Source organism: Dermacentor variabilis, chromosome 7 (assembly GCF_050947875.1).
Source record: "Dermacentor variabilis isolate Ectoservices chromosome 7, ASM5094787v1, whole genome shotgun sequence".
NCBI lineage: Eukaryota > Metazoa > Arthropoda > Arachnida > Ixodida > Ixodidae > Dermacentor > Dermacentor variabilis.
In genome coordinates, this window is record NC_134574.1 from 171,155,126 (window position 1) to 171,731,841 (window position 576,716).

Below are 576,716 nucleotides of genomic sequence, written 5' to 3' on the forward strand. Positions count from 1 at the left end.
AGCCCTTCCGTTCGAAAGTTACACAATTCGTCTGTTCGCTTAGGCACCAAAAGTAGAACCTGTACTGTTGCAGACATTGATGCCCCCTTGTCGAAGCTTCCTGAAATGGAAGCCCTAAGCACGAAGATTAGACAACTATGTACCACCGCTTATTAAAGCGAAGCTTTCTTTGCATCTTCTCCCGACATTCCGGGCGCTGCTGCTGCGACTGTCCTGCCGCGCGTGCCATTGGATTTTTTGCAATACCACCAGATGGCACTCGCCTCCGCCTCCTCGTCTCCTGGTCTCGCCACCGAGTCAAGCCAGAAGTGCTGTCTGCTAGTGCTTCATGTAGGAGTTGCTGATGTGCTTAGAGGGACAAAACCTGAAGACGTGGTTGAAGCCATGCGTGAAAAGGCCAGCCTCGTATGCACCTCAACTCATCATCCGCTCAGTGCCGGAAGTCCCAGTGCGAGGAAATGCTGCGCTAAGAAAGCTGTGTGCATCCTAAAGGCAGCATTCCTCGACAATGGAAAGTTGCTTGAAGGAGATAGCCACGTCGTCGGATATGGAGCCCACTGCCGCAAAGGCTCGGCAGAAATAGTGGCGGCTCACCTTGCTGAGGCAATGGAGCCTTTTTATGGATCTTGGGAGAGCCCCGAAAATGCAAGGTAAGCAAGGGCCAGAGATGTATGCAGGGACAAAACCATTGTGCATCCGTCCACGAACGGCTGCCGATGAAAGCGAGACTCAACACCCCTGGCATCACGACGGCTGGGCGGGGTAAGAACAAAACTCCAGTCGAGGCAGATTTACGCCGATCCACGGCGCTCGGAAACAAAGCCCCCCACGCTCCCACGTCACAGTTGCAGTATGTGTCACAGGCGCAACATTCCAGGTATACGCCATTCTACCCGAACCACATACTAACGCAACAGCCGCTTCCTGTAGCCTATCCCACGCACATGATGGGGGTGGACCTAAGGCTTTGCACCATGCTCTCGCCTCAACAAGCACCTTGGCCATGCACCCAACAACTGCACAGCCAGTTCCCCACAGCGGGGACGCCTACGGCAGGACTCGACATGGTCCATCCAATGAATGGCATGGTGCAACACAGGATGGGCCACCCGTGGACACAAATACCACAGTAAAGTGGGCACGGATGGCTACCTTCGTTGCCGGAACCTCGGCCATGGACCCAGGACAGACGCACCGGCACGCTGTCGCCGACGGCACTGAGCGAAGCAAAGGACAAAACGTACGTTCCCGCGCAGCAAGCCACCGGAGTCGGCCAGAGGGGCGTAAAACAACGGTTGTTGGCTTCCTAAATCTTCAGGGCCGCAGGAGGCAGGCTAAATGGGAAAAGCTGTACCAGATGCTCGATGAGGAGGAGTGGAATGGAAAACTTTATTGACTTTTTTAAGGTTTTAGCGGGTCGAGGCCGAAGTCTTCATTCTTGAAGCTTGGGTCCTCTTCAGCCATGGATGGGCCCCTAGTCCAGGGCTCCACTGAGGCGGGCCGCCTCGCACGCGTGCGCTATTAGAGCTCTTTGAGCCTCTAGCTCGCGGCTGGTGAGCCAGCTCTCCCATTGCTCCGCACTTGGTGTTTTGTGTTTGTGGAATGCCTGGTTTCTTGTACACTCCCATGTAAAGTGGTATAATGTTGGTTTAGCTCCACACCACGGACAGGTTGCGCTATACTGCGTGGGGAACATCCTACTTAGTATGTGTAAATTTGGGAAGGAGTCCGTTTGCAGTCTCCGCCATCCTGCGGCCTCCTCCTTTGTTAATGCTTTATGTGGTGGGGGATATTGATATCTTAGCCCCTTATATAGGTTTAATAGCTCTGAATAGCTGTTCCCGCAGTTGATCTGTGGCCCCTCTGGGGCGGTTGACGTTTCTGCTCGGCTGGTCATCCCTCGAGCTAGGCTGTCTGCCCCTTCGTTGCCCCTGATCCCTGTGTGGCTTGGTATCCAGATAATGTTATGTGTGGGTTGTCCCTCAGCGATTGGAACTCTGCTGAGGATCTTGAGCGCCGTGTTACTAATTCTGCCTCTTATATAGCTCCGACACGCCTCTTGTGAATCTGTTAGAATATTGAGGGATATTCCTGTTCAATAACCTTCTTCCGCTGCCAGTGCGACAGCAATTTCCTCTGCCTCGGTTATGTTAGCCACCTCGGCCGTGAGTCCTGTGATTAATTCTCCTTGATTATTTACTACTACCGCTGCCGCGTTGTTTTTGTGTGCTTGTGAGTATAGGGACGCATCGGTATAGACTTTATTGTCCCGATGTCCCATCGTCTTTTCGTAATACTCTGCCCTAGCTTGTCTCCTACTCGCATGGAGGTTTGGGTCCATGTTGCGAGGGATAAGTTGTATGCGTAGTTTCTTTCTTAGTGGGTCTGGTATTGTGGCCCTGCTACTTTGTGGTTTTTCTCCTTCCCGACCTAGCTTTGTCAGGAGCGCCCTTCCCGTTGTTGTATTGCTGAGTCTTCGTACTTGTGCCTTGAGCTGGCATTCCCTTAGTCCTCCAAAAGTGCTGCTGATTCCAAGGTGCATGAGTTTGTCGTTAGATGTGTTCCTTGGGAGGTGGAGAGCTGTTTTATACGCTTTCCGGAGGATGGTCTCCACTTGCTCTTTTTCGGTTTTGGTGATTACATGGTACGGCAGTGAGTATGTGACCCGGCTGACTATCAGGCTGTTGCCCAACCTGAGTGTGTCCTCCTCTTTCATGCCATATCTCTTGTGTGCCACTCTGCTAATCATTCGGCCCACCTGTCCTGCTGCTTTGTTTAGGAGGCAGATTGTGTGGCTGCATTACCGGCTTCCTTGGAGCCACATGCCGAGGACTCTAATCATCTTTTGTTCCGGGATGTTCTGTCCTTCTAGCCTTACTTCGAGCGGGGCATCAGTGGGGTGTCTGCCCACCCTCAGGAGTTCAGATTTCTCCGTGAAGCATCTGAGGCCTCTTTGCTTTGTGTATTCTTCGATGCAGGTGGCAGCTTCTTGTAGTGCCTCTTGTTTATCCCCTAGTGAGCCTTGAGTAGTCCAGATCGTTATGTCGTCCGCGTACATTGCGCGACTGATTCCTTGAATCTTGCTAAGTTTCTTGGTAAGGTTGACCATTGCTATGTTGAAGAGTACTGGCGAGATTACTGAGGAGGAAATAACTCTGTATGGTGTCGCGGAGACGGCGCTGCGCGAATTGGAACAACCTACGATACACCCCAAATGGAATTGGGGGGAGGGCTGCAACCGTGACAGGGATGGTCGAAAAGGCGGAGGCGTTGGCTTTTTCCGGTGCAGTGATAGTCAGTGGGCGCAGTTAAGCTCTTCGTGCGCGAACCACACTTGGGTAGCCGGTTGTATACATAATCTCCATGTGATTGCATGCGCAGTGTATTTGGGTGCCTCCTGGGGCCAGCGGGCCGAAAACTCGGAAGTGGTGCAGCGTATTAAGCACGATATAGAACCGTGGGGTCGTGGAAAACAAGTGATGTTCCTCGGCGACTTTAACGCGCATATCCATGAGCTAGATTGATACACTGACCCCAACAAAACGCGAGTGCATTCCCTCTCGAATCAATTGTACCTGTGCAAAGTGAACTTGCGAGGAGATTGCGTCGGCGCCATTATGTGGTGTGCTCGCGGCAAGCGCACATGCATTGACTATGCTCTAGTGTCCCAGGGTCTTAATTCTTTGCTGCGGAGCGTCCACATAGACGAAGAGGGACGTTAAAGCATCGGCAGCGATCACAATTGTATAAAGCTGGTTTTTACCGTCTCTACGTGGCTCAAGACGAAGCGAGAAATGCAAGACCCGGCAAAAAGGTTCCATCCCGCTATGGCATACGAAGCAGTGACTGGTAAGTTCGAGAGCAGCTGCCATCACAAGGGAGCCATAAAATACGCTCAGTACGTGGCAGAACTCGAGCTCATTATCCGTAAGCATGAAAGGCGCGTGAATTCGCGCTGCGGACGGCCCAGAAAAAGCTGGTGGGACAGAGAAGTGCAAGCTGCCCTGGAAGCCAGACGGATAGCCAACAGTCAGCATCGCCGCACTGCTAAACTGTCAGACGACGCAGCGTCTCAGTAAGCATGGGAAAATTACCTCCGAGCAAAGCACGATATGCAGACCGTCACACAGCAGAAGATCGGAGAGGGTGAGCGTAGGACACTGCTGCCCCTTCGGAAGGAGGGTAAAAGTACATGGGCTAAGTTTGAGACACACGTGTCATCCCTCGACAGCAGACTGACGGAGGCCACGCTAAGAGACCCAGTAACCGGTGGGAAAGCTGACGACCAGCACAGCCTGCTATCTGGCCATCTGTAACAGCTGTACGGAATGCCACTTACGACACACGCGACCAATTGCGTTAGCTTTGAGTTAGCGGTAAGACGGAAAATAGAGGAATTCCGGATCAAGCTACAGAACAGGTATTCGACTTTAACTGAGGAAGAGGACTTTAGTGTTAAAATAATGAACGACAATCTTACGGGCATCATTAAGGAGTGTGCAATAGAAGTCGGTGGTAACTCCGTCAGACAGGATCCTAGTAAGCTATCGCAGGAGACGAAAGATCTGATTAAGAGACGCCAATTTATGAAAGCCTCTAACCCTACAGTTAGAATAGAACTGGCAGAACTTTCGAAGTTAATCAACAAGCGTAAGACAGTTGACATAAGGAAGTATAATATGGATAGAATTGAACATGCTTACAGGAACGGAGGAAGCCTAAAAGCAGTGAAGAAGAAACTAGGAATTGGCAAGAATCAGATGTATGCGTTAAGAGACAAAGCCGGCAATATCATTACTAATATGGATGAGATAGTTCAAGTGGCTGAGGAGTTCTATAGAGATTTATACAGTACCAGTGGCACCCACGACGATAATGGAAGAGAAAAATAGTCTAGAGGAACTTGAAATCCCACAAGTAACGCCGAAAGAAGTAAAGAAAGCCTTGGGAGCTATGCAAAGGGGGAGGCAGCTGGGGAGGATCAGGTAACAGCAGATTCGTTGAAGGATGGTGGGCAGATTGTTCTAGAACAACTGGCCACCCTCTATACGCAATACCTCATGACTTCGAGCGTGCCGGAATCTTGGAAGAACACTAACATAATCCTAATCCATAAGAAAGGGGACGCCAAAGACTTGAAAAATTATAGACCGATCAGCTTACTGTCCGTTGCCTACAAAATATTTACAAGCGAGCGGCGCTGCAAGATGCGGCCAAGTGCGTCGAAGACTACGTGAAGGAGAGGGGCCTCAGGTGCTCCACCGAAAAGTCCGAACTGCTAAGGGTCGGCAGACATCCCACCAAGGCGAAACTGGAGGTCAGCCTCGAAGGACAACTCATCCCCGAACGCAACATGATACGCGTCCTCGGTATGTGGCTGCAAGGCGGTAGAAAGTGCAACCACACCATCGGCCTCCTCAAGAAGTCGACCGAGAACGTGAGCAGAATGATAAGCAGGGTCTCCCAGAAGAGGCACGGCATGAGAGAAGAAGACACTCTCAAGCTCGTCAACAGCCTGATCGTCAGCAGAGTCATGTACTCGCTACCCTACCAAGTGAGGACTAAAACGACCAACGAAGAGATTGAAGTCGTCCTGAGGAAAGCCTACAAGACGACGCTACACCTGCCGAGAAACACCTCCAACGAAAAGCTGATGCAACTAGGGGTGAGCAACACCTTCGTCGAAATGGCGGAAGCACAGCGGAAAGCGCAAATGAAAAGACTAACGGGGACCTACACTGGGCGAAACCTGATCGGTAGGCTGGGTTTCGAAATAGGAGACGTCGACCGGTACGAGGACGTACCGGCGGGAATTAGGAAAACCTTTAACGTAAAGCCTATACCGAAGAACATGGATCCCAGGCTCCACGAAGGCAGAAGGAAAGCTAGGGCCGAATACATAGAAAAGACAGTGGCTAGAGAAGACAACACTCTCTTCACGGACGCGAGCATAAGTGTAATAGGCAGCGAGGCAAAGGCCATCGCGGTAGTAATGAACAAAGAGGAAAAGCTTGTCTCGCGCGTCTCGGCCAAGATATGGAGCGTAGCTGAAGCCGAGGAAATCGCCGTGGCGCTGGCGGCGATGCAAGGATATAGGGAGAATAAATCGCTAAATATTCTCACAGACTCGAAAGAGACCTGTCGCAACTACATGAGGGGCAGAATATGCAAAACTGCCCTTAAGATCCTCAGAGGGGGTAACCCCTCGGAGGAGGCGAAAATCAAACACAATCTGATCTGGATACCTGGACACGAGGGCATAAGGGGTAACGAGGCGGCGGACGGTCTAGCTCGAGCTAGACCGTCCGCCGGGTAGCAGCAGGAGTACCGCGCTAGTTACGCCAGGATCCTTAATGACAGTTATTCGGAATTACTGCAACACTACAGGGGGACTAGATTCAAGTACCCACCGCCCCATAAAGCGCCGACGCAGGAGGAAGCAACGGGCTGGCGTAGGCTCCAGACAAACACCTTCCCCAACCTTTTCATATTCAACAAGATGTTCCCAGCGCAGTATAGGGACACCTTCCCCTGGTGCGGGGCTACACCCACACTCTATCATATAACTTGGGAGTGCGAACGAAACGACGCATTCCGCGATCATAAACCCCCGAGTGCGGAGCATTGGGAGATCCGGCTCGTCAGCTGCGAGCTCGCCGTCCAAAGAAGGATGGTGAAGCACGCTAGGGACGCGGCCAAACTCAGTGGAGCCCTGGACTGAGGGACCACCCGTGCTGAAGAGGCTTCCCTTCGAAGAGAAGACAGCGTGAAGAAGAGAAGACCTCGATCCGCGAGAATTCCATTTTATGATTCAATAAATGTTTCTCTCTCTCTCTCTCTCTCTCTCTCTCTCTCTCTCTCTAAGGTAATCGCAAATAGAATCAGGAACACTTTAGACTTCTGTCAACCAAAGGACCAGGCAAAATTCTGTAAAGGCTACTCAACGATAGACCATATTCACACTATCAATCAGGTCATAGAGAAATGTGCAGAATATAACCAACCGTTATATATAGCTTTCATTGATTACGAGAAAGCGTTTGATTCAGTCGAAACCTCAGCAGTCATGGAGGCATTACGGAATCAGGGTGTAGACGAACCGTATGTAAAAATACTGAAAGATATCCATAAAGAAAGCAACAAAATTCCAATAAAGTAAGGAGTCATGCAGGGAGATACAGTCTCTCCAATGCTATTCACAGCGTGTTTACAGACGGTATTCAGAGACCTGGATTGAGAAGAATTGGGGATAAGAGTTAATGGAGAATACCTTAGTAACTTGCGATTCGCTAATGATATTGCCTTGCTTAGTAACTCAGGGAACCAATTGCAATGCATGCTCACTGATCTGGAGAGGCAAAGCAGAAGGGTGGGTCTAAAAATTTATCTGCAGAAAACTAACGTAATGTTTAACAGTCTCGGTAGAGAACAGCAGTTTACGATAGGTAGCGAGGCACTGGAAGTGGTAAGGGAATACATCTACTGAGGGCAGGTAGTGACCGCGGATCCGGATCATGAGGCTGAAATTATCAGAAGAATAAGAATGGGCTGGGGGTGCGTTTGGCAGACATTTTCAGGTCATGAACAGCAGGTTGTCATTATCCCCCAAGAGAAAAGTGTATAACAGCTGTGTCTTAACAGTACTCACGTACGGGGCACAAACCTAGAGGCTTATGAAAAGGGTTCTACTTAAATTGAGGACGACGCAATGAGCTATAGAAAGAAGAATGATGGGTGTAACGTTAAGGGATAAGAAAATAGCGGATTAGGTGAGAGATAATGACATCTTAGTAGAAATCAAGCAAAAGAAATGGGCATGGGCAGGACATGTAATGAGAAGGAAAGATAACCGATGGTGATTAAGGGTTATGTACTGAATTCCAAGGGAAGGGAAGCGCAGCAAGGGGCGGCAGCAAGTTAGGTGGGCGGATGAGATTAAGGAGTTTGAAGGGACGACATGGCCACAATTTGTACATGACCCGGGTAGTTCGAGAAGTACGGGAGAGGCCTTTGCCCTGCAGTGGGTGTAACCAGGCTCATGATGATGATGATGATGATGATGGTGATGGTGATGGTGATGGTTATGGTGATGATCCATCAGTGGCACGGAAACTCCACGAGGCCATCTGGACTGGAAGATGTCACGGCTGGCTGTGGACAAGGCGATAGGTCACATCAGCGCGCACACTGCCCGCGATCTCGATAACATCGCTGCTGACATGTGAAAACCCTAGGCGCGCGATCAAGGGAGCAGCTAGCGGAGATTTTCACTGGCATCCTCAAAGGTGATTCAGTCCCAGAAGATTGGCTTATTTATTATTTTTATTTACAGCATACTGCAGACCCTAACTGGGTGCTAGCAGGAGGGGCAACACAAGAAGTACGGAAATAACTGCAAAAAGCACAGAAAATTACATTGCAGTAATGAGAATATATAAACAATGGCATATAGCAGGAACAGAAAACAATAACTCTGCAACTGTCAATAAGTAATTTTGTCTAAGGCATCAATACTGGTTAGTAGATCAGTCGGCAGTGAATTCTATTGAGTGATTGTGCGCGGAAAGAAAGAGTATTTAAAAACATTGACTCGAGCGTTGTACGGTGTTAGGGATTCCGCTTGATTATTTTTTGTTAGGCGTGTTGTGGTGGACTTAATAAATGGAGCAGGACTCATGGAGAGTTTGTTATTTTCGATTAAGAAAAGTAACTTCAATCTTTGAATTTTTCTTCGTATTTCCAGTGTCTGTATGTTATGTTGTGCCATGAGAGTGGTGGGGGAGTCAGTAGAGCGGTATTTGCTAAAGATAAATCGAACGGATTTACGCTGGCTCATTTCCAACGCCTCAATGTTATGTTTTGTGTAAGGATCCCAGACGGTGCATGCATATTCGAGTTTAGGTCTGATGATTGAGGTGTAGGCTAAGAGCTTTGCGCTAGTAGGGGCAGCTTTTAATTTGTGCCTGAGGAGGCAAAGTTTCTTAAAAGCTGACGTGCATATGTTTGAGATATGTTTATTCCAACTAAGATTATTGGTTATAGTAAGACCTAGGCAAGTGTATTCATTAACTTCTTCGAGCGGGTGAGATGGAAGGTTATATGAAAATGATAGGCTACTCTTTTTGCTGGAAACTTTCATGAAGACTGTTTTATCATTGTTAAGCTTCATGTCCCATTGATTGCAACAAGAATGAATCTTCCGAAGGTTAGAATTAAGAATTACTTGATCTTCAGAAGACCTAATATCATTAAACAATACACAGTCGTCGGCAAAAAGCCTAATCTGCACTGGTTCACTAATCATATCAACAATGTCATTTATGTAGATAAAGAAGAGTAATGGTCCCAGAACACTTCCCTGCGGTACGCCAGAGGTAACTGGGAGGTATCTGGTACAATGAGAATCAATACTGACGAACTGTGTTCGGTTAGAAAGGTAAGCAGACACCCAGTTAATTATGAAAGAAGGAAGCACAGTAGATTCAAGCTTCCATATTAGTTTGTCATGTGGAACCAGGTCAAACGCTTTCATAAAATCTAGAAAAATAACGTCAATCTGCCCGGACCCGTTCAGTGTATCAGCAAAGCAACGAACTACAGATGTTAGTTGGGTGACTGTTGAAAGTCCCTTTCTAAATCCGTGTTGAAATGGAGATAGAATGTCTCTGTCACTTAGAAAGGTAGTTATATAGGTGGCTACAATGTGCTCAAGAAGTTTACAGGAAGAAGATGTAAGGGATATTGGATGAAAGTTTGTAACAGATGATGTGATACCTTTCTTAAGTATTTGCACAATCCGCGCAACTCTCCAATCTCAAGGAACGCTGCTAGTTGATAGGCTTGCACGAAAAATTATTACAAGAAATTTGGATATCATTTCACTATAACGCTGCAAGAACATATTTGGAATCCCGTCAGGACCAGGAGACACTTTTGTTTTCAAATTTAACATGGATAAGACGCCTGCAGAAGATACAATGCTTGGTTCGGGAGGACATGATGCAGCCGTTTGCCGTATTTGGGAGTTGGATTTCGAAAAAACACTGTAAAAATATGTATTAAAATGTTCAGCAATGCTCGCTTTATCAGTGACAAGAACGTCATTGTGCATAATTTGGTCGATAGGCTTGTTTTTCTTGAACAAGTGTCTCCAAAACATCGGCGGAGCGTTTTGAATAAAGCCCGCGGCAGCGTGTGTTTAAAGTGATGACGTTTTGATTGGCTCACAGCTTGACGCAGTGCAAGTCGTGCAGGTGCTATAGCGTTTCGGGAGACAAGTGTACGTTTTAATCGCTTTAGTTTTCGTTTTAAATGCAAGACCTTACGCGTGATCCAGGGATTTCTTTTGTGCGTTTTCTTTATTTTATTGGAAGTAAAATGTTTTATGCAGTACGTGCAGATTTCTTTAAACTTATGCCATAGTATATGTACATCATTTCCTTTAAGATCGCTAAGGCATAGGTCAAGGTAATCAAGCACGCTTTCGTCCCTGGCACGCGAAAAGTCTGTTCCACAGACAGGCTTTGTAGGTGGCGAGTTGTTGGTGGCAGGGTGGCACTGATAACAAAGAGAGGAGGTGACGCAGGCCTACTCAGCGGCTACCGACCTGCCACGGTCACGTTTGTGATATACAGAGTCTTCGCCCAGGTTTTGAAAACGTGGATGAGTGCCTGGGCGGAGGTCAACAGCCATCTCACAGAACTCCAGAACGGATTCTGCAAGGACTGACGGCTTGAAGATAGTCTGTTTGCTTTGACCCAATGTGTGGAAATTTCCCGCAAGGAAGTGCGTACTCTTGTCTACTGCTTTTTGAATGTTTCCAAGGCATAGATAGCCTCCCACATGCCAAGCTGCTCCAGTGCCTGAGCGATATGTAGATGGCGCTAGCGTGGATCAATGTTCTCCAGCGCCTGTGCAAAAACAGCAGAGTAATCAGGACCATGTGCGGCGTCCGGTCGGGCGAGGTCTCTGTGACCCAGGGGATAAAACAGGGATGTTCTTTGTCCCCTTTCCTGTACATGCTATATGTGTCCCATGTGGAACGCCAGATCCTGAAATTGGGTCTCGGGTTCACCCTTCCGTACGTTCACGAGGGGATGAGAGGTTGCTGGGTATTACCTGGCCTTGTTTTCGCAGATGACATCGGGCTCATGGCGGGCAGTGCTGCAGATGTTCAGGCACAGATGAACAGCTGCACGGACGAAATGGCGACATTAGGCCTTTCATTTAACGCCAAGAAGTCTGCAGTGTTGCACTTTTCCGGCCCGGCCGATGTTGATCGACCCTTCACGCTTCCCGGAGGCCTAATTGTTGAATGGGCGACCGAGTACAGGTATCTGGGCGTGAACCTCTGCACACAGCCTGACTACACTGTTACCCACGAATATAACCTGGGTACAGCGTCAAGGCGGGCCGGCAGTGTTCTACGTCGGCAGGGTGGGGCTTCAACCACTACACCATGGTTCGCGAGCTTTGAAGCAGGTACACATCCCTGCCCTCACCTTTGCCAACGCCGTTGTTTGCATGTCGTCGCCGACTCGGGAGAGGCTGGAGGGAGGCCAGCGAGCCGTCGGCGCCTGGGAACTGGCTCCCATGGGAACGTCTCCAACGAGGCCTTCCAGGGAGACCTTGGCTGGTCAAGCTTTGAGGCACGCGAGGCGAGCAGCAAGATTTCGTGTGATGTGCGACTGCGGACGACGGAGAAGCACCGGTGGGCACGCAAGGTGTTTGACTACGTCAGGGTCAGTGGCTTGCGAACAAGGTGGATGAAGGGCCTGCAACAACTGCGCCGGAAGTTCGGTTTTTTGGTTGCCCTGAACAAGCGGAAAGCACTCCTATGACTGCTAAGGCGGTAAACACTCGGGTGCGCCAAAGCGAAACGGAAATTTGGCGAAAGGCCATGGACACCAAGTCTACTTTGCAGCTGTACAGAGTGTGCAAGAGAGACATCCACCGCGAGGACTTTTACAACAGCATAGGTAGCGGTCTGTTGTTTGAGGCGCGGGCCGGCGCGCTAAGAACGCTAGCATATCGCCACCGCTACGACCCAACCATAACCAGCACCATCTGTAGGTCATGCGGTGAGGAGGACGAGAGCATTGAGCACGTAGTGCTACGGTGCAAGAACCTCTCCACATTTCCGCCAGAGGACGCCACGACATCCAACGCGCTTTTGGAAATGCGGTTGTTTGCTTTAAATCGGGGGTACAATCAGGACTCGATGGGAACTAAAGGTCAGTGGGTCGCCTCGCATTGGGCGCTCACGGGAAGATTACAAATGAAACTGTGCGGGGTGATATGGGCTGGACAAGTTTTGAAATGAGGGAAGCTCGCAGTAAAATTGATTACGAAGAACGACTGAGGAATATGGAAGGAGGTAAATGGGCTGGGAGAGTGTTGAGGTATTTGTACAGAAAAAACATTGATTCACAGTGGAGGAAACAAACTAGGAAGCTTACCAGCAAGTATGCAGCCTGTGGGGTGAGCAACACAGCAACAAAGAACGTCACGCGGAAAGTCAGAGAGGCTGAAATAATCTCGTGGGTGGCGGCAATGGAAAAGAAAACTGCCATGAGTAACTACTTATGAGGAAACACGAAATCAGGAAAGAAATAATTTATGGTAACTCAAAGGGAAGCTCATCACTTTTCGAAGCGAGATCGGAATGCCTTAGAACACGCACCTATAAAGCGAGATATAAGAAGGGAGAAGAAGCATCTGCTTGCTGCGGTAAAGCTAGAGAAAGTATGTTCAAATTGTTAACTCCCTTATTATTATTTTTTGCTCCCGATTTAACCACCCGATTCATGGCCAATCCCCCACTGTGGTATGTGCCACGGCCACACAGGACAACAACGACAACAACAACAACAAGAAACTATGGAGCATGTTTTATTAGAATGTGAAGATGTTTACCCAGCGGTCGGCGGCGTAGCCAGAAATTTCGTTCGGGGGGGGGGGGGGGGGAGGGGCTCACGATGCAGCTCGGCCTCCTCCTGAGAGGAAACATTAGGTCGGATGCTCCTATCTAAATACATGTAGAAGGAGAATTCGTTTTTCTCGGAAACCACTTCACCAAATTTGATGAGGTTTGTTGCATTTAAAAGAAAAACTTCAATTATAGTGATTGTTTGTTTCGAATTTTCGATTAGGTCGTCAATATTTTATTGAAAAGTGGCAAAATTCGAAAACTTTCAGAAGACAACACAATGAAGTTTACAACTCTATAAATCAGCAATGAAACTTGATATCACAATTCTGTGAATTGCACATAATAGTACATGTACAGTGGACAAAATTGATGTTACACATGAGTCTCAAGAAATTAAGTATTATGCAAATACGGCTTTTGCAGAACCCTTGTACATAACATAACCAATTCACATAAGATACAGATAGACATATACAATTTGTCCGCTTTGAATGGTGTAATGGATGCCGTTTACAGAACCGCGATATATATTCTTGATGCAGAGCTATTAATTTGTAAACTTCATGCTTCAATATTTTTCGAAGTTTCGAATTTTTCATAATATTTTAAACAACGGGCCCCAAATCGAATTTCGCTTCCAACAGACACTAGAATTTAACTTATTCTCTCAAATGCAACAAATTTTATTAAAAGTGATTCAGGAGTTATCGCAGAAAAGCGTTTCTGCGTTTTGTGTATCTGAATAGGCCGCGTCGGATTTGGGCCCGAGCTAAAGCTTCCTCTTAAACAATTTGCCTAGGGATCAAATACATGAATAATAACTGCATTGCCATTGCCAAAGATGCTGCAAACGAATTCTTGAACGCTACGCACTGTCAATACAAGTAAAATATCTCTTTTTTTTATAAAATATTATACTCACATGTGCCAAAAATTGTGCCCAAAATAACATGTCAATGCTTCCATGTTGTTTGTCTATTTAGTAAGTAAAGAAAATATCACACGAACTATTAGAACTACATCAGTACGAAACCAGCAAAGCAGTGCATGCCGCTGATATGAAAAATGTAAAAGCCATGAAATGAACAAGTTGAAGACAAATATGTTAATGAAACTTTGTCATTCAAGATCCATGTTTACATTCTTGTACGTATGCAACGGCCAGTGAAAAATCTCAATGACGCTGTCATTTGCTTCAATGTATTACGTAGGAGCAGCTTTCACCGCTCCTAGCTGTATCGTGAATAATTGCACCGAAATTGTAGTCGCAACAGAGAGCACGTATAAAAAGCAGGAGTTCTGCAAAATATACGAGGGCAAGTCAAATGAATGTGAGCCGATGTGAATATATGACAAATGGGGTACGTTATTTAAAAGTAGCCTCCATGAGCATTTAAGCGCTTTTCCCATTGACTAACGAGTCGTGTAATTCCCGTCTGATAAAGCTCCTGAGGTTGTTGCTTCAAAACGTTTGCAACTGACTTTAACGTCATCGTCCGAGACGAATCTGGTTCCCTTGAGCTGTTTTTTCGGTTGCCCAAAAATGTGGAAGTCGCAAGGCGACAGGTCTGGGCTGTATGGCGGATGTTGCAGCGTTTCCCGCTTGAACTTTGCCAGTTTTGTATTAACCACATCAGCGACGTGGGGACGGGTATTGTCGTGGAACAAGATGACCCCATTCGTCAATTTTTCACGTAGTTTGTTCTTGATTGCGTCACGCAGCCGATCCGGTGTTTCACAATATCGGAAACAATTGATAGACTCGCAAGATTTAGCAAATTCTATCAGTAATGGCCCCTGACGATCAAAAAATAAAAGTCAACAACACCTTTCCGGTGGAAATGACGGCCTTTGCTTTCTTTGGGGCTGGTGAATTCAAATGTTACCATTGTAAGCTTTGCCATCGTGTTTCAGGCTCGTAGTAGTGGCATGATGGTTTGTCTCCGATCACAATTGCAGACACGAAATCGTCACTCTTATTGTGATACCGGATCAGATGAGTAAAGGCAGCGCTGAACGTCTCTGTATTCTGGCGGTGGTTCAATATCTTGAGCATCCATTGCGCACACAAGAGCCGATAACCGAGATGTTCATGAATTATGGCGTGAATGGTGACGGTGAACCGAACCGTGACTGATGTTTACACGCTCTGCCAGTTCATCGATACTTATCCTCCGTTCTTGTGTCATCAGCTCATCAACTTTTGCACTTTTGTTAGGGGTGATTGCACGACGGCTTTGGTCCGGTCTAGAATCGTCTTTGCAACTTTCACGTCCTTCTTTGAACTGTTTGTTCCAACGCTTCACAGTGGCCAATGAAATGCAATGTTCAACGTACACGGGAGCCATACGGTGACTAATTTCTTTTCGGGAAACACCTTCAGCTGTCAAAAACCTCACGGCACCACGCTGCTGAACTTCTGGATTGTCCATTACGTCACATAACCATGTTCAACCCAGCGTATGAGCGCATTAAAGAACATTTATCCTCACACCTGCGTGTCACTTTTGTAAATGAGAGATGTCTGTGTGCAGCGCGCAGGCCTTGGCGATAATGAACAGAACCATAACTGCGCAGGGTGGGTAGGTTCACTTTCATTTGACTCGCGCTGATACATTAGAAATGCGAAGATACAATGTAATATACAAATGCGAAGATACAGCTTTATAAAGGGCAAAAAAAGTGCCACTGGAAACAAAGTTCACTGCACGTGTGCACGAAACCTCGCCACAAGATATCTAAACATACGTATAAGTCTCCAATAAATCTACATATCTAAGGAAAAGTCAGGGTATATCGTGGGTCAAACAAGGCAAATAAACATGTTGCGCAATCACAGGTTCACACAATCCTAGATCCCTCCCCCATTCCATCCCCTCCCCCCGATGTATCGCGCGGGACGGAAAGCGGCGCGCTTGCTCCTCACTTTTCTCCCTTGCGCACATAAGACTGAGCCACCATCGTCGGCTTACCCGTTCCAGCCACCCCTTCCCGCACGCTTTCACTCGCACATACAGCATGCGGCGCGCGGTCACGATGTTATCGCCCTTGGCGACGGCGACGGCAGGAATGCGCCTAGAGTGTCCATATAATTGCTATCGCAACAATATAATAAGGGTATCCGTCAGCTGAAGCGTCCCATGGCCCATTACTTTCCGTAGAAGAAGTAACAAAATAGAACTTTCACCATGCGACAATTCGCTGCGCCGCAACAACGCCTTTTTTTTCCTTTTGTGGGGCGGGGGCACCGTAATGAAAAAAATAATGCAAAGGAAGGTATGCTGGTCACAATCGAATGCCTACTTTGGGCAACTAATGTGGCTATTAAAGTAATATCGAAGAAAACACGAGACGCTTGGTCCACCAAGAACCATGCGCATACTGCTCGGTATCCTACTCCGGCGAGACAAGACTTTCTGGAGAGGCTGCGCTCAAGCGAACGCGGTGCACTCCGTCGAGTCCCCACAGTGATGGCGGCGAGCGACCACTGTTCGTTTTTCTCGTCTGCTAGCTAGAAAGCGTCCAAAAATCTGCCAGGCGAAAATGTACTCGGCCAGAGAAAACCGAACGCGCACCGAAGTGCTCCGCGCGGTGGTCGGGGCAACACGAGAAAAACGCATGCGCTCTGGCTGGCTCTGGCAGCCCGCCGGTAGGGGAGCGAGAACAAAAAAATTGAAGAGGCTCAATGTGTCCCCGCGATTAAAAGTCAAAGTAGAAAAAATAAATAAGAACGTATTTAGCTTGGCTGGCTTTAGTGTCTTCACTGGATGCTTTGGTGCAGGTGAAAAAAAATGTTGATATTTTTTTTTATGTGACATGACGGCACGAATGAACCACCACAACGCTTCGTCTCATCGGGCCTCGCTGCAGGCTTTGTCAACTTGTCTGATATTGTGTTGATTTGGCTTGTCTCGTTGTATGGCCCGACGTACGACTTTGGAAGAGTTAATGAACCTTTGGCGTCAAATATTTATGGGAACATCAAACTTACAAAGTTCCGCAATTGAAAATCTAAAGCACACGTTTGGAAATGTCAATGCACCGTTCACATCAAAAGTTTATGAGTAGCTTATACCAATAAAGTTTCGGAATTGGCATCCACGCGCTTCGTAGATTCAATGATAGAATGTAGATTCCGCGGCCTCCTCGAGATGCCGCGGCCGAGCCCGTTCGCCATCAAAACGTCCTTGAAACTTTGTGCTCGGATGGGGCTGCTTGCGTTATGTGACTCCCGGTGCATGGGCGTTGCCGCGAAATCCAGCCCGAGTTCGCAATTTTTGCGGTGAAATGGCTTTTCGAGCGTGAAAAAGACGTTCTAGACAAAATTCAGAATGATTTCCGGCGCCGGGGGTTGCTGTGGTCGGCGGTGCATGGACAACACGAAAAAATTTTGGGGGGGGGGGGGTGCGCTGAAGCCCCATAAGCCCCCCCCCTAAATTGACGCCCCTGCCAGTGGTCAATTTAGGCGCCACTGGTCTCATTGAAGCCCTTGGGTTCAGCGGGAGCACTGGAAAATAAACATGTTCGCAATAGGCATTAGTGAGAGGCGATTGAAGGATTGGTGGAAGAAAAGTAGGGGAACGCCAAAAAACGGAGACGTACAAAAGCGCAGTTCGCAATAGGCGATCAGAAAATTTGGGTGTGGTAGTTCATAGTGTTTTCATTCCTTTTTTTATTGTTTTACCTAGGTAGGAAATTAGGCAGTATAATAGCAATAGCTTGGTGGCGCTACCTACTCCGGCGAGACAAGACTTCGAAAGGGGACGCTCATAACACACACACACACACACACACACACACACACACACACACACACACACACACACACACACACACACACACACACACACACACACACACACACACACACACACACACGCACGCACGCACGCACGCACGCACGCACGCACGCACGCACGCACGCACACACACACACACACGCACACACGCACACACACACACACACACACACACGCACACACACACACACACACGCACGCACGCACACGCACACACTGGGATTTCGACCAGCCGACGATGCCACATCAGGCAATGGAAACGAAGTGCTGCGTGCTGCTGGCTGCGGCGAGCGTAACGAAAAGACGGCTCTCCGAGTGGTGGACCCTAGTGCGGCGCTAATGAAGCAACTCTCTCTCTCTGCCTTTTTTTTACAACGTTTCCTTTTTTCTTCTTTCTTTTTTTATTATTTCTTTCTTTCCTTTTTTTCTTTGGTTGAAAGCAGGTTGGAATACTAATCACCCGTTACAAAGGGTACGGCCACAAGTTCAGGTCAGTTCAGTGCTCAGCGGTCGATTTAGGCACCACTGGACTCCTTGAAGCCCCTGGGTTCAGCGAAAGCAGGAGTAAAGTAAGCTCGTCCGCAACAGAGAGTTGTAAGACGCAATTGAAAGGTTGGTGGAAGAGAAGTAGGGAAACGACAAAATACGGAAACGAAAAAAAGCAAAGTTCACGATTGGGGCTCAGAAAATTAGGTTATGGGAATTCATTGTGAGTTTTTTTTAACTTAGCTAAGACATTAGGCAGTATAGTAGCACGAGTTTGGTGGCGCAACCCACTGCTCCGTTCTAGAGGGGACGTTCATAACATCCATCCATGCTAAAGCCTCTCTATTCTAGGGGCTTCAGGTCTTGCTTCTTCATGGTTCTCTTTCTTTTTTTTTTTTTTGAACATAGGTAGGACATTAAACAGTATAATACAAGACTTGTGGGGCAACCCACCATCCCGTTCCAAAGGGGACGCTCACAGCATCCATCCATCCTTGCTCGCGTTCGCTACTGGGTTTCTTACAACGCTGCCAGATGGCACTCGCCTCCGCGCATCCCTAGTGTTCCTGTATATGCTCCCGCAGGGAGCAGAGTTGCGCATACCTTTTCCGGCGCCGCTCGCACCGCTATTGGCCGAGCGCGAAAAATGACGTCAAATGATCCGCGCCGCTGCGAAGCCAACTTTACGAGCGCATCGCCAACTCATGCGAATTTGTCGTTTCCGTCAGTGCCATCGCCATTGCAATCAGCGGACCGTCGATCGTGCGTTGAGAGGAGCAGCTGCGAGTTTCAGGTACGGTATTCGACGATGTGAAGTCAAGGACCTTGGTGAAGTGATACGAAACACATCGTACTGGCACTTGTATTCCAGTATGTCGGGGTGCGGCGCACCACACTGCACAAACCGCACGGAAGTCAGCCATAGGAGTAAATGCTTCAGCCAAGCAAACTAGCTGGAGACACACTGATACTATAGTGAGAGTGTTGTTGCTAACAAGTCTGGGCTTCTTGAGTTTGAATGCACCCTTCAGAGTTTAAAATTGAAATGAATAATATGTACCTCTCTCGTCAACCGCAATTTCTGAAGAGCTAGGACATCGTTGCAGAAAGCACACAAGGGAACAAGGATAAAACGGGTGCTAAGTTGGCATATGCATATTTAGCTCTCGAGCTGTGATAATTGTAATATATTCCCTCTCCGTGTGAAGTTTTGAGAACAGTAAAATTGATTCTAGTCAATTTATTGTCTTGAAGTGCACAGGCTTATTTATTTTGTTAACTAATTGCTGCCATAGAAGCTAAGCCGCAACTGTATGTGTGCTAGCTTGTGAGCATCATGTATCGGCCAGTGGAACAAAAACTTGTCGTTCATTTAAACACGCTAGAAATCTACGTTGTGCTTTGGTGAATGCTGTTTCCTGTGGGCGGGAGTGGAGTGAATGCACTGTTCAATGACGTAAAATTTCCTTGCCTCTGATGCGATAGGTCACAAAGCTTTGCAACCTGGCTTTTTGGCCAAAAGCTGCTTCAGTGATTTCATTGATTTGATACGGTGTCTTCAACTACTGGCTTTTTTCCGAGTGGTAAGAGATCAAGAAAAATGTGTTGTCAGATTACAGTCTCCACTGTGTGAATAATTACTCTGCAAGTTTGCCATCTTGATGTGATTAGTGCAATAAAAATAACCTACTCTTAATAGCTTGTTGCCTTTCCAGTTTCTTTTAATTCTGCCCCCCAAGGTTCTAAGAACCAGCACACTTGGCCTGCTGCCAGCAGCCGTTCATGCATTCCCTTGTATGAAATAAATTTGATCTAGAAGCTCTTGCATCTTGAATCTTTTTCTACTTGCAGATTTGCTGCTACTATATAGCTGATTAGTCTGCGGTATGAATGAATCGTAAAAGCAAGCTTTGCTTAAAATGTGCGCATGTGAACATTTGAAATGCGCTTAAATCTGTGTCTGCACCGCATGTATCGAAAACGTGCAGCTGTTGTGAACGATGGTTAGTGATAAATGACGCTCTGTTAACGGTCACTGACATAACTGCAGGCACGATAGCTCTCTTGGCGACGGTCATTAATCGGCTGGTTTCGGCAGCCAATATGCGCTAAATGTCCAGCTTACGTGTGTGAAGTTTTAAACACTCTTTAAAACATTTCTTGCTTTCTGACAGTGATAAGACAACTTCATATGCATGCTAAAAATCATTGCACCGCGTTTTGTGGCAACGTACTGCGCGTTTGCGAGCGAACTTTGGAGCTGTTCGAGCCACGGGAGTATATTATTTTGGGGAACGGAAGGCGGTCCTACCCCCTATTTGTACGTTCATGTGTGTGTTTGTATATGCGTGTTTACATAGGTACATATAAAGTTTCGGTTGGTTGGAAGCCCACCCCCTACGACTGCACGAATGACTCGTTCGAGCGTAGCCTGTATTAAGAAGTGCCCTTTGCTAAGCGCCTGCGAACAATTGGCGCTTGTAGCTCGCGACCACTAGAGAAAAAATTACCGACGATTACGTTACTTCCTAATGCGAAATTTGAGCGCAGCAAATAAGCTGTTTCACCTTTTGGATAGATTGAGGCAAAGAAATCGAGCAACACATGTATGCGCTATCACAGAATTTTTTTTTTATTTTTCACACGTATTCCTTTAACAAAGACTCCACTAACAGTTCTTGACAGTCATGAAGGAAGCTTTGTGGTCGGAGAAATAGACTGATATATGTTCGACTTGGTACACCAATGCCTGATTCTCAAAGACGAGATCTATACAAGTGCCTCGCGAGGTTGTCACAGCCGTGGGGGAAGCAGAGGCTAAGCGCCGCCGCCGAGAAGACCCTGCCGTTCGCGCCGCCGAAGCGGAGGCTCATTGCCGCCGTCGAGAGCAACCAGCAGTAAGCGAGGCTGAAGCAGAAGCTCATCGCCGCCGCCGAGAAGACCCTGCAGTTCGCGCCGCCGAAGCGGAGGCTCATCGCCGCCGTCGAGAGCAACCAGCAGTAAGCGGAAGCGGAGGGGGGCGGCGTGTACACCCAGCGGCAAACGATGGGGGCAGAAGCGCGCGCAGCAAGCGGACAACACTATAAAGGGAGGAGGGAAGAGATAGCAGCGACTGACTGATGCCTTTGACTGATACTCTTTCTGCATGGCGGCGACGGTGTTCTATGCAGTCACGTTATCTTGACTCTCTAGCGGCGTCAGCGGCATCCAGCGGTATCAGTCGGTCGCTGCTAGCGCTGGGGGGATGAAAGGGGGGCGGAGCTGGTTACGAGGCCGACGACAACGCCGACGACAACGCCGACGACGACGCGAAACCCAGGAACGGACGCCAAAGAGCTGCGCTCTAAAAGGCGGAACACCGCACGGCATTTGGCTCCTGCGCGCACGAGGAGTGGCTTCGCTGCAGAGCTGGATCACGACGGCGGACCTATGCGCAACTCTGCTCCCTGCGGGAGCATATACAGGAACACTACGCATCCCGGCCGCCACCGACGCGGCAGCGTTACACAGTTTGTGCATGTGGCACGCGCTGTTCTTGCTTTCCTACCTGACAAAAATGCAGGTGCTGGGCTGTGGAGGTCGCGTGTTGTGCTGTGTGATAGTGTAAACATTACAATCATCCATAGCCTGAAGAGAGCGCTTGGAGCTGGAGCTTCAACAGCATGCTGGCTACGTATGCAGAAGGAGCACGTGAAGACGCGCCCGCAATATGGCTCCAAAGCATGCGCTCAGCGTCGAGGACGTGGTGCAGATCGCGAATGTATGTATACAATGTGTACATATGATTATACTATTTCAGTTACGTGCAATCTAATAATTCCGTTAAAGTTTAACACTTCTGCCACGATGTGATGTACCATGTGAGGCAATGTGAGGCTCAACCCTCTCAGACATTATGGACAATGACGCACCACAGCACCTTAAGCAAGCATGTCTTCCTGTGTGTTCTGTGGACTACGCAGACAAATAGCAGTGGTGCGCGCAAGGTAACGGGTAACATCAACTCATCACTCTCGTATTAACGCGATAGCGTTAAGGAGCTCGTGTCGCAGAAAAGCCGGTGTCGTCGGCGTCGGTGTCGGCGTCGGCGTCCGCGGCGTTGGCCGTGAGCGATAAATCACTGCAGGCACTTCATAAATAAAAAGCAACTTCCAAGATGGGCTGGGTGGGAATCGAACCAGGGTCTCCGGAGTGTGAGACGGAGACGTTACCACTGAGCCACGAGTTCGATGCTTCAAAGCGGTACAAAAGCGCCTCTAGTGAACGCGGTGTTGCCTTAGAAACGAACTGTTTCTGAGGCTCAGGCGTGCGTCGCTTGCTCAGGCGCACATTTCGTTGTCGCGCCGAACGCTGCGTTGTTCGACGCTCACCGCGTCCGATGCGGGGCGCGTAGTCGCTGCGCCGTAGCCCATTGTCTTACACCCCTTGGCGGGTCGACGGGAACGCTGTCGCGTTCCACTCTTGAAGGCGAAGCTTAAGCGTCCTCCAATTTTTTGACTAAACATTGAAGAAAATACATATTCGTCGACAATATCACCACTAATTATCGTCAATCAAAGCAAACACCATACAAAGCTTCGCTTACACCGATTCCCACAGTGCGTGGGATCCACCGATTTCTTTCTCCGAATCGGCGTCCTATTGTCACACTGTCTTCCCGTCACCATGCAAACCCACATAGCTGCCCCACTTACACTCCTCGCCAACGGCGACTGCGCGGCCGGAAATGGACGTTACCAGCTAACAGGTGCACACTTCAAACTTGCCGCACAACTGCACATCTGCGAGTAGAACTTGTTGCTGGGCGAGTTGGTTGGGATCTAAAGAATACATTGTTGCGCCAAAAAAGGAAAATAAAGACTTGGGCAGGAAGAGTACGAAAAGACAGATTGAGCGCTGAACTTCAACTGATTTTATTCTTACAGCAGGGCAGGGAGAATGAACAAATGCGCATGCGTACATCAGTGTTGCCTAGAGCGATTCCAGTGACGTTTTTAACAGTTGCAACTCGTTTTCAAACAGAAAAACAGACGTGTCACTAATACAACTCGTGCCTCTCTTTTTAATGTGATATGCCTCCAAAAGTTCTCTTGCTAACGTATCACCCCTCCTGCCAAGTATCTTTATCTCACGCAGCAGTGGCTGGCGTCTGCCTTCCATGCAAACCGTGCAATGCGCAGGTAAATGCGCATTACCTTTATTGATTACAGACAATTCATGCTCCCGGGCCCGGTCATTAACACATCTCCCCGTTTGTCCAACGTACGCTTTCCCACATTTTAGTGGTATTTCGTATATAACGCCCGTCACACATTTGACGTACTGTCTAGTGTGCTTTTTCTGCCATCCTGACTTTTTGTCAACGCGGCTTATGCGCGGACACAGTCCAGCCAACCTGCGTGGTGCCGAGAAAACAACTGGCACACCAAACCTAGTAGCGACTTTCTTCAAGTTGTGGGAAAGCTTGTGGACGTATGGCACCACTGCGGGTTTGCCTCGTTCTTGGTCGGGCCTAGGCGCATGCCTTTTCCCCTTTACCTTCTGGAGCAATGTTTTAGACAGCGCCCCAACGACCGAGCTCGGGTAGCCGGCTGTGTGTAGCCTCGCCAATTGCTTATAAAAGCTAGTCTGCATCGCGTGGGGGCACGACTTCATGAGAGCTGATTCAAGGCAAAGAGTGGCTATTCCTCTTTTAACTAACTTTGAGTGTGCCGAATCATACGGTAGCAATTCCTTCTGGGCACGTGGGCTATACTGCCAACATACGTGGTCTTTGTCAAAAAATAAAGACAGATCTAAAAACTGAAGAGTGCCATGGGAAGGGATTTCATGTGTAAATAGCATGCCCTTCCCATGTACTCTAAAAACATCTAAGACCTGGCTAATGCACTGGTCAACGGTAAAATCATGGTTACTTTTTTCATCGACATATCTAAAAGCCTTAAGGTAGAACCTATCGTCAAAGGAACTGTGCAGGTCGCGGTCAATTGAAGCCTGTGTGACATTTTCTTGGCTTCAATTGACCGCGACCTGCACAGTTCCTTTGACGATAGGTTCTACCTTAAGGCTTTTAGATATGTCGATGATTTTTTAATGCTTAAAAAGTAACCATGATTTTACCGTTGACCAGTGCATTAGCCAGGTCTTAGATGTTTTTAGACTACATGGGAAGGGCATGCTATTTACACATGAAATCCCTTCCCATGGCACTCTTCAGTTTTTAGATCTGTCTTTATTTTTTGACAAAGACCACGTATGTTGGCAGTATAGCCCACGTGCCCAGAAGGAATTGCTACCGTATGATTCGGCACACTCAAAGTTAGTTAAAAGAGGAATAGCCACTCTTTGCCTTGAATCAGCTCTCATGAAGTCGTGCCCCCACGCGATGCAGACTAGCTTTTATAAGCAATTGGCGAGGCTACACACAGCCGGCTACCCGAGCTCGGTCGTTGGGGCGCTGTCTAAAACATTGCTCCAGAAGGTAAAGGGGAAAAGGCATGCGCCTAGGCCCGACCAAGAACGAGGCAAACCCGCAGTGGTGCCATACGTCCACAAGCTTTCCCACAACTTGAAGAAAGTCGCTACTAGGTTTGGTGTGCCAGTTGTTTTCTCGGCACCATGCAAGTTGGCTGGACTGTGTCCGCGCATAAGCCGCGTTGACAAAAAGTCAGGATGGCAGAAAAAGCACACTAGACAGTACGTCAAATGTGTGACGGGCGTTATATACGAAATACCGCTAAAATGTGGGAAAGCGTACGTTGGACAAACGGGGAGATGTGTTAATGACCGGGCCCGGGAGCATGAATTGTCTGTAATCAATAAAGGTAATGCGCATTTACCTGCGCATTGCACGGTTTGCATGGAAGGCAGATGCCAGCCACTGCTGCGTGAGATAAAGATACTTGGCAGGAGTGGTGATACGTTAGCAAGAGAACTTTTGGAGGCATATCACATTAAAAAGAGAGGCACGAGTTGTATTAGTGACACGTCTGTTTTTCTGTTTGAAAACGAGTTGCAACTGTTAAAAACGACCCTGGAATCGCTCTAGGCAACACTGATGTACGCATGCGCATTTGTTCATTCTCCCTGCCCTGCTGTAAGAATATAATCAGTTGAAGTTCAGCGCTCAATCTGTCTTTTCGTACTCTTGCTTCCCAAGTCTTTATTTTCCTTTTTTGGCGCAACAATGTATTCTGCACATCTGCGAGACTACCGGCTTTTCGAGAAGTGTTTATTATTTTTTTTCAAGCGATGCTTGTATTGGCTCACAAGTGGGGTTGTCGTGGTCACGCAAAAAAAGAAACTTTTGCTCCCAGAGCAGAGCAGCGCGGGATAGGGCGGTTTGATGAATTCACAGCTGCGCCGGCGCCGGAGCGCGAGTCATTATCAAAGATTCCAGCTGCATAGGCGCTCGTTCACGCCACCCGCGCAACCAATCAGAGCCGTTTCGCTTCCGCCGGGAAGGGAAATAGCAGGATAGGGTATAGCGCGCGGCGTCGGCTTCGTTTCCCTTCAGATCAGTCTCGGAAAATGGATGGGACGGCAACGCGTTTGAGTTCCCTCGAGGAAGGGGCAGCCTTCGACGAGCGGCGGCGAGAACTCTCCCGTGAAAGGGCTCGCCGTCAGCGCGCCGATCCAGCCGTTAGAGCAGGCCGGGCCCAGGTAATCCGACAGCAACGAGAAGATCCTGAGCTGAAGTAGTGGGAGGCCGAAGCAATCCAGCACCGTCAGCTGTTGGTTACTTAACCGTGACGAAGGTCACGTGCAGGCAGGACAAGCTTCCTTTATCCTCCTTTTCCGGTAAGGGAAGAGTTGGTCATTTTTTTATAGATACATGATTAACTCCTTGGTTAGCGAAGCAGTGCAAACGGACGTGTTCACAAGTGTGCGTTTATGGTTATGAGCCCGGCAAACAGCGGATGCAGACCAACGGGACAAAAAATGAAACATTTGGGCAGGTGCAGATTTTTGATAAGAGTGTTGTGGGATTCTTTATGTGCGATGATGTGGAGACTACGCCAAATGGCTAGACCGTCCTTCTTATGCTGGTGCCTACATGGTGACACTACTTGAATGTTTGCTAACTCTGTTAGTGTGTGAAGTATTTATTATTATAATCATCTTGGTCTTTTTTCAGACTAGTATATCAGAGATTTTGAGATAGCCAGACCTAGAGAGGCCCATGTTTCTAATTTGTTTCATTGGAGAATGATAATAAAAGAAGTCGTAGATTCTCTAGGAAAGAAACGTCGATTGCGATATCAAATTAGTAGACAGCTATACGAAGTAAGGATAGTAGTTTTACCGGCTGTATAAATTCATAAACATTCGCCTACTAATTAAATTAAGAAGCATGGTGTCACGCGAGCACAAGCAAACAGAAATACATCTCACTCGATGTACTCGGACACACGCTGTCAAAACTCTGCCGTGAGAAAGAGCGGCAGCAGCAGCGAGCGGATTGACCTTCGTGCTGCCTCTCGCGTCAACGCAAACTAAGCGACGAAAACAGAGCACACGATCAGCCCTCGGCGCATCTAGAATCCATCGCAGATCGCTCTCGAGATAGTGCTCGCGCAGCCGCGCTCAGACACCTCAGTGGACGCCCCCCCCCCCTCCCTCCTCGCCGATGCCTTGCACGCGGTGGAAGACGGCGTGCTTCCTCCCGCCTTCCTCCCTTACGCGCACGATATCAAGCCACTATCCTCGGCTCACCTTCGCACGCTTTCACTCGCACCTAGAGCATACGGCGCGTGGCCATGGTGTTATCGCATTTGCACTTTGTACGGAACGTCACGGCCACCGATAAACTGGAAATGCGCCTGGAGTGCCCACATAATTGCTGTTGCAGCAAAATGTGTGTCATTGAAGATCAAGTGATATTTATTCACAGCCGTGTGATATATACCGCGTTATTGTGGTTGTTCTTTGTTATTGACATTTCATCAGCAATTCAACGCTCTTTATTCCTGCTATACGCTGACGACTTAAAGCAATTTAATATTGTCGACAGTGTTCGCGACTGCGCTAACCTCCAAAAAGACATTTATTTTCTCTCAAACTAGTACCCATGCCTATAAGCTATTCTTATTCGCTTCCACTACTACATATGGTATTAAAGTATACGCAGAAAACATACCGTGCGTAATTCTCGTACACTCATCGTGATGCTCCATTACCCAGGGCCGATGAAATGAAAGATCTTGGTATGTTCTCCGACAAAATAATGTGCTCGTCACACTTTAGATATGTGAAGCAATGTGCCCTTCGCGCTCTTGGCTTTGTTCTTGTACACACACGAGAGGTCCTGTACACCGTACAACTTCCTGTGCGTCCCACCTGAACGGGATTGAAAATGCGACACCACCGAAGTGGATGTCAACGGCCTTTCCTCGATGTCCTCGTCAAACGGGTTTGTCCAGCGCCGGCGTTTGCAGTGTACAGGTAAGCCCACGCTCACTGGTAGCGACCTGCATCTAATTCTGAGCATCCAACTATGCACTAAGGGCCCACTGTATCTGCGCTGATACCGCGCGCGGAAACCATGTTATTCGAAAGAAGACCGTGTCTTGGACACAGAGAAGGTGCAACGCAGCCTGGTAGTCTGCGGTTACCCCGCCTCCTTCTTCGTGCCCGTTCAGCTACAACTGCCCCATCTGTACAACGAAAAGACTGAACCGGGTGGCTCTTGCTTGCGTTCCAGACATCATGGGGACTTGCACGTGTCATGCGTCAGTCAGATGGCGTGCAGGTAACCCACGTTCCCTCAAGTAAGCTCTGGAATGCCCTCGTGAACGTCAAGGACCACCTGCCACGTGAGAAGTTGCTTGGCGTCGTGTATGTTATCCACTGCGCGAAATGCGACTGCAAGTGCATCGGAAAAAGTGGCAACGTTGAAGGAAGACTCAAGGAGCATCTGAACCACTTGAACAAGCACCGCGTGGCCACTAGCGCCCTCGCAGAACAAGCTTCCACCCACGGGTCGTGAGATAAGCTGCAACAGCGCGCGTGTCCTAGCACGTGAAAGAAGTCAGCGCATTTACCTTGAGACGCCACTTATTCAGACAGCTGCGCGAACTTTGAATCGAAACGACGGAAATCTTTACCCGATCTACCTACGTCATGTACTCAATTGCATATATGTTATAACCTCGCGGCATTCCTGCTTACTTCTTCATTCTGAACAAGACTCGCGCCTAGGGGACAAAAGGTCAACAATATAAATAATTTGTCACCTTGGCCCGCGTTGGTTTCGTTTTTCGCCAGCACTATGTGCCACAGGCGATTTTCGATTAAATATTTTGAACTGGAAAAAGAAAAACCTGGTATAACACGTACACGAGTGACAAGCTTGTGTACATCGCGTGTGTCTTGTCGTTTGCACTGGTGGCAATTTCGGACCAAAACCATGTCGCCCAGCTTCTAACTCGAAGTGAATTGTGCCTTCATTTTAGATGCGTACAAGCGCTCAGGTAATACAAGGTTTTAAAAAATTCTGGGGTATTTCGTGCCAACACCACTATGTATATATATGACATTATATGATTATAAGGCACGTCGTAGTGGGGGACTCGGTATTGATTTTGACCACCGGCGGTAAACCTAAGTGGAGGAGTGTTTCTTGCATTTCACCCTCATCGAAATGTGGCCGCCGTGTCTACGATCGAACCCACGAACTCGACCTCAGCCGGACGAAGCCATAGCCGCTAAGCTACCACGCGAACGGCAGCTTAGTAGGCATGGCTTAGGGGCTGTATACCTTAGTGCCTCTTCCCTCAATATCAAGAGAAGGCGGCCTAGCTTGTGGTAACAAACTGTCACCTGGGTATAGCATGGCTTCAGGGAGCCCGCGCTCGACGTCCGTGGCAGCACCCGACGGTGATGCGTTCATTGACTTACACAAACGCATTAACGCGTCAAAGCACTTAATTTTACAGACGCTATTAATCGGGCAACATAAACTATTAAGACACACATCCCTTGCCTTGCGCGCAATGGGTGGTGTCCAAAACCCGACATCTATGACGTGTTTCTGCCTCCCTTAATCGTTTCTGCCGAATGAAACCAGCAACAACTTCGATATCTGCAGCTGTTTATACAGAGGGCGCCACCACTAGCGTTTGGATTTCGACACCGCCTCTAAATACGTAATAACTGAAGCCGCAGCTTCAGTAATATCGCAAAACAATCTTAACTCTTTCGGCTCTAATTCACTCGCGGAAACTGGCGTGACTGAAAGGCTCATTCACGTTCACAAAAACCCGAAGGTGTTAGGATTATTCCACATGTATTTCTCGACTCCTAAACGCATCCCTGGCGATCTGCCGCGATCACGTAGGAACTAGAGAAACCTTATACAGTTTCAGCACCAGTTTCTGGTTTCTATGCCAAAAATAGGCACCTGTTAGTGATGTTTCATGGCAACCCGCCTCGGATCTTTCGTTAGAAAGCGGTGCATCGACAGCAAAGAGTTCAACGGACTGTGTTACGTAGCGCCGCCAGAGGAAGTGCATGACGTCTTGAGCGAGTGAGAAACGCCCTGACCGCGCTATAGCCGCGCAGACTGGGACTACTTCGCCAAACACGTGCTACTTGCGCATCTTGCGATTACTTTCATGGTTACGGCAGCGCTCATCAGGCTTAGATTTCTGTGGTCGCCTAGTTTAGTTATTCGGATGTTTAGTGGCATTAGGTAAAGAACACTAAATCGCAATTATACTGGCAGACAACTTTTTAGGACCTCTCAATCTGGGTTTATTTTGGGGATAAAAAGGCTGATTCTGATCAGTAAAGATGAACGCCAAACTCCTCCTGGGTGTCGCTTCCTGTAACCTCGGTGCCGGTGACGTCTTTCTGACGTCCCGTAATTCGCTGCTTTTGTGTCTATATGTCCCATTGTGCAGGAAATGGTCCTGTCAGACTGTTAGACTGTTCACTTTCAAGCTTTACAAAAGTAGCGACCACATGAACCCTGGAGCGGTGAACGTACGCTGCCAGAACGCGTAACATCGCGGAGGACAGCCGGTGTGTGTGTGTGAAAACATTTATTGTAATGAGGTCCGGAGGCGCGGCTTCTTAAGCCAAGGCGGGCCGCTCCCACATTGGCACTGTCAGGCCAAGCCTTTCAGCGACATCATGGGCCCTCTGAACAGCCTTTAGTTGGTCCTGAAACAATGGGCTTTGAATCCTTTTCTCCCACTGTGTCCATTCTTAAACGAGGTTGGGGAGAGTCGCGAGACACCCCGCCAGCATATGATTGATTCCAATGATGCCATTACAATCGTTGCAGTCCATCTTAATCTCCCTCTCTGGATATATTTTATTGATGGTGTACGGTGTGGGATATGTACCTGTTTGCAATGAGCGCAGTGAGACTGCTTGAGCCCTGTTCAGTTTTGAATGTGGCAATGGGAATTGCCTGCGTCCTAAATAGTAGTGTTTGGTAATGTCATTGTATGTTATTAAATGATCTCTAGATTCCCTGACTTGATGGTGAACGGCTCGGTTGTGACTGTCACGGTTAGCAAGTCCTCGTGCCAAGTCATGAGCAACCTCATTGAGGTTTATCCGAGTCTCGTCCACTTTCCTCATACGCGCAGGATACCATCGGATTTCAGTTCTCATAATCCCAATGTTTTCAAAAAGTTTAGCTGCAACACCAGCTACGTAGCCTTTATTAAAACACTTTATAGCGGATTTCGAATCACTGTAAACGCAGGCCCACTTACTACACCTGATGGCTAGAGCAATTGCCACTTGTTCCGCCACCATGGGGTCCTTGGTAAAAATAGTGATAGCATCTTGCACCTTCCCTTGATAATTTGAGACAATGGCCGTATATGCTTCTTTACCTTTCACCCAGGCTGCATCAACTATAGCTGCCAATTGGTTCTGCTGTTCTATTTCCTGCAAGAGTGCTTTAGCTCTTGCCTTTCTCTTTTCGACATTATATTCTGGATGCATGTTTCTGGGGAGAGGGTTGGTTCTGATCTTGTTCCTAACGTCAGTCCTTAATTCTACTTCAGCCTCTATTGGGCTCCTTGATGTATTCAGTTCTGCACCTATTGCCTGTAATATGTTCCTGCCAGCTCGTGCTTTTGTCAATCTTTCGTGTTGAGCTAGCTGTTGGGCCTCTGCGATTTCTTCCATTGTGTTGTGCGCCCCTAGACTTATGATTTTGTCAGTTGCAGCGTTACTGGGTATCCCTAGGGCTACTTTAACGAGCTTCCTGAGCATCATTAGGTTTGTTAAGTTCTGCCTGCTTCCATTTGAATAATCCAGCCACATAAGTGAAGTGACAGAGAGCAAAGCTGTGTATTAGCCTCATAGCGCTGTCTTCTCCTAAGCCTCTGTGCCTATTGGTAATTCTCCTTAGTAACCTAATGAATTCATATGTTTTATTCGAGATATGTTGTATTGTTCTGTAGTTAGCATTGTTTCCGTCTATGTGATACCCAAGAACCTTGATTGTTTCAACTAGCTTGACTGCGCATCCTTCATGAGTGTATAAGCACACTCTTGGCTCATCTTCCGGAATGTAACCTCTTGGTTTGCGACCTTCTCTGCGATGTTTAATGACCAAGAGTTCTGATTTGATTGCCGAGCATTTCAACCCCACGTCTTTCAGTGTGTTCTCTACAACATATAAACTTTCCTGTAATCTGGTCTCTGTCTGTCCTACATTACCCTTGGCACTCCATATGGTTATGTCGTCGGAATATACCACATAATGTATACCCTCAATTTTCTCCAGATTTCTTGCAACCTTGGACATTGCTAAATTAAATAGCATGGGTGAGAGCACAGCCCCTTGTGGAGTGCCCCTATTTCCCAAATTCTTAGCTTCTGATTTAAGCTCACCCAGCATGAGTTGCGCAGTTCGATTTCTAAGAAAGTCCTTAATCATGTTAAAAAGTCTCTTACCTAACCCCATCTCCGAGAGCACGCCAAGTATTGCGTTATGCTTTATACGATCAAAAGCTTTTTCCACATCCAATCCCAAAAGAGCTTTCGTATGCGCTGGGCTGGCCTGTATAAGTTGGTGTTTGATCAGCAGCATATCATCGAGCTGACAGCCCGGGATGAAAGCCGATCAAGTTGTATGGGAGGATGTCATTGTGCTCAACGTATTTCGTGACCCGATTTAGGATGACATGTTCCATAGCTTTGCCTAGACATGACGTTAAGGAAATAGGACGGAGGTTGTCCAGCAGTAGTTGTTTGCCTGGCTTTGGTATGAGAATAGTATTGGCCACCCTCCATACCTCTGAGTATACCCCTTTTCTCCAATATTCATTGAAATATTCAGTTAGATAAGAAACTGATTGATCATCTAGATTTCTTAATGTCTTGTTAGTTATTCCGTCAGGTCCAGCCACCGATCTATCATTAAGACTGTGAAGAGCCGCCCTCACTTCACTCTCAGTGAAGTCCCGGTCAAGTTCTTCACATATGCCTCCCGTATATTCGGGGCTCTCGTCTTCTTCGTTTGGTTGTTTAAGTGGGAGATATTTGGCTGCGAGACTATCCATGATATCCTTCTGTGTTTTATCTTGGCTTTCCTGATGAGCCAACGTAGATATAGCTGTTCTCTTGCTTGTCCTTGTTTCTTTCTCGTTGAGAAAGTGCTTGAGGAGGTTCCAGCTACCTCCATGTTTGAGTCTACCATCAGCCGAATTACAGATCTCATCCCACTGTTGCTTCACGAGGGTCTTCGAGGGATCATCAATTTCTCTGTTTAATTGCGCTATTTTTTTCCTTAGCCTTCTGTTAAGTCTCTGCATTTTCCATCTCTGTAATATAGACTGTTTGGCCTCAATCAGATGCGCCAGCCTGCTGTCTATAGCCTCAATATTTTCCTCTGTCCGGATTTGTTTAGTGGCTTCTTTGACGTCCTTTCTGAGCTGGATGACCCACGTCTGAAGGGGATCCTGCTCGGCATCTAGAGGCCCCACTTTCCTTCTGTTCGCCCTGATTTTTCTGAACTGATCCCAATCAGTAAATTTGAAGATTCTAGTTTCCTGTCTCGGTATGCGTGTGGTTGCGTGTATGATATAATGATCACTCCCGAGATCCATGTTTGAATTTTCCCAATTCGCTCCTCTTGAGTTGTTTACAAAAGTAAGATCTGGCGTGGAGTCCCTGCTTGTGGACGTGCCACAACGGGTGGGATACGCCGGATCAGTAATCAAGCATAACCCCAGATCCATGGCAAGACTCCATAGCTCCTCTCCCTTCTTTGTGTTCCAAGTGTATCCCCATGTGTGATAGGGAGCATTAAAGTCCCCTCCAATAATGAGCGGGGAGTTTTTGGCAACCGAAATCACCTTATTGAAGAGTGCTCTAAACCTCTGTCTCATGTCGTTAGGACTGCCGTAAATATTCAAACAGAAAATGTTTTGCGTCTTACCTCTGTTCCTTTTAAGTATTATCTCAACTAGAATAAATTCAAACCTGGAATGTCTAAGCTGAATATCATGCTCAATGTATGGCAACATTTTGTCAATGAGGGTCGCCAACCCCCTCCCCGTTTTTTTGTCTCTACATATAACTTTGTACCCAGTAAGCATAATTTCGTCCGCTAAGGTTTCCTGCAGCATAATTACTTTTGGCCTGGCCTCAGATGACCTGATCACCTGTCGCAGTGCTGCTTTTTGTGTTGGAACCCGCGACAATTCCATTGCCACACGTTAAATCCATGATTACTGTCCATTGTTATTAGGTGATGCTGCCTTTCTATTACCCGCTACTTTCCTCTTTGTGATGGCCCCCGACAATCCAGGAATGGACTTTACACTATCCGCCTCCGCTGGCAGATACTCATCGTCGTCATCCCCTCGCGTCTCAATTTTCCTAAGTCTTTTCTCCACCGTTAGTCTCCATTTCCACAATTTGTCCACATTAAAGTTGGTCGTTTTCACTGTCTCTCTTATCGCTTTAATTGCATCTTTTATTTCACTGAGGGCTGAGAAGACTGACTCATCCTCGGAACTCACCGCCCTCTTTTTAGGAGCAGGAGAGCTGGATTCTCCTGGATCGCTGGTTTTGTTTACAGGTCTATCGATCTCTACTCTAGCAGGGCTCGATTGCTCTTTTTTACGAAGCTCTGCTACCTGCCTGGTCAATTCTTCATTAGCTTTTCTTAAAGAAGTTACCTCTTTAATTAATTACTCTATTCTGGCATCATTGTCATCACCCACAGCAGCCGAGGCGCCCCCAGCAACTCTCGCCATATCTTTTACTTTGTCAGCCCAAGTGGTTCCTGTCGTCTTCTTCTCGCCAGGTATTGAGTCCCTTTGCACGAAGCGCACCTGCGCTTCCCTTGACTTGGAGCGCCTTCTCTCCCTGGATAGTGAACGATGTCTGGATCTAGTGCGACTCCTGGAGCGTGAGTGCTCCCTGTCCTCGGGGCGATGGTTGGGCGCCAGCTGTTGCGCTTCCGACTGCACTCTTGTTGACGACCGAGTCCTGTTGCGCTCTCTTCGACGAAGTCGTACGACGTAAGGGATTTGAAATCTTTGCTTGCAAAACTTGTCGCCGGTAGGGCGATCGCCTTCACAAAATTTACACTTAGGTACACACACACATGTTCATCTCCTGGGTTGCGAGTTCCACATCTCCTGCACTGAACAAAGCCAGGTGTTGGACACACATCAGAGCGGTGCCCGATCCTTGCGCAGGTGAAGCAGACGTCGAATTGCTTCCTGTAGAGGTAGCATCTCACTAGTGTGGATCCGTACCTGACAAAATTGGGCACTTTGAGTCCATCGAAAAGTACAATGACCGAGCCCGACGTCTTGATGCGCTTCGCAGCCAGCGCAAGCGGGTTCAAGTCATGCACGATGTTTCTTGTTATCATAGCTTGCGAGTCTCTGATGTCCGCTCTTCGGATGACGCCTTTGCATGTGGTATGTGGTGCCGCGTCGTATGCATTTGCCTCGTGCATTTGCCTCGTATTCCGCTTCCATAATCTTGAATGACTTGATTCTAACGTACTTCGCAGCATGTTCGGGCTTAGGTGTGCTGACTACGATGATATTTTGAGTGAAGTTCGGGCCGACAACATCTTCACGGGCCTCCTCTTCCGTTAGGCGGGACGCCTCGATGACTGCAGAACCAATCGTAGTGGTGCTTACCTTGGGTGCGATCGGAGATGGTTGTTCGGCGCGTTCGTTCGGTTACCGGCGCGCGCGATTGGCCTACTCCGCGCCGACGTCGCCAGCCGCGGGGCGCCGCCCCGTTTTTGGTGACGTCAAAATGACGACACGCTCCTGTCAATCATCCGCCCACCGAGCATTTCGTCCGAACGCGACGGGAGTTGAGAAGTTTGGAGCGATCATACGGCTTCGCATGGCGCGTCTGGTGGATTGGATTGGCTGCGGAATGGCACGTTTGAATCCAATCCATAGTTTAATTCTTGAAAATGCGCGGCGCTTCCGTTGGAAACTTAGGTTGTTGCGCTGGCGTTTCTAGAGGAAAGAGGAGAGCGGGTGGCGGTGCGAAACGCGTTTGAAGAAATGGCAGAAAGTGAATTCCGGCGTCGTTTTTGTTTCTCGAAACAAATAATTCATTGGTTGTACAGAGAAATCGACAACATCATCGGTGCCAGCGAGCCACTGGGATGTTGTCGCTGCCTCTTGAAAAGTGCGCCACTCTTCCCGTCGTTTTTTTGTTTCTTTTTCCTTCTCGCTGTGCGCGACACCACCTAGGGACGACGCAAAGAACCTAATAGTTATAAATTGCAGTAGTCACACGTACTACTATTTGAAGACGTGTTTGGGCTTGAGAAGAAAAAATACATTTTTTTAGATAAAGATTTCATTCATTTGGAAGACGAGAAACATTTGGCTTTGTAGTATACTGTTTGCAAGCAGACGACAAACGACGGAGGTAAACTTCCGGGGAGGTCACCGCTTCCTGATTGGCTGCTCTCTCCGCCCCGCTGTCACAAATTTTGCATACTGCAACTTTGTGACGTTGCAGCAACTGAACAGAACGCGTATCGAACAAAATATCTCCGATCGCGCCTTGTTCAAATTGAGCCCTCCTCGAGGTCGTATAATAATCTTTCTGTGCTCCACGGGCAGTTGAGGCATCCTCGAAGCTTTTATAATCCGATTCTTGACCATTCCACCGACGGCGGTTCCCTTGACTCCATGCTCTCGCTGATTATGTGGCAATGTGCTCGCCTCATCCACAGCCTTTGTGCTAGCTCGTGATCTTCGGCCAGCCACTACTTGCCAGCCGTAATCGTCCTGATCATTGTTTCCTTCATTTCCAGCAAAAATCTTCATCTTCCATGTTTGTATCCGCCATGGCTGCGGTCAGGTGGGCTTACTAGGCCCAACAAAGGCCCTACTCCTCACTAAGGAGCAGAAAACGTTCCGTAAAATTGTGAAGAAACAAGCCCCACCTCGAATCTTGGTGTCAGTAGATTCGCCGTCGCTTCGCGGATCCAGTGGTATGCTTCTTTTCGTTGTACTCTCAAAATTGGCGAGCGGAGCATGGAAAAAGAAACGGAGCCGATGCTTCCACGTCTACACTGCTCGGCGCTTCTTCTTCCAGGACAGCCGGCGCGGCACACGGGCGGCGGTGTCGCCACTTTCTCTTCGCGGGGTGGCATGCGTGCCGCTTTGGCGCGTTAGTATTGCATAAATGGCAGCAAAAAAGATGCGCAAACTGAACGCGGACAGAACAGAGGCACGTGCACACGCGCGAAATGCACTACGTCAAACAGTTGTCGCCCGCTTCCGGCAAGCCGATGACGCCGAAGACACCGGGGTGGCTATCATATACGTCGATGCCAGTACACACTTCCTCGCCCAGATCCACCAGAGATGGTACCAAATATGCTCATATGCGGCCGGCCCCGCGCCACCTTGCTGAAATCGCTGCCGTACACGATGGCCCGACCTCATTGCTGCGTTTTGCTGAAACCGCCTCATATATATATATCCATATCGTCATTCGCAAGGACTCGACGCAGACGATCCACGAAATTCGCAGAGTAACTAGTTCACCGCTCGCTGATTCCAGTCACCATTTTGCCACAACAACATCCGCCCTGATATGCTTCCCGTGCGTCTGTACCCTCCAACATCCTGGCGTATTCGGCTAGCCGCCCTCGCACCGTGCTTCGCCCACTCACGCATTTTCCCCGAAGACTCAACGACACGCCTGCTCCAGCAGAAGGAAACCACTGGCGCACCACACGAGCACTTACGCCCCCGTGTACACTTTCTCAATGCATGTGAAAGCAGCGCATGGGGGCAAGCCGCGGTCTGATGAGATGATGTTAGCTTTTAGGAACATAAACAAAATGAAGAAAGCAGTCTCCAAACCGATAACATTGAAGAGGTTGCATTGACAATCAGCTAGATGCGAAAAATGTTCGCGTGACACGTGGCAGCGGAACAGGCGGACTGTATTGCTGGGTATGTGCGCGGTTCGCTTTGCCATTGCGGGCCGCTTCTGCGCGCGCACTTGTGTAGCTGCTATGAAATTTCCTTTACGAGCCTTTCAATAGCCACCACCACAGTGATTCGTTCTGTTGAAGATCTTGTAATACGAGGATGCTGGCGCTACAAAGAATCAACGTCGCATAAAAATAATAATAATAAAGAAGGCGATGAATGTGATTGATGCGACGACAGTAATGCGTTAGTATTATTTATTTATTTATTTACAGTACTGCAAGTCCCATATCGAGAACATAGCAGATGGGCATATGAGTTCACATACAACGCATGTTTTATATTACGAACGGTAAAAACATCTAAACATGTGCAACAGTTTCTCGATATGGATAAACATCAAACAATGCGCATATTTACAACAGTAATACTATTAATAAAAATAAAAATAAACAATAATCAAGTCACATAAATAGTGCACTTCAGGATGCATGTCAATAAAGAATATTACAATGTTACAAAAACAAAGAAAGAAACAAAGGAAGTAAAAGATTGGCTATCGTTCAGAAAAATTGAAGCTTTGACGATTATAAGTACATAAAAGCTATTTGTTTGCTAAGTGCTTAATAGATATTCCAATAACTTAACAAAATCAGACTGCAATATTGTGTTAGTTATAGATACTTCTAGGTAATTCCACTCGCGAACAACACGGGGAAAAGGAGAACTGAAAAGCATCGTTGTTACAAAGGAACTCATTTAGTGCATACGGATGAGCCGCAGGTACGCCCCCTCGCCTCCTCCCCCGCGCGGGTCTCTCCCGCTGGGACCCCTCTCGTTTCTCCTTCGGCTGCGCATCGGCTGCTGCAACAAGGCCGCCGGGATGCACAGACTGCTGCACGGAAGAGGCAGCGCCGCGTGCTTGGATTGCGGCGAGGAGGAGACGCTTGAGCACCTGCTCCGCTGCCCGGCCTTCGATGTTGAGCGCACTGCGCTCTTGGCATCATACCGTCGTGTGGGACTGCCCTGTGACTCGGAGGGAGCACTTCTCTTTCCGGCAGCCCACCCTTCCATTGTCAAGAAAGTGCTTCCTGTCCTACTTGACTTTTGTTGCGAAACACAGCTGAGAGCGCGGCTGTAAGCCCCGCATTGCTTCTTCAACCTTCTTGGTATTTTTTTTCCGCCTTCTTTTCCTTCTCTCCCTGATCTTTTTCTCCCCACTCCCCTTTCCCTGTGCAGTGCTGTTGAGGTGTCCTCCTCTGAGAGACAGTTACGGCGCTGCACTTCTCTCTTCCTCTCCTTCAAAAGTCACTACACATACGGATGAATATGGCGAACTATGCGGCATTTTAGAAAAGATAACGTATGCAGAAGCATCGATTTTTAGTCCATTGCGTAGTATTTGACGCAGAAATTTTAGACGAGCTCGTTTTGCTCGAAGAGCCAAAGTTGCAGGCCCTGACTGTGTTAGAAGAGTAGGTGAATCACTGCGCCGGTATTTTCTGTGGACAAACCTAACTGCCTTTCTCTGGATGCTTTCCAGTTTAGACATATTAGTTTTAGTGCACGGGAACCATACGACATTAGCACACTCAAGGAAAAGTTGCAAAAATGTAGTGTAAGTTAAAAGTTTGAAGTTAGTTGGGGCCAGCCGCAAACACTTTTTGAGAAGAGAAAAGAGTTTTCGTAATGCACAAGAAGTAAAGTTATTATGGATGCCCACTTAAGATCGGACGTTATTGTTTAACCAAGATGCTTGTGCTGTTGAACTCTAGTACAAGGCTGCCGTTAAGTGTGCAGGGAAAAGGCTATGGGTGCTTTTTTTTCTGGTTACTGCCATGCAAACCGTTTGTTTTTATTAATTGACAGTTATCGCCCCATTCGGTTATTTTTGATAGTGCGTGTTACTGACCAGAGCGTGAACATCGTGATTACGCATTTCTCCATATATTATGCAGTCGTCTACAAAGCGCCTGTCCTGTCTTCTTACATGTGATTGTCTAGAAAGCGCAACCAATGTTTCCTATTAGTCTACAAAGAGTTTAATATTACAGTCAACGTTATTTGTAATGCCCCCATTGATAAAAATAAAAAATAACAGCGGACCCATTACTGAGCCCTGTGGGACCCCTAATGTAACAAGCACAGGAGCAGATGGGAAGTTTTCGATGACGACAAAGAGTGATCTGTGAGATAAGTTTTTTTTATCCATGCAGTAATGCGTCCATTGCCAATGACAGATGTAATTTTGGCGATTAGTTTGGTATGGTACACGCAATCAAACCCTTTCCTGAAATCTAGTAAAAGTAGGTCAGTTTGATTACAATTATTATGACATAAAGAAAGATCGTGTACCACCTCTGTTAGCTGAGCGACTGTCGAAAAACCGCTCCTAAAACCACGTTGGACATCTACTAGAAAATTTTCTTCGAAATATGTGCTTGAGAATAATGCGTCCCAAAATTTTACATAGGGAAAAATTGGATGCGCTTTGTAGGCGATCACGAGGAAGAAGACGGGACAGGCACAATTGCGCGTGTCCCGTCTTTTTCCTTGTGGTCGTCTGCAAAGCGCATCCAATTTTTCCAAATACAATGAACCAACTTGCCCAACAACGCATCCTGATAAAATTTTACATGATGTGCTGGTAAGTGAAATTGGCCTTGCAGTTAGATGGTACGTTAGTATCACCTAACTTGTGAATCCATACAATTATGGCAATTTTCCAATCTTCAGGCACGTCTGACGTCGAAAGTGACTTGCGGTAAATAATGCCAAGATATTTGCTATTACTTTCTGCATATTGTGAAGGGGATAAGATTAGTTTTTCAATATTTTTTCCTTGTAGAAGGCACGGCGTACATCGTTACCTTTAACTATGCATCACATCAGGGACGTAGCCGGAGGGGGGGGGGGAAGTCCTATGGGGTTTCAGCCCTCCCCCCGAAATTTATTCGTGCTGTCCATGCTCCGCCGATCAAAACAATCCCCGGCGCCAGAAATCACTCTAGATTTCGTCTAGAATGTATTTCTCACGCTCAAAAAGACGTTTCATCTCGCACATTGCGAACTCGGGCTGGATTTCCAGGCCACACCTATGCACCGGGAGTCACATAACTCTAGGAGCCCCATCGGAGCACAAAGTTTCGAGGGCATTTTGATGGCGAGCGGGCTCGTCGCGGCATCTCGTTGAGGCCGCAGAATCTAGGAGCGCATAGATTTAAATTCCCAGACTTTATGGGTATAAAGTTCTTATAAATTTTTGATGCGAAAGATGCACTGACATAATTTCAATCTTTGCGCATAATTGCCAAGGTTGATGAGCTGATTAAACAAAGTCGTGCTTTAGATTTTCAATTACGGGACTCTGTGCGTTTAATGTTGTTATAAACCTTTGACGCCAAAGGTGCATTGGCTTTTCTAAAGCACACAGGAACATACAGTGAGGCATGCCAAATCAACACACTATCAGAGAAGTTGACAAAGCACGCAGCAAGCTCCAATGAGGTGAAGCGTTGTGGCGGTTCAGTTGTGCCGTCATGTCACAGAAAAGAATATCAACATTTTCGTCCACCTCCGACAAAGCATCGATGTCACGACACTAAAGCCAGCAAAGGTAACGAAGTTCTTATCTATTTTTTTTTTAACTTTTACTTTTATTTGCGACGACCATATTGAGCCTCTTCAATTTTCTTGTTCTTGCTACCCGCGGGCTGCCGGCGCCAGCAAAAGTGCATGCGTTTTTCTCGTGTTGCCAGACGACGAAGTGATCCTATTGCTGAGTGTTGTTCTCCGTCACCAGTATTTTGTGGTAATTCTCGCTTTCTTCCGGGCAACGCTGTTCCCTGCTCGACGGGAATGGAAGTGGAGCCACCCGCACTCCCACCTGATGTTGCGGCGCCTGCGTCGGCAGCCTCAAGGAAGCGGAACAGCCTCTCGAGCGACAGCGAGGCTACCCTGATAGACTCGACCGAGAGCGACGACAGCTCCGACGACGACTACGTGACTGTCCTGAGTCGGAAAGCAAAGCGGAGGATGCTTAGGGCCTCTGTGGACACATCTACTCTGAGGACTCCGCAGAGTTCGCCGAAGTACACCATCCTTTTCTTACCTGTGCTACTCTCCGACAACATGAGGTTCCTCAACAGGCAAGTTGCATCGTTTGAACTCGAGAGACTGTTGCCAAATGGTATTGAGGACGTACGAGTCAACCCTCGGAACAATGTTGTCACGGTAGGCGTCGTCCATGCGTCAGCGTTAGATTATCTGCGAGCTGTCACTGTTCTCGGTGGCATGAACGTCCGTACCATCATCCCGATGGGAAAAGAGGCTACTACAGGCGTCATATATGACATTGATGCGGCCATCTCGGGCGAGGATTTACCGCTTTTGATAAAGCCTGCCAATCATGGGACCCACATACTGCAGGTGGCCCGTCTCGGAACTTCCAGATGCGTAAAAATTGTCTTTAAAGGTGACTGCCTATCCATCGCATGTGAAGGTAGGTCATTTCCGACATGCTGTACGGCCCTTTGTTCCCAAGCCGCTTCAGTGCAGAAACTGCCAGAAATTCGGTCACGTGAGCGCCGTCTGTGGAAAGTCTGCTATATGTTCCCGCTGTGCAGCACAACACTCTGCAGGCAACTGCCAGGCAAAAACTTATAAGTGTCCGAACTGTCAAGGGCCCCACGATGCCTCATCAAAGGAATGTCCTAGAGTTAAGGGAGAACTCTCCATCTTGAAGAAAATGGTGAGGGACCGGTCGACTCATCGTGAAGCAGCTGCTGACGTCAGGCGACGCCGTTCTCGTCGCAGACGCTCATCAAGGAATACTGCTCTCCGCACAAAGAATACGCGTGCCGCAAAGCCTCCTGCTGTTGAATCTGCTCCAACCCCAGTGCAGAATGTGTCCAAACCGCGTATAGATAACGGAGCAGCTGAAAAGAATGCCGTGGATGAAGAATGGCCACCACTGCCAAGGATAAGCCCTGTGGAAAAACCCCGACATGGAGAGGCACCACAATGCTCCACCCCTCAACCAGAGGAGCTGACAGAGCATGACCGCCGAATTGTAACAATGCTGAAGTCTTTGATAAATGCGATTCGCACGCTTGTGGGCAACTCGAATACGCCAACAGCTCGAAGCGCAGTGCAAGTGTTGGATGCCCTGAGCCCAGTGCTTGCAAATCTTGCGTAAGCACAATGGCTCTTCCACTGCCTTCACTCCGTGATGAAGCGCGTAGCGCGACGATTTTCCAGTGGAATACCAGAGGACTTAAATCACGGATTTCATGTTTCCGCCAAAATGTTTTTACGAACCGATTTCCTGTAGTGGTAATATGTGAACCAAACGTGTGATAAGCGCTAAGACTCTTTGGATACGAAGCTTTTATGGCGTCGACTTGCGGGCAATCCAGCAAAGTAATTGTTTACATCCGTACAGAACTGACTTACATTCACTATTCGGTGGAGCCTCATGTTGGAAACCAATACGTGTGCCTCCGCATTACAAAGAATAAAGTGGCCTTCACCCTTATCGGCGCCTACATCTCCCCATATAGTCGGTTCGACGGTGACCGACTGCGAGACATCCTGACGGTGACTTCTGGACCCTGGATTATCACGGGAGACTTTAATGCTCATCACTTGGCTTGGGGAAGCTCCAGAATAGATTCCAGGGGCCGGAAACTTGTGGAATTTGCTTCCGACCATGAACTCAGCATTATGAACGATGGCAGTCCGACGTACTTGCGTGGTTCGAACTATAGAAGTTGCTTAGATTTAACTTTGGTTTCACGGCAACTTGGTCATAATGTTCGATGGTTCTCTGACATCGAGACTCATGGCAGTGACCATATTCCCACCTGCTTAAGTATCACTGGATTTGGATGCATCTCCTTTTCTACTTCCCGACAAGTATATATAAGGTGGTCAACATATAAGACAAAGGTGGAAGAGGCATGCAAAGGAGGATTTACCGGCACCATTGAGAACCTTATTACAAGTGTACTGGAATCGTCTAAGTACACATTTATATCCGCAAAAAGAACGTGCGGATTTCGACATGGAACTTGAGCTACTTCGAACGATTCGCAGAAGGGCCGAGAGGCGATACAGGCGCACGAAGTCAATTCATGACCTTAGAGTCGCTCGACGTATACAGAAGAAAATCCCACGTCGTATGGACAGGCTGGAGGAACAACGGTGGAAGACGTTCTGCGAATCACTTGACCCCCGCAAGCCACTGTCTATCATATGGAGGACGGTGCGCGGCCTTGGCTCGTCTCCACAGCAACGACACCCGTTCTCAGCCCTAGCCCTCCATCAAGGCAGCTCACAGGTCGATATAGCCGAATATTTCTGTGCGAAGATTGCGGGCAGTGTGGTCACCATCAATAGCGAAATTCTGGGTGAGGTTCCTGCGACACGCTTCCCAGAATTGAATGTGTCCTTCTCCCTTGAGAAATTGGACGCTGCTCTGGCCACATGCAGGCGCTCATCGTCGCCAGGACCAGACGGCATCACCTACGCTGCTTTATGCCACCTAGGTGAAGATGGCCGAAGCAGACTTCTGGAATGTTATAACCAGTCATGGAATGATGGCGTCGTTCCTGAGCTGTGGAAGTCCAGCCGCTTGATACCACTCCTGAAGCCGGGAAGGTCGCCACTTGACCTAGCGTCCTACCGACCCATTGCGCTGTCCAGCTGTGTTGGGAAGGTCATGGAAAGAATGATTCTCACCCGCCTAGAATGGTATCTTGAGCGCCACAACGTATACCCCGAGGCCATGGCTGGTTTTAGAAGAGGCCGTTCCTCTATTGACAACGTCATCGACCTCGTCACGTCTGTACAACAAGAAAAACACCACAAGCGTATATCGGTTGCACTATTCCTCGACATGAAAAGCGCCTATGATAATGTAACGCATGAAGCCATCATAGATGCCCTGGAAAATAATGGAATTGGTGGACGCATGTTTCGGTGGATTCGGAGCTATTACAAAGATCCTTCTTTGTGCACAGTGCAGATGGCCGAACCGCTGACCATTACACTTGCCGTGGAGTCCCTCAGGGTGTGGTTCCTTAGCCTCACTTTGTTCAACCTTGCAATCCTTGGACTTTCCGACGTTCTACCACAGACAGTAAACTGTTCCATATATGCTGACGACATATGCATATGGGCCTCGGAAGTTACGCGTCTCCAGGTGCGTGCACGGCTCCAAAAAGCAGTGACCCTAACATCATCGTACCTGCGTGCTCAAGGCCTCAGCATTTCGACCGAGAAGTGCGCCTTAGTCGCTTTTACCCACAAGCCCATGGCCTGGTACCCCATTTCTATTGACCACCAACCAATTTCCTACGCAAAAGCTCACCGATTCCTAGGCGTTATTATAGACAGGGTCCTTTCATGGAGCCCCCACATCTCATACTTGAAGAAGAGGCTTACTTCTATCTCCCATATACTAAGGTCTCTTGCCGGTAAAACGTGGGGCACATCCGTGGCATCTATGCTTCAACTACACAGGACGCTCTTCCTAGGATACTTGCGATACAGCACACCAGTGCTGTCCAATGCTAACAAAACTAACATCCATGTCCTACAGAGCATTCAAGGCCAAGCCCTTCGAACATTTATGGGGCTACCTCGAAATGCTTCAACTGTGGCAACAATTGCCACCGCGGGAGACCACCCAATATTGACCTATATAGCTATCGACGCACTCCGGGCGCATGTTCGCCATATATCCAGAGTGCCTAACCACCATCTCGCTCGCTTGCCTGAGAAAAGACCCAAGGCAGCGTTCTCCAGATCAATTGCGGCTAACCGGCACTCTTTGTCTTTGAGGTACTCACCCGCAACAAGAACGCCATCCCCTATGTGGTGCTTGAAAAAGCCTCCTGTGTACCTTGCTGTTCCAGGAATAGTGAAGAAAGCTAGCCTGACCACCGCGGCTCTCAAGCAGTTCACATTGGAACTTTTGCATCGTTCATACGCTAACCGAATCCATGTTTACACGGATGGTTCCGTCGCGGAAAATTCTACGGGCGCCGTTGTTCTACCATCTCAATCGGTCGTCATCAAGTTTAAGACTTCACACGTAACGACATCTACAGGTTCCGAACTGGCCGCTCTTCGCGCTGCTGTCGAATATATTGAAAAAGAACCGCCCAACAAATGGGCAATATTTTGTGACTCGAAAGCAGCCCTACAGAGCTTGCGAAGTTTACGACGTGGCAATTATGAACAGCTGGTGTCACAAATCAACGAAACCTGCCAGTGCGCTTCTGAACGATGTCATGATATCATATTTCAGTGGCTGCCGGGACATTGTGGCATCGTGGGTAATCACCTCGCCGATGACGCTGCCCGACGTGCCCAGGCTGGCTCACCGACACTCCTTATACCTTTATCGAGAGTCGACGCTGCAAGAGAGCTTCGTAGTCTCGCTCGTACCATCACGTTAAGTTACTGGCATACACCACAGAACTCTAAGTGTCGTTTATACAGTCTCGACCCATCATTGAAACTTAAATTACCAGCGAATCTTCCACGACGTGACGCAACACTGCTGTGTCGGCTGTGTGTAGGAGTAGCATTCACCAACTCCTACAGCTATCGTATTAAAATGGCGGATTCACCAATGTGCGCTAAGTGCAAGTGTGAAGAGACCATCAGCCACCTTCTATGCCACTGTTCTGGCTTCGATAATCAACGTGAGACTCTCCAGTGTGCCTTGGATAGACTGGATGACAGGCCATTTACGGAAGCGAAGATCTTGGGACCCTGGCCTCACAGTTCATTAGCGCAGAAAGCAGTTCGAGCGCTTTTTCACTACCTGAAGGCAACAGACTTGAGTGCCCGACTATAGACATCCCACACCTAAGTTATCTCTCTCTCCCTCTCTCTCTCTTTCACTCCCCATTCCCCTCCCCACGAGTAGGGTAGCAAACTGGACTCAGTCTGGTTAACCTCGCTGCCTTTCCTTCTTCCCCCACTCTCTCTCTCTCTCTCTCTCTCTCTCTCTCTCTCTCTCTCTCTCTCGTGTTGCCCCGACCACCGCGCGGCACGTTCGATGCGCGTTCGTTTTTCTCTAGCCAAGTGTATTTTAGCCTGGCAGAGTTTTGGACGCTTTCTGGCTAGCACACGAGAAAAAGAAATGATAGTCGCTCACTGCCATCACTGTGGGGACTCGACGGATTGCAACGCGTTCGCTTGAGCACAACCTCTCCGGAAAGTCCTGTCTCGCCAGTGTAGGATACCGAGCAGCATGCGTGTGATTCTCCGTGGACCAAGTGTCACGTTTTCTTCGATATTCCTTGGGTAGCCGCATTAGGTGCCCAAAGTAGGCATTCGATTGTGGCCAACATGTTCTCCCTAGCGTTTCTTCATTTCGGTTCCCCCGCCGCACAAAAGAAAAAGAAAAGACGTTGCAGCGCAGCGCATTGTCGCATGGTAAAAGTTCGAGTTTGTTGGTTCTTCATTTGCGGAAAGCAATGGGCTCGGGGATGCTTCATTTGCCGGATACTCGTGTATTATATTATTGCGATAGCAATCATATGGCCATTGCTGGCGCATTCTTGCCGTCGACCTCATGTTCCGTATAAAATTCAAGGGCCATAACCTTGTGACCGCGCGCCGCATGCTGTATGTGCGAATGAAAACATGGTGGAGGGGAAGGCATGGGTGAGCCGATGGTGGTGGTTCAGTATTGTGTGCGCAAGGTAGGAAAGCGTTGGAGGAAGCGCGCCGCCTTCCATCGCGCGTGATACGTCAGGGGGAGTGGAGGGAGGGGTGGCGGGCATTAGGATTTTGTGATCTCTGAATCTATGATTGCGCAACATGTTTATTTGCCTTGTTTGGCGCATTATATACAGTGACTTTTTCTTAGATACGTAGATTTATTGGAGACATACACTTATGTTTAAATATCTTCTTGCGAGGTTTTGTGTATACATGCAGCGAACTTTGTTTCCAGTGGCACTTTTTTGCTCTTTATCAAGCTTTATCTTCGCATTTGTATATCCCATTGTATCTTCGCATTTCTAATGTGCGAGGGCGAGTCAAATGAAAGTGAGCCAACCAACGCCGCTCAGTAATGGTTATCCGTGAGGCATGCGGGTAGCACACAGGCATCTATCATTTACGAAAGTGACACGCAGGTGTGAGAATAAATGTTCGTTAATGCTATCATACACTGGGTCGAATATGGTTGCGTGACGTAATGGACGCTCCATAAGTAGAACAGCGCGGTGTTGTGACAATTTGACAGCTGAAGGCGTTTCCAAAAATGAAATTAGTCGCCGTATAGATGCCGTGTACGTTGAACATTGCATTCCATTGGTCACAGTGAAGCGTTGGAGGAAACGGCTCAAAGAAGGAAGTGAAAGTTGCAAAGACGATCCAAGACCCGGTTAAAGCCACCGTGCTATCACCCCCAACATAATTGCAATGTTTGATGAGCTGATTAAACATGAACAGAGGATATTGATGATGAACAAGCAGGGCGTGTGAACATCAGTCACGATTCGGTTCACGACATAATTCGTGAACATCTCGGTTATCGGCTCATGTGTGGGCAATGGTTGCCAAAGATTTTGAACTGCTGCCAGAAGACGGAGAGGTTCGGCGCTGCCTTGACTCATCTGATCCGGTATCACAATGAGGGTGACGACTTCTTGTCCGCAGTTGTGACCAGGGACGAATCGTGGTACCACTACTACGAGCCTGAAACATGAGGGCGAAGCTTACAGTGGAAACTATCGAATTGACCCCCCACAAAGAATGCAAAGGCCATTATTTCCGCCGGAAAGGTGTTGACTTTTTTTTGTAGATCGTCAGGGGCCATTACTGATCCAATTTGCTAAACCTAGAGAGGCTATCAATCATTTTTGATATTGTGAAATGCCGGATCGGCTGCGTATCGCAATCAATAACAAATGACGGAGAAAATTGACAAGTGGGGTCATCTTGCTCCACGACAATGCCCGTCTCAACGTCATTGATGTGGTTAACATAAAATTGGCAAAGTTCAAGCGGGAAACGCTGCAACATCCGCCATACTGACCAAACTTGTCGCCTTGCGACTTCCACATTTTGGGGCAATTGAAAAAACAGCTCAAGGGAACTAGACTCGTGTCCGACGATGACGTGAAAGAGTCAGTTGCGGACTTTTCCAAGAAGCAACCCAAGGAGCTTTACGAGACGTGAATCACGCGACTCGTTAGTCAGCGGGACAAATCTCTAAATGATCATGGAGACTATTTTTAAATAAAGTACCCCGTTTATCATATATTCGCACTGGCTCACTTATTTGAATCGCCCTTGTATATTACGCAAAACTCCTGCTTTTTATATGTGCTCTCTGTTGCGACTATAATTTCGGTGCCATTACAATACACGACCGGTGACAACTGCTCCTTCACAATACATTAGAATAAATGCCAGTGTCATTAAGATTCTACCCTGGCCTTTGCATAAGTACAAAAGCGTGAACAAGGTTCTTGACTGACAAAGTTTCATTAATATATTTGTCCTCAACTTGTTCATTTCATGGCCTTTACATTGTTTTTTTTTCATATCAGCGGCGGGCACTGCTTTGCTGGTTTCGAACTGATATATTTCTAAAGTTGGTGTGATATTTTATTTATTATTAAATAGACAAAAACATCGAAGCATTGATATCAGTTATTTCGGGCACAATTTTTGGGACCTAGGAGTATATTCTTTTATGAAAAAATACATACTTTTCTTGTCTTGACAGTGCGTAGCGTTCAAGAATTCGTTTGCAGCAGCTTTGGCAGTGACAATGCAGTGATTATTCATGTATTTGATCCCTCGACAAATTCTACAAGGAGGAGGCCGCGCTGAGCACCCCCCCCCCCCCCCCGAACAAAATTTCTGGCTACGCCACTGCATCACATAGACCGCAAACGCACTCATTAACGCGAATATCTGAACGTGCGACGCATTCCTGCTTGACCGGAAGCGAAGTGCACCTGCTGACGGCTCATGCGCGCCGCTTTCGTCAGGTGCTCCTTCCACCTGCGACGGCCTGCTCTCTACTCCTCTCCCCCCCCCCCCCGCTTTATTTTATTTTTATTTTTTGCCGCACACAAGCCGACAGACAGGTTTTCGTTCGCATCACCGTTCTAATGCGGCCGCACTAAAGGAAAAGAAAAAAGATAGGAACAAAGTGACAGTTCACTCGAAGGTCGAAGCATTGGCAGCGGTAGGAAAACACCATTTAATTAAGGCTCGTAGATATGTGGGTAGTATATCAATCAACCAAATAATCAATCAAGTTTTATCGACAAATCGCAAGAAATATGTACCACCTATCCCTACCGATTACCTACAGGACTAGTGGCCGGCCCAGTAAATAAATACATTGAACAGGTCAGCAGAGCAAGAAAATAACAATAAAAATCTCAATAAAGAGCTATAAAAACGACGACAAAAGGATAAATTGCAGTACAAATTCGCCTGCTCATTCAACACGTGTGGTGTCACAGGGTCAAAGTCAGACGAGAGAAGTTGACTCGATCGTTGACCGCGAGCACTGGCGCTCACATTTCTGGCGCTGGGGGCCAAGGCTCAACTACTCGCCCCTGGTTGCTTAGTGACACGATGTCAAGGAACAAACGGCCGCCGCATTTCGACTGGAGGCGAAACGCGAAAACGCCCGTCTACCGTGCATCGATTGCACGTTAAAGAACCCCGGGTGGTCAAGCTTAATCCGGAGTCCCTCAGTATACGGCGTTCCTCATAATCGGATTGTGGTTTTGGCGCGTGCAAAGAAAGGGCTTCTGCCATTCGTCTCTTCCCATTCCAAACTAGTAAAATGAGGAATTGCTTTACTGTCTTGAATCCGCGCTCAGGAAATTTTGTATTCACAAGATGCATTTCAGTTTCGAAAACCAATTGGCCAGGCTGGCTTCAGCTGGGTTCCCTGGTTCGCATGTAAGAGGGTTGCGGAAAGCCTCTTGCAAAAAATGAAAAGGGCTGTGAGAGCTCGGGCTGAGGTCCCTCAAGAAGAGATGAGACCGGTGGCCGGGCCATATGTGCACAAGTTGTCCCACAGTTCGAAGAAGGTAGCGAGCAGGCATGGTGTTCCGCTCGTTTTTATAGCTCCTAGGAAGCTCGGAGGCCTTTGCTCTTGGATAGAAAAAGAAAAGGAGAAAGAAAGAGGCTGCGGAACCAAGCATGGGCGACAGTTCATAAAATGTGCCAAAAGGTCAGTGTATGAAATTTCCCTCTCCTGTGGTTGTTCCTATATAGGACAGACTGGGCGCTGTGTAAATGAGCGGATCAGAGAACATGAACGAAACGATGAGCAATATAAAGAGGGCCCTAATACACCAAAGCATATTAGAAACTGCCCCTCACGTTCTTGTGAGGCATACTTTTCTGACACGTGGATTCTGGCCAGAAGCAAAAATACAAAAGCTAGGGAATTAATGGAAGGACTTTATATCAATAGGAAAGGTAGCTTGTGTGTTAGTGAAACGTCGTTATCATTGTATAAGTCAGAGAAAAAGTTTGTTGAAAGAGCCTTTTCTTACCGCGCTTGATGCTTGAGTGTGCTTGTTGCGCAGGCGCTGACTGAGGGTGTATATGTAGAGTACGTGTCTTCTGTGAAAATAAAGTAGTTGTGAGTGGCGCTCTGTACCGTTGTCCTCTCTTGTGGGCTGTGTGTGGTTTCTTTTTTTTTCGCCTTAAAGATAGGTATGGAGCTAGGCAGGACATGTAATGCGCAGAGCAGCTGACCGTAGGACCATTAGAGTTACAGAATATAGGTGCCTGCAGGACAGGGAAGCTCAGTCGAGGAAGGCAGAAAACTAGGTGGGGTGATGAGGAAACTTGCAGGCGCAAGTTGTAATCAGCTAGCGCAGGACAGGGGAGCGCAACACAGGGATCGCTGGAAGTCGCCTTCGTCCTGCCGATGGACATACAGATAGTCTGATGATGATAGCGCGTTAATGGTGTCAACACTAACATAATTTGTATTGTGTTTAGACTATTTGCATTAAACGCTATGTTATGGTGTCATTAGCCATGCTTATTGCAAATTATATTGTTTGTTCGTTTGGGCATATTTGGCTTATGATTGCATTTGCGTAATACGTACAACCTGCTAAAATTCTTAAAGAGGGGATTGCAGTACTAATAAATAAATAATAAATAAATATTTCTATGGTGGTGGGGCGATTGCAGAGCCACTTTTCCCCAGGTTAGTAAGCTTGTATGAAACTATGGCCTGCGCAGAAGCCCTCAGCCACTTTCCTATGGGCCTGCTGGTCATGGCGCATACAAAACGCTGATTTCCAGTTCCCAGATAACAATGTCAGAAGGTGCCCTGGATTTGCAACGACAGCCGTAAACTGTCTGGGCAGTAGGTCTCGGCCGCCTGCCTGTATGCGGAGCCAGGCACTGCAGGCGCCTTTGAGCTCATCTTGTTGTAGACGTGCATGACGTAGCTCGCGGAGGACATGAGCCAGGCTTCACGACTAGCATTGGCGACGAAGAACGATTGCCACCGGTCGTAAGGCACTGGAAGGAACATCCAGTGGGGTATCACCTGCGCCAAAAAAGTTTGCTCATTCGGTGTCTCACGAACACTTTTCGAGTCTGGGCTTTGAGTTGAACAGAGATTAAAGCGAATGCACACGGTCAGCACGAGTCTCGAAGAAAAATAATATTCTTGCAATATCAGTACCCGAGACAGGCACTAGCCTACAATGTACCTGTGACTCTAAACAAATACGCAGATGTTAGAAGTTATAGTCCAAAGCAGCTTCGGTGATATTTTGTTCAGGTGTGAAGGTTTCTTTTTATTATTTTTTTATTTTATTTAAGCTGTTGAGCAAAACGAGAACAAGGTGAAAGCCGGAGCCAACGTTTCGACAAGCGTACTTGTCTTTTTCAAGGCAACATATGCTTTCCCCGTCACTGAATATATAGGTACGGTCCTTCTAAAAGGGAGAGGGGTAAGTAGGGTGGGCGAGGCAACTACCGAGGTTGTGTTAGCGGCGAGGGTGTAGTATTGAAAAGAAATGTGTGCTTTTCAACGCCGGTGGAGGAATGCAAGGTAGCGCTATGGTGTCAGCCGGTTGACGTGTCACTGTAGGTTCATTTCTTTGTGAGTGTGGAAGGGGCCTGGCCGAGGGAGGGGGGGGGGTGTATCTGATCCGCTGGAGGTCAGTGAACTGTCGTCTCTTTGCAAGAGAGGATGAAAGAAGCGGCAGAAAATGGTGCTCGCGGAAGAACAATTGGAATAAATATATGAGTAAAAGAATAAAAGAAAGGAAGAAAAGAAAAGTGACGTTGCCTATACCTTGAAATTTAGCACAGCGAGTAGATTCTAAAGCTCCGTTTGAAACATTTGTGCCTATTGATTGCAATATCATGAACTTATGGATGAGGTGTGATTCTCTGTACTTTCTGACTCGTGCATAAGTGAAATTTGACTGTAAGATGTAGAGTTTAAGTTTATCAAAGTTAAGACCTGGTTGGTTGAAATGCCCGGCGACGGCTTTGGGAAGCTTTTTAGTTGTGTACATGCGATGTCTGTTTAACGTTACATTCATCGATTGTTCAGTTTCATCGATATAATGTTTCTTAGTGAAGGAACGTTCAAGTGATAAATTACATCGAAACTAGTGCAAATGAAGCTAGTTTTCACTTCGTGTGTATAGGTATTTACGATTATTTTAATTTTAATGTAACTGTAAAGGTGCCTGCAGGTCTCGCAACTGGGTCGAGCACATGCTTTCATTACGGGGAATGATGTTGCCGGACTTTTGCGTGCACTAACATGCCTTTAATGTTTCTGTTACAGTGACAGGTCACCCTTGGTACCACCGGGAACGCTTTTCTCAGACGTTCGTTACTTGATAATATTAAGTGGTATTTTCTTAGGATGTTTTTAAGTTTGGGAGGGCATTAGAATATCTTGTTATAAAGGCTGGTGGTATCTCAGATTCTGGTGTAGGCTGTTTATTAGCTGATTCTGACTGCCTCTCTACTCTTGACGCGACGTCATAAGCCCTGTATAGGCTCCTGACAGTGGAGTTTCCCGGTGACGGCCGCGCCACCTGTAGCGTCGAAAGCGCAACTCTGGTACTGATACAACTTCAGTCGACGGCGTAGAATCTAGCTGGCGCACGTATTGTTATTACTGCGTGTGATTCGAAACTTCTGAACCACGTGCGCCACCGTCCTGCGGGCAAACGTTCTCACACCACTGTTTTACGATGGCAAATGTGCAAGACATCGAAAACAGCCCAGGAAGAAATAGCGTGGGGACGGCGGTACTGCTGCGTCAAAGACTGTAATGGCCGTGCAGGGCTGCCTGCTCTCCGACTGTACAGATTTCCTGACCGGCCGTGGTTTTGTGCTTGCGCTTCCTTCCTGGGGGATCGCACTAGAAATTATTGTAGTCAGTAGACTAATAATATTTGGGGTTTTACGTGCCAAAACCACTTTCTGATTATGAGGCACGCCGTAGTGGAGGACTCCGGAAATTTTGACCACCTGGGGTTCTTTAACGTGCACCTAAATCTAAGCACACGGGTGTTTTCGCATTTCGCCCCCATCGAAATGCGGCCGCCGTGGCCGGGATTCGATCCCGCGACCTTGTGCTCAGCAGCCCAACACCATAGCCACTGAGCAACCACGGCGGGTAGTCAGTAGACTGAAGTTTTTGGTCGAGAAAGAGTCTTGCCGGGCAGCCGACTTACATATTTTTGCAAATTGTCCATATCTTTTAGAGTTATTTATTTTGCTGTACTAAGCGTACTGCGTGGTGGTTGCAGATGTTCTGGCTTGCGTGAGTCGCTGAGCACTTCACGCTGTGTCACTCTGCTTGGGTCCAGGTTGCCGAATACAGTCACCCGAGTCTTGGCGGCCGGAGAGACTCAAGGTCGTGCCAGTGCCTCGGCAGTTGTGTACTCTTAGACAAAGGTACCCCCCCCCCCCCTTTGCTGTGTATATCTGCCACACAACGATAATCGTCATCTGCCTTGTTTGTGTTTCCTTTCTTAAAAGCGCCGCGCCCGCTACTTTCCCATCGGGAATGATATGTCATGCTGGTAACGCGCATGCCGTTCGTTACTGTGAAGTACCGGGCTCGCAGCGTTAAAGAAAGGGAATGCGGACAAGACAGATGACGTTTATTATTGTGTGGCAAGATACAACCCAAAGGGTGTAATTTTGTTTTAGAGTATAAACAGAGTACTGCAGTTGCTTGGCAGAACACAGCAGTCTAATAACATTTACGTGCAAGTTGTTTAAAAGAGCCATTTAATAATTCTAAAGCTTATGGCGCCCATCCTCCCTGGCAAATGAGGCTTTGCAAGCGTGTCACAACAGCAGCATGGAAGGACACATTTTGTCCGCGGTAACTCAAATGGTTGGATAAGAACACCTACGCCTAATGCTTAATACGCTCAGCCATGCCTGCACACTCAATTGAGCTGCTTGATCAGAGCATAATATTATAGTTGAGTGTACTCAGGCCAGAGGTGCGCTGCAGTTGTGTTTGCCTTGCTGGGAGTGACACTTCGCCAGCACAGTCTCACCGGCGACTTCTTTCACGCCGTGAACGTGCCCGGCAGCGTAGAGCTTTTCCCCTTTACGACGAATGGCAGGGCGTATCCGACCGTGTAATCTTGAGATTGGTCTGAAACCACATAGCAAAACTTGCGCCATTTGTTCGTTTCAAAACAAGCATGAACATGCGATCACGTTGGCAGATCCGCGTGGGCAGCGTGAGTAGCGTGGACCGTCAGTGTCAGTTTTGACGGAAGGTGCCGCAACAGGCGCTGACGATCGCTGCTCGGACGCGCCCCCTGGGCAGTGTCAGGAGCGTATAGAGGAAATTGTGGATAGTTTATTTCTTATTTAGTTCATCGGAAGCCTACGGATAGCCAGCAATATTTAGACCACACCAGTGAACACCCGCGACACTGCAAGCGAGGAATTTTTGTCGGACAAGTGAGACCAATAACAAGCACCGGTAGCGAGGACAGCGATTATACCCACCGCATAAACGACCTTAAAGCAAGGCTAGCAGAAAGAAATTATCCACAATTTCCTCTAGACAGAGCTTATGACATCGCGTCAAGATTAGAGAGGCAGTCGGAATTAGCTAATAAACAGGCTACACCAAAATCTGAGAGACCACCAGCCTTTATAACCAAATATTTTAATGCCCTCCCAAACGTAAAAACACCCTATGAAAATACCAACCAATATTATTAAGCAACGAGCGAACGAGAGAACTGTCCCGGTGGTACCAAGATTGACCTTCCGCCATAACAGAAACTTCAAGGACATGTTACTGCACGCAAAACTCAGCCAACATCAATCCCTTGTAATAAAACCGTGTTGTCGCCCGTGGTGCAAAACCTGCAACGACCTTCAAAGTCATTAAAATTAAATATAACCGCAAATAGCTATATGCACGAAGTGTACACTAGCTTCGCTTGCACTAGTTCCAATCTAATTTATATGCTAGAACGTTCCTTCTGTGAGAAACAATATATCGATGAAACGGAACAATCGATCAATGGAAGCTTAAACGGACATCACATGGACACAGCTAAAAAGCTTCCCAAAGACGTTACTGAGCATTTCAAACAACCAGGTCATAACTTTGATTAACTTCAACTCTAAATCTTGCAGTCAAATTTCAGTTCTGCGCGAGACAGAAAATACAGAGAATCATAACTCATCCATACGTTCAAGATATTGCAACCAATAGGCACAAACGTTTCAAATGGGAGCTTTATAATCTATTCGCCATGCTAAATTTCAAGCTATAGGTAACAGCACCTAGTTATCTTTCATTGGACTGCTTAGTGTTTCTTTTCTCCATTTCTTTCGTTCCACTTTATCAAGTTTTTTTCTTCTGTTGTTTTACTTATATACTTATTCCATTTCATTTTATTTTCCACGAGCACTATTTTTTGCCTCTTCTTTTTTGATAGTTTACTGACCTCCACAGCAGCAGATATTCTCCTTCCCCCCCCCCCCCCTCCATCCAGGCCCCTTCCACGAAAAAGGGAACCTACAGTAACACGTCAATCGGCTGACATACGGCGCTACCTCACATTCCTCCACCGACTTTGAATAGTCCCAGTGGCGTAGCAACAAGGGGGGGGGGGGGGGGGGGGTGCGTGGGCCCCGGGTGCAAGCGGCCAGTGGGGGGTGTCATATACGTCTGAAGACACCCGGAAATTGTTGATATCCTCGCCTTCCTCGACTACACCCGGGGGGGTGACAGAAGACCTATGGGCCCCGGGTGCCAGACGACCCAGCTACGCCACTGAATAGCACACCTTTCTTTTCAATTCGACAGCCTCGCCGCTAACACACCCTTTGTCGTTGCCTCACCCACCCGCCTTACCCTCTTCTCACCTTTAGGAAACCCCTACCTATAGACCGTTTTAATGAGGGCGCCGCCATTTTGCGATCGCAGCGCCGTTCCGGCGCCATGCTGGTATGTGGGATCGCGCTAGAGGGTGCACGGCGAACGTGCTGTTGACGACGAGTGGCAAGTTGTCAACAATTTGTTTGGATAGAGAAACTTCTTAGCGTGTCGCCACTAAGCTTTTAGCTTCGATATAGCGGCCATACAGAACGGCGACGGGCCCAGAGACGCTCTCGCAGCTCTATCCACGATCGAAAGAGGTGGCGAGTCAAGTCTGAACATTGTCGATACGTAGCATATACATGTAACGTGTTATTATTGTATGTCTAGCATTGAACTCTATTAAGACATCACTCAGGCGACAACACTCAGACGTGTCTCCCTGCGCCATGCGGTGGGCCGCACCAGCGCACATCGCAATCCAGGTAACTGCGAAGCTCCGAGGAAACAAGTTTTGCTAGCTTACGTGCTCCTGAAAATTTCGCGCTACGATTTTCTAAACATTGTTTGTCTTGCACCCGGGCATCAAGCTTTACAAAAAAAGAGAACTGTGAAATAACTCGATCGAAAGGGCTGTTAACACGGATAAAACGAGCTAATGACAGTGGCTGCGAATATGACAAGATGAACCAGACGCACGCGACGCGGTACCTGTGCGTGCAAGGACACTTCGCCCACTCAAGAGAGCTGAAAAATGAACTACTCGTTGCAACAGCAACTTTATTTTCTGCAGTAAAACAGCACGCGATGAACGGAACCGAGAGCTTGCTGGCGGGATTCGGAAGCACGAGAGAGGTCCATGTGAACTTGCGCCGGCCGGCACAAGGTAGGAATGGCTTTGGTTACAGAATGGAAAAGAACACGCCTTCTTAGTCGGCACGTACTGTTTTCATAATACGTCCTCGGTCAACTTCTGCCAGAACGCTGGCTGCCAGGCATGCTAATCCTAAGAACAGGTTTGAACAGAATAAGTTTAACGTGCGTGCACGAAGAAATAGTTATCTTCGTCCACCGACTCGTAATATACGCACCTTTCTTTCATATCCCACTTTGATCATGGGTGCCGAGTTCCGAGTTTGTCGCCGTGAGTTCCGAGTTCGTCGCCTCACTGGGAACAAAACCTTCCCAACATACAGCGATGACATCGAGTCCTTTCTGTTTATGCTGACAATGCAAAGCGGAAGCTTATCTGCTATCGCAGTGACGTAGTCCGCAAAGTCGCCGCGGCTGAGGATGCACTTCACGCTTGTTTCCGAAAGTTATTTTTGCAGCAGAATACAGCACAGTCGTAGCCCGTCGACCTTGATTCATCTGAAATAGCAGAAATACCAGACAGAATACGTTAGAATCGCACTAATTCGTAATTAAACCGCTACTATAGCAAGCTGCCGCTGGGAGAAGACGGAATCGGAACGTACCAGTGTGGAAGGAGAGCGGCGCACTGGTTCGAGCCGACGTTCCTCCTCGCCGATAAAACGGTCTTCCGGCGCTGCTTGAAAGTATTGCCCGTATTGCTGTCGCGTGCTGCGGAACGAGTTCCAAGATGCTTTAAGCTCGTATTTTGTGAAATTTATGCAATGGCGTTCGTACAAGGTCGTCGGGGAACCAGTGTGTTCGGTGCGTCGGTAACTACAATATGCGGAAATGCATCTTGGGGGCGCAAACATGTGACGCGTAGCCGCGGTGTGTGTACAGGGTTGGTCCTCTATGAAAGGGAACACGCGAGCGCGTGGCCCGTGCTCTGCGGAGGTAAAACCCCTAAATTTTCCAAAAGTAGCGCCATTCTTAGACCTTTCCGCCACCCCGCTCTCCCCGAGGTTTCCTTCTCCACGCCTCCTGTCGCCCCAGCCTCCTCCACTCCCCCATTGGTTAATCTGTGTCACGTGGAACCAGGCGCCGCGCTTTTGTATATTTTTACTTCCAGCGCGCTCCGACCGCCATTGTTGGCCCTGCGAGACGAAAGTACGGGCAAACGGACTGATCGAGTGCGTTAGCGGAACAAATCGAGTGTGTTAGGGACGAGAACTTAATTGTGACGCCGTGCTGCTGCGCCTTCGGTTGCCGCGACCGACACAGCGACGGCAAAAGGCTTGTTTCTTTAGCATCCCACGAGCGTAACGCCCAAAGAAGAAAAGTGTGGATACAAAATAAGATCGGGCGCGCTGACTTAGAGAAAGTGGCGAAAAACGCACGGCTTTGTGAAGTGCCACGGTTCCTCCCAACCTCTTCTTTTGAGCCTAGTTCACGCCTGCCGCTTCGGAAAAGTCAATGTGCTCATGCTGTGCGTGCTTTTAGTGCGTTTAAGTTGACTTTTTTTCGAATGTGCTCTCTTTGTTTCATGTAGTTTCGTCTTGAGGCGAAAGTTTACGCATATGCAGCTGTCCTGTGACATAGAAGCGACTGTATTCATGCTATGTTTTGAGCTCCACGAGAAGTTAGCACATTCTTGACGCTTTTGCAAGGCTCACTATGACTTGGATGCAGTCGTTTAGCTTCGAATGTACGGCCGCATGTATTGATTTGGTTTGTCGTGATTAACGTTTTTAACGTCCCGAAGCTACTAAAGCTATGAGGGATGTCGTGGTGGATGGCTCCGGATAACTTTATTTAGGTCGCCTGGGGATGTTTAACGTGCACTTTGATCGTAGCTTTACGTGGGCCGGTAAATTCCTCGTTGGCGTTTCGTAATTCTCGCCCGGGCGCGGTAGCGCTGCTCAGAAGTTGTCGCCTCGGCGTGATTGTATTTATTTACGAGATTTTATTTACTAGTTGTAACAACGTGTCATTATTTCGTTATAATGAAGGCGCCTCCAGGGCATAAAAGCGGCAACGGGAACACTTACAATGTCACGTGCTCTCCAGAGGCCTCTGTTTGCCGTTACATGGGCCCTCCTGAAGCAGTACTTGTAAAAAAAAAAGAAAAACGATCTATCGTCGCGATTACAAAAGCATCCGCCAACGATAAAAGCGCCCCGCGACTGCTGCAACATACCGCGCCCGTGCGAGGAGAATTACGGAACGCCAACGAGGAATCTCTGCACGGGCCTCTTGTATTTCGCCTCTATCCCAGCTGCTGCCGGACGCGTCCTCAATATTGGAGGCATGAGCAACGGCTACTGGCACGTTCTGTGTGCAGGATTATAATGGCCGAGAAAAGCCGCAAAGGACCGCAGGCCCGCTGATAAGGTTTAACATTTTTACTGCTTAAGGTTAACATTTTTGTGCGTCCGATTAAGTAAATGGGTATCGCATGTGCGATATTCACTGCATGGGAACCTACGAAACCACGTACACATACTTTCACACGTTGTCAAAACCTGAAACTCTGGTAATTACGCGCGTGTTTGAGCACACCGCGTGCATGCGTCGTGTTTCAGCAACACGAACTCTCAACGTGCGCGTGCTTACGCCTTAAATAATGGTCATTTTCTCTATTTCTTCCACAATTTCTACACGACATGTTTAAGGACAGTTACCGACTGACGAAGCAAGATCTCGATTGAAGAAACTGCTTCGCAGGGCTCTAAAGAACGTTTCCGCGGATTTCCTCCGGTAGCATGTTAGCCGTCGTCTGCTACGGCAGGGCCAGCATGGGCGGCTCCACCGTCGAGGCCGCGCCGAGCGGAGGAGAAGGGAAGTGGTTGGCGCTGCTTTTGGAGATTGAGGGGTTTTATGCGGATGGATGGGTGGATGGATGTTATGAGCGTCCCCTTTGGAACGGGGCGGTGGGTTGCGCCACCAAGCTCTTGCTATTATACTGCCTAATGTCCTACCTAGGTTAAACAATAAAAAAAGAAAAGAAAAACACTGTGAACTACCACACCCAAATTTTCTGATCCCCTAGTGCGAAGTGTGCTTTTGTACGTCTCCGTCTTTTGTCGTTTCCCTACTTTTCTTCCACCAATCCTCCAATCGCCTCTTACTAATGCCTATTGCGGACATGTTTACTTTACCACTGCTACCGCTGAACCAAAGGGCTTCAAGGAGGCCAGTGGTGCCTAAATCGACCGTTGGGCAGACGTCTTCACATTCTAATAAAACATGCTTCATCGTTTCCTTAGCTTTACCGCAACAAGCACATGCTTCTTCTTCCTTCTTATATCTCGCTTTGTAAGTGAGTGTTCTAAGGCATCCTGATCTCGCTTCGAAAAGTAACTAGTTTCCCTCTGAGTTATCATAAATTGTTTCTTTCCTGATTTCGTTTTTCCTCTTAAGTAGTTACTCACGGCAGGTTTCTTTTCCACTACCGTCACAACCAGATTATTTCAGCCTCTATGACTTTCCGCCTGAGGTTCTTTGTTGCTGTGTTGCTCACCCTACAGGCCGCATACTTGTTGGTAAGCTTCCTAGTTCTTTTCCTCCACTGTGAATCAATTTTTTTTTCTGTACAAATACCTCAGCCCTCTCCCAGTCCATTTACCTTCTTCCATATTCCTCAGTCGTCCTTCGTAATAAATTTTACTGCGAGCTTCCCTCATTTCAAAACCTGTCCAACCCATATCACCCTGCACAGCTAAGGGTGCCTCGATGTCAGCGCCGCCTCCCGGAGAAGCGCGTAACGAGGGACCCTAATCGCGATAGCGGCATGCGTAAGCGCGTCCGGCTCCAAACGGCGCATTACTTGTAGGACCTTGAATTCGATGCCAGGTGGCTACGCCGCCATATGGCGAGGATGAGTTTGGGATGAAAAGGAGGTCCCACGATGACGACGTAACGGAAAGCACGAACGCACACTGCATATCCACTTAGAAGCTTTGAACTGCCGCCGCGGTAAAATGCATTAGCGTCTTCCAAACTCGATTTGATGACCTGAAGGAAATTAAGAAGCGCGGTTCTCATGCGGAAAGCTAGCATTATTTTCATAAACCACCAAAACGACGCGAATTCTCCCTACCAGCTACAGTGATGTACGAGTGGGGCAATTAAATGCCGGAAATTTTTATAGCGAAGCTTGATCTGCCTCCACCCTTCGCAATTGGCCGGTCACGACCATTTTCGGAAAGCAATGAAGCGTTCTGGGCGAGCAAGACTCAACTTCGGAAGTAGTGGTGCAAGGTTTTAAAACGAGTGCGGTTTCGCGTTGAAAATTAAGCGGAAAAACCGCCGGGGGGCCCGGACTGAGGCCGCCATCACCGACCAACAATAAAATTTTATCAATCTGTATCTGAAAACTATCGGATCAATTGGACAATGAGTCTGACAGATGGTTACTCAGACTGTAGGAGTGCAGTCCGAAACCCGTTGGAGGTCAGTTGGAAACCATTTGCAAACCAAATTCAAAACAATTGCAAACCAGTTCGACACAATTTCGAACACGCAAAAGGAGACATATAAGAGCGTACCGTGAACCCCGTGTCGCCGCCACATCGCCGTCCGAGCAGCGCTTGCACCTGTCGGGCCCCGCATCGAGCCAGTGTTACCCGACGCAGCAGCTTGGGTCCAATGGAACTCCACTCTTTCGGCCTGTACACCTCGCATACGCGTTGCATCAGGTACAGCAGAAAGGTATCACCTCGGCGAAAGGCCAAGAAGCCGTTGCTCACCATGTCGCCATTATCCTGCGTTTAACAAAAATAAAGTTCTTCCTTTTTCCTTTTATTTTATGCGTTGTTGGTGCCGACGCAAGATATAGCGCGCCGATCCAGCTGATGCTAGAGCTGTACCGCAGCCGCTGGATAAAGGTGCGGCCTGCCGTGTCAGACGGGCTGCAATGGAAGCGAACGTGACAGCCGTAGTTGCATTCTCGGCCGCTTGGCTGGGCTTAACGGCGCTAACTGCGGGAGATGAGACGCGTCGGGCGACGGCGTTCCAAGCGCGTTTCTGACGCATTTTCTATGCAGATCCCAGTCAAAGAGCCCCGACTGGTGGCGCCGCGGCGGATGATACCGTTTTCGATGCACGCGACAGGCCACACCTTTTTCTTTCTTTAATCCAGCGGCCGCAGCTGTACCAACGTGTTGTACATATTTGTCCTTGCAAGGGTCTTGATGTGATTTGTAATACGGGCCAATCTCGAATCTATGCGAGTACCTGCGATTATTCGGAATGGAAACACATGTGTAAATTGCGGATGGGCCTGACCGGTGAGTACAGATTTCGGGAACGGGTTCTCTGCTATTGCTGCCGCTAAAGTGTCGCTTTCCTGTTTGGGCACACGTCTGCCAAATTCGCCCAATAAAGAGTTGGATTCTTTAGCCACATTTGTGGTAGTTTTTCTGACCTTTCACATTCACTACCCTGTGACAGTATGTAGCAGACGACAGACAACATTACATTAAATAAAAGGATGACTTAGTTATGAAGTACTTCAGGTAGACTCGCTGACATATCAATAGGTCAACGTATATTATTTATATGGCCTGTCTGTACAATAAATCTATTATTGCGATAGCAATTAAACGGACACTCCAGGCGCACTTCCGCCGTTGCCGTGATGTTCCGTATAAAGTCCAAGCAAGATAACATCGCATGCGAAAGCGTGCGAAGGTAAGCCGAGGATGGTGGCTCGATCTCGCGCGCGCAAAGCAAGAAGGCGAGGAGGAAGCGCGCAGTCGTCCATCACTCGCAAGGCGCCGGGGTTGGGGTCTGAGGAAGGCGTTCTCGCATACGTCGGCGGCTGCGTATGGCGCGGCTGAGCGCGACCGCGCGGGCCCTACCTTGACACCGAAGAGGACAGGCGTCATTCGAGCCGAGAGCTGACAGCTTTGTGCGCGATCTGTTCTTGCCGCTTAGTACGCGTTGAAGCTAGAGGTCGCACGAAGGTCAATTCGTTCGCTGCTGCTGCCGCGCTTCCTCAAATCAGTGTTTTGACATCGAAAGTCCGCAGTCATGGAGTGAAATGCGTTTATGTTTGCGTGTGCGCGCGTGACACCATGCTTGCTAATTTATTTAGCAAGCGAATGCTTACAAGTTTATACGGCCGATAAATCTATATTCTTACTTTGTATAGCTGCGTGATAATTCGCTCTCGTAATCGATGCCTCACCTTTCAGGCGAAACTGAGACTTTTTTTTTTTATCAGCCAATCTGTATTTGTCGAAGGCGTCCTTGTCATTATTCGCGTGTTGCCTATAATGCGGTTAGAAAGGCGTCGTCGTGTCCGCGCAAGCACGCAAATCGAATTCTTCGATCGAAGAGAATTGTTGTATCCGCACTCAGTTTCGAATACTCGTATCTCAAATATGTAAATAAAACAAAAAACGAAAATAAAGACGTTTTAGTCAATCAGTCAGCAGAGTATTTTAGCACAGAGCCGCACCGACGACTTCCCCTCAGATCCGCATGCGCAGTAAATCCCGAGCAAGCAAAGTGGGTAGGGGGCTGCCTTGTTAATGGTAACTGTACAACGGCAACACTTTGCTGAAATACTCTGCAGTCACTCCTTGCAGTGGTCGCGTTAACAGCTCACCACAGGCGACTGGCAGACGCAAGGTGGCAGCGAGTCCAGGGATCGCATCACGATGACGTCGATGTCGAGGTACACGCCACCTTGCTTGTACAACACCGCCAGCCTGAGAGCATCGGCCAGGTGCTCGACGGGGTAGGCGCTCTTGCTCAGGATCCCCGACTCGTACCACGACTCAAGGGGCGTCCCCTCGAAGACCTCGTTTGGCTGCTCATGGCAGTGCCGGAGCACAGAAGGAGAAAAGTATTAAACGGCCAGTTATCCAATTATTAACGGGCACAGCAAAGAGGGAACGCCAAATCAATCGAGAAACATGGATATCTTGGGAGAATATTATTTTATTTGGCTAGAAAGTGTAGGCCGTTTTCTTTCTTGATCTCCTGTCCTAAGAGCAGCGCGGGTGTATAGGTTATGTGTTATATGTCACTAATATCGAAGTATTTTCTCCTTTTTGCGCGGACAGTTACCGAAATGCGCTAAGGCAAGCAGCGTGTGAATTCTATGATGGCCCGTGTTTCCTGCGCCTTTTCTCGCTTGCCAGCTCTTAGCGCGCAACGAACGCTCTCGCTAGCAACCACTGAGCCGACGTGAATAATATTTTCTGATGTATGAAAGAAAGAAGATCTGTGCTTCTCTGACCTCTCCGCACGCCGCCGCTCTCAAATTTATTCAGTAAAAGCCTAAATCACTCCCTCAGTCAGTCAAGTTAAACGACTGAATGGCCGCTATGAATATTTTTTCGAGCTGTATCGACATGTATTTATAATCTGTTCATACATAACGTCTTGTATGTTTTTTCAGACCTATAGGTGTACCTACACCTGTACTCATTGCATGTGCAATGCGTCGTGTCACTGCATACTTAAGCATGCTGCGTTCGTGGTTTTGGTACGTAAAACCCCATAATTTAATTTAAACTATGCTGCGTTCATTGGCACTCAAGCTCTACCGCGATTGTCACGTATGCTGTGCAGTTTCCATCAAGCCGCATAATAGCTTTTTGACAGTGCTCCATAGCATCGGGTGGTGTTGAAAATACACGATGATGCACTGGACCAGCCCACGAAGACAAAATCATGAGTTGGACAGACGGCAGCACTCACCCTGACGACGTCCACGACGACGTTCGGAATGGACCTGAGCACTTGAGCGAAAGGACCTGCGAAGGTGACGTTTCTTCGTGACGCATATCCACTGGCCGCGGCCAGAAGGTAGACTGTCCAGCGAGGGTGCACCCTCGCCGCCGATTCAACCGCGCAGGAGATGCGTGCTGTGAGGGAACCGGAGCCTCCGGTTTCGAGGAAGAAGATTCGGGAGAACCCTGCCGTCTCTGGGGGCACGCTGTCTGTCCAGGTTTCTACGGCAGAAAGAGTGAGCAGGCGACCTCAAATAAGGCAAATGCGTGGAAATTTTCAGCATTAAAAAAAAAAGGCAGCAATGGGGAAACTCAAGTTAAATTGTTTTAGTAAATTACGCTTATGACATAGCGAAACCGCTACTCTTACCGTGAGGAGGACTTTGGTAGCCAGAAAAGGCGCAAATACGAAAGCCACTGGTGGTCATGTCGCATTCAAGTTCCTGCAGTAGCCAAGTTGAATGTGAAGTTGAAGTGAAGCTTTCTTTGCCTACTCTTCCGACGTTTGGTGCAGGTGAGTAATGTCATGTATGTTAGGCGTCAGCCGCGCTTTCATCGCCTTCAACTTTCATGAAGTTACTGTATAAACTCCCACACCGCCGCCCGCGACCGCGCGCACACTGCTCACACACACAGCCCGCGTCTTCCGCCACCACGCCCAGGGGGCGCCACATACTCCTCCCCTACTGATGGATGTCCTCAAAGCCTGCCCCTCCCTCCCCCCTCCCCTGAAACGTCAAGCCCCCGCTGACCACTGAGGATACTATTCAAAGGGTCCCTCACCAGGCCAAATAGCAAATTTCTGTTATACACTGGAACACACAGAACAGAATAGAATTTATTGATAGGAAAGACAGAGAAGTCGACCTGAGCTAGTGCGCTCTAGTCTGCTACTCTGCACTGGGGAAGAGGGAAGGGGAGTGAAGGTATTGGGATGGAGGATGATGATAAGAGAAGTGGTGAGTACTTATGTACATGAGACAGTTGCCTCGCTAGAGCCGCTCGTCGAGCTTGGTGTCCTGCAGGAACTTCAACAATACTTTTGTTGCACGCATTGAAATTGCAGTGTCAGGCCATGGGCCGAGGATAGCTTCCTCCGACAGTAGTTGTCTGCCAACGCTGGCTAGGAAACTGTCTAACGCCCTTCGCTCCAGCATATATGCTGGGCAGTCGCACAGTACGTGTTGCAGTGTTTCGGGCATCTGGCAGCTTACACAATCAGGGCTGTTCGATTGGCCGATGAGGTGTGCGTAGCGACCGGTGAAAGCAACGCCGAGCCGAATCCTGTGTAGCAATGATGTTTTGCTCCGTGTAAGCTTCGGGGGCAAACAGAATTTACCGTCTGGGTCAATCGTATGTAGACGTCTGTGAATGTTATCAGAGTGGGCTCTGTAAGCCTTTGTAAGGTCCTACATGAGTGCCTTGATCATGGAGTTGGTGTCAGGTCGCGAGTAGGCAATCCGTACTTCATCAGAGGAAGAGGAGGCCGATCTTGCCTCACTGTCAGCGAGTTAATTACCAAAAACACCACAATGGCTAGGCACCCATTGAAAGGTGATACACTGGAAGTTCTTACGTGCCTTCTAGGGAGCATTCTGCGTTACGAATTTTTCAAATTGGTTTATTTATAGTCGAGGTAGAAATATTTCAGTGCCACGAACCCATGATTTCAGGAGGCGAGGGCCACTGCCAAGAGAGACACTCTCTCCACTTGCGCTGTCTAGCTCGAGGATCGCGTGACGCATATGTCACGGGCATCGCCTTTTTTTTTCGCTATTTTTGCTACGCGGCGCACTTCCGCTGATGGTGTCACGCACGAGCTGTTTCATTTGTCACCCGCCGTGGTTGCTCAGTGGCTATGGTGTTGGGCTGCTGAGCACGAGGTCGCGGGATCGAATCCCGGCCACGGCGGCCGCATTTCGATGGGGGCGAAATGCGAAAACACCCGTGTGCTTAGATTTAGGTGCACGTTAAAGAACCCCAGGTGGTCAAAATTTCCGGAGTCCTCCACTACGGCGTGCCTCATAATCAGAAAGTGGTTTTGGCACGTAAAACCCCAAATATTATTATTGTTTCATTTGTCTTGTTTCGCTCAGCACACGATTTTACGCGCCGTGCAGAACAACACCTGACTAACTGTATAAGTCAGTGCTACGCTTAGCGGTTAAAAGTGCATGTTGGCGTGCTGGAACTCGGTAGAAAATTACATACTTTCGTTGTCTGCGGATAAAGAAGAAGAAGTCGACCCTTGCGGATGTGGAATTTCGGCTCCCGCTTCTGTACACGTTTTCGGGCTGATTTATGTGATTCCTAGCAACGAAATGTGCACTATTCGACGCACTTTCTTCTAAGGAACACGCCAATGTCCAATTTTTCTTCCGGTCAGTGAACTCGTTTCAATTTCCGAGACTTTTTAGTTCAGACCACGCTGCGGCTCAGCTAGCCCTACCCGACTAGGCCTATCGCCGGGGCCGAGCACCGAGCAGGCCCAGGCCTCGCTCGTACGTGTGCGCGGCAGGATGCCCGCTATGGAGACCGTCGTGGAGGGAGAGGACATCTCCCAAAAAGAAGCGAATCGCCCAGGCTGGACGACGGCTATGGGCAGAAACAAGAAGGCCAAACCGGGATCGACCGTTCCGGACCGAGGCAACGAGGGACGAGCAGAGACGAAGGGCGGCCGCCGCACGGCTGGCCCGCAGAGCGCGATCAAGCGCCTCGTCGCCGCATCGAGGCTCCCCCGGCTACCGAGGGACCACATTCGCATCATAGTGAGGCCGAGAGACGGCCTCGACGTGAAAAAAAGTGAGTCAGATTCGCCTGGCGCAAGCGCTAGCAATGGCGGCCTCACTCCCGCCGAACGAGACCGAGGAAGACATCGTTTTTCCGAACGCAACCCAGAACATTCTCGTCAGTGGCGTTCTCCTCAGTCGGCGACTGAGGAGAACGCCAACGCATACGCCGGAATTCACAAGCTTCACCTAAGAGAAGGCGCATACATTGTGGCGCCGGACAACACGTGCAAGGGGGTCATCAGAGGAGTGGACCCCGAAATCAACGAGGCCCAGCTTCAGGCCATGATCGTGAACCAAAGAAATCCCAAGGCCTTGGAAGCCAAGCGGATCAAAAACACCTCGACGGTGGTAGTGCTCTTCGACGGCATGAAAGTGCCGAACACTATCATGTGTGGCTTAAGCCTAATACGCTGCACGCTATACAAGCGGCAAAACGACGTGTGCTACGGGTGCGGTGACTTGGGCCACAGAGTCGACGTGTGTCCAAATCCTCACAAGAAGAGGTGCCGCGGCTGCAGAGGCAACGACCCGGCTGAAGACCACCAGTGCTCGCCCAAGTGCGCCCTCTGCGGGGGCCAACACCCGACGGCGGACAACAAGTGCAAGCAACGATACCAAATCCCTTACGTCGTGCGGTGCAGGAGGCGCCGACGCAGAAATGCCAAGAAATCGCGGCTGCAAAGCCAGCCGCAACAGGTGGAAGGTAGATCACGCGATTCCAGCGTGGCAAGCGCCCCCAGACGGGGACGTTCAACAACGCCGACACTACAACAGCGCAGCCGATCGAACGAGAGGCCGTTCCCTCTCCAGGGGGCGCTCCCGCTCCCAAGTGCGCATTCAAGAGGGGCCGACCTGGGCGGACCGGGCCAGGCCAAAGGCGCAACCGAAATCACAATCAAAGGTAACGCAGGTAGCATTGCCAAAGCATAACAAGGAAGACCCTAGAATAGCTCAGCTAGCGGAAGAAAACGCGCGCCTCAAGGAGGAGATTAAGAAAATGAGGGCGGATTTCGAATCGTTTCGGAAACAAGGTTCCACTTCTCAGCTAGCCGAACAACAGCAGCAGCAGGTGGCGCAAAGTACATCTACCCCGCAAGGGGAGCAGTCGGTTGGTTCGCTCGGTCAAACGCAGGGCCCCTCCCCTGACGGAGGAGGGAAACCTGGCGGAACACGAGTCCAGCAGCATCCTATTGGGAATTAAGCAGTCGATTAGCTCTTTGCAGCTAATGGTCTAGCAACTAACGGAAAGCATAGTAGTGCTCGCGGCAAGAGTGACGCGCATCGAAGCACACATGGCGCCTGCAGGTGCTCAACAAATCCAAGGTATCAATCATGGCGAACAACCCAACTAGAGAGCTGGTCGTGTGGCAGTGGAATTGCGCTAGCATCAAAAAGCGCAAGGCTCCGCTGCTACAGTTCGTTGCCTCACAGGCGGACAAACCGCACGTCATAATCTTACAAGAAACTTTGGGTAGCGAGGCGACCTTGCCCGGCTACCGGGTCGCCTCGTCGAAATTCGAACAGGGTAAGCGCGGAGTGGCAACGCTCGTCGCGAACAAATGCTCTTTCCAGGTACGAGATTTCAAGTTAGGCAACGCGAAAGCGGAGGTAACCGCGATCGAAATCATACCGAACAGTTGGCTGAGAAACAGCGTATTCGTAGTCAACGTGTACAGCCCGTCGTCTGACCGCAGACAATCGTTCACGTCGATAATAACGAAGGCGGCCTCATTGGCCAGGGGGCCCCGCTAATAGTGGCAGGAGATTTTAACGCGCCCCATGGAGCCTAGGGTTATGCAAGGCCAATGCCTAAGGGAGAACGGCTATTGGAGGCAGTCACTATGTGCTCGCTAGAGCTGGTGACCGACCCCCGCTATCCGACTCGACTACGTCGGTGGCGCGGGACACGACGCCCGACCTGACCTTCGTGAAGAACGTGCGAGGGGCCGAGTGGCGCAACCTGCACGAGAACCTCGGCAGCGACCACTGCATACTGGCGGTGACGATCCCCGTCAAGGCGACACCACCGAGAGAATTTAAGGTCACCGACTGGGACGCCTTCCGCAAAGTAAGGAAGGAAGACAAAAGCGAATATGCGGACCTAGACAGCCTTTTTAGAAGGCTCAAAGAGGACGTTAGCACCGCGACGAGGGTTGTCCAAACTGAACTGAACGTGGAAAGGATGGACGCGAGATTGTCACACCTATTAGAGGCAAAGAATTCCATCACGGCCAGGTGGAAAACGCAAAGACTAAATCGCAGACTGCGAAAGAAAGTAGCGGCACTAAACCGGGAAATCGAAGCGCACTCGATCGAGCTTTCCAAGCAACAGTGGAACGAGGTGTGCGCGTCGGTAGACGGACAAATGAGAACCGGGCGCAAGTGGAACCTCCTCAAGAAACTGTTAGACGACAAGCAATCCAAAGGCAATCAGAGATTGGCAATTGATAGGATTTTACACAAACAAAAGGAGCAGGGCAAAACGGAGAGCGAGTTACCTATATTTATATGTGTCTACCGCTTTGTGGAATAAAACCATTGTTGGAAGTTAGCGCTGTGTCCTCGTTTCGCCACTGTCTTTCGTCCCTTTTCGTGCGCTAAAAACCTCAGTTATGGAATACCAACACGCCCTAACCTACGCTCTTCCTAAAGGAGCTGGCGGAGACGTATCTGCCACTGGGCCCGTCAGGCGATGGCTACTATCCACAATACGCCGGCACAGAGGTCGAAGAACTCGACGCGCCCTTCACGGAATCGGAAATTTGGGATACCTTACAAGGCCTCAACGGACGCTCCGCGACGGGCCCTGACGGGGTCTCGAATAAACTGTTAAGAAACCTAGACGGAAAGTCGGTCGAGAAGCTCACCGAAGAAATCAACAGAGCGTGGGAAACGGGACAAGTACCAGAGGTCTGGAAAGAGGCCTCGGTCATACTAATACCGAAACCCGGTAAACCCCTTGCGGCGGAGAACATGCGGCCAATATCGCTGACCTCGTGCGTAGGCAAGACGGTGGAACATGCCATACATAACCGAGTATCGCGCTACATAGAGAGAGAGGGCCTCTTCCCAGATAACATGGTGGGCTTCAGACCGGGCCTCTCCACACAGGACGTAATGTTACAACTCAAAAAGCACATAATCGACGGCATAACCAGAGACACCAGGGGCATACTGGCCCTGGACCTAACGAAAGCGTTCGACACGATGAAACACAGATTTCTAATGGAAACGATCTCGGTGATGGGGCTCGGCCGGAAATTCCACTCTTACATAGGCTCCTTCCTCAGAGACAGGAAAGCCACGATCAAAATAGGACAGGCCACGTCCGATTGGTACACGCTGGGCGCGAGGGGCACCCCACAAGGGGCGGTGCTCTCCCCGCTATTATTCAATCTAGCATTGAAAGGGCTCTCGGACAGGCTGACGAGAGTGACCAACGTCAATCACGTCCTGTACGCAGACGATATTACGGTGTGGTGCCCGGGAGGGTCCGACGCAGAAGTCGAGCGGGCTCTTCAAGAGGCGCTGGACACAACGGAAGAGTACCTGAAGGAAACGGGACTCCGTCTGTCACCCAGCAAATCAGAACTGTTGCTCTACAGGCCCTCGAAACAAGGCATGAGGAATTTGACGCCGATCGATCAAATACCAATCAAATTACACACGAGTGACGGCCAGCCGATCCCCAGAGTGGACACTATAAGAATCCTGGGGCTGCTAATTGAGGCTAAAGGCGGTAACACGCAAACGGTCATGAGACTCACGTCCGAAACGGAGAACATGCTCCGGCTGATCCTCAGGGTGACCAACCGCAGGGGAGGGCTCAGCGAGAGCAATCTCATCAGACTTTACCACGCCTTCCTCATGAGTCACGTAAATTACGTAGCCTCGGCGCTAAAATGGACCAAGAGAGACGCGGCCAAGGTAGACACACTGATGCGCAAGAGCATCAAGAGGGTGCTAGGTCTTCCGATCAGTACAAGCACGGAGCGGCTCGATCGGCTCGGGGTCTACAATTCGCTAGCAGAAATAATTGAAGCACAGACCAAGGCACAGGTCGTGCGACTGTCGACCACCAGGGCCGGCAGACGCATCCTAGAAGAAGCAGGGATAAATGCAGAGGCAGAGTGCAACGCACGCAGCGTCGCGCTCAGCGCGGCGGTCAGGGGCACTTTCAAGGTAGAACCGCTTCCGAAAAACGTCCACCCGCAATTCAACGAGGGGCGCCGAAAGGCGAGGGCCCGAGCACTGCTGAAATCGACCGCCAGCTGTCCAGGACTGGCGGCATTTGTAGACGCGGCCCAGTACGGGCGCAGCGACCGGTACGCGGCCGTCTCGATACGCTGGGATGGTACGATCATTAACGCAGCATCGGTCAAGGGGGCAACGTCCGAGGTGACCGAACAGGTGGCAATAGCCATAGCAATGAGGGACCCCGAACGTCCTTACGTATACACAGATTTGCGATCGGCGGCCAGAGCATCCGCCTCGGGCTCGATATCGCGGAAAGCGGCGGCCGTCCTCGGCAGTGAGGGAGCCGCGGGTCATCACATCCTCAAATGGTTTCCAGCCCACATGGGGGCCGACGTGCACCCCGACTTTCCCAACGCCAACGAGATGGCACACGGACGCGCGCGAGGACTCACGCACCGCGGCGATCGTGACGAGCGAAGTGGCGGGGAGGGAGGGGAGCACCGAGACCCGCTGCTCACCTTCAACGAAATAACAACGCATTATCAGCTGTCGAGGAGGACCTTCCCGCTCCCCCACGCTAAACTTACTAGACCACAGTCATCTATATTCAGAATGCTGCAAACAAGGTCGTTCCCCTCGAGAGGCAGAATGAGCCTTTATTCACCGGACGTAGACCCGCAATGTCCGGATTGCGGCGAATCGTACTGCTCGCTATCGCACATGCTTTGGCAATGCTCCGCGTTAAGCGGCACCATGTTCAGCAAAGAAGAAGACTGGATGGAAGCCCTGCGAAGCGACGACCACCAGACCTAGCTCCGGGCCATCCAGAGGGCTCACGAAAGGGCGGATGCTCACGGGCTTCCCGTCCCAACGTGCGTGCGGCCCGCGACCCCGGCCGACCACTAAACCAAGAGTGGATGGGAAGGGGTTCCTCAGGACCCAATAAAGTTCTTTCCTCCTCGTTCGTTGTCTGCGCGCGCGATTGCACAGCGTGGAAACAAGCAGACAAAACGGGCTTAACGGAAACACATTTCAATTGCTGCGGTGCGAAGTAAAACAAGAACACGCATACATTCGACTTGTGTGTTTTGTTATTTATCTCAACTTTAATTCGTGTATTGAAGCAACAGGTAACACAAATAACAGATGTTGCCTTGAGTAATTCTCGAAGTCACATGTCGCTACGAGCGACGTCACAGCAGTGCGATGTACGTAGGCGCATTTCACCTGGGTGCGCGGCGCCCGCGAGGAGAAGGGCAAACGGGTTCGGTTAGAAATTTCAGTTCTTTCCGTGGCGCGTAGCGACGTAATACTTAGCAAACACTATCGTTAGCGCGCAGTGTACGCATGGCGCTTGTCAGCTCAAACTGACCAGACCTGGTAAGGGGCTCTTTAACGACTTGGTCGGCATGGCCTCACCACCAGCTTTCCCAGTCCGTGGGTGGGCGAGCTTGAAAGCGCTTGCACCAACACGCTTGCAGATGCGGAATGGGCCATTGCACCTTGGCGCCAGCTTTGATATGTCCCTTGCAGCATCGCTGAGTAGGTGGGTATCGTGCAGGACAAGGTCACCTTCCTCCAATGTCGTGGCTCGGCGCCATCGGTCGTAGTGTTGCATCTGGGCGCGCCAACCATGTTGCTGATGCTGCAGCGCGACATCCATGGTCTCTGCCAAACAGAACAGAGAGAGAGAGAGAGAGAGAGAGAGAGAGAGAGAAGTGATAAGGGAAAGGTATGGAGGTTAACCAGGCTGAGCCCGGTAGGTTACCCTGCACTGGGGAGGGAAAAGGGTACTGAAAGAGGAGAAGGAAGAAAGTAGTTCATATTTTGCACTGTTACGCACACAAGCGTTCATCACTGATTCTGTCACAGGTGGTCATACAGGCTGGTGCATTTCAAGAAACGCACCAGCGCCCTTGTGGCCTTGCACATAGACGCATGAGGTCATGGACCCAAGATCTTCTCTGTTAAAGGACGTCGTCTAAGTGCTCCAAAGCTGTAGGAAGGGCACTCCCCTCGTTTTCCTATGTAGGGCACTCAATTATACAGATGTTTGGGGGTTTCCTTGACAGCACATCTGCTGCAATTGGGATTGTCCGTCATTATAATTAAGGATGAGTAGGCGTTTGTGAAAGAAACTCCTACTCGCAAACACGGGAATTATGAATGGGAAGCTGATGCAGCAGGCAGGGCATCTTGCTTGTCTTCAGCGGGTTTCCACACGGTACGGACTTCTCGGCTAGCAGAGGAGCGCTGCGATGTATCCGGTGGCAGCATTTAATGCAATTCGCATTGCAAAAGCAATCTCGGAAATGCGTTGGTGCCAGTTTTTGTGATCATTACAGTATGCACGAAGGCACTGCTTAACGGTGTCATTGTGCCGCTCAACCATCTGCGCGGTTGGCCTGTAGGGCACCGTGTGGCGCTCTGAGATGCCCCATCGCCTAATCAGGTTCTTCCATAACCTACTGAAAAAGGACCTCGTATATCACTAGAAATGGCAGTAGGTACCCCACGTTTGCAGATGAACTCTTCCACACGGCTGGCGATTTGCTGTGTGGTTGCTGCCCGAAGAGGGAAGAGCTCAATGAATTTGGGGAACTTGTCGACAATGACTAGCAAGTGCTTGTGCCCGCGAGGGCTGGTAGGTAACTGCACCATCAGGTCAACATTTAGTTCTTCCATTTGTGCTGCAGGCTAGTGGCTGGCAATAAGTCCCTGGGGTTTGCCACGCTGCGCTCTTATCCTTTGACAGACTGAACAACCACGGACGTACTTGGATATGCCGCTGCTCATGCCCAGCCACACAAAGTTCCCTCTGATGCGCCGCAGCGTCTTAAAGAATCCTGCGTGGGAACTTGGGTGGTCGTGGGCCATTTGCAGGAACAAGGGGCGAAGGTGAGCGGGCAACTAGGCTACCGTAAGGTCACCACGACATTGCACCAGAACTCCTGATGACTCGAGATGAGATGTAGATGTCAAAACCTCCAGCCGACTTGTATCAGCAGTGTCTTTCTGCAGGCATTCACCCTGGATAGTGCTGGTCGCGCAAAAGGGCATCATGTTGTTGTTCCTGTGACATTTTCTCCTCAGTGATGATACTGATGTCCTCAATGGTGGTCAGCAGGCAGTTGTCAAACGCGACGTAGCCTTCGTCGGTGTCCAAGCAACGTGGTAAGTCTCTTAGTGGTAAGACTATTAAGACTCTCGTAAGGTCTGGTTCAACAGGTGCCCGGCTTAGACCTCACCAGGGATGCTGGCCTTCCCACGAGTGTGCTTAATTTTGCACTAAATCCCTTGAAGGAGTAGCAACCAGCGCCGCACACGAGGAGGTGCCTGCTCAGTGGGGACCATCCACGCCAACTACGTGTAATCGCAGTGCACTTCAAATTCTGTAATTCTTAATAAGGTCGGAATTTCTCAACAGCCACATACAACGGCCAAGCGCTCCCACTCCTGTACTGTGTAACGACAAACTTCTGCTGATGAATTAAACTGGCCTGAAAATGTCCTGACATTGTAACAGCACCCCTGCTAGGCCGGCACTGCTGGCATCTGTTTCAATTACAAATCGTGCGTTGTGGTCTGGGAAGCTCAGAACTTCACCTGCTGCCAGCATTGCTCTGAGAGTCGCAAATGGCCGTTCTTAAATACTCGTCCACCGCCATTTCTGTTGCCGCTTCAGCAAGTTGGTTAATGACTGAGCAGCGAGGGAAAATTGTGGAAGAAAGTTCCTATAATATCCGACCAAGTCAAGAAATGCCTGCAGTTGCTTGATGTTGGATGGTCGTGGGCAATCTGCCACTGCGCGCACCTTCTCTGGGTCTGGTCTGCACTCTCTTCGAGAAACGACGTTGTTGCACCCTCTTCGAGTAGTCAATTCCACGCGGTAGCCTCCGGATTTCTTTCCCACCAGGACCGGCTCACTTGTCCAGCTACTTATGCTGCGCCTGATCAGACCTGCATCCGGCATCTCATCCAAGCAGGCGTCCATGATGCGCTTCCTTTATTGACTGGCGCAGCTTTGTGCGCACTGGGTTGCTGTCGCCGGTGTCGACTCCTTCCTGAAGGCGTCGGCAAACGTGTCCCATTAGTCGAATGGCCCGGCGAAGCGGTACCACAGTTTGGCACTCCCATCTAGGGCGGTTCCGATGATGTGTTTGACACGGTGTTTATCAGAAATGTCCCCGCCACACAAGATTTTTCCATCTTATCAAGGAACTCCTGCGGCGACTACACGTCGCGGAATCTTTCGAATCGCGGCACCGCTGCTAGCGTCGTCACTGTCGTTGAACGTGTTCCGGCGGTACCGGCGTGAACAACGGAAGCGGCCATATTCGGTTCGACGCTCGGAGTGGATGAGGTCGAGGATGTTGAGAAGGTTGAGATCGGCGATACCATTATCACTTGTCGCACTTGCGCTGCCAAGCGCTCCCGTTCCATCGGTGACCCGTCGGTTTGTTGCACAAGCACATGCCTTAGATTGTCTGGAATTCCTGCCTTGTCCATCCCAGACGAGCCCCTCCACTTTTCAGGTTTATTAGGCCTCAGTCATGCTTCTACCACTTCCACACCGCCACCCGCCACTGCTCACACACTGTGGAGGGATGTCACCACAGCCCGCGTCTGCCGCCGCCACGCCCTGGGGGTGCCACATATTCTCTACACAGCGGTCTGCTGAGTCCGACGTTGCCTGGTTGCAGCTGCGCGCGTAGTTCTACGATTCGCTTCTTCGGCATTGGTTTGTGCCTTGCGTGGAAGCGCCATAACGTGTATCGTAGAGTAAACGCTGCGCACTTTGACGCGTGGCACGATACGATGCTGTGGATGATGACGGTGACTTACTGGCATCCCCTTTGATACCGGGCGGTGACAAATTAACTTGGTTTAGCTACATGCAACACGCAACTGCTACATGCGACTGCTACATGTCAACCAAGTGCAGGGTAATTGAAAATGTAGATAGTCAACCATGAGTCATTAAAAAGTAAATGAGAGAAGCAGAGACAGTGAATTGAATGCGAAGAATGGAACAAAAAAGACAATGGAGGTTTACAAGAATTAGAGGGAAGAAATTACAAGGAGAAATCTGTACGATAGCAAGAAGGTAAGGGCCTCGCTATTTGACGCACGAGCTGGTTGCCTAAGGACAAAAATATACCGCAGCAAATATTCGCAACAAGACGAGGCATGTGTATGCCGCAGCAAAAATCTCAAGATCACTCAGCACATCCTTATAGAATGCGATGAGATTCACCCAGTGAGACCCGTAGGTAACGCACACCATCCAGAAGCGCTTAGGTTTAAAGTGTACGGAAGCATCAATCAGTCAACAGTTGAGATAGGCAAAATCTTTTGAAGTATTGGTGGAAAAGACGCAGGGAAGAGATTAATACGACCTGATCTGTTACAGGCACAGGAAGCGGGGCAAGGTCGATAGACAAGTTTAGAGGGAAGAAAGATGGTTAAGGAGATGTATACAAAATGCTAAAATGAAAAACATGTATAGCATACCTGATTAAATCAACAAGGCTAGGTGACTATTTGTCACCGCCCCGTTTCAAAATTGATGCCAATAACTCATCCTCATCGTGTCAAGTGGCACGATACAATGCTGCGCCTGCCGGTGCTGACGATGATTATTAATTGGCATGCTCTTTAAAACGTAGCGGTGTCAAATAGTCACCTAGCCTGCTTTATTTAATCGGGTATGCTGTACATGCATCTCATTCTAGCCTTTTACAGCGAAGCTGTATGCCTCTAGCCCCCCTATGCATTTGTCGTGTTCGTGGGCAAATATAACCTCTTGCAGTGCAATCTAGGTTAAAACTGAAGCAAAACTTTTTTATATCCTCTAGAATCACACATACAGTGCATAGCACATAGGTCGTTTCGATAAAGAAAAGCATAAAACCCGTCGCCTGTATAAAGCGGTCGTTAACAATAGGAAGCACAGAATGATTGATAACGACATCCGATTATAACAGGTGGCATGACGTCAATGCCCATGTAAGATACAAACTCGAGTGCAGGTATGTGACAGCACAGTTTGTGACACTGGACTTGACGTCCCTACTTTACAAAGATACAGAGAGGACCCGCCTAGCAAGGCATTGCATTTATGCTGTGACAGTGCTACAGGAAGGCCACGTATAGTGAGCACTCCTGCACAGCAGCGTGCACACGAGGAGCGGCGAGCAGAGACGACAATGTGAACGACGGCGTCGTGCTCGTGCCACGGATGAACATCGTGTCCAGGACGCTCAGCGCAGGCGACAAGCGCGGCAGTATGACGATGACTGTCGCGAAGCCGAAACGCGGTCAATTGCGACGAAGGTACAAAGCAATCAATCGTCCTAAAGGTGTAAACACTAAATATAAGAAGAAATCTCTCGACGCGAAATTTTGATTTAGTTGTTCCGTGTGTGATCGAATGAGGTTCCAGGCTAAGTGCATTTTGCTTGTATCTAGTCCACTCTTCGTATGTGCACGAATTAGCCGCGCAAGCCAAGACGCAGACCGTTGAAACATCTTTGGCTAATAATTAGGTAAAGCGCATGTCAATGTCGCCATGTGAATAATTTCAATCTCCGTCACAACGGGTAATCGTTCTAAGTGCCATTTACAGCTTCACTGTCCAACCACCTTCACAGCGTGGATTGGAGCCCAATTTTTTTTCGCACACATCTCCTTGACCTTCTTTTTCTTACTCTATAAACTTCTTTGTCTGCCTTGTACCGCTATCTATCCAACTACTGCATGGCATGTCACCTGGTGCAATAATATGCAACTGCAGTGCAAAGTGTGCACGTATCGACACTACGCATCTTGCATAGCGCGTAGAGGTACTGTAGAAGGCTTCCTCTATACAGCAACTAATCGCGTGACTCGCGCGCGATAGGATGCATGCAGAGGGCATGTTTTCGCAGCAGCTTGCAAGCGCTGGCGTGGCGCAGTGGTAAAGCAGCTGACTCCCACGCAGAGGGCCCGGGCTCGACCTTGGCGGGAACTGGGTATATTTCCTTCTCATTCCAGGCGATAGCTGCGACGGACACCGGCGGCGGGGGACAACATCGCCGAGTGTGGCGATACGGGCTTGTTGGTCTGTCATTATTTAAAAGTATCCGTATAGCGCAATAAAACGAGGACACAAGAAGAACCGAAGACAAGCGCTAATTATCAACAACGAAAATTTACTTCCGGGATCGGTCATACTTATACCCCCAAACAACCACTTGCACAGCTATTATCACCCATAAGGATACTCTTACGTACGTGACGGTATGAAAACAATCTGGTACATCCGGAAAACAGAAGAAAATCTAAATGACATATTGCAAATGTGGGTCAGCCTTCATGTCATGCGCAAATAATTTAACTCTTGCACGGACAATGACAGTGACGGTTGGCTGATACATTGGTCAGCGGCCGAGAGGATGTGCTCCGTTTCTATTATTAGTCATACATTCGCGCTTATCCCTATCTATAATAGCGGTACCTTCTAGAAGTTGGCGACATGGCCGACATGGACACGTTTTGCAATGGAAAGCAAGAAAACAGTCGCTCGATACACTGTGACATTTATTTCTGTGCTCTCTTAAGCGCTCATTGATGCATCTTCCGGTTTTACCTATGTAGCATTTACCACAGGATAGCGGAATGCGATAGATCACCCCTACCGCGCATCCTACGAATGGATCTTTGTGATTCTTATCACACACCAGCATTTTCGTCCTCATTGGGTTAGTGGCTTTGCACAAGGTACTAAGCTGATTTGGAGCTGAAAGAACAACCAGTACGTTAGCTCGACTTCCTATTTTTTTCAGGCTATTTGATACCTGGTGTACGTACGGAATCACAGCAGTCTTCACCTGCTCACGGTTGCTAGCTCTGGCATTCTTACGGGGGCAATTTCTCGAGCGTTCCTGTTTTAGCAACCTCTCCGCCACCGACATCAACACATAATTAGGATAAGCAGTCTCCTGCTGCTGAAGACTGGTTTTCATTAGGTGTGGGCATGATTTTCTATGGGCGTTATTGAAACACATGTTATTTATGCCCCCCTTCACCAACTTCGAATGGGTTGAATGAAATTGGAGAAGAGGTTTGTTAGCTCGTGGGCTATAAGCCCAGTAGGTTTTATTATCAGTAAAAATGAACTGGACGTCAACAAACCGAAGCTTATTGTCGACAGGCACTTCAGGAGTCACGTAAAGACATTGGCACGATTTTCTTGGAAACACTTAATAGGGCAAGCTAGGAGCACTGAAATATCGTCGACAAATCTAAAAACTTCCTGAAAAACCGGTAGCCCTGTGAGGCGTACATACATGTGCCTATCTAAATGTGCTAAGTAGAGGTTGTTAAAGGCGGGAGGTAGACACGACCCTATACAGATGCCTTCCTTCTGCTGATGTGGCCTATTGTTCCACTGCAAAAGAAGTTGACGACAGGTAAAAACGCAAAAATTCTAAAAACCCGTCTACTAAAACACCTGCTTCCTGTGAAAACTTTGTGGCGCCATATTTGGGGGTATAATTATGACCGATCCCGGAAGTAAACTTTCGTTGTTGATAGTTTGAACTTGTCTTCGTCTTCGTTTCGTGTCCCTGTTTTGATGAGCTACACAGATAACTATCGAAATGAGCCCACAACAGCTTACGCTGTAGAAAGAGAGGACTAACCTGTGGTTTGTTTCGAATACGACGTGCCTGACCTCCAACCCCATTCGCTCACGATCAAGTAGCACATGAGCAAGCTCAGTAGCAGCGCTAGGACCAGCAATGGCCTTGACAGCCTGGGAAGAAGGAAAAAGAAACAAACTGATGAGTGTGACAGACATGACAAGGAGTGAAGCAAGGGAATCGCAACTCTCGGCGTAGCCGCAACGGCGGTGAAATCGTGTTTATTTATTCACTTTCCTAATATTAAGTTATACTGCTGGTACAAATATAATGATACCTGTATATACATATCGTATATGTAGAACTAAATAGAACACGTATTTAATTTCAACACTTTCGACCGCCTTCATCAGGGCCTAAAAAAGAAAGGTGGTATTTCGTCCCTGATTGTGAAGACTGCTGACGGCGTGCTTGGCCGCTCTTCGGGAGGAAAAGAGAAAAGCATACAAGAGATATGTGAAACCGAAAAGGAACAGTAGTTACAGTGATTGACTCTGTCTAGGCGCTTCAACAAATCTACAGCAGCCTTCAAGATCGGCAACGATACAGGGCAAGAGAAAGGCGGAGTCCCATGTTTGTAGGGCAGGCAGGACAGTAGGAGAGGAAAACGTCGGTCGGAGAAGAGGGAGAGGGACGGAGAGTAGTGGTAGCTATGATAGGTTCCTGTTGTAACAAGGCAGGGAGGGAGCAAGCAGTCGCTGCGCAGCACTAGTGCGCGTGTCGCTGCTACAGCGGGAAAGATGTCAAGCTGTACAGGGCGGTGGAGAGGCACAATAGGGAAGGAGCCCGGAAAAGAGACAGAAATGCGGATTATATACATATAATATTTTCTACCCTGCACAGTGGTGGTGGATTGCAGCATATGACGGGTTTAGCCTGGTGATAGAGGCCTGCGATTGTTCCTCCTGAGCCCCTCTTAGAATGTTACTGCAGTATGTCACCACATGTCCAGCAAACCAGTCGCGTTAGAGAATGAAAGACGCAGCTTTCTTGCATGCTATAAGTGACCCTTCTGGGAACACAAGCTTTTGCAGGCACGCTTGCCAAAGGCGCTTCTTTTGCATCTTCTCAAGAAAAGCGCGCCTTTCATCTCGGTATTCTGGGCACGACCACACAAAGTGTCGAACGTGTCCAGTCTCTGCGCATGCGGTACAGTTCGGACAATCGGTACGCCCCGTTTTTATTCGATATGGAAGTCATGCTTGCTCTCGACGAAATCGTTGTGCTTCGCAGGGTGCACGTGGTGGAACCCAAGCCCACCGAAAGTGAATGCGGACGCCTAAGGACGATGCCTTTTAAAGATCTTATATATATATATAAACGAGAAGAACGGGGGTTAACCGAGGGGCCCGATTTTTATTAGTCATATAAGAAGCCAACAAACACTCACACCAAGGAACACAGTAGCAATACTGTTAAACACAAAACTAACTTTTATTGGGCGAACCTGTGCCCACAAAAACAGGCTACACTTATAGCACAACGATAGCGGCGAACACGGTCGGCGATCGTCGAAAATCTGATCAGCGGGTCAAGCGCGTCGGCTTTTATACATCGGTCGTCGAACGTTTCAGAGTAATCGCTGGGACCCGCGTGCCTTCCACAAAGTTCTACACCATTCACGTCAGGCGATGAAATCGGATAACACAAGGTTCGGCGACAACAGACAGCGGATAGAAGCGTCGATAACTTTCCAGAAACTTCGGGTACATGCAGGCGCGTCCCGCGCTGTGCGATTACATTTGTCAGGCGGCGAAACGTGTTCGCCCGATAAAGATAAGTACACGCGTCAATATATATGTCATAAGAAGCCAACAAACACTGACACCAATGATAAAATAGGGGAAATTACGTGTGCTTAATAAATGACATAAAGAAACGATAAATTAATGGAACCAGGGCTCTACTAGGAAACAAATACCCAAGAAAGTGGATGGGGAAACGGCGCCGCGGTAGCTTAATTGGTAGAGCATCGCACGCGTAATGCGAAGGTTGTGGGATCGTTCCCCACCTGCGGCAAGTTTTTTCATCCACTTTCATTTCCTTTAAGCTATCGTTTCTATATTTCATTTCTTAAGCACAAGTAATTTCGCGTATGTTGTCCTTGGTGTCAGTGTTTGTTGGCTTATGATATGACTAATAAAAACCAGGCCCCTCGGGAACCCTCTCTCGTTTATATATATATCATAAGAAGCCATCAAACGAGGACACCAAGGACAACATAGGGGAAATTACTTGTACTTAATGAGTGAATTAAATAATAATAAATTAATGATTATAAAAGTGGATAAGAAACTACTTGCAGCAGGTGGGGACGATCTCAAGTCTTCGCATTACGTGTGGGATATTCTAACCTATTGAGCTACCGCGGCGCCGTTTTCCCATCCACAATGAAATAAATAATAAATTATTACAATTAAAGTTATAATTAAAGGTTAGTTCTGGTAGTAAAACATAAATGCCGAAGAAACTGGATGGGATGGCCGAGATAGCGTTGCCCTATGTGGTCCAAACCAGTGTAGCTCTTTGTAACCGATGTACCATTGAAACCACGCAATCTTGTGACCAAGCTTTGTAAAGAACTTGCAAATACAAGTTTCATTCGTCCATACATCGGCGTCTGCGTCCTTTGAACCGAAGTCCCCCGTTGAGCCACCGGTGCAGACCGTCTCTGATGGTGCGTCCCGGACGACGAGAGCAGAGGTGAGAACATTGAATCATCACCATCATAGCAGCGGCGGCGAAGGCAAATATTTACATTCATTAAAACTTCTTTCTGGGCGAGTTGGTGCATACTTGACATGAAAACTGTTTACAGCGCAAACACATGCAACCACAAAGTGTCCTGTCCCTTATACTTTGTGGTTGCATGTGTTTGCGCTGTAAACAGTTTTCATGTCAAGCAAATATTTACTTACCTCTTTTTTCTTTTTTTTCCGGAAGTGAAAGTTTCGGGTGCAGTTAGCCGAGCGTTTGACGGCAAGAGCGTTCGACAGCGAGACCCGGTGACAGCGAATCTCTTTTGCACGGTCTGGCAACAGTTTCGATTGACTTTTCGAACTATGTGAGATCTACAAACCATGTGTGTTTGTGTTTGGCTGTTGCATAATCGGCGCCTGAAACTTTTCGTTCGTTCACCTGTGCACCGCATTCGACCACCACTGTCACTCAGCCTCGGCACCGCTTGAGCTTTCTGACCTAAATTCTTCTGGGCGCTTGTGCACGCTTCACTGGAGGTACATCCTGCTTACAACTGTCGCTAACGTTTGTTCGCGTTTCTGCTATTGACGTCGTGCTTCTGACTGCACGCTCTACTCTTTTTTCTTTATTTTGTTCTTCCTTGATGCTCTTCTTGTTAATGTTCTCCTTGTCGTCGGTTGTCGTGTACACATTGTTTCATCGACATGGCTGATATTAACGAGCAGAGATTGACCAAAACCAGCAATTAACGATGAAATATAATCAAAAAAGGAAAAGTGAACATAACAGCACAATGTGATTTGGTCTATACTGCGCAAACAAAAAGAAAAGTGCATCGTGATTGCGCACCCCTAAGAGCGCGCCTTTCTGGCCGCACGACTGAAGTTGTGGGGAGCTGCTGTGATGGAGCCGCGGTTCGGCATCTAGTGTACCCGATGCGCTGTCCCCATCTGAGGCCATGGGCCATCGTTTCGAATGAAGGCTTGGCTAAGTGGAACTCCAACAGACGTGCACCGAGTGACAGCAGAGGCTTGAGCTCCACAAAGTGAAACCTGGATTACTTGCAAGAAATTCGACATATAATCGCGCGGAGGGAGAAGCGGCGGTACAAGGAGAAATTGGTGATTTGCATCGGGCTCGTTACAAAGCAAGCAAAGGTTAGGTAAATCAGATGTCAGATCTATGGAAGCAAAAACTTAGACGCAAAATATTGCAAAGGGAACATTATTGGTTATTAACTGGAACATAGAAATGCAGGCCCCTTTAGAGTCGGCCATACGTAAATCTGAAATACAGGAGTCTCAAGAAGACCAATGAGATGATAACAAAGCTGAAAATAACAACAAACACTGAACACATTAACGGGATCCACAACCGTAAAAGTAATGGGTGGAAAAGAATAAGAGGCGCCGAAGGTCTCTATATTTTATTTAGAACAATATGAACAAAACTAAAAATTCAAAGAAAGCATATGAGAAATTGACTGTCACGTCTAACTGAAGTGTATAAGTAATGAGAAAAATGGAAATAAAAGTGGCCGAAAAGACAACTTGTCACCGACAGGCTGGTGCCACACCCACATCTTCCGCATTACGCGTGCCTAGTATGTCGTACTTTTGAAGTACACCGTCAGAGGCAGTGCTCCCGTCCGCTTTTCTTACACTCCTTTCTTCGCCCTTTCCCTCTCCTCGGCGCTGCTGAGCTCTCCATCATAAATGAGACCGTTACTATACTATTTTTCTTTATGAGAATGAACCTGCTGATTAGCAGAGAAGCGCGGTAATCACGGTGAAAAATTGCAAGAGGGGAAAACGAGAGAAAAGGTACTTTGGCACTAATCGAGAACGCACAGTAATAGCTGCCGAACAATAAAACAGAGAAAGGGAGGAAAGAAAATAGATGGGCAAGAAGATTCAACCAGAACTGAAAAGCCGGTTTGCTACCTTACGAGTGTGTAGGTGTACGCTACACCTGGACCTGGCAGTGCTAGCCAGCCCCGCTCACGGCTATGACGACTTATGTGCAGGGTCTCTTCAACTGCAGGTACAATTCAAATTAAATTTGGTGTTTAAGAAACTGAACACTTCAACAAAAAATTAGCCAGATCCGACGCACATATGGAGTCCGTTTAAAGCGAAGCTGTTAATTTTTATGCAACCAAATGCAATGTGTACGATTGTGCTTACTTCCATTCAATGAAACGTGTAATCTAATGCAATAGTTACCTCTATGCACGTCAACGTCAAATAATAAAAAACAAAGGTCACAGCTTATATCACATCGGAACATACAGGGTGTTTCCCTTTACCAGAGCCAAACCTTAAATATATGCAAATGCTATGTAGCTGGACTGAACCAAGGTAATGTTGCTTGCCGTCTCTCAGACACTCAGATTATTTTTCACACTCCACCTAATTAGATTAGCCTTAATAATCATTGAACTTCTCAATTACTATACTTAGATGTAAAGTATCAATGAGAAAACCGCAGAGCAACATGAAAAGCTCCCGACGCAGCGTTCCGTTGCCCAATACGTGCTACATAACAGTGTTGTTCCGAGCGGGAAAGAAGTCTGCAAATGCACGCAAAGTGACTGGAGCGGACAGTCAGCTGCAATTCTTGAGGCGCTTTCCGAGAAAACATCATGGGCTTCCTTGTAGCTTCGCGACAGTCGGTTGGATGAAAAATTTCCTTTCTACGAGCCCCCCTCTAACTTGCTGACTTCCGCGGAACTGACGTGCTATGTATGGTATATGCGCAGTCGCGTTAGCGCACTCGCCAACAACACTGGACTCGTGTGCGCAGTACATTGAATTATTTACAGAACTGAACGGCTCTGTGTGCTGTTCTATCTTCTGCGCCTTCCTGAACTTCCATTAGCAAAACCTCGCATGTACTTGTGCTGCTTGGTGGCTTTTTTCCGGAGCAGAGTTGTAGCTGCTTCCACCTATATAAAGGCGCCAACGGGTCATTGAAATGCATATTATCGAATATAAATAAAAATTAAAATAAGGAGAGGCTCGGTAAGTCAGAAAAAAAAAACCGCGCAAGCATACCGTGCAGATGGGCCGGTATAACGTAAAATTATTCAGATCTTTTTTTATTCCAAATCTGCCATTACCCCTCGCTCATTGGCCCAAATTTTTCAGGCCGCGCCCATTTTGCCTGCCTGCCAAGCGGCGACAGGAATGCTCAAAAACGGACACGTCAAAGTGACGTTTATGTCCTAATTATGCTTAATTATGCCCAACAAACCCGTAATATCTTACATTGACTGGCGACTGCCCCGTTCCGTTTGGAACAGGAAATGGCTGCCTTTTTGATAGCGTTGAGGTCGGCGGCTTATCTCGGGCGCGAGAGGAGGGAGCCCGCGGATGTGCTTGACGTGCCAGACGACCTGTTTCCGCGGCATTTTCGCCGGAAGAAAGAAACTGCGCGGTGGCTGTGCGACGAAGTGGCGGAGGAACTTGGAGGCGTGAGAGCAACAGCGCTGTCGGTGGAGCGACAAGTGTTGTGCGCGTTGCGGTTCTTCGCCAAGCGAAGTCTCCAACGTTCGGCAGGGAGCGAGCAGACGATTGGCGTGGCTCAGCCTGCGTTCAGCAAGTGCGTGCGACGAGTGGCGGAGGCAATCGTCCACGCCCGGGACCGCAACAAGCGGGTCCACTTCCCGAGAACGTCGGAGGAGGCGGCCGTGAAAGAAGGGTTCCTTCGACGCGGCGCCATGCTCGCGGCGTCATCGGATGCGTGGACGGTAGCTTTATCGCCATCATCGCACCGAAGGGGGAACAGAAGGCGGCGTTCATGTGCCGCAAGGGCTACTATGCCCTCGACACTATGTTCGTTATTATGTTCATTTTTGTCTGATTTGCCCGTCATAGCAACGCGTCGCTTATGCAGTGCGCGCTCTCGTCAGATCTGTGACGCAGGCATGTGGATTCTCGCCGTCGACGCTCTGCCACCGAGGTCAGACCACGACGCCTACGTCTGAAGAACTACGTGGTTGCGTCCTCGATTCCAGGAGGGACATGTTGCCAAGGCCGGCGAGCACTGCTTAGGTGAGCAGCGGGAAAATTTTGTACAGTTGCAATTCTGGCAGCATGCAGTAAAGTGTGCTCGCGCCGTAAGAAAATATTGAAGCCCGAACCGCTTATATTATAGTAGCTTGCTAAGTATAGGCGAGATAGGCGGGATGTTGAAATTTTTGAATGGTATCTGCGCTAAACAAAGTGACAACACACCTGCGCCTTACCTCAAACAAATTTTTAATATGTATGTACAGTTAGAAGTACAGTGTACGTGTTCTGTCACGTTCTTTTTTACACTGATACTGCTTTAAGAATGCAGGCCACACAACTCGCAAAAGAGCTGAGAGTTGTGTCAAGCTGACCACGTCACGCTGCCGCGTGACGTGGTCAGCTTGACAAACCAAGATACCTTCTTATCTGCTGTCGCGTCTCTGTTATAGACGCAGAGTATTTGTTCATGCGCTTATTTTTTACATTTAGATTTTTTTAGAAACGCAAAATATTTGTTCTTGCTCCTGTGATCGCTTTTTTATTGTGCGCTCGCTCGCTTTGTTGCATCGCGTTGTACAACCATGTATGCTTGTTCCGCTCCTGCCTTGGCTACCAAATGGCAGCTGGCAGTATTGAATAAGAAAAAATAAAAAGAATAGGGATGTTGCTATGTACCAGCTATTGTCATCTGTGATCATAGCTGCGTCAGGTGCTCAGCCTGCACATTCCTTTATTACAGCATTTCTGTATAGGTGTATGCTACATGACCCGCGCTTCACTCACTCAACTTTGTGCAGATAACTTAATACGATTTTTATGATCATGCAGGTGACAGCAGCTACCCCTGGAACCATGGCTCCTGAATCCGGTCCCAGGCCATCCTCCCACGCTCATTGCAGAAGGCAGGTACAACAATGCACACGCTGCCATGCGGTCCGTGTTGGAGCGGTGCATTGGGCGTCTGAAGAGCCGCTTCCGCTGCCTTCAGCGGTACCGCGCCCTCCACTATGAACCGGACCGCACAGTCAACATCGGTGTAGCGTGTGCAGTGTTGCACAATTTGTGCCTTGATGAAGGTGACGACGTGTCTGATGATGTCACTGAAGACAGCAGCAACAGCGACGATTACAATGGCGACGCCCCCCCCCTTCCCCCCACAAGGAGTTCCCCTCCCCGAGTGAGGGCAGCGCGCATAATGTATTTGAAAGGCTGTTCTGCCCGGCACAATGGTATTAGATCATCTGGCACGACTAGGCAGCAGCACTGCCTTCGAAGGGTGAGAAGGTGGCTGCGCCGACAGCAGCACCGACAGCAGCAATAAACATGTGTCTGACGCTGCAGGCAGATGTTTGCCGACACGCCCAATAGAGAGAAGGAACCAGTTTGAAGAAGTCTCTGCAATTAGTGGATAGCCTGCTGGTGTTTTTGTATCGAATCTGCTCACTTATAGCCAGTGTTTTCAGACAACCTCTGCCAATGAGCTGTCACTACTGGAGATGAGTGCACCATTCCACTGTGACCCTACATGAGAGCCTTTCATTTAGTAGCTGGCGATAGAACACCTTGCGCTCATCGGCAGAATGGCGTAGCCACTTCTCTGGGCAGCTGGAGTTTGCCGATTGATTTGCTGCTGCTGCTGTTGCTTCTGTCATCTTAATGCATTGCGCGGCTGGCATCACCGACGCTGTCACCGCCATCTGCATTGTGCATGGGAGGATATCGGTCTTCGTCTGCTCGCTTCCTATTTGGGTGCAGTTAAGCACAACAATTTTCGCTTCACCATGTGTACTGTTCTCACGCACCTTGTAGGTCCTACGCAGTTTTGCCACATAGCCACCAAACAGTTCCTTGTCAAAAGGCCAACTCATGCTGAAAACGATCGCCTGGCATGTCAATCACATTATTCTCCCTTGGAAAAGTGTACATTCGTAAATAGCTGCTAAGTTAAAGGAACGCGAATTGTAAGTATTAATTTCCAGTGCCGGCAACAGTGTTGAAAATAATTTATATCCCCAGTGTAAATAAAACAATGTAATACGTCTTCGATATCACCTTTCATCAAAGTAAGTGGCAGTCATCGCGATGCATAGCTGCAAGTATACAGGACACGATTTCATGGCGACGAAATAACAGCATCATATTCACTACATGGGACCCAATACACTGTCAATGGGGCGTTGGCACATATTAAATTGCAGAAATACCTTACACGCGCATAATGATGTCTTCTAAGCTCATGCACAACCAGTCGTCTTCACCCAGCAACTTCACAGCAAAAAAAAAAAAAAATAAAGTGTCTTGTCTGTTATGCGCAAAGCTCCACATGTTTGTAGCGCAAAATTAAATTTCTTTTCAATGACTAGAGCCATAGTAAGATCACCAATAAGATCACGCAATTGAGAAAATGCTTGGTACTTCCATGGTCTTTCATAAAACAATGACTGCAAGAACAGCCTGGCAGTGGATGTCATAAAACAGTGGTCCCATCGACGGCTACGTTAGGTATAACTGTGCTCAACTACAATGGGGACTGGATTGTATTACTATCATCGGTAAGGACACCTGAAATATCGCAATAACTATCATAAGTAACAGGCGCTTGGTGTTAAAAAAATTCCAATACGGCCACTTGTGCCTTCCATAGGCACGAAAGATTTGAAATTGCAAACATTACATACATATAGCATGAAAATTCTAACAAGACATTTCAATACCAGTCATCACAACATTCTAGGTAAATTCATCTACAGCATATGTGTGAGAAAATGTTGTAGTTGAAATGAAAATGATCCCACGGTTTACATCTTCCTTGAAAAACAGTACACATTGAAACATCACAGAAAAAGCAAAACGAAAGCACACACCTATTCAAATTTGTGAAAATTTTGGACATAGTTTATACTCTCCCGCTGGGACAAACCTGCACTGCAAGTACAACTACACATGAAAAAAAAAATGAACTTGTAAAGAATTACGAAGTAGCAACAGACAGTTTTCAACCTTTTGTGTGTTGCTGTCGGCCCAGTAATCGGATTGTGTAGGCACTGTTTCCCCAGTGTGCTGCAGTCATATCATCCTTCCATGCGACATAAAAATGTGCCGTGCAATCGTTTCAAGCGACGTCATGGCACTATCAGTTTTTGTTACCACTGCCATGCGTGACCTGCATATCATTTCACGAGGCTGGCTAGCACAGGCATCAATAGCTTGCGAGCACCACCACCAAATGCCGCAGAGTCCATTTGAATGGAAAGATAAGCTCCACTTGTAGTCGCAGGTTGCATTAAAGGATGATATGTAAACAAAAAAAAGCAAGAAACGCTGAAGTCCATCACGGCTGAGGCAGCCTGCGAAGGCCATGTGCAATGGCAGCCAAGAGCTGGTGTATGATGCCTGGGATAAGTACGGTCGCCGCCCGGAAGTCCCGCATCTCCTCTGCCAGCTGCTGCGCCACGCGCGACGCCCTCATCTCCTCCCCCAGTTGCTGACAATTCTGCAGAGCAAATTCACTTATTGCAGCTACAGGATATGCAATGTAAAGGTTTGTTTCACGATATTTGCAAGGGCTATAGTTTCAGAAAGGTTACTTTTGAGGGCGGCGAGAATATATGTATGTGACATGACAAAGGAAATTACAAACTGTATACGATCTATCATTCTACAAATGCTACCAAGCCACCTCTGACAGCAAGAACTGCACGAGCGCTATTTACTGATACAGTCAAACTAGGCAATAGCATTTTTCCATTTAAGGTACGTGCAGTGTTCTTATGCTACAGGGCAATGTCAAAAAACAAGAGCACACAGTCTGACGATTTCATGCTAAAATACGCAGTATATATTGCTTTTATTATATAGATGCATCAACTTTAAGCATGGCAGTTCTACATCACATCCTTGCTGCTGCCTAGTGAACGTCGGTGATTTGTTGAATTGACGCACAAAAGAGCATCGCACTGGGGTGGTACAAGTAACCATGCAAATGTATTGGGAATTACGATGTGACTGCCTAAGAAAACAGTGTGAAGAACACAACAAAGGGGATACATAAACGTGCACGAACCAGTGAGCAGTTGAGCCCAATGACTACAGATGTCTATCATAAATAACCAAGCTGTAACTTACATTAACAAGCACACTAAACACCGCTTAAGAAATAAAAACTTGGGCGAGTTGTGTGTGCCTGTATATTTTTCTCAAGCAGCATCTGGTGCAATGTGACGGCCTCCGCGTGTCCTGCAAGCGGAGGCCGTCGCGGAGACTCTTCCGTGCAGATTCGTCCGCCGCCATGCAATCCGCATCCTCCAGTGGCTGCTGCCCAGGTGATGGTCCTTAAAAATAAGATCAGTAAAGAGTAAAACATTTTTTGTGCCCTCCTCTGTAAAAAATTCACCGGTTCATTATCATAGCTTGAAGCCAAGAAAAATAATCTCAACCGCTGACAAGTAAACACTACATTAGGATTTAAAAAAGAGACATCACAACATTTTACCGTGCAAGTTAAACCCGGCAGAAATATTTGTGCAACGCGCTGGGGTAATTTATTACTGCGAAATTTCCCGACATTTGGAGATAGTATTGTTCACAAAAAACGTGTGCTTACCAGCTATCTGTTGAGATGTACTGCCTTCCAATCTTCATCGTTTCTTGCGTATCCTATGTGAATAAAAATAAAAGTAAACATCACGCGATCACCGCAGTCTGCAGATGTTCAGATGTCACTGTTCAGGCACTAAGCATGAGAGGGTGATGTTATGTACTCACCGTGCACTATAGGCATTCACGGTTTCCATGATGTTTACAGCTTCCGAAGTTCTTCTTGGGCGCAAGTACCTCTCGAACGCCGAGATTTCATCTAATCGGGCAGTGTTACGGGCAAACGTGCAATAAATGCGAGCCACGGAATCGATCAGCTGTTTTCACGTAGCCTCCATCTTAAGTGCGCACAGCGAAATCGATTGTATGCAGAATCGACACGTATGGCTACGGCTCGAAAAACTGAAATACTTGGGTTTACTTTGAAGTGTGCTTGAACTATTTTTGCATCAGAAGATTATCAAACAATTTTGTTATCACTAACATACAATTGTTCTTTTATTAGGCGTTTATATCTCAAATAAAGTTGCTATACGGCCCCTTCAGGAGTAAAAAATAAGCAAAACATGCTTCCGGCAACGATGGAATCTGCTAATCGGGCTGATTGAGAAACGTCGCGGGTTCCCGCGCCCATACGCATAAACAGTCATGTCAATTTGACGACCGGAATTTGTAATAATTTCAGTGTGGAATAGTCTTACGTTATTGCGCCCATGGTTACCCAGCGAAGGTGAAACGTGCGACTCCGGTGTTTATCACTGGGTTAATCCCGACGGTTCATTAAACGACGGCTTGGTACGCAGCCGGGCCCTCGGTACGCAGTTGCCGCTTGCGCTCGGCTGCATGAGCCTTTTATTGTGCCCGGGCTGCAGCATCGGCACGGCGTAGACGAGCTCGTTCCCCGTTCTGCTCGCAGCGTTGCTGATCGAAAGCTGCCTGCTCCTAAGGAGTACATATGATGCGTGGCCTACCCATTTCGGAGCCGGAGAGAAACCATGAGAAAGTGCAACGCGCAAGCTCGGCTGCGACGGAGAGCAACGACGTCACTACTGGCGAAGCCAATCGCGCGCTTCTCTCTCTTTTCGTGCATGCGCATTGGGTTGCACCGGAGGAGTTTTCGGCGTGCAGGTAACAGACGTACGGACGGACGAATCGGCTAGCCAGATACAGCTTCGCTGTAAAAACAATAACGAAACCATTATGCAAAAAAGAGGCGAGGCATGCAGACAGGACACAAAAGTAGAGAAGTGGACAACACGAACGCCGACTATCAACTGAAGGAAGCACTGGGGCGAAAAAAGAAAGAAGACACAAAACTCATCTGCGCAAGCTCAGGAATGCCACGTGTTAGTCGGGTACATGTGCCGGTCTACGTGAGAGATAACTGTTAAGGCACGTAATCTCTTCCTTATGTCAAGTAATCTAAGGCTGTCTCACGCACGCACTGCTACCATTATAGAAATGCCATGCCTCTACCATAAGACGCGTATCTTCATTCTTATTTCTCTACAATATCGCGCATTCATCTAACTCTGGCGTGCAGTTACAATCTTGGCAATGTAGGGAAAGATTAGAAGGCGATCCACCGGTTAACGACCTTTTATGCTCCATTAGCTTCTGATTGATACACCGTCCCGTTTGCCCTGCGTAGAACTGGCCACAGCTAAGGGGAATTTTATAAACCACACCCATACGACAGTCAGTAAAACTGTTGTTCTTATCGTGCTTCACTGGACAAATATCTGTTCTTATTGTGAATTTTACCAAGACGGACGAGCAGTCCTACGCAAGATAGGGTGGCAGATCGAGCAAGTACCCATCAAGACGGCCCTTCCGGAAGACTAAAAAACGACCATTCAGACCAAACCCCTTCCCCGGAACATAACGCCGGGCAAGGACGACGAGAGGCGCACCGCGCGAGCCAAAGCTATAGCCCGGAAGCTGGAAGAGAACCCCAGGGTGTGGACGCGTCGCTCCGAAAACACTGACCGTGCAGCGGTGGTGGTTACGTCAAAAGGACAGACTGATCGTCAGCGCGTCCCTGAAGACAACAGACCACGCAGTTGCCGAAGAAACGGCCGTGGCCCTCGCACTCGCACAGCCGAGCGTGTTCACCGTAGTCACCGACTCAAAGACAGCCTACAGAAGCTTCCGCAGGGGGGTAATCTCCGCGGCTCGAGCCATTTTATTCAAGCGCAAGCCTCCGGGAAGATCCATAGAGCTCGTGTGGGTCCCGGCTCACTCGCAGGTAGCAGGCAACGCCATCACCGACTACCATGCCCGGGAAATGTCAATCCGGACCGAGCACGAGCCGGAAGAGCTACCGCACCCGGTTACCAGCTTTCGGGACATTACACGGATGTACTGTGAGGACAGGTGCAGATTGCCAGAACCGCACCCCAAACTAACCAGGCAACAGACGATCCTACGTCGAGCGCAGGCGGGATCGCTTGCGCATCCCGTACTGATGAACCGCATGTACCCTGCGGAATACGATATGCTCTGTCCTCTTTGCAGAAGAGAAAAAAGCACCCTGCCGCACGTCTTGGGAGAGTGCACAGAACTCAAGACCCCCCTCCTCCCCTTCCCACCAACACCCCCAATCCCCAACCCCTTGAGTGATGGGCGACCTTGTTATCCAGACCCGCCCTACCGATTCAGCTCGCACTGACGGACAGGGGCCAGGAGCTGCTGGAAACATGTGGGTCCCTAACTAGGAAATCACCCCGCCTGGTGCCTGCGTGCACCACCGATTTATTTCAGGCCCAGTACATGTTGCTTCATCATCATACCTGCTCCCTTTTCCTCTGTACGGCAGCGCATATCTTACCTAGCTTATTGGGAGCAGTTTCGCCTCAGTGCTCCCTTCAGTTGATATAGTCGGCGTTCGTGTTGTCCACGTCCTTACCCTTGTGTCCTGTCTGCACGCCTCACCTCTTTTTTGCATAATGAATCCTTACCAACGAGCTCAGCTTTCTGTCGTTCCAATAACGAAAGACGCGCAGCACCGCTATGTTTCATTTCCCGCGCATCAGCTCTCCGTGACGTCATACCTGTCGGTAGCGTCGGCTCGGGTCTAGTTAACGGGTTATCGATATGCGAAGTATGACAAGTGCATTCTAAAATAACTAAAGACAATGTAGCAAGTTTTCGCAGCTTTTCCCGCGTTAGAGCGCCCCAAATACAAAAAAAAAGAACTGAAATACTTAGCAACTAAAAGTGGCGCTGAGATCTAGGCACGAAATTTAAAGAAATGAAGTTTTGGCCTTTCTCCAGTAATTAACACCTCTCCCTTTCAATGAGTAATATCATTACAGGATTCCGAAAGAACGTTTTATCTGTTAACTACTTTCGAGTGCACATCTAGCGCCCCTTTAATTAGCTTGTATGACCGAATAAACAGGGCCCATAGACACTGACCATAGCACAGAATTTCTGCAACTCATATGCGATTTATTGATTTATTCATGGGGTTTTACGTCCAAAGGCTACATTGGGCCTATGATAGACGTTCTAGTAGGTGCTCTAGATTAATTTAGATCCCCTGGGGTTATTTAACGTGTACGTAAAAAAATCTAAGCAATAAAGAGTTTTCTTGCATTCCGCGACCATCGTAATGCGGCCGAAGCGATCGGGAATCGAGCTCACGACCTCGTTCTTTGCAGCAGAACTGAGCCACAGCCGCGGCGGCCACACATGTGCGGGCCGACGCCTTCTCGCGTTGAACAAAACCGCACGCAGAGCTCAGACTTCTCACCTTCGACTGCGGTCCTGCATGAGGGTCGCCTTTCTCCAGGAATGCGCTGTAGGGCGAGGGTTGTCCGGACGCGACGTCACAGCCCCGCCGCACGAACTTGACGACGCCGCTGGGCCGACAAGCTTCGGCCTGATCGAGAATGCTTCCTGTCGGGTGCGCTCGTTACCGGCACGTTGAAGCAGGCGAGAGTGAAGCGCGTTCCGTTTCACTGGGCGTTCATGACATGTGTTGTTAACAAGTACGCTGTCAATACTGCGGAAGCCAGACCGGACAGAAGGGCATAAAAAGAGAAAGCCTTCACTAAAGTTTATCTCGAAGAAAAAACTTGTAGCGGCTATACCGTGAGTCCCAGCTAACGTTACCCAAGTTCTTCGCATAAAAAACACATTATAAAATCACCGAGCAAGATAAGATTATACGACCTACGGCGTTCCGCCGTCACAGGTCTTACAACCGATCACCGCGTAGATCTTAAAATCGTATCTTGCACCATATTCTTTGAATATTTTTTTCTTTTAACAGTTTGGATAACGTTAGCTGGGACACTATACCTGCGCAATAGATAAGAAGTCGTCAACGTTTTATAGTGAAGCTGTTAGCCTATCGATGTGCGGCATTTTTCGTGTCGCCGTCCGTTAGCAAAAATGTGGGCCGATCCCGGCGTCAGTGCAGGGCAGGAACAGTGACTCGCACCCCCGTGAGGCAGAGGCTTCAAGCACTCAGCAAAGTGAAGCGAAAAGTGAATAGATTATTTGGAATCACGCATACAACATACAGAACAGCATTCGTTTCAATAAAGAACAAGCACAAAACAAGCATCCGAACTACATAATTGATGATAAGGCGCTCCTGATAACAATGCGAATCACGTAGCGCTCCCGGCATAAGTTTACCGGTAAGGATTACTTTTGCTCAAGCTACCACGGCGACGGTAACTTGTGGCGTGGGGAGTGACGTCACTAGCCTTTCGCATATAAAAGAACCAACCTAGCAGCCGATTTCATTGTTGTTGCAGCACCGCTATGGGTCAGCAAGGCATAGTTAGGACTCACGAGAAACAGCGTAAATAGGAGGAGCGGCAAAGGGACAAAGAAACGGCAATATGACCAGCGGCGGTGTTCTGTCCAAATTACCCCTACTCTAAAGCAAAAAAGCATTGCATACTCCCCTCAGCAGTTGGAATGGTGGTTTTCAACAGCTTCGCTGGACATCTGCTTTCGCAGGGTCGGGATGGCGATGTGAACCCACGCGTCGATTAAGAACAGCTAAAGACTCGGGTAATGCAGCATTTACATTACAATTTGATGCTTTTTGCTCTTCGTCACCGGATCGCATGTCTCCACTGTCGTCTGGATTTGCTATGCGCCCGCCGAACGGAAATAAAGTGAGTGTGTGCGTGCGCGCGTGCGTGCGCGCGTGCGTGCGCGTGTGCGTGCGTGCGTGCGTGCGTGCGTGTGTGTGTCAGTCATAGATATAGTTCAACGGCCTTCATTATGATATACCATCATATTTTTAAATAGGTATCGTTCTATAACCTCCGTGACCCGCACTTCGATTGGTGGTAGCGACTTTGATAATTGCTTGCAACTGCCCCTATCGCCCGACGTCATAGCAACTTCTCCAGTATGTTCTGCAACAAAATACTTATTCTGCTTCAAAGTATCATTCCAATCTGACTACCCGCCGTGGTTGCTCAGTGGCTATGGTGTTGGGGTGCTGAGCACGAGGTCGCGGGATCTAATCCCGGCCAAGGCGACCGCATTTAGATGGGGGCGAAATGCGAAAACACCCGTGTGCTTAGATTTAGGCGCACGTTAAAGAACCCCAGGTAGTCGAAATTTCCGGAGTCCTCCACTACGGCTTGCCTCATAATCAGAAAGTGGTTTTGGCACGTAAAACCCCATAATTTAATATTTAATTCCAATCTGACTGTTAAGTTCTCGGACAGCAACGGCTTGAAGCGTCTCGGTTGGGTGTCATTCTCAATCGGCGAAATCAACACCCACGACACCGTTGGTCGGACTCGTATGGCCCACCAGATTGCCTATGACCGACTTATTGCGGCTCAGGCGTCACAAAAAAAAAAAAAATAATCGCTACGACAGTCTCCACCGACACCTTCAATTCTCTCCAGGAAATCTCGTTATTATGTGGACTCCAAGTTCCCACGTCAGCCTGTCCAAAACACTGCTGTCACGCTATACCGGGACCTACTGGGTATTGCGACAATTAAGCGACTTAAATTACGATATCGCCCCTCTTGAATACACGCCGCCCTCACCCCTGCTATGAAGTGACGTCGTCCACGTGACCCGTTTAAAACCGTACGTTCATCCGTGCGCGCAAGAGACTCGGTAGACGGTCCATTGGAGCTGTGGCCTTTGTATAAAAGCCTACATGATTAGCACTAACTTTTCTCCACGTAAATAGTTGTACGTACGTTTCTGCATCGGGCTTCCTCTTCGAAACGATATTGCTACGGGGATACAGGGGCTATATTTACAGTTTAACTTAACGTTACAGCGCAAACAGCTAAGACGAACCACAAAAGGAAGACACGACACACACTGGCAAGAATTATGTACCAACTAGGCCCAAATAAAGTTTTACTGATATTTACAGATTCAGATAAAGTCAAGATGGCTGAGCAATGCACTCGCACACCCGGCTGTGCTCAAGGTCGCCGTCTTGCAGCGAGTGCTAACACAGCACTCCGTAATAGGAACGCTGAATCATCGTCTCGGCGCAAGTCCGGTGATTTGGGAAGAAGTATGGCTTCAGCCAGAAAACATGGACATAGTCAGCTGGGCTAGAGGACGAATCACACTGCAACGGCGCGATCTCGTAATTCGCGTCTTTAATTTGTTTGGCGTAAGACTTGGTAAAGCCCCAACTGTGTAGCGCGACAGAAGTTTCTGCGAAAGGCCGGTATGACAACATATTTAAATCTACTAAATTTATTGTTCGCGTTTCACGTGCCCGAACAATAATCTTATTATGAGACACACTGTAGTGGCCGACTCAGGATCAATTTTGACCACCTGGGATTCTCTAACATGCACTCAATTTGAATTAGGAAGGAACAGTGCCAACTAAGACGATCACGAGAGGGAGAACGACACAGGACAAGCGCCAACTTCACATATCTTTTATTCACCGAAAAATCAGCAAATATAACGAAAATCACAGACATGCGCACAATGACCATAATGCATCATCTGCCAAACCGTTCTAGATAGGACATTTTGCTTTTAATAATAATAATATTTGGGGTTTTACGTGCCGAAACCACTTTCTGATTATGAGGCACGCCGTAGTGGAGGACTCCGGAAATTTTGACCACCTGGGGTTCTTTAACGTGCGCCTAAATCTAAGCACACGGGTGTTTTCGCATTTCGCCCCCATCGAAATGCGGCCGCCGTGGCCGGGATTCGATCCCGCGACCTCGTGCTCAGCAGCCCAACACCATAGCCACTGAGCAACCACGGCGGGTACATTTTGCTTTTGAACAGGGTCGCGGAAGTATCACTAACACAGTGTTTTCCTCTCTTCTTTATATGGAATGCTTCCAAAACCTCATGTGCCTTTGTATACCTGCTACTGCCAAGAATCTTTATCTCTCGGAACCGTGGTTCACACTTCTTGCAGTATAGGCATTGTTTCCGTGGCGAATGTTCTGCCGCTCGGTCAAACGCAGTGCAAGTTGCGAAATGTCGCGAAAGATGCGCACCTTCTTTCAGCGACCGCACATGTTCAGCTGCACGGTCATTCACGCATCTACCCGTTTGGCCCAGATAGGTTTTCCCGCAGGTCAAAGGTATTTCATATACCACACCGGTGCAGCACTTTACAAACTTCTTTTCATGCTTTTCAATTTGCAGATTTTTCGGTGAATAAAAAATAGATGAAGTTGGCGCTTGTCCTGTGTCGTTCTCCCTCTCGTGATCGTCCTAGTTGGCGCTGTTCCTTCCTAATTCAAGTACGCACTATTTAGCCCAAATGAATGTTGTCCTGAACCATGCACCCAATGAACGGTAAACGGGCATTTCTGCGTTTCACCCCCATCGAAAAGCGGCCGCCACGGCCGGGATTTCATACAGCGTCCTCGTGTTTAGCAGTGCAACACCATAATCACCACTGCGGGTACTTTTTCCGAATCCTGCGACGGGAAGCAGCGGTATCGAACAATCTGGGGAGCCGGTTGAGCCCGAGCGATGGCGTCACTAGCGTGTTCAGTGGGCACCACACGGCACCCAAGGCACGGTGGTGCGGAATGGAGTCGCGATCATATAAAAGGGTGAATATCCCGCGGTGTCGTGTCGGGACGGATTGTATGCGAACGTCGCAATATATTGCGACCCCCTATAATTAACCTTGCTCTGTATAATATTCATTGCCTAGGAAATGCGATGTTCCCCGTATCCTCACAATGTCACTGCTTACGTCACGCGAGCCTTGGTAATGGAAAGTTCGGGCCAGGTAGCATGACGTTGCGGATAGGAGTGAACAGGCCTTGCGTGCTATCTATAGGTGGTGTTGGGTCAGCCCGGTTGGCTACCCTGCACAAGGGAAGGGGGAGAGGAGACTTAAAGAAAGAAAATATCTTCTCGGTGCAGGAAATGAGCAACGACACTTCCAGAAAGTGTCAATAAAGAATCGAGATTCTGCTGGGGGAACTTGCACTCCCAGTTAACTGACACATGTGGCGAGCAAGATCGGCAGTCGTGACGGGTCAAGCCAGTTCACAATACGTACTGTCGTGAGCAATATGAGCGGGAACACGAGAACGCGTGGCAAAGAGCCTCGAAACTGAATATGGGGGCGAGGAGTTACGGAGTCGCCATCTGTCGGAAGCGCCTCCTTTGCGTAGTATGAGAGATCACGCGGCTCGCTCCTCATAGGTTTCGTATTACAGCGCTCAATAAAACCAACACGCGACAGCCCCCCTGGACATTTATGTAGGTACTCTCAAAACGAGGGAAGTTTTTGACTGTCGATATAATAATCTTGGGCAAACTGAAAGCACAGAATCGTTTGCAGACGCTATCTCTTTACCGGATACGTACAGTGAACGCATCGCCGCGATGGCCTCTCCCGAACCGGCTTCTTGCGTGAAAGGCAGGCAACCGCTAAGAGTAAACTATGTGAAACATGTTCTTATAGTGGGCTGTCTGTATAATCAAATGGGGCATAACAGAATGAAGCCTGAATGCAGCGATCGCACGGGTTCGCGGCCACCGACTGCGCGTCTGCATGCATGTCCGCGCAGAATGTTTTGCTTTCGTTGTGAGCGCATTTTTTCACCGTGCCGTGAGCTTTAGGCCACAGCATATGAGCATTTGACAGTACACTAGCAACCATTGTTGCATGGACGCTATGAGAACTATTCAAAAATAATTTCGTTATAGAGACTTCGACGCCTACAGCGACTGTGATGTGCCGTCGCGACGATTCAATCTTTTTCTGTCTTCTAAATTCTTAGACATTTCAATATTATTTCTCAAGTTGCACTATATGTTTATCGGTCTTCTCAGCGTGCGATTTCCCTCTGCTTCTTTTTCGTAATTCAGTGCAATGATTCGTAACACAAACATGGCCATATGTCATGCCTTTTTCTAATGTGTGTCTTACCACTCCCTTTCCGTTCCCATGAACTTGCCAGTTCATAGACGAAACCATCATGACATTAGCGGAGCAGCGGGCTCGGGCGAGCGTCTCAGTGCGCGTTTTCTGCTACTCGCCGAACATCGCGCAGTCCCGGCGCCGTAGCAGAAATCTTCCTCGCGTCTGTGTTTGCTGCATGCCCGAGTTGTAGCCGATGGCTGTCTGCCCGTTCTAAGTTTCGCCAGCCAAGCTTGACGCAGCTCCTTGTCTTGCGGCTACGTGCGAATAAGGCTGACACCGGGCTCCGTTGCGTAGGCTTTTGTCCCTAGGCGGGCCGGCATTGTGGAATGGGGTCGAGTTTGCATACGCTCGGACGCTGGCTGCCGGTGCGGTAAAGTAGGTGAAGCAGCGGGTTATGGCGGATCGTACCTTTGTCGCGCCTTACGGCGATCTACCTCGTAAATAACATCACATATGTTTCCGTGGGGGCAGTAGCGACCGTAGTAGAGCCTGGGCCGCATATATTAAAAATCTAGAAGGCAGAACGCCTTAGCAACCGCCTTTGAACGCAAGTGGCTGAGAGGCCACCGGTGACGATGACTGACCCAGCACCAGCGCCGCAGGCGCGAGAAAGTCTTTCCGACATACCTTCACAGGCAAAGTTCTGACTGGTGTTGCAGAAGTTGCGGGCCGCGGTAGTGCTTAATTTAATTAGCGCTACAAGTTGGTGGGTGGATGTAACTGTATTCATTCAATCGTGTTTTTTACTAATTGTAACAAAGTGCCATTATTTAGCATTATTGGCGGCGCCTCCAGGGCACCAAAGCGGCAACGGGGACACCAAAGCTAGAACCCGGACTGGTCCATGGGTTGGGGCCGCCCTGCTTCCATCTTTAATGTCCCCACTACCCCTTGGGAGCCCTGGGGATCCTGCGCCGCCTGTTTCATTATAACTTCAGGTGCTCTCCTGACGCCTCCGTTTGCCGGGCAGTGCAAAGTATAATTGGGACAACTTGCAGGAATCCTTGAGCAGCGACCACTGCATTCTTCGTACACAAATTGCGGAGAGAGCGCTGCGTCGCTCCATTGGACAAGCCTGCATCACAAACTGGGACGCCTTCCGCCGCAAGAGCGAGCATTCAATTGGCAACCTCACAAGCCTCACGGACTGGTGCGACCAATTTAAAGAGATTCGGGACTATTGTACCACCACTGTTAAGATAACATCTTAACTCCCGGAAGTGTACGTCCATCTCCTGCACGTGTGCGAAGCCAGAAGAAGCCTGATCCGCAGATGGAAGACCCAAAAAACACAACCGACGTCTCAAGCTCAAGATCGCAGCTCTCACCCCCAAGACTGAGCAGTGTGCTGCGCAACTGGCGCGGATAAATTGGAGCCAGTTCAGCCACTCTCTTCGAGGCTCACTGGGTACGGCCCGCACGTGGCATGCTCTACGAGCTTTGATTGACCCTACTCAAACAAAAAAATGAAACATACAAATCAATCACATGCCTCATACACGCCTCTGAGGGCACGGACGACGAGGTGCCTGCTCAAGTCCAGCGCAAATGCTTTGGTGATTATCACCCGCCTCCCTCTCGGGTGATGTATCAAGGTGGCCTAAACGGCACCCTCGAGCGACCGATAACGGTGGACGAAGTCTATGCTGCCATTCGCAGCAGCACCCGCAACACAGCAGCCGGGGCGGACAGAATCACGTACTCTCTTATCAGAAATCTCAATGACACCGCCGTACGAGAACTCACGGAGTTCCTAAACGACCATTGGCAATGCGAGACGCATCACCCCGAGTGGAAACACGCAGAGGTGCTGATACCCAAGCCGGGCAAAAAGCTCCAGATTGAGAACCTCCGACCCATATCACTTACTTCCTGCCTCGATAAACTCAACGAACGCTTCATCAACAGCCACCTGCAAAACTATCTCGAGGACAATGACCTTCTCCGGCATTCTATGTACGGGCTCCGGGCACATCGTTCAACCCAGGATGTGCTGCTGCAACTAAAAGAAGTCATTGACACTGCCCTAAAGCAAGGAAGAAACATCATTCTGGCCTTGGACATCAAGGCCGCCTTTGATAATGCGAGCCATCAGGCCATTCTCGAGGGCCTCTCTGCCCTTCACTGCGAACAACGCACCTACAGTTATGTTCAGGCATTCCTGTCGGATCGCACCGCCACAGTCGGTCCCGGCGCGATCCGATCAATCATCATCAAGGTTCCGAACAAGGGCATCCCACAGGGCTCCGCGATCTCCCCGCTGCTGTTCAACGTAGCCACGGTTGGTCTTTTGCATGAACTCTAGCGCATCGATAGCGTCCATCGCACAATGTACGCGAAATACATCAACATCTGGGCCACACGGGGGTCCCTTGGATAAAAAAATGACATAACCTGCAGCAAGCAGCCACCTGCGTGGAGCAAAACGTATACAGGTACGTGCCCTGGCCTGTGCAACCGCGAATTCTGAGCGCCTACGCATCTGGCCCCAGTAATATGGACCCTCGACTACATCAGGAGCGGCGAGAAGCTAAAATGTAGCCCTCGAACGAAAGTACGGGCACAAGAACAACACATAATATGTCGACGTCGCCAACTACGAACCCCACGGCAGTAACCACAGTTCTGGACAACACACTCCAAGAACTTACCAGCGCCTCCATACGCAATCACAACATCACCGAGGCCGAAGAAACAGCCATTGCGCTCGCTCTTGCCCACCGCTACGGACATATACTATCGCCCACAGTTCTGGCGGACTCCGAGGCAGCTTGCCGCAACTATCTATAAGGGCGCATCAGCCAACCTGCCCAAAATGTCATCCTGTGCACGACGGACACTGGCGAGCATCCAAAAACACCTCCCCCTCGATTCAGCGTCGGATCATATGGACCCCGGTACACATGGGGCTGGAGGGAAACCAGGCAGCGGATAGGGTAGCTCCAAAGTAAACGAGCCCAGCAGCTCCAACTCCACCCCTGAGAAACACATTCCCGTACCGTGCCACTACTCGGCTATTCTAGAGCACTATAGAGGACTTAGGCGAACCTATGCCCCCCACCGAACACTAAATAAAGAGGAATCAGTCAGTTGGGGGCAAATCCAAAGTGACACGTATCCCAATTTGCTTATCCTCAATAAAATAAACATCCTACTACATACCCTCCTCGCTGTCCATGGTGCTCAGCTAAAGCCACTCCATACCTTATCATATGGGCATGTCAGGCCATCACTGCCGTCGTCAGGAGACATCAACAGCTTCGCTTCTTTGGCGCTGGCGCCACGCGTACTGCGTGTTTAGCAAGCGTTCTGCGTGTTTACGTTATGGTAGTGTAGGATCTGGTGTCATCGACTCATCGTGCCGTCACACGAATCAGCTACCCGCTTCGTTTCGGTATCTCGCTTATTGGTTATTTAAAATTGCTGATGAATTTCCAAGCAAATTGAACCATCCTACCGGTGACAGGACTGTCAATGCCATTTGAAAATGACAATGTCCTAATATAAGAAGCCAACAAACATTGCCCCCAAGTGCAATATAGGGGAAATTACTTGTACTTACCAAATGAATTAAAGAAATGATAAAGTATTGGAAATTAAAGTGGATAAAAAAACATGCGAAGACGTGAGATCGTTCTCCACCTGTGGCAAGTTGTTTTCCCATCCACTTTATTTTCCATTAGTTTATCATTTCTTTAATTCATTCGGTAAGTGCAAGTAATTTCTCCTAATGGCGGCGAGGAGTTACGGAGTCGCCATCTATCGGAAGCGCCTCGCTGGCGTAGTATGAGGGATCATGCGGCGCGCTCCTCATAGGTTTTGCTGTCAGCGCTCACTGAAAACACCACGCGCGAGCTCTCCCGGACATTTCTATAAGTACTCTCAAAACGAGGGAAGTTTTTGACTGTCGATATAATAGTCTTGGGCAAACTGAAAGCACAGAATCGTTTGCAGACGCTATCTGTTTACCGAATACGTACAGTGAACGCATCGCCGCGATGGACTCTCCCGAACCGGCTTCTTCCGTGAAAGGCAGGTAAACGCTGAGATCAAACTATGTGAAATATGTTCTTATAGTGTTTGTATAACTAAATGGAGCGTAATAGAACGAAGCCTCAATGCAGCGATCGCGCAGATTCGCAGCGACCGACTGCGCGTCTGCATGCTTGTCCGCGCACTGTTTCGCTTTCTCCACGCGCGCGTTTTCGCACCGTGCCATGAGCTTTAGGCCGCAGAATATGAGCATTTGACAGTATACAAGCAACCATTGTTGCGTGGGCGCTATCAGAGCTGTTCAAAAATAATTTCATTGTAGAGACTTCGACGCCTACGGGGACTGTGATGTCCCGTCGCGACGATTCAATCTTTTTTTTTTCTTCTAAATTCTTTGACCTTTCAATATTATTTCTCGAGTTGCGTCGCACTGTATGTTTATCGGTGTTCTCAGCGTGCAATTTCCCGCTGCTCCTGTTTAGTAATCCAGTGCATTAATTCATAACAGAAACATGACTTACAATGACCATATGACCAGAAACATGACCATATGCCATGCTTTTTTTAAATGTGCTTCTTACCGCTGCCTTTCCATTCCACTGAACTTGCGAGTATCTATAGCATCGACAAGTTCATAGACCAAACCGTCATGACATTAGTCGGGCAGCGGACTCGCGCGAGCGTCTCAGTGCGCGTTTTCAGAACATCGCAGACCGGGCGCCGCAGCAGAAATCTTCCTCGCGTCTGTGCTTGCTGCATACCCGAGTTATAGCCGATGACTGTTTGCGGGTTTTATGTTTCGCGAGCCAAGCTTCACGCAGCTTCTTGTCCAGCGGCTAATAAGGCTGACACCGGCCCCCGTTACGTGCGTCCGGCCCTGCGGCACCGAGCAGTAGCCTACCATGTTGCGCGCCTTCAAAGGCAGCCACTACCTATTGTAGTGCTTTGAAGCGCTGTAAAGGAGACACTCAAAGCGGGAAAATTTCGCCACTAAATGAGGACCGCAGCGCACGAGGGAATTTAAACTCGTTTTCAGCTCGCTTCGGCGCGCCCGAAGCAGCCGACGCGGCCGCTATGTCCACGTGATCCCTCCTAGCACGTCACGCCGACGGTGGCGCCAGCTTTTCCAGTGGTGGAGCTCGAGGCCAATATTGCACTTGGGGGTAATGTTTGTTGACGTCTTATGATACGATTAATAAAATCGGGCCCCTCGGTTAACACCCTTTCTTGTCGTTGCTATATGGCATGCGGTGTAAGCGGGTTATGTTGCCACACCATTCTATCACTAAAGTTGCTCGTATCTTGTCTTACATTCTTGACAAAGTTATTCCTCGGAATTTTCACAATGACAGCCCCACAAACAAATGTCATCAAGGGAAACACCGACAGTACACTCCCTTTATGCTAAATCTTCTCAGACATAAATATTAAAAGTGCGAAACAATAACATAAACCTGAAAATGATGTACATTTTTGGCGCGGCTGTGTGCTACCTCCGGGATTGGCCCACGAAGGAGGCCGCGTTTTTACCAGAAAGCTCGCCTCCGTGCATAGCGTTCGCCGCCATCGCTTCCGGGTTAAAAATATGCTTACATAAGCTGCAGTTGCTGGGAAACGCGAGGAGCAGTCGGACATTGAATGCTATCGCTTTCCACTCTTAAATTAATAATAATAATATTTGGGGTTTTACGTGCCAAAACCAGTTTCTGATTATGAGGCACGCCGTAGTGGAGGACTCCGGAAATTTTGACCACCTGGGGTTCTTTAACGTGCACCTAAATCTAAGCACACGGGTGTTTTCGCATTTCGCCCCCATCGAAATGCGGCCGCCGTGGCCGGGATTCGATCCCGCGACCTCGTGCTCAGCAGCCCAACACCATAGCCACTGAGCAACCACGGCGGGTACTCTTAAATTCGAAACTTAATGTAAATATTTTACGGAGTGGACTTCCCTCTGCAAATGTTATTTATGCTCTCAGGAATAAACATTGTTAGAGCTGACACTGCTGGTTGCCTTATTCGCCTGAACCCAACGTAGCTGCGATTACACGCTCTACGGGTTGGGGAGTACTACGGAATGACTCTGTGTGGCTAGATGCGGAGCTTGCCTTCATACCTAGCCTCATGCAGAACGTACCCCCACAATGTGTATATATATATATATATATATATATATATATATATATATATATATATATATATATATATATATATATATGTGTGTGTGTGTATATATACTTGTATACTTACTAATTGAAGTAAATAAATGATGATAAATTTATGGAAATGAAAGTGGAGGAAAAAAGAACTTGTCACAGGAGGAGAAAGACCCTACGTGGGATAGTTCCTCACCTGCGACAAGCTATTTTGAGGAAACCCTACCCTCGCGAAAACAGAGAGCGGCGCATTTACTACTTCTACCGAATTCTGCTCTTTTAGGTGTATTGCCTTCGGGAACTTTGTGGCGGGGCGAACCGCAGTAAGTAACGATTTCCAGTTTTTGTCACCGGAAGCGTCCCTGCCACATCTATCACATGACGGCGAAAGGGCTCAGAGATGAGAGGCACAAGTTTCAAAGAGGCCTTGCTTTTGTCGTGGGGCTTACCAGCTCGTTGGCTTGATGATTGGCTTACCAGCTCGATGATTTTCAAGATTGCGGAAACACCCTGGCCAGTAAAACTCTGTTAGCGACCTGTCCTTAGTCTTCTCAATTCTCAAATGTCCTGGCCAGCCTTCCCCGGGTCAAAGCTTCAGGATATTAGGTCGATATTTATTGGGCACAACGACCTGATCAAACATGCGAACCTTAGCACTGCGGTAGCGCCGACACAAGACGCCATTCCTTAAGAGAAAGCTGACATTCTTGAGCGCGAGCCCTGCCTCGACTGTGTTCCATATCTCTTTTGGACTGGAATCTTCTGCTTGCTCCCTAATGAGAACCTCGTCACTTTTCCTAGCATGCTATCAAGCGAGCTAGACCACGGCAGAACAAAGAACTCGTCGACACATTCGGCGTCGCTCATCAATGCGCTCTCGAATTCGGTTTCCTTTGTTGCTCTGCCTGCCTAGCAGCCTTCAACTCTGTATTTCCTACAATCTCTATTTCATGTTTCACAGCATCTCCCTCACTACTCACAGATATTGAAGCGTTTTCTGGTTCAATTGCGAACTCATCGCCGAGTGGATTACACACTTCCAAGTTGTTATCCCGTTCTTTCTTTTCCAGTTTAGCAGCTAAGGCCCGTGCTTTAGATATTGTTAGAGCCTGAACGGTACCCAACGCCCAATCTTTATGCTGGTCCCTCAGTAGGTGATCAGTACGTTTAGAGATCAAGTAAGGGTACTCCGACGGCAGCTTGTTGGAAACGGCCGCCTCAGTACACGCTAATAGCTCGCTGATCGCCACATCCGCGACCGGAAGGCCGGCGCTCGTGTACTCTAACACAGGATTCACCCAAGCGCGTTTGCCATTGTATTGCTCGGCTTCACATAATGCGGGTGTACCAGGTCTATGGCTGCTCCGCTGTCTCGCAACAATTTGCAGTTTTAACGCGACAGCGTTAAGGAGCTCGTGTCGCAGAAAAGTTGGTGTTGTCGGCGGCGTTGACCGTGAGCGAAAAATGGCGGAAGGCGATTCATAATAAAAACAACTTGAAGATGGGCTGGGTGGGAATCGAGCCAGGGTATCCGTAGTGTGAGACGGAGACGCTACCACTCAGCCATGAGTTCGATGGTTCAAAGTGGAACAAAAGCGCCTCTAGTGAATGCGGTGTTGCCTTAGAAACGTGCCGTAGAAAGTTATACTGCGGTGTATATCGGTAATTATGAGCATGTAAATTACAGAAGTCGCAGTTAAACACGTAGCAAAGTACGTTTCCGCTACATTTCTTCTGCGTTTGCCGCACACGCAAAGCCATCTTGCGGCAAACACAGAAGACCCCCTTCTCGCAATGTACGGCGCTGCCCCGACAGATGGCGCGCCACTCGCCCGCTTCTCCCCTTCGTCTCGTTTGAGCGCATTGGGGCCGTGCGGGGACGGGTGCGAGGATGCCCCAATACCCTTGCGTTTAATGAGTTTTCACGCTCTCTCCCCTTCCAACCTCCAGCGTGCGTCACTCGAACCCTCGTGTTTAGGCGACGCGGCTCCTCTTTCCGCTCACAGCGCGATTTCTAGTTGCAGCGTCCGATGCAGGACGCCTCTGACGTGATCGCTGCGCCGTAGCCCGTCTGGTGGGAAAGCATCCCCTGCGATGTGTGCCGTGCTGCTGGCGAGGAGTCGTGCGTCTGCGTGGCGCTCCCAAGCGAGATAGAGAACGATCCCATCGAGGCGTCAGCCCCATGATCGCGTCCGCCTGCATGGCGCGTCGCGGCCTGGCTGTCCGTGCCGATCACGACGTTTGGCTCGCGTAGATCGTTTCTCCCTCCGAGACACCGAGTTCTTTGGTTCGTTCCGCTTGCTCAGGCGCACGTTTCGTCTTTGTGTGACTCAAGAGCATGCCGAGCGAATGAGTGGGCGGTGCGAACGGGGCGCGATAACGCTATCGCGTTCCACTCTTGAAGGCGAAGCTTAAGCGTCCGTCAATTTTTTTTTCCTATTCGCATGCAGTTTAGACGTGTACGGTTTGAGCAACTCATAATTAGTCTGCGAGTCAGAAGCGTACGCGAACACAACTTTTGGTTTGCGGCAGCCGACAGCTATCTGACCGGTTTAGTTGCAGTTAAAGCACGTAACCGGCCTCCGTTCTTCGAACAAGCTCTTGTTTGAGCGTTTCTCATTAATCTCTCTTGAACTTTCGGCTCCACTTCTTCCGGTGCGCTTTCATATTACTGGGGCTTAGCTGTTGTCCCCTTCCAGCTTCTCTTTTCCACCGCACTGTCTGCCTGCTCTCTCTCTGATTCCGGAACCACACTTCTCTTTCTCAATTCGGCTTCAAGTCGAAATTTCTCTACCTGAAGCTCGGCTAACTTGTGCTCGACCACCTTGCGCCTTAAGATCTCCTTCAACATTTCTGCGATTTCCTCTTTCGCAAGATCCATGCTCGCAATCGCTTCAATGGTGCTTGCTTTCGTAATTTGAAGCTGAACTTAAACGCTCCTCGCAAACGGATATGAACTCAGTTCTAAACAACCATTTCACATCCATCGGCGAACACTGGTGTTACAATGCCTCGACCTCTACCCAGAAGTTCCAAAACGCACGCTTCTGCGGCAAGCCCCCAACAGCAACTAGGATTACACCTCTATCCAGTCATCCTGGTCCCTCAAGAGAGCAAATCCAACATGCACCAGCCCTAAGCTGTCCGTCCCCGTGATTTCGGTGTGCTATCGTCCGCCATACTTCAGGCTATATCCCATTGATCACCATCCAGTTGTTGCGTGTGCCGAGGTATGCGTGGCCGGCAGAAGGCGTGGGACAAACTTCACGCAGTCAGAGACGAGGAGAGCTGTGTCGGCGAGGAATTCTTTATGCAATGCTTACAAGTTGTGGTGTTGGAACGAGAGATCAACAGAACAGTTGCAAGGTGCCTAAATAACACTCCTCAGTCCCCAGATTCACCAGGCAGTCCATAATGACGAAACAAAGTCGAGGTAGAGAGTGTCCTGCCAGCCTCCGTGGTCCTAGCGTCATCCTCGGTGGCCGGCGCTTCCTAGAACCGCGCTGCGGCGTCAGGCCGATCTCGCGGCCGTCAGAGTGGTGCGTCGAGCAAGTTTTATAGCCCGGCATATGCCAAAGAAAACTAAGTGCAAGGCACGGGGCCGAAACACAGCCATCCTTTAGAAATCGTCCCAAACACAGCGGGAGTCATCCTTGGTGCGGGCGCCACAGGCGGCGGTGCATTGCTGCCGGCACGGTGAGGGGCCTTCGTGAGCCTGTGGCTGCTTCCGTCGAGCCATGCACGCAGTCGTCGTGGACCCGAAGCAGGCTCCATGCGGGGATGAATGCGGCCTCCATGGTCGCGACACCATAGCTCTGGCCTCCCGTCAAACAAACCCCAGCGAACAAACATAACACTAGGCACGACTCTCTCCGGATGTTTCTCCTCAAGGATAGGACATTACACAGCCGTAATTTTGATCCCCACGGCTCTGACCTTCTGCTCGTCATCCCATCACACCTGCGTTCGACTGTCCTCCGCCAACTTCACTACGCTCCCTTCGCTGGGCACTTGGGCGTCTCGCGCACATACGACAGTGTACGCCGTCGCTTCTTTTGGCCGGGTCTCACCCGCTCCGTGTGGCGTTACGTTGCCGCTTGTGAGCCCTGTCAGCACTAGAAGAAGCCCTGCGCACTTCCAACTGGATGTCATTACGTTGCCGCTTGTGAGCCCTGTCAGCACCAGAAGAAGCCCTGCGCACTTCCAACTGGATGTCACCAGCCAATTGACGTCCCGCCCGAACCCTTTTTCCGAGTTGGTCTAGACCTTCTTGGGCCGTTTCTTCTCTCTGGCTCCGGAAATAAATGGGTCGCCGTTGCTACAGATTACGCTACGCGGTACGTCACCATAAGATCTCTCCCGACAAGTTGCGCTACTGACGTCGCTGACTTTCTTCTCCACGACATCGTTTTAGCGCATGATGCTCCACGCCAATTACTAACTGACCGTGGCCGTTGTTTCGTGCCCTTCGGGCAAAGAATACGAACGAGCCAAGTGTCAGACAACACAGAACCCCGCTGCTTTATTTGCTCAACTATTTATGCGTTGTGGGTAGGAGAGGGAGCACGTTTAAGATAGCTTTCGAGGGCATGTTCGTTGATTCCATCGTTAGTGGGCATGCGCAGTAATGCCGAGTTGACCATGATGCGCATGTCTTTATAAAACACGATACATCCTCTTTTCTGTACAAACACGAAAGTGAACATATTATCGAATGGCATTGCGAGGGGTTACAAAGATTGCTTAAAATTGCTGCCGTATCGGAGGCGCTGGGGCGGTCTTCTTTGCCGTGTTGATCTCCTCAAAAGCGGACTTCTCTCATTTGATATCGCCGGTGCACCTCCGTTTGACGACGCATGTTGGTTTACAAAGCCGTCGTTGTCGCTTTCGTCGTCCGTTGAATCTCCGGTGGATGACTCCATGCTGAATGGTTTGGCTGTCGCAAGAAGGTGCTGCCGGTTCCGACGCAGCATTTTGCCGTCTTCTGTCTCTACTCGGTAGGACCTTGGTTGCTCCGCTCGCATCACTCTGGCTTTGGTATCCCATCGGTCTCCGCACACTCGCACGACTTGTCCTTTCCGCAAAGGAGCGTCTCGGCTGTTTCGTCTGTCGATGCTTCCGCACAGACGTGCTGGGTACTTCAGCAAAATCCGGCAATGGCGTTCGAAGCCGTCGACCAAATAGCAGTTCACCTGGCGATTTGCCGTCTTCCAGACAACATGACCTGTAACTGAGCAATCCAAGCCAGAAGTCCTCTCTTCCTTCGGTTGTTTTTTAAGAAGTCTTTTAACCACCTGAACCCCTTTCTCGGCCAAGCCATTTGAGCGTGGAAACCGCGGGCTTGAAGTGACATGCTGGAAATCGTATCTTTTTGAGAAGAGCAGAAACTCGCGGCCGGAGAATTGCGGTTCGTTGTCAGTACACACTTCTTTTGGTATGCCGTGTCTAGCAAATATTGCGCTTAGTTTATCAATCACACCGGCTGCTGACGTGTCCTGCAACTGCTCAACCTCGGGAAAATTAGACAACGCATCATACGCACAAAGATACGATTTCCCAGCGTACTGGAAGATGTCAACACCAATCCTACACCAGGCATGCGCAGGCACTGGGCGGATAAGAAGGGGTTCGCTGTGTTGCTTGTAAGCGTGCTTCTGGCATACTGAGCATTTTTTAATCAGATTTTCGACATCAGTGCTCATACCGGGCCAGAAAACCAAACGACGTGCACGTGCACTTATTTAGTCCCATGTGGCCTTCATGGATTCTTCTTAACATTTCTTGGCGCATGCTGGTTGGCACCCCACGACCTTGCACCCTTTTAGTAGCACCCCGCTTACGGCTGACAGTTCACTTTCGAAATGCTTAAGCCGTCCCTGCACAGGTTGGTTCTTCTGAAGGCACGTGACGACACTATGCAAGTAGCTGTCATTTCGCGTTTCTTTTGACAGGCGCTCTAACGTGGCATCGCTTACAAGTGACGATACAACACCTACGGCGTGAATCTCGATGTCTTCTTCTGCTTCATCCTTTTGCGGTTTTCCTACAGAGGCACGCGACAGCAGGTCTGGCAACACGAACTGCTTTCCTGGAACAAAGTGCAGAGTGAAATTGTATTTTAGTAAACGTAGAAAGAAGCGCTGCAGTCTCGGTGGCATGCCAGCAATTGCCTTTTGCGAAATATTGATCAGGGGGTGGTGGTCTGTTTCGAGGATGACCGTGCGTCCATACACAAAATGGTGAAATTTCTCGCACCCGTATACCACAGCCAACGCGTCCTTCTCAATCTGTGAATATCGTTTTTGGGTGTCGGTGAGTACTCGCGAAGCATACGCAACAGGTTTCCAAGCGTCCCCGTAACGCTGTAGCAATGCTGAGCCGATGCTATTTTGCGATGCATCCGAAGCTATTTTAGTGTCACGCATCGGGTCGAAGATAGCCAGAACTGGCTGGCTGCTTAAAATTGCGCAGATATGGTTCCATTCTGTGGCATGGTTATCCGTCCAATCGAAAACACTGTCTTTTCTTATCAGCTCTCGGAGTAACTTAGTTTTTTTTCTGCGAGTGCCGGTACAAATTTAGCGAAATAGTTGACGACCCTAGCATTCTATGAACTCCTTTCTTGTCCATCGGGGGCGGTAGATGTAGAACTGATTCGACGGAATCAGGGCTTGGCCGTATGCAGTTTTCGGAAATGACATCGCCAAGAAAAGAAATTTCTGGCACGCTAATTTCACATTTTGAAGCATTGAATGCTAATCCCACCTTGCGATCGGACAGAAGGATTGCTCGTAGCCTTTCGTCGTGCTCTTTTCTTGAAGAGTCCCACACTAGGAATTAAGTCGTCGACGTACACGCATAAACCAGGAATTCCGTCAAAGATCTCGTTCATGTACCCTTGAAATACTTCGGATGCTGACGCTATGCCGAAAGGAAGCCTGAGGAAACGATAACGCCCAAACGGGGTCGAAAACGTGCAGATCCTGGATGTTTCTTCATGTAACGGTATTTGATGAAATCCAGATTTGGCGTCTAGTGAAAAATATCGCGCTCCCGCAAGCTCAGCTTCTATGTCATAGCGACGAGGCATCTGTAAGTGCTCGCGCTTGAGACCTTCATTAATTTTCCTAGGATCCATGCATATACGTAGCTGACCTTCCTTCTTGACGATAACTAACGGACTTACTCAGACTGTTGGCTCTTCAACCTTGGCAATGATGCCTGCCTTGAGCATCCGGTCGAGTTCAGCCCGCAGTGGTTTCAGCAGCGCCAGGGGTACTCGTCTAGACACCTGGACCGTCGGTACGGCGTCTTGTCGCAACACCATTTCGTGCAGCCGCTGAAGGCATCCGGTGCCGTTGAAGACGTCGTTGTATTCCTACACGAACTCTGTAGTTCCCTTAGTCGTCATTGCATCAACCGACCTGACGAAGAGCCCCAGGCGCTCACTTGCTTCGAGACCAATAATCGCGCGCCCCTCCTTTACAAGGAGGAAGTCGACTTCAGTCGCCGTCTGCCGACTGTGACCTTCAATCTGGCTACCCCGAAGTGCTTGATGATTCCTCCCCCGTAGGAGTGTAGCACTGAATTACTTTCTCTTATTTGTGCCGCGGGTTGTAGTGCGCGGTACATACCATACGGCAGAAGGTTGGCTTGTGCACCGGTGTCCACTTACAAGTTGATGTGCTTGCTGCCGACTAGTGCTTCTGCTACCCAGTCACGATGGCTTTCGACAGTATCTACCCATACGTCGAGAATCGTGAAGTCTTCGTCAGCATTTACTTCTGCCACTTACCTGTTACTCTTGCATTGCACAGCAATATGGTTCTTGCCTCCGCATCGTCTACAGGTGCGTCCAAACGCCGTACAATTCCTCGAGCCGTGCTCCCGACCACACCTACTGCATTTAAATACTGCGGATGCAACAATTTCCTTTGGGCTTGCTTGGATACGGTCAACTTGGCGCTGTTCGCGTGCCCAAAGTTGATTTTGTGCATCTGACAACTCGGCGGATTTGCACACCTGCTCAGCTTTCGCCAGTGTCAATTCCTTGTCCCTTAGCAGCTTCTGGCGCACTTTGTCGTCACTCATTCCAAATACAATTTGGTCACGGATCATTGAAATTTCCATTACACCGAAGTTGCATGATTTCGTCAGGTGCTTCAGGTCCCTTGCAAATGGTTCAAAGGGCTCACTTTCTGCTTGGACTCGTCGTCGAAATAGGTACCGCTCATGTACTTCATTCACCTGCGCTTCGCAGTACTCATCGAATTTCTTGATAACGGTCGCATAGTCCATTTTGGCGTCTTCAGTGAAAGTGAAGTTGTAGATTTTCAACACATCTTCGCCTCCCGAACTGAGCAGTAGGGCAGTCTTCGTGCCATCATCCCGAGGCTTGTCTCTTGGCACCGAGGCTGCTAGGAAAAGCTCAAATTTTTGCTTTAAAAGCTTCCATTGTTTGGCAGTGTCGTCACTCAGGCGTAACGGTTCAGGAGGCTTTAAGAATTCCATCACGGGTGGCCACGCACTTCTGACACCATGTTTCGTGCCGTTCGCGCAAAGAATACGATCGAGCCAACGCGCATGCGCACGAGGCAAAGTCGTGTTTTGTACCCACACCATCCATACAAAATGAAATACTTGAAAAAAATCTCAGTGCCCTTCCACTCTGTGAAGAAGGATCACCAGTGACGCTGTGTATGTGGGCCCCTTAATGGTGAACGGCACCTCCTCCGCGGTTCGGCCTGGCATTGCCCTATCTTCGGGATCGGTCCACGTATGGGGAGTGCTTAACGCCTGCTTCACCTCCGCCGCGGGTCAGCCCGCATTGCACTATCTTCGGGATCGGCCCACGTATGGGAGCGCTTAAAGCCTGCTTCACCTCCGCCGCGGGTCGGCCCGGCATTGCACTATTTCCGTGATCGGTCCAAGTATGGGGAGTTTTTTGCTTATTACAACGACACGAAAATTTCCTTGGACAGTAGAGGTATACAGCTTTGCTGTAATGCAGTCTCATATGGTGCAACGAGATGTCGTCGATGAAATCAACAGATCCCCATTCTACGAAATTATTGCCGATTCAACTACTGACATCGCAGGCATGGAACCGTTCACTCTTTGTGTACGCTGCGTGCATACACAATTGTCTGTCAACGAACACTTTATTGGCTTATACAACCCGCCAGACTCCACAGCAGCAACGCTGGCGGCTTCTATTAAAAACGTGCTCGTGAGGCTTACTCTTGACATGCAGTACTTTCGCGGGCACTGTTTTGATCGCGCCGCTAACATGTTTGGCCGCCTACATGGGGTTCAAAAAATCTTTTGTGATGAACAACCTAAAACCACCTACATTCACTGTTGCAACCATGCTTTGGATTTAGCACTCCAGGATGGATGGATGGATGGATGGATGGATGGATGGATGGATGGATGGATGGATGGATGGATGGATGGATGCATGGATGGATGGATGGATGGATGGATGGATGGATGGATGGATGGATGGATGGATGGATGGATGGATGGACGGATGGATGGATGGAATAACTTTACTGAAAGGTCCTGCGAGCTACTCAAAGGCCCCATAGAGCGGGCTACCCTTACGTTGGGACTGGGAGCTTTAACTACCTGGCCGCATCGTTGGCTCGCTGGACGGCCCAGAGCTTCTTCGCCAGGTCCGTGCTGCGTAATGCTTCTTGTAGCCTGGAGGAGTCTTGGTTCTTGTAGGCGTCGGTCCGACCCCACGGCCAGAGTAAGTGATGTACGTCTAGTGTGCTAAGACAATTTTCGGAATATGATGTTTATAGCTCAGGCATGTAGTGGTGTAGCCTGTTCTGCGTGGGGTATATGTTGGTTTGAAGCATTCTGAACGTGAGGGCTTGAGGCTTGGTGAGCTTATTGTGAGGTGTGCTGTATATTCTGCTGTCTAGATAAAAGTGCTTTGTGATCTCGTTGTATGTGGAGGGGGGGTCCTGATTCTCGCTGGCATGGTCACGATCAGAATAGGTGACGTCGCGGAGGGTTAGGTCTCGCGCGCTCCTGTCAGCCATCTCATTGACATTGGGAGGGGCGTACTCGATCTCTCCGAGGTGTGCCGTGTCGCACTCCAGGAGGTATCACGAAAATGTGCCGAAATGTGCGAGGTGCTGACAACAGTAAAGAAGGTCGCGAGTGTCATCTTAGAATAGGCCAACAGAACCTGCATGTACATCGATCGTGCTCGAGTCATGTGATAACGTCGCATCCCACACGCTAGGCGGTGAAGGTGAAGTCGTTGTCACGCTTCTGCGAAAACTACGAGCGAGCGCACCGCACCTTAGAAGAAATTCTAGCAATACCAGGTGCTGTCGCGGACGGCAGAAAAGCAGCTTTGATTGGGTTCTCGAAGCGCATGAAAAGGTTCCAAACAGCGTTCTTTATAACTGCTGCGATCGAAGTGTTCGCATCATGTGAACAGCTAGCAAGGGCGTTACAAAGCCCGCATTGCAACGCAGCCGGTGCCAAGAAGGCTACGGAAACGTAGGAGAAGACCCTCTCAGATCTCCGAGCGTAGATTGGATATAATTTTAAAGGAGGCAGAATGCTGCAAGGAGGGCATGCTCATTGAAATGTTGGGCACACCGCAGGGAATGAGGAAACCGCCTCGCACGCTAGGGGAAACAGATATTCCGACAGCTCCGGCGCAGCTTAGCGCTGACGAGAAACTTAGACAAGGTTTTCACGCATTTGTAGACCGGCTGATGAAAGAAGTGCGACGGAGGTTTAAACAAGGTGGTTTTGACAGGCTTGCCAGGCTGGAAGGGATAATTAATAGCTCAGTGTCGGGAAGTCCACCATCTTTCGAGAATTTGAAGCAGCTACTAGGAGTGAATGCTTCAAATTTTAACCACGAGCAGATTGATGCGCAGCTTCTGATGCTGCCAACTATTGCAGCAGACCTACGGGCGCGCAGCACACAGTCCATAGACAGAAAAATTGGTGAGGAATCCTCAGTTGTACGGGACCTAATGGATCAGATTGTAAGAGTAACCGTCCTAGTCCTGACGGTACCAACATCTGCAGCCAGCTCTGAGAGGTCTCTCAGCGGTCTTTGGCGTCTAAAGACATACCTGCGATGATGATGATGATGATGATGATGATGATGATGACGACGACGACGACGACGACGACGACGACGACGACGACCTTCATGTGTTTGGCGCCTACCCACTCGACTCGCGGGGATTGGCCAAGAGTCGGGCGGACTTACATATGTGTTCAGGTAGTAAACTAATAAATCTATAGTATTGTTGGAACCTCAGCGCTGACGCCCGTTGTTGCACCTGGGTCGCAAGCCCCAAGGATAGCGTTGGCCTGGCGGCCTGGGGCACAACTGGAAGCATTCGAAGGTCCCGGCAAAGCATGAGTCGACTGGTAACAGAACAACTTGTTTATTCTAGCATCGCAAAAGAGCGGGCGGTCAGGTCGACCGAAGTGGAGAGACGGGAGAGCACGTTACTCAACAGAAGAAATCGGAGCCTCTCCTTGGCGTCCGGGGGCAGCTGCTTTTATACCTCGCAGTTGAGGGCAAGAAGGAACGCCTCTATAGACGTGCACGTGACTTCGCCGCTCGGGCACGTTGGGACGAGTAGGTGACGCATCCGCCGGGCCGGCGCCGCTCGGGAACGTTGGGATGAGTAGGTGACGCATCCGCCGGGCCGGTGCCGCTCGGACCTCCTCGCTTCACAGTTGGGGGAGCTCCTCTCCCCGGCTGCCGCGCTTCGACAAGCGTGGGCACCAACATGCACACACACACACACACGCACACGAAGACACGTGGCATTGGAACATGCCTGGACGCGCTTGGCGGGGAGGCGTAGCGGCGGCGCCGAACGGGCCAAAATGTCTGCCGCTTTGAACGAAGCCCCGGCGTCCGTTGCATCCGCGCCGGCTATACCGCGCGTCGTAGGCGAAACGTAACAGACCACCCCGCCGGGGGAAGGAGATCCCGATGGTCAGGGGACTGCATCCGCTGTCCGGAGAGATGTCGCTCCATGATGCTCATAACCGAAGTCGGGCGTCCTTCGGCGTTTCTTGAGCGCAGCGCACAGAGAAGGCCTCGTTCTCTCGTTCAGGTTCACACAGGACACTGCAAAGTGACTTCGGGAGAGTTGACATTTTTGTTCTCGTTCCCGGCAAGCGGTAGAACTAAGCCGAAACTCAACCGCTCAGTCAGCAAGCACGAAACAACATTCACTAAGCCCTGCCAGGCTCTTTCCCCTTTTATACCACTGCCTAGTTCCTTACAGTAGTCTAGCAGCACTCAGAACGCGTCCACAAATTGGAAAATTGCACTAGAAAGCACATCATCACTATGAAACACTACACAAAAGCAATATGTTAAAAATCCTGCCTCAGGAAGAAAAACATCAGTAACAAACAATTTTGAGGCTGATTCCTACGTTAGGGGCTTCGACTTAAGCCATCGGCGTTACCGTTGAGACTCCCCTTTTTGTAACGCACCTCAAAGGAATATTGTTGCAAAGCGAGGCTCCAGCGCAGGAGGCGGCCATTTTTGGGAGAGATGGTCTGCAGCCATTGGAGAGGGCAGTGATCCGTCTCAATGATAAACCTCGAGCCGGCTAGATAGCATGACAATTTCTGAACGGCCCACACGAGACACGCACACTCTTTCTCGGTGGCGCTATACGCCTGCTCACGACTGGTCAGCTTACGACTAGCATACAGGACGGGGTGTTCTACTTCTCCATTTTCCCGTTGGCACAGTACAACGCCCATGCCTCGCTCACTAGCATCGCACTGAACAACGAACCCTTTTGTGTAGTCGGGCGATCGTACCACAGGCTGGCTTGTTAGGGCGCTCTTTAGGGCGCTAAAAGCTCTTTCCTTTGTCTCGTCCCAGACGACTGTTTGCGGCTCTGTCTTTCTTAGAGCATCCGTCAGGGGAGCCGCGATATCAGAGTACCTGGGGATGTACCTCTGATAGTAGCCGGCGACACCTAAGAACGACCGAATATCGGCCTTCGTGCGCGGTTGCGGGAAGTCTCGCACAGCGGCCACCTTTATTTCAGAGGGGCGGCGACGACCCTGACCAATCACGTGACCGAGGTAGACAACCTCGGCCTGTGCTAACTGGCACTTAGGAGCCTTGACTGTCAAGCCCGCTTCGCGCAGGCGGGTTAGCACTGCCCGCAAGTGGGCCATATGCTCAGACCAGGATGCGGAGAATATCGCTACGTCGTCTAGATACGGTAAAGCGAATTCTTGCTGTCCCCGCAACACTTTATCCATGAGGCTTGAAAAGCAGTATGGCGCGTTCTTCAAACCAAAACTAAAAACTTTAGGACGGAATGTTCCCATTGGTGAAATGAACGCCGCATACCTACTAGCCTCTTCTGTAAGTGGAACCTGCCAATAACCCCTGACAAGATCTAGGGTGGAAATAAACTGAGCGCTACTAACTTTCTCAAGGCGCTCCTCGATGTTAGGGATCGGATAAATGTGATCCTTAGTGATGGAATTAAGCCTGCGGTAGTCGACGCAAGGACGAGGTTCCTTCCCGGTACCTCAACTAAAATCAAAGGGGAGGTATAATCACTCTCACCTGCCTCAATAACTCCGAGCTGTAGCATTTTCTTTACCTCAGCCTCCATAATATCGTGCTGGCGGGGTGACACCCGGTACGCCTTGGATCGTACTGGCTCTGGGGAGGTAAGTTCTATATCATGAGTAAGGACAGAAGTCCTACCAGGCCTCTCAGAGAACAGACCTTGAAACTCTTGTAAGAGCTGGTGTAGTTCGACTTTCTGCTCAGGCGACAGCGATGCTCTACTGATTAAGTCACTAATGACTTGATCGGTGTCTTTCCTGTTCGTCACTGAGCCTAGTCCCGGAAGCTCGACCGGAAGCTCTTCAGGAACGTTTACCATCATGCACACCACTGCTTCCCGTTGTTTATAGGGTTTGAGCAGATTACAGTGGTAAACTTGCTGTGCTTTCCGCTTTCCTGGCAGACTCACCACGTAGTTGACGTCCGACAGTTTTTGAACAATTCGTGCTGGGCCCTCCCACTGCACGTCTAGTTTGTTTTTTAGCGATGTGCACAATATCATGACCTCATCGCCCACCTCAAAACGACGGGCCCTGGCTGTCCGATCATAATAAACCTTGGCCCTCTGCTGGGCCTTTGCCATTGCTTCACCTGACAACTCCTGTGCCCTTCTTAAGCGTTCGAGGAGCTTAAGCACGTACTCCACCACGACTGGGTCGTCGCCCCTGCCTTCCCACGATTCTCGAAGCATGCGAAGCGGAGATCGCAGCGAGCGACCGTACACCAGCTCAGCTGGCGAAAACCCCGTAGCCGCATGCGGCGCGGTCCTTAATGCAAACATCACCCCAGGCAGACACAGCTCCCAGTCCGTTTGTTGTTCAAAACACAATGCTCTCAACACGCGCTTCATGACGGAGTGGAGCTTCTCAACGGAATTCGACTAGGGGTGGTGCACTGAGCTGTGTAACAGCCTTACCCCGCACCTTTCGAGAAAAGTTGTCGTCAAAGCGCTAGTAAACACTGTGCCCTGATCTGATTGGATTTCCGCAGGAAAACCAACTCGCGCAAATATGGACAGTAGTGCATTGACTATCTCAACTGAGCTGAGTTCTTTAAGCGGCACTGCTTCAGGGAACTTTGTCGCTGGGCAGATCACAGTCAAAATGTGTCTGTACCCCGTGGCTGTTACCGGCAGAGGTCCCACTTTATCAATAACGAGCCGTCTAAAAGGCTCCGTAATGATAGGTACCAATTTCAACGGCGCCCTCGATTTGTCCCCTGGTTTGCCCACCCGCTGACAGGTGTCACATGTCTTCACAAAGTGGTCTGCGTCCCGAAAACACCCTGGCCAATAGTACTCTTGCAAGAGACGGTCCTTAGTTTTCTTAACTCCTAGGTGTCCGGACCACGAACCCCCATGCGCCAAGCGCAACAGATCCTGACGATAGCATTGAGGCACGATCAGCTGATCGAACTCCACTCCCCTGCGGTCTAGATACTTCCGGTACAGGACTCCACCTCTTTCCACAAAGCGAGCATTTTTCTTCGCGATACCTTCCTTGACAATGCAGCGTATGTTTTCTAGGCTGCCATCCTTTTTTTGCTCGGCTATCAAAGCCGACCGGCTGACTTTTAGCAACCTATTAAGTCCGTCTGACGTCGGCGCGATGAGCAAATCTGCAGATAGCTCTTCTAACTTTCCCGCATCGGGAATTTCCTCTCCAGTATCTGGTGCCTTTAACGCTACAGACTCAATTTTATTCAGTTCGGGCGTGCTCTGAATATCAGCTTGCTGCGCCTCTGACCCTTTTTCATTGTTTGACAACGTCGGCCCCGCAACTACCGCCTTTGCAGCGAGCTCCCGAACCCTCGATCTGGTTAAGGCCTGAACGCTAGCCTCACCAAACAAAAGCCCCTTCTCGCGCAGGAGGTGATCGGACCTGTTCGAAAATAGGTACGGGTACTGGGGGGGCAGCATAGATGACACTGCGGCCTCCGTCTCAAGTGCTCCGAAAGGTCCTTCAATAAGCACTTTTGCTACGGGCAGACACACGCTATGAGCTTCCACGGCTTGCTTGATCCATGCGCACTCGCCCGTGAACATATTGGGTTCTACGTAAGAGGGGTGAACCACATCCATCGTAGCTGCGGAATCGCGAAGCACTCGGCACTCTTTCCCGTTCACGAGGAGGTCTCGCATGTAAGGCTCGAGAAGCTTCATGTTCTCGTCAGTGCTGCATAATGACAAAAACACGACTTTTGTTTTTGTTTCCGGACACTGCACCGAAAAGTGACCCGGCTTCTGGCACGTATAACACACGCGCGCTTGCCTCATCTCGAACCGCTTTCTGCGTTCGGCTTCGGCTGCCGCCGTCTCTTTACGTTCTGTCGGACTGCTTTCACTCGCATCCGCACTACGTGTGTCCCCCTTTAATCTCATGGGCGTGAACTTCGGCCTCTCAAACTTCGAGCCAAATTCACCCTTTTGACCGTCCTTAGCTCCGCGAGCCCGACGGTCACAAACTCCTCGGCTAGCTCAGCGGCTTTAGCCACTGTACTAACGTCTGGCCTATCCAAGACCCAGTACCGCACGTTCTCAGGTAACCGACTATAAAACTGTTCTAGCCCGAAACACTGCAGAACTTTCTCGTGGTCACCAAACGCTTTCTCTTCTTTGAGCCACTCCTGCATGTTTGACATAAGCCTGTACGCAAACTCTGTGTATGACTCACTTTTGCCTTTCTCATATTCCCGAAACTTCCGACGGAACGCCTCCGCTGACAGCCTGTATTTTTTTAGCAGACTCGATTTCACTTTGTCGAAATCCTCTGCCTCCTCTCTATTCAAGCGAGCGACTACGTCGGCCGCCTCGCCGGGTAACAAAGTGAGCAAGCGCTGTGGCCACGTTTCCCGAGAGAACCCCTGCTTCTCGCACGTTCGCTCGAAGTTAACCAGGAACAAACCAATGTCCTCTCCAAGCTTAAACGGCCGCATCAGGTCAGTCATTTTGAACAATACTCGTTCTCCTGCACCGTGTGCCTGACTTCCATTACGAGCGCGTTCCATCTCTACCTCGAGACGCTTCATTTCCAAAGCGTGGTCGCACTCTTCTTTTTCTTTCTCTTTTTGTTCTTTAAGTTCGCGCTCCTGTCTTTTTGCAGTCTCCCTCTCCTCAATGGTCTCAAGGCATTCCGACAGCTCGTCATCCTCAGCTTCTAACTCAAGAATAGCCCTTAGCAGTTCTGGTTTTCTGAGTTTGTCCGAGACATCCAGACCCAACTCTCTTGCAAGCTCCAGCAATTTCGGTTTGCGCAACGACTTCAAATCCATGGCTGCTCTGAATGCTGCTTTCTCTACTGTCTATTATTGTCTTGCCGCAAACTAACCCGGCAGCAACGACAACGACAATTACCAGCTCTGTTTCTGACACTAACAAAAGCCTGGCAAAACTCAGAAGAAGAAAGTCCCGCACTCACCAAACCTCGCAGCCAAGAATTCAGCGCAGTCGTTCCGCTGCAGGCAACCAGTCATCACACAGGGCTCGTTGCACTGCTCCCGGATGGTCGTTGTGCTGCTCAGCATACAGTCAACTGCATATCTTCGCTGCTGGCCTCCGTTGTCGCGATCTCACCGCTGGCAGACAGTTGTTGGAACCTCAGCGCTGACGCCCGTTGTTGCACCTGGGTCGCCAGCCCCAAGGGTAGCGTTGGCCTGGCGGCCTGGGGCACAACTGCAAGCATTCGAAGGTCCCGGCAAAGCATGAGTCGACTGGTAACAGAACAACTTGTTTATTCTAGCATCGCAAAAGAGCGGGCGGTCAGGTCGACCGAAGTGGAGAGACGGGAGAGCACGTTACTCAACAGAAGAAATCGGAGCCTCTCCTTGGCGTCCGGGGGCAGCTGCTTTTATACCTCGCAGTTGAGGGCAAGAAGGAACGCCTCTATAGACGCGCACGTGACTTCGCCGCTCGGGCACGTTGGGACGAGTAGGTGACGCATCCGCCGGGCCGGCGCCGCTCGGGAACGTTGGGATGAGTAGGTGACGCATCCGCCGGGCCGGTGCCGCTCGGACCTCCTCGCTTCACAGTTGGGGGAGCTCCTCTCCCCGGCTGCCGCGCTTCGACAAGCGTGGGCACCAACATGCACACACACACACACACGCACACGAAGACACGTGGCATTGGAACATGCCTGGACGCGCTTGGCGGGGAGGCGTAGCGGCGGCGCCGAACGGGCCAAAATGTCTGCCGCTTTGAACGAAGCCCCGGCGTCCGTTGCATCCGCGCCGGCTATACCGCGCGTCGTAGGCGAAACGTAACAGTATTGATGAATGAATTAAAGCGATGAAAGTTCAAAACGATTCGGTAAACACTCATTCAACCAACAAGAAAAAAAATGTATGTATAATATAAATGACGCAATACAGGAGCAATGAAATGAATAATACGTCCGGTCAACAATAAAATCGTTTCGATTCAATAATGAAATCCACAAGAGCAAAGTGGTTTCGGAAGACATATCAACGGCGGCGCCTTTGTTTTGTTTTTTTCTGGTCTATTGTCAGCGACGAATAAACAAATTTAAAACCTTAACTGTTTTGTCGTGGTTGCTGACTGACCAGGAAATAATGTGCTGTCTTCTGGTTGCAGTGGCATAGTCAGGGGGTGTCACACCGTGCACTAGCGCCCACCCCTTTCCACGAAATTACTCTGTTAGTATGGAGCCTGTCCACATATCACCACTCAACCCACCCTATCCTTATCCCCGAGCAATTTTTGCGTCCAGTGACTCGCCTAATGATGAATTGCTTAATGGTTGCCCATGTCTGATTGATAATTCGGCCCGGCAATAAGAAATAACTCACCGGCAGATTATTCGACCGCGTTTAATGCACTTGTAATTTATGTTCAGAGCCACTATATATATATATATATATATATATATATATATATATATATATATATATATATATATATATATATATATATATATATATGTGTGTGTGTGTGTGTGTGTGTGCGTGTGTGTGTGAAGTGATGGCGCAATGGAAGCGTTGTGGTAAACGGAAATTTGGTTTATTTATACTGTTATGTGAGGACAGTTTCAAAATGAAACTCCCTTGACGAAGAAAGTTCCACTCTCGAAACTGTTGGCTAAAACAAAGTTTCCTTTTACCACAACGCTTCCATTCCGCCATCATTTCTTCAACAACTCGCCCACTGGTCTCCTACCCTCTCTCTCTCTCTCTCTCTCTCTATATATATATATATATATATATATATATATATATATATATATCATCAGCCTATTTTATGTCCACTGCAGGACGAAGGCCTCTCCCTGCGATCTCCAATTACCCCTGTATTGCGCCAACCGATTCAAACTAGCGCCCTCGAATTTCCTAATTTCATCGCCCCACCTAGTCCTCTGCCGTCATCGACTGCGCTTCCCTTCTCTTGGTACCCATTCTGTAATCCTAATGGTCCAACAGTTATCCAACCTGCACATTACATGACCTGCCAAGCTCCATTTTTTTCTCTTAATGTCAATTAGAATATCGGCTATATCCATTTGCTCCCTGATCCAAACCACTTTTTCTCTGTCTATTAACTTTATGCCTAGCATTTTTCGTTTCAACGCTCTTTGCACTGTCCTTAATTTGTTCTCAAGCTTCTTGATCAGTCTCCAAGTTTCTGCCCCATATGTCAGCACCGGTAAAATGCACTGATTGTATATACTTTCCTTTTTCAATGATAGTGGTAAGCTTCCAGTCAAGAGCTGACATTGCCGTATGCGATCCAACCCATTTTTATTTTTCTATGAATTTTCTTCTCTTGATCCGGGTTCCTTGTGATTAGTTGACATAGGTAAACGTAGTCCTTCACAGTCTCTAGGGGCTGACTGGCGATCCTGATCTCTTGTTCCCTTGCCGGGCTATTCATCATTATCTTTGTCTTCTGCATATTAATCATCAACCCCACTCCTACACTCTCTCTGTTAAGGTCCTCAATCATTTGCCGTAACTCGTCTGCAGTGTTGCTGAACAGAACAATGTCATCGGCAAACCGAAGGCTGCAGAGATATTCGCAGTCGATCCTTACTCCTAAGCCTTCCCAGTTTAATAGCTTGAATACTTCTTCCAAGCACGCAGTGAATAGCATTGGAGAGATTGTGTCTCCTTGTCTGACCCCTTTCTTTATAGGTATCTTGCTGCTTTTCTTGTGCAGAATTAAGGTAGTTTTGGAATCTCTGTAGATATTTTCCAAGATATTTAATTAAGCGGTCTGTCCTCCTTGATTAAATAATGCATCTATGACTACTGGTATTTCCACTGAATCAAATGCCTTTTCGTAATCTATGAAAGCCATATAGACAGGCTGATTGTACTCTGCGGATTTATAGATTACCTGATTAATGACATGGATGTAGTTCATTGCAGAGTATCCCTTCCTGAAGCCAGCCTGTTCCCTTGGTTGGCTAAAGTTCAGTGTTGACTTTATTCTATTAGAAATTACCTTGGGGAATATTATATATAATACTGGGAGTAAGCTAATAGGCCTATAATTTTTCAATTCTTTAACGTGCATGTCCATTTTTGTGAATTAGTATAATGTTTGCATTCAACCAGTTTTCTGGGACCCTTGCAGTCGATAGGCGCTTCGTATGGAGAGCCGCCAGTTTTCAAGCGTTTTGTCTCCTCCATCTTTGATTAAATCTATTATATATATATATATATATATATATATATATATATATATATATATATATATAGTAGCGATAGGGTCAGAGGGTCATATATATATATATATATATATATATATATATATATATATATATATATATATATATATATATATATAGTAGCGATAGGGTCAGAGGGCTGTCGGCTTGCCCCCCCCCCTCCAGAAATAGTTGGTACGCCACTGCGGGTGCCGAATTTCTATTAACACACGTCTGGGCGAGTTCTCTTCCCCCTGTGCTGATTCTGTCGCGAGGCAGAGTCAACAGATCATTTATTTTTCTCTTGCAGACATTTCTCTGTAAAAAAAGTGTTATTATAAACTCCGCTACATAGTATAGCTATAGATTTGTCTGTGGCTGTAATTGTGTCTTTCGGAGTTTCTATTTTTGGGTTCAGCAACAGAAATGCTTGCTTGGCAGTCCTAAATTGTCCTACTGAATCCAGTCGATCATCTTGCTTGACTGACTCTTCTTAGTTTTGTTCAAATCTTGCGTTTCTTGTCGACATTTTTTCCTCCTTCTACTTCTTCCCCCAGACTAGAATTTTCATCTGTAAGTGGCAATTTCCAATATGTTAATTCTTCTCTTCTTGGCCATTTTTATTAACTGATCCTCCACTGTTGGTACGCGCCACAGAAATTCAGGACGACGACGACGACAACAACAACAACAACAACAACAACAACAACAGGGGCTTTATCAAAACTTGAAGTTCGTCTACAGAAGCGGATTTCTCCAAAATCTAATTCGTTCAAGGTAAAACTGATCTTTGATTACCTTTTTCCCCAAAACACTCAAAACTTCTTCACGCGCACATAATTCAAGTTCTCTTTCAAAATCATCTTACTCAACTTCCGTCTCACTTGATAACTTCCACGGACGCAACACAAAATTTAGAGAAGGTCGGTGTTGGCATCTTTTCAAATCAGCTTAACTCGTCTTTTGCTCTCCGTCTCGCTGATTACACTCCAATATTCCTTGCTAAATTCCTGGCAATTATTCTGAAGTAATGGTGGTTACAGACGGGCTTTCAGTCTGTACAACGATTAAAAGACTTAGATAGGCTAGTTGGTTGATGGCTTGAGGGAACATGTATGGTTATAACGGCGCATTTTGAGGACAGGACACAGAAAGAATGCCCACAGGACAGATGCCGAACTTAAACTGAGCTTTACTGCGGAAAAAATTACACGAGCAGCAGTTGCTGCGCAACAACATTATAAGCAATATCGCCAAAGCGCACTTTGTCAGCACTAAGCAGATCATCATGTCTCAGTTCACTACTCAAAGTGCTGACCTGCACAAGATTAAAGACACATTTTTAGCCACGCTATAACGCCTTCTACGCTCTTCATATCTGCGGGCTTCGATACGTTTTGTGCAAATATATCTCTTCTACCTTCTGTTTCTTTATATATATATATATATATATATATATATATATATATATATACAACATGCCTCAAACAATTCCCTTTCTTTTTGAGCCTTGAAACTTCGGAGTATATACAAGTGTCTCTCAACACTGGAGTACAAGGTCACCTTTTGCCAATGGTCAGCCAAGTGACCCCCCGCTACGAGAGCCTGCACATTTGCTCGATGCTCCCTCAAGCTTGCATTCTTTCTGTGTCCTGTCCTCAAAACGCGCCGTTATAACCATGTTCCATCAGTCTGTACACATTTAACTTCTAATAATTGGTCACACCTGTTGAGTCTTGTCCCAGACAAAGCGGACAACTTTTTAATCAGCTGACTCGCTCGCGTCGTCATCCTTAGTGCGGTCTTGAATGTTCCTCCTGATTTCTCTTTTATAACAGGGGCTAGATTTAAACGACTTTTATTGTTGAATTGTAATGAATCATCCATACTTCCCGCAGATGATTCTGGACATCTTAAATTTTGGTGGAACACGAGCAAATACCTTTCACGCTAATACCAGGTGACGTTATCAAGCTTCAGCTGTAGAGTTCCCCGCCTAAATTTTTACCTTCATAGATCTGGTTTATCCATAACTACCCTCTTCTCTTTTTGTAATGAAGCAGAAACTATTGACCATTTCTTGTTTCTTGCCACCGCTTCTCCTCCCTCCGTAGAATGTTCCTCATATTTCCAACTGGTAAACTCTGTTTAGCACTTCCCACACCAAACAGTTCGTATTTTGGTGCCTGTCAATTAAACACAAGCCATGATTCGATTATCACTGCTCTGCACGAGTTCAGCATCCGGAAGGTTACGCTGCTAGAGTACCGACCGTGGGACATATTATTATTATTATTATTATTATTATTATTATTATTATTATTATTATTATTATTATTATTATTATTATTATTATTATTATTATTATTATTATTATTATTAAGCCTTTCTTTATTTCTTAATTTATTTAATTTATGGTGCTCTCAAGATCTGTGTTACCAGTTAATAGCCAAATGCTTCGTTCTGAACGTTGGCCTTCACCCGTTTCGGTGTGTTGCTGGGTGTAGGTTTCAATCCATCCAATAATGTGGCCAGTCCCACTCGTGGGTACGAGCCATGTGAGTGAGTGAGTGAGTGAGTGAGTGAATAAACTTTATTGTAGGTCCGGCGAGGACGCGAACTCGTCGCGCACCCGGCTAGTCCCACGTCGGGACCGGCAGGTCTAGCCCACCGGCCCGGTCGCGGGCACGCTGGACGGCCAGGATTTGCTTTTCTAGAGCGGGGCTACGCAAAAGCGAGTCCCACTCCTCCTTGATGAACTTGGGGTATGTCGACCCACACTCCCACAGCATGTGCGCTAGAGTGGAGGTCTGGCCGCAGGAGGGGCAGGCGTCGTCGCGATACACGTCCGGGTAAGCCTCGTGGAGAACGGACAGACACGGATACGTACTGGTCTGCAGAAGCCTAAGCGAAACGGCTTGCGCCCTATTCAACTTGGGGTGAGGGGGTGGAAAGACCCTTCTAGACATGTAGAAGAATTTAATAAGCTCGTTGTGAGTAGCGGGAGCGTCCCTGTGGCCGTAGGGAGGAGGGGAGTCGGTGCTTCTTGTAGAGGAAGCGCGGTCGGTGAGGTCACGCGCAGCCTCGTCAGCAGACTCATTGAGGTTCGGGGGAGCACCCTCGACCGACCCTACGTGAGCTGGAAACCAGTGGATTGAATGATGCGTGAGAGCATCTCGACTCGAGCTGCTAAGAAGACGAGCAGCTTGCTTGGCGATGCAACCCTTCTGAAAAGCCCTAACTGCTGTTTTGGAATCGCTATATATCTCGGATCCACGACCGTCTAGCAGGGCGAGGGCGATGGCGGCTTGCTCGGCGACACCGGGGTCTGAAGTGCGAATGGAGGCGCAGTTGGAAATCTTGCCGCTGGAGTCGACCACAACGATGGCAAAGGTCTTCCCATCGCTGTACTCCGCGGCGTCGACGAAACCTGCTCTAATGTCTCGTTGCTCGATCTGTTTGAGGATGGCTGCTGCTCTGGCCTTGCGTCTGCCCTCGTTATGGAGGGGATGGACGTTTCGGGGCACAGGGGCCACTTCGAACTTGTCTCGAATGCACCTGGGGATCGGGGTACTGACCATCGGGAATCCCGCAGGTTGGTAACCCAGCTCTTCGAGGATGTGTCTACCTGCCGCTGTGGTGCTCAAGCGAGTGAGTTGCGCGCGTTCTTGGGCTTCGGCAATCTCCTCGGCAGTGTTATGCACCCCCAGCCTAAGGAGATCCTCGGTATGGGTCCTGATGGGTAGCCCGAGAGCCCTCTTGACCACTTTGCGGATGAGAGCGTTGAGTTCGTCTCGCTCCGCTCTGAGCCAGTTATGCATAGAAATTGTGTACGTAAAGTGACATAGTACGAATGCATTGATAAGCCTGAGGAGATTGTTTTCCTTCATTCCTCGGTGCCGGTTTGCTATTCTGCGAACGAGGCGGAAAGCGTTGTCCGTCTTTGCGATGATCTTGCGGAGAGCCGTTCCGTTCCCGTCGTTGAATTCGACAAACATGCCCAGGACCCGAATAACGTCAACCCTGGGTATCACCCCCCCGTCACAAGTGCGAAGACTGATGCTGCTTTCGGAGACTAGCTTCCAATCTTTGGGTCTGCCTCCCTTCTCTTTTCTGTAAAGCAGAAGCTCCGACTTGGCGGGGGAGCATCGAAGTCCGGTGGGGCGGAGATACTCCTCGATCACGTCTATCGCCTCCTGCATGGATTCTTCGACTCTGCCCTCGCAGCCGCTGGAGCACCATAAGGTGATGTCGTCGGCGTATATGGTGTGCTTGACGCCCTCTACGCGTGCCAACCTCTCGGAAAGACCAATCATACAGATGTTGAACAGGGTGGGTGAGATGACGGCGCCCTGAGGAGTGCCCCGCCCTCCGAGGGGCACATCGTTGGAGCGGAAGTCCCCAATGCCAAGCTTGGCCTTCCTATCCGTTAGGAAAGAGCTGACGTAGCTATGGAATCTGGAGCCGAGACCCAGATCTGAAATGGTCTTTACGATGAAGCTGTGGAGCACGTTGTCGAAAGCTTTCTCGAGGTCCAGACCGAGCAAAGCCTTGACGTCTCTGGAACGGCCATCCACAATCTGATGCTTTATTAGGCGCATTGCATCCTGCGTCGAGAGTCCGGCGCGGAAGCCGATCATGTTGTACGTGTAAACCTCGTTGTCTTCGAGGTACCCGTTGACCCTGTTGAGGACGACGCGGTCCATGACCTTGCCGACGCAGGAGGTTAGAGAAATCGGCCTGAGGTTCTCGATGTTCGGGGCCTTGCCGGGCTTGGGAATGAGCACCGTGCAGGCCATCTTCCATTCTGCAGGAACAACGCCGCTATTCCAGGACTCGTTGATTTTGTCGGTCAGGAAGACGATCGACGTGTCCTCGAGGTTTCTCAACATTCTGTTGGTGACTCCGTCTGGACCCGGCGCAGACTTGCGGTTGAGCGCGAAGATGGCCTGTCTAACCTCGGCAATGGAGAAGTCTTCGTCGAGCTCGGGGCGTGGAGGGCCTCGGTAGTCTGGGAGTTGGGTCACTGGATCTCCGTCGCGACGGACGGGCAAGTACTTCTGTACCAGTTTTGCGACGAGCTCATCGACCGTGTGAGACCTAGTGGCCTCGTGAAGGGCCCTGGCCAACGTGTGCCTCTGATTTGACTTTGAGCCGCTTTCGTCGAGAAGGTGCTTTAGCATACCCCAGGATTTGCCGTTGCGCATCTGTCCGTCGATGGATTCGCAGAGCTCGTCCCACTGCTGCTGGCATAGCGCCTTGCAGTGGTCATCGATGACCTTGTTGAGCTCCGAGATCTTTTTTCGGAGTCTGCGATTGAGCCTTTGACCCTTCCATCGGCGGAGCAGGGCGTTTTTGGCCTCGATCAGGTGGGCAAGTCTGCTGTCCATCCGCTCGACGTCGAGATCGGTTTCCACTTTCTTGGTAGCCGCGGAAGCGTCGTTCAGGACGCCTTCGCACCATTCTTCGAGGGTGGCGGGTGCCCTGGCTCTGCTGGGTTCTTCGCGAATCTTGCGAAAGTGGTCCCAATCGATGAACGTGAATTCCTTGATCCTACTCCGAGACACCTTGAAGTTGGTCTCGAAAATGTAGTGGTCGCTGCCGAACTCCATGGCGGTGTTCTCCCAGCCTACGTCCTCAACGTTCCTGACGAACGCTAGGTCAGGTGTCGAGTCCCGGGTGACGGAGTTGCCGATGCGAGTAGGAAAATTCTTGTCAGTGACCAGAGTGAGGTCCATCTCGTTGGCGTCTTGCCACAGGTTGCACCCCTTGGTAATGTCGTAGACGTAACCCCAGATGTCGTACAGTGCGTTGAAGTCACCGACAACGACCAAGGGTCGAGGGCCGGCCAAGTCGGTCGCTTTCTTGAGGATGGTCTTGAACTGCTGGCGCGAGTCCCTGGGGTTGCTATAGATATTGAGGACGAACACGCTGTTTCTGCGCTGATTCTGGTGTGGTACGTCGAGCAGGATCTCAACCATGACATATTCAATTCTACCACACCCCAGCTTGAGGTCGTGGGTGAGATGAGTCAGCCTTTTATCAATCAATGTGCAAATCCCTCGCCCCCCGGGCAGGCCCGACACGGCCCTGTAGCCCTGGAGCGAGGCGGCGGAGACTAATGTTTCCTGGAGAGCAATGTCTTGAGGTTTGACAGCGAAGGACCTGAAGAACTGCTGCAGAAGGGCTTTTTTGTTAGAATATCCCCTGCAGTTCCATTGCCAAATGCGAAAACTCTCTTTGGACCTATCCATTATGGCGGACCGGATGGACTACCACCTAACGGGGCAGTTAGGGCTGTGCAAAGACTGGGACGTCCTGACGCCGCCCTGGTTGGATATTGAAGTCTAGCTTCCTTTAGTATGGCGGGAACGGTGAGCGGTTGTACGACGGAGGCGGGTGTAGCCATTCGCGCCTCAATGGCGTCTATGCGATCAGCGAGAGCTCCGAGGCCCCTGTTGGGGTCTCCGAGTGCAACCTGAATTTGACGAACGTTATCGGTGAGACAATTGACGCTAGCAGTGACCTGTTTGAGGCCATCTGCCAGCCCAAAGAGAGATTGCTTAATCTCGCTGACTTCTGAGGACATCGCTCCCGATTCACCTGTTTGTTTTACTACTGCTCTGCGTTTGGAGGACGTCGCAGTACCGTCTACTGGGGCTGGGATTGGAGTCTCTGTGGCCCTGCCTGGCGCACCGTTATCAGACGCATTCGTAACGAGTTTCCGAATCTCTGCCATTTCGTTAACTAGCCTCTTGATCATGCTCTTGAGGTCGTCGTTTTCTTTTCGTAAGCGAATGACTTCCGCGTCCCTAGCTCACTCTGGGTTTTGAGCCAACAACAACGATGACCTCTAAAGGCTCACTCACACTAGGCCGACCCGACACCGATTTCGTTCTGCCAACTGTCGGCGACAGGGTTTTTTACCTTCGTGTCGGCGACTGTGTCACACTGTACCGAGGCCGAGCTCTCCGCCGACCGTCGGCAGAATGTCGGCGTGGGTACAGTGTGACAGAGGCGCCGACACGAAGGAAGAGACACTGTCGCCGACAGTCGGCAGACCGAAATCGGTGTCGGGTCGGCCTAGTGAGCAGTGCCCTCGTCTTGATATCGGCCTGTTCGCCGCGGGACGAAGGCCTCTCCAAGCGATATCACGCTCGCTCCCGTCTGCCAGCCGATCACAGATCCGACTCCGTCCTTTGTGTCAGCCGCCGCGGTTGATGCGCCGTTCGGCTGCCGACCACGAGGTGACGGGGGTTCGATTCCCGGCTGCATTCAGCAGGGCTGAATTCGAAACCACCCGTGTTGTGTGCAGGTCAGAGAACATCACATGGTCGAAATTAATACTGAGCCCTCCACAACGCCGTCATTCGTAGCCCCGGCGTGTTACTTAGGGACGGTAAACCCCACGTTTTGATTTTCGATGATGCGTGCCTGTAAATTTTCTATTTTCGTCACACCAGCTAATTTTCTGCTGTCATCTACTTCGTTTCCCTAGGATGGAAGCATGGGCTAAGTTGGTTCGACATTACAGGAATAGCATACAGGACACGGACGGAAGGGATAGGCCATTCCATTTCGTCAGTGTCTTTCGCGCTGCTTCACTATTCCTAGTCCGTTTGCACCTATTTCGTTAGTATTATATGCGCTTCACAAAAATCTCTTTTAAGCTCACCAACAATCACTTTTCAAAAATTATTAATGCGTTGATTAATGCAAATTGGGGAACAGCGAATAGCAGTAATAGCTGAAATTTCGGCATATAAATGCTTTTTTAAACTCATGGCAAACAGTTACGCTGTTACAGGCATATAACAGATATGCAGCGTGTTCCTGTGCCGCATACGCTCGGCATATTATACAGTACATACCGTGTATTTCTGCGACGACATTCTCGGCTTATTAAAAAAGGTAGAGTGGATCAGAAATAAAATAATTTTTTGCTGACCAACCTGAATAGCACTGACGGCCATCGTAACTTGCTGTGATAATTGCTAATGCCATTATAATTTAGCAATCATTCGCTATTAAAATCAAATAAAGAACTCTGAAGCGGCAGAAGCTTGATGTGGACGAGGTGGTGTAACATACTTGAAGAAAAAACAGCGCTACAATGAGGAATAACGTGTACGACGGACAGGCGCTAACGGCGGACATCGACGTCGTACATGTTAATCTTTTAGTCCGCGTCTTTGTAGCGCTGTTCTTTCTTCAAATAAAGACTTAAGGCTACATGGCGCATGCAGCCAGCTAGTACTCAAAACAACGTTTTGCTTGAAATATGTGTTGTACACCGGTTTTGAGGAATAGATACTCAAAATCCGCAGCGAAATGTTTCGCTGTTTCAGTTGGGGCTGAGCTTGCGAAGTGATAGCTACCACCAGCTTCTCCGCTGTCTTCATTTGTAGCCCAGAAAGAGTTTTCAAGTAAATTAAGGCGCATTCCTAAATTAAGTTGCAGTTGAACTGCGGTCATTTGTACAGTATGGCTTCACTTTTCCCGCCATCACTGCTTTGACGTTTTAACAAGAAAGGTGTTATTTCGACGTCATATGTGTACTTACTCAAGAACTTAAACAAGCGTTAAACAGCATAACTGTAATACATCAGTGTTTACCTTTAACTGCAGTTAATTTTCACATACTGTAATATCAATTTTTGAAAAAGTACACTGTGACTGCGCTATAACAACGAAGATGGCGGCGGCGCGTTGATCAGCTGTGCAAGTGTAGCTGCGTGTATGCCCGTTTTACTTTCGTGATCCGTGTGTTGTCAAAGTCGCCGTGCCTGCCAGCGCTGCATTTCGAAACGATGACTGTTCACGCCGAGTAATACAGAAGCGATGGTGGACGAAACTGCAGCGGATACGTCTCGGCTGGCTAAATGTGGCGACGATCTCGGCTACAACGAAGAGACTCTCGGCTCCGCCGCCAATTTGTTGACAGAGTTCACGAGTCACGTGTATCTCGGTCAGTGGGAATGTGCTCGTGCCTGTGCGCTGACCGTTCTGCGGGCACCGTTCACGTCTCACGAGCAAAAATGGTTTGTGAAGGAGTACATTCGCGGAGTATCGGCGCTACCTGCAACCTTCAGGTATATTCCGGTGGTCGTTGAGTACGCCCCCTTCTTCGATGCTACACGTTATGATATGTTGTATGACGGGGCTGTGATTGGTGTTGTCTGTGAGTCCGCTGTAGTGTCTATAATCTGCGTGGCTGTCGTCGACGTCTGCCTAGTTCGGAGTGACTGTCGTTAGCGCGATCGTGTCGTAGACTTCGTGGCTAATCGGCAAGCACGTGTAGTGTCGCTTATCCGTTACCTTGTGTCAGCGATTGCCTCTGTGTTATTTTTATCTTGGCACCATTTTATAGAGGTACCGTTAGACACATTTAGCAGGTGTAGCTGTGTCGCTCTGTGGCAGAATCTTGCCGGGCGAAGTTTATACCGTCAACACAGAAGTACAAACGTTGTTAAAGAAAGGTACTGCCCCACAATTTGTTTTTTCTTGTCCGAGTCATTCGCCATTTGCGCAAATTATACTTGCGTCATGTATCCCTGGCTATATTTGTTACACTGTATATGATTTCTGTGCAACCTTCGTTTAATCACACAAGTGAGGGAACGCAGCTGAGGACCTGCTCGAATATTGCTTATATTTGGACAGCACTGTCAAAGTATTTTAATACTGCCAGGTTACCATGAAAGAGTGACTGCATGAAGTGCGGAAAAGGCAGGGATAACACGAAACACCAGCTGTCGGCACATGCTATCGGTTTACTTGTGCTCATTTGAATGACTGCATACTGCTTGTTCTGCATGTTTTGCGTTGTCTCAATCATTTACACTGTGAAAGTTGTAATTATGAAGTTAGAATTGGCTGAAATACGTTATTGCTGTAAAAATTAATTCCTCATAGCGTTCAGTATTGCTTGCAAATTTGGTGAGACAGAAAAATCTGGAAAGGTTTGGTTAACACATCCTGTGACTATATTTTACTGCAGCAAACTTTGTTTTGTTTAATAGTTAAATTCTACATGCATTTAATGTTTTGCTTGCTTTCTCCCACGAGTGCAACCAGTGGATGCTAGAGCTAAATGCTATGTGTACAAGTCATTGTGATGTTTAGTGAAGGCTATGTAAACAATCCCACTGTCATCTCTCTCAGCTACCTGCTGCCTTGGCTGTGGAGGTCTGCTGAGCCGAATGTGACAGATTTGATACCTGGCTTCACCAGTCCACATTTCGATGGGAGCAAAATGCAAAAATGTTCATGTACTTAGATTTAGGTACACATTGAAAAGCCCCAGGTGGTCAAAACTAAACCTGAGCCACCTTTTACAGTCTCATAGCGAGAGTATTCCTTTGAGTTAACTCCAGTTAATGAATCAGTCAATAGCTTTGCTCTGCTCTCCCATTCACAAAATTCAGGCACACCTTAGCCTCATCCGTTCTTCCTTCTAATGCATGTTTAGCTCACACAGTGTACTTTCCTGCTCACTGGTTATCTGGTTATTTCATTATTTGAAACAATGTTCTGAACATTAGATAACTTGAGCTGGAGGAAATTGCGCACAGGTAGTTTATGTATGAAGACTGTCAGTAGAGGTGCTAGTGGATACAATTTCTGTTTCGGTTGCCAATCTTGCACTGGCAATGCTGCAAGAACAAAAGCTTTCGCTTGTGCCTTGACAGGTAAAGAAAAATGATGCAGATCCCACACACTGTGGCAATCGATGTAAGCGACGCTTTCTGTGCTGTTTGCTTTGATTGACGATAATTAGCAGTAATGTTGGTGGCTAATGTTTAATTTCTTCAACGTTTTGTCCAACGCGAGAGTGGTGAGAGGTGTTTGCTTGAGACATTGTTCTGCATCATATTTCATAACCTCTGAGAGGGTTGAGCATTGTCATTGCTTCATATGGCACATCGCATCATGGCAGAAGTATTAAACTTGAACTGGATTGTAGGACTGTACGCGCCAAAACCACAATTGGATTATGAGGCACGCAGAGTGGCAGACTCCGGATTAATTTTGACACCGTGGTGTTCTTTAGCGTGCCCCTAAATCTAGCTGCATGAGCATTTTTTATTTCGCTCCTGTCAAAATGCGGCTGCCGCTGTCAGGATCAAATCCACCACCTCAAGCAATGCCATAGCCATAAAGCTATTGTGGTGATCACAGAAATGTTGATTTGACTTGCAACCACTTCTGTAGTGTTGCCTAGACCCTGCGGTTTTAATTAAGGCGGTTCTGCTTCTAAACACCTTGCGTAAGTTGTCTGCTAGACATATTTGCATGGTTTTATTTTTCAGAAATAGCTAAAACGCATTGTACCATACCTCTGCATTGGTTCTATCCATTCTCTACGTCCTCTATCCCATCCTCTCTTATGTTCTATCTAGCTTCCCTCTGGACTTGCGCGTTAGTAGAAAAGCAAGAGCTTGTGGAGGATCATGGATAATTACCCGCCATGGTTGTTCAGTGGCTATGGTGTTCGGCTGCTGAGCACGAGGTCGCGGGATCGAATCCTAGCCACAGCGGCCGCATTTCGATGGGAGCGAAATGCGAAAACACCCGTGCACTTAGATTTAGGTGCACATTAAAGAACCCCAGGTGGTCGAAATTTCCGGAGTCCTCCACTACGGCATGCCTCATAATCAGAAAGTGGTTTTGGCACATAAAACCCCATAATTTAATTTTTAATCACGGATAATTACAGCTGTCAAGAGGCTAATGTGGTGGCACCCAAGGAGCTCCAGAGTGCATTGTGCACATTTGATGCAGCGCAGTCCAAATGAGTTTCTCATGTCTCTTTTCTTCTCTGTCACGCTCCTTCTATGTATATACACCCTCTGAACCATCTCCCGATGCGGTGTGCCAGACAGCAGCAGCAGAAGTGGGAAAGTCGAAGGAAGAGGCAAAGAAAGCTTTGCTTTAATAGAGTGACAGTAGTAGAGTGTAGGGGAGTTTGGAAGGACAATGCCAGGGAGGGGGTGGGTTAGGGAGTGCAATTAGCTCTTAGGCATTTACAGTACAGTGCACTCTTAAAGGGAACACCTAGCTGGTAATAAAGTCGATATAACAGAACTTTATTGATATTGCTACTCTACTTTAGAGATAAAAAAAAAATGGCTGATGGGACACATTAGGCCGATATGTATGCATCAATGAATAGTCTGGCTGTAATTGGTAGCCAAATACTAAATATGTGTTCCCTATAACAATAGGATATACTGTACGTCAAGAGAGAAATGAAGCTACTGGTGGAACCTATACCTCTGGCAGTGGACATCTGGCTTTGTAACCAGGCTCCTTTTGCAAGCCTAGAAACCAGCCTTTTTAGCCACCAGCAGTACCCGTGCACTTGCTTCTGTCATGCTGACCTGGACTCGGAGGCAGAGCCCAAATTAGCCTTAGGTCTGGCAGAACAGCTCTGTTTTTGCAAATATACTGCTGATAATGATCTACAGTGTGTGCTTGCACTTTGTGATAGTCTCTGTAATGCCAATTTCTGAGCACAAGTACAGGCCATGATTACTAGGTATTTCAATAAAAGTTCATTTCACCGTAGATATTGAATTTTTCATTCAACTCAACTGTTGGGTGTATTAAACATGTATTTCATGCCCAAGTGGCATCAAGTTCCTGGGAATCAGCTGTACTGCCAGTGATAGGAACATAAGAGTCTTAAAGAGATAAAAATTTCCTCACAGCTGAGGCATGCATCTCAGAATAGCGAAGTGTGCTCTCACCGTGTGTGTTGGCAACTATGGCTACAGACTTAAACCTCGCACTATTGCGGAATGCAAAAACGCCTGTGCCCCACCACTCAAACCCAGGTGAATGCCAAGGAATACCAGGTGGTTGAAATTAATCTGGAGTTGTCCACTGCAGCGTCTCGTTGTCAAGGGGCTGTATTCTTGATCGATCAGTCACTTCCAGGGATACTTTCGCATATGCATTATGTGTTGTCTGATGTGATGCCTCGCAGGAGTGATAGGCGTTCTGCTTGCTGGCTTAGCCAGTCAGCTCCCCCGAAAATAATAAATCCATAATTCGATGCCAGATTTTGCTTTAAGGCGCTAACATTATATGAAACTGCATGTGCAGTTGTACACGCCAGGATAGCACCTGATAATGGAAAAGCTAGCAAGTATAACAATGTCTAATTTCCATTGATGCAAAAGTGTCAAATGGCCCATTGAGTGAAAAAGCCAGCGTCTGTCGTCTGTAGCAGCAAAAGGGCACCTAAAATCGCATTGCCATTGGCTGTGATGCCACGTCACGAGCAAGCTTCGATGGAGCAGAGCGGGCGCAAGGGATGCCTTCTGCTGCAATAGCGGGCCAAGTGTTGCATGAGAGGAGAGGGCATCACCGCAATGCCAAGTCACCCTTGCTCTCTCTCTTGGAAGTCAGCACGCAGTCCCCATATCTCTCTGTCTCACCCCTACTAGGCTTAGTTGCTGCACATGCCTGCTGGCCTTGGTGGCCGCTGCTGCTGCCTTGGTTTCTCTTCGCACAGGACGTCGGTGGCATGTGGTGTTGGCACTGCAGGATGCTGCTGCTTGCTGGCTTGGGCAGCACATACTACTGTGGTACATTACTTGCAATGCAAAACGTGAAGGGCCGCTCAGTAGCGTTCAATTGGACATTAATGCTTTAGCATTCACAACTCGTAAGAAGTGCTTAGGTTTCCTTGGACAGCGGCGTAGCCAGGAATTTATTCCAGGAGGGGGGTTCTCCACCAACAAATACCACTGCTCCTTGTCTTTCAAATCTCTCTCTCTCTCTCTCTCTCTCTCTACACATATATATATATATATATATATATACGCAGGAAAGAGACTACAAACTTTTTGGAAGACTTCTTTTAACGTTCTCGGCTGGTGGACCAGCCTTCGTCAGAGTACACTGTACTCTGACGAAGGCTGGTCCACCAGCCGAAAACGTTAAGTAAAAGAAGTCTTCCAAAAAGTTTTTCGTCTCTTTCCTGCGTATGTTACGTCGGGTCCTGTGTGCTGAACTTTGAAGAAAACACCTATATATATATATATATATATATATATATATATATATATATATATATATATATATATATATATATATATATATACATACATACATACACGCATTTCGATGGGGGCGAAATGCGAAAACACCCGTGTGCTTAGATTTAGGTGCACGTTAAAGAACCCCAGGTGGTCAAAATTTCCGGAGTCCTCCACTACGGCGTGCCTCATAATCAGAAAGTGGTTTTGGCACGTAAAACCCCAAATATTATTATTATATATATATATACATACACATATACCTTTTCATCGGCGAGGAGGAAAGGGTGTGCGGCAAGCCTTTCCTCCTCTCTGGCTTGTGCGATCCGGTGCGGCGGTGCTTCAAAGTATTGCTGTCACGTGCTGCGAGATGTTCTAGCTCGTACTTTGTGAAATTTACGCAATGTCTGTTCATATAAGTTCGTCAGGGAAGCCTTTCAGTGCATCGGTAACTACAGTACGCGGAAATTTCTCTTGGAGGCGCGAACATGTGGCGCGCATTGTCAGCTGCGGTGTGTATGTGTTGTGAACTATTTTGCATATGTTGGTTTTAATTCAACAAAGAGAACTGGTGTCTCTGTATTGCCAGCATAAAATAGTAAATCTGCTCACTATCTGATCGCTTGGTGTAGGAACTAAAACATAAAACATAAGTACTTAGACAGTACTTAAAAAAAGTACTGACAGTACTTAGAAAAAAAATTGTATACACTTGTTTGTTCCCAAATATTTCACGATTTGCTTGTCTATGATGTGCCATGGTTGTTGTTCATTTTATTCTGCGTTGTTTAGTGTTCTATTTGTATACCTTATCTACCTTATCTTTTGTATTTTGTTGAATATCGTTGCTTTTTCATTCTTTGTGTAGCTCGCATGTGTAATTATGTACGCAAAAGAAAGTGTTCATGCCCATCTGCTAGGCTTTCGGCTGAGAGCGGCAGTATTGTAAAATAAATAAATAAATAAAATAAGAGCGCATGCTCACGTACGGTCAAGCTAAGGCAACTAAGAAACATCTAAGCGACAGGTGCTATGAAATGTTTGTGATACACCAGCCTCGTTTTCACTCATATCAAGTCTAGTAGGCTTGAAATCAGTATATGTCTATGCTATAGCTTCTTGCATGAGGCCGATAGCGCTGCTCAACACAGCGATCACTGCGGTTGGTGAACCAGCATGATACACATATAAGCTATGTTCTTCGGCATTGCCTTTTTGCCCTGTAAAGCCATAATATCCGAGAGGGATTGCATAAAAAGAATGCGATCGCTATTTTTGAGGAAAAATTTTCGTAATATATGTGTGTATGTCATAGAAAACGGAACGAACACAACCGAAAAAAAAAAATTGGTTATCATCCTCTTTCTCGAAAAAGAAAGAGAAAACGTGCTAACGCTGCAGTATGACTTAGCACAGTCGCGCGCACAACTTTTACACATCTATAAAGGTTGTTGCCGCACGCTTGGACCAAGCGCTATACAGAACAAAGATACCTTTAATCCAGCACCTACCACTGCTTAGGACGCTCGCGCAGTTCGTAAATGGTCACTTTGCTGGACAAGTATAGTTCACACTGTAAGGTGCTAACCAAAACTATTTTATGCATAGGTGGAAACTTCATACACCAAACCAAGTAGTCATGCAATGTAATCTGCAGCTAACAGTTTGAACGCTTCTCAAAGTGTTACAGCACAGCTCCTATCGTAGCAGAACGGTACCCACGCTGTTACGATCGTCGCATAAGTTTCATTGCTCCTAAGCCGCAGCTTAGTACTAGAAGATAATACTGCAATAATGTCACATTAGTGAATGGAACTTTCAGAAATACACAATTGATCTCCGAGGCTGATTGAAGGCTCAAACATGCATGCACACATCGTGCTGCATACTCCGTCCACCTCAACGCCAGCAGAAAGTCTGGCCATACCGACTTAAACCACATCAGTACATCTCACAGAACCATTTTCCACATAGAAGACACCATGTCACACTAAGTAGACCACGCCAGTGCGAGAACAAATACCAGAAACCAGCGCCGAGCGTACACCTGCCATGCAAAACGGAGTGCTCGCCCAAGCCAGCATGCCGACTGCTCATAGAGGGCGCCACTGCGTAGCAATATGGTGGCACCCACGAAAAAAATGGTGTATATATGCAGCCTGTGCACTACGTGAAGACAAGCTCCTAGCACTCCCCGGACAAGAATGCTTTAACAATAAGGACGCATGTTTTTGCATTGCCGGAACAACACTTTGCTTGACTTCTGACAAAATGTTTTTATTGCTAAGGTGTGCAGCCACTTCGCATCAAGTTAGGCTATCATCCTTATGCTATATTTAAAAGTGATGATATTAAAAAAAGTTAAATTTGGTTTATGAATTGATGCATATATATAATGTATGTCGATGACCGAGTTGGTACATGACTTGGAAAAATGAAGAGCCCTAAAAATAGGGCCAAACAAGGACACGACAGCGCACTATCTTGTGTCTTCTTGTGTGTAGGCCAGACTTGTTTGTAAGTCGCCTATCATTCAATCGCGCTTTCGGCATTGTGGGCATGCTATATTTAGATTTAAAAATACAGAAATGAAGCTTTGTGCTAGAACTTTGATAGTATCATATGATGCAAGTTTCACTCACTTTCAGTGACCTGCTGTATGACTTGTTTGTTGAGGTGTTTGGAAGTAACTTGTGATCATGGTATTGTATTCATCGCGTGATGCATATTATTAATTGATCACACTCGGTAATGGATGAGGCAGACTGTCCGAAGCAGGGCTGCTTCTTGTTTAAAAGCCTTTGTGAAAATTGCAGCATCTGTAGTTTGCAGTAAAATTAGGGCCAGCTGGTAGCTCTGAGAGATCTGAAAGCATTGTGTCTCCTGAAACCATTCTATTCTCAGAATTGCCGAGACATTTAGTTAGGTTGGGCTCTCCGCAAGCAGCACATGTTATGACTGGTTAGGTGAGCCTCAGTTAGACAACTGGCCACAGCCTTCTAGTGTTGAGCTATCGGGCAATGACGTGACACTCTATGTCCATAATTATCCGCCAACTTCGTTCTTGACAACTTTTATGCATGTCCCTACCCCCTCTTCATTTCCATCACCCCCCTCCCCTTCTTAAAATTATTTTCCATTGGTCATTGTCACACTCTTCAACATTCATCGGGTTGTTGAATGGCCCGGCGGCCGAACATTCCTGAGTAGACCATAAATGTGATCGCTTGGCACAAACAAGGAAGGATGGAAGGGAACAAGGGGACACCTTCCTTCCTTGTTTGCACCAAATGATCATATTTATGGTCTACTCAGCAATATGAACTGTCTAGGCCAGCAATATGTACTTCTGGCCATTTACCTACCTGCCCTCCCTCCTGTTTGTTGTGGCAGTTTCTCAGCTTCCCTGGCCCAGCACCCCCATCCTTGATATATTTTGCTGTGCGCAAATCAGCATTCTGTACGTCTTTCTTCCTTAACCTGTTTCCTGCCCTGTTTTAAAGCAAAGTTTTCTTTGCCTCTTCCTTCGACTTTCCCACTGCTGTTGCTGATGTGGCTGCATTGCACGCCGCGTTGAGGTGTGGTTCAGAGCCTGTGTGTACATGACAGGAGCGGGGCAGAGAGGAAAGGAGATGCAAGATACTCATTTGACCTTTGCACTGTGTCGAAGGTGCACAATGCCCTTTGGAGCTCCCTGGGCATCGCCAAATTAGTCTCTTGACAGCTGTAATTATCCATGACTCCCTGCAAAAGCGATGCAGAAATTGCAGTGCATACCTTTCTACTAACATCCAAGTCTAGAGGGAACCTAGATAGAATAGTAGAGTGTAGGGGAGAGAGAAGGCAGATAAGGGTAGTACCGGCACAGTCTCGAAACGAGTGAATAACAGCCTTGCCACACTTTGCTCGCAGTTCCCATAAAAGGGGGGGAGTGACCGACAGCGGTTGCGGGCAAACGGGATAAGTTTAAGGTCAGTGTACACTAAAGTATGTTTGTACTATTTCTGAAAAATTATGCGTAGCCTAGCCAAGCAAGTCACAATATTTCCGGATTGCCTTTCTTCCGCACAGCGTGGTTGACGATTCGGTCAAGTACCAGAAATGACAAGCTCTTCGATGACACGAAGACCTGGTGGGGAGCGACAATGTTCCCAAGTTTTATGCATGCGTTTGTCCCATCTTAATCTGTGTGTGGAATTTTTAGCGCTGATCTTCCCTCAGCAGTTATGCTTAGCACGACCCAGAATAAGGGAAAGGTTCACTTTGAGTGGGGCTGCATTGTTCTGTGTGTGGTAGAGGGGATCGCCCCCATGACAACCCCCCCCTTCATTTCGGACCGCCACTAGCCCTTGCCTTGCTTTCACATTTAAGCTTTCCTTTTCACCCATGTCACTCTTTCGTAGCTCACCTCCTGAAACTTTCCATTCAGTGGGAAATGGGGGAAAGGGGGAGGGTTTTCGTCAGAAAATCCACAATAAGATAGAGGTGTGGCTTCGGTGGGTCCGCAGTGTTCTGTGCATGGGAGAGGGGATCACCCTCACGACTACCCTCGCTCCCCCTTCATTTTGGACCGGCCTTGCTTTCACATTCAAGCTTTCCCTTTCATCGATGTCGCTCTTTGAGAGCCCACGTCCTGAAACTTTCCGCTCCGTGGGAAAGGGAGGAAAGGGGAGGGGGCTGCTGGCAGAAAGTTTCAGGGTTGGGGGTGGGGTTCGACCCCCCTCCCCGGCTACGCCAGTGTCCTTGGATGTTATTTTTCTACATCCTCAGATGTATTATTCATTAGTAACTACAACATGACAGAAAGACAGTGGACAAGAATGAACACCTTATTAAGTCAGTTCTTCGAAATTTGTTTTTGAATATGAAATGAATACGAAAAAGCAGAAGGAAAAGCATTGAAAGGTAGATGTATCAGTGCTTTTTGTCAGCATCAATATGCAACTAGGTGGCAGGTTGTCATTTTGTTGTTTTTGGCAATAACTTTTTATATTGGAAGAAATTCTGAGCTGCCTGGGGTGTTCCCAAGTATACCATACATAAAACAGTCAGTTTTGGTCTTTTGGAGCTGAAATAATGTTACATTTCACTCTTGTAGTACATACTTTTGGAGATGCTAAATCTCACAGAAAGATTAACAAGTTTTGGCCTGTTTTGGTGCTGCCTGTTATTAATGGTGCTAAAGATGCAAGTAATAAAAATTTAGACAACTAAATTTGCTGCTCACAGAAATATTTTTGTCTGAGGGTTAAACTCAGTATATCAATCAATTGATTCATGCACTGCAAGTCTGGGCCATGAGGAAATCACTTTCTTATGTATAACCTGTTTCATATTCTTCATACAGGTGCACACATTAAAACACAGTTGAATCTAGATATATAACATATATAGATATAACGAATTATTGGATATACAGAAGTAAATACAAAAATTTTTCTCATCTATATCAGCACGTAACAAATATATGTTCATAACGAATGTCAAATATAATGAAGGTATTTTTGTGTCAGGTGCGTCTTCGTTATAACAGGGTTTGACTGTAGTCGGGTAACTGTTCTGTTATCAGGTAACTGTTGGCAACGTTGAATCTGCTTTATTTTTCCAGCACATGTGCCAATCCCCTCCTGCTATCCCCAAACCACCTCAGCTGGCTTGCTGCCAAATTCCTAGAGGATCATTGCGATGAGGTTTGTTCTTTTATGATGTTTTCCTGGCATTGACTTTGCTTTTCTTATGTTTAATACAGCAGGTGACACTCCTTCTTTTCTTCATAGCAAAGAACATCAACTTTGGCTCATGATGCGGAGTTAAGGGTCCTTCTCTGCACAATTGGTGGAGAACTTCCTGATGCCTGTAGACAGGTTTGTACAGTACCTTCACACTTGCATTGACAATGTATATTATATTTGTTTCAACAAAGCATCATGTACTCTATCTCTTTAGACCTTATACATTTAAGGGCTTTTGATTTATCATGTTAGTGCTTTATGTGGAAAGAACTTGGCAGTAAATAGATGTGATCTATAAACAAAATGGATAGGTGACACCTTGCATACTACAATATTCAGAACACTTGCCCGAGACAGAAGGTGTTCAAATTATGTCAAGAAGAATGCTTGTGGTGTTTTGTGTATGTTCTGTGCTAATCTAGCTTAGGTGTTATTTTTATGTTGTAGACATAAGTTCTATTCATATCTTTGTGGTGTTAATAATGATAAAAGAAACAAAGCACATGCATAGTCAAAGCAAATAGTAATTGCCTTTGAAAAATTTGGTATACCCATTGCAGTCGCCATCATGTACACATAGGTTTTCTGTTATATGTCTACCACATTTCTTTTCTGCCCAAGGCAAGGGATGTCAATCAATTCATTGAATAATGATGATATCAGTTGCAAAACACTTTGCCTGGTGCATAAGGTGTGCTCTAGGTTCCCGCAGTGTTTATCAGACTGGAAGAAACTTGTTTTCTAACTTTGAGATTGTTCATTATTAGAGCGAGATTGACTGAAAATAAAGCCGAAAGCCTGCTGACCATACTGTTACAGTTTAGCCCAATGCATTCAGCAAGATGTCCTTGCCCTAATTTGCATTCTGGCAAATGTATTGTGCCGGTTGGTTCTAAATTACTCAAAATGTAGCAGACATGACAAGGCAGTGCTTGTTTTTATGTACTCTTCAGTTATTGTCCTTGTCCTATGTTGTGCTGTTACATCTTTAGCATAATACTACGGTCACATAGGGTACCTTCAATTGCAATTGAGCACGATTGAGATTGATTGCAATCAAAAGTGTCCCATGTGACCAGGGTATTATGTTCCAGCCTGCTGAATTGTGCCTTGCCTCTCACATTTGTTAAAGGAGTTGTACGAGGCCTACTGTTCGACAACCCCAACGTCAGACCATGAAACAAGCAGTGTCCTCTCTTCGAACTGCCTTTTGTCACTCAAAGACCTGTTCCTCGAGGACCCCTCGAGGGCCAGTCTCTTGGCTGAACACATTTCCCAGCACCTGGGAAAAGCAAGTGTCATCACCCAGCAGCTGTGGAAGGTGCACCTGGACGCCCTACGTAGCTCTCTGGAACGGGCGCAGGAGGCTCTCTCGGCATACGAGGAAGTCCACGACAGGCAGAGGTGTCTACTTCTGAAGCTCTTAGTGACACTTCCAGATCCATTGGCAGCACACTGTGTGGGTAACCCTGAGGCAAGTGTCTTGCAGTATATAAAATTGGCCTAGTTGGTCGCACATTGCAAAAGCAATGCGCAACCAACTAAATGGACGCCAAAGAGAAATCAAAGTGGAGCTGTAGTAATAAACTGCACTTACACAACACCAAGAAAGCCACTGTTACCGTGACAAGTGGCTTTATTGTTGAGAATAGAGGCTAAAGCAAAAGATTGGCGACAACACTGCCTTTACATTTCCTTACCAGCTCGTCATGACATCATGACGTTTGCTTGGGCTTACTGAAATCTTTTATCAGTAAAGATGGACTACATTATACTATTCTAGAGGACCCTGTAATGAATTAGTTTGTGTATTATTTTAACACTCGAGGTGCTATTCTAGAGGACCTTGTAACAAATTAGTTTGTGTATTATTTTAACACCCGAGGTGCTGCCTCAGTGCCAGAAATGAACAAAGCCAGCTGCAAATTCACAAACACAAAAACCACACTATATATTAACAAACATCAAACAGTGCTAAAACAAAACCTCAATGTCAGTTCACTAAAGGGGTAACAGAATTTAAGCAGAAAGACGGAGCATGCAACGAACTTTGCATGCTTAAATCATTTGGGCTCGGTGCCGTCGCCATTAATTGGAAGGGCCAATTACAAGGCCAGAATCGTTCTCAACAAGGAAAAAAAAGTTGGAAGGAAAAAAAAAGTTCAATGGGTGCAAGTTTCTTCTGTATCTTTGATAAAATATCTGGACTACGAAGGGAGACCAGTGACGTTTAAAGATGCTCAAGGTTGGCAGAGTCCTGCAGCTGTCTGGTTGTCGAAAGGCCGCCCGCTTTTTCTCACAGTGGAAGAAATTCTACAGCTCATTGGGGAGACATGTGGCTCTGGGTGGAGCCCTCTGCAAGCCCGGGTCCAGGCACCTGTCAAGCGTGCACCTCCATACCCCAGCAATCTTCCTCACACTGATCGTGTCACGTCATTTTTGGGCGATGACAACCCATTTCAAAGAGCAGAGCCAGCTAGGTAGAGGCCTCATGAGCCCTGGTTCAGGCAGCCGACAAGCTCCCACCTCTGCGCCCTATCTGTCATCCCTACTTCGAACCACCGACGTGTCCTAGGCGCTCTCCTCTTATCTTCTTCCTTTTTGTAGTGAAGCGTCCACTTCTTCGATTCGAGATTTTCTTTATATTTTGTTTTTCTTGCGATGCTTGGGGCACACGTGCCAAATCCATATGGCACGTCATCGCCATCGTCTTCATTGCACACAAAGCTGGCAAGGCGCTATAGACTGGCAAGTGTCCTCAATGCATAGACCATGGCAAGTATGTGCACATCATCACAGAGTCAAAAAGTGAACTTGCCGAGCTTTGAGCACTTTTACTGTGTCAAACAACTTACTTTTGAGAAAGTGTGTTAAATCGTGACATCACACTGATGCAACAGCATTAGGGTTTTCACACGAAACTTAAAAAATTGCAATTTGGCCTTTATTTCTTTTTATTTAGTAATCGACATCTTTCTACCAAATATAATGAAATGAGTTTTGAAAGGATTCTTTATTAGTCTAACTGATTTTCTGTTTCTCTTAGTGTCTTTAATGGCATTAAAAGGTGGTGACGAAGCAAGATGAGCTCCCATCTTGTATTTGTTTTCTCCCCTACTCTTAGTGCCATCATATGCTCTACCAAGTGTCTTGTATGTTTGTTCGCAGGCAGAAACATGCAAGTCCATCACAGTGGCTGAGTAGCTGTGGTATTTTGCTGCTAAGCATAAGGTCACGGGTTTGATTCCCAGCGCTGAAATGTGCATTTTGATGGGTGGAAGGTGTGAAAGCACTGCTGCCGAGAGAGAGTATGGTTAACATCAGATATCTTGTCATGAGGAAGTTAATGAAAGCCAAAAATGTCTGTTTCTGAGGCTCTTAGTGACGCCTCCAGATCCATTGGTAGCACACTGGGCAACTATGAAGCAAGTCTTTCACATATCTATTTGCAGGCTAAAACATGTTAATTTGCCATGGTGAATTGATAGCTACGTTGTTTTGCTGCTGAGCAGAAGTCATGTGTTCGATTTCCAGCTATGGCAGCAACTGCATTTCAATGGATTTGAAATGCAGTAACACTATGTGGAGAGAGTTCAGACAAGACAAGATAGGGCTAACTCAAACACAATATTTTGTTTCTGCTTTTGCCAACACGTGTAATGTCTGCATCATTTTGGCAAGATCGTACTCTCAGGCTGATTACATGCGAAAAGGGTTCTACTTTGTAATTTCTTGTTCATGTTTTATTTGTACATGACTACCTGACATGAAAACTGTTTACAGCGCAAACACATGCAACCACAAAGTATAAGGGACAGGACACAAGCGCTTGTGTCCTGTCCCTTATACTTTGTGGTTGCATGTGTTTGCGCTGTAAACAGTTTTCATGTCAAGTATGCACCAACTCGCCCAGAAAGAAGTTTTAATAATGACTACCTGGCTAGGCAACACCTTTTGATAGAGCTTTCTCCTCAAACCTTACTGAGTCAACAGAACAGCAAAGATGATGCAAGTTCCATTACAAATTTGAGCATAAAGTTTGTGGAAGCTATGTGTTTCAGCATTAAAGAAAAAAGGCAGCGTTAAAAAACAGCAGCACCCTTAATAACTTATGCACAGAACTGACACCGACTCACAACGCATATTGCAGGTCATTGTACGTAATACACCGTAAGTTGGTGACATTGTCTCGTGCATTTTAACTGATATTTTATGTTGTTTCCTACTTTAGTTCAGATCAGATCAAATCAGGTTTATTCATTACGAAAAAGGAAACGGTTACATTTTTGTTTTACAGAACATATTTGTTGACAACATATTTATGAAACAATAAATGTTTAATAGTTGCATCTTGCTAAGAGTGTGGTAAGATCATTAAAAAATGAGTAAAAAAGCAGGTTTGACAAGACATTTACTTGAAAAAATAAGAAGAGGGTGAAGCGAGTGGTGTTCATTATAGCAACGAGTTTGTAAAGCTTTTATCAATGCGAAAGCATGAAATGGCTCATGAGGCAGAAAATCCGGCGTTGGCATCGTAACCACATGATGGTACAGAAAGGCTGTGAGCCCTCGACCTTTAATGGGAGTCAGACCCACAACCTTTGGTGTTAAGGCAAAGTTAATTAAGGCACAATTAGGATACAGTTAATTAAGGCACTTGTACCCACAAAATTTGGTGTTAAGACAGTTAATTAAAATGGAGTTCGTTAAGGCATTCAAATCCCTGGCCTTTGGTGGGAATCATACCGATGACCTTTGGTGTTAATTAGGGCGAAGTTAAGACATAGTGAATTAAGGTAGTGTTAATTAAGGCACTCGAACCCATGACCTTTGGTGGGAGTTAAACCCACGACCTTGCGTTGTGACATAATGTCAAATATCACGCTGTGGTCGCAATGCTTTCGCATTCATCCATGTAGGAATGACTACGTGCCCTTTGACTTTTCTAGAGTTTCTTGCATAGTTCCTACTTTACTTCATATTACCTTTGTAATGAAAAGTTCGCTGTCTATAATATCTCAATAGAATGGGCAAGAATGTTAAAAAGCAACGACAGAGTGGTGGTGCAGGAGAAAAAAAGGAATGAAAAAGCTAGTGTAATGTATTATAACAGCAAGTGCCCAACATTTTTCTGTTTGTTACTGTCTTGTTTCTGCACAGTGGGCCAATGGCTTATTGGATACTATCATTGGTGATTTGCTCAATCTAACCGATGGAGGTCTTCTTGGCAAACTCTCAGTGTTTGAGTCAGTCGTCTGCCGAAAGTCACCACTCTTGTCCAAACTTATTGCTCAACGGGAGAATGAGAGGCACGGACGCCTTGCTGCTCCCAGAAGCCCCATGTCTTTAGCTGTGTCCGAAGACTCGGGCCAGCTGGATCTGCAGGAGGCATTTCTCAAGTCATTCATTAGGGAGGAGCATTTCCTGGAAGCCATACTTGTAAGTAGTTGGACCTAAAGACTATGTGCAGCTGTACTTTGCATGGGCTGATTAATGCTCGTGCCAACGGACCCAAAAAATCATGTTGACTGCTTAATTCTTTAAAGGTATAATGCCATTCACACAATGCCACATAGATGTACAGTAAACCTCTGTTAACTCGAAGCTGTAAAAACCGGGGAAACTTTCGTGATAAGCGTAGTCACGAAAATAGAAGCCCACTGGCCACGCATAGAACGCATGGAGCCTCTTCAATATGTTGGCAGTAATATTCTCTATCACCTTCATGTGTACCGGCACCGGACACATTGGCATCTGCGGGCAACAGTGTTATAAGCACTATTCCAGGACAGTATGCTTGGCACAGAGTCAACACATTTGATCCTAATGCAATATTTGAAGGCAGTCATCTGAGCATAACTGGTTCCAGACATCCAAAGAGCTGACACTGCTACTTTTGCATTGTAATGAATTCTAGACAATTTCACTTCGATAACAGAAACAGAGCTGTGGAAGCATGCACTTGTTGTGCCTTTAGCAGACGTCCACGAGTGACGCAGCATGCACATCACAAGCAAACGTCCTTATCAAGCCGTGGTCTCGCTGAAGCTCTGTGGGCTCGCATGCTGGCTTCACTTGAGCACAGTGCATGAGCTGATTGCACCTTCTCAAAAATGCCAATCATCTTGCTCAAAGTCGCGATTAATACACTATGGCCAGATTGATGTGTCACTGGCTGCACCTTAAATGAAGTGGCATTGAGCAACCGAGCAAGTGCACGCAAGAGGCGATGAGGCAGAAAAAAGAGGGCAAAAATAAACAGAGAGCAGGGAGCGTGGTCCAGTGAGGCGTCTAGCTCAGCTAGTGAGCTGCTGCCAGGTGAAAAGGAAGTGCAAGTGATGCCGCCGGCGCTGTCCTATTGCTTTTTCCTTAGCATTTTCGAAGTCTAGATTTTGAGATATCTGGACTCCAGCACAAATCTTTTCGAGACAAGAGGTGAAAAACACATGGGCTGACAGCACGGCCAGAAAGAAATTTGATCTTTAACAATATTTAGAGATATCAGCGTTCGAGTTAATGATGGTTTGCTGTACATATACAGGATGTCCCACGTAACTTGAACCAAACATTAAAAATATTGAAATGCCACGTAGCTGGACAGAACCAAGTTAATGTTGTTTGCTGTCACTTGGAGATACTCAGATTATTCTTTTCATTCTGCCCAAATAAATAATTATTGTTAATTAATTAATCAACTTCTAAAATATTATAATTAGATGAAATGTGTCATAGAGAAAGTTGTAGAGCAACATGAGAAACTCCCGATACAGCTTTCTGTTGCTCAATCGCTCAATATGTGCTGCATAAGAGTGTTTTTCCGAGCTTCAAAGAAGCCTGCAAATACAGTGCCTCGAGCAGCTAGCCGCGTGGCAATTTTGCTTGTACTTGCGTTCTTCTTTTATGCTCAGAAAAACACTTTCTTGTAGCACGTATCGAGCAACAGAAAGCTGTGTCTGTATCTGTAAGCTGTAGAGTTTTTCATGTTGCTCTACAATTTTCTCAGTGACACTTTTCATCTAACTATATTTGAGAAGTTGATTAATTAAGACTAAATATCTAATTAGATGGACTAAAAAATAATCAGAGTATCTTCAAGCGACAGCAAACAGCATTAATTTAGTTCTGTCCAGCTACGCGACATTTGCACATTTTTAACATTTGGCTCAAGTTACGTGGGACATACTGTATATAATGTAAATATGATGTAAGTGGCATTAACATTTAACACCACTTGCAGTGCATTGTGTACTGACAACTCACAGGCCCATTAAAACTGTACTCTCACTCCCAATGTGAGCACTTATGGTTGCACGTGATAAATACATTTCTGAAGCAAACTGAAATTGTTCAACATAAAATATGCCTAATAATGTTTTAGTGGTATTTCTTGCATGTTTGCCTGCTGAATAACTTTTTCTTTTACGATTTCAAATTTACTGCATAACTGACCTGCCACCATCACTATGTTTTATGCTATTAAGCATTTATTGACGAATGTTGCCTACAGGCAACATACCATAATTATTTTTTTCTTTGTGAGTCTCGGTATTGAGTACAAAGTTTCTGGCTAAATGTCTTTGGGCAACACTGAATGAAAGGCAGCAAGCATCACTTGTTGGCTTAGTGCAGGAATACAGGACGAGGAAAAAGTTTGGTGCACAGCTCGCTTCCTTTTGAAAAGATGGTCAAAGGGGGCAATCCGACGCAACATCTCTGGCTGCAGTGGTATTACACATGGGATGTAAAGCAAATAACATGTACAACTATGGTTCACATATTACAAGAGCTGTCTGTGCAAATTCCAAGCAAAGCCATAAGTGGCTTGGGGTAAAGCCAACTATCACTTTTCTGCTTGGCGTTACCCCCTGTTGCTGAAAAAGCTTCCTCTAAATATGGATATTTTTTTCATTGGTTATCCTTATTCTCTGTGTATTGCACATTTAGATAGAAAATAAACATTTTTGAGGGTGTATTTATTTGTGCTGTCACTAAAATGTTAAAATTGTGAGTGTGGCGGCAACTTCAGATAAAATGGCATGAAAAAAAGTAAGGTCCTAGACACTTAATTTTCATCAACCTTTCCCATGTGGTGTAATACCCTTTACACACAGCTGAGCTTAATTCTCGTCATGTGTCAAAATAAACTCTTTGCCTCTCTCCTCCTCTCATCCCTGCCAGTGTAACAGCTTCCACACCTTAACTTTAAACCTTTTTTCTTTCTTTTTATTTTATTATTATTATTTTTTTTTTAGAATGCTGCTGTCAAAAAGTTGCACAATGGAGAATCAGAAGCCGCACTTCGTCTCTTTGCACACCCCGCCCTGCAAGACTTCTACATCATTGCCTTATTTCGTGCCTGGAATGAAGTTGTGTCGGACAATGATGCAAGTTGTGTATTGCAAGCATTGGACGATACGAAGGTTTGTATTTTCATTGAAAAAGATAGGTCTAGTTTTCAAGTTCATCTGGCATAGAATGGTTGAATTATGTTTGTGTTTCTGGCCCATCACTCTAAGTAAAAAAAAAGAAAGGCTAAATGTCATTCATCAGGCAATGTGAACATGGAACTGCTAAACATTGGGCCTAATTCACAAGACTTACTTTCTTGAATGTCTTTACTGTAGTTACTAAAGTGCCTTGTGAAATTCTTTATTTGCTCATAATCTCTTTAAGAATGAATTGCACAGAATGTCAAATTTGTTTCTGTCATTCTCATTTATTAATGTGTTAGCGTAAGGAGGGTCAAAGTAGAAAAAAGCGAATGTATGTGAAGTGTTAGAAAGTGGTCATGTGGTAGAGGTGTGTGTTTGTGTCTATATATATATATATATATATATATATATATATATATATATATATATATATATATATATATATATATATATATATATATATATATATACACATACATACAATTGCAAGCTGCATTCATGATATTCAAAATAAAATTTAAATATGCACTAAGCTTCTTTGGCATTTGATATCTGGTTGAAGATATATGTGTGTAGGGTTAATCAAACAGCACAGGCATCTTCAATTTGGAATTGTTTGCTTTGGTACTGCTAAGAAATACAAAAAGTATTTCTTTTGACGGTTCAGTTAAAATGGAAGGAAAGGTGTGTCATAGCACTCTTTTCATAGCTATTGCTAATTTTTGTTAAATCTTGAATATTTCCTCCGAGAAACAAAATGAAAGGACAGAAAAAGTGTAAAGCGCACTCATACCATGATTTTTCTGTTTGCTTTTGCAAACAAATTTCCTGAACGCAGGCCACAACATGGAGCAGCCAGGAGACACGCGACTTCCTCGTGGAGATGCGGTATCGCCTGTTTGTGACAGAATGGATCGTTTCTCTACAGAGGTGTGGCTGTCTTGCACTTCAAAAGATGCATTTATTTTTTTAGTGTGCTGTGCCTATGCTGTAGTTAAGCTGAAGTTGTCCTTTATGTCTTAGATATTATTTAAGTGCATGACCTGTTTACATGCTCATGCTACTTTTTGGTACATTGATCTCACTTATTTTTATTTGAAAATGTTCTGTATTCACAGTTTGTACAGGATGTTGTGTCATAAAAAAACTATGTGTAAATGGCTCTTTTGGTTAAACCGCTTACTTGTTCATCCTAAAAATTTGCAAAGGTGGTCATTCATGGTGCTTCTTGGTTAATATATTTTGTTGCAGTGCTTGCCGGTTTAGTCCCTAAGAAGTCATTTGTTGTAAGTAGACTCCAATTAAGAAAAAAGAAAATGATATACCCTTTACAACAACATCATACCAGAAAAGTAACTTCCTACATTAAAAAAAACATGGAGGTCACATCTGTCCCCAGGTTGATGTGCAATGCCTTACATGCAAAGCTGTATTGCACTCCTGGCGACGGGTTGCACTTGTGTTATTTTCACTGGGAAAATTTGCATTTTTTGTTTGGCATTGCTGGACACGTGTATTCTCGACTTGTTCGGAGCAAAAGGGCCTCAAGAAGTTTCGCATTAAAACATGGCATTCACCAAAATGGTGCAACCTTAGTGTGAAGTTGGATCACAAACGAGCCAGAAGTTTAGGTAGAAGAGCTTTCTATATGCCACTCCTTTATTGACATAAGTCTATTGTATTTGTTGCTTATGATATTTAACCGCACCAAATTCAGTTGAAGCAAGATTGGTACATGTATGCATCACAGTTCAAGTCTTGCAGAGTTCATTCAGATTTTTGCGTGCGGTGTTATTGCAGATTGCTGCTTCAAACTGTCATCATCATCATCATCAGCCTGGTTATGCCCACTGCAGGGCAAAGGCCTCTCCCATACTTCTCCAACTTAATGCTGTAATGCTGTCTAATGCTGTCTAATGTAACAAAACTGTAATGCTGTCTAATTTTTGTATAATGAACTATGATATACATAGAATTACCAGAAACAAAGTAAATCAAATTACATTGGCCATGCTTTACTTTAATGAGTATTATACTGCTATAATTGAAACAGAAAATTCATGGTTCAAGGCAATATCAGTTGGTAGCTCAACCAGGAAACATAGCCAGAAAACCGGAAGACATACTTTGAGCTGCCGAGTTTTCTTAGCAGCTCATAGTATGCTTTCGTGTCACAAAAATGTCAAATGTTCAGCAAGAGCAATTTGGAATGGCACATTCTGGACATGTGTGCACATTCTGGCCAACAACTTAGCTTGGCTGGCTTACAGCCAACAAGCCAATGTGCTGATCCCATGTTATCGCATTGATTGCATGGTTGCATATTAACAACGGTGAAAAGTGTGCTTGTAATTTGGCATTGTGCAGGTGTCATGTATCAGCATGGCAAGCCTCTGACAGGCCATAAAAATTAACAGGAGGCCCTTTGCTGGCCCATTGTAAGCATGACTTACAGTTGCATTTCTTTTGCATAGATGTGACTGCAAACTCAATTTTTTTCAACAATATTGGCGTTTACGCTTATTACAAATATTGAACATAACAAAGTGATTCTTGTGTTGAATGCAACTTCATTGTAAGGAGCTTTGTATGTAATACTAGGGCAGCAGGAACACACAAGGAACCATTCTCTGTACTTTGAATGTGCAGGAAAAGAAAGACTTCGCTGGCATCTATGGCTGACGTCAAAGCCAGGCGTCGCACCATCTTTGGAATGCTTCAGCATCAGTCTGTGCTGCGAGTGCTTCACAAGACTCTGGGTCTTGGAGAATTGGATCGAAGTTGCACATTTCGTCTCTTGAGTGGGCAGTGCCTTGTTGCCAACGAGCGCACAGAAATCACTCACAACTCCAGCCCAGCTCGTAGCAGAGACTGCGCCCTCTACCGAGGATATCTGGCCATGCAGCATGCCATGAATGCTATGCATTCAGCCATCGTGCTGCACCACTTGGGTTGCAGTGTCTCCAAGCTTCGGGAAGAAGAGCAACTGCAAGAGGAGCTTCCAGATGACCTAGTCTTGAGACAAGGCGATTCTCTTGCAGATGCTGTTGCTATGTATGGATTCGGACCAGTAAGTGACACCTTTTCAAGTTTTTCCAGCAGACATGCTCCATTTTGCTTGGACTTGCTGTTTTCTACGAGTCTTTTTCTCATTCGGCCACTCCTTCTCTTGCCATCCTCAACAAATCACACTTGTGCACTCTGGGGTACCCTGGGGCAACAATGATTGGATGTGTGGGATTTGCGTAAAACTTTAAGCCAGCCAGCCATGGTGCCAATAGATCTCGGGAACAGCAGATAGACGTGGGCGCTCGGGCTGAGCGTGCTAGTGTGTTCTTCGCTTGCACTACATGCACGTAAGCCATCTTTTTCTTAAACGGCTCTGGAGGTGATAGTCGTGCCGTTACAGGGCTGCCTTCCTAGTGCGTAGCACAATTGAAGCATGTACAATAGGCACGGGTAGAGAAAGAAGAGAGATTGCAAGCCTATATATATATGACCGGCAATTCATAGCATCTGTTAAAGAGTCAAAGTAAAGTCTGTGTAGGGGTGAAGGGGACAAATAGATGTCTAGTGAGCAATAACTTTTTCTTGGGTGAGTTGGTGTTTACTGAAGACATGATATTGTAGCACAAAAAAAGAAAAAAATGGGAAAGAAAGCTTCTAAGTGAAAGACAAACGAGAAAGATGGCGTTACACTCACAACTGTTTATTAGGCACAAGGTTTGCCACTAGGGTTGGTAATATTGATGAATGATTAATTATTAATCAATTAAAAATATTCTGCAATACAGTTAATCTTCATCGTCCACCTTTTATTTAGTTGACCCAATCAATTAGACATGTTTGATTAATCGTTTTCGAGAGTTCGACAGGAGTTGCGTGAAAATTTTGAAATCGTACTAAAGTGATGGAGCATGGGCAGTGACTCTGCAGCTGTGGTAGACCAACTGTCGACTGTTGTTCCAAGTCCTGACTGATGCCAGGCCGAGCGCTTCCCCTCTCTTCCACCACACTGCACACGCCACCACACCGCCTGAAGGCGGAGGCTTGAAATGCCCTCGCAATTCAAGGCATACTATAGCAACCCAGTCGTTAATCATCTTGTCACTGCCAGTCCACTAAAGACGTGGCACAGCATTCGCACCAGTTTGAAGCATGTATTTGACATAGTGGTGGAGTTCATGTCGATTCCAGCAAGTCTATAGCTTCCGATCGTCTATTTTCGTGCGCTGATCATGTCGCCATTCAAAGAAGGTGTTGGTTTCATCCAAACATCCCAGCCAATTGACATTTCTTTCTTCAATAGAAAATAGCATGTGGCTTAAAATCCTAAAGCAGTAGTTTTCTTTGCCTCTGTGAATACTGCAATTTCTTGTATATGTATAAAAATGGCAAAATTGACTCCACCTGTCAATTTTGCCATTTTTATTTTCTTGTTTAACTGTACTGCACAAGAATTCACTAGTGCCACTTATCTTGTTTAATGCCGCTCTAAATTCCATTTTATAACATATGTTGTTTATATCTTCAAAAGCCACTAGTGCCAACTCTGTTTTGTCTTTAATAAAGTACAGGTTATTCTTTATCAGACTTTGTACACTTGTATTTCTAACTTGGTTTCACCTCTCAAACATTAAAATGGGGTCCTACAAAAGTAGATAACTGTGTTTCAACCTTATTAAAGTGCCCTGCAAAAAATTCGATTAATTGTTAATCGAATACAAAAATTAATTGACCATCCCTACTTGCTACATATATACTGCACACACTCTCGACACCAGAAGGCGGCAAAGAACAAGCGACAAGTGATCTTGTTTGCAACAAGCTTAGCAATTTCATTTTCGATGAGTTAGTTGAACCAGTGAGGCCAGCAGGATTCCTGAAGTAAGGCTCGGGTGGTACCTTATTTCCACATGGTGAGCCACAACTTTGAAAAGGTGGCAAACAGGTATGGGGTGCCTGTTGTGTTTTCTGCCTCGAGGCTTGCCTGTGCCCCCAAATCACAGGATGTGCTGTAGGCAAAGTCAAGCATGCAAAACGCTATGTGCAAAAGTGTTCCACTGCTGTGGTTTACCAGATACTACTAAGTTGTGGAAAAACCTACGTCAGGCAGACTGGCTGTTGTGTAAACGACTGAGTGAAAGAACGTGCAAACAATTTAAAAAAGGATATGTGCGACCATCTCTCTGTGAATTGCAGATTGCGCTGCTGTAAGCCATGTTTTTCTGAAGTGAGAATCCTAGATAGGAGTAGAGCTAAAACCATGCAGGAACTGCTGGAGGCATATCACATTCATATATAGCATGTGGTAGTCAAACACCTGTTTCATTATATGATGCGTAAATGAAATTGCTAGCTTTGTTGCAAACAAGATGATTCGTCGCTTGCTCTTTGCCACCCCCTGGTGCCAAGAGTGTGCGCAGTATTCAGGGTGTCCCAGCTAACTTTAGCCAGAGTTTAAAAATATGCTGATGCGCTCTAAGACAACATGACCAAATGCATGTTTCTGGCTATTGTATGGAGTAAGTCGCACAGTTCTTCGTATTCTGCTTAATTGCATAATTAGTCACAATTAATTAACCAACTTCTGAAGCAACAAAGCGAAAACTTCCAATTAGAAAGTTGTAGAACACGGGCGGTGTGTTCAGATAGCAGCGACATCAGCTGTCAGTCGCGCTATTGGCTGTGTAAGCTCGTCGTTAGGTTTGAGGAGACACGCATAGCTGTTGCCAGTGGTTGCTCCGTAGGACGGAGATGAACTGTGGCCACAGAGGGAAAATCGACGTCCATAATCTTGTTGGCCAACTGAGCAAAAGATCCAGCATCGAGGGTGAAGATGCGGTTAGGATCATGCGCGTCTGCGGTGGAAGGCGCTGTAGGACGGAGAAGTGCGCTGTCGGTTGAAGGAGCCAGGTCTCCAGCCAAGGCGGAATCAGGCTTCTGCCTGATTCCGCTGATTCCACTGCTCGCGCACCATCAGCATGCCTCGTCATCTTCTGTGACCGGAGCATTGTGGCACGTAGTAGTGCATTACAAATACATAAAAGACATAGGGACACAGAGACATACTACCATTCTATAAACCAGGGTTAATTTCAGAAGCGTGCTAATTAAAGCATTGACTTACTGACAGACTGACTGGCTCACTAACTTACTCGTTGACTGACCGATCTTCAGCATTATAAAAGCAATATTATTGTGTTTTTTTGCAGTGTAGCTCATGTTATGTCCTTACTACACAGCCAGACAACTTTGTATTCTTCCTTCTTTACCTTTCCTCCTATTCCCACATTCTGGACCACTCTTCAAATCTCGTCACCCAGAAAGAACTTTTTCTTGTTTGGCTCACTACCCTTGTTTCAGCTACACCATCTTAGAAGTACCTTGGCTCAATACAGCATTACTGTAGTGGCTTTGGTGTTACACTTCTAAGCCCGAAAGCGCAGGATTGAATCCTGGCCATGGTGGCCGCATTCAGATGGGGCGAAAAGCAAGAAGCCCATGTACTGTGCATTGGGTGCACAATAAAAAACCCCAGATACATGTAGTCAAAATTAATCGGTAGTCCTCTGGGAAGTTGAATGCAAAAGGCGTGCCTCATAACCATGTCGTGGTTTTGGCATGTAAAACCTGAAAATATAATCTTTTTCTTCTATTTTAATGTTGGCAGGAAAAGCTGGTGAATCGCATGAAGCCTGACCGAGTTCCATCGACAAGCAGTCTAACATTTTGTTGTATGCAGTTCTTGTTAGATGTAGCATAAAGGTATATACTGCATTCACAGTGACATTTGGTGTTCTTAGATATTTTATGAATAAAGATGACAAACATTTGAAGAAAGTTTGTATGAACGAAACAGATAGTGACACAGTTTACAAAGGCAGCAATTCAGCCAAAAATTATATTTATCTATTATTTATTCATTCATGTATTCATTTATACTGTTAGCCCTTCTCGGGACGATGCATGGTGGATATGACCTTTAAGGCCACTTAGGCCTTTAAGACCATTTAGCTCACTGTTGTTGCCATTTGCTGCATTCTTTTGTTTGCATATGCTTTACTGTGCGCATTATTAGTCCATGTACCACACTATATCTCGCCTGCCTTCTTTACAGGTACATAAGCACGTAGTGCTGGACGAACTGGGGCACTTTGAGGAAGAGGTTGGACAGCTCCATCCGTTGACGTTTCGTTTGGAAGTCCTTGAGAATGCATTCTCACTTCTCTTTGTAAGCCACGTCAACTTGCGAAGAGATGCGAGTGATGACGAAGATGCCACCGACGCGGAAGATGATGCCAGAAGCGATGAGCATCCTTCAGGTCATTCACCCGTGGAAGTGTCACTGACCCCAGATGCACACGACACAGAATCGGATGGCGACATCTCTAAAAAGAACACTGAGAATCAAGCTGCTAGCGCCTATGGTTTGTTTGTTTACTCGTTTTTATAGAAGGATCACTTTTCTACTAAGGTGCGTCATGATCAGGAAGTTTCGTTACAAGAAAAGGTTGTTAGGTTATATATATTGCATTCTTCTTGCAGTATTTTGTCATTTTTGTTTGTTAAACACTCTGAACTGTTTTCTTCTGAAACACTTGGAGCACTGGAAGTTACAAGCAGAGATAAGGTGGCTCAAAAAGGCTGGCCAACGTTTTGATAGAGAGACCTATCATGACGAAGATAGGCCCCCCTATCTAAATGTTGGCCAGCCTTTCATAGGCACTTTATTCCTGTTTGTGACTTTTATGCCATAGTGTGCTACTCAATCCGTCGGCCCCCTTCCTGATTTTGAAGCATGGTAGGCTTTGCAAATCTTGTTTTAGCTGCCTACATTGTAACATTACGACATGACCACATTTTCACTGAACTTTGCCGCAGGCTGTAGTTAGCATGTTTTCATAAAATCACAAAATTACTCAGATTTAGTTATGTGTCTGCTTGTGCTGTGTTGCTCTAAAGCTAACAAAGATCGATCATTTTTCAGTGTGTATAAGGTATTACAAGGAATGCGTGAACATGATAGAAAAATTTGCTCCAATAGCTCACTTGATATGGAATTATTATTATTTATTACATACTGCAGACCCTTGGGTCCAAGCAGGTTGGTAGTTTTAAAAAAGTCATAATACAAAAAACGACAGTACAAACTGTTTGAAGAAATAACTTAGATAATAACACACAAAATGTTAGCAATGGAATCTGTTTAAAGATTAGTGTAATAAGATATAATACAACTGAGTAAAAAACAATGATGGAGTCTGTTTCTAGATTGGTGCAATAATAGTGCTACAATAACAGATGTGAAATGGTGCAACAGTGATACTTCGGTGTGGTAGGAGAGTCTAAGAAGATGCCTGGATTAATTCATTTAAATCTAAGACCGTGCGCGAAAAATAGTGTCAGGTGCAGATTTGCAAGCTCAATTCACTGCCACAGAGGCCATGTTCTATGGGAAGTTGAATGCAAAAGTGTGTGTGTTCCCTTTGGAGATCTGGGAGAGATCGAAATCAATTTGTAGTCCTTTGCCATGGCTACCTTTTTATGCAGGGCATATATTTAAGATACAAAGATCATTGAGCCAGTGGTGGTCACTGGTCTGGTTATTGTTATCACTACTTTGTGCCGTCCTTGTCTCTTGCCCCATCAGTGTCAGCAACCAGCAGTGTAGTTAAGGAGACAAGTGACTCACTCTCGGGCAAGGGCAGCACAGCAAGCAGCAATGCAGCCACTTGGATGGCTACAGGCTTCGTGGGATTCTTGTGCCCTCCTTTCCTGGTGCCCAGCATGCTGGCCTCTCTGTCCACTGCTGTCCTGGCCACACAGGCAGAGCTGTTCAACCGGTCGGCTCAGAGGACGGCCACAGTAAGGAAGCACAGCTGCTTCCTTTAGGCAGCAGTGTGTTTTAGCCTCACATGGTTATGTCTCATTCCATTTTGAGTCGGGTATTATATATGGCTTGGTGCTGGCATAGGTGCTGGCTTGGGTAGGTTATACAGTCAACAACCGATAATTCAGGCATGCTTGATTATTTGGACAGCCTCACAGCATTGCCACTAGCCCCGTAGGCCTAATGCATAAGGATGACCTAAATTTCGGACACCTTACAGTGCATGGTAGGATAATTCGAACTTTAACTGCATGAGTGTGTGCCAGTTTGGCCACCAAGTCAAACAGGAACAGCAATATTTTCGTTTTGAGATGTCGCCAGCAAAGTTGTCAGCTGTCTCGCCGGCACTTCACGAAACCAAAACTAACGAGGCCTAGTGCCACACATTGACTGTACATTCATCTATCTGTAGCAAGAGCATGAAAATGGTTGAGATATGGACTGAGATTTTGCTCGACGCCTTCCACTCTATTTTATGCCTCTTTTATCATTCACTGTTCATGGCCGGCTGATTCCGCTGATAACGTATGTGGAGCGTCACTCTGACTACTGACCAAGTACAAAAAGAGTGATAAGGAATAGCATAAAAGGCACTGCTAGAAAATCATGGCCATAGAATGTCTAGGCCAAGGGCAAGCATATACACGTACAGCAACACATGTTGACAAACTTAGGCCATATTCATGAACGATCACTTTCGAAATATGCTTTCGTTTTCGCGATACTCCACATGACTGGCACGAGACGTGTCGACGGACGGCAGCGTTTCTGCGTAGTGATAAGATATTGTGCTTGGCACATAGTCACGAATGCCGTCGGTGCTAGACACCGATGTGTCTTGTGCTATAGTCACGCAAAATTGAAGGTATCTCCAAAAGTAACGATCCAAGAATACAGCACACCTTTTGGGGCTATAAATCCACCTACTTTTGGGTGAATCCAGTATTTCAGACTTCTGATTATTCTGTCATTTCGGTGGTCCCCCTTGAGACCGAATTATAGGTCAGTGACTGCATATTATGAGAACGCCATCGAATGTCATTTCCAGTTCCTGCTATTTCACAGTTTGTATTGTACACTCATAAAAAATTTTTTGCTGCACCCTTTGGGGCTTATCTTGTCCCACAACAGTAATCGTTACCTGCCTTGCTCGTGCTTCCTTTCTTGGAAACTCTGCGCTTTGTGCTACTTTTTTGTCAAGAATGATATGTCGCGCTAAAAATGTGCATGCCATTTGTGACCTGGAAGTACCAAGCACACAGCATTAAAAAAAAAAATAAGACACCGAGATAGATGACGATTATTGTTGTGGCAGAAGATAAGGTCCACAGGGGGAAAACCTTTTAAAGAGTGTAACATGCATAGTGGAGAACACTGAAACTACCCTCTTTGGCATGAAGAATAAAGGGAACTGAAGGGCTAAATTTTTTGCTAGTTACAACCACATGAAGCCAATAGACAATGAAACCAAATCAACTGTTGTTTTTAATCTGTGGTGTACTTGCTGTGTAGAATAAATTAGTAAGGCAGCTGCACTATGCAGCGTAAAATCATAAGTGAACTTTCTTGCACGCTTTCAGTGCGAATAGGTCCAATGTGGTGCTGCAGCGACAGCAGGGTCAGGCTTGAAAGCACTTAATGACATTTGTTATACTGATCACATATTGTGGCACTGCTGCACACAATGATTTCTAGCATATTGATGATTTTTTAAATTTTTCTATGCTTCTGAACAGTAGGCATCAGGTGACATAAATTATTTAGTTAGTTATCTTGTTGGTTAGTAAATGATACTCCCAATCTCACTGGAGACCATAGCAGGGATGGCACACACATGGGTATCATTGTTGTCACACTTATGTCCCTTTCAATTTTCAGACCTTGAAGAAGAACATTCCTACATCACATTTGAGAATTGTTATGAATATGGAATTTTCGTATTTTACATTACATAGCCGATTTGTAAATTTGTTGAGGCTGGTCAAAGTGCTGTTAGGTCTGCCTCTTACCCCTTTTTACAGATAGCAAATTGTGTGAGAACTGAAATGAAATTTGAGCTTAGTTTAGTTCAATTTTGTTGTGCCAGGCTTCAGGTGGTGGAGACTCGCTGCCTCAAGAGCCACCTGTGTCAGCCTCAGTCAGCTGGGAAGAGCTTCCTTTTCGGTTGGACCAGCTGCGCAAGCATGTAGCTGAAGCCCAGTGGCGGTATGAGCTGGTCATTTCTTCAGAACCAGCGCCAGAGGCGGACCCACCTGTGTCACATCTCAGCCCACTTGACATCCTCCAAGAAGGCCCCAAAGGTGTGCTGTCAATTGCTAGTGCTCATATTGATCACTGTTACACATTTAATTACCACAACATTCCTTGAGAGCCAGACTGGGAGCCTCTTGCTTTGATGTGACAGTGACTTAGACCACTGGATCACGCGAACGAAAGGTGTGTCTTTTTCAAGCAAAGCCTTTTTTGCCTACCTCCCTGTAATTTGGCGCGTTGTCAGGGTTGTGATGATGAGCATGTGTTGGTGGGCTAGTTGGTGGTGATTGTCGTCAGTTGTCTTGCCAAGTAAAAACTGTGGGGGGAGACAATCTCTTTTGCAATGTTTCCCGTGACTTGGCACCGGACTTGTTGGTGTATATGGCTGACATTGCTTCTAGCACTGTGCCAAACTTGCCATGTTCACACACTGCCAGGAACACTTTCGGCAGCCTACTCTGGCACGTCCAGTGCTGAGTCACACGAAATCTCACAAGTGATAGTATCATCGAAAGGGATCACTCGAGAATGTCACCCCTGAATAAATTTGATCTTTGCTTTGAAACATACACCACCTTGGTGATGACCATTGCACGGCACATTCATTTCCAACATCTGCTCCATGTTTCTTATTGTGATGCGCCGTTTTGTCTTGCCAACTCGTCAAAGCTTCACTTACATCAATCCCTACAGTGCGTGGGATCTGCACGATTTCTCCCCCCTCACCTCCTTGCTTTCCAAGCACAAATTTAATAAAGGTAGTGAAAGTTCAAACTTTCTTCATTAGTACAGCATCACATGGGTTGCTAGCTTCAAATTTACAAGCACACATGCATAAGCAAGACTATGAGCTTTTATCAAGTCCTTGTGGAATATTCCAAGTTTCAGCTTATCAAGCCACTGATTTGAGTACTACAGTGAAAGCTCGTTACTGTGAACACCACTATAACGAACTTTTCAGATTAACTAACTTTTCAGAAATCCCCTGCTGACTTATTGTTTCAATGTAACAATATTTCAGTACTACGAACTTCAGAATACCGAAGTTTTCAAAATGATGATCGTTATTCAGTTTCTCTGTGATGTTAACAATGCCTCAGCACTACAAACTAATATTTCGAAATCTGGAGATTTTTAGATTTCCGTGTATCCTTCACGGCAGCTGAAGCAATAGGCTAGCAGACGACAAGGCGCAGACAGTGGACGTCGCGGTGCATTGGTTTGGAAAACCTGAGGCGGCATTTGAGAAAAAAAGAAAATGGGCGAGCAGAGGCGACAGCACATCAGGTATTGTGAGTCCATGCTCCGCCCAGAAAAGTGTCGCCTAGCAATTAGAGTGTATTAGACAATGGTCAAGTGGGCTGAGCAGTACTACCCCGCTGAGGCGTCGCTTGTGGAAAAATTATGCTAGGGCGCTGCGAGTGAACTGAATTGGGGCGGAGATGCACTTCGCGGCATATTCAGCGTGATTTCGCTGCCGGCGCTGCGACTGATTGCACGCGTATGCTCTTATAATGGTGCTTTATTTCAACTGCAAATTTAAATTGACACCTTTTTGCTACGTATACATATTTGAGTCATGGGTTATACAACATGACGTCTTCAATTTTACTGTCGTAGTCACTGCTAGCAAGCGTGGGTTCATTGCACATACGCTGGCAGACCCCTAGTTTTTCTTGCCGAAAGTCAGTGGAGTAAATATTTATACTTTTACTTGCTTTGGTGTGCCTGTGACTCTTGTCGGCTGGTACCAATTGTAGTTTTAGCCAGGTGAACTACTATTTTTAACACTGTTTTCTAAAAGTAGCACATAATTTTTGCCACTGAAGCCACCTATCTGCAACGTGAAGCTACATAAGAAAATTTGATTGGTATCATGTCATTTTATGCACGTTTCTTGTTGGGGGAATGTTGATCAGGGACAATGATAAAAGGAAACAATATTATAGTGAAATAAACCAGGTTTATTAACTGCGTGGCGCGAAGAGATGCAGATGACCAATGTACCTATAGGTACATTGTCTAAGGGTACATAGACATATATATCTACGACATATATGTAAGGGCTAGTCTCTAAGGGCACATATATATTCACGACATACAGTGGCGTAGCTAGGTCGTCTGGCACCCGGGGCCCTTAGCTCTTCTGTCACCCCCCCCCGGGTGTAGTCGAGGAAGGCGAGGATATTGACAATTTTCGGGTGTCTTCAGACGTCTTCAGACACCCCTAGGAAAAAACCAATGGACGCAGCTACCTTTTTTTTTTAATTAAGCTAATTCTGGCATTTTACGTCTGGTGATATGATTAAGAGGCACCTTGTTCAGTTCTCACCACGTGGGGTTCTTTACCGGGAACCTGAACAGAAGTACAGCCAGACCCACTTATAACGATACTGGTTTTAACAATATATCTGTTATAACAATGAGAAGCTGCTGTGCCATCAACCTTTGTATGTTTTCCATGGTAGAATAACCCGCTTACTACAATGCACTGATGCCGCATTATTGGTCATAACGATGAAGAACTGCTGGGTGTCTGAGCCGAAAGGTAGTGAAATGAGATTAGAAGTTGAAATTTCTCAATCAAATAATAGTTCTGTGGAACAAGGTTCAGCAATGCAGTATTGAGAGTACTATTGTTCATCGCTCTTACTCTTTCTGTAGGTAGTCCAGTGCAGCATAAAGCCAGAAGGAAGCCCAAGAAGCACCGCCGCCGATCCTCACTCGTGTTGCAACGAGGTGACTGCACTGTTATTGAAAAAATGCTGGCCAGCTTCGAAGCTTTGCTGAAACACTGTCTCTGGCATGGAAATTATGAGAAGGCTGAGCAAGTGGTACAGGTAAGAAGAATCTGCAACTCTAGGAGGAGGCTTTACCTTGTGTTCTCCTGATTCATACAACTGCAATGTGTGCGATGTGTATAAACTGTCTTGTTAGGAAACTACTGAAACAATTTAGAATAGCTAAAGCCTGCATTTTATAAAACTTAGAATGAAAGGAATTGCAGTAGCGAGTGCAGGCCTCCCCTGTACCCTGTGCCGCTGACATGGAAGGTGCACTAGCAAGGCACGGATACTATGTACCTTGGTGTTTGCTGTGGCATGGTACCATTAAGGTGGCTATAGAAGTAGGTGTGCCAACTGACCCCGTCTGGAGTGTAGTTCACCACTGTTCTGCATCATGATGCAAAAATGGTGTCACGCTCAATAGAATGGGGCTGAGTAGCGCATGTTATCTGGTAATGTCATCAACAAATAAAGCATGCAGAGTGAAAAATTATCATCTGTAGCTGTTAGTTTGTGCAGTGAGGAGCTACGGGTCTCTGTTATTGCATGTTTAGAAATCGCTAAAAAATGTGGATGCTTCCTCAGCAAAAAAAGTAAGTGGTGAGGTTAGCGGAAGGTCATCTCCAAGGCTGTCACTGGAGGCTGCACCAACTAGTTGTGGTACTTGTATCTCGAAGGAGATAAACATGTTCACTTATTTTATCACTCTGAACTGCAGTTCAGGGAGCCTAAAGCAGCATTGTTCTCAGCACGAACAAGAGCAACAGTGGATACCAATGGTCTGCTAAGTAGGCTTTTAAGAACAGTTTCTCAAGAACTATTTCACCTACGTGGTTGACTAAGAGCAGCTTAAACCATGATACACTAATGTGGTGCTTCCACTCATCTCTCTATGATGCACGACAAAAAAAAAAAAAAAAGAGAGAGAGAGCAGAACATTCTTTGTAACTGTGATGGCACAACGTGATTAAGACTGCAAATTTATGCTCTGAGAGATCGCAACAAGCTGAGAACGAAGCCTGGGCAAATTGCTACAACTTGAAAATTTCTATGCCGGCACTTGCGAAGCTCATCAGGAAGTCTTACCTCGTGCTCATTGGATCTGGCAGTGGAAGGTTCCACGGCTACCGCGTTTTCTCTTTGTGAGAAATTAAACATCGCCCTAATAAAGTTCTATTGGAGGTATGTGTGTTTCTATGCATGGAACCGATGGCTGCACCATAACTCTGCAGGAAAGGTAAGCTCACTTGTTGGAGAAATAAACAAAGGTTGTCAGCTAGAGTGTCAAAAGTAATGAGGGTTTTTTAGGAAACTTTAGAAAAAGCAAAAGACATCAATACTTAATTATATGGGAGCAATAAGCTCAGCTCCAAATGCAACATCCTTGCTCCGAATGCTTCTTACCTGCCATGATGACTAAGTGGTTACCATTGTGCCGCTAAGGATGACATCATCGGTTCAATTACCTGCCATGGCAACTGCATTCCAATAGGGTCAGAATGCAAAACACTAGTGTACTTGGGTTTAGGTGGACGTTAAAGAACCCTAGATGGTTGAAAAGTAATCTGGAGTTTCCCACTGTGGTATCTGTCAGAGCCTGTGTGTTATCAGCTTCTGGGCATTGACTGTCATATATTTGTTTGATTCAGATAATACTTGGCTGCACCAAATTCACACACAAAAAAATAAAACTATATACCGCTCCGCTGCTTAAAACTCCAAAAGAACTCTACGCTTGTTCAATATCGCTATAACTACAGTGCCAGGTACTTGCATATAAGCAAGAAAAATAATTCCAGCATTTCGTCTTTTTGGAAAATAGCAGAATTTCTCATCCAGCTTTCCTTGCACTGCTCCAAATGGTATTTGAAACATACATTATAGCTGAAAATAGTGACATCAATGTCCTCACTATGTCTACACTGTTTACAGATGACGTGCACAGGAGCACTGCTCTACAGCACCATTTTTGCATCATGATGTGGAGGAGTGGCGAATTACGCTCGTGTGGCACATTTACTCCTCTAGCCACCATAGTATTCTGGTGGATTCTACCTAGCGTGCATTGGCCAATTGATTGCTTTGCCTCCGAGATTTCAGTGCACACCTTTGCTACCTCTCACTCTTTTATTTTTTGCTTTTTGTGTGATTAGACCTATCACACACAAGGAGGTTTGGACAGAATAACACAAACCAGCATGCTGTCACAAGTAAAAAGATATTTAAGTTGAAAGCTGTAGAAATTTTTTTAACATCTTGTGTATTTGACGTTTTTATTCATCTTTTGATGCGCACGTCATTTTGCCTATTACTGACACTCTGGATGTGGATGTTGAGTGAAAAACTAGATGAACAGAAATAAAAATTCGTCACCCTAACAACAGTGCCTTTTTAACTTCTTTTGGGCAGGTTCTTAAGCTCGAGGGAACTCACGATGCCCAGGAGCTCCAGTTCAGCCGTCACTTGGAAGAGGTCACTGGAAATCTCAACAATATCTCCGCTCCTGCCAACCGCTCAGCGTATTGCACTTTGCCCATTCCTACTTCCCTCATCAGCCAAGCTGCACAGGAAGGCCTGCACCTTACCATGGCCACTGCTCTGGTTGATCGACGCCTCTGCTCCGACGGGGTCCCCACCATACCTGAAGCTGAGCTGCTAATCCGCAACAGGTCCAGCTCATTCAGCACCAGCTCAGAGGGCTTGACAGTCGGAAACGGCCATCTAAACATTGCTGGTGGAAACATAGTTGCGCGTAACTTCGCACAGGAATATGGTAGTGGTGGCCCTCATGTTGCAGCTGTGGCAGACTTGGCCCTCACTGCCGATGTTCCTCGTGATGTGGCAGAGCGCCTACTGGCGCTTGCAGTCAGCAAGCGTGAAACTGAGACATCGGGAAACTTGCATGGTCGAGTTCCACGCCTGACAACTACTTTGGAAGCACTGCGACGGTTCCTTCAGGAGGCCAATGAAAACGACGGCATTGTTGGTGCTGTAGGGTGCTGCTCAAAAGATGAAGAGATATCGCTCAAGACGTTGCTTGTTGGATTTGTGGATGAATTTGATGCGGAGAAACTGCACAAGCAGCGAGCAGCATGGCGTCAGATAGAATCCCTGTATCATAAGGTACTTGCATCTTCCATATTCTTGTTCTCTTAAGACTTCTTGTAGTTTGGTTCTCTATAAGCTTGAACCATTACACTCCTCAGTGTAACATGCTTACAAAATGTTGTTGCACCACTTCTGTGTCACCTAGTTTCAGACAGCTGAAGCTTGATTTTCCACACTGCTTTTTTCTTTTCATGTGTAGTACCTGGAGTGGTACTGCAATAATATAAGGGTAGTTTACTGGTCCCAAGCAACGTTTTGGAAATCTTTTGACAAAGTGTAAATGTGTCATTACATTGCACTGAAGCCTAGGGCTTATATGTTCACCAGGCAATGTGTCTAAATTGTTTAGTAAAAAAAAATTGCTGTTCGCTGGCCATGTTTTCCAAAGTACTAAGCATACACTGGCTAACCTTGGAGACAGTATAACAAAAGACACAAGAGATTCATCTTGGTGCCATTGCATGGTGCTTATCCTTGCAGTGGTAGCAATGTGATACAGATACCATAAATGACAAAATAAGTGTTGCATTCAATCATATTGCAGTAAGGTAGAAAGATTGGCGAGTTGGAAAGTATGCATACTTATTAGTCTGTATGAAAACAACGAAAGACACAGAGGTAGGAGGATGAGTGCTTGTCCTGTGTCCTTCCAACTCTAACTAAATAACTGTGTCTTTTGTTGTTTTCGTGCTGATTATTAATTATGCATATAACTGTAGTTGTGCTGTTTCATTACCGATGAACTACTGTCAGTGGAGCGCAATAACTGCTGTGATAAAGACATACATAAATCAAAAAGCCAAGTGGAGTAAGTAGGCAGCATTGGTATATCAAGGTCGTAAAGAGTTAAAAACTAAATTTTGGGGTATTCTGTGTCAAAATTATGATCTGATTATGAGGCTTATGAGGCTGAATTATGATCTGATTATGAGGCTTATGAGTGAGAAGACTCCAGATAAATTTTAACCATCAGGGATTCTTTAAGGCACACTTAAATCTAATTACGTGATTGTTTTTTAAATGGCCCCCATCCCGCAGCGGCCAGGATTGAACCTGTGATCTCGAGTTCAGCAGTTGTAAAGAGTAGGTAGACAGTATCATAAGGGCATAATAAAGCACACAGATGACCATGCAAGGGAGAGTAAGTTTCTGTCTATGAATAATCATTGCATGATAGGACGTCACAATCCTACACCATTACAGTCACTCTGATGTAGCATGACCTGTGAGATTATCATTTATTTTTTTTACTGTTTTTGTACTTTGACATACTCTGTCAAGTATCCTAATCCTTATTTCCTAATCAGCATGGTTTCCGCTACCACCTATTGTGTTCTATGCACTTAGCAAAATTTGTCCACGATACTGCACTGGACCTCAACCAAATTGTGCATATTGGTACGATTTTCCTGGATTTAAGAAATGCATTTGACGTTGTGTCACACAATCTGCTGCTATACAAGTTGTGCTGCCTTTGCATTCCAAGCTCGCTTCTTGGCCGGATAAAAGATTACCTGCACTTGTGTGAGCAGCGGGGGGACTCCACAAGAGATCAAACATGCCTGTCCGCTTGATATTTTTGTTTTGTCTGTTTTTTTATGTCATGTAGAAATATTCAAACTGTATGGAACCGAAAATTTTATTCCCGAAAAGCGTTCGTAGCAAGCCAAAAAAACATTTGAAGGTGGCGACGCGAGCATCCTCCTATTGCTTACCACAATATTTTTCAATGTTATGGCCAAATTAAATGCAAACTAAAAATGTTGTCAAAAAACTTTTCTGCTCATTTTAAAAATTTGCGGACGCTTAAACTTTGCTTTTAAGAGAGGAACGCAATAGATTTCAGAGATCCCTGACTGCTTGTCATAGTGGTTCAGAATGAAGTTTTGCCAAGCGACGTCCGATGTCGACATCAGATTTTTTTCGACATGGGACCCTAAACACTATTGTGTTAATACGTTTCACAGTAAATTAGTTCCATGTGTTTTTTATGCTGTCCACAAACAAAGAAAAATTTAGAAAATTTCAAAGATGGCCCAAATCAGAAACATTATGCAACTTTGATTCGACTTGGCGCATTTTCTATTTCACATAGAAACTTTCAAAAGGTGTCAAGCATAGAATGTTCTCTTTGCAACATTTATGAATAATATTATTTTTCTACATAAACACAAGAGAAGAAAAAAATAGTTAAGCTTTAGAAAAAGAAAACTCATAAAAAAATAAAAGAACTCTCGTTCCAATTAAAAAAAAAAATTTTGGATGGAAGTTCGCTTTGTCGGGCAAAACGTGGGTGCGATAAAATGTTTCCTCATTTGCTTTATTCACAAAATGTAATGGGCCAAAGTGGCCCATGTTGAGCATGCTGGCTTCAGTACCTTTGCTATTTATCTATCAGTTTACATTGTACACAAATCTAGTTTTAATTTTTTTGCTGCTTCGTAACTTCGCCCTAGCAGCTTGTTTTCAACAATAATGTATTGTCAGATTTTATTTGTGCCTAGCGTATGCGGGGGTGGGGGGCTGTAGCCCTCAGAAGTGCTCACGCACACTGAGTTTGCAGCCTACAAGATCTGTGGACATTGCCCTTACGCCTCTATTATTCGCTTGTCAACAGCATGCGAGACACCGCAAGTGCACGTTGTGGCTGAGTTTGCCAAGACCACACAGTAAATCACCTGTAAACATCACCAAGGCAAGCTAATCCATAAGTGACAGAGTGCTTCGATAATCAGCAGGTGTGCTATTATGGAGGTGCTACTTCACTGCCTGTTCCCCATTCCTTACGTGCAATGGCTACTGGAACCTTCTTCGGCACCACCACGTGCAAGTCACACTGGGCCTTTCTAAAAACCTATCCAATTCATTTCCTGAGCAGTTTGTTTTGTTTCCCGTTATCACATGCTTTCCACGTCGCTCATGGATAACATCTTTCTGTCTTACCTCGACCTTCATCTCTGCGTTACAGCTGCTCGAAAAAGTGCAGTGTGGCATGACTCAGCCAAAGGCTACCATTTTCACAATGAAAAGTATTAGGCGGCCTTGTTCATAAAACATGAAACCGTGAGATGAATGCGTGCGTGCGCACCTACCCATGCACGCACGCACACACACACACAGTAGAAAAAAAAAGGAGCTGGATTAGCTCATACTTTCTTCAAGGGGAAAGCAGGGCAGATGGCATATAAAGGGAAGTATCTTGGTGTCACATTGACTGTTGCATTAGATTATGCTGCACATGTGAATGCAACTGCAACAGCAAGCAAGGCTTTCCATCTCCTGTACTTCTTCCAGTGAAACTACAAGCGTGCTCCACAAACGCTAAAGGAAACAATATATTTTACAAATATCAGACCAATAGTTGAATATGCCTGTGTGTCGTGAGACCCATTCACAAAAAATATTCGTCAATACATTAGGAGGCGTACAATAACGTGCTGCTGGATTTGTATCTGGTAGCTATAAGGTGAACATTAGATGCTCAGATATTTCCTGTAATCTTGGATGAAAGCCATGGTATTTGCAAATAAAGATTCTGCAATTGAAATTGCTATACCAGATATACAATGGCAAAACTAGTATCTGTGCCACAATATACCAATTTTAGGTTGTAACTAAGCCTACAATAATGCCTTATGTACGATGTATAATGCATAAATAAAAAAGAGGGACATCTTTTCTCTTCTTAGGTTCGCAGCCTTTTGGACCGTCACATGCCTAGTTTGCTGTCTTCCAATTCATCATCCTCTGGCGATGAAGAATCACGTGTGGAGCTTCACCTTTCCTTCCTTGAACTGGGCAAGGCCACGGTCTCTGAGCAGAGAGCAGACCTAATGTTCCTGCCTACTGTCAAGTTTGACTTCCTCCGCTCTGTGTATGCCCATGCCCGACAGCTCCACAAGGCCATCCGTGAAGCCTCGCAGCAGTCAAAGACAAAAAGTGCGTTACACAACAGCTTCTTGTGAGACTCATTGTTATAGTATGTAGCTTACCAGCATTGGTGTTCTGACAATTACTGGTTTCGTTTTATTATATTTGGCCATGGCATGAAAACCCATGTCTGTATTTAGACATCACTCCTTTGAAGTTTGTCATGGTAATCGATAATTAAATCCCACTAGTACAGTCTCTGTCATAGTAAACGGCCCAGCACAGTAATTTAGAATAAATATGTGTAACTAATAAAGAAAACACTAAAAAAGAATCTTTATTTCATTTCTTTATCTTTTACCTTTTCACTTTCTTTTTCTAACACTTTGAGTTTTGAACATCCACCATAATCCAAATAGCTTTAATATGTTAAATCAATCAATTAATTAATCAATCTAATAGATCAATCAGCCTCTGTGTCTGTACATCTACAATCAATCAATCAACCCTATCGATCAATCAATAATTTTTGTTAGGGTGGCTAACTGCTAGAATTAAATTGCAATCAAAGGCAGAATTATTTGTCATGCTGTGAATGTTTCCTGCAACTGATACTGTGTAAAACATTTCAAGTCATATCGCTAATAGTAATGATGCACTAGCTATCTGTTGCTGCCACTGCTATACACTTTGAGTGAGGCTGCTACTTTGTCATGATTTATATGTAGGATCTGCCATTCAATGGTTTCCAGTGACTGCAGCTTTTGTCATATGACTTGTATGTGGGACCAGGCACGCTGTTGTGGCATGAATGTCTGATGACAGCTTGATTGCAACTTTTGCCACATCACTTGTGTATGGGACCTGGCATTCTATCGTTTGCAGTGGCAACATACCTGACAATGGCTAAACTTCAACTTTCATCATATGACATGTGTAGCTGACTTGTAATCACTTATATAGTTTCCAGTGGCACAAGTCTCTGGTGACGGCTGAACTGCAATTTTTGTCATGACTTGTACATGTGACTTTGTGTTTTATGATTCCCAGTGGCACGGATGTCGGATGACAGCTACTTCTGGGTGCTCAGTCAGAGTCCGTCGAAATTGCTCGCACGGCTCATCCTGCATGAGGAAGTTGCTCCGTCACGGCTGGAAACTCTGGCACACCAGATGAAGCTGAACCTGGCCAATGTTCTTGCCCACGAGTGCTGTCCTCGAGTCCTGCTGCAGAGTGCACACAGACCGAACACGCTGTTTTCACCAGGTATCTATTTTACCGCAACAGCAGTTAAAGAACCGGGCTGGCTGTCCATCGTTCCTGTTACTGAAGTTGTCATTATCATGTCGTCATCGTGAGGCCACTTCCTCACCTTTAACCTAGTACAGAAAACTTCACCCACCACTGCATTGCTCATGCTGCAGATGCTCCAAACCTTGACTAAGTGGCTGATGTAGCATAGCATTTTGGACCACAAAGTGGTGCCTGTGAATGCACCTCTGTTCTATTTGAGGAGGCAATGAATGACAAACAAAACACTAAAATAAGGCAAAATAAAACAGTAAGCTTGGTGTCAACTGGGATTATGGCATATTTAAATAATAATTCAGTACATTCAGGACATCACATCAAATGCGTGCAGGTGAACACGAACAGGTTGAAGAAAACAATTTAAAAGAGTGTAAACAAAATCACACATATTATGTATTCCAATGTGACATAGAACTCATGCATAATAGCAGTATACTTGGAGCGAACGTATATTGCCAGCAAATTAATAGGTGTATTAAAAAAATAGAGAGAATGAAAAATGTCTTGCAATTCTTGCTTTTACTGTACTGTTGGCAGTTATATCAGTGTGCACATGTTTTCTTTTCCCTCACTGTAGTTAAAGGTTGTTTTCTCAAGGGTAAATTGACTACTTAAAAGTAGAGGTGTGCGAATGTGAAAGTTTTCGAATACGAATCGAATACGAATACTTAGCATCAAATATTGAATTGAATATCAAATAATGATATGCACATGGATTTATTAAAGCAAGTTGGTTTATTTAAACATGTTGGAATATTTCAGTTATGTTGTCATCAGTAAAAAAAATTAACTAGTAAGCCGTTATATTAACATGTGTATTTAGCTCATGTCAGCTTTGGAAAATTGAGTAATTTCTGCTGGTTGTCTCTTCTCGCCACCTTTGCCTTATTGCACTGCATCAATTTCCCATAAACTCAAAGCCATTTGACCTTGTACCAGCTGTCACTCATCGCAATTGCTGTCAAGCAGGATTGGGGGTGGAGCCTGAATAAGAGGGCTCCCTTGGTGTTTGGAAAGCCATGCCTCTTGATACTTATAGGTTGGCTTTTGTGCAAAGCTGAGGCGTCCAGTGGCTAAGCGTGTTTTAATGCGCTAGCATTAAGGGGTTCCGTGTCGCAAAAAATCCAATGTCGGCGTCGAACGTCGCTTGGCGAAAAAATCATTCCAAACCACAACTACGCAGGCTCTCCACGTGGCATAGAGGCGTTACTGAAGTAATCGAATTCCTCAACGTAAAATACATCAGAAAAATCAAAAAGTACGATCTAAACCCAACCTACTGACATGATAGCGTCGGAGTTTAATTTTAATGTACCAGAAAACATAATTATGTTACTCGGAAACTGAAACACAAGCCCCTTTCCCAAACAGCGCAGCCTCCTCAGTTCTTTGCAACAACACCATCGCGCTCGCTTCTGCGCATCTGCAAGAAAGCTGTGATTGCCGGGAAGCGTGACAACCAGTTGGGGATCATTGAAACCGACCACGTTCCACTCTTAAAGGCGAAGCTTAAGCGTCCTCCAAGTTCTTACAGGTGAAATTTTGTCAGCAGCATGAAATTATGGCAAAATTCAGCACAAAATTGAACAAAATTTTTATAGATTTGATATAAATGAATGCTAATAAGCTTGTTTGCTCACAGCCAGCAATATATTTGATTTGTTTTGAATATTCATCATCACCATCATCATCATCAGCCTGGTTACGCCCACTGCAGGGCAAAGGCCTCTCCCATACTTCTCCAACTACCCCGATCATGTACCAATTGTGGCCATGTTGTGCCTGCAAACTTCTTAATCTCGTCCATCGACCTAACTTTCTGCCGCCCCCTGCTATGCTTCCCTTCCCTTGGAATCCAGTCCGTAACCCTTGACGACCATCGGTTATCTTCCCTTCTCATTACATGTCCAGCCCATGCCATCTCTTTTTCTTGATTTCAACTAAGATGTCTTTAAGTCGCGTTTGTTCCCTCACCCAATCTGCTCTTTTCTTATCCCTTAATGCTACACCCATCATTCTTCTTTCCATAGCTTGTTGCGTCATCCTCAATTTAAGTAGAATCCTTTTCGTAAGCCTTCAGGTTTCTGCCCCGCACATGAGTACTGGTAAGACACAGCTGTTATACACTTTTCTTTGGAGAGATAATGGCAACCTGGGGCTGTTCATGTTCTGAGAATGCCTGCCAAACGCACCCCAACCCATTCTTATTCTTCTGATTATTTCAGTTTCACGATCCGGATCTGCGGTCACTACCTGTCCTAAGTAGATGTATTCCGTTACCACTTCCAGTGCCTCGCTACCTATCGTAAACTGCTGTTCTCTTCTGAGACTGTTAAACATTACTTTAGTTTTCTGCAGATTAATTTTTAGACCCACCCTTCTGCTTTGCCTCTCCAGGTCAGTGAGCATGCATTGCAATTGGTCCGCTGAGTTACTAAGCAAGGCAATATCATCAGCGAATCGCAAGTTACAAAGGTATTCTCCATTAAACTCTTATCCCCAATTCTTCCCAATTCAGGTCTCTGAATACCTCCTGTAGACACACTGTGAATACCATTGGAGAGATCGTATCTCCCTGCCTGACGCCTTTCTTTATAGGGATTGTGTTGCTTTCTTTATGGAGGGCTATGGTGGCTGTGGAGCCACTATAGATATCGTTCAGTATTTTTACATACGGCTCGTCTACACCCTGATTCCATAATGCTTCCATGACTGCTGAGGTTTCGACTGAATCAAACCCTTTCTCGTAATCAATGAAAGCTATATATAACGGTTGGTTATATTCTGCACATTTCCCCTATGACCTGATTGATAGTGTGAATATGGTCTATCGTTGAGTAGCCTTTATGGAATCCTGCCTGGTCCTTTAGTTCACAGAAGTCTAAGGTGTTCCTGATTCTATTTGCAATTACCTTAGTATATACTTTGTAGACAACGGACAGTAAGCTGATCAGTCTATAATTTTTCTAGTCTTTGGCGTCCCCTTTCTTATGGATTAGGATTATGTTAGCGCTCTTCCAAGATTCCGGTACGCTCAAGGTCATGAGGCATTGCGTATACAGGGTGGCCAGTTTCTCTAGAACAATCTGTCCACCATCCTTCAACAAATCTGCTGTTACCTGATCCTGCCCAGCTGCCTTCCCCCTTTGCATAGCTGCCAAGGCTTTCTTTACTTCTTCCGGCACTGCTTGTGGGATTTCAAGTTCCTCTAGACTATTCTCTCTTCCATCATTGTCGTGGGTGCCACTGGTACTGTATAAATCTCTATAGAACTCCTCAGCCACTTGAACTATCTCATCCATATTAGTAATGATATTGCCGGCTTTGTCTCTTACGCATACATCTGATTCTTGCCTATTCCTAGTTTCTTCTTCACAGCTTTTAGGCTTCCTCCGTTCCTGAGAGCATGTTCAATTCTATCCATATTATACTTCCTTATGTCAGCTGTCTTCGTTTGTTGATTAACTTGGAAAGTTCTGCCAGTTCTGTTCTAGCTGTAGGGTTAGAGGCTTTCGTACATTGGCGTTTCTTGATCAGATCTTTCGTCTCCTGTGATAGCTTACTGGCATCCTGTCTAACGGAGTTACCACCGACTTCTATTGCACACTCGTTAATGATGCCCATAAGATTGTCGTTCATATCTTCAACACTAAGGTCCTCTCCCGGAGTTAAAGCCGAATACCTGTTCACTAGCTGAACAGAACCTAATATACCTGAATATTCGTATCCAATCAAATATTCGACAATCTTGTGGGCATCTTTAAGGAGTGTGCAAGGGAAGTCGGTGGTAACTCCGTTAGGCAGGATACCGGTAAACTATCACAGGAGACGAAAGATCTGACCAAGAAATGCCAATGTATGATATCCTCTAACCCTACAGCTAGAATAGAACTGGCAGAACTTTCAAAGTTAATCAAGAAGCGTAAGACAGCTGACATAAGGAAGTATAATATGGATAGAATTGAACATGCTCTCAGGAGCGGAGGAAGCCTAAAAGCAGTGAAGAAGAAACTAGGAATTGGCAAGAATCAGATGTATGCGTTAAGAGACAAAGCCGGCAATATTATTACTAATATGAGTGAGGTAGTTCAAATGGCTGAGGAGTTCTATAGAGATTTATGCAGTACCAGTGGCGCCCACGACGATAATGGAATAGAAAATAGTCTAGAGGAATTCGAAATCCCACAGGTAACGTCGCAAGAAGTAAAGAAAGCCTTGGGAGATATGCAAAGGGGGAAGGCAGCTGGGGAGGATCAGGTAACAGCAGATTTGTTGAAGGATGGTGGGCAGATTGTTCTAGAGAAACTGGCCACCCTGTATACGCAATGCCTCATGACGTCGAGCGTACCGGAATCTTGGAAAAACGCTATCATAATCCTAATCCATAAGAAAGGGGACGCCAAAGACTAGAAAAATTATAGACCGATCAGCTTACTGTCCGTTGTCTACAAAGTATATACTAAGGTAATCGCAAATAGAATCAGGAACACCTTAGACTTCTGCCAAGCAAAGGACCAGGCAGGATTCTGTAAAGGCTGCTCAACAATAGATCATATTCACACTATCAATCAGGTGATAGAGAAATGTGCAGAATATAACCAACCCTTATATATAGCTTTCATTGATTACGAGAAAGCATTTGATTCTGTCGAAACATCAGCAGTCGTGGAGGCATTACGGAATCAGGGTGTAGACGAGACCTATGTAAAAATACTGAAAGATATCTATAGCGGCTCCACAGCCACCATAGTCCTCCATAAAGAAAGCAACAAAATCCCAATAAAGAAAGGCGTCAGGCAGGGAGATACGATCTCTCCAATGCTATTCACAGTGTGTCTACAGGAGGTATTCAGAGACCTGAATTGGGAAGAATTGGGGATAAGAGTTAATGGAGAATACCTTAGTAACTTGCGCTTCGCTGATGATATTGCCTTGTTTAGTAACTCAGCGGACCAATTGCAATGCATGCTCACTGACCTGGAGAGGCAAAGCAGAAGGGTGGGTCTAAAAATTAATCTGCAGGAAACTAAAGTAATGTTTAACAGTCTCGGAAGAGAACAGCAATTTACAATAGGCAGCGAGGCACTGGAAGTCGTAAGGGAATAGATCTACTTAGGGCAGGTAGTGACGGCGGATCTGGATCATGAGACGGAAATAATCAGAAGAATAAGAATGGGCTGGGCTGCGTTTGGCAGGCATTCTCAGATCATGAACAGCAGGTTGCCATTATCCCTCAAGAGAAAAGTATATAACAGCTGTGTCTTACCGGAACTCACCTACGGGGCAGAAACCTGGAGGCTTACGAAAAGGGTTCTACTCAAATTGAGGACGACGCAACGAGCTATGGAAAGAAGAATGATAGGTGTAACGTTAAGGGATAAGAAAAGAGCAGATTGGGTGAGGGAACAAACGCGAGTTAATGACATGTTAATTGAAATCAAGAAAAATAAATGGGCATGGGCAGGACATGTAATGAGGAGGGAAGATAACCGTTGGTCATTAAGGGTTACGGACTGGATTCCAAGGGAAGGGAAGCGTAGCAGGGGGCGGCAGAAAGTTAGGTGGGCGGATGAGATTAAGAAGTTTGCAGGGACGGCATGGCCACAATTAGTACATGACCGGGGCTGTTGGAGAAATATGGGAGAGGCCTTTGCCCTGCAGTGGGCGTAACCAGGCTGATGATGATGATGATGATTTCTTGACCCATACTTTCCGCTCAAGTCCCACAGGCATAAAAAAGCTTCTGTATACAGTGGGACTGCATATAATTCAGTCTTTTTTACTTGTGTTTATCTTCCCATAAAACTGAATATATGTACATACCACTTATAGTGCAGGTGCACGATATGAAATACCGATTATAATGCAGTTGCTGGAAAATACTTCAGACATGCAAGGCAGCGAGCACTACCAATTAGGTGTGCCGGTCGAAGAAAGAGTGGCGAGGATGCTCTTCCCTTGTAGAGGAGGAGGAGGCAGAGCGAGAAAGTAAACAAGGAATGGAAGGGAGGGGGGGAAACACAGTGGCAGGGTGCTGGCACTGTATGCGCGCGAGAGTTGCCTAAGCACCGGAGAAGCCTTTTGCTCTGGCTGCTTCTCCTGTGTGAAAAATATATACAGTTGCTGAGTGATGTTTTTGGGAGATGAGCAGAGTCACAAAAATATCTGGTTTATGGGGCAGGCTGAAAAAACGAATTTCAATGGTAAAATCAGTTTGTTGTTTTTTACAACTCCAGCACTGTGAAAAAATCAGTCTAGGCCTTGAGCATGCTTTGCATTCACGCATCGTGATGTGTGTCATTGCCAAGTGCAGTGTTCATCATTGCCAAGCTCAGTAGTTGCGAACTGATTGCCCGCAAAACCTGTTTCACATGCTATGCTGTCACTTAAGCCTGTGCGTGTGATCTTGCACCAGATATCCATGTACTATATGTGTATGGGTGTGCACATAATCAGGGACAAGCTTCCCGCGATGGCACACCACTCGACACCCCCACTAGCTAGGCCTAACCAGCACTATCTCATCGGGAGTAGGCAGCCAAAGTTGCAATTTGGTGCAGGGTCAACAAAATGCTTTGCAGTGGCTGTACAGCACTTAAAAAGCGGAGGAATGACCTCCGCTTTCTAAGTGCTTTCAAAGTGAGGGCACATATTTGTTATATGCTTTGATTCCTGGGCAAATGCAGCATGTGCGCAGCCTTTGAAAAACTTTGCTTTTGTTATATAGTGCGATACGACTTATAGTACGGAAATGCATGACTCTGGTGACTTACATTATAAGTGGTCTATGCTGTACAACTTATGTAAAGCCTATTTTCCAATGCTCCCGCATTGGAAAATAATTAGCAGAACATAATTAACTCCCTAGAAAGTATTCAAAATCGTTCTGCACGCAAGGTAAATGACTATCGTCATACCAGCCACATCACAGTCATGAAGACAAATTTATAGCCACCTTTGCTAAGCCACTGTATGCGGTGCCTTCACCTAAAGCTTTTTCACAATACAATAGACTTCCTTTAATTTGACCGTGGTTAATTTGATTTTTCAGTTAATTTGATGCTGTACAAAGGTCCTGGCCGGCACTTATACATTTCCATGGGTTCAAACTTTTGTCGTTTCGATCCTGAAATTAGCCATCTCTGAATAGCTTGAACTTGGCTGGTCACTACAAATGTGTCCAACCCCAATGGTGACCACAGCGGAGACTCCAATAGGTGCTGTCTAAAACATGGCAGCTATGACAAGGGTGTTGAACCAAACAGGAACTGAACCAAAAATTGGAGCTGTGCCATTATTTTCAGGCAAACTGGAACTGAACCAAACTGATATGTCTCACACCATCTTGGAACCAAACATGAACCCGAACTTCTTGGAGGAACTGTGCAAAACGTTTTCAACTGCAGGTTCAGCCCAGAATTGTTCTTGCTGAAGTTATACGATGACCATGCGGGCAGCTGTGCTCGCTAGAGTCAACGGCATCTCTTGTGTCAATTCATTGTTGCGGGCGGAGTGTTACTGCAAAAACAGTCATAATGTTCACCATGACCTCATTGACTGTTTCATCTGTAGGCACAGTCGGTGTGTACTGTCTAGACCTATTAGCATCCACTAATGCGTGCTACATATTGTCGCAAGAGGAAAAGGCAAGCAGTCAGTTCCAACCAAACGGCTGTTTACTGTTCGTTTTCTGCAGCAGCTACCATGCACACTTCTTCCTGCTCAGCTTCTAGCGTAACTAGCGTGTGCCATTACTCTTCCCTCCAAAAAAAGAACAAAAAGAAGAGAGACTACTTCTCCATGCGACTAAACGAAAGTTAGCCACCCCCCCCCCCCCAAAAGAAAAAGAAGAAGTTGGGGAGATGTTAAATGCCACAAGAAGAAAAGAAATGAGAAAGACAACAGACGTGACGACAGGGGCCGCACCACAAAGTTTGTGGATGGGAGTCGGCGTGAGTGGTAGGACTTCATCCTGGTAACGTGAACAATGTCAGAGGAATGGGTCTACGGGAGTGGTGCGAAGTTTCGGCTGGAATAACTTCGTAGTTGGCAGGACTTAGCCAATGCAAAACTATGTAGGGTCCAAAGTATCGGCGAAATAATTTTTCTGAGCGGCCTCGACGTATAGCGGTCCAAACCCATACAAGATCTCCCGGGTCGTATGTGACGTCTTGATGGCGTATGTTGTATCGACAAGCATCTTGACTTTGTCGGGATAAAATTCGTTGCCGTGCAAGGTGTCGCACTGTTTCGGCACGCTGAACAAAGGCGTCTGTACCTGGTGTGGTAGGTTGAGACGAAGTTGGTAGAAGCATCATGTCGAGCATAGTGGTGAAATCGCGTCCGTAGACCAGACGAAAAGGAGGAAATTCAGTGGTTTCTTGAAGCGGCAGTGTTATACGCGAATGCCACATACGGGAGCAGTTCGTCCCAATTTTTATGATTTGTGGCGACATACTTAGAAAGCATATCTGCAATCATTTTGTTGAGACGCTCAGTTATCCCGTTAGTCTGCGGGTGATACGCAGTTGCCGGACGGTGCGTTGTTCCACTCAGCTGCGGAATATCTCGGACCAACTGGGCGGTGAAGGCCGTTCCATGGTCTGAGATGATGACAGCGGGAGCACCATGTCGAAAGACAATATTTTTGACAAAGAAGATGGCTACATCTGAAGCAGTAGCTTGCTGAACTGCTTGTGTTTCGCAATATGGAGTGAGGTAATCGGTGGCAACAACAATCCAGCGGTTATCAGCCGAAGACTTGGGAAATGGGCCAAGTAAATCCATCCTGACTTGTTCACAAGGTGAGCAAGGAGGTCGTACAGGCTGAAGCAGATTGGCTGGTTTCAGTGGTGGAACTTTGCAACGCTGGCAATCTCGACAACTTCTGACCTACTGCTTCATGGTTTTTGTGAGTTTTAGTCAGTAGTACTGTTGCTTGACCCTTGCCAGAGTATGCATGAAACCAAGATGCCAAAACGTTGATTCGTTGTGGCATGCACATAAAACGTTGTCGCGGAGAGGAGCAGGAACAAAGAACACGAAAACGGTTGCCGTAGGGTGAAAGTTTCGCTTGTATAGGATGTCACCGCGTAGGCAGGAAGAGGACAAGTGACGTGCGAACTGCCGCGGGGGTTGTGGGCTGCTTCCTTCAAGGTATTCAATCAAGAGCTGAACCTCGGAATCTTGGCGTTGCTGTTGAGCTAGGTTAAAAGACGGAAGAGTACAAAGAAAACCAGAGTCGTCATCAGTATCTAGTGGTGTGGTTTCAACAGGGGCATGGGTGAGACAGTCAGCGTTTGTGTGTTTCTGGCCAGACTTATAGACGATTGTCATATCAAATTCCTGCAACTGAAGGCTCCATCTTGCAAGACGGCCTGAAGGATCCTTGAGATTCACCAGCCAGCAGAGAGAGTGGTGGTCGCTGACGACGCGGAAGGGGCGTCCGTACAAGTATGGCCGGAACTTCTGGATAGCTCATACAACTGCCAGGCATTCCTTTTCAGTTGCTGAGTAGTTTTTTTTCAGCAGCAGACAACATTCGGCTGGCATATGCAATAACACGCTCAACACCAGCTTAAAACTGTACGAGTGTCGCTTCGAGACCAACGTTACTAGCATCAGTATGGACTTCCGTGTCGGCCTCAGTGTCAAAGTGACCAAAGATTGGTGGTGTCTGTAGATGTCGCTGAAGGTCGTGGAAGGCGTCGGATTGTGCCAGGCCCCAAACAAATGCGACGTCGTTCTTGATGAGTCGTTGCAAAGGTTCAGCAATCTCACCAGAATTGGGCACAAAACGGCGGTAATACATGCAAAGCCCTAAAAATCGGCAAACATTGTGCGTTGTCTTTGGTATCGGGAACAGAGCAACTGCCATGGTTTTGTCAGGGTCAGGGCACACACCGGTGCTGCTGACAATATGACCTAAAAATTTAAGCTCCTCGTAGCCAACGTGAAATTTTTCGGGCTTCAGAGACAGGCCGGCACTGCGGATGGCTTGAAGAACGGCCTCAAGCCACTGGATGTGTTGCCCAAACGGGAGTGAAAAAACAACTACATCGTCTAAGTAGACTAAACACGAGTGCCACTTGAGGTCAGATAAAACTGTGTCCATCATGCGTTGAAATGTGGGCGGAGCGGAACACAATCTAAAAGGGAGGACCTTAAATTGATAGAGACCGTCTGGTGTTATAAACACCGTTTCTTCCTGGTCCCGTTCGTCAACTTCAATCTGCCAGTGCCCACTACGCAGTTTCATTGAAGAAAAGTAATGGCCATGTCGCAGGCGTTCCAAAGAATCGTCAATCCGAGGAAGGGGGTAAACGTCTTTTTTTGTGATCTTGTTCAGTTTGCAATCATCGACAAAGAATCGTAGTGAACCGTCTTTCTTCTTAACTAACACAACAGGTGAAGCCCAAGGATTTGTTCATGGTTGAATGACATCATCGTCTAGCATTTGTTTAATTTGGTGATGAATAGCATCCTGTTCTCTCTGCGACATGCGATAAACGTGTTAGCGAACAGGTTGGACGGTAGGTTCAATGATTATTCTGTGTTTGGTTAAAGGAGTCTGCTTGACCTTTGACGTGGTGGCGAAACAGTCGCTAAATGACGATAGCAGAGTGAAGAGCCTCTCCTTTTCGGTTTGATCTAGCTGTGGGTTGACGTTGATGTGACTGGTTAAGTCCACATCGCTTGGTTCCAAAATCGAAATTGTCATTACCGAAGCACAGGCATTAGACTCGGCCACTGTTCAAAGTAGGCCATGGTGATATGCCTCACAGAGTGTTTGTATTCGCCACTGAAGTTGGTAACTAGGATAGTGGTTTGCCTATTTTGGAGCTCTATGAGACCTCTTGTGACGCCGACTTCTTGATCCAGCAAAAAGGTGAGGTTACCTTCGGCGATGCCTATTCCTAGTTGGTATTGTGGGCATTCAACGAAGACGAGGATGCTACTTCGAGGCGGTAATGTCACGCAGTCATCTACCACACGTAAAGCAGCGCGGTGATGTTCATCCTTCACACTAGAATCCGCAGAAACATAGTTATAAAAAGTCACGAACAAGTCACGCAGGTTAATGATTGCCCCATACTCCTGAACAAAATCCATGCCCAGTATAACCAGCTGAGAACACTTGGGCAGCACAAGGAAAGACACTACAAAATTCGAAGCACAAATTGCAAGTCTGGCGGTGCATCGTCCAATGCGTGTCCTCCAGCCGTAATAAGATGTGGGCCGTCCCGCGCTGTCAGCACCTTGCGCAGCCGAGTGGCCAGTGAGGCACTCATAACCGAGTAATCAGCTTCGGTATTGACAAATGCAGTTACCGCATAACCGTCAATGGAAACAGTAATAGCAGCTGAAGTTCTTTTAGCAGTTTCAAATGAGGGCATCAGTGGTACGTCGCGAGGGGATGGCGTGGGCAGAGGATATTTGACAGTTCACATGACAGTGGCCTCACCCCCAGAGGTCGCCATTTTCAGTTTCCCCAGTGCGGGCTTCCACTGTTGACTCCAGCGAAATCAAAGGTGGGTCGAGCGCGGTTTGGTGACGCATACCGACGAGGTGATGCCGACCGTGACTGTCTTCGCTGCAGGGCAAGAGGAAGCCGGTTACTTTTTAAGTATACCTCGATTTCGTGCGGGCGTTTGCCATAGCGTGGGCAATGGGCGTCCGGTTGGTATCCCCGCAGACTAATCCGTCGGTACTAGCAGTCGCGATACAAGCGACCAGCCTCCCCACAGTGGTAGTACAACGGACTGTTGTCGGGAGCACGCCATACTGTAAACTTGTGCAGACCAGGATGAAAGGCTGCTTGCATATTCGTGCAGTGGAGTGGACTTGGGAAGCTTCCAGGAATCTCAGAAGGCGGCTGTGAGAAACGGCCCACCGATGGTGTGCAAACCCGAAGAGCATCCGCGTACGAGAACATAAGGGGTTCGGTACGTGTTGGTGGCGAGGGATAAACCACCCGAATGACGTGCGTAAGAGCCGCGGCACTCGGAGGTGCCGGAGCCGATGCATAAGGCTTCTGCAGTTCTTCTCGAACAATCTGCCGTGTTAGTTCAGTAAGGGACTCCCTGTCATCATTTGCAGGTACAAGAGAGCATGCAGCAGTCATGGTGGTCTGGCGTTCCTACTGCGAGAGCCGCTGCCAAAGCATACGTTTGTGACTGTTGCCTCACAAACTGAGACACTGTTGTAGAAAAATTGTGCATGAGGCCCGCGAAAAGCTGTTCTTTTGTGCCTCGCATTAACAGATGAACCTTCTTGTCTTCTGCTGTTAGCGGGTCAGCCCAATGGAACGATCGCGTCATGTCTTCGATGAACATGGCGACGGTTTCGTTCAGCATTTGGAAGCTCGAAGACAGTGCCTGTCAGGCTCTTTCTTTCCTTTCGGGGGTGCTGAAGGTTTCGCAAAGCAGTCGGTAAAACTCCTGCCAGCTGGTAAATGAGGCTTTGTGATTCTCGTACCATATTCTTGCAGCGTCTTAAAAGGAAATGTAGACATTCTTCAACTTATGCCGATCGTCCCAGTCATTAAAGGCGGCAACCTGGTCGAAATGGTCCAACCAGTCTTCAACATGTTCAAAGGCGTCACCATGGAATGGGTTAGGTGTGTGAGGCGCGTTGACAATGCATGGTACACCAGCATTTGGGAACCCCTCGATTTGGCTTGCGGTTGTTGTCGACATCTTCTTCGCGGAGCTTGCTGGGGGGCGGTATTGCGGCAGAAGACCTTGGAGGCGACAGCTGCTTCGTTGGATTTCTGCCGTCCCCGAGCTACTGCCGTCAGTAGCTTCTGGTTCAGGACCAGTAGGCATAGGGCGGATGCGTACCCGGTGCCTCCACCAGCTTGTCGTGAGAGGAAAAGGCAAGCAGTCAGTTTCAAGCGAATGGCCATTTACTGTTTGTTTTCTGCAGCAGCTACCATGTACATTTCTTCCTCCCTGGCTTCTAGCGTAACTAGCGCATGCCAATATCTATATTTCACGCCTTAAAATGAGTAGTAGCAGTGAACTGTACGACTGCCCCGGTTTCACATTTGTCACCTTCGCAGTTTATGTCCTGCTTCGTGCTTCACTGAACCACTGCTTGGCGAAATTCAGGTTTGCATTGTGCACTCATTTGCAATCATTGCTGGCGACTTCAATGCAAGTCACTTACCTTGTGGCCCAGTTGACAGAGATAAGTGCAGCGCACAGTTATCACAATTCGCTTCCTCCAAGGATCTCATAATATTCAGTAACCCTCGATACCAACCCAGATTTCAATTGCAAGGCGCGCAACGCTGAATCGGCACTTGCTTCATCTGCGCGTTTGTTGCGCCGACCCACAATTCTTGGAATGGAGAAGTGCCCATGCCGCTTTGCCAACAGTTGCAGACAGCCATTCAAAGTGGCGCGAGGGTTGGGGATCGTTCTGCGCATGTTTTGAAGAGAGCAGCGCTCAGGTACAGTGCATGTGTAGGAGTCTAGAGGGTACAGCATTTCGGCTGGCGCAGCACAAATGGTGTAGTGTGATTGGTCGCAAGCAGTGCATGCTGAAAACGTCGGACTATACACCTGCCATTTTGCAAGTGCAATTTAGAGTTGCGCTCTAAAATGGCACTCGCGAAATCCACCACAACCTGCGGCAACGTTGGTCTCCGCTGTACTTTCGTAGCTGCACCGACTGCAGGTTGCTGAGTTCCACTAAGTGTATAAGTGGCATCCAAACACATATCCCAGCAATGCTTTCCTTTGAGTAATTGCCACATATCTCAAAGGCTGTGTTTCTTGTTACTGCGAGCGTGCATAAACATGTTTTAGACGTTTTAGACATTAACTGCCATGTTTTAGACGTTAACTGGTGTCATTTCTGAGTAGAACACCTCATAGAGAAAGAGTAGAGCCTTCAAAATGTAAAATGAAAAAAATGAAATCATAAGAAAGAACACGCAGTGCCACATGTTTTATCTAGAAGGTCTAGAGAAAGGGAGAAAACTGACCTGCAACAGGCACTTTGGAGGCCCAAATGCATCTCTCTCCAGTCGGGCCTAACCAAAGGGCCGCAGATGAAAAGAGCAAAGCTGCGTTTTGCGCGCAGGAATGCCAGCGTCGCCAACATGCTCCCGCGTGCTATCACTCTCCCCGTCCACGATGGCGTGGAGTTCGAATTATCAGTGGCAGTGCGGATTTCAATGTGAATTAGTGGGATACATTACATTGTTGGACGGACCGCGGTGGCTACTTAGAATTATCAAAAATTTCTAATTAACAAGTTGTGCATTAACGAGCTTTTACTGTACTTTGTTCACAATGCTCCTACACTTCACAACAATGGCTGTTAGATTGTGTGAGGCAGGGGTCATCTTATGAGCAGACTGTCACTTCTTAAACACTGGAACAACTTCCTCTTGGACTTTGCCCCAGGTGAAGGCCTTGCCGTCAACAATCAGCTTGTTAAAACTTATTTTAACTTTACTGCTGGTGCCTATTATTTCTGTTTTAGCATATTTTCATAATCTTTTCTGGATATCTCTTGTTTCTGGAGCGTAATTCTGATCTACACTGTATTCAGGCCCCTTGAATTTTTTAACATTCTTAAGGATACCCATTTTTTCCTTGTTGAAGGGAAAGCTAACAACACTTGGTCATTTAAACCTCTTAAAAAGATTAAATTATGGTGTTTTTACGTGTCAAAACCACGATCTGATTATGAGACACGTCGTAGTGGGGGACTTCAGAAATTTCGACCATCTAGGGTTCTTGAACGTGCACCTAAATCTGAGTACACGGGTGCTTTCGTATTTCGATGGAGGCGAAATGCGTCCACAGCAGCTGGGATTTGATACCACTACGTCGTGCTTAGCAGCCCAACACCACAGCTGCTAAGCAACCGCGGCAGGTGTTTGAACTTCTTGTTGTATTTACCGACACAATGTGCTCTTTGTACTTACTTCATTTGTATTGCAAGATGGGCCTGACAGATACCTTTAATCACTTCTTCTGACTGGTCCCACATTTCTACCTCGTCATCTTTAACACCATAAAAACAAGATTAGCCCTTCGACTTCTATTTTAAAGGTCGACACTTTTGCACTTCCTTGACACCCTCTGTGAGCAGTTTGACTGCACTCACGTGCTCCTCTACTGCCTCTTTAAGAGTTACAGTCTGTCCTTCAGCTGGTCCTAATTTGCCATTTATTTTGGTGAGCATAGCTTCATGTTTTGCAAATTCTGCTGCGATGGCATCCAGCTTGTTCATGATGGTGCTCTGACTGGCCTGTAAACTTTTGAGCAATTCTAGTTCTGATTCACTGAAAGGGCGAGGATTGAACTCCACATCACCGTAAAGCAACAGTAGTAAGATCAAAAACAGTATCCGGTTAGCAAAAAAACAAAACCTTCTACAGAGAGGTTGGGCTCTCAGTTGTTACAATTACAGGCAACACATGCTGCTGTGAGAGGAGTCGGCAATGCACGCACAACATAGTGTACGTACTTGAAAGGGATAGTGTTCACTAACCTGCAGTACCAGCATAGGCATGAGCTTCATGTCGGCCAGTGTGCCACTCCAAATCCCACGAAGGCATGTGGTCCTGTGCTTAAGTAAAGCTGGCCATGGTCAGTGGCCTCTGATGCTCGGAAGGTCTCTGGTATATCAATCGCGATGCAGCTCATATCGTTGAGGTGCTTGTCGTGCCTGTCGCGGGTGAAGGCTAAATATTTTCAATGTATATATTTGACAGCTAAAGAAGTTCTTCTGTAAGTTAAAAAAAGGAAGCTGCTGTTTCCCGACTCAACCGAGCAGCAGCGCACTGCCAGTCTGTGTGGCCACACTTGCCGCAGCAGTGTGTCACGGCCAGTGGTGCGCCATGTGCATTTTTCCTCCAGTGTGGCTGGGGCTTAACACATTCGAGGGTTGTTAGAATGTTTTTTTTAAGCTAGTACATTGAAACCTAAAGCTATGAGTTTTAGCAATACCTGTGAAAGTCTGCTACTTCAGTTGTATTATCTGATTTCATGCAAAAGTGCGATTGCAGAGACTGTATGAAAATACATTACTCCTATGGGACATTGACAATGAAAAGAAAGAAAAAAAGCATATTATCCTGAAGAACGTATTATGCAGTATCGTATCAATGAGATTTCACTGTACAATCATCTTTTTATTACCCGAGGTTGAGTACTAGTGGTAGAATTATAATGAGGAATGCCTTCATCATCTGGCTAGAACTTCAATGTCCTGGGGAAGTCTATAATTGTGTCCTGCATTTACTTCAGTTTCTCAGTAACTGAGGCTCTGTTCGCTATAATATTGACACTTTAGACGTTCTTGAGCACTGATGTCTCACTTTAGCTTGACTTAATAGTATTTACCTTTAGTGTCCTTTTAAGCAGCGACAACAAGTCGTGTCACATGTTTTTTGCATTCTGGACAATGCATGCATCGCAGGACGAAGTAGGGAAGGGGTTAGGCATGGGCCACCATCCCGTTTCCAATTTTTGCTGAGTAATTTGATAGATGCTGAATATCAAATGCACTATGGACTGCATGAAGGATATGTCATGTTTCTTGATAAACAGCAGTACAATGTTCTTTAAGAGTGGTGACAATGGAAATAAAAAAATTTCCATTCTGTGAAGTTAGCTGGTTTTGCCTTTTTCTTATTGCCAGACTTGGAGGCATGCTATGTCTTTTTTGCTAAAGAGTCGAGTGCTTATTTGATATCTGCTTTGTTTAGGAGCTCTAATGTCATTTTTATGTTAACTTTCTACTTTGAACCCTTAAAAAGATGGGTGCATGTTCAATTCGGGGTTGTGTTGGAATCGAGACAAATACTTACAAATAAATCAGTGGCGTTTTTTTTTTAGTATTTTTTCTGCATCTTGTTTAATTCAACCCACTGGATAATTCTACCAATTTCTGCAGTCCCGTGAGGGTCGAATTAATGGAAATCAACTGTATTTACTTATTTACTAAGAGCACACTAGTATCATCAAGATGCCTTATTTACTTGTGCAAGGCCTACTTTGAAGTGCAAAAATTTTGAAAAAATGTTTCACCAAGCGCCACGTGCATACTGACGTCCAGGTTAATTCCTGCAAGCTGCTATAAGATAGCACTATGCAGTCATAATTTCATAATTTATTTATTAGTAATTTATTAGTAATTTCATAATTTATTTATTAGTAAAAATAAGATAATTACATGTGTGTAGTATACATAAGGAGGTCCCATAGTCAAAGACTGTATCGGGACCTCCTGAGTCCATGTCAGAAAGATCAGTCGGCAACAGTAAATGTGCTTAGTCGTCTGCCAGGGGTTGTATTTATTTACATGGCAATTTGAGTGCAGTTCAAGGCTTCAGGGAGTAGCCATAAGCCTACCTTGTGTAAGTCCTGCACCCGGTAAAAAGTCTGAAAATATGTATAGGCCTTACACAAGTAAATGCAGTATATGTTACCACCACACTACATCTCTCAACGACAAGATCATGGCTTGAAAGTTCAGGAAAAAAAATCTAGAACTAGTGTACTAAAATTCTCTTTCTTTCCACACACAATTTGTCACTGGAACTTACTTTCCAAAGAGGATGTGCGTATTCAATCTAATTCAGTGTTCTGTAATCAAATTTAATGTTTTTAAGGATGGAAATGCGTTGTAAACTTTTCTTACCCGCTTTTACTCTGTCTTTTTTTCTTTTTGTTTCAATGTAGGGGCTCTGTATCACCGTGCTTCAATATGCTTTGTTTTTGTAGGCCGTGTCGTTATTGTACTTTTCTTTCTTCTTTTTTTACAGTAGCTGTGTTTGCTTCAGCTATCACTGTGTACTGCATTGCAAAAAATAAAAAAAGCTAATTGAACCACATTCCCCCCTTCCAACACTACTATAATGTTCTTGGAGCAATTGTGAGATTTCGTAAATAAATAAAATAAATTTGATTGACTCTATGCAACCATTGCAAATAGGTAGTGACCTGCACCTAAACTAACCACTTCGACATTTCATTCTGCGATGCGGCCAAGTTTCTGGAACAAGTCTGACGACGCTACCTTGGCATTTAAAGTAGCTTGTTTTGAATTAGCTCTCATAGAGCCCGAAAGCGGCTCATTGTCATTGCCAACCTACACTAAAGCTGGTTCTGCCTCCATGTTGTGATTACGATGCTGCTGCCTCTTATGGCAAGATTCTAAGCCCGTGAATATGGTTTAGTATGCGTTTGTGACGCATGGGCACCTTAAGGACTACTTTTCTTGGAAAAAAGAACTGAGCGCATTAGAGTCAAGTAAAAACATTAATCATTCATTATGAGCTGCTGTTTTCACTTCAATATATGCTGAAGAAGGGCCAACAGATGCTGCAGCTATTGGTGTCAGGTGTATGTTTGCTGACCAGTCAAGATCATATGTGGGAAAGGCAAATTCCTGGATCGAAATACCTGAAGCTTTGGCCCATAGAAATGTATGGTCACCGGCCGGGACATTCAGTCAGAATCGAATTACAAAAAAAAATAATAATTTAATTGACGGAAGTCTGCTGTACTCTCATTGTGTGACAGGCATTGTGATCCCGGCAACACTAAAAGGAGAAAGCAGGCCTTCAACTGGCAGAGCTATAAGTTGTACTAATCATTATCTTTTTAATGTTCAATTTGTAGCCAGCTTGTGTATCACTGTAGCAGATCCAAGTAATAGCGATCTATTTTGTTTTTTGATGAAATGTTGTGAAGCTTCTGTTTCATGCGTTTCAGTATAGCGATGTTATGGCATTCTGTTCCTGTTTATAAGTGTCAATTAAATTTGCTGCTTTTATTGGTAATGGTTGTCTAAAAGGTGCAGCAGTTTTTAATCAAAAGGGGAAAGCTTTTCTCAGCATATTGGTTGGTCTGGCAACCTCATATGAAGCTTGCATTTAACAAAGCCCTCGTCATTTTGTGAAACTGTAAAAATTAAAAATTGCGACCAGAACTGCAATCTGACAGAGTATCATATAGTTCAGTTGGGACTAAACTGGGTACTGCAAGCAGATTGCAGGTTCACAGAAGCTTTCTGTAGTGCAGAAAAGAAGCAGATGAAGGTGACCACACGTGAATGCTTGTTTGTGTCTATTGCCTGCCTCCTTGCCTTCTACATTGCAAATCTTTATTATGACAATAATGGACCAACTCACACAAATTAAGTGACTTCTGTTCACATCGTAGGTGCTTGTTGTTTTGTTGTGTTTATTACTTGCCTTGTGGCACTCGAGGCCAGATTTGCACAAATTGTTTTGTCGATGCCCATTCTAGATTCTCCCAGAGTGCTCAATGACTGTGGTGAAAGTACAGCAACCGATTCCTCCAGGCACCCAAATTATATCGTCAAGTGCCTCTTGAAGGACCTCATCATGTTATTGAAAGGTCAGCCTTGGCAACTGTTTTCTCTCATTTTTGGCTTTGTCCAAAAAATGGCATGTATGCTGTGTAGTTTATCTCGGTAGTACATATTTAAAAGCTTATTATGTTATTTTTCGTCATGGCTTCCAATAGTGACATTCATTTCACTGGTTGCAGCATTTACTTGATTGTGTGCATGCCTGCTACAGATGACATTCATCTACTCAACATCGGTTGGCTCGACATATGTTTTAATTCAGGCCATGTTTGAAAGTCTCATACTGCCAGGCTCCTGTTAGTCCAGCCATTAGCCAATACAAATTTATATTGTACGTCCCTCCAATGTCAGACTAACATAAGTCAACTGTAGCGATTGCCTCAACAGCTTTTGAGGGCTCCACATTTTCTCTTGCTCTTCAACAACAGTGCACATCGAAAGCAATGATGCCGTGGTCACGTTGAATGGTGCCAGAGCCCTTGGACGGAGTGAAGCTTTCGTCTCATGGGCTGAAGGGTGTGCTTCACTTGCGCATGTTGACCTCTCTCAGCTCCACAAGGGCGTTGGTCAGCTTGCGTTCTTCATCAATCTCACCAACTTGTTCACGCTTCACACTGCCATTATCCAGGCTGCAAGTGTCTCTGAAGATGTGAGTACGAGACCTGAAGTTCTTGTCACAGAAGGCATTTGTCTAGATCATGTAGCAAAGATCTTTTTTTATTTATGGCTATATTTATTTATTATGACTACTTAATTCTTTTGTTTAGTGAAACCAAAACCTTTGCAATAACACACTTATGATTATATAATCTATTTATATTCTTTGTTCGCAAATACTACCATATGTACTTGCCCTTCCTGTTATAATTCCATGAGGGATTGACAGTATGTGAAAATAAATAAATAAATAAATAAATTTGTAGTTAAATTATGCTCTGTGAAATTACACTTAAAGGGCCCCTCACCAGGTCCCATTGCAAATTTTGGCTATATACACTGGAAGCTGTTAGCTGCCGTCTAGGGAGTGTTCTACCGAAATAAGTTTTCAAATTAGTTCATTATTGGAGGAGTTAAAAGAAATTGAGCTGTCCTGTTATCATGCCGCCAGCTGGCAAGTCACTGTCAACAGAGACACTCTCCCTCATTTGCCTCTACTAGCGTCCACAAGTGGCATACCTTCCTTGTCTTCTCTCATGCTAGAGCCAAGGAACCATGTCATGTTCATGTGACAAGCCCTGCCACATTTTAGAGGGCAGCTCTTAGGCACCCATTCCTGCATTGAGCGTCGGTAATGTTATGCTTTGTAACCGAGCGAATGCGGAGTGCAGTGCTAGAGGAAAAAAGAGCATGCAATGAGGAAAGCGGAAGATAGACTGCCTGCTTATGCACAGAATTGCTACCACAGCATCTGCAGCTGCGTAGGCGATCTCATCTGTGCTTCTGACAAGGGGGGGGGGGGGAGGTGGGGGTGCAGGGTGGCATGAGGTGGACGTCAGCCCACGGTACCAGCGCGTGCGACGGGGCTCATTGCACCTGCAAGGGGTGATGGAGAGCGTCTACGAGTAAGGCTCGATGTCCCTTGAGTGTTGTCACCTCTGATTCTGGTGGTCCGATTTCGCCATGATGAAGGGCCACTCTTGCCATGCGAAGAAAAGCGTAGTGCCATGCAAGACGGGCTGTGCGGCCACGATGGCTATGATATGGCATTGTCTGTGTGGAAACAAAGCTCTGCATGAGCTGCATGGCAGCTGCTGTGAATCGCACCCACTCGTCACCCATGCACTGCCTCTTGTGGTCTCCCGATTAGTGAGGCAGCCACGCCACACTTCACTCCATCTGCAGTGTGCTGCACGAGACAGATTTTCCATGCCAGCTATGCTACTTGCAGCGATCGCTTCCAAATACAAACCATGTGCCTATATAATCGTAATACAAAATACTGACGCGAAATGAAAACACACATCGAGTTGCACTCAAATTTCTCTTACACTGAAAGGGGCCGCAAAATTTTCCAAATTATTGGGCAATCGAATAAAGCAAATTTGAATGGGAAAACAATTAATTATGATAAATTTGGGAGTCGGCGATGAATGATACGGGTTCATGCCATATCAACAATATTTTAAATTATGGGGTTTTACGTGCCAATACCATTAACAACATTTTCACATAGGCAGTATGAATTAAGTGATGCCAGCCACACTTTCGCGTGCACTCCGACCCTGCGGTTGATAGCGTCGCCCACACTGAGATGGCACTGTCATAAGAAGCGCCGGCAGTGGAGAGGGAATGCTTCTTCTGCCTCTCGCTCCAACGGGTCACCGAATCGCGAGATTACGCAAGCTTCAATACTAAACGAGTAGGAAGACGGCTTGCATGATGCCACACCGTCTCGACACGCCCACTCTTTGCACATGCAGCAGATTACCTCTAAAACAGGGTGCACGGCTGCGTATGCGCTCAGCCGCGCAGCAGAAATCGCAACATGCACCAAGTTACCCCCCCCCCCCCCTGCCCCTCACGCGCTCTTGATCGTGTTACTGCCAACTTGCTCCCCTCCCCCTCTTTCCCTTTGTTCCTGTTGAGAGGCAGCACCTGTGCATGAAGCCACCATCTTCCATTCTTACCCTCGCACACTTTCACTTGCGCCTAAATCACAAAGTGCGTGGGGCGTGATAGGATCTTATCGCACATGGACTTTATACACCTTATATGGGACATGATGTGGCTTCATTTCGGCGGTCGCTCTTGTCACGCCGCATGCGATCTGAGAGGTGCATTTGCAAGCGGCCTCTTTTAAGTCAATCATTTGACCATCTGCATCTGCAAAAGTTTCCATTTTTGTCTCAGCATTCCTTTGCTGGAGAAGCAAAACTTTGTTATATTGAAGTCGCATACAAACACACTTCGTTATACATTTGAGGTTCTAAATACATTGTGTTCTATGGACAAAATGGTTATGAAAAGGTAAATACTTTGTTATATTGAAAATTTCATTATATCAAGGTGTAATTGTACTTGTTAATGTTGAAGCCTAGAGGAGTTGGTAGTCATTCTTGAGTGCTCAGTCTCCAGGGTGTTCTGTTTGTACCAATGGGAATCCACATGTATTCTGGTGTGACTCTCAGCATCATCCAGGCCAACAAACAGTTCTGTAGAAACCGAGTATACTCAAGCCAGTCAAGACCCAATAATTATATCCTTGGCTTCACGCTACTGCAATGTCGTCACACTACTACAAATGCTGTCATTTAATTGTATGCAAAATTGCTTCAAATTTCAGCTGTTTTGTTGAAATTGGTGCTGCAACAGGGTGTTTACTTGCTGCATATTGCCTTGTCTTGAAGGAATTGGCTGAAACCCGATTTGTGCCCATCACCTCGCCTCACTTGCATCAGAGGGCACTGCAGGAAAGACTAGTGGCCTACCGTGTTGGGCAGCTAGGCGTTGTCTCGTGAGTATATATAACAACAACATTGTAACCTTCTTTCCTTTCTTTGTTTTTCCTTTCTTTGTTTTTTCTTTCTTTCTTGTCTAATCTCCTCACGGAAGTGACTGGCATGGGACCAGAATGGGCACCATAGTACCATTAGTGGGGAAGCTCCATCTGCTGCTTTTAACCTGTTGGAATGACGCTCGTTGAGATTGAATTCAAGCTTAAGGTGCTAGAGGATGATACCTGTTTGTTAACGAACAACAATTTTCCAAAGTTATTGTTGCATTGCATGCTTTTATTATTATTTTATTTATTAAATTGTTTTTTTCTTCATATGCCTTGCAAAATTCTCTGAATAAAAGAAGAAAGAGCATTGTTAGAAACTTGCACTGCATTTTGATGCTCCATGTGATAGCAAGCTCCAGACACTTTAGCGAGCCATGGTAAATCTAGTACTTTTCCATATGCACCATGTCATAGATTTCATAACTGTAGACACAGGTTCTGTCAGAATAAATTAAGCTGTTATGTATTAAGGGCAAGAGGGTTACTGAGCCTTGGCTGTGTTGTCATTCTTGTGGAACTCCTGGCTCTAGAAAGCTCTGGATGACAAGAGAGAGAGTTTGCCTTCCTCTTCGAAGCTTTCAGGTAGTGATTATGCAACAGGAGGCTGAGTAGATGTCACAGAGGTGACTGCTATCATGTGTGTAGCTTACATGGTACTGTTTACGAATGCAGTACAGTCAAACCTGCTTATATCAAACCCAATTAAATCAAATTGTTTCTTATGTAAAGCAATTTTTGAACATTTCGAAGCTGCAGCAGCAAATCATATCCACACTCAATGGATCGAACTCCGCACAGCACCAAATGGCTTTGTAAGTTGGCTTCCCATGGGAACACACCACTACTGCAAAACAAAACATTAACTTTTCTTTCCACCATGGCATGTGCCATGCAGGGATTTCCAGCACCACAGCTGTGCATTCAATGTGTGCTGTTTTGACGTCCCCTCAGTAATAATAATAGTGAAAGAATTGTGTATCTATCTGTCAATGCAATGTGCACAAGTCCTTGTGTGCCGGTCAATGAACATGTGGTTTTGTAACATTGGACCATTCACCTAACAGCCAATCAGCACCTCCCCGGTACGCCTAGTTCCTTCTGGTTGGATGGCACGGAGGAGAGAAGAAGAAGAAAAAGAGAAAAACTCTAAAGTTACACCTGCTTTTCATAAATGTCATAAACTTTTATATCGAACTAGTACACATTAATGGAATTCATAGGCTCATTGTACAAGTTTAACATGAACAGGTCTGAGTTTATTGAGTTTACTTTATAAGATCTCTCAAACCTATTTCTTTCCTGTTTAAAGGAAACTTGAGTGGCAGCTCGAGGTTAGTGTAATGTTGAGTAACTTTTCATTTCCTAAAAATAAGCCTTCAGGTAGGACTATGTATTGCAGCAGCATGCAAGGACATAAGCATCTGTAGCAACAGTTAACCTGTACAAAAATGCTTTCATGAGGCTGAAATGCTGAAACTGCATGTGCATGGGGTACAGCAAAACAGCATATTTTTTTCTCATCACAGCACTATGCGCAGTAAGGCCCACTGTCAAAGGGAACACCTAATTATAATAAGCAGCAGCATCAATTACTGCTCAGGCTAGAGAAGAAAGATATTTTTTCTGATCACCGATCTTTTTCAATTGATGTCTGTTGAATGCATCATATCAGGCACTGACTTCCTTAAAAATGTGGACTTTGTTAAATCATTTATAACTGAATACAAATTGATGTTTCCTTTAAGAGTGGACCATACTGTAATCCTTCTGCTGTAGAGCCATATTCATATTTGTCGTTTTCAAGTTGCTGATGTTTGAAGTCATGGCACCGTAGCTTTTGTGTGCACAGTAGTGTTCTGTAAACATTACGCAAAAAGGTGAGGCGTGCCGACAGGACACAAGAGAAAAGATGCGGACAACGCGAATGCCGACTATCAACTGAAGGGAGCACTTAGGCGAAAAGAAGAAAGAAGACACAAAACTCACCTGTGCAAGCTCTGGAATGGTATCACCACATGTCAGTCGACTACATGATGCCTGATGGCGGTGTATCAATCAGAGGCTAAAGGAACATGAAAGGTCGTTAACCGGTGGATCGCCTTCTAATCTTTCCCTACATTGCCAAAACTGTAACTGCACGCCAGAGTTAGATGAATGCACGATATTGAACAGGCACAAGAATGAAGATATGCGTCTTATGGTAGAGGCATGGTATATCTATAATGGTGGAGGTGCGTGCGTGAGTCACCCTTCGATTACTTTACATAAGGAAGAGTGCCTTAACAGTTATCTCTCGCGTAGACCGGCACATGTACCCGACTGACACATGGTGATACCATTCCAGAGCTCTCGCAGATGAGTTTTGTGTCATCTTTCTTCTTTTCACCTCAGTACTCCCTTCAGTTGATAGTCAGCATTCGTGTTGTCCACTTCTCTTTTGTCCTGTATGCACGCCTCACCTTTTTTGCATAATGAATCCTTACCAACTAGCTCAGCTTTCTGTCATTCTAAACCTTGTGTAAACATACATATGTAACCATGCAGCCACAACAAGAAGAGAATAAAAAGTTTTTATCTAAGTCAGATGTTCATGCAAGTCTAGGGGCAAATTTATTTGAAAAATTGCAAACATTGCTGGCACAACCACTGTTATGTAGCTGCTTTTCAGTGCCAGAATTGCCAGCTCTGGATGTTGCCAGCACAGAGGTCTTTGGAACATGTTTTGCTGCAGCGTTACTTGATTCCATTCTACAGGTTATTTTACATTAAAAGGAGGCTTCTGTTCTGTGATCATCAAATGGATGTTATCTCTGAAAATGGGCACGATCCAGTTTTGGAAATGCTGAGTGAGTTTTCTAATTATGTATGTCTCTTCTTCAATGCTTCCTTTTTTTTAACTTTCTGACTGTGCTACACTCTGCCACTCACACTTAAACTTTTGGAGTCTTTTGTAACAACTAAAAAAAAAAAAAATCATATTTGAGATTTGGCATCTGGCATATTCACTAATGCAATGACCTGCTTTGGTTGCCTAGTGGTGTTCTCATGCTGAGCATAAGGTCAAGGGTTCAATCCTGATTTTAATTCTGATTTCAACTTCTGAATCTGATTAAACTTCTGATTAGTGCCTAATTTGCTCATTTTAAGAAACCTTTGCATGCATGCAAATTAGTACCCTTTCAAAAACAGGACATCTTAAAACAATTAAAGCTAATTTTAGTTAGCATTTAAGATCATGTTTAACTTGGGACTTTGCCACAGACAGGCATGTGCAGAAACTTAAGCTTGAACTAAACTTGAACATCTTGTTCCTTCAGTTTCTCAGGAGCCGCCTGTAAAGAAAGAGTTTGCACCCCGCTTCCACCCCAAGGTTGTTTTTGCTCTGGTGCAAGGCCACATTTCTGACCCCAAGATCGAGGTTAGTTGGTGATGTGCATTTTGATTGCATACAAAAATCAATCAACTGACTGCAAAGCCACTATAGCACTCACAAATTCCAAACTCTGTTTAGAATAGCAGGAATCTTCTGTAAATGACTGCTGGGCTGAAATAAAGTGAAAATGTAAAAATAAATGTAGTAAAATCTCAGATTTTTAAAAACTTCAGGAGCTGTACTTCTCAGTTCTAGGCCGCAGAAAAATTTGTGCAGAAGCCATCGATGATGATCGTCAATGTAAGTGAATAGCCAAACACTTCAAGGAAGCTATTCGTTTTTTAAAGGAATAGGGTGCTTGACAACGTGTGTTTATTGCAGTGAGGATATTTGGGTAGCATTTGTTGTTTCATTGTGTAAGCCCATAGAGAACAGAGTCATTAACCAGCACCTTTCTCATGGTAGTATAGGTGGACAGCACATGCGTCTCACAGAGCTCTGACAGTTGGTGTTCAGCAACAACATGCCCTGCAACGTGATTGCATGCATTCTTTGCATTGGAAATTTTGTTTCAACCTATGACCACCAATTTCCAACCACCAATTGCTCACCATGAAAATGGGCGAAACAGCTAAAGGAAGCTATTCTTTTTGAAAGTTTAAGGCTGCTGTATTCCGTATGCATTCATGATTGGTAGACATTTTGTTTCTGAGATTTGAAAAACTGCAGCAAGAAAGACTGCTAAAAAGTTGTTTGGGAAATGTTCTTATTTACTGGGAGGAAAAAGAAACTTACTTACCTTGCTGACCATTTTCATTTTCTGTTCCAGGTAGTCTATCCAGAGACCATAGAAAGCCAACTCCAAATAGCAGTGGACAGATGTATGGCACGCATCAAAGCCATGACTAGGCAGGGAGTCAGAATGGTAATTTTCATTAATATTTCTGTGTTTTACATAAATGATCAGTGTTTCAACTTGTTGAAGTGCTTATTTATTCGTTCTAAAGGTTACCCATTAGTTCTAAAGGTTAGGCATAGGAAACATGGACACAAGACAATTGAAAAGGACAACTCTCATGTTCCGTGTTTTTATTTATTGTAGCCATGCATGGCCATGTCCACATTTTGTTTTTGTGGACACCAAGGGCCAAGAATGAGCTCATTGATTGAGCATTGTAGTGACTGCAACTGGACAAGTGACATGTTTATATACAGATGGGCTTAGTATGCTTGTCAAAAGAGTAGACAATTATGCTAACACTTCTTTTCTCTTTGTTGTTCCTGGCTTTCATCAATAAACTTTTGAAAAACTTGACATCTTTTAATCTTGCATTTTGATAAAATTCACACGATTAAAGTTTGTGGTAATTTTTTTGGCTGCATGGGAATGGGACAGCAGTGTAGCTGCATCTTCATGAAGTCGAATTCTGAAGTCTGTAGGCAGTAGTTGGGGGTGTGTGACACTTGAAGGACTACTAACTCTTAGCAAACCTGTGCACATTCTGTCTTTACTGTATCAGGACACACAGACTGCAGTGACGCCTGAAGTATGTGTTTTGTTTATTTTGTCTCTCACTCTCTTTTAGATCATTTTCCCATGGCAAATGCGCTTTTTCTTAACTGCTGACATGCAGCTGGATGAAAGCTGTGAAGAACTGAGAAGCTCCTTAGAGCAAAGTAAGCATGCTCTCTTTTTAGGGGGTGAGTCACTGCACTATGTAAATCGCAGATTGTACGGGGCCTCAGCTCAATCGTGCAACATCGGTCAGTAGACTTGTTTTTGTTGGGTACTAGAAAGAAGAATGTTTGCTTCTCAAACACTGGGGCTGTGTTAAGGGGGGATGCAGTGCTGCAGAGTCAGCTTTTGAACTGCTGCACCAGTTTTGATAAAATTTCAGGGATGGTTTATTTTCTTGTCATTAGAATATATTCTAAATTTCAGCATCCTAGCACAAACAGAAAAAAAAGTTTATAGCTGTCATATTGGGCCATCAGGTATGTCAGCTTAAGAAAACTATCATTCCCAAAATAATTAAGATTGTTTATGATTATAATTAGATACCTTCTGGATGGTTTATAGTGCAGGATAAGGCCACACACATGTTTTTTTCATTGCTGTAAAAATGTCATGCTAAAAACGAAGCTCACTTTTTGTTGTCATTATATGTCAAACATCTGATAATTTTTTGTGTTGGAAAATATTTAGGCGTCTAAAATGTACCTCATCTTGATGTAGACAAGAAAGTCTAGAAACCGCCTTGTAAGCAACTTTTGGTGAAGCAGTTTGGAAATGAATTTGAAAATGAATGAAATTTTTCTAAAGGTTTTGTTTGGTCAATAAGTGTAGACTGAAAAAAATGAGCTCAAAAATTTCAGAACATGCTGTCTTACCTTAAGACCAAAAATTATTAAAAGTTATTAATAAAAGTGCCCAGGGCCGCTATTTTGTAGCGATGCCTTATGCCTTATTCTATGCTATTCTTATCATCCACCACACGCGGCCGCCTGATTGCGTTGATAATGTGGGCAGACCGTCGCTCTGACCAGTGGCCAAGTGCGAAAAGCCTGAAAAAGCATAGAATCGGAAAAGGCATCGCTACAAAATACCAACCCTGCTTCATAGGTTTGACCATACTCTTCAATATAAACCTGCTCTTCAGCAATTGCTTCAAGTTGTCTTTGCTTTTTTTTTTTTTAGCTTTAGAGCAGTGCAGTGCCCTTGTCTGCACTTGTAGACAAAGGTGCCGCAGCCAGAATTATGCTTTTCTTTTTTAGTTTTTACTTTGCGATCTGCTGTACTCTAGATGGAAGGTCTCCCATGATTAAAAAGCGCAAAAAAATCAAACGTTTTCAACGCAGGCATTTACTCCATGTTTCGTTTCTTGCCCCCTCTGGGGCCGCATCTTGAATACAGCGTTCATGGACGCTCTCAATGGCAAGCGCGCACCACTGTCATGAGAAGAGAATTCATTTTCTTCTTTTCTACAATACAGATTGCAACCAAACTTGGTAATGAGCTTCTTTATACGTCTATGAATCCAAAATAAACAAAATTGGTAAATGTGTCTTCAGGCAAAAATAGCAATTTTAGCCGTGCATCCCCCCTTAAAGCTGCACAACCTTTGAATTTATAAGAAGCTCTAGCCCTTGATGAACTTCTCAATTACCAGATTAATGGCTTGGATGTGGACCTGTGCTGAATATTATGGAGATATGCCCCAGTCTGGGATACGATGTCTTGCATGTTTATGCGTTGTATACCCTTTTCTAAAGCCAGCCTGTTCTCTGGGTTTATTGAAGTCAAGTGTAACAGGCAGGAGTAGCCACTGTTCTATTAATGTGATTGGCGTTCTTGGGATACTTCAGGCACTTTCCGTGGGATATGCATATCGTTGTCTCGAAACATGTTCCGGTGAACTTGGGTCACTAGGTCATTCATGGTCTAGTGGGTAACGCATTTGGCTGCTGTGCTGAGGGTTTAAAGCCAATTGTCGGACCAACTTGGGTCAATGGGTATATGCCGCTCTTCAATGGCATTGAAGATCCTTTGAAATTTTTGCAGTGCTGGATGCAATTGTTCCCTGCTTCATAAACAATCTTGCCTGAATGTGTATTTACAAGTGCACCACATACAAACTTTACGGCAGTGTTGCTAGATAGCACAGTGTGTCCACAGGGAAGCATGAGAGAGGAACCCGGCTGCAAACATGCCTCATGCATGATGCATTTCAACGTTGGCGATACAGTGTGTCACTTCATTGCTTCAATGCTAATCGCATTAATGTTGACATTCAATGCGGAATGGCTTCTGCCACAATTTTTTTGAGACTAGGAAGAAATGGAAGTTGTGCAGGTTGTGTAATATGTAGGGCAGATGACTGGTAGTCTGTGGGAGTTGTAGAATGAGTGCCAACTGAAGGGAAGCACAGTCGAGGATGACAGAGAGCTAGGTGGTGTGATGAAATTAGGAAAGCTGCAGGCATAGCATGGGGCCAGCTGACACAAGATAGAGATAATCAGAGATGACTGGAAGAGGCCTTTGTTCTGCAGTAGTTGTAAACTTGATGATGATTATGATGACTTTGGGAGTTGAATTTGGTTTCATTGCCATGCCCTTGTGCTTGTGCTGGAGCAGTACATGTGCTGAAATCGGTGTTAACCTCACTTTGATTCTTACAGTCATTCCAGAAGAGTTTGTCATTGAATACCAGAAGGAAGACGGCATGTTTGGTGTGGTTTTGGACGGTTCGCTGCCGCTAGTATCCTCACTAGAGTCCTCCAGTGATGAGTCAGCAAGCATTGGTGCCAAGATTCCACCTCATGTGCTGGGCTACCTGGAGACCCACTGTCCTCTGCTCGTCCGGCTGCTTAAATTTATGCTTCCAAAGGTCAACAGTTTTTGTTTTTGGAATTAACCATCTAATCCCCAGCCTCTCTTTACTCTGAGCCCACCCGCCACATTGATTAAGTGTCTATGATGTCCTACTACAGAGGGCAACGTCTCTTCTTACAGAGTATAAATGTTTAATTAATCGCAATGTATACATATCAGCAGGAACATTTTTTTAGATGAAAAGAATAAATTGCATACAGAATGTGAACAATATGCATGTAATAATACAGACAAATTGATCAGCTATGCATAAAAAATACGACAGCAAGCACTAGGATAAGTAATCAAGAGTTGTAAGTTTGGCTTACCTGTGTGCACCACATATAGCGTTCCTCTGTTGAACATGATGGGAATGTAGGATCGATGAAAAAGCACTCTGCAGCACGGCTAATGCTTCACAAGACACTGGCCACAGCATACCTGATGGTATGCAAACACAGTTGTAGGGAAAATGAGTACTACATCAATGTGTCGCTTGTCTCATCATATGGTCAGGCTGAAAATTACCTGCTAAGTGCACTCCGTCATGTCCATACGTCAAAGCACCCACACTTCTTGAAGCATGAATGCATAGAGCTAACCAATAAGTTTACCAGCAGCGTATCCCAGCAGATCTACTACCAGGAAGCTATCGGTCGACCTTGGCAATCATCTTTTGATGGCTTCTGCTTGATTTATCTTTGGTTTCATTATACCAGCAGAATATTCATTGGAATAAAGCATGGTCTACAAAATTTTAGTCTTACTTTGTTATAGTATCTACACTGACTATATTGAGTTTCAATTGTACATGCAGGCTCCGAGGAGTCCCCAGCTGGAAGACGGCGTCAAGTACAGAGGTCTTCCCCTGGACAATTTATTGGCACATGTCTATGGACTCTGGATGCAGCTGTCAACTCCTCAGAGTCATGCTGCGTGGACTGCCATGGCTGTTCGCGGTTCCTCCAGCCCCAACATTGTCTGGGAGGCTCTGAGTGGTGCAGCAGGCCAGCAAGACTGGATCAGCGTCTTGCTCATCATGGAATTTGTGGACGCCTTGGATGGTGCAGCGTGTGGCGACTTGGTCTTCTACAGGAGGTGCATTCTCAGCCTCCTGGCTGCTTCGCGGCTTGACACAGAGCAAGATGCTGTGGAAAGGTAAAAATATAAAAAGCGTGCGATTAATTTTTCAATAATTCAATTCTATTGATGAAAACATCCAAATATATCCACAGTATAATGCAGGAAGAAGTCCTAGAGAAAGAACTGTAAGCAGGGCCTTCTGCATATAAAGCAGAATAAACACAACAAAGCAAACTTGACAAGCGATATATGAATTACATAAATAAATTGCAGTGAAATCTTGATAATTCGAAATATCTTCATATGAATTGACAGATAATTTAAACTGCTTTGTTGGTCCCGGCAAAGTCCTGTGTACAGTTAAACCTCGATATAACAAAATTCTTGATAGAACGAAGTATTTAACTTTTCATAACTTCTTGTCCATAGAACAACATAGAACCTCAATATAACGAAGTGTGTTTATGCACAATTTGAATATAAAAAAATTCTGCCATCACAAAGAAATACTGAGACAATAACTGGAAACTTCTGTGGATGCAAATGGTCAAATGGTTGAATTACAAGCGGCAGCTCGTGAACACACCTCTCGAATCGCATGCCTCATGACCAAGAGTGACTGCCAAAGCAGAGCAACTTCAAACAAAGACTGAGGCAGCATCAGAAAGATGTCGAAAAGAAACGTACAGTTTCGAATGCCCTTGCCGAGCACACGGATACAACAGGCCACAAGATTGACTAGGATCACTCGAGAGTTATCGGCCAAGAAAGAAACCTGAAATCGCGGCTGTGTCTGGAATCACTGGAGATACAAAAAACACGTCACACACTCAATCGAAATGAGGTAACCCTCCCCCCGTCATACAAGCGCTGCTTACGTCACATCCTGAAGCACACATAAGCTTCCGTGAACATTCCTTCATCCCATTGTAAACAAGGCTTCGGTAGGGAAGCCGAAACGTCTTTTAGATTTATTCCTTCTTTAGTACTTCTTTTGGTCAGTGTCCGCCGTTTTATTGCTTCATATATGGCTAAAATCTATATTACAGCACTTGCATTTTTGATAACCTGCTGGTTCTCTCATGTTTTTTCATTTAGGGCTACAGGACCTTGGACATATGCCATGAGAATCAGGGACCTTCGTTTGCGGTTTGACTGCATGCTGGCAAACTATGTGCACTGGCCTTACACACATGCATTTGAAACTCTCGAGACACTGAAGTCAGAATGCCTGTATGCGGAAAATGTGGAGCTGCATGATGAAGTTTCCGAAGAGCTGGACAGGTTCAAGTTATATCAGGAAGTGAGTGCTCCCATGTTTGCATCTCACTTCTCTTTGCTGCATTTCCTTCAAATATAATAACACGTCTGGTAAAGTTAACTGAGCATCATAGTTTGCTGTATGTAATGAGCAGCTTTCATTTACAACCCTCGAAAAAGGGTCAAAAAAGTTTTTTTAAAAATCTGCATTTGTATCTGACAAGTGAAGACATGGGCGTTGAAAGGGCATGGTGGGTTGCAGCAAATCTGTGGTCTTTAGAATGTCAGCCTGCCCTCACCTCAACTCGACCCTTCTACCCTCCTTGCCCTGCTGCTCTTGCAGGTCTACACACCTATTGTGTAGTTGTCCCAAAATGCACTCACCAAGGCATCGTTGCCTGTTGTAAGTGGGGCTATGTCCAAGTCACCCAGCAGGCTGCCATCTGTGGCTCTGTGGTCAACACCGTAAATCTGTGCACTGAAGACTACAAGCTGTATGTGTATACATGATAGTCCACCCGTTTTGTTTTGCTGACTTGATAACTTCAAAAAAAAGAATAAAAGAGAATTATGCGCTATATAGGTTACCAAAAGTGGCATAAAAATTGGCTCGTACAGGTTTCATGTTGGCTAAATGCCTAGAACAGGTAAGCGCAATGCAATAGGCAAACAGGCCATATTGAAAGCAGTGCAGTCCTTTTGCTAGACACAGCATGAAATTGTTAGTATAAATATTTTCTCTCATTTTCTGTCAGATAAGAGAGTAGGGCTGTGAGTTTATTCATTGAAATTATTTCAGTAAAATAGCATAGGAAATGCTGTAGATGTGTGCTTCATTAAGGCATCATAAACATGTCCTATGGTCAAGCTTCTCTATTGTCATTATAATCAGGCTATATTTTATGTGCCCTGCAGGGGTGTCACAACATTGTCAATTTCTCTAATGGCAGCATTTTGAGACAATCAGAGACACCATAGCAGCCCTCTGGGTCAATCAGAGCGCACAAGATGGTGAATTCTACAATATGGTGGAATTCGAATGTCCAAAATAGCACCCCAGGACGAAGGCCTCTCCCAGAGATCTCCAATTGTGCCTGTCTTACATTGGCTGACTCCATCTGATGCCTGCAAATGTTCTAATTTCATCATGCCACCTAGTTCTCGGCCATCCTCAACTACGTCTCTCTTTCCTTGGCACCCGTCCCGTAACTCTAGTCGGCCCATTTCCAATAGTACCACTTACATTGAGGGACAAGTGGTGTTGTTGAAGATAGTGTTAGCAATTTTCCTAATTTGCAATTCTAATAGACCACCTATTATCTGCCCTACACATTACATGGCCTGCCCAACATTTCTCTCTTAATCTGAACTAGAATATTGGTTATTGCTGTTTGCTGTCTAGTTTACATAAAACTAGAAAGTACAATAAAAAAAATGATGTGAAACAAAATGAGAGTTCACTTCAATTAATTGAACTTTGCTGGCATACCACAGGATCAGTTTGACTCACCTGATGCTATGAATTAAAGATAGTACTTTTTAAAGGCACTGGTTCCTTTCGGCATATTTTAGCACAGTTGAATCAGAAGGCAGGTGAATTAATAGCCAGTGTTGAAATTACAGAGTGAGACAGTAGAGATCAGGGCGTTTTTCAAGCTCAGCTTTTTTTTCCTGACTTCTCCAACTTGTTGGAAATAAAATAAGCTTGGAACTTTAAACTGTATGTGCATCAAATTGTTTACACATTGCTGACGTTGAGACATCTGCACTGTGAGACCTTGTAGGTACATTCCATTTTGTTACAGTTACCGTGTTTACATGTTATCAGCAGAGAACATTGTTCAATTCATGTGATTCTGATCATGCATCTTTCCAGACAATATGTTATTCTATAATTCTTTTTTCAGAGCTTATCAACAACATTATCTTGTATACACTATTTGTACAATGTATGTTTGCTTCAGAGTTATCTAAATAATTAATTCTATTTTGTTCTTTATTCACAGATTGCAGAGAACTTGATGAGATGTGGTGATGAGGAACAACATTGCACCTGGAAGGACATGGCTTTGAAGTCAGCATCTGACCCACTTTTTGTTCTGCAGAAGCTGTCCAAGTTTTCTTTATATAACATAGCTAGCCGGTGGTCGTACCTACACACTGTTGGCCCCGAATGTTGCAAGGTAAGGTTCACAATTATTTTTATTCATTTTGTAATACATCACTTTTCAAACCATTCAGTACCACTGGCTGGTATAATTGTTACTTTAGTTAGTCGATTGGGGATATTTGTGGATAATATGGTGAATTACAGAATCATTGCTATTGAATGAAACAAAAACTAACAAATTCCACTTTATGCTTTTGTTTATTAAATGAAGAGATTCTGCTTTAAACTGTCAGTAGTCTTGAGCTTGGGGAACCAACTTTCTGGTGATAATCTCACTTCGGGGAGTTTTTTAGACACACCTCTTGGTCAAGCTTTCTTAACATCTTGTCATATGTTGGACAACACAAACTGTACATAGTTATCTTTTATTTTCAGCTGGTAGCAACAGTAAAACCTTGTTAACTCGGATTTCACAGGACTGAAAGAAATGTCCAAATTAACTGAATGTAGAATTATTGAGGGTATCAAAAAAAGATTCATACTATATACCTATTTACTGAATTTACTTCGCCACAACTGCAGCGGACAAAACTGTGGTCATTATCATTGTGATCATGGCTGGTGACTACACAATTCTGAATGCACGCAGCCAATGCACACCGAGTCAAAAAGAAACTACTGCTTGTCGCAACTGCTGCGGACAAGACCGTGGTCACTGTAGACGGGATGATAGATGGCAACTATGCAGGTCGACACAGTGCCATATATGGTGGTAAACACAAGAATAAAGTCTATAAAGGCACAAATAGGCACAAAGTAGTTCGGTGTTCCTGTCATTCCTGTACAGTTTTTGCTGATGACTGTAGTGATGTGGACTCGGCCAGACGCTCCGTTTTGCCTGGATGCTAGCATCACTTTTGCTCTTTTGCGTCGCATAATCCGGCACAAGAGTCCGTGAAGGAGTACGTTTATCTAGGTCAGTTGCTCGCACGGGACCTTGATCATGCGAAGCAAATTTACAGAAGAACAAAAATGGGTTGGAGTGCATATGGCAGGCATTGCCAGATCCTGACTGAGAGCTTACCACTATCATTGAAAGGAAAGGTGTACAATCAAAGCATCCTACCAGTGCTAACATATGGGGCAGAAACTTGGTAGTTGACAAAGAAGCTCGAGAACAAGTTGAGGCCCGCCAAAGGGGAATGGAACGAAAAATGCTAGGCGTAACGCTAAGAGAAAGGAAGAGAGCGGTGTGGATCAGAAAGCAAATGGGATAGCCGATGTTCTGATTGACATTAGGAGGAAAGAAATGGAGCTGGGCAGGCCATGTAATGCGTAGGATGGATAACCAGTGGACCATCAGAGTTACAGAATGGGTGCCAAGAGAAGGGAAGCACAGTTGAGGACGGCATAAAACTAGGTGGGGTGATGAAATTAGGAAATTCACAGGCACAAGCTAGAATCAGTTGGCGCAGGACAGGGATAATTGGAGATGGCAGGGAGAGGTCTTCGTCCTGCAGTGAACATAAAATAGGCTGGTGATGATGATGAATGCGGCATTTGGCACTCGCTGCACTCTGAGGGTTGTCGAATTAACCAGTGTGTCGCCAAATATGTCCAAACTAACGAGGTGTATTATTTTCTGCCTCGTTTGAAGGGTGTGAAAACCATTTGTCCGCAGTAATTCAGTGATTGACTCTTCTTGGCTGTATCTGGAAAAAATAAAACGTATGGCTCTTCTCTGTATACTTTCAAGGGCGTTAATGTTGATTTTGGTAAACGGGTCCCAAACAACGCACGAGTATTCCAATTTGGTTCGAATAAAAATGGTATAGGCTAATGATTTTACTTCATGGGATGCATGTTTAAGCTTATGGCGAAGTAGACATAGCTTTCTGAAAGCAGAAGAGGCGATAGCAGCAATGTGGCTATTTTAATTTAGGTTGTTAGTAATTGTAATTCCAAGATATTTGTACTCGCTCACTTCGGCCAAGACCCCTTGGCCGAAGGGAGCATTCTTCTACATTTGCACTTAAATTCGTTTTCGCGGGTTTCTATTGCTCCTGCAGATCACGAGCATGTATTTGCAACTGTGAAAGGTCGTAGGTACGCCTGTAAGGTTTGCCTAGCCGAGTACACGGCTGTCTGCGCTCATGCGATTCCGGAACTACGAGGCCAGAACCGGTCAGAAACCATTCTATATTGAGTTACCCATCGATTGCGATCAGGAAAGCACATCTGTCACGAATACATCAATAAGTTTTTAGGCACATAAGGTTTATGAAATGGGCTGCAGAAACCTCTGAGACGCGCTGCTGATATGTGCCTACTGAGATGCCCCCCTTTTTGTGATCGAAGCGAGCGCGTTGTGCACATCATTATTATTATAAATGCGAGTAGCGGTATGAGCTCAGTGTTGCAGAGAACCCGGTGGCGGAGTCTTCTGATTCATTCGGATCGAAAGTTTCCGCGTACATAAACGTATGTGTATATATATACATACATATATATACCGCATATATATGTACGTATATTCATTTTCGCGGGTTTTCGTTTGTGCTCCTGTAGATCACGAGCATGTATCCGCACCTGCTAAATTGCATGTATTGCAAGTTTGGTGGCAAATGGGACGTCAGTAGGTTTCGCATGCGAAGTGTACAAACAATGTCTAACTGGTCGCTTACGCTGTAGCTTACAGGAGGCGTCGTATAAGCGCCTTCCAACCATAGAGCAAGGCCGCTTCCAAGGTCGCCTATTTTATGCACGGCTCAGAACTATTGTTTGGCGGCCCATCTTGTCACTGAGGATTTGCGTTTGAACGAAAGTCTCTGTCAATGCACCCTCCTCACATCTGATGTCTCAGCCTTGCGAGGCACATCAGTACCAGTTCCGTCTCGTTTGGAAAGACTTCTCCGATGCATGAGACAGGCAGCCGAGACCATGAAATGTTTGCCGTATCTCCCTCCAGACACAACTAGTGAATTCGCGGTAAGCGCTGAAAGCTTCTTCATTTTCTTATTTTCTTTTTCTTGCCACACTACCTTTAAGTGCTGTTCAATGCCGCTGAAAATATATAGTGTACCTAGCCGTGTTCATGGGCGCTTGCATACTGGAGACTCCGAAACCACGATGTTAGAACCATTAAGAAACAATATGCCATGCCACATGCCGTGATCATCAAAACCTGTATACCTCAGATAATTCAAGCGTGTTTTCAGGCATTTGAGATATACTAAATGGACTTAAACTGACTCTACCAACATGCCTCGCACTGACATTCTAGTGAGAGCCCCCCCCCCCCCCCCCCTGCGAAAGAAGTTGTAGCTCTCGAGGAAGAGAAAAAGTGATGAGAGGGTTTGCAGTAGCATGCAAACAATAAGAAAAAAGAATAACTTAATGACAACAATTGCAAAGTTCACATACTTATTTTCATCAATAAAAAAAAAAGTCATAGTTTGCGTCCAGTTATTTCTTCTACATTTGCACTTATATTCATTTTCATGGTTTTCCGTTTGTACTCCCGTAGATCACAAGCACGTATTTGCAACTGTGAAAGCTCATCGGTGCGCCTGTAGGGCTTGCCTAGCCGAGTTCACAGCCGTCTGTGCATGTGCAATTCCGGAACGACGAGGCCAGAACCATTTAGAAATTCAATAACATGCTCATCAGGAAATTAAGATGTTAATGGAACGTTTATGCAGTCATATCATCATGTATGTATAGCAATTTGCATATGCATTAGGCAGCACATTTCTTTCTATAAGGTTGAACAGAATTCAATTCAATTCAATTCTTTATTTGCAGACATAGAACACACAGAAATACCAGAACTGGTTGAACTCGTAGCCACAGGCTAGTTGCGGGTCCAATGAAAAATCAATAACAATTGCAAGTACAAAGCAAATAAAATATATCACCTGCATACACATATTTGTCGCATACCATTAAGTTGCACGAGCGTACACAATGTAATGCGAAACAGTGAAAAGCATCTTATACCATTAAACATTTCTAAGTAAACACAATACACTAGTTAGGAGGATTGCAGGCAAGTTTCTGCATTATTATGAACGCACATTATTAATCTAGACAAAATCGAAACACTAAGATATGTTCAGCAGGTGTCAGCAAGTTACTAAAGAAAAGAAAGGACATCATGATTGTTACCATTGAAAAGCATTATTGAGGCTAAGCAAGTATTCCTTAAGTACCGATGAAAAATTATTTGCTTGTTTTATTTCTGCTGGTAGTTTATTCCAAATTTTTTACCCTGAAAACTGTAGCAAACATTGTCTGTAAATATTTTTAGTTGGGGGAAGATTAAAATTACCGCACGTTTGATTTCTGGTCGCACGAAAAGATGAGTAAAATGCAGAAACATGAAAAGGGAGGTTGTGTTTAACAATGTTGAAGACACACGTGGCAATTTTTAATTCGTGTAACTTGTCATACGGCAACACATTCATTCTATTAAATAAAATCAGACTTGGTTTATCGTAACTTGAATGGGTAATAATTCTCAGGGTGCGCTTTTGAAGTTTGCATGCAGGTTCAAGATAAGTTTTGTATGTCGTACTCCATGATTCATTACAATATGTGGTATGGCTATGGATGAGTGCAAAATATAAAATATGCAGTGTGTTAGTATCGAGACTATGCCGTGCTTGCGAGAGTGCATAGCATCCCGATGCGAGCTTTTTACAAACTGTGCTTATTTGTTCTTGCCAGTGCAGATTGCTGTCAAAAATCACGCCAAGGTATTGAAATGAGTTGACTTCGTCTAATGGAAAATCGTTTATTTCTAAATCTAATGATTTAGCAGGAAAGGTATTGTTGTGCGTTCGAAATAACACATACTTGGTTTTACTAACGTTAATCGTAAGTTTGTTCATTGAGAACCATTCACTTGCTTTTTTCAACTCTTCGTTTGCTTTAGTTTCCAGATCACAAGTGTTATCGGCTGTTACTACAATACAAGTGTCGTCGGCATACATAAGGGTTTCACTTGTACCAAAAATAAGTGGGAAGTCGTTAATGTATAATGAAAATAAAAGGGGTCCAAGGACGGATCCTTGAGGGACTCCAGTGCGCGTATGCTTAGGCGATGATGCAATATTGTTCATTCTTACTACTTGTACTCGTTCATGAAGGTAGTAAGTAAGAAGAGCTAATGAGCTACCGTGGAAGCCATAATGTTGTAGTTTATGTAAGAGTATATTGTGATCAACTGTATCGAATGCTTTTTTTAGGTCCAGGAATATGACACACACAAGCACATTAGTTTGCAAAGCTTCATTAATCATTTGAGTTAACGTTAACTCTGCTGACGAAGTTGAATGATTCGGACGAAAGCAATGTTGCTGTGGGCACATAACCTTGTACTTATCAATAAATTTGTGGAACCGATGCGTTAGAATTTTTTCAAATATAGTATTAATGGTACTGAGCACGGATATCGGCCTGTAAAATTGCAAGGGTCATTTCGGTCTCCATCTTTGAAGGTAGGGACAACCTTAGCTATCTTCAGCTGAGACGGATATCTAGAACAGTTCACGGAGTAGTTAAACAAGTGGCACAATACTGGCCCTAACATATCTATATTCTCTTTTATCATTCGAATAGAAATACCATCTAGTCTGGAGGCTTTAGAGGCTGACATCTTATTGACTGTTGTCATCACGTCTTCAAGCTCAGTGGTATACATAACGAAAGTGTTAGGTACGGGACTCTGCAAGATAGATATATTTTCTGATTCACTAAACTTTTCAGCCAGGGATGGACCGATACATGTGAAGTATGTGTTAAAATTCTCTACAACGTCATTATCAGTGGTTTCGGGAAGCACAGTTAGCTTGCGTTGTCTTCCTGTGATTTCGTTTATAATTTCCCACAGCTTTTTTGTGTTACCAGCGGTCTGTGTAATTAGGTGAGCATAATAGGCCCTTCTGCGTGATCGAATCATAGCAACAGATTTATTCCGCTGTACTTTGAATTGCTGTAAGTAGTATATATTATCTTTATTATGGTGCCATTTGTCATGCCAGTATTCTTTAGCCTTAAGTGTTTGAAGTATGTGCTCTGTCATCCAAGGGCACATGGGCATATCATGTCGACCCTTCGAGACCTTGCAATTACTCCTATCTACGGCGATATTAAGATATGCAATTAGGTTATTTATTTCAATGTCGATATCCTCGTTCAAAATTTCACTGAAGTTAATGTGAAGGATTTTTTCTCGTAATAGGTTGTAATCTATTTTCATTCCAATGCTGTTTCTTATTTCTTTGGTACTAGTTGGATTATCTAAAGCAGCAAAGATAGGTAGATGATCAGAGATTGGCTCTTGGTAAACGCCTCCGGTAACCCCCTTGTCTAGATTTGTTAATGCGTGGTCAATTAAAGACGAAGATGCTTTAGTTATACGCGTCGGCGACGTAATTAAATTACAATAGTTGTAAGATTGCAACAAATAGCTATAGTCGCGGTTATGCATGTCATACGTGTTTATGTTCATGTCACCTACTATAAACACTGGTTCATTTCGCTGCTTTGACACAGCGCAGAAAATTGTTTCCAGCTTGTCAAGAAATCCTGCGAGGTTACCGCTCGGTGGCCGATAAACTGCACCAATGATGACGTCACACTCTAGCCGAATGAAAAGGGATTCAATGTCATTGCAACTATATGTGGCCACTGCAACTTTACTATATGATATATTATCTTTTACAAACAATGCACCCGCCGTGGTTGCTCAGTGGCTATGGTGTTGGGCTGCTGAGCACGAGGTCGCGGGATCGAATCCCGGCCACGGCGGCCGCATTTCGATGGGGGCGAAATGCGAAAACACCCGTGTGCTTAGATTTAGTTGCACGTTAAAGAACCCCAGGTGGTCAAAATTTCCGGAGTCCTCCACTACGGCGTGCCTCATAATCAGAAAGTGGTTTTGGCACGTAAAACCCAAAATATTATTATTACAAACAATGCAACGCCACCCCCGCGTGAACGTGAGTCGCGCGCATTTGATTCTGTTCTGCAACCTGGAAGCCTGATTATTTCACTTTTCCGCAGCCACGTCTCAGTTGTTGCAATGACACTGAACGAATGTTCATGTAGCGACAGGAAAGCAGAAAGCAAGTCTACGTTTTTGTTAATACTACAGATATTGCAATGAAAAACTGATGTAGATTTTGCTCTACAAAGATTGTCAATCTCTTTGATTGAATAAGCCATTGTTAACAAATAGGGTGTGCATGTTATAAAAGTACTTAAACTATTTCTGCTACTTCTTCACGTGTTAGATGCACTACTTTGGAGTTCTTGGATTTCCGCATTAGTATTCTCCCCTCAGAAACCCATGCAAATTTCCATCCTTTCTCTCGTTTTTGTTGGATGGCTTTTCCCAGCAAGATCTTGTTTTCTGGGCACAAGTACACTGGATCGCTATTCTGAAAACCCAGCATGGCTGTATTCAGTCGCTTCTTTCTGGCTGCCTTCAACAGTTTGTCATGAACTGATCTGGATGGGAACTTCACAAATACGTTTGGAGGCGTATTGTTCTTCGATGGGACGCGGTGAGCTACATCAATGTCATCATCAGAAAGCTGGACGCACAAGGAAGATGCGACTTTTCCGATTGTTCCGAGGACGTCTTCATTGTCAGCCTTTGGTATACCTCTTAATTCCAGGTTATTGCGCCTGCTGTACTGCTTTAACTCAATAAGCTGCTTTTTCGTTTCCTGAAGCTCTTTGTTTAGTCTTAGGTTCTCTTTCTTGCATTCCAGGCCCTGGTTTTTCACTTCGGTAAGCTCAAGTCGAAGACTTTTCATTTCTTTGCGGTAATCTTCAAAGTTTTCGTTCATGTACCCGACTGATTGTCTGATGGAAGTGAGCTCAGCTTTCACTGAGTTATTCGTCGCATCAATCTTGTTCATCTCCTTTTTTAGGTCACCCATTGCGTCAACAAATTTAGAGGACATCTCAACGAGCACCTTTGATACTTCTTTAATGCTAGCTGGCGCCTTTTCAACCAAGGCTTTAGCAATATCCGACAGAGCGTCAGTCTTGCTAGAAGCCATTTCTACAGTTAACTAGGCACACTTGCAAACCTTAACACAACTGGGTAAACACTATAGAGACACACTGTGGTACACTGTGGCAGCAGTGACAGCAAAACTTCAGAAGAAGTTTAAAGAGGCAAAAGAAAAGAATGCTAACCTGCAATGTGAATCAGGACCCGTTTAGCAGATGCACAGTTGATGCTGTCACTGCTGCCAAATGATGTCTCTCCGGAGCATTCCCATCTTTATAAGCTGTAAGCTGGTCACGAGGTCCTGGTGTCGAGCGCCGTTTGAATAGGAACGATACAGCTTTGCGCAGTTGCCCAGCTCAGTCGTTCGTCACCTTTATCGTAGGCCGGTTCGCCAGCGATGCTGATACGGTTTTCAGGCTTTCGTAGGTGGCAAATCTGCAATGTGAATCAGGAACCATTTAGCAGATGCACAATCGATGCTGTCACTGCTGCCAAATGATGTCTCTCCGGAGCATTGCCGTCTTTATAAGCTGTAAGTTGGTCACAAGGTCCTGGTGTCCAGCGCTGTTTGAATAGGAACGATCCGGCTTTGCGCAGTTGCCCAGCTCAGTCGTTTGTCACCTTTATTGTAGGCCGGTTCGCCAGCGATGCTGATACGGTTTTCGGGCTTTCGTAGGCGGCAAATCTGCAATGTGAATCAGGAACCATTTAGCAGATGCACAGTCGATGCTGTCACTGCTGCCAAATGATGCATCCTAACTCTGATGCATGGAACTTGCAGCAAATACAGTTACATTTGTAATGCTGGTACTTCATATTAAGCATGCTAGAGTATAAACAAGAATGTGATGTTTGACATTTATTGTTACTTCACAGTCCCCTGCATTCAAAACTACACTACATCACTATATCACTGTCAACAGCGACAGAACAGTGACAGCATTAGTGCACTATATTGTGAAGTACGAGTCACACAGTCTTTCATGGTTTTGACATTGTTTTGTAATGAACAAACAATGTTTCACCTCGCTGCTCGTTTATTGTTTCACGCACCATAGTGCACACAGCAATCGCTGCCTTATGAAGCAATGCTGTTTTTTGTACAGTGGGTTGAAGCATGACTTACTTAAAAGTGAAGGAACAAAATTTTAAATATTCTTACATATTCATTTGGTCAATCTCATATCAACACATCATGCCATCATGTCAACACACTAACTATCCTAGCAAAGCATCTTGCTCATGCTAACATTCTATCATTTGTTTGATCTCCTGATGATGATCATTATTGGGGAGCTAGCATAACAGTCACCACCTAAGGCAATGCAACATATGCAGCTAGGAAATCCCCAAATGGTTATTGCTGCTAAAGGAAAGTAATCAAAGCGGTACCACTTGAATGACGACAAAGGGTGTTTGATGGTAAAAGTTTGAGAACTACTAATCTGGAATAAAGGACATTAAAGACATTTCTACAGTCCTTAAGGATTTACATGACGCAATAGTTTTTGTACAGAGAATTTGCGAGCCCGCAGTGCTTGATTACAATTCAAATAAAAAGAAATCAAATCAAGCTTTATTTCATTCACAAAAGCTTTGGGGAAGACGAGGGGTCGAAAAGAAATGACGATATCCACTTAAGAAGCTTCAAGCACCGATTCACGTGACAGTCAGCATAATCATTTTAAACTGCAATGCAAAAAAAAAAAACGGAGCACTAGAGAAGAGGAAGAAGAAGAGGCACATGCACGGTCACTTCTTTAGTTCTCTGTTTTGTGCTGCAGTTCAAAATGGTCAACAATGTGCTCCAACTCACCTCATCTTCTATTTTGTTTAAGTCAGTGTAACGTTGACATAGTGCATATGAGGTAGGTTCAAAAAGTATCGAACATTCATCTTTCCCACGTAAACCAATGAAATGCGGGAGGCTTCCTTCGGTGGAGATATAGAGGGGGCATTCATATGCATTCGTGCATTTTTTTCCACCCACAGAAAACGTAAGTTGCTGGCAGTCGGCCTATGAGTGAGGACATGTAGTAAGCACTTGTCGGATTCCAGTAAGTTGTAAAATGATGGAACTACATGATCAGTAATATTGCATCAAATTTGCCATAAGCTTGGCAATACCAAACTGGAAACCATTTGCAAGATTCAACAGGCTTTCGGGGACGATGCCATGAGCACCTCACAGATAAAGGAGTGTCACAGTATATTCAATTTTGACTGAGGACTTGGGCATTAAGAGAGTATCCGCGAAATTCGTGCAAAAAACTGACAACAATGGAGCAGAAGCAATATTGTTTGGAAATCTGCCGGACAATGCAAACAGTAACCGCAACTTTCTGAACACCGTCATCACAGGCGATGAGTTGTGGTTTTATGAGTACGACCCAGAAACCAAGATGTAGTCATCACTGTGGAAATATCCGACATCCCCGTGACCAAAAGAAGCACGGCAGCTCTGCAGCAATATTAAGATCATGGTGACCATTTTATTAGACTCCAGAGGAATGGGTATGAACCATAAGGCCAAACCACAGCAAAAGTATACAGTTAAACCTCAATATAACAAACTTCAATATTATGAAATTCTCTATATAAAAATATATTTAACTTTTCATAGCCTCTTGTCCATAGAACACCGTATAATCTGAACCTCAATATTACGAAATGTGTTTGTGTGTGATTTTAATATAACGAAATTTCGCTTCCACTGCAAAGGAATGATGAGACAATAAATGAAAACTTCCGTGGACGCCGTTGGTAAAATTATTGAATTACGAGCGTTTGCTTGCAAATGCATCTCTAAAATTGCGCACGGCATAAGAGCAACCGCCACAGTGGAGCCGCATCATGCTCCGTCTAAAGTACAAGTGCGATAAGATCCTATCGTTGCCCGTGCACTTTGTGCTTTAGGTGCGAGTGAAAGTGTGAGGGTGAGACAAGAAAGATGGTGACATCACGAATGACGCCTCCCTGCGCAAGCAAAGAGAAAGAGGGAGGGGAGCGAGCTCTCAGTAACGCTATCAAACATGCACGAGGGAGCGGGGGCTAAGTTGGCACGTGTCTCGATATGATGAAGCAAATTGCTGATTTTACCTACTTCATTATATCAAGGCCTAACTGTACTACCAGGAGGTCCTTCGCTGCCTTTGTGGTGCTATGCGGTAAATAAACGACTGGATCTGTCGGCAGCAATAACTTGGCAGCTCCGTCATGATAACACGCCTCCCCATTCTGCGCATCTGATTCAGACTTTCTTCGCCAAACACAATATTCCTGTGGTTCGTCAGGCCCCCTAACCCCCCCCCCCCCCCCCCGGCATGGCTCTGTGTGACTTTTGGCTATTTTCCGAGTAGAAAAAAGCCTCTGAAAGGAAGCCAATTTGAGTCAAGAGAAGACATAATGCTGAATGCCATGGCCTGGCTGATCACCTTTCCAAAAAACGCATTCCAGAAGCGTTTCCAACAATGGCGGGAGTGCTGGGAGAAGTGTGTGCATTACTAAGGAAAGTGTCACCTTGAAGGGGATTAGGGTTTTGTACCTCCTAGTCAATAAATGCATTCCTGCTGACCAAAGGTTTGATACCTTTCAAACTGACCTTGTACAGTGATACACAAAGAACTTTTATATGGTGCTATATTACATAACTTTGCAATCTTATATATGAAACAGTAATGTTATGTTCAGCGTACGACAGCAAAGCTGCACACCTAACATGTCTGCTTAGGTTTTTGTTGTGCTGACAGATTTGTTGTGCTGACAGAGACAGTGTCACAAAATTTCGAACTTTGCAGATCATCACTGAACTCAAGGCACTACACTTGCTTCTGCAGTCACCGCCGAAGTCATATGCAGCATTTGAGGTCAGCATTTCTCACGAATTCTCGGCACATGCCACATCAAAATACTAGAATTACATAATTTTAACTCTGTGTGTGCTTGCCTACTCATATGCCATGTTGTTGCATGCGCTGTCATTTTTCTTACTTTTACTATTCCATTAGTGTTCAGCATGTTTCCTTTTAATCTGTTATCGATGTTTAGGTTTAGTTCTTGTATGAGACATTCTTTGCAAAATCAGGTATTTATTATGTCTTGATTGCTGTAGCTTGTCTATGACAAAGCTGTCACTCAGATGCACGTGACGCATGTAGCACTCTATCGAATCATTGCAATGACTGCTAGCTGACCCAAACCACAAGGTGATGTGCTCTGGACAGAGGGCCGATCCTTAGCTGAGGCATTTAGTCTAACAGCCGATAACAGTGCTGTTAACATTGCTGCTATCGCTGCCAAGTTGTACACTTCCTTTTGCAGGCACAAGTGTCCCTAACAAACACTTTCGATCCCAAATATTCTTTGCTCACTGTCACTGTCTACGCGCATGCCTCACATTCATATGGCAAAGTTAGGATGAGTAAAACTTGATTCTTTTCGAAAGATTATGAATTAAAGATAGGTTGATTTTATATTGTCAGGGAGGACACGTGCACACAACACTGTTTGTTGTCCTCCTTCGGCTGCCTCGTGTTGATTATGATGATGAGGATGTCTCTCCAACTGGGAGCGCCATCTCTCGACCTTGCAGTTGCTGTCTCCACCACACAGTCCTTACAATGTGACCGTGCTTGCACTTGCAAATGCAACTTTCTCATTTGGTGTCATGAAAATAGGACTGACCTATGCTCATAACTACTTGCACTCCTTCAGACATGCTAGATAAACAACAGAAATAATTGCTTTGCATAGAAATTGCACCTACGTGCAAAGAAGTCAGTCTTTTTTAATTAGGTTTTAATTCCTGCATGTACTTTATTCACGCAGGGAGCTGTTAAGGTGCATGTGCAATTGCTTTAAAGTTGCAGATTGTTCTAATCTCGTTTCTGTAATTTTGTAAAGGTTATTCAGTTTAGGGCCTTTATAGTCGGATACAACTTAAAGAAACAGTAGTTGGCGACCAAGGCACACGGACCGCGCGGGGTTGTGTTACTCTGCTAGCCATTCACAGAAACAAACGAAGTCGTCGCCATGTGACATTTTCAAAATGGCATCGGATGCTGTCCTGCACAGCCCCAACCTCGAAGAACAGTTATGGGGTGTCCAACGGGCCCGCGACGCAGCGGAGAGGCTCAGCCTCTCTGTCCCGACGTGGGAGCGGCCCGCTGCGCGCTAGGGCGCGCCCTAATGGACCCTAATAAAGTTTTTCATCCATCCATTCATCCATCGTACTTGATACCTCCGGAGCGTCTGCTGTTCTTGAAGTCTCTTCATCGGCGGAAGCGATGAAGTGTGCAACAGACATGAAAAAAGTGTATGGAGTCTGAGCATTTCTCTCTTCAAAAGTTCACCGTCCTTAAATTCACCGCTGACTCCTTTTTACTCATGAAACTTCAATGCCAACACAAGTGAAACTTGACAGTAAATAGTTGCAGCAAAGCAAGCATTTTATTTCAGTAAATAAAGAATTAGGCTTTCACCGTCCCACAATAGTAGACGAGTGAAAACGTATAAAATTACGTGCTTATAATTTTATTTTTGTGGTGGCCGCCTTCTTAAGGTAACAAGGAAAGTTTTAAGTATGAACTATTTGCAGCCTTGTGCAGGAACAGTGGCTGGCAGTTATGAGGGTATGGGCGGGGCTTCACTGCAGACTTAAGTTGTATCCGACTGTAGCTACTATTTTGATTCAACAGTTCAAATGTTTTCATTAGTGTCACCTTTGTATGTCACCAACTCTCTGCCTGTTCATTTGTGTTACTTGAAATACAAATACAGAAGAAAAAAATAAAATGCATGATCTTTTCATATAAAAGATTGACACGGCACTATGTACTTGCTTAATGTGAGTTTGAGTGATAGCCAAGGATTTGCTTACAGGTTAATATTTCCATGGTAATTACTGTAAGGGACAGCAATCTTTAATAACAGTGGGGGAACAGCTTTAGCTTTGACGAGGAGCCAACATTTCTACAAAGGGAAATGAAAATCAAGGGAAACGAAGCTGTTGCCCAAAATTTCTACGAAGGGACTTGTCTTCATCAAGGCAACAAGCTGTTGGCTCTGTTGGCAAATGCAAACATTGGCATTGTTTACAAATGGTGGCTGCATATACACGCTTCCCTTGTTTACTCACTGTTTATCACTTCAAGTTCCTGGCTTCCTGTGGTCCCTTTCTCGTTGCAGGTTTTTAATTGTTCCTTTGCAGGCTGATGTTTCACAAATTTTACTAATTTGTCAGTCAATGGGATGAAATATGTACATATATAGGGTATTTCGTAAGACCTAACAGAAAATCATGTATGCCGGATGCAGATTTCTAATTCTTGAGCTGGTTTCTCAAAGAGGTGTGCATTACTTGCACAAGAAACTGACATGCATAATTAACCGATTAGCACAATTTTACATATTAGCTTTACAATGAAGAACTTTAGGGCAGAAATTTGAATTTACAGAATGTAGCTGTTGGTTTCCTAGGCATAGCCACATTCTGAGGAACAAATCAGTATCAAGATGTGTACTCATAAATTGTTTGTTAAAACATATGGCTGTCCTATTCAATATTGTCATGAAATGCATATAAAGGCATTTTATTTAAAAAGCAGAACAGCATATTTTTACCACAATTTTGATAGTGTTCATCTCAAAACTGGTGCTAGTTTTAAAATTAATTCCAAGTAGATTCACCTTGAAAATTTGTCAGCTTCCATTAGTGAAATGTTGTTTTATGCGTTTCAATTTCTTGTGCAAGTGATGTCCACTTCTTTCAAGCAATTCAGCTCAAAAATTAGAGTTGTGCTGTCTGCCACAGGCGATATTTCAAGATTTCATTAAAAAGAAAGAAAAACAGCTGGTGCTATTTAGTTTTTTTAATCTCTACATCTTTTTCAACCAGCTCACTGAAGGACTGAGCAAGGACGGCGAGGCGTTTCCCCTTTGGCAGAGGGTGCTTGACCGACTTCCGAATGGAGAGGGGAAAATTTTGCTGCTCGACCATTTGACAGCGAGCTACAGGGATTGCCTCATGGACGTCGAGCTGATCTCGTATCAGCGTACAGGAATGGGACTCAGGGTAATATGCTACACTCCACGCTTTCCAGTCGCATCATTTGGGACATATTCCCTGCAAATTCTACATTACAAAGGGTTCATACCAGTAGACCAAACATATTTTTCATAAATTGCTTGCTATGCACTGTGGTGGTGCAGTGGCCACCCACACGAGGCCACCAGTTTGATTCCTGCCACAGTGGCTGCATTCAGATTGCAGAGGAGTGCAAGAAATGCTTGTGCACTTAGTTTTAGGTTCACGGTGAAGATTCTGAAGTGGTTGAAATTATCCCAGAGCCCTTCACTGCAGCATCTCACATAGCCTCAGTGTTGCTTTTGAATGTTGAACCCCATGAATTGACAGTAGAAATCAGTCAGTCATAAAATGCTTGCTATGTTTAGGTAAACTAAGTAATGTAGCTGCATGAACGTGTTAGTAGCATGATTGCTTGTCATTTTCCTTTTTTTTTTTAAGTGATACATTCATCTGTACCATACTTCATTAAATTTATTACTCATGAAATGGCAGTGCTCATGCAGTTTTTCATGGCTTCTTTCCATGTTCATGTCAGTGACTCCAGTTGAGCGGCTCTCATTCAATTCTAGTAATTATGAAAAGGCAGCAGCGAAAAAAAAAAAAAAAGACACGGACAGAGGCAAGACGACATGGACAAGTAACAAGCGCAATTCGCTGCATTAATAATTATGACTTTACATAACGGTCAACTCTTTCCTTACTGCTAGAAATGTGCTTATTTTAGGTGCTTTTATGTTCTTATGTTTTATTTTAAGTTGTAGCAGTCGCAAAGTTTACCTTGACACATAAAATTATAGCCCAATCATTATTGGACAGGCAGCAGTTCAAAAGTGCCGACACAAAGACTGCAAAGCCATGTTCAATTGTGTGTGTTTGAACACAGTTCCATACACAGTAGCAGTTGCGGTGGTGCCTAGTGGTTTAGCTCAATGCACAGTTTTCAAGCATCAGAAAAAATCAATAAATAATCTTTAAAGAACTGCGTTATATTTGTGTCACGAAGCCAAATACAGCACACTCCCTTTAAGAGGAACTCGAAGGGACCATGATAATTTGTTTTGTCTTATCAGAAGTTCTTCTTATCAGAAGAATAATTTGCAACATAACCAGGTGCATTAAAATATTTTTAAAAATGAGCGTTTTGAATGGATGTGTGGCAGTAATAACTGCTCAGACAGTTTTTGAATATCGATATGTGAAATTTCAAGAAGCGTCTCAAGGAACATGAAAGGAAGTAACAAGTTGCTATTTTAGTATAACTAGTGAGAGTAAAAAAAAATGAAATATAGAATATATGCACCTGGCACCTAGTTCCCAACTTTTGTAAGCCATACCATGTAAAAAACATATGCAGATTTATTGGCACCAATAATAGCCACAGTGATGCCATTCTCTGCAGGAAAGCAGTAGCTTTGCAAGTGTGAAATTGGGTAAGCTACTTGTGCAAGAAGCATTTCTTTTTCACTCATTGCAGCGGGCACATGGTTCATTTTTTACCACAGTCTTTAGGTTTGTGAAGCTATGGTTGTCAGCTCGGGGACCATGCAGAAGCCTCCTCATACTTGATTATTGCATTCGATCAGCTTTTCTGTGCAAACAAGCTGGTCTAGGGCACGTACAACTGGCATTGGAGCCTCCACATGCTCTGTTCCTTTCCTGTACAGTACTGTACAGTAATGTGGAGTGTTGCACAATGTTGTACAGTAATGAATAAGGGCACTTACACAGCTGGTGTTCAAAGTGGAGGTACTAAGCCTGAGGGGGTGGGATCAAATCCCAACCAAGGCAGCCGCATTTTGATGGGGTTAAAATTGAAAAACTGAAGTCCGAAGTCCCTTACTATGTTATGCCTCATAATAATATTGTGGTTTGGTCAAGGGTCAGTCTGAAATCGACTGTGTGCTTTTGTGCGTGAAAACTACACATGATGGGAAGGATAGCTTGTAATAATTTGTACATATGCTGTCGAAACGCTGATGGATAAAAGTAACCCACAGGGGGAAGATAAACTTGCACTCAATATTAGTCAAACACAATTATTAGAATAGCACACACTCATGAGCTTCTGTCATTGTTTTAGGATCACAAAATTGACAACCTTGTAGAAGCTGTCTTCACTGCTGCTGTCAATTGAAAATTATGTTGCCGATTCTGCCAAAGCACAAATTTTCCATCCCATTATTGAGGAAGTGCTAGGAGCACTGGAGGTTAGTTTCGATGACACCTCTGGTCGAAGTTTTATTTTTCCAGACTCCCCCAATCTGCCAAAAGTTCTCAAATCTGGCAAAATGGTAAAGTTCAGTTATTTCAGGCAGTGCATGGCGTTGCTAGTAGAAAAATTCCAAGGGAAATGTTCTAAATGTGCATAAAAGCTGTTTCTCAATTTGATTGATTTTTATAGGCCTGCTGACAAAAGAGTTGAGAGCCGTGTAGGTTATAGTACCAACATTTTCTTGCTTCCTTCTCAAGAGTATGTCCTGGTGTTCCTTTTTAGATGTATATGTGCATAGACTTGGAGAAGCAGCAGAGTTACTCGTGCCTTGTCAATGATCCTGCATTGCTGCTTGAAATGCTGCTGATGAATGCAGAGGTAAGCCTCTTAATCTTGTGATTTTCGTTTTGCTTAATGTGAACAAAATTGATGATATTGTTAAAAGATTGATGGCCTTATATCTTCTTCGTTTGTTTGGGTAATCATTTTACTGCTGTTTACATTTAACAGCTGCACCATTGTTGTTGTTATTTTCCTTCTTCTTTTTTTGTGTATTAATAATTTAAGTTGTAAAGCCATTGATTGAAACAAAGCAGCCACAAGTTGGAAGCATGTTCACTTGGGCTGGTTGGTACATCTTGTCAAACAGCAGATTTTTTAACAGCATGACAGAGGATGAAAAAAAGAGGCACTGGACCTAACACTGGGTCCTGCCTCTTTTCTTCATCCTGTGTTGCGCTGTTAAAAAAATTTGCTGCTTGGCAGCTACAAGTGAATGTGACAGTCAAATTCTGATTGTTACCCAACAAACTCATAGTTCATTATCAAATGGTATACTTGTAGGCTTGCAAACTTAAAATATACTCATATTGGAGCTGATAAATTCACTTGGCAGCAACTTGGGAGACAGTTAGCACACCTATTGGTACAACTATGTGAAATAAAGTACTCAATCTGTGTTTAAGTTACGATTCGCTGCGGTTGCAAATGTTAAAACCTCGCTTTCTTTTGCCTGCAGTGTTGTTCTCATGATGTAGTATCTGCCTTCTGGCACTTTCTTGATCTTAGTTTGAGGGAGAGGAATTAAGTACAGATTTTATTTTGCCTTTCATATTCGCCCATTGTGCATAATGTGTAATTGCTTGGCCAAAAGTGCTATGCTTATGATTACTCTTGATGTTTAGTTAACTTTTGGCATCATTACTTATTAAGCTCATCCTCTTCACATCCTGTCAGGTGGATTCGGTAGGAAGGTCTCTTGAGGCAACGGCCAGTTTCCTGGACAACAGTCACTCTCCCTTCACCAGAGATGCTGCCAATGATCTGCTAAAGGCCTATGCTTCTAAAGCCTTGGAGCTGCTTCTGATGCCATCTCAACGCTGTGAGGAACAGGGCCACGCGTGTGTGCATGCATGTGTTTGTCTGTGTATCGGTGTGTGGGCACATGCGTGTGTGCATGCTAATTTGTAGTGTTAGCACAAGTATACCTAGCTCGCAATCCTGCTTGCGATTGTTTATCCAGCCCTTGTGAAAATCGCAGGCTAGGTTGTGAGCAGATAGAGCAGGTACAGTCGAACCGCATTATAATGACACGAAAATACCTTCGTTGTGTCCTATATTTGTTAAAAAAATTTGTTTGTTACCATAACTGCGCAAATATAAGTAAAGATGTTTTTTTTTTTTGTTCTTTTCTACATTTCTTTTTAAATATATATTTCCAGCCTTAGAGCACGCCTTGCAATATATAAATTGAACTCTGGTTAAGACAAACTCAGTTAATCTGAATTCTCGCATATAGAGAACAACATGGGGACATTTGTTTGGTTTCCCATAGACTCAATGCAAAAATAATCCGCTGAAGACGAACCACATCAAACATACTCTTTGGTTAAGACAAACATTTGGAGTGGTCGCCACCACTACCAGTCCTGAACGCTAGAGTGCCTATGGCACACATCGCCCATAGACACCGGCGAAAACAAAAGGAAGAAACAAAAAAAGTTAGTGACATTTCACTTCGTGACAGCGTGTGATGTACAATTGTATGGGTGCATAGTGCACGCGAAGGTATTGGCCCTTGGTGCACCTAGATGCCTATATCATACGCGTCGCAGATCATATTCAAGACAGGGCTCGCGCGGTGCGCCACAGGTAGCGACCGCCAGAGTAAAATGCCCCCTTGTAAACATTCGCTTATTAACTACATTTACAAGCATGGTGTCAATGTGCGCAGGCAGACATAAACACGCCATACTTAATGACCACGGACGCTTGCTGTCAAAACGCTGGCGAGTGGAATTGTGGAAGCAGCAGCGAGCGAAGTGCCCTTCGTCCTGTCTATCGCTTCAACGCAAACTGAGCATCGAGAACACAGTGTATGCAAAGCTACGAGCCATTGGCCCCACTTATACTGTACCCCAAAGCAGATCACTTTCAAGATAAAGCCCATGTGACCGCGTGCGGCCCAAGTACGATGCCTCCCTCCCCCAGTGCCATGCACATGACATAAGAATGTGTGCTTCCTCCTCCTTTCCTTCCTTGTGCACGTGAGATTGAGCCGCTATCGTCGGCTCAATGTCGCACGCTGTCACTCGCACACACAGCGTATGTCACAGGAGCACGATGTTATCACGAGACGAACCTGATATGTCCGTATCACAAACATAACCTGTAGTAACTACTAGAGGAGGCCAACCCAGCGCACCTCCACTTACATTCCTCCTCCACGGTGTTTCCCCTCATTTCTCCTTCCCCACCTCGCTCAGCATCACCTAGACTTTCTTCTAGGTGGCACTGCTTTGCCGGCTGCTCCTTCGTACTTTTGTTGGCTTGGAGCTTGCGCTGATGACCTGTCAGGCAGCAGATGCCTGCTTGAACTCCCTAGTGAACTTCTTCCAGCATCACGAAGGCACAGAAGGATTTTAAAGGTCACTGAGGAAGATGACATCGTTTGTGACTGCTTGCCGATTTGCACACAAGCAACAAACATCCATCACGGTCTGGATGAAACCCCCCGCAGGGGCGTTTGCGCAAGCAAGCGTTTGGTGAGTTGCGACACCACGTACCCGAGCACACGAGGGTTGGACCCTTCCGCGTGTAGCCGTGCGCGGCTTAGCCGTGTCTGGGAAAAAGGGGATCCTGGGGGTTGAGCCGAAGTTGGGTGTTTTGGACTTTTTGGGTGTTTTGGACTGCTTGAAGGATGGCAAGACCAGAACGTAGTCAAAGTTCAAAGAATAACATTGAGGCGAGATGACAAGCAAATGCCTACCAAACACATAATTATTACTTTCGGAACCTGCAGCCTACCTGAAACTATAGAAACCGGTTACTGTAAGCTTCGCGTCAGACCGTGTATCCCAAATCCGCGTCGATGCTTCAAGTGTCAGCGCTTTGGGCATGGGTCGCAGAACTGCAGAGGACGTGCTACTTGTGCCAAGTGCAGTTCTTCTGAACACGCTTCTGACATCTGTACATCAACAAACCACTGTGCTTAGAACGACAGAAAGCTGAGCTAGTTGGTAAGGATTCATTATGCAAAATAGAAGTGAGGCGTGTTGTCCACTTCTCTACTCTTGTGTCCTGTCTGCACGCCTCACTTATATTTTGCATAATGAAACCACTGTGCCAACTGTGAAGGAGACCACCCTGCCTACTCGCGATCGTGCCCTACTTGGAAAAAAGAGAAACAAATCATAGAACTGAAATGAAAATAAAACTCAACCTATCATATCCAGAGGCACGTTAGAGTTTCTCACTCCAAAATCAGTCCAGTCCTTCCTACACTGATGTGGGCCCGCAAGGGGGCACTGCTACATCTTCAGGTGGCTGCGCAAGTCACACGGAGTGTGACGGCGGTTACACCATCAGCCCCCTGGCGGGAGCAGCCACGGCTCTTCCGCCCCCTACCACGAAGGGCCAGCAGACCTCCGAGCCTGCCGGTCCCAGTGCCACTGCTCGTGCAGACAGGCCCAAAAAAAACCCCGCACATGCCCGCTGAGTGGGCATCATCCAGCGCCTCTGACGAGGCGATGGATGTAACAAAAACTTCTCCGGCGTCTCAGACGCCGAAGGAACGGCGTCGCTCCCTGGAGCGCGCCAACAAAAAAGAAATACCTCGCATCAAGGGGCCTGGAAAGGTCCCTTGAGCCAACCTAAGTGATATCTCTTGACACACAGCACATAAACAGAAACAATATGGATACACAAATATTACACTGGAATGTGAGAGGTCTGATCCACAACCTCGATGATATCAAAGAACTCTTACACAAATTCAATCCAAAGGTGCTGTGTGTTCAGGAGACACATCTTAAATCTATGCAAACAAACTTTCTTAGGCAATACGCTATTTTCTGGAAGGACCGAGATGATGCTGTTGCATCGTCCGGCGGGGTAGCAATAATAGTAGACAGAGGCGTTGCTTGTCGGCAACTGCAACTCCGAACTCCTCTTGAGGCAGTTGCTATCCAAGCAGTGCTATGTAATAAACTAGTTACTATCACGTCCGTATACATCTCCCCAAGTTATCAACTCTCTAGCACAACATTTCAAAGCTTTATTGATGAGCTGCATCACCCTTACATAGTCGTCGGTGATCTAAACGCGCATAGCCCACTGTGGAGCGACTCTCGCTGTGGTGCGAGAGGACGGCTTGTAGAAAACACCCTATTCTCTTCAAGTTCCTGCTTGCTAAACAAGAAAAAGCCAACATTTTACAGCTCTACACGCAAAACATTTTCTTTGATAGATCTAAGCATAGCATCTGGTACAATTGTGCCATATCTGGAGTGGGATGTCATTAATAACCCTTATGGAAGTGATCACTTCCCCATCGTTCTAAACCTTAAAAAACAAAGTGAGTGTCATGCACATCTCCCTCGATGGAAAGTTGACTCAGCCGACTGGACAAAATTTCACGAACTAACACAGCTGCCTTGGAGTGATATCTCTGAACTTAGCTTAGACGACGCAGTAGCATACATAACAGTGTTCATTATTGAGGCTGCATCAGTATGCATTCCCCAAACAAATGGCTCGCCCTCGAAATTACGTATTCTATGGTGGAATGAGGAGTGTAGGGAAGCCAGGAAAAAGCAAAACAAGGCTTGGAACCTCCTCCGTAACTCCCCAACCACAGAGAATCTGATTAATTTCGAGGTGATCAAGCCGCAAGGTAGAAGAACGCACCGCCGCGCTAAACGCGAAAGTTGGAAAAACTACATAAGCAGCATCAATTAGTATACAGACAAACAAAAAGCCTGGAAAAGGGTGAACAAAATAAAAGGCCGCGAAACTCATCCCTTACCTTTATTAAATACACAAGGAGACACTCTTGAGGATCAGGCAGATTGTCTAGGATCACATTTTGAGCACATTTCCAGTACATCTCATTACACAGATACATTTCTAAAATACCAGCAACTTGCAGAACAGATGAATTTGGGTCGGAACAGCTCATCCAATGAAGTATACAATGAATGACTGAGTTCCAGGCCTCACTGAACTGTTGCAACAAGTCCGCCCCAGGAAGTGACAGAATAATGTATGAGATGATCAGACACCTACACCCTGAAACCCAAGAAACACTACTGTCACTCTTCAATTCTATGTTCTCCGCAGGCTACATTCCATTTGTCTGGAAAGAAGCAATCGTAATCCCCATCCTCAAAGAGGGCAAGGACCCTTCCTCACCCAACAGTTATAGACCTATAGCTCTGACAAGTTGTCTATGCAAACTGTTTGAGAAAATGATTAACCGTCGCCTCATCCATTTTCTGGAAAGCAACAAGGTGCTCGGTCCCTTACAATGCGGTTTTAGGGAGGGTAGATCCACAACAGATCACCTTGTTCACATCGAGACAAATATCCATGATGCCTTTGTCCATAAACAGTTTTTCCTGTCAGTATTTTTAGATATGGAAAAGGCATACGACACAACCTGGCACTTTGGAATCCTCCGTGACCTGGCTGAAATGGGAGTTCGAGGCAACTTGTTGAACGTGATTCAGAGTTACCTCACCAATCGGACGTTCCGTGTTAGAGTTGGTAATGTTCTGTCTCGTCCATTTACGCAAGAGGCTGGTGTTCCACAAGGTGGTGTGCTGAGCTGCACTCTTTTTATTGTCAAAATGAACTCGATCCAGACTGCCATACCACATACTATGTTTTATTCTGTATATGTGGATGACATCGAGATAGGTTTCAAATCATGTAACCTAAGTATCTGCGAGCGACAAGTACAGCTTTGCATAAATAAATTATCTAAGTGGGCAGACCAAAACGGTTTCAAGCTAAACCCACAAAAAAGTACATGCGTCCTGTTTTCTAACAAGAGAGGCATACTGGCGGACCCTGCAATAGATCTAAATGGAGAATGGCTATTTGTGAGCCATGAACACAAATTTCTTGGAATCCTTTCAGACAGTAAGCTGACTTTTTTACCACATCTGAAGCATCTAAAATCAAAGTGCCTCAAGTCTATAAACCTGCTGAATCTCTTGTCACGTACATCTTGGGGAAGCAATGGGCGGTGCCTTCTAAAGCTGTACAAAAGTCTAATATTAACACGCCTTGACTACAGAGCAATAATATATAATTCTGCCGGACCTAGTGCTCAGAAAATGCTAGATCCTATTCACCACTTAGGTATCTGCCTTGCTACAGGCGCCTTTAGGACTAGCCCTGTGCAAAGCCTCTACGTCGAATCAAACGAATGGTCATTGCATTACCAAAGTACGTATTTAACTTTATTCTACGCCCTAAAAGTTAACTCAGATGCTAAACATCCTTGCCATTCTACTATATGCGACTTGTCCACTGCTAGGCTGTTTTGTAACCGCCCAGCCACTAGGCCTCCACTGTCCCTCCAGTTGGAAGCACTCTCAGAAAAAACAGGGGTCCCTCTTTTACACAATGTCCTAATGGCTCCTACATGGCTTCCACCACCTTGGGAGTGGCAGACTATCCATTGTGACATCTCTTTCTTAGAAATACTGAAACGTGTGGGGTCTCTCACACCCGTACTCTTGGGACAAAGGAACGACAACACAGTAGTGCAAACAATCACAAGGGCATTTATTACAACTTTCATAAATCAATGCCTGCTAGCCGAGTTGCTATCCACAAAACATGCCGATGGGAGCGCGACAAATCTAGAAGTCTGACTCACCGCGACCGGAAGCGAGCGAATATGTTCGCCCCATGCTGGATCCCAACGCCTGGTCGTTCGAGCGTACAGTCACGCGAATCGTGGCGCGTTCGAAGGCGGCCACGCGAGGCGATCTCGCAGAAGCATGGGTCGCCGCGCGCGCGCGCGGGACGTCCCCGCCGCGCGCCGACCCGCCGGGGAAGACGGTCGCCGCACGTGCGGCACGACCGTCCCGCTTGCTGTCTCCAACCCAACAGCCCGAGCGCCTTGTCTCCCGACGCCCGAGTAACCCCGCAGCGGCGCGACGCTCGCGCCATCTCTCGCACCGCGCTTGTACCACCCGACCGCCGCGGGCGCCAGGCCACGCGGCGGGCGAAGCCGCCCTGCAGGAGACGAGCCATGCGGGAAAACTAGATCTCAGGGGAGGCGTGATAGTCACGCATCCCCACATCCCCCCAACCTTAAATCACTACATATTCCGGCGAGACATGTGACACGGTCTAACATCAAACTGTGCTTCGCAAACAAGGTAGAACATTAAACAGTGGTCGCGCCGAAGAAATGTCCGCACGCTGTCCATAACATGCGAGCCGACATTGTCCTTGGGTGCACCGCTGGCGTCCGCCGGTCACAGCGGCAGCTTTGCAGACTCGACGGCACGATGCCAGGCCAGGACTCCGGAGACGACGACGCAGTAGTCGGTACGAACAAGCGTCGCTCGCGCCGACGCGCCCTGCTGGGAAGAGCCGCCGTAGCTGTCGGTGACCGCCGGCTCTTTTGTCCGCCACAGAGGGTTGTGAGCTGGATGCAGGAGGCCGCCGAAGTCGCCGCGCCGAACTGGCCACAGCATCACCATCGCCCGGGGTGGCTCGATCGTAGTCCGGGGCAGCAGCAGACGATGTGCAGGTGACGGCAAACCAGGGGTGACTCCAATCACGCTGCGTAAACTCAACACACTCGGCAAACACTAAAGTAGTGCAAGGGAGAGGAATTATGCATGCGCATCGCCCACGTGGTACGATGTTCAACTCGGCAAGCAAAATATCGGGCAGCTACTCAGATGCTAAGTTCACGTGAACGAAGCTCGCTTTCTTGAGTCGAACGAGTAATTTCAATTCGTGCGAGGCTAAATAGAATGAGGGAAGCGAATTGCAACACCTCAACGCCACGGTCCACCAGGTTGTGTCCCTCCACGTGCGACAGGCAGCTTCGTAAAGCCTTAGGCCTAAAGCGTCGCTACACTGACAACAACCGGCATCCAAAAACAACACCCAAAATGAGCGCAAAACAGGCAGCCGGGAGGAGACGTCAGCTCTGTGAGGTGGTCCTACTCCGCTCGGTGCACAAAGCATCCGAGTTGACGGCGCCCACCGTCCCAGACGGTGTCGGAGCGCCCGGTGCCAGGCCGCAATACCAGTCAGCCCGTAGTGGCACCCGTGGCCCGCGGCCACCCGGCTCCCAGAGCCGCGACTTCATCCGAGTCAAAGAGATAGAAGAAGCTATTTACATAAGAAATTCGGACCACCCACGAGGCTTCCGTACTCACTCGCTTCAGGCTTGCCACTGCTCTGCGGGCGCTCAGCCTCGCTCTCCCAGGATGCAGACCACGTGGCTCTCGTACCGACGAATGCCATTAAAAAAAAACACTTGCGAAAAGGCTTAGCATGTTGACATGTCAAACACACTACCGCCACCATCACCTCGCTCAAGAAAGCACGCCGCCGACGCTAGCGATCAAAATTCACGCTAGGCCTACGCTTCGGTTCAAACAAAGGTCTTGAACGAAGCAAAACTGTTAAAACTATCGTCCGATGCCCCAAGAGCCCCACGTTGGGCGCCAGATGTGGGGTCTCTCACACCCGTACTCTTGGGACAAAGGAACGACAACACAGTAGTGCAAACAATCACAAGGGCATTTATTACACCTTTCATAAATCAATGCCTGCTAGCCGAGTTGCTATCCACAAAACATGCCGATGGGCGCGCGACAAATCTAGAAGTCTGACTCACCGCGACCGGAAGCGAGCGAATATGTTCGCCCCATGCTGGATCCCAACGCCTGGTCGTTCGCGCGTACAGTCACGCGAATCGTGGCGCGTTCGAAGGCGGCCACGCGAGGCGGTCTCGCAGAAGCATTGGTCGCCGCGCGCGCGCGCGGGACGTCCCCGCCGCGCGCCGACCCGCCGGGGAAGACGGTCGCTGCACGTGCGGCACGACCGTCCCGCTTGCTGTCTCCAACCCAACAGCCCGAGCGCCTTGTCTCCCGACGCCCGAGTAACCCCGCAGCGGCGCGACGCTCGCGCCATCTCTCGCACCGCGCTTGTACCACCCGACCGCCGCGGGCGCCAGGCCACGCGGCGGGCGAAGCCGCCCTGCAGGAGACGAGCCATGCGGGAAAACTAGATCTCAGGGGAGGCGTGATAGTCACGCATCCCCACAAACGAGCCCCAGAAGCACACATATGTTCGCATTTTCTGGAACTCAAGGAGAAGTACTCATGTGATGAATTTTACATAGATGCTTCGAAGTCTCCAGCTGGTGTTGCTTATGCAGCTCTACGCAGCGGTGGCGTAGAGGTAGAACACACGCCTCGCGTGCAAGAGGTCCGTGGTTCGAATCCCGGTGCCGGCAATTTTCCACCGGATTAAAAAAAAAAATCCGCGTATTGATAAAATTGCACAAACAGGCCTGGAGTGTGGCCTGATCCCGGTGACCAGAACCGGTAACGCACTCCCTCACCAGAGCAGGATTGGCCACCCTGGTGCAGTACTTGGCCACAACCTCCTATATGAACACAACAATCAAACCCCGGCCCTCAGTCCCCAGCAGCTGCGAAGCAACTGACCACGGCGGCGGTCAGACCTGCCACGCAGCAGAGGGTGCTAAGCATCACTGGCTCCGGACAGGCCGCCATTGGAATATGAACCTGGCAACGTTTAACGCTAGAACGTTATCTAGTGAGGCGAGTCTAGCAGTGCTATTGGAGGAATTAGAGGGCAGTAAATGGGATATAATAGGGCTCAGTGAAGTTAGGTGGCCGAAAGAAGCCTATACAGTGCTAAAAAGCGGGCACGTCCTGGGCTACCGGGGCTTAGCGGAGAGAAGAGAACTAGGAGTCGGATTCCTGATTAATAAGAATATAGCTGGTAACATACAGGAATTCTATAGCATTAACGAGAGGGTGGCAGGTCTTGTTTTGAAACTTAATAAGAGGTACAAAATGAAGATTGTACAGGTCTACGCCCCTACATCCAGTCATGATGACCAGGAAGTCGAAAGCTTCTATGAAGACGTGGAATCGGCGATGGGTAGAGTGAAAACTAAATACACTATACTAATGGGCGACTTTAATGCCAAGGTAGGCAAGAAGCAGGCTGGAGACAAGGCAGTGGGGGAATATGGCATAGGCACTAGGAATAGCAGGGGAGAGTTATTAGTAGAGTTTGCGGAACAGAATAATATGAGGATAATGAATACCTTCTTCCGCAAGCGGGACAACCGAAAGTGGACCTGGAAGAGCCCGAACGGCGAGACTAGAAATGAAATAGACTTCATACTCTGCGCTAACCCTGGCATCATACAAGATGTGGACGTGCTCGGCAAGGTGCGCTGCAGTGACCACAGGATGGTAAGAACTCGAATTAGCCTAGACCAGAGGAGGGAACGGAAGAAACTGGTACATAAGAAGCCGATTAATGAGTTAGCGGTGAGAGGGAAAATAGAGGAATTCCAGATCAAGCTACAGAACACGTATTCGGCTTTAACTCCGGAAGAGGACCTTAGTGTTGAAGCAATGAACGACAATCTTTCGGGCATCATTAAGGAGTGTGCAATGGAAGTCGGTGGTAACTTCGTTAGGCAGGATACCAGCAAACTATCGCAGGAGACGAAAGATCTGGAAATGCCAATGTATGAAAGCATTTAACCCTACAGCTAGAATAGAACTGGCAGAACTTTCTAAGTTAATCAAAAAGCGTAAGACTGCTGACATAAGGAAGTATAATATGGATAGAATTGAACATGCTCTCAGGAACGGAGGAAGCCTAAAAACAGTGAAGAAGAAACTAGGAATTGGCAAGAATCAGATGTATGCGTTAAGAGACAAAGCCGGCAATATTATTACTAATATGGATGAGATAGTTCAAGTGACTGAGGATTTCTATAGAGATTAATACAGTACCAGTGGCACCTTCGACGATAATGGAAGAGAAATTAGTCCAGAGGAATTCGAAATCCCAAAGGTAACGCCAGAAGAAGTAAAGAAAGCTTTGGGAGATATGCAAAGGGGGAAGGCAGCTGGGGAGGATCAGGTAACAACAGATTTGTTGAAGGATGGTGGACAGATTGTTCTAGAGAAACTGGCAACCCTGTATACGCAATGCCTCATGACCTCAAGCGTACCGGAATCTTGGAAGAACGCTAACATAATCCTAATCCATAAGAAAGGGTACGCCAAAGACTTGAAAAATTATAGACCGATCAGCTTACTGTCTGTTGCCTACAAACTATTTACTAAGGTAATCGCAAATAGAATCAGGAACACCTTAGACTTCTGTCAAGCAAAGGACCAGGCAGGATTCCGTAATGGCTACTCAACAATAGATCATATTAAAACTATCAATCAGGTGATAGAGAAATGTGCGGAATATAACCAACCCTTATATACAGCTTTCATTGATTACGAGAAAGCGTTTGATTCTGTCGAAACCTCAGCAGTCATAGAGGCATTACGGAATCAGGGTGTAGACGAGCCGTATGTAAAAATACTGAAAGATATCTATAGCGGCTCCACAGCCACCGTAATCCTCCATAAAGCAAGCAACAAAATCCCAATAAAGAAAGGCGTCAGGCAGGGAGATACGATATCTCCAATGCTATTCACAGCGTGTTTACAGGATGTATTCAGAGGCCTGGATTGGGAAGAATTGGGGATAAAAGTTAATGGAGAATACCTTAGTAACTTGCGATTCGCTGATGATATTGCCTTGCTTAGTAACTCAGGGGACCAATTGCAATGCATGCTCAGTGACCTGGAGAGGCAAAGCAGAAGAGTGGGTCTAAAGATTAATCTGCAGAAAACTAAAGTAATGCTTAACAGCCTTGGAAGAGAACAGCAATTCACAATGGGCAGCGAGGCACTGGAAGTCGTAAGGGAATACATCTACTTAGTGCAGGTAGTGACGGCGGATCCGGATCATGAGACGGAAATAATCAGAAGAATAAGAATGGGCTGGGGTGCGTTTGGCAGGCATTCTCAGATCATGAACAGCAGGTTGCCATTATCCCTCAAGAGAAAAGTATATAATAGCTGTGTCTTACCAGTACTCACCTACGGGGCAGAAACCTGGAGGCTTACGAAAAGGGTTCTACTCAAATTGAGGACGACGCAACGAGCTATGGAAAGAAGAATGATAGGTGTAACGTTAAGGGATAAGGAAAGAGCAGATTGGGTGAGGGAACAAACGCGAGTTAATGACATCTTAGTTGAAATCAAGAAAAAGAAATGTGCATGGGCAGGACATGTAATGAGGAGGGAAGATAACCGATGGTCATTAAGGGTTACGGACTGGATCCCAAGGGAAGGGAAGCGTAGCAGGGGGCGGCAGAAAGTTAGGTGGCAGATGAGATTAAGAAGTTTGCAGGCATGGCATAACCACAATTAGTACATGACTGGGGTTGTTGGAGAAGTATGGGAGAGGCCTTTGCCCTGCAGTGGGCGTAACCAGGCTGATGATGATGATGATGCAGCTCTGGGACCCTCGCTTTCAAGATTTGGACCACTAAACCCACACACCAGTATCTTTACAGCGGAAGCATACGCCATTGTTAAGGCCATTCAACACATATGGCTCAAAAATATCGTTAAGGCTATTGTTTTCACAGACTCATTAAGTGTAGTGAGAGCCCCAATTAGCTTACGAAAGCATAAGAATTTGGTTTTTAATGAGCTGTATAGCTTGTTATGCTCTGCATATATGTGCAACCAAGCGATTATCCTATGCTGGGTACCTGGCCATAAAGGTATAAAAGGCAACATAGCTGCTGACGAAAACGCTACGTCAGTGAGTTTTAGCGACACAGATGGAAATATCCCCATTCTTGCCACAGACCTAAAGCCCTTTCTGCGCCGTAAATTGAGGAATCATTGGCAAGCAGAGTAGGATACACAAACATTGAATAAGTTACATATTATAAAACCAAGATTGCGGAATTGGATAAGTGACAAAACAGCACGGTACAAGGAAGTACTTCTTTGCCGATTAAGAATAGGACACACTTACAGTACTCACTCATACCTCTTGACTGGCGGGGATCCTCCTACTTGTAGTAGGTGTGGCGATAGCCTGACAGTCCTCCATGTTCTTATCCAGTGCCCTGCAATAGAAACAGAGAGGAAAAAGTATTTCCCTTCTGCATATCCGGAAAATATACCTCTCCATCCTGCATTTTTTCTTAGTGACGAACCATTTTTTAAACTGCAAATAGTCTTAGATTTTTTAGCTGAAACCGACACCCTGAAAATCATTTGGCCAGGCAATTTTTAGCATGTGACTAACAGCCCTGCATTCAAGGGCTCTCTTGAAACTCTGGTGTCAGTGTTGTTTCATTGCATAATGTTTTAACGAAAGCCCATTGCCGTAGCCCACATCACTGCCTAGTCACCGTCATTATTTTAGCAACTATATACTCTACGCCACTTACAGCTACAGGTTTTAGGCCCTTTTACAGCCATGTGACATCTACCATGAGGAATTCATTGTGCACGCCATCCATAATACATCGTCAATGTTACCACTTGTCATGGCGCTCTTTGGCCAAAACTGGCCCTTGCGCCAAAAAACACCACACATTATCATCATCGGTCTGGATGAAACCAAGCAAGAGTACCACTTGAACAGTTTCCTATTAATTAAGTTCAGCTAAATAAATGCTTTTCATGTCATTTCTTTTGCCATTGTAAGACTAATTCATTTATTGTTTTGAAGTAGGATATTTGAATGCACCTGGTTATGTTGCCAATTATTCTTCTGATAAGACGAAACAAATTTTCGTGGTCCCTTCGAGTTCCTCTTAAAGGGAGTGTGCTGTATTTGGCTTCGTGTCACAAATATAACGCAGTTATTTAGAGATTATTTATAGATTTTTTCTAACGCTTGAAACTGGGCATTGAGCTAAACCACTAGGCTCCACTGCAACTGCTACTGTGTCTGGAGCTGTGTTCAAACACACACAATTAAACATGGCTTTGCAGTCATTGTGTCGTTGGCACTTTTGAACTGCTGCCTGTCCAATAAATTTATTAGCATGGAGGACAACACCGTTCTTGTCAACACTGACCATCGGGTCACGAGTGACATTGAGTAAATTGTGCATGCACTCGTGCTTTCTCTGTTTTTTGCGAGAGCAGTTCACAGTAACAATGAATAATGTGCTCTATCAGCATCTGCTTCCATGCACCATTACCTGTTTCTTTGTGGCATCACTTTGTGTTATGATTGTAATGCAGTTGAGCTCGCTTATAATGATAATTGTTTTAACAATATATCAGTTATAACAATGAGATGCTGCTGCACCATCAACTTTTATATTGTTTCCATGGTGAAATAACCCGCCTACTACAATGCCCCGATGCCGCATTATAGGTTATAAGGATGAAGTCTGGCTTCTGGGTGTCCGTGCCGATAGCTAGTGAAATGTGAAATCATTGAAAAGAAAACAAGAAATTCGAGCCACTGTACGATGGCCTGCTGCCCCAACAGATGCCCTTTTGGCCCCTCCAAACATGAATGGGCTGCGCCCATAGCTCTATGCCATGCCACCCTCCGAAACATGAATGAACCGTGCCAACTGCGCTGCTCCCAGATTCCTTGCTGGCTTCTCATTCAATGCAGTTCTGCAAACAGCCTAATCGCTCGCATTCATCTTTGTTGGTTGCATCGAAATCATTCCTGCCCACGTGGTTTCTCAGCCCTGTTTGACTCGCCACTAAAATGGAAGATGGCTGATCCACTCGCTGATCATCGGCAATGCATGACGTTGCCAGCGAAAAGAATGTGCACTGCTGTAGATTTGGAAACTAATTGCTTCTAACCGATGAGGCGATCATCACGAACGTGCTTGCATTGGATAACAACAGCAATGACAGCAGTGATAACATGGTAGGACAGGCTGCCTCAACGTTGTCCTCAAAGGAGGCCCGGCAGATTATTCAGTCCCTCTGGGGCTTCGTTTTCATGAGGAACCTTCTGCTGCATTATCTGGAGCACCTGGATGCCTTGGAGGAGGATGTCGGCAAGCTTTGCATTAAGCATGCAAGGCTGACGAACATAGGATTTTCTTGTGCAAACCAGTGATAAGTGCGCGGCGAGTTGCTTGTGGTGATCTCGACTCAGCGTTTCTTCTGGATTTGTCAAGTCAACAGGCTGCCACGGAAAGCTTCTCACATTTTTTAAAAGGCCCCTATTGGGTCCACCAAAGCAGTGCCTCGGCGGAGCTCGCATGTTGCTTGCCACCCATGACCCCCTTTTTTCAGTTGTCATTGCAGTGTCATTTTTTAATGCCGACAGCCACGACTTGTTACACACGATCGGAGCGCCCTGGAAGCCGTTAGATGAGTGAAAACAATCAGCAGCCGCATGGAGGAAAGTGGCAGGGAGGGGCTCTGGCCTCCTTGCCATTATATTTTTCTGACATCAGCTTTGCCATCCCCCTATATTGGTTTTTTCATGCAACCCAGTTACCACAATTATTGGTTATAGCTATGGAATTTTCGTGGCACTTGAATATTGTTATAAGTAGGTTCGACTGTATATGATATTTTTTTTTCTTCTGAGAGACCATAAGTCCCCCTTCACATTATATTTGTGCTCTTGTTATTTACATGAAAATACGGTACATGCAGAAATCAGCTCAAAACATTTTATATTTACTTCATTACACTATCCAATGATATCTTATATTGGGGTTTGACTCTACATGCAGTGTTAGATTTCAAGGAGATTTCAAGTCCACAGGGCAATACAGCAGGCTCCCTTTTAGATTAACTCTGTCTAGTTTAATGGGCTCTGATAAGCTAGACACTTTGGGGACTTATATTTACTTTCTTATTTATCTAGTGCTGAATTTCCGTCAAGCTTAAGTTCTGATATGATGAACAGATTTGTAAAGTCTCTTCACATTGATTGTAAAGGGAACCTGCTGCAGATGGTTTTAGTACAAGTTGTGAGAAAGGCCTGTGTACTGTTTACATAATTTCTTTAGCGTTCGAGTGTCTTTGTGAGTGCCTCTGCATTTCATATTAAAGCCTACTTTCCATGTTTACATAGCCGTCACATTTTCTTTTCCTTCAGCTGAAACTGATACGACTTCACAGTCTGCTGGAAGCATCTCGGCAAAGGACTCTGAAGGCACTGCATTCACGATGCCGTTGAAACCACCTCCACAGTCGGAATGGACTCCCGATGCTGCTGTGTCATGTTGCATGGCTTGCCATATTGAATACTTCAGTATGGTAAACACTCTGTATTGGCTGCTCTCTTTCCTAATCGCACCCTGCACCTCTCTTTGTGTACACCAGAAAAATTGGCTGGGGAGTCTTTTTTATGGCTCCTGTCTTTTTGGTGTCCTCAAAACATTTTCATGTGTGCACACAGATCTGCTGGCATACGAGTCCTCACCAAAGCGCCCCTCAAAGCCAAGATGTTCCTTTGGGAAATAAAGCCCAGTCATTTAATTTAGATGTACATTAGTAACATCAATGATTGGGTTAATTGGTTGGTTGGATGTACAATGTGGTCCACTTACATAATGGTATCACTTTTTGTAATGATAACTGGCTCTAGTGATGTGCTTTTCCTACAATGGTGGTCAAAATACTTAAGGATGTGCAAAATTATTTTGTGTAGAACAAAATACAGCAATAATGATAGAATTTTACAATTTAAGAAACATTGCCATAAGTAGACGGTACAGAATCACCTTTTTACTTTTCATAGCTAATACGCTTAGCATGTGCACCGGTTCTTGTAGCCCCTTGCTGAAGCCTCTTGTGTGTCATATGTGCCTTTGAGATTTGTAATCAGACAAAACTCTACTTGTGATAGCACATTATGCTCGGTGATTCCTCTGGGTTGTGTCATTTTGTCTGAGGTTTCTTGTGCATCATATGTCTAATCACATAAGAAATAGAATGGGGTTAGATACAAAGGGGTCCACCAAAATCTCTCGGACAGAGGTTGTCATTTGCTAAGTGCATGCTACTAGCAACACACTACTGTGCTGCAGCAATCACACAGGCTTCACCAAGGCACATAGTCTCTGTGCCTTGCTAGAGCACATTTGTTAATGTGCATCTGAAGAGACGACTAATGAATAAGAGCAGGTAGAGCAGCAGCAGCAGCACTACATGCAAAGAGGCATTACAGTGCTATTGCATATCCTTTCCGTGGTACTCTTATGTGAATACCCTTTAGTCCTTCTGTTTGTTTGTGATTGTCTTGAGATATGTTCATTTTCAAAGTTTTGTTTGGTCCTGCCTACAGTTCAGCCGAAGACACCACTGTCGACGCTGTGGTCGTGTTGTGTGCTACACATGTTCTCAGCAGAGCATGGTTGTAGAGGGCTTTGGCCAATACAAGGTCAGGGTCTGCGATGATTGCTTCAATCAGACTGCAAAGTAAGATCAGATTTCCAACAGTCCTCTTTTGTGAAGCATGTAAAGCTTCTTCGTACAAGGCTTATATGGCTACCTTGCCCCCCTATGCATTCCAGGCTCAAGAATGTGGAAGAAACTGCATCACTGTCCTCGGAGGAGCATGTTCTCCCTGTTGAAATATTTGGTGCGTAGTTTTTGATTTGTAACTGCAGCACTGGTGCTCACAGAATTTCTACTTCACAGTAGTATCATGAGAAGCCAACAAACAAAGACACCAAAGACAATAAAGGGGAAATTACTTGTACTTACTAATTGAGTTAAAGAAATGATAAATTAATGGCAATGAATGTGTATGAAAAAACAACTTGCAGCAGGTGGGGAACGATCCCTCGTCTTCGCATTACGTGTGCCATGCTCTAACCAATTGAGCTACCACGGCGCGTTTCCCCATCCACTTTCTTGGGTATTTGTGTGTTACTACTAGAACTAACCTTGGGAGTGTTAGCCAGCGCCACCACTCACAAACCTTGGCGGCAGATGTGGAACATCCTTTCTGCCGCAGGCGTCACGAGTACAGCGTCTTTGTTTTTTGGCTTCTCATGATATGAGTAACCAAAATCAGGCCCCTCGGTTAACCCCCTTTCTTCTCTTACTTCATAGTAGATAATTTGGAAGCATTACTTTCTTTACTATTTATTTCTGTGCTTCACCACCACACTGCTTTTAATGGTGCAGTGCATAGGAGTAACTAATTTGCGTGACACATTCTGTTCTGTGCAGATGATGCAGCAAGAAGTCGTTCTGACTCCGTCAAGACCCCGCGAAGTTCTTCCATGTCCAAGCGTCTTTTCTGGCAGCTAACCACTAGTGCTGAAGAGAATGCGGCTGTCAGAGAGCAGTTCTGCTACCATCAAGTATGCTACCTTCTGCTTGTTCATTAATTATAAGCGCATAGTGTAGTAAAAACCAGGCAGAAATTTGGAAAATTGGAGTCTTGAAGTAATCAACATTAGTTGAGGAAGGAATGTTTCAGGCCAGAGCCAAGGTTATAATGAGGACCCTGATGAAGGCAAGTGCCCTTGTTGTAATGTTGGCTGAAACCCAAGACATCCTTTGTTCCAGTGCTGCTGGTAGTGCAGAAAAACGCACTTACAGTAAACATACTAATTCTATGAAAAGCAGTCATGACATCAGTCTGAACCTCCAACAAAAAAAATAAAAATGGAAACATAAAGCTAGGACAATGCAGTTAGTCAAAATCAGCCACCTTTTTATGCAAGGAGAGGACTGAGGGCTGACTGCTTTTAGGCTGCCTCAGTGTATTCGTCTTGTAATAGGTTGGGTCAGTCAGTCTGCAGTTGGAATTGCAGCGCATTGCTGCCATGTTGGCATGACAGAAGGGCACAAATCACATTGTCAGGCTCAAAATGGGAGATAAACTGCTGCCAAGTGTCAAGACTAAATGGAGTAAAAGAAGCTAAAAGCAGAACTATCTGCCACAGTAGTTCAGCAGCTGAGGCATTCTGCTGCTGTACTCACACTCACAACTTCCACATAAAGTCTACAAACTGAGCTAGATTGGCCATGCCCCCATCCACTTCTTTTGGGTGTTTTTGCATTTGTGCTAAACCTAGCCCTGGGAGTGTCAGCCAGTGCCACTCTCAGCCATGGGTGAGGTTGCAGAGGTTATAGGTTTGGCTCCCATCTACAACAAGTTGTCTTTCACTTTCACGTACCTTCTCTTAATAATTCTACATTTCACTTAAAATGCACTGTTAATTTCCCTGATGCTTTTCTCTGTTTTAGTCTGTTGGCTTCGTATAGTTGCTCTTAAAGGACACTAAATAAAAGAATTATAGGAGCTCTGTTAGTAATTTACCCTTCTACGATACCAATAAAGCCACTGTTACCATAAGAAGAGACCAGGTAAACCAGAAAAATATTTAGCGGACACTGAAGCTTTGCCTTTAAGAGAGGAACCCGATGGATTTCGGAGATCCCTGACTGCTTGTCGCACTTCCCGGTAACCACAGCTTTCTCGCAGATGTGCTGAGGCATGCGCAATGGTGTTGTTGCAAGGAACCAAGCGGTGTTTGAGGTTCTGCGTAACGTAATTATGTTTTATGATATATTGAAATTAAACTCCGACACTGTCATGTCTGTAGCCTGTGTTTAGGTCGTACTTGACAATTTTTCTGATGTATTTTACTTTGAGGAATTGAATTAGTTCATTATTGCCTCTATGCCATGCGGAGGACCTGCATGGTTGTGGCTCAAAATGATTTTTTGCCAAGCGACATCCGGCGCCAACATCGGATTTTTTGCGATGCGGGACCCTGAATGCTATCGCATTAATACGCAAAGACAGAACACAGCTTGTGGCAGTGCCTTGAGGTTCCCGCGTGATCTGGCCATGTTGTCATGGAGTTTGACAGTATGTGCTTTGGTGCAGTTAATTTTTAATCAGTAAAGATCGGCCGCGTTGTGCATATTCTGAAAGAGTCACAGGCTGAACTTAGCAAGTTTCAATAACATTTATTGAACCACAACTGCTCAATACGAAAAAATACTTTCAATACTGTGACGTCACACTAACGCACCAGCGCTGGGGTTGTTCCATGAAATTTAAAAAATGAAACTTTGGCCATAATTTTTTTTTATGATAAACTTATTACCACAAAATTAAACTAAAACAGAGTTTTGAAACACCACCTTATCAGTCTAAACAGGTTTAATGTTTCTCTTTAGTGTCTTTTTAAGGCACAAGTTTCTAATGATGTGAATTCTTGGATATCATTTCTTGTATTTTTCTTTCAGGCTCCAAGCGTTTCGCTCTCGCTTGCCATTCTGGAGAAGCATTCCAGTCCGGCAGACTGTGCCATGTACATCTTGTCACTTTCTGATAGTCTCTTTCCTGTTTTGGCACCAAAGAGCACATCCGAGAGCTTTGTTGACTATGGACTCATAATCACGTGAGTGTCTGTACGCCCCCCCCCCTTTCTCTCTTCTGTTTCTGTGCCTTCTGAGTGGTTGGCTAGTGGGAATGTAGATCAGAGCTCAACAAAAACATATTGTATGACTAAAACGGCCACTTGCTAAAGTTAAAAATGTAAGAAAAAGAGACAAATACCGTATTTATTCAAATATAGGTTGACCTTTTTTTTTTCCAGAAATGTTACCCATAATCATCTATCAACCTATATTTGTGACCAAAGAATCTCGACCTATATGCGTGATCAAAGATAGCAAAAGTACTGAGCTATTGAAGTTCCAAAGTGGAACAGAGCTGCCACTGGAGCAGTGAGGGCCAAGGCTGCAAACCAAAACGCCCTGCCATGCATATCGATGCCATTCGTCGAAGCCGCGGTCGCGCAAGACACAAATACCGCATTTACTCAATTCTAATGCGCACCTGTACAGTACAGTATTGACTATATTAACAGGCATCGTGTCACAGGTGCCCAAGCAAACATGAACGCATCTCACTGGATGAACGCAGAAACTCATTGTCAAAATGCTGGAGTGAGGAGGCGTGGCAGCAACTGCCTCTCACTTCAACGTGAATTATAAGCGGCAAAAACAGTGTGCAGTGGACTCTGTCCCCGTCGCAGATCACTTTCAAGATAGGGCCGAGGCAATCGTATCGCTGAAGTGGATCGTCACAAATACGTCCTGCTTCGGTCTACTATGTTGCTTTGCTGGCAAAAACAATTTCCTTCTGTTTGTGACCGTCCTGCACGCAAGTTTCGGGTACTCTGAATGCCCGTGATGCAGCCCAATTTCTGTCTGTCTCCGCACACATGATCACTTTCCTTGTAAATGCGCCATCTTGTTGAACTCAGCACTCCATGCCGATAGAGCAAATGCAGAAAACGTTTAGGTGGTCTAATGGTTTAGGTGGACATGAGGTGGACTAATGCCCAAGCACACGTACTACAGCACAAGGAGGAAGCTACGGCAGCTAGGCTCACAGCGTGTAATACTTGATTCTAACGTACCGATTCCAATGGGTTGGCCTATGTTCGAATAATTCTTTTTTATTTTTTGCAGAGCACAATATATAGGGGTCGGCCTATATTCATGCTCAACCTATTTTTTATTAAATACGGTGCTTAAATGTCCTGGTTAAAGGCTAGTTGATTCATGTTTTTTTAAGAAACACGTAAATGCATTAAAAACACACAATGAACATATGAGAAATATGCCTGTTTCATATGTTTGCACATATTAGCCACATCCCAAATTCAAAAAATGTAGTCTGCACTGGGCTGTCTGCACCAGCTATCGTCAATATTGCCTTTTAATGCGAGAGCCAGACTTAAGATTCACGATTCAACCCAGAGCCAAGCGATGATATCCAACTTTATTTTACAGGCCGAGACTTGGGGTACCGCTTAAGATGTGTGTCACGAGAACAACCTCAGATGTCAGGCATATGAGACTTCAAGAATAATCTCGAAAATCCTCTGTAACTGTCTTGATTGTAGCGCAGAATGCGGGTACTCAATGCCAGATTGTGCTGTCTGAATGACAGACCTTTATTAGAACAGAAGATTCTGGGACCATGGAATGACACTCAAATTGCACTTCAACAAGAGCACTTTTCACATTTTAAATGGAGAGCAGCCTTGACTCCGGGCTCTAGCATTGCCTGACAGGCACTTGCGCATTGTGATGTGTTGTACACAGAATATGTATGTGCATCATATGTGTACATAGTTCATTATACGTTATCACTGTCACCCCCACTCTCTCCTTTTCCTTCTCTCTTTCCACTATGTATAGTAGCTGGTCAGAGACAAACTTTTTTCAACCAATCTCTCTGCTTTTCTAACATAAAAATTTTCTCTGTCTCTTGGGAAATACTAGCACAAATTTGTAATGTGGGTTATATGATGTGGAAATTGTGTGGCGCTGTGTGGCTTCACAGCAGTGCACACCATATTGATGTGAAGCCACATCGCAGTTCAACAGTGAGCAGTAGCAAGTGACTCTGACTGTGCATACAAAGGACAATTGTTTCCAGGACCAACAATTGTGCGGGTTTGCTTTTGTAAATATTTGAACATTGTTGTATCCATTTATTTCCATGGCTTACATGTGCTGTAAGTATGATGGGAAGCAAGTTGATGTGCAGGGGTCAGTAACACATACAAAAGCATAGTAATGACTTTCTGTTGCTTAGTTTTTCACATCTGTCTCACCTTCCTTTCCGTGCTTCCTTTTCAGCATGCTCAAGTCGTTGATCCTGAGAGCCAAGGTCAAGTTTCTGGGTGCAGGCATAACAAGTGGTGTTGCGTGCAGTGATGCCTACCTCAGGAGGCTGGACATTGTGCGGCTTATGGTCAATGCAAACTGCCAGCACCTTCTTCCAGAGGAAATGCTTATTCGGTGAGGAGTACTGAGCACGTGACATTTTGTATTCAACAATGAAATGGTATCAAGCATTCTCAGCTGCAATGATTCGCTTGTGTTCCGATTTCCAATTTAGTATCATGACATTTACGCTGCCATGTTATCACATGCTATTTTTTAACTCCAAACCCTTTCTTTGAATTGACTACCACACTGTAGTTTGCACATTATATACGTGAGTATTGTTTGGAGAGGTACCTCTGACGGTTTCTTTTTAACTCTAAGAGCTCTGAATGTAATCAGTCTCATCATATCTTCTGTAATCTATACAAGGAATTAATAAAAAGCTTGGACTTTAACTTACTTATCTAAAGTAAAAACTTGAACTTTAAATTATGTCCTCTGTAATGTGCACAAGCAATGAATAAAAACTTAAACTTGATTAATAAAATTGTTCTGTTGGTATTCTGTCTACACTAGTGTGCACGTCATCACAATCGGCAACCTTGGCGGGCTTCTGGCCTTTCATGGTTTAGCGTATGTAGGCAACACCTTGCTTGCATGTCTCTTATTATGTACAATTACTATTACTTTGACTGGCAATTGGTTCTCGGCAAATTTTCTCTTATCAGTGCAGTGCTGAATCTGGTTTTCTTTTCACTATTAGCCTCATTCTGTGCTGTTTAAGTTCTGATGCTGTTTTACTCTTAACTTAATTTTTATGCTGGCTTACAGAACTGCCAATGATGGAGATGAGCCTGGCAGCCGGCGCAAGGTTGGTCGCAGCCTCAACTCTGACCAAGGGCCAGAGCGCAAGTTGAGGGACCGGCTCATGGAGACTGAACGTATGGCCCTGGCTCTTGAAGTCTCCACAAAGTGTGGCCTTGAGACATCCGGCGTGTTTGCCGCCTGGGGACTAGCACTTCTGCGTGCCGGTGACTGGTCGTCTGCCAGGGAAAAGTTCTCGCATTGCTTACAGGTAGAGAATTTCTTACCTCAGCCATAGTGCGTCTACAACATGAGGGGTGTTGTGCATGTTAATCGGACATTTCATGTATCACCATTATCATGTGAAGCAGCGTGCTTGGCATCTGGACAGGCAAACATCTCCACCGTTCATTACTTATCTCTCTCAAGAGCTCCTATCTAAATACACAGGAAGGGAGAAATCATTTTGCTTGGCATCTACTGTACAAATTTTGATTAGGTGTGTTACAACTAAACTGAAAAGTTAAAATCAGTCAACTGCAGGACACAACTTTTTAAATTTATACCAGCCTGTCATTTTCTAGAAAATTTTTGCAAAATGAAACATCGAGTTTAGAATGTTGTAACTCAGTGGTTCTCAGCCATGCATTTGTCGGGGACCCCTTGTGGACCACTGGAAGTGATGGGGACTGCTTTCAGTGAGAGGGAGGCTATAAATTGAGGGGATACGCGGCTTTTGCATTGTGAAAAATGGTCAGCAATTCGATTTCTTGGAAATAAGATTTTCAGTTTCTGCCACTCTTTTTCTATATGATTCCGAAATGTCATCACTGAAAACCACATAGAAGCGCACTAAAAAATTTGTATCAGCCAAGGTAGGGAAAAATTTCGTGGAAATCGTGGAAGAACAACGTTTTTCAAGCCACAATATCTCCGGAATGATGCATCCGAGCACCTACACCTAGGTCTTATCAGAAAGCAAATTTCTCAGCCTTCAACTTTGCCACTTCAGCTATCTCCTCCATCCAGAAACAAGCACACAAAAAGCAATGGATTGAAGGTCATGCTGGAGTCCACGATTGGCTGAGCCAGCCATGTGATTCCAGTGGGTTCATTGGTTCAGCGCTCGCATCGTCTGCTTGGCTCTTTGAACCTCACGAGCTCTGGACAGTCTCCACTCTCTCTAATCTCGATGAGCGCCAAAACGGGCACTACGCGGGCATCGCAGAAGCATGGCCGATCATTCCGTTTGTGAACTTACCAGACCCGCGGCTAAGTATTCCGAGCATCGGCAGCGCGGACTTCGGGACCAAGCTTTGCGCGTGGAATCCTCGTACACGCGGCTGAGCTTTTCAGCACTTGGTGTTTTAGAATTCATGACCAAACACATTGTTTACGCAATCCTCAGACCCGCGGCTAAGAATTTTGCGCATAGGCGTTTCCAAGTCTGCAATCAAGCATATCGCGCACGGACTTCTTGGACCCCTCGTCTAAGCATTTCGTGCATCGGCGCCTTCAACTACACAACTAAGCCCACCGAGCATCGACTCCTCGAGCCCACGGCTAGGCATTTTGCGCGTGTCGGCACCTCGGACTGCACGACTGAGCATATGCAGTGTTGACTCCTCAAGCCTGTGGCTAGGCATTTCGTGCGTTGGCACCTCGAACTGCGCGACTAAATACATCGAGTGTTGACTCCTCCTACCCACGGCTAGGTATTTCGCACATCAGCACTTCAAACCCATAACCAAGCAAATTGCGCGCTGTCTCTGTTATCACATTAGACAGCTTTAGTTGGGCGCGCGCAGCAGCTCTGCATACACAGCAAACCCGTGGAGGCGTCAGTGCACATGCGCGGTACGCAGGAGCATGCACAGTATCTTGCGTGTGCCCGCAGCTTTTCAAGAGCTGCATAGCATCTGCTGCGAGCTCAGCGGGCTTTGCGGGTTGTTATCGCATGTCCACGAGATCAAATTTTTCGATATCACTCTTGCCGAAAATATGACTCCGGCTTTTGGCTCGACTTAGTGGCAGCTTTGGCTATACGGTTTCAGATGGTGGCATATTGCGGTGCTGAGTAGCACACTACTGGTTCCTACTCGTGCAAGTCATCAATCCCCTTCTCAACTTTCGCGTCCAGCCAACTATTGCCGTATCGTGTGCGCATGCTTCGCTACGTGCGCACAACCTCACGCACTGCATGCGTGGGTGGTTACGGACGCTCAACTAAAACTTTCTGTTGTCACGATGCCGTTACCAGAGTTTTGTCACCCACATCATTTCACGTTTCTTTTAACTCACCTCGACCTGTTCACTTAAACTTTTATTGTGGCTAAAAACTTACTGCATCATTGTTGACGCAGACATGCACGGCTTTTAATTCATACTTTCACTTTATTTCTGTAAATTCTGACAATAGGGGGACACACGCATTAGAAGCCCTAACAGCAGCTGCCTCATCCATACTTTCTCACTTCAACATTGTTTTAAATTTCCACTGTAAACACCATGCACTTATACAATATATTTAAGTATACACATAGGATAAAGTTTATTACATTTTTGAAAGAGAAGGAGGTAGTCAATGAAAAATTATTTCTAAAGTTAAGGATATGCCTAGATAATAAATATGTCGCTGTATGTTCACCTCGCTTCAAATTGCTTTGTGTGCTTTTTTGACCCTGAAAAATACTGTGACCCCTTCGACAGTCTTTTTTTTTTTTAGTGAAATGTGAAATGCAGGTGAATGACATGTGGCTCAGTATTGCTTGAAGGAAAAAACCAGTCAAAGAACACAAAGGACAAGAGGAGAGGTTCACACCACAACGACTGGCAGCTGCCTGGACCAACGACTGGACCAGTCGTTGTGGTGTGAACGTCTCCTCTTGTCCTTTGTGTTTTTTGACTGGTTTTTTCCTTCAATTATGTATCAACTGGCCCAGATTTCAACCCTTCAGTATTGCTTCTCTTGCCAGTAAGCAATGATAACGACTCATTAAAAAAAGGTGCTCTAATAATTTACAACATTTATCATAGATGGAAATGTTGTCGCTTGCACGCAGAGTTCATAAATATATACAGGGTGTCTCAATTAACTATCATGCACCCATATTTTAAGAAAGACCAATTGCTTTACTTGAAAAAAACCTAGTGCATTTTGTTTCCGGTACAGTGGAGTAGCTGCCAGTAATCTTTTTCAATACTGAGATTTAATTAGGTAACTGTAATTAATTATCGAGCTTGAGATTTACTATACTAATTATCAAAGTGTCAATGAGGCATTTGTAGGCACAGCCAAGGGACATTTAATTGCGGTATTTTCAGCGATGTACTATTTGCATACTAATTCTTTCCGACTAATTAATAAACCCCGCAAAATGAAATAAAAAAAATACCACGTGACTGTGCTCCTGCCCGCATCATAAAGCAGTGCCCTCATACAAGTTCCCTCTGAGTTAGCCAAAACGAAATAAAGGAAATAAAGAAAAACATCGTGATTGAGCTAGTTTATTATTGCCGCTTCCTGGCTTAAGTAACACATCGCGTTTGGTGTTATGTAGTTGGAAACAAGCTATGATAGCTGTTGTCTTTGCGTAGATAAAGGGCTTGGATGTTCTTTTTTTTTTTTTTGCCACAGGATTTATCACCACAAAAGTGAATGACAATGCCAGTGCAAAGGTTTAAAGGTGCGTTTTATTTCATCCCAGTAGCCATGTCTTTCTCTAATGAGCAGAAGGAAAACATGATCCTTGCCTTGGGAGCTGCAAATAGCAACAAGAGGAATGCTGCAAATATATATCAGTTATGGAAGGGCGGGGTAGACCAAATGCATTGTCTATCATCAGAAATTATGAAAACCTGAGACAAACCAGTAGCTCCCAGAACAGTGGTGGAGAACTTCATCTTTGAGTCCAAGCCTACGCACGGATGTTCTATCATTTATGGCCTCAAACCCTCATGCTAGCTAGCGTGCGGGACATGGCTGCCCAGTTACTAATTTCCAAGTCATCACATTGGAGGATTCTAAATGACTCGGCCTTTCACCCATACCACTTCAACGTGCACCAATGCTTGGAAGATAAAATTGAGTCCTCACAAAAGCCCATGAGTCGCCAGACTTTGAGCAACATCATGTGTACAGATGAAGCCAATTTTTACAGAAGCAGCCAAATAAATTAGCATAATACACACTCTTGGAGAAACTACAATCCACACTGGGTAAAGCGCAATCGGCACCAGTACCAGTGGTCGCCCATCGTGCGGTTCGGAATTTATGCCAGTGCTATAATTGGTCCCATCTTCTTCGCTCACACACTGACTGGACAGCGTTACGTGGACGAAATCCTTGAAGAAGGGGTGGATGAGTTTCTCAGCGAAGTCCTGCTGTCACGTCTTCCACTTCTATGGTATCAGCAAGATGGGGCACCCATATACAGCAGCAGCCGAGCACGAAACTGGCCGGATGCAACTTTTAATGCGCAATAGATTGGAAGGTTAAAATGGACGTTTGGGCGAGTTGGTAAGCCATTTTAAACAGAACAGCACATATTTTGACAGGGACAAAGAGGGAGACACGGCACGGACAGCGCTCGTCCGTGTCGTGTCTCCCTCCTTGTCCCAGTCAAAATATGCGCTGTTCTGTTTAAAATAAGATTGGAAGGCACAAGCCTGTAAATTGGCAGGCTAGGTCACCTGACCTCTCTCCACCCGATTTCTTTCTTTGGAGTTATGTGAAAGATTGTGCTTACGTGATCGAGATAGACGTCGGATGAGCTCAATGCAAGGATAACGGATGTCTGCTGTAGAGTTCCAGCGTCGGTCATCAAGAAAGCCACCGAAGATGTGATAAAGTGGACTCAATACTGCATAGCTGCAGGAGGAGACCTATCCGAGCACATCCTCTAGGCAGCAGCTGGTGTTCAACGGAGCTTGTGAATTTGTAAATAATAAGGGCACACTGAAATCTGATGGTTTTAAGGAAGAAAGGAAGGAAAAAACTTTAATGAGAAAAGCACCTGCGAGGTTGCCAGCCCAGGCTCAGGCCACCTGGGCATTATGTGCAACGATGAGGCATAGCCTGATGGTTCTAAATGCGTAAACATTTCTTTCATTAGCCAATGGAAAAATCGTCCCTCCATCCGTCTTGTAAGACGATCATCTTCAACATAGTACCTGCAACAGCAAGTGAATTCACCTGCGTGGTGCGTGTCGCTTCAACACCAACGAAGCGGCAAGGACACCGTGCTCACGGAGCTCTCAGTACATGCCGCACTCTGTGGCTTTTGCAGATTGCTTTCAAGATATGGGCCTAACCGCCGTGCCAGTCTTAGCCGCCTACGGAGCATGGTTGGTCACAGTTCATAATGGTTCTGTGTACCTAATAAATGTTGCATATATTTCCTTCATATGCTACATCTTCGTGGTCATTTCATCCCACGTCCACATCTGCAGCGGGTTATCTATAACACTAGTGATTATTGCTTCTACACGCCACTTTTAGCTCGTCTCATGCAGGTCTCCCTTAACAGTTCGGTATTGCAATTGTGCTTCTCCATTTCACGGTTTTGTCATGGTCGTTCTCGCAATTATACCAAACACGCCAGCATACTACCATGAAACATCACGTCGGTACTAGTACGACATGTTTACGCATCATTCAGGCAAATCCCAGAGAAGATTCCGCGTGGACTTTTTTTTTTTTTGTGCAGACGTCCCGATTGACAATTTGGCTCATTTAGAAGTGTTGCATTTACTTTATTGAACGCATCGGTTTTGCTTTTTCTCTACACGTGAGTCACTTCCCGGTCTCTTTATTTCGAATTTATTTTTTGCCATGATCCTGTTTCTGCAGCACGTGTACACTCTAATAAAAAGTCAAACTGTCACATTAATGTGGGTTTGGTCTGAAGCAAGCTTCTGCCCCGAAATATAGCTGCGACTCTTTCGACATGATGCGAGCAGAGCCGGGATTTTAAGACATTCTATGTTTATTGCATTGCTTTTCGCGTTTCATGCTTAGTCAGAGCGACACTTCGGCTGTATTATCAAGGGGCTTTTGTTATCAATGTGATCAGTCGGCCTTGAGAGACGAATAATAAGTGTGACGTAGAAATGAGAAGAAGGAATAGCTGCGAAGCCGAGAAACCTGCTGTTGGTGCTCCTTTCATACCATTATCAAGATGGTGTGCTGTCTCTTCGGGTTTGCCACAGGCAAAGCAGTTCAAAATCAGAATATATTATTACAACTTGGGTAACATTAAAAGTATTTAGTATACAAAAGGCGGTTACATAGTCAAAGACTGTATCGGGACCTCCTATTGCTTTCAATCAGCTTAGTTGAGGGTGCTGCTTTATTATGCGGGTGGGAGCGCACTCATGTTGTATTTCTATTTTTCGTCGGGTTTCTTCATCAGTCGGAAAAAATTATATGCAATTAGTATGTTGCTGAAAACACCACAGTTATATGCCATAGGGGGGGGGGGGCTACACATGCCTCATTGACACTTTGATAATTACGACAATGCTTCTTGAGTTAGATTAATTTATAATTACCTAATTAAATCTCAGTAATGAAAAAAATTACTGGCGGCTACTCTACTGTACTGGAAACAATATGCACTAGGCTTTCTTTGAGTAATGCAATTCTTTTTTTTTAAGTCTTGGTGCTTGAAAGTTGGGACACCCTGTGTACACTCTAGACACCGAAATGAGGCCAAGCTGGATTCACTCTAAATGAGAATCAACAGCAGTGATGCGCAGCAGCGCTTATACTCGTACTCACAGAAAAGAGAGAGAGAGATGCTGGTGTTTCTTTGGAAAGGCGAAGCAGTATTAGTGATAGCGAAGTATAAAACAATTTCACAAAGGAAAATTACACCATTGAGAGATGCCAGATTCTTGGTGGTCAGAGAGGACTCAGGCTGTGAAACTGAACTGTCTCCTACTGTGAGGTCACACGAAGTTTCTTCAAGTGAAACTGTTATTAAAGATTATACTATATATATCTATATATATAGTATGTGTGTGGGGAGAGGGGTTGGAAATCTGGTTGGGCCCAAGTCCCCTCCCCCCCCACCCAGAAAAATTAAAGCTTTCCACCTATGATGCAAGGCCTTCATAAAGAAAACCTCGTAATGAGCTCTATTCACTAGGCCCCCTGGCCTGGCACAGACACCTCACTGCACAACCAAGGCATCATACAAAAGCACAACTGGAAAGCACCTAGTAGCTGCATATCTCAGTGGCCCTCTGATCCTGAGTTCTGCAGCCATTGTCAAGGGAAGATGACTCGAAAGGCTGGTGCCTTCATTCAGTAACATGGTCAATTCTACTAAAAGAAGAAAAAAAAAATGCCACACTGATTGCACTGGAGACTGCTATCATGAGGCAGTCTGCAGGTACAACACTGGAACTATATTCATGCCCACACAGAGTTCTATACCTCATTTGATTTGTAACTCATACACCACGCTCTTTGTAGAGCAGCAGCAAAGAATGACAAAAGGAAAGGGGGGGGGGGGGTTTAGTCGAAAGCACACCAGATCAGGGGCCACATGACCAAGAAGCCCCACATCACAAAACACACCAAAGACTACAACATAACTGCGAGTCGGCCTAGTTGGAACATATTCATATTTATACTTTTTGTGCGCAAACAAACAGGGACGAAGAATAGGGGCAACACAAGGACAATCGCTCGTCCTTGTGTTGCCCCTATTCTTCGTCCCTGTTTGTTTGCGCACAAAAAGTATAAAGACTACAAATTTGGTTCCTTTTAGAGAACTGAAGAGAAGGTGAAACTTTGTGTGCACACATGTTCCTGGCAACCTCTCTCTCGATCACTTGCATGCGCAGCCCTGTTGAGAGCCGTTTTCTGAAAACTTTTTTTTTTGTATACCTTTCTGCTCAGTTTCTGGAGCTTATTTATTTGTTACCGTTAAGCCTATTTTGGCACTGCTTTATTTTTCTTATTTTTTTGGTCATGTTCCTTGGGCTACAGTACAGGTCGTGGCTGTCTCGCTTTTCTATCTTGACTTTTTGTATGGCTTTCTATTCACCCCGAAAGTGTGCTTGATGCAAAGGTAACATAACAAATGACGCTCCCAAAAACTTGTGTTGTGAAAAAAAAAAGGAAGATTGTCATGACCTTCAGCATGCATTTAGGTGCCTATGCAGTCAATACTCAACAAGCCTTCCATCACATTTTTTAAGCTCTCCAAGCCCTCCAGAAAGTTCAGGGGAGAAAAATACTGATGAATAAAATGTTCTCAAGGTATCACTTTGAAACTTTCTTGGATGGATCAAACTTTCATGGATCAAAATCCATGAATAAATAGGGAAGTTGATTTTCAAAGCCACGTCTCCCCTTAACCCTTTCAGCCGCTAACTTGTTCGGTTGATTTAAAACTTACTTCAACCGCATTTCCAAGATTTTCAGAATCAGGAAAAGTGTACAGCTGCAAAATACATTAACAGTTGTCAATCCTTTAGTGTGTTTTGTCATGTTTAGAAAATGTGGACTCCATGCGAAAACTCGTACAGGAAAATCAAATATGAGAACATCAACTATTCCATGTCTAGCCGCCTTGAAAAGCACCTATTCAGCCATTTAAAAGTTGTTCCTTGCGCAATGAATTGTGAAACACAGTGAAAGAAGTGAACCCGCTGCATGCAACATACTTACACCAAGTAAAAGTATCCAACCGTCTACTTTCCCATGCGTTTTACTAAAACATTTTGAACATGTTATTGAAACTTGCAGCACAACTCAAACCAAAGGTGTGACACATTTTAAATGTCATTTCTTTCACCAGTGCCTTTGCTGCTGATTCACAACCTTGGCATACACAGTTGTGTACACAGTGCCTCAAAGGGTTAACACAACATGTGGTGTGAAACAGGTGCCTTCTATTGCTACCTGGTAAAGAATGGTCAAACAAAAGTGCCATGGCAATTTAATCTGGAGAGCTTGTGAATACATGGTGTGGTCACGCTTAAGCAGAGTTGAATATCTGCAGCCACATTCAACCTGTTTCTGTATTTGCTTTTCAAGTATGCAAGCCTGGAAAAAGCATGCTCGCATGCATGTGCCGTAGAGAATTGTGACAAAAGCTTTGCAGCATGGAGGAGGAAAAACATTTCTGCAGTCGCCAACTAAAATGCCTCAAGGTTTGCAGTGGCCACGCCCACACTAAAAAGAAAAAAATAAAGAGAAAAAGGAAAAAAAGTATCTCTCTCTTTTCTTTTTTGCAGGTATGGATTCCGCAGACCTCCAAAAATGGCTGCACTGACCCCCATTTGGGAACCACTGCTGTAACTGTTGAATAAAAGCAGATATTGCTTTCCTATGAACAGCATCTGTTAGTGCATCTGGAGTGAACAAAATTGATAGATTACAGAGCATTAAAAAATATGGCACTAATTTCTGAATCAGAGTTTTGTAATGGGATACAAGCTGCAAGTTAATATCTTACGGTATTTGTCTGCTTTGGATGCTCTAATGGATGTATAGTTTATATAATTGCTATATCTGTTTATTGTGCAGAGGTACAGTGTTGTACAATTGGTGCATCAACTTGTTTGAAGTTTTCTACTTTTTTTTAGTTCTCATTTATGTTATCTTTTGACAGTTGAAACATTCTGCTTTCATGATTGGTATTAATTTCCAACAAATTTTGCTCGTACCAAACCACCGATGGCCTAATAGAGCATTTGTGTACTGCATATGCACCTGGATGGGGAAATCGGAGGTCTCCTTGAACGAAAACTTCCACTTAAGCGCCGACTTGTATTGTTTCACAGTGGAAGCAGCTTTCAAGTGGAACTGTTTTTTGGAAGAATAATGGAATTTATACGTGTTTGTGTGCTCTGCTTCCTCATGAAATGTCTTTGTTATGGCAGAAACTCAAGGATCGTGGGAACTCATCCAGTGAGAGCCCGCTGCTGAAAGAAATAATTGAAAACCTTGAGAAGTCTCGCTACCCTGGCATAAGCAAGGTGAGAATTTAGAATATAATATTCTACTCTGAGCTTTCATGTTAAAAGGGCCCCTAAATGATCTTGGAATGCAGCTGCTTGTTCTCAGCTGTGTTTTCTAAAGCTTCGTATTGCCATGTTTACACAATAGTAAGTCAACCTATTTTTTTTTTTAATTTGGGGAGGTCGACTTACAATTGAAACCAAAGCATGGAACCACCAATAAAGGCTTGACAAACAAAATATCAGAGAAGCTAGAGTCTGGTTACAATTTTATGTTTGCTCTGTGGCTCTACCCGCAGCATTTGGCTGTTCCGCACGCTTTTTCGAAATGATTTTTAAACTTTTTAAAACTATTACTGCCCATCACCTGTCCATCCACCTTCCTAGAAAAAGTTACATCCCACCTGTCATCATGAAAAAAAATGCTTCACTTTTTCACATTAACCTCACCCCTTATGTAAAACCCCCTACAGGGGGTCTTTAAGAAAGTAAAAATGAAATGAAATGAAATGAATCGTCATGAGTTCCCTAGGTCCAATAAGCATCTGGTATTCATTCATGGCAATATTCAAGAGGTCTGCCATTCTTAAACCCAAAGGAACAAACAACTATGTGACAGGCTACAAGTTCAACATTTCGGAATTGGGTGGTGCGGGAGTGGCAGCTGCATCGAGGCAAATTTTTCAGCTTCGATGGCAAGCAAAGTGTGGTGGAAGCTGCCATCTGGTGAAAGTAGGGCAATATACTTAGTTCTCTGTGAGGGCACGTGGTCTGCAATCGGCAGCGTATGCTTCTTCTTGGATAGAACACCTCTGAGAGACTATTAAATGCGTGGTTGTGTGGCTACTCGTCTGGCCGTCTTGCTCTTTTCTCCTGGCTACAACATGGTGTCAGAAGAACAGGTGCTATCAGCAGACATTGACCCATAGTCATCCTCCGTGCGGAGGATGACACCAGCTAGGAAACGCCGGTGACCTGCTCCCCAATACGCACATCTCGGAACTCGAGCAATGCGACTGCCTAACATTTGAGGCCATGGCATCATTCGTAATTCAACCGCCGGACACCTTCAACTTTCATCGCCGAATGAAGGGCCGAAGTGGAAACAAAGATTTGAACGTTTCCTAAGCTCTTCAGGGTTGGGCGTGAAGCCTGAGAAACATCGAGTAGATGCGCTACTCTACATCACAGGCGAGCAAGCAGAGGAAATCTATGTGACCTTTGCTCTCTCTGAAGAGAACTCAGAAATTCGAAGCAGTTGTAGAGCAGATCGACAAATATTTTATCCCACGACGCAACATATTCTTTGAACGAGTCAGATTCAACACCAGAATAGCAGCTATCCGCCAGGCTACAGCTTGACACAGACATCACTCTTCAAAAGACTCTGTAGTCCATCCGCCAGATCGAGAGCATCCATCAGCAACAAGCCAAGGTCCACAAGGAAGTGCCATCTGTTAACAAAATTGCATCCGGTCCCCAAATAAGTTGGCGTACTTCAAAACAGGACAAAAGTGGCAGCTATTCATGCGGCGGAAACAAGCCATCTTCTTCCTCCTGTAAAAACAGCGTACAGAAACCATGCCATTGGCGTGGTCAAGGGCATCACCCTTGCACCCTCTGTCCAGCATGCTCAGAAGCCTGCAGGAATTGCCAAAGAAAGGGTCATTATGCCTCAGTATGCATGTTGCAGAGGCTCAATTGTGTTGAAATCCAACAAGTAACTTTAGAAGCAAGATTCCTCGGAACAATCAAGACGTCAGATGTTTGAACATGGGAGGCAACAGTCTTGGTTCAAGGTCAGCCAGTAGACTTCAAAATTGACACTGGCGCCAACGAAACCGCCCTCTCAAAGCAAATATAACAGACACTGAAGGACAGACCTTTTCTCTCAGCTACTCCTTACCAGCTATATGGTCCAGATGAAAAATTTGTTCCAGCCGCAGGAGTAGCACAACTCCAGCATTGTTCCAGAGACTCGGCAAGCTGCACAGAAGACACCGGATTCAGCTGCAAGCAGGAGTGAAACCTTTCGCGCTCAGCTCTCCGAGACGCATTCCGATTTCTTTATATGAAAAGACAAATTTGTAACTATGAACAAAGCAGAAAATCGATGTCATATCGCCTGTTGATGAGCTGACTGAGCGGTGTGCACCAATGGTAGTCATCCCAAAGCCCTCCGGAGACATGAGAATCTGCAAAACTGAACTACCACATTACGAGAGAATGGCAACCTATCCCTTTCATTGAGCACCCTCTTGGACTTCTTCACGGGGCCATAGTGTTCTTCAAACTAGACGCTAACTCTGGATTTTGGCAAATTCTGCTTTGCAGAATTTCTAAAGAGCTCACCACATTCATCTTGCCTTTTGGGCGCTTCTTCTTCAACCGATTACCGTTTGGAATCACGTCTATTCCTGAACACTTCCAGGAACAGATGTCGTACATTTTACGAGGCATCAACAGGGTTGTCTGTCACATGGACGACATCCTTATCTGGTATTCGAAAGGGCATGAGCACAATGAGACACTCAGAAATGTGCTTCAACTACTCGTCAAGGCTGGAGTGACGTTGAATGAAAGCAAATGCTTAGTTAATGTCCAGCACCTTACACTCCTTGGACACTGGCTAAACCAAGATGGAATACGACCTGATGAAAAGAAGGTTGAAGCCATTTTGAAAATGGAGAGCCCAAGAAACAGGACCGAGCTGCAGAGAATTCTCGGCATGGCAACATACCTCGCCAGATTCGTTTCCAATATCTCTGAAGTCCTGCAACCACTTACTCTTTTGCTGTCAAAGAAGCAATAGTTCACTTGTGATGCTCCACAATCCACTTACTCTTTTGCTGTCAAAGAGGCAATAGTTCACTTGTGATGCTCCACAATAACAGGCGTTCAACAGATGGAAGTCAGTGCTCTCGTCCTGCCCTGTCCTTGAAGTTTACAATCCATCAAGAGAAACAATTGGCAAGAAACAAAAATCCGGCAGAAGCAAACAAATTACAATTTTTCTGTCATGACTTTTTGTCTGGTTGACAGACCTCAAGCGCAAAGCGACAGTACAAGCCCCAGCTGATGAGCCTCGGTCCTACTGGGTTAACACTGGCACTGTTGCTGTACGCTGGAATAGGACCCAGTTAGCTCAGTATTCTTCTGCTAACGCCAAGGCAGAAAGTGCCAGTATCAGTGAAGGTGCTGCAGACGCTCTTTCGTGTTGCCAAGACACTACCCACGTGAATACCAGATGTGGGAGGTGCTTGAAGCCGTCTGCTGCAGCAAACTTCACTTGCTCTACTGGGGAGATGTTGTAGATGCTGCCATCTGGTTAAAGCAGGGGGAGGATGTTCCCTGTGATTGTGTGTGGTCGGCAGTCTAGCAGCGTATGCTTCTTTATCTTTAGATAGAACACGTCTGAGAGACTAATAAACGTGTGGTTATGTGACTCCTTGTCTGGCCATCTTGCTCTTCCCTCCTACCAACAACACAAAGTGGTTTCCATGGATCGAAGTTGGGTTGCTTTCCGGAGCTGGAGGCCTATCTTGTGGCGCTCATCACTGAAAATATGCAATCGGTCTTTACCAGTGACCTGTGTCATAGTCCCACAACAAGCCCGGGTCTCTGCTTTAGAAGCAGGTATACCCTGGACAAACTTCAAAACCAGCAGAGCTTGGGCATCAAAGGTTGTGAAAAGGTCTGGTTTCTCTCTGCTGGAGTACCAGTGTGCCAGAAGCTGCTTGCTGCATATTAGGGGAAAGTCCTCGCTTTCCATAGGCACTGTATGAAGCTCCACAACCTGTGACAATACTTGCTTGGCCAGATCGGCCATACCAATCAAACTCCTATGTATTTCACCATGACAAGCAACACAAAAGTGAGCATGAAGGGAGCCCACAAAGTGAAGTTCTTCATAAATGGAAATGAAGAGTTTCAGTTCACTGTCATGCTTGGAGGATGGTAGGAAACTTTAAGCATACACTGTCTTGCGAATGACAATGTGATCGGACGCATTCTCCATAGGTGAACTAGTTGTATGAATCAATGAGAAGGGCTACATGATGAACGGCTTGTTGGTTGAATGGGACCACCTAGTGTGGCTTCTGAAATTAAGGGTGCCCTTCAAAAATTGCATTCCCAACCTCCTCATGTTGCACTCCTTTCGAGGCCACCTCACAGCCGAGGTGAAAGTTGTGGGGCCTCAAACATGCACTTGTGACATGCACTTGAAACATGCACTTGTGACAAAGAAACGACGACGTAGTAACGCACACAATCACAAGGGTATTTATTGCGCCTTCTATACACCAATCTATCCAGCTAAATTACTGCCATTAGAACAAGCTGATGGGTGCTGACTAATTGAACAAATCTGACTGACTGTGACAGGATATCGAGTGAACATGTTCACCCCATGCTGGACACCAATGCCTAATTGTTCGTATGCACAGAGTGCACGCGAACAGTGGTGCAGTTGAACGATTGTGTTCATACATCCTGGAGCCCTGCTCTGAAGCCTTTCTTGGGACAATCTCGCAAAGCGCGCCGGCTGGCATGCCAGACTTCTGCACACTCAGTCAACCCTAAGCCAAAGAGGGAGAGGATACTCCCTGTTGCACCCGAGTACCCCCGCCATTCGGTGGCGTTAGCAGCTCAACACTCGCACCATCTCTCGTACTATTCTACACTTACACCTACCACTGTTGGTGCTTAAATAGGTGGCTGGCAAAGCCACATTACAGAAGATGCGAGCAACATCAGGGGACACATGAGAGTTGAGCGTCCCCACATCCCCCAACCTTAAAACACTACATTCTCCGGCGAAAACATGTTACACAGTCTAATATCAGCGCATACTTTTGCGAACAGGAAATGCATGCAGCAGTGGCCAAACTGAGAAAATGTCTATGCACTCTTGTCCATAATGCATGCGTCGACTATGTCTCTGGGCTACACTGCTAATGTTCGTTGGTCACTGCAGCTACTGTGCAGAGGACATGGCTGCAGATTTGACGGCACGACTCTATGCCAAGATTCTAGAAACGGCACGGTAGCAGTCTGCACGAGCAAGCGTCACTTGCGCCAACACGCCCTGCTGGCAAGAGCCGCAGTAGCCGCTGGCTTCTGTTCCAACTGCCGAGAGTTGTGAGCCAGACACAGGCAGCCGCTGAAGTAGCTGCACTGAACTGGCCACAGGCATCTCCATTGCCTGGAGTGGCTTGATCGTTGTACTTGGCAGCAGCTCAGATAATGTGCAGGTGACAGAAAACCAAGGACCACACTGCTCATAGTGCATACACTCAACACACTCAACAAACAGTGAAGCAGTGCAATGGAGAGAAATCCTACATGTACATCACCCATGTAGTATGATGTTCAATTTGGCTAGCAAAATATTGGGCGGCTATTCAGATGCTAATTTCTTGTGAACAAAGCTCGCTTTCTTAATTCGAATGAGTATAATTTCAATTTGTGTGAGGCTTACTGGAATGAGGGAAGCGAAGTGTGACACCTTAACACCATGGTCCACCAGGTTGTGTCCCTTCACGTGTGACGGGCAGCTCCAGAAAGCCTCAGGCCTAATGAGTCGCTGCCCTGACAACGACCGGCACCCATAAACAAAACTCAAAATGGGTGTAAAATAGGCAGCTACGAGAAGATGTCAGCACTGTGAGGTAGTTCTACCCCACTTGGTGCACACAGAATCCGAGCAGAGGGCACCCACCATCCCAGACGATGTTGCAGTGCCTGGTGCCAGGCTGCAATATCACACAGCCCATTGCAGCACCCGTGGCCGGCGTTTCCCGAGGCCGCGACTCCTGCAGTCCAAAGAGATAGGAGAAGCTATTTACATAAGAAATTCAGACCGCCCACAAGGTTTCTGTACTCACTCACTTCAAGCTTGCCAATACTCTGCAGGCGCTAGGCCTCGCTCTTTCAGGATGCAAACCATGTGGTTCTCATACCATTGAATACTATCTTCCAACTTCAGAAAAGGCTTATCATGTCGACAAGTTCAGACACGCCGCAGCAACTATCACCTCGCTCTCAAAAAAGCATGCCGCCGTCATTAGCAATAAACATCCCAGCTAGGTCCACGTTTCGGTACAAACAAAGATTGTTTTGAACCAAGCAAAGCTGTTAAAACTATTGTCCGATGCCCCAAGAGCTCTACATTGGGCAGCCAAATGTGGGGTCTCAAACATGCTCTTGGGACAAACGAACTACAATGCAGTAGTGCATACAATTGCAAGGGCATTTACTACACCTTTTATGCACCACTGCCACCTAGCCGAATCACTGCCAATAGAACATGCCCACAGGTGCTGACTAATCGAGGAAGTCTGACTCACCGTGACAGGATATCGAGCGAATATGTTCGCCCCATGCTGGACACCAATTCCTAATTGTTTGCATGTACAGTCTCAATTCATTTCATTTCATTTCGTTTATTTACTCTCAAGGCCATACAGGAATTATAGAGGAGTGGCAATAGCAAAAAAGAAAGAAAAAGAAAAGGCTAAATAGGCAGCACATGATCACAGATAGCCGAGTTGAACACGTCATGATCTGTGATAGTGACAATGGAGGCAGGAAGGTGATTCCAGTCTTGACTTGTTTTCGGAATGAAAGCTTTGAGGTATGCATTTCTTTTACACTGAGGCATCCTTGATTCGATAATGAATACGGGATGACAAATGGCTTGGAGGAAAAAAAAAGTATCATTGTTAGGTCATTATTAGTGTAGTATATTTTATGAAATAGACAAAAGCGGGAAATTCAACGTTTAGTAGAAAGGAGAGGTAGGTCAAGCTGTTGCTTTATGCTAGAAACACTGGCCAAGCGATAGTAGTTAGAGAGGATAAACCTAGCTGAGCGGTTTTGAACTGATTCTAAGGACTGTGTTAGCGAGCTGGTGTATGAGTCCCATATAGGTGAAGCATATTTGAATTTAGAATGCGCGAGTGTTTTATATAGTAATAGTTTCAACGGAATGGGAGCAAGGCGGAAATTCCAGCGAATAAAACCAAGGGTACTGTTAGCTTTGTTAATAACATGGTGGATATGTTTCTGCCAAGGCAGGTTTTTAGTTATATGGACGCCCAGATACTTGTAGCTGTTGATGAACTGAAGAGGGCAACCGTTAAGATCATTGCCTAGAGAAGTGGACTGGTAAATTTTTCGAGACACTTTCATCGCTTTACATTTGTTAATGTTTAGTTTCATAAGCCATGTGTCACACCAAAAGGAAATTTTATTAAAGTCAGATTGAAGAACGGAGAAGTCAGACTCATTAGAAATTACGCAGTGCAGCACACAGTTGTCTGCAAAAGGCCTTATATTGGAACTAACAGAAACATGCAGGTCATTTACATAAATTAGAAAAAGAAGAGGCCCAAGTACTGACCCCTGAGGAACACTGGATGTTACATAGCATGATTTAGAGTCATGATCATTAACAGAAATATGCTGTGTTCTATTCTGCAAGAGACATTCAATCCATTTAAGCAAGCTGCGATCAAGATGGAGTGCACTAAGTTTCAGTAATAATAGTCAATGGGAGACGGTGTCAAAAGCTTTTGCAAAGTCAAGGAAAGTGCAGCTAATCACTGAAGCTCGATCTAATGTGGAAGACAAATCATTAGTAAAAGTTAGTAATTGAGCCTCACAAGAATAGTGCTTATGAAAACCATGCTGCTGTGACAAAAAAGTCATTAGACTCGAGAAAACTGACAAGGTTGCAGTAGAGTATGTGCTTTAATAACTTGCATGGAATAGAAGCTAAGGAGATCAGCTGGTAGTTTAAAGGGTTATGAATATCACCAGACTTGTGGACTGGAATCACCGTCGCTGTCTTCCAGTCGTCTGGCAGTGTTGAACTCTGCAAAGACTGAGTAAAAATATTTGACAAGAAAGCAGATGAATGTGCAACAGTACTCTTAAGGAATTTGTAATTTATGTTATCAACACCCGCCGATGTAGAAAGTTTAGCTTTTTTAATCAAATTGCATATGCCATCAACGTCGATCGAAATGGGTTCCATCTTGTGGGGTGCGTGACTCTCACGCGTCCCCTGATATGTTGTTTTCCCGCATAGTTCTCGTCTCCTGCAATCCGGCTTCGCCGCGTGGCTTGGTGCCCGTGCCAGTCGGTGTGGTTGAAGCGTATTGCGAGAGATGGAGCGAGTGTGGCTCTGCTAACGCCACCTAACAGCGGGGTTACTTGGACACGGAAAGGAGAAGGCTCTTCCTCTTTGGCTCGGGATCGGCAAGTGGCGCGGACGTTCTGCACGTGCGCCGATCCATGCTTCTGCGAGATCGTCTCGCGAAGCCTACCCCCGGAATGGACAAATACGATCCTTTGAACGCGCCACCGTTCTATTCGTACTATTCGGCGCTTACACCGACCACCGGCGTCGCTTAGCTTTGCAGTGAAGTCGGATTACAGATGTGAGAGCCATGCGGGGAAAAAGACATCAAGGGACGCGTGAGAGTCGAGTGTCCTCAAAAAGTGGAGCCACAAAAAGAGCATACAGACATGCTCATGATTCCCGGTGGTGTGATGTGGTAGCAACCTCTCAACATCAGTGTGAACAAGCCTTTTAAATACATGATCTGCCGTGAGTGCAATAAGGGGCTGGCAGTGGAAGTCTGTGAAGTCTTCACCAACCTTAAACCAATTGGGCATGTTACACCTTACACCAACCGGGCAGCTTACACCAACCGGGCAGCTTACACCAACCGGGCAAGTGAAAAGAGCCTGCCTGACAGCTGTGCACAGTTGGGTTCTTTCTGCACGGGTGGTTCCACGTGATGTAATGGTGCAGTAGTTTGAGAAATGTGGGATTCCTCTAGATGGGATGACATAGTGGGGCCACAGCAGCCATGACAATAGCAGCATTAGTGAGGATGATGGCAAAAGTGAATATGAGTAGTCCAGTGACTAATAAATTCTCATTGCATATGTGCCCCTGGATAGGGCCTTTCCCCCCCTTTTTTTTCGTGACATGCAATATGGAGAGGGGTGTGGTTAACTTGCATTCGAGTTGACTTACAATCGCATAAATATGGTATTGTGATTTAACCTTATCTTTTCAACTGCTGCTATTGCTGACTTTTTTTTTTGTCATTTCTGTTTGTATGAGCCAAGTGTGCACACTTTAAAATGTTATGGTGTAGTGATGGTGAAAAAAAATCAGGAAAGGAGTTGTCGTGATAGTGAAAAAAAAAAAAGACAGGAATGGAGAAACACCACCAGAATCATGTAGTGTTTGCATGGGTAAACTTATGCCCTGAAAGCAAGCAACACTGAAGTGGCAACATCAACTGCAAGTACAGTTGGCAATTGTTGAATTAAAACTGGAGCGGCACTTGGCTAGTTGCTATTTATGCAGGATGCAGAAAGTTCTCACCACCATATTCCATGGTGAATATTTGCAAAGAAGCTGAAAGACATGCTGGGACAGAGCAACAATGAAGCATATTTGAGAACACATTAGGCTTAGGCTCACCAATGAGTGCAGGCAACATGATAACTTGCACTTGGAAACATAAAACGACAAGACCAAATCAGGGTGATACGAAAATGCATCATGCGACATCATCATCATCATCATCATCATCATCAGTCTGTTTACGCCCACTGCAGGGCAAAGGCCTCTCCCATACTTGTCCAACTGCCCCGGTCATGTACTAATTGTGGCCATGTTGTCCCTGCAAACTTCTTAATCTCATGCACCCACGTAACTTTCTGCCGCCCCCTGCTACGTTTCCCTTCCTTTGGAATCCAGTCCGTAACCCTTAATGACCATCGGTTATCTTTCCTTCTCATTACATGTCCTGCCCATGCCCATTTCTTTTGCTTGATTTCAACTAAGATGTCATTATCTCTCACCTAATCTGCTATTTTCTTATTCCTTAACGTTACACCCATCATTCTTCTTTCTATAGCTCATTGCGTCGTCCTCAATTTAAGTAGAACCCTTTTCATAAGCCTCCAGGTTTCTGCCCCGTACGTGAGTACTCGTAAGACACAGCTGTTATGCACTTTTCTCTTGAGGGATAGTGGCAACCTGCTGTTCATGATCTGAAAATGTATGAAGCAATGTATATGCTTCATTTGTCCTCCTAACTTCACTGAGCCCTATTATATCCCATTTACAGCCCTTTAATTCCTCCAATAGCACTGCTAGACTCGCCTCACTAGATAACGTTCTAGCGTTGAACGTAGCCAAGTTCAGACTTCAATGGCGGCCTGTCCGGACAATCGTGCGACAATATACATCCAAAAGCTGTTTCTTCAATGAGCTGAGAGTAGCGCACTTTGACCTTTTTGTCTTCTTTTCACTTTTCAGAAAGCTTCAAGCCTGAACCATCTAAGCTTTAAGTGACTGTTCCTTAGAATGCTGACCCGGTTTGCAGCAGTAGGACAGAGAAAGTGTGTCATCATGACTTAAGAGTTCTACAACACGCTTGCATCATCATGATGGTGCATGGAGGCTAGGAAGCTCTGAGGGGTTACAATGGGTCATAGGAATGATGGCACCTGGGATAACACTGGGATAAGTTTTGTTTCTTCTGGTGGCTGTTACTGGTGTTGTTGCTGGCCTTTCAGCTGAGCATGGTCCAAGCTTGTATAGTCAAGTGACATGTAATACTCTCTGCAGGCTGCAGCCGTCTTCTGTGCTATCGGCAGCCTGAAGAGTATCAAAGACCCCAATTTTGAGGTGAGTGTCAGCGTATTCACATTTCTCCCCGGTTTCACTCCTTTGCATCAGAGTTGGGTTTTTCTTTTTCTTATGCACCTTTAGGTTAGGCATGCACAAGTATAGTACCATTAACTTTCATTACTTTGAGCTTGGTGGTACTGAAAAAATTAATCGAGTTATCCGGCAGGTCTAACTAAAGAAGATACAGAAAAAACATCAAAACACACCACTGATTCATTTGCCAGTACTATTTGCTTGATTCTAACACGCCCCCAAATCAAATTCGCATGCTTTCTATGTGTCCAAAAGAGAAAATTAATGTAGAAATGGCATTAAAGCTCCTAAACACAGTAAAACTGTAATGTGCAGCATATTTTTTAGAATTAAAAATAGGCAGGGTTCTGATATGTGTTGCATGCGGCCAGATTCTTAAAGCCAGCTTCACCACACGGTTAATGAAAGTCAGCTTTGCCGCAATAAAGCTTTGTTATGTGAAAAGCACATGAACACCGCAAACGATTTTGGTTTTGTATTCAATTGCACTGTGCAAGGAATTTTTGGTTTTGTTTTCTTGGCAAAAAAAAGAAGCACCATAGGGGTCAGGTGCGTGTATGCTTACTGGTCAAGTTCGAATGATCCAGCGAAGGACAATTTTAGGATTGAAAGAACGGAAGTTTGAGCCCATAAAATGCATGGGTGCCAGCTGGAACCTTTGGTTGGGATTGAATTAACCAAAAAATAAAACTGGCTGGAGTCAAATTAACAGAAGTTTACTGTAGTCTAGTTTGAATTCAGATCGAAAAATAGCTGGCCGAATAAGTTGATTCAGCCTTCAAATACCCATGCCCCATTTCATGGTTCTGGTCTGATTTAATGCAAGATTCATTTCATGTCTGATTGCAATGGAAGCTAGGCGAGTGTGAGCCAGTGAAAAAGCATGATTGTGTGAATGTGCACGGAATGTCATGGAATGCCAGAGCATGATAACGTGAATTCCAGTCGTGTCACATCATGTCAGCATGTTGTCTTGTCAAGCACAACACAGACTCGAGCATCCGAGCGTGTCCATCCGAGCGTGTCCATCCGAGCGTGTCTCATAGTGTCCACTCCAGTGTCCCATTACTGTTTTAAGATAAATAATGGAGTGTAGTATTCAAATCACAAACAGTTCATACTGTTAGCTAGCTGATTGCCACTAGTATAGCCTCTTAAGATAGACACATACATCTGCATTGCAAATCCTGAAGTACTCTTTCAAGTAGGGGCATGTGAATAGTATTTTTTTAGACTGAATTGAATACAAATCAATTAGTGCCAGAAACAAATTGGATTTAATATCAAATACTTTTTGAATAATTTTCGAATATTGAAGTTGAATATTGAATATTTTCACAATCAGTATGAAACAGTGCTCACATCCTAATGTTACCATTAAAATCATACTAAAGCACTATAAGCAGTTTCTTCGCATGCACAGGACTCTTCAGAGACTGCCCATGATCGCTGTATAACAGCTAAAGTATGGCTACCTTAGCGATATGGCCTGCCCCATCACGTAAGCTCTCACTTTTTATGCCTATACTATGCCCATGGAGATGAAATTTATTGTACTTTTGCTCCTGTTTTTTGGCTAATTGGGTGAAGTTGACGTCTTGAAATATTAGTAAACTATTAAAGAAAATCTGAGGACACCTAAGCACTTCCTAAGAATTTTAAATGCGAAAGCATTAATGTCTATTTGAACGCCGCTGAGTGGCCCTTTGAGTTTTGCACTGTGAGTAATGTACCATAGCAGTATGTGCTGCCCGAGCAAGCAAGCATCAGCAGCCTGCGGTGCCAATGCCACATGCTACCGACGTCCTGTGCAACATGAGACTGAGGACACAGCAACAGCCACCAAAGCCGGCAGGCACGCGCAGTTGCTAAGCCCAGTTGGGGTGAGAGAGAGCTGTATGGACCGCACGCCAGCTTCCAAGAGCGAGGCAGTGGCACCCACATGCGCCTGTCACACGACTGCCTCGTCGATGACAACTCGACTCGCCCCCCGGCATCATAGTGCCATATCTGTTGAGTTCTGTTGAGGCGCGTTTTTGATGTGGCGCCGTGGCAATGCCCTCTTCCCTCGTGCAACACCATTTTGCCCGCTCTGCTCCATCGAGGCGCACTCGTGACGTGGTGTCGCAGCCATTCAGAATTTAGGTGCCGTTTCTCTGCTTATAGACACTTGCTTTTTCACTCAATGAACCGTTTGATGCTTTTGCATAAAAAATATTTGTGCTTACAAATAGTGACTATTCGATTCGAAGACCCAATCGAATAGGATACTATTCGATTTGTTATTAGAAATTTTTGAAAATTTGCACACCCCTACTTTCAAGATTTCTAATCTGTGGCACCCAGATGCACGCATGCATCCATCTCGGAGCTGCTGTAACTCTTGTCTGGTAACATCTCTGAGAGCATGCTGGATGGTGACACTATTTCATGCTTTTCCTTTTGTGTATTTCTCCTTTTTGTCTGCAGGTGAAAGTTCCGGTCAGTGAATTGAAAGGCGTGGTGTACTCCGAATGCAAGCACTACTTAGAGCTGTATGGCAGCCACCGATCAATGCTGTCATTTCTCTATCGGCACGGTCGAACCACACAGTCCCTCGAGTACTACCTTTCAAAGGCATGCTGCTTCCTTTTGCATTTTCTGCTTTCATCAGTGTAACACTAGCCGACGCTAATAATGCACTAGTCGCAACACTAGTCACAACTCTAGCCATGCCATACTTTTTAACTATGATAGGCTCTTACTTAAATTGAACCTAAACAGACCTTGTTGACCTTTTCATCTTATCAGAAGTTCACTGAATGCATAGACCCAGTGAAGCTATAGTCCCTGAAGTGTTTAGCTTACCAAAGAATTCAGCGTAATAGCATTCACCATTGACAGAGTCCACTGCACACTGCCTTTGTATTGTCCTAGCTTGTGTGCTTTCTTTATGAACATGGTGACATTGCCATCAAAATGGGTGTATCACTCTAAGAACATATTTTCTAATCAGTTACAGGACCAATACATATTTGGAAATTGCCAACACTTCTTAGAAATTATAAAAACCAAGTCCTCAAGTCACTTTTGCAATCGGGATGACCTTGGACGAATTTCGACAAACATGAGGATATCACTCCTGAAAAAGACGAAACAAGTGGTGCAGAGCTTGTTAAAAAATAGCTTGAAACAAATGAAATATAATTTATGAACTCTAAATATAAAGATCTGTGACATCTGAAGAAGCACTATTTACAATATCTGCTTATACATGTCTCAGGAGATGGCTGAATTTAATAAAGAATGTTGAAGAACAACACTAATAAACAAGTATAGTTATTATTGAGTACAGTGCTTTGCATTACTGTGTTTGCCAGAGTCGACCATTTAGGGGAGCAAGATTAAGGGTAAATAATAGAATTGAAAGTAAAGATCTTGACTGAATGCAGCCTCTGCTCACCTGTTTTACAGTGCAGATGAGATAGACCTGTGTTATCTTTGTTGGAACTGCTTATTTGTCACACCTAGCAAGTGGCCGCTCACCATCATACTTTTGCTCCTCACAAGCTACTTGCATGCGCTAGTTCTGCAGTGGCTCACCGATCCCTAAAATATGTTTTTGTGCCACTCCACTAGGTGGTGTCGTCTATATTTGATGACATTGTGGGAGCCAACACACTCAAAGGTTCACCATAATCTTGTTGTAAAGGAATTTGCACCAAAAAATCGACACACACACATACACATGCACAGACAGGTGGATAGGCAGTTTGATGGGTGGACAGGTGAATTGGAGAAGCAAGCGGGTCTGCGAACAGGCCACCCACTTGCTTCAAATGGGCCATAAAGATTTCAAGTGTAGCAATGGCTGGCTTGAGTGGTTCAAGAAACGACACGGCATGACCTCGAAGTCGATCTTTGGCAAAAGCGCAGCCGTGAACCGTGACACTGTAGACGTACGGCACCAACATCGGCTCCAAGCTCTACTTTAAAAGTATGAGTATGGTCAGTGATGAGCAGTGGGAAGCCTTATCCTGAAGCCAATGTTTTGGCTAAAGAACTTGATGCTCTAGCACCCTGATGAAGGCAAGTTCCTGCATATAGTCAAAACATCAGCTCCTGGTTGAGGCTTCCCTCTTTCGGCCACTGTTAATCATTTCAAGGCTTCATCTTCCTGTGACCTTTTTATATTGTTCGGGCACACAGGCAAAAAATTCTAATCAATTTTTCTCATGAATTCATTAGTGCAACCGCCAGGTCTCCTACCTCCTGTCTCTTGCAGGGCTGTGAGGTGGACTTGTTCTTGGAGGAGCTGCTGCAGCCATCACTGAAACAGGGTACGCTGGATGCATTGCTCTGCTCCCTTCGGCAGATGGACATCAGTCTGAACCGGTGGTGGCCCACTCTACTCGCCGTGTGCCGAAGCCTCCAGAAACGGGGGCGGATGCACACGCTCTACGCTCTGCAGCTGTTCATGGAGGTGTGTCAAAGCTTCGTTGCACAAATCTACTCACTTGTGCCAATGCCATTTTGTTCGCTTGTGTGTGCATGTGTGTGTGTGTGCGCGCGTTTGCGTGTGTGCAATACCAAGCCTACAGCTGTTGCTCACTTAACACACAGAACTGTGCTATGCACAGCCCAACTGATTTTCTTTACTGGAAACAGACTAATTGAAACTCGCTTGTGGTAGACGATGCAGTTCTATCACATCAGCTAGATTACTTGAAAAGGTGGGCATGATTTCACTAGAAATCTCAGTGTGATGTTGTCCAAGTAAATAATTTTCACAGAGAAATAAGCCTTCAAAATCTGCAGTGAAATGCATTGTTGTTGTAGTTAACACTCATGATATGTGTTAACTGGGACATAACATCACTGCATTTTGCCACAGAAATTGAGGTGATATTTTTTGAAAGTGGTGCTTCATTACTGCTTAGATTCAAATCCACAATTGGGACATTTGCTCTAAAGTGTATACTAACTACAAAGTTAATATGTGTAACTTTGTTAATTAACATCACAGTGAGATTCTGAGAGCAAGTAGCATTAACAGAATTACACTATTTGGCACAGCAAACTTTTACTAAATCTGTTTCTGTTAAGGAAAGACCACCTGATATAATGCTAGTCCTTTGTGTATGGGTGGAATTTTTAGCTTAGTGATTTGGCTTGCTTAGTATATGGAACTGTACCGTGGACATGCGTGATCATTAGACACCTTGTGCACCCGCATATATATCTACTTTTCTTTTTTCTTCAAAATTAAACCAGATTCTTGTTTTACCATGCATTCATGTTTCATTTTGCTGCGATTGCCTTCGCAATAGTTGACACATGTGTGCACAAAACTCCTGTCATCATCAACGATGAAATACAAATGTAGCAATCTAGGATGCAGCTTGAATATACTAAGAAACTACTACAGTGAAACCTTGTTAAACCGTAGTTGGCCAGAGCTCGGAAAAAGTATGTACTAAACGGTAGTACTGTTTGACTGAAATAGCATGAGATCGACCATCTACCTGTCAAAAACAGAACTCAGAGAGAGTGCGATGAAAGGAGAAAAAAAACATGCAGTATTTATTCACTTCGTGCAACAAAAGTGTTATTTTCGTTTGATGCCGCCGCGACCCAGGAGCGACGACAGCGGCCTCAAACTTACTGAAACTGCGAGCCAGCCCCCCTCTTCTCGGCAAACACTCGCATGGCAGATTCCTTGTTGGCGTTACGTATTCTCCGTGCACGCGTGCGGTAGCACTGCAGAAGTCGCAGGACGCCTTTCTCATTGTGCAGTGCTGTTGTCGTCACAACGATTGCATTCATGAGACTGACATGACGCGCAGCTTCTGCCACTGTCGGGCCAGAAGCGCTCGTGCTGTCGCTTTCCATGTCGTCCTCATCACTGTCGCTAGCCGACACTTCGGCAACAACAGAGGCAACAATGCGAAAAGTTGAACCTCGTAGCCGACATCCCTTCACGGTCGCAGCAGTGCTGCCGAGCAACTTCTTTGCATTCGAAATGCCACACACCGTAGACAACAGCAGATCCCTGTCGTGTGCCAGCGCTGACTTCTTCGTGTCACGTTCGATAGCACGAACAATGTCTAATTTTTCTTCTATGCTGAGCATCCGGCATCTTTTTTTATCCGAGCTTCGGCACGGCGCGAGTCCTCGCATGCATGACGCCACAATGCTCTCTTTCACGGCACTGAAATGATGTTGATGTTGATGTGGCTTCACTCGCGAACGCACAGGGCACTTGGAGGCTATTGTTCTGATCTCTGAGGCTGGTTGTTCTGCCGGGCTATCCAATGGAGACGACGCACTGCCGTGTTTGTGCGACAAAATTGGTAAACGATACATTTTAACCGATAGTACGCGATAAGCTGGTACGGTTTATGCGGATACAAAGCATATCATGTTCAATGGCCGCTGAGTCGGGGATTTGACTTTACTACTTTTGAAATGAAACTACTGTTTAAGTGGGTACGGTTTAACAAGGTTTTACTGTATGTGATGTTACACCTTCGTCTGCACTTTGGATAAAGAAATGCGTTTTTTTCCCGAATGAACTTGTGCAGACGTGGCAAGTTTGACCATATGCAGTAATCCCTCGTCATAATGAAATCGCTTTACTTGAAATATTGCTTTATTAGAAATTCCTTCCAGTCCTGACCCAAACGCATGCATTTTAAGCCGCATTACTCGAAGCGCATGAAGAGCTTGACCCACTTAGAGCGAAGTGGCGAGTGGAGGCATCGCTGCTGCCAAGCGGCGGTGGCCCTTTTGCGCAGACACTGTCAAATTAATACCATCGACGAATTAGTCTCACGCAGGCACAGAATAGGCCACAAGAGTACTAAACCCATGACCGATAACTGCCTAGTAACAGGTACCAAGTGAGTGCCGATCGAGTGCTCCCAGCTGTTTACTTACTGTAGAGCAAATGGAAGCTGTCAAATTCCATGGTTCAGCATGCCCAAACCGTTAGGTAATCTTGGTCGCAATCGCATCACCGGTCTCCCCTGTTATAAAATCCACACGAACATAAAGTTTCTCCGACGTTTTGTGATGCCAGAAAACCGCGATCTCTTGGATGCCGAAAAGTGTCCAAAAGACCGCAGGCAGACTTGCGCTGTTGCATTCCGTGGGATGCGCTCGATGAGCAAAGTTTTACCGCCCTAAAGAGCACTTCTGGCGCTGAAACACACTGAAAAGCACAAAAGAAGTGTACCTCCGATTGTAAGTGCCATGTTCGACGTGAGAAGCTACGTTAACAAATTGGGAAGATGACATTGGGGAAGCCAGTCTAGAAATTTGCTCGCCGCTCGCCATAATTGGCCTGCATCGCTATAAAACACTGCCCCTAGCTTCATTGCCCTTTTCACAATGCAAATTGACTGATAACTTGCCAAAAACAAGAATATTCCTAGCGTCGCCAGCGGTGAGTCAGGCTGTCAACGTGGCAGGACAATGCAGGCTGGTGTATCCCCGGCGATTTTCTAGAGCAGGTCATGCTCGATTCGTGCCATCCGACTTTAGACAAATGGTCTAAATGCGTGGTAGGGTCATCAAATTTTGTTCCTAGACATTTGTCAATGGTGCGGACACAATAGTGCGTCACCACCGACACTCAAACCGTAGAATTCGCACAGTGTCGTCGACATTGGCGCGCTGAAAAACTTTCGTTCTGCAAACTTCTGCACACCTCGGAAAAAAATTACCCAGTGATCATGCAACTCTCCTACTGCAAAATCGTTCAGTTTTCATGATCACGATGCGCACCCACAATGACGTTTTTTGAGCTCAACACAACCTCAGACTCGAGCCACTGCATTTGCAGCGCTTTCCAGCGCAATACTCTCATAGTCTTCCGTGACCTCCACACCACCCCTATAAAAGCGGCCACTGCCTTCCCCTCCTCATTCGCTTTCCACTTTGCAAGCCATTTGGATGCCAGTCACTCCTCTCAGTCGCCTTCATGTCAATTCCTCGCTGCCAGTTTCGATGTCACTGCTCTTCCAAAGCTGCCCTCTCAAGCACAATCTTCCACCTGCGGTGCCCTTGCGCGGTTCCTGCTTGTTGGTCTCCACAACTCCGATCGCCTTTCTTCCACTACACGTGAAGCCAATGCCAAGCCTGCCATTGGAACCGTTACCATCACCAGCACAAACTGATGAGGAAAGCAAGATGCCCTGACGACATTTTGAAACTTGTGCCTTCTGTGTTGCCCGCCACGTTCAGTCGCTTTGGCGCCAACGGCGCGTGCATTTGGATCTATGCTGCAGGCCATGTGATTGTGTATTATTTGGAGTGCTTCGTTAGGCATGCCTCGCGTGTGCTTTTGCGCACTACAGAGATCAATAGCTCCGTCAATCTCCGGGTGAAAGTGTCTGACTTTGGAGCAGAAAGTTCTGCTGATAAAAGAAGTGTAAAAAGAGGCGGCTGGCAGAAAACTGACATTACGAAGAAATTTGGCATGCCGCCGTCTACTTTATTAACTGTATTGAAAAACAAGGAAACTGTGCTGGATAGCTTTGAAAAGAGCTCCTCAGCGAAGAGAAAGAGAAAGTGATTCGAAATACCCGAAGTGGAAGGTGCACTTCCGCAGTGGCTGAAGAACGCCAGCAGTGCAAATCTCCCCTACATGGACCTGCATTTACTGCAAAAGTCGAACCTCTCACCCTCCAAATGGGCCATAAAGATTTCAAGTGTAGCAATGGCTCGTTTAAGTGATTCAAGAAACGACATGGCGCGACCTCGAAGTATATCTTTGGCGAAAGCGCAGCTGTGAACCGTGACACTGTAGACGTGTGGCGCCAAATTGGCTCCAAGCTCTATTTGAAAAGTATGAAGACAAACCAGCATAACTTTTTGTTGGGCTAGTTGGTGCATGTTACTGATGTACCAAAGTGCCAAAGATCCGTGTCTCTTCTTGTGTCTGTGTCTCTTACATTGTCTGTTTGGCGCTTTAGTACATCAGTAGTATGAAGACAAAGACATCTACAACCTAGATGAGACTGCATTTTTCTACAATATGCTACCGAATCGCACATTCACTACCGCTGGCAGATCCTCGTCCAGAGGAAAACAGTACAAGGAGCATGTCACGATGTTGTTTGGTGCCAATGCAACAGGCGAGGACAAGCTTCCCTTGCTTATACTGGGGAAGGTGGAGAAGCTGCAGTGCTTCCGAAATGCAACTAATTCCCAAGGAAAGCATCTGCAGGAGTGGGCATGGATGACTGCTGCTATTTTTGAAGACTACGTGTGCCTTCTGGATAGACTGTTTGACGCAAAGAATCGGCAAGTGCTTTTCATGCTAATTGACATTTGTCCGAGCCACGGGAAGAACAACAACCTAAAGGCGATGGCTGTGGAATTTTTGCGTGCTAACAAAACCGTGGTACTGCAACTGATGGATCAAGGCATCATTAAGACTACCTGGAAGCTGTACCGCAAGGCTCTTTTGCAGCGCATGCTCATAGTATATGACGCCAGCAAGAGGTACAACATTGATTTGCTTGGTGTGATCCATTTGCTGAACTTCTCATGGAAAGAACTCGCACCTTCGAAGGTCACCAACTGCTTTGCGCACGCCGGCTTTTCCCGCGCCATCGTCAGCGGCCCTGATGATGGCCAGCCTGACGATGACCGCACTTGCAGCGATCTGTATGAGGCTGTTCATAAAATTGCTGACCAAGAGGTAGAAGGTGACTTCCAGACACTTGTGTTGGCTGATGCTGCTGCTCCCGTGGTCGCCCCAGCGACAGATGCAGAGATACTAATTCATACTATTAGTGGCCCTAACGAGGACGAAAAGCCAGAGGACGAAAAGCCAGAGGATGAAAAGCCACGTGAAGCGCCAACTATGGTGCAGACGTGGGAGCACCTATGCCTGCTGTGAAATAAGGTTGAATGCGTAGACGGTGACCATGGCCTTGTGCAATGCTTAGTCAAATTAGAGCAGGGGTTGCTCATGCCCAGTAAGAACTTGAAACAGCCAAAGCTGACTGCCTTTTTTGCACCTGATTAAAGTTTTGCTTCACTGAATACATTCTATTGTGGCTTCCTCGCAGTTGCGGCGCAATTAAACCTTGACTGCTTTAGCTTATCTCGACTGGTTGCTTATATAGAATTATCACTTATAAAAATTTTTTTCGCCATCCTGCTGACTTCATTATAATGAGGGATTACTGTACGTGGGTGCGCTACCGTGCGGATGTAACTTTGGCATCTGAACAAGTAATTCATTTTTCTGTTTAAAAATACGTTTGGAAAAGTACCATTGTGTCAATGCACTTTTGATGGCGTCTCAAGAGGATTTGATGCAGAATATTGTTTTAATGCAATGTACTTGACCATTTCGTGTCACATTTTTGCTGACATCCACTCACAACCTTCGTCACACTCACTTACACACCTGCGATATGATGCGAGTGAGCATACTTACGTGTTCACCGACTTATGCTTGCTTGTCTTCCTGCAGGACTACCTTCGTGCAGCTGTGACAAGCATCCAATTTTTCGAGAGCCCTCCTGCCAGCGGCTACTCGGAGCTTCACCAGCGCCTTGCACATTTGGCTGAAGCACGAAAGCACCTCGAGACATACCTGTCCAAGTACACAACGTGGGAAGGGCATCGTTCAAATTGCACGAGCACTCAAGTACTTGCTATGGCACCCAAGGAGGTGAACAGGTACAGTGCAGCACTTACTGCTCTCTTTTGCTACTGTCAACAATATTTTGTTTTTCAAACTGCAACACGAAATCAATTTAGCAGGGATGTGCAAATACTCAAATGCTTGATTTTGAAGCGAATAGCGAATGTTCGAATAATTGACTTCGCAAATCGACTATATAATATTCGATTTCTCGAATATGCGATTTTTCAAATATCAGCACCAGTGGTGAATGACCCGGCCATGGCTGCCGCATTGACAAGCGGCATTCTGACGGCACGCAATCTTCATTGGTACAGTGAAACATCGTTAAACCGTACTGTAGTTGGCCGGAGCTCGGAAAAAGTATGTACTAAACGGTAGTACTGTTTAACCGAAATAGCATGAGATTGCACCCACTTACCTGTCAAAAACAAAACACAGAACTCAGAGAGAGTGCAATGAAAGGGGAAGTAAACATCCAATATTTATTCATTTCGCGCGGCAAAAGTGTTATTTTCGTTTGATGCCACGGTGGCCTAGCAGCGACGGCAGTGGCCTCAAATTTACTGATGCTGCGTGCCAGCTTTTCAGCCTGCCCCCTCTTTTCGGCAAACACTCGCATGACAGATTCCTCTTTGGCGTTACGTATTCTTCGTGCACGCGTGCGGAAGCGCTGCAGAAGTCGTGGGGCACCTTTTTCATCGCGGGGTGCTGTTCTTGTCGCGACGATTGCTTGATGAGGCTGACTAACGCGCAGCTTCTGCCACTGTCAGGCCTGAATGGCTCGTGCTGTCGCTTTCCGTGTCGTCTTCATCACTGTTGCTAGTCATCACTTCGGTAACAACAGAGGCAACAATGGCGAAAAGTTGAACCTCGTAGCCGACACCTCTTCGCGGTTGCAGCAGCACTGCCAAGCAACTTCTTCGCGTTCCAAATGCTACACACTGTAGTCAACAGCAGATCTCTGTCGAGTGCCAGCGCCGACTTCTTTGTGTCATGTTCGATAGCGCGAACGATGTCTAATTTTTCTTCTATGCTGAGCACCTGGCATCTTTTTTTATCCGAGCTTCAACAGGACGCGAGTCCTTGTTTGCACGACGCCGCAACGCTCTCTGGCACGGCACCGAAATGATGTTTATGTTGATGTGGCTTCACGCGCAAATGCACAGAGCACTTGGAGGCCGTTGTTCCGATCTCTGAGGTCCTGAGGCGGTCTCTGAGGCACGTTAACAGACAGATACGCAATAAGCTGGTACTGTTTATGCAGATACAAAACACATTATGTTCAATGGCCACTGAGTCGGAGATTTGACTTTACTACGTTTAACACGAAACTACTGTTTAAGCAGGTACGCTTTAACGAGATTTTACTGTACAAGGTTCCACTTGGTCGACAGGACCAATTGAAATTATTAATGCTACGCGAATACAGAGCAGGACAAAAGCAGCACGAGTGGAAAGTACAGAAGCTTGTGTGAAGATCGGGCCGATTAGCCACTGGAAGGCACGCTGATTACATCGAATGTGCGAGTTCAGTGTTCACACACGCAGATTCGTGCAGTTCAGAGCTTTGTAACCACAAGCAAACACACAGACAAACTTGGCACGTGTGCTTGTGGTAGTTGCTGGCTGGTTGACCACAGGCCGTCAGTCTAACTCATATGCGTGATTTCGTGACCAATCACTGATGAGCCACCCGTAGGAACATATAAGTGACAAGCTTTCCGCGGCAGTTTGTAGCCCATTATCACATTGGCCAGCAGGGAATTTTCGCCACGGCTGCACCATTGGCCACACTGTCTAGCCCGTTAAGCTTAATTGGAGATTCATTGTTGCGTGTCGGTGACTCAAGTTAAAATTACCAATCAATCAAGATCTATTCACAGCAGTCGCATAACCCTTGGAAAGCCAACAAACCACCTCGCCAACAAAAGCGAATGCAGAGGATGACCGTTGCATGTTCACGGCCCCTATCTTTGCGGTAGCCCCTCGTTTCAAGTGACCTGACAAAAGACTAGTTTCGGATTTACATGGCGGGCTCTGAAATTATATGTGATAGTGTGCTGATTGCAGGTGCATTGACACAGACGCAGATGGATGCGGACGAAAAAAAGGAGAGAGAGAGGGTGGAAGTCATGCGAACTTGCCGTGGGCCTCCACATTTAAGAACTTTTTATCATGGGTGGCTACTACGGTCGACATGTGTGGCGCCGATGACAACGCGAAGTGGATCCGAGTAATGTGATGCACACACCCCGTTCTTGTCTGTCATGCAGATTAGCCTTATAACAAGCTCAAGATTACCCACAGAAACCACCAGCCATAAGAATGGAAAAACCTCCTGTTTTCTGGAAGAAAACAGGAAAGCAATACTTCCTAAGCAATAGAAGATTGTCAATAAGCACATAATGGCTCATTATTAAACTGAAAACCTCATTAGTATTTAGGACAACTTCGCCATTTCTGTAGCTTCAGAGAGAAAAAAAACACTTAAAGGGACACTAAAGGTAAATACTAAGTCGACATGGACTGTTTAAGTGCCATTCCGGATACCTTGCAACGCCTGTTTCGTGCCAAGAAAATACTAAGTTTACGAGAAAATTGTATCTGAAAGGTCCGAATACCTCTTTCTAAATTCAAATCTCCTGCCACCCAACTGGGGGAGTGGTGATGTTGCATAGACTATCACCGCCCTTTGCTGCTGTCGGTTAGCAAAACGGTGCCCGACAGATGGCAGCTCTGAGCCAAGACAGAGCGGCGAATTCTCCGCTGCAGCTTCTTTTTGGTCAAATGGCATAGACCATTTAGGCATCCTGCGACATCACATGGAAGTTGAATTCTCTGCTACTTGCAGTTTGTGAAAGTTTTGCGAGTCAGCAAAACCCCAGCGCATCACTATGCGATCATGAAAGTACTGAAACACGAAAGCGTGGGCGGCGCAGAGTCGAGCGAAAACTAAACCTTTCGACCGCCCACGTCGTTGTCAAAGGTAATATCAATGAGCTCTTTTTTCTAAACATGAAACTGAACTAGACAAGTAGCATTTTCTTTCATCTTATAATAGAATATGAGGATGTTTTTTGCAACAAGTAGTTGAGTACTAGTAATAGAATTTAAGTGAGGAGTGCTTTCGTCATCGGGCAAGTGCTTGAATGTCCCGGGGGAGTCTCTGATCATGTCCTGCATTTATCTCGATTTCTCAATTATTAAGGCTGTGTTTGCGATAATGTTGACACCTTAGAGGTCCTTGAGCACTGTTTTATCACGTTAGTTTGACTTAGTATTTGCCTTTAGTGTGCCTTTAATTCTATTTGACAGACAGTTCCATCAATAAAAAATATTTTGCAGAGCTTTGTATATGAATTGAGTTGCTATCAGTGCTGGTATACTAATTTGATGTTCCCTTTAATAAGAGTAGAGCATACCATGCATATCGATTCATAGGTATAGCTGGCAACAAAATATTGCAGGGCACGAAATCTGAGAAAAAGCTGAATATCTCCGCAACCTCACAACGCAGTCTGGTTTCAGGCCTCGACTAGAATATTCTAACAACATTGTCGTATACAGTTTTACGGTCTACTAGCTACAGGCTGCTCGGGAATTGAACGTTTTCGGGGATCCCGTGATCGGTAGGCAGGGTGTGCCTAAGTTACTGATGGCTAGCAAGATTTTTCTTAAGTGATGTGATTAGCCTCCTGAGCATGTGCAGCACTGTGCTCATTGCACAAAATTTGGAGGCGTAAATGTTTTTATTGAAATTTCTGATATTCAATATTTTGCTTTCTTTTCTTGATTCAATTCAATATTCGATTTGAAATCTACTATTCACTATTCCCACACCCCGTCAATTTAGACTTAGGAAATAATATTTCATGGCACTAGATTAATTTGGTGGCAAAAGCTTGTTTATTACTAGAGCAAATGAAGTCACAAGTTTGCTACATTGAATTTTGTGTCAGTTTCTCAGTTCGTGCACTTCAGTGTCGTAGGGTTTCAAGTGGTCTTGGTAATAAAGGATGCAGTACACACAGTAGTGCAAACGCAAAATGGCATTTATTTCACTTTCTGTGCAATAAGCCAGCTAGGCGAAATACATATTACAAGGTATAGTTCCTCGGTGGAAGACGACGAGGAATCTATGAAGGTTCATCCATAAATAAGGTTCCCAAAGAGCTCCAGCCACACGGGAAGGTGTGAGGCAAAATAAAGCAACACTGCTGCGCGCGGCTGTTCCCCAACTCTCTATTCCCCCCCAGCTACGCTTCACTGCACTGCTCATTCTTGGCTCAGCAGCCGTCCAATATGGAGGTTCCCATTGTTGATCCCGCCAAGTGCGAGATTCATTCCGTAATTCACTTTTAGCATGCCAAAGGGACTCCACACGTGGATATTCGTCAGTAGACAGAGGTGTATGGCGACAAGTGTATGTCTGTTCAACACGTCCAAAAGTTGTGCAGGGAGTTTAGTGCCACTTGGAAAGAAGTCCACAATGAAGAATGGAGTGGAAGACCATCAGTTTCGGAGGCAGTTATCGAGATGGTCCAATGCGAAGTGTTTCAAAACAGGAGGATCACCGTCTGTGAACTTGTTGCTCAGATTCCTGGGAGTTCTTACGGTACAGTGAAGAGAGCTTTGACTGAAAAATTGGGGTACGTATCACAAGTGTTGTGCACAATGGCTACCGCGGCTATTGACATCAGACCACAAGGAGAAACGCCTTGACTGTGCTCACCAGTTTCTTCAGAAGTGTCAACAAGATAAGGAAGAATCGTTGGACTCCATAGTTACGGGAGACAAAATGTGGGTGTTTCATTTCACTCCTGAAATGAAACAAGATCCAAACAGTGGCATCACCCAGCGTCACCAGTTACAAAGAAGTTCAAACGAACTCCTTCTGCTGGCAAAGTCATGGCCAGTGTTTTTTGGGATTGTAGGGGGATACTGCTGATCGGTTTCATGGAACGTGGGACAACAATCAACTCCGACAGTTATTGTGCAATGCTAAGAAGACTCAGGCAACCTATCCAGAACTGCTGGCGAGGACGACTGGCAGCTGGTGTAATGCTGCTTCACAACAACGCCAGACCTCACGTCTCCCGTCAAATCCAGGAACTTTTGACAAACATTAGGTGGACTGTCATGCCCCACCTACCGTACAGTCCAGACCTCGCGCCTAGTGATTATCACTTGTTCCCCAAGTTAAAGGAACATTTGAGTGGCAAACGCTTTCTCAACGAGTTGACGGCGGAGTTCTACGACATTGGGATACAGAAATTGGAGCATAGTCTAGAAAAATACATAGAAAAAGATGGCAATTATGTAGAAAAATATAGCAAAGTTTCATCTTTCCAATGATGTAAATTTCTATGAAAATAAACAATGTTTTCTATTTCTAAAATTGATGGGAACCTTATTTTTGGATCAACCCTCGCATGAAGTTCAACTCATTGTACAACAATACTGAGTGCATAATGTTCACTCATGTATGACAACAACACCAAAGTCATCCATAAGTGAGGTACGAAGAACAGAAGTGCATCTGAGCAATTGTGTTCATTCATGCCAGTGTCGTGCTCTGAAGCCGCACAGGTTAGGTACTGATGGTACCCGCAAAGAGCACCAGCAAGCGTGCAGTCAGTTTACGCATGCCACCATCCTGAAGCCGAAGATGAAGAATTTGAGTTATACTGTTATCAGATAGCACTCACATTGAAGCGCTCGCACCATCTTTTATCATAGTTGTGTACCAATTTCCACCATCACGTGTGTTACATGGGGAAGCCAAATGTCAATGGGCATGAGAGTTGTGCAGGCAAAACAAACTTGGGGGACGACGTGAGAATGTAGAGCATCTCCACAGTGTGAGGTCGGAGGTTTTAAATTATGTTATCATATTTTTAGCCATCTTGGCTCATTAAAGCTCCTCACTACTTGCTATGTTGAATGTTCGGTTTGCTTGCAATGCTGAGTAGTCCTGTTTTGCTGATAAGCAATTGGTCAGACACAATTAGAGGCTGTGAATATCCATGACATCATGGTGTGCTGGTGTGCTTGTGCAAGAACTTCACGGTGGCATCACTACCCTTTTCTTTTTTCCTTTTTTCTGGCTCACCAGGCTTAATCTCACACTAACACTGGCCATTTTGCTATTGCAGACTCATAATTTACTTATACAGCTTAATGTTCCTCATTGGTGTCCTTCTAAAGGGGTTCCTTGACACCTCTTGCTGACTTTGCTGTTTCCTGACTCGCATGCTTATATTTCAGCGCAGAACTCCATGTTGTAGAGATTAACGCGGAGTGCCCACTGCAATTTTCCTCATGGCTCAAGTGTTGCTTTGAGTCATACCACAAAATTTTATTTGATTTTGATGTGTGTAAGAAAGTGTAACTGAAACTGAGTAGCACTTGAGTACAACAGGGCCAAAATCGAGCATGCTTGAAAATTACATGTAGCAGTGCCAGATGCGACCCAAAACAGACAGGCATTGACTCAAGGTAATTGAAAGTGCTCTTGTGGCAAAGGGTATTATTTCGATGTTTTGAAGAGGTTGTTTCAACGTGTTATCTGCAGCATTAAGATTTCAAAGCCTTTTGCTTGTAATAAGTTGGAGAAGCACACTGGTACTTACAGTTCTCCATGCCTTGCGTGCAGGAACATTAGCATGGTGAACATGCAGATTGACATCACGCGGTTCCTCAGTACACGTGAGACTGAACAGGAGAAGCTACTGCAGCCTCGCCAGAAGGACAATGCTGACTGTGTTGCACCAACTCTCTTTGGCAACACATCGATGAAGAATGACCTAGCCTGCCTGGTAAGCACATATGTAGGAAGCTATACCCAGTCTTGCACAGTTAACACTACATTTGCATCAATAGCTGCAGCCTTAGTGGCTCTAACATTTGTCCTCTGGCATCAAACTAATTGTATTTACTTGCCCTTTAAATGGGGAAAGCTTAATGGGAATGCCCAGAATAAAGTGACTGTCTGATGACAGATGCAGATACTGCACAGTGATCTACTCAGCGAGCCTTTCTGCTCACTAACTTTGCTAGCGCATCCTTCGGACTGTTTTCTACTCTGTGAAGAAGAAGACGCGTCTCGCGGCACAGCCGCATCGGCAACGCACGACTCGGCTCGGCTCGCACTGTTGATTGCTGGCGTCATTTTGGACAGTGCTTCGGGCTGTCTCGCTGTTACCGGTCGCTGCGCCTTTGCATTAGGAGCCGCCAATAAACCTCTTCTCAACTCTGACATTTTTTTGCTTGATGCTGCAAAAAGCTTTTTTGCAAACTAAGATTATCAACTGTTAAAATATCTTTTTTTCAAGGTGCTTATCAACGGAAGAAATGTGGAGGAAGGCTTTGGTCTGGCATTTCGCATCATTCAGGTGACACTTTTTTTTTCTACTTTCTCTTGGAAACCGTGCATTGCACATCATAATGTGTTGTGAATGATCTATTGTATTAGTATCTCAGGCTGCTTGAGGGAACTGTGCCATGGTCACTTGTCCTAGTGACTCGATGGCTATGACTATCTACTACTGCTTTGTGTTCCAGTGGAAGTGGAATGCAAAGGCGTTTGTTTAATTAGATTTAGGTCAGAACCCTTTCATGTTATCTTAGAGAAAGTCTGCTTTACTCCCTTTTAGTGAATTTTCCACTCTTTTTACTCTCTTTTAGGCTGCAGTACTCCTAAAAAGGAGACTATACTCCCTTTTAGTAAGGTTGTGACTATTTTACTCTTCATTAGACCACAGAAGAGGGCAGCGTAATTGCATCTAGGTTATTATACATTCTGGAACCATTGGTGCAACATAATCACAAATTTCAATTGTGTGCCCCCCCCCCTTTTTTTTCTTTCTGCCTTTTCTTTCCTTTTTCTTTTCACCTGCAGGAAAATCACTTGGATGGGTCTTTAGTGTTTGAGCGTGCAGCCGAGACCCTTGTTTCAGCTGGAGCTGTGTTACAAGTAGAGCGCCTGGTTAGGTGCATCCAGAGCTGTGGCTACACAGACCGCTACGACACCGATGCTGTCGTGCTTGCTGCTTTGCAAGAGCTGGTGCGCTCTGAAGATGATGTACGTTGCTTGAGACATAGTTACAAATTTTATTAATTGCCACCCATGTTTATACCTGTCTATTTATATTTACTGAGTGCAAATAGCAATGACCAGAAACTACTTTAACAGGGCACATGCTTAATATGCTTGCTTGAACATTGCATCTCAAAGTGTACACTAGCCTTGAGCCTGGGAAAAGCTGATCACATAAGCTGACATCTAAGTTTTTGAAGCACAGAATTCGCGAAAAAAATTAAATTTCCTCACATCTTCACCACTCAGCCTGGTACATTGAGCTAAGTAATGTGATGGTCACCCGCCGTGGTTGCTCAGTGGCTATGGTGTTGGGCTGCTGAGCACGAGGTCGCGGGATCGAATCCCGGCCACGGCGGCCGCATTTCGATGGGGGCGAAATGCGAAAACACCCGTGTGCTTAGATTTAGGTGCACGTTAAAGAACCCCAGGTGGTCAAAATTTCCGGAGTCCTCCACTACGGCGTGCCTCATAATCAGAAAATGGTTTTGGCACGTAAAACCCCAAATATTATTATGTGATGGTCAGGCTAGGAAGCATCCGCTGCACCTTTCGATTTGAGGGAGGCATTGCTGGCTGCAAAGGAATTCTGTGCCTGCCCCCCCCCCCTCCCCCCAATTTTGTACTCCAAAAACTTTTGAAGTTGGAGGTAGTACTTCTTTTTCTTAGCACTCATAATCTAATGACTAGCCATGTTTTATTTTATCATTTCTGTGAAATGCAGCTGCCTTCAGTATATACCCTGACGTTTGCTTTGAAGTGTAGGTCATGACTTTTGTGCTTGTCAATTTTTAGGATTTTTTGGTATGTATTGCGTAATGTACAAGTATATTTACATAGTGTTCTTGCGTTTTTTGCTATTACTCGAGTAAGTTCAATCTTTTAATTGACTTAAAAACACTGCATTTTCAAAAAGTATTGGAACAGATGTTGGTGCTTGAGTTTTCTTCTTTGTTGCAATTCATTTTTGACGTGTGTGAACTATTTGTGAACTCCTTTTTGTGAATCCACATTTGTACTAATCTTTGTTTGACATTCCACACCTGCTTGGGCTTATCATGACTGAAGTATTGTAAAATAAATAGTAATAAACAATAATAAATAATTAGGAGTGTGCAACTATTCAAAAGGTTCAAGTATTATCGAATATTATATTTTTAATATTCGTATTTGATTCGAACGATAGATATTCAAATCAAATTGAATATATTGCTGGCTGCACGGGCTCAAACACTGTTCTTACCATTTGTTTCTGTCAAATCTAAGAATATTGGGGCGATTTTGTGCTGAATTCTGTGATAATTTCATGCTGCTAGCCACTAAACGTCTAAACATTGCGACAAAGCCAGCCTCTTAATAGCAAGAGTGCACTTCTTTTCTTTTTCTTTCTTTCTTTCATTTTTTGGCAGTGCCACCCCCAAATCTGAGCTTATTGCTTGACAGCAAGTATGATGAGTGACGACTGTCACAGCGTCGAATGCCTCCGAGTTTATGGGCATTTCATGCAGTATAATAAGGCACAGGCTTGCGAGGACAAGCTAGTGGGAATTACTAAATTTTCTGAGTTAACACGAGCCACACACACACTGTTTTGGTATAATGGCTTACCAGTATGGCTTTTTAACATTGACAATGCAATTGCAATGTTTCAACATAACAAATTAACCCAGCTTGCTAATAAATGCATTTGCATCCCATTATTCAATGTTCAAAGCTAATTACTCGTATATGATTTGTATTACAAAATTTTGATATTTACACACCCCTGTGAATAATAATAGCAAACTCGCCATTCTATATGCTGCTTTCAAGGGCTTTTGTAGCGTAATGAACAAGATAACTGCATATTTAAGCACAGGTATTTTTGCCCATATTCATGTATTTCCTGGTAGGAAACTGTGCTCAGTTGGCTCAACCAACCTGATTGTTTGAGTAAATGCTTAGAGGAGGCTTAATGCATAATTGTAAAGGTAACACATTTTTCTACTGCAAAATAATTGTAGATTATGATTACTGAGTTTTTGCACATTAATGTTCGTCAATGTGGATACTTCTTCCTTAATAGTAGATATCTCATGCATTAACAATATTATGTCAATTTTTTTGTGCAGAAAAAGGATTTAGACCTGTTAGTCAAATGCCTGAAGAAGGACGTGAACAAAGTAAGTTGCTGTGCTGTTGAGTATTTACTTCTTGCCTTCTATATACTTAGTAACCATTGTGAAGTGTTCAGCATGAAAATTCACAATGTTTTCATATTTAAAAAGAAGAAATTTCCAAGAGAGAGAAGCTTCTTACTTTGTTTGCAATGCAAGCCCTAGTAACTTTTTGCAAGTATTGTGAGCTGTATTCACTAAGTTATCTGCCTCTCATCTCAGGTTGCCAAGAAAACTTTTCGTTGCTTTTCATTAAAGAAAACTACGCCTAAGTGTTGTAGGGCGCAATGAAAGCTTTATGCAACAGCCTCAAAATCTTTTGGCAGTACTGTATTAAGTTTATGGAGAAATGCCTGTGTAATGCTCAACCTGATGGACTGCAAGTTCCAGCCACAACAGTGTGCTACATGTGCATTAGCACTAGCTAATTAGTATGCTAGTGCATTATATCACTAGTAGACTACTTCTACTAGCAGACTTTGTGCAGATATTCAGTGGTTTGCACAGTAGCTCACCAATTAAGGTGTTCATTAACAGTTAGGTGTTCATGTTTTGAAAAGTGACAGTGCTGAACAGACAATAGAAAATAGGCAAAGAAGAACACTACACTGGTGCTGACTCACAACTGAAGTTCATCTTGAGGAATGTTGCATTTATAAACACGGGCCGACAGGGCAACAACTAAGCGACTACACGCACAGCAGGAGCCATCCTTGTGACGTGTCGAACCACACGTGGAATACACCAGTGTGTCATCACATGGAATAAACCAGTGCATGATAACAAAATCAAAAACAAATAAAGCCACTAGAAGACTTCCCCATCAAACTTAACAATCTACTGTGATACACTTTCTTTCAAATATCTCAACTCTTTATTACTAAGAGCGACAGACAGCTTAGTAACACACCTTTCCCTATCAGTGTGAAAGGTTTCCATAAGCTCCTTTGTGGTTTGATCTTTATCCCAAAACAAACAGTTTTTCCACTATCGGTTGGCACCCACACTGTCTACAATGCAAAGGCAAGTGCAAAGCCCCTGTACCAATTAATGATGACAAGTGCTCCTTGAATCTAATGTTCGCACAGTGACTGGTCTGGCCCACATAAACTTTTCTGCGTGACAGCGGCAACCTGTACACAACAGATCTACATCAAACGTATCTATGTTTTAACTTCTCGGAACAGGAACGGCATTTCTTGCCATGGCCCAATAATTTTTAGTGCAAATGAGAGCAAACCGTAGCAAGTTTGTTGGGAGTGGACATGACCACATGCACACCATACCTACTAGCCAAGTTCTGTAATGTGTAGGTTATCTAACCTATGCATTACATGACCTCCCCAGCTCCATTTCTTTCTCCTATTGTCAATTAGAATATCGGTTATCCCTGTTTGCTCGCCAATCCACACCACTTTCTTCCCGTCTCTTAACCTTACGCCTAACATTCTTCGTTCCATCGATCTTTGCGCAGTCATTAACTTGTTCTCAAGCTTCTTTGTCAGTGTCCAAGTTTTTGCCCCATATGTGAACACTGGTAGAATACACTGATTGTACACCTTTCTTCTTTATGATAATGGTAAGCTTCCAGTCAGGATCTGACAATGTCTGCCATATGCCCTCCAACCCGTTTTTATTTTTCTGTAAATTTCCTTCTCATGATTAGGGTCCCCTGTGAGTAATTGACCTAGGTAAACGTACCCCTTTACATACTAAAGACTGGCTGGCAATCCTGAACTCTTGTACCCTTGCCCAGCTATTCATCCTTATCTTTGTCTCCTGCATATTAATCTTCAACACTACTCTTACATTCTCTGTGTTAAGGTTCTCAGTCGTTTGTTGTGACTCGTCTCCAGTGTTGCTGAACAGGACAATGTCATCTGCAAATCGAGTGTTGCCGAGGTATTTGCTGTTGATCCTTATTCCTAAGCCTTCCCAGTTTAATAGCTTGAATACATCCAAAAATGCAGTGAATAGCGCCGGAGAGATTGTCTCTCCTTGTGTGAGCCCTTTCGTTATAGGTATCTTTTTTCTTGTGGAGAATCAAGATAGATGTGGAATCTCTGTAGATATTTTCCAAGATATTTACATAAGCATCCTGTACTCTGAATACGTAATGCCTCTATGACTGTTGGTATGTCTACAGAATCAAATGCCTTTTCGTAGTCTATGAAAGGTATATAGAAAGGCTGATTGTACTCCGTGGAATTCCCAATTACCTGATTGACGACGTGGATGCGAGCCATTGTAGAGTATCCCTTCCTGAAGCCAGCCGTTCCCTTGGTTGGCTGAAGTCCAGTGTTGACCTTATTCTATTGGAAATTATCTTGAATATTTTATATAATACTGGAAGTAAGCTAATGGGCCTATAATTTTCCAATTCTTTAATGTCTTCCTTTTTGTGGATTGGTATAATGTTGGCACAAATTTTTATTACACAAATTTGTTATATCTGTGTCGATCATAGCAAGGTTTGGCTGTCTTGGTAGAGGTGGCTACTACAGTCCTGGTTTGAAATACCAGAGGAAGGAAGTTTTTTTTACCAAGTTTGAAGCGCACTTTTTGAGGAGTCATGCATAGAGTTTTCCTTAGTAGCATCGTGCTACAGGAAATGTGTAACAAGATTTTATGTCAATACTACAAGCAGAACAGACCAGCTCTGTTGTTGTCTTTCTTCTTAAAAGCTCCTCTGGTTTTTGTGCAAACCCAGGTTGAAGCATACATGCTGGCTGGCCGTCTCAAAACTGCCTACCTGCTGGCAGTCAGGCAGAACCGCACTGATCACATCAAGCGCATCATGGCACTGGCCGAGGCTGCGAACCAGGAAAGTGTTAGAGCCATTTGTGCGAAACGCCTGCAAGGTGCAGCCACACCTCCACAGTGAAGTTTGCTGCATACTTGGCTACTTTGTTCATCAATCCGCTCAGAGAGGTCCTTACACTACAAAGAACATCACCTTTGAAGGCAGTCTTTTCCTGTGAATATCCTTTGGTTGTTCCCACAACTGTACTAGCAGTTTGTTATGTAGTCTGGTCTGCCATTAAAGGGAACACCTAATTAGAATACCAGTGCTAAGTACAACTTAGGTTGGACAAGAAGGTATCCGTAGTGACATTTTATCAGTTAACATCTGCCTAATACATCATAGCAACCACAGATTATTTGTAAAATGTGAGGACTCCTGGAGTTATATAAAATGTTAAATTTTTGTTCCCTTAAAGAGTGGACCATACTATGAACACTCTGCAGTATGGCCACATCTGCACAGTTCTTTGTGATAGAGGCAAGCATGCAAGCCTGTAACTATACAGTACTTACAAGCTTGATTATTGTATGCCAGTTGATGCACAATTGTTACCTTGTCTTATATGTGATGCACTTCAGGAACTGAATTGGGCACCTTTATTGACTTGTTTTTGTAATTTTTTTTCATAGAGCTGTCATGTGCATATCGCATATCTTGATGTCTGAACAAATTTGACTGCGTGACTGTGCGCTTGTACGTGCAGATATTGTCTCAAAGTTCTCTAACGGCCAGTTATTTCCTTGCATTACCTGTAGTATGCACAAGATCTATGTACAGACACACTGTAAAGTGGGTGTCTTTATATTCATGTTACACATCCAGATTTTTTGCATTACGTGCCTTGATCAGTGAGGCGAAAGATTTAACATGTCTCGGCAGTGATAAACTCCAGTACAAGTCACAAGTGATAAAGTGAATAGTGCTTTCTAACAGTTGAATTAACATCACCAAGTAAGTGCCTTTTTGTTGTATTTTTAAAGCAGTAGAGAACTGCAACACAAGCTGTGTAGATCATCATGCCTTTTGTGTACGCATAGTTTGGTATGGCTTGTACTGTTTGGTGTCCCAATCAACACACACAGTAGGGGTCACTTGCCATGCACCACGTACTGAAATATATGCAGGGTGAAGAAAAATGAATGGAAAAGTAAACATGCACAGAAAATGAACAATCTTACTTTATAATAATAATAAACGCTATCCGAGCAGTCACATTTATCACTAGGAGATGGCGCTTTTGCAACCCAGCGGAAGCACCACCTTTTGATAAATGTAGCTAGGTTCTGTATAAGATTTTTCATTTTAAAAAAAATCCACCGATTTTGTGCATTTGTGTGCAAATATTATCTTGCTCCTTTCTACACTTTTGAATCAATGTGTACATATGCAAGATGAACATTTACCGGTATGTTGTGTTATACAAATTGTAAGATTTGAATAAGGCTATTTTTTCAACATTCTCTGCCACAAATGTGTAAAACAGAAATGTATCTATGAAGTTCTACTGTAAATCTGTCATAGCACAAAGTGAGTGATACCAAAGATAATATTGATGTGTGTGTCCCCATTTTCCTGCTTATGTGCTGTCAAGTGAAACAAGTTGACTTTGAAGAGAAGAGTTTGTGCAGTGTATAATTTTGCTGATGCAAGCTGTTTACTGTTGCATTACTTGTGCGATATATAGAATTTCGCATAAGGAGGATCAATTTAGTATGAGAGTCAGCAAGCAGCTAAGATTTGCCGTGCTTGACTTACCGCTCAGCACCGTTTTAAGACCAACGTCACACTCGTTCATTACAAGTAGTGTATTTTGTAAATAGCTGTAGCCAACTTGAGCAGAAAATATACATGTGCCTCGTTGTATTACAAGCTTGTAATGTGTGTCAAGCCGAGGAAATTTAGTTACGAGTGCCGCGAATAGTGTACAAGCATGGTGAAGAGATATCCACTGTCGGAGGAAACATTTGCTATTCAAGCCAGTAAAACACCAAAACTTCTTGGACAGTGGGAGAAAGAGTGGCTGACATAATGGCTTTTCAAAGAGATTAGCCTTCAGACACTCACATCAAATTTCAAATGCAATCAGTGCTGGAATATTGATGACGTGCATTATCTAAAAATGTTTGATTGATGCCTGAATGTCCAGGACACTAAGTTGTAGGCATCTAGCACAGTTGTATGTAAAGAAATAAGAGTTTTGTACAGCTGGATATATTGTTCATCTACCTAGTGGCAATTTGTCATACATTGCCGGAGTAAGAAAGGTGAAACAGCCTTACGGCATATTCTGTGCAGCTATACTGTCCAAAATAAACCTTTTTATGACTTTTTTTCACTCTTTGTTGCCTGTAGAGATATGCAAGAACAACACACGGGAAAATGTATGGGCAACTACTGTTGTCACATTTATTTTTATGTAAAATGTAACAATGGAGGGTGTTGCACTCATTCTACTTTCACCTTGAAAGTTTTGTAACAGACTTGCTTTTCATTCAGGCAACAGAAACAAAAATACTTGCTTGTTGAACATGGTAAGCAAAACATACCATACCCTCCGAGTATCCTTAATATTCATACACAGGTGATTCAAAAGTAACAGAAAAATGTGCAAATTTAACATCAATGTAGACACTAGCTTGACGAAGTTTTCATAAAAATGCACAGAACATGGGACTTCTTAAATTAAACAAGTCTTGCAGTCACAGCAGTTACATTTGTCATTAATAGGGGATGCTTATGATGATTTATTGGCATCCCCTTTGAAACTGGGCCTTGACAGCCACCTAGCTTGAGTTAAACAGGTATGCTGTACATTCAAGCACTTTTGTATAAATCTCCTTAATCTTTTTTCTCTTCCTCAGAAATTCTCTAGCTGCCTTGTAGCACCGCCTCTTGGTGAGAAATGTGAATTTCACATTAAGAGTTTTTGTTATCAAGAAAAATATTTTCTGCGCATTTCTGTGAAAACTGCATCTTGCTATACTTTTCATATTATTAAATTTTACTTTTTCTGTTACTTTTCTATCACCCTGCACATCTGTCACCATATAAGCACGCAGTCAGCTTGCCAAACCAGTGACAAAGCCAACATGGAGGGTCTGGTCAAAGGTACATGTTGCGAAGAGTCCTTGCATGTCTGGATTCCAGTCTAGTGCTGACACCGGCTGACTGCCCAGAGAGGCTTTGCAGAGGTGGGTCAACATGCCAGGCACGCCTTCGTCACAGCCATCCGAAGCCTTGTGGGTTCTTTTATCAGGGTACTGGCTGTAGCAGAATACAAGTTGTAACAAGAATGGGGAGCAGGCAAATGCAGTTGCAGTGTTCTCGACTGATCACTTTCAGGGATACTCTTTTCACAATATGGTGTTTGGTGAGATGCCTCATTGGAACAGTGACCTTCTGGCTTAACCAACCGTCCAGTGAAAGTGGCATTGACAAAACCCAGAATACAGCCCCCAACGTTCTCCTTAATCAAAGGACAACTGAAGCCGTTTACATTTGCAATCCAAGCTCACCATTCGGGTTATTAACTTAGTTGATGCCAAAGCTGTATATTTTTACTAATATGTCTAGCCACATTAAACTGCAGTCAATGTAATCCTGATGCTGCAAAGTTTCCTTGGTCACATAAGACATTTAAATATGCAAGTCAATGTGCCGAAGTGCCTAATTCAATGTGCAACCACATCCACCATGAGGACCAATGAATGACAGGTCTGAAGTGTAATTTCTATTGTGAATGCACTATTGCATAACAAGAGGAAAGCCAGGTAAGCCTTTGGCAGGGCTATCCCAACATGTTATTCATAATAAGCAGGCACTGCAGCAAAATTGGTAATGTGCACTTGTTTAGGCAAACAATGTTATGTTAGCCATGTATAACATCCACTATCACCAATTCATACCAGAGCTATTTGTTTGTACCACTGCTGCAAAACTCCCCGTCCCATCTATGCAAATGTGCACACTGACTAGCGAAATGTGTGGCGATCTGCCGATTGTCATGTCTCATTTGTGGGCAAAACAATCTGCATTAAACAAAAGCTATAGCTGTGCTGCAAAATTGTGTTACTTCACTGAGCACCATAACAAACAAACCAGATATGGTTGCTGAAACAGGCATTAATCGAAATAAAAACACTGCTTCCAATCAACGCCTTTAATAGGTGATAATAGTAAGAATGCACTGAAGTGCTGTTTTATTTTGCCATTCAGTGGTGGTGACCAATTGGCTAAGCCTCACACCTTGGCATCAGGGATCACTTTCATTTGCATGAAGGAGCGTAATGGCAGCTACACCAGCAGCATTCAATTATGACTGGGTGCATAGTGGCCCCAGTATAAATTCGTGTTCAGTCGACTCCTCCTTACGACTCCTTTATTCTTTTTTACAATATAGCTCATTAGTGATACATGATTAATAGCTGGAAGCACTTGAAACTTGTGTGAATGCTCTTCTAATAATTTATCTATAATACACAACTATGCAGAAGCGTAATGAAATTTTGTTCGCTCATGACTGATTTGTCTAATAGCTGGAAGTGTGTATAAATATGTGCAAATGTTATTTGAACATTTTACAAATAATGCAGTTCTCCATTAGAAAGTAAGCAAAATTACTTCAGTAAGTAGGCACTTGTGTATGCACGTAAACACTATGTGCGATAGGTGGAAGCATTTTAAAACTTCTACGTATGCTTATTATAGAAAAGGTAGCCTCAGTAGCTAATGGCTCCAGTTTATGCAATTGTGATCTTCAGTGTGAAATGTTTTTCTGCTGCACCTTTCATTAGTGATGTGTGTGGGGAAAAAAAACATGACTCACTACTTCCACAGGCTGATGGTTCCCGAACCCGCACAGGTAGCAAATATGTCCCTGTCTTGTGGCAAATGTCGTGCAGCCCAAATGGTAGAGTTTGTTTCATCCTGCCGTGGTGGAAGTTTGTTTGAAACAACAGGGCAGAAACCAGCCCATAAAAGCAGTGCTGGCATTATTGCCAGAGGTATATTCGAGCACACAAGTCCATAGGCACCGACTACAGGGGAGACAGGGGACAAGCCCCTTCCGGACTTTCCTGGGTACGGGGGGGGGGGGGGGGCTGAGCCCCCCCCCCCCCACCTACACACACACACACCTAAGGTACCATTACCAGAGCTTTGTCACCCACATCATTTGAAGTTTCTTTTGACTTTCCTCGACCTTTTGACTTGAAATTTTACTGGGGTTAATAGCTTACTGCATCATTGTTGGCACGGACGTGCACAGCCTTTAATTCATACTTTCACTTTATTTCTGCAAATCCTGACAATCGGAGAAGAAGCGCATTAGAAATACCAAATGGAAGCTGCTTCATCCGTACTTTCTCACTTGAAGATTGTTTTCAATTTCCACTGTAAACATCATGCACATACACAATATATTTAAATATACACACAGGACAAAATTTATTATATTTTTGAAAGAGATGGAGGCAGCGAATTAAAAATTATTTCTAAAAGTATGGGTAGCCTATGCCTAGGAATGAATATGTTGCATGTGTTCACCACACTTCAAATTGCTTTTCGTGCTTTATTGACCATGAAAATAGCTATAAACTTCAGTGACCCCTTCGGCAGAGTCTTTTATCAATGTTCCCCTTCGGCAGAGTCTTTTATCAATGTTGTGTGTCTCAGTGTTGCTTCTCTTTTCAGTGTGCAATGATAAATCATGAAGAAAAATTCTAATTTACAGCAATTACTAGGGATGGAAACATCTTAAATTGCATGCAAAGGTCATAAATGTATACAGGGTGTCCCAATTAGTTACATGTACCAAGATTTAAGAAAAGAGCAATGCATTACTCGACGAAAACCTAGTGCATATTGTTTACAGTTCTTTACACCCGCCGTGGTTGCTTAGTGGCTAAGGGGTTGGGCTGCTAAGCACGAGGTCGCAGGATCAAATCCTGGCCATGGTGGCCATATTTCGAAGGGGGTGAAATGCAAAAACACCTGTGTACTTAGATTTAGGTGCACGTTAAAGAACCCCAGGTGGTCCAAATTTCCGGAGTCCCCCACTACAGCATGCCCCATAATCAGAAAGTGGTTTTCGCACGTAAAACCCCATAATTTAATTAATTGCAGTTTTTTACAGCTCACAGAAAAGAAAGAGAGAGAGAGGCTGCAGTTTCGCCGGAAAGGCGAAGCAGTATTAGTGATAGCCAAGTATGCGACAATTACACGAGGGAAGATTACACCATCGAGAGGACTCGGGCTGTGAAACTGAACGGTCTCCTACTATGAGGTGTCTTGTGTACTCATAACGCCATCACTTCGGTCAATTCTTCGAGGTCGTACGAAGCTTCTTTAAGTGAAATATATATATATATATATATATATATATATATATATATATATATATATATATATATATATATATATATGTATATATGTATATGGGGTTCGGAACGGTAATCCCCCCACCCCAGAAAAACGAAAACTCTCCGCCTATGCTTGAGTCATTGCAGGTAGAATGCCGCTAAACAGACGAATCTTTCAGCACACATCACTTTGCGTGGGAACAACTGCATTGTGCTTTGATTCGGGTCTGCGTATTTGTTCAATTTACATTAACTGGGATGAGGATCAAGACTGTCCGTACAAAAAGAGTTATTGTTTTGACAGCTAAAAACAATAAAGTAAGCACTTACAGAATGTGACAATTGAGCAAAGCCTCCTTTTGGGTGCTTCGTCCTCAGATCAAAGACATGTATGTTGGACCCAGTTCCAGATGCGACTAGTTTATTCATGTAGATGGACTTCTGGTCAAACTCCAAGCTACAGACCTGTTGAAAACAAGCCAGTAGGTAAGCGTGATACACTGATATTTCTGCCCGCGCAGCTTTCATGATTTACCACGGTGACAATGTAAACCAGTGAACAAGAATACAAAGTGAGCCAGAAAGAAAAAAAGAAAGCATTACGCCTGACTTGACGCAGGTCTCCCAGGTGACGGCGAGATTTCTGAGGTCAAAAAATTTGATGTCTCCATTTTCGTATCCAGCACAGACACACCGTTCCACCGCGCTGTAGCCGTTGCCTGGCGAACGTTTTTGGTACATAAAAAGTAAAGCGACTTATTTGAAGAACCCGCGCAGTTTAATAAATGCAAGTCATCACTGCGTTTCGTTGCTCACCGAAGCAGACTGCCCAACAGTCTAGCTTCAGCTGCTCCGGCGCCGGTTCCATAACCACGGTCGGTTGTTCTGGTTTTCTCGGATCCCACACCTTAACGGAACCTGTAACACGCAAGAGGGAATAACGCTCTCTTTAAAGTTTGAAATGATGTAAGGCCTTGGAAGCTATCAAATGCGTAAGCGCTCCATACCGTCTTTGCATCCTGTTACTATCGCTGGAGAACCGTCAGTGTCGCCGATGCCATCAACCGAGTTTATGATTTTACTGTGGCCTCTAATGCACACAACTGGCTCGCTTGGACATTCTACGTCCCTGCACGTAAACAACTTAATAAAGAACAGCGTCCTCCTTAACGACAATTCAACGACTAACTCACCAAATTCGCCAGTTCCCGTCAAAGCCACCCGTCGTAACGTTGCGCACCTCCCTACTCGAGGACGCAAACGTACCGCATTTTACGCCTCGTGGGTGTGGAAGCTGCGGAAGAAATATTTAGCGAGCGAGTTCCAAGACGAGAAAAAGCAAAAACAGCAGCACAGTGGTGTCACCTGTTGCGTTTTGTTCACTGAACAACCGTCCAGCTCGTACACATTCACCGTTCCTTGGCCGTCCGGACATGCTCCGAAAGCAAGGAACTTTGCACTCTGCGGCATCCATTTGACGTCGAAAGCGGTGAAATCAACTCTGTGTTGGATGTATTTGTGTATTTCGGGTCTTGTCATTACACTACCGCTTCGCTCGGAGATTTTTAAATCCCTGGAAATGAGTGTTCCGGAATCTCGAAGACTCGTCCGCGCGCACTCGCACACATCGCAGAGCTAATGGCATTGGCAGAGCACGCCAGTTTGAGCCCTAACGACAAAGCTGCTTAACTGTTGGAGTTTCGGTTACAATAAATGTATGTTTTTTTTGTAACAAAATATAAAAGATTATGCAGCTGTGTTATTCCTGAGTTTCAACTTTGGGATATAGTAGCTTTTAAAACAAACAAAGGTTTTAGTTGACGTCTGATCCGGAGATACATAGATGTGAGGAACACTGTTTCACTCGCGAGAAGAACAAAATGCCTCAGTTATTTCATATATTAAACTACAAATCCGACTTCGAGAATAAACTTCGCCAAGTAAATGATATTACTGTTAATATTTAAAAAAATGCACCTGTGCAAATCCGGAAGTTCGGTTACCTGTTGAGGTGCCCGGATGTCGATACGTAGTGACAAGATGGCGAAGCTTTGACAGAAGTGCTGCTGGAGCAGGTAAGTTGGGAGTCGCTCTGCTATTGTCTAACGCTTCTCTCATTTCCTGTGTTGCATATTTATTCTTCCGTGATTGCATGTGCTAGTCACAGGTATCGTGTCAGCGTCATTGCATTCAGTGTCGGCTGTCATGCAAGGAATGTCGTTACATGTTTGCAAGTGTTGCCCCTGAGCAAGGGTTATACATCGTAAGCTGGCTACGTTACTAGCATCACTCATTCGCGGAATTCTTGCGCGCCTCAAAATACCGCGCAGCGCTCTTGAAATACTGGCATTTTCTTTAACTGTCACCTTAGGAGTTTAAAACAGATGTTCGCCGACTTGTTGCGCGCCTAGTTCTGGTTTATGTGACAGTTCGGAGAAGTCGCGTGTGGTGTTTGAACGCGCCGTTGAGCGGTTGTTCAGGCGACCTTAATTACCTGCGTAACTTTCAAGGTTTTTGTTATGCTAAATAATTCTCTGGCTACGCTCGGTCACATGTCCTTTTGCGTCTCCGCCAAAGCTGTGACCTTGGAAGCGGCTGACGCGACTTCACTTGTTGGCGCAACTCCTTGTGTGTTGTGAATGGGCGCGCCCCGGCCGACCGAGATTGTTTTCCTCGTGAACCCGCCTAGCGGTATTCGGTCATTATCGTACGTGCCGCAGGCGCTTTCCAGTCGCCGATGCGAACACGCTCATTTAGTGCCGCTTATAGAAGTTGGAAAAGTTTGGAGACATCGTGAGTGCATTCATCGTCGCGCTGTTCGCTATAAACGCGGTCGCCGTGTGTCGCGTTCGGTTTGTGGTGGGCTCCGAGAGAAAAAAAAAATGAATAAAACGATTGTGTCTGTTTTCGCTAACTCGAGCGCTAACTTTTGATTTACTTTGCGCATGTTTCTGCGACGGAAATGGTCCAGCGTCCACGGAGTCTTTTTGACCGGTTCTCGGAAATAAATGGCGCACGTGTGCGGAGAATGCGTTATCTCACGTGGAACACTTGACCACTGCCCTCGCCTCCCCCCGCCCGAAACACTATTTATCTCCCTCCATTGGGTCGTCACTTTGTTCCGAGATCGCTAAGCATGGGGTAGCGGGATCGAATCCCGGCCACGGCGGCCGCATTTCTATGGGCGCGAAATGCGAAAACACTTGTGGTTTTCGAAGTCCCCCAGAGCCCCCCGCTACGGCGTGCCCCATGATCAGATCGTGGTTTTGGCACCTAAAACCCCATAATTTTATAAATTTGATTCCGAGATCGGAGAGATTTTATGGACTTGTCTCAGGGGTGTTTGCCGAAGTTTCATGTCGCCCTTCATGCGGGTTTGAGATATCACTAATCAAACTTCTGATTGGCATTCTGAATACTTTACGCTTGCTGATTGATGTTTAAAACGTGCTTGTTCATGGTATTTTCGGGCGCCGCGGGCTATAATATAGGAAGAAAAAAAAGACATTAGCTGTCATTCTTTTAACTGCGCTTTCATTTGTTGGCGGTATGCATCACTGCCTCAGCTTTGCGCCACTGGTTAACGTTTGCCCGCTTGCTTGTTTGACAACAAGCATACTCCCTGGGGAAGAAAAAAAAAAGAAACAGACCGAGCACGGTTTGTTCTAAGTCTTTTGGCGCAGTGAAACATATACATGGATAATCGGGATGTAGAGTCGCGAGTGTTCGCGAAGCGTTGCATTTGTCGACGTCGTTGTGCCCGGTCAAAATCATTTTTGCGCGCGTGCCCAGAATGAGGCGTGCAGTTTCACCTAGAACGCGCGCGCGAATATTGCCAACGCCGCGCAGGAGGGGGTCACGGAGGTCATCGACGTGATGCTCTTAGCAGTCTTTTTTTTTTTTTTTTCTTTAAGCTGCTGTATGGGCTACGGCGTTGCTGCCCCGTTGGGCTTCTCCGCACGCTGCTTTGCGGGTCGTGCTTCCTCCGTTAGGCACGCTGTGCGCGCGTGCACCTGCGTACTTTAAAATTTTTTCTTTTTTACCCTCGTTTTCGTGGAGTACTGGGCCGTCGTGTCAGCCGCGTCGCTAGCCGTCATCCCTGCGACATCCAAAATGTCAGGGCTGTCTCCTCACGTGGCATGAAACGCCTTCTGCCATTTAATTTTGTCCAAATGTCCATCTCCTTTTTTTTCCCCTCTAATTTGGTTCCGATGAACGCCACCTCCAGCTTCAGTTTGGGTGCAAGACAACGGCATCTGTCTCTGTGATTTGTGGAGCTTCCAATCATGCGTGAGCAGTCTCTCTTAATTTAAATGCACTTGACGCCTTCGTAAGTCATTCCGCCCTACACTAGCGTTTCATTGTCATGGACTCACGCAATTATATCCATCATGACAAAATCAGTTATGCGGAAGCCCATGCGGGTTTCTCAGCAAGAAAGCCTCGCAGTTTAAGAAAAATGTCCTGGTCCGGGACGCATTTTCCTTTTTTACTCTTTAATATATATATATATATATATATATATATATATATATATATATATATATATATATATATATTATGTGCGAGTATTCGTTCATGTCGTCCTGTTGTGGAAGTTGCAGGTGATAACTAGCCGGAAGACGCTTTTGTCGCGACGGCGGCAGCGACTGAAACGAGATGCGTTTCGATTAGCGAACGCGGAAACGAACGAGAACCCGGCAGGGGGAGTCTGCAGAAAGGTTTGACTAGAGTTACTGTATATGCTACCTGCGGTAGCATATGCAGTAACTCTAGGTTTGACGACCGTCGTCTTGCTGGTGCTGGTACCCGCTGCGCCCAACCGCCATGGGATGAGGACTGGTTGGACTCGGTACAAGCACTACTTCGGTGGCTGCTGTTTTAGCAGCAGCGTGGTCCCTGTGCAAATAGCAGCGCATCCGATCACTGAGTTGTGGCTGGAATGTATTTGGTCGGCGGGTGCAAAGTATGTGCCCCCGGGAAGTCTACAAACAGCGTCCCGTGCTCTTTGTCCGCTTGTTTATTCCCTCCATTTATTTCGTTTGTTCGACAGCGCGCGCCGCTTGTGTCGCCTCTGCACCGTTGGTGGACGGCCGTCGGCTATACGTGCCGACTGAACGCGGCCTCATTCGATGGTGAGGAGCGATTGCGTTGTTGCTAATTTTGCTCGCGAATCAGCGCAGCAAAAACGCTTGAACCAGAGCGCGCCTCCTTGGTTCCCGAATTTCACTCCGCCGTGATGTTGGCAATGTTCTGACCTAATTCACCGTCTCGCTGTTATTATTACAGTGACATACGTACGCCACATTATCCGATACAAATGTAAGTTCGGGCCCATTTTCCCGGCGGCAAGTCGATGCAAGGCTGTGGAAGCTCGAGCAGTGTTCTGTCGCGCGGGTGCGCTCACGTTTTCGACGTCGCAAGCGCGGCGGCATGTGGCCGATCGTGTACGGGTATGTATATGCACCTTCGTGTCATGCGAAGGCATTGAACCCTGTTAGGTCTCCGAGGTTCGAGGGTTCAGTCTCCGAGGTTCGAAGTTTCCTCCTGAGCGCCCAGTAACACATCCCTACCAGGACAGTGTTCGGAATTTTCAAACGCTCTCCCCATCAGAGTCGCTGCTTCGTACCGAAGAAGGGCTGACGCTCGAGGTGGAACTTATTTGCGAGACGTTAGGCAGAAGAAGGCAACGCCGATCAGCCAACCACGTGCCCTTTCACCGCCTCGCTGTCATGTCGACACCCAGCAAAGCTTTTGTGCGCGTCACTCCCCCGTAGTTCTTTATGGGGACGACTCCCCATCTCTGGAAGGGCGCTGAGGTATCCGCCGATAACGGAGTCTACTTCAGGCGCTGTTGGCTATCGGCTATGGACACTTTGCATTAAAGCTGCTGCGCGTGCGCGGCCCCCTATGCGGTTGGAAAGCTAGCAGACGACTCCCCGCCTGGCTGGGCACTCCGGTACCCTCATGCAAGCGCCCTTGTCCACGTTTCTGAATGCTATGCCAGAGCACTGCATGGCGTATGGATCTACGAATTATTGCGGCAAGAATAACGTCGTGTTTGTTCTTTAGTTGTTTCCGTCCAAGTAGCGGTACCCCCTAGAAAGAGCGTTTGAATGCGGGCAGCTCGCTGTGGACCAAACGAGCACTCAGGGATTCTGATTCGCAGCAAGCACTCTACGACAGGTATACGTTATGAATTGTGGCATGTAATGAGTCCTTTGTAGTAATATTTGCCCTTGTTCAATTTTAGGCCAGCCTTCAAACTTTTCTAGCCACTCTACGTGCTGTTTTCACATACACCTGAACTTTCGGTCAGGCTGCAGTGCAGCGGCACGGTCGTCGCATGGATAAAGAGGCACGTAGCAGCACGTTGATGGCAGCGAAGTAAGATTTGGGCGTGGCATGCGCGCGACGGCATCGGCTAGTGGTTTCAGAGCGCGCTCTTGTGCTCGGTGTATGCTCCTATACACGTTTCATACATCAGCTGCGACGCTGTGGAGGCTCGAGATACCTTTTGAGTGGCTGCGTTCGCACTTGGAAATAGTTGGGTGTTTGTTGACCCGATTTTCTGAAAATTTATACAAGCTCAGTTCTGAACGAAAAAAATTACCCATAGAAACAATCCATGTACTTATGTGGCTGCTAACAGGTTGTTTTAAATCAATTTACTTTTCGTTATTCTTTAATTGCAGCCCGTCGCCGCTGCGTCTCGTGCATTCTCGCGCGACCGAACGCCGCTGGCACACTGCGAAGCTTAGACTAAAACGCGCGGAGTAATAAATTATGGTGACCGGACTTATTGCGTAGCTTCCACAGCGTTGCACCTGATGTCTGCTCTGAGCACGCGGGCTCGCTCCGCTGGCGTCCTGCGGGCGTAAATCGTGCGCGTGTGCGCGCGCCATCTAACACACGTGCTTTCATTGCGAGGGGAAATGAAAATCAGGGGCCGTATTTGCTAGCGATTATTTTGAAAATTGTGTCATACCGTCTCGCCCGTCGCTACGCATCCGATAGCCCAGATTGGCTACTTGATAGGACGAGTTATGTAACATAAATGCAATCTGTTGGAAAATACGGCGCTAAGTCCGCGATAATTCTGTGCTGCTACTCGAAGTGCGAGATAATTGAGCAATATTGTTGCGTGTGGAAAGACATAGACAGAAGAGGCTATTTACAGGCTACTTACACTGGAGCCAGGCAGCCAGGCCGACACTCGCTCGCGCCAAGCGCACCGACCAACTTCGTCGTCGTCCTCGCGGCGGCTCGTTTCCTGAGCATCGCTCGATGATATCGTAATACCCCCCCCCCCCCCCCCGCCGGCAAAAGCACCGTCACGGTGCTGTTAAACATCCAAGGCGCGTGGAGAGCTGTAGGTCTTGAGTCGGGCGACGTGGACAATGTCACTGGTTGCCACTGCGGAGGACGTAGTGGGCGTGGCTAGAACGATTTCATAGGTGACATCGGTCACTTTGCGGAGCACGCGATATGAACCTGTGTAACAAGAAAGGAGTTATTCACATAGGCCAACTTTACGCGAAATTGACCAAAGCAACACGAGGCTTCCGGGCACAAAATGGACATCACGGTGATGGATGTCGTAGCGTTGCTTCTGCTTGTCTTGAGACACTTGTAGACGAGCGCGCTCAAGTTGGCGAGCGTGGTCAGCATGGGCGATTGCATCACGGGCATAATCGCTAGTTGAAGCTGTGGCGGACGGAAGCACAGTGTCCAGTGGTAGCGTTGGTTCGCGGCCATACTAGAGGTAAAACGGGGAAAGCCAGCAGTTTCGAGACGGGAAGAGTTGTATGCAAAGGTAATGTAAGGTAGAGTCAGGTCCCAGTCACGTTGGTCGTCGGAAACGTATTTGGATAGCATGTCTGTAAGGGTGCGGTTCAAGCGCTCAGTGAGGCCGTTCGTTTGGGGATATTAGGAGGTGGTAAATTTATGCCGTATTGAGCAGGCACGCATAATGTCGTCGATGACTTTGGCCAAAAGCGTACGGCCACGGTCTGTTAGTAATTGACGCGGAGCACCATGCATCAAAATAATATCATGTAGGAGGAAGTCCGCAACATCAGTTGCGCAACTGGTCGGAAGAGCACGGGTTACGGCGTAGCGGGTCGCGTAGTCCACCGCGACTGCAACCCACTTGTTCCCTGATGTAGATTTAGGAAATGGGCCGAGAAGGTCTAAGCCGACACGATGAAAGGGCTCTGCAGGAATGTCGAGCGGCTGCAGGTAACCAGCGGGGAAACTGGGAAGGCTTCTTGCGTCGTTGGCAAACTTCACAAGCTGCGACGTAACGTCGTACGGAACGGGCAAGGCCCGGCCAAAAAGAACGGCGACGTACACGGTCATAGGTTCGAGATACGCCGAGATGTCCTGCCGTTGGTGCGTCGTGCAGCTCTTCTATAACGGTGGAGCGGAGGTGTTTACATATTACAAGTAGGAACTCAGAGCCGTCCTGATGAACGTTACGACGGTACAGAGTACCGTCGCGGAGGACGACGAGGCGTAGAGTAGCATCGGCCGGAGAGTGCTCAAAACGGTCGATGAGTGCTCTGATGTAGGCGTCACGGCGTTGCTCGTCGACGAAATGAAGCAGCATGTGATACAGAGGGGCGACCGTGACGATTGGAGCAGTGGGACAAGCCGAAGCCGTTGCAGAGGTTGGCGCGTCACCGGGAGGCATAGTGAAAAGCTCGGTGTGCCGACCACTTCTGAGTTCCGTGGTGAGGACGGGGACGACTGACCTCCACCAGAATGTTGCCTGTGGAAAGACACAGACAGAAGATGCTATTTACACTGGAGCCAGGCAGCCAGGCAGACACTCGCTCGCGCCAAGCGCACCGACCAACTTCATCGTCGTCCTCGCGGCGGCTCGTTTCTTGAGCATCGCTCGATGATATCGTAATAATATGAAGCAAAAGCCAGCTTACGGAGTACAGCCTGCTTCGACAGCTTACGATGCGACAGGTTTCATGTGTTAGCATCTACGCAAGCCACTCCAGTTCATCCCTGCGCTTCATTTTAGTTTTGTTTTAATACATACATACAAAGCTGCCAAAACAAGACCCACTTGTGGATCACTGGCGCTCAGATTGAGCTTACATTCTTCACATAACCGTCTTCTTTGAAAGCCCAACCACGACGGGCCTGTCGCACGGTCTCGGTTGTTGAGTGCAGGGAGCTCCACACTTGCTTGCTGGCGGTCGAACATCGCGAATTTACTAGTGCATACTGTGTACTAAAAAGAAAACGCAATGCAGTCTTCCTCCGTCATCTTGGCACGACGCAAGACCACTAAAGAAACAATGCAAGCTTGTTTTCACTCGATCAAACTCGATGGCACAGGCAGCAACAAGGCGACGACGGGGAATGCTTCCACACAAATACTCTCGCACCCAGCGCCCCGAACGCTTACTCACGCCTACGGCAGGCGGCGCTTATTCTTTTGCAGAGTGTATTATTACATGTTCGCAATAGAGATTAGTGAGATGCAGTGGCGTAGCCAGAAATTTCGTTCGGGGGGGACGGGGGGGGGGGAGGGGGCTCACGTTGCAGCACGGCCTCTCTTATCTAAATACAGGTAGAAGGGGAGGAGGAGGAGGAGGAATAAACTTTTATTGTAGAACCAGCACTTTATGATGGCCGGGCCTAAGCCTCCCACGAAGGGACGTCGAGGGCTTGCCTCGCCGCCGCCTCGCGGGCGTGCTGGGTCGCCCAGGTTTGGTCGTCGAGGGCGGAGCTCCGCAGAGCCTCATGCAACCTCGACGAGAGAGTCGTGGTGTTAGTCTGGGTGTACTGTGCTTCTTTTTCGGTAACCGCTGCACCAAATTTGACGAGGTTTGTTGCATTTAAATGAAAAATTGAAATTCTTGTGACTGCAAGTTTCAAATTTTTCATTTAGGTTGCCATTTCTTTGTTAAAAATTGGCCAAAGTCGTAAATTTTCAGAAAACGAAACTACCAAGTTTAAAACTGTAACTCAACAATGAAAATGATATCACAATTCTGTTAATTACATCTAATAGTACATCTACAGCGGGCAGAATTGATATGTTACACATGAATCTCAAAAAAATTTAGTATTAGGGAAATACGGCTTTTGCAGAACCCTTGTACACAACGTAACCAATTCAGGTAACATGCAAACTGACACCAAATTTGTCCGTTTTGACTGCTATAATAGATCCCGTTTACAGCACCGCGATATCTGTTCTTGATGCGCAGCTATTAGATTGTAAACGTGCTTATATTCTTTTCCGGACTTTCGAATTTTTCGAAATATTAAAAAAAAACTCCAGGCCCTAAATCGAAATTCCGCTTCCAACAGAAGCTATAATTTAACTTTCTCAAATGCAACAAATTGCACTAAAAGTGATCCAGGGGTTATCTCAGAAAAGTGTTTCTGCGTTTTACATGTATCTGAATAGATCGCGTCGAAGTTGTGTCCGAGCTAAAGCTTCGATCCTCTTAAGCAATTTGTCGAGGGATCAAATACATCAATAATAACTGCATTTCGATTGCCAAAGATGCTGAAAACGAATTCTTGAACGCTACGCACTGTCAAAACAAGTAAAATAATTCGTTTTTTTTAAATAAAAGAATAGACTCCTATGTGCCAAAGATTATGCCTAAAGTAACTGATATCAATGCTTCCATGTTTTTGGCTATTCAATAATTAAAGAAAATACCATACGAACTTTACAACTATATCAGTTCGAAACCAGTAAAGCATTGCATGCCGCTGATATGAAAAATGTAAAGGCCATGAAATGAACAAGTCGAGGAGAAATATGTTAAACTTTGTTATTCAAGAACCTTGTTTACATTCTTGCCCACATGCAACGGCCAGTGAAAAATTTCAATGACGCTGTCATTTGCTCCAATGTATTACGTAGGAGCAGCTCTCAGCGGTCCTGTATCGTGAATAATTGCACCGAAATTGTAGTCGCAACAGTGAGCACGTATAAAAAGCAGGAGTTCTGCAAAATATACGAGGGCGAATCAAATGAAAGTGATCCAATGCGAATATATGACAAACGGAGTACTTTATTTAAAAGTAGTATCCATGAGCAATCAGACATTTGTCCCATTGACTAACGAGTCGCGTGATTCCCGTCTCATAAAACTCCTTGGGTTGCTGCTCCAAAAAAGTCTGCAGCTAAATCTTTCATGTAATCGTCCGACAAGAATCTGGTTGCCTTGAGCCGTTTTCTTCAGTTGCCCCAAAATGTGGAAGTCGCAAGGTGACAGATCTGAGCTCTATGGCGGATATTGAAGCGTTTCCCACTTGAGCTTCGCCAGTTTTATATTAACCACATCAGCGACGCGGGGACGGGCCTTGTCGTGGAACAAGATGACCTCATTCTTCAATTTTCCACGTCGTTTGTTCTTGATTGAGACACGTAGCCGATCCCGTGTTTCACAATACCGGAAAGAATTGATAGTCTTTCAATATTTAGCAAATTCTATCAGTAATGGCTGATGACGATCGAAAAAACAGTCAACAACACCTTTCCGGCGGAAATGATGGCCTTCGCTTTCTTGGGGCTGGTCAATTCGAATGTTTCCACTGTAAGCTTTGCCGTCGTATTTCAGGCTCGTAGTACTGGCACCATGGTTCGTCCCCGATCAGAATTGCAGACAAGAAGTCGTCACCCTCATTTTGATACCGGATCAGATGAGTCAAGGCAGCGCCAAACTTCATCATCTGGCGGTGGTTCAAAATCTTGGGCATCTGATTGCGCGCACAAGAGCCGATAACCGAGATGTCCATGAATTATGGCGTGAACGGAACCGTGACTAATGTTCACACGCTCGGCCGGTTCATCGATGCTTATCCTCCGTTCTTGTCTCATCAGCTCGTCAACCTTTACAATTTTGTTGTGGGTGATTGCACGGTGGCTTTGGCCCGGTCTTGGATCGTCTTTGCAACTTTAACGTCCTTTTTTGAACCGTTTGCTCCAACTCTTCACAGTGGCCAATGAAATGCAATGTTCAACGTACATGGCAGCCATACGGCGACTAATTTCTTTTTAGGAAACACCTTCAGCTGTCAAAAATCTCACGGCACCACGCTGCTCAACTTCTAGAGCGTCCATTGCGTCACGAAACCATGTTCAACCCAGTGTATGAGAGCATTAAAGAACATTTATCCTCACGCCTGCTTGTCACTTTTGTAAATGAGGGATGCCTGCGTGCTACGCGCATGCCTCGCAGATAATGAAACGAACTATTATTGCGCAGGGTGGGTAGACTCGCTTTCATTTGACTCGCCCTCGTACATTAGAAATGCGAAGATGTAAACAAAGTTCACTGCACGTATACACAAAACATCGCAACAATATGTTTAAATGTACGTAAATGCCTCCGATAAATCTACGTATCTAAGAAAAAGTCACCATATATAATGCGTCAAACAAGGCAAATAAGCACGTTGCGCAATCACAGTCACAGAATCCTAGATCCCGCCGCCATTCCATCCACTCCGCCCGATGTATCGCGCGCGTTGCGCGCTTGCTCTCCGCTTTTATCCTTTGCGCACACAAGACTGCGTCACCATCGTCGGCTCATCCATTCAACCCCCCACCCCACGCTTTCACTCGCAGATAGAGCATGCGGAGCTCGGTCACAATGTTATCGCCCTTGGACTTTATACGAAACATGAGGGCGACGGCGACAGCAGAAATGCGCCGGTTGTGTCCGCATAATTGCTATCGCAATAATATACAAAAAGATCGGGCAACTGAAGCGACCCGTGGCCCATTGCTTCCCGCAAAAGAAAAAGTAAGAAAATCGAACTTTCACCATGCGACAATTCACTTCGCAGCAACAATGTATTGTTTATTTCTTTTGTGGGGCGGTGGCACCGAAATGATATAAACACCAAGGAAAGCATGTTGGCCACAATCGAATGCATACTTTGGGCACCTAATGTGGCTACCGAAGGAATATCGAAAGAAAACGTGAGACGCTTGCTCCACCGAGAACCGTACGCATACAGCTCGGTATCTTACACATCTTACACCGGCGAGACAAGACTCTCCGGAGAGGCTGCTCTCAAGCGAACGCGGTGCAATTCGTCGAGTCCCCACAGTGATGGCGGTGAGCGACCATTGCTTCTTTTTCTCGTTTGCTAGCCAGAAAGCGTCCAAAACTCTGTCAGGCGAAAATCCACTCGGCCAGAGCAAACCTAACGCGCACCGAAGTGCGCCGCGCGGTGGTCGGGGAAACACGAGAAAAGCGTATGCACTCTGGCTGTCTCTGGCAGCCCGCAGGTAGGGCAGCGAAAAAAAATTTTGAATAAGCTCAGTGTGTCCTCGCCAATAAAAGCCAAAGTAGAAAAAAAATAAGAACGTAGTTACCTTGGCTCGCTTTGGCGTCTTGACATGGATGATTTGGCATAGGTGGAAAAAATGTTGATATTTTTTTATGTGACATGACGGCACAAATGAACCACTGCAAAGCTTCGTCTCATCGGACCTCGCTGCGTGCTTTGTCAACTTGTCTGATACTGTGTTGATTTGGCTGTCTCGTTGTATGTTCCGGTGTAAGACTTTAAAAAAGTCAATTCACCTTTGGCGTCAAATGCTTATAACAGAATTAAACCCACAAAGTTCCGCAACTGATCTAAAGCACAACTTTGGAAGTGTCAATGCACCTTCCACATCAAAAGTTTATGAGATTTATACCCATAATGTTTCGGAATTGACATCCATGCGCTCCGTAGATTCCGCGGCGAGCTTTTTTGCCATCAAAACGCCCTTGAAACTTTGTGCTCGGATGGGGCTGCTTGCGTTATGTAACTCTCGGTGCATGGACATGTCATGAAATCGCCCAAGTTGGCAGTGTTCACGGTGAAATGTGTTTTTCGAGCGTGAAAAAGACCCCCCCGCCCCCCCGTTCTACACAAAATCCAGAATGATTTCCGGCTCCGGGGGTTGCTTTGGTCGGCAGTGCATAGACAGCACGAAAAAATTTCGGGGGGGGGGGGGGTGAAGCCCCATAAGCGCCCCCCCGCCCCCCCCCCCCCCCCCCCCCGCCAACCTGGCTACGTCCCTGTACGTGAGCGCTCTCGCATTTCCGTTCGCAGGGCGGCCGGTCGTGCTCAGCAACGGAAAGGCATGGCCGATGCGTCATCAAAATAACAATTATGCTCCAATTCAAATCGGCTAGCTGTTAACACTGGCACGAAATATAGCGAACGTTGCCTAAAGCCGCAACCACATGCACGCGATTTTCGAGCAACGGCAACGAGCGACAGAGACAAGTTCGACCGTCGCGGAAGGCCGGTTGCTGGCCAACCACTAAACTTCCCTTGTCACCCGGGAGGCTGCGCAGCTGCTTCCGTCGGTCACCGCCTGATTGCGCAACAACATGGTAGCAACCAGTTCACCCGTTTCTACCTAAATTTGCTCTTGCAATTTGCTCTCTGTCGTGACAGTTAAAAAAAACACTATCGTTTCGTCTTATATAACGCTGAGGACGAAGCATTGGCGCTGTCTTGTCTTTAAAGGGTCCCTGAAACGGTTTGAACACATTTTGTAGACGCGTAGGGTACAGTTACAGTAAAACATTAGCGCCGCAATTTAAGTGCCTCATATTGAGTGGGCTACGGACGATTACAAGCGACCCTCCTCCTTAGCCATGCTTTCTCTCCTTTACTCGTTGACCGAGTGATCGGGACTAAGCTCTACCTTCACTGGCTCTGCGTCATGATGTAACGTCGTGTCGTCTACTTCCGGTTATCTTGGAGCAAGGCGCGAAACCTCTTCAACTTCTCCGCTAGCTGCCTCGCCGTCGATCCGCCCCGAGAGCTATGCAAGCAGCGAGCGTTGCGAGCATTCTGTCGCAGCGCTGAACGTGTCCGGCATTCCTGTAACCGCAGGCGAGCTGGGTGTTTTGACGGATGGGCGGAGACGTAAAGCCCCTCCATGCTACTACCGCTGTGATGAATGGGCTTTAAGGTAAAAGTGAGTGGCCTACACGGTGCAGCCACCTGGTGGTGCAGGTCTTAACCAGCCAAGCAGAGAGCTACTATTCCTGTAACTAAGTGCAAAACATTTTAAACATTTAAAAAGACAACGTCTTCACGATCACGCTCCTGCTGAAAATTTACACAAGCAAGAAAATAGAAAAGACTTCAGAATAGTGGCAAGCCGGGCTTGTTGGCGCGAACACATTCTTTAGCGAACAGTACGAATAACGGGACACAGAAAAGAGACACGACACAGGCGCTGCGAGTGTCTGTCGTGGGTCTCTTTTCTGTGTCCCGTTATTCACGCTGTTTGCTAAAGATTTCGTTACTGATTTATTAGCTCTGCGTTTCTCTGGTTGAGCTCTTTGCAATCAGGTGGTAGCGCTATGCAGGACGTTCAAGCTTGCGCCTCCTCTCATCCGGTAAAACGCCCTATCCTCTTGCGCTTCTGTGTACCTAAATACTGGACACACTGAAACTCTATTGTGGGCGTAATCCTCCGACTTGAAGTGAAGGCCGCAAACGCGTAAAAATTTGAGGCGAAGCGAATTACTTGGACGCCACTGCTTGAACACGCAAAAAATAACCCAACTAGGGACGAAATCGAATCGCTCATAGAAGCTACTCGATTGTACAGGGCACAATCTTAGATCTAAATTAATGCTGGTGTTTCGCTAACTTTCGCTCATCAGATGGCGCTACGGCACTTCACGCTACTGGCGATGACACCATATTAAAGCCAAATATAATACACTTTGGTTAAAACATTAACCTCGCGGTACGTCTTAGATTTCTCGATAGCGCACGATAGTAATTATTCGGACATCAATGCAAATTTGCGGCCACTTTTTTCGCGATGTCGCGTCCATGTGGTTGCTCCACGTCGCGACGCGACAGCACGGCAGGGTGCGCCTGTCGCGTCGCTTGAACATTGCGTGCATGCGGTTGCAGTTTAATTTTGTAGACGCACGTCAACGTCTCCGGCTAAGTTGGCTGTACACCTTTTAAGGGGAACAGCGCAGAAAGGGAACAGGAAGTATGAACAGACGACACACACTGGAGGTGCAGAACGTGCGCGTGCCGCGCTGTGCGTTGCGTGCATGCAGGGACTGTGCCAGCGCCACTAAAGTGCGCCCTGTATCACCAAGAAACGCATCTCCGTGTCAACATCTTCGCCCAGTTGGTTGCCTATTTGTAACGGGAACAACGCAGAGACGGGACGGAAAGTACGAACATGCACGTTGCAAGAGGTAGTTTGTGCGTGCTTTTTAACCCGAATTGTGGCAGAGCAAAAGAGCACGGACGAGAGAACCGATACGGAAAGGCGCCCACTTCCAACAGACGAAGCACGCTGGAGAAAAAGACAATGCACGTGCAGCGCTGTGCGGCGTCTTTTCCTATTATACTCCGTAGTACGTACGACGTCTGTGCTTCTACTTTCCGCCCCATTTCTGCGATGTTCTCAGTAAGATTCGCAAAGGCAGTGACCGTGTCAGGGATATTGCACTGCACCATGTATAACCAAGAGACGCGTCTCGTCGAAAGCCGCATCGAACTGGAAACCCGGAAACGTCTACGTAGACTCTGCCACACGACCAAGGGCGACCCCGGCGTCTCGACGGCTGGGACACCGGCGGCATACCGAACGACAACGCGTGGACCTTGTTACCATGCCGGTCACGTCGCATGACAAGCACGCGCGTGCAGCCGTGCTTACGATATCGAAACCGATAGTTCGGCGCTATGTACACGGCAAACAGGCGGTATACGCCTGCCCCGTTCACCGAGGACGTACTACACGACAGCTTACCGAGCGACAAATGCGTTCGATGCGACACATGTTATCGGAGCGTCTGGCACGCGCACAGTGTACACGTGTCACCGCTAACGGCACAGCAGCAGCAAACATTAGAGAGGATGTCGATGACTCGCAGGAACTCCCGTGTCCCGTGCATTGGGGGCACTTTAATAAAGATCCCGCGTGGTGGTCAAAAATCACAGGGACTGCGGCGAGCCTCACAATCAAGTCTCGGTTTTAGCACGTAAAACCCCAGAAATAAATAATAATGCCGTACCAACTGGAATGTGGTCGCGGGAATCGAACCCACGACCTCGTCTTCGAAAAAAGGACGCAGACCAGGAAGCACAGAAACGTATGCGGTTAGATCGACCAGCGACGCGCCTTCTATATGCATGCTTATAGTTCAAAGAAATATATATCCTCCGCAGCACCCAAATTGCGGGGCTTTTTTGCGAGGCAACAGCTATGGTTGACCAGGTGATTATCGCACTGTGCGCGACGGATCATCGTGGACCCTGTGCACGTGAAGATAGTGTCGTGCGCGCGTCCCCTAAAGTTTTTCTGCCAACGGACACTGGATGGATGGATGCTATGAACGCCCCCTTTGGAACGGGGTGGTTGGTTGTGCGACCAAGCTCTTATTTTATTGCCCAATGTCCTACTTATGCGGAACAAAAAAAAAAAAAAGTCACGATGAATTCCCACAACCAAAGGATGTGAACCCCTACTGTGAACTTTGTTTTTGTACGCCTCCGTAGTTTGTCGTTTCCCTACTTTTCTTCCACCAATCTTCTAATCGCATCTTACCAGGGGCGTAGCCGGGGGGGGGGAGGAGGGGCTTATGGGGCTTCAGCTGCCCCCGAATTTTTTTCGTGCTGTCCATGCACCGCCGACTTAAAGCAACCCCGGGCGCCGGAAATAATTCTGGATTTTGTCTAGAATGTCTTTTTCACGCTTGAAAAGGCATCTCACCGCGAACATTGCTAACTGGGGCTGGATTTCGCGTAAACGCCCATGTACCGGGAGTCACATAACGCAAGCAGCCGCATCCGAGCACAAAGTTTCAAGGGCGTTTTGATGGCGAACGGGCTCGCAGCAGCATTACGCGGAGGCCGCGGAATCTAGGAAGCGCATGGATGTCAATTCCGAAACATTATGGGTATAAATCTCATAAACTTTTGATGTGGAAGGTGCATTGACACTTCCAAAGTTGTGCTTTAGATCAGTTGCGGAACTTTGTGGGTTTAATTCTGTTATAAGCATTTGACGCCAAAGGTGAATTGACTTTTCTAAAGTCTTACACCGGAACATACAACGAGACAGCCAAATCAACACAGTATCAGACAAGTTGACAAAGCACGCAGCGAGGTCCGATGAGACGAAGCTTTGCAGTGGTTCATTTGTGCCGTCATGTCACATAAAAAAATATCAACATTTTTTCCACCTATGCCAAATCATCCATGTCAAGACGCCAAAGCGAGCCAAGGTAACTACGTTCTTATTTTTTTTTCTACTTTGGCTTTTATTGGCGAGGACACACTGAGCTTATTCAAAATTTTTTTTCGCTGCCCTACCTGCGGGCTGCCAGAGACAGCCAGAGTGCATACGCTTTTCTCGTGTTTCCCCGACCACCGCGCGGCGCACTTCGGTGCGCGTTAGGTTTGCTCTGGCCGAGTGGATTTTCGCCTGACAGAGTTTTGGACGCTTTCTGGCTAGCAAACGAGAAAAAGAAGCAATGGTCGCTCACCGCCATCACTGTGGGGACTCGACGAATTGCACCGCGTTCGCTTGAGAGCAGCCTCTCCGGAGAGTCTTGTCTCGCCGGTGTAAGATGTGTAAGATACCGAGCTGTATGCGTACGGTTCTCGGTGGAGCAAGCGTCTCACGTTTTCTTTCGATATTCCTTCGGTAGCCACATTAGGTGCCCAAAGTATGCATTCGATTGTGGCCAACATGCTTTCCTTGGTGTTTATATCATTTCGGTGCCACCGCCCCACAAAAGAAATAAACAATACATTGTTGCTGCGAAGTGAATTGTCGCATGGTGAAAGTTCGATTTTCTTACTTTTTCTTTTGCGGGAAGCAATGGGCCACGGGTCGCTTCAGTTGCCCGATCTTTTTGTATATTATTGCGATAGCAATTATGCGGACACAACCGGCGCATTTCTGCTGTCGCCGTCGCCCTCATGTTTCGTATAAAGTCCAAGGGCGATAACATTGTGACCGAGCTCCGCATGCTCTATCTGCGAGTGAAAGCGTGGGGTGGGGGGTTGAATGGATGAGCCGACGATGGTGACGCAGTCTTGTGTGCGCAAAGGATAAAAGCGGAGAGCAAGCGCGCAACGCGCGCGATACATCGGGCGGAGTGGATGGAATGGCGGCGGGATCTAGGATTCTGTGACTGTGATTGCGCAACGTGCTTATTTGCCTTGTTTGACGCATTATATATGGTGACTTTTTCTTAGATACGTAGATTTATCGGAGGCATTTACGTACATTTAAACATATTGTTGCGATGTTTTGTGTATACGTGCAGTGAACTTTGTTTACATCTTCGCATTTCTAATGTACGAGGGCGAGTCAAATGAAAGCGAGTCTACCCACCCTGCGCAATAATAGTTCGTTTCATTATCTGCGAGGCATGCGCGTAGCACGCAGGCATCCCTCATTAACAAAAGTGACAAGCAGGCGTGAGGATAAATGTTCTTTAATGCTCTCATACACTGGGTTGAACATGGTTTCGTGACGCAATGGACGCTCTAGAAGTTGAGCAGCGTGGTGCCGTGAGATTTTTGACAGCTGAAGGTGTTTCCTAAAAAGAAATTAGTCGCCGTATGGCTGCCATGTACGTTGAACATTGCATTTCATTGGCCACTGTGAAGAGTTGGAGCAAACGGTTCAAAAAAGGACGTTAAAGTTGCAAAGACGATCCAAGACCGGGCCAAAGCCACCGTGCAATCACCCACAACAAAATTGTAAAGGTTGACGAGCTGATGAGACAAGAACGGAGGATAAGCATCGATGAACCGGCCGAGCGTGTGAACATTAGTCACGGTTCCGTTCACGCCATAATTCATGGACATCTCGGTTATCGGCTCTTGTGCGCGCAATCAGATGCCCAAGATTTTGAACCACCGCCAGATGATGAAGTTTGGCGCTGCCTTGACTCATCTGATCCGGTATCAAAATGAGGGTGACGACTTCTTGTCTGCAATTCTGATCGGGGACGAACCATGGTGCCAGTACTACGAGCCTGAAATACGACGGCAAAGCTTACAGTGGAAACATTCGAATTGACCAGCCCCAAGAAAGCGAAGGCCATCATTTCCGCCGGAAAGGTGTTGTTGACTGTTTTTTCGATCGTCATCAGCCATTACTGATAGAATTTGCTAAATATTGAAAGACTATCAATTCTTTCCGGTATTGTGAAACACGGGATCGGCTACGTGTCTCAATCAAGAACAAACGACGTGGAAAATTGAAGAATGAGGTCATCTTGTTCCACGACAAGGCCCGTCCCCGCGTCGCTGATGTGGTTAATATAAAACTGGCGAAGCTCAAGTGGGAAACGCTTCAATATCCGCCATAGAGCTCAGATCTGTCACCTTGCGACTTCCACATTTTGGGGCAACTGAAGAAAACGGCTCAAGGCAACCAGATTCTTGTCGGACGATTACATGAAAGATTTAGCTGCAGACTTTTTTGGAGCAGCAACCCAAGGAGTTTTATGAGACGGGAATCACGCGACTCGTTAGTCAATGGGACAAATGTCTGATTGCTCATGGATACTACTTTTAAATAAAGTACTCCGTTTGTCATATATTCGCATTGGATCACTTTCATTTGATTCGCCCTCGTATATTTTGCAGAACTCCTGCTTTTTATACGTGCTCACTGTTGCGACTACAATTTCGGTGCAATTATTCACGATACAGGACCGCTGAGAGCTGCTCCTACGTAATACATTGGAGCAAATGACAGCGTCATTGAAATTTTTCACTGGCCGTTGCATGTGGGCAAGAATGTAAACAAGGTTCTTGAATAACAAAGTTTAACATATTTCTCCTCGACTTGTTCATTTCATGGCCTTTACATTTTTCATATCAGCGGCATGCAATGCTTTACTGGTTTCGAACTGATATAGTTGTAAAGTTCGTATGGTATTTTCTTTAATTATTGAATAGCCAAAAACATGGAAGCATTGATATCAGTTACTTTAGGCATAATCTTTGGCACATAGGAGTCTATTCTTTTATTTAAAAAAAACGAATTATTTTACTTGTTTTGACAGTGCGTAGCGTTCAAGAATTCGTTTTCAGCATCTTTGGCAATCGAAATGCAGTTATTATTGATGTATTTGATCCCTCGACAAATTGCTTAAGAGGATCGAAGCTTTAGCTCGGACACAACTTCGACGCGATCTATTCAGATACATGTAAAACGCAGAAACACTTTTCTGAGATAACCCCTGGATCACTTTTAGTGCAATTTGTTGTATTTGAGAGAGAAAGTTAAATTATAGCTTCTCTTGGAAGCGGAATTTTGATTTAGGGCCTGAATTTTGTTTAATATAGTTTAAAAAATTCGAAAGTCCGGAAAAGATAGGAGCACGATGTTTACAACCTAATAGGCCTGCATCAAGAACAGATATCGCGGTGCTGTAAACGGCATCTATTATAACAGTCAAAACGGACAAATTTGGTGTATCAGTTGGTATGTTACCTTAATTGGTTACGTTGTGTACAAGGGTTCTGCAAAAGCCGTATTTCCATAATACTAAATTTTTTTAGATTCATGTGTAACATATCAATTTTGTCCGCTGTAGATGCAATTCACAGAATTGTGATATAATTTTTTTATTGTTGAGGTAGAGTTTTAAACTTGATAGTATTGCTTTCTGAAAACTTGCGATTTTTGCCAATTTTTAATAAATAATTGACAACCTAAATAAAAAATTCGAGACAGTCACTATAATTTAAGCTTTTCTATTAAATGCAACAAACCTCGTGAACTTTGGTGCAGTGGCTGCCGAGAAAAACGAATTCACCTTCTGCGTGTATTTAGATAAGAGCACCCGAGCTAAAGCTTCCTCTTAAGGAGGAGGTCGAACTGCAACATGAGCCCCCCCCCCCCTCCCTAAGAAATTTCTGGCTACGCCACTGCTCACGTACGTACTCCGTTCCCGACTCCGAAAGGTGCAACGCTCCAGAGGCTAGAGAGACTTTTGCAGTGGCTGCATTCGCACTTATAATTGAATGCTTTTTGACCACAATTGTGCGAAAGTGACTTATATAGGCTATATAAACTGTGACATACGGCTACTAATCCGTTAGGTCGATTTACTTTTTGTTGTTTTCCTTTTCGAGTTTTTATTTGCAGCCCGTCGCGGCAGCCTAATGTGCATGCTCGCGCGAGAGAACGCCGCTGGCGCGAAGCCAAGCGCGGACGGAACCCGCGCAGTGATGAATTTTCGTGACTGAACTTCTTGCACAGCTTCCGCAGCGCTGCACCTGATGTCCGAAACGGAGTATAGCTGCTCATCGAATATCTCCGTGTGGACAAAAGTAATTCGCTGCCCTCCACTGCGGCGTCACTCGTAACTTGCGTGTCCATTCGGGGCGTTAAATTCCCCCTGTCACTCAATCGCTAGACCATGCGTTTTTCATCGGATAGAAAAAAAAGTGTCACGGGACAATTTCTTGGCGTGCCACGTCTATTGTTCTAAGTCTGAGTTGGCGCCCACACCTAGCTTGTCGTGAAGAGCAGACTGATGGCTTCTGTCAGTTGCTGAGGTCATGGATAGGCTCTGACTAGCCAGCCGGAAGCGGTAATCTATTCCTTGGAAATGCTCTTGCTCCTCGTGCCCTGTGATCGCTTGCTTGGCGCCGAACAGCAGGTGCAGGTACGATCAGTCATGTTTCACCCTCTGGAAAACACCGTCTGACTAGAGTTCGCTGCTGTGATAGTAGTGTTTTGTAGACCACGTTACATCTGCCACTTGTCATTTACAGCGTCGTCGGCTTCTTCGTTCAATTTCTTGGCGCTCTTGGCCATGCCTGGCCATTGCGCCAAAGAAACCTCCATGCACATTCACCAACCCTCTGGAACAGCCCGTTAAATTCAGCGGGCAACGAAGCGAAAAAACAAAGAAATTGCAATGACCTGCAAACATGTACGAACCTCTAGCTGGCGCCGGTTTTCCTACGCAGTTAAAACGTTGTTTGATAAATGAACTTTAACCTGAAATGTACAAGAAGACTACACACACGGGCCGCGGATGCACGCGCAGTGTGTCTTGTGTTTGAGAACAGGCAAATTCGGCTGCCAAGAACGCGCGACCACAGTGGCTCACGAGCACACTGCTGCTTCCGTAGCGCGGATACGGCAACCCTCCGGATTGGTTTGTTTTATTTAGCCCGCTTGCTGCTCGCCTTTCCGCGCTGAATGGGGCCATAGATCATCGACCAGTACGTTGCTCGCTTTACGGCCACGCGCTAACAGAGAGTTTTAGAACAGGGGCCCCAAGAGCTTTGTGGGCGTTAGCATCGGGGGCACGCAGGAGTCAAGAGCTTTAGAATAGGGCTTTGCGTTTGCGGATAGCTGGATGGATGTTATGAGCGTCCCCTTTGGAACGGGGCAGTGGGTTGCGCCACCAAGTTCTTGCTATTATACTGCCTAATGTCCTACCTAGGTTAAAAAAAGAAGAAAAGAAAAAAAACACTAAACTACCCCATCCAAATTTCCTGATCCCCTATTTTGAACCGTGCTTTTGTACGTCTCCGTTTTTTGTCGTTTCCCTGCTTTTCTTCCACCATCCTCCAATCGACTCTTACTAATGCCTATTGCGGACATGTTTACTTTTCCACTGCTCTCGCTGAACCCAAGTGCTTCAAGCAGGCCAGTGGCGCCTAAATCGACCACTGGGTAGACGTCTTCACATTCTAATAAAGCATGCTCCATAGTCTCCCTAGCTTTACCGTAGCAAGCACATGCTTCTTCTTCCGTCTTATATCTTGCTTGATAAGTGAATGTTCCGACTTCTGAGGCATCCTGATCTCGCTTCGAAAAGTAATGAGCTTCCCTTTGAGTTACCATAAATTGTTTCGTTCCTGATTTCTTTTTTTCCTCTTAAGTAGTTACTCATGGCAGGTCTCTTTTCCATTGCGGCCACCCATGAGATTATCTCTGCCTCTCTGACTTCCCGCTTTACCTTCTTTGTTGCTATGTTGCCCACCCTACACCCTACAGGCCGCATACTTGCTGGTAAGCTTCCTAGTCCTTTTCCTCCACTGTGAATCAATGTTTTTCATGTTCAGATACCTGAACACTCTCCCAGCCCATTTACTTTCTTTCATATTCCTCAGCCGTTCTTCGTACTCAATTTTACTGTGAGCGCCCCTCACTTCAAAACTAGTCCAGCCCATATCACCCTGCACAGCTTCATTTGTAGTCTTCCCGTGAGCGCCCAATGCGAGGCGACCCACTGACCTTTGGTTCCCGTCGAGTCCTGATTGTACCCCTGATTTAATGAAAACAACTGCATTTCCAAAAGTAAGTCCTGGAACCATTACACCTTTCCACTCACCTCGGAGGACCTCGTACCCATTGTGTCCCCGTAGCGCTCTGTGCTTCATTATGGCTGCATTTCTCTTCCCCTTCACTGTTATTGTTCTTTCCCTTTGTTTCCATATATCTATTGCCTTCTTTTATCCATATACCGAGATATTTATATTCTGTTACCCGAGGTATTTCCTGGTCCTGCATCTCCACTGTCTGTTCACTGTTTTCATTGAATACCATAACACCTGATTTCTTAACACTAAACTTCAGACCTAACTTATCGCCTTGCTGTCCACAGATATTAGCCAGACGTTGCAGATCACTTTGCTTGTTAGCTAGCAACACAATGTCATCTGCATAAAATAAACCTGGGAGCTGCTGCTCAACTACTGTACCCACCTGTTTGTATGAGAGATTAAACCTGATATTACTTCCTCTTCATCTCCATCCTCACATGTACATCATAAACAGCAGTGGGGATAAAGGGCACCCCTGCCTCAGTCCCTTGTTGATATGAACTTTCTCCTCGCTCCTCATCCCTTCCCATTCAACGCAAACGGTATTTTCTACGTAAATCTCTCTCAAAAGCTGTAGACAATCGTCACCTAAGCATTCCCCTTCCAGAATATTCCACAAAATGTTGCGGTCTACGTTGTCATAGGCTCCTGTAATGTCTAAAAGGATCGCATATAACGGTCGGCTTTTTATTTTTGATATTTCAATGCACTGAGTAAGAACAAATAAGTTATCATCTAAACGCCTACCTATTCTGACGCCATTCTGAAGTTCTCCCAAAATGCCATTATTCTCTGCCCATGCTTGGAGCTTTAATTTGATTGCCTGCATTGCTACCCTGTATATTACCTATGTAATGGTTAACGGTCTATACGGGTGAATTCTATCTTTCTCCCCCTTACCTTTGTAAATTAAATTCGTTCTACTTTGTCGCCAACTGTCTGGTATTCGTCTATCTTTTAAAGTTTTTTCCACTGCTTTCACCAGAGCTTCCTTACTTTTTGGTCCTAGTTCATTAATCAGCCTAACGGGAACCTCGTCTAGCCCCCTGGCTGTGCGCTTAGGAATTTTCTCTTCCGCTTTCTTCCAGTTGAAATTTGTCAGCACCAGCTCCTTTTCCACTTGGGTCTCTTTCATGCTCTTTTTCGATAAAAACACTCATAGCGTCTTGCGCTGACGGCGCCACTACGGCGTCAAAGAAAAGCTATTAGAAATAATTAAATAAAATATACCATTTCGTGATAAGAATAGTAATTCTGATTTTCGTGTTTTCGAGTTTAATTACAATTTAAAGGTTATTCTGTAAGCAGCAAAGAATTAGTTGCGCTTAGTTTTGAGCAAGCCTACTTTACGTACCTTCACCAGCCAGGCTTAGCCGTGTTAGTCCTAGAGCCATAAAATCCACAATCGAATTCGGAATCAGCGGCGTCTAATGAATCAATCTTCATAACACACGCTAGTTGAGAGAAAGCGATAACCGCAGTCACTTCTCCTAGCCTGCAAACTTCACGCGTTACCACGAATCGAACCCAGTTTGGTGCTACGTTAGAGCCGTCGCTTCGATGGGTGCCGCCATGTTTGCTGACGCAAAGCTTTCGGCGCCGATATTTGGGCTCCCGCTGAATCGGTGAGATAGCGTTCCCAACGCAAAACCGAAACGCAGTTCGCGTCTCGCGCATGCGCAGTGCCTTCGACGCTATTTCTTTGGGGCCCCTATTCTAAAACTCCCTAATGTTGTGATCCCCGCTACGGCGGTAGGCAGGCCACGCGATGTGCTGTGCAGAATGTATATGGATGTTGCATCCACGCATTGCGCGAGCGTCGTCGGTCCTGTCGGCGTTTTCCCGACAACTCGGCTATATGGCGCGTGGCTTGTGAAACAAAGAAGCGTCACCCGCGCGGTATTCTCTTGTCTCCCTGAGTCGGTGAGGACATCGGCGATTTCTCAGGCTCTGAACTCGTTTATTGCGACAGCTGCAGCACCTTGCCACAGAGGGCACTGCGGATTACCCCAAGGACAGCCTTTTGTTTAGCGATGTCAAATTCGCAGTACTTGGCAAACCAGGCAAGTAGCACTGCCAAGTGTTATATTGAACGATTAGGCCCATAAAATGCGACCTAGCTGTAAAAAAATAAAAATGAGCAAGAACAGAGCAGCGTATAAACGCAAAATGTATTCTACAATTTTATGAGAAAAACGCACCTCCCTGTGCTACTCATTCGCAAACAATTTGGTCAAAGCGGTGTTGCCTTGAATAACGTGAAAGCTTTCAGCAGGCGCGCCGCCCGATCTCAGAGGCCACGTGTACATGGTGCGCGCGGGCTTCTTGCTCCATCTGGTCGAGACTTGAGTGGCGGAGGGGCGACTCCGGAGTTTGAACGATTCCGGAATAATTGCACATTTTCAAAAACATGGAGGAATGTCAATGGAATGAGTCCCGGAACGGTAAACGCTGATAAATAAAAACTACAAAACTAGTAAGTTGACTGATTATTCTAAACTAGACTTGTTCAATTCATTACATTTCTCATTGTTTACTCAGTATGACTCTAGCGGTAATTATAAGCAACACGGTATTCTACACTTTTCATGACCCCGAAACTTTCTTCGTTACAGACACTCGTGAAGTGCATTAAAGACAGCAGACAGTTAACTCCTTAACGAAGTTAATGAGTCAAGTTGCCAAGAATTATTTGATTTAGCAAGAGTATGCTTGACGTACGAGAAAGGTATGCAAGCCAAGGCCAGCTATGTCGCAGACGGTTGCACACTGCGCGAGTCCACGGTGATTTGGAAAGCGCGCCATGTTGCTTCGCGCACTGTTCATCATCCAGAAGGCGCGTTAACGGGAGGTAAGAGATGCGCGTTGGTAATTGGTGCCCGTTCGTATGTCAGTAAATGGTAAACTGAGGCAGCAAACTTCGGCGATTGCGTCGGCTCTGAACTGCGGCTGCAGCATTCGTAATACCGATCACCTGCTTTTTCCTGAAATAATTGCGCTCACCCACTACGAGGGACGCAGTGCGAGATGATTTTTCATATAGCTTTCCTCGAATGAAAAATAGAGATTGCAAGCAACAATGCGCTGAAGAGAGAAAAGACCACAAAGCGTGCTTGCACTTGTGCAAAAAAATACTACGTAACATTGCATGGCTGCTTAGTGGCTATTGCTAGTGCTAGTAACTTAGTGGCAACACTGGGCTGCTAAGCCCAGTGTTGCCATTAGCAGATTCGACCCCGCGGCCTCGTGCTCAGCAGCCCAACAGTGGGCTGCTGAGCACGAGGTTGCAGGATCGAATTCCGGCCACGGCAGCCGCATTTCGATGGGGGCAAAATGCGAAAACACCCGTGGTTAGTTAGATTTAGGTGCACGTTAAAAAACCCCAGGTGGTCCAAATTTCCGGAGTCCCCCACTGCGGCGTGCCTTGTAATCAGATCGTGGTTTTGGCACGTAAAACCGCATAATTTAATTTTCTTTAAATATGTTTTTGTCGCTAGGTGCGCAAGCGCAAGTAGTACACAAGTACAGATAACGCCTCTCATTTACCAGAATCGGATCAGTGGATTGGACCAGCTTGCAGCCACTCTGCGAGCAGGTATGGTCCAAGTCTCACCATTACGAGGAACTAAAGGATGGAACGGGGCCCCACCCCGCGACTGCGAGAGCGCCCGTGCTGTCGGCGTATTCGCGTGGCGGCTCGGTGAAAATTGCTCGCGTGCGCTTTGATCGGGCGGCGCCGTTTGAACTTCTCCGACCTCGCCGAGCGTGATACGTCGCCCTTGCCGCGTTCGACGGCGTCTGGCTGCGAATTTCGAGCCAATATCTATCTCGGAGTTGTGCCTGTTTTTTTTTTCTGTCTGTCAATTTTTGTTGTTGCTTTCCTCCTCCTTTTTCTGGATTCTGGAGTATAGCTCTTGTCGCGTTGTCGAAAAGGAGGGAATCTAAGAGGTAACTTGTACTTCGGCAGCAACGCCGATTTCCCCATTCAAATATATGTGAAATGCAGAAATGCAACTGCTGAGCCGATTTTAATGGAATTTGTTGCATTCAAGAGAAACGCCTAATTTCCACCGACTGTAGGGAACGAGAGGGAGTAAAGGGTCAGGGAAAGACGATAGCAGAGAAGATAAAGAAGATAACTATTTGCATATTTCCAACAGATCGACTAAGAGTTACCCATGGTTCGCTTGTGGAGTCAGTCGGCCCCTCACGCTGTTAGGTCACGTAGGGCAGCCGGGTGGTGAGGCTCGACTGCTCGAGCGAGTCGCGCAGTGCATGGTTTTCGAGCTGCCTCCCGCGCACGATGGGAACCGCGGGGCCATGAGAGCGACTCGAAGCTCTGCGCCGGCCCAGGACTTTCGGTGACGCGAGGCACAACCGTTTCTGTCCGGGCCACAGAGTCTCAGGCTCAAGTTTGTCGACCCCCGCCACTCCTTCACTGGCACACGCCGGCGTCACCGCGAGGCGCTCGTGTTGCCCGCGATGTTTGCAGCAAAATGGCTCCTCGCGTCGTTGTTGTTTCGCGATGGTTCGGCTGTCGGGTGGCCGAGGTGCCCAGTACTGTTAAGTGGTGAACAGCCACAACAGTGACAAAAACACCCGGCGCATGCAGCCGCCCGTGAAGTTCTACAGTCTCCCGGGTAAATGGTATGAAAAGGAGCGCAGACATGCATGGATAACCGCCATCCGCAGAATCAAGTCGGAATGCGAAAGTTTGCTGTTCTTCCTAATGCTTGCCGCTGTTCGCGGCAGTGCCGTTGCTTAGCTTTGTAGACCGATCAGCTTGCTCGTGACGGCGAGAATATCGCTTACCTATCGCTACGGCTCTACTTCGACGTGCGTTGAGGGCGGCATTGAGCGGCGGCTCGTTTGCGGGTGCGACGCACATTGTGCCGTCTCGTCTTTTGTCTGACAGTGCGTGCTTGATCGGTAACATTTCTTTACTAGCAAGTTGCAAGCATTTGAGCGTTTTAGCGCCGACGTATGATTAGGTAGTCCGTTTCTTAAAAAAAAAGGAAAGCCGTCCGCGTACTGTGTGTCATCTTGACTCCGCGAGCTCTGCGAGAGGAGGGCAGCGGCATCTAAATCGCCTGTGCTCTCGGCCGTTCATTTCATTTCTCTTCTTTTTTATTAATACTGTCAGCCCCACTAGAGCTGTTACAGGGCTGGAAAGAAAAGCACTCTAAAACCAAAGGCATCAACAACATACACACTATAAGTACAAATAATCATGGCAGGTAAGCAAATCACTTTATTGAAAGGCATGGCACTATACAACGTCCTGGAACACCACGTCATTTGTTTTTCAAAACTGAATTTACACATGAAGACGAAACAGTCGAGTTGTGTAACCTGTTCCACTCAATGATTGCCCGCGGAAATAAAATCAATCATTGTGGGGTCTGGCTGGAGGAGTATACATTCTGTCGTGGCGTCTCGATGATTCCCCAAATTTTATTTCAGTATACTTCGATTTGTTAATTTTGGCTTGATCTTTAATTATGAGAAACAAAAATCTAGCATTTCATACTCGGTCCTTTTTTCAAGTGGGAGAAGGTGGGCTTGTTACAAAGCTGAGTTGGAGAGTGCAGATGCCGATATTTATTAAATATAAACCTGGATGCGAGCTGTTGTACCTTATTAATTTTGAAGCAATTACTTTTTCTGTAGGGATTTAATACAATTTTTTCGTACTCAGAAACTGGCCGTATTGGTGACTTATGAGCCAAGCAGAAAACAATGATAATGGTCAATAGCCGGGCGAGGGAACAAGAGTTCAACAAGAGTTCAGGATCGTCAGTCAGCCTCTAGAGTCTGTGAGGGAGTACTTTTACCGAGGTCAATTAGTCACAGGGGACCCTGATCATCAGAAGAAAATTTACAGAAGAATAAAAATTGGTTGGAGTGCATACGGCAGACGTTATCAGACCCTGACTGGAATCTTACCATTATCGCTAAAAAGAAAGGTGTACAGTCATTGCATTCTACCGGGGCCAACATATGGGGCAGAAACTTTGAAACTGTCAAAGAAGCTCGAGAACAAGTTAGACCGCACAAAGAGCGATGGAACAAGAATGTTAGGCGTAACGTTGAGAAACAGGAAGAGAACGGTGCGGATCAGAGAGGGTACGGGCATAGCCGGTATTCTAATTGACATTAAGAGAAAGAAATGGAGCTGGGCTGGTCATGTAATGCTTAGGTTCGATAACCGGTGGACCATTAGGGTTACAGAATAGGTGCCACGAGAAGGGAAACGCAGTCGAGGACTGCAGAAGACTGGGGGAGGGGGATGAAATTAAGAAATTCGCAGGCGCAAGTTGGAATCGGTTGGCGCAGGACAGAAGTAATTGGAGATCGCAGGGAGAGGCCTTCGTCCTGCGGTGGACATAAAAGATGAGGATGATGAAGAAGAAGAAGGAGGAGGCAAGCATTTGATTTCGGGACTTGCGCTACTGAACTTTCGCCGAAGTCTACAACGCTTTGTTGACTGTGGAGAAAACGTTTTCAGTATGAAAATTCCATCTCAAATCAGAAGTTACTGATAAGCCCAAGTATTTGTTTTCCTCGACTGTGGCAGGTTTATGCTTATTTATAGAGTACGTGTGTTCTAGGGTAAGCTTCTTTCTGCTTATAGTCGTCACAACTGATTTCGACGCATTTAAATCCATCTGCCACTCACAGCGCCATATCTTTTAAGATTTGAACTTAGTTCAATTTGGCTTGGAAATCAAATTTAGCGCCAGCGAACATCGACAGAAAAGGAGACGACAACACAATGCGCTAACTTCAACAAACGTATTGTTGTTGAAAATAAAGTTGTTGAAGTTAGCGCCTTGGGTTGTTGCCTCCCTTGCTGCTCTTGTCCGCTGCATGGCGCTAAATATGTTTTCCAAGTCAGTTTACCAACATGCTCAACAAACGGCAATGCTAAAATCTATTTAATCGGAAGGAGTATCTGTCGTGTCTCAGATTGCGCAGTGATCTGCGAAAAAACCGTATTGGAACCGTAATGTATTTGGCCTTCGGCTAAATCATTGATAAAAAGGAAAGAAAGCCGAAGACGCAAAAATAGTCACCGGTTCTTTGTTACCGGAGCGATGAAGCCCCATAGGGATCACATTGCTCGGTCGCGATCAAAAATGTATCCGTTGCACGGCCCGACAATCCGGACCATGCAACATTGTGGTTGGGCTCGACAGCGCTCCAACGTGCCCAAGTGATTGGGGTAATCGCGCCTTTCGACATCTCGGGGGGTCGCCTCAGTCGTGTCTCCTTTGGTGCTTGTGAGCCGGCTTTCCGCGCGAGTTTCTTCGTGCTTTTTTTTTTTTTTAGTCTTTGACGAATCCTTTGCTACTTTTCTTTTTAACATGCAATGATATGGCATCGAACCATGCCACTCGCTGTGCCGACGCTCAGCGGCGGCACCCAGCGGAAGCTACGAGCCCCACTTGCATGCGAGAACCCCCTCGACTGACCGCGTGACACTGATAAGGACCTCGCATGCGAAAAGGTTAAGTAAATTGGCATGCGAAAGAGAACAAGCGCGACTTACTCTGCCTGCCAGCATCAGCACGCCAGCGACCTGTCTCTTTATGTATTCTTTTTTTCACTACCTGAGGAATGATTTCACGGGCGCGTGTCGGTCCTTCGAGGCTGTTGTGTCACGCAACGCGCCTGCGAAACCGCGCTGCCCGCCGGGCGACATTCGCTCCCGCGAGACACGCTGCTCCTCAAACGAAGCCCAACAAAGCCCCTTCAGTAGCGCCGCCCAGCAGAGGTTGGGAAGCCTGTATAGCCTGTGCTTGGGCTGCTCTGGCGCTATTGCGAGCTGCAAGTATGGCGGGAATGATGGGTACTTCGCCTGGTAAACTTCGACCTTCTGGCGCCAGACGACTTTGCGAATTGGTCGTTTCCGACAAAGTTATTGCGTTGTAAGTGCAGTGATCCGCAATGAATATACATGCGCTCAGAAACTTATTGCCACACAGGGCTTATAAAAATGTGATTTCGTCAAATTTAGAAATATCGTGCATGATAAACACGCTACAAGAATGTGTGGAGCAACAGACGCGAACATTAGACGAACCCATTCATTAGAGCCACTTGGTGCGATATAAGATGGCAGCCCATGATCCGACGCCGCCGTCATGACGACCCAAGGGATCGCAAAGCGGGATCACGCGCGAGCCAGACTGGCTGTCGTGCGACTCCGCAAAAGATTTGCTCGGGAAATGCGCGGTGCGAGGTAGACGGCGAACGCTCGAATCAAATAGATGTAAAGTTAGCGTGATGTAAAGCTAATGCCGCGCTTGAGTCGGCGAGGAAGGCGAGACGGCTTCCGTAAATCACGACGCCCCGCCCTATACTTGCCGACGCCCCAGCCGCCCGAACCTTGTGCGCATGCATCCGAGTAGACCGCCGCCTGAGCGTTGTTCAGTACCGTGTTGTCGCGAGTATACCCCGGGGAGCTCACCGTCGCACAACCACAGCGCTCGTGTTTTTCGTGTTACGTGTGTCGAGAATTTCCGCTGGCTCAAAGGAGGGGGAATAAAGTCTGGACAGTTAAAGATAGAAGGCTATAGCGGAGAACAGAAAGCGGTTTCTTCTTACTTGCTGCATGTTTAAAGGGACACTAAAGGTTACCAGAAACTCAAGTTAAAGTGGTAGAGCAATGTTCTAGAACGTCTAAGGCGTCAATATAATCGCGAACAGAGCTTTAGTAACCGAGAAATTGAGGTAAATGCATGACACGATTTGAGACCCCCCAGCGACATTCCGGTACTAGCCCGATGACGAAAGGTCTCCTCATAATTTGTGTTACTAATACTCAACTACTCGTATTAAAAATATCATTTCATTCGATTATAAGCCGGAAAAAATGCTACTTGTCTACGTCTATTCGATTCTAGGAAAAAATAACATTTTGACGTTACCCTTCAGTAATATGGGTGTTCGAAAGGTTTCGTTTTCGCTCGACTCTGCGCCGCGCACGCTTTGGAGTTTCAGTAGTTTCGTTATCGCGTCGTGCTGTGAGGGTTCTGCTCGCGAAACTTTCATTTGGAACAAGCAGCGAGAATGCCACGTCCATGTGATGTCGTGGGAAGCCCTCGTTGCTTTCCCGCTCCGGAGAGCCGGTGTCGAGGCCGCCGTCGTAGTACGCAACGACGCCGGCAGTGCGAGCCCTCAGAAGCAGGTCGCGCTCGTCGGTGCTCAAATCGCTGAAGTTGAGCCCACCATCGCGAGCCAATCTGTCGGTGTCAGGGTCCATTGCGACGAGCGTCGAAGTTAGCGTCATAGAATGAAGTACCAGCTTATGGGCGTCTTGCGCTGGAGTGTGAGGTATAGTAGCGGCGCCTGGTGGCGGTGCGGGAAACGACATCTGGGTCGTGCCAGCTTGGGTCGTATTGAGCCCTGGCTGTGGCGAAGCACGTTTCTAGGCCGAGTTTTGCGTCGATTCGCACATTTTTATGCCCTGTTGCGAGTGCGAAAAGGCTCGTCGCTTCTCATAGACCACGCCGACCACGCTGCGAGCTCGCTGCAGCCTATAGTTTAACGAAAACGGACTCTCCGTGTGCCGTGGGACGTAACGTGGGACCTAATTCGTTTCTCCTTCCGCTAGCCACCATACTCCCGCTTTCGCTCTGCTGTCGGCTCTGTCTTGGCTCTGTTTCTGGCCGCGCGTTCGCGTTTTGCGCAGAAAAGCCGTAGCGCCGTCTGCGGACGCCGTTCTACTCACCGATGGCGCAACGTCACTATGAGACCATGATGTCAGTTCTTCTCGATCGGAGGGCGGGCGATTTGAACTGCGCTAGAGGTACGCGGACGCTTCAGAACGCATTTTCTCTTAAAATAACTCTCTCCTTGGCACGAAACAAGCGTTTCGAGGTTTCTGGGATGGTATTTCAACAGTCCACGTTGACTTAATAGTAACCTTTAGTGTCCCTTTAAGATGGCTAATACGCTCCATCTCGATTCGCCAGTGGCTTGGATGGTCGGTAGCTCTAGAGAGAGCGGGTAGCGGCGAAGCTGTCTTTGCAAACCCTGGCGGACTTTCCTGGCCGTCGCTGCTCTCCTGCCGAATAGCAGCAGCCTAACCATTGGGCCACCGTCAGCGATTGCTGCGTGTGTTGCATTGCGTAGAGCGGGGCGCCAATTAATTTTCTTTACGCCCAAGACGCAGGAATGAAATGGGCACGTTTATAGCCGTTAACCGCTTCATATATATTCCACGATGCGGCCTAGATATGCATGTTTTCCCCCATAAGTTTGCGACAGTATTTGCGTTTGGGTTCAGTTATATTTCTCGTGAACTTGGTAGGATCTTTTTGCTTAGAATCGAAATCCTAGTGTGGTCTCATGTACGCGAAACGAAAAGCGAAATAGAGAAAGTTCAAGGCTTCCAGCCTCCAGTTGAAGTCGACGAAAGACAGTGTTCCTGAGCAAGTTGTGGAGGAAATAGGGGCGGAATCACTGCGCACGGCACTCTATCGCGTCAACCCTCGCGCGAGGGGAGCACGAGAAGCATCGGACACTTAGATTTTTTTTTTTACTGCAATATTTTTCTGATGGGCACACATTTTTTTTTTTTTACTGCAGTATTTTCGGTATCGCCCCACATTTTCACGTATAATGAAATGTCAAGGAATCTAAAAATTTTTGTGTTTCCACATGGCCAAAAGTGCTATCTGATTTGAAGCACGCCGTGGTGAGGGAAAAGCGTCCGTGTCGTTATGGTTGCAGTGTCGGACTTCTGCGCTAGGACTCCTCGGACGGTGTTCGATGTATATGCGTGTGCGACATCTTGGCACGACGCAGCACTTAAAGGGCCCCTCACCAGGCCAGATAGCAAATTTTAGATATGCACTGGAAGTTGTTACGTGGCCTCTAAGGAGTGTCTTCTACCGGGACAATTTTCAACTTAGTTCATCAGTGGCCAACTTAGAAACTTCTCCACTTGTCCCATCTAGCCTCCGCAAGCAAAATTCCTTCCATGTGTTCTCCCTTACCGGAGCCGGAGATCGCGTGACGAATATGTCACGGACGAACGCTCGGCCAGCAGCATGCATTTGCCCCGTCGTGCGATAAGAGCCGCATGCCCAGATACCCACACCTGGCATAATGCTCTGTCGCAGGCCAGTCTCGCTGCAGCCGTCCTTGTTCATCCATCATGTGCTTGAGAGCAGCACAATAACAGTGCGCAAGCGCCCCGTCACGTGGTATTTTTTCGTATTTGGCGGGCTTTCTTTGGAACGCGGTGAAAAGGACCACGTGAGATATATCGTGTTGATAACAATTTATTGAGAGGTTTCTCAAGGTACTCTACAACTTTGCGTATCACACTTGGGGCTGTAGCCAATACTTAAAAATTCATTAATGAAACACAACTATAATCTGTTAGTTAAGGGTAAAATAAACAATAGCCTGAGTAACTCTAGGTCAGTGCCAACATTATGCATTCGGTTCAACTCTCGTTCGGAGTGCCTTTCATTTTTAAAACTTTGCCTCAAGTTATGTGGGACAGCCTCCTTCCTGCTGCTGCCGGCAGGCGGCGACACAAGTCTGTGCCAGGGCTGGCTTTTCAGACGCCATTTTTCCCATAGGCGAAAACAGTTTCTCATTTTTTGTCTTAAAAGAACAGGCGACTAATCGCGCCAAGTGTTATACTAAATGAAGCAGACAACAAAATGCGATCGTTCTGCAAAATTTGAGCAAGAATAGTGCAGCGATGAATGCAAAATCATTTTTTTTTAAATATTCAGGACCCTGTAATCGGGAACATCACGGTGACTATACTGGAGTGTTCATATAATTGATATTGCAATAACACGCACGCGCACACACGCGCACATCACGGTGACCAGTGGTCAAAGGAACATCCAGTAGCGCATCGGTCAACATTTTTTAAAAAGGCGGCCCTAGAGTTAGATTAGGAGACGTAAGCCGCTTGCGTCCCCTAATCTAAAGCTTTTATCTCCGGGATCGGCCCACGAGAGAGGCTAGCAGCGTGCCAGATACGGAAGTGGTGGTAACTCGCTAAATATTTCGTGTTTAAAAAGAAGAGAGTGAGCTTACTAAATCGCAAAAAAACACGGCAGCTCGTTTGTTTGGTGATCGGCTGCGCGTGCCTGCGCACCGAGCCGTTGAGCGTGGGCGTTCTTTTTTTTTTTTTTTTTAAAGGGGGGAGAGAGAGAGAAACCACTCGCCGACGGCGGCGACTCCGACGTGCTTTCAGCAACTCCCAGAAAGAGAAGCTGCGCGAGGTGAGCATAAACACAAGCGCGCAAACGAGGGAAAAAAAAAAAAAAGCCATGGCGACTACGCCTTGTGGAATGCGGCTCCCGCTGGCGCAGCGGCGGTGTTCGCGTCAGCGCGCGCTTCTTTCTGCGCGTTGCGGGAGCACGTACACAGCGTTGAGGGCGTGGAAGAACGAACGAAACAAAAGAAAATAGTAATGATAAATACAGCCGGTAGTACTTATCGGGGATCGGCACGAGAGCTCTGGCAGGCTGCGATAAAGGCCTCCACCGCTATTCCCTCTATCCTATGCTCCCTTTCCTCCACCCCTGGGGCTGTTCGTTTGCAGGGCGTACAAACAAACGCCCCACCATGGCGCCCGCCGCATCTCTTCCCCCTGCTCCCAACTCTTCGGCGCAGTAGCTGCGACCATCATATTATGTACGGCCCAGGAACCTAGAGTCTGACAGACGAGCGACTATCACAAGAGTGCAAGTGCTGCTTAGTTGGATGTCCCATTCTTCTTTGGAGGTATGGAAGCAGCAGCAGGGACAGCAAGAAAACAAGGGGATGCCGTAATTAGAAGTTGCAGATTCATTGCCACTGCCGTAGTTGCTGCACCACCCATTCCCCCCTCCCCCATTTTGTCGAAAATACTCTCTAACTAAGAATACAACTTGGTGAAATGCTGGGGCAAGGTCGATGTTGCAACATTCCTTTAGCATAAAGCAAGCACAAAGTGCTTGTGCTTTGTTTGCTTTCTTGTTCACTATCCTTTTTCTGGTGCTGTTATGCTCTAAGGATGTCATCCAACTCTGCAAATCGCTCTCCTGTAATACATGCAGTTAAGCATAATGCAAAGCAACACTGGCAAATTCATATCTTTGCCAGTACTTGTAGGACCACTAACCAGAGAGTAAGAGCAGGCCACTGATGGCTAGCAATTTGGCTTTTGGATTTGGGCTTCCATGACTATCGATAGCTGCCAGCCATTCGAAATGGTCCTCTTGATTGATAGAACAGCTTTTTTTTTCTCGCAATGTTGTTTGTCCTTCTGCTTCCGAGCACACAGTTGTAGGAGGGAATCCTAGTTGCAGTGACCGCATTCTGACAGTTGTAAAGCGAGGACACTCATTCCATTTGGTCAGAATCGCCTATAGCCTTCCACTGTGGTGTACTGGGTTCGATTCCCAGCCACAGCAGCTGCATTTGAATGTGCGCGGAATGCAGAAATGCTTGTGTACCACCCATTAGTCTCACATTAACCACTTATCTGCTGATGACAACATAACTCACTATCACAACAAGCCTCCTATGGTGCCAATGACAAGTTCACTCGTCAAGAAATTTCTGCAATTTTTGGACATTTGTATGTGTTCCATTTCTTGTAATTTTGACAAGAAAGTAATACGTAAGGACCTTTGCCAGTTCCTTTTGCACTTCTAAAAATTTTCTCAGAATTTGTCACTGCAGTTAAGGGGTTAAAGAACTTGAGGTGATCAAAATCGATCTAGAACTCTCCACTATGGCATCCTTTGTAGCCCACTGTGAAGCTTTGGGATGTTAAACCCCTTGATTTAAACTTCAACAGTTATTACAAATGCCACATTGCAATTGTGTGCTTGCTGTGCAGTGAGATCATCAGCAGCAGCGGGTGAACTACCTGGGCTCGCAAAAGGTTGAAGAGCAACCGGCTCCCAGGATGTTCGCCAAGAAGAAGAAGAAGCCGATAATCTCGGCGCCAAGTAACTTCGAACATCGTGTGCACACTGGTTTTGACCGGCGGGAGGGCCGCTTCGTTGGACTGCCGCCACAATGGGCTAGCCTCATTGGCGCAGGCCAAGACCGGCCCAAGCCAATCATCGACCCTTCAAACATAACCCCCACTGAAATACTGGACATGAAGCTGCATGTGAGTCATGCCTGTTTCTGCATGCTCCAGAAGGTAGGGCCGTTATAAGCTTTCTTAAAAGGGCTTTGAAGGTTGGTAAAATATATAAGCAATTGTTTTAGAAGGCAAGAACAACCTGTTGCACTTTCTCTTTATTTGACAGCTTTCCCTGTTGCATAAAACAGGTGGGGCATCTTGTATTTATGAAGGTGTGTGTGTGTGTGTGCGTGCGTGTGTGTGTGTGTGTGTGTGTGTGTGTGTGTGTGTGTGTGTGTGTGTGTGTGTGTGTGTGTGTGTGTGTGTGTGTGTGTGTGTGTGTGTGTGTGTGTGTGTGTGTGTGTGTGTTGTGAGCATTATAACTCTTCTTTATCTGTACATATTATTACCATTGGGTTCATTCTCTTGCTCTCTTTGGAAGGTTCCCTAATAAAACTGCTGCCTATAAATGTTGGAATTGTGAGGTGGTTCCCATGAGGCAGAGCTGGTGCTCTTCAATAAAGTCCAGTATTGATGTATAGGTGTGGACCTCAGATCCACAGGTGGTAGATGGCTAAGGCATGCACAGGTCGAATAGTCCAATGGGTATCTTGGATGTAGTCCCTTCTGGAGAGGGAGGCATTGAGTGGGATGTCTTGCAAAAGCAAGTATGTGTTGGGCTGTTCAGGAGGCCTTAGAATGGTCCTGCACCACTTTCTATTGTAGCCCAGAAATGCATTGGAAGTTTAAATAGGCTATTTCAGAAATACTTTGCTGCAAAAAGTGCATCAATGCATTCAGAAGAAGTGGAGTTATTGGCAATCAAAGGCTCACATATGATCCCGTTCGCTGTGCTCCTGTTCCTCCTTCAATGCCTTGCACTGTGAAGGCTACGGCAGAGTGGGACATGCTTACAATGCTTCGCCTACTGAACGTCACCATGGCTCGCAGTTCAAATTTTATTTTGAATCCTCGAGTAAACGTCACTACTTCAGATTTTGCTGCCTACGACGCACCAAACGTAACAGAATAAAGAGGCTTTAGCCAAATGTAGCCAAACACGGTGGTCCAAATGCGGCCGCAGTGCGCTCAGCCATCCTGCTACGGTACCCCGCGGCGACCGTGCACGCCGCGCCGACCGTATGCTACGTAGCAGGCTGCATCTACATGCAACTGTAGTGCGTATGTGTAGCTCTTGCTCTGTGCAGGGCAGGGCTTGAGTGCGTGCTTGCACTTATATGCTCCAGTCCGGCTTTACTACATGGTGTGGACCAGCTTCCTGCACCAGCTTGGCTGATGGATAGTAGCCACATCCAACTTGCATATTTTGAAGCACTATCAATAACTCAAAACAAAGTAAGGTCGGCCAAGGCATAACCAGGAGCAGCCAGGAGTGAGCTTGCCCTGGCAAGCATGCGTCTGGTCTGACCTAAGCTTCGCGTGGTTCGAGGCTAGTTGAGGGCTCAAAACTAGTTGGAATTAGCGAGACCTGACAGCTACAACACTAAAAAGGGTGGCCAAAGTTTCCTTCCTATGCGGGTGGCTGTGGCCGAGCGAGAGCAGACGGTAGTTGGCTTCTTTAAGAAGTGCGTAATTTTTATTGAAATTTGAAACCGGATTTTCGCATACTTGAGCCTATTTATTAAATGGCATCAATATATATACACAGTAACAGTAGTAGGAAGCGCGCTGATGCAAACACCCTTCTTGATCAATGTCGGCTATTGGCAAATAGCAGCCACATGTGGGAATCTGCTTTATTACAAAATAAAGTGTCCAGAAGAAAAGTGGGAAGCAGGCTTCTGTTTGAGAAAAAGGTGACTTTGCACTCTGCTTGCGTGCTCTACGCACTGCACAGGACTGCAAAATTTGGCTGTGATGTTCACAGCAGCGTATTCCACGGACTGTGTTCTTTCACCAAGCCCAAGCGATGGTTCAGGACCCCTTTAAGTTGTGAGACTAATTGTGTCTATGCAGACTATCGTGAGAGGTGGCACTCCCGGCAGCACAAGTCCCGTTGGCAGAGGTCCATCGCGCCCAGGCGGGCCCGTTTCGGTGACACGTTCCAACTCTCTCCGCAAGGAGAGCCCCCCCATGATCCATCGAGACATGAGTCGGCTTCCGCCACCTGTTCCTGAACACGACACATTCCCAGAAAGCAGCCCAGCATCTCAGGGCTACACACTGCCTCCATATGCACACTACCAGGGGCAGCAGCCACTTCGGGGCCAGCACCCACAGGTGAGACTTTGCTGTCCTTTCCGTCTCTCGCTTTCTCCTGCACCTTTTAGCGCTCTCTAGTCATTATTATAATCCTATTTATGCCCTTTGAAAGACAAGAGCTAGTTGCTCCCAGCAGTCTTCGTTTACTCGTTTTGCGTCAGCCATTTATATCCTGCAAGTTTCCTCGTCTCATCATACCAAGCATCACAGCGAGACAGCCCGGTTGGAATTGATTCATCATGAAACTTTGTGCTACACAATCATCATACCAACTAATTTTGTGCCACACTCGACTGCATTCCTTCCCCCTAGGCACCCATCCTGTTATTCTAAGAGACTATTGATTATCTGCTGCACTCATTATATAACCTGCCAAATTCCTCTTAGCCTTAATTATAGAACCACCCATGTCCACCCATAATTGCCCTTCTAATTCATACTACCACCTCCCTGTCTCCAAACATCACAGCTATCATTTCACCATGCATGGGGTATTTCACTTTTTGTCCATGGCTGCTTTATGCCTAATTATTGCTGTGAGCAGTTGACGTGAGACGTGCTTGCTGTATCTCAAATTTCTTGTACGTTGTTGCCAATGCTACAGCGCAAGAGATGTCATTAGATTGCATATGCCATGCAAATAGTGCCTTTCAATCTCGAATCAGTGCGAGCAACAGTGCTTACTCTAGAATATACGGTGACATGTGTATAAGTACCAGACAGACATGACTAGCATGGTCAAGTACAACGACCTCTAAGTGTGCTCACCACTAGCATTGTCTTTAGGAGTTACTTTGCTTCCTTGGTGCAAGCTTGTCTATTAAAGAGTATGATTATTTATTAACTTCTCTGCGAGGGATATTGCTTTTTCACTGTCACTAAGCGATGACAATTTTTTGTTTTGTTCATTACACCTTACAACTGCTCCCCATTATTATAGGTGAGATCTTACATTAAGCAGCTGTCGATGTGTACAGGTCACTGTCCTCTCATTGCAAATGATTTGCTATTGCCACACAGGCTCAGCATCCGATGGGAGGGGGTCGCGTACCGCCTGACCACCTCCAGGGCCACCCTAATGCATATGCCCCGGGCTACATGCACCCGCAGCAGGGTCATCCACAGGATCACCCTCAGCAGGACACACAAAGCCAGGGCATGCACAGGCCGGATGACTCGCAGGAGGCTCCCGATAGCCCATCATTACCCACCCATGCCCAGGGCTACCCTTCACAGGTGAGCTGTACATTTGCCTTGGCAAAAATCAGCGCCGATGGTAATGATCAGATGCCATCCGTGCAGTTTTATTGTCAGGTTCGGTGCGTGATTTGCCACTTGTCAAAGATTCTGAAATCTAGGGGGTCACAACAAGTTTGCATGGTGTTTGCACGCTGTGTGTGCGATCTTACATTGTGCTGACATTGGGGAGTTCTCGCAAGTCCGCTACCGCGGCAGCAGGGGCATGCCCGTCCGTGGCACGCTTGGTGCTCCTTTTGCACCAGAAACGAAGTGAAACGCACGCTTGGGCAGAATCAAGCACAAGGGGCTCCGCAGTGCAGACAACATACAGCACTGCGCAGATCTCCATATCGAATTATATAGAATACAGTTAAACCTTGATATAACGAACTTCAGTATAATGAAATTCTCTGTATAACGAAGTAATTTACTTTTTGTAACCTCTTTCCCATAGAACACCATGTACAGTCGCCAACCGTTTATTCGACCTCACGGGCACTGCGGAAATGTCCGAATAAACAGGTGCCCGAAAAAGCAGATTAAGAAAAAAAAAGTGAAATCCTTTATTTCCACGCACTTATTTGGGCTCGGCAGTAGGCTTGAAGAAATCGTGAATGCACCGTTGCACGCTGTTCTGTTTACGCGCAATCAGATAAGCCTGAATCTCGGAGAGGGTCGTACGGTCACTATAGGCGGCTGAAAGCACAGTCACTGCTTGTACACGATCCACATGCGACGGCAGCGTAGCACATGGTGCGTCAACTTTCGACTCGGTCATTGTGCGGCGATGCAGCAGACACCTGACGAATGATCTCGCCGTCATCGAGTTCTGCGCATGTCAGTACAGCAGTGTCACCACCTGTGAAACTGTCAATGAGACGGTGTCCGGAATCACAATGCAACCACTGCGCAAGTCTTGGCAGAACATTTTCCACATCGGTAGGGAGCACATCGGAGGGCGAAAATCTTAGGCCTCCCGGCACCCGCTTGCCGGCATTCCACAGCGCAGTCTGCGCGAGCACTGTCGGCGCCATTAGAGACTTGACGCGATGTTTCCGTATGCCGCGTTGGATCACCGAAACCTCGACACAGCACACAAAGCAAACACCACTGTGCCGACACCAGTCACACAAACGAAAAAACGCGGCCTGCTCGTAGCGTCGTGCGCGAAGAAACAAATCAGCTGCTGGATTGTCTTGACATGGCTTACTAAGCTGAAACCGGAACTGATGCAGAGCCACTCTATCAAACCAGGCAGAAACGATGATGATGAGCGGGGATTTCCAGTAGCGCCACTTCGTGGGGCAGGAAGGAAGCTCCGTTCAAAACAAAAATGGCGTTCAGCAAGTCGAACCATGCACCGGTCAGAGTCGATGCAGGGTGCTCTCGACCGAGTTGGTTCAAGGAGAGTCCGAAAAATCAGACGAGAGGTTGCAAGGTGTCTGAACTTTCGGCAGTTGTTATACATTATGGTCTATGGGGAGAATGGCGGTGCCGCGAAGCTGACCGAATAATCGGGCATGTCCGAATTTTTGGAGTCTGGAAAAACGGTCGGCGAATGTATTTAGAAAACCTCAATATAACGAAGTGTGTTTGTATGTGCGTTTAATATAATGAAATTTCACTGCCGCCACAAAAGGACTGCTGAGACAATTGACAGCTTTAGTTGGGGGCCGCAACCACCCACATACATGGCGCGTGAGGTTGTACACATGTAGCGAAGCGGGTGTGCACAAAACGGTAATAGTTGGCTGGACGCACAAGTTGAGAAGGGGATTGCTGACTTGCACGTGCAGGAGCCGGTGGTGTGCTGCTCAGCACTGCCATAAGCCAGCTTCTGAAACTGTGTAGCCAATATCAGCCACCATGAAGTCAGACCACAAGCTGGAGTCATATCTCTGGTGAAAGCCATATTGAAAAATGTGATCTCATGGACACACGCGAACATCCCTCAAAGCCCACAGAGCCCCCATTGTACGCTACACAGCTTTTGAAAAGCTGTGGGCGCACACAAGAGACCGTCCATGCTCCTGCGTAGTGCGCTCTGTCGCCTCCACGGGTCTCCTGCATATGCAGAGCTCCTGTGAACGCCCAACTAAAACTAATAAATTGAAACTTCTGCGGACCCAGATAGCCCAATGATTGAATTACGAGCGGCTGCTTGCAAACACACCTTTCAGATCATGCTCCGCGCAACAAAAGCGACCGCCCAGGTGAGCCGCATCATGTTCCCTTAAAGCCCAAGTGCAATAAGATCCTATCGCGCCTCGCACGCTGTATGGTTTAGGTGGGAGTAAAAATGTGCGAGTGCAAGACAAGAAAGATGGTGGCTTCACGAGTGCCGCATTCCCGCGCAAGCAAAGGGAAAGAGGGGGAAGGAGCAAGATGACGGTAGTGTGATCAAGCGTACGTGAGGGGCAGGGTGGGGGTGGGGGAGTTTAGTGGAATGCCTAAGTGCTGATATTAAGGGTTTTGGGAATGATGAGAAAATTATCCGATTAGGTGACATGAATGCCCACATACGGGATCTAGAGATGGCTATACCAACAACAGCGGGAAGTCAATGCTAGATCTTTATGAGCAACATAATCTCATTATCGTGAATACAGGGCCTAAATGTGATGGGCAGACCGCATGGGAAGTGGGAAACCGGCAATCAACTATTGATTACAGTCTCATGACAGAAGGAATTCATGATAAGTTGAGAGAAACGGTCATTGACAAGGAGGCTTACAGCAGCACAGGGAGTGACCATAAACACATCATTTTGAAAATGGGATATGCAGTTGAGAAAGAGAAGCAAAGAGTGCAAAATGACCTGTCCAAATTTGAACACTGAACAAATAACAAATATAGTCACAAGAGTCGAGGAAAAACTTCGCAAATGGCCAAGCAACTACTGGGAATATAGTGATCTTCTAAGTGTAATAACAACAGAAATAAGGAAAGAGAAGCAACATGTTCATTGGAAAGGAAAAAAGAAACCTAAAAGCTGGTGGAACAGCGAAATATTAGAAGCGATCACTGCGAACGACAGAAAGCATCCCAAGAGCACAGGAAGGAAAAAAAAAAAGCGCAGTTGCCATAGGATGAAGTAGTCAGAAAATGGGAAATAAACTGGGAGAAAAAAATCTATGGTTCAAATAACGGTGCAAGTAAAGATAAAAGGTCAAAGTGAACGTTGGTTGTCAGAAATATGTGAGAAGAAGGCCGCACCTAGGATATTTTGGAACCACATAAAATTATTAGGCAGGAAGTCGGCAACAATACAGCAACATATCCTAAACGAAGATGAAAACAAACTGAAAGGGGACGCGGCTTTAAATTACATCCGAAAAATAACAGCCGAATCTTTCCAAGGCAATGACAAGGTTGTATTTGAAGAAAAAAAGAGCATGAAAGAGAACCAGATGGAAAAGGAGTTGGTGCTGACAAATTTTAACTGGAAGAAAGCCAAACAGAAAATTCCTAAGTGCACAGCCACAGGGCTTGACGAGGTTCCCGCTAGGCTGATTAATGAACTAGGACCAAAAAGTGAGGAAGCTTTGTTGAAAGCAGTAGAAAAAAGTATGAAAGATAGATGAATACCAGACAGTTAGCGACAAAGTAGAATAAACTTAATTTATAAAGGTGAGGGGAAGAAAGATAGAATTCACTGGTATAGACCATTGACCATTATATTGGTAATATTGCTACGGGATAGTATTTCCAATGACGAAGAGCCGAGCAGTAAGAAGACGACGACGACGATTAGAAGCTAGCGCGGGCTGTTGCCTCTTGGCCAAGCGCAGCGTATTTTCTTGTAAATATACTTGTACACAGCTTTTCGTCTGCGTCTTCCTACATAACATATCTGGTGGAGGTGGACATTCCCTGTACCTCGTCACGGAGCTTCGCAGTGGACGGTATGTCGAGCGTTCCTTCATGGCTCTCGGCGACAACAACCCGACTCCGCCGGCTCCAACACCTGCTGCCACCTCGACGACCTACATCGCTCTCCCTGCTCCCCATGATCCTGGCGTATTCTCGGGCAAAGATGGGGAAGACGTCGATGACTGGATCAGCATGTATGAACACGTCAGCCGCAATAACCGGTGGGAGCCTACTATTATGCTCGCCAACGTAGTCTTTTACCTCGGTGGCACACCTAGAGTTTGGTATCGCACGCGCGAAGATGAGCTCAACAGTTGGGATTCACTTAAGACACAGCTTCGAGGCTTGTTCGGCAACCCCTATGGCCACCAACTTGCCGCGCAGAAGGCGCTTTCCGGCCGTGTGCAGACGTCAACAGAGCCCTATGTCACGTACATTCAGGACATCTTGGCTCTGTGCCGCAAAGTTGACACCCACATGACTGAGCCCGACAAGGTTGCCCACATCCTCAAAGGCATTGCCGATGACACCTTCAACTTTCTCGTTTGCAACAACGTAGCGACGGTGGATGCTGTTATAAAAGAGTGCCGCCGCCTGGAACTCGCTAAAAGCCGACGTATTGACCTGCATTTTGCCCGTCTGCCCAACACCCGACACTCCTCGTCCCAACAACACTGCCGATGTTACCAGGATCGTCCGGCATGAGATCGAGGCCGCCTATCCGGCTGCCTTCGACTCCAGTCGTACCAACACATCTGCAGTCACGGTCTCACTGATCCAGGCAGTTGTCCGCCAAGAGTTCGAAAACATGGGTCTTCACACCATCCGCTCGGCCCATCGTCCTGATTAGCAATGCAACAGGTTAGCAATGAAGCCAATTAAGTTAAAGCTTCAAGCATGGGCAGAGAATAATGGCATTTTGGGAGAACTTCAGAGTGCCTTCAGAACAAGTAGGCATTTGGATGATAACTTATTTGTCCTTACTCAGTGTATTGAAATATCAAGAGTTGAAAGGAGACAGTTATGTGTGGCCTTTTTATACATTACAGAAGCGTATGACAATGTAGACCGCAACATTTTGTGGGATATTCTGGAAAGGGAAGGCTGAGGCGACGATATCTACAGCTTTTGAAAGAGATTTACCTAGAAAATATCGTTTGCATTGAACGGGAAGGGATGAGGAGCGAGGAGAAAGTTCATATCAACAAGGAACTGAGGCAGGGGTGCCCTTTATCCCCACTGCTGTTTATGATGTACATGTGAGGATGGAGATGAAGAGGAAGTAATATCAGGTTTAATCTCTCATACAAACAGGTGGGTACAGTAGTTGAGCAGCAGCTCCTAGGTTTATTTTATGCAGATGACATTGTGTTGCTAGCTAACAAGCAAAGTGATCTGCAACGTCTGGCTAATATCTGTGGACAGCAAGGCGATAAGTTAGGTCTGAAGTTTAGTGTTAAGAAATCAGGTGTTATGGTATTCAATGAAAACAGTGAACAGACAGTGGAGATGCAGGACCAGCAAATACCTCGGGTAACAGAATATAAATATCTCGGTATATGGATAAAAGAAGGCAATAGATATATGGAAACAAAGGGAAAAAACAATAACAGGGAAGGGGAAGAGAAATGCAGCCATAATGAAGCACAGAGCGCTATGGGGACACAATGGGTACGAGGTCCTCCGAGGTATGTGGAAAGGTGTAATGGTTCCAGGACTTACTTTTGGAAATGCGGTTGTTTGCATTAAACCAGGGGTACAATCAGGACTCGATGGGAACCAAGGGTCAGTGGGTCGCCTCGCATTAGGCGCTCACGGGAAGACTACAAATGAAGCTGTGCAGGGTGATATGGGCTGGACTAGTTTTGAACTGAGGGACGCTCACAGTAAAATTGAGTACGAAGAACGGCTGAGGAATATGGAAGTAAGTAAATGGGCTGGGAGAGTGTTCAGGTATCTGTACGGGAAAAACATTGAATCACAGTGGAGGAAAAGAACTAGGAAGCTTACCAGCAAGTACGCGGCCTGTAGGGTGAGCAACACAGCAACAAAGAATGTCAAGCGGAAAGTCAGAGAGGCTGAAATAATCTTTTGGGTGGCGGCAGTGGAAACGAAACCTGCCATGACTTAACTACTTAGGGAGGAAGAGGGGATCAGAACTAACCTTTTTGTTTCTTGACAGAAAGGGCTGAAATTTGGCACACACACTGCGCATTGCGATAAAGAGACAAATCTAAAATTTCATAAAGATATCTTCATTAGTTTTTGTTTTATAAGAATTTATAAGTTCCTTGCTTGTGGAAAGCCTGGCACAGTAACGGAACACGATAGGGAGTTGGGAATACTTTGCATGTTTGCCCAAATGTCTAATCTACACCAAGACAGTGTTCGATTTTCCTTTAGTGCACTATCTTTTTGCTCAACATAACATGCACATGCACATGACTATGCTTCTCTGCGTGGAGCCATGAAGTTATTGTGAAATTATTAAATAATGGAAAGATAAAGAAACATTTCAAGTCTGTCTTTAACCCTTTGAGGGTCGAATTATTTTGAAAAAAACTTTCCCAGTTGGTCAAATTACTTTATTGCGGATCTTGAATGTACAAGATGTATAAAGTCGGGAATAAATAGTAAAAAAAAATAAGTTAGGAAGAGTATTTTGGTGTCGGCATCACTCAGAACTGCAACATGTTCAATAGTATTTCAGAGTGTGGTACTCCTTGAAACACGGGTCTCCGCACAGCGCCTTATCACAGTCTGCACACCTAAATGCGTGTACCTTCTCTTGGAGCGACGAGTTGTGTTGGCGCACACTACATCTCTGCGTGCGTGCTGCTGCCTCGGGCACCCTCTCGTAAGCACCCTCTCGAGGCACCCTTTCGCGTAAGCGCCTTGCCACATAGAGCGAGAATACCTCGTGAGCTGCGGTGATAAACAAGCTAAGAGCAGCACCAATCAATATAGAAATCAACTTCCGCCGCCCCTGCGATAGTGTGACAACAAAGAGAAAAATCTCGTTTCGCGCGGCTCCGTTGCAATCACGCGGAGGAACTGAAACCGCGAAAGCGCGTTGCCGCTGAGAGCGAGAATACCTCGCGAGCGGCGGTTATAAACAAGCTAAGAGCAGCGCCAATCAAAATAGAAATCAACTTCCACCGTCTCTGCAAGAGAGTGCCGACAAAAAGAAAAATGACGTTTCGCGCGCCTCCGTTGCGATCACGCGGCGAAACCGAAACTGCAAAACACGCCTGCACGCCACGCTGAAGCTAGAAATCAGTTCCGTTTATCTCCCCAAGAAGGTAGCACACATTTCAAACGCTTCTTATAAGTCCTAAGAGGCGGCAGCACCTCCCAGTGAGCACGCATCGTCATTGTGGCGCGAAATTTTAAACGGAGGGTCGAAACCGTACCCGTACGGCAAAGACCTTGCGGGACAGAAAACTGCCGCCGTACATGTACAGAAAAAACCTTCAAAGGGTTAAGTACAGCACAGCTTATGGATCACAGCAAAGCAAACTGGACCGAAATCGTTCCAGCGATTGTTGTTCTCAACTTTCCACGAGCGAGGGGATTGACAAAAAAAAGAAAACGCAATTGAGAAAACTGGCTGCAAAGTTTTAAAAGCACTGCAAATTTATCAAAAAGCACCAGGGCTGTAATATTTTGAATCATTGCTGTCAGGCATCGTCTTACACCTTTGCCTCTTTGTTTGGTGGGCTTTGGATGCCTTCTTCAGGCATTCTTTATCCTTTTCTTGAGCCCTCTGGACGGCAAGGGTACCAGGATGTACACCCAAGGTAGCACGGATTTCCGAGTAAGCTCTTTGGCTCCCTGAATTATATCTCACGACTGCCTCGTTTGCTGCTGTCTCTACTGTAAAACGTGAGGCATGCTCGTCCTTTGACAATGTTGACCAAATAACTGAGTGCAAGCTTTCAGCTGCATTCTGGGTCTTTCCACCCTTGCAGGGCTCCAGCAAGTGGACTTCTGAAAGACGTTGATACAAAGGCAGCATGGCTTGGGCAACTCTGCTCATAAGCTTGTATTTGTGAGCAGGCGGTGCTTCTTTGTTCGCTTCTGCTGCTCTCTGCTCACACCAGCTGAAAGGGCCAGGGGGCACAGCTCATGGTGGGGGTCACTGCTGGTACATGTAACATGATAATACATGGCCATGACAGCTTTCTGCATTGCAGCAACATCGTTAGTGTTCTTGCTGATAGCCAGGCTATAGTAGTTGGTGAGCTTTTTTATCAACTGTTGTGTGAGCCCACCTTTGACACCCAGTGGTTCTTCTTTCTTGGCCCTGCTCACAATGGAGCGATGGCCAGTGGCCATTCTTTTTTTCACATGGTTTATGCAGTCTTCTCTTGTGACTGCTATAAACCCGTATGCCTGCTCATCTCGCAACGCCTGGGAAACACAGCTGTCTCCATCAGAGACGACTGCAGTATATCGCAGGTTGTTCTTAGCCAAGGAATGGCCAAAAAGCTGCAATGCGGCCTCCACTTCCATTCGCCCAGAGCCAACTGGTTCTGTTATGCATCCAACCCCAATGTGGGAGCCATGACCGTGCATGAGCCAAGTGCCATCATAAACAACAATCACATTTTTAGTGAAGCCAACCTCCATCTCCCTGTACACCTTCTTCACAGCAGCTGCATCATCCATAAAGATGTTGTTGGCAGCCTCCTCTGCAGCAGGCTTGAACAGCCCCTTCAAGTGGCCCTGGAATGTTTTGTGGTGTAAACCAGGATAGGACACATTCATTGCGGCCCAGAAATCGTTCAGAGCTGTCTGTCCTTTCCCTATTGCTTGAACAGTTTGCATTGAGCGAGTGTCCACATCAAACACCCTTGCACTTTCCTTCCTTTGAAAGGACCACTGGGACTCAATAGGGCCACAAGTAGTGCATGACAGCACCATTTTCACTGCCAGACCGAGCCTAGTATCGCAGTGTACACCCACAGAACACTGTTGGCATCTTGGGCACAGAGTTTTAGCGATCAGTGTTCATCGCGGTAACCTGCACAATAATGAACTCACTGTCACAAGGAGCCAAAATTTGTTCTTGGCCTTGCTGGTCCATCAAACTGAACTTCCGCTCAGTTGCAGACACTGCGTGAAGGGAGTCACAAACATTGCATGCCTGTGCTTCTGCCGTCACCGCTGACACGAAACGCAGCTCGAGGTGCATCTAAATCATGTGACGTTTGGCCGACGATTCCTCTGGTGAACCTTGAGTCACCATACTGTAGCTCGTCGATGGTTGGAGCTCACTCGAAGGCTTTGTCCCTGTCACACCATGCCTCGGAAGCAGGGTACACCGTCTTTGCCAGCGATGGTGACCTTCTACCCGCGTCGCCTTTTACGACACAATCTCGGTTGCTGACTCGGGCGGCCGTACGCACAGGTGCGAGAGTCTCCGTTGGCATGCTTCCGGTGGCTTGGTTATCAGTGTCGATGGCACAGGGCGATTGTCGGCGTCGCTGCTGGAATCGCATGGTGCAAGATGACGCGGCATGTTATCGTCATGTTCAGTCGGGTGCTCCGCTTCTCCTGCTTGCCGCAGTCTTTTTCTCACCATAGGAGGCTTGTGCTTCCGTTTTCCGAAGGTGTGCTTTGTCGAAAATTTCTTTCGAATGAGCGACGATCCATCACTGACCTGGGGGCTTTCAGAAATCCGAATTCTGCGAGTGTCAAATCAAGAATGACGCCGGCGTGGTTTGCAAAGCAGACAACTATGGTCCGCTGCGGTTGCCAGCTTGCCCACTACCGCAGCAGCAACCAATGGCAAGACGCCTTTCAGCACTGCAACCAATCGGAGGCCCGCTTTTGTCGCAGGGCCCGTGTGACTACCTCTAGCAGACCCGTGCTTCTTTTGTGTTTGTTACAAAATGGCGACGACTGAAGAATTCAGAAACGGAATGGCAGAACTTCAAGCTTTCGGACGATACCAAGATGGCGGCGTTCGGTGGCGGAAAAGACAAGTTAGGGCTCCGCAAACTGCTATAATTTTACGCGATTTAAAATTGTTTTCTTGCCCTGCACACTGATAAACTAATTTTTTCTGGCACTTTTAGTGTGTTTTCAGCCAAACCATTTTGATACAACGTAGATTGGGCGTTGCAGATACCGAAATGCGTCGTTGCCGAAAATCGATTTTTTTTTTTTCGATTTTCGCGATCTGATCCCCGCATCCCCCCTTAAGAGGAATTAACGAAACCAGGAAAGAAACAATTAATGATAACTCAAAGGGAAGCTCATTACTTTTCGAAGTGAGATCAGAAGAACACGCACCTATAAAGCGAGATATAAGAAGGAAGAAGAAGCATATGCTTGCTGCGGTAAAGCTAGGGAAATGATGGAGCATGTTTTATTAGAATGTCCAACAGTCAATTTAGGCACCATTGGCATGCTTGAAGCCCTTGGGTTCAGCGAGAGCAGGGGGAACGTAAACATGTCCGCAGTAGAGATCAGTAAGAGGCGCTTGAAAGATTGGTGGAAGAAAAGTATGGAAACGACAAACGAAGGCATACAAAAACAAAGTTCGCAATAGGGGTTCAGAAACTTCGGTTATGGGAATTCATGGTAGGTTTTTTCTTTCTTTTCTTTTTTTTTCTTTTTTAACATAGGTAGGACATTAGGCAATAAAATAACAAAAGCTTGGTGGCGCAACCCACTGCTCTGTTCCAAAGGGGACACTCATAACACCCATCCAACCATCCAGTTAGGGATAAGCTTGCGCATGTCTCGATTTCTGGCGTGCGTCTTGGCTGTGGCTTCGTATGGTTGTTAGCGCAGCTGAGTGCACATGTAGCCGCGCACCCTGCTTTAAGCTCAGACCACGCGTACGCTTGTGGACACGCGCAAGCTCGCGTCTATGGGCCTTGCTCCCGCCGTGCCTCGCGGAGAATGGTGGTTTGCATCCACAAAGATGCGCTTCCATGCGCGTGACAGCACACATTCACTGGGCTCACTCATAGACGCCACATTGTACTTTGTTATTGACAGTGTTTCAAAATGCTTCTATATCTGTAAACGTAATTGTTATATTTTTAGAGCTGTGAGATCAGCACAAAAAGGATAGATTAAGCACTTTCTTGCATGATATAAATCTGCTTCACTGAGAGTTGAGCTAACTGCACCGTAGCTGCGCAGCCAGACGCGCCGATGCGAGGCAGCCCAAGTGTGCAATAACAGAGAGCAGCTGTTTACCAAGACCGCGCCGTGTTTTGACACGTACAAACCCTGCTGTACTGCCTGCGCATGTGTGGTTGCGCGCACGCAAGCTTGTGCACCTCCGCAAGCGTACGTGTGGTGTGCGCTGTAGAGGTAATCTGCTACATGTGCAAAGAGTGGGTATGCCGAGGCAGCGTGTCATCATGTAAGCGGTCTTCCGGCGAACTTAGTATGGAAGATAGCCTAATCTCGAGTTGCGGTGGCCTATTTGAGCGAAAGGCAGATGAAGCATTCACTCTCCGCTGCCGGCGCTTTTCATAGTAGCGTCATCCCAGTGCAGGCGACGCTATCAGCCGCGGGGGTGGACTGCATGAGAAAGCGTGGCTGGCTTTGTTTAATTCATAATGCCGATGTGAAGATATCGTTGACGTGGCATGAAACCGTATCATTCATTGGGAACTCCCAAATTCATCTGAATGAATTGTTTTCTCAGTAAAGTTTACTTTTTTCAATGGCCTGATAATTCGAAAAATTCTGCGGCCCCTTTGCTTGTAAGAAAAATCGATCGGCTACTGTACTTATTTGCATAAGATGTCGAATTTCGATACAACGGAATTTTATTAAAACAAAGCAAATTACCAATTTTACAGACTTCGTTATATCGAAATTTAACTGTATATTTGAAAAGTGGAATATTAAATATTCGATTTGCAAATCGAATTACAGTAGAACCCCGCTGTTACGTTCCTCACTGCTGCGTTTTCCCGGCTGCTACGTCGTTTTCATCCGGTCCCGGCATAGCTTCCATAGGATCCAATGTATAAGGAACCCCGCTGTTACGTCGTAGCTGTGAAAACGTTCCTGCATGATACGTCGCAACTTAGCACTCCGAGCCCGCCTGGGCTGAAGTAGGCAACGCGCTCCAGCCGCCATTTTGGCTTTTGACAAGTTTTGGCTGGGCTTGGCCGGGCTTGGCTATGGAACTGGCTGCAAGAAGCCGCACGCCAGTTCGAGAGGCCGCCACTAAGTGGCCATTCGTGAAAAATGCTCTCACTATCATCACTGTGATTAGGGTCACCGCATGGTTGTTGGACGGGTCGACTCACGGAGGAAGGAAACTCGGGAGAGGCCCTCACGTCACTCTTTGTGAAGCAAAAGTGAAACCGGAAGTTGGCGTTGCTCGTGGCGTTGCTCCGCCTATCGGGCCAGCTCTCCTCTCTTGTTTGCATTTCTCCCACGGCGCGCCGCGCGCAACCGGGCTGCTCGGACGCGCGCGCTCCGCAGCAATACTAAACAATCGTTAGCAGGTTAGCATGATTACGCCAAAGAGGGCAAAATTTCCCGCGGACATTCCTTTGTCCGTTGCCATTGCCGTGGCGCGGTGACGACGAGGAGCACGAGCCGCATGATGCCGGGGAGTGGCCAAATCCTAGCTTTGGAGAAGCCGTCGCGGCTCTAGACCTCCTCCGCAGGTACGTCGCACCTCACAGCGACGCTGACAGCAATGCGGCCTTCCAGGCTATTGAAAAACGTGTGGCGATTTCTAGCGAGCGAAAGAAACGGCAAGCCATCATTCTAGACTTTTTTTAAGTCCTAAGCGCACTCTGTGGAAATAAATTGTCTATAGTTGAAGCTGCCCTTTTTTTCATTCATTTTCGGAGCTTTCCTCACTGTTGCGTTTTCCCGGCTGTTACGTTTTTTTTTCTCCGGTCCGGTGAAAAACGTATGAACGGGGTTCCACTGTATTCAAACAATAACTGTTTGATTCAGCGATATCAAGATACGCACACCCCTATCTTTAAGTTTTCAAGAATTTTTAAATATTGCCTGTTGTAGATAGCATAATTCAAGTACTTGAGCAGTATTATTCAGAAAAGTGGACACATGCACCAGAAATCGAAACAGATATCCAACCAATTAAGAAAATTCACTAATTCTCAGCTCAATTACTTACTTTACGTCACATATAGCACTTTATGAATTATAGCCAGTGAGTTTGCAAGGCGTATCCACCTAGAGTGAATTTCTGGAATGACACTGGTTTGTAGGTATGCGCCATCAAACTCACTGTAAACTGTTGTGCCGCTTACTTTTTTAAAAATATGCTCTTTTATGCAGTGAAGCACAAAAGTAACTGGACAGCCCACGTATTTCATCTGACACTTTGGGAAATATCTCGAAACTGGTGTCATCCAAGAAATTCATTTCAAGTAGATACATCTGGAAAAATCACCAGTTACAATTCATATGTTTTAGTATGTGCCGTGAACTAATTAATTAAGAAGTTAATTAGTTGAATATGTGTTTGGATTTCTTCTGCGAGTAATGTCTGCCTCTTTGAATAATCCAGCTCGAGGACAAGAATTATTGTGTCTGCCACAGGCGATATTTAAAAATTTTAAAAACAGAATGTCTCGCTTGCCAGTGGAGCTCTCCTCCTGAAATCATGAGTTAGCGGCACTGAAATATTTCTATCTCAGCTATTTATGAGCCGATTTGAAAAATGTTTGCGGCAGAACGCTTCCTAGAGGACACTTAACATCTTCCAGCATATAACTGAAGTTTGCTGTGTGGCCTGGAGAGGGGCCCTTAAAAAGGGACGGTGGGGGAATAAAGGCGTACACGAGTTAGCAAATTGTATACTGGCATGAAGCAGTGCTGAAATCTTTAAAACATAATGCAACCTGGCACAGTTGTCAGTGCCAAGAAAACTTACAAAAGCATTTTGATTATGCACTTTCAGTTTGCACTTCCTTCAATACTGCATTTTGTTTGAGGCCTGCAAAATTTGCCTTCATTAACGGCTTCTCTGCAAGCTGCACCACACTGACGTAATGCCACGTCTGAAGACAAAATTTGTGAATAACTCGGTAGCTGACTACGTGCTGAATTTCTGACATGCTGCTTCTGATTGCCTGTGTATGCAGGCATGTACATTGATATTATAGTCTTCCATTGCCCAGATGTGTTTGCCTCTCAGTAACTGGTGCCTATATCACTCATAGTGGAAATCACAGTGAATGCTTATTTAGTAATTGTCATAAATGTCTATGCAGGGACGTCAACAGCCTGGCAACATTACACCTCAGCCACCTCACAGCGTTCCATCGCACAATGGCAGCTACTATTCTGAGCAGGTACGTACATGGTGCAATCGCGTATTGTCAGACTTTGTACAGGCTGTTTCATTTGCTGTACAAGGACAACTAGACCATAATCCTGGGCCTGGACTTTGGGACAGCCGATTTGCTTTTCCTTTTTTGTCTTTATTGTAACACCTGCCCACTGACCACTACAGCACCACTACCATTCGTTGCCACAAGTGTGAGAGTCCACTTATAACAATACCACATGTAATAAATAAATTGGTTATAACGATCTATTACTTATGCATTAGGGCTATGAGAAACAAAACATACACAGCGGTGTGTTATTCACCACATATTGGATATAACAATCAAAATCGTGCCATCTGGACGGCATTTTCCATGCAGAATAATCGTGACATTTGTGTTGCTTAGTGCGCCTGCTCCCTTACCTACGCCTGCGCCCCACCCTGCGCCTGAAAACTTCTTCTTTTTAGATTCTTTGTCGATTTTGATGAAACTTGCTGAGTTTATGTATTTCAATGTGCTAGTTTTAAATATTTAATCCAGTTTTCTTGCAGAGTAAATAACTTTCCAGAAATTGAAGAAATACAGCTTTATTCATAATTTGCTTGGAGGTGAGCTATCTACCAAATTATACATGGCATAATAAATATTGACATATGAAAATGATCTGGAACTAACAAAGAGTGCAAATAAGTAACTATGGTGTTCTAACCCAATTTTATATCAATAGAGAACATTGCAAACTTCAGTGAGAGAAATCCATCTAACTGCTAAAAAAAAGAAAAACATTAAAAAATTCTAATAAATTCAACAACATTATTTTGCATATTTGCACTCTACGCAGCTTTGCCTTCCTGAAAAAAAAAATAATTATAGTGATATTGCAAGCAGAGATAGTGAACCTCCAATACGGCATCATCATCAAAATTGTGGTTTTGAGAAAACGGCACCAAAGGCCATCAGTAGGCACTAGGTATAATTCATGGCCGTTTGACCGTTGCCGGTTGATGGCATAGCATACACTGTGAGTATGTTCACATCAAAAGGATTACACATTTTCAGGCCCTCAATTCCCCACGAGCTTCATCCCGATGCAACTTCACCGCAGATCTCGCAAACCACAGTCAGTTTAGTAGCGAGACCGTAATCCTGATCGCTCCGCACCAGCTACGCAGAACCACCGCAAGTACAGTAAAATCTCGCTACAACGAACTTCACGGGACCGCTGAATTTTATTTGTTAATTTGAATTATCATAGTGCTGAAAAACTAATATTTTCATGTCAGTAATGTAACACAACAACAAAAATTACATACCCTTGCAGCAGATGCGCGTGTCTGTACGTAAATAATAAACAAAAACACTGGGCACAGTTTAACTACAATTTATTGCTTGAAGAAGTCTCTATTCTTCTTCTGGCGAGTAGACAGCAAGCACTGCAGAACGAACGCCTCCACGTCTTCGACCTTCCCCTGAACGTCATCGGGGACATCTTTACAGCGCCCGAGGAATGATCGTGTCTTTTATAGAAAAACTAAAACATCCGAGCTGGAAACAGTCTCTTCCTCTTCATGTGTTGATCGACTGTCGGCATAGTTCACTACGGAAAGCTTCTTGCTCACGCACTTTATGCGACTCGAGACTCATTCAGAGTCTGATTGCAAAGGCACCACTGGTGCCATTTGTCCTGGTGTGTCAGTAAGTTCACAAGAAAGAGTTCTTGGGAGTCAGCAGAGCGCTGTCTGGAACGCAAACTGAACAAACAAGCACAGAATAGTGGAACGGTGTCCGAAAGGCAAACTCAACAAACAGAACGGCGAGAGCAGGTCATGTGTGAGGTAGCGGGAATAAAATATGATGATTGCGATGTTGATGTGACCTTTAATTCAGGCAAAGCTTCCAAGGTCAGCATTTGCAGTTAAATCTCTGAGGTGTAGTGCTGCTGCGATAATTTGGATGGCATCGCGGCACCACCACGTACCCCATAGAGTCAATGTATCAGAACGTCTGAAATTTCGGACGCAAGAACCCTTTGCCGTCTGATTTCTTGAACTTTTTGCCGTGACCGCAGGTCTTAAACGGCATTAATCAAAGCCGCCACCTCGAACCGGCGCTCTCGCACGCAGATCTGCTGGCAGCCGTAGCCACCACTGTGGCAACGCTAGACCTAGCTGCTTCGACATTCGCTATTAACCTTCTTGCCATTGGGTGTCATGTTTTTCATTGAAAGAATTCGCTGCTGTCGACAATGGCACCGACTGCATCTTTGTGGTCCTTGCGATTGGCTTAGAAGCTTGGAAAGCATGGTGCGTTGCATAATGCCGGTTCCCGAAAGTCAGCTCCGTCTCTTTACAGAAATGTTACTTGGTGAAGCATATGCAAAAGTATTGCAGTGAAGCATAACACGCGTGGGAAGGGACTATTGCCACAGGACACAGTATGTGTTCCTTAATTATACACGCATGCACCCGGTATTTCCTGTCACAGTACAAGCACTGATATGCCTAATACGTGTACCGACAGGCCTTCAGAGCGTTTTTGAATGTTCCTGGGGCGGCTTGAACCCTTAAGGGTAGTAAATGACATGCATTTATTTTTTCGAACTGGCCGATTTTTCGGACGTTTTTGTGGCCCCTAGGGAGTTCGAAAAATCAGATGTGGACTGTGCAACTGACCAAGAAGATGCTTCAAATGTTCTGTGGGGCGAACAAGTGGCAGAAGGAGCACAAGAACAGAAAGAACCTACACATTGAGGAATGAGCAGGGAAGGAAGCGTGCTGCTGCCGTTTTGAAGGAGCTTGAGCTGAAAAAAAAAGTGTCGGCTGATGTCGAGATGCAGGTGTCCCTCATCCAAATCAAAATAAACTCTTTATAGCAGTGAAACACAACACTGAAGTGTCGTGCGCGGGCTGAGAGTATGTCAGGACAGTTCAGGTTGACTTACAAGCAGTTGAGAGAGAATCTCAATTGTGACAAAATTAGGGCCTCATGCCACTGAGCTTGCTATCAATTGATAGAAATAGCTCATATTCGAAAATATTTGCTTCTGTGCGCATCTAATTTTATTCTTATTTGAGGATGTTCGACGCGATTTGCAATTTCTTTCGAAGACATTTTATTTGCTGTGCATATTACTAACCCCTCCTTTCTATTCTCTTTTTGAATAACATAAACACTACTCCTTAGGATTCAAACTTAATTGAGTTGTTTTTGTTTTTTGTTTTGTCTTTTATATTTTTCATATGCTTACTAGAGAGTGACAGTACCGGGCGACGTGGTTTCAGCCCATCTTGACATAAAACATAGTTCTGCGTCACTCAGAGAATTTTGCAAAGGCACTCAGGGAAAACCGGGAAAACTCGGGGAATTTGGAAATGTCATCTTGGTTGACACTATGAAATAAATACTGCTTGTTTTTTTTCCCTTTCATCGCACTCTCTCCGAGTTCTTTTTTTGACAGGTAAGTGGGCGATCTCATGCTGTTTCGGTTAAGCAGTACTACCGTTTAGTACATGCTTTTTCCGAGCTCCGGCCAACTACGGTTTAACGAGGTTTTACTGTACTCTGATGAAGAAGAGGACAACGCGAGTAGGCATGAGCATTTTTGTCAAGGTGCAGTGAAGAAAAAGTCGCAGTTACACTTGGTATTAAAAAGGCGACCCGCCGCTGTGCCTCCTGAATAGCGCTCTACAACCCCCGTTTTTGATGATGCGACACTGGTGGAGGTGCTGGAGCCTGCAACTCCATGCGGCCAACCCCTGTTCGGAGCCGTACCTCCAGTCCACCGTTTGAGTTGGCACCTGCCCGGCCTCACCGACATGGCTACATCATTGGCGCTTCTCTCTCCTTCATAGACGGCACCTAGCCTTTCCCAGATGACTCTTGAACACCCTTGCATCCCCGACATCTTCCACGGCGATGCTTTTGAAGATGTCGAGGACTGGCTTGACCAGTACGAACACGTTGTTCTATTAACGCTGGAACGACCTACAAAGACTCACCCATGCTTATTTCACGCATGAAAACAGCGCTCGTACATGGTATGCGAACAGGGAAGGGAGCTTCCAAATCTGAAGCAATTTTCGTTGTCGGCTCCTTGATACATTCTTGAGCTCGGACTGGCGAGATTACACGCAACAACTTATTGAGGCTCGGGTACCGAAACACAACGAAACCGTCGCCATGTATGGGGAAGATATGGCCCGTCTGTTTCCCCGAGCTGACCCCGATATGACAGAGGCAAAGAAAAGATGTGCCACCTCATGCGGGCAATTAAGGAACCTCTGTTTGCCGGTCTTGTACGAAATCCACCAACAACAGCCGACGAATTCATCAAGAAAGCAACTGTCATCAAGTGGCCACTTCAGCAACGTTGCCGCCACTTCGACCGCCAGCCATACAACACACCAATAAGTTCCGCAGCTCAGATTCTTGACCACACTTCTTTACGGGACACGATTCGTGACATCCTGCGTGAAGAGCTGCGAGCCCTCGGAACTCCTCCTATGGAGTATCCGGTCATTTTTGTTGCCGAAGTCGTGTGCCAGGAGTTGGGGCAAGCCTTCTCCTGCCCCATGTCCAGAAACACGTCTGCCGACCTATGCCGACATGGTCCGACGTCCTCCGCCTTCACCTCTGGTAGCACCATTTCAGCCATAGACCGCTCCCGTGCCATGGTGGCAACGGGAGTCCGTGAGACAACCTCCAGTTCGGCGTATCGACTTGTGGTGCATGGCTGACTGTCGACCACTCTGCTACCACTGCGGCGAACCAAGCCACATTGCCAGCTACTGCCACCATCCAAACCCTGGAGTCGGCTCCTTTTCACTTGCCGCTTTCGTGCACATCGACGATCATCGCGCCCCGCGCAGTGATGAGCTGTCGACCAGCCAGGCAGCTTCACCACATTGTCGCTGGCATTCCCCGTCACCTCCACGTTACACTTCCCCAAGCCGTCAGAGTTTCACCACTGATGTCGGCAGGGGTGGTCGCTGCCCTAGTCCGCACCGGGGTAACTAAGAGCAGTGACCTCTGTGGGGAAGGTTGCCCTGTGTCGAGACACCAAAAATACACCCCCACGCTCCCCACGAAGATGACGTGACGACGACGACGACTACTCACACCGACGAAGACGATATGAGGGCGACGAATACTCCCACCAACGACGTTGCCCATGCCGATCTCATTATTCTGGTGGATGGACATCACGTCACCGCACTTGTTGACACTGGCGCAGACTTCTCGATTATGCGGCAAGAGCTGGCTGACCGAATTAGGAAAGTGAAGACGCTGTCAACAGGGCCCCACATCAGAAGTGCCGAGGGTCAGCTAATGACACCAACAGGAATATGTGCTGCCCGAATCCACATCGGTAATTCCAGTTTTGTTGCCATTTTTGTCATTCTCCCTGACTGCTGCAAAGTCCTCATCTTGGGAATGCATTTTCTGCGAAACCACGGCATAGTCATAAACATTCCGGAAGGTATGGTGACATTTTCTGCCAGCCCACACAGCGACACAATGAATGATGGGCAACATGAGCATTTGCGAATCGCCGACGATGTGACCATTCAGCCGCGATCCTGCTGCCTTGTATCTGTATCATGCAAGAAGCCCTACCACGGGGATTTGATCACGGAGCAAATCGTTGCACTATTGCTTGCACAAGGCGTTTCCATTGCTAGAGGCGTACTCGACATGACTCATGGGCATGCGGAAGTCCTTCTCGCGAACTTCAGCAACAACGCAATCACATCCAGAAGGGAATCGCAATTTCGCACTGCGACGACATCACCCAGGTTACAGGTTGTTTTGCTCTACAAGCAACGACCGTCCCGCCCTCGACTCCTTTGTCTGCCGACGTCAGCTTCACCCTGTCACCATCCGAGCGGCAGCACCTATTGGAGCTGATACGCCAGTTCAAAGATTGTTTTTTGACTATGTCAAAGGTCACACCAACGCCACTGACCAAGCACCATATCATCACGGATAATACTACGTGGCCGATTCAACAAAATCCCTACCATATAGCTCCAAAGGGGAACGCAAGGAGATTAAAAAGCAAGTGGAGAAGATGCTCGAGGATGATGTGGTACCGCCTTCGAAAAGTCCCTAAGCGTCACCTGTGGTGTTAGTCAAAAAGAAAGACGGCAGTTTGCGATTCTGCATCGATTACCGCAAATTAAACCAGTTCACGAAGAAAGATGTCTATCCGCTGCCACGCATCGACAATTCGGTGGACAGGCTGCAGCATGCACATTATTTTTCATCAATGGACCTATGAAGTGGGTATTGGCAGGTCGAGGTCGATGAGAGAGATCGTGATAAAACTGCCTTTGTGTCCCTCGATGGTCTTTACGAATTTAAGGTCCTTCCTTTGGGTTTGTGTTCAGTGCCTGCCACTTTTCAGCGTCCAATGGACACCGTACTATCAGGCCTGAAATGGCAAACATGCTTGGTCTACCTAGACGACGCCATAGTGTTCTCAGCTACATTTGAGGAGCACCTAATCCGGTTACTCACTGTCCTCCAAGTCATACGCTTGGCTCGCCTGACGTTAAAGGCCAAGAAAAGTCATTTTGGTATCAGTGAATTGTGCTTCCTTGGCCACATCGTCAGTCACAAGGGTGTGCGACCTGATCCAACCAAAATAGATGCTATTAATAAAGGGAAAAATCCGACATCCACCCGTTCGTAGCAATTGCTGCAAAGGAAACCCATACGGGTTCCTCGAAAGAAAGGCCTCAGAGTGGAAGAAAAATTCGTCCTGGTCCGGGACTCGAACCCGGGACCACCACCTTTCCGGGGCAGCCGCTCTACCATCTGAGCTAACCAGGCGGCTAGCAGATGGCAGGGCGAAGTTGAATTTCTCTTCGTGTGTTGTCGAGAAGTAGCATTTAGCAAACTACGCCAACGCCTGCAAACACCTCCTGTTCTGGCACACTTCGACCAAGATATGCCTACAGCAAGTCACACTGATGCAAGCAATGTTGGTCTGGGTGCCGTACTGGTGCAGTGGCAAGACAGCTCCGAGAAAGTAATCGCCTGCGCTAGCCGAACTCTCTCTCATACGGAGGAAAACTACTCAAATACTGAGAAGGAATGCCTCACCGTGGTGTGGGCAGTTATCAAATTTCACCCGTATTTGTACGGCCGTTCATTCAAGGTTGTCAGTGATGATCATTCTCTTTGTTGGCTGGCTAACTTGAAAGATCCATCTGGCCATCTGGCATGCTGGTCTTAGGCTTCAGGAGTTCGACATGACCATCATTTACTAATCAGGAAAGAGGCACACCGACGCAGACTGCCTCTCGCTGTCACCCATCGAGTCCGCAGGTAATGATGCTGTAGACATGGACGCTGCATTTCTGGGCGTCGTCTACACCGTCGCTATTTCACAGGAGCGGTGCCACAACCCAGAGCTGCTCCCACTCATTAATTTCTTGGAAGGCCGGAGTAAAAACGTTCTGTGACTCTATACCAGGGGACTGCCGTCGTTTTGTCTCCGGAACAAAATGTTCTATATGAGGACTTTACTGCTAGTGGCAACACATACCTGCTTGTCGTACCGCCATCACTTCAAAAAGGACTACTAAAAGCATGCCACGATGAAACCACCGCAGGTAATCTAGGCTACATGAGAACATTGTCCCGACTCCGACGGAAGTACTACTGGCTGAAGCTACCCGCTAGTGTAAAATGTCATGTACAAACATGTGCGGGCTGCCAAAGACACAAAGCGCCTCCTGGCAAGCCCGCAGGTCTCTTACATCTGGTCGAGGTACCACCAGGCCAGCCATTTGCCCAGTTGGAATGGATTTCCTGGGCCCATTTCCTACTTCTACAGTTGGCAACAGATGGATCATTGTTTCCACCGATTACCTGATGCGCTACGTGAAGACGAAAGCTACATAGCAGGGCACAGCTCCATTTTTCATTGAAAACGTCGTCCTTAGTCACGGCGCCCCAAAAGTAGTCATCACAGACAGGGAAACTGCCTTCACTGCCAAACTTCTTGACTCACTTCTAAGACTCAGTGGTACAAACCACTGGAAAACAACTGCTTACCATCCCCAGATGAACGGACTAACCGAGCGTCTTAATAAGACCCTCGGAGACATGCTATGCATGTATGTCGACAGAACATAATTACTGTGACCAGATTTTGCCTTACTTAACTTTTGCCTACAAACCGCTCAACAGGAAACTACTGGAATGACACCATTCAGCTTGGTCCACGGTCGCAAAGCCACGACAACGCTAGACGCCATGCTGCCGCACGAGTTTGACGACCTACCTACCTACGTTGACGAATTTACTAAGCACGCCGAAGAAGCCAGACAGCTTCCCGCATAGGTATCTGCATTCAGCAAGACCAAGATGCAAAACGGTACGAACTTCAACGCAGGTCCGTTTTCTACACTCTCGGTGACAAAATATGGGTCTAAATGCCCGCACACTGTCGTCGACTCTCTGAAAAACTCCTAAGACTGTACTTTGGGCTGTAGAAAGTGATCTGCCGCCTGAGTGACATCAATTACGAGGTCGTTCCCGACAGTGAGAATAGCTCCAGTCGCCGCAAGCACTTACCCGAAGTGGTGCATGTGGCACGGATGAAGCCGTACCTGTCGACCTAACTTTCGCTTTCTTTTTTTTTTTTCCTCGTTTATTCCTTTGTGTGTGTGTGTGTGTGTGTGTGTGTGTGTGTGTGTGTGTGTGTGTGTGTGTGTGTGTGTGTGTGTGTGTGTGTGTGTGTGTGTGTGTGTGCGCGTGTGTGTGTGTGACTCTGTCCTGTTGTACTATGTACCATTGTCATGATTAAATTGCACATCAGCACGATGCTTCCTTCGGAGGGACGCAAATGCCGCGCCAGTACTCTGATGAAGAAGAGGACAATGTGAGTAGGCATGAGTGTTTTTGTCAAGGTGCAGTGAAGAAGTCACAGTTGCGTTTAGTATTAAAAGGGCGACCCACCGCTGTGCCTCCTGAATAGCGCTCTATGACCCCGGTTTTTGCCGTCTTGACAATATCATTTGAGACATCGGATATAAAGATCCCAGGGTGTAAAAAAGACAGTGGAGTTGTTGTGTGTCTTGGTTCAGTGTTTCTAGTTCCAGCTTTATGACAATTTTTCTCGTTTTCAGGAACTGCCACCGCACAATGGGCAACAACCACATCCAGGCCACTATGAAAGCCGGGACCACCTGCCCACTTCACACACTTTGCCATCACATTCGCACCATGCTCCACCGCCACACCTTCCACCACACGTCCATCATCCTCCAGCTCATGCTGGACAGCAGCAGCAACATTTACAGCAGGCATCGCCTCACCGAGAGAGCTGGGGCTCGGGCCAGGACCGCTACGATGCCAGCGACTGGGAGTCCTCTGGGTATGGTGCTGCGGTGCTTCCGCACACCCGGCCTGCCTCTGGCCTTGGGTTGCAGGCGCACCATGGAGGTGCCCCTCCGTCGACGGCAGGTCACCCTCCTCCATCCATGCATCACCCTCCAGCTCAACAGCAGCACCAGGCACTTCTTCCGCAACATCCTGCTGCCGGCATGCACCATCCTCCTCCACATACGAACCAGCAGCACCCAAGGGGTCCTTCGCCCATGCACTCCGCACACAGCGGTGGCATTCCACCGTCCCACCAGCCCCATGCGCCACACATTCCAAATGGGAAGGTCCCACCTGCACTCAACGGTGGACACCAGATGTCTCTGTCGGGAATGGCATCTCAGTATGCTGTGAATGAGGTAAGTTGACTTCTGTGACTTATGCATAAGTGCCGTAATAAATTGGTAGCATGCAAGCTCTCTTGAGGTCTGATGACTATGACATTCTGCAGCTGAGCATGAGATTGCAAGTTTTATTTCTGGCCATAGCATTTGCACTGTGGTGGGTGCGGAACACAGAAACACGAACTGCGCTTTGTGAACACGTTGAAAAAAATCAAGGTGGTTGAAGTTACTGAGAAGCCCTCCACAGTAAAACCTTGTTAATACTTAGTTGGCGGGGACATGGGAAAGATACCTACCAACTGGCTAAATGCCTTAAAGGGCCCCTCACCAGGCCGCATAGCAAATTTTGGTTATATGCTGGAAGTTGTTACGTGTCCTCTAGGGAGTGTTCTGCCGCAAAAATTTTTCAAATCGGCTCATTAATAGCCGAGATAAAGATATTTGAGTGCTGCAAACCCATGATTTCAGCAGGCAGGCTCCACTACATAGCGAGACACTCTCTCCACTCTCCCTGTCTAGCCTCTGCAAGCGAAATTCCTTTTCTGCATTCTCCCATACCGTACCTCGAGGATCACGTGACGGCCTCACTTTTTTTTTCTGACGCTGCGCACTTACACTGACGGCGTCGCGCGCGAGCTGTTGTCCTGTCCACGCAGCGCATGATTTTGCGCACTGTGCACAAAGACACATGACTAGCAGTATAATTCAGTGCTACATGAATACTGAGGGAGAACAAGCAGCTTGCAGAGCATGATCATGCGCTGGAACATGGTAGAAAATGGCATAGTTTCGGTACTTGCACACGTGACTGCACGACCGTGGGAACAAGCAGACAAAGCGGAAGTACATCTCTCTTGCTTCAATGCGAAGTAAAACAAAAAACACGCAGACATTCCGTTTGTGTGTTTCATTATTTCTCTAAACTTCAATTCGTGAATTCAAGCAATAGATCACACAAATAACAGATGTTGCCTTGAATAATTATCAAAGTCACGTGTCACTACGAGCGACATCACACTGCGGATACGAGCACGTAGGCGCAGGGACACGAGGACGTCACCGTCCGGCTTGGAGCATGGTCGCCGCGAGGAAAACGGAAAACAGCATTCAGATTGAAATTTCAGAATGTTCCACAGCACGTAACGATATAATTCTTTGCAAACACAATCGTTAATGCGCATTGTATGCTCTGCGTTTGTCAGCTCAAGATGGCCAGTCCTGGTGACGGGCCCTTTAAGGGGAGACACGGCTTTTAGGAGCCGAAAATTTACCCAAAAATAGAATTTTGAGAATGGTCATTTTCATGTTCCTACTACCATCCCGCACCTGCCTGCAACTTTTCATTAAAAAATACCACGTATTTGCTGCATAACAGCAACTCAAAGATGTGCCGGCAGACCCCCCAGCCCTTTAAATTGTGGGCAAATCACACTTATTTCAGCTGCCTGTAACTCGTGAACGGCTCACTCCCCCACGGCCATTTTGGTATCGTTGAAAAGCTCGCGCAGTTGTCTTTCTTTAACATTTTTTTACCGCCCAGTAAGCAACCGTTTGCTCTCCACCTTCACAAATAAAACGAGAAAAAAAAGTGTGCATAGAAAGTCGTCATTGGCCAGGTAGGATCACGTGGCTAAGGTGGCGTCATCTTGTTGTCTTGGGGCACCGCTATGGTGGCTAGAGGGGGAGGTGTCAGCATTGGCTGGGCTGCGCCGCGTATGGCGGCGCAGCATCTTTTCATGACAGTGACAGGTGGCGCGCTCATCGTCTTCGAGATGCCTAGCGTGATGTGTTTGAGCAATCTCTCCGGCTCCAAGTGCGCGTCGTGAAGTCTGTGGTGAAGTTAGCTTTGCCTTCCTCGCTTTTGTTTGCTTGTCATAAGGAGTTCTGAGTAGCCTTCTTGACCCACGCCACTGGAAAAATTTGGTCGGTATGCAGAGTAAGCTGGATGATCTCCTGGATGTGGGCAACCTAAATGAAGTTCACGAGATGGTAAAGCATTGTGATGCAATGCCAGATCATCGTGAAATGGTGGGATCAAATAGCGACTCTCGCATACCCTACTACGTTAGCGGGTATGTTACCAGGAAAATGCTAATGAAACCAAAGTGCGAAGAGCGTTCTCTAGCTGTTGCTTCAAGCAAAAGACTCGCACTTGCTTCCAGAAGAGTCGTGCCTTACCAACCACATGGATAGAGGTGGCCTACTTTACCCATCTCAGGCACTAAAAGACTTGGTTGCTGCAATGGAAGATGCCTTCACGCATGGTTTCAGCTTTAACAAGTTGAAGGCTGACAGCATCATGGGCTTCTTTCCTGCCTGTCAATAAATAAGCTGGATATGGTTGGCTGTGCGCAGCCTAGCGTAGAAATCACCAACCAAGTGATACGGTTTTTCGTCCTCACGAGGTTGCACGTCCTTGTCGCAGGAGAGAAAGCATCGAAGCAAGGGAAGCGAGAAAAAATGAAGTACCTCAATATAAGGCGCACAATTCATAACTGCATAACTGCAAAGTTTATATCAGCAAGACCAACATAAAGTGTTTGTATATGTAAAACAGGAATTGTTCACACCACATTGTATGCCCAGAAATATCTGCATATCTGAACAGAATTTCCCACCCGACAAATTATTATTTGCACTGCACCTTGTTCACCGTTTCTGGGTATATACCTCCATTATATATTGGATTTGCGCTCCAGTTCATGTCATATTCTTTGTTTGAGAGCTAACAACCATGTATATGGAGTCGTGCGTATTATACTATTAACAATAAATATTCTTTTTAAAGGCATTTTTGGCATTATTTGAGCGGTACTAAATACGCGAAGTTAGTTCTTTGCAGGTTTTTAAAATTGGAAACCAAATTTCCCTTAACGCTCTCATTATACTGAGTTTTGACCATTGGTGCCTACAGTTCTACCTTTCATTGCAAAATTAAATAAACTTGAAATAATCATGGTTCACTCGAGCGGCCCGTATCAACTGAGGCGCACACTTCAATGAGGCACGCACCAACCAGTAGACGATTAGGAGAAGCGCCTGTAGCTCAAGGCACTAATAAAGTCATGCCAGACAGAACTGCATGCGGCATCCCATAATAGGCCCTTAAAATGTTAAAGCGGCACTGGCAAACTGCAAACAACCGCCTACTGCAGAAGCTTTCTGTTTGGTGCAATTATGAGTTTCACAACTGTTGCACTGAGCGCGAAGCTAAAGCGCGGCGATAAAATGACCAAAATTTAGTACATAGTATGTTAGGCCAGCTGCAGTGATAAAGTCGCCTAGCCTTTAAAATGATTTCCGATGCACGTATTGCGCCCCAAGAAAAGGCACTTCACAGCGGAACCAAGTAACGACAGCGGACCTTAGCCAGCGTACGGGAGGCATCTCGGAGCCGACAGCAGCGCCGCTGCATCGTCCTGAAAAAATGCTGCCTCTCCAGCGCTCCGATGCCGACACCTCCCCCTCTAGCCACCATAGCACTGGACCTGAAAATCTCGCTGGCTGAGGCGCCATTTTGTCTTTGATTGCGACCGCGTGACAACAAACATGCCTGGAGGACCAGAAAGGTTCTACACTGTCAGTCAATTCGGCCGAAAGCAAGCAAAGAATAAGAAATGTGCTAAGGGCATGACATCGCAAGACTCTGCAACTGATCAGCAAGCGACTCTCGTCGCTAAGGCACCAGACAATAGCGATGGAGGTTATTGCGGTCCGCTAGACAAGGGCACAACATCGTGCGTCCCTGCAACTGACCAGCAAGGGACTTGTGCTGAGGCATCCGAAAACAGCCGTACAGGTGACAGCGATCCGCTAGGTAAGGGAACGGCATCGTGCGGCTCTACAATAGATAAGCAAGCAACTCGCGGCCATGCGGACGACAGCAATCCGCTGGAGAGCGACAGCATTCTTCGCACCGACTCTGGCCGCGTGAGAGTTGATGCTAGAACTGTCACGAGCAGTGACATAGCTCAAGTGAGTGCCCGTGAGCAAGTCACTCTTGACAGACCCGAGTCGATGCCAGCAAAAGTGCGAAAGACGGGTTTTCACCACTGCCAGCGACGCGTCATCGGCCTCATCTATGGACATTGCGGCTTTATACGCGATTGTTCACCTCAACATTCTGAATATGCTACACATTGCTCTGCGGTGCAAGACATATGGTGGATGTGCAAAACTAGTCACAGGCAAATGTGACTACGGCCTTGCGAACAAACTGGTCGTGTTGTGCGAGCATTGTGGTGAAGTTGCGGCACAATGGAAATTGTGCAGAGTTGATGGCAAGAAAGCATGCAGTCCATTTGAGGTAAACGTGTTAGCAACACATGCAATGCTTTGCAGTGGAAATAGCCAAACAGCCATGAACAATATCTTCGTGTCGATAGGACTTTCGTGCCGGGGGCCCCACAGCAAAACGTTTCAGTGGCACCTAAAGAAAACTCTGGGGCCTGCTGACACCCGAGCTGCCACAACCATTATGACGCGGTGCACAAAAGAAGTTAATGAACTCTATGAAGACGTTTTAGACAAAAAAAAAAGAAAACATTGCGTGTGCTACGGTGGCACTTGGTTGACGAGGGGACATTCCTCACACATTGGTGTTTGAACTGTTGTTGAACTGTTCACTAGATATGTGCTCGATTACCATGTAATGTCCAACTTTTGTTTGGGCTGTGAGAATGGCCCTAAGTGAAATAGCAAGGGCTACGACCTCTGGAAGTCAAGCTACTAATGCCAAAAAAACACGAGCTGCAAGTCTGGCCAAATGGAGGTAGAAGCAGGCAAAATGTTGTTTGAAAGGTTGCTCCAGCGACATAACCTATGCTATACTACCATGTTGTGTGATAGTGACAGCCGCACATACAACGCAATCAAAGAAGCAAAAGTTTATGGCTACTTTGAAGTGGAAAAAGAGGATTGCATTAACCATGTGAAAAAACGCATGGGCTCCACACTCCGCAACTTGGCACAGCAGCACAAGGTGTAAGAGTTGGGGTCGGGCATGAAATAGGTGTGGTAGCTGGCCCATGGTGTCATCCAACTTACTCACGCTTGGGACATGGTTGTAGGGAGGAACTTGCTCTCATCGTGAACTAGGAGTACAGGATTTATTTACATATTTTTACATTACGACAGGAAATACATTTCAACAGTCTAGCATGACTCCCAAATGGAGCATGCTAGACGAAGCACACGAGCATACCTAGCAGCCGACAAACTGCTACTTAAAAACCCTCTGTCCTTCCTAGATCCCTAGGTGAGGGAAAACTGCTGTCCAACCTTCGTCCAGTAGGACCGTCCACAGTCGTTGGAGGCGTAGTCGACCTGTCTACGAGGGGTAGGGCTCACACACTCACATACGCACTTTGGATTCCCAGAACCCACCGAGCAGGTCCTCGTAGACAGGTTGTCACGCTTGACCCCAGCGGGTGCCTCTTCATTCTAGAGCTGACTTCTCAGGTAGCCGCCTCAACTGTCAGCAGACTGTGACGAATTCTGGGGCCCGTGAAAACGCACCGCAGAACACCCTTTCCCAGCAGCTCTGTTGCTGCAAGTAGACCATGAAGGCGACAGCGAATCAAGTAACAATACACGGTCCGCCAAACGGGGCTTTCCGTGTTGGCGCCATCTGTTCTCTGAAGAAGGTGCATGGTCGGTTAACTTTGCTGGCGTCGCCGGTTCTCCAAAGATGCGCATTGTTGGCTCTCCAAAGCCACTTGTCGCAGCAGACTGGGAAGGGTTCGATTCTCCGAAGATCGCCACCCTCGCAGGTCGTCCGAAACAGCTGCAACAGGCTGGGAGAGGTTAGCAGGTCACCACCCCTGCAGGCCGAGCATAACAAAGGGTGACTGCAAACGAAACCTCGTTGGCAAGGGGAGGCTGACAGCTGAGCTGATCGACAGGTTGGCTGTCTACTATGGGCGAGCACTAAAATCGTATGATGGTGATGTGGAAGCCATGAGCTATGCAGTGATGGCAACCTTTCATCATATAACTTGCACTGACAGTTGCCCAAGCCAATGCACAGTGCCTGGCTGGTGAGCAGTCTTGGTGCCCCCACAATGCAGCAAAGGCCAAAGGGGAGCCAGAGCCTAGGCACCAGTATAACTTGCCTAGTGATGCGGCTGCAGCTCTTTTTCCAGTGTACCAGTGCTTGTCCGAAAAGAGCCTGCTGCAGAGATGCCCAAGGGGAAGGACTCAGAACTTGAATGAGTCTCTCCACTCAGTAATCTGGAGCTTGCTAGCAAAAGAGCAGCACTGGTGATTTGTTACAGTACAGGCAGCTGTTGCAGAAACTGTGCTGCATTTTAATGCTGGAAATGAGCATGCAGCTGCAGCAGTGCTAGCAGAGCTGAACATTAACATAACACTGACTGGGACTGCAGGGCAAAAGAAAAGGACTTGCGGCGTAGCATGAGTTCCACCAAAAAGAGGGCAGCATCACTTGGCCTTGCTGAGGAAGTGAAAAAAAAAAAAGCACCACAACAGGATGTATCCCAGCTACTTCCCCGGTTCATTTTGAGAGATACTGTTGGGGGTTGAGGTCTGAATAAACGGAACTATTTTTGCCCTTTTCTCAAAGCCGCATTTCTGATGTTGTCTTAGTTCTGGAGCAACAATATCTCCAGTTGTACTTATCCTATCACAGTAATTCTCTTTTTTTTTTTTTTGTCAGGATGGTAGTGAATTAGTTAGCAAAATAGGCCTAAAATAGGAGTAAATATTATTACAGAAAATTTCTAAAAATAATTTTTCTTGAAAGTTACTATTGGCTTTTACTTAGAAAATTAATTTTGATATGCTCTAATTTTGGTCCAAATTGGTCTAAAACATTCATCCTTACTTGGTTAGACCCATGTATCATCCTTGATCAATTTAGTGTTTAAGCATTTGCCGTACTCACCATGAACATGCTGTGAAATGTTTTTCCTCGTTTTCTCAAAATGGCATTTTTGTGGTGGTGTAGTTTTGGAGTGACAATATCTCTGGTTATACTTATCCTATCACAATAATTATCTCTCTTTTTTGTGTGTGTCAGAAAGGTGGACAAATTGGGAATGAAATAGACCTAAAATATGAACAAATATTATTACTGAAATGTTCATAAAGTAATAATTTGTCCAGGGTGCTCCTAATGATGTGTGCTTACAAAAGTTTGACATGCTGTAACTTCTGCCCATTTCAGTTTTGAACATTAATTCTTGTAGCACTGCAAGCTATGATCATTGAACATCATTTTGATATGCTAGTCTCCTTCATAACAACCAGCATTTTAGCGAGAACTTGCCTCCAAATTAGACCATGCAAAAAATATGAATTGCTGATATTTTGAAAAATAGCTCCTGCACAAGAAAACCAAGTGCATGTTTGAAATCAGCATGTCATATACATAAGTGTTGAATGTTTGATGAAATTGTGCCCATAAATAAATTTTAAGAATTTTTAGTGGGGTGTCCCCCCTTAACTCAAAACCACCAATTAGCCACGACTTTCAAAAGTGAAGAAAAGGTCATGAGTAGTAATATTGTCAACACACAGCTCACTTTATCCCGAAGCAATGGACCAAAAGTCAGCTTCACTTGCTGCCGTCGAGGCCTTGCAGCGACAACAGCATCCTCAAATTTTGAGAGACCTTGGGCCAACTTCGCCATGAGACCTCTCATCTGTTAAATGCTTGACTGAGTGAATGATGCCCTCGTTGAGGGCTTGTGCAAGCGCCGTGGTGTTCGGCAGCAAGAAGAGCTCAACTGTGCCCAAGTTATTCAGCGCATCATTTGCCAACACATTGTCGAGCACAAGGACAATTTTTTTTTTTTTTTTTTTGCTTCCTCAGAACACTCGTCCAGGAGCTGCACATATTCCTTAAAAAGCTTTGCCGTCATCCAAGCCTTTGTGTTGCTTTTGTATATGACGCCTGAGGGCAGTTAGGCGGCTCTGGTTTATATACCGGCCGATAACAAGCAGTAGCAGCTTTTGGCTTCCTGTCGCGTTAACCGTGAAAGCAGCTGACAGCCTTTCTTTAGCATGCTTGCCACCAGTGCAGTTTTCACCCTTGAACACCAACATTCTGTTTGGCAAAAGTCTAAAAGAGTGCTGACTCGTACATGTTGAAAACGTCTTCCATGGCGTAGTTGGCTAGAGTTTGTGGCAGCGGCCAATTCTGTCATTCTGGGGCACCTTCGTGGTCCGCATGTGCTTCCTCTTCACACACCACCCTGGCACTTACATTGTGGCATGCTTTAAACCTTGCTATCCAACGATTGCTGCAAGAAAAGTTCTTGCAGTTCAGGTGGCTGCCAAATATTTCTGCCTTTTTGGTAAGCAGGGGGCTGCCGACTGGTAAGTTGTTCACCCTGACTTTTTCGAGCAACAACATCAAGGCTTCTTCAACCTCAGGAAAGGCTGATCTCTTCAAGCATCACCTCTTCATGTTTGATGTGGCATCGCTCCTTAGCTTTTCCTGTGCTTTCCATCTGCCGCAAACTGTTGTTAAAGGCAGTTCCTACGCACTTGCAATGGTGGTTTTTGTTCCGGTTTAAATGCTACGAAGAGCGTCCCAACTTCTCCTTCACGCTGAGCATGCGATCCTTTTGTCCATTCGCTTTTGGCTTGACTGCGTTTGTCTAGATGAAACCCGGTGAAATATTCAGCCAATGCTGAACCACCACGAACGACACCACCACATATGCAACACTCTCAGGATGAAGTCGCATGTGCGATGAAATATGCAGTCACTACTGAACCCCAAACGACACCACATTGGTGACACACATGCAATGCGCGATGCCCGAACAACTCGATGCAGTTGCAAAGCAGCAAAAGTTTGGGCAGGTCGGAACGTGAAGGTGATGATTGCTGCGATGGGGCTTTCAGCTATGCCACCACGCTTTCCACACTTGGCTACCCAATCTAAAGGAGAAAGCGCCATCACCAACATGGCATCATTGATACACAGTGTCAATGGGTACTTCCGAGTACAGATTGAATTGTGGTTTCCGCATTGATTTTCTTTTTCAAAAGTAAAAAAAAAGGAAATATTTGCGGTGCAATATGCTGTTTGCCAAACTGCGACTTAGTGTAGCTAACCGGTATGCATTCTACGAGCCACTGTGCCGTGATCGGTCAGTCAATACGTTGGGTTCAATGGGAGCTTGGCCGGGGAACTGGGGCAACTACGTTTTAACCGTAACTGCATCGTAAGCAGGTACATATCAATCAGGTTTTACTGTACGATGGCTCTTATAACCCAGGTGTTGCTTTTGGAATTTCTACCCTGTTGGTCCATTTGTGTTGGTGCATTAGAATGCAAACTTTAGCTGGGTGGAACCAATTCATGGCTTGGAAATTGTTTACAGCAAAAAAATGATGTGCAGTCTAGGTAGTTCAAAGGTAGCTCATCTTAGTAAGTTGCTTCAGAGTATAACAGAACACGCCTACATGTACGCACACACTCACAGAAACACAAGAAAGGACGCCCCTCCAGTTTTCTTTTTCTTGTAATTGCTACAGCAAATACTTGCACATGGGCTTCTGTTGGTGATTCCTATGATATAAAACAGCGCAACATGAGGAACCTGCACATAAAAGCAACATTTAATTACTTCGTAATTAAACTCACTAGAAGATGGACAAACAATCACTCTACCAATCTGAATTTCCTGAAATAGAATCTGTAGAGCTTTGTAAGATAGTTAAAACCCTTGAAATGATGTGGACAAATTTTGTAGATGTATAGAATACAGCTACAGTAAAACATTTGTGCCACAATTTAAGTGATGCATCTCGTATTAAGAGAGCTATGGACGACTGCAAGTTACTCTCCTCTCTAGCCATGCTTTTTCTCCAACTCACTCACTGAGCAATCAGGCCTAAGGTCCGCCTTCGCTGGCTCTGCGTCATGATGGTAGATCATGACGTCTACTTCTGGTTGTCTTGGCGTTCTGTCGCAGTGCCGAGCATGTCCGGTATTCCAGTAAATGCAGGTGAGCTGGGCATTTAGATTGATAGGCAGAAGTGTCAACTTGAGTGGCCTGAGGGACCTTAGAGCGGCCTTCATAGGGCAGTTGCCTGGTGGCGCTCAGCTCAACCAGCCAAGCAAAGAGCTAATATTGCTGTAACCAAGAGCAAAACATTTTAAACTTTTAAAGAGACAATGTGTTCATGATTATGCTTCTGCCAAAAATTTACACTAGCTGCAAAGTAGAATACTATTCGTTACTGCTATATTAGCTCTTTGTCTGTCTGGTTGAGCTCTGCCACCAGGGGGCTGCACCCTCCAGGTCACTCATGTTTGCGCCTCTGCCCATCCAGCAGAGGCAAAGCGTTTGCAGAGGAAAGCTGTCCGCAACTGCGTCAGCAGGGGGACAGCCTGTCTGTGGGGCTCCTTTTGTGCTGAAAAAAAAAAAGAAAAAAAAAACACTGAGGCACTCACTTGTGTAGTGTCAAGCGCGAGGGGCTCCGCAGCGCATGCGACATGCAGCACTGCGCGCATCTCTACACTGAACATATTTAATATATTTGAAAAATGAAATAGTAGATATTTGATTTGCAAATAGAATTATTTGAACACTCACTATTCGATTTTGTGATATTTGAGTATTCACACATCCCTGTTTTTGTTGTTGTCCACTGCAGCCTCCTGCCACTGATTGCTTTGTACAAGCTTTTATTGAGAGTGCCTTCCACCTTTCTTTTCTTCTTTTGAAGCTTTTTTTTTTTTAGGAATAAAATGCTCTTGTGTTGTATAGCACCTAATAGACTTTTATGCTGTATTTACAGCATGCTGGTGGCTACTCCATCCCTCCGTACCAGCATCCAGCCTCCCAGCTGCCACCCTCCCAACTGCAGCAGCAGCAGCAACAAAGAGTCTCTCCGCAGAACATGAGCCATGGCCCACAGGCTGGTCACCTGCCGCCGGACAGTTACCGGCCAGGGCCTCAGTGCGGTCCCCACCAGTACGGACCGTCCAAGTCTCACCCTGGCCACAGCCATTCGCCTGGGCCAGGGCCCATTGCCAAGGAATTGCCAGCCACCCCGCCAAAACCCAAGGTGCCAAATGACCATCACCATCATCATTACCAGCCTACGGGACCACACCAGCAGCCACCAGTGCAGCAGCAGCCACCTGCTGGAGGACAGACCATGGTGGATGGTGGTCGGGTGAGTGGCACTCGCAGTGTGCCTTCTTGCGTTCTGTTGTCTGATTGAGTGAGAATCATTTTTAACACTTTGTCATCATCATCAGCTGATACTAATATTACATCCACTGCAGGACGAAGATCTCTCTTGGTGAGCTTGAATTACCCCTGTCAAGCATCAGCTGACTCCACCCTATTTCTGCAATATTATCAGTTTTATCAAACCACCAAATTCTTTATCATTCTCAACTGCACTGCCCTTGGCACATCATCTGTTTCTGTAATAAAGCACCGATTGTCAGTCCTATGCATTACATGACCTGCCCCACTATTACTTGGTCTCTTTAAGACTTATCGGCTAATCCCTTTGGTTTATGATCCACACCGCTGACCCTGCATCCTAATGCAACACCTATCTTTTTTGTTCCATCACTGCTTCTGCCGTCTTTAGCTTCTTATCAAGAGGTGGCAGGGAGCACAGGTGGAGCATTGCGTTCCTGTGATCAAGGTCCCCAGTTCAAATCCCCATCCAAGCAGCTCGATTTCTTAGGCATACATATTTACCCTTCAAGTTATGGGGCTCAACACTTTTGTTAGATATATGTAATTTTATGTGCTTACTTCGAATATGGGGCAGTTTTGTGCATCTCAGTTCACTGTAATTTTATATGATTGTTTCACTTAAATTTCTCTAAAACTTATGAAAAATCTGTTCCTCAGATTTTACTAAACAGCAGTGAGGTCGGTCTTATTGGATATTTTTTAATCATGCCAAAGCCATTGATACCTTGCTTAGCGATGTCTGAGGAAGCGCTCCCCTTAATTGTCACGTGAGGAGTGTGTACCAGTGCAAAGTTATGTGTGCTAAACGTGTCAGGACACATGCTAGCAATAATGATGTCTCTGGGTGAATCCAAGCGTGTCAAGTGTCCAGAACAGCACTCAAAATATGCATCCATTTTGTCAATGAGAGCAGCCAAGCAACCAATGACTGCTGCAGTGTTCCTTGATTTGGGACTTTTTTTCTCCACCTCCACCAGGATGGAATGGGCAAAAGTCAAGCAGCAATGGACCATGCACCACCACCGGTGGCGGGCAAGCCCCAGTCAAACCATCCACCCGAGCACCAAAGGCTGTCGCACGAGCAGGTCTGTCTGCTTTGCACACTGTTCGCAGCTCCAGTGTGACCTAATTGTTGTTACTCTCTGCACGAATATAGCACAAAATTTGCATGGGTGTACAGTTGTCGACCAATAATTCTGACTTGATGGGGATCGCCAAAACATCCGAATAATCGGGAGTCCAAAATACCGAAGTAACCCAAATGTTTTGGAGATACCTTCAATGGTGCATGACTGTAGCGCAAGACACATCGATGTCTAGGAGCAACGGCATTCTTGGCACAGTGCCAAGCACATTATCTTATCACTGTATGCAAAAATTGTCATGAAAAATGTCGCAAAAGTGAAAGTATCTTTCAAAAGTGGTCGTTCGTAAATACGGCCCAAGTTTGTCAATGTTTGTTTCTGCACGTAAGTACGCTTGCCCTTGCCTAGACGTTCCACAGTCATAATTTGCTAGCAATTCCTTTTATGTTCTTCCTTTTCACACTTTTCACGCTGTAAGTACGCTTGCCCTTGCCTAGACGTTCCACAGTCATAATTTGCTAGCAATTCCTGTTATGTTCTTCCTTTTCACACTTTTCACGCTACGTCAGTGATCAGAGCAATGCTCTGCATGTGTTACCAACGGGATCAGCCGGCCATAAACAGTGGACAATACGAGTGGCATAGAATCGAGCAGAAGACGCCTCTACAAAATTGCGGCCATGTACAGTACAACCTTGTTCATAGATTTAGGAAAAAAACTGGGAGAAAAAAACGTACTGACCAGGAAAACGCGCGATCAGAAGTAACTACAAAAATTTGACAGACTCAACTGTACTTGACATCTATGTAAATGTGAAACGTCGCAGCACAAGACGCCCGCCGACGCGCGTTGAGCTCGTGGTGCTCCGGTGACCCAAGACACATTTTGTTGTTTTCCTATACATGTTGATTTAAGAGGGCAATGGGAAACTGAAACCAAATCGAGCTGGTAGGTGATGCTGGATGCCGCCCAAGCGAAACGTGATGCCCACATCGCTCTGCTTGCAGCAGGGAACGGCGGTGCATTTGGATTATCGCCTACTAAAAGCATGCAGTATGCTACCAATGGCACTACGCCCCACGCGCTGCAAAACAGGTAGGTGAAGATGCTTATTGCAATAGGTTTGGCAGCGATCGCTATGAATGCTGCGTACGACGAGCCGGGCAGAGATTTGCTGGTGCTGGAATAAGAAACTGAAGAAACTGTGCACGCCGTTGTTTTCACCTGAGGCGGACGGCTATATATGGGGCCCTATAATGTAGAACTGTTCCCTTTGTTTTTATTCCAATCTCCTGATGTCAAATCTATATAACCACAGACACAAGCATCAAGCAGTAACCCAAAGCATTGTTCGAAAAGCCCAATCAAACGCGCTTCTCGTTTGTAGGATGTCACTTTCTTTTGCTTTCAAAGCGAATACCATTGCCTGCATTGAGCAGTTTTTCTTATCCTAATTGGCTGAGGAGAGGTGAGGAGCACGCTCAAATGAAGAGAGTTTCAATGGGGCCAAGCCAGTGCACTGAAAGTAGCTAGCTGGCTGAGCAGGGTAGTGCCGGCGTCTGCGATTGGTACGCTTCTTGTTACTCAGCTTGCGGTGGCTGGTCGAAAATCATGGCGCCGTGGAACCAAAGGTTCAAAAGGCAGTTAAAGTGGATCCTCGGCAAAGGAGAGTTGACAGAGCGATGTCGTATACGTGCCGCAAGGTCTCGATAATGTTATACTGTCACGCAAAATCTTATATGCAAATAAAGCCATGCCCCTGGCAGCTAAGAGTAGCCAGCGCAACAGCGATCAGCGGGCAGCCATCTTCTGTTCCTTTTGGAACGGGGCAGTCTCCGGCTATTCACAAAAGCTTTCAGTTTTGTTGGGCATATTAATGCATCTTGAATGCATACACATTAGTTTGACGTGGTAAGTTTTTGTGGTTTTGCAACTTTGCATGACAGACAGGTAAAGTGGGCGTAGCCCGAAAACGTTTCCCAAGTAGCAATTGGTAAAAAGATGCCTTCTTCGCTAATGGCGAAAAAGGCATCGAGTCAGAAATTATTATTTTTCTTTCGTTCGGTTTAATCATGCATAATCACAGTATACAATCGCCGACCGTTTTTTCGGACCTCACGGGGACCGCGGAAATGTCCGAATAAACAGGTGTCCAAAAAAACAGATTCAGAAAAAAAATCCTTTATTTCCATGCCCTTAGTCGGGCGCTGCAGCAGGCGCGAAGAAATCGTGAATGCGTCGTTACACGCTGTTCCGTTTATGCTCAATCAGATCAGCCTCAATCTCGGAGAGGGTCGTGCGGTCACTGTAGGCGGCTGAAAGCACAGTCACTGCTTGTACAAGCTCCGCGTGCGACGGCAGCAGCGCACATGGTGCATCATCCTCCAACTCAGAGTCACCATCCGGTGGGGCAGCACAAACCTGACGAATGATCTCGTTGTCGTTAAGTTCTGCGCACGTCAGTACAGCACTGTCAGCATCTGTAAAGCTATCAAATGAGACAGTGGCCGAAATCGCAATGCTACCACTGCGCAAGTCTTGAAGAACATTTTCGGCTTCAGTAGGGAGCACATCTGAAGGCGACAGATCTGGGGTCTCCATGGCACTCACTTCATCGGTTATAACAAATCCAGCGTGCTGAAAGCAGTTCTGCAGAGTGGCAGGGGCCACCGCCTTCCAAGCATCCGCAAGCATGTTTATAGCCGACAGAAGGCTAACAGCGTACTGCTTGCCGGCGTCGATGCAGACGACCATGCGGCTCAAGAGGCGTGCTCTGTAGAGGACCTTCACATTTTTTATAATGCTCTGGTCCATGGGCTGGAGGACACTCGGGGTATTGGGTGGCAGGAATTCCAAGCGGGTACACTCGAGATCATGGATGTGACCGTGTGCACTGCAGTTATCCACAAAAAGCAGTACCTTCCGCTTGTGCGACTTGAACTTCTTGTCAAGTTTGCAGGCGTAGTCGCTGAAGAGCTGCTGCGTGATCCATGCTTTTTTGTTGGCCTCATACCACACGGGCAGCGACTTCGCTCCCTTGAAGCACCTTGGGCTTTTTGATTTGCCAATCACAAGAAGCCGAAGCTTCTCTGTCCCCGACATGTTGCTGCCTACCATGATGGTGACGCGCTCTTCACTATGCTTCCCGCCGTGGCAGGGATCGCCAGACACAGAAAGGGTCTTATCAGGCAGCATCTTATAGAATAGAGCGGTTTCGTCACAGTTAAAAACGTTGTCTGGTGAAAACTGGGACAACAGCGACTCCAGAGTGTCCGAGCGGTAATGGGCAATAAGGGTCCGGTTGATGGCACCACTCTCGCCGCACATCCTCTTGAAAGCGAGGTCGTACCTTTTTTTGAAGTTACGGAGCCATCCGTCACTGAACATAAAGCCCTCGATGTTCATCCAGAGAGCGAGCATCTATGCCTTCTGCTTCAGAAGGTCTCCAGACACAGGAATCCATTTGGCAACTGTAGCACACAACCACATGTGGAGGGCTTCTTCGAGCTTCGGGTGGCTGCCGTCTCTAAAATTTTTCCTTTCCAAGCTGGAGGAAGACTTCGTTGCTTCGCCGAGAATCTTCGTCTTGTTTCTCATATAATCCGAGACCGTCTGCTTCCAAATGTTAAATTCTCGAGCAACTCCGCTTTGAGACCGGCGGCTTAGGACTTGCTGCACAATGGCGATCTTTTTCGCCATTGACATTGTGGTATATTTAGCACCACGCTTGCCAGCATTACCCAACGCAGTCTGCGCAGGCACTATCGGCGCCATTGGACACTTGACGCTATGCTTCCGTATACTAACACGTTCGATCACCGCGACCTTGACACAGCACACAAAGCAAACACCACTGCACTGTCACGCTGGCACCATTCGTACAAACTAAAAACATGGCCTACTCGCAGCGTCGTGCACGAAGAAAGAAACAAATCAGCTGCTGGATTGCCTTGACATGGCTATGGTGACATGGCTTACTAAGCTGAGACCGGAACTGCTTTAGTCACTCATAGCCACTCTACCGAACCAGGCAGAAACGATGATGATGGGCGGGGATTTTCGGTAGCGCCACCTCGTGGGGCAGCAAGAAGGTTCAAATTAAAACAAAAATGGCGTTCAGCAAGTCGAGCCATGCACCGGACAGAGTCGGTGGGTGCAAGTGCCATCGATCGAGTTGACTCAAGGAGTGTCCGAAAAATCAGACGAGAGGTTGCAAGGTGTCCGAACTTTCGGCAGTTGTTATACATTATGGTCTATGGGGAGAATGGCGGTGCTGCGAAGCTGACCAAATAATCGAGCATGTCCAAATTTTTGGAGTCTGGAAAATCGGTCGACGACTGTACACACCATATCAAATGGGGCGCTATTACGGTTTTCATGACGTTGCGTGACAGACAGGCACAGTGGGTGGCGCCTCAAAAATGTTTTGATCTATCATGTAGGGCTGATTGCAAAATTGGAATAGAAAAGTTTGGAATAGCTTTACGTTATAGCACCCCTGTTCTCGATCCCGCGTGTCTCACACCTTTTCTTGTTCACATGGGATCTAGCGACTGCAAAACGTATACGATCGCAGTCTGCAGGGGGAAACAACGGCGTGTTTCGGTTATCGCCTAATAAAACCGTTCACTGCACTTCCGACGGCACCACGCGCTGTGAAACAGATAGGTGAAGATGCTTATCGCAGTGGGATTGGCGGTGATAGCTGTGAATGCCGCGTGCGATGTCCCCGGAGAAGATCTGCTGGTACCGAAATGTCGAACTAAGTGCGCACCGGCGTTTTCACGTGAAGCAGGCAGGCGAGTATTGTGGTGGAGTTGCCGCAGCAGGCACCTATATACTGTTCTCAATCGCGCGCACTTCACACATTTTCTTGTTCACGTGGAATCTAGCGGGCGGAAAACGTATCATATGATCGCAGTTTGGCGACATACTGAACGTTGGTGTCCAAGAATCGTGTTTTCCGGGAACGTATGAACTGGTAAAAAATGAATGTAACTCTACTGGGTCATTTTTTTTGTGTGTGTTCACGGGAGCGTATGTAACGGGAATGCGTCAACGAGGTTCCAATGTATTTCAACCATTATGTTGTCACTACAGGTAGACGAAAGTACAGTCATTGCCTGCACCGAATTCTCATTGGCGACTACTAGATCGACTAAGCTTTGGTAGTTTCAGTACAGCCAAACCCACTTATAACAATACCGGTTTTAACAGTATATCGGTTATAACAATGAAAAGCTGCCGCACCGTCAACTTTTGTATGTTTCCTATGGGGAAATATCCTGCATACTACAATGTCCTCATGCCACATTATTGGTTATAACGATGTGGTCTGGCTGCTGTATGTCCTTGTCGAAAGGTAATGGAATACGAAATCCTTAAAAAGAAAAAAGTGAAATAGGAGCCGCTGCACGATAGCCTGTCACCCCAACTGCCGCCGCACGCTTCTCTACATGAGAGATGCACGCCAGCCTTGTGCGCATCTCTCCCATCGCCCTTCCACCCCTCCGAACACAAATGGGCTGCGGCTGTAGCTCTGCACCATGCCACCATGCAAGTGGTCCGCACCAACTGCACTGCTGGCGCTGCTCCTAGATTGCTCACTGGGCCCTCACATTTGGTTCTTCATTTTGTGGCCCTCGTTCTACGCAATTCTGTTACGGATTAAGTCGCTCGTGCTTGTCTTTGTTCATTGTGCTGAAGTAATTCCTGGCCACATTGTTTCTCAGCCTCAATTGACTCGCCGCCGAAATGGAAGGTGGCTGATCTGCCCGCTGATCATCAGCATTGCACAACATTCCCGGTGAAAAGAAAGCTCACCGCTATAGATTTGAAAACGAAGCGCTTCTAACCGATGAAGCGATCATGGTGAACGGGCTTGCATTGGATAGCCACATTGACAGCCATGAGACAGCAGCGCTGACGCAACAGGACAGGCTGCCTCAGCAATGTCCTCGCGGGAGGTACTGTAGGTGATTCAGTCCCTCACGGGCTTGTTTTCTCAAGGGACCTTCCGCTTCACTACGTGGAGTACCTGGATACCTTGGAGAAGGATGTTGGCAAGTTTCGCGTAAAGCAAGCAAGGCTGACGGACATGTGGTTTTGTTTTGCAAGCCAGTGGAAAGTACGTGGCGAGATGCTTGTGGCGATCACATCCCACCGTTCCTTCTGGATTTCTTGAGCAGAGATGCTGCCACGACAACCTTCCTGCATATTTTAAAAGGCGCCTTTTGGGGCCACCAAACTGATGCCTCAGTGGAGCTTGTATGTCACTTGCTGCCCATGACCCCTCTTAGCATTTCTTATAGCAGTGCCATTCTCGGAACGACAGCCGCGGCTTGTTAATCACACGTGATTGGAGCGCACAGGAAGCAGAGTTAAACTGTTAAACGAGTCGGCACAATCAGAAGCCTGGTGGAGGAATGTGGTGGGGAGGAGGACTGGCCTCCCCACCATTATAGTTTTCTTGGAACAGCTACACTCTCCCCCATTTTTTTTTCTTTATGCAACCCCGTTTTAACAATGGAATTTTCGTGGCACTGGAATATTGTTGTAAGTGGGTTCAACTGTATCACGGATCTTGGAATGAAAATATCGCATTTCTGCTTGACTCAATGTCCATATTGGCGCACGGTCATGCAGTCATAGTCCATATTATTGCATTTATTGTTGCAATTATTGCAGGCTGTCCAGAATTTTGGTCGTCCTTATGCATTAAGTCTATAGGGCTAGTAGCAGTGCTACGGGGCTGACCGAATAATCAAGCATGTCCGAATTATCTATGTATGAATAATCGGTTGCTTGTACATGTGAATAAAGGGAAAATCAGACATCCACCCGTTTGTAGCAATTGCTACAAAGGAAACCCATACGGGTTCCTCGAAAGAAAAGCCTCATAGTTAAAAAATTCGTCCTGGTCCGGGACTCGAACCCGGGACCACCGCCTTTCCGGGGCAGCCGCTCTACCATCTGAGCTAACCAGGCGGCTAGCAGATGGCAGGGCGAAGTCGAATTTGTCGACAGCACGAAGCAAAGGCAAGAGTTTGACGTAGTAGTTCTGCGGAAACCCGCAAGGTGGAGAGAAGTAATCAATAAAGGGAAAATCAGACCTTGCTACGAACGGGTGGATGTCTGACTTTCCCTTTATTCATTACTTCTCTCCACCTTGCGGGTTTCCGCAGAACTACTACGTCTGACTGTATGTGTGTTTACTATGTGTATTTGTGTACATGCATATGTGTGTTTGTGGTGGGCCAGTATTCATGTGCATATTTGTGTGCACGCGTGAAATTACCAGCTTAAGAAAACACCTCATATTCAGAATTATGTTCCCGTTATATCACTATTTCCTTTTTGTGTTGCCAGTTCTCCTACATTGTTTTGTGCGTAGCTCTGTATGTTGACTCAGTAATACTCTTTCTAACCAAATTCTGTCTGAAGTTCTCTTTATTCACAATTCATGCAACAACCTCTGTGGTTCCTAGGGGGTTTGAACTATAGCACTGGCTGACTGCATACCAGGCTCAGAATAATGTAAAACTACACCAATCTGTATTTATATCAAATCAGCCATTAGCCTTCCGTGATAGGTCAAAGTGGTTCGGGCCCAGCTTATATGGGCGGGCGGGCTGCGTCCATTTGGGCAGAGACCGAGCGATTCTGACCTATCTGTGAGGGCTAATTGCAGATTTGAAATAAAAACAGATTGGAATACCGTACGTACTTGATTGCAACGCGCACTCATTTTCCGTGACCAAAAACAGAATGAAAAAAAGAAACACCCTCGATTGTTATGCATATGTTTTTGTTGTGACCTTAAAAAGGAAAAGTCCTTTACTGTAGCGCACACCTCATTCTTTCACACAGAAATAAAGCTTTCTCTCATTCGGAAAAAGAAAGATTTACTTTCTATGCACTAAAGTTCATCATCAGCAGCAGCGGCAGCCTATTTTATGCCCACTGCATGACGAAAGCCTCTCCCTGCGATCTCCAATTACCCCTTCCTGCGTCAAACGATTTCAACCAGTGTCCACAAATTTCCTAATTTCATCGCTCCACCTAGTCTTCTGCCGTCCTCGACTGCGTTTCCCCTCTCTTGGTACGCATTCTGTAACCCTAATAGTCCAACGGTTATCAAACCTGCGCATTACATTACCTGCCCAGCTCCATTTTTTCCCCTTAATGTCAATTAGAATATCGGCTATGCCCGTTTGCTCTCTGATCCAAACCGCTCTCTTTCTGTCTCTTAACATCATGCCTAGCATTCTTCGTTCCATCGCTCTTTGTGCGTTCCTTAACTTGGTTTCAAGCTTCTTTGTCAATCTCCAAGTCCCTCTCCATATGTCGGCAACGGTAAAATGCACTGATTGTACACCTTCCTTTCCAGTGATAATGGTAAGCTTCCAGTCAGGAGCTGACAATGTCTGCCGTATGTGATTGAACCCATATTTATTCTTCTATGAATTTCCTTCTCATTATCAAGGTTCCCGGTGATTAGCTGACCTAGGTAAACATGCTCCTTTAAAGACTCTAGAGGCTAACTGGCAATCCTGAGCTCTTGTTCCCTTGCCCGGATATTCATCATTATCTGTCTTCTGCATATTAATCTTCAACCCCACTTTTACATCTCTCTATTAAGGTCCTCAATCATTTGTTGTAGCTCCGCTGCAGTGTTGCTGTATAGAACAATGTCATCAGCAAACTGAAGCTTGCTGAGATATTCGCTGTCGATCCTTACTCCTAAGCCTTCCTAGTTTAATAGCTTGTGGGATCTCTCCTCCCGTGCTCTTGGGACAAAGGAACGACAACACAGTAGTGCAAACAATCACAAGGGCATTTATTGCACCTTTCATAGATCAATGCCTGCTAGCAGAGTTGCTATCCACAAAACATGCCGATGGGCGCGCGACAAATCTAGAAGTCTGACTTACCGTGACCTGGTAGCGAGCGAATATGTTCGCCCCATGCTGGATCACAACGCCTGGTCGTTCGCGTGTACGGTCACGCCAACGGTGGCGCATTCCAAGGCGGCCACGCGAGGCAGTCTCGCAGAAGCATGGGTCGGCGGCGCGCGGGACGTCCACGCTGTTGCCGACCCGCCGGGAAAGAGACAGCCCGTCCTCCCCTGCGCCCCCAAGTAGCCCTGCCGTGAGGCGGCGTTAGCAACGCAACACTCGCGCCATCTCTCACACTGCGCCCCAACCACATCGACCGCCGCGGGCATTACGCAGGCCACGCTGCGAAGCCGGATTACAGGAGACGCGCCATGCGGGAAAAACATATCAGGGGACGCGCGAGAGTCGCGCATCCCCACAAGCTTGAATACTTCTTCCAAGCACGCAGTGAATAGCATCGGAGGGATTGTGTCTCCCTGTCTGATCCCTTTCTTTATAGGTATCTTGCTGCTTTTCTTGTGTAGAATTAAGGCAGCTTTGGAATCTCTGTAGATATCTTCCAAGCTATTTAAGTAAGCGGTCTGTACTCCTTGATTGCGTAATGCCTCTATGACTGCTGGTATCTCTACTGAATCAAATGCCTTTTCGTAATTTTTGAAAGCCTTATAGAGAGGCTTATTGTACTCTGAAGATTTCTCTATAACCTGATTAATGACAATGATGTGATACATTGTAGAGTATCCCTTCCTGAAGCCAGCTTGTTCCGTTGGTTGACTAAAGTACAGTGTTGCTCTTATTCTATTGGATATTATTTTGATGAATATTTTATATAATACTGGGAGTAAGCTAATGGGCCTATAATTTTTCAATTCTTTAACGTCTCCTTTTTGTGGATTAGTATAATGCTTGCATTCTTCCCATTTTCTGGGACCCTTGCCATCGATAGACGCCTCGTATAAAGAGCCGCCAGCTTTCCAAGCATTATATCTCCTCCATTTTTGATTAAATCGACTGTTATTCCGTCTTCTCCCACCGCTCTTCCTCATTTCTTGTCTGGTAAGGCCTGTCTCACCTCATCGCTAGTTATAGGAGGAGTTTCTATATCCTGTTCATTACTGTTTCTAATGGAGGTATCCTGACTCCTCTGGGTACTGTACAGGTCAGTATAGAATTCTTCAGCTGCTTTTATTATACTTTCAAGATTGCTGATGAATAAAAAAGTAGCAGTTTCACCCAAAAGGTGAAGCATCGATTACGATAGCAAATTAGTAGACAGCTATGCGAAGTAAGGATAGTACTTTTATCGGCTGCATAATCTTGTAAACATTCCCTTACTAACTAAATTAACAAGCATGGTGTCATGTGCGCACAAGCAAACATGAATTCATCTCACTCGATGACTGCGGAAACTCGTTATCAAAATGCTCGAGTGAGAAAGTGCGGTAGCAGGAGCGCGCGAATTGACCTTCGTGCTGCCTCTCGCTTCAGTGCAAACTAAGCAATGAGAACACAGTACGATGCACTAGACGAGTAGACCATAGCATGGACTCTGCCCCATCACAGATCATTTTCAAGATAGGGGCCACGTACGGCCGCATTGTACGCTGTAGTAGCCTGAGTAGAACGCCTCTCCTTCTGTTCGCACCAGTCCTGCACGCAAGTTTCGGAAACTCCAAACACCCGTGATGCGGCCCGATTTCCGTCCGTCTCTGCACGCGTGATCACTTTCCCTTTAATTGCGGCATTATGATGAACTAGGCATGTGTTCGCAGTCGGCACTTAGACGCTGGTAGAGCTAACGCAGGAAAGGGGAAAACCAGCACATGGAGGAGGCTATGGCAGCTAGGCTCGAAGCGGGTACAAGGGGGCCATTTTTAAATGCCGATGGCAATATGGCAATGCAAATTTAGTGTCTTACTCAATTCTAACACGCGTGCACTTTTTGAACCTATTTTATTCGAAAAAAGTGCGCGTTAGATTACAGTAAATATAGCAGTTTTACGTTTTACTAGCCCAGTGCGATACAATTTGCATACTGCCTCTTGGACAGGAAGGTGTTTCAAAGTAAGATGGTAATTTTTTTCAAACATGGTAGTGCCTCTGTGAAGCCACCATGTGGTTGTGCCTCCTGTGCCGTGCAAGCACACTTATTTGTACAACTACTACTGGCACTGCACATTCATTTCACAATGGGCATTCTAAAGCGGTGCTGTACTGCATTGCTCGCAGTTCCGAGCAGCGCTGCAGATGGTGGTGAGTTCAGGTGACCCTCGTGACAACTTGGACAACTTTGTGAAGATTGGTGAAGGCTCGACCGGCATTGTGTGCATAGCTACCGAGAAGCCCAGCGGCCGCCAGGTTGCCGTCAAGAAGATGGACCTTCGCAAGCAGCAGCGCCGGGAGCTTCTGTTTAATGAGGTCAGCAGCGGTGACAATGTGCATGCTTCAGTTTTGCCAAACTGTGTGGATAGAAAGACTTAAATGAGACCTGGAGATGTTAGCCTAGTGAAAATGCCTGGCATGCTACTGTGGATGATTCCGGTGAAAGATGAAATAAAAATGAATAGAAAAGAAACTAATGAGAGAAAAAAACAGTAAATTGAAAAAAAATTGCAAGCAATAAGCTAACAGTGCCTTTGTTGAGGCAAAGCAGAAGCTGCATTTCCCAATGTCCAAGAAGACCTTGCAGTTAAGGCATGCATCTCGATGGAGGTTCAGTACATTCAGTTACTTCCTTAATTTTTTGATGGGGTCGAGATGCAAAGACACCTGTGTACCGTGTATCAGGTGCAATGTTAAAGAACCCCTGGTGGTCGAAATTAATCTGGAGTCCCTCACTATGGCATGTCTCATAGTCACAGTGTGGTTTTGGCACATAAAGCTTCAGCATTTGATTTAATTATTTCCTTCATTTGTATAACATTCTCATGTGCGTATTATACGGGCCAAATCTTCATGATCATTGCATGTGCAAACCTGTGTAGTTATGAGGCATAACAATCTCTGAAAGTTCTGCTATAGATGGGTCTATGCTCTTCCTTCAGCATGGTAGACTGTGTCACTGCGCAAATAAGCCAAATTAGGGCACTTCTCTTCAAGAAATCTTCATTACGGTATAGCCTCGTTGCAACCCCTTTAACGACGCCTGCACAGGTGGTGATCATGCGGGACTACCATCATCCAAACATAGTTGAGATGTACGACAGCTTCCTGGTGGGCGACGAGCTCTGGGTCGTCATGGAGTTCCTCGAAGGTGGAGCCCTCACCGACATTGTCACACATGCCAGGTCAGTAGTGCAAAGGCTCTGATGTCTGCTGTGCGCTATTCCTTTAGCAGGGTGCCTTCCAACCGGGAAAACAAGGAATTCTCAGCCAATTTGTGTTTCCATCAGGGAAAATTAGCTGGAACATATTTTTAAAAAGAACGAAAGTCTCGCTAATGCTGGCTCGAGTAACATAAAGGAACCATAATGAATCGTCTTTGACGCAGTGTCATCAGTTGGAGGAGTCGCCAGTGTACAGTCCATAGATTGATTTTTCTGAACGCCCAATTTTTGGGACATGCTCGAGAGTTTGGACGGCTTGCGGCACCACCACGTACTCCATAGTCTGTATAGGAACGTCTGAAATTTCGGACGCAGGAACCCTTCGGCCGTGCAATTTTTTGGACTTTTTGCCCTGACTGCAGTTCCGAAACGGCATTAATCAAAGCCACTACCACCGCCATTTCGGTCATCACACCGCCCCGAACCGGCGCTCTCGCACGCAGATTAGCTGGAAGCCGTTGCCACCACCGCAGCACTGCTAAACCTAGCTACTTTGACATTCGCTATTAAGCTTCTAGTCATTTGGTGCCGTGTTTTTTCATTGAAAGAATTTGCCACTGTAAGCAATAGCACTAACTCTGCCTTTCTAATCTTCGCGATTGGCTTCGGAGTTTGGAAAGCATTACGCATTGCATGATGCTGGTTTCCAAAAGTCAGCTTTGCCTCGATACAGCAATGTTACGTGGTGAAGCAGAAACGGAGAATTGCGGCGAAGCTTAACAATCGTGGGAAGGGTCAATTGTCATGGGACACAGTATGTATTCCTTAATTATACACGCGTGCACCCGCCGTCTCCTGTCACAATACGAGCACCGATTTGCCTAATAAGTGCACTGGCAGGCGTTCAGACCTTTTTCAGATATGACTGTGGCGATTGAGCCCTTAAGGGCAGTAAAAGACATGCATTTATTTTTTCGGACTGCCCAATCTATCTGGCATTTTCACGGCCCTCAGGGTGTCCAAGAAATAGGATGTTGACTGTACGACTGACCAAAAGGATAATTCATATAGTCCGTGGGGCAAACGCGTGGCGGAAGAGTACGACAACAAACAGAACCGACACATTGAGAAATGAACAAGAAAGAAAGTGTGTGCTGCCGCTTCTTTGAAGGAGCTTGAGCTCAAAAAACAAAGTGTTGACTCACGCCGAGATGCAGATGTCTCTCATTCAAACCAAAATAAACCCTTTAAAGCAGTGAAACGCAACAATGAGGCGCTTTGCGTCGGCTGAGAGTATGCCAGGACAGTTGAGGTTGACTTTCCAGCTGTTGAGAGAGAATCTCACTTGTTGCAATGTTCGGGCCTCATACCAATGAGCTTGCTGTCAGTTGATATAAATAGCTTATATTCAAAAATATTTGCTTCTGTATGCGTCTCTTTTTATTCATATTTGAATATGTTTGACCTGATTTGCAATGGGCTTTACCATATTTTCTTCAAGGATACAGCTAACCTTGATATAACGAAATAGGTAAAGTCGACAATTTGCTTCTTTATGGATTCAAATTCGACCTTTCATGCAAATAAGTACAGTTACCAATCGATTTTTGTTACAAGGAAAGGGGCCACAGAATTTTCCGAATTATTGGGTTTTCGAAAAAGCAAATTTGTACAAGAAAACAATTTATTTTGATGAATTTGGGAGGTAGCGACGGATGATACGGCTATGTCACGTTGACAATATCTTCACATCAGCGATACAAATTAAGCGAAGTCAGCCACTCTTTCGCATGCACTCTGCCCCTGCAACTGATAGAGTCGCCCACGCAGAGACGACGCTATCATGAAATGCGCTGGCAGCGGGGAGCAAATGCTTTGTCTGCCTCTCGTTCCAACAAATCACCGAAACTCAAGATTGCGCAACCTCCAATACTAAACGCGTGGGATGACAGCTAACATGATGCCACACCTTCTCGGCATGCCCACTCTTTGCACACGCAGCAGATTACCTCTAAAGCAGGGTGCGCAGCTGCTTATGCCTTTTGCTGCGCTTACAGCCATGCGCAGCCACGGCCTAGACGCACGCTAGAAGTTGCGAAGCACTAGCTTACCTCCCCACCCCCACCCCCGCCCCCCCGCATGCGCGCGAGTGAGCTTCCCTCGAGCGAGGGGAGCTCGCTCGCTTGCGGGGAATTGCGAGCGAGCTCCCTTCCCCTATTTTCCTTTGATCCCTCGAGAAGGCTGAACTCTTGAAGCCACCATCTTTCCTGTCTCACCCTCGTACACTTTCACTCGCACCTACAGCACAACGTGCGCGGGCCGTGATAGGATCTTATCACGCTTGGACTTTATACGGAACATGATGCGGCTCCACTGTGGTGGTTGCTCTTGTGGCGGGGCGCCACGCCATTTGAGAGGTGCCTTTGCAAGCATTCGCTTGTAATTTAATCAGTTTACCAATGGCATCCGCGAATGTTTTTATTTATTGTCTCAGCAATCCTTGGCAGTGGAAGCAAAATTTTATTATATTGAAATCACATGCAAACATACTTCATTATATTGAGGTTCAGATAATGTGGTGTTCTATGGATATGAAGTTATGAAAAGTTAAATACGTTATATAGAGAATTTCATTATATTGAAGTTTGTTATGTCGAGCTTGAAGTGTATTTTATTCGCTGTGCGTTTTACTAACCCTTCCCTTCCGTTTTCTTTTTAATAAAATAAACACTACTCCTTACTATTCAAGCTGGAATAGGTATTATTATTTTTTTTTAACATGCTTACTAGACAGCGACAGCATCGGGCATCCTGACATAAAACAGTGTTCTGTGTCACTCAGGGAATTGTGCAAAGGCACTTGGGGAAAACTTGGAAAAGTCAGGGAATTTGAAAATGTAAACTTGGTGGACACCCTGTTTTAGTTACATGGTTCGGTATACTTACTAGCACTAAAGGTGCATGCCTGTCATATTATGCTTGTGTTCCATAGCTCTGGGTTCTCATTTATTTATTTATTATTATGATTTTTTTTATGCAGAATGGATGAAGAGCAGATTGCAACAGTCTGCAAACAGTGCCTGAAGGCCTTGGCATTCCTCCATTCACAAGGCGTCATTCACAGAGACATCAAGTCGGACTCCATACTACTGGCCAGCGATGGCAGGGTGCGTCACCAGTCTGGCTTTGTTCAGACATTTTCTGTACTCACGCAAAGGAAATATGATTCAGCTCTCGCCTGTTCTGAAACTTCGCATCTTTGGTTATTTTTAGGGATGAAGATGCCAAATTGTGTTGTGGCTTTTTCATTGCCACATTTGTGGCAGTAATTACAGGTTGCATCAGCAATTTTGGTGGCATGTTTTCTATGCACATAACTTTGTTGGGTCGGGAGTGTGATCTCATCCTTGCTTGTTTACAAAACAAATTTGCGTTCATTCACTCGAGATGATGATGATGATGATGATGATAATACCGTATTTATTCTAATCTAGGCCGATAGTTTTTTTTTTTTTTTTCAAGTAATCATTGCAAAGGCAGCACCAAAGGTAGCAGCAACTCCCGATATATTGGAACGTCAAATGGCGCAAAAGTGCCCCCAGAAGTTGGTTTTCCCTCACAGTGGCAGGGAAACACGCAAACACATATGAAAAGTGGTTTAGCCCGGCGGGGCACGGCTTCATCCACACGCTCTCCCTACCATGACCGTGCCGTGTTGGGTGAGCCGTCAACACACCCCTGCAAAAAATTATCCTGGCCTGCCGGCAGTGCTTGGTCGACAGCCAATCAGAGGCTCTTGTACCCTCATCGTGCAAGTACGAGTTGTATCGTTGCTTTTCTCATTCATTGTGTTTACACCTTGTGAGCCTTCTCCTGCAGTGTTGTGATGGCTAGTGCAAAGCGTCAGAATTTGCCTTTCGCCATGAAGCTTCAAATAATAAATAAGAGTCGAATGCAGTGAGAAGTCAGATGCTGCCGCAGCATACAAGATTCAAAAGGAGCACTCTCAGCACCATCTTGAAGAATAAGGGGGAGGCTAGCGCTAAAGCGGAGAAATGACCCAGTACCCACGGCGCCCTGGCGTACGCACAGCGGTGTGTAGAGGTGGGCGTGTACAAGTGGTTAATCTAAAATTGCTTCAGATGTGCCGGCTTCTGCATGCCCGGTGACGACTCTGAAAATTCTGAGAGTGCGATGAAGCCATTGCCGGTGTTGACGAAGTTTGGAGCGAACTGCCAGAATTTCCGGAAGCCCTTGACAGTTCAACAAACGACGAGTTTGCGAGTCCGGACGATGGTGTTGCGACCACGGAAAAGCCCAAAAATGAAGACTACATTGCCGACATAGTACCGAGCAAAAGTGAAAGTGGCCACAATGAGGAAAGCTACGACGGTCCTTTGCCCACATCCTCCGAGGTGATTGGCGCACTCACACTAGTCCAGCGCTTCTGCACGAATGTGGAAGGTTGCGGCCCCAGCTGCTCCGACTGTTTAGACAATTTGGGGAAGTGCATGCTGTCACAGCAGCAAAGTTGCCCAGGCAGAAAAATACAGGGCTATTTCATGCGTACCCTAAGCTAGTTTTATCAGTAAAGTGCTTTTACAAATACTATGTGCTTTTATGATGTCCAATACTTTAGCAGGCTAATATCAAATTATGCCCTATATCAAACCGACAGGTGTTTGTTTGCGAGTTCGATATAAGCAGGTTCGACTGTATTTTGCAATCCCCTTGAAGTTTAATGTATCCAGGGTCAATTGTAATAGCTGCTTTTAATCGCAGAAGAGATATAAAAGTGCAAAGTTTAGGCCTACCAAAGCCATAGTCGACTGGCAGGCTATGGGAAACCTTAGAACCATATTATGGGAGTCTACAGTGCTGCACTGGCGCACATTGTTCACTTGCAGGTTAAGCTGTCAGACTTCGGCTTCTGTGCGCAAGTATCCGTGGAACTTCCCAAGCGCAAGTCTCTTGTAGGCACACCATACTGGATGGCGCCAGAAGTGATCTCGCGGCTCCCGTATGGTCCTGAGGTGGACATCTGGTCCTTGGGAATCATGTGCATCGAGATGGTGGATGGTGAGCCACCATTCTTCAATGAGCCGCCGCTGCAGGCCATGCGGCGAATCCGGGACATGCCGCCACCAAAGCTCAAAAACACGCACAAGGTAAAAGCATGTTCCATAATGCTGCATTCTTTTTACCGTACAAGTGAGTCATCTTATTGCAGCATATGCAACACGATAATAATTTCGTGTGCTGGTTGTTTCATACTTAACTCTTTCGTTACCCTTAGAAATGAGCTCATTTTTGGGGCTTTTATATGTTAACATTTGATTTCAGGAGGTAGTAGTGGCAACATGTACAGTGATAAATAAGGTTATAGCCTGATCACTGGTATCTTCAATGGATGTATAGCAGTAATAATTGCTTGGAGAATTTCAAAGAAGCACCTTAAAGGGATACTAAAGCGAAACAATAAATCAGTTCTTAGACAATGAAGCATTGTCTAAGAACCCTGCAGGCAGTCATTTAAAAAAAAATAGTTTGATTATTATATGAGAAAATGAAGGTCCAAGTATCAGTATTTGAATTTCGCGCCGAAACCCCAGCGCCGGCACGTCAGCGTGACGTCAGGGATACTAAAGTATGTTTTCGCATTTGGGCCACGTTGGCTGAATAAAAGTTCCTGAAACTTGCCATGTTTATTATTTGGTTTGTTTAGAACAGAATGTAGTCAATCTGTACTAATTAGTAGGCCCTAGAAGATACCATAAAAATCCAAGACGTCACAGCCCCCAGGTGCGGGAACTTAAGTTGGCGTCGCCACCCGTATTTCATTCTTGCGCTTTTTCTGACTTACCAAACGTCTTATCGTTGTAAGAGTGGTGTTTTGGTGTTGTAGAACGGTAATTTACTGATGCAGAGGAAATAATTTTTCACGTTAGTGTCCCTTTAAGGATGTAAATAATAATTTGCTATTTTTAGTACATGTACGGAGAGTTGAAAAATCTAACTAAAATATGTGAAATATGCATCTGGTTCCTAGCTCCCAAAGTTTATAAGTTAGATCACGCGAAAAGATTATTACTCAGATTTATTGGTGTCAATACTAGGCATAGTGATGCCTATGCTATGCAAGAAAGCAGTATCTTTGCTAATGGGAAAATGGGTAACTGCATTTATTTACGTGTAAGGAGCATTTGCAGGTAAGCAGAACACTAAGGAGCATTGGATTTTACTCATTGCAGCAGGCATCTAGTTTGTATTTTACTGCTTCCTTTAGGCTTGCAAAGCAGGGGTTGTCAGGTAAGGAAAAATGCAGAAGCCTCCTCATACTCGAATAAAGGTGGCTTCTGTTAATTCGACTCTGACGAGCCCGTTGAAATATTGAATTATCCAATAGGTCGAATTGCACAAGATGCAAAGAAAACGCCAAAATGCACTGCTGATTCATTTGACAGTCAGTATTTTCCCATTTCGCACGCGCTGCCAAATCAAATGTGCATCCACTTTCTGTTTGTCCAAAGTCAGAAACTAGCATAAAAATGACGTTAAAGCACCTAAACAAAGTAGAAACTCAATGCACGCCTGATTTTTCAACAAGAAAAATAGGCAATGGTCCAATAAGTCTCACAGCGGCAGCCAGTTCCCTAAAGTCAGCTTCGCCGCAATACATTTGTGTTATGCATTAAAGCATACGAACGCCACCGAGGTTGTTTTTGTATCGAGTCCTTGGGTCTGGAAATATAGGGGGAAGAAGGGGGTATATTAGAATCGCATAAGCATCGTACTCAGACATTGTGAGCTACGGTTAATGCTTTAAGGTCTTCCCAGGTCAGGCCGAAAACAGACATTTTCAACAGGAGATTTGACGTGTCATCAACACATTCGTTGTCCCCTAAGCTCCGCCGAGATAGACGCTACCATTAAAGGGACCCTGAACCACTTTTTATCAAAGAAGAGAAATGCATTTGAAGTTAATAGCATACCTGCCAACTCTTCCGAATTTTCCGTAAAATGTACGAATTTCGAGCAGTCTTACAATATTACAAATCTTGCTTGAAATTTTAAGTAAAGCATTTTATTTGCAAGGAAAAGAAACATAAAAATGTAGTAAAACTACACCCTGGTACTTTGCGCTGCCACGAGAGGGCAGTATGTATGTGTGGTATCATCAGCAGCAGTTGCAAAGTATCAGTGACTTCTGTCGTCTACTAGGGGGGTCATGAATCCATATCCAAAGCTCGATAGTGCTGACAGCGCCTCCGCAAACCTGTTGCCATGCTGTTGCCTCCGTTCATGCGGGCTCGCAGGTTTGGTTTTCAGTCAGCTTCAATGACTGCAGTGTTGGCCTCGCCTTTTGTATGACTAGCTGCCGCGTCGGGCGCAGTGCGACTCCGGCCTGTAGCGACTTTGCAGTGCAATGGCAGGCTCGAAGCCCTGACAGTACTTCCAAGTGTTTTTGAAATCGCACATGGCAGAATTTCCATGCTTTGTGCTGTCGAAGAAAGGAGAGAAGTTCAGATTCTGCACCACGTGTGCCTGTGATGTGAACATCTCGCATGGCGGCAAGTCTGATATCAAGGTCCACATTGCTTCGAAAAACCATCAGGGATATGTGCAAGCCGCGCACAGCCAGCCAAGCCTAGCAAGTTTTGTACACAGCAACGACCTCGGTGTGATTCGTGCAGAATGCCTCTTCACGGCATTCTTAGTTGAGTTTTAGTGTCAGCAGTCATGCCGGACCGCTTTTCCGGAAAATGTTCCCCAAGTACAAAGAAGCGAAACGCTACGCTTGTGGACAAACAAAGACGATGTCAATTGTTTGGGAAATGGCTGCCAATGCAGAGACTCCTTTGCTGGATGCCCTAAAACAGCAAGTATTTTTGATCGCTGTGGATGGCAGTAACTATAAGGATATGCAGCTTTGCCCTATTGTTGCGACATATTTCCTTGAAAGAAATGAGTAGAGTCAAAAGCCGCCTTCTTTGCCTCAGGACAATCCAAGGGGAAGCGACGGGTCACAAGATTTCAAATATGCTTCTGGACGAGATGAAGTCTCGGAATTTGCCTGTTGGAAACCTGTTGGCTATGTGTTCATACAATGCCAATATCATGATCGACAAGAAAAACAGTGTTTCTACTGCATTGAGAGAGAGGCTCAACCAGGTTTGATAGGCGTTAGTTGCCCGTACCATCTCAACAACTTGGCCACCCAAAAAGGAGCTTCATGTCTTCCTGTAAAGATTGATGATGTTTTGGTTTACTTTATTTTTTTTACTTAGATAAAAGCTCAAAATGGAAAGGTCGACTTGAGAGTTCCAAAAAAATGCATGACGCCGAGGTCAGAAAGATGTTGAAGCATTCGCCGACACATTAGCTGTCATAGGGGAAGTGTTCGAAGAGGCTGCTCAACCAGTGGAAACCACTACTCAGCTTTTTTTTTACCTGAAACAAAGCTGTGGAACAAGCAGACCTTGTTTTTGGAGTCATACCAAATTCCGAAGACTTCCTCACAAACCTCCAAGAACCCTGTACTGACCCCATAGTCTGTTACACATCTTCATAAGAATGCTGCAGGCCTCAGTAAAAAAAACCCCGATGGCGATAAACTCTCGCCAAAGAGAAAAGGAGCTCATTCTGGACCTCAAGCAAAAAAAATTGAAACTTCATACCAAGGATTCTGGGGAAGCCAGCAATGTGACCCGTGAGGAGCGCCTGTTTTATTTTTTGTCATCGGAGCTAAACAGGGCATGCTGTCTTTGTCTCCAAAATGTTATACCACTTTTTGAGAAGGCAAATTGCCTTCTTCAGGCACAGGCCCCTCAGATTCAGGTACTGAGGGGTCTCTTGAACCACCTTTTCGAGAATCTCCTGACTAGATTTGTGTGCCCAGGTGTTGTGAAGGCATATGATTCATTGCTGGAAGTTGACTATGGAGCTGCAGAGAACCAGAAAGGTGATGAAGACATAGTCACTAGCACCACAACCTACTTTGTGGCTGAAGCACTGAGCTGCATTGAGAGAGAGCAGCTCTTCTCTGCTGTACGTCTGTACTTACAGCAGCATGCAATTACATTCGCCACAAATTCCCACTAGAAGACGTCAATCACAAGATGGCTGAAGTTGCTGAAGTACAAGCTCTGGAAATTGCTTCATTCAACAGCGTACATAATTTTATTATGGCATTTTCTGCTATCCTACCCCAGCAGAGCGGTGAATCAGAAGAAGAAGCAATCGACGCACTCGAAGTCAAGTTTGCCAACTTGCAAGCACATCAGGTTCCAGCTGATGTATTGCATTGGCCAAGGTGCGACATGCAGTGGTCACAATTAGGAAGTGTTCGAAGTGTCGACGGACATCTCAGGTTCAACAGAATTTCAATGGTTATGCTGGGTATTCTCTCCATTCCCCACAACAATGCTGAGTCTGCGAGAATATTCAGCACTGTGAACAAAACTCGGAATGGAGTTTCGCTCATCTGTGTATGAGAAAGCACTCGAAAGTCTGCTGATGGTCAAGGGGCACCAGAGTGGTACTTGCTTTGAGCAAACCTACAGGGAGAAGTTTCTGAAGCAGGCAAAGTCGGCAACAGCAAAATCATTACTAAAATAAATTGTGCCCCAGTGGAGTTCTCGCTCTTTACTCTCCAAGACACTGATATCATTTGCGGTTATGAAAACATGAGTAAACTTGTCGCAAAAAGTAAATCCCTTAAAAAAAAAAAAGTGCTGTCGCCCCCCCCCTCCCCCCTCGCGATAGTTTTACGAATTTCCAAATCTTCAGGTTGGCAGGTATAAAAATAGGTTGAATATAGGTATGAAATAGGCAAGCGTGCGTGTGGTCTGACCTTAAGTTTCGTGTGGTTTGAGGCTAGTTGAGCGTTCCAAACTAGTCGAAATTAGCTAGACCCGCCAGTTACAACACCGATGAGCATGGAGGTCAAAGTCATTGCCTAAGCTTAATTTTTGTGCAGGCGGTCGCGGCCGAGCATACATGAGCAGACGATAGTCAGCTTCTTGCGCAAGTACATAATTATAATCGAAATTAGAAAGTACATTTTCACTTACTTCAGCCTGTTTATTGAACTTCGTCAGTAAATATACACAGCAATGGTTGGAAGAAGCGCACTGATCGAAACACACTCCTTGATTGACATCAGCTATTGGCCAGTGGGAGCCGTGTATGGGAATCTGCTTTATTACAAAATAAAGCATTGAAAAGAGAATCAGGAGCAGGCTTCTGTTGAAAAGAGGAGGTTTGAGGAAAAGGAGACTTCGTGCTCCGCTTTCAAGCTCCACGCGTCACATGTGGCAGGAAAACTTGGCTAATATGTTCACAGCAGCGTGTGCTGTCCACAGACATGTTTTTTTCACCAAACCGAGGGGTGGTTCAGGACCCCTTTAAAGGGTTTGCTATTCAAGTTATCATAGGGATCAGGTGCAGCCCTGCTGACTGGTTAATTAAGTTCGAATTATGCGGCGAAGGGCCAATTTTAGGATCGAAATAACAAAAGTTTGAGCCCATAGAAATGCGTGGGCGCCAGCAGGGACCTTTGGCTGGGATCAAATCACCCGAAGTCAAATTAGCGGAAGTCTACTGTGTTGTGTTCGATCAGCTTTTCTATGCAAGCAAGGTGGTCTAGTGTGCATTCAACTGGTGCTGGAGCCTCCACATGCTTTGTTCAGTTCGTGTACAGCCCTGTGCAATAGCGTGGAGCGTTGCATAAAATTGCATGCTAATGAGTTAGGGCACTTGCACAGGCTGTGTTCAAGATATACATGATTAGACAGCTAATCAAGCTTCTGTCGAAGGTCAATCTGAAGTCGACTGTGTGAAATTGACATGGTGGGAAGTATTGCTTGTAATAATTTGGACATACGCTGTCCAAGCAGTGACAGGTAAAAGCAACCCACGGTGGCGAAAATATAGCTGCACTTGATATTAGTTGAACACAATTTTCAAAATAACACCCACCATGAGCACCTACCATAGCTTTAGGCATCGTAAAAACAGCCTACAGTTGACCAATTTTCCGGACCGTGCGGGGACTGAAAAATAGCCAGAAAAATCCAACAACCTGAAAAACTCGTTCACCCCAAAAAATAACATTAAGATGTCTAATAATGCCCTGCCTCGTACTATGCTTGGAGAAGATCAGATTTGCTTGTATTTGCACAAGGGTCTCCGTATGCAGTCTGACAAGCGCATGGCTGTGTTGGTGATCTGTGTTGCCTGAGATCATCATGGAGATCGAAGAAATGAGCCATATTTCTTCGCACCTCTTGGCTCTCATGAAGGCACACGAGGGGATGCCAATCACACAAATGCGAAGCCGCACAAACACACACAAAGATGCGACGTCTTCATAAAAACTTTTAAAAAAAGACTGATCCTACATTAAAGTGCAACTCCGGCGATTTTTTGACCATGTCAAGGTAATAGAATATTTAGGTTTTCAAGACCCCCCTGTCACGTGTCTGATAGTAGAATTGTTTCATAAATTCGAAAGTAATTTTAAATAAGCAAAAAGGTGCGAGAACGAAACCGAAACCTGACTAACAGCCGAGCAAATCTCTTCGTGTGACGTCACGAGTGTCTCCACCGGGGAAGGCGCGCAAGGCATGCCGGTCTCACCCGCTGGCTGTGATGAGCAGATGCTCGGCTGAATCATGACCGTGCCGGATCTTTGGGTGACAATGTCAGCTGCACCAGCTCTACAGATCTGTCAAATATTGAGAGGGATGATTCTGACGAATTCGGTAGCCATGCATCGCCATTCGCATCCGACCCGCCATCACGAGAGCCACTGCCCATGCGCTACATATCGTGCTGCAACATGAGGACCAAGGGTAGCCCATACTACTGATTTTATACGTGCTGCTTGCTATTTTAGGTGTTTTACCCCTTCTCAGGGAAACGCTTTGCATGCTTACTGTAAGATGTGGAGCACAACTTTCCGCATTTGTATCTCACAAAAACGCCGCTGACAATCGAAAGTGCTGAACAGTGCATTCGTTTACATTGATCGGCAGGTGCAGTGAGCACTCGTCGTTCGCTTGAGATATAATACTAGCCGCTCATCGTTGACATCAAATAATGTCAGGACATATCAAAAAAGGCTGATCTTGTGCGTGTAGGCACCGTTGCACCACTCTGAATCGCGCTGATATGAGCGACCACACACCTTCAAAAACAGCGAGCGGGAGTCTGTAGTATGGAAGCGTTATGCTGCCTACTTATCATTCTTTGTACTGTCTTCATGCACACAATATGTTCGTAAAGTGGACATAGACGAGGTTCTTGCGTGCGTAATGTTTCATTTAGAGAACACATAGTTTTCTCGCAGAAACGCCGATGCCAGTATAGAAACCGTTGGCAGCTGAACAAGGCAGTTGTTTACGCTGCTGTATCGAACGAGTCTATGCTCGCTGCCCATTTGGGATACGAGGCAAGCATTAGCTTCAGGTCAGTCGCTCAGGTCCGCCAGCAGCAGACGCATGAACTACGCGACTGTGACATATAGGCTTAACCTCGGCTGAATGCAATTGGCATCGGCTCAAACTGTGTGTGCGGATGGCAAGGGTGAAGTTCGTGCAGCCAACAATGCAGCACCACTTGTCAGCCCCAGTCACTTGTCCATCCACAGGGAACACAAATTCTCGTGGCACCAACTTTTTAAACGAAATACTAGCTCACAATTGTCGACTCCTCCGCGCCCTCGTTGTTGTCGTCTGCATGATCCCGGCATGCTCCGAGTGGGACTCCCTTCACGTCATACACAAGGTTGCCTGTAACTGAGGAGCAGGTAAGGTAGGGTGTTCGAGGCAATTTAATAATTCATTTAAGAAATCTGTGCAACTCGGAAACCTGCTTTTTTGAGGAAATGAAGGAGTGTGCAGAGGAACGTACCCAGCAAATTTCATTGAAATCCCTTGACATCGAAAAATCGCCAGAGTTGCCCTTTAAGTGATTATGACGACAATGCTGACCAAAAACAGAAAGGAACAAGAGAAGGTGCCGTTCCCTGAAGCATTTTGTCAACCAAGGAAGAGTGAGCATGGCCTCTGAGATGAGAAAATGTTGTGTGCTCTCTACTGGAAGCGTGTGCCTCCCAATCTTGGAGGCTATAGAGCAGGCCACTGGATGCCAAGCCTAACCAAGCCAGTCAAAAATCCAACATGGCGGCCCCCATGATTGTGTGGCACGGCTTTAAACGAGCGATTAGGTCAAAACATCGAAGTTTGGGGCCTAAATTTGCCTGAAAAATCAGTCACAAAAACGCATTACAGTCGCAGACTGATTTTCCAGACTCCAAAAATTCAGACATGCTCGATTATTCGGTCTGCTTCGCGGCACCACCATTCTCCCCATAGACCATAATGTATAACTGCTGAAAGTTGGGACACCTTGCAACCTCTCGTCTGATTTTTCTGACACTCCTTGAGCCAACTCGATCGAGAGCACCATGCACCGACTCTGACCGGTGCATGGTTCAACTTGCTGAACGCTATTCTTGTTTTGAACGGAGCCTCCTTGCTGCCCCACGAAGTGGCACTACTGCAAATCCCCGCTCATCATCATCGTTACTGCCTGGTTCGATAGAGTGGCTCTACAGCAGTTCCGGTTTCAGCTTAGTGAGCCATGTCAAAACAATCCAGCAGCTGATTTGTTTCTTCGCAGACGACACTGCGAGTAGGCCACGTTTTTCGTTTGTGCGACTGGTGTCGGCATGGTGGCGTTTGCTTTGTGTGCTGCATCGAGGTTCCGGTGATCCAACGCGGCATACGGAAACATCGCGTCAAGTGTCCAATGACGCCGACAGTGCCCGTGCAGACTGCGCTGGGGAATGCTGACAAGCGGGTGCCGGGAGGCCTAAGATTTGTCGCCTTCCGATGTGCTCCCTACTGATGCGGAAAATGTTCTGCCGAGACCTGCACAGTGGTTGCATTGCGATTCCGGACACCGTCTCATTTGACAGTTTCACAGGTGCTGACACTGCTGAACTGACATGCGCAGAACTCGACAACGGCGAGATCATTCGTCAGGTTTCTGCTGCACCACCGGACGATGACTCTCGAATCGAAGATGACGCACCATGTGCTATGCTGCCATCGCATGCAGAGCGTATACAAGCAGTGACTGTGCTTTCAGCCGCCTATAGTGACCGTACGACACCGTACAGCCCACTCTGAGATACAGGCTTATCTGATTGCGCGTAAATGGCACAGCGTGCAACGGTGCATTCACGATTTCTTCAAGTCTACGGCCGAGCCCGAATAAGTGCGTGGAAATAAATTATTTCATTTTTTTTTTTCTTAATCTGTCTTTTCGGACACCTGTTTATTCGGACATTTCCGCAGTCCCCGTGAGGTCTTAATAAACGGTCGGCGACTGTAGTTCCATGGGAACCCTGACGGTGCATTTATGAAGTCCATAATATCCATGAAATAAATATTTTTGGAGTCCAAAAAATCTGTCGGATGGAAAAGTTGACAACCCGAGAGAAGCTTCTGTCTTCACTGCTGTTGCCATTTCGAAAATTATGTTGCCGAGTCGACCAGTGCCCAAATTTCTCGTCTTTTGATTGAAGTGCTAGGAGCATTGGAGGATAGTTTTCACAATACCTCTAGTCAAAGTTTCATTTTTCCATACTCCCCTGTCTACCAGAAACTGTCAAATCTGACAAATAGTTATAGTTCAGTCATAATTTCAGATGGTGGATAATGTTACTACAGTTGCCGATTGATTTCTTGGATCTTGCGGGGACCGAAATATAGTCCGAAAAATCAAACAGTCTAAAAGCTCGTTTAGCCAAAAATATATATATATATATACTATTAGTCTTACAATGGCTTTAAATATATCTAATAATGCCCTGCCTCTTACTACACTTGCGGAGGATCGGACTTGGTTGGACTGGTGCGGCGGGCCCGGGAGACAGCAAGAGCCGCAGGAGCCCTGGACTAAAGGCGCCTCCGGCACAAGCAGAAAGACATCTGCTTGTCCTTTCTTTTACTTTTTTAAAATAAATGTTTCTCCTCCTCCTGTGCAGGAGTGACGTCTCCCTATACATTCAATAACATCACCACGTTGGCGATCTCCGCCAACGAAGTTTGCCATGGAGATCGAAGAAACAAGTCACGTTTCTTTGCACCACTTGGCTCTCGCGAAGGCACAGGAGGTGGAGCATGCAAATGCGAAGCCGCATGAACATGTACAAAGATGCAACGTCTCCGAGACACACCTTCTCAGTGGACAAACCACATGCAAAATAGGAACTGAAGCTTTAGAGAAGAAAATGAACAAAAGAAATACAGATGCCGTACTAAGTGGCTAGGACAATAGTGCTGACCAAAAACAAAGAAAAGAAAAAAGTAGTGCCACCCCCTTGAGTATTTTGTCAGGCAAGGAAGAGCTGGCATGTCCTCCGAGACTGGAGGATGGCACAGGCTCTCTGTTGATAGCGTCTGCCTCCACTTTTGGAGGCTATAGAGCAGGCCACTGGAAGCCAAGTCTGACCAATCAAGTGGAAAATCCAATATGGCGGTCTTCAAGATCGGGTAGCGTGTCTAGGAACCAGCAATTTAGTCTGGAAAATCAAACTTTGGGGCCCCAATTCGTCCAAAAAATCGCTCGCAACAATGCATTAGCCCTAGGGGAACTGTGACGGGGCATTTGCGAAGTCCACATTGTCCATCAAGTCTGAATTTTTGGATTCGGAAAAATCCATCAGTGACTGTCGAAGAATTTCTACGGAAATGTTTAACAAGGCGTAGAAACACTGTTGATCAAATATATGAATTTCTATAAGCGCGGTTAGGAAGGAGTTCAGTAGTTTTTGCACAACATGTTTGACTTTTCATTCTTTTGCTTTTAATTAATTAATTACTACAATTCTGTTTTTCCTTTTTTTTTTTCGAAATATTGCTGGTTCTTGTACCCAGAATGTGGATGCATCATTACATAGTGATACACTGCCTTGCTTCGTTCCTGCAATTGCTGTGGCTGCAACGTATGAGCAGAGCTAGGATAAACATGTGCACCACCTTATGCTTATTTTTGATAAGGAACTTCATCATACCATATTTATTCGAATCTAGGCCGATAGTTTTTTCAAATAATCATATTCCAAACTCTAGGGTTGGCTTAGATTCGAGGATTTTAAGAAACGCGCCAGTTTTTCATTGAAACTGCTAAATATGGTGCATAGCTAGCGCCATCTAGAAAAGTCAGTATCGCAGCCGCTACTAGCCATGCCAGTAGCCAACCGTACAGATGCGAGGTCGCCATTTTGACCTGTGTCGTGTCGGCCATATCGGTGTGCGGCGTGGTGTTATCGTGATGGCACCAAGCAGGAGATGCCACTACAGTGCCGCTTTCAAGCGAAAAGTTGGGATAGCCACAGAGGCATCGTCGAACCTTGAAGCCGGGCGGGACTTCGGCGTTGACAGGAAAAACGTCCATCGTTGGAGGGGACAAACGACAGCAGCTTCTTGCGTGTGCCGCACCGAGGATGGCATTTAGTGGACCAATGAAAGGCCGTCACCACGAAGTGGAGACAGTTTTGGCCGACTTTGTTCGGACGCAGAGAACAGCTGCCCTTCCAGTGACAACAGAAGTGCTCCAAGCGAAAGCTAGGGAACTTTCGAGGGAGCGAGGCCTAATGCCAAAGGATTTCAAAGCCAGTCGAGGCTGGCTTCAGAAATTATCTTATTTTGTTATAGCGCAAGCTTGACACGGACAACAGAAGGCACATCTGACACGCACAGCGCTACTTTCAACAACAGATTTATTTCTCGCTTTTGTCGCTATATATACACCCTCGACCCGTCAACAGCACGTGTAACATTTTTGGAAAAATAAACAAGAGATATAAACTGGGAACCACACGTGGGCAGTTTCTTGACTCACATATTCACAGACATGTACACAGTCAACGCGAACAAAGATAATTCAGCTCTTTTGAAAATAATGAAATGGAAAGTTTACTGATGCATGCGTCGCCGAATGTATGTGTCTGGCTTCTATTATCAAGCGCGTCATTTCACACCTGCTTCTACTCATGGTGACTGTTTCTTTAAATCTTGGTTTGCACTTGCATCTCTGGCAATGGATGGCAAGAAAGCCGTCAGCGGCCACGTTGTTAACTTTGTTACTGTGTTCTCGTAGCCTGTCATTTATGCATCTGCCTGTTTGACCGATGTAGGATTGTCTACACCCGAGAGGAATACGGTATACCACACCGGCGATGCAATCAACGAATTTGTTTTTATGTTTTTTTGTTGTTGTTTTTTTCGCATGCGCTACGTGGGATTCTTTCTGGCCTTGTGTTTTTACAGAGGCTGACCAATTTATTAGGTGCCGAAAACACAACGTTGATGCCGCTCCTTCCAGCGTTCTGCCTTATTTGATGGAAGAAGACCCGTGCATCTAGTGCTAGCAGTTTTTTAATCTCAAGTTTCCGAGACCTGGTGTGAAGCATTCACTGACGTGACAGCGAGTGTTCGTGGTCGTCGAGTGATATCTGTTAATGTTTGCCCAAGCGTGGATGACACCAATAAAACTTAACACCTTACTTTCTGTAGTTGTCTCTTTGCTATCGCCATCAATGCACCGTCTTTCTGGCAAAAACTGCATTTTCTTTTTCTCAGGATACATATCCGTATCTTTTTACACCTTTGGTTTTAATTTGTGGCCACTACCTGACGACAGCTGCAGACACCAAGCGCAGTTAGCCACGGCGTGTAAGGTTTAAGGCTGCACACGCCACATGCAAATATCGGACGCCGTGACGTACCAATGCGTTGCTCTCAGCAGATGCACCAGTGCTCATAATCATGCAATTTTGGCCCAACCTTGTGATAATTTGTTTATAAGTGCTTACTGACAGGATACTATCCACCAGGAATGTTCTGGGAACTTGCCAAATTATTTTTACTGCTGAAACTTTGAAACCTTGAATTGAAGAAATTTGCAATCTAATGAAGTTTTTCACTGCAAGTACAGTTTCGGTGTATTGAGGTTTGACTGTATAGTAAATTATTTGGAACGCTCCAACACTTGCCAGCATTTTTTCAAGGGTTTATAGGGTTTTAATGTTTGCATACTGAAAATAATTTACAAGTCAGAAAAGTTATTTCAGTACTCCCCATGGTTTCATTTTGACCTCCTTGCTCACTAGGTGTCCCCCAGGCTGCAGGGCTTCCTGGAGAAAATGCTGGTGCGGGACCCGGCACAGCGGGCCACGGCCTTTGAGCTGCTGCAGCATCCGTTCTTGAGGCAGGCGGGTCCTCCAAGCCTCCTTGTGCCACTAATGCGCAGCTTCAGGCACAGCCCCTGCTGATGATGCCAGTGCAAGGCGAGCCTGGGTTGAGCCCTGGTCGTCAGCACATACAGCGCAGGGGCCGTGTTTGCGTTAGCGCTTCTTCCATGTTCAACACAGTTTCACATGCATTCCCATAGTTCTATATGTTTTCCGTATCACCTGCATAGAACTGGTAGATTCTGTATTGATTCCACTTTATTTCTGTAAAGTGAGTGCATTGTGCAAATCGAGGAATTATTGCCATATAGCTCACATACAAATCATATGGATTCTTCATTGATTCTGCATTTTTTTAAATGGTAATGTGAATTCTGTGTCAATTCTGCAACATTTCCATAAAAAAAAAACAGGATGGAGAAAATGTGAGGAATGATTACATATTACTGATATGAAAGTTATGTGCATGCCGTATGCATTTCTCAAGTTTTTCAAGAAAAAGAGTATGATGCGGAAGACATAAGGAAATATTGAAATGCTTATGAAATCTGTCACTAAGCTCCCCTGCTCTACATTATCGCGTGCTGAATTAGCACAGGTGTCTGACATTTTTGGGGATTGAGAGTGTCTGTACTATCTTTCACCTTTCTCACTCTTGAAACAAATGCAGTCTTCCGGTAGAGAGGCAAGGTGCTTCCGTGGCAACAGTTTTGATGTTGCCAACATGTGGTGCTTCATCGGTATACATTGGAAATGTAAGGCGAAGTCAGGATGGTCATACAGGGAGCTGTAAAGATTAGGTAAATTTATGCATTTATTTGTGGGACAAGGCAGGGGATCCCTGTGGTTGTTCTGAAAGCAGTGCTTTTGCCCATGATTGCCCTGTTCTGTGGAGGAATGGCAAAGGCCCATTGTTAGTTAAGTTGTAAAGAGTGCAGCAGCAGGGCACCTTACATTAGGTCACCTGATCTCAAGGTCAAGATGGTGGTGGATGGTGGTGTGTGGGGGATGAGAGTGGCAATGTGGACTTGTTAGTTCATCCTCACAGGTATTTGTTGTATGCGTGCAAGGATACAGACGCAGAAATTACTGTGGGCATCTGAAGTCTTTGCGGTGGGGAATCTTGGAAAATGCTGAATATTTCCACAGCCTTGGTATTAGGATTTCCTTTTTTTTTCCTACTCTAACTCTAAGCGAACTAAACATATCATTCCATTACTACAAGTATTTTCAAACATGGTGCTTTGCAGTTTTACTGTCTGCAGGCACAAATTGTTCGGAAATTTAACTTTTTGTGGAAGCTACACCCTGAAAGCTTTCGATGCCTGCCAGTATTGGACAACACACTTTACTATGTGTTCTCTCAATGTTATGTGTCCATGTCTGTTGCTTGGGCTACGACAATTTTACGAGCATGGTGGGCTGTTGTGCATGTGAGCACAACAGCAAAGCTTCAAGCACATTTGGAACATGGAAAAGGGGGTTAAGGCCACGAAGGTGTGGCAGTGACTGGGTTGGACGATGTATGAGTGTTTGTGCTGAGCATGCTCAAAAACTTTTTTTAGAAAAAATTCCAAGGAGATCCCTTCAATGCCAGACACAATTCCATACATTTTGTGAAAAGTGTTAAGAGGGTTTTTTTAGCAATATGGGGATTGTATTGCACTAATTTGCACTTGATACAACGTTTCGCTTCTTCGACCCACTTGTAATTTTGGATTTGCATCGGTATGTAGCTTGCACTGCTTTCAAACAATTGCAGGGAACCGCTACTTGGCTGTAATTTGTTTTGCTGCAAGTGTATTGTTGATGAAGTTCTCTCACAATTCTACCCACAACTTTATCTTGTTTGGAAGTTTGCTCCATTCTGCAGTACACTATGTTTACATGGGGTTGAAATGGCAATGAAAGTTGCAAAGGTCTCAGTGGCTGAAAGAGTCGTCAGGGATGTCAGCACTGCCCGAGATTTTCCTGGTAGAGAAACCGCACAGCCGTGGTTCATTACGATCTTACTTTTGCAAATAGTTGTGGTAGTTTGTGAAGTACTAATCATCTCTCTAGAAATCTATCAGATTTCCTTAGCCAGTTATTATTACTGTTAAGTGCTATCAGGAACTATGACGTCAGTATTTTACGGTTGCCCTTTCATTTAGTAGCAAGCTGTGTAGACAGACCATTCTGGAAACAACTTCATCAGCAAAAATGCTTTGCTGAGCCTCTGTGTGCAGGGTCATTTACTGTCACTGCTCTTCTAACTAGCGTATTACAAGACGTTATTTGTGAGAGCACACATAGGTAAACGAATGACATGAAAGCTTTTGTGTAACGTGCACAATTGTTCTCATTTTCCACAATTGTGTAACATCCCTTGCGAAGTTTTGGAGATGCTGCCACCTGTTTGATTTCATGCTGTGGCTGATCAGTGTTGTTTCTAGACACTGAGTGGCAAGGTGGCTAAAGTGCTGGTGCTCATAATAATACCTGTTTCTAACAAGGTTCGGCCTTTTAGAAGTATAGTTTGGTTTTAATGTACAGATAAGTTTTTCTTAGCGACTTTCATTTTAATAGATTATGGGAAATTCGGCCTTTTATAATTATTGTCAATAAAAAATGTTGGTTGGTTACCTTGCTTGCTCATGGTAATGCTTCAAGGGCTGCTTCAAGGAAAGCTGTAAAGAGTTCAATTGAGAAACAGCTTTGCAATCTATGCAGGGGGTGTTTATTATTTTATCTTTGTGTGCTCTCATAGAACTTTCCTGTTTGGTTCTCGCATTGTACAAGGCTGTAGCTGCAGTTATTGATAGAGCACTTACAAGAACAGCAGTGTAGTGGTAGTTGATTGTAGTTTGGGTTTTCAGTAATATTGATAGTGGTAGCTGGAAGTAAGATGATAGCATTTGCATGCTGGTCACTTCACCTCCTTCCCCCTTTTTGAGCGGCCCTTTCTTTACTACTCTAGACTTGTTCAGGTTAACACCAATCACATATGACAAACTTGGTGCCAAAGAACGTACACTCGCCAAGAATAAAATAAAAGTGAGGAACAGACGTTTCGGGCCCCGTACGAGTCCTTTGATCACTATGAAGATGTAAGCATGGGCGCACGGCTATTTATAGGTGAGGTGATGAGTGCACATTTTTTGGCACCAATATGTTTCCTCGCCAGACGAGTTTTCGTCGAACACTTGACTATATGACAAACTTAATGCGTAGCCTATATGTAAACATTAACTTATCAGCCATTTTAAGGACATACATCTTAGCTTGCATGAATATAGTAGTTTGCATGGGAAAAGGAATGCTAGTATCAAAAATTAAATCAAGATATATGGTTATGTTCATCTTTTGAAACAGTGGATGTGTCACTGCTCTGCAAAAAAAAAAAAGAGAGAGCATTCGTGAGCAAGACTATGACTTGCATGTGAGAGACCACTTTGGAATTGTGTGTGTTAGTATAGCAATACAGTCGCCGACCGATTTTCCGGACTCCAAAAATTCGGACATGCCCGATTATTCGGTCAGCTTCGCGGCACCGCCATTCTCCCCATAGACCATAATGTATAACAACTGCCGAAAGTTCGGACACCTTGCAACCTCTCGTCTGATTTTTCGGACACTCCTTTAGCTAACTCGGTCGAGAGCACCATGCACCGACTGACCGGTGCATGGTTCGACTTGCTGAACGCCATTTTTATTTTGAACGGAGCTTCCTTGCTGCCCCACGAAGTGGCGCTACTAAAAATCCCCGCTCATCATCATCGTTTCTGCCTGGTTAGATAGAGTGGCTCTGCAGCAGTTCCGGTTTCAGCTTAGTAAGCCATGCCAAGACAATCCAGCAGCTGATTTGTTTCCTCGCGCAAGACGCTGCGAGCAGGCCGCGTTTTTCGTTTGTGCGGCTGGTGTCGGCACGGTGGTGTTTGCTTTGTGTGCTGTGTCGAGGTTTCGGTGATCCAACGCGGCATACGTAAACATCGCGTCAAGGGTCTAATGGCGCCGACAGTGCCCACGCACACTGCGCTGGGGAATGCCGGCAAGCGGGTGCCGGGAGGCCTAAGATTTGTCGCCTTCCGATGTGCTCCCTACTGACGCGGAAAATGTTCTGCCGAGACCTGCGCAGTGGTGGCATTGCGATTCCGGACACCGTCTCATTTAACAGTTTCATAGGTGCTGACACTGCTGTATTGACATGCGCAGAACTCGACGACGGCAAGATCATTCGTTAGGTTTCTGCTGCACCGCCGGACGATGACTCCGAGTCGGAAGATGACGCACCATGTGCTACGCTGCCGTCGCATGCGGAGCGTGTACAAGCAGTACATGCTAAACCCCATTAGCGCGATTTTGTGCGCGACAGCGACGAGCGACGGGTTTGCGCGACGGATCAGGCCGTCGCTTGAACAGATCGCTCGGTTTTGTCGCGCGGTCGCTCGGTTTTGCAAATCTAGAATTCGTCGCTCATCGCCCGGAAGTGCTATGAGCGACTAGCCAATAGCGCAAAGCCGGAACTGGATGTACGTAACTCCAGTACTTCCGATTGTCGCACGGAACGAGCAAACGATTGAATTTTTATAGGTGCAAGGATAAGAACCTACTGCAAGACTTTCAGAAATATTTTATGCTGCTTTTTACAGTAAAATACATCAACTTAAGTTAATAAAGCACGCGTCACGCTAGTTTCGGCGCCTATATTGCTGCCCTCATACCGGCAACACTGGGGAGACGTCGGTCGAAGTCATCGCTCGCATGGGGTGCAACTTGTAGGCGACGAGCGAACGCGACAGCCATCTCCATCGCGTCGCCTGTCGCTGTCGCGTGCAAGATCGCTTGCATGGGGTTTATACTTGAAGGCACGTCAAGGCACGTTCACACCGAAGGCGGAGCGGACAAGCGGATCCGGCCAAGCGGCCGCGGATTTTTTCCGCGCGGATAAGTTGGCCGCTTTGGCCGCAGCCAATCAGAACCCGACACTGCGGAAGCGCTGGTGAATGAATGTAAACGAATGTCTTTCTCTGGGCTTTTCGCTTCTGTTATTCAAAAGCGTCAAAACGGCAAGTTGGGCCACTTGGTTGGGATTCATAGTAAGGTTTGTTACAGCGCAACACAAGACAAGGACAAAAGAAGGTATAAAACGACGACACGGCGCCGTGTCGTCGCTTTATACCTTCTTTTTTCCTTGTCTTGTGTTGCGCTGTAACAAATCTTGAAAATCGACTAGACAAGTGACGAGTAAAATGCCAACGATCTCGTCTTCTTCGTCTGAGCTTATTTTGCAGAAGTAGATAGCGGACGGGAGCGCGCTGACCCACGAAGAAAAAAATATCGAAAGTGCGCGCACAAACCCAAAGTGCCGCGAGATGGCGCCACATCCTTGAAATTGCTAAAGAAAAATCGAGATGCCCCTCCTTCCCGGCGGCGCGGATAGCCAGACAACGCGGCCGGTCTGAACAGGCGTGGGCACTCGCCGCCTCGCCGCTTTGAAAATCCGCTTGTCCGCTTAGACGCTCCGCTTTCGGTGTGAACGTGCCTTGACTGTGCTTTCAGCCGCCAACAGTGACCGTATGACCCTCTTCGAGATTCAGGCTTATCTGATTGCGCGTAAACGGAACAGCGTGCAACGGCGCATTCACGATTTCTTCCAAGGCTACTGCCGAGCTCGAATAAGTGCGTGGAAATAAAGGATTTCATTTTTTTTTTTCTTAATCTGCTTTTTCGGACACCTGTTTATTCGGACATTTTCGCAGTCCCTGTGAGGTTTGAATAAACGGTCGGCGACTGTAATTGCATCAGAAGTTGTAAGCCATTGTTAAGGAGCAGCCAATTCGTTGCACTCAGAATGATAGTAAATGTAGTATGGCCACATTTCTCAGGCTTTCCTACAGATTCACTTTGGCTACTGCTCGATGGCACTGCCAGCAGCTTTACTCAGGCAAGACACATTTGGAAGGGCTTCATTTTATTTGAACTTGGATCATCTTATGTGTAATCTAACATCCATAACTATACTTCATCTCACCAAATATGTGCAATGCAGCGAAAGTCACATCAGCCAACCAAAACAGAGCACCCAAAGAAGTTCTACTCTATTGTCCATCACTGATCGCCCTCTGCAAAACACTGGCTGAACAGAAGCTTCACAGAACAATTAGTAGCACACAATGGGCAAGCCCTTCTCTCTTTGCTGTAACATGCAGCCAGCTCTCATTACTGCAAACTTGAAATTGGGTTAGTTGGCAAAATTTCATCTTTTCTTGTGCTAGCATTAAGAAACAACTTGAACAAAGATGAACACAAATCTACAAGACTGAACATGGGAAGTGAACATACTATTTGCACTTCACATGTTCATGTTTGTGCTCATCCTTCTTCAAGTTGTTTCCCAACACCTAGCACAAGAAATGATTGAATCTCATTACTAATTAGCCGACGCAAACCCTAGTCTTCACTGCACTGTGCATATTTAGCGAAAGGGGCGCATTGTTTCATGATAAGTCACTGTAACAACTTGCATGTAATAATGACAATTTCATAGGGTGTGTGGTACAGTCAGATCTTTCCGGTTTGTTGTGGGCTGTCAGTACTCTGTTGTGGTTTTTAGTGGGTGACCATCCGTGGTGTCCTAGAGTCTGCTGCTCTATGAGAGCAGCAGTTTTACCATCAACATTTCCAACACTGGGTAGGAATGCTGCATTGCACTGTCAGCTTCCAAGGCAGACTAGACAGATGTTGTACGTAATTAGGATGATGCATGTGCCATGCAGTTTTTGCCATAAATCTCCTAGCTGCTCTGCAAATGACAAGAGCACTTGCTGGGCCCTGTCGGTGTCCTTGTGCTGCACCTGGCAGTTTGAAGTTCTGGAGAGTAAGAAGCACCACCCTAACTGACTCTGAGCCTCTGGGACAGTGAAAGTTCTGCAGGTTCATTTTGTTCATTCTGTTGAGCATGCTGAACAGAATGAACTTGATTCACCTTGCTCACATCATCATCATTTTGTAGTTCTATGGAGTCCACAGACTGAGGCACAACAGCAAATTTGGTCACATGCAGAGTGGCTTTAGAAATTTATGTGAGGACTGTGTGTGTTCATCTATCTGAGCAATTTGAATGAGGCAACGGAGATACAGCCTTCAGTTCATCATCATCATCATTTATTGTCCCTTAAGGACCCCTTTCAGGGTATTACATAAGGGGGGGCAAAAGCATCAATAAACACTATGGTCATGATTATATAATGGTTAACTTATTTGTACAACGGTAAACAAAACTTAGTATACATGCTAGTAGACGAGGGGCAAGAAAAATTAAAAACAAAACAAAGTAAGGTACGAACCGGCAGTAGAAATGGCAACACAACCGGCAATATAACGGGGCAGTAAAGAAAAGTTAGACGTTAGACAGCTTAGTAGTGGTAGGTTAAGGGTTTGAAAAACGGGACAGTAGGTGCCTAAATTTATCTGGTTGCAATTATCTCTGCATCTAAGTCATGTCTTGCACAGAACAAAAGCCGGAAGAATTTTCAAAAGTGCTGTCTATCGGTGCCACTTGGCTTAATCTCTTTACTCTGAGGAAGTGGGAATGTTCATGGTGGTGCGCTGTGTGTAGGTTACACAGATTTATCTGCATGTCAGCAGTAAAAGAATACTGCAATAACATTCAGTAAAGTGAGATTTTTGTTCCAGTAATCACAAATGTTTGTATCGATGGGTGCGTAGGAGCATAGAGAATTCACATTGTAGCATTTCTGGTATGTAATGGAAGGTAGGGCAGTAGATGTTTGTGCTTGTGCAAATAATATCAGCTTGCAAAAATATCATTTGGAGGGTTTCTGGTAGTACATACTAGTATTTAGCATATTAGAATATTGATAGAGAGGTTGCTCTGTGTAAGGTGAAGTACCCTAGATGACAGTTTCTGGCTACCAGTACTGCTTGTAACTAATGTAATTACTGCAGTAGCTGCAGTAGCAAAAAACATCTAATGATTCACTTTTTATTTACTTTATCAAGTTGCTTGCCTTTGAATTCATTTTACCGCTCTACGCTTGCTGTTTGCAGAGCAAGAGTCACTTAGTTTACCTAGCTCATGACCTTGTGTGTGTTGCAAGCTTTGCAAGCTGCAAAGGGTCGTTTGTTTTTCTGGTGCCATAGGCTTAGTAGTGTGAACTATCCGAGTTATTCTGCTTTGCCAGATAGGTGACCGCCGCTAAGTGTCGTGCTCAATCTAGGCACTAAAAATCGCAATCAGTACAATCCTTCACTTGGTGCACGGTGAATCTTCACCTGACAATATATAGAGTGTGCCTGGCCTCATGTGTGTGTGCACATGCAGGCATTTTGACCAACATCTATGTGTACTGCACAACTGTAATGTTGAGGAAATGATGCTAGCATTGGTGAGGAAGTGATTCATGCAAAGCCCAGGATAAGCTTCCATTTGAGGCAAGCGTGTTGTGTGACCTGGGACTTCAGCAGCAGTTGTTATAATTGGTCCAGTGAGGTGTTGAGTTGTGACTCTAGATGTGGCATGGAGTACTTTTTCTTTTGTATCTTCCACAGATATCATACTTGCTGGAATGTAACACGAGGAGGAATTTTCGAGATATAGAAAATTAAAATTATAAAAAGATTGTAGTAGGAAGTATATGGATTGAAAACGGAATGGAACTACATGTGAAATTATGTGTAATGCAACGTTAAGAGGAAGCTTTAGCTCAGGCCCAACTCCAACGCACCGCCTATTCAAATACATGTGAAACACAAAAACATTTTTCTAAAATAACTCCTTGACCGATTCTAATGAAGTTCGTTGCATTTGAGAGAGAACGCTAAATTCTAGTGACTGTTGCAAGCGGAATTTCGATTTAGGGCTTGAATTTTGTTAAAAAGATTTTCAAATATTCGATGGTTTGAAAAAAATAGAAGCACGAAGTTTACAAATTCATGGCTCTGCATCAAGAACGGATATCGCGGTTCTGTAAACGGCATCCATTAGATCATTCAAAGTGGACAAATTCGATATGTCATTTTATATCTTACATGAATTTGTTACGTTATGTACAAGGGTTCTGCAGTAGCTGTATTTCCATATTACAAAATTTTTTATTCATGTGTAATGTATTAATTTTGTCCGCTTTAGATGTACTGTTAGATGCAATTCACAGAATTGTAGTGTCATTTTTCAATGCTGAGTTACACAGTTGTAAACTTGATACTTTCACTTTATGAAAATTTTCTATTTTTGCCGATTTTTAATTAAAAAATTGAAAAGAAAAACTTAAAATCTAGGAACTGTTGGTATCAAATTCTTGATTTAGGTCATCAATTTTTTATTAAAAATTTGCAAAAATAGAAACTTTTCAGAAAATGAAAGTATCAAGTTTACAGCTGTGTAACTCAGCAATGAAAAATGATACCACAATTCTATGAATTGCGTCTAATAGTACATCTAAAGTGGACAAAATCAGTATGTTACACATAAATAAAAAAATTTAGTAATATGGAAATACAGCTTTTGCAGAACCCTTGTACATAATGTAACAAATTCACGTAAGATATAAAATGACATATCGAATTTGTCTGCTTTCAATGATCAAATGGATGCCATTTACAGAACCGCAATATCTGTTTTTGATGCAGGGCTATTAATTTGTAAATGTCTTCGTCTGTTCTTTTTTTTTTTTTTCGAACTTACAATTTTCGAAAATTTTTGAAACAAAATTTATTCCATTAATCAAAATTCTGCTTCCAAAAGTTGCTAGAATGTAACTTTCTCTCTGAAATGCAGCAAAGTTCATTAAAATCAGTCCAGGAGTTATCTCAGAGAGACATTTTTGCATTTTACATATATTTGAGTAGGCCACGTCAGAGTTGGGCCCAAGCTAAAGCTTCCTCTTGATGATGGAAAACTATGGTGTAGCCACTTGATGAGTGATTCTCTGCAGCAACACCCATTTGGGATCACCTCCTTGTTAAGGGCTGTCATGCGGCAATGAATCATGCATGTTGCAGGGATGGATTGCCTGTCATGTTGTAATTTTCAAATGGGATTACAGTGCAGTGTTGCAGCCCAAGTAGCGCTGGAAACAGGGTCAGCATAGTCCGACAATGAACCCTCATTTTCCAAATGCAAGACCAGCAGTGCCTAATATAGGACCTGTGTGGCCCAATGTTGAACATACACTGGCAGAAGGTATTGGCAGAAGAACATACACTGGCAGAAGGTATTGCATGGAGACTGTGCAGTTGCACAGTGCAGTAGTACACTAAAGCTGCTGCATCGTGTCTTCGTGATGCGACACCTGCCCCATTCCATGCCCAAGTGGTTGTGCGTACAGTCAGCCAAAAAAACTTTACTACGACATATGGGATTTGGGGAAAAGCTGAATTGCCATGTAGTCTGGACAAAGAGTGTTGAGTTCAAAGTTTCATTGCGTAGTAACATTTGTGACTTGTACAGTGATCCAGTAAGTTAGATGCCTTAACAGAATAGAAATTTCCATTTGTTGTATAACTTATGTCTTGTAAACTCTTGTGGCAGACCATATTTCCCTTGGAAGTCTAGAATTGGGACTTGTCATGAGGCTCAATGTGACAAGCAACCATTGTTAGGGTTGTCACATCTTGAGGTGCGAGATTGTGCCTGTTAGTGGGGGAAGTAACCTATATTTGGAGCATGGCATTGAACATGTAACTAAAGCTGGCCTTCTTGACCTCATCGCTTCAAAGCATTGTATATGAGTGCAAATACGATATCTCAGCCAGTCAGGGACTACAGGACTTGTTAGTGTCATTGTTGGTCTTAGCATGAGTGGACGTGGTCACATTGTAGTCAGCTGGTTCCGAAGAGCAAGCTTTTTGTTTTTTCTCCCGAGTACGTAGGCAGAATCTCCTGTGCGTTTGCTTGAGACTTTCAAGATTTAATAAACGTAAGTGCCTTGTGGCCTCCTTGGTTAACAAAAAATGAGATGTTGACAGGCAGGGTGTGTAAAAAGTGTGTTGTAAATTGGAAGTTGTTTGAATGATGGAGAGCTAGTTATATTGCGGAGGTGCACATAAATTTATTTGGGTGGTCTTCTTCAAGAATGGCACATATATCATTAAGATTGAGACTGTTAAATTTAAGGCAAAAGTATTTGCACTGATTAAGTGCAGGTTACAAATAGATTGCAGTGCAGCTGTTAAGCACCAAGGTGCTTGTTTTAGAGTTATAGTTATACCATGTATACCGAGTTCTGATCACTTTTTGTCGGTAAAGGCATGGGACTTTGCTCTCTCCGTGTACAAAGTTCTAACAGGTTTTTCATAGCCTCCTCTATATCTACAATGCCTGCCCAGATATTCTGCAATGCATGGAAGCCAGTAGTCCACTGCAGCAACACCACATTCCCAGTCATGGAGGAAAGAAAAATATAGGAGGGAGCATTACGTCACGCAGCCAGCCTTCGAAAGCAAACGCTCCGTGAAGCCACAGTGGTGGCCCAACATGTGACCTCTTGCGTAAATATCACGGAGGAACAATCGAGATTTGCTGAAACATTTGGTTCCGAGTAGCTATGCCAGTAATTTTTATTCGGTGAGCGCTTGTTCAGCTGCCCTGCCATGGCTCTGCCTGCAGAGTGGGAACACTAAAACTAACTGCGAACTTTGATGTGCGATCACGTGTTGGGCCACTAGATTGGCTTCTATCACATAGCGGTATGCACCCGCCTATCATTTTCCTTCCTCCATGTTCCCAGTCATATAACAACCCATGTTGTTAGAACATACACAACTTTTGCCAGGCACTGCTGCTACTTTGTGCCTCTTCCTTTGTTTCCGTATAACCTGTGAAGAAAGTTGACGTGATCCTAACGATGGCTTGTAAACTGTGCCCAACTACTGGGCAAGTGGCGCCCTCTGAGCAACCCCTGCTTTTTTAGTCTCTGGACAGGCATTAAAGAAGTACAGGAGGCTGTGGCTTTTTGCTAAGGAACTTGTCACTGTTGTTTCTGAGGTGATCAGATAATTTAATTTACAAGTGAGTGTTCAGCTGACAACTTATGCATATTTGTACATAGAACTTATTGGCAGCAGTAGTGTTTAGCTCTGTGCCCATTTTTACATCGCTCCTTATCGTTTTAAGCAGGCCCTACTCGGGATCCAGTACCCGGCCTTGTTTCCATGCTGTTGTGTTAAGAGCGATGCCTCCAAGGTTGTTGCAAATGGTCACATGTTTTTTTTTTTTTTCAACGACATCATTTCTGTTTCAATGAACAACTACTTGTACCTTTCATCATCCTTCTGTTCTTTTTATTATTATTATTATTAGTGCATGTTTCTTATGTTTTGGAAACCATTATGGATATATTTTGCTTCATATACTTTTTGAAAATGTGCTGTCGATGTATTTGAAATGCTGTTTTGGGATTGCCAGAAGTTGGTGTCATTGGGAGAGCCGGGTATTTTTTTTTCTTTTTTTTTTTGTGTGTGTGTCTATCTGTCTGTGTTTGTAGGCTTTACTGAAGCTGCCTTTTGATATTATTAGTTGGGCGTAATACATTCCAGAGGTGCTTTAGGGCAGTGCGGAGTTGTCAACTTGTTGAGCAACGAATGAGCCCTTCTGCACTGTGCTTTTACTATTAATGTTGTGCCTCCACGCTATGTTTGTGTTTAGTTGTCCTCAATATCTCTCTCTCTCCCCTTCCGACTCATTCCTTGAGGCTTGTTGTGCAAAGAAAGTGGGGAAGAGGTGTTTCTGATGCATCGAGATATTGACCTCACATATACATAGATAGATATATATATATATATATATATTCAGATGCCTGTTTTATAAACCAATCGTTACTACACTTGTCATTTTTAAAGATGTTACAGCATGGCGCCGGCAGAAGAGCACAGCACGTAGGCATCAGATTTTACTTGTAGTTATCAACAGTCTCTCCTACTTTTTTTTTTTTTTTCACAGGACAGCTTGTCACAACAAGGTGTAGGTCAATCGGCAGCTTTGCCTAGGTGTGCTTTTTCACATTTTAGGCTTCTGGTTTCAGTGCCTGGGTGCACACTGCAGCATTGATATAGAAACTGCTGTGCTGATAAGTGTTTATTGCATACAGTCGATTGCAAAAAAGTAAAGGCCAGTGATTTGTTGGCAACAGCTAGCCGGCATTTACTTTTTCGCAATAGAGCATGCAGCCAATGAGCGTTGTGTGCCAATCTTCTGCAGAGGCACAACTGTTAATGATTTGTGAAGCCTTGGTGAATAACTTTTGTTTTCTCTTGCAAGTTTTCACTGCAAAGGTACAAGTTAGAAAAAAATATTCAAGATGCAAACTTCTTGTCTTGTTGCCAATTATTTCAACTACCAACGCCTGAGATATGGGTTGTGCTCTCTCTCCTATAATTGTGCATATGGGCTTATGAAACACTGATTGAAGAGAGAGGTGTATATGCATGACTTTGCTCTTTTAAGCACTTGAAAATGCAATGACCTGTAAATACTTTTTCCTCGTGTACATTAAAGCTATCTTTCCTACAAAGAGTTGTCTGCTGTTTATATTAAGTAGCAGTAAAGATAAATAAGTGGACTTCTACCGATTGTCATTTCATTCTTTATTTCTTGGGAATTATTTTCTGTTGAGCCATCTCATAATTTATTGCAAAAAGAATTACTTATTGTCTCCCTGCATCCATGTGTGTGTGTTGGTTCATTCATTTAAGTACGTGAATACCTTGAGTACCAAGAGCACAGGACTGACGTAATAGAAAAAGTTCAAAATGGGGCACTTGTTCATTCAATGTGTGCCAGGCAGGAAAATGTTTCACCACTCTTTAAGCAAGCATGCATGCCAGCTCTGGCTAGCCAGCAAAAAACAATCTGCCTGAAGCTTATTTTTCGTTTTTTTCACAACTTAATAAATATAAATAAGGACGAATATCTGAAACTTCCAAACTGCGCTCTAGCGGAGCTAATAACGGAAAATGCATACGCCTGTTCCTCCCATGTTGTAACGGGTCTTAAGTATTCATTTTTTTCCTTCAGCTATCAAAACGTGGAACCACCTGCCAAATGACATTGTCAGTGCCGAGTCAGCTTATTCCTTTTGATCCCTTCTGGAATCACATTTTAAATTGTTGCTGGACTAAGCTATCAATGCATGGTGATATGGACAAAGCATTACCACAAATAAATTATTTCTTGTTCTTACCAATGCATTAGTGTTTGGTGTGCAAAGATAAAATAAAAACGTTGCATTGCACATATACACACTATTCTGTTTCAGTGCTTGTTTTATGTTTATTTTTATTGTTGCTAGAATAATCTACGTAGATACGAATTATTCACATTTTCTGCTTAGGATGGCGGTATGGTACTTGATGTGATCGCTTCCCGGTGTTGCAAAGATTTCTGTTGCTGTTTTCTTATGTCTTCAGCTATATTAAGTCTATATATGCTCAAGTTTAAATGTTCGAAAGTACAGTTTCTGAAATTTAATTTTTCCTTTTTTTTTTCCGCTATGGTTTCATTGCATTCTGACTTCCTTCTCCCTGAATTCCTGCTGCTTTTCCCCATTCCATGTCTTGCAAGGCCCTTTTAACTTCATCGCTAGTTATAGGAGCCTCTGTACTCTGTTCATTACTACTTCAAATGAAGGTCTTCTGTCTCATCTCTTGAGTTGGACACTTTCATTCTTTGTCATTGGTATTTAGGTCCTTTGTTACTTGGAAGAGCTTACGTATTGGTTGCCTTGGTGTCTTACCTCCCACTTCAATTGCTGCTTCTGAAGCCAGCCTAATCGTGGTTTCATGCATTGTCTCTATGTCATCTTTATCTTTCTGTTTTAAGGCTGCATATTGGTTTGCAAGTGTCAACCTGAATTGGTTTGCTTTTACCCTTACTGCATTTAGGTTGGTCTGTTTCATCCTGACCAATTTCACTCTTCCTCTCCAAGTTGAGGTGAATCCTACTCCTCACTAACCGATGATCACTGCTCTTTACCCTATCTAACACTTCTACATCCTGCACTATGCTGAGATCAGCAGAAAGTATGAAAATCAATTACATTTCTTGTTTCACCATTAGGGATTTTCCAGGTGCACTTTTTGTTCCAACACTTCCAGAAGAAGATGTTCATTACTCACAGCTTATTCCTTTCTGCGAATTCTCCCAACATCTCTCCTCGAGTGTTCCTAGAATCCACACTGTAGTTGCAAATTGCTTGTTCACTGGCCTGCTTTTTCCCCACTTTTGCATTGAAATCACCCATGACTACAGTGCACCGAGTTTGCACTTTTGGCATCGCTAATTCAACATCTTCATAAAACTGTTCTATTTCATCGTTGTGACTGGAGGTTGGAGCTGTTTTGTGCTACCTTTATTCCATATGTCCTATTCAGCTTTGTTACGACTAGTGCTGCCCTCTCATTAATGCTGTAGAATTCATCAATGTTGCCTGCTATTGTTAACAGAATCGGAAGCCAAGGCTGGCAACAGAGGAGGGAGAGATGGCGGCCGCGAAGGAAGGCAGTCGTCACACTGTCTTGAACTCTTTTTTAAAATTTTATTTATCTATTAAAGAGTGCCCTTCTTTAAAATGTGTGTCTCTGCGAAGAAATTTTTAACATCTCAGAAGTGGGATGCACCGAAACCTTCGTGGTGAAGCGATCCTGGAAGCCGATGTCATGGGATTGCGTCGACGGTGATGCTCGCCGACTTTTCAATCGACACTGCATTGGTGCCGTCTTCATGAGGTACTGACCGTAAGAGGGATCGTTTGTGTTGCCTTGAAAATGTGTGTGCGGACGTTCTGTGTGATATCTATCAGACACAACAGTATTGTCTTCGTGAGGTACCGACATCGAAAATGTGAGTCTTCATGCCGCCTCAGAAATGTGTGTACAAACGCTTTGTGTGACGTCGGTAAGCCTAGACGCTTAGCTGGAGGCGAAAGACTGTGTGTATGCCTAGGGAGATGCCTAGACAACCCTGAAGATGGCAGACGGCGGCGGAACTCATGAAAACCAAATGATGCAAGCTCTGCTGGAGCAAAACTGATGGTTACTGGAGCTCCTCAAGAGGAAACCTAAAGCATTCCACGTTTTGCCGGGCCTGAATAAAGCTATCCACGATTTCAACGGCGAGGGCTCATCCCAAGAAGCTGGGGCGTGGCTGAAGAGTATCGATTCCATAGCAGTCCTGCATTGCTGGCTGGACAGCTTCAGACTAGCGAACGCCAGGCTTCACAGGAAGGGACCTGCTCGATTTCGGCTTCAGGCCCATGTCGATGACCTCACTACGTGGGAGGACTTCAAGATTGCCTTCAAAAAGACATTTATGGGCCAGACAAGCACGGCCGAAAAGTGGAAGCAAATGCAGGAAAGAGTCCATCACGGCATACTTCCTCGAAAAGACCTTGTTATGCGAGGGATTGGGCCTCGGTATACAAGATACCAAGGAGCAAGTTTTGGTGGGGCTGCAGTTTAGAGACGCATGCATCTCCGTGATGGCGAGGGAACCCAAGGATGAGGATGAATTGCTGGCAGACTTGCGAAGACTGGAGTGAATAAGCGAAGCTAGAATGCAGAAGTCACGAGGAGCCAAGCCACAAGGTGGTGATCCAGGTGCCAAGACACCTCGTGCCAAGCCTCCGACCTCAAGATCTTGGGCTGCCGTGCATCCACTTGAGCAAGTGATCACAAATGCATATGTCACAGACCAAGCAAGTGGCGGGGGACCACCGAAGAAAACGCCAGAGCCACCCAAGCGTGATCAAGCGGAGCGAAAATGCTACAGTTACGGAAGGTATGGGCACATAGCAAGAGACTGTCCAAAAACAAACCCTCTTGGTAACTCCGTGGTGAATGAGAATCCAACAAGTGACAGTGGTCCATCAAAGTTCCTGAGAACTACAACCATCAATGGAACTCACCAGCTCTCGGTGATGATTGACCCGGGAAGTTCAGACTGTATATTGCGTCATCAAGCAGCTGAAAAGTGCAGCCCCCAAGTTGTGTGCAGGGCCCAAGACTTGTATGGGTTTGGGAACACCGACACATCTACCGTTTGGTCTATCGGGACCTCAGAGGTGGACATAGAAATCGATGACGTGGTATGCCGCAAGGTCAAGGTGATTGTTGTCAACAACAGTGCCTTGCCCGTGGACATGCTGGTTGTTAGAACCTGGAGGGAACAAGACCACATTGCGTACCTATGCATGGGAAATGAACTCAGGATTGGTCACCGAGATGATCTTCCATTTTGTAACATCGACCTTGCCCAGATGAAGCCTTCTAAGGAACCACTTCGTGTCAAGGAAACCATTGTACTGCCCAAAAGAACTGTGTGTTGGGTGACAGTGGAGACCAGTAAAAGTGAAGGAAGTCTGATCCTACCTAGTGGGCCTGGTAAGGGAATGCTACTTCACATCGAACACGGAAGGGATACCCATGTTAAACGACGAGGTTGAAGACCAACAGCTGATCAAGGGAAGTTTGTTGGCTCACACTGAACTGCTTTCAGGGAGCGAAGAGTTAACCCCCGTCAGACCTGTGCCTCAGCTGAGGCCCATTGATCATAGCATGCTGAATGTCGGGAAAGACGTCAATGAACAACAAGTGGATGCACTGCTGAAGATGCTGAATGAATACAGGGGCTGCTTTGCACTGAATTTGTCAGAGTTTGAGTGTTGTAACCAACTGGAAATGACTATCGCAGAATATTCCGGAAGCACTCCAGTCAGCTGCAAACCGCACACGACTAATGCAGAGGAAGGAGAAGCAATCCAAGAAATTGTCAAAGAGTGTGAAGCGACTGGCATTGTAACCGAAACAACCTCGCCATACGTTAGCCCAGTGCTACTCTTGAAAAAGATAATTGAAGAAAATCGTCTAGTCATAGACTATCAACGGCTAAATAGCCAGACGCTGCCAGAACACTTTCCCTTTGCAAACATTATGACCAGCTGCGATGACTGTCCGGAGCACGAATGTGCTGTGTGTTAGACTGGGCAAACGGATACCTTCAGCTTCCACTGAGGGAGGAATCGAAGGCCAAAACTGCATTCATCGCGCCTGATGAGACCAGGTAGTTTGAACGTATGGTGTTCGGGTTGAGAAACGGTCCTGCTGTATTTCAACGTCTAATGAACAAGGTCCTCGGATCTCTGCGCAACACTGTAGTATCCTGTTTTGTGGATGACTTGCTGATTCCAGCCAAGGACTGGGAAGACTTGCTGGTTCGGCTCAAACAAGTACTGGATGCTCTGCGAGCTGCTGGTCTAACCCTGAAGATATCCGAGTGTGTGTTTGGAAGTGACGAACTCGACTACTTAGGTTTCAAGATTGCGAAAGGCTACCTGCAGCCTTTCGCAATCCTCATCGCATCTCGGTGACCAATCCTGAGTTCATTTCCCATGCATAGGTACGCAATGTGGTCTTGTGGGTTAAGTGAAGCAACAAGCTATATTGGATGCTAGCACGCCAACTGATGTTCAGTATCAAGAGATTTCTAGGTCTGACAGGATTTTTCAGATGGTTCATTCCCCATTATGCCCTGAAGGCAGAACCACTTACTTCTCCGACCAAGAAAGACACAAAGTTTATATGGGGAGTGGAGCAACAGGAAGCTTTCGACCAGCTCTGAAGAGAACTGACAGAGCCTTCGGTTCTGAAGTTGTATGACCCTTCGGCTCCAACAGAACTCCACACGGATGCAAGCAAACATGGACTTGCGGTAATGATCCTTCAACAAGATGAGTCAGGACGCTGGCACTTGGTGTTTTGTGTCAGTAAACGCACCACTGAGGCTGAGAAGAATTACCATGCAGGAAAACTGGAGCTGATGGCAATAGTCTGGTGTATGGAAAGACTTCGTCCATTCCTCCTAGGCATTCTGTTCACACTGGTAACAGATTGCCAAGCAAATGTGTATCTGAATGCGCATAAGACTCTTAAACTACAGATATAAAGGTGGTTCGACTTACTTCAAGAGTATGACTTTGAGGTGAAGCACTGAGCAGGTGATAAAATGGCACATGTGGACTATTTGAGTCATGAACCCATAGGAGCGCCGCAGGACACGCTCGATGAGGTTGTCGGGACAAGGATCGAAGTGTGCCTTGCCTTAAGTTTAGAGGACCAAGTTGTGATCATCCAGCGATCTGACGCGGACTTGGCTAACCTCGCATGAATTCTCGAGAGGCCAATCAAGGAAAGGACCAAGGAAGAAAGCTTCAAGGTCAAAAACCTAAGACTGAAGGATGGAAGACTATTTTAACGTGGAAGAAGACTGACGACTCCTTTTCGTGATGCCTAAGAGCATGCGTAAAACACTGTGTCAGGTTTCACAACTTGCAGGGACATTTTAGTACAGACCGAACAGTGACGAAAATCAAAAAACGGTTTCCTCGAATGAAGCGCTACGTGGACCAGCACATCCATAGGTGTTTCAAGTGTCTGCTCACAAGGATTCCAGGAGGGAAGAAACCTGGACTTCAGCAGCTGATACCACCTGGGAAGAGACAATTTCAAGTTGTACACGTGGACCATGTTGGTCCGTTTGTGAGAAGTTCCAAGAAAAACCAGTGGATTTTGGTGTTGGTGGACAATCTGACCAAGTTTGTACGTCTCTACCCCGTGCGAGACACCTCAGCGAGAAATATACCATGGTGCATGCAGAGTTTTATAACAGAGTTCGGGCTGCCGGAGCGCATAATCTCAGATCATGGTTCCTGTTTCACGTCCCACGGCTTCGAAGCCTTCTGTCAGGAAAATGGTGTGGCTCACACACTGAACTCTGCTCACCATCCAGGGGCTAATGATCAGGTGGAGCGTGTGAATCGAACTCTGGTACCGTGTATTATGGCTACAATCAAGGACCCGACTCTCAAGGACAGAGATCAGAACATCAATGAGTTAGAGAGCTATCTAAACACTGCATACAATGCCTCAACAGGCACTAGCCCTTTCAGGCTTCTGCATGGATATCAACCAAGGATGCAGGATGGTGTCCTCGGATGGCTAAACACGGAGAATAATGAGTGGGTATGTCCGGAGCAACTTCAAGAGATGGCTTGAAAGGGAATAGTAGTGAGCCAGCAAGAAAAGCCGAAGCAGTACTTCAAGAAGCATCACTCCACAGCGGACAAGCTAAGTGTTGGAGACATAGTGGTCATGCACTGCGTTCCAGAGCACACCGGCGCCCCAACAAAAACCCAGAAGTTCAGAGGTCCACTGACTGTGATTAAAATACTCCCAGCGGACACCTACAGAGTGACCGAGATGAACGGAAGGAAAAGCGTCTACTCGACTAGCGCCCACCTCAGCCAACTGAAGAGATGGGATGGAAGATGCCAAGAAGTGTCTGACCAATCAAGCTCCGACGAGGAAGACAACATGCCGAGACGTAGCACACGCATGTCCAAAATACCTTTGTATCTTCGGTACTGTACCGTGTAAACTGAGGACAGTTCGCTGTCAGAATGGCCGAGTGTTAGCGGAATCGGGAGCCAAGGCTGGCAACAGAGGAGGGAGAGATAGTGGCCGCGAAGGAAGGTAGTCGTCACGCTGTCTTGGACTCTTTTTCTTTTTCTTTTATTTATCTATTAAAGAGCGCCCTTCTTAAAATCTGTGTGTCTGCGAAGAAATTCCTAACACTATGTCCTTATGGATTAGGAATCCTACTCCGAACTGCTTCTTATCTGGTAGTCTCTATACGAGAGGACGTGGCCATTTGTGAGCACTGTATAAGCCTCACCAGTTCTAACCAACTAAGGCCAATTATATCCAAAGCAATGCCTGATAGTTTCTCAAAGAATCCTGCTAGGCTAGCTTCACTCCAGAGAGTTCGAGTGTTAAACGTTGCAAGGGTCACTTTCCATTGGCGGCCTTTCTGTGTCCAGACATTCTTAGCACCCTTTGCTCAGTTACCGGTCTGACCACTGCCTTGGTCAGGTGCTCCGCAGCTGCTGGGGCCCGAGGACTATTGGTTGATCGAATGAGTCATTTGGGAGGGAGTGGCCAAATACTGCACTAGTGAGGCCAATTCCTGTTCTGGTGAGGGAGTGTCTTTTGTTGAAGCTTAGTGGATGTTCCTAATCTGGTTGTACCTGGATTAGTATAGCCCCACTTGCTCTTGGTGTTTTTGCCCATGTCAGATGCCACTCCAAGCATAGATTTGGAGTGGCAACATTATGGCCACATTATTTCCTTTGCCAAGCCTACCTATCATACAAACAATTTGTATATTCCAAGTATGTATCACAAAAGAACTATAAACATCAATTAGTATGTCCAAGGATACGCATGCGCTAGTGAGAGGAGGCTTAGTGATAACTGTCGAGGTTAGCTGAGCGAAAGTCTTGGCATGTTACTGCACATTTAACATATTACAAGTGATGAAAGAAGAACTTGCATTCGTTCATAGACAAACTCGTAAACATAAGCAACAGCGAGCCATTATGAAATGAATAAAGTCTAAAGCAGAATGATATGGCATCGGCAGTAAGCAGTGTTTTCCACATATGTTGCCCTGACAGCAGCAGTGTACATCCTCTTCGGCAATATATTTGAAAATGTATAAATTGGAAGCTTAGACATATTGGTAATAACCTTTAACAGAAAACCACGATATTGCATCTTCTTTTTCCTGCTGTATGTGTTTGGTGAAAACAAATTGAGTTGTGTTCAGTATCCATATGGAAAGACTTGCCACAGCAGCTAGATGGCTATGGTGTCCTGCTACTGAGCAGGTCATAGGTTTTATCTCCAGCCACATTCTGATGAGAAAATATCTTGCATAGCCCCAGCTTTGCTTTTGGATGTAATACCCTATACATTAAAATCTGCGTGGAGAGGGATAAAAACTTACCATAATATCCCAAGAGATGGCCCACCTAAAATCTAGAGCAAATTGGGTGAAAAGATAGAGTGGGCTAACTTTCAGTGTACCATCGAAAAAAGTTAAAGGGCCCCTAAAATGGTCCGAGCAAATTTTGTAGACGCGTAGGGTACAGCTAAAGTTAATCATTCGCACCACAATTTGTGTGAAGCGTCTCATTAAGAGAGCTACGGACAATTACAAGTTACCCTCCTCCATAGTCATGCATTTTCTCTTCAACTCGTCTGCCAAGTGATCGGGGCTAAGCTCCACTTTCACTGGCTCTGCGTCATGATGGCACGTCATGTCATCGACTTCCGTTTCTCTAGGAGCGAGCGCACGAAGCCTCTCCAAGCTCTCTCCAACTGCTTGGCAGTTGACCCCAAGCGAGAGCATTCTGTCGCAGCACCGAATGTGTCCGATATTCCAGTAACCACAGGCGACCTGGGCGTTTAGACGGATGGCTGGAGGCATAAACTCAAGCTGATGAAGGAATTTTAGCGCAGACGTACGTGAGCGACCTGATCAGTCTGCACGGTCCAGCCACCTGTTGGCGCAGAGCTTAACCAGCCAAACAAAGCGCTAATATTGCTCTAACCAAGCGTAAAACATTTTAAACATTTACAAAAACAATGTGTTGATGATTACACTCCTGCGAAAAATTTAGACCAGTAGCAAAGATGAATACATTTTGTTACTGCTACTGTGTGTGGTTGAGCTCTGTGCCACCAGGTGGCTGCACCATGCAGACCATTCACATTTGCGCTTCTGCTCATTCCATGAAACGGCATGGCCAAATGGCCAGGCCCCTTGCTCTTGCATTTACCCGACTACCAGACTCGCGAAACGCAATTGCGGTAGTAATCCTCCGGTGTAAAGTGACGGCTGCAAATTCGCCAATCCTGGTGCTGATCGGATAGCGGCAGTCCGATGTGCTGCAGCCAGTCTGCCCATCTGCTGCCTTGCAAAGGGACATGGTGTCGCAGCTTGACATATTGCCAGTTGCTACGTTTGCGGCGCACAACGCAACAAAGTTGTATCATGGTGATTGCGAAAAGACTCTGACTGCTGAGCTCTCGTCAAAATGGATCACATTGTAACACAAGCAGACAGTGCTTGCTGTGTGCCAGAACTGCTTACATGTAGTGAGAAATTGTTCTTGTGCATTCTCTTTCTGTTACCTTCTTTTTATAGAAGCAATTAACTAACATTCCAACTATTATGGACATTTGTCCACCATAATGTTGGTAAAATTATTGATGACACACCCTGGGCAGCCAATCGGGTAGCTCACCTTACTAATGTCATTGGGGTAAATGATGTTAAATGGGTAGGGGCGGCTTGAAATTCAGTTGAGCGATGTGCTGCGATCGGCAGTGATGTACATTTTTAAAACCTTATAATAAATTGCAGGCTTTATGCAGAGCACTTAGATGCATCAATTAATGTTCAGAAGGACCTACTCTAACGACTCAACACAGTTGTACAAAATTGTCAAAACCATTTCAGGGTCCCTTAAAAAAAAAAAACATTGTAGCGAAAGGTTGTGAACGTTTGGTTAGAGCATGCCCATGTTCAGTCTTCCTCAAAACCTTCAAAAGAACGGTTACCATCACTGTTCCATTGTCTCACTTCAGTTCCATTGCATCAATCGCTTGTGGTCTGCCCCAAATTGATGGATGGTCTTGCACACATTGCCGTCGGTGTTCCAGTGCCTATGGATCGCCTCTACTCTCTTACATCATGAAGCTCTGTTCATCCGGACATCCTTGTTGCTCCGCGACAAAAGATGAAGTGACCAAGTTTTGCAAGTTCGGATATTTTTCAGCATTGTTCGCTTATCTCCTGTGGTACCTAGCTTCTGCCAAGGTCACCATTGCAGCAAAGGGGGATGAACCAAAGATGACTGCCCTTCCTAGCCACCATTATTTCTTATCTGTGACAGCAACTAACCGACTCTGATTTTGCCATGGTTGTTACTATTGGGGTGGGGGTTCCACGTCTACAGGGCAGTAGGTTTACGAGAAGTGGGCTATCTCTCGGTGTTTTGGAAAAAATAGCAAATCATTCCAGAAACGGGTGGATTTTTTGGTAGGGGGGAATCTCTTGTTATATTACGGTAGGGTTTCCCAGCAGTAAATTACATTCCAGGTAAATTTTGTTCTCATTAGGAAGAACAGAGCAAAAAAAATTATGTGGACCCACAAGACTTTCACATTCATAATTATTTTTACTTCTGCTGCTAAATGTTGACATGGTATAGGAAATAAAAAGGGGGTAGGAAGGGACCTTCCAAAACATTTGTGCAAGCAGCAACATTTGTAGCTATACACTGGTGGCAACTTTTATTCCATTTCTTCTTTATTTTTATTCACCTGATGTGGTCATTCTTCATTCCCAACCTGAGAAACGAACATATTTGCTCTAGCAGGTACATGTGAGCACGACGTGGAAATAAAGACTTTGTAGGAGGCAGTAGGAAAGAACAGAGCAAGCACTTTCTTTCTTAGTCCTTCCTACAAAATCTATTACCATGTCAAAGTAATATGTACCCCCCTAGACTTAAACCAACTTGCCCAGCAACATATTCTACTCAACTACATTTGCTCTGCTTGTGGCCACCATGGCACTACTGACAAAACAGCTGTGACTTTGCAAATTTTCATCCTTTATTCCTTTTTATAAACTCATGTAGGACTAAGACATAAATGTTCATTCTTATGTAGAAATCTTGCAATTTGATGGAGTAAAAGGTTTGTGAACTTTCAAATACACAACAAAGGTCACAACCAAAATCCATCCCTGCTGTACATAATCATCAGTTAAGACCACCCCTGAAACTGTCGCAGAATATTTTAAAAGACATTGACAGGAAATTTTTGTTTGCTACACTGATGTGCTTGTGTACGTATTGTCAGCAATGAAAGCTTACAGGACATGGGTCTCGTGACAAATGTGAATTTGCGGTCTGTTAAGGCATGGTGCTTCTAATTCAATAGATCAGTGCAGGTTGCAGAAACTACTACACATTGAACATTTGAAGGCGACGCTAAGTGCCCAGGTTTTGCAGAAGTTCAATTTCATTTTCTTCAAGTTCTCTGCCCTGTAAGCTTTTTTCGCTGATTGACACTCTACAGCAGAAAAGTAGCAGTCGACATTGGCCAACTGGCCTTTGCTGTTTTGCTGTGCACTTGTCAACAAACGAAATGCAATAATATGAGTGCATGGTTTTCATTCAGTACAATTGCTGCATGCTTTAAGGGGTTATGAAAACTCGCCAGGCACACACAGACATTTGTTCATTTCATGTGGAGCTAGCATTTCTGCAGGATTGAGAAGTTTCCATGCTACTATGTGGCGTGTATAGTGTTGACAGCTGCACATTTCCGCATTTACTGCAGTACCGCAGTAGCGCATTTTGGTAAGCGTGCCTGAGCTGCAACACGCACAGTTTTGCAGAAGTGCAAAGGCTGCTGCCCTCTTTACACTTTGCCAGCTTAGACCGACATTGATTGGTTTTTCACTGGTGGTAGGAATAGGAGGAATCTTTACTTGGCGCTTCCATCTTCAAATGATTGGGAAACACAGAGATGCCCCTTTGTCTTCACCACTGGACTGATATTTTAAACTCAGTTTGTTTAATTTTACAGCAGAAGCTAAGCTTTAGTGGCTGTTGGCAGCAGGTTGTTTTCTTACTATTAAACTTCTTGTGAGCATTGCCAAAAGTCATGAAAATTTCAGAAAATTGAAGGATGAAGTTTACAACATTTCCGGTTACTGAAGGGCATAAAAGCCACATTTACGTAAGTGTGTTTGTTAGAATGCCTAGAGCAGTCAAAATTAAACTTTGCGCATAGCTCTGAAATGTATAAATAATTTGTGCATGCAACCTTTGCAAAGTTTCTCTGTGAGACAACTTCACAAAAACATTCTTGTAGTACCTGTATCACATGGGGCTGCATAGCTTTATGTGATCTATATTATATTCATTTTTGTGCCTTGTATCAAAGCCCTGTTTAAAATAATATTGTTTTATGTGAGCAACTGGCATACCGTTTGTTCACTGAGTTGCTCTAGGTGCAGTTTACAAAATTGAAACATCTCTTGACACTGTATGGGTTAAATGAATAAAATAAGCTCCTGCAGTCACTAGAATTTAACTGCCCCATTTAAATGGGGCAGATTTTATTTGAACCTGATAAGAGATTACCTAATGAAAGCATTTTTCTGCGTTTCACATGTATTTGAATTGGTAAGAAAGTTCGGGGTGGACCTAAGCTGAAGTGTCGTCTTAAATCCCAGTTTTGTTGCAGGCAAATTCCAGTGTGAACTGTGTCTTAATGCGCAAGAGCTGCGACAAGCACACCGACATTGACTCATTTGTTACAGACTGAATGCCTCTGGAGATTGCTCAATATTTAATAGGAGGTCATAAAGCTTTACTCTCCTCGCCATAAACTGCCTATAAGTGAAAGGTTTGTTGCAGACATTAATTTGCTGCTGACTGTAGGCTGTAAGTACACGCTGAGTTCATGATACATTGGTTGCTATATTTTCTGTTGTATATTATTTGAGGCACTGTTAACATCCCATAGAAACCAGAACAAAGGCTTATTTCGTGACAAAATATTTCACACAGCATTCTACTTTACTGATATACAAATAAAGAGAAAATTTGATTTGTGCTTTGTTCAGTACCATAAACCTGATGCAAAGCTTTGCAGTCTAAATGTAGGGATGTGTTCTAGCTCTGACCCGTCCTGAATGGAAGACCTTATGTGCAGGGTGTTCATGATGACTATGACTCTGCTGTCTTGTCAAAGCAAAACATGTGCCGAAAGGAGGCTGAACACACTTTATCTGGAAGCCCTCATCAGAGTCGCTGTCTAGAGGCCAAGCTTTAATAGCTGTAAGTAGGGGAAGAGAGTATAACCACATGTTTTAACGCGATACCGTTAAGGGCCCCGTGTCGCAGAAAATCCTGTGTCTGCGTCCAGCGCCGGACGTCGCTTCGGTAAAAAGAATTTCTAGCCATGCATACCCAACCACGCGGGCCCTCCATGTAGCACAAGGAAGTTACTTAATTGAATTTCTCATGGTAAAATACATAGAAAAATTGTGAAGTACAACTTACACACAACCTACAGACATGATAGCGTCGGATTGTAATTTGAGTATACAAGAAAACAATTCTCTTACGCGGAAACTCAAACTCAAACCCCTTTTAACGCAATAGTGTTTTCCAGCTGCTGTTTGAGGTCTGTCTTAGTAGGAGCGGAACGGACCCCTCGGTTCCTTGCACACCATCAAAAAAGAAAAAGGGCGGGGGGGGGGGGGGGGAACCACAAAGCTTGTCTTTGTGCATAGCGTTCGCGGCCAGCGTTTCCAGGGTGTCTACCAACCGGGAAAACCGGTAGTTCTCAGGGATATTGAATAGTCTATAAATTTATGCTTCTGTCAGGGAAAATTAGCTGTAATTTTATTGAAATGGAGCTATAGTCGCGCTTATGTGGGCTCGAGTAACAGAAAATTATCGTAACGAATCGTCTTTGACGACGTGTCGTCGGCTGAAGGAGTTGCCAGTGTACAGTCGGCAACCGATTTTCCGGACGCCCGATTTTCGGGACATGTGCGATAATTCTGACGGCTTCGCGGCACCACCATGTGCCCCATAGAGTCGCTGCAGAAGCGCGTATGAAGTTTCGGACGCAAGAACCGTTCGCCGGCCGATTTTCCCGACTGTTTGCCTTGACCGCAGGTGCGAAACGGCATTAAGCAAAGCCACCACCGCCGCCACGTTGACTATCTGGCCGCCTCGAACCGGCGCTCTCGCACGTAGATCCGTTGGCAGCCGTAGCCACTGCTGCAGCAACGCTAGGCCTAGCTACTTCGACGTTCGCTGCTGTTAGCAATTTGCCGCTATCAGCAATGGCGCGGATTCAGCTTTTGTAATCTTCGCTATAGAAGTGTGTAACACCTGTGTCTTACCATTGCTCACCTACGGGGCCTGGAGGCTTACGAAAAGGGTAAGAATGATGGGTGTAACGTTAAGGGATAAGAAGAGAGCAGATTGGGTGAGGGCACAAACTCGAGTTAATGACATCTTAGTTGAAATCAAGAAAAATAAATGGACAGGGCATGTAATGAGGAGAGAAGGTAACCGATGGCGATTAAGGGTTGCGGACTGTATTCCAAGGGAAGCGTAGCAGGGGGCGGAAGAAAGTTAGGTGGGCGGATGAGATTAAGAAGTTTGCAGGGACAATATGGCCACAATTAGCACATGGCCGGAGCAATGGAGAAGTATGGGAGAGGCCTTTGCCCTGCAGTGGGCGTAGCCAGGCTGATGATGATGAATCTTCGCTATTGGTTTCGAAGCTCATGAAGCACGACACTTTGAATTATGCTGGTTTTCGAAAGTAGGCTTCGCCTCAATTTAGCAATGTTGCGCGGTGAAGCATAGGCTAAGTATTGCGGTGAAGCTTAACAAGTATGGAAAGGGGCAATTGTCACTGGACCTAGTATGGACAGTTAAAGGGAAGCTGAAACACTTTTCGAAATAAATGAGTTCTCTGCGGCATTCTACAGTTTTGAGTCCCATGAACACGAATATCTGGTTCAAAAAGAGCGGAAACAAACGCAAGCGGCTGTTTTTTCAAGAAAACGCGCACCAGCGCCTCAGGGCATCACGCGAACGCCGCTGTTGCCCGTGATTGGTCGGGGCCGCTGTGACGTCAATCGCGGCAGTCGCCGGTCGGCGCCGCCGCATGCCGCCGTTTCAGAACGTAGCGCGCTGTTCTGTTCTGGCTTCATAGCTGAGTTGTAATCATTATGGAACGTTCTCGCTGTCTCGGACAGCTTGTATTTTCGCCGTACATGTTCGAACCGACAGCCGATACGGAAAACGATAGCGGAAATGGCGGTAACGGCGGCAACGACGATGTTGAGTGTGCCAACAGTAAGAGCTATTTGTGCACCTTCTCGCGCGTTGGAAATCTTAGCTGGTACGTATGTTTTTTTTTTTTCATGTAGCTGCACGTTCCAATGACGGGAGAAAAAATGCGCTAAAGTGTCACTGGGAACTTGCTGCTGGAAAAATGCCGAAGCACTAACTTCTCATTAGATTGTAAACACGTGCAATTCCGCGATGTCAAGCACCTTGCCTCTGCTTGTCTAAAGTCCCGTGGTTTTTTGAGTGTTGATACACGATCGCGAACATGAGTGCCGCGTTTCAAACCGCGCACATGCAGTGCTGCGAGGTACAGTCACGGAAGTTGCTTATCATACACATCCAGAGATGGCCCGAGGTATTATATGTGCAATATATGTGCTGGTTCGACGACTTTGCGATTGCGGCTCGATCAAGAATCGGTATGCGTGCTCCATGCTAGTGTTGACATAAAGATATTAGGCAGTTTTAGCACCGCCGTGTGGTAAACACGATAACTGCAACCGGACGTTGAATGTCACTAGGCAAGCCTATACTCCATTTCATACCTCAGATGCAAAGCTGTGGAAGCTACGCACGAAGTCCGGTCACCAAAATTTATTACTGCGCGCGTTTCCGTCTATGCTTCGCAGCGTGCCAGCGGCGTTTGCTCGCACGAGCATGCACGTGAACCTGCCGCGACGGGCAGCTACACGAAAGAACATTTTACGAAAATCGCAAAAAGAAAACAAACGTGAGCGGCGGCGGCGGCAGATCTCTCGTAGCGTCGTTCAGTAAAGCGCAGGACGGAAAGAGGCATGCCAGTACATGCCAGCACGCCGGTCCGGCCGCTCGGTCGCCGCGAATGACGTCACTCTCGCCGGTTCTCTCCTCTGGCAACCACCTCACCCGGCGCTCCGGGAAGCGATGGGGGCGTGTCCGCGGGGGTGATTTAGAAAGCGATTTCCGCCCCTTATATTAACAAAACGAAGAAAAAAATTCGGAACCGTAAATTATTAGGTCTGTTCTTCCCAATCCCAGCAATTCATGGAAATTGAAAACCGTTTCAGCTTCCCTTTAAAAACTTGATCTAACGAAAGCCGATTTTACAAGGTTTCCGATCTAACGAAGAAATTTCCATTCTCTGGCAGGTACCCATAAAGTTCAATGGTGTCGTCAAACCGAATTAATGGAACTAATTTGGCCGAACTAGATTTAACAAAGCTTTTCCTGAAATAAATGAGTAAAAAAAAGCGCCGATTTCTTTCTAATTTTTATGCAGATGGGTTTTTCTTCGAGCGTGCGCTCTAAAGATACCGCGTTAAAACATCCATGCACCCTAGTCGTGGCCCTAACTTTGTTTCGACGCGGCTGCACGCTGCGTAGATGCGCGGAACTGCGTACTCGGCACCGCCTGGGTAGGGGGCGGCGGTGCTTGCCCTCGTTATTTCATGGTTTATGCAACAGGTTGCTGGATTAGCGGCAAATTTTGATGACGTGGTAACTTTTGCGTGTCGCTACGTTGCAATTTTAGACTTCTAAGGACCGAAAAATTATTTTCTTGATTTTACAGGCGTCCCGATTTAACGAAATAATTAGAGGGTGGTATCACTTCGTTAAATCAAGTTTCAGCCGTATTCCTTAACTATACATGCGTGCACCCGCCATCTCCTATCCCAGTACGAGCACCGAGTGCCTTCAAAGCTTTGCGGATGTGCCTGTGGCTATTTGAGACCTTAAGGGCAGTACAAGACATGGATTCATTTTTTCGAACTGCTCGATTTTTTGGACGTTTTCGCGACCCATAGGGAGCCCGAGAAATCGGACGTTGACTGCACAACTGACCAAGAGGGTGCTTCAAATTTTCCATGGTGTAAACGCGCTGCGGAAGGAGGACGAGAACAGAAAGAACTGACGCATTGGGGAATTAACAGGAAAGGAAGTGTGCCGCCGCTTTTTTGAAGGAGTTTGAGCTCAAAAAAATGTTTTGGCTGACGCCCGGATGCAGTTGTCCCTCATCCAAACCAAACTATTTAAAGTAGTGAAATGCAACACTGAGACGTTATGTGCGGGCTAAGAGTATGTCAGGACAGTTGAGGTTGACTTTCCAGCTGCTGAGAGAGAATGTTACTTGTGACAAAGTTTGGGCCTCATAACCAATGAGCTTGCTATTAGTTGATAAAGAGAGCTCATATTCGAAAATATTTGCTTCTGTATGCTCTATATGCATTTCTTTTTATTCGTATTTGAAAATGTTTGGCTCTATTTGCAAGGGGCTTCACCATTTTTTTTTCGAAGATAATTGATTTGCTGCGTATTTTACTAACCCCTCCCTCCTCCTTTCATTTTGAATAAGGTGAACAGTACTCCTTACTAATCAAATTAGATTAAGTCGTTGTTTTATTTTTTAACGTACTTGCTAGTTACAGCATCGGGCAACATTGTGTCAGCCCATCTTGACATAAAACAATGTTCTGTGTCGCAGTCAGGGAAAACCTTAAAAACTCAGGGAAATTGGAAACGTCAACTTCGTAGACACCCTGGTTTCCCAGTAAACATTACGATTACATAAGCTGCAGTTGCCGGTAAGCGTGAGAAGCACTCGGGGATCATTGAATGCTATCGCATTCCACTCTTAAAGACGAAGCTTAAGCGTCCTCCAATTAGTGTGTGTGTGTGTGTGTTTGTGTGTGTTACTGAAGCTTTCATTAGCTTTATGAAAAAGTACTGATCTCACTTGATGCACTTACAGCTAAGCATGCATGGCTGTAAGCAGAGCTTTTCCTTTTTTCCTGGGCAAACCTGTGCCTTGACATATCGTTTTGCTGGAGCAATATGGTTGGCAGCTGCAGGTTCATGTGTTACGATCTGATCATTTCCTTCAAGCGTGAAGACCATGTTTTCCTTGCCACACACACACACACACACACACACACACACACACACACACACACACACACGCACACGCACACACACACACACACACACACACGCACACGCACACACGCACACGCACACACACACGCACGCACGCACAGACAGAGAGACAGACGCACGCACGCACTGAATCTTCTTCCTTTGCTTTCTCGATGTTTCAGCTGTGTTTACATGCACGCATTTTGTGACAGCACTGTACAATCTCAGCTTTCCCCTTTAACTCACCCTTAACAAATAGTGTTTCACTACAAACACCAGTCCTCTGACCGGTCCTGTGAGTAATATCATTGGAGTTTTGATTTGCTGAAAGGGGCTAGATGTTTTTCTTTTTATGTCCTACTATAGATCAGTCATGTGACAGCAATAGGGTGCAACACAGCGCAATATTGCAGGATGACTTTCTGGCCTTGAGCTCTCCCAGGGCTGCAGGGAAGTTAGGGGAAAGGCCTGCCACGATTGTAATACATCTGAAGAGACCAGAGAAACCCAGCGTTTCCAAAATGTAGTGCTTGTAATTTTCATTAGTGTATTTAAGTTGTTTCATTTCGTCTTTGCTTTTATATGGTACATTGCGGAAACTGCGGAGGTATTTCTGTTAACACGGTAAATTGCATTTGCCAGAAGCAAGTTTGTGCAAGGCTTCCAAACACTGTCCACATTTTTCACAATTTAACTAATCTGTTTTTTTTTTAATTATGCTTCAAGCTGGAAGTAGCAGTCATTTGTAGCGAAAGAATGCCTAACAGCGATGCAAACAATATGAATGCAGTTTTCAAATCAAGTTAACTAAAATATGACGCTAAGGCAAGACATGGATTACATAGACCTTCTTTGCCAGTTTGCATGTCGTCATATGGCCTTGTGTGCGTGTGTGTGAAGCTTGAACCGGCTCTTTAGTTGTCTTAATATGCTCCTGCATGAAGGTAAATCGCGTGAATCGTAAAGTTCGATCTTATAGCTCCCGACCTTCTTTTTTTCCCTGAATGCATCTAGGAATGTCATTACAGACAGTGCAGCCAGTTTTCCCATATGTGCCGGCTCTTACTGTTTCATCTCCACAAAGAATATGCGAGTGCTTGCTTTGCACTTTCGTGCAGCGTTCAAAACGGCATGTGCAGAACGTTATAAAACAGCACGATGTCGCTTGGAGATCACATTGCACGCTTCCGGACAGCTGCGCGTGCTCGCATATGTTCTTATCGTCGCTGATCGACCAGCCCGAAGGGCTGATAAAGATTTAGCGTGGCGGCAATTAGTGCCTCAAGGTTTCATCTGCGCACCCGCTCCAACGTATGCGCATGTGGCCAGGAGTTCTGCGTTGCAGTAGCGCATACTGCAAACGCACAAAGGACGTCGTGATCACGATGTGTTGAAGCGTTATACTATTAGGGAGTCTTAGTACGCCGCTACTGATGAACTGTTATAGCTACCGCCTCCACCACCTGGCAACTTTCACAGGCGCTGAGCCGCGCCAATCGCGCACCGGGCGCGGCTGAGCGGCGTGCTTAGTGCTGCGCTCGTTATGGTACATCTGCCGGTGACGTAGGCGCCACACGTGGTCTCCACTCAAACGCCGTTACGCTCGCGTCTTCCGCTAATGATAGCGGGCCTATGTGAGGCTACCGAGCCTTCTTTTGGTACCCAGGAATGGCGGCCATAGTGGTGTCAATGTAAGTAGCTCTGCAGCGCACGTGTACTACAGAGGCGCGCTGTATAGTAGTCGTTCAGTTCATGGTATTGTAGTCCACCCGCCGCACGAAGACTGATCGGTAGAGGGCGTACCCGACGACCACGGCAACTGCAGCCACGGCGAGCGTGGAGCCGACGGCGATGGGCACCGTCTCGTCCTGCGGGAACGGGTCCTGGACGCCGGCCATGCGCACCTGGCTGCATCGGTGCGCTGCGTGGAGGAGTGAGACGTGAGGAAACGCATGCGCTCGCGCTGTGGCATCAATAAATTGTGTCAGCATGGTCCAGTATGAAAGAAAACACGCCGGAGAGCAGGTGCATCCACTGAGAGTCTAACCTCCGCCACCCTAAATATAGATTTCCTTAATTTATTTTTTATTCGTCTGCACATTGCATACTTCTGGTGTTACAGTTTTCGCTAAGCTGCAAAATTCAAATATATCTGAGTTCGATACGAATTGACTCGTCTTACCGCATCGGACCACTTTGCGATACTGTCATTTATATTGCGTCAATGCATGTGGCGCCGACTATGCATTGCTGTGGCTCTCCATGTCTGGATGGTATGACGGTATGATGGTATGGATGGATGGTATATATGCTTAGCTATTCTGGCACGCCTACCGCACTTCCTGTCTGCGTCGGGTGCCGGGTGCCTCGATGCGCGCGCATCTAGGCAACTTGGAACTGCGCTCAACAAGGCGGCACCACATATAGAAAGGGGCTGCATCTAAGCCGCCCATGAAACTGCCTAAAGGCAATATGCACTGATGTAACACAGCAGCCGCGATTCGGCGAGCACGGTGCAAAGGTGCGCGTAATCTCGACGCTCAAATCTACAGTAGCATTGTGAAAGCTGTAAGATTATGACGTGCGTAGCGTCACGCGACGCTGAAGTGACTTCACCTTCGTACGAACTTACCTGGACCATAGGTTCCCTGGAACTCGTACGCCTGGATGCGCAGGTCCTTGAACTGCACGGCCACTTTGCGTCCTCCGCGTGAGTCCGTCAGCGTGACCAGCTTAGGCGTTGGACAAAAGTACGACTCGCCCATCGGTGTCTCGAAAAGTGTCATATTCTCTGGACTCCGGGCCGTTCGCTTGCCGGCTGCGGCATGGCGACGGTAGCTGTCAGCTTAGGTCTTGCAACCGCAGCAAATGCAGCGACACTCGAAATGCCCAGAGGTAGCTTTCATCGGAGAATTTTTGTCTGCCCGTAAAAAATCGTGCATAAGCCGTTTCGGGATTACCGTCGATGTTAATGCTGTTAGTATTGAAGCAATGTATCTACATTGTATTGCCGCCGCCAAAACGCGTCATGTATGGGGCGTGTGCTGCAGCCGGGCTCCTCTCGCGCTTTCCTCGACTCGCCGAGCCACCTGGCGCCACTACCGCAAAGTCCGCGCCCGGCGAGCGTCTGAGTACATATGACGCGGGTTCGATTCCGCCCTGCACCGGAGAAAATTTAGAGGATTTTTTTTTTGTCGTTGAGAAGCAGCGCGTACTCATGTGACCCAAGCTGTTGTGAAAGAAATTGAAGAGCGGCACATAAGTGACCCAAGCTGCGTGCGTGCGGTTAGATACTAACGGACAAACATGAAAGTGGGTACAATTCGCAAAGAATCCTAATTGCGTTAGATAAAGGCAGTTTAGGATATACTGAAGTACTAGAGAAAAGTACGTGTACAGCATTGGAAGTGGCGCCATCTTATGACACTGACTTCAACTAGACGATGAGCAAAACGAGAACAAGGTGAAAGCAGGAGCCAACGTTTCAACAAGGGGACTTGTCTTCTTCAAGGCGACATATGCTTTCCTCGCCACAGTATTATAAATGGACTTCTTCTAAATAGGAGAGTATGTACGGCGGGTGGGTGCAGCAACGAGCGAAGGTGTTTCATTAAAACTTCTTTCTGGGCGAGTTGGTGCATACTTGACATGAAAACTGTTTACAGCGCAAACACATGCAACCACTTTGGAAGCGTTCTACATACACAAATATGGCAGCAAGTGCGTAAGCACCCCTTCTGTATCGCTTTTTGCGGCAGAGCTTCATTTTTTGGAAGCGGCTGCTTACTGATTTCATTGTATCTTAGTATCCCTCGCCTTTTGTTAGTGTTTGTCTACTTTTTTCGTTTTCTTGTTTCTTCGCGTCTGAATGCGTTGACTGCTTGCACGTTCGTTCACCGATGCGCATCGTCATTTTCCCCGATTGTATCACTCCCTTCCCCCTTCACTTCTGCCTTTCCCCTTATATAAGGCACCCGTCTTCTGTTAATAAAAGTTAGTTGACAGTCAGCGCTTGTGTCCTGTCCCTTATACTTTGTGGTTGCATGTGTTTGCGCTGTAAACAGTTTTCATGTCGAGCGAAGGTGTGTTAGCGTGTCGAATTGAGAATAAAGGAATGCTGCGCACAAGGCCAGGGGCCCAGCCGTCTGTCAACCTCGTGTCAACGCACACGTGTTAGCCGGCGTGTGCTGGAAAAAAAGAAAGGAAAGAAAAAAAAATACGCTAAGAAACCAAACTAAGTGTTGTTGCCTATAGCTTGAAATTTAGCATAGCGAATAGATTCTAAAGCTCCCTTTGAAACGTGTATGCCTATAGGTAGCAATGTCTTGAACTTATGGATAAGGTATGATTCTCTGTATTTTCTTTCTCGTTCAGAACGGAAATTTGACTGTAAGATGTAGAGTTTAATCACTGTCCGTTTAATCTGACGTTCATTGATTGTCCTGTTTCACCGATATCGGTGAAACAGGACAATCAATGAACGTCAGATTAAACGGACATCGCGCGGACACAGCTAAAAAGCTTCCCGAAGTCGTCGTCTAGCATTTCAACCAACCAGGTAATAACTTTGATGAACTTAAACTCTACATCTTACAGTCAAATTTCCGTTCTGAACGAGAAAGAAAATACACAGAATCATAGCTTATCCATAAGTTCAAGACATTGCAACAATTAGGCATAAACGTTTCAAAGGGAGCTTTAAAATCTATTCGTTATGCTAAATGTCAAGCTATCGGCAACGACGCTTAGTTTGGTCTCTTAGCGTATTTTTCTCTATCTTATTTTATTCCCTTTTCTTGCCTTTTTTTATTTTTTCCAGCCGACGTATCACACGCCTTTGACACGCCGGCTAACATGCGTGCGTTGACACGTGGTTGACAGACGGCCCGGCCCCTGGCCTTGTGCGCAGCGTTCCTTTATTTTCAATTCGACACGTTAACACACCTTCGCTCGTTGATGCACCTACCCGCCGTACACCCTCTCCCCTTTAGAACCCTGTGGCGAGGAAAGCATATGTCGCCTTGAAGAAGACAAGTCCACTTGTCGAAACGTTGGCTCCTGCTTCCACCTTGTTCTCGTTTTGCTCATCGTCTTGAATTTCCATCTGCCGTCTTCCCCGTGTTTTTTCTGACTTCAATTAGAGCAAACAGATCGAATTATACATTCAACCACATGCTCGTGCCATGGCGTACGTTAGCAGGAATTACCATTAAGTGTACGTGGAATTTCATTTAATGCAACTAGCATTATGCGGGAACTTCACCCACTTTTGTGCACGTCCTTGATCAACCTCTTGATCAACCACCTCGATGGTCCGAATAAATGTTTTCTCTCTCTCTCTCTCTTGATCAGTCCTCCAGAATGGGTATGTGCCATTGGGTAGGTGCCCGGATGGACAAGCAGATAAAAAGCAGGTGTGCGTGCGTATGTGTGGAGAAAGAAGGCAAGGGAACTGAATGGTACCAAAGCGCGGCATTCAGCGAAGAGCGCTGAACTACAGCGAAGTGAAGATGATGTCGGTAACAGAAAATTGAAAAAGTCGGTTACACAGAAGTGATAATTTTGGCAGTACGGTGTGTCGCTACATTGCTTCAATGAAAATTGCATTATCCTCAACATTTATCGTGAGATCGGTGCTGCTAGAATTTTGTTCTTCTTTTTGGTAGTGCTCATATCACGCAGTTTTCACACTTACCGTTCGTGGCACCCGGGAAGAAAGGAGAGTTTGTGTTGAACTGAATCTCCATACCGCTGACCTTCCATGATCCCCTGCCTTTGTCGTTCACCGGAGGAGTCTGAAAACAGAATAAATGCCGGCTGTCAACGGTGTCTCTTCTGCGACGCCCACACTGAGCGGTTGTAAAGTACGCGCCATTGATAAATTGTCACTGCGTCTGTAGAGTCAGTGACAGGTAAACAGTGCAGTAGAGGCTCCTCCCACAAATTCGTGTTGCGCCTGATCTCCGTTGCCCCAAAGAGAAGGCAGTGGCCCATAGCTCTACTGATAACCGGTTTTCAAGGCCTCTCGTGGCGTGACGAAAGACTGTCTTTTGAAATTTCTGTGCCCATATTGGTTACCTTAGAAAACACCTGGAAAACCAGCGAAAAAGAAATTTGAGACGCAAACACGACGGAAAGAAGAGACACCACAGCGCTGGAATGGCAACTGACATATATTTGAGGAAAAAAATAGAAAAACGAAAAAGAAAACGGATAAACTATCGAACACCAAACCGCCGACGCATGCGTAATGCTCTCAGCAAGGTACAAAATTCTTTAAATTGATGAACACACCATTTTGCCCTACCTGTTTCTACTTTCTACTTCCTTGCGTCTAAAGCTCAACCTTTTAGGAGGGATGTCTCGCTATCGCTCAAAGAGATGCAACACTGACGCATTTTCCTCTGAGCGATAAAGAGATAGCTTTCCTGAAAGCTTGAGCTTTAAACATAAGGAAGTAGAAATAGATAGGGAAAAATGATGTGCTCATCAATTTAAAGAATCTTGTACCTTGCTAAGAGCATTGCGCATACGTCGGCGGTTTGGCGTTCGAGGGTTGATCCGTCTTCTTTCAAATATATGTCAGTTGCTAGTCCAGCGTTTTGGTGTCTCTTCTTTACGTCGTGTTTGCGTCTAAATTTTTGTTCGCTGGCTCTCTCAAATTTCAGTATGAACCAACTGGCTCCGCAAGCAGCAATTCTACCTGGAAAATATTTTTAGCCGATTTTAATGATCTGTGAACTTCCAGTTTGCCGTGTACAGATTCCGGCAGCAGTTAGAACTGGCGATAACACGCGACAAAAGGAAGAAGAAGCCTTACCTCGAAGTCTACTCCTATTCCTCTTTCCATGCAGATACACTTAAAACGCAGAAATGCTGTCGTTAAACAACCGCTGAACTAATTAAAAAAACTGCGTTTATGAGAGAGCTGAATTCTTCCGACTGCAGAAGCAGAAGTTTGGTTGCACTATCAGTGCCACTTGTATGCGACGCTGACAGCGGCAGCATTACTTTCCTCCCGTTGGGGGCCTACGTTCTCTTATTCCAAATGTTTATATGGTCATATGAGATCCTGCATGAAAACCCGTATTTCCCCACATAAGTTCATAAGAACATATAAAATTATGGTACGGGGCGAACCGGCCTTTACAACAAAAGTAAATCATTTAATTCTCTCGAAAACTCTATTTTCAGTCATTTGTCGGGAATGTGAAAGCGGAACTTTCAGATTTTTTGAAAACTTAGCGTAACTCGGCTCTGGTACGTCGATGTGACGTCACGGATTTAAAGATGTGTTTTTGTATCTGGGCTGTTCTCGGCCTAGGAAAGTTTTCGTAAGTTGCTGGGGTGCGTGATCCATATGCCTTGTACCACAATCCCAGTAAGGCTTTAAATGAGAACATAAGGTTTTTTACACAGTGTCCCATATGATCATGTAAGGTTATATATGGATACGGAAACACAGAGAAAAGTGGCGCTCTTTTTTTCTTATTCAATAGGGATTCTTATTTACCGAGAAACAATTAACTAATCTGCAGCGGACGCTGTCAAAATCCATGACGTCACGGTGAGCGGGCGCGCGGGAACTCCACTGCGACGTGTCTTTGCTTCTTCGTCTTTACCTGTCGGAGTAAAAGCGGCTTTTTTGCTACTTCAGAATCGTAGTTTACTAATGCAGTAAAAAAGGGGGTGTAACGCTAAAGGTGCGTCTTTCGCGCAGTACCCCCCCCCCCCGCCTTTTTTTTTAAGCAGAGCTTTCTTTGCCTCTTGCTTCGGCTTTCACACGGCTGCTTCTGCTGTGGCTGCTGCTGTCGGCACACCGCGTCGAGGGGTGGAGGGGGGGAGGAAGGAGGTCAGAGCCTATATATATACATGACAGGAGCGAGTCAGAGAGGAAAGGCGACGCGGCAAACTCGGTTTGGACCCCACCGCGTCGAATGTGCGCAATGCCCTCTGGAGCTCCCTGGGCGTCACCACTTTAGCTTCTTGACAGCTGTAATTATCCATGACTCATCTCGAAAACATTGCAGAAACTGCAGCGCTTCCCTTTCTACTAACGTGTGAGTCCAGAGGGGACGTAGATAAAACTGAAGAGAGGCCGGAGGAGAAGAGGCAGTTCTCATGCAAGGGGGTAGGGGTGGGGGGAGGTGGCTTGAGAAGGCAAGGAAATCTTACTACTATACGACAGCGGTTGCGGAAAAACTGGATATGCCTAAGTTCAAGGTACGGTACAGCACGTTCCTTCTATTTCTGAAAAATAAACACCATGGAAATAGGTCAGGCGGACAAATTACGCTTGGCGTGCATAAGCAGAGCCGCAATAATTAAAGCGCACCAACGTGTCTAGGCCACACTACGGAAGCGGTCGACCATTAAATCAACACTCCTGTGCCTGCCGCGGTAGCTTTGCGGCTATGGCATGCTATAAATCGCGGATTTGATCCCGAACACGGCAGCAGCATTTGGACTGGGGCGATATAATAACGCTCGTGCACTTAGATTTAGGGACACGTTAGAGAACACCATGGTGCCAAAATTAATCCGGAATCCGTCACTAAGGCGTCCCTCATAATCCAATTCAAGTTTAATACTTCTGCCACGATGCGGTGTGCAATGTGAGGCAGTGGCAATGCTCAACACACTCAGAGGTTATGAAATATGGCGCACCACAATGCCTCAAGCAAATACTTCGCCCTGTGTGTTCTGTGTACTATGGAGACAAACAGAAGTGGTGCACGAAAGGTAATGTTTAACATCAACTCGCCACTCTCGTGTTAGACTAAACCTTGAAGAAATTAAGCTTTCGCCATCAACATCACCGCTGATTATCGTCAATGAAAGCAACCAGCACAGAAAGCTTCGCTTACATCGATTCTACAATGCATGAGATCTGCGTAATTTTTTTTTTTTACATACATCCACCAACTAGCCCAACTTTCCGCTTTACTAATGCAGGCTTGTATTTCTCTTTAACGACTGTTTAATCTGATCGCCCTTGCGATGACGATGATCACAGTCCTAGAATAACCGCGCCGCTTTATCGAGCATTTGAAAATGTTGACTGTGTCAGGCATCGTGTTAATTCAACCAGAGGTAGCTCGACCCAGCGTCTTACTGCGCCCATGTACGGCAGCCTATTCGTCGTAGTCCACATCGGCTTAAAGAAGACTCCGCGCATGCGTGCCTTGCATATACTTACTCTGGAGAACATTAGGATGAACCGGAACACTGGCCACGTGAGTTCTAGAACCGGCTCCTGGTCCTCCGTGGCGCAGATTCCTTTGGCTTTGGCGCTTTCGGGCATTTTCAGGGTTACCGTCTGCGTTTCAACGAACACAAGGGGGGGAAAATGTCACGATGCAGCTAACATCTGCGAGCGCTACTTGCGTGGGCTGTTGCATACCTCTGGGCACTGCAGACAGACCATTCTGACGCAGCAGTCTGCTTTCGTGCAAAGTTATTGCAATCAAAGGGGTCCTAAACGCCTTTTATTCAAAACTGAGAACGCACCTGTAGTAAATTCGATGCCTGTCAATGAACATATCCCCGCATAAAATTTTGAAAAGGACCTCCCAATAACGCAGATAGAAAGAGCGAAATGTTCACGTTCCCCATTTTTCCTCGACACAGCATTTTCCTCGACTCACGCCGTTCTTCACTTTTAAAGCGAGTACTTTCTTTGGCTCTTTTTCCAGCTATGACGGCGTACGTCAGTCGATGGCCGCTTATGTGACCTTGAGGGTGACCTCGACACGTGCCTGCAGGAGCGCCTAGGAGTGCAAGACAGGCTGCAGGTGAGTGGCATATGCGCCACGCGTTATATTGCGATAGCATTTATATGGACACTCCAAGCGAATTTGCGCCGTCGTTACCGTGAGGCTCCGCATATGATCTAGGCGTATGTATGCGATGCCATGCTACATGATATGCTGCATTTGTTGGTTATATTGCTGGACTATTCCATCACTAAAGTTGCTCACACCAGGTCTTACATTCCTGACTAAAATATACCTCAGAATTTCGAGAAAGGCAACCGACAAAGAAATGTCGGGAAACAACACTCACAGCGCATACCTTTTATTTTAAATATTCTCAGACTGTTAAGTATTAATTAAAAGTGTGAAACAATATCAGAGCTCAAACCTGTAATTTTACTGGCGTGGCTATTTATGGGCAGTGTAGCGGAGCCTGTGCGATGTTACTACATGCCCTATAAGGCGTGGCAAAGCTTTTAAGGTTGCCGGAAATTTTGACACGCCCGCATATACCGCGTCCGCGTTAGTCGGACCCGTGTTTATTTAAAACAACGTCCGAGATGTTCTGGCGCAACGCTAAACCTTGATATCGCAGCCAGTGCTCCGCCCTTCGGACGAAATTGCCAATGGTCAAAGATGAAATTTCGTGTCTAATAATTGGTTTCAAACTTGATTCACAGTATCCCAAAGCTTTAACTATTAGGCCACGGAAGCAAGCCTAAAAGGCCGAAATAAAATGTCCTCACGAATTCCTCGTGCAAGCCAGCGCGCCGCATAGCAACATATTATTTATAAGGAGTGAGCGCGCGCATCTTTTACCACTGGCGTAGCAACAGGGGGGGCCGGGGGGCCGTGGGCCCCGGGTGCACGGGGCCAGTAGAGGGGGGGGGGGGGTGTCATATACGTCTGAAGACAACCGAAAATTGTCGATATCCCCGCCTTCCTCGAATACACGGGGGGGGGGGGGTGACAGAAGAGCTAAGCGCCCCGGGTGCCAGACGACCTAGCTACGCCACTGCCTTTTACTATATAGCTGGCATCTATATGGCAGGCATCTAGTAAAGGAGGCGTTAATTGCTTCGTGCATAGCGTTCGCCGCCAGCGTTTCGCGATAAACATTACTCTTGAAGGCAAAGCTTAAGCGTCATCTTAATACCGAATACGCTTTCTCTGCAAGATCTGCATATTTTAATGCTAAAGCATGATATGGCCCCATTACACCAAATCCGTCGTAGTCGGCGGCGTGACCGAATAGTGGCATCAAAAATGGCCGATGGCGCGCAGAGTAAAAACATGTCAAAAAATGCTCGAATAGACGTCAACTTTCTCAGGGAGGTTCCTGTAAACAAAGTAACGCTTTTGAAATGAAAAGTTTTCGGTCTGGGCGCCGACCTCCGGGTTGCGAGGCGAGCGCGCTTCCGCGACGTCCCGACGCGTGGGCGCGATTCACAGCCGCCGCCGCAGACGTACCTCGCAGACGACGCGCTACTCTGGCGCCATCTCGTAGACATCATCGCCGCAGTGCGCGACACTACTTTTGGCACTACCTGCGCGGCACTCCGCTTTCCGCCTCATGCTTCCGATGAAAGACTCGGGCCTTGAAAGCGTCGGGTGAGAGCGGGTGATATTTTACGCAAGATTGTGCGTCATAGGCTGCACATAATAGACGGGTGCGCTGAAATCATCGGTGGGACTGGCTATCTCTCATATCCCTGCTATACAGGCAACAAAATAATATTTGGCTACGAGCAGTAAACAGCGCTTAACAACAGGACGAAAAGGGACACAGACCATAGCGCTTACAACCAAGTGTCTTTATTCTTGCAGTCAGCATATATATACTCTGTCGCTATCTCGAAGCACCATCTGGAGGTGTTAGTGCTGTTGTCTGTGTCCCTCTCTTCATCCTGTTGTTTAGCGCTGTTTACTGCTCGTAATCATGAACTAACCAGCCCCAATGCGTGCTCTTCTGCAATATTCGGCTGCCTACATTTTCGTGGAAGCCTTGTCTACAGATCGCTACTGTTTTCTGAACATGTTAAAAAGGTGTGGCAGTGCACGTTTAATGTCATCATCACCATAAGGATATTTATGTCCACTGCAGAAAGAAAGCTTCTGCCAGCGATCTCCAATGAATTCTGTGTCGCGCCGTGTTGCGTTTCGCCTGCGACACGTGGTTTTGCCGGCGCGACTGCGGCGGGGCGGCAGACATTTTGGCCCGATCGTCGTCGCCGCAACACTCATCGCCAGGTGTTTCCAGGCGCGACTGCGGCGATGCGACCGCCTAGGGATCATCCTCGCATTCCAGTTATTGGGCCCGAAACAGGCGATGCCAAAGCAGGGATCTCGTTCCAGTCATTGTGCCCGAAACAGGCGATGCCAAAGCAGGGACCATCTTCTCGTTACAGTCATTGTGTCCGACCGGCAGCGCCACGACAGGGTGCTACGAGATCGTGCGCAGCGCCACGACGGGGTGCTACGAGATCGTGCGCAGCGCCACGACAGGGTGCTACGAGATCGTGCGCAGCGCCACGACAGTGTGCGTCACCATTAGCCCATTGTACATTCACGTGCTCGTCTTTTGAGGGGTTCCTTCTTGCCCTCAACTGCGAGAGTATAAAAACAGCTGCCCCCGGACGCCAAAAGGGAGGGCTCCGATTTCTTCTGTTGAGTGAAGTGCTCTCCCGTCTCTCTACTACGGTCAAACCTGACCGCCAACTCTTTGCGATGTTAAAATAAACAAGTTGTTTCGTTGTTACCAGTCGACTCATGCTTTGCCGGGACCTTCGGATGCTTCCAGTTGTACCCCAGGCCGCCAGGCCAACGCTACCCTTGGGGCTTGCGACCCAGGTACAACCACGGGCGTCAGCGCCGAGTTCCCAACAGATCGTACCAGCGGTCGGATCCAAACATCTGGTTGCCAGCGGTGAGATCGCCTACGACTTCAAACAACGGTCTGCCAGCGGCGAGATCGCGACAACGGAGGCCAGCAGCAAAGAGATGCAGTTGACAGTATGCTGAGCAGCTCAACGACGATCCGGGAGCAGTGCAACGAGCCCTGTGTGACGACTGGTTGCCTGCAGCGGAACGACTGCGTGGAATTCCTGCCTGCGAGGTTTGGTGAGTGCGGGACTTTCTTCTTCTGAGCTTTGCCAGGCTTTTGTTAGTGTCAGAAACAGAGCTGGTAATTGTGGTTGTCGTTGCTGCCGGGTTAGTTTGCGGCAAGACAATAGTAAGCAGTAGAGAAAGCAGCATTCAGAGCAGCCATGGATTTGAAGTCGTTGCGCAAACCGAAATTGTTGGAGCTTGCAAGAGAGTTGGGTCTGGATGTCTCAGACAAACTAAGAAAACCTGAACTGCTAAAGGCTATTCTTGAGTTAGAGGCTGAGGATGACGAGCTGTCGGAATGCCTTGAGACTATTGAAGAGAGGGAGACTGCAAAAGAAAAAGAAGAGCGTGAACGTAAAGAACAGAAAGAGCGAGAGCAACAAGAGCGTGACCGTCAACACGCTTTGGAAATGAAGCGTCTTGAGGTAGAAATGGAACGCGCTCGTAATGGAAGTCAGGCACACGGTGCAGGAGAACGCGTATTGTTCAAAATGACTGACCTGATGCGGCCGTTTAAGCTTGGAGAGGACATTGGTTTGTTCCTGGTTAACTTTGAGCGAACGTGCGAGAAGCAGGGGTTCTCTCGGGAAACGTGGCCACAGCGCTTGCTCACTTTGTTACCCGGCGAGGCGGCCGACGTAGTCGCTCGCTTGGATAGAGAGGAGGCAGAGGATTTCGACAAAGTAAAATCGAGTCTGCTAAAAAAGTACCGGCTGTCTGCGGAGGCGTTCCGTCGGAAGTTTCGGGAAAATGAGAAAGGCAGAAGTGAGTCATATACAGAGTTTGCGTATAGGCTTATGTCGAACATGCAGGAGTGGCTCAAAGAAGAGAAAGCGTTTGGTGACCACGATAAAGTTCTGCAGTGTTTCGGGCTAGAACAGTTTTATAGTCGGTTACCGGAGAACGTGCGATACTGGGTCTTGGATAGGCCAGACGTTTGCACGGTGGCTAAAGCCGCTGAGCTAGCCGAGGAGTTTGTGACGCGTCGAGCTCGCGGAGCTAAGGACGGTCAAAAGGGTGAATTTGGCTCGAAGTTTGAGAGGCCGAAGTTCACACCCATAAGAGCAAAGGGGGACACGCGTAGTGCGGATGCGAGCGAAAGCAGTCCGACCAAACGTAAAGAGACGGCGGCAGCCAAACGCAGAAAGCGGTTCGAGATGAGGCGAGCGCGCTTGTGTTATACGTGCCAGAAGCCGGGTCACTTTTCGGCGCAGTGTCCGGAAACAACACCAAAAGTTGTGTTTTTTTCAATAGGCAGCACTGACGAGAACATGAAGCTTCTCGAGCCTTACATGCGAGACCTCCTCGTAAACGGGAAAGAGTGCCGAGTGCTTCGCGATTCCGCAGCTACGATGGATGTAGTTCACCCGTCTTACGTAGAACCCCATATGTTCACGGGCGAGTGCGCATGGATCAAGCAAGCCGTGGAAGCTCATAGCGTGTGTCTGCCGGTAGCAAAAGTGCTTATTGAAGGACCTTTCGGAGCGCTTGAGACGGAGGCGGCAGTGTCATCTATGCTGCCACCCCAGTACCCGTACCTATTTTCAAACAGGTCCGATCACCTCCTGCGCGAGAAGGGGCTTTTGTTTGGTGAAGCTAGTGTTCAGGCCTTAACCAGATCGAAGGTTCGGGAGCTCGCTGCAAAGGCGGTAGTTGCGGGGCCGACGTTATCAAACAACGAAAAAGGGTCAGAGGCGCAGCAAGCTGATATTCAGAGCACGCCCGAACTGAATAGACTTGAGTCTGTAACGTTAAAGGCGCCAGATACTGGAGAGGAAATGCCCGACACGGGAAAGTTAGAAGAGCTATCTACTGATTTGCTCATCGCGCCTACGTCAGACGGACTTGATAGGTTGCTAAAAGTCAGCCGGTCGGCTTTGATAGCCGAGCAAAAAAAGGATGGTAGCCTAGAAAACATACGCTGCAATGTCAAAGAAGGTATCGCCAGGAAAACTGCGCGTTTTGTGGAAAGAGGTGGAGTCCTGTACCGGAAGTATCTAGACCGCAGAGGAGTGGAGTTCGATCAGCTGGTCGTGCCTCAATGCTATCGTCAGGATCTGTTGCGCTTGTCACACGGGGGTTCGTGGTCCGGACACCTAGGAGTTAAGAAAACTAAGGACCGTCTCTTGCAAGAGTACTATTGGCCAGGGTGTTTTCGGGACGCAGACCATTTCGTGAGGACATGTGACACTTGTCAACGGGTGGGCAAACCAGGGGACAAATCGAGGGCGCCGTTGAAATTGGTACCTATCATTACGGAGCCTTTTAGACGGCTCGTTATTGATACTGTGGGACCTCTGCCGGTAACAGCCACGGGGTACAGACACATTTTGACTGTGATCTGCCCAGCGACAAAGTTCCCTGAAGCAGTGCCGCTTAAAGAACTCAGCTCAGTTGAGATAGTTAATGCACTACTGTCCATATTTGCGCGAGTTGGTTTTCCTGCAGAAATTCAATCAGATCAGGGCACAGTGTTTACTAGCGCTTTGACGACAACTTTTCTCGAAAGGTGTGGGGTAAAGCTGTTACACAGCTCAGTGTACCACCCACAGTCGAATTCCGTTGAGAAGCTCCACTCCGTCATGAAGCGCGTGTTAAGAGCCTTGTGTTTTGAACATCGAACTGACTGGGAGCTGTGTCTGCCTGGGGTGATGTTTGCTTTAAGGACCGCGCCGCATGCGGCTACGGGGTTTTCGCCAGCTGAACTGGTGTACGGTCGCTCGCTTCGATCTCCGCTTCGCATGCTTCGAGAATCATGGGAAGGTAGGGGCGACGACCCAGTCGTGGTGGAGTACGTACTTAAGCTCCTCGAACGCTTAAGAAGGGCACAGGAGTTGTCAGGTGAAGCAATGACAAAGGCCCAGCAGAGGGCCAAGGTTTATTATGATCGGACAGCCAGGGCCCGTCGTTTTGAGGTTGGCGATGAGGTCATGATATTGCGCACATCGCTAAGCAACAAACTAGACGTGCAGTGGGAGGGCCCAGCACGAATTGTTCAGAAACTGTCGGACGTTAACTACGTGGTAAGTCTGCCAGGAAAGCGGAAAGCACAGCAAGTTTACCACTGTAATCTGCTCAAACCTTATAGACAACGGGAAGCAGTGGTGTGCATGATGATAAACGTTCCTGAAGAGCTTCCAGTCGAGCTTCCGGGACTAGGCTCAGTGACGAACAGGGAAGACACCGGTCAAGTCATTAGTGACCTTATCAGTAAAGCACCGCTGTCGCCCGAGCAGAAAACCGAACTACACCAGCTATTACAAGAGTTTCAAGGTCTGTTCTCTGAGAGGCCTGGTAGGACTTCTGTACTTACTCATGATATTGAACTTACCTCCCCAGAGCCAGTACGATCCAAGGCATATCGGGTGTCACCCCGCCAGCGCGATATTATGGAGGCTGAGGTAAAGAAAATGCTACAGCTCGGTGTTATTGAGGCAGGTGAGAGTGATTATACCTCCCCTTTGATTTTAGTTGAGGTACCGGGCAAGGAACCTCGTCCTTGCGTCGACTACCGCAGGCTTAATTCCATCACTAAGGATCAAATTTATCCGATCCCTAACATCGAGGAGCGCCTTGAGAAAGTTAGTAGCGCTCAGTTTATTTCCACCCTAGATCTTGTCAGGGGTTATTGGCAGGTTCCACTTACAGAAGAGGCTAGTAGGTATGCGGCGTTCATTTCACCAATGGGAACATTCCGTCCTAAAGTGTTGAGTTTTGGTTTGAAGAACGCGCCATACTGTTTTTCAAGCCTCATGGATAAAGTGTTGCGGGGACAGCAAGAATTCGCTTTACCGTATCTAGACGACGTAGCGATATTCTCCGCATCCTGGTCTGAGCATATGACACACTTGCGGGCAGTGCTAACCCGCCTGCGCGAAGCGGGCTTGACAGTCAAGGCTCCTAAGTGCCAGTTAGCACAGGCCGAGGTTGTCTACCTCGGTCACATGATTGGTCAGGGTCGTCGCCGCCCCTCTGAAATAAAAGTGGCCGCTGTGCGAGACTTTCCGCAACCGCGCACAAAGACCGATATTCGGTCGTTCTTAGGTGTCGCCGGCTACTATCAGAGGTACATCCCTAGGTACTCTGATATCGCGGCTCCCCTGACGGATGCTCTAAGAAAAACAGAGCCTCAAACAGTCGTCTGGGACGAGACAAAGGAAAGAGCTTTTAGCGCCCTAAAGAGTGCCCTAACAAGCCAGCCTGTGCTACGATCGCCAGACTATACAAAAGAGTTCATTGTTCAGTGCGATGCTAGTGAGCGAGGCATGGGCGTTGTACTGTGCCAACGGGAAAATGAAGAAGTAGAACACCCCGTCCTGTATGCTAGTCGTAAGCTGACCAGTCGTGAGCAGGCGTATAGCGCCACCGAGAAAGAGTGTGCGTGTCTCGTGTGGGCCGTTCAGAAATTGTCATGCTATCTAGCCGGCTCGAGGTTTATCATTGAGACGGATCACTGCCCTCTCCAATGGCTGCAGACCATCTCTCCCAAAAATGGCCGCCTCCTGCGCTGGAGCCTCGCTTTACAACAATATTCCTTTGAGGTGCGTTACAAAAAGGGGAGTCTCAACGGTAACGCCGATGGCTTAAGTCGAAGCCCCTAACGTAGGAATCAGCCTCAAAATTGTTTGTTACTGATGTTTTTTTTTCCTGAGGCAGGATTTTTTTTAACATATTGCTTTTGTTTAGTGTTTCAAAGTGATGATATGCTTTCTAGTGCAAGTTTTCAATTTGTGGACGCGTTCTGAGTGATGCTAGACTACTGTAAGGAACTAGGCAGTGGTATAAAAAGGGGAAAGAGCCTGGCAGGGCTTAGTGAGGGTTGTGCCGTGCTTGCTGACTGAGCGGTTGAGTTTTCAGCGTAGTTCTAACGCTTGCCGGGAACGAGAACAAAAATGTGAACTCTCCCGAAGTCACTTTGCAGTGTCCCGTGCGAACCTGAACGAGAGAACGAGGCCTTCTCTGTGCGCTGCGCTCAAGAAACGTCAAGGGACGCCCGACTTCGGTTATGAGCATCATCGAGCGACATCCCTCCGGACAGCGGATGCAGTCCCCTGTCCATCGGGATCTCCTTCCCCCGGCGGGGCGGTCTGTTGCGTTTCGCCTGCGACACGTGGTTTTGCCGGCGCGACTGCGGCGGGGCGGCAGACATTTTGGCCCGATCGTCGTCGCCGCAACACTCATCGCCAGGTGTTTCCAGGCGCGACTGCGGCGATGCGACCGCCTAGGGATCATCCTCGCATTCCAGTTATTGGGCCCGAAACAGGCGATGCCAAAGCAGGGATCTCGTTCCAGTCATTGTGCCCGAAACAGGCGATGCCAAAGCAGGGACCATCTTCTCGTTACAGTCATTGTGTCCGACCGGCAGCGCCACGACAGGGTGCTACGAGATCGTGCGCAGCGCCACGACGGGGTGCTACGAGATCGTGCGCAGCGCCACGACAGGGTGCTACGAGATCGTGCGCAGCGCCACGACAGTGTGCGTCACCATTAGCCCATTGTACATTCACGTGCTCGTCTTTTGAGGGGTTCCTTCTTGCCCTCAACTGCGAGAGTATAAAAACAGCTGCCCCCGGACGCCAAAAGGGAGGGCTCCGATTTCTTCTGTTGAGTGAAGTGCTCTCCCGTCTCTCTACTACGGTCAAACCTGACCGCCAACTCTTTGCGATGTTAAAATAAACAAGTTGTTTCGTTGTTACCAGTCGACTCATGCTTTGCCGGGACCTTCGGATGCTTCCAGTTGTACCCCAGGCCGCCAGGCCAACGCTACCCTTGGGGCTTGCGACCCAGGTACAACCACGGGCGTCAGCGCCGAGTTCCCAACAGATCGTACCAGCGGTCGGATCCAAACAGCCGGCTGACTCTATCTGATGCCCTGCAAATTTCTTCTTTTCCTCACCTCACCTAATTCTCTGCGCTTTTCAACTGCGCTTACCTTCTCTCGTCACCCATTCTGTAACTCTAACAGGCCATCAGCTGTCCGCCCTAGGCATTGCACGCTCCCCTTCTTCCATACAATACCGACAACCCCCGTTTACTCTCTGATCCACACCATTGTCTTCCTTTCTGTAACCGTTACGCCTAACATTTTTCGTCCCATCGCATCTCAAGTTTCATTGTTAACATCCAAGTTTCTGCCCCATATGTTAGTACCGGTAGAATGCGATGGTTGTACACTTTTGTTTCCGTGGATAACGGTAAGCCACTGGTAATGACTTGTTAATGCTTACCCTATATGCTTCAAGCCATTCTTATTTTTCTGTAAGTTTTCTTCTCATGCTAACGGTCGCCTGTGAGTAATTGGCCTAGATAAACATACTCCTCCACAGATTGTAGAGGTTGACTGCCAATCACAAATTCTCGATCTCTTTCCAGGCTTTTGGTCTTTGCCTTCGTCTTCTGCACAGTAATCTTCAATCCTGATCTTGCATTCATTCGGCAAATGTCCTTAACCATTTGTTGCATGCCATGAAGATGTGAGGAAAACTATGAAACGGTTTTTTAATTTGATAAACTTAGTTGGTTTACGTTTAATTATCTGATTAGTCAGATTTGAGATTTTCCCCAAGCAGATGATTTTCCTTCAGACGTTTACATTCAAGTTCACTTTGTTTGATCGCTGAGTTGTATGATCTCTTAAGCTCGGTATCTCCTATCTAAATGCATGGGAACGGATAAATCGTTTTTCTTAGCAAACACTGCACCAATTTTGACGAGATTTAATTGTTGCTTAAAAAAGTTATAATAATTTCATAAAGCAGATTTTAATTACGACGTCAATATTTTATTTTAGTTCTTCAGCACTGTAAAACAAAAATGAAAAACTCAAGTAACTAAGCAATAAAAAACGATATCGGAATTTTGTAAACTTTACCTAATAATACATCCAAAACGGCCAAACTTGATGTAATATACACCGCGCTGAACTATACCGCTTCTTTGTGAATATGACTTTTCAAAACCGTCGTAAACGTTGTAACAATTTCACGTTTAAGCCGTGAATTCATACATTACACTGGTCCCCTTGCGTGATTTGCTCTCCGAGCTGCAGTCGACAAGAGTGCAATACGTGCTTCTCGTGCAGAGTTACGGCTTTGTAAACTCCGCGTTTTAAAATATTGATGGTTCACGATTTTCAGCAATTTTCGAAAAAAAAAATATGATGACCTGAACCAGAATTACGCGTCCTAAAATTGCTAAATTTACCTTTCTCTCTCAAACGCAACAAATTTCATTAAAATCGGTCCAGTGGTATATTATGCGAGCATTTCTGCGTTTTACATGTATTTGAATACGCGGTGGTGGTGGTGGTGGTGGTGGTAACATATTTATTATCTAAGAATACGATCGGCCCCTTTACCGCAGCCATATGGGCGAAAGAGAGAGGTGGCGCTGAGGGAAATCGTAGTCGGCCCCAATGATTCTTCTTAAATTAAGGAGCTTGCGTGGCATGGGGCACCAGGTGCAGTCACGAGCAAAAGTTTAGCGAGCACTGCATCAGGAAAAAAATTAAGTTCCTTCTAGCACAGCTCGGCGACGTTGAATTACTTCAACACATTGCATTGGTCGAAAACGCACTGTGAGTGCTGTTTTTACGTTTCCTAACTGACCACTGCGTTCCGCTCTGCGTAACGTTCACCTCTCGATTTCAGCTGGCACGAATAGGCTGCGAAAACCTCTGGAGACCGTTCGTGCCCAAACTTCCGCTCGTGACTATACGTTCCACTACTCCAGTTCAAAAGGAATCGCTCAGGCTTTATTATTTTGCACGCCAGTCGACGTGCCCGGCTTCTGAGACTTGGCTCCTGCTTGGGCGCAATTCGCAGATATAGGTTCGCCGCATACCTGAAGTCCTCCTCTGCCGGCGTAGGTGATGGTGAAGAAGACCTGGAACTTGGCCAGTATGCAGACCGTGCCATCGGTGGCGTTCCAGACGCCGAACGAGAACTCCGGGATCGGCGCCTTCGGAGGCACGAGCGGGGTTCCGGCCGCGGGCGCCGCACCGCCAGCAGCTGCCGGCCCTGCGGCCAGCAACGGCACGGGTGTTCAGCGCGCTTCCGACGCCCACACAGTAGGCGACTGTTTGCCCCGCTCGACATTGATTTCAGTCACTTCGAAGAATATGTCGTTGTAAGGTGCGATGGAGGTACCGCGCATATAGGTGTTCGAGAAATTTGGGACATCACGTCGGCGTCTCTTACGGCGTATAACGGTGGGCAAGTTGTTGCATAGCTTTAACGAAAGATATGTCGCGTAAAGTGACAGGAAACAAGGAGGGGCAGGATAAGACGCCCGATTGGTGGTGCGCGGTAGGCCGTCTTGTCGCTCATTCGGGTTAGTCTGTTACGCAGCTACACAGGGCTGGGCAGTATCGGCGATACATTTATCTTAGACACTATCTTAAGGTGCTTTTTCGGTATGTTGTATCTGTATCGTGATACACAATGACGTGCACGTATCAGTATTTTCGATACATCAGTAGAAGTATCTTAAGATACACCATTCGCAGGACCCACGAAGATGTCCAGAATAACTGAGCAAATGACGGCCATTGCAGTTGTTAATGCGAAAGCATTACATGAGGCAGAAAATCCGGTGTGACCAAGCGATGGTTGGAAAAGTATGGCCGACGGCGCAAAGAGTAAAAACACGTCAAAAAGTGATCGACTTCGAGTTCCTCGTGGAGGTTCCTGTAAACAAAGTAAATTCGTGGCTTTGAAAAGAAAGCTTGGGGTGGGAACCGAGCCGGGGCCTCCGGGGTGCGAGACCGGCGCTTCTGGCTTGCCGATAAACGTGTGCATGCGTCACTGCACGCGCACGCTAGCGTGGATCGAGGTGGGTTAAGGTCGGCACAAATAAGAGCAAGGTGGATTAAAGTGGCCTTCTGTATGACACGTGACAATGTGCGACGTCCCGTATCATGGACGTTACCAATTAATTAGAGAAGTCGTAAGGCTTTCGCATTCAAATCACATAAGGATACTTAAATGACTCAATTTTTTCTAAGAGGCCACAATTTTATGTAAAATGGTATTTCAAATAACCAAATGCCATCGGAAATATAAACAATGAGCACACTGCCATCTTGGGACTCCGCACTTTACTGCTTCAACGAATGCCGAGTACCAGGCCACTTGGATTGGGCTGAGAAAATAGGGCGCTGCGCGGCGCTAATAAATAAAAAAAAACGGGCAGGATGTCTGAAAAATAGAACCATTTTTCATTATGAGTGCGAGAAATATGTGATCAATCAGCTTCAATCAGCATCAATCAGTACAGCGAAACTTTCTTGTAATACTATAGGAAAACTTCACAAGCGCAGATCCAGTCACTGCTTGTTACCCGCAAAGGCGCACTGCAGTGAAACTCGAAGCCGCGAGAACAGACGTTAAGCACGAAAAATGTTTTATATTGCACATAGCTTGCTCGCCGTGGTGACCCCGTCACCGCTGCTGCCCGTCCTTCTTGCGCCGGCATTTTGTTCGAAGTCACGTGAACTGAACAGAAATTGTTGTTCGAATATTCAATGACAGCTACATTGCATTTGGTTAGCGATTCGCCAACTAGAATGATCTGGATACCATGAGCCAGAACAACATGGCCGCTGTCACGCTGAGGCAGGAACGCGGCGCCCACTTTCACGCGCGAATCAAAACAGTTTCGTCCCAGGGGCGTCTCGCAGCGCTGGCGCAGCGAGGAGCGCCGCAGGCGTCGCGCCTCGATGGCGCAAGTTCGCCCAAATCAGCGATGTTCCGACTGCAGGTGTAGAGCGAGCTGCTGGAGGTGTTAGCCTGGCCGACTTCCTGGCATGCTACTCAAGGTGCTGGATGATAATTACGATACATACAGTGATCACATGAACAAATGAACAGCACATACAGTCACACACGCGTAACATGGCCGGCCTGTGTTGGTTCTGCCTTAGTGAAACTACAAGAGTGCAAATTGGTTGCCTTTGAAGATCATAGATATGATGTGCGAGCTTGATCACGTGTACGTCCAAGACGAGAGAGAAAGCCCACTGCAATTTCATTTTCTCAAAAGCTTGCGGATTTTATCGTGGTAATTGGTTTAAGTGAATCTTTCGTTGGTGTTCTTGCTAACTCTTTTCTTGTTAGCGATGCATTTGCATGGATAGAGCGCACGAGCAAATTGGACACATTTTCACTGGGAGGCTCCTCGCTCAACATGGATTTGTGGCGCTCAGTTACGCCTATCCCATGCTATGACAACGAAGGGTGAAAAAAAAAAAATTTACAGGTCATTTAAATTTCGCCATACTATGGGAAACCGGCTGTGAAGAACATTATATTGCAAAACATTGAGTGTTTCGCGCAATTTTGCATGACTTCGTTCTTTAAATCTATGGACATTGCGTGACCACTCAAAGCCATTTTCCAATAACACCTTTTTGCTTTCTATGTTTCTTCGCGCTTAAAAATGGGCAAATAATAGCATTTTTGATGAATTAATTCCAGAAAAAGGTCCCATAAGAAAATTTGGAAATGTCCTATTATAATTGTTCATGAAAACTTTCCATCGGCGAAACGTTTACTTGAACCTTGATGTTGCACACCGGGGTGGCTCTAACAAAGGAACGAGAATTTTGGAAGAAATAGAAATGCCATACTGACCTATGTTTAGACGGTTGTAAAACATGGAGATGTTTTATTAAAAAGTGCGGCGAAAAGCGAATAGTATAAAGAAATGGAATAATACGTTTCAGCAGGAATTTTAACAAATGTTGTATTTGTTTTAACGCAGAAAAGGCGGTTTGGACTTGGTCCCCCACTATTGCAACATTTTGGTTAGCAGGTCAACTTGCTCTCATAGCATCTGGAATAACCTAAACTTGTGAAATGGCCCAATAGCGAGAATATAGCAATATGTTAGTCGTTCTTTTATACAACAATCACAAAAAGTAGCAAATGAAAATAACTACTTTAATAGTGTCTGTGACATGGTCAATACTTTCTGCTCTATTTTTCATACGCTCTGAATGAATAGTTGTCGACTAATTTTACCCTTTTACTACGTTCTCAAAGTCCGACATCCTTACCCGACATAGGTGGCCAGTGCTTTGAATTATCACAAAGTTCTTTTATTATTATTTCATTCATGCTCTTCGATATAATTGCAAAGCTGGCTTCCTGTTCATCACGCCTATCTGATATGCTGTTTACCGATCTCTGAGTTGAGGTTTAACACCCTTTCCTCAGCCGTTGCCCACGCCATTAACGTAAAATTTACTGTTCAGCCCTGCAGACATTTCCAGAATGGCAATATAGTACTTTGTTAGAGCGTTGTAATATTTTTACGGGTTAACAGAAGAAACTCAAAGTAAGCTAGCTCTGTTGTTGGGAGTTAATGTGCAGGAGAACAATTAAAAACTCGCATCGGTCTGACAGAGGAGGTGCTATGAGAAATTAGCTACTGCACCGAAGTATCTTAAGGTAAAAATGGCAAGTATCGTATCGTATACGATTAATTCACTAGTATCTTGTATCTGTAGCTCAAATTTTTAACATGCCGATGTGGCTTCCCGGCTATGGTGTTGCCCTGCTGGGCATGAAGTCGCGGGATCAAATGCCGGCCACGGCAGGCGCATTTCGATGGGGACGAAGTGCAGAAACACCCGTGTCCGGTGCATTTGGGGCACCTTGAAGAACCCCTGGTAGTCAAACTTCATCCGGCGTCATCTACATCGTGGTTTTGGCACGTAAAACGCCCAGAATTCAATTGAAATTCTTAAAGTCTCAGAACTTTGTATCTGTATCATGATACAATTTCAATGTACCTTTGTCCAGCCCTACATCGGGCCGCCCCGTGAGCAGCAGCGTAGCAGACGACTGACCGAGCCGGAGCGATAGTCACGAGGTTCTAGCCTGTCGTTTCGTGCTCTGCCTCCCAAGTCTTTATTTTCCTTTTTGGCGCAACAGTGTATTCATTGGTTCTAGCACCCACGTGACCAACTTCTGCATCATCATGACGTCACGGCACGTCCACGTCCTGGGAACCGAAACCGAATGTTGCGTGTGGAAAAACTGTTATGATGAGTTATTAATGGCGACAACTCGCAAGACTTGCCAGTACTAATGCGAAAGCATTATATGGCTCATGAAGCGGAAAATCCGGCGGCGTGGCCGGAGATGTACAAAAAGTCACGTGGTCACAAAGATGCGCTCGTGCCACTGCTGGCGCATTCGTCGTCGTCTTCATCCACAAGTGGCTCCGATGCCGCCCATCATGTCAGAGTTCCCATACTGCCGCTGCCTCTGCGAAGGCGCTGACGGCACTGGCACACTGCCAGTCGCTGCGGTGATATCGGTGAGTTATGTCGTGTACTCTGATGGACGAACCTTAGACGCAGATGGTACAAAAAGCCGCTACTCACAACGAGATTATTAAATATTTCTACATGTCCAGAAGGGTCTTTCTACCCCCTCACCCCAAGTTGAATAGGGCGCAAGTCGTTTCGCTTAGGCTGCTACAGACCAGCACATATCCGTGTCCGTCCGCTCTCCACGAGGCTTACCCCGACGTGTATCGCGACAACGCCTGCCCGTCCTGCGGCCAGACCTCCACTCTACCTCACATGCTCTGGGAGTGCGGGTCGACATAGCCCAAGTTCATCAAGGAGGAGTGGGACTCGCTTCTACGTAGTCCCGCTCTAGAAAAGCAAATCCTGGCCGTCCGGCGTGCCCGCGACCGGGCCGGTGGCCTAGACCTGCCGGTCCCGACGTGGGACTAGCCGGGTGCGCGACGAGTTCGCGTCCTCGCAGGACGTGCAATAAAGTTTATTCACTCACTCACTCACTCACTCACTCACTCACTCACTCACTCACTCACTCACTCACTCACTCAAAGCCACGTGGTCACATAGACAGACGGCGCCGCGCATTGCGGCGCTGCCGGTCGGTGCGGTGATTTCTGTGGCCTCGGACGAACCTTCGACTTCTCAGTCAGCAGCTGCGCTCGGCTCCTTTGGACGTCCGCGCAAGTGCGTGAACGAGGCCGACGCACGTGACGCGAGAAATGGCACAACGCGATAAAAATACCATTACGTATCGTAAAACGAGTCGTCATCGCTAAGACGTGGCGATGCTTTCGCATTCATCCGCGTGGGGATACCAAAGTGTCCTTGACCTTTTCTTCTGGGGTTTCCATGTCGATGACAAGTCGGAAATACCATGCCAGTGCTGCTTCAAACTTGCGATGGGGATGTTCAGAACAGACAGGACATTGCGTCGCCGATGAGTTTTGTCGCCCGTCGTCTGGTGTCGCTGCTCTGGGGTGCTTGCTATTCCAGGTGATGTGGAATTCCATTGTATTTGCGTTTCGAGCCAATGAGAGAACGCCAAATCGCACCATACTCGCACACACCTTGTTGTCTGGTTCGCCTGCCATGCGCAGCGAACTGCAGCTGACCTCGAGTAGGGTGCTCTGCACTGCGTGTGCGGCGGCAAAAGGCGCCGTGTCCTGGTAACCGGACGTTCATGGTGTTGTATTCGAACACGAAAATGGCACCAACGTGACCTTCTGCACTGACGCAGTGTCCACGTGTCTTCTAGACATGTATACGCTTCGAGGAGTAGAGAGCGCCAGTGGGGAGGATAGCGAAGGCGAGAAAGAAACCGCTCGCTCAACTATAGGAGTGGCTTATAGGCTGCCACTTCCTTCGTCCCAATGCATCGAACGGCGCGAAGGTCGTGCGCAACAAAAGCTCATAAACGACGTCCACGAGCGCTTGTCTTGGTAGTTTCTAAGCTCGTCGCGTGTCCTGCTCTCGCGCTGTTACTCTGGTACAGAATGGAACATCGCTAACCGCAGCCCAATTCCTCACGCGTTTGATTTGTCCCCTACAATAACTTCCCTGCGTTAGGCGAAGTCAATCCGGGTGTCTTTATCTCAAATCTAAAATGTCCTTCTGCTGCTAAGCAAAGCAGCAACGTACAGCAGCTCATGCTGTTTATACTGCCTCGCTTCGGGTATACTGCAGCAGCATGCGGCAGAGGCATTACCCGCAACGATATTCGAACAGTGGGCGTCGAACGGTGGAGATACGCGGAACGCAGAAATGCCGCATTAACTAGGCTTAACGTTGAGAAAAGCAGCGAGAAAAAGAAGTAAGAACTTAGGCGCAAACACGACGGAAAGAAGAGACATGCACCGCAACGCTAAGCTCCCGCGAATATTCGATCGAATATTATTCAATATTCGCTTCGCCTCGTATTTCAGTGCTCGAAGTTTTCGAAGTACTCGAAACGAACGAATGTACGTATTTTTCCGTGTATAAGCGGCACCCCTTATCGCAACACCCCCGAAAAAAAAAATTTGCACGTACAAGCCGAGGAATAACTGCATACTACGCTTCCAGGCTGATTTATCCGACTAGTGAAGGCTCCGATTGTGAGCCGCATTGCGTACTCGGCACCGTATTTCAATTTCAGCAATGTGGAAGTGGAGAATATCGACCGACGGGTACGCAAGGCGTATAAGCAAGCGCTCGGACTCCCACCCGGAACGGCTACTTTTCGCCTCGAGGAGACAGGGGTGTACGCGCGGGAAATTATATAGAGGCCTACCTGGTAAGGCAGAAGGAAAGGCCACAACGCACAACAGCGGGACACTACGTCTTGAAACGTCTTGGATATCCCGTACGGAAGACCGGCGCACTGACAAAAATACCGACAAGGATACAGGAAACTATGCACGTAGCTCACCGATTCCCAGGAACATGCACCCGAACTTGCACGTCGGACGGCGACATGCCTGAACGCAGGCGCTCGCGAGGGAGTACGAGAACCACCCCAATGTCTTGTACGTACACGCGGCCAGCACCACAAGAAGCACTTCATTTGTCCCCAGCTTAGTCTACAATCACGGGACCAAAATAAATGCGTTGTCGGTTTCCAGAGCGAGCGCTGCGGAGGCAGATGAACTAGCGGTAGCGTTAGCCAACATGACGAGACCGCACTGGGAGTGCGTCATAGTTTGAATGGTTTGACGGGCTCTCAGACGGCATGCAAAAATTTTTCCAAGGCGGCACATCGCATTCTGAGGCAAGCGCGCCAGCTCCCACCATGCATACAAATCGCGTGGACTCCGGGGCATGGACGCGTCGATCAGCAGGCACACGCCCGAGCGCATGCACACCGGGAGCCACGAGAGGGTCACGCCGAGCAGTTCCGCCCCGAGCGCATGCCATTGACCTACACGCACATCCTGCAACACCATCACCTTTCACGAAGAACACTACAGCCGCCCGACAATGTTCTGACCCGAGAGGAAGCCGTAATATGGCCAAAACTCCAAACAAACACATATCTTTACCACGCCATGCGCTGTATTCTTATAAATCCCCACACTGCGATCAATGCGCGACGCTTTACCACATGGTATGGTCTTGCGCAAACACACCCAGCGCAGACTCACAATACGCCCCACCACACGGCAATGGGAGGCGGCGCTGTTATAGAGGCTGAAAAGATAGCGCTGTCCAGCTCCGACTCGACGGACCAGCCCAATGTGGTCAACCGAGCTAGAAAGGCAGCCAGCGCCGATGGACTCCTGCACTGAGGGGACTACCCACTGCACAGCGGAAGAGCTACCTACGCTCGTAGGCTCAATTCTACAAGTTTACTCTGTCTCTCTCTCTCCAGACTGATTCCAGATTCCAGCGCTGCCGTGAAGCCATACCTCTCGTAAGTCGCATTGACCCGCACCCGGATCTTACTGTTAATTTTCAAATATTTCTTTAGTCTATGGGCTTGGAGAGGAGGAGGAGGAGGAGGAACTTTATTACTGCAGAAACCGTTCCGCGGTTTATTCCTGGGTTGTTCCCTCTGACAGGGCTCCACTGGCGATCGCGGCTCGCCGGGCCTGGTCGAGGGTCGCCAGTTGGCTTCCCAGGTCCAGTTCGGAGAGTCTCGCCTCCCAAGACCACGTAGTGAGTGTGTGTGTTGTGACTCGTGGCGAAATTGCGTCGCCCGGACGGTCGGTACATTCGTGTGTTATGTGCGCGAGTGTCGCTGTGTGGTTGCTACACCAGGGACATGTCCGGGACGTATAACTGTCTGGGCAGATTGCGTGTAGACGAGACAAGTGTGGGTATGTGTTAGTTTGCAGGCGGCGCCAGTCCCTTGCCTGGAGTTTATTGAGAGCTTTGTGTGGGGGAGCGTATTGCGTTCTTCCGAGACGTTGGTCCTGTAGTATTTGTTGACCTGTCGTTAATAACTCGTGGGTCGCTCGTCGCTCTGTCGGGGGCTGAAGAGCGGTGTGGTCTGCCGCTCGGCTAGTGAGACCTCGAGCTGCGCAGTCCGCCTCTTCGTTGCCCCGCAGGCCTTCGTGCCCGGGCCACCAGACGATACCGTGGGTCCATTCTAGTGAGTGACCCAGGATTCGATTGGCTTGTATGGGGAGTGTTCTAAACGCGTTAAGCTCGCATGAAGACGAAAAGCGTCAAGCTGAATTTGCGCAACAAACTGCCGGCGCCGCGCCATCAGGGCCGCGCTTCACAGCAGCAGGCGCGACGAGCGAACGCTTCCGCGGCTGCAGCCACCACAAATAGACTGAAGCACAACACTGAACAAGAGCTGGAAACAAGTTCTCTGTGTGGCTGGAGTAATAAATGTTGAACTTGCTTTTTCGGGCAAGAATATCTGAATAATGGCACCTCGAAAATAAACTGGCTCCAGAGATGAATGTGCTTCCTTTTTTCGAAGCAAAGCACCAATATATATGGTACCAAGTCAATATATGGCTCTTGTGTCAAAGCTTTATGCAAATCTCACAACTACTCGACCTATTCGCTCCCAAGTCATTCGGTGCTAATTACTATTCGCTTCGACTTCGCTTCGAACTAAAAAAACATAATATTCGCCCGAGCCTAACTTATTAACCATAGAATTCCACGCAACTATTAGTAGAGGCAACTCAGGCGCTGCGATCGTTCAGCTAACACGGGATAAATTATGGGTACAGTACACCTGGATTTGTACAATATCCGCGCTTGTAGAGCCAGACGTTGTTGTGGCGTTACTTATAAGTAGGGACCTTCGCATTCGGGTAAAACCCGATTATTCGCAGTTTTCGCCCGCCGAACAAGCCTTACCGAAATCGCTTTAAACCCCATTTCTCTCCAAAGTTTGCCCTTTCGTAAAGGATAATAATGAATGTAGTTGTTACAAAACTAAGTAACGCTGTCCACCTTAGCGAGCAAGTTGTCAAGATATATTGGTAATAGTATTCATATATGAATATGGCACATGATTACTGTTAACTAAACACTCAAACGGAAACCGACACGTTCTTGCGTATGTAGTTTCATTTAAAAGTGTAAATAATGCTTGCCGACAAGAATTTGTAAATATGAGTATGTCAGATGACTAGCGAGCCGCTCTTTTTGTCGTTATATGTTCCCGTGAGTTATTTCGCTTGTTTAATAAATATGTTTGGGCACCCTAAAAAAGGCCATTCCGGTTGTTATAGTTTCTAAAAGTTACCAGAAAAAAACCATAGCTTTCGGCTACCCGGTTTTCCTCTTTAAAAATAACATCTAGTTTTTACCTCCCGAATAAAAAACAAACAAACCTGTAAACAAAGCGCCCTACTTATACGTAGTGTCTAAAACATGGTAGCCATGACGTGCCTCCGGCTGCCGCAGTCGCTACGGGCTCCGGCAGGGTGCAAAATTGTGGCCTTAAAGATTGGCTTCCGTTACTCCGAGGGAGCCATCGCTGGCAGTGAAATATGGACGCCACAGCGTTTTAGGTGTCGAAATTTTCGAGGAATCGATTCTTTTTCGAAACCCGCGAAGGAAATCATTGCGGCTTGCTGCATTTAGAACGCCATGTTTTTTGTTTTTTTTTAATGGTCGATATCCAAAGTCTCAAAGCCGTTTGAAGGCAGGACGAAGTCTAGGCAAATACATGTACTACCAATAATTATTCCCGTGCCTACTGAACCGACATATTCGCAAATCCCGCGTAGTCTAGCGGCTGAGTTCCGTGTAGAAAATCTTTCTGAGAATCTCGGTGCCATTAATCTCACTCTTGGACTTTCTATACAGGAGGGAGACTTCAGCCAGCTATCGTATTCCTCTTTCCGGCGGCACACATACGGTATTAGTCGTGATCGACGGCCAGGCCAGCCAGCACCGGTCTACAATGCTACAAAGGTGACCGAGAGTGGGATCGAACCTTTCAGCACAGCAGCAGCAGCAGCAGCAGCCCGATTCGCTGTTGGACCAAGATGAAACACATTGTTCTCTCGGGCCAAAGTCACTCTTTGAGACCTCTGGCCCACGTGTCACGTGCCAATTTTTCGCCTCGTAACAGCTAGCGTATCGAGACGCTGTGCCAGACTGCACTAGCTGCCTTCGGCATCGGTCCGCAGTTTCGTCGGGCGGACAAATTCCAAGTGGGTGCAATCCGATTGCGATGCCATCGTCATTAATAAACGAAAGAAAATCATTAAAACAGCAACGCGGCTCTGCCAGAGAGAACTGTGGCGTGGCGTCCCGCAACTCACCGTTGGCAGGAGGTTCCGCTTTCTGAGAGTCCGAAGGGGGAGCCCTTCCACCTGCCAATGCTGTCTCTGCGCGAGAGAATACGGAAGTATGTTGCTGCTGTTGGGAAATAGCAAACAGTTATTCTCGCGCTATAATTAGTGCAGAAAGAGGGCGAGCAACTTTTGAAATTAAGAGCTCGGAATTCTGCCGGAGTATGCGCAGCATATAACTGGCCACGTGCATAGGGAAATAGATTGGGACAGAAAGACCCTGAAGGAAGGTAGAGGGCTGGAAGAGCCCGAATCACATTGTGGGGTTTAACGTCCCATAACCGAACGGTGGGTTATGAGGCTCGTCTTATTGGACGGTCAACTTTGACCATCTTTAACATTCGCCCTTTAACGAGCATTTTCGCATTCCGCTCGCATCGCAATGCAGCGGCAGCGGAGACATCGAAATCGTGCTCAGCAGTGCGACGCGATAGGCTCAGCAGTTGTGTGCTCGCCTGACTTGTGCTCATTGGCACGCACCGATTGTGTACCCTGCATGGCAGGCGAAACGCCCGATTATAAATTGTTACATTTGTTTTGTCTAAGTCGATGCGTTCACCTTCATCATCTTTGAGTCTTGCCCGCGTTTTCTTCTTCTAACGCTCTCCAAGAAAACGAGAAAAGGGGGTGTGCCAATAGCCCGCGGTGAAGGAGAGGGCAATTTATACTCCGGAACTCCCGAAGCCTCCCAGAACGGAAGCAAAAAAGGGCGAGCTGGAACTGATTCGTGCTTCGGAACGAGCAGGACGAATACTCGCAGCTAGTTCAGGTTTATCTTAGCGCGCAAACGCTGGCTAATAAGCGAGCGACTGTGTCTTCATTTGTAGGACGTGACCCGAGGCCTAATTAGGGAGCAGGCAACACGGGCAGGGACATGGCCAACAGTGACTCCGCACAGGCTGGCCTACACCTACTCTGTCTCGGCGTACAGCCTGAGTACGCTCTGTCTTTGACTTTGTAATGATGCCTGAGCCCACCGAGGCCCTGCCGATTGCTGGACATTTCTGAGGGGCTGCCTGTGGATTATTGTTCGTGTGTAAGCGACGACAGGGGTTGCGTGTAGGAGTCATCGTTGTTTCAATAGCGATTCCGAACGTATACTTACTAACCATATAGTGCGCGCGGCCCGTATTGGACGCAGCTTGCGTAACTTATTGCACTACAGTATCGCCATCACCGCTTAATTGTGCGGAGTAGTGGGCTGAAGGACGCGCTTTTCCGGCAGATCTGTCCATCCTGCCTGTTTATTAATTCTTTTTTCTCTCAAAAGTGAGTCGCACAGTATCGTTCGTTCACCTTACCGTTTTGCTCTGACTCCTCCCTAAGTTCAGGGCTTAGGGACTCGTCGGCTCGACTCTGAACTCGTGGCTTGACCTCCTGCGAGGAATCGCAGCGATTCAGAATGTGATACGAGAGCGCGTCAACACGCTCTCACAGCGGCGAGCAATTGAGCAACATGTCAAAACCGCGCTACGGGATGCAGGCTAAGACCGCCGTCTGTTTCACTGAACACGGTCGTTGGGCGCCAGATGGCACACGCGCGCTCGCACACCATGTTTAGTAAGCCCCACGACGTTTAAGCTACGTCTCTCTTACTGCCCGATTTCCCAGCGTCTGTGGCATGATCCAACACAACGGTCACGTATCCCTGACGTGCACACCAGGGGGTCACGGTGTCCGTGCACCTTTCCTCCTATTCTTCACATTTTAATGGGAAGCATTCTTTCGCTCACTCTTGGCACTTTGCGGTAAGTGGACAGGTTCCGGTCTCGCCAAGCTTTAATGAAAGTAAAACAATGTGTGCGGTCGAGCACAGCTGCCCTATGCTTTATAACCTCTAGGCCACGACCGCACGCATACTTTTATCGTTGCAGAGCTGCAGCCAGCCAATTGAAACACTCGACGCGTGCCCCTCGTGCCACTTTCTGCTCTTCTTTCCTTGTGATAGCGCGCACTTTGAGGTGCCGTATTAGAATGCACTATCTCAGGGAGGGGCCCGCTCTTCCGAGTACTTCCCTCGTAGCAGCTTACGCTGTGCAGACACTGTGCTGCGACGCTGTATCGATTTTATGATCAGCCAAGGTAATCGTGTTTTAAAATTTCTTCGCCGGTGTACAAGTGCCATCGTCGTGCCAACGTGACGTAACCATGACATAACATGACAACCACATGACATAACCATTCGCATGTACGATTGTATAACCTGTTGTCGCTGACGACGTCACAATCCGTGTTTCTCTCGCTTACGCCCTCGTCTACCACCTATGTAGAACCCAACAATTGCCTTCTCGTACGCTCGCGTCGAACGGCCGTCGTAGAATTCATACCATTTTCTCCACACAATCGTCTTCAACCTGATTGTCATCGTGCTGTTATCGTCACACACGTACGCTCGCGACTCACACACACAACCACTCAATTTACATAAACACGTCGGTCTGGTATCGCTTTGCGAAGCCCCAAACTACGCTGGATAGCCAGGCACCAGTAACATGCACCAGTAATGCTTCGTGTAACATTGATTCCTGCAGCGCGTGGGATCCGCACAATTTTTTTTTCCTTCAGTCTTTCCTTTTTGCCCACATTTTTAAGTTACATTGAGCTTATTGTATGAATGCGGTATAGTTCAAGTAACCACAGTCCTGAACGACGGTTATGTGATACATCACAGCCAACAACCCCCATGTCCTTTCTTTCGTAGATATGGCTCTTGTACGTAATGAAATCTATGAATGAACTAACGAAACAACGAATAAGTCGACCACTCGGTCTGTCAGTTGTGCTCATGCACATGGGTTGGTCGGTGACTCGCTGGCTGGCTGGCTGGCTGGCTGGCTCGCTCGCTCACTCACTCACTCACTCACTCACTCACTCACTCACTCACTCACTCACTCACTCACTCACTCACTCACTCACTCACTCACTCACTCACTCACTCACTCACTCACTCAATCAATCAATCAATCAATCAATCAATCAATCAATCAATCAATCAATCAATCAATCAATCAATCAATCAATAAGTTGCTAAGTAATTAACTGATGCATTCGTTACATAGAAATACCCCTTTAACAGATTTGAACCGTTGATGAACTCAGATCAAATTGATGCAGTCATTCAAACAGGAAAGATCGACCAGACCATTTCATTTACGCTCAAACTACACGAGTTCTTTCCCATTGGTTGGTTAACAGATACGCACTAATTGGCCGAGGCGAGCCAGATACTTGAAAGACACATATGTCAATACTTCATTAGCCTTGTATAGATAACTTAGACTACCTCACGACACTATCACTGATCGCTTTGGTACTGGCTTCAGTTATCGCGTGAATGCGATAAGACTGTCCAATCGAGACGAGCATTGATCCTACAAAATAAAGGAAGGTAGTGAATCCTCTTCTTACCCGCAGCGCGACATACTTGTGCTGGGGGTCCGGCTGCCAAACAACAGTTTCCTCGTAGTCGATGGCTTGAACAAGGCAGGCACAGAGGACAACTAGGATATTAAGAAAATCCGAAATATTGTCGATTATCACTCGAAACGATCTAGGTTAAGCTATAGGCGCGCTTATGTACTTATTTGTGAAGTGGACAATTAAACATGAATGAATTATTGAACGTGTGACAGTATACACGCTAGTATAGTTTGTCATTTGCGCTGCAAAATATGAAAGCCTGTATTTGTCACTTTTTGCTGTGATGGGGGAAGCAACCCTCCCCTCCTCTACGCCACCCCCTTCAATAACAGTCGCATGGCACATGTCTGGGGACAGGCACTCAGCTATGTCATCTTTTGGCATTACTCCTCAGTTACGTCAGCTAGGCTACCTTGCTGAAAAAGAAAGCGGTGTTCAGATTTTGCTGACTCAAGTTGTTTGAACTCTGAACATGATGCGCGTCTTATCTATCAGTATACGTGCATATTCGGCACGGTGTTTTGTGCTGTTTAACCTAGGCAAAATGATTCACTAAAGCAATGACCTTTCATCAAGTCCGCCATACTTTTGCTCCGAAAAAAAATTATGTGCGAGGACGTCGTGTCGTTCTTTAAAATACGTATATGCCTGAACTTTTTAGAGCCCTGGAGATAAATATACGCTGTCTCATATTATGACGTCTTCTTTAAATCAATTGATACGTATTAATAGGTCATGACTCAGCGTAAGACAACAAGATACAGGATACAATATGTAAACAACTGTTCATTAGCCAGAACACAGTGGCTGCAAGTTACAGTGGAAGTCATACACGCATCAAAAAAAAAATGTTACGTGTTTGTATAGTTTAAACTTTAGGCAGTTAGATTGAAAGGGAGACCAGCGCTGCACTTTTCAAGATGTTCCTCGCTGTTTTTCATGCAAACCAGGTTACGCACATGGCGTCACAGTGACGCAATAAATTTACGCAGCAAAGAAGTCAGTAAGAATAGATTATAAGAAGCTTCACCTTTCGCTGCGTTTATATCGTTAGCGACAAATTAGCCATGATGGAGCAAACAGCAACTACTGTAGCACCTGTGCAACAAAATTGCTTGAGTTGGCGCATTAATTTTATCCGAATGACTCGTAACAGCTAGCTCATTTAATTATGTGGCTTATCTTTATCATGCCAGTCTTTGTCAAAGTTGGATCACTAAGCTCGGCTTGGCTCGTTGTAATGTTTACATTCTGCTTAACATCGAGTGCAGCACTCTTCCTGCGCACACGTGCTTCGCGAATTCGGTTTTATGTGTGGTGCACGAACAGGAAGGCACAATGAGCTCAAAAGCAGCTGCACACAGTGGATTATTCTTGCGACCACTGATGACTTGCATTTACTCGCCAACTAACGGGTACACCGATTAATCCGCAGACAAACCAATAAAGTTCATAATCCTAGTTCTCAAAATCGGTGGGATTTCACGCTTCCGCTGCCGTGCCATTACAATAAGTTTTGTTGTAAATATAATTAGTTATGGTGATTAATAAATTGAAATCAAAGTGCAGTGTGAAGTGTCTGCGCGAAATAATGAACTCCTTTAAAGCGGGCACTGCCTCAATAAGATTGATTGCGTGGAGAAACTCGCTTTGCGGGGCAGGGCGTTGTTTGTGATTAAGCTTACTGCAGTGTGCCGAGGTTAGCACACTTATACACACTTACACAAGCGGCTGTGAGAGCTCGTAGCTTATTTTCATCATTGACCCTCCTTGGCGCTTACACTGGCGGATATGAGAATTTGGCGTTCGCGTGTCTGATGGAGAAGCTTGTATGAAAATCAGAAAGTTTAATGGAGTCTGGAGAGGCTAGGCTTGTATGAAACGCACATCGCCTAACTTTGAGCCGTACAAGTAATATGTATGTGAACTACAAGTATTGATCTAGTATAAAGCACACGGCCGCTAGGCCGGTAGGAAATAGTGCTACACTCTCCACAACTTGAATGTTCATTTTCGCAGGAGTCGGAAACAGAAATCACTGCTCGTAACGTCAATTGGAAGCGACGTTCTGAACAATCATCGATGGGTCTCGAACATCTCATTAATAGAATCTCAGTATCTATGGCTACATTTACGAATGTTAATGTCACGAATGTGAATAAGGGACTGTTGAATGGCGCGTCGTATTCATTCTGTGAGCTCAACACGTATCACTACAGTGCGTGCAACAGGAACTGCGACGCATACATGCAATACGGGGTGTGCATAGGCTTACCTCCTGCAAACACCACTGCGATCGGCCCCTCGACGCGTCTCAGCTCAATCATCGTGGTTGCATTAAGAACGCGACCGGGTCGCCGAGAGACACACCGTTGGAAAATTCCCCCTCTGTAGCGCGCTTCCACGCGAAGGTACACCGCTGTTATGCAGAGGACGCCATGTTACTCAGACGGATGGTCGCGCTTGCTCGCCCGCTGGTACGAGGCTATGCATTTGCCGACGCCGCGGAAGGCGGCGTGCGTGTCGAGGCTACGCGATCGATCGCAGTGCGGCGGCCCTCGGAAGCTGCGAAGCGCCGCGACCCTCGCATTCGGCGACGGCACGCCGCGCAGCGCGGTGCCTCCGGTGGAAGAACTTCGGGGTTCGTCTCCGCGACGCGAACCGTGCCTGCTTTGATACCTCGCCCCGAGAGTTTGAGTGCTGGCGGCTATTTGCAAAAGGCTATTTGAGATTGAGATGTTCGGTCTGCCTTTTATTGCTCGATTTGACATAAAAAGACGCGGTCATTGTGTAACAGGAGTTACGAAAGACGCGGCACGTAGCCTTGTTGAGTACCGCAGAGGCCACACTCGAGCCCAGTGTTCAGGAGGATTCAACACCAATTGAATGATAAGGAACAGTGTCGCTTAATAACCGTGGCAGCACCTGCATCATGAAGACTGCATGCTTGTTTTTATCTTTTTCATTGTTATGTTTGATTGTCACCTTCTCTCGAGCTCTTTTTGAGGCGAAAGCATGAAATAGCCCACTGAGCGAAAAAGCCGGTGTCTGTAGCAGTGAAATGGCGCCTAACTTCCCATTGGCTGCGACGCCGTCACGAGCGCGCCTCGACGGAGCAGAGCGGGCGAACGGAAACACCTGTTATGCCGGCAGCGCGCTAGGTGTTGCGTAAGGGGAGAGGGCGTCGCCACGACGCCACGTCACCTTCTCTCTCAGAAGGCGGCGTGTGGTCCGTATCTCTCTTTCTCACCCCTACTGGGCTTAGCTGCTGCGCGCGCCTACCGGCCTTGGTGACCACTGCCGCTTCCTCAGTTTCGTCGTGCAGGACGTCGATGGCATGCAGCGTTGGTACTGCTACTGCTGCTGCTTGCTAGCTCGGGTAGCCCGTACCGCTATGGAGTCTGAAGCGTCTGCATCGTCGGCAGCCGCAACATCGGCAGTAGCGAAACGTGGCCGTCCACGCCAGTGCACCGTAGACGACGTAATGGAGCGGAAGAACGCAGCAAAACGAGCGAAGAGGCAGGCGTGAACGCACTGCGTGGAAATAAATGCGCTTGATTTCTCAGCAATATCGTGCAAATGATCCCGGTCTACAGCAAACATACTTACAAAGAAACTTAAAAAAAGAGAAAAATTAACCACCCGCACCAATTTGATCCCAGAACTCGATGACACACCCCGCAGCAAAACACTACTCGGATCACTGAACCCGAAGGACCGCTCAGCGGCGTTCTATTGGAAGTCGATGCTTTCGCGTTCGCGACTCGTAAGAAGTGCACAGGCGTCCTCGGATTTTTTTTATTACTTGTTAATTAAAGAAACACGAAAAAATCCCACGGTCGCTCTTTCACGTCGCGCAGCGTCTCCGTGGTGCACCTATACATTTCAGAAACGCCTTCCAACATCACAGAGCGTTCAACGTACGTACGAAACAAGCATCTTAGCATTTTCGCTACAAGAGCGATAAAAACCACGCGGAGAACATTTTTAGCATTCTTTGTATACTTCTGCATTAACAGACAGAAAAGTTGAATCATTGGCACTACGTGACATTTAAACTTCAAAGAGTTGACTACAAAATGCAGAAAGCGAAGTGTTGCTCCAATGTTTTCGATGGTTACCACATAACTTGGAAGAGTTTGCAACTTTAGCTGTGCCTTTTGTAATTCCTGTGCTCCACTTGCGTTCCCGAAAGTATAACACCACTGCAAAACACTCCCAGGGTTAGTTCTATAGGAGATAAATACAAATACTCCCAAAAATCGATGGGAGGGCGGCGCCGTGGTAGCTCAATTGATAAGAGCATCGCACGCGTGATGCGAAGACGTGGGTTCGTATCCGAAAAAGATTTTGTGCCAAAAACAACACACACGTACCCAACCTGAGACCAGTTGGTTTTTCATTCACTTTCATTTCCATTTATTTATCATTTGTTTAATTGAATTAAAAGCTGCAGATAATGTCCCCTCGGTTTCCGTTATATCAATGAAGCATAAAATCACAGGATCAGGCACAGAAATAGTTAAAAGAATAGAAGCACGTGGGAAAAACGACTTTGCTGACGCTTAGGCAGGGGTCCGGCCTTCGTCACACACACATATATATATATATATATATATATATATATATATATATATATATATATATATATAGAGAGAGAGAGAGAGAGAGAGAGAGAGCGCTACAGTACGATAGCGGATGAGCGAAGTCGCGTGGTTTTATTTTATATTTCGTGGACTTTCCTTAAACGCAAAAAAAGAGATCGGCACGCAGCATGTACGTTGCTACAAAAAAATGAATCGGTCGTTTCTGAACTCCCGCTACAACGCAAGGAAACGCACTTGACCCCAACGGGAATATTAAAAATTTTGCATAACTCATCATAGTTAATGAACTAATTAAGCGGAATATAAAAAAAAAAGCTCGAAGGAGCACCACATGACGGCAAACCATATGCGGTTGGTTTCGTTCAGCTGCGGCTAACCACTTTTCTTTAAATCCTTGGTTCCAGTTACGTGAAACACCCTGTATATACCGGGTGTTTCAGCGAACACGTTCGAAATTTGTTGAAGGTTACCTGTGGAACATAGCTCAATTCTAGTTCATGAGCTGGTCTACTCGAAGCGCCGGACACTACTTGCAGAGAACAGTGAAATGTATTATCGAGTAATTAACAAAAAATCGCTAATAGCTTTTGAACTAATTATCTTATGGCCCATATTTCAATTTACAAAGTCTAGGCGTCGACTTCGCAAGGCGGATCCACTTGGAACGAGTTCTCAGTATGACGCCAGTTTCGCGTAAATAAATTCTCGAACTTTGCGGAGAAATGCATTGGCTTTCCAGTTACTTTTGTGCTTCAATGCATAAAACGACGTGTTGTTAAGAACTGCAATGCTAATGCATTTCTACGCAAAGTTTGGGAATTATTATATCGAAAATGGTGTCATCCTGAGAATTCGTTCCAAGTGGATCCGCCTTGCGAACTCAACGGCTAGACTTTGTAAATTGCAATATGGGCCATAAGGTAATTAGTTAAAAAGTTATTTGCGATTTTTTGTTAGTTACGTGATTATGCATTTCACTTTTTTGTGCAAGTAGTGTCCGCCGCGTCGACTAGACCAACTTATGAACTAAGATTGAGCTATCTGCCAGAGGCAACGTTTTAAAAATTTGGAAATTGTTCGCTGAAAAACCCTGTATACATGTGTGTGCGTGCGTGCGTGCGTGCTGTGTGTGTGTGTGTGTGTGTGTGTGTGTGTGTGTGTGTGTGTGTGTGTGTGTGTGTGTGTGTGTGTGTGTGTGTGTGTGTGTGTGTGTGTGTGTGTGTGTGTGTGCGCGCGCAAGAAAAAGAGGGATAGAAGAAGGCAGAATGAAAGGGAGAAAGCAAGAAAAACAAGAGTAAAAATAAAAAATTATATATAAATTTTACTTTTATATTTCCTTATTTTCTTTTCCTTTCATCCTTCCTTCTTTCATTACTTTCTTTCATTCACCCTTTGTTCCTCCTTTTCTTCTCACTTTCTTGCTTCATTCCTTCCTTTGTTCTTTCTTTCTTCGTTCCTTTTTCATTTGTTTATCTCTTCCTTCCTTTCCCCTTTATTCCCGTTCTACCACGCTCGCTTTCTTCCGCGAGTTGACCTCGCGTAGCCCAGCGAGCGTTCGCCACGAAGGCCGCGATTTATCCTACCCCGCTGCCAACAGGTGGCGCGACCGAAGTTCGCCGCTGCAGTGTTTTTCGAGTGCAACGCTTTAGTGCTGGCCAGCTGTAGGGCGCTCGTCAAGTTGGTTCGCTGGAGTGCGCTCCGCGTTTTCGGTTTGCCGCCAAGCATTCCTCGAGATTGATATGGTTCGTACGTTTCCGTGACCCACAGGAGGCCAGCGCCGTCCCTTCGAGAGGCTACGAACTGCGCGTGACTGATGTGGGCCAGCCCGCCTCATACGAGGAGCTCGTTAGGAGAGCGCTTTCTTCATCGATTTGTGGGCCGTGGCTTTGCCTCTGCTGGATAGCGGCTCGAGTGATGCTTGACAGTCAGCGTTATGTACAAGCAGCCCAGAGCTGTTTGTTTTGGTGGAGTTAACAGAACGTCAAAAAATCGCCTGTCGCAGTCGCAAGATTATAACTATTGAATTGATTGCACCAATAAGCGGGCATCATTTGGAAAGAAATGGTAATTCGTAATTAGGTAATTAGCAATATATTACCAATAAAATTTTACTATTTACTTTACAGCACATATTCTAATATAAATTGAAACCAGTGAGCCAAACAGTGAGCAGACAAGCTTGGAATGGATTTGGAAAAATAAATTATGCGGCTTTATGTGCCAAAACCACGTTCTGATTATGAGGCACGCCGTAGTGAGGGACTCCGGAAATTTTGACCACCTGACGTTCTTTAACGTGCACCTAAATCGAAGTACACGGGTGTTTTCGCATATCGCATTTCGCATGGATTTGAAAACTGTAGCATCACTCTTGAGGTAGCGGCCTCATACTTGCGGCAAGATGCACTTATATTCCACTTAATTTTAAAAAAAAAAAAAAACGCACTCTGATGCGCTGCAGGACAATAATAACTGGAACACGAATGAGGCTGACACGTACTGGTGTCACCCTCAGAATCCGTTCTAAGTGGAAATTCCTTGCGCACTTACTCATCGGCTACAGCTAGTGAATTGCAATACGTGCCGTATAACAATTAGTTGGACAGTCCATTAGTAATATTTTGATAATTCATCCCTTATGATTTAGAATCTTCCAGTAAATAATGTTCCTTTCTTCGAGGAGAGGAGGAGGAGATAAAGGAGAGGAAAGACAGGGAGGTTAGCCAGTGTAAGTACCGGCTGGCTACGTACCCTGTGCTGGGGAAAGGGGTAAAGGGAATAAAAGGAGAAAGAAGAAGAGGGAAAAAAATGGAAAAAAAAGAAAATTCACACAGTAACGCGAAACTATGCGCTACAACGTTCAAAGGCGGTCGCACAATTCGCATGTCCTTAAAAACTTCAACAAAGCCCTTAAGGCCTTGAGTGCCGAAGCCCGTCTGGACCAATGTCCTAGAGCTTTTTCCTCTGTAAAGGGGCGATTGTCCAGTTTTGCGAGAGCGGTCACGAGCACTTTTCTTTGCACTGCGTAACGGGGACAGTCACATAGGAGGTGTTGAATCGTCTCCTCGCAGCCGCAGGTGTCACAAGTAGGGCTGTCGGCCATGCCAATGCGGAATGAATATGAGTTCGTGAATGCCACGCCGAGCCACAGGCGGCACAGAAATGTTGCTTCCGCTCGTGGCAACCCTGGTGGTAGGCGGAGTTGCAGACGTGGATCCAATTTGTGGAGACGTGCGTTCGTGAAATCACTGGTGTTCCACAGATTCTGCGTAAGCTCGCGGGCGAGGGAGCGAAGACTTGTGGCTGCATCTGTTCTTGACAGCGGTATGGGTATAATCTGGGCACCATCATGAGCCGACCGGGCAGCGTCATCCGCACTGTCATTTCCTGAAATTCCACAGTGACCCGGTATACACTGGTAGACGATGTTGTGTCCCTTGTTCGAGTTATCCAGCTCAACTAGTTGAAATGTTCTGTCCGCCGCAGGCAATTTTTTAAAAGGTCTGATAATAAAAAATAAAAGAAATGAAAAAAAGTAAATACTATATACAGCGTGGAAAGAAGGTAAGAAAAACGGGTAGTTTGAGCATTTGTTTCCTGGTGCGGGGAGGTTACAGCCTATTACTTGATACATGCCAACGCCATAGAAACACACGACACCACGTGTATCCAAGTCGACCGTGCTAATAGACAGGCAACACGCAGAATTATACATGTGCACCCGTTCTGCCCTCTACGTGTATCTTAATCGCGCCGACATCTATCAAGCGGGGAATTTACCCGCATGGTCATCCGGACAAGAAACTCTGCTTCGGCAGTTGGAATGGTGCGTTTCGGCGGCAGCTGGGGTACACTGAGGCTGCAGGTAAAGTCCGAAATATGCCGTCGAGATGACTCCGTTTAGGCCGTTCCAATCCTAAATATCGGAAGGTGTTCAGTGCCGCGTGGAAATGGGAGCGATTGCTTGCTCTTGCCCAGCCTTAATAGCTGCGTCGACAAGGCCTGAGATAGGCGGAGTGGAAGAGAGTCTGCTTCATTAGCAACCTTCTTGTTTGAAGCCCTCCGAGGAACTCCAAGCGAAGTGCCTTTTTATGTACTCCAAGCGCTCGAATTGACTCGATGTTGGTGATATCAGCGGCAGCTGATACGAGAATGCGGCTTGTTATCAGTGCAGTGTTGAGTTTAAGCATGGACATAGATTGTTTCCCCAACTTAAACCTGCAATGCGACAAAGTGCGTTGACTCTTTGCACTGATGCAGCCACAACACTTTCAACAGCGCGTCGCCACGGTAGCTTGCTGTCGGTGGTGACGCCCAGGAAACGAACACTAGTTGCACGACGAAATGGATGGTTTCTGACATTCAGCGTCCGGCATGTTGACTTCCGCCTCAAAACCACAAGGCAAATTTTTCCGCTGATAAAGATAGGCCAAGCGTCGGTATGTGGCGTTCAATGATGGAGATTGCGCATCCAAATGCGCAATCGTGCATCAGTGTTGTTTAGAGCGATTACAGTGACGTTTAATCGCTTTAGACAACACTGATGCACGATTGCGCATTTGTTGATTTTCCCTGCTCTGCTGTAGGAATAAAAACAGCTGAAGTTCAGCGCTCGACCTATCGTTTCTTACTTGCCTTCCTATGTCTTTATTTTCCTGTTAGCGCTACAATGTACTCATTGAAAAGAATGAGCCCTCAAAAAAAGAAAAATTCTTTATAAGTCACCAACCAATGACTCAGTATACTGTCTAAGTAAATATCATCGTGGTACGTCTCAAAATGCGCCAACTAGACAACAATTTCATTGCACTGCGTTGGTGCGTGTTCGTTTTCAAGAATGCCCTTCGAGCAACAAAACAAGAGAATGTGTATTCGTACACCTGATCCAGACTCGATCACCTTTCAGAACCAAGTAGTTTAATGTGGTGGATTCGGAACTGAAAAGGTAAGTCGTCATTCGCTAGTAAGAAAGTCCAGATGAAAGGATCCCGGGTTATCGTGTTTTGATATCGACAGAGGAGACTTCTCCCCCCTTTTAAAGGAAGGAAAATAGAAACGGCTCACGTTGCGCTGCTTTTTCACGTAGGCGGCTGAATCGTGTATTCCTCTTGAAGACCTGTGTGTGTAGTTGAGCCTCAATGACACTGTCCGAGTGCGTCGAGTTATTTTTAATTGTGTATTCTCCTTCTTCTTTCGACTCTCAGTGTGAGGATATTCGCGTGCTTTTTAGGGTTCTCTGTTTTTCTTTCAGTAGCGGAAGTAATTGCATTGGCGAGCCGCCTCGCCGCCAATATCCCTAAAGAGTTCTCTAGTCGAAGCGTACGTTCGCCGCAGACGACGAAGGACTGAGCAGCAGTAGAGAAGCACTCGGTCTTTCTGGAGCAGACGCCGGCGCCGTCATCGCGACCAACGCCTTAGCGTTCGCTTGCTCGTTTCCATGGCGACCGTATACGAGAATAGAGGAGGGGGAAGCCCCTCCAAGTCATTGGGTTTCGCGTCCACTTATTGCCGCCGCCTTTTTCTGGCCGAGTGGAATTCTTTCTTGCAGTTCAAATTACGGCCGTGCTATAAGGCCCGAGAAGCCTTTGCATGCTTCCTACGCCTTTTTTTTTCTTCGTACGCTCAACGAAACCGGAAATTGCGTTGGCCTATATAGTGGCGCCGGGTGTCTGATGCGTCTCTACGATATTTAGGATCGTATAGTAAGCTGATGAGTTTACGTATCCAATCTCATCTGCTTCCACGAACGATGTGTCGTGTAACGTCGACATGGTTAAGCAATACAAAATAATTCATATCGTATTAATAGAGTAACAGACCATAGTTCTTAGTTAAAAGAACGAGTACTCTTTGAACAATTCGCGCTCAATTATCCGTGACTGGAATTGCATGAGCAACGAACTCGCGAGACACTGTGTGCTTGTTCCAAATGAAAATGTTGGAGCGTGGAAGCAGACGCGTCATAGGAGCGGAAATGTTTTCCTGTCACGAAATATTTTTCTTCTTATTTGTTTTTCGTTCATTCGCGGATATCATGGTTGTGGCAGTTGGCGTGCTATAACAGCAACCGCGAGCACTCTGCCGTGCCGTGCCATACTCCTCCCGCTATGGTATATCACGCGACGACAGCGTTCGCAAATCTACCGCACGTTCGCAAACACAATGCAGTTAAGCGCCGGCGTATCTGAAGTTGCTGTCCTCATGGCTCCGCTATGGCGCTGGCGCTGCCCACAGTGACCTGCCCTGAAAGTGTCGTTGCCTCCGCACACGTTACCAGGGCAGCTTCACTCCCGCAGGTGAACCATCACAGAGCTTTGCACTCACTTCTGTTCAAGTGTCGTCGAGCGAAGCATTTTTTTGAGTGGACATAAAGTTACGACATGCTTTTTTGCCTGACGAAAGAGGGAAAAGCTGCGTGAGTCACGTCATGTTGAATAATATAGTTTGCCTGCGGGCTTAACTTGTCGAGTGGATGTATTCACATATAATAATATAATAATAATGATATGCAATGAAGAACACTATCGCGTGCACCGAACCCTGTTGCTCATACATACGTTATTTTCCTTCCTGTAATGCTCCTATTCCGTATTGTTCCTTTGTTGTTTCTGTTTTGCTTATAAACAGGTCCCGGAACGGCTTTGGTCAAAGTGATAAGATGACGAAGATATTGGGGTCAGAAAAAGGGAGGGAGGCGTTGACTTCACCACCGAAGGCACTTGCCCCTCGGCAGAGCTAGTTGGAGATCTTTCGCAGGGGTGGTCGTACATTCTATCCAATCAGACTGCAGCTGCTGATGATGAGGGGGACTTGCTCTTAGTGGCACCTGTTTGTCTACCATTACCACCTATAAGCACAAAAGCAAGGAATACAATAATCTTGCGAAACGATTCACGCATTTGTTCTTTCTTATCCTCTTTTCACATGAAGTATAGTCGACTGTCAAGTTCGACAATTTCACTCGGGGACACTGCAGACTCTATTGAAGGAAAGTCAAAGAAGTGGGATGACGCTCATAGTTACTATGCAATTAAATATTCATTTAATGTACAATCATTTATGCCGCTTTTATCTTATAGACAAAAACTGACTGACCATTTCAAAACTCATCAACAAGGGATTGGTTGCAAACATTACGATAAAGGAAAAACTATTCTTTCGCCATCGCTAACGGTACGCAGCTCGCTGAAAACCCCGTCAAAGATGGTGATGCCTTCACAGACTCGTGGTCGTCTGTAGCAATACTCGGTGCTCTGACCTGAAATGGAGCCCCGCTGAGTACTCAGGGAGTTCAAATTGATTGATTGATTGATTGATTGATTGATTGATTGATTGATTGATTGATTGATTGATTGATTGATTGATTGATTGATTGATTTTGACGTTCCAAAGCAACACTGGGCCTATGAGAGACACTGTATTGGAGGGCTCCGGATTAATTTTGACCATTGGGTTTTTTTTTTAAGTGCGGTTATATACAAGCACAGGATCTTTTTTTTTTTTTTTCTTTTTGTGGTGGTGTCGTTGTTTTTCCGCCTCCACCGAAATGCTGCCCCCGCGGTAGCATTTTGAGGATTAAAAAAAGGAACTTGTGATTAAAAAAAAAGACTCATTGTCGAGTTAGTTCTCTGGATTGCGGTGAAGGCACCGGACGAGTTTTAGACGACGCGGTTAGAATCATGCGAATCGAAGAAAGTGCATGGGTAGCGCAGTTCCAGAGGGAACTTTTCCCGGTGCCTTGAATGAACAAGATGCCTGAGACCTCTTATTTGATTTCTCCTACCTGCGGGCATGGTACTGTGTGTGCCAACCCAGAAAGCCCCCAGATAGCAAACATATCTAAATGAACTAAACCACTCGGCATAGCAGGACCACTTTAGCATAATACGCGTATTAACTGCACTGCAGCCCTGGCCAGCAGCGGGCATGCCTGGGTGTGGGCAGCTTAACATAGATGACGCGGGCGCGGTTAGCAGTTGACCGAAGCGTGTGCGGTCAACTGCTAACCTGTTTTCCAGCACGCTAGCGCTGTGCTGGAAAACATTCCTGCGCGAGGCGTCACTGAGGCAGGTTGACGTCGACAAAGACGAGCGTTAACCCGCCGTGGTTGCTCAGTGGCTATGGTGTTGGGCTGCTGAGCTCGAGGTCGCGGGATCGAATCCCGGCCACGGCGGCCGCATTTCGATGGGGGCGAAATGCGAAAACACCCGTGTGCTTAGATTTAGGTGCACGTTAAAGAACCCCAGGTGGTCAAAATTTCCGGAGTCCCCCACTACGGCGTGCCTCATAATCAGAAAGTGGTTTTGGCACGTAAAACCCCAAATATTATTATTAAGACGAGCGTAGGTTCGGCGCACCATTGCGCACGCGACGTGATCGGGAAGCCAGCGCGAGTTTCGCTCCAGTTTGGAAATAAATAAATGCCTGCGACGTGGTTAGCAAAAACGAAAAACCTATGCAAGAACCGACCGCTTCGTCTCTGCATAGCTCTACCATGTCACGAAGTCGAAGCTTTCAGCTATGCTGCTATAAAATAGAATAAAAGGGAGAGGAAGAAAGGGAAGGCCCCTTCTCGATAGCAAAGGAACGCCTTATGCATGTAGTGGAACTCTATAGAGAACGGCAGTCAGTCAGTCAGTCAATAGTGAGATGTAGCTGTACGGCGGAACGCCGCGCGGACCTTGGAAGCGCTTGCATCGAACTTTAAACCTTACCGATGTCGGAGCTTGAAAATAAACAGAACTATACATTATGGCAAATAAGTTATGCGGAATCCTGCAAAGTGGAGCAAGTATCAAAGGGCAAAATTATCATCCACCCGAATGTAGCACGAAGCTACAAAGGAAACCCACACGAGGTTCTCAAAAAGGACGCTTCGCATTTTACTTCCTGGTTAGCTCAGATGGTAGAGCGACCGCCCGAAAAGGCGTTGGTCCCGGGCATGAGTCCCGGACTAGAACGAATTTTTCCTCAACTGCGAAGCGTTCTTTCTGAGAAACTCGTATGGGTTTCCTTTGTAGCTTTACATTCGGGTGCATGACAATTTTTCTCTTTCAGAAGTATACCTTCTTCGCCAATATGAAAAAGAACACTTAATTTGCGTTCGAACAGTGATTCATGTAAACGCAAACGTCAGAACCTCGACCAATGCTATTCGATGTACTATAGGTAATTGGGGTGAAGGAGCCCTTCATGGAACGTTTCCTTTGGTGGAGACGATGAAGGCGAATTTCGTAGGAGGATCTTGGCGTCAGTCGGCATAGAAACACCAAAGAACGCCGTACTATAAAGAGGCTATTTCAGCGCAAAGTGCGCACAAGAAGGAGCGGAAAACAGCCAAACACATTCTAAAGCGTTTAACACTACGATAAAACGTAGCTGTAAGTATCGTTATTAGGCAGCAAAAAATAACCGCCGGGTGACCCGGTATTACGACTCCTGGTTTGGCCCACGCATCTTGGAGGTGGGTGGTGCTAACAACTTTATTGAGATTCTGCTCAGTTATGATCTGACAGGCCCGAGTCCTAGGATGGCCCCTCACGAGAAGCGACCCTTTCGGCCCAGGCAACGAGGACTTTTTGTAGTTTTTGATCCGGCGTTCTGAGCATCTTGGAGGGATGTTTCTGGACAGCTGCAGCTGTTGTTGATGGTATCACGTCGTTGTGTTCCGGGGGCGTCAGGTGCCCGCGCCGCATTCTAATGCACAGAACAACAGAACAACAACAGAACAATCACGCTTACGGAAACTTTATTTTTCACAGGGAAAGGAAACATTATGGACACAATGGGGCACCTTCGCAAGTGTGAACACGGAAAGAGAGTAATTAATGACTCAATTACTTCATGACAACCACCACGCTTTTTGATTTTGAATAATGATTGTAAATATTCCAGTTTGTACCAACGACCGACAGTTTTAGCTCTAGTTAAAATAATTGACATGCTTGACAGAATGCTTCTGCAATAGAATGTTCTTCTGATAACTCCTCACTCTCTTTCTTCCTTTCGTCGCCCCTCCATTCGTTGCTCTCGTCTTTCCCTCATTCGTGCGTTGTTTTCGTATACACTTTCTTCCTTCCTTCCATCCTTTCTCTTTCTTTGTGAACTGTGTTTAATTGGCAGTTTTAACTCGTGAGCTTCTGTCTAAATACATGGGAACAGAGAAATCATTTTTGTCGGCAAAGAATGTACCTATTTTCATGAAGTCTATTATATTTAAAAGAAGAATAGAAGTTAAAACTTAGTAACTCGAGGAAGTGAATTGTCGATTTACAGCCTAAATCTTTTTAGAAAATTTGTCAAAGTGTTCACTGTTGAAAAAAAGAGAGAGAAAGCTTACGCGTGAAGTTTACAGTTTTGTAATGAAGCACTGAGAAACGAAAACACAGCGTTGTACACTGTGCGCAATAATAACCTAAAGCAGATAAAATTTGTGTTTATGCTCTTATACAGCGCTCTGCAATATGACCTGCCATTAATTTGTGAATGGGGCTTGTGCAAAACCCTCGTAAGCATGGTGTAGTGATAAGTACGAACACCACCAAAAGACGTAAAAGAATACTGTTGTTGAAGCAGCAGGAGCTTGACGGGGGGGGGGGGGGGAGGGGGAGAGTTGGTGTAGCACATACTTGAAGAAAAAACAGCGCTAGAAAGACGACAACTAAAAGAAGAACATGTACGACGGATGAGTGCTAACTTTCAACTAAATTTTATTTGAAGAAACAGGGTTTATACAGATGAAAAAAAAAAGCAACAACGAATAGTACCTCCGTGACGTCAAGAACTCCCTCTCGCATCAGAAATACAATCTCTTTGTCGGCAAAGGCCAGTGACTGGCAGCTAAGGCGCGTGCCCTCGGCCTTAGTCATGTAAAACGCTTCTAGTATCTCACTTTCAAGTCCAGAACGTACCAGAAACATGGTATCGCGAAGTTACGGACGGCGTTTGTGACGTGTACAATGCTCAGCCAGACGACACCACCGCGTCGTTATTCACGGCCCAACTGTGCCCTCGCGCCCTTTCATTGTAACACCGTCCTGTTATACCTGGCTGCAACTTACAGGTATTTCATATACGACATTTCTGGTGCATTGCGGGTACTGTGCTGCATGTTTCTTAGAGTATGGTTCTGGTTTTGCTTTCGTCTGCATAGGGCATATCTTGGCCAATTTACATGGTGCGCTAAAGACAAGATTGTGCCTTTGCGTAACCTTCTTGACCCGTCTTTTTAGCGTATTTTTAGCCTCTTTTAACGCTCTTTTTTCTTCAAGACTGTTGCTGATGCTCGTGCTCGGCCTGCTTGGCCGTTCATTTCACACGGTGGGTAAGATCTGCCAATCTGCACAGATAATTGTCATCATCATCATCATTGGCCGTTGATCAGAACACTTTCGTTTCCCCTTGGCTCCTGCGATAAATCACGACTAGATCTAAACGTGTTCATGCAATTGTAATAATTTCACATACGCAGTTAAATTATATTTCAACATTGTCTGCTTTATATGCTCTAACTGGTCAACTTACAGTACTGTGACGTCTATTTTTGGCGCAGAGTTGCAGATTTGTAAATTTTGTGTGTAATATTTTATCGCGATAGCAATTATACGCCCACTCCTATCGTATTTTTGCCATCGTCGTCGTCGTCGCCGTGAGGTTCAGTATATATTGATACGAAAGCGTTTCGAGCGATAGAGCCGCCTTCTGTCCTCTGTAGCAGCTAAATGGCACCTCAACTCGCATTGCCATTGGCGGCGACGCCACGTGACGAGCCGCCTCTCGACGAGGCCGAGCGGGCGAAAGGAAACGCCTGCTGCTGCGCTGGCGCACCGGGTGTTGCGTGAGGGCGTCGCTGTGGCGCCCCGTCAGCCTGTGCTATCCGCGCGTTCCCTGTCCGTGCAAACTCTCGCCTGCGTTCTAACGGCGAAATCAGACCGCGCCAGGCACCTCAGCGCGCTCGCTTGACGAGTTCGTTAACTCGAAGGACCGCGCAGCGGCGTTCAATTGGACATTAATGCTTTCGCCTTCACAACTCATAAGAAGTGCTTAGGTGTCCTCGGATTTTTTTAGGTATATGTATGCTATATGCCATGTCGTGCTATATGACATGCGGTATATGCGGGTTATATTGCCACAACATGTTGCTTATACCAGATCTTACATTCTTTACAAAATTATTCCTCAGAATTTTGTGAATGGCAGCCCACAAACAAATGTCATGAAACCAAACACAGATAGCACATGCGTTTTCCCTTGCATCTTCTCAGGCTTAAATATTAAAAATGCGAAATAATAACAGAACCTGAAAATTATGTAATTTTACTGGCGCTGCTGTGCATTACCTCCGGGATCGGCCCAGGAAAAAAGTTTGAAACATACCCGATACGGAAAGGTGGCGTAATGTCGCTAAGAAAGACGTTGGCTTTAACTTATGAACAAAACGGAATTGTCGGATGGCAGGATTCAAACAGAGGACACCTAGCACAGCAGCTCATTTTTACTTTGCCTACGTTTACTTCAATACTGCCACTACAGCTATGAGTCTTACACTTGGTGTAATGTTTTAACATGTTGCTATCAGATTCATTCCTTCGACTTTATGGCGAAACTGATCAGTTTACGCGTAAGCTTAGATGGCCCGTCTGTGAAATCGGCAAGACTATGTTTGAAGCCGCGAGGGAAGCGGGTGCCGGAGGCTGCCTCGAGAGGTGGAGAGGAGAACTTCCGCGTTCGCGCCCTTTCCGTTTGTGCTTCGACGCCGCGGTGCATTCTGTGCATGTTCGCGGCGTCTCTCCTCTGCATGTGTAGCAGTATGTGCACACCACAGGTGTTGCACTGTCGAGACCAATGTTGTGTCCGCGCCCTTTCCGTTTGTGCTTCGACACCGTGGTCCTCGCTATGCATGTTCGTGGTGTCCATACGCTTGCGCATAGCCCGCGTTCCCGAAGTGAACCGTCACTGTAACTTTTGAACTTACTGATTTTCGACATTTTTTGTAAAGCATTTGAACTCGTAAATTAAAAGCCCGCTTCCTAGATATATATATATTTCAATAGGGAAATCGGACCCCAGCGAAAGCTTCCTCATAAGGAGAGGTTGGTGCCAAGAGGTGGTGCTGTCTACTTCTCTGATATAATGAGTGTGCTGAAAATTATGGTCATAACAGAAAGAACGATTAGAATATATATATAATATAAACGGCGCACGCACTGAAATAACTTCTAAAGTTCGCGTTCACACCCCCCCTTGTCACCCTTCCTTCTACACTTTCTTCATTCATTCTCTCTAGCCTTCCTTATGTCTCCCCCCTCCGCTTCACTCTGCGTGTCGTGCTCGCATCCACACGCGACGAGGCGCGGCGGTTGTGGCCTCAACGCAGCGGACGTCGTCGTCGCTCGCACTCGCAGGGCGATGCGGCCACGTCCGCTTACGACGAGTGCTTCGCGTGCTCGAAGCCAGCGCAGCGGGCCGCGGGTTTGTCAGGGCCAACTTTTTTACGACAGGCGCCAGCGGGTGGTCATTACTGTTCGAGGCACGCGTCTGAACTTTCAGAAAGTGATTCCGGTTACGTCGCCGGGCCTGGGTTTTTCGTTCGTTTAATAAGGGCGCGTAGCGGGGAGCTCGATAACACGTGGGTCTTTACTACGTCCTTGCGAAAGCACGTGGATTAACGCTTGTCGTCACGGGATGCGCGAACCTAGTCGCGCGTGCGTTTGTAGGACGCGTCGACTTGAACCAGGCCTAACTAAAGGCGACCCGGTCGCTTCCGGAGTCGTTTTGTCGGTTTATTGGAGGCTCACAGCAGCGCCTGCCCTAATAACACGTGGCTCTTTAAGTTATTGCGGCAAATTACATTGTCCACGATTGCAGCGTTAGCGGACGCGTTGTTCTCGACTGCGAATGTTCTTATTGCCCTTCGGTGCGTGCTTCTTCTTCTATCTCAAACCGCACAGCTTGCTATATCCAGGAGTGAATTGGCGCTAGCGTTCGGTGGAAGGTACACGTACGGTGCTTCAATTAGCATGGGAATGTCGGGTAGTACGTGGACTTGCCGAAACTTGAATCTTCTGGCTGAAGGGACTTTGTGGCCTTGTACTGTCATTAATCCATTGCGTTAAAAATGAAACTTTTCATGGTGATTGCGCATGCGTGCAGGCCTTCGTGTGTTTAGAAAAATATGTTCGCTTGCAACTTCAGGTCAATAAATGCAGATAAATGCAATAAATAAAGTCACAAGAGCGTCTGCCACAAGCACGTAGATCAGACAACTATATGTGCTAACCGTCATTCCTGCGGTGGCCGGACGGCCGCAGTGCCAGATTTCCGTGTGGTAACTTTAGTCGGAAATTCCGCGGTGTTTGCGCATCTGCTGATAAACGGCTTCCGAACCGGATGATGAGATTCCGCGCAGCCTGTGGTGTGCCTGGGGGAATAGAAAATGTGAAACAAGTGCGGCGAGGCGTCTAAAGTTTGCTTCGCTCGGGAAAACAGTCTGCTAACTTCCAGGAACAACGGTTCGCGGCCCAGCCGACGCGTCGTTTCTGCGCATCCGGCACGAAGCAGCCTACGCGCACGCGACTTGCACGTCTTGGAGCTACTAACCTGACAGAGTTTCACGAGTGCATTGTTCACCACCGCAGATGTGTCCAGCAAACGGCATCCCGCTGTAGCCCAAGACGATGCAATGTGCGCGACAGCCCGTAGCATTGATTCATCGTACGCACGCATTTTTCAACGTGTTATGGACAATGTATGCTAATTCAAGTTATATAGTGCTATAATCTATATGCGGTGCCAAACTGCATTACGTGGTATATGCGGTGAACGACGGTAAGCAGTGCAACTGAGGAGGCTCTGTCTTTAGCAACAATTATACGAAACCAACAGACAGCGAATGAAAGCGCTGGTAAAATTAGCTGTGTTTCATTTTTCTTTTATTTCAAATGTAGAGTTACTCACGGAGTTAGTGTTAAGTTCGCGATGAGTATCGCATTCGAAGCGAAGCGAGACCGCAACGAGTGTCCAGACTCGGGCAATCTCGGTGCTTCGGTAGCACGCGGGAGTTCTTGGCCAGTTGCCTGCTCCTACGAGCACGATGCACTACGTGACGCTCGATCCAAGGAATGTTCCACATTCGCCGCCCTGATCCCGAAAGTGGCTGACGCTGCCGGGGCCAATTTTACTCCCACGCAGCCAAGAAAGTAGACGAAGCGCCAGCCGCTGCCGTAAGTTTACTGGTAAAGGTTCCGGGTTTGGCTCCCAACGGCGCCAAGTTGTCTTTTCTTCTACTTTCATCCCCGTTTTCCTCAGTCGACCTTTTCAGTCCCAGTGATTCCACTTGCAATCACACAATAAAAGTTCCTACTAAATTATCACAAATAAATTTTCTAGACTGCTACAGTTAGAGATAGCTTAACAACACCTCCAGTCGGGCTAGATGGTGCATTGCAGATCGACGGAAAATAAGCGCACAAGAAGACGCACACAAACTGCCGAGAAAGACACAGGACCTGTCCTGTGTCTTTCTCATGGATCATGTATTTAACGTCTGGCAATGGAATTGTCGCGGGTTCCAACACAAAAAAGCAGCACTGCGACAGGTGATCAAGTCATCTGGGGCCAGGCCAAAGGTAATTATGCTTCAGGAAACCTTAGCGGACGAAATTATGCTTACTGGGTACAAAGCGACATGTAGAGACAAAAAAAATGGAGAGGGGGTTGGCGACCCTCATTGACAAAAAGTTGCCATACATTGAGTATGATATTCATCTTAGACATTGCAGGTTTGAATTTATTCTAGTTGAGATAATACTTAAAAGGAACAGAGGTAAGACGCAAAGCATTTTCTGTTTGAATATTTTATTTACAGCAGTCCTAACGACATGAGACAGAGGTTTAGAGCACTCTTCAACAAGGTGATTTCGGTTGCCAAAAACTCCCCGCTCATTATTGGAGGGGACTTTAATGCTCCCTATCACACATGGGGATACACTTGGAACACAAAGAAGGGAGAGGAGCTATGGAGTCTTGCCATGGATCTGGGGTTATGCTTGATTACTGATCCGGCGTATCCCACCCGCTGTGGCACGTCCACAAGCAGGGACTCCACGCCAGATCTTACTTTTGTAAACAACTCAAGAGGAGCGAATTGGGAAAATTCAAACATGGATCTCGGGAGTGATCATTATATCATACACACAACCACACGCATACCGAGACAGGAAACTAGAATCTTAAAGTTTACTGATTGGGATCAGTTAAGAAAAATCAGGGTGAACAGAAGGAAAGTGGGGCCTCTAGATGCCGAGCAGGATCCCCTTCAGACGTGAGTCATCCAGCTCAGAAAGGACGTCAAGGAGGCCACTAAACAAATCCGGACAGAGGAAAATATTGAGGCTATAGACAGCAGGCTGGCGCATCTGATTGAGGCCAAACAGTCTATATTACAGAGATGGAAAATACAGAGACTTAACAGAAGGCTAAGGAAAAAAATAGTGCAATTAAACAGAGAAATTGATGATCACTCGAAGACCCTCGTGAAGCAACAGTGGGATGAGATCTGTAATTCGGCTGATGGTAGACTCAAACATGGAGGTAGCTGGAACCTCCTCAAGCACTTGCTCAACGAGAAAGAAACAAGGACAAGCAAGAGAACAGCTATATCTACGTTGGCTCATCAGGAAAGCCAAGATAAAACACAGAAGGATATCATGGATAGTCTCGCAGCCAAATATCTCCCACTTAAACAACCAAACGAAGAAGACGAGAGCCCCGAAAATACGGGAGTCATATGTGAAGAACTTGACCGGGACTTCACTGAGAGTGAAGTGAGGGCGGCTCTTCGCAGTCTTAATGGTAGATCGGCGGCTGGACCTGACGGAATAACTAACAAGACATTAAAAAATCTAGATGATCAATCAATTTCTTATCTAACTGAATATTTCAATGAATGTTGGAGAAAAGGGGTATACTCAGAGGTATGGAGGGTGGCCAATACTATTCTCATACCAAAGCCAGGCAAACAACTACTGCTGGACAACCTCCGTCCTATTTCCTTAACGTCATGTCTAGGCAAAGCTATGGAACATGTCATCCTAAATCGGGTCACGAAATACGTTGAGCACAATGACATCCTCCCATACAACTTCTTCGGCTTTCATCCCGGGCTGTCAGCTCGATGATATGCTGCTGATCAAACACCAACTTATACAGGCCAGCCCAGCGCATACGAAAGCTCATTTGGGATCGGATGTGGAAAAAGCTTTTGATCGTATAAAGCATAAGGCAATACTTGGCGTTCTCTCGGAGATGGGGTTAGGTAAGAGACTTTTTAACATGATTAAAAGGACTTTCTTAGAAATAGAACTGCACAACTTATGCTAAGAGAGCTTAAATCAGAAGCTAAGAATTTGGGAAATAGGGGCACTCGACCTCTCATCCATATATTCAATTTAGCAATGTCCAAGGTTGCAAGAAATCTGGAGAAAATTGAGGGTATATATTATGTGGTATATGCCATGCCCTGAACGCCACCCTAGCCACAACACCAACTTTCCTTGTATCACCTAAGTTGCTCATATCTTGTATTTCATTCTTTACAAAGTCATTCCTCGGAATTTTGAGGATGACAGCCCACAAACAAATACCATGTATAAAAACACCGAAAGCACATACATTTTATGTTAGATCTTCTCAGACTGAAATATTAAAAGTGCGAAACAGTAACAGGAGATCGACGCACGAAAGAGACCGCGTTTCTACCAGAAAGGTCGCCTTCGTGCGTACGGTTCGCCGCCAGCGTTTCCCGGTAAACATTACGGGTACATAAGCTGCAGCTGCCGGGAAGCGTGAAAAGCAGTTAAGGATCTTTGAATGCTTTCGGCGTTCCACTCTTAAAGGTGAAGCTTAAGCGTCCTCCCAAACTTTCTTTCCCGTAGTGGTGCAGCGACGAGTCACCCATTGTAGGAGTCAGGGGTCGTAGCCTCGAAGTCTGTCTGAAATTATACATGTTTGTGATGTGTGTGGTGCGCGACATGGTGCGGTGGTCGGGACGGACAGAAGCAGACGACAAGGAGTGCGCGCGCCGAGGCGAATTCCGTGCTGAAGGAAAACGACGACGCCGAAGAGCGTCCGGCGTCGTCGAGCGCGCGGCGCAAGAAAAGAAAACAAGAGTAAAATGCCAACCAATTAGGAAAGACCACGGGGCGTCAGGCAGCCAATCGGAAAATGACTAATCGGCCAGAGCGGAAGAAAAGGCGAGGGGCGCTGGCAGAAGGGGGAGACGCCAGGAGAGTTCCAGGAAGCGACGCCAGGAGAAGGTCGGCCACCGGACCGAGAGTTGAAGACGGGCCGTCGGGTTCCGGACCCGAACCACCAGGACTTCACCCGACCGGGGCCTCCTGCAAACCCGTTCCTGCGCGTCGCCAGTCTACCCGAGCGTGCCGCCAGCTGCCCAAGGCCGGCGAGCTCCTGTGCCCGTGGGCAGGACGAGAGCAGTCGGGCTACGGGCCCGAGTTCTACGCCCAGCTGCCCGGCCAGAACGCCACCGCAGTGTGCTCGTGCCGCCAAGCCGCCTACCTTCTACCTCCAAGCCAGAGCAAGGGCGCTCCGGTTGCCCGGTCAACCATCCTACACTACGACCTTTGGTGAGACCGGCGCAACTTCTCTCATCGTCTTGTCGCCGCTTCTCGACGTCGAGACTGTTATGCGCCACTGCCATCGTGGTCAGCCCAGACTCGCGCACTAGTCAACGCCGTACTAGCCCTTAGTGTGTTCCTTACCGCGGTGTCTGAGTGTTTATCTTATGCTTTCTATTTATTTCTATTTCTATTTAGCTTTATTAAACGTTTGTGTGTGTGTGTGTTTGAAACCAACGGCTTTGTCCTCAATTAGGTTCTCGGAGGCTCCGCCTAAGAGAACCGTCAGAACCTTTGAGTACAAGAACCTTTCATCACAATGTTAGTCTGGCGTCACACTGAGGGTCGCTCTCTAGCCTACGCTACCGCCGGTGCGTCTCGTGACGAGGCCTACGCTACTACGTCACACGTCGGCTAAGCGGGGCCAGACCGTCGTCCGAGTTTTCTTGAGAAAGGTTGCTTCTTTCGTGAAGATTACGAGGTCGAGAGTATGAGGAACGGAACAGGGGTTTATTTGCGTTTGAATTGCAAACTTATTTACATAGAACAAGGGGGTATTGCACGGGCCGGATCACGGAGCGCAGTACATCGTTCGCGTAGCACGAGCTACAGGTGGGAAGGCTACATCTTTCTGGCGAGCACACATCAGAGCACGCTGCACACACTTCAGCAGTCCGCTTAAATCCCTTTTGTCCTCCCTGTAGATCCCTAGGTCAAGGAAATCTGCGGTGACACCTTCCTCCAACTGGAACGTCCAAGTCGCCGAGAGGTCCGCCTTGAGACCGAGGGTGGACATAAGCACTCCGGCACCTTTGTTCCCTGAACACGAAGAAAGGGGGGGAGCTTCGTAGACAGAGATTGTCAGTCTTGTCTCAAACTGGCGCGTCTTGGTTTACTGTGACAGTTACTGGAGTCCATGAGCGAAAGGCGTAGAACACCCTTTTCCAGGAGTTTCTTGCTCCCATCGTCGGTTACAGGGACAGTAAACCATTAAATAACAGTCCATCCGCCAAACGTGTCTCGCTTTGTTGTCGCCGCAGGCCTGTCCGGAGGTTAGCTTCATTGTTAGCTTCACGAAGTGTTTCGTCGCAGTGGTGCAGGAGGTCACTAGCCCCGCTGGCCGATCTTAAGACCATGCGCTGAAGCACGGGTGGCGGACTACACCGACAACACAGGAATGTTCGAAGCTGAACGTTTCGTGACGATCCTCAGAGCAAGCGAGTGACCAGCGATGAGGGGCGCAGTCAGAGGGGGAGTGCTTATGGGGCTTCAGCGCCTCCCCCCTCCCTGAAATTTTTTTCGTGCTGTCATGCACCGCCGACGAAAACAACCCCCGGCGTCGGAAATCATTCTGGATTTTGTCTAGCATGGTCCTTTTCACGCTAGCAAAGACATTTCGGCGCGAACATTGCGAAGTCGGGAACTCGGGCTGGATTTCGTGGCAACGCCCATGTACCTGGAGTTGCATAACGCAGGGAGGCGCATCCGAGCACAAAGTTTAAGGGCGTTTTGATGGCGAGAGGGCTCGTCGCGGCATCTTGGGGAGGCCGCGGAATCTACGGAGCGCATGGATTCTGTGATCGTGATCTGTAATTGCGCTACATGTTTATTTGCCTTGTTTGACGCATTATATACAATGACTTTTGCTTAGATAGGTAGATTTATTGGAGACTTATACGTATATTCAAACAACTTGTTGCGAGGTCTTGTGTATACATGCAGTGGACTTTGTTTCCCGTGACACTTTTTTGCACTTTATCAAGCTGTATCTTCGCATTTGTGTATTCCATTGTATATTCGCATTTCTAATGTATATTTTGCAGAACTCCTGCTTTTTATATGTGCTCTCTGTTGAGACTATTATTTCGGTACAATTACTCACGATACACGACCGGTGACAGCTCCTCCTGCGCAATACATTGGAACGAAGGGCAGTGTTGTTGGGATTTTTCCCTGGCTGTTGCATATATACAAAAATGTAAACAAGGTTCTTGAATGACAAACTTTCATTGAAATATTTGTCCTTAACTTGTTCATTTCATGGCCTTTACGTTTTTCATATCAGCGGCGACCACTGCTTTGCTGTTTTTGAACTGATATAGTTCTAAAGTTCGTGTGATAGTTTCATTACTTACTAAATAGACAAAGAACGTGGGAGAATCGATATAAGTTATTTCTGGCACAATATTTGTGACATACAAATATATTCTGTTATGAAGAAATTTATGCTTTACTTTTTTTGACAGTGAGCAGCGTTTAAGAATTCGTTTCCAGCATCTTTGGAAATGACAATGCAGTTATTATTCATGTATTTCATCGTTGGACGATTTCTGTAAGGAGGAGTCCAAACTGCAACGTGGCCAAAATACCCACGGAATCGCCGTGAAAAGAGTCTATAGCTGCTCCTACAATGACGACTGCCCTGTTTTCGTCACACCAAGGGCAATCAGTCAGTCATCGACGTGTGCAATCGAAAAGAGCAGCTTCTGCCAATCTCGTACGCGTGCAACGCGCGTGCAAGTGTGAAAGTGTGCAGACGCGTGTGCAAGCGTTTCTGGCACCAGACAGTGTTCACAATTTGGACCAGTGTTACTGCAGCCTACGAGGCTTAACGCGACACCGAGGGGAATGGACGTCAGACTCTGGAGTTTTGCAAGACGTGTAGCGCCACCGGCCGGTGCGAAGAGTAGTGCAAAGCCCGACTCCCTTGCTATCTTGCCTATGCAGCTAGCGACTGCGAAACAACGATTTAACTAGATTTTGGTCCATATTGCGAGTCTTTTGCGCATTTAACACCCAGACAGAGAGCTATGAATTTCTACGATATTCGGACGAGCCGCCGAACTGCCATAAAGCGCTTGCTGGCTCACTCTTCAGACTGTTGGCGAAAACGATGGCAACCGGGATAGCTCCGCGCGCTACAAAGAAACGCCGCAATCGACGCTACTGTTGTGTTGTAAATTGCCATGAACGTGAAGGACGGAATAACAACGTTCAGTTTTGCCGATTTCCATCGCGATCGTATGCAGGGGAAAGGCGAGAGCGCTGGATACGGGCCGTTCAACCTGTTGGGTAATCGGATTACTTGCATTCTCCACAACAAAGCGGCTCGCATGAGAGAGAGCGTAAACTTTTATTTCAAATCAACAAGATTTGAGTCCGGCGTCTTTTTAGTGGGTCTGGGCACCTGCTGCGGACGCGGTTCCGAGACCTTGTCTCGAAGCGGCTTCCTCGGCTCGCTGGACGGCCCAGAGTTGTGCTGTCAGGTCAGAGCTGAGCAGTGCGGTCATCCAGCGTGACCGGAGGCTGGCGGTGGAAGAGATGGAGGGGTCGGCACTGCCCGACTTGTTTGTTAGGTCCCGACACTCCCATAACATGTGATTTGGTGTGGCAACCTCGTCACACGATGTGCATCTGTTTGTAGTGTACATGTCTGGATACATGGCGTGCATGAGTCTGGGGTTTCTGTAAGAGTCTGTTTGTAATTGTCTGAAGTGTACTGCTTGCGTCCTGTCTAACCTAGCGTGAGGGAATGGGTATATGCGTCTTTGTAATTGGTAGTGTGCCGTGATGTCGTGAAAACTGGTCATACGATCCTCCCATGCCCAGACGTTTGCATGAGAAAGTGCGACAATTTTGTTCTTCTGTAATTGTGTTGCGTAGCCCTGACGGAGGACCGTGGTAACCAAGCGAAAACTCAAGAATCTGCAGCCGCCACTTCGCTGGTAACAGAAAAAACATTATGTGCTATCGATATCTCCACCTTTTAACAGACGTCCGCTTCCGCTTGACTCAACAAGTGGAATGGAGAGATTTGGCAGGTCAGCTTAACCAAACATTTTGGTTCGTTTATGAATTCAAAATCCTGTTCTAGAGCATCGTTGTATCGCGAGCTCATTTATACTTTCGGTATTTTGTATGTTCTGCGCCGATACAACAAGCGCGCTTCGCAATGTGCCGAGCCTGTTCGACTGCGTTTTCCAAATGTGAGCAATAAAGTTGCTGTAGCAGCACTGGATGTGTAATTGCGAAGTAACGCGCGCGTGTATAGAAAAATATTTCGCGTTTATTTACATTGATTTGTGCGCGCTTGTTTCTCGAAGGGTCTGCGAAACGTTCAAATTAAAAGGCACTGAGCGATGCTGTAGCTTCTGCGAGAAAGAAAGATGCAGCGCGTAGGCACTGTAGGAAGCTTAGTTTCGTTATGAACGCATGCTGTTTGCTGCCTTGGAAAACATTTTCTGTTTGCGACCCTGGAAAAGGCTATGAAAGGATTTACACTGTAAATAATTGCGAGACAAAACATTACTGTAAAATACATAAACATATAGGACGAGAAGAAAGGGGGTTAACCGAGAGGCCCGATTTTTATTAGTCATATCATAAGAAGCCGACAAACACTGACACCAAGGACAACATAGGGGAAATTACTTGTGCTTAATAAATGAAATAAAGAAACGATAAATTAATGGAAATTAAAGTGGATGAAAAAACAACTTGCCGCAGGTGGGAACCGAACCCACAACCTTCGTTCCACGTCCGCCGCCAAGGTCTGTGAGTGGCGGCGCTGGCTAACACTCCCAGGGTTCTACTAGGACACATAAATACCCAAGAAAGTGGATGGGAAAACAGCGCCGCGGTAGCTCAGTTGGTAGAGCATCGCACGGGAAATGCGAAGGTTGTGCGTTCGGTTCCCACCAGCGGCAAGTTTTTTTTTTCATGCACTTTAATTTCCATTAATTTATCGTTTCATTACTTCATTTATTAGCACAAGTAATTTTCCCCTATGTTTCCCAGTGTTTGTTGGCTTCTTATGATATGAATAAAGATATAGGAGATACTTAAGTCTTGTGTTCAGGACATATTCAATATAAACCTATTTGAAATGCTTAAATTTTTATGCTGACATGCCTATAGACAAGCCTGATGCTCTCTGCAGTTGCGAGTTGCAGCACGCCGAAATAACACTTGAGACTTTATTTTGTATTTTACACGTACTATTAGCCCTGCTGCGCTTCCTTTCCGTAGCGTGGATGGGCGGAAGAAGCTTTCCAGGTCCTTGATCTTTAGGAAACCGTGCCTCAACACAAACGAAGGAGAAGGGTCCATTGTGGCCTATGCACCTCCGCTTGCGGACAGCTCTCCTTGCACTACTCAGTTCGTGCCAAGGCTGCGATGGGGGCGCTGGTGACGGGTTTTTCCGCAGCGCCGCCTGGGCAGAGACTGAGCTCTATCCGGTGCACCGTGCTTGTTTGGTTTCGTTTGAGCTTGTGAGACAACACGAAACTTCATTTCTGTGTCCCTGTGTCGTCGGTCTGGTTTCGTCCAGTGCTCAAACCTAGAGTTGCGCGTCTTGAAACGAAGAATTGTGCACGCGTCCGTTCGCGAGAGCGCAATACATACTTCAAGGGCATCGCCCCAGTGCCATCTTTGCTTCAATGTCTGCCTGCTCATTCGCGACATCGACACAATGTGTCCATTGAAATGTGATATCGTGGCTTCTTTTTTTCTGGAAAGGTCGAAAACCACCGTGATTTCTAGAGCTAAGGTGTTGATACGGGCCTCGTCTCACAACGCCATCAATGGCTCGTAGAGGTGGCATCGCAGAATACCGTCTATGTGCGGCGTTGATTGAATCTCACAAAACTTTCATTTCAGAGAAAGCGATAATATTCACGGACTCGTTAAGTGTTGTAAAAGCACTAATGTCCTTAAGAAAACACAAAAATAATGTTTTCATGGCGCTTTACTGTCTCTTGTGCAATATTTATCCGTCTCGTAGACATGTGACAATATGTTGGGTCCCCGGTCATAGATGCATCGAAGGTAATGTGCTGGCCAACCAAATGGCCACATTAGTTACACCTAAAGCTGGTAATACCACCACTGCTATTCCTGCCACAGACCTCAAGCCTTTTTTGCGAACGAAACTGCGAAGCTACTGGCAACGCATGTGGGACAATGAAACAAATAATAAGCTCCATTTATTTAGGCCAAGGATAGGTTTCTGGCCCCCCGTTACAAAAACAAGACGGACTTATGTCCTATTCTGTAGACTCATAATAGGAAACACATATGGTACTCACAATTTTCTGCTTACTGGCAACGAACCTCCTACCTATGGTAGATGTGGTAAAAGGCTCACCGTACTCCACGTCCTCGTGGAGTGTCGGGAAGCCGAAAGAGATAGAAGAAAACAGTTTCCTCTATCATACCGGTATTGTATCCCTCTCCATCCCGGTATGTTTCTTGGTAAGGAACCCCTTTTTACCACGAAAGCTGTCCTAGGTTTCTTGAATGTTGTTCTGCATGTTAATAGCCCAACAGTACCGTAGCAGCATCCTCTTTCTAGAGGATGCTGCTATGATAGTAGTTCTGGACAGCACACACCTTCAGGTCCTTGCGCTTCAAGGACTCTGTTAGGGCAGTAGTGCTTCTTCAAATTTTTTATCGAAATGACCAATTTTAGCACATTGTCATTCTTTTACAATGCTTCTTTCGCGTCCTTGGCACGCTTCGTAGTCATTGTCATAGTTTTATTACGTGTAGCTCTTACACATTTTACAGTGACCGTCTTTTAGGCCCCTTTACAGCCCTATTACAACCATTGCTCATAATTTATCGCTTCACTTTCATCTCATTACCATTGGCTTGGCGCTCTTTGTCCATACCTGGCCCTTGCGCCATAAAACACCACACATCATCATCATCAATAATAAGAAGTGACATCAAAAGTTGCATATGAATGGAATAAGCGCAATGCACAACACTGAACTCGCATTCAAACAACACGTAAACTGGTCCGATCCTGATAGTAGGAGCCGAAAGCTGCTCCAATTTCCACGAGAGCGGAAGGGCGGTGCGTTTCGCCTAATTCCAAACAACGCTGGCGTGCTTTTGTGATACATTTACCAGCAAGCAGTGGTATAAGTTTCCTTCGTGGTTTTTTGCAGCACGCGCACCACGCTCGCTGGAGGCGAAGCGCGAGGACGCACTCTCTCTCGCCGCTGCACGACTCCGGGGAAGAACGGCTCGGACAGAACATCGCGCCGCGAGAACGCGACGCTACTGCGCCATCGTGGAGCGCGCACCGCGGTGCGACTGCCGCGGTCGCGAGTTCTGCGCGGTTGCCGCCTGTCCGCGCGAGACTCGTCGCATCTCGCGCGCACGGCGTCGTTCAGGAAGAAGAAAAGGCAAACGCTGGCTTTTCTTCAGTGGCTTAATTAGCTCGCTAAAATTGGCAGTAGTGTGGTGGAAGCAACGTGAAAAACAGCGAGAGAGGACAAACTTGAAAAAAAAATTGGAGGACGCTTAAGCTTCGCCTTCAAGAGTGGAACGCGACAGCGTTCCCGTCGACCCGCCAAGGGGTGTAAGACAATGGGCTACGGCGCGGCGACTACGCGCCCCGCATCGGACGCTGTGAGCGTCGAGCAAAGCAGCGTTCGGCGCGGCAACGAAATGTGCGCCTGAGCAAGCGACGCACGCCTGAGCCTTAGAAACAGCTCGTTTCTAAGGCAACACCGCGTTCACTAGAGGCGCTTTTGTACCGCTTTGAAGCATCGAACTCGTGGCTCAGTGGTAACGTCTCCGTCTCACACTCTGGAGACCCTGGTTCGATTCCCACCCAGACCATCTTGGAAGTTGCTTTTTATTTATGAACTGCCTGCCGTGATTTATCGCTCACGGCCAACGCCGCGGACGCCGACACCGACGCCGACGACACCGGCTTTTCTGCGACACGAGCTCCTTAACGCTATCGCGTTAAAAGGAAGGCGAGTTTATGACTAGAGGAGCACCGATCGACGGTCTACACCGCGCAAATGGTGACGCTCCAAGGGTAAGGGTAGTGGAGAAAGAGAAACTAACAAACAGAAAGGCAGACATCGCACATGTGCGTTTAGGAAGCACGCTGAGAGAGGGAGACCTGAAGTCTTTTATCAAAAGCTGGAGATGAAAGACGAAGAGGAACGCCGACCGTAATATATTTAGTAATGTTAAGCATTTCGGATCCCACACCAAGAGCCTTAATTGTACACAGTCAGATGCTTCAGTTCTGGGCAGTATCGAAGATGCGTGTATCTTAGATACTATCTTAGATACTCTTTGGGTATCTTGTATCTGTATCATGACAAGTGTATCAATATCTGTATTTCCGATACATGAAATGATATATCGTGTATCATAAGGTACAAGGCACTGCTATCGCAACATCACCGTGCGAAGCTATAAACGTTGGCTGAACTCCGTTCCTCATGCTTATACTGCTGCCACTAAGGGGAAAGAGAAAAGTAGAAGGCAAGGAGGTTAACCAGAATAACCTCCGGTAGGCTACCCTACACCGGGGGAATGGGAAAGGAGAAAACAAAGATCACAGGGAGAGAGAGAGAGCAGGGAAGGAAAGAAGGAAATTGCGGTGAGTTCACTGACGCGTGTGGTCTTACAGAAATTGCATTAATAGTCACGCATGGTCGCACAAGCCCGTCGTCCTTAAGAAGCACAAAAGCGCCTTCACCGCGTTATGGGCCGACGGGCGATGAGGGCGGTGTTCCAGCAGCCCCTGCACAGAAAGCGGCCGATTGTCCAGTTTTATGCGAAGCATATTACTAGAGCTCAACCCAGCTCCTCAGGCGCGGCGGTGTCGCCTTCAATACCACGTGATACCGTGACGTCACGACAGAGGAGAAACGGGGCTCCAACTCGCGCCGTCGCTCGCGGCGTCGCTTTCAAGGCTGACCACGTGACACCGTGACGTCACGACAGAGGAGAAACGGGGCTCCAACTCGCGCCGTCGCTCGCGGCGTCGCGGCGGTATTGGCCTCGAGCTCCACCACTGGAAAAGCTGGCGCCACCGTCGGCGTGACGTGCTAGGAGGGATCACGTGGATATAGCGGCCGCGTCGGCTGCTTCGGGCGCGCCGAAGCGAGCTGTAAACGAGTCTACATTCCCTCGTACGCTGCGGTCCTCATTTAGTGGCGAAATTTTCCCGCTTCGAGTGTCTCCTTTACAACACTTCAAAGCACTACCATAGGTAGTGGCTGCCTTTGAAGGCGAGCAACATGGTAGACTACTGCTCGGTTCCGCAGGGCCGGACGCACGCAACGGAGGCCGGTGTCAGCCTTATTCACACGTAGCCGCAGGACAAGAAGCTGCGTGAAGCTTGGCTCGCGAAACATAAAACCGGCAAACAGTCATCGGCTACAACTCGGGTACGCAGGAAGCACAGACGCGAGGAAGGTTTCTGCTACGTCGCCTGGTCTGCGATGTTTTGAAAACGCGCACTGAGACGCTCGCCCGAGTCCGCTGCCCGACTAATGTCATGACGGTTTGGTATATGAACTTGTCGATGCTATAGGTACTCGCAAGTTCAGTGGAGTGGAAAGGTAGCGGTAAGAAGCACATTTAAAAAAAAGCATGGCATATGGTGATGTTTGTGTTATGAATTAATGCACTGGATTACAAAAAAGGAGCAGCGGGAAATTGCACGCTGAGAACACCGATAAACATACAGTGCGACGCAACTCGAGAAATAATAATGAAAGGTCGAAGAATTTAGAAGAAAAAAAGAGTGAATCGTCGCGACGGGACATCACAGTCCCTCCCCGTAGGCGTCGAAGTCTCTACAATGAAATTATTTTTGAACAGCTCTGATAGCGTCCACGCAACAATGGTCGCTTGTATACTGTCAAATGCTCATATTCTGCAGCCTAAAGCTCATGGCACGGTGCGAAAACGCGCGCGCGGAGAAAGCGAAACAGTGCGCGGACAAGCATGCAGACGCGCAGTCGGTCGCTGCGAATCTGCGCGATCGCTGCATTGAGGCTTCGTTCTATTACGCTCCATTTAGTTATACAAACACTATAAGAACATATTTCACATAGTTTGCTCTCAGCGTTTACCTACCTTTCACGCAAGAAGCCGGTTCGGGAGACTCCATCGCGGCGACCGCGCGCAGTGGCGTTCACTGTACGTATTCGGTGAGGAGATAGCGTCTGTAAACGATTGTGTGCTTTCAGTTTGCCCAAGATTATTATTTAGACAGTAAGAAACTTCTCTCGTTTTCGAAAGTACTTATAGAAATGTCCGAGAGAGCTCGCGCGTGGTGTTTTCAGTGAGCGCTGACAGCAAAACCTATGAGGAGCGCGCCGCATGATCCCTCATACTACGCCAGCGAGGCGCTTCCGATAGATGGCGACTCCGTAACTCCTCGCCGCCAATATAAGCAGCTGCGCTTGTTTCTAGGTGGCTTTGGCTCAACTCTTGCAAGATAGGCTGGGTGGGAATCAAACCAGGGTCTCCGGAGTGTGAGGCGGAGACGCTACCACTGAGCCACGAGTACGATGCTTGAAAGCGGTACAAAAGCGCCTCTAGTGAATGCGGTGTTGCCTTAGAAACGAGCTGTTTCTAAGGCTCAGGCGTGCGTCGCTTGCTCAGGCGCACATTTCGTTGCCGCGCCGAACGCTGCGTTGCTCGACGCTCACCGCGTCCAATGCGGGGCGCGTAGTCGCTGCGCCGTAGCCCATTGTCTTACACCCCTTGGCGGGTCGACGGGAACGCTGTCGCGTTCCACTCTTGAAGGCGAAGCAGAGTAACGCATGAGTTGTTTCTTCGTCTAGCCGAACCAAATATAGCCAAGCAACAGCAGTTCACCAGGCTAAACAGTGGTTCAACAACTTAAATAAAGGCTAGTATGCTTCGCATCCTGGGCTTAACCTTAGCTAAGCCATATCCATTTTTTGGAAAGCTTTGGCAAGTTCTTGTCTCTCTGGGGCATATCGTGGACAGTGGCACAGCACTGCTGCCACTAAGCTACTCGAATAAAACTAAACGCAGCGACATTCTTTTATCTTTCCGCCAGAGCCCTCCAGCGAGGGCAGGCGATGAGGACAGCGCCTCCCTATAGGTGGACATGCAGGGTCACGTTGTCGCGCTCACGCCGTCTCGACAAATACGCGAACGCCTGCGCGCAGCCGACCTTTTTTTTCTTGATTTTTTGTTTTAAGTTGCGTCGGTGCCATGACACTTGCTCGTAGCAACCGTACTGCGCTGGTAACGCGTGCGGCGTCTTTCGCGCAAATTCTGATGCCGCTGTAGCGTTGTTATCGAAGTTTCTCCTCTGCGGTGCTTTGTTACGAAGTCTGAAGAACGCAAGAATGGGGTTGCCTTGCCTCTTGTGCCTTTTGCGCATCAGCGATTTGAAGAATCTCGTGGATGTAAGTTCTTCTGTCATGAAACAAAGCGTGCACGGCGCTGCTTCCGGAAAATTGTGCATAAGGAGGCTATTTTGTATACGTTATTGTTGCTCGCAAGCACCAAAAGCAACTTTTGGGACTACGTTAAGAATTCTGCGAAATATGAATAAACTACGAAATCTGTACATTACGCAAGGATTAGCGCTTCTTTATACGTTATGATCGGCAAGCAGAGCAGCGACTCACATCAATTGCAAAAGCGACAAGCAAAAACCGCGGAGAGCGCAGGGTATAAAGAACTTTCATGTTAGGCAGCTAAAGCAACCCCAATAAATTGTTTCAGAATTAAAGTATTATACTTTGACTAAGAAAGGTGAGAGAATAACAGATATTTCATGTAAATGAAACAAAGTTGATCGGAGTTGAGAAATTCCCAAGCAAACATTTTTGTGCATACGCGTTTGCTGCTACCTTACATATAAACGAGAAGAAAGGGGGTTAACCGAGGGGCCCGATTTTTATTAGTCATACCATAAGAAGCCAACAAACACTGACACCAAGGACAGCATAGGGGAAATTACTTGTGCTTAATAAATGAAATGGTGAAACGATAAATTAATGGAAATTAAAGTGGATGAAAAAACAACTTGCCGCAGGTGGGAACCGAACCCACAACCTTCGCATTTCGCGTGCGATGCTCTACCAATTGAGCTACCGCGGCGCTGTTTCCCCATCCACTTTCTTGGGTATTTATGTGTCCTAGTAGAACCCTGGGAGTGTTAGCCAGCGCCACCACACACAGACCTTGGCGGCGGACGTGGAACGTCCTGCTTGCCCCAGGCGTCACGAGAACGTGATCTTTTAGGGTGAAGGCAACTGGTCAATAAACCCACATATGCTACCTGAAGGCATCAATGTTGCCGGATTCGAGACCCTCGTTATGTAATAAACGAGAAGAAAGGGGGTTAACCGAGGGGCCCGATTTTTATTAGTCATACCATAAGAAGCCAACAAACACTGACACCAAGGACAGCATAGGGGAAATTACTTGTGCTTAATAGATGAAATGGTGAAACGATAAATTAATGGAAATTAAAGTGGATTTTTAAGGTTGTGGGTTCGGTTCCCACCTGCGGCAAGTTGTTTTTTCATCCACTTTAATTTCCATTAATTTATCGTTTCACCATTTCATTTATTAAGCACAAGTAATTTCCCCCATGCTGTCCTTGGTGTCAGTGTTTGTTGGCTTCTTATGGTATACCTTACATATAGATATTTAACGAGAGATTTGTGAATGTATCGAAGTATCTTCAGATACAAATGGAAGTATCGTATCGGATATAATAATTGCGATAGTATTTTGTATCTGTATCTCTAATACGTTGTTGCCTGGGTATCTTGTATCGCATCATGACACAAATGCAAAGTATCTTTGGCCAGCCCAGTATACAGTGAGTACGCCGTATAGCGCGACCGAGACGTCCATGCAGCGTGTTAGCATGGCTGATCGCCTGCCATGCTACTCCAGGTGCTCGATGACAATTATAATATACATAGTGATCACATAAACGTACAAATAACACACACGCACGCTTGCACAGACGCGCGCACGCACGCGCCCAGAATACAGACACTCACGCACACAGTAAGGCTATTCTCAAAGTTTCGTTGCAGCCTGCGGACCTCAGAAATACCAGCGGCGCTCTCGTAGCGTGCAACGCGGGTGTTTCTCCGCGGGCCGAGAAACATGAGCTAAAATGTTCCAATGAAGCTAACTTCAAGTTCTGGCAGCTTTCGTGCCGTGTATACATTTTTTGCCTTTTAATGCTGAAAGCATACATTGTAGAAATGTTAACGAGGTTGAAAAAGCTTTTTTTCTTGATGCATGAATGTTAGGAGACTTGCGCTGGCTACAGTATAATGCGCCCGCGTCAGTCCAAACAGGTCAGACTTTCGGCTATAGAAGAAACAAATGCACGATAACTTAAGTGCACATACATAAAGTGTTAGTTTCTTTCTTTATTCCCCCCCCCCTCACACTTTTCTCTACAATCTTCTGATCCATTCCACTTCCCAATGCATGTTAGAAGCGCTATTTGAATCCCACCGATGGCAACGGTTGTTGTGGTCGCAGCGCTGGTGCGAGTTGTTGGGAACTCGGCGCTGACGCCCGTTGTTGCACCTGGGTCGCAAGTCCCAAGGGTAGCGTTGGCCTGGCGGCCTGGGGTACAACTGGAAGCATCCGAAGGTCCCGGCAAAGCATGAGTCGACTGGTAACAACAAAACAACTTGTTTATTTTAACATCGCAAAGAGTTGGCGGTCAGGTTGACCGAAGTAGAGAGACGGGAGAGCACTTTACTCAACAGAAGAAATCGGAGCCCTCTTTTGGCGTCCGGGGGCAGCTGCTTTTATACTCTCGCAGTTGAGGGCAAGAAGGAACCCCTCAATAGACGAGCACGTGATTGTACAATGAGATAAGGTGACGCATACTGTCGTAGCGCCGCCGGTCGGGCACAAAGACTGGGAGGAGAAGGTAACTCCTACTCTCGTAGCGCCTTCGGTCGGGCACAATGGCTGGGAGGAGAAGGAGACTTCTACTCTCGTAGCGCCTTCGGTCGGGCACAATGGCTGGGAGGAGAAGGTGACTTCTACTCTCGTAGCGCCTCTGGTCGGGCACAATGGCACATACACTCACACACGCACATGAAGACACGTGGCATCGGAACATGCCTGGACGCGCTTGGCGGGGAGCGTAGCGGCGACGCCGAACGGGCCAAAATGTCTGCCGCTTTGTTGCAGTCGCGCCGGCTAAACCGCGCGTCGTAGGCGAAACGTAACAGACCGCCCCGCCGGGGGAAGGAGATCCCGATGGACAGGGGACTGCATCCGCTGTCCGGAGGGATGTCGCTCGATGATGCTCATAACCGAAGTCGGGCGTCCCTCGACGTTTCTTGAGCGCAGCGCACAGAGAAGGCCTCGTTCTCTCGTTCAGGTTCGCACAGGACACTGCAAAGTGACTTCGGGAGAGTTCACATTCTTGTTCTCGTTCCCGGCAAGCGTTAGAACTACGCTGAAACTCAACCGCTCAGTCAGCAAGCACGGCACAACCCTCACTAAGCCCTGCCAGGCTCTTTCCCCTTTTATACCACTGCCTAGTTCCTTACAGTAGTCTAGCATCACTCAGAACGCGTCCACAAATTGGAAAATTGCACTAGAAAGCATATCATCACTTTGAAACACTAAACAAAAGCAATATGTTAAAAAAAATCCTACCTCAGGAAGAAAAACATCAGTAACAAACAATTTTGAGGCTGATTCCTACGTTAGGGGCTTCGACTTAAGCCATCGGCGTTACCGTTGAGACTCCCCTTTTTGTAACGCACCTCAAAGGAATATTGTTGCAAAGCGAGGCTCCAGCGAAGGAGGCGGCCATTTTTGGGAGAGATGGTCTGCAGCCATTGGAGAGGGCAGTGATCCGTCTCAATGATAAACCTCGAGCCGGCTAGATAGCATGACAATTTCTGAACGGCCCACACGAGACATGCACACTCTTTCTCGGTGGCGCTATACGCCTGCTCACGACTGGTCAGCTTACGACTAGCATACAGGACGGGGTGTTCTACTTCTCCCTTTTCCCGTTGGCACAGTACAACGCCCATGCCTCGCTCACTAGCATCGCACTGAACAACGAACCCTTTTGTGTAGTCGGGCGATCGTAGCACAGGCTGGCTTGTTAGGGCACTCTTTAGGGCGCTAAAAGCTCTTTCCTTTGTCTTGTCCCAGACGACTGTTTGAGGCTCTGTCTTTCTTAGAGCATCCGTCAGGGGAGCCGCGATATCAGAGTACCTGGGGATGTACCTCTGATAGTAGCCGGCGACACCTAAGAACGACCGAATATCGGTCTTCGTGCGTGGTTATGGGAAGTCTCGCACAGCGGCCACCTTTATTTCAGAGGGGCGGCGACGACCCTGACCAATCACGTGACCGAGGTAGACAACCTCGGCCTGTGCTAACTGGCACTTAGGAGCCTTGACTGTCAAGCCCGCTTCGCGCAGGCGGGTTAGCACTGCCCGCAAGTGTGCCATATGCTCAGACCAGGATGCGGAGAATATCGCTACGTCGTCTAGATATGGTAAAGCGAATTCTTGCTGTCCCCGCAAGACTTTATCCATGAGGCTTGAAAAACAGTATGGCGCGTTCTTCAAACCAAAACTCAACACTTTAGGACGGAATGTTCCCATTGGTGAAATGAACGCCGCATACCTACTAGCCTCTTCTGTTAGTGGAACCTGCCAATAACCCCTGACAAGATCTAGGGTGGAAATAAACTGAGCGCTACTAACTTTCTCGAGGCGCTCCTCGATGTTAGGGATCGGATAAATTTGATCCTTATGATGGAATTAAGCCTGCGGTAGTCGACGCAAGGACGAGGTTCCTTGCCCGGTACCTCAACTAAAATCAAAGGGGAGGTATAATCACTCTCACCTGCCTCAATAACACCGAGCTGTAGCATTTTCTTTACCTCAGCCTCCATAATATCGCTCTGGCGGGGTGACACCCGATACGCCTTGGATCGTACTGGCTCTGGGGAGGTAAGTTCTATATCATGAGTAAGGACAGAAGTCCTACCAGGCCTCTCAGAGAACAGACCTTGAAACTCTTGTAAGAGCTGGTGTAGTTCGGTTTTCTGTTCCGGCGACAGCGATGCTCCACTGACTAAGTCACTAATGACTTGACCGGTGTCTTCCCTGTTCGTCACTGAGCCTAGTCCCGGAAGCTCTTCAGGAACGTTTACCATCATGCAGACCACTGCTTCCCTTTGTCTATAAGGTTTGAGCAGATTACAGTGGTAAACTTGCTGTGCTTTCCGCTTTCCTGGCAGACTTACCACGTAGTTAACGTCCGACAGTTTCTGAACAATTCGTGCTGGGCCCTCCCACTGCACGTCTAGTTTGTTGTTTAGCGATGTGCGCAATATCATGACCTCATCGCCCACCTCAAAACGACGGGCCCTGGCTGTCCGATCATAATAAACCTTGGCCCCCTGCTGGGCCTTTGCCATTGCTTCACCTGACAACTCCTGTGCCCTTCTTAAGCGTTCGAGGAGCTTAAGCACGTACTCCACCACGACTGGGTCGTCGCCCCTGCCTTCCCACGATTCTCGAAGCATGCGAAGCGGAGACCGAAGCGAGCGACCGTACACCAGCTCAGCTGGCGAAAACCCCGTAGCCGCATGCGGCGCGGTCCTTAATGCAAACATCACCCCAGGCAGACACAGCTCCCAGTCAGTTCGATGTTCAAAACACAATGCTCTCAACACGCGCTTCATGACGGAGTGGAGCTTCTCAACGGAATTCGACTGTGGGTGGTACGCTGAGCTGTGTAGCAGCTTTACCCCACACCTTTCGAGAAAAGTTGTCGTCAAAGCGCTAGTAAACACTGTGCCCTGATCTGATTGGATTTCCGCAGGAAAACCAACTCGCGCAAATATGGACAGTAGTGCATTGACTATCTCAACTGAGCTGAGTTCTTTAAGCGGCACTGCTTCAGGGAACTTTGTCGCTGGGCAGATCACAGTCAAAATGTGTCTGTACCCCGTGGCTGTTACCGGCAGAGGTCGCACTGTATCAATAACGAGCCGTCTAAAAGGCTCCGTAATGATAGGTACCAATTTCAACGGCGCCCTTGATTTGTCCCCTGGTTTGCCCACCCGCTGACAGGTGTCACATGACCTTACGAAATGGTCTGCGTCCCGAAAACACCCTGGCCGATAGTACTCTTGCAAGAGACGGTCCTTAGTTTTCTTAACTCCTAGGTGTCCGGACCACGAACCCCCGTGCGACAAGCGCAACAAATCCTGACGATAGCATTGAGGCACGATCAGCTGATCGAACTCCACTCCTCTGCGGTCTAGATACTTCCGGTACAGGACTCCACCTCTTTCCACAAAACGCGCATTTTTCCTGGCGATACCTTCCTTGACATTGCAGCGAATGTTTTCTAGGCTGCCATCCTTCTTTTGCTCGGCTATCAAAGCCGACCGGCTGACTTTTAGCAACCTATCAAGTCCGTCTGACGTAGGCGCGATGAGCAAATCAGTAGATAGCTCTTCTAACTTTCCCGCATCGGGAATTTCCTCTCCAGTATCTGGTGCCTCTAACGTTACAGACTCAAGTTTATTCAGTTCGTCAGCTTGCTGCACCTCTGACCCTTTTTCATTGTTCGATAACGTCGGCCCCGCAACTACCGCCTTTGCAGCGAGCTCCCGAACCTTCGACCTGGTGTTTTGATCCCACCGATGGCATCGGTTGTTGGGAACTCGGCGCTGACGCCCGTGGTTGTACCTGGGTCGCAAGCCCCAAGGGTAGCGTTGGCCTGGCGGCCTGGGGTACAACTGGAAGCATCCGAAGGTCCCGGCAAAGCATGAGTCGACTGGTAACAACCAAACAACTTGTTTATTTTAACATCGCAAAGAGTTGGCGGTCAGGTTGACCGAAGTAGAGAGACGGGAGAGCACTTTACTCAACAGAAGAAATCGGAGCCCTCCTTTTGGCGTCCGGGGGCAGCTGTTTTTATACTCTCGCAGTTGAGGGCAAGAAGGAACCCCTCAATTGACGAGCACGTGATTGTACAATGGGCTAATGGTGACGCACACTGTCGTAGCGCCGCCGGTCGGGCACAAAGACTGGGATGAGAGGGTGATCCCTGCTTTCGCATCGCCTGGTTCGGGCACAATGACTGGAAGGAGAGGGTGCCCCTGCTGTCGCATCGCCTGGTTCAGGCACAATGACTGGAAGGAGAGGGTGATCCTTTGCGGTCGCATCGCCGCAGTCGCGCCTGGAAACACCTGGCGGGGAGCGTTGCGGCGACGACGATCGGGCCAAAATGTCTGCCGCCCCGCCGCAGTCGCGCCGGCAAAACCACGTGTCGCAGGCGAAACGCAACAGACCGCCCCGCCGGGGGAAGGAGATCCCGATGGACAGGGGACTGCATCCGCTGTCCGGAGGGATGTCGCTCGATGATGCTCATAACCGTAGTCGGGCGTCCCTCGACGTTTCTTGAGCGCAGCGCACAGAGAAGGCCTCGTTCTCTCGTTCAGGTTCGCACGGGACACTGCAAAGTGACTTCGGGAGAGTTCACATTTTTGTTCTCGTTCCCGGCAAGCGTTAGAACTACGCTGAAACTCAACCGCTCAGTCAGCAAGCACGGCACAACCCTCACTAAGCCCTGCCAGGCTCTTTCCCCTTTTTATACCACTGCCTAGTTCCTTACAGTAGTCTAGCATCACTCAGAACGCGTCCACAAATTGAAAAATTGCACTAGAAAGCATATCATCACTTTGAAACACTAAACAAAAGCAATATGTTAAAAAAAAATCCCGCCTCAGGAAGAAAAACATCAGTAACAAACAATTTTGAGGCTGATTCCTACGTTAGGGGCTTCGACTTAAGCCATCGGCGTTACCGTTGAGACTCCCCTTTTTGTAACGCACCTCAAAGGAATATTGTTGTAAAGCGAGGCTCCAGCGCAGGAGGCGGCCATTTTTGGGAGAGATGGTCTGCAGCCATTGGAGAGGGCAGTGATCCGTCTCAATGATAAACCTCGAGCCGGCTAGATAGCATGACAATTTCTGAACGGCCCACACGAGACACGCACACTCTTTCTCGGTGGCGCTATACGCCTGCTCACGACTGGTCAGCTTACGACTAGCATACAGGACGGGGTGTTCTACTTCTCCCTTTTCCCGTTGGCACAGTACAACGCCCATGCCTCGCTCACTAGCATCGCACTGAACAATGAACCCTTTTGTATAGTCTGGCGATCGTAGCACAGGCTGGTTTGTTAGGGCACTCTTTAGGGCGCTAAAAGCTCTTTCCTTTGTCTCGTCCCAGACGACTGTTTGAGGCTCTGTCTTTCTTAGAGCATCCGTCAGGGGAGCCGCGATATCAGAGTACCTAGGGATGTACCTCTGATAGTAGCCGGCGACACCCAAGAACGACCGAATATCGGTCTTGGTGCGCGGTTGCGGAAAGTCTCGCACAGCGGCCACTTTTATTTCAGAGGGGCGGCGACGACCCTGACCAATCACGTGACCGAGGTAGACAACCTCGGCCTGTGCTAACTGGCACTTAGGAGCCTTGACTGTCAAGCCCGCTTCGCGCAGGCGGGTTAGCACTGCCCGCAAGTGTGTCATATGCTCAGACCAGGATGCGGAGAATATCGCTACGTCGTCTAGATACGGTAAAGCGAATTCTTGCTGTCCCCGCAACACTTTATCCATGAGGCTTGAAAAACAGTATGGCGCGTTCTTCAAACCAAAACTCAACACTTTAGGACGGAATGTTCCCATTGGTGAAATGAACGCCGCATACCTACTAGCCTCTTCTGTAAGTGGAACCTGCCAATAACCCCTGACAAGATCTAGGGTGGAAATAAACTGAGCGCTACTAACTTTCTCAAGGCGCTCCTCGATGTTAGGGATCGGATAAATTTGATCCTTAGTGATGGAATTAAGCCTGCGGTAGTCGACGCAAGGACGAGGTTCCTTGCCCGGTACCTCAACTAAAATCAAAGGGGAGGTATAATCACTCTCACCTGCCTCAATAACACCGAGCTGTAGCATTTTCTTTACCTCAGCCTCCATAATATCGCTCTGGCGGGGTGACACCCGATACGCCTTGGATCGTACTGGCTCTGGGGAGGTAAGTTCTATATCATGAGTAAGGACAGAAGTCCTACCAGGCCTCTCAGAGAACAGACCTTGAAACTCTTGTAATAGCTGGTGTAGTTCGGTTTTCTGCTCAGGCGACAGCGGTGCTTTACTGATAAGGTCACTAATGACTTGACCGGTGTCTTCCCTGTTCGTCACTGAGCCTAGTCCCGGAAGCTCGACCGGAAGCGCTTCAGGAACGTTTACCATCATGCACACCACTGCTTCCCTTTGTCTATAAGGTTTGAGCAGATTACAGTGGTAAACTTGCTGTGCTTTCCACTTTCCTGGCAGACTTACCACGTAGTTAACGTCCGACAGTTTCTGAACAATTCGTGCTGGGCCCTCCCACTGCACGTCTAGTTTGTTGTTTAGCGATGTGCGCAATATCATGACCTCATCGCCCACCTCAAAACGACGGGCCCTGGCGGTCCGATCATAATAAACTTTGGCCCTCCGCTGGGCCTTTGTCATTGCTTCACCTGACAACTCCTGTGCCCTTCTTAAGCGTTCGAGGAGCTTAAGCACGTACTCCACCACGACTGGGTCGTCGCCCCTGCCTTCCCATGATTCTCGAAGCATGCGAAGCGGAGACCGAAGCGAGCGACCGTACACCAGTTCAGCTGGCGAAAACCCCGTAGCTGCATGCGGCGCGGTCCTTAATGCAAACATCACCCCAGGCAGACACAGCTCCCAGTCAGTTTGATGTTCAAAACATAATGCTCTCAACACGCGCTTCATGACGGAGTGGAGCTTCTCAACGGAATTCGACTGTGGGTGGTACACTGAGCTGTGTAACAGCTTTACCCCACACCTTTCGAGAAAAGTTGTCGTCAAAGCGCTAGTAAACACTGTGCCCTGATCTGATTGGATTTCCGCAGGAAAACCAACTCGCGCAAATATGGACAGTAGTGCATTGACTATCTCAACTGAGCTGAGTTCTTTAAGCGGCACTGCTTCAGGGAACTTTGTCGCTGGGCAGATCACAGTCAAAATGTGTCTGTACCCCGTGGCTGTTACCGGCAGAGGTCCCACTGTATCAATAACGAGCCGTCTAAAAGGCTCCGTAATGATAGGTACCAATTTCAACGGCGCCCTTGATTTGTCCCCTGGTTTGCCCACCCGCTGACAGGTGTCACATGACCTTACGAAATGGTCTGCGTCCCGAAAACACCCTGGCCAATAGTACTCTTGCAAGAGACGGTCCTTAGTTTTCTTAACTCCAAGGTGTCCGGACCACGAACCCCCATGCGACAAGCGCAACAGATCCTGACGATAGCATTGAGGAACGATCAGCTGATCGAACTCCACTCCTCTGCGGTCTAGATACTTCCGGTACAGGACTCCACCTCTTTCCACAAAACGCGCAGTTTTCCTTGCGATACCTTCCTTGACATTGCAGCGTATGTTTTCTAGGCTACCATCCTTCTTTTGCTCGGCTATCAAAGCCGACCGGCTGACTTTTAGCAACCTATCAAGTCCGTCTGACGTAGGCGCGATGAGCAAATCAGTAGATAGCTCTTCTAACTTTCCCGTGTCGGGCGTTTCCTCTCCAGTATCTGGCGCCTTCAACGCTACAGGCTCAATTTTATTCAGTTCGTCAGCTTGCTGCACCTCTGACCCTTTTTCATTGTTCGATAACGTCGGCCCCGCAACTACCGCCTTTGCAGCGAGCTCCCGAACCTTCGACCTGGTTAAGGCCTGAACGCTAGCCTCACCAAACAAAAGCCCCTTCTCGCGCAGGAGGTGATCGGACCTGTTCGAAAATAGGTACGGGTACTGGGGGGGCAGCATAGATGACACTGCCGCCTCTGTCTCAAGCGCTCCGAAAGGTCCTTCAATAAGCACTTTTGCTACCGGCAGACACACGCTATGAGCTTCCACGGCTTGCTTGATCCATGCGCACTCGCCCGTGAACATATGGGGTTCTACGTAAGACGGGTGAACTACATCCATCGTAGCTGCGGAATCGCGAAGCACTCGGCACTCTTTCCCGTTCACGAGGAGGTCTCGCATGTAAGGCTCGAGAAGCTTCATGTTCTCGTCAGTGCTGCATAATGAAAAAAACACGACTTTTGGTGTTGTTTCCGGACACTGCGCCGAAAAGTGACCCGGCTTCTGGCACGTATAACACACGCGCGCTCGCCTCATCTCGAACCGCTTTCTGCGTTTGGCTGCCGCCGTCTCTTTACGTTTGGTCGGACTGCTTTCACTCGCATCGTCACTACGCGTGTCCCCCTTTAATCTCATGGGCGTGAACCTCGGCCTCTCAAACTTCGAGCCAAATTCACCCTTTTGACCGTCCTTAGCTCCGCGAGCCCGACGCGTCACAAACTCCTCGGCTAGCTCAGCGGCTTTAGCCACCGTACAAACGTCTGGACTATCCAAGACCCAGTACCTCACGTTCTCAGGTAACCGACTATAAAACTGTTCCAGCCCGAAACACTGCAGAACTTTATCGTGGTCACAAAACGCTTTCTCTTCTTTGAGCCACTCCTGCATGTTTGACATTAGCCTGTACGCAAACTCTGTGTATGACTCACTTCTGCCTTTCTCATTTTCCCGAAACTTCCGACGGAACGCCTCCGCTGACAGCCGGTACTTTTTTAGAAGACTCGATTTCACTGTGTCGAAATCCTCTGCCTCCTCTCTATCCAAGCGAGCGACTACGTCGGCCGCCTCGCCGGGTAACACAGTGAGCAAGCGCTGTGGCCACGTTTCCCGAGAGAACCCCTGCTTCTCGCACGTTCGCTCAAAGTTAACCAAGAACAAACCAATGTCCTCTCCAAGCTTAAACGGCCGCATCAGGTCAGTCATTTTGAACAATACTCGTTCTCCTGCACCGTGTGCCTGACTTCCATTACGAGCGCGTTCCATCTCTACCTCAAGACGCTTCATTTCCAAAGCGTGTTGACGGTCACGCTCTTGTTGCTCTCGCTCTTTCTGTTCTTTACGTTCACGCTCTTCTTTTTCTTTCTGTTCTTTAAGTTCGCGCTCTTCTTTTTCTTTTTGCTCTATAAGTTCGCGCTCCTGTCTTTTTGCAGTCTCCCTCTCCTCAATGGTCTCAAGGCATTCCGACAGCTCGTCATCCTCAGCTTCTAACTCAAGAATAGCCTTTAACAGTTCAGGTTTTCTTAGTTTGTCTGAGACATCCAGACCCAACTCTCTTGCAAGCTCCAGCAATTTCGGTTTGCGCAACGACTTCAAATCCATGGCTGCTCTGAATGCTGCTTTCTCTACTGCTTACTATTGTCTTGCCGCAAACTAACCCGGCAGCAACGACAACCACAATTACCAGCTCTGTTTCTGACACTAACAAAAGCCTGGCAAAGCTCCGAAGAAGAAAGTCCCGCACTCACCAAACCTCGCAGTCAAGAGTTCAGCGCAGTCGTTCCGCTGCAGGCAACCAGTCATCACACAGGGCTCGTTGCACTGCTCCCGGATGGTCGTTGAGCTGCTCAGCATACAGTCAACTGCATATCTTCGCTGCTGGCCTCCGTTGTCGCGATCTCACCGCTGGCAGACAGTTGTTTGGATCGCACCGATGGCAACGGTTGTTGTGGTCGCAGCGCTGGCGCGAGTTGTTGGGAACTCGGCGCTGACGCCCGTTGTTGCACCTGGGTCGCAAGCCCCAAGGGTAGCGTTGGCCTGGCGGCCTGGGGTACAACTGGAAGCATCCGAAAGTCCCGGCAAAGCATGAGTCGACTGGTAACAACAAAACAACTTGTTTATTTTAACATCGCAAAGAGTTGGCGGTCAGGTTGACCGAAGTAGAGAGACGGGAGAGCACTTTACTCAACAGAAGAAATCGGAGCCCTCTTTTGGCGTCCGGGGGCAGCTGCTTTTATACTCTCGCAGTTGAGGGCAAGAAGGAACCCCTCAATAGACGAGCGCGTGATTGTACAATGAGATAAGGTGACGCATACTGTCGTAGCGCCGCCGGTCGGGCACAAAGACTGGGAGGAGAAGGTAACTCCTACTCTCGTAGCGCTTTCGGTCGGGCACAATGGCTGGGAGGAGAAGGAGACTTCTACTCTCGTAGCGCCTTCGGTCGGGCACAATGGCTGGGAGGAGAAGGTGACTTCTACTCTCGTAGCGCCTCTGGTCGGGCACAATGGCACATACACTCACACACGCACATGAAGACACGTGGCATCGGAACATGCCTGGACGCGCTTGGCGGGGAGCGTAGCGGCGACGCCGAACGGGCCGAAATGTCTGCCGCTTTGTTGCAGTCGCGCCGGCTAAACCGCGCGTCGTAGGCGAAACGTAACAGCGCCGGAAGAAAAATCAATGCCTGCCTTCCCGTCTATCTATCTATCTATCTGTCTGTCCGTCCGTTTGCGTATCTGTGTGTCTGTGGTTTTTTAGGATATATATATATATATATACGATATACAAACGCACGCACGCAAGCGTTAATCTGCATGCTCAGTAACATCACGCATGAAGCCAATGACTCCAGTGCCACCTACCAGCACAATATTTCAAGTATCGCTCCGCTGCCACTCTTAAAAAATGAACACGACAGAAAATGGCTTGTTTAGAGCTATATGTTTGATAGCGTGCGAGTCTGGCAATCCTGACTCTTCGTGTTGCCTGACCCAATGGCCCAGCCACTCCACATTGCGTGATCCATTCAGTTTTTACCGTCTAGAAGGCACGAACAATCTGAGAGTGGCGATTCGGGGCTCCAAAATAAGCTCGATTCGTACTATAAATTGAATTACCCTTTATAGAGGGTTTGCTGCCAACTTTGTTTTGGGCTGGGCTTGTATGCAGCTTTCTTTTTCTGCTCATTTGCCGAGTGCCATTGATTCAGCACTGCTGAATAAGGGGGTCTTTAATCGCAGAAACACTAACACAAATTAGCGTTTATCGCGCCATTGCATACGTCTTTGAAACGCATCGTAACGTGTATCGACAACAACAAGCCTAGTGCACACAAACCGAGTCGCGCACCCTTTTGTTTTATAAACCCCGCGTCGCCATGACAACAGATTTCTCTGCGTGATCTCCAACGATTAGCGCAACACGAGACCACCGGCGCCAGCTGTTTCTCTTCCTAACAGCATCGTGCGAAGCTTGGCTCTGTATAAGAACACGCTGCTCTAAGAGCGCGGTGAATGCGGGCGAGGTAAGCTTGTATGCGGACGCCTCGAAGATGTCGCCACGTTTTGAAGCGATAACATTGTACAGGATAGTCATAGTGCTTTCTAGAGAATTTACTAGAGGTGATTAGTGGGCCTATGCGAGCTGCGATTATGGCGGTCCATCTAGCGTGGAATATGATGCGGCAGACAGTACGTGGATATGGTGTATAGTACATGGAGTAAACGGCCTTTGTGTGACGGTAAATTGACAATCTTCAACAAAAGTTTGCATTCCTTATGAAAAAAATTCGTATGCCCAATATTCCCAGTAACCCAGAATCATTACGTGGTGGCTTAGCGGTTATGACATCGCACTACTAAGCACGAGGTCGCGGGATCATATGTCGACCGCGGCGGCCGTGACTTGGTGAACTGATGGAGGCGAGCTGCAAAAACACCCGTGCGCCGTGCATTTGGTGCAGGTTAAATATCCTCAGGTGGTCACAATTAATCCGGAGCTTGCGGCGTGTCTCATAATTAGATCGTGGTGTCGGCACTGGTTGAGGCTTGCGTTGGGATATCACACTTGGGTTTAAAAAGCAGCGCTGAAAAGCTGAACCATTGAGACGAGAACCACAGAGAGCTCTCGTCTCCGTTGTTCAACTTTGCAGCGCTGCTTTTTAAACAAAAGTGTCCGCACTGTTGTGCCCCACTGCGTGCCTGTCATCAAGGCAACGGGCGCTCCCCCCTCCCTCGTTCTTCTGAAGTGGTTGCCTTTGTGTCGAGCTTCAAACATCCACTGACAACTTTGACATCGTCATGTCAGGCCAACTTGCCCAACTATGTGTACGAACCTCCAAAGTTCCACGAAACTGCCGAACCCTTCCCGTGCGTTGAAATGAGGAATCCGATGGCGCGCCGCACCAAGATTGCTGCCGCGACGAAAGAGGAATGCGACGCGGGTGACGTCAGCACCCGCCCCGCCTCGTTCCTGCCGACGATTGATCGCCAAAGGGATCTAAAGGGACACTAAAGGTTAATATTAAGTCAATGTGAACTGTTGAAATACCATCCCAGGAACCTCGAAACGCTTGTTTCATGCGAAGAAGAGACTTATCTTAAGAGAAAATGCGTTCTGAAGCGTCCGCGTACCTCTAGCGCAGTTCAAGTCGCCCGCCCTCCGATCGAGGAATGGGGACGTCATAGTCTCATAGTGATGTTGCGCGTTGCGCTGTCGGTGAGTAAAACGGCGCCCGCAGACGGCGCCTGGGCTTTTCTGCACAAAACGCAAACGCGCGGCCAGAAACAGAGCCACGACAGAGCCGACAGCAGCGCGAAAAGGGAACTATGGTGGATAGCGGAAGGGAAAGCGCGCGACGATAAGCTGGTTCTTTATTTTATCACGCAACTTTGACGCTCGTTGCAATGGACGACCCTGACAACGACACATTGGATCGCGATGCTGGGCTCGGCTTCAGCGATTTAAGCACTGATGCGCGACCTGCTGCTGAGGGCTCGCGCTGCCGGTGTCGTTGCGTACTACTACGACGGCAATTGTATGTCATGGCTGTACATATTCGTACCATTGTAGCTTTTCCTTCGTCAAAACCAAATGCCGCACTTACCGCCCCTTCTTCAACCTGCAGTTGTTCTTCGGAGAATGCAGGCAAGACCGACGGAACAGCGCTACGGGAAAGCATTGCTTTGAAAGGCACTCCACACGACTTCAGTAAGTCGGCGTTGAACTCGTCATCCTCTGGACGAACGGGCAGCGAGCACACTATGCGATTTTTCGGCTCTTTGCCAACGCGCTGTGGCAGAGGTACGGCAATTAACCACTTCGAACGGAGAGGTTCACTCGTTGGCATACAGTGATAAGTAACATTGGATTCGCCGCTGCAACTGCCCTTGGCCAAGTTCCGCGGACCGTTCGCGCATCCCAGGACATCACATGGACGTGGCATTCTCGCTGCTTGTTCCAAATGCAAGTTTCGCGAGCCAGCAGGACCACCGCAGCACGACGCGATAAAGAAACAGCTGAAACTCCAAAGTGCGCGCGGCGCAAAGTCGAGCGCGCAGAGTGGAGCGAAAACGAAACCTTTCGACCACCCATACTACTAAAGGGTAACGTCAAAATGCTATTTTTTCTTAGAATCGAACAGAAGAAGACAAGTAGCATTTTCTTCCGTATTATAACCTAATGAAATTATTTTTTTAATGCGAGTAGTTGAGTACTAGTGACATAAATTATGATGAAGAGCGCCTTCGTCATCGTGCTGCACCGGAATGTCGCTGGGGGGTCTCAAATCGTGTCATGCATTTACCTCAATTTCTCGGTTACTAAAGCTCTGTTCGCGGTTATATTGACGCCTTACACGTTCTAGAGCATTGAATTATCACTTTAACATGACTTCATAGTAACCTTTAGTGCCTCTTTAAGACAGAACCGCCCCGTTGTTAGAAGAGAGTCGCCACTGGCCGCCATGTCGGTCTGGTGCTATCTTACCGCTAACCGTGCGCTATTTCCTGCTGCGCGTATTGTGCAATGTTTTCCGTCTTCCTCTGCTCCAGAAGCCCGTCTCTCGTCCTCAACCCCGAGTCAGGATAGCACGGTAAACCCCATAATTTTTTAGTGAATCATGCTTGATTTTGATTTACTTACTTCATTACGGACTCAGAAAAGTGAGGGAGAAATAACCATTTCAACAGGAAGTTCAAGCGTCTGCCTTTAGATATTCTTAATTGTTGCATCAGTTTTCGTTTATTAAACAATTCTGTAAGACCATCGTAGTCATCAATTTGTTTTGATACCCTGCGTTTTCGTTTTATTTCACTTCCTTTAATCAGAAAGGACAAAAATTCGACTCAGTCACTTAAGGCTCTTACGCGTTGGAATGCGAAAGCATCACAGTCACCTTGGTGAAATGCTTTTTCCCGCGCATTCCTTGTCCGCACGAGCTCTCGCCTGCCTTACAATTGCGCCGCGGTATAAGGCCGCCAAATCAAAGCGCGCCCGCTTGCCCGCGAGGAGTTCGTGACTCGAAGGACCGCTCAGCGCCGTTTAATTGCACCTTGATGCTTTTATTTTATTTTGTACACTCGTCACGCGGCGTCGCGTGCGCCGTCACGTGTGCAATGACGCACGCGCTACGGGCACGCCTTCAGTCACTGTGGAGCCGCCGTTGCTCGTCTCGAACCCCGGAGGCCCGGATTCGATTCCCATCCAGGCCGAAATTTACCAAATTTTATTTTCAAATCCATTAATTTACATTGTTTACAGGAACATCCACGAGGCATTTGACTTCAATTCGAGCATGTCGTGACGTATATTTTACTCTTTGCGCCATCGGCCATTTTTGGTACCATCTTTCGTTCACGCCGATTACACCGACGGATTTTCGCGTAATGGGGCATAGAATGCTTTCGAATTAAAAGAGACACGGGAATAAACGCTGTGGATGCAGATTGACTTTGGTCTCTGGCCTTTTTAGAAGTTAGAGCCTAGCGCCTCGGCTGCACATGACAGCTGATGAAAATACTCAGAAATAAAGTTTTTTTAGCCAGCGCATGTGACATATTGCATGCACTTTGTTTGACGTAGTTCTGCGGAAACCCGCAAGGTGGAGAGAAGCAATGAATAAAGGGAAAATCAGACATCCACCCGTTCGTAGCAACTACTACAAAGGAAACTCATACGGTTTCCTCGAACGAAAAAGCCTCATAGTTGAAGAAAAGTTCACCCTGGTCCGGGACCCGAACCCGGGACCACGGCCTTTCCGGGGCAGCCGCTCTACCATCTGATATAACCAGGCGGCTAGCAAATGGCAGGGCGAAGTCGAATTTGTCGACAACACGAAGGAAAGGCAAGTGTTTGACGTAGTTCTGCGGAAACCCGCAAGGTGGAGAGAAGTAATGAATAAAGGGAAAATCAGACATCCACCCGTTCGTAGCAACTGCTACAAAGGACAACTGCTACTATGAGGCTTTTTCTTTTGAGGAACTTGTATCGGTTTCCTTTGTAGCAGTTGCTACGAACGGGTGTATGTCTGATTTTCCCTTTATTCATTGCATGCACTTGTAACACTAACTAGTTCAGCTGAAAAATTCGGCAAATGTTTACAATATTCCTTGCGTATAGAACAATTGGAGTATAAGACAATTAAACAGCATGGCCAAAGCTTTACGAGTGGCTGCGGGATAACAGCACTCCATCGTTTATTTGTTAGCGCATATGCCCTGAATTGACCTGCCTCCTGTGGGGGAACTTCCCGATGAGCCGCACTGAGGCTGATTTGGCGGCAAAGCGAACGTTCGCATACCATCCAGCTTCCTCGAAGAGCCGCCCTTCATTGCAGCGAGCCTCGCCACGGTGACAGCACCGGATAAGCTGCTGCCCTCTGCAGTTATCGATTCGATGGCGGCCATGTTAGCCACGGCTGTATTGCGCGGCACCAAATTAAACCACTAGTGTATACTGAGTGTGTTAAATAGAAGGCTGTCGGGTGTAGACTAAACTTTTCAAGTTTCTTTTTGTGTAGCCGGTTTTCATGACCTTTACCTTAAGTTTCTTCGTAGTGGGGCCTTTATATGCAGTAACGAAACAGGAGGATTATGCTATATATATTTATAAGATTCTGTGTAGTGCTCGGGTATCCTAGCAGACGCCGTCAAAGAAAATTGGCAGTGGCTTAGCTCGGCTATGCCAGGATATACGCAGCGAAAGCTAAGGCATAGCATGGTTAGCCTTGGTTAATCTTGATTGCAAGTCCAGGTTAGTCTGGTTGTCGAGCTATGTTGCGGCGTTTAGCCAGTCGTTCGGCGCGCTGTTCGTCTGTTTCCTGGGCGATTCGTTTCCTCTTCATCTCGTTCCGATGTCGATTCCAGTCCTCCTCCTGCTTATCAGAATTTTCGCCGTCCATACTCCACGCGAGCTCTCCTTTTCAGTCCTCCGACATGTTATCAGGCATGCGACGCAGCTGTCGAAGCGAGCGGAGGCGAGCGCAACGACGAGGAACGCGGTGTGACGAGGAACGCGGTGTGACTTCATGTGTCTCCTCGGAGCACCGCCACGGCGAAATCGCAAGTTCGCGGCCAGTAAAGCTTTCGCTTTAAAAAATAGAGGGTGCGCTAGAAACACCGTTATGGACAGCAAATGCTCGTTCCGTATTTAACGACCCTTTTCTGGTGTTCGGGCACTCCCCGAAGGGTTGACTGATCAATCATGTTTAACGTTCCAGAAGCAACATTGGGGCTGTGAAAGACGCTGTAGCCAGAAGCGTCGGATTAATATAGACAACCTGGGTTCCTCGAAACGTGCACCTAAATCCGAGTACTCGAGCGTTCTCGCCCCCATCACCGAATGCGGCCGCCGCGGCCGGAAATTGAACCCTCGACCTCGTGCTCAGCAGCCATCCATAACCAGTGAGACGCCGCGGCGCGTGTACCGATAGACTGTACATATGTATCCTTGACTCTTTGCCTATAGTCGTGTTTTATGCAAAGCGGCAAGGCTTGCATTGCTAAGATCACGTGCAGTACTCGGGTGTTCGTCCAGGCGCCTTGTAAGAAAAAGGAAAACGGAGTGATGGCAACACCTTTTTGGGGGAGGCTGTTGCGCGTTTAACTCCTCTTTTGAGAGTTACTCGCCAATGACGCACGTTTCCACCGCGGCTGACCGCAAGCAGAGCATGCACGCGCGAGCAATTCGGAAGGTGTTCGACGAGTATCAAAAATTGCCTAATATGGAAGCCTTAGCTCGGGGCTAACTTCGACATCCCTATATTCAGATGCGTGTGAAACGCAGAAATGCGCTCATGTGACAGCCGCTGGACCGATTTGAATAAATGTATTGCCTTTGACAGACAAAGTTAATATCCCCTTTCTGTAAATTGTCTCAGAGCATATAAAGTGGACAAATGTGACATATGAACCTACAGCTTACGTAACACCGTTGCAATGTTTACGAACGTTTTACAAAAGCCCTACGGCGCAAATTTATTTATTTATTTACAGATACTGCCAGCCCTTACACAGGGCTATAGCAGGAGTGGAATACGAACATTTACAAATGAAATATTTTGTACATGGAAAATTGTACATGGAATACGAAAAGGGACAATAAAATAAAATTAATAACACCAAGAGGTATCAGCATTAACCGCTGAAGATAACATAGATACAAAGTAAAGTATATTACTTACAAACAACGATATCTGCAATGTGGTTTGCGAAGAAATCAATTGATGACGATGAAACGGCTTCTTCCGACAGGGAGTTCCATTCTTTTATAGCTCTTGGAAAAAAGCTATACTTGAAACAATCGCTATGAATAACAGGGGGATGAATAAACATTGAATCACGATGTCTAGTGGTTTCACCGGAACGAATTTCAAAAAAGTCTTTATACCTAATATGAACATGATGATGAGTTATTAGGTAACGATATTTAAGTCTTTCATATTTGGTTCTAGCCTTTAATGTCGGCAGGTCTGCCTGTACACAAAGTTGAGAAGGGGAGTCCATCCGCCGATATTTATTGAATATGAATCTGACTGCCAGACGCTGTATTATTTCGATTTTTGATATATTTATAGCAGTGTAAGGGTCCCAGACAACCTTTGCATATTCAATATAGGTCTAATTAATGTTTTATAAGCTAGACGCTTTGTTTATTGAGTTGCGAATGGTAAATTACGCCTCAGACATAAGAGCGACTTGTTGGCCTTGGCACACACATAATCTATACGGTGGTTCCAGCGAAGCATTACTTGTGAAAATCGTGCCAAGATACTTATGCTGCTCAACTCTTATAAGTTCATGATTATTAAAAAAATAATAGTAGTTTAAGTAATTTAACTTTCTAGAGACTGTCATAACTACAGGTTTTAACGGGTTTAGCACCATTTGCCATTCATCGCACCATTTCTTTATCTTCTGTAAACTTGCGTGCCATTTATATTGGTCTCCTACTGTATCAATTTTATTGTATATAACGCAGCCATTTGCAAAGAGCCTGATGGAAATATTTATTTCATTCGTGAGGTCATTTAAAAATAAGAGGAATAAAAGGGGGCCCAAAACACTGCCTTGGGGAACACCCGACTTAACACATGAAATCTGAGACCTTGTACCACTAATTTCGACATATTGCTCGCGAGAAAGAAATTAGGAAGAGAATCATTGTGTGATAGAAGCATTTTTGAACATAACATCAATTTTTCCTAGTAGTTTACGGTGAGACACTTTATCAAATGCCTTCGCAAAGTCCATGAAGATCACATCCGTCTGTCCCCGAGCGTTAATAGTTCCTGAAAGATCATGGGCTAATTCGATGAGCTGAGATGTTGTGGGTAGGCCTTGAAGAAAGCCATGTTGGTGGATAGATAACAAGTTATATTCATTGATATAATTTAACAGATGTTTCGAGATAATATGTTCAAGCATCATTGAACAGGTACTAGTAATTGATAAAGGACGATAATTTGCTAAATTCTCAGCAGCGCCGCTTTTGAGAATAGGAATCACTTTAGCTTGCTACCATACCTTTGGTAAAAAACAGCTATGAAGTGAAGACCGAAAAATTATTGCAAGATATTTAAAATTCCATTCGGCGTATCGATAAGGAAACTCTTTAGGGATGCCATCGGGTCCAGGGCTTTTCTTTGTGTTCAAATGAAGCAAAAAGTTGAGCACACCTTGTTCAGAAATTCCAACGTCAGCAATAGGCGGCCTGTCAGATGAAGATTGAATACTCGCCATAATACCGTTATCTTCTGTGAACATATATGCAAAATAATCATTGAAACTTTCAGAAGAAGGATGTGCCTTAGATTGTGTCGTTGAGCGAACATTCGATGATGGATTTATACATCTCCAAAATTTACCCGGTGCTTCTTTTAAAAATTTAAGTATCTTAAGATTTCTTCCAAGATATCGAATGGTGGATCGAGTCTGAGTGCTAGGATTCTTTTTATAATTCTTACGTTTTCGTTTTAGTTGTCTATTTAAGTGTATAATTTCTCTAGTTAGCCAAGGGCTTCTATTGCCAGTTTTCTTTATGCGCTTAGGTATATACAGCTTTATATAAGACATGAACAAATGATCAAAGTACCCCCAGAGACAGTCAGGACTCTGGTTATGCATATAAAGTTCAGAGAATCTCTCGTAAGATCCCTCTAGCAATTCTAGAACCTCAACATCATTAGCTCTAGCAAAGTTTAACACATTTTTGCAGGGATAGTTGACAGTGTTAGCGAAAAGGCTCAAAGACAGCAATACAAGTTTATGGTCCGAGATACCATCACTGGTCTCACAGTCGATTAGTAAAGAAACAGGTGATTAGACACGAAAACAAGGTCAAGGATAGACGAAGAACGAGCACTGATTCTAGTATAGTCGGTCACCACCTGGTTAAAACCAAAACAAAAAACAAGATCTAGACGCTCATTGCAATTCGAAATTTCTACATCTCCAGGAGAGCAAGCATTCCAGTTTATTCCAGGTAGGTTGAAATCGCCCAAAAGTATAATATTATCACCTTGTTGCATATTGTACTTCATAAGTGCCGGAGACAAGGAAGAACCTGAACTGGTGAATTTGGTGGTCTATATATGCCGCCTATGTGGACGGAACGATTCTTAAAATTTATCTTAACCCAAACTGCCTCAATATCAACGGGGACAGGAAGTATAATAAAGTCAATATTATCGCGAATCATTAACGCAACTCCCCCACCTCTACCATCCCGGTCCTTCCTTACCATTACATAAGACTTGGGAGTTACCTCACTATCTAATATATCTTTATGAAGCCATGTCTCAGTAATCATTATAATATCCGGATCATGCTCTAAAATCATAGCTTCGATATCCTCGACCTTATTTAGTATGCTTCTTGCATTCACATTCAATATCCTGAAGGAATCGCTTTCCAAAATTCAAGCGGGGTCATTCTGAGGGCGTGCTTGACACTTATAGCGCTCTTTAGAGGTTTCATTCCACGCATAAAGGACATTATTGACTTTGTTTTGTCATATAGAAGTTTAACCTTTGCTACCTCTGACCTTTCCTCCTATGTAGAAACCCATAGACATTTACGTACCTCTACAATCCTTTTCGAGTAATCCTCACTGACGCTTATATTCGTACCCTTAAGCACAGAGCAATGACGCAAAATTTTAGATTTGTCTCTGAAATCAGCCACCCTCAGGATGATGGGTCGGTCTCTACCTTCAAGCTTTTTACCTAAGCGGTGGATTCTTCCAATTGAATTTGTTTTCAGCTTCAAAATACCGCTAAACACATCATCGTTCACCCTTTTCAACAAAACATCATCAGTTTCCCGTCCGTCTTCTCCAATTCCTCTTATTATCAAGTTATTTCGCCTGGACCTGTTTTCAAGTTAATCAGCCTTTCAGTTGAGAGCATCTAAATTCCGGTCATGTTCATGCAGACAGACCTCAACTTTAGATAGTCTGCTATTAACAACATCGAATTCCTTCAAACTTTCTTCTATGGAAGAAAGAATCGTGTTCATTTGAACCAACTTTGCTTCAGAAGAGGCCTGTTTTTCTTGAATTTCAGAAAGTTTACCTAAGATCACTTTCTGCGTTTCAAGGAGTTCCTTGATCATTTCCGTGTTAGTAGGCCCAGAATTTTTTCCAACATCCCCTGATAATGACAACAACATCCATGCCAAAGAGATACATTAGCCGATACAACTCACAATAGTATGTGGACACGGCAGCACGACCAGACAAAGGTAATCGCTACGAAAGACATGTTTCTTATCACTAACCTTCATGTACAAAGGTACGTGAGCCAACATTGTCACGGCCGTGCCGCCGAGTCCACTGAAGTCCGTCACAGCCGCAGCTTCTTTTATGCCCAAGAATCCGGCATGCCGATATTTTCTTAGTGACGTCAGGGTGCCCGAGGTAGATGCGCAGTAGACAGTGTTCACGTGCAGCTTAAACCATGGCTTGCCAGAAACGGCACTTGCGTTGTGAAGACGGCCGTGATCGACAACGGATGAAGGCGAGATCAGCGGCACTTCCGCGGAACGGTGCACTCCATCCGCCCGTCCCACAGATCCGCCATCGTTGAAGCATGCCCGAGCACAAGCTGCATGTGCAAAGGCGCGTGAGCCAACATTGTCACGGCCGTGCCGCCGAGTCCACAACTGGGGGTGAAATTCGGAGCGGCGTATAAGAAATTCATTCTGAGCGCTTTTTTTTATGGATATGATATAAGGAGACGTTGACGCACAATTTAAGGCGCCGGCTACAGCTTAGGTCTTGAATGGGTCTAGCTTACAATATATACATGGTACAAGATTACATATCAAATTATCTTTCCATACAAGCACCAGAACTTGTCAAGCAACGTTTTCACAGTAACACTATGACGTAAGAAACACATGGTACACTCGGCCACAAAAGTTTACTGACCACGGGCTCTCAGAAAACATTCAACACCTGAGCAGCCTGTAGCAGTAGCCAGAAAAACTGTATACGACAGTGTTGTTGGCATATTCTAGTCGAGTCCAGAAATGCAAATACGAGGCTGCGTTGTGAGGTTCCAGAGATATTGAACTTTTTCTCAGATTTCATGGTCCGTAATATTTTGTGGCTGGGTGTACATACAAGCTTAAGGACTCCACAGTTCTGTAGAAAAAAGGCTCAAAAATACAAATGATACTGTCTCCTAATAAAATAGTCGCTAGTCAGCGGGTGGTACATACATCGTGTAAATGCATTATCACATATAGTCACAACAGAACAGTCAACATAAAATAATCCACAAATACATACATATATACAGCGACATTGAAATGAAAGGAATAATAAAAGCGTTAATAACGGTCAACAATGCCGCTGTCTTCAAGAAAAGTATTTAGTGCTTTTAAAGCGCTCTTCTTCAAAGACTTTTTTGGCCGAGGACCCAAAAGTTTCTTTAAACTGAAAGATCTACGATCTAATGTAATTAGGACTGATTTAAGTTGGCGTCTTGGTGTGTCGTGATGTGGGCAAACTAGAAGGACGTGATCTATATCTTCGTCTAGAAATCCATAGTCACATTCAGGGGTTTCCGCACGGCCAATTCTGCGTAAGAAATGTTTTGTGTAGGCAGTGCCGAGCCTTATTCGACGAATAAGGGTTTCCATATTTCTGTCTAATGACAATGAAAATTTGAATTCAATAAAGGGATCAATATGATACAAATCGGAGCTCTTAGAATTCTGGTCAAACTACGTATTTATACACATATTGAAAGACGTTGTCCGTACACACTCTAAAAAGACATGGAGTATTGAGGTTACTCCTTTAGGGGCGGAACTAACCTGCCACAGCGATTCCTCCCCTTAGGGGGTAAGTGTGAAGGGATGAACTGTTACTCCTTCGAGGACTAACAGTTACCCTTTTTCGATGCTCCTCAAGGGAGTAACGGTAATTCTTTCCGATGCTCCGCTAAGGTGGAATTAATGAAATCAGGCATTTATACCCTGATAAAAAAATTACTGAACTGAAAAAAGTACCCGCAAGTAGGATTTGAACTCACGTGCTCGCGCTCACAAGTCGTGCACTCTAACCACTTCACCATGCACGGCAGGTCGATTGACAGGACAGGCTACTGAGACAGGGCTAAGCATCGGAACGCAGGTGCGGCAATATAAAAGCGACACATCATTTTGTATAAGCTATTCGGGGATAAATTAAAATTAAATTATGGGGTTTTACATGCTAAAACCACTTTCTGATTATGAGACACGCCGTAGTGGAGGACTCCGGAAATTTCGACCACCATGGAGTTCTTTAATGTGCACCTTTAACGTGCACGGGTGTTTTCGCATTTCGCCCCCATCGAAATGCGTCCTTCGGGGCCGGGACTCGATCCCACGACCTCGTGCGCTATGCGGGGAGAGTCTAACGTTGAGTGTACTTGCAACCGCAAGCGACTGCGAATAGAAATCTGCCCGAGTGTTATTAGGGTGATTTAAACTGAGACGCTATACGTCCTCGTTCAGTCACGCTCACCCATCGTATCGTCAATTTAGTTAGTAAGCGAATGTTTACAAGTTTATACGGCCCCCTAAAGCTACTGTCCTTACTTCGTACAGCTATTCACTAATTTGCTATCGCAATCGGTGCTTCGCCTTTCAGGCGAACTAAGAATTTTTCAAATGTAAAACAACCGAAAGATACGGATATCTGATTGGCGGTCGTGTAATGAAATCAAATGATTTCTATAATTTCGCATGCATCTGGACCCGTATTCGCGCAGAAGCTATTACGCCTAAACTGATCTTAAGAGCAGTTGCCAGCCAATCATATTGCTTGACGTATTAGGAAAAGCGGCTGGCAAAAGGTAAACAACTTGCACGAACCGAAATATTTGCGAATTCGGCTCCTGAAAAGCGATAGCTCAAGATAAATATTTCGCTTAAACGAACGTACTGAAGGGCGTGGCGTCTTGCAGTACGCCACGCACTTTCCCCCGCAAGTGTGCTCGCCATGCGCAGTCCTACGCCAACAATGACTCCTGGCAGCATCGATCGCCACAAAGGCAGCTGTCGTGGACGCTTTGCGTATTGCTTTGCTGCTGCTGCGGCCGAGGCAAAAAGGGGGCCGTCATATGGTTCTGCGAACGCCACGTTATTTCGACTCGGACCGAACCACGATCGCTGTCATAGGTCTGACTCCTAATATTGAATCGAGTACGGAACTATAATGTTCTACTTCTTCTATTTCTTTCTTCCCTTCCTTTCTTTCTCTTTTCGTATTTTCGTGTGCGTGCGTGCGTGCGTGCGTGCGTGTGTGTGTGTGTGTGTGCGTGCGTGCGTGCGTGCGTGCGTGCGTGCGTGCGTGTGTGTGTGTGTGTGTGTGTGTGTGTGTGTGTGTGTGTGTGTGTGTGTGTGTGTGTGTGTGTGTGTGTGTGTGTGTGTGTGTGTGTGTGTGTGTGTGTGTGTGTGTGTGTGTGTGTTTGTCGGAGGAAAATAAAGAATGCGTTGCGGGCTGCAGAAACTTCACCGCTCTTTACTCTCCATGCAAGAGTAGAAACAACAGCGTTAACTGTTGGCATATATTCCTGGTAGACAAATCGAAAATTTCTAATATTTCGAGCATTGCGTCTATGCTATCTATACTTCCCGTATGTCTCGCATTACGACGAATCCGAGGGAGGACGAAGTCTCGGCGCGGCCGGAATGGGCGCCTCCACTGACGCTTATCACGTGCAGCTTATTTCACGATTGAAAATATAATGAAAGGAAGCTTCACCTCCATGACCTCCGACCGACCGACCTATAGGTAAACTTGTACTGGCTAATTCATTTGTGGAAACAAGGAAAGCTAATGATGAGCCAGGAATATGAGTTCAGGAAAGTATAAGCACGAAGAACGTCAAATAAGACTACACGTGTCTCACGTGTGGTCCGAGACGCACAGACTCATCAAAATAAAGAGGTCATGCTTTGTCAACTTTACGTCAATTCCCTTCACACCATACGAAGCCTCGTCGCCACCTTGTACAGGAAAGCAATTTCTTAATCTGTCAACTCCGTTGAGGCGGCAATGACACACGTCGCATCCGCCGTCGTGGTTTGGTCATCCGTCAGGGGACGCGGACAACAAGTACGTGGAACAGAAGGAAAGACAAATAAATGGTAGTCTACATCAACACAATGTGTACATGAGTACATAACTAACTCTGTAAAGATGACAAGTTTCACTCAGTCACGCGCGATCGTGCCTTTGTTTGGTCAGTTTTACATAGGTAGTCCGTCACAACAGAATAATAATAAAAAAAAACAGATAATCAAGGTGGACCTGCTCAGTAGCGCGGAAGTGACATGTGTCAACGTCGCTTCCGTGGATTTGACAAGATTAAGAAATTGCATTCTTGCAAGCTGCGACGAGTCTGTACATATCGGGTGAGCGGAAGCTTTTTGTATACATTACGGCACAGTTGTCGACATAACTGTCAAGCGTGTGCTGCCATGCTGCTGTTTGCTTAGTGCCACGAGAAGCGATGGGTGGCCCTTCCTTGCTTGACGCATGGAAACGCGAGTGTAAGTCGCGCGCGAAGGTTTTCAATTTCAGTTTCCGTTTTATCGAGATAGAATTTACGGGCGTCGTCCAAACACGGCTATTGTGAATAGAAAATTTTCTTCTGATAAAGTAAGCGCAGAGGCGCCGTAAATCTCTAAGTTTCTTGCTCAAATACCAAATTGTATAGTTACTACGGTTACTGGTGCAATATATGCACGATAAAGCTCGGAATGTTTCGTGCAGCATTAAGTATTGGATACATATGCGCTTCACTTCAGGTCGCTTGACATAAATGGCGTGCGTGAAAACTCCTTATAATGCGTTGCAAAGGCCACTTTTGCGACTTTTGGAACACGTTGGAAGCCCGTTGCATGCTGTTTCTGCTATGATGGCGGTGGCGGTGAGTTGTAGCGACAGGCGGGTGTAGCCTGGCGCAAGGCCGGCGATTGCTCCGCCCGAGCGTCTCTCATAGAATCACTGTGGTGTTTCACCACATGTCCATCAGACCAGTCTCAAGAATGCGATAAGGAGACGTGAAGTTTCTTTGCGGGCTATCACTGGTTCTTCGGGGAACGCAAAGTGTTGCAGGCAAGTATGCGAAAGGTCCTTTTGTAGCAGATATTCCAGGATAACGTCCCTTTCATCTTGGAATTTGGGCACGACCAGAGAAAGTGTTTAAAGTCTCCTGTCCCGTCGCATGTCGTACAGTTCGGAGAATTGATACTCCCCGTCTTAAATAACCATGCTAGTGTATTAGCAGATCCTGTCCTTATTCGATATAGAAATGAGGCTTTCTCTCGACGAAATCTCTTGGTTACGCATGGCATATGTGATGGAACCCAAAGTGACCCAAAGGGATTTCGAATGTAAGATTTCTTAACTTGATTGCTCTTTGGGCCCTTGACTTTGGGATTACGATGGAGCGCTGCGCATGCAAGTGTATCAGCGTTTTCGTTGCCAGCAATGTCAATGTGGGAGGGAATCTATTGAAACTTTACTGTGAAGCCTTTGTTGCCGAGTTCTTTCACGAGGGCTAGTGATTCGCACGGGAACTTCATGGGCGGTAGGCCACGGTAGAGTTATTGAAACGCGGCCTTTGAGTCTGTAAGGAGGACCACATTCTGCGGAGGCAATGTCTTCAGCTTGCGCGAGCAGCAGCTATTGCCAGGCCCTCCACAACTGTCGACTCAAAGTGTCATATGTCTTGTTTGAGACATACAATCTCAAGCGCACACTAATGATGAATTCTGAATCAATTTAGGTTGGCAAAGTATTCTTTCAAAAATGTATTTCCATTCATTTGGAGAAAGAATAGGCTTATTATTACTGAAGAAAATGAAGTGCAAACATAAATTTTTTTTTATTTCATGCCGAAACGTCGGCGCCGATACATGAGTGTGACGCCACGGATTTAAAAGTTATTTCTGGTGCTTTGGTCATTTAGGCGCATGAAAACTTCTCAATATGTAGTGTTGAGCCTCTGGTTCCTTCAGAAAGCGCTGCAGTCATTCGTTACGGATAAACATTTAACTATAGGACAGAGTAGACGCGGTCAAAATTCATGACGGCAAAGCGAGCTAGTGCCGAGGAAGAAATCGAGCGTCGCCGCCGGTGTTCCATTTTTGTGTCTTTTCTGACGCATATACACCAAGAATATTCCCGCGGTAATTGAAGGGTCGTTCTTTTATTGCATAAGTCAAACTTACTAATGTGTGCCACACTCGCATATACGTGGATTTTTCAATAAGACTGAGACTGACGCCCTGAAATTTTTATTTCTGAAAATTATTCATCGCCACTTTTATCCCTATCTATGTATTCAATCCCCGTAAGTGAAATACGCGTCCCGCCTTTTCTACCAAGCTTAGATAGCGCGAGTCAAGCCACCTTTTGATATCCACTTCCAACTCGCCTCCGATGCCTTGAGTGTACTTTGTTTTATGTCAAAGCAATGTCCCTATTTTACCGTGTGGTACAGTGAAACGCAAAAGTTAACGACTACGACATCTCAGAAAACGGTCAATTTCCGAGCAGCCTGTTAAAGTAGTCAGTAAAAGAGGACACCACAATGTTGTTCACTAGTAGAGGAGGAGGAGGAAAGAGAAAAGCAGAAGGCAGGGAGGTTAACCAGAATAACGTCCGGTTGGCTACCCTACACGTTCACTAGTAGATGCTCTAAATGCGAATAGTAGGCTGCGTTGTGAAGTAGCGCAGATATTCAGCTTTTTATCAGATCTCGTGTTCCGTAAGATTTCGCGCTCGACTGTACATGCGATGGTCCAAGAGTGCCGCATCTGGATTGTAAAGCGGCTGAGTGGATTGTTGCGATGCTTCGTGGAACGTTAGAACATTGACATTCCTTTGACAGGAAACATGAATAGTGCGTGGATCTGTCTCGCGCTCGCGCTTGTGGGCTTCAGAGGTTCTTGTGGCGTCATTTATTACGCTTTATCTTTCTTAATTCCCGAGCAATTTGCTCATACATTTTCTCATGCAATTTTTGAAAGCAATTTTCAAACCGATGCAGACAATAAGCTTCTGCAAACATGCATAATCATTGCGCATTGCTGTGTTTATAACGCTGCATTTTGTTAAGTGATCGATTTGCGAATTCATTTGCGAAAGCCGTTCGAAGCCAGAAGGGCGAAGTCTAGGCAAATTTATGTACGACGCCATCATGCCGTGCTGCCTGAACCGCCTCGCTTGCAGCTCCCGTAGACACTGGCGACAGATTTTCGTATAGTAATTTTCGTACAAGCTAGCATAGCAAGAAAGGAAAGGCCATACCGGCAATTTCTCTGTCTCAGCAACACGTGTCCAAAGCGTCCTGTTCTACCGTGCCATCACATCTCCGCCGAAGAGTAGCCAGGCATTCGGGGAATGGTGATGGTCGCCACTAAACGCAGTCATCCTCAGCAAGCAGCTCGTGCCGCCGAGCGAAGCGGCCCTTTTCTTTGACGGGCGTTCGCCCCGCGGGGAAGCGGCGGCCGATATAGGGTGACGAATACTTTGTCATCGGCCCAGACGTGCCCGGCGTCGACGCGGTAACAGCCAGCGCTCTCCGCTTCAAAATGCCCTCCTGAAGGTCTGAAGGAGGCCTCTGCTGGTGGCGGCGACGCGTTTGCCCGAAGGCACATGCATGCGTGAGGCGCTATATTAAAAAAAAAAAAAAGTTGCTGATGGGATCCGAATCCTCGGGGTAGGCGACCGCTTTGTTTCTGGTCTTCCAAGTCACAAGCCCTATTCCATGTTTCATAGCATAGCGTGAACGGCAAAGAAGACATGCAGCTTCGAGGAGACAGCGTCGCCTGCGACGATGCAGTTTGCTTTCCTATTTAGCTAGCAGACGTTCGAAATAGACGCAGTTTTACCACTAGGAGCAGCCATTTCATTTTCGATTCACGCTGTTTTGAAAACTGTTGCTAACACAGGATGCCTTCCAATTTTAGGCATAGACGGCTGCTTTGTTGACCTTACCATGGTAAGGCCTGTTCCAATATAGGCACAGACTGCAAAAAAGATGATGCGATTTCGAGAAGACGGCGTCGTCTGCTACAGTCCAGGCTGCTTTACTGTAAATTGCATCTGTTAGCTCCGTAAATTATTAGTTGTTAGAGTTACAGAATCACTACCAAATGAAAGGAAACGCAGTCTAGGGCTGTCGAAGAATAGGTAGTGTGGTGAAATTAGGAAATTTTAGGCATTTATAGGATTTATGTAGTGTCAGGATTGAGGGCTCAATCCCATCGCTCGTGATCCGTTGTCAAGATTGCAGTCCGGCATGAATTAGAAGATAGCTGGCCCATGCCGTCGTCCAACTTATCCACGCTGAGGACGTTGATGAAGGGAAGGACTGCTTGTCATCGAGAACGAGGAATAAGGGTTTATTTACGGTATGTACATGCAGTTCACCAGTCTAGCATGACTGCTTAAGAAAGTGTCGAGCATCCGCACAACAGCGGTTTATAAACACTCGGTCCCCCCTTGATTCCAAGGGGACGGAAACGTTCGTCCAGGCATTGTAAACACGCCGCCTCACCCCGGGACGGCTTACGCACACACACACGCGCGCGCGCGCTCACACACACGCACACGCACGCACACGCACACACACACACACACACACACACACACGCACACACGCAGGTTCACGGTCCGAAACAGACTCCCCCGCTCGTGGCCGGTCCCCGCCGTCGTCGCAACTGGCTGGCAACACTTGCACCTCAGCTGGGCCGTTCTTAACAGTAGTCAGCTAATGCGTGGCGGGGTGACTGGAGATCGCTGGGCCTCGTCCTGCAGTAGACAGCGATGATAATCATATTGTTATTGTATCCGTTATACAACTTTTAAAAAGGAGAAGTCTGATATGCTCGTTTACAACTTACGTCAAATTCCCGGGTAATTTAAGTTTTCCGAAGGTGCTGTTCGCAAATTAGGGGTTGATTTTCCGATTGGTGCGTAAAATATGAATTTTGTCATCTTTAAAGGCCCAAGTAGATGCAGATGGCACAATTGGGATATCAAATTCACCACTGCTGAGTTTCAAAGCTGTAACACTTGCAGAAGCCTGTTTTGAGCTAGTCGCTATAGTTCATGTCGAACGCGAGCAAGAGGCGCAAACCGACCTGTACGACCAGTAAGTTTGCGTTCCTGTGCTGCCTTGTTATGTTGCGCTGCTTGTTCCCCTTCGAGTTGTAAGATTTGATTATTTATCTTTAGAAGGTTACCACTTTTGTACAATTTCGTAACGAAGAATTGAAGGCTTTTATAAGGTATATATAACTATGCGCGACGAGCGCGTACTTGCTATCACATTAAAGGTTGTTTCATCTCAGCTGACAGACGTGCCAAATGCGTGTTGTGAGCAACACAGGATGTCAGGACGAACGAGCAAACAAAATCAGCGTTAGAAGGCTAATGTGACGTTTTGCGTGAGGTAAAATACAGCGCAACTAGGCTGAATGAGCAACAACCAAAACAGGAGTGAAGAAACGCGGATAACGTGCGCATAAAGAAACGCGATTTGATAATCCCCAATACAAGACACCTGCGACGTAGCAAGGCACGAACAGAGCCTGCAGCATAGTCGTAGGGACTGGTGATTTACAAACGACACTTTTTTTTTTGTTCGCCCTTGCGTTATTTCAAAGTACAGTCTCTGTCGAAAGTATAACCCGCTACGTTGCCTGCGACAGCGACGCTGACTACAGGCTGGTTATAAGGCAGTTCCTGTGGTATGCCGTGAGTTCAAATGCGCTGCCGGGATCTGTCTTGCAAAGTTAACCTCCCTGGATTTCATTTATAATTGTCTCTATGTCTTGCCCCAACGGCCGAGTGAATTCCTACTCACCATCCATGGTAACAGCGCCACACCACCGAAATATACGTATGCCGGTTGTTTTATTTTATCGTCAACAAATTTTATTAAAATCACCTGTGGCATACAGCACAGGTCTACTTATTGATCTGGATTACTCGAAGAGGTGGACATTACTTACAATGGAAATAAAAATGAGTAATCGACTAATTGACACGATTAGGCTAATCTACTTTTAACTTTTTAGAAACAGCCATTTCTTATTCTTACAAGATTCGTGGCCCAACGGTAAAATTATTAACGAATATAAATATTTGTGAGCGACAGTAACGAACAGGCTGTCATTGCCTAAGCAAATCGATAACATGTGTGCGTCTGCTTCATAAAATGGGCATCTTGAAGCGCAAGTTAAAAACCGCCCCTAGTGATCTTGCCAGAAGTTGAGGATGTAACATGCGACATTTTCACAAAATAAGACAAGCACAGGTTTGTAGTGGTTGAAAGGCTTTCCTTCAGCTTTACTATCGATAGACCTATATGTACCGATACACCTTCTAAACTTATGCTTGATAGCTGTATCCCTGAGCTGGAAACATGAAGATATCAAGGCTTAAGTTTCTTTGCTCACTATACACTCGGTGAAACGCGATGGGCAGGCATAGATCAAGCACCTTTTGATCGCGCTTATCCAGACATCGCCATGCTCAAATTTTTCCGCCTTATTCTGCGCGCACCAGTAACTTTATGTTCTCGTATTTTCCACGCGCAATCGCCGAGCGGGATTCGTTGTGGCGGACGTCTTTGCCGTTAAATTGTGCTCGAACGCGTGGTTACTTCACTCATTTATGTTTGAATTGCATACTTGTAACTATGTGCTGTCTTATCGGCTGCATGTCACTTTCATTTTTCAAGCGAAGCTTGTATTGCCTCACTCGTGTCGGCGTCGGTGTTGACGTTGCCGTAAGGAAAAACTCAAGTCGCGCGAAAATAAAAATTGCTCGTCGGGCTGCGGATTCGAGCCATCAACTTCCGGCTTTCGACACCACCACGCTGACCGATTCAGCCACTGGCGGTTATTTTTTCTTTCTTACATGACACCTATTACAGTAGCATTCAACTCAATAAAACATTCACCATGCAGTTGTGCATAGTCAGAGAATGGAGGGCACAGTGAAAGTCACATACAGAAAAAGCAGTGTTCATACTGTGGGTGGAAACGTTGGTTCCACTTTAGAAGGGTGGTAAGGATCGGCACCTCACCAAAATGGGGTACCAGTCCGGTTGAATATCAAGTCCACCATAAACATGTTTTAGGGGTAGTGTCATCTGGATGAAATGTACGCTTGTAGGTACGACCCTTTCGTCGTTTCAGTCGTCGTACGCGACCTCTGAAAGCGGGATATGCCTGAAGAAGTAGACGCAGCGCAAGGCGCGAGCCAATCACAGGCGTCCCCTCCCTTCGGAGGAGCGAAAGGGTGTGATCGCATGTTCGCTCGCCTCGCGCCTGCCGTTTCCCGCCACTTCATGCGCGGCAGTTAGGCAGGAAGGCCGCGTTTGGTTCGTTGTGCCGAAAAGCAGGCTGCGTGAAGGAACAGCAGCGGGAGCGGGCCGCACGTCGTGCGTTCGGCCGAAGAACAGGAGGCGTTTCATGAACGCCGCCGGGAACTCACTCGAGAAGGGGTTCGTCGTCGACGTGCCTACCTCGCCGTGATGGAGCGCGAAGCCGAGGCGTTACGACAACGAAGAGCCGCGGATCCCGAGCTTCGCTTGCACCCCGCTTCACAGTAGTAAAAGGGCGGTCAATTTTTTATTGCGATAGCAATTATATGGACACTCCTGGCGCATTTCTGCCGTCGCCGTGAGGTTCCGCATGAGCGAAAGCGTGTGAGGGTGAGCCGGCGAACGCGGTTCAATCTCGCGTGCGCGAGCGAGGAACGCAGCCCGGATGCGTGCCCTCTCCTGTGGCGCGCGAGGCAGAGGGCTGAAGCGAGGGAGGAGGGGCGTTCTTCTCCGGCGGCTGCTAGGGTGACTGGTTTCACACTGGAAGGCACTGCAGGACGCCGGTTTCTACAATAACGCTGTTTAGAAATTATTCACGAAGTCTAACATTGCTACCTTTGAGATGATTCAACGAAAAGCTGTTCGATTGATCTCAAAGTGCCTCGCTTCTGACTCATACTTCCTTAATGAACGATCACGGCATATCAACTCTTGAAGCTCGGCAAAATTAAGCCTCTGCGGCGAAAGTTCCTTTCTCTGCTGAAAAATGCAGAGAAAGAAACTGTCAATGACTCCCTATCTATATCTAAAGCCCTTAATAAAGCGACTAACAAGGCTTCGTCATGCACACTCATTAACACCTTTCAGCGCTAGAACGAACATTTAAGTATTCCTTCTTCCCCAAAACAGTAATTGACAGGAACCAGTTGCCGCCAAACTTACTATATATATATATATATATATATATATATATATATATATATATATATTATGGGGCGTCAGCCCTTCCCCCCCCCCCCCCAAAATTTTTTCATGCTGTCCATGCACCGCCGACCAAAGCAACCCCCGGCGCCGGAAATCATTCTGTATTTCGTTTCGTCTAGAATGTCTTTTTCACGTTCGAAAAGACATTTCACCGAGAACATTGCGAACTTGGGCTGGATTTCGCGGCAATGCCCATGCACCAGGACTACACAACGCAAGCAGCCCCATCCGAGCACAAAGTTTCAAGGGCGTTTCCATGGCGAATGGGCTCGCCGCGGCTACTCGCGCAGGCCGCGTAATGTATACGGAGCGCATGGATGTCAATTCCGAGACTTTATGGGTATAAAGTTCTGATAAATTTTTGATGTGAAAGGTGCATTGACATTTCCAAAGTTGGGCTTTAGATTTACAGTTGCGGAACTTCGTGGGTTTAATGTTGTTTTAAACATTCAACGCCAAAGGTGCATTGACGTTTTTAAAATCTTACATCGGAACATACAAAGAGACAAGCCAAATCAACACACTATCAGACAAGTTGCTAAAGCACGCAACAAGGTCCGATGAGACGAAACGTTGTGGTTGTTCATTTGTGCCGTCACATCACACAAAAAAAAATCTACTTTTTTTTTTCACCTATGCCAAAGCATCCATGTCAAGCCACTAAAGCCAGCCAAGGTAACTACGTTCTTATTTATTTTTTCTACTTTGACATTTATTTGCGAGGACACATTGAGACTCCTCTTTTTTGTGTGTGTGTTCTCGCTACCCTACCTGCGGGCTGCCAGAGCCAGTCAGAGCGCATGCATTTCTCTCGTGTTTCCCCGACCAGCGCGCGGCGCACTTCGGTGCGCGTCCGGTTTTCTCTGGCCGAGTGGATTTTCGCCTTGCAGAGTTTTGGACGCTTTCTGGCTAACAGACTAGAAAAAGAAACAATGGTCGCTCGCCGCCATCACTGTGGGGACTCGACGGATTGCGCCGCGTTGGCTTGAGCGCAACCTCTACGGAACCTATTTTCTTGCCGGTGTAGGATACCGAGAAGTTTGCGCATGGGCTCTCGGTGGACCAAGCGTCTCACGTTTTCTTCGATATTCCTAAGGTAGCCACATTAGCTGCACAAAGTAGGCATTCAATTGTGGCCGACATACTTTCCTTTGCGTTTGTTTATTTCGGTGGCCTTGCCCCCCAAAAGGAAAAAAAAACATACATTATTGCGGCGCAGCGAATTGTCGCACGGTGAAAGTTCGATTTTGTTACTTTTTCTTTTGCAGAAAGTAATGAGCCACAGAACGCTTCAGTTGCCGCATACTCTTATTATATTATTGCGATAGCAATTATATAGACACTCCAGGCCCATTCCTGCCTCGCCGTGGCCCCCATGTTTCGTATAAAGTCCAAGGGCGAAAACATCGTGACTGCGCGCCGCATGCTGTATGTGAGAGTGAAAGCGTAGGAGGCGGAGGGGGGTTGGAATGGGTGAGCCAGCGATGGTGGCTCAGTCTTGTGTTCGCAAAGGAGAAAAGCAGGGAGCCTTTCATCGCGCGCATCGGGGGGAGTGGATTGAATGGGGGCGGGATCTATGATTCTGTGAATCTGTGGGTGCGTAACATGTTTATTTGCCTTGTTTGATGCATTATGTACGGTGACTTTTTCTTAGATACGTATATTTATTGAAGACTTATACGTATATTTAAATATCTGGTTGCGAGATTTTGTGTATACGTGCAGTGAGCTTCGTTTCCAGTGACACTTTTTTGCCCTTTATCAAGCTGTGCCTTCACATTTGTATATTCCATTGTATCTTTGTGTTTCTAATGTACGAGGGCGAGTCAAATGAATGTGAGCCTACTCACCCCGCGCAATACTGGTTCCGTTCATTATCTGAGAGGCATGCGCGTAGCACACAGACATCTCTCATTTACAAAAGTAACACGCAGCTGTGAGCATAAATGTTCTTTAATGCTGTCATACACTGGGTTGAACGTGGTTGCGTGACATAATGTACGCTCCAGAAGTTGAGCAGCGTGGTGTTGTAAGGTCTTTGACAGCAGAAGGTGTTTCCTTAAAAGAAATTAGTCGCCGTATGGCTGTCGTGTACGTTGAACATGGCATTTCATTGGCCACTGTGAAGCGTTGAAGCAAATGGTTCAAAGGACGTGAAAGCTGCAAAGGTGAGCCAAGAGCGGGCCAAAGCCATCGTGCAATCACCCCTAACAAAATACCAAAGGTTTATGAGCTGATGAGACAAGAACGGGTGATAAACATCGATGAACTTTCAGAGCGTGTGAACATCAGTCACGGTTCGGTTCACGCCATAATTCATGAACATCTCGGTTATCGGCTCTAGAGTGCACAATGGTTGCCCAAGATTTTGAACCACCGCCCGAAGATGGAGAAGTTCGGTGCTGCCTTGGCTCATCCGATCCGGTATCACAACGAGGGTGACGACTTCTTATCTGCAATTGTGACCCGGGTAGAACCATGGTGCTACTACTACGAGCCTGAAACAGGGCGGCACATTTTACAGTGGAAACACTCGAATTCACCAAGCCCAAAGTAAGCAGAGGCCGTCATTTCCGCCGGAAAGGTGTGGTTGACTTTCTTTACTTCTCGATCGTCAGGGGCTATAACTTATTTATTTATTTATTTATTTATTTATTTATTTATTTATTTATTTATTTATTTATTTATTATACCCTCAAGGTGCGGTTGTACATTGCAGAGGGGAGGGGCAAAAGTAAATACAGAGGCAAATCACAAAATAAGGAAGGAAGGCAAACAACATGGCGAAAATACATGGCGTAACAAAAAAAGAAAGGAAAGAACATACGATATAAGAAATGCAAGCCATAATGTAAAATTATGGCATAAAAGCAGTTATTATACAGAACAAGCAAACGCAACATTAATTTATAACATGAAGCTTTGAAGTGTGCTTTTAAAGTTATTGGTGTCAGTTATGCTTGTAAGTAATGCGGGTAAGTTATTCCAATCTTTGCTCGTTTGGGGAAGAAATGAATATGAAAAGCCGACGGTGTTGCAGTGCGGAATGTTTACCTTTTGGCGGTGGTCTATGCGAGATGAAATGTATGGTGGTGGTTGAACAAAAATAGAACGTAAATATGTGTTGTGGTAGTAGATTTTATGGAAACGACATATGCGAGATAGTTTTCTATGGGTTGATAACAGCGGGAGGTGAAGGAGAGCTTTCATGTTAGTGACACTCGCAGTTCTTTGGTAGTTGGTGAGAATGAAACGGGCTGATCGATTCTGTATTGCCTCTAGAGACTGTATGAGGGTGTCATGACCAGGGTCCCATACTGATGATGCGTACTCTAGTTGTGGACGAATGTAAGTTGTGTACAATAAGAGTTTTAGCGATGATGGTGCTTTAGAAAATTTCCGACGAAAGTATCCCAGTGTACAAGTGGCCTTAGATGTTATGTGATCAATATGAGTTTTCCAGGATAGATTGCTGGCAGTGTGAACCCCCAAGTATCGATATGACGTTACACATTCTAGTGGGATGTTAGTTAGCGTATAGGTGGGGCAGATCACGTTAGTACGAGAAATCCTCATAGTCTTACGCTTTCTAATGTTTAATTCCATGCGCCACGTACGACACCACTCATTTTTGTTATTGAGATCCTCGTGAATTAGTAGAATATCTGAAGAATTAGTTATTTTACGATACAAGACGCAGTCATCCGCAAATAGACAAATGTTCGAGGAAACGTGAGTGGGCAAGTCATTAATATAAATTAGGAACAATAAAGGACCGAGCACAGACCCTTGCGGGACGCCGGAGTCAACCGGGGCTAAAGGTGAGTTAGCGTCATTAGTGGTTACAAATTGAACACGTGATGTCAGAAACGCGCGAATCCAATTAATTACGGAGGGGTCTATGTTTAGAACGCCTAATTTATGAAGAAGCAATGCATGGTTCACTTTGTCAAACGCTTTAGAGAAGTCGAGAAACATCTCGGTGATAACATTTGCTAAATCTTGAGAGACTATCAATTGTTTCCGATATGATGAAACGCCAGATCGGCTGCGCGTCACAATCAAGAACAAACTACGTGGAAAATTGAGTAATGGGGTCATCTTGCTTCACGACAATGCCCGTCCCCACGTCACTGATGTGGTTAATACAAAACTGGCAAAGTTCAAGTGGGAAACGCTGCAACATCCGCCATACAGCTCAGACCTGTTCCCTAGCGACTTCCACATTTTGGGGCAACTGAAAAAATAGCTCAAGGGAACCAGATTCGTGATGGACGATGACGTGAAAGAGTCAGTTGCAGACTTTTTGAACAAGCAACCCAAGGAGTTTTTGAGACGGGAATCATGCGACTCGTTAGTCAATAGGACAAATGTCTAGACTACTTTTAAATAAGGTACTCCGTTTGTGATAGGTTCGCATTGGCTCACTTTCATTTGACTGGCCATCGTATATTTTGCAGAACTCCTGCTTTTTATGCGTGCTCTCTGTTGCGACTATAATTTCGATGCAATTACTCACGATACACGACCGGCGACAGCTACTCGTGCGTAATACGTTGGAACAAATGACAGCGTAATTGAGGTTTTTCACTGGCCGTTGTATATGTACAAGAATGTAAACAAGGTTCTTGAATGACAAAGTTTCATTAACATATTTGTTCTCACCTTGTTCATTTCATGGCCTTTACATTTTTCATATCAACAGCATCCACTGTTTTGCTGGTTTCGAACTGATATAGTTCTAAGGTTCGTGTGATATTTTCTTTGCTTATTAAATAGACAAAAATATGGAAGCACTGATATCAGTTATCTTGGGCGCAATTTCGGGCACAAGTTTTGGCTCATACGAGTATATTCTTTTATAAAAAAATATATATTTTGCTTCTATTGACAGTGCGTAGCGTTCAAGAAATCGTTTGCAGCATCTTTGGCAATGGCACTGTAGTATGTATTTGATCCATGAATTCATCTATTTGATCCCTCGACAAATTGTTTAAGTGGATCCTTTAGCTAGGGCCCAACTCCGACGCGGCCTATTCAAATACATGTAAAACGCAGAAGCTCTTTTCTGAGATAACCCCTGGATCGCTTTTAATGAAATTTGTTGCATTTGAGAGAGAAAGTTAAGTTCTAGTGTCTGTTGAAACAGAATTTAGATTTAGGGCCTGAATTTTGTTTAAAATGTCTTGAAAAAGTACGAAAGTTCGAAAGATACAGAAGCACGATGTTTACAAACGAATAGCTCTGCATCAAGAACATATATTGCGGTTCTTTAAGCGGCATCTATTGTAACAGTCAAAGCGGACAAATTTGGTAGGTCAATTGGTATATTACGTGAATTGGTTACGTTGTGTAGAAGGGTTCTGCAAAAGACGTATTTCCGTAGTAATAAATTGTTTTATAATCATGTATAACATAATAATTTTGTCCGCTGTAGATGTACTATTAGATGCAATTCACAGAATTTTGATATCATTTTTGTTGTTGAGTTACGGAGCCTTAAACTTGGTAGTTTCGTTTTCTGAAAATTTGCGATTTATGCCAAATCTTAATAAAGAATTGACAACCGAAATGAAAAATTCAAAACATGCAGTCACTAAATTGAAGTTGTTCTTTTAAATGCAACAAACCTCGTCAAATTTGGTGCAGTCGTTGCCGAGAAAAACGAATTCTCATTCTACTTGTATTTAGATACGAGCACCCGAGCTAAAGCTGCCTCTTAAGGAGGAGGCCGAGCTGCAACGTGAGCTCCACCCCCCCCCCCCCCGTACGAAATTTCTGGCTACGCCACTTATATATATATATATATATATATATATATATATATATATATATATATATATATATATATATATATATATATATATATATATATATATATATATATATATATATATATATATATATATATATATATGCGGTGAATAAACGATATATATATATATATATACCGCATATATATATGCGGTGAATAAACGATAAGAGTACCAGCAAACGGGCTTGTGTAACTCCTGTATGCTGACCGACAAAGTAGTATCAGTACGCACACTGATCAGTTAAGAGAATAGCGCGTTATATATTCAACGGATTCCTCGATTTACTGGAATGTTATTTATCTATATATTCAGTGTGTGCTACTGGGCGTGTGGTCACTCCTCCAGAACGGGCATGCTCCACTGTGACCCAAAAGGTGCGCGATCCCTAAACGTAGAGATATGTGTCGTAAACCTCACTGAATGCGCCATTCGTTACTCTCGTTCCCCCGAAGGGCGTCGTACATCGGCTTCGCCCTCGTGACATGACCGCGCAGGCGTCTCGCACTGTGCATCCGCAGTTTTCAATTCGGCATGGGTTGTGAGCGGTGTGTTGCAAAAACATAAAGTTGCATGAGAGAAAAATTGTAATCAATGAAAGTAAATTTAAATCAATGAAATCAATAAAATCAATGAAAATAGATTGTACGCATCACCGTTAGTTGTATGACTTTAAGTTAACCGCTACGCTAAATTTCCTCATCGCGCGGATTCCGAAATGTGCGTTGGACCTGCATACCTTTCTTTTGTTTTCTCTCTCTCTCTCTTGACCGCACGGATTGCCATATACGGCATATTATAGTGCGTCTTCTAATGAATGCGCGCATGCCTTCGTCGTGAAGAAGCTGGATAATAAGCCTGCAGAACTTAATTAACCATTCGTAGTCCGTGAGGTAGTCAGTCCCTATCACGCCACCTCTGAAGTTTTAAGTGCCACCGTGTTAAGAGTCGCCCGATCTCCAATTTTCGTGCGCCTCCGGCGGTCCTTGTAATGGGAGAATGACCACTGAGCGCGTTTTTTTGCGTGCTGAAAGTTCTTCGGGGCTCTCAGTTTTGGCGTATATGACAGCGCTTCGCGTACCCGAGCGATCAGCTTCCTTATTGCATTCAATTACAACGGATGTAGAACAAAAATCCACATCGATCCTGCGTCGTCAGTGGCCTAGTCACCAAGATCGTTGTACAGAATTAGGACTCACCCTACCTACACGCAGGCATGGTTATTTCAGACCGAACGATCCACTTCCACGCATTGTGCCAATTAAGCTGATATTGGTGATGTGGAACATTTGGTCTGGTTCTGGCTGCAGTTCAAAGAAGACGAGTCTTCTGTATAGACACGTGGGCTTTCAAGGCCAAGTGTTTTGGGAAGGATCCGGAGAGTAAAAAGGAAGAGTGTTCTACGCCCATTGATTGCCTTCTAGATACTAGGTTGATGGACGTTTAGTGGAACCCATGCTAATAGCGTAAGAAATGTTCAGGCGGAACAACTGCTGGCGAAGCATGCTAACTGCAAACGTGGGCAGTTAGCATTGCAAATGTGAGTCTCTGTTTGTTGTATTATTGGCGCAAAATTTGTTTCACTTACCAAAACAAAATCATATTTCTTATGGACCAAGTTTTATAAACGTGGCTAGCATCATAATTTGCTCATCAATCGATTGTACGATCTCTAATTAAACAAATTTTGGCTAACTACCTTTTTTAATATCGGCTTTAAGGTCAACATTGCAATTTCAGTCTATCAAAGACAGCCAATACTTAAAGCATGACCAATTGCCATATAAGGACTACGTTTCCGAAAGGGTAGGTCGTCAATCGACAGCGTTATTGACCTAGTAATGACTGCTGAACATCAGAAATGTCGCGGTGGATTGGCGGCTGTGGTCTTTCTTGATATCAAGGGTGCTTTTGACAATGTTCTACATGATGCAGTTTTAGATGCCCTTGAATAATACGGCATTGATGGCCGTATGCATCGGTGGATAGCCAGCTATATTCAAGAAAAAACGATATTCATGACAACTCTAGGCGGTGATGCAAGGAACATTCCCGTCTATCGCGGGATGACTCAAGGAGATGTACTGAGCCAAACTTTATTTATTGCAGTTCTCGCTGCACTCGTCAAAGAACTCGCAGGCACAGTCTCGGTCTCTGTGTACGCATATGACATCTGCATGTGGACCACAAGCTTAAGGCGCATGCAAGTACAAGCGATGTTACAGCATGCAGTGTCAATAACGTCGACATTCCTAAACAGTCGTGGAATACAGCTATCACCGACAAATAGTGTAGCCATGGCATTTACACGGAAGTCAATGACCTGCCATCCCGTAATGATTAATGGGAAGATTACGCCTTCGGTAACCCACTAGAAGTTTCTCGGAGTCACCATCGATCTTGATGGAAGCACATCCCTACATTAAGAAAACAGCTAGGCAGCTTTGCTCAAGTCATTCGACATATGTCTGGAAAATCGTGGGGACCATCCAAATGATCTATCAGGCACTTTTTGTTGGCTACCTCCGTTACAGTGCGCCTGTACTCTCTTGGATTAGTACATCTCCCGTATACGCACACTTGGAAGTTCTCAGGTTCGCGCACGAAGAATTTGCCTAGAACTACCACGACGTGCTTCTATTTGGGGCACTATTGCAGAGGCATGTGCTTGCCCAGCTCGAGTTTATTTGCAACATGAACCATTGAGAGTGCATCTAAGGCTACTGATTATACACAGGAATTATCCATTGACGGTCGTCACAAGCATACGACCAGTCGCCGCCTACTCAGAAGCCGTGTTGTCGCAACAAGATTTACTGCCGTCGGACTTCGAATCGCATCACATACCGGAAGTTCCACTCTGGACGATGGCAAAGCCAACGGTGAGACTCTCCATCCCCAGAATAACGAAGTCAGGAAACACTCATCCATCGATTAAGGCTCGGTGTGGCTTACACTCACCGATACTTTCACAAGATACCTTCGCAACACTAAAGTCTAGTGCTAACTGCTTGGACTCCCGCCCCTTTTCGGAAGAAAAAACAGGTTCGTGGAGAAGGGTTAGTCATGCCCAACGCACCATAAAGTCACTCTTGAACTTCCTGCATGAGACTGGCTTAGACGACCGCCTCTAGAACCTGTGAGCCGTGCAGACAGTGCGAAATGTGTCTGCACGATAACGTTTTGTGTGGACAAGATTACTGCTGCATGTATTGTCTCTACAGCGCACATTCGCGTATTGGACAACGTGTATATAGTAGCTCATTGTACCATAACATAATCACCTGCCACCTACCTTTCCTTGTACCTCCCGCTTCCCCTTACCCCAGTTTCTAGCAGGCTAGAAATTTGCTCTCCAGGCCGACCTCTGCTCCTTTCTCTTCAATAAAATCTACTACTCCTCCTCAAACGCTGAATCTGTTACAAAATGCATTGCTGTTCCAGCGAATATGTTTCTGTGCTAAATTTTTTCACAGGGCGGAAACATTAACTGGTGCAGCAATGCATTTCACTGGACAATTTGAGTCCGTACTTCTCCAAACTAATTCGAGGCTGGACGTTTCTAGCAAATTTAAGGATATACGCTTGAAATACTCGCTGTCTTCAAATCTGCAATAACGACGTGTAACTTGAAAGTCATAATTATATTAACTAGTGAGCATTTGTTAATAAAGGAACACATTGAGGATTATTGGCATATTTTGATGTTTAATAATTCGAGGCAGTGGTCACAGAAAGGTGCGGTAGGAAGAAAGAACTGCCGCGCCAATAGGACAAGTACTTCAAATAACGATAATTAATCACTGGCTTTTTGTTCTTTACGTTATTCTCGATGTTGCTCTTCTAACTTTAGTCTCTCTGGTATTCTGGTACGTGATGGGCCGCAAGTAAGGGTCTGGCAGCTTGAAGTAAGCCCTGTGCTGTAAGTGGCCTGTAAGCGAATGTATTCTGTCAAGGATAATCAGCTGTGATCGCGATCGAGTACAGTGTTTTCCTCGATTGAGTTTCTTTCTTCCTTTCTGCAGCTGTTATTTCCCAGCGAGGAACGCACTCCGAAAACGCAGCTGCCAAGCTCCACGAAGCGGATCGTCGTCGGCCAATAATTTCCGCGCGACTCGCTGCGTCCGCCTGTATACGCCCGACCGCGTTCGATAGGCCGTCGGACAGCGTAAATTGTTATTGCTCTTTACGCTCGGGATGAGATGGGCCAGTGTATACGGCAGAAGCAAGCAGCCGAGACTGCACTACCATTGTTCACTAATTCCTATCCGTAGTCGACGAGCCGCCAACACCGCCACAAAGCGGTCGCGTGCAGTACGATACTACGAACGCGAAGGTGCCGAAGCTGCGAGCCTTTGCCTTCGGATGCTGGCGCTCCTGGCGCTGAAGTCCACCGGCTTTGGCTTGGATCGATCTGTCTCGGCTCGGCTCTTTCTCGATGCTGCCAATGCGCATTCTCCCCTTGCTCTCCTCCATTCTTCTTTCTTTTTTTTTCTCTCTCTCTCTTTTCAACGCTTGCTCACTCGCATCTGAACAGAGAGCATGAGGAGAGCAGAGTTAGTGTCGGCCATTTTGTATACCGTTAGCGCGCAAATGTGGCTCTCCCTTTTGGGAAACATGGCACGTGGTTAATTATTAAAGGTGCCGAAGAAGCGCGGACAGTCTTTAAAATAAGTTGCGAGAACCACCTCACTGATGAAGCCTTGCCTTCGGCGCGATAAAGGCTCCAAAACGTCCAATGGTGTCGCTAGCATCGCATACGCCGTGATTTTCTCGTGCCCGTAGCGTCGTCGAGCCAACAACGTTGGCCGTAGCCGCGCCGCAGACTGCAGGCGTCGGGAGCCGCGGAACGGAGTTTTTTTCGTGCGGGTGGGCGCGCTTTCGTCGTGTTGTGGCCCCGCGCATGCTTCTTCGCCACTTTGATTCTGGTGCATTCGGTGTTAGCGAGGAAAGTAATATCGACTGTGAAGAAAAATAGAGGGTCAATTTGGACGGTTTGAAAAAAAAAAAAAATAGATTCAGGCGCAATGCCCTCGGTACTTTCGCGGCGTCGACATCGCACAGTGGAGCCCGAACCGTGGGGTTGCGAGTTGCCGCTCACCGCTTTGGAATCGCCGGCTAAGCGTCGTCGTCTTCGTCGCCGTGCGGTGAGCCTGTGAACGGCAGACCGACCGACCTCGCTGAAACACCGAATCGTTGTTTGAACAGCGATTGTTCGTGTGCGTGGTTGTGCTGGGTGGGGGAGAGAGAAAAAGTTACGAGTGCTGAGACTTCGTGGTGGTGAACCTGCCCGCAACAGCTGTGCGAAATGCGGCTGGCACGGAGCAACGTGCGACTGCTCGTACTCATAGCGTTCTACTTTCTCTTCATCGTGATTGGCGCATCCATTTTTTCGACGATTGAGGCACCACACGAGAACTCGGTGATCCGCAAGTTGAGAGCCAAGCGTGCCGCTTTTCTGGAGGAGCACCCATGCGTCAAAGGTACGACATGCATGCTTTCTTATTTTTTCCCTCCTTCGACGCACTCTCGCACAACGCGTTTTTCAATAACTAGAACAAGCGCATCGTTGATTTCCCACGGTATATTCGACTCGTGTTGATTGTAGATATAAGCAAAATGTCCGAAACGGAAATGCTTGGCGATTTTACTGCGTGTAACTACTGCTCCTTGCCCGTAACCCCGAAGCGTTACAACAGCCTCACTGCATCAATATTTGTTGCTCATTTGCAACGAATAGATCGAACTCAGCAGCGACGTGCACTATGAACTCGCAAAGTAAATTGTTCTCTGCAGCGAAGTATCCTGGTTGTTACGCGCCATAAACGTGGAATCTTTTCCTCAAAGTGACGTTCCAAATATCTCTCAGCGTATGCGCTCTCCTTGGGGTGCTATCGCGAATGAATGACCTGAAACACAATTTCGAAGCGAGATATCATTGACGAGGCATCCACGTTTGCATTATTGTAATAAGTGCTCTTGCAGACCTTGTTGACTATTTACAAGAGCACTTGTTACTTATTGTTAACGATTGTTACCTGTTAGTATTTTTTCAGGTCGCGTATTTTACGTTATGCAATGACATTCGTTGCTAGCAGAAGATGCAACATCATATGAACACTTTAGTATGTTATCCTTGGAAGACCCGAAGGCAGCTCTGGATCATGGTAGCCTTCAATATTGCTTCTTATCACTGGCTAGTATGTCAAGAACGTGAAAAACGTAGTATTTGTTTTAGTTGACCTCGATTAAATGTGATAGGCGCCAGCATCACACAGAGACAGTAACTGCTCACATTCCTTGTCGCGAAAGCCGATTTTCTTCGCGAGAAATGAACATCGCGTCTTAGCCCGGCCCGTTGATCCTGTATACATCCTGTATTTTCAGGTCAGCTTGCTGTAGTCGAAAATCATTTCACGCGTGCTTTTCGTCTTCTGCGACATTAAAACGGTCTCGATCAAGTTAGCGCCAATTTTCACGAAAGCTGATGGCGAGAATACGCTTATACAACTACGACACAGTTCTGCACACATACGGCTTTTATGTGCGGTATGAATATTTTAGCTACCGTTTCCGTGTTGATACTGAAACGCATGGAAGGTCACATGCGTTATAATGTACAAAGAGCCGCGCTAGCACCTGCCGACGTGCGCTTAACAGGAGCACGGTCCGACTCTTCTCGGAACAGTGCCGCACTCAGTTACGCAAAATTTATGCAATTGAAATTTATAGAGAGTTACCCAAACAGTCGAGTCCTCGTTTACAGGGACAAAGCCTATAATGCGCGGATACCGTATGCGAATGCAACAGCTTGCCCTCCCTGCACGACTTCACCACACCTGTTGACTCTGGCTGGCTGATCACGAATGCCGCTTGATTTTCCTTTCTCTCTCGAAGGTCACGACATGGCTGGCGTTGTGTCGCCTCACTTTCACTAGTCACTGGAGTAATGAATTGTCGCATACAAGAAACAACAAACCGCCAAAGGAAGCCCTTGTGGGTGCCTTCGTATACTTCCCCGCATATCCCGCGGAAGCTTTTCGGCAATGAATTCTGTTCTTTCTGTTCGCGTCTCATGAAAAGAAGAAAAAGGAGAGAAAAAAGAAAAGCTTTCAGAAAAACGGCAATAAAATGCGAAGATAAAAAGAAAAAAAAAGGAACTGCTCTTCTCCGGGCAGAACTTCGATTCTTCGCTCAAATGCATTGTCGAAGGATGAATTTTCTAGTTAGGCAGTCGCTGACGCAATTTCGGTGAAATTTGCATTTAGAAAAATCTAACTTGAAAATGGAGTGTGCGCGCGGCGAGAACCACATATCCTCAAAATTTTGACGGGACATGTGATTGATTGATATGTTATGGTAGTAGAAAGGTTGACCATAAATATGTCACCGTATTCTCCACAACGTTGAATTATTGTATGAATGAAATGATAATGTGAACTGAAGTTCGCATCCTTACTATTAAGGGCGCTACCACAGACACGGCGCAATCATTTGCAACTAGGGTAAGCGTTGAGCACCGTGGCTCTAGAATAAAAATGAATGCCAAAAATTTCAGGAATCGCGTCTGTTTTAGAGCCCGCCGATCAGACTAACTTGTAGCGAGCGTTCAAAGCAGGCGCAAATTTTCATCCCACGTTCACATCTTCACATACAAAAAACAGTTATTTCGTGAATAAGACTTCTGCAAAGCTCAGTAGTCTGACATAACAGTACCGTAAAAATTGACTCTCGGACGAGTTTATTCATGATTAATGAATTGCAGCGCTCGATAACGGGACGATATGCAGCTATGGCACATTTACAACGCTTTATGTGTGTTTCACATCGCTACGTGCTCGTGTACTGCAATTTATTGCATCAGTATCCTCTGTGACATCGATTCGCCGTGTCAAATTTCGTGTAATTGTAAAATTTCAGCGCTCTAAATATTGGTGACTGTTGTCGTCGCGAAGTCGTAAATTTGTAACTTGCGTTTTGCCAGTTCGGCTATTTCCATCGTTGCTCGCAACTCACTTAGGTACGAGAAGAACAAATGAATGCACATATAAAACATTCCTCCTTACAAAGGTAAGATCTTCATTTCATATCTTCCAGAAATTAAAAATTTTATTCTTTATACATTCTTATATTTATTGTAAGAATCTCATCATCGTATCATTTTATACATCCTCTAACGAGAAGTCTCCTAGATAGCGTGGATTGTGGACCTCGCTCTGTACCAGAACGTTTTCTATCAATAAACTAAACTTGAAGCTTGAATCGACAAGGCACACGCGTCTCGATAATAGTTTTGCGTCACTCGTGAATGAATAGGAATATCGGCGCACCTATGGAGGGCAAGTAGGCTGAGAAAATTTTGTTGTGGTGACAACAAATCTTTCTGTCGCCGTTCGGAACTCGAAGCTGTCGTCACCTTTCAAATTTCAGTCTTGGCGACAGACAGACGAAGTCGGTCGTGTCGAATCGACAAAAAGTTCTGTCATAAAAGCGTGATGCCCTGGTGTTGTGACGGTAGAAGAGAAAGCAGTTGTCTCAAGAGAAAACATGGAGAACATGTGGAAAACAGCACGGAAAATATGCAATCAGAAATTAATCGGCTTGCGCCAGTTCAGTTGCACGCTGTATGTATGAACGGGCGGCAGAGCGTTTCCAGTGCAGCCTATAGTGTGCCAATTAGGGGAGAGCCGGCAAATGGCGCCCCGGTGGGGAGTTCGAACCGGCGACTGGAACAGCGAGAGTAGAACCGGTTGAACCGCCGGAAAACCTGTGGACCTGTGGAAACCAGGGTTGCCAACTCTTGAGTAGTGGAAGTCAAGATGGGAAACGGGGAGGGGGGGGGGGTGACGTAGACTGGCAACGTCCGACCCTGTCAGTGCCAGGAACCGCTAGTTTGTGCTTACAACAAAGTTAAACAACTATATTTAGTCCTGCGATCCGCGATTTACAACAAGAAAAATGCAGTGCTTACCAGGCTAACACGGCCACTAATACAAATAAATGGAGGTACTGTGAATGGTTGGGGTCTATACAACAGAGCTAGAACAATAACAAAAACAAGACTGTCTTTATGTATACGACACTGCAACGGACGCCAAAAGATATGAATGCGCAACCGAGCTGTCGGGCAATATAAAAAGGAAACCTGGTTTATTGGTTGTTAATAAGTGGATAACAAGCAAAATTCGGGACATTTGGCCGTATTGACTGGGTGAAGTCGGGATTCGGGACTTTCACTCAAAGGTGGGGACTGTCACGCTGAATTCGGGACGGTTGGCAACATAAGCGGCAACCTTCTCCTCATACTTCTCAGTGTCAACTCTACACTTGAAAGCACTCCGTGGGTTTTCGTGGCCTCCTAGCTCAACACAGCCGCTTTCAAACGTTTATCCTGGCCGCGTGCCTCGACGTTGCGTGTAGTGCGTGCGCAGCATGCGAATTCGAAGCGTTGACGGTAGGCGTGCAAAACCTGCCGGCGCGGCGCGGAAACGTTGAGTAGGGCGCGTTGTTGGCCTATGTATGGCACGTGTGCTCGTCTTGGAAAGAATGGCGGGAAGGATGTATATGCTTAAACAGGTCTTTGGCCCGTTGTCAACAAGAGCAATGCGAAAGTGAGCTTTGATAACATTATGTTTTTTTTTTTTTTTTGAGGGCGATGGCACTGTTGGAGCACTACGAGAGTCTGGCACTACTAATAGATGTAAAAAGCATGTTGTTCTTAACAATGTTATTTATTTGTACCGTCGCCTCGTATTCCATGTGATATTGTCGATTTTTTTCACATTGTTGCCGTGAACAGCAGGTTGCCGTTATTCCTCAAGAGAAAAGTGTATAACAGCTGTGTCTTACCAGTACTCACGTACGGGGCAAAAACCTGGAGGCTTACGGAAAGGGTTCTACTTAAAATGAGGACGACGCAACGAGCTGTGGAAAGAAGAATGATGAGTGTAACGTTAAGGGATAAGAAAAGAGCAGATTGGGTGAGGGAACAAACGCGTGGTAATGACATCTTAGTTGAAGTCAAGAAAAAGAAATGGGGCATGGGCAGGACATATAATGAGGAGGGAAGATAACCGATGGTCATTAAGAGTTACAGAATGGATTCCAAGGGAAGGGAAGCGTAGCAAAGGGCGGCAGAAAGTTAGGTGGGCGGATGAGATTAAGAAGTTTGCAGGGACGACATGGCCACAACTAGTACATGACCGGGGTAGTTGGAGAAGTATGGGAGAGGCCTTTTCCCTGCAGTGGGCGTAACCAGGATGCTGATGCTGATGCTGCTGATGCTGCTGCCGATGATGATGACGTTGCCGTGAGAGGTTCCTTGCAAGCTTGCCGTATCTTGAGTGTAATGTTGTAATGTCGTTGTGTGTGCATTGCCAGTACTGCTCGTTCTTCCACACGAACGATATACATTAGTGTATAAATAACTGTGGTCAGCGCCCTCTATCATCGGAATAATAAATAAAAAGATGATAGAGAAGACTAGACAACAAGATAATGTCTTCTGAAGGCCAGCGCAAGACGTATACATAACGCGCTACGGCCCAAGCGCACTATGCCAGTGTTCAAGTTTCCCATCACGAAGCCGTGTCGAAAACATTCCTGAGATACCGCATCTCAGACGGGTTCAAATATATCGACCGGCCAATTACACATCCTGCCCCATATTGTTGTATAAAAATATTCTTTTGTTTTTAATTTTTTTCAAGTTATAAAACAAAAATGTTATAAAAAATATGGATCATTATTTTATTCTTTTGCGCCGTTTATTCTAAGACTACGGCGTTGAAATGCTCAGCACAAACCGAGTTGAAGAAAGAAAGTTTCGAAATACGAGAGCGATTCGAGCGATGAGCATGTCGTATCATGAGTCAAGGGGACAAGATGTTTTGTTCGTCGCGAAGGAACTTGCAATGTTGTAGCACGAAGAAATTAAGCTTACGACGCAAATTGGTGCAGCTACGACAAAATCGATTTCATTTTAAAAGAGAGCGACAGATCGGATTGGATAAACTTTATTGAAGGTCCTGCAGGACGCGCGTCTCATTAGATAAATTTCTGTCGTGACGACCAGCTGTAGGTCGCAATATATGAAAGACTTGCCATATGTTTACACACGCACACACGCACACGCACGCACGCACACGCATATATATCTATATATATATATATATATATATATATATATATATAAATATATATATATATATTTATATATGCGTGTGCGTGCGTGCGTGTGCGTGTGTGCGTATATATCTATATATATATATATCAAGAAAGAGGGAGTACGACGTACGTTGAATTAGCACCGTATATTTCACTGACGTTTCGGCAGGTGGACCAGCCTTCTCTTATTCTTGATTTTACTACCGGGGCCAGCATGATTTCCTCAGCCACAACTATATATATATATGGAATGGTCAAACGGAGGACGCATACGTTTACAGCAGGAATATTTATTCTGGTATACTTAGGTACCACGCTTGTTCTAATTAGTGAAAAAAAGAAGACAGACTGCTATCAAAGACAAGTAGGATCAGTTTTAAACACACGATCAGTTATTGTTTTTAAAAAAAAGCTTCAAGAAGAACCCCTCAACATCTTTAGAGCGTGGTAGCAAACGAAAATTTTAAGACTGAATCGCTGCTGTATCGTTACCGAAAAAAGATCGGCAGTTTTCTGGAAAAGAAAAGGCCGCCAAGCACTTGTGTGCCGTAGACAGATGTTGGAAGGAAAACATCCCTGGTTGTAGCGTAAACGAAAATAAAGGTGCTACATGACTGGGCTGAGAAAAACATAAATGACCGACTACAACCAAAAATCAGAAGTTGCCATGTAGGCTTCCGCGGGAAACAGAAAAGAAAGCTTGCATTACTCATGTTCTTTCTACATTGCTTGGGCATTTCTGTTGTTTCAGTGCTAATTTGCGATCCTTGTTTAGCAGATGGAGAAAAGTAGCGAGCCTTTAGCATAAGTTATGTATTTCAACAAAATGGGCGCAATAATGTTAATAACAAATTTAATTGGCCTAAGTTGCGCATCTTTTGCTTCACGTGACTTGGAATTTTTTAGGCTGTAAAACACATCTTTAATTTCATTCTCGCTTGTGGGAAAAAACACCATACTGCCAGAAAAATTTGCTGTTTTATGAATCGAGGGTATGCCTGTTCTGTTTCAACTTGTAGACTCTCCAACAGCTATAAAATGATCATTTAAAACATTTAAAAGGTCTGCCGCGCGGACAACGCGGTTGTTCACAAGCATGCTGCCAACATTTGAAACATCTGTCTGTCTTATAAGGCTGTTTTCTCGCTTCCAGAACAGAGCAGAGCTGCTCACCACATCGTCAAAATAGGCTTGATAATACTCTTTCTTCGCGGCTTTTAGTTTACCGTTGAGCTTATTTCTAAACACCTTGAAAGCCTTAAGTTTGTCAATATCTTTAGTTTTCTCACATTCGCAGTACATGTGGTTTTTCAAGTTTATCTGCTTGTGAGTGCAAGTTTAGTGCTTATCCAAGGTTTTTGAGAGTTCTTACGTTTTCTGATAACGAAATCTGGAAAATGTTTTTATATGTAGCTTTAAAATCCACAATGAACGCTTGGTACGCGCTATCTGCGTCAGTGCACGCTATAACGTGACCCCAATCGCGAATCCGAACTTCCATTCGAAAGACATGTAGGGAACGGTCTGTCATACCCTGCGTGCGCACGGGACTGCTGCGTGCACGCTTTGCTTCGTTTACATCGGAAATAAAAGCAAAGGCAGGAAGATGGTCACCAATATCGCACATAAGTGTTCCACGTGACACAATTTCACAGTTTGCATTTGTAATAAAGAGATCAAGTAAGCTCGCTGTTCAACCAGTGATGTGGGTTGGTTCATTTAAAACATATTAAAATCCACTGGATGTGAACATTGCCTGAAGATCACTACTAACTCTGGAAACAGATAGCAAATCTATGTTCAGGTCACCGCTGAGAAACAGTACATATTTGTTTTGGGACACAATAATTCTAACATTTCCTGAAAAAATACAAAAAAACTTGACACCGAGTGTCATATACCACTGATATAATGTTGGAGCCGTTTTGCACAGTCAGTATCGCAAAGTTATCATTTGAGATAGAGAATTCCTTCAGAATTTGCACATTGTGAGCGCGACCAGCCAACAGCAACACGCCACCGCCCCAACGTTGCGGACGGTTTTCCACGAAGGTTTGATAGCCAGGACGCGTAAACGGAACGGTCGTGTGTACCAAGTTTCCGATATCATTATGGCGTCAAAGTGAGCACCAGTAGAATCAATGAGCAAATCTATATCATCGTGCTTATTTTCCAATGATCGCGTATTCAGATGAAGGTAAGCTAGGGAGTTATTGTTTCGCAGTGTTTTTATGTTTTGCGGCGCAACAGCCACCTTGGCGCTACAACAAAATAAGACGTAAGCTTGGGATTGAAAGAGAGCGCTCTGAAGTGCTTATCACGGCTCGTCAGCATTGTTTATCATGAGCTGTACGTCATCGGGGCTGATGAGCCGGAGCACAGGGGAGCTATGAATTGCGAAGACTTTCCCGTGCTTGGTCCATACATGCTTCCACCCCACCTGCCTCGCAGCGCCAAGTATCTTTTTTTCGGGTGATGTGCTCGTTTATGTACACGGCACTCGCTTTCCCGTGCCCCAACGCAGCTGTCGTGACCCGCGTTTTTTTTTTTTGCTTTCTTAAGGACTGCATTACGCTTTTCTCGCCTCACAAACCGCACGACACTGTTGTTGTTGTTTTTTTCATCTCCTTTTGCGGTTGGCACTCTATGACAAATATCAATGCCGCTTTCGGTCACAGGCTCACCGACAAACTCAACCAACCTTGCGAGGGCTTGAAGTGGCTCATAGTCTGCAGGGACGCCCTTAATTTCAATGTTGTTTGTTCGATAATACCGTTCGAGGCCTTCGATTCGCTGGGTTAGCTTGCGGTTTTCCTCCTGCTGAGTTTGTTTGCTTAAGTGACTTAATTTCTTTCATAAATTTTTTGACCTCCCTGTGAAATTCGGCCACTGTATCAAAGGTATCGCTTCATTACTGAAAACTTTTCTTAAGTGCTTTGAATTCAGCAACAACTTCTGTTTTGAAATTTATCAACTCTTGTCGTGAACTGTCGAGGTCCTCTGTGTCCTTGCGTTTCCTCTTCGGGGGCGGCATTTCTTAAAAAGGTCATTTCTTACAACAACAACAACAACAATAGCAAACGAAGCACTCGAACCGGACCTCGACGTCCTCCCATCCCCTCTCCCTTTGCTAATGGAATCTGCCTTCCGGAGACGCCCTGCCGACTCGGCGTCACGCCATGTCAGCGAATGTAGGATTGTGCTGCTACCGGGAACATCGAACCGTCAGTACATCTCTACGGTTTCTTTTATTCGGTCCCACATCGAAACACAGCTCCTTGTCGCTGGATAAGAATCCGGCCGTTTCTCCACATGTGGCTTCTGAGCTCGTTGATATTGTGCGAATTGAGGGAGAGAGGGGTTATCGACAAGAACTGACAGTTCTTCGATATTGTTATCGATATCGAATTATCAATATGTAGAAACGTAGGGGCCGCCTCGTTCAACGAGAGAGGGGTATACCTTGAAATATCGCAGCTGCTACACTGAGCCATCGTGGCCGCTGCCAGAAAGGAACACCTAAACAAAACAGTAATGCTATATTCTACTGGTTCTTACCGCGCTATTTCGACAAGGTTTGCACTGATGCGGAGGCCTCTTTACGTTGGAGCCAGAAAAAGCACGCCCGAGCCAAAAGTTCAGCTGCTTCCGAAGCTATCAGAGGTGTCACGTGATCGGATAATAATAATAATAATAATAATAATAATAATAATAATAATAATAATAATAATAATAATAATAATAATAATAATAATAATAATAATGTTGTTGTTGTTGTTGTTGTCGTCGTCGTCGTCGTCGTCGTCGTCGTCGTCGTCGTCGTTGCTGACTTGGAAGCCGTGCCCGAATCTGTATGGGTAGATCTGTCCTGCCGCGGGTGAGAGCGCATACTGTTCGCGTCGTTTTACATATCACCCTCGATGAATCCATTTTTGTTCCATGCGCGTCCACAATCAGTTGAGGACACCATCTCTTCCCACGCTAAGAATGACTTCATATGACTTCGAGATCTTAACGTACCTGGAATACTATGGGAAAACCTGTCGATGTCTAAGCCTAAGGACTATATTACACATAAAGGATCTACTCTTCTTGGTTTAATTTCTTTCAACAACCTTTTACAGTTGAACTGTGTGCTGAACTCGCATGGTAACATAATGCAGTTCTGTTTGTAGAACATGGAAAGCGTGCGTGCCTCCCATCATCACAGAAATCTGGTTCGAGCAGACAAGTGTCCTCCTTGTCTTTCAATTGTGGCAAAACTCAGACAAGTTTTCAAGTAAAGTGCACCAAAAGTGGCGCGCTCTCAGCAGTATAATTTCGCCGCTGGGGATTACGTCAGTTTTTATCACTATCTCTATAAGGCAGGTTGGTCCCTTATAGTAAAGTCAGATGATGCAAATTATCGTGTCCGACATTTCACTTGCATTCTGCAGGAGGGAATGCGTGCATACGTTCCCCTAAAGCGAAGTCGCCCTTCACGCTGCGCATTTTGGCTTTCGAATGAGCTTCGCAAATAATCGAAGTGCAAAAAGCGCGCCCACAGAAGAGTGAAGAGCGGACCTTAAAAATGAAAAGCTGAATTCAAAGAAAAATGCTATCTCAGCGAGAAACTGTATGATCGTGATCACAATAACTACATTAACTCAGTAGAAAGTGATCGTTCTAAGAAATTTAAAAATTTCTGCAAATATGCACAACTGAGGTCGGTACCAAGTAAAACAGATTCTATTTGACGTAATAGTTCTGCGGAAACCCGCAAAGTGGAGAGAAGTCCCGGACCAGGACGAATTTTTCTTCAACTGCGAGGCTTTTCTTTCGAGGAATCCATGTGGGTTTCCTTTGTTGCAATTGGTACGATTGGGTGGATTTCTCATTTTCCCTCGCTTAGATTTAGGTGCACGTTAAAGAACCCCAGGTGGTCAAAATTTCCGGAGTCCACTACGGCGTGCCTCATAATCAGAAAGTGGTTTTGGCACGTAAAATCCCAAATATTATATATTATTATTATTATATTCTCATTTTCCCTTAATTAACAGATTCTATTTCTTTGTTAACAAGTGTTCATGGAACTATCGAGCACAGGACGTTTCAGATGCGTTTGCACAACACATTGAATCAATTTTCAGCAGGGGCGGTGATCCCACTTCGTCCGACCTTCCGTTGCACAATGGTGATGCGCCAAGCACTGCGCCTGTTAGTGAAGAACTTGTCGCCAAAGCATTTGCAGCGCAAGACCGTTGCTTTCATGTGACCCTGATGGAATTCCAATGGCCTTAAATAAATAATTCAGTGATGGGCTTAGTCCAATCCTAACTTGCATACCGGGCCTGCCTCAAAACACGATCATTTCCTGTGCCATGGAACATCTCCCGTATAATTCTCGTCCACAAACCTGGCATGAAAACACATGTACAAAACTACGTACTAAAACTAAAAACTACGTTTTTAGGGCTCTAAGTTTTTATGAATATGCGTTACCAACTAGCCCACTTATTCATCATTTTGTAATGATTGATTTTCAGCGCCTGTGTGTATCACGTCTTTCTGTGTCCTCGTCTTTTCGCGTGCCATAAGCCTCATCATTAATACCAACACGGCTAAAACGCTTCGTTACTCAACTACGAGCTGTGCTCTAAAACAGTACGAAGTGTATCAGCCAGCCGTCTGTCTCCTTAAGCGATAAGGAGATGGGATTCTTCAAAAACACGCACGAGCTGTAAACAGACTGCGTTGCCTTTGGTGTTTTCTGTTTTTGTTGTTGTCTCCGTTTGTGTTGCGCATGCGTGTTCACGTTCGAGTTCACGACGCGTGCAATAATCATTCAGTTGAGAGTCAGCGCTGTCCGTGTGATAATGTGAGACACGATGGGCTTGCTACCGCCAGACGCACGCGCCTCCTCGCGGAGTCGGTGCCGGGCACACCGGATTGGTTGCGGCTACAGCTCGTCACTCCCTCCGTACGCACGTGCTAGCGACGTTTCTCGAAATCATCAGGGCTTGCCTCATTTGTGCTCCAGTGAGCCTTTGGCGTGGACGAGTTAATTGCCCCTGAAGTCTACTTTTTCTCCGCAGGCTGTGGCGTTCGCTCGTTTCATGACCAGCTGTCTTGGGGTATACTTCGTGAGGGATAGTTAAATTGGGTCGGTAAAGTCCCCATAGAAGAAAATGACCCAAACTCATTTTATTCTTCATGCAGTCAAGTCATCCTGCTGCTGGCACTTACCCACATGCAACCGCAAAAATTCTTTTAAGATCACAGCATCAGCAAAAAAAAAAGATAAATGAATTTCGTCCTTGATAACGTATCCTGAATAGTTTTGCGTACATTTCCCCGTCTGACCATGATACTGCTCCATGAAATTACACGAAAAGATTAAATCTTTTCTGGGATTTCTCTGTTCAAAAACTTTCCCGGTTGGCTTCCACCTGCCATCGACAAAATGGAAACAAATGGAACTGATGAAACGGCAAATGAAAAGAGTGTTGCCCAAAACCAACACCACTCCTCCTTCATGTCAAAGAAGCAGTATACATCAGATTATATTGGTGACTTATTCGTTCAAGACTCCATTCGCATTTGTTTGTAGGCCCGAGAAGATTGGTTACTTGCGGAAGAGAAAAGAGAGGCCAAAGTTTCTCGTTTTGAATTCCGTGCCGTAACAGCATCGCCAGTCCGTCGCTGTGACGTCACAGATCTTAAGATACAGATCTTAAGATACGGAAAATATTCCCGAAGGCTTTCTAGACTACCTGTATGGTCCCTATAGAGCGCAATGTAACTGCTACTTAATCACAGACGCTTCAGTCTGAGTACCATCGTCATGATTGAAGACGTGACGAGGAGCTATGGCGCGGCAATTTAAAAGTGGCGTCACCACTCACACCTGCAGAGGAGCCTATCAAGCCTACTCTGCGGGTAAGGGTGGCTTCTTTCTTGGTATGGTAGATGGTCAACTTACTACTGCGCGTCAACATAATTTTGTCTAGTTTCCATTTAAGCAGTACTCAAGAGTTCACTATATCTAAGCCAGAGCAAGAGAGCCTAACGTGGTATGCACGAATTTTGTTATCACAAGACCTTTTTCCTAAGTTTGCTTAGCCCACACAGCACATTACAAGGCGCTATGCTAAGAAGGCACAATTCAAGTACGTGGGCAAAATTCAAAGGGCACTCTAATGCAATTAGTCGATTGCACGAGGCGGACCGGACTTCACGCGCATAAGTTGATATCAAGCTTTCTCCTTCACGTATACGTAGTCAGAGTCTGTTTAATACGACTGCTTGATGTAGAACACTGGGTCTAGTTTAGAATTGGCTTATAAGCGAGCGGCCCAACAACATGTGCCAAGCACATTCGCACTAGAAAAAGAAAAAGAAAAGAAAAAAAAAGAGGGAAAGAAAGAGTGAATTTGCACTGAGCTCGGCGCTAATCAGTTTATTGAAACCAGGCTGCGACTTCCCTGACGAAACAGCCGACGGCACGTTTTTCTTGTGTTACTTTACGTGTATTGCAACGGGCAGAACTGGGAAAACTAATGTGCAGGAAGATGCGTGCCCGATAGGGGGGAAAAGAAAAGGAAGGAGAAAGAACAGTGGCTATGGCGTGCACAGTTCCAGTGCATAACACAGAGTTGTGGTTCCGTATTGTGGTGTCCTCACTGCAATGTAAGCAAACACGTGCAAATGTATAATGAACGAGAAGAAAGGGGTTAACCGAGGGGCTCGATTTTTATTTATCATATCATAAGAAGCGAGCAAACAAAGACACCAAGGATAACAGACAGAAAATTACTTGTACTTATTGAAAAAAAGAAATGATAAATACATGGAATTGAAAGTGGATGGAAAAAAAATTTTGAGGATGATCAAGCTTCGCCTTTAAGACTCGCACGCAATAGCATTCAGTGACTGGTTCCCACGCTTTCCGGCAACTGCAGCGTGTGTAAGCATAATGTTTACCGGGAAACGCTCGCGGCGAGCGCTATGCACGGAGGCGGGCTTTCTGGTAGAAACGCGGCCTCTTGAGTGGGCCGCGACGCGGCGGATGCGAGCGCCATCTGGAAGCACGGTAGCCAGCTGGGCGAGTCGGTACATCTGCATAATTATTACACACAGCGCGCACTAAAAAACACGGACGAAGAATAGAGACGAAACACGAGCCCTGACTCACGACTAAATGTTTTTTTTTACATTTAAACACCCATATAGATAGGAAGAACTCACACATGCGTACACCATACATTTTGTCAGACAAAAGCAAAGCAAGAAAGGCGAGCGCTAAAGCAAGAAGTCCGATAATTTTAATGATTAGATGCTTCTAAAAAACATTTTTGTTGTTGTTGTTGTTGTGTAGTGTGTGTCACGCCTGGCTTACCCACCTGTGACCAGGTTTATTGATTAGGTAGGCCTCTGGAATGAGGCGAGCCTTTTCGTTTTTGTTTGTCCAGATTACGCGTGTGCGTTCAACAATGGACTTGCAACTGCAAGCTGCGCAATGGGTGGCCAAATGTTGATAGACCAGCGGCATGGAGAGCCAGGGTATGGGTGGTCCGACGACGTCCGACGCTGCACGCCAGACGCCGGATTTTCTGCGACATGGGGCCCTTAAAACAACTTGCCGCAGGTGGGGAACGATCCCGCCTCGTCCCTTGGTGCGTGCGATGCTCGACCAGTTGAACTGCCGCGT

General features: G+C 46.3%; 6 protein-coding genes and 1 non-coding gene across 11 annotated transcripts in view; 4 read left to right on the forward strand and 3 right to left on the reverse strand.

Moving 5' to 3' along the window:
• Window positions 1-64,456: 64,456 nt before the first annotated feature.
• Window positions 64,457-96,498, reverse strand: LOC142588931 (lactosylceramide 4-alpha-galactosyltransferase-like). The gene is made up of 4 exons (XM_075700741.1): window positions 96,343-96,498; window positions 81,274-81,386; window positions 65,569-65,822; window positions 64,457-64,672 (listed from the first exon to the last, which is right to left on the reverse strand). The coding sequence occupies exons 1-4, from the start codon at window positions 96,360-96,362 to the stop codon at window positions 64,457-64,459; spliced, it is 603 nt and encodes a 200-aa protein (XP_075556856.1). The 5' UTR covers window positions 96,363-96,498.
• Window positions 83,220-83,292, forward strand: TRNAT-CGU (transfer RNA threonine (anticodon CGU)). Its single transcript has one exon. It is a non-coding gene; the product is annotated as a tRNA-Thr (tRNA).
• Window positions 96,499-137,070: 40,572 nt separating the features above from the next.
• Window positions 137,071-301,857, forward strand: Sptz (zinc finger FYVE-type containing 26 spastizin). 3 transcript variants are annotated; one of them, XM_075700295.1, is made up of 47 exons: window positions 137,072-137,479; window positions 148,044-148,125; window positions 148,213-148,299; window positions 149,300-149,641; window positions 153,328-153,606; window positions 156,420-156,587; window positions 157,438-157,529; window positions 159,249-159,669; window positions 163,720-164,029; window positions 165,253-165,467; window positions 167,579-167,792; window positions 170,410-170,585; window positions 172,941-173,654; window positions 177,329-177,578; window positions 178,560-178,775; window positions 198,101-198,211; window positions 198,614-198,834; window positions 201,533-201,639; window positions 204,442-204,533; window positions 205,005-205,105; window positions 205,890-205,985; window positions 206,647-206,737; window positions 209,240-209,448; window positions 210,250-210,590; window positions 211,614-211,818; window positions 213,782-213,958; window positions 225,712-225,780; window positions 228,810-228,986; window positions 231,496-231,591; window positions 232,450-232,594; window positions 247,711-247,871; window positions 248,902-249,035; window positions 249,131-249,198; window positions 249,795-249,928; window positions 251,832-251,986; window positions 254,244-254,405; window positions 255,105-255,348; window positions 264,978-265,073; window positions 275,719-275,778; window positions 278,284-278,430; window positions 280,079-280,276; window positions 286,286-286,494; window positions 293,118-293,280; window positions 293,797-293,856; window positions 294,363-294,545; window positions 296,672-296,722; window positions 299,427-301,857. In XM_075700295.1, the coding sequence occupies exons 1-47, from the start codon at window positions 137,229-137,231 to the stop codon at window positions 299,598-299,600; spliced, it is 8,454 nt and encodes a 2,817-aa protein (XP_075556410.1). In that variant the 5' UTR covers window positions 137,072-137,228; the 3' UTR covers window positions 299,601-301,857. The 3 variants fall into 3 exon arrangements, with proteins under 3 accessions (XP_075556411.1, XP_075556412.1, XP_075556410.1); XM_075700296.1 differs by lacking the exon at window positions 225,712-225,780 and having other exon boundaries at window positions 137,071-137,479; XM_075700297.1 differs by lacking the exons at window positions 264,978-265,073; window positions 275,719-275,778; window positions 278,284-278,430; ... (5 more) ...; window positions 296,672-296,722; window positions 299,427-301,857 and adding an exon at window positions 264,330-264,946 and having other exon boundaries at window positions 137,071-137,479.
• Window positions 301,858-301,904: 47 nt separating this feature from the next.
• Wdr92 (dynein axonemal assembly factor 10) lies at window positions 301,905-307,552 on the reverse strand. Its single transcript, XM_075700301.1, has 8 exons — window positions 307,247-307,552; window positions 307,075-307,175; window positions 306,889-307,010; window positions 306,698-306,799; window positions 306,485-306,600; window positions 306,212-306,346; window positions 304,348-304,448; window positions 301,905-302,786 (listed from the first exon to the last, which is right to left on the reverse strand). The coding sequence occupies exons 1-8, from the start codon at window positions 307,418-307,420 to the stop codon at window positions 302,582-302,584; spliced, it is 1,056 nt and encodes a 351-aa protein (XP_075556416.1). The 5' UTR covers window positions 307,421-307,552; the 3' UTR covers window positions 301,905-302,581.
• A 347-nt stretch (window positions 307,553-307,899) lies between these two features.
• mbt (serine/threonine-protein kinase PAK mbt) lies at window positions 307,900-417,061 on the forward strand. Of its 3 annotated transcripts, none has more exons than XM_075700298.1 (13): window positions 307,900-307,956; window positions 344,112-344,390; window positions 346,323-346,586; window positions 347,589-347,804; window positions 361,919-361,999; window positions 371,119-371,733; window positions 382,498-382,878; window positions 383,897-384,004; window positions 395,132-395,320; window positions 396,056-396,189; window positions 399,209-399,335; window positions 401,076-401,336; window positions 414,356-417,061. In XM_075700298.1, exons 2-13 carry the CDS (start codon window positions 344,181-344,183, stop codon window positions 414,515-414,517), a joined length of 2,748 nt encoding a protein of 915 aa, XP_075556413.1. In that variant the 5' UTR covers window positions 307,900-307,956; window positions 344,112-344,180; the 3' UTR covers window positions 414,518-417,061. The 3 variants fall into 3 exon arrangements, with proteins under 3 accessions (XP_075556413.1, XP_075556414.1, XP_075556415.1); XM_075700299.1 differs by lacking the exon at window positions 414,356-417,061 and adding an exon at window positions 413,514-414,226; XM_075700300.1 differs by lacking the exon at window positions 371,119-371,733.
• A 26,564-nt stretch (window positions 417,062-443,625) lies between these two features.
• Window positions 443,626-483,446, reverse strand: LOC142588492 (lysosome-associated membrane glycoprotein 5). Its single transcript, XM_075700302.1, has 9 exons — window positions 483,244-483,446; window positions 480,957-481,048; window positions 478,850-478,925; window positions 477,519-477,584; window positions 466,833-467,008; window positions 455,327-455,446; window positions 451,823-451,922; window positions 448,760-448,945; window positions 443,626-448,048 (listed from the first exon to the last, which is right to left on the reverse strand). The coding sequence occupies exons 1-9, from the start codon at window positions 483,293-483,295 to the stop codon at window positions 447,873-447,875; spliced, it is 1,044 nt and encodes a 347-aa protein (XP_075556417.1). The 5' UTR covers window positions 483,296-483,446; the 3' UTR covers window positions 443,626-447,872.
• Window positions 483,447-560,238: 76,792 nt separating this feature from the next.
• The window catches only part of LOC142588494 (uncharacterized), a 17,969-nt gene continuing 1,491 nt past the window's right edge, over window positions 560,239-576,716 (forward strand). The window contains exons 1-2 of the mRNA XM_075700306.1: window positions 560,239-562,344; window positions 576,478-576,716. The exon at window positions 576,478-576,716 is cut by the window's right edge and continues 54 nt beyond it. Of these exons, the coding sequence (XP_075556421.1) occupies window positions 562,170-562,344; window positions 576,478-576,638 (336 nt within the window). The 5' untranslated portion in view covers window positions 560,239-562,169 and the 3' untranslated portion in view covers window positions 576,639-576,716. The remainder of the gene's footprint in view (window positions 562,345-576,477) is intronic.

Bases quoted from the DNA above. Each gene is read 5' to 3' on its own strand.
- LOC142588931 (XM_075700741.1), bottom strand. From the start codon at position 96,362: ATGCAGGACCGCAGTCGAAG. The intron at 65,823-81,273 runs GTTAGTCCTCTC...TTTCTGCCGTAG, and splicing joins GTATTCGAAACAAACCACAG to AAACCTGGACAGACAGCGTG. The intron at 64,673-65,568 runs GTGAGTGCTGCC...TGCCATGAGCAG, and splicing joins TCGTCGTGGACGTCGTCAGG to CCAAACGAGGTCTTCGAGGG.
- Sptz (XM_075700295.1), top strand. From the start codon at position 137,229: ATGGTGGACGAAACTGCAGCGGATACGTCTCGGCTGGCTAAATGTGGC. The intron at 164,030-165,252 runs GTTTGTTTGTTT...TTGCCCCATCAG, and splicing joins TCAAGCTGCTAGCGCCTATG to TGTCAGCAACCAGCAGTGTA. The intron at 205,106-205,889 runs GTTAGTTGGTGA...TTTCTGTTCCAG, and splicing joins TTTCTGACCCCAAGATCGAG to GTAGTCTATCCAGAGACCAT.
- Wdr92 (XM_075700301.1), bottom strand. From the start codon at position 307,420: ATGACAAGACCCGAAATACACAAATACATCCAACACAGAGTTGATTTC. The intron at 307,176-307,246 runs GTGACACCACTG...TTTCTTCCGCAG, and splicing joins CAGTGAACAAAACGCAACAG to CTTCCACACCCACGAGGCGT. The intron at 306,800-306,888 runs GTATGGAGCGCT...TGCGTGTTACAG, and splicing joins AGTAACAGGATGCAAAGACG to GTTCCGTTAAGGTGTGGGAT.
- mbt (XM_075700298.1), top strand. From the start codon at position 344,181: ATGTTCGCCAAGAAGAAGAAGAAGCCGATAATCTCGGCGCCAAGTAAC. The intron at 347,805-361,918 runs GTGAGCTGTACA...ATGTCTATGCAG, and splicing joins CCCAGGGCTACCCTTCACAG to GGACGTCAACAGCCTGGCAA. The intron at 399,336-401,075 runs GTGCGTCACCAG...GTTCACTTGCAG, and splicing joins TACTGGCCAGCGATGGCAGG to GTTAAGCTGTCAGACTTCGG.
- LOC142588492 (XM_075700302.1), bottom strand. From the start codon at position 483,295: ATGATTGAGCTGAGACGCGTCGAGGGGCCGATCGCAGTGGTGTTTGCA. The intron at 477,585-478,849 runs GTAAGGTGAACG...TCTCTCGCGCAG, and splicing joins GGAGGAGTCAGAGCAAAACG to AGACAGCATTGGCAGGTGGA. The intron at 467,009-477,518 runs GTGAGTTGCGGG...TGCTGGCCGCAG, and splicing joins AGCGGAACCTCCTGCCAACG to GGCCGGCAGCTGCTGGCGGT.